General features: G+C 36.1%; 1 pseudogene; it reads left to right on the top strand.

Moving 5' to 3' along the window:
* The first annotated feature begins 482,662 nt into the window (after positions 1 to 482,662).
* On the top strand, positions 482,663 to 483,923 carry LOC129476103 (cysteine protease ATG4A-like; annotated as a pseudogene).
* Positions 483,924 to 576,716: the final 92,793 nt, after the last annotated feature.

The following is a 576,716-nucleotide window of genomic DNA, read 5'->3' on the forward strand; positions in this document are numbered from 1 at the left end:
ACCCATAGCCAATATCATACTGAATGGGCAAAAGCTGGAAGCATTCCCTTTAAAAAGTGGCACAAGACAAGGATGCCCTTTCTCACCACTCCTATTTAACATAGTATTGGAAGTACTGGCCAGGGCATTCAGGCAACAGAAAGAAATAAAGTGTATTCACATAGGAAGAGAGGAAGTCAAATTGTCTCTATTTGCAGACCACATAATTGTATATTTAGAAAACCCCATTGTCTCAGCCCAGAAATTCTTTAAGCTGTTAAGTAACTTCAGCAAGTCTCAGGATACAAAATCAATGTGCAAAAATTACAAGCATTCCTATACACCAACAATAGACAAGCAGAGAGCCAAATCAAGAGTGAACTCCCATTGACGATTGCTACAAAGAGAAGAAAATACCTAGGAATACAACTTACAAGGGACATGAAGCATCTCTTCAAGGAGAACTACAAACAACTGCTCAAGGAAATAAGAAATGACACAAACCAAAGGAAAAAAATTCCATGATCATCGATAGGAAGAATCAATATTGTGAAAATGGCCCTACTCCCCAAATTAATTTATAGATTCAATGCTATCCCCATCAAGCTACTACTGACTTTCTTTGCAGAATTAGAAAAAAAACTACTTTAATTCATATAAAAGCAAAAAACGATTCCATATAGCCAAAACAATCCTAAGCAAAAAGAACAAAGCTGGAAGCATTATGCTACCTGACTTCAAACTATACTACAAGGCTACAGTAACCAAAACAGTGTGGTACTGGTACCAAAACAGATACATAGACTAATGGAACAGAACAGAAACTTCAGAAATAATACCACACATCTACAACCATCTGATATTTGACAAACCTGACAAAAACAAGCAATAGGAAAAGATTTCCTATTTTATAAATGGTGCTGGGAAAACTGGCTTGCCATATGCAGAAAACAGAAACTGAACCACTTCATTATACCTTACACAGAAATTAACTCAAGATGGATTAAAGACAGAAATGTAAAACCCCAAAACCACAAAAACCCTAGAAGAAAACCTAGGCAACACCATTTGGTACATAGCCATGGGCAAAGACTTCATGACTAAAACACCAAAAGCAATTGCAACAAAAGCCAAAATTGTCAAATGGTATCTATTCAAACTAAAGAGCTTTTGCACAGCAAAAGATACAATCATCAGAGTGAACCAGAAACCTACAGAATGGGAAACAATTTTTGCAAGCTACCCATCTGACACATATCTAATATCCAGAATCCACAAGGAACTTAAACAAATTTACTAGAAAAAAACAAACAACACCATCAAAAATGGGTGAAGGATATGAACAAACACTTCTCAAAAGAAGAAATTTATGCAGTCAACAAACACATGAGAAAGAAAGCTCATCATCACTGGTCATTAAAGAAATGCAAATCAAAACCACAAAGAGATACCACCTCACACCAGTTAGAATGGAGATCAGTTAGAATGGAGAGTCAGGAAACAACAGATGCTGGAGAGGATATGGAGAAATAGGAACACTTTTACATCATTGGTGGGAGTGTAAATTAGTTCAACCATTGTGGAAGACAGTGTGGCAATTCCTCAAGGATCTAGAACCAGAAATACCATTTGACCCAGCAATCCCATTACTGGGTATATACCCAATGGATTATAAACCATTCTACTATAAAGACACATGCACACATATGTTCACTGCATCACTATTTACAATAGCAAAGACTTGGAAGCAATCCAAATGCCCATCCAAGATAGACTGGATAAAGAAAATGTGGCACATATACACCATGAAATACGATGCAGACAATAAAAAGAATGAGTTCATGTCCTTTGCAGGGACACGGATGAAGCTGGAAGCCATCATTTTCAGAAAACTAACACAGGAACAGAAAACCAAACACCACATGTTCTCACTCATAAATGGGAGTTGAGCAATGAGAACACATGGACACAAGGAGAGGAACATAACACACCTGGGCCTGTCGGGGCATGGGGGGCAAGGAGAGGGAGAGCATTAGGACAAATACCTAATGCATGTGGGGCTTAAAACCTACATGATGGGTTGATAGGTGCAGCAAACCACCATGGCACATGTATATCTGTGTAACAAACCTGCACATTCTGCACATGTATCCCAGAACTTAAAGTAAAATTTTTAAAAAGCTGAACATTTTTAGAGCACAAAATGTCATTCATGGAAATATTTTGAATATTTTTGAAGTTAAATAACTATGGAGACAAGATGGCTGACTAGAGGCAGCTAGGAGGAACATCTGCCACCAAGATACTGGGAAACCAGGAAGACTGCTGCACCTCGAGTAGATCTCTGGAAGGAAGCAGTTAATAGTGAACAGAAGGAGGACACAGATGATGGGCTGAAGGAAGAGGAGGCTGGGAACCCTGCACAGGGCTACCATGCTCTGGTACTCATTCCTGGCCCCTGGGGAAGTGGTGAGTTGAGCAGGCAAGCCATGACCCGCTATTCCCACAGGCGTCTGGAATCCTGCTAGCATGAGACCCCATGACTGCTTGAGATGCTTGAACTGGCAGGGATAGCCACTTAGAGAGGTGGCAGGGGCAAGACTCCAGCATGTGTGGAACCCAGAGGGTTTGGTTTGAGAATATTTTCAGGGGAGCATGAGCAGGGAAGTCCATCACCCAAGGCTACCCTTGCTCCCCTGGGAGACTCTAACCTTAGGGGAACTGTTGCACCCAAACAGAGCAGAGCAATCTTGCCCATGTAATGGAGACAGTCTAACGTGAGCACCCTTCAGTCCACTGGCCTTTCCTGGGTCCCTAGCCTGGCCATTTCTGCTTGCAGTGCAGCCTAGTACAGCCAACCAGGGTGCTTCCTGGGGACCCGCATTATTGTTTCTGCACTACCAGATCATACCTGACCTTTGGGGACATCCGGCAGAGTAGCCTCCACTGACAGGCACCAGCCCACCAGCTCCCTCCCCTCAACACAGCCCACACTGTGCCACTTTGCAAGCACATACTTGCCCACGACCACTCCCCCATCACTTTGCTTGTGCATGGGCAAACCTTGCCTCACTTCCCTGTTGGCATGTGGATTTATGTGCACCCCTCCTAGGCATTTTTGCTAAGATGAGTACTGCCGCCATCCCTCCTGCCATGCCGCCATGCCACCATTGCCAGTGAAAACACATGCACAGACACCACTGTCCCTGACCCCCACCCTGCACAGCCACCTGGGCTAGCATTGAAGTACACACAGTGATCACCCACCCAGCGTCTGCCAGTGCCCCTCCTCTGTGCTGACACTATCACAGGTAGCCAGGTACACGTGGACCCCAGAGGCCCCGATTCCTCTCTTCTTTTCTTGAGCACTGCCTCTCCCATTACTGTCAACACTGGCACAGAATCCAGCAGCCCTAAGATCACCAGCACATTGACAAGCTGAGGAGCATGCAATTCACTGCACTGTGGCTGCTGCTAGAGTGCAAAGGAACACAGTTCTCACTGCTGCAACCAATGGAAGAGCTTTGGCTGGCACAACCCTTCAGTGTTGTGGCCAGTAATCTGGGAAGACCTCAGCCCCACCAGTGCAGCAGTTTCCCAACCTCAAGGGGCCAGAAAACAAAGCCAGGAGCTTGATACTAACCTCCCAGAATTACAGAACTCAGCCCAGGCACTGGCCCCCCAAAAGTCTACCAGAAATGAAGACAGCCAAATAAACCCATCTCATACCACAATCAAACACCCAAGGACATCAAAGAAGATAAAAGAAAAGAAAAAAAATTCCAATGGACAGCAACGTCAAAGACTGAAGGAACATTAGACCACACAGATGAGAAAGAACCAGTTCAAGATCTCCAGAAACTCAAAAAACCAGAGTGTCTTTTTACCTCCAAACAATTTCACTAGTTCTGCAGCAATGGTTCTTACCCAGGCTGAAATCGCTGAAATGACAAACATAGATTTTTGAATATGAATAGGAATGAAAATCATCGACATTCAGGAGGAAGTCAAAACCCAATCCAACATTTCTAAGAGATATGATGAAATGATACAGGAGAGGAAAGACAAAATGGTCATTTTTATGAAAGGATAAAACTAAGCTGATGGAGCTGAAAAACTCACCTTAAGAAATTCAGAATAAAATTGCAAGTATTAACAGAAGACTCAACCAACCTGAGGAAAGAATCTCAGACCTCAAAGAACAGTTGTCCAAAATAACTCAGTCAGACAAAAATAAGGAAAAAAAAAAAAAGAAGAATAAATAAAACCTCCAAGAAATATGGGATTATGTAAAGAGACCAAGTCAACTACTCCTTGGTGTCTCTGACAGAGAGGGAGAGAGAGAAAGCAACTTGGAAAACATATTTCAGGATATAGCCCATGAAAATTCCCCAGCCTTGCTAGAGAGACCAACCTTCAAATTCAGGCAACACTGAGAACCCCTGAAAAATACTACACAAGAAGACAATGGCCAAGTCACATAGTCGTCAGATTTCCCAAGTTCAAAATGAAAGAAAAAGAAAATATTCAAAGCAGCTAGAGAGAAGTGGCAGGCCACCTACAAAGGGAACCCAATCAGGCTAATGACAGACCTTTCAGCAGAAACACTGTAATGCAAAAGAAAATGAGTGCCTCTATTCAACATTTTATTTTATTTTATTTTATTTTAATTTTATTTATTTTATTTTATTTTATTTTATTATTTTATTTTTGAGATGGAGTCTCGCTCTGTTGCCCAGGCTAGAGTGCAGTGGCATGATCTCGGCTTACTGCAAACTCTGCCTCCTGGGTTCATGCCATTTTCCTGCCTCAGCCTCCCGAGTAGCTGGGGCTACAGGTGCCCACCACCACACCTGGCTAATTTTTTTTTTTTTTTTTTTGTAGAGACAGGGTTTCACTGTGTTAGCCAGGATGGTCTCGAGCTCCTGACCTCATGATCCACCTACCTCAGCCTCCCAAAGAGCTAGAATTACAGGCGTGAGCCACCGCGCCTGGCCTATTCAACATTATTAAAGAAAACAGCTTCCAATCAGGAAGTTCATATCCAGCCAAAATAAGCTTTAAGTGAAGGAGAAATAGTATCCTTTTCAGACCAAAAAAAAAAAAAAAATTAAGCGTATTTGTTACCACCAGACCTGCCTTACAAGAAGGAAGTGCTAAAACTGGAAAAGAAAGACCATTATTGGCCACTAAAAAAATACACTTAAGTACATAGACCAGAGGCCCTAGAAAGTAATCGTACAAACAACTCTGCATAATAACCAGCTAACAAAATGATGACAGGAACAAGTTGGCATATATCAATACTTAACATGAACGTAAGTGGGCTAAATGCCCCAAGTAAAAGTCACAGGGTGGCAAGTTGGATTAAAGAAGTAAGACCCAACTCTATGCTGTCTTCTAAAAAACCCATCTCATATTCTCATATTTAATGACAGCCATAGGCTCAAAGTAAAAGAATAGAGAAAAATCTACCAAGCAAATGGAAAGCAGAAAAAAGCAGGAGTGGCTATTCTAATTTCAGACAAAACAGACTTTAAACCAACAAAAATAAAAGAGACAACGTAGGGCATTATATAATGGTGAAAGACTGAGCTTAACAAGAATATCTAACTATTCTAAATGTGTATGCACCCAACACAGGCACATTCAGATGCATAATGCAAGTCTTTAGAGATGTATGAAGAGACTTGGACAACCACACAATAATAGTGAAGGATAGCAACACCTCACTGACTTTATTAGATAGACCATTGAGGCAGAAAATTAACCAAGATATTAATGACCTGAGCACAACATTTGACCAAATGGACCTAATAGACATGTGCAGAAAACTTCACCACAAAACAACAGAAAATACATTATTCTCATCTATACATGGTGCATGCTCTAAAATCAGCAACACAGTCAGACATATAGCAATCCTCAGAAAATTAAAAAAGAATGAAACTACACCAACCATGGTCTCCAACCACAGTGCAATCAAATTACAAATCAACGCTGAGAATATTGCTCAAAACCACATAATTACATGAAAATTAAACAATTTGCTTCTGAATGACATCTGGGTAAACAATGAAATTAAAGCAGAAATCAAGAAATTTTTGAAAGTAGCATATGAACAGACACTTCTCAAAAGAAGATATTTGTGCAGCCAACAGAAATATGAAAAAATGCTCATTGTCACCGGTCATTAGAGAAATGCAAATCAAAACCACAATGAGATACCGTCTCATGCCAGTTAGAATGGCGATCATTAAAAACTCAGGAAAAAACAGATACTGGAGAAGTTATGGAGAAATAGGAATGCTTTTATACTGTTGGTGGGAGTGTAAATTAGTTCAACCGTTGTGGAAAACAGTGTGGTGATTCCTCAAGGATCTAGAACCAGAAATACCATTTGACCCAGAAATCTCATTACTGGGTGTATACTCAAAGGATTATAAATAATTCTGCTATAAAGACACATGCACACGTATATTAATTGCAGCACTATTCACAATAGAAAAGACTTGGAACCAATCCAAATGTCTATCAATAATAGACTGGATAAAGAAAATGTGGCACATATACACCATGGAATACTATGCAGCCATAAAAAAGTATGAGTTCATGTCGTTTGCAGGGACATGGATGAAGCTGGAAACCATCATTCTCAGCAAAATATCACAAGGGCAGAAAACCAAACACTGCGTGTTCTCACTTATAAGTGGGAGTTGAACAATGAGAACACATGGACACAGGGAGGGGAACATCACACACTGGGGCCTGTCGGGGGTTGGGGTGCTAGGGGAGGGATAGCATTAAGAGAAATACCTAATGTAAATGACAAGTCGATGGGTGCAGCAAACCAACATGGCACATGTATATCTATGTAACAAGCCTGCACATTGTGCACATGTATCCCAAAACTTAAAGTATAATAATAATTTTAAAAAATTACCCAAACAACAGACACCAGGACCTACCTGAGGGTGAAGGGTGGGAAGTGGGTGAGGATAGAAAAACTTCCTATCAGGTACTATTCTCATCACCTGGTTGATGAAATAATCTGTATACTAAATCCCTACAACATGCAATTTTCCTATATAACAAACATGCACATGTACCCCTGAACCTTAAATAAAAGTTAAAAAATAAGTAAAATGCACATTCATTAATAAATAAATTTATGTTTTTAAGCCACCCCAAAAGAGTATAATATTGTATGTAAATAGTTTGGAAAAGTAGCACTAACTTTAACGTAAGAGACAAAATGCACATTTGCTACTTTGTATAGTATTAGATTACTTATCATTTATTTATGATCTTCTATATATACTGAAAACCATTTCATTTATTACCTGCAGAATTTCAATAACATTGCTGTAAACACTGTTTTTGCTTGTGATGCTGTAACACATTACCTGAGACTGAATAATTTATAAAGAACAGAAATTTATCTTGTATAGTTCTGGAGGCTGGCAAGCCCAAGATCAAGATGCTGGCAGGTTCATTGTCTGATGAAAGCTGCTATCTGTTTCCAAGGTGAAGCCTTGTTGTTGCATCCTCCAGAGGGGAGGGATACTGTCTTCTCACATAGTAGAAGGCAGATAGGCAAGCTACCTAAATGCTGCATGAAGATACTTTTCTAAGGGCCTTAATCCCATGCATTGAGGAGCACTCTTAACCCAGTTACCTCACAAAGGCCCCATCTTTAATGCCATCACCTTAGCCATTAGGTTTCAACATCTGATTTTGAAGGGGATATAGTCAAGCCATAGTAAATACCAAGTTATTTATTTTCAGAAACTTATTTATGAAGTCATTTTTCCATGCAAACTCTATGAATATTCACTTTCACTTTTAGATTTAGATGAAGTTTTCATAAAAGCAAAAACAATGAAATGGCTGCATGTCTACCCTCCTCACTTTGGCTTCTCTGCCATGATTTGGCTTACTCTGCTTTCTAATCCCTATAGACATACTTAGAGAAGCACCTTGTGTATGGGGTAAAATTCTAAAGATATTTGCTAAGTTAACGATTTCATTTAGTTGAAATCACTTTTGAAGTTATTTTATATTCTTTTACATTGCCCTTAGAAACATTGCATTTAATATGATTTTGGTATGTAACCCTAGAGAGTAACAGGTATAACAAGTGAAAATATATTTATAAGATTGGTAATTATGATATACAATAGGGAATACCTATATAAAATATAATTTAACATTTAATAAACATTTAACATTTTAATGAAATAAAAGTGATATATAAAGTTGAATTCATACATGTTAAATATAGATACAATGGAATTTCAAATTACCGTTATCTATTAGTGTTTGGCTTCTGGCTACAGATCAAGAGCTGAAAATCTAGCTTAGACTGTAGAACTAGGGAATAATAAAAAGCAGGATAGGAAGAGTAAAATATCTTTAGGTAATATGAATTAACTTATGGTAATTAACTAAATTTTCCCCTTCTCCACTTTTTTTATTCATCGTATTACATAAAATGAAATTTGCTGGGTTTTGGAGTCAAATATTTTAAAAATTATATTCTAGAAAAATAAATTATATGTGTGCAGTATATATTTTAAAAGAAGTACTTGTTATAATTTAGAGAAATACTCATAAGTGTTTAAATAATATAAATGGGGAAGGAACTCATAATGGATTCACCAATTTCCTTTGTATGTTTTTTACTTTACCCCGACTAGAGTTTCCAATTGTATAATTGTATATGAGGGAATGTAGTTACTCCATTGTTTCCCCACACATTGCCTAGCATGCTGGTTAGCACTCACTAGGTCTTCATTGAAGACTTGGTTGGTTTTCTGCCCATCTGCTGCTAGCACAAGGCACATTTGTTTATACATTTCTGTATTCAGTGATCAGTCAGTCAATATCTGTCCTATGCAAGCTATCCACAGCAGGACAAAGTCACAGCAAATTGTCAGTGCACAAACAGGAGGATTGAAGCTGACTGTGAATTTCTGGGAGTGCCTGGGCAATATGCCAAGACTAGTCTGTGAAGACAAAGTAGAGTCAGTGGATTTAGGGGCAGGTCAGGGTGAAATGCCGAATCAGCGTGGTAGGAGAGACCAAGTATGAGTAGAGGCAATCACAAGAATCAGAAACTGGCATGGTACACCCAGTACAGGAATGAGGGCAATGTGCAGCTGCTCATGACAAGTCACAAGACAAGGACTTAGTTCTTAGGTTCTCTTCAAAAGCCTGAGAGATTGCGATACAAAGCTCTGGTCCTCCAAATAGAAGTCACTGGAAAAATCTCTTGGGGAGTTAAGCAGTAAGTTTTAGAATATATATGTAATAACTATTTCTTTCCTTGAGCATAGGAACTTCGGTCTTGTTCCTCGATAAACTCCATGAATACAATACACTGTGTGGAACATAGTAGGTATTTAATAAATATTTATCAAATGAACAAATACAGGAACATCTGCAGTGAGTCCTCTGAGAGCTGATGCCTCAATAAGATGCATGCATTTTCTTTCTTGTATTCATTCAATCAACCAAATAAGCAAAAAAATTATGAATCTCATATATGCATAAAACTATGGGGAGTACACATATATACATACAATATAATTGCTATCCTCGATGAGTTTGCAATCTCATAGAAATTGCAAAACCTTCACATAAAGCTATAATAAATAAGAAAGTAGTATGCCACAAATGAGATATACACAAGGTAAATTGGAAGTGATGAACTCTGGCCTCAGATTAAGAGAAGACTGTGTGAAGGGGGTGATATTTCAGCTGAGTATTGAAGGACAGGGAAGCTTGATACCAATTAAGATAGGAAACAACCTATGTAGAAAGAAGGGTAACCAGAAAAGCACAGAAATAATAAATTGCCAGTTGAGAAATAGCTAGTAATTCAGTTTGCTTGGGAATGTGAGATATGTTGGAAAGAGAATAGTAGGAAAAGAAGCACGAAAGGTAGCATGGATAATTACTAGGGTGACTCTCATTAACCAGGCTAAGGAGAATTAAACTCTGCTATGGAACAGTTGAAGGCTTTGGTCAGATGAAAGGCATAAACCAAAGCTTTTCTTTAGGAAGATGATCTGATAACATATATCCTGGGGTAAATTAGAGAAGGAACTAGTACAAAATAGAATGTCATGCAGGAGACAATTGCCATATCCAAGAATAAACAAGCTTCAAAAGCAGCAAAGATGAGGCGAAGTAGTACATATTTTAGTAAAAATTTTTTAAAAATAAATTTTACGAAGAAAACATGTCCTTTAGTAAAACATAAAGCTCTATTTTTCGTATGGCATAAAATTTAAAAATTTCAAAACACTTTGCATTCATAGGTGCAGAATAAATTGGTAATTTGTGTTTCATGAATAACATAACTTTCAATTCAAATAATATATTGGTCTATTTGATTTGAAGGTCATGTACTTTTTTATCATTTTAAATTTTTGTGGAAGATGGCCGAATAGGAACAGCTCCGGTCTACAGCTCCCAGTGTGAGTGACGTAGAAGACAGGTGATTTCTGCATTTCCATCTGAGGTACTGGGTTCATCTCACTAGGGAGTGCCAAACAGTGGGTGAAGGACAGTTGGTTTAGCACACCGTGCGCGAGCCAAGCCGAAGCAGGGCGAGTCATTGTCTCACTTGGGAAGCCCAAGGGGTCAGGGAGTTCCCTTTCCTAGTCAAAGAAAGGGGTGACAGATGGCACCTGGAAAATCGGGTCACTCCCACCCTAATACTGTGCTTTTCCAATGGGCTTGGAAAACGGCACACCAGGAGATTGTGTCCCGCACCTGGCTCGGAGGGTCCTACGCCCACGAAGTCTCGATGATTGCTAGTACAGCAGTCTGAGATCAAACTGCAAGGCGGCAGCAAGGCTGGGGGAGGGGGGCCTGCCATTGCCCAGGCTTGCTTAGGTAAACAAAGCAGCCAGAAGCTGGAACTCGGTGGAGCCCACGGCAGCTCAAGGAGGCCTGCCTGCCTCTGTAGGCTCCACATCTGGGGGCAGGGCACAGACAAACAAAAAGTCAGCAGTAACCTCTACAGACTTAAATGTCCCTGTCTGACAGCTTTGAAGAGAGTAGTGGTTCTCCCAGCATGCAGCTGGAGATCTGAGAATGGGCAGACTGCCTCCTAAATTGGGTCCCTGACCCCCGAGCAGCCTAACTGGGAGGCACTCCCCAGTAGGGACAGACCGACACCTCACTTGGCCGGGTACTCCTCTGAGACAAAACTTCCAGAGGAACAATCAGACAGCTGAATTTGAGGTTCACGAAAATCCGCTGTTCTGCAGCCACCGCTGCTGACACCCAGCCAAACAGGGTCTGGAGTAGACCTCTAGCAAACTCCAACAGACCTGCAGCTGAGGGTCCTGCCTGTCAGAAGGAAAACTAACAAACAGAAAGGACATTCACACCAAAAACCCATCTGTACATCACCATCATCAAAGACCAAAAGTAGAAAAAAACTACAAAGATGAGGAGAAAACAGAGCAGAAAAACTGGAAACTCTAAAAAGCAGAGCGCCTCTCCTACTCCAAAGGAATGCAGTTCCTCACCAGCAACGGAACAAAGCTGGACGGAGAATGACTTTGACGAGTTGAGAGAAGAAGGCTTCAGACGATTAAACTACTCCGAGCTACAGGAGGAAATACAAACCAATGGCAAAGAAGTTAAAAACTTTGAAAAAAAATTAGATGAAGGTGTAACTAAAATGATCAATGCAGAGAAGTGCTTAAAGGAGCTGATGGAACTGAAAGCCGAGTTTCGAGAACTACGTGAAGAATACAGAAGCCTCATTAGCCAATGTGATCAACTGGAAGAAAGGGTATCAATGATGGAAGATGAAATGAAGTGAGAAGGGAAGTTTAGAGAAAAAAGAATAAAAAGAAATGACCAAAGCTTCCAAGAAATATGGGACTATGTGAAAAAACCAAACCTACATCTGATTGGTGTGCCTGAAAGTGATGGGGAGAATGGAACCAAGTTGGAAAACATTCTGCAAGATATTACCCAGGAGAACTTCCCCAATCTAGCAAGGCAGGCCAACATTCAGATTCAGGACATACAGAGAACGCCACAAAGATACTCCTCGAGAAGAGCAACCCCAAGACATGTAATTGTCAGATTCACCAAAGTTGAAATGAAGGAAAAAATGTTAAAGGTGGCCAGAGAGAAAGGTTGGGTTATCTACAAAGGGAAGCCAATCAGACTAACAGCTGATGTCCTGGCAGAAACTCTACAAGCCAGAAGAGAGTGGGGGCCAATATTCAACATTCTTAAAGAAAAGAATTTTCAACCCAGAATTTCATATCCAGCCAAACTAAGCTTCATGAGTGAAGGAGAAATAAAATCCTTTACAGACAAGCAAATGCTGAGAGATTTTGTCACCACCAGGCCTTCCCTAAAAGAGCTCCTGAAGGAAGCACTAAACATGGAAAGGAACAACTGGTACCAGCCCCTGCAAAAACATGCCAAATTGTAAAGACCATCGAGGCTAGGAAGAAACTGCATCAACTAGCAAGCAAAATAACCAGCTAACATCATAATGACAGGATCAAATTCACACATAACAATATTAACTTTAAATGTATATGGGCTAAATGCTCCAATTAAAAGACACAGACTGGCAAATTGGATAAGGAGTCAAGACCCATCAGTGTGCTGTATTCAGGAAACCCATCTCATGTGCAGAGACACACATAGACTCAAAATAAAGGGATGGAGGAAGATCTACCAAGCAAATAGAAACCAAAAAAAGGCAGCAATTGCAATCCTAGTCTCTGATAAAATAGACTTTAAACCAACAAAGATCAAAAGAGACAAAGAAGCCCATTACATAATGGTAAAGGGTTCAATTCAACAAGAAGAGCTGACTATCTTAAATATCTACACACCCAATACAGGAGCACCCAGATTCATAAAGCAAGTCCTGAGTGACCTACAAAGAGCTTAGACTCCCACACAATAATACTAGGCGATTTTAACACTCCACTGTCAACATTAGACAGATCAACGAGACAGAAAGTTAACAAGGATACCCAGGAATTGAACTCAGCTCTGCACCAAGCAGACCTAATAGACATCTACAGAACTCTCCACCCCAAATCAACAGAATATACATTTTTTTTCAGCACCACACCACACCTATTCCAAAATTGACCACATAGTTGGAAGTAAAGCTCTCCTCAGCAAATGTAAAAGAACAGAAATTATAACAGTCTCTCAGACCAGAGTGCAATCAAACTAGAACTCAGGATTAAGAAACTCACTCAAAACCGGTCAACTACATGGAAACGGAACAACCTGCTCCTGAATGACTACTGGGTACATAACAAAATGAAGGCAGAAATAAAGATGTTCTTTGAAACGAACGAGAACAAAGACACAACATACCAGAATCTCTGGGACACATTCAAAGCAGTGTGTAGAGGGAAATTTATAGCACTAAATGCCCACAGAGAAAGCAGGAAATATCCAACATTGACACCCTAACATCACAATTAAAAGAGCTAGAAAAGCAAGAGCAAACACATTCAAAAGCTAGCAGAAGGCAAGAAATAACTAAAATCAGAGCAGAACTGAAGGAAATAGACACACAAAAAACCTTTCAAAAAATTAATGAATCCAGGAGCTGCTTTTTTGAAAAGATCAACAAAATTGATAGACCGCTGGCAAGACTAATAAAGAAGAAAAGAGAGAAGAATCAAATAGATGCAATAAAAAATGATAAAGGGGATATCACCACCGATCCCACGGAAATACAATCTACCATCAGAGAATACTACAAACACCTCTATGCAAAAAAACTAGAAAATCTAGAAGAAATGGATAAATTTCTCAACAAATACACCCTCCCAAGACTAAACCAGGAAGAAGTTTAATCTCTGAATAGACCAGTAACAGGCTCTGAAATTGTGGCAATAATCAATAGCTTACCAATGAAAAAGCGTCCAGGACCTGATGGATTCACAGCTGAATTCTACGAGAGGTACAAAGAGGAACTGGTACCATTCCTTCTGAAACTATTGCGATCAATAGAAAAAGAGGGAATCCTCCCTAACACTTTTTATGAGGCCAGCATCCTCCTGATACCAAAGCCTGGCAGAGACACAACCAAAAAAGAGAATTTCAGACCAATATCCTTGATGAACATTGATGCAAAAATCCTCAATAAAATACTGGCAAACCGAATCCAGCAGCACATCAAAAAGCTTATCCACCACGATCAAGTGGGCTTCATCCCTGGGATCCAAGGCTGGTTCAATACATGCATATCAATAAATGTAATCCAGCATATAAACAGAACCAAAGACAAAAACCACATGATTATCTCAATAGATGCAGAAAAGGCCTTTGACAAAATTCAACAACGCTTCATGCTAAAAATTCTCAATACATTAGGTATTGATGGGACATATCTCAAAATCATAAGAGCTATCTATGACAAACCCACAGCCACTATCATATTGAATGGGCAAAAACTGGAAGCATTCCCTTTGAAAACTGGCACAAGATAGGGATGCCCTCTCCCACCACTCCTATTCAACATAATGTTGGAAGTTCTGGCCAGGGCAATTAGGCAGGAGATGGAAATAAAGGCTATTCAATTAGGAAAAGAGGAAGTCAAATTGTCCGTGTTTGCAGATGACATGACTGTATATCTAGAAAACCCCATTGTCTCAGCCCAAAATCTCCTTAAGCTGATAAGCAACTTCAGCAAAGTCTCAGAATACAAAATCAATGTACAAAAATCACAAGCATTCTTGTACACCAATAACAGACAAGCAGAGAGCCAAATCATGAGTGAACTCCCATTCACAATTGCTTCAAAGAGAATAAAATACCTAGGAATCCAACTTACAAGGGATGTGAAGGACCTCTTCAAGGGGAACTACAAACCACTGCTCAATGAAATAAAAGAAGATACAAACAAATGGAAGAACATTCCATGCTCATGGGTAGGAAGAATCAATATCATGAAAATGGCCATACTGCCCAAGGTAATTTATAGATTCAATGCCATCTCCATCAATCTACCAATAACTCTCTTCACAGAATTGAAGAAAACTACTTTAAAGTTCATATGGAACCAAAAAAGAGCCCACATCGCCAAGTCAATCCTAAGCCAAAAGAACAAACCTGGAGGCATCACACTACCTGACCTCAAACTATACTACAAGGCTACAGTAACCAAAACAGCATGGTAGTGGTACCAAAACAGAGACATAGATGAATGGAACAGAACAGAGCCCTCAGAAATAATGCTGCATATCTACAACTATCTGATCTTTGACAAACCTGACAAAAACAAGCAATGGGAAAAAGATACCCTATTTAATAAATGGTGCTGGGAAAACTGGTTAGCCATTATGTAGAAAGCTGAAACTGGATCCCTTCCTTACACTTTATACAACAATTAATTCAAGATGGATTAAAGACTTATATGTTAGACCTAAAACCATAAAAACCCTAGAAGAAAATGTAGGCAATACCATTCAGGACATAGGCATGGGCAAGGGCAAGGACTTCATGTCTAAAACACCAAAAGCAATGGCAACAAAAGCCAAAATTCACGAATGGGATCTAATTAAACTAAAGAGCTTCCGCACAGCGAAAGAAACTACATTTAGAGTGAAAAGGCAACCTATAAATGGGAGAAAATTTTCGCAACCTACTCATCTGACAAAGGGCTAATATCCAGAATCTACAATGAACTCAAATAAATTTACAAGAAAAAAAGAAACAACCCCATCAAAAAGTGGGTGAAGGACATGAACAGACACTTCTCAAAAGAAGACATTTATGCAGACAAAAAACACATGAAAAAATGTTCATCATCACTGGCCATCAGAGAAATGCAAATCAAAACCACGATGAGATACCATCTCACACCAGTTAGAATGTCCATCATTAAAAAGTCAGGAAACAACAGATGCTAGAGAGGATGTGGAGAAATAGGAACACTTTTACACTGTTGGTGGGACTGTAAACTAGTTCAACCATCGTGGAAGTCAGTGTGGCAATTCCTCAGGGATCTAGAACTAGAAATACCAATTGACCCATCCATCCCATTACTGGGTATATACCCAAAGGACTATAAGTCATGCTGCTATAAAGACACATGCACACATATGTTTATTGCGGCACTATTCACAATAGCAAAGACTTGGAACCAACCCAAATGTCCAACAACGATAGACTGGATTAAGAAAATGTGGCACATATACACCATGGAACATTATGCAGCCATAAAAAGTGATGAGTTCATGTCCTTTGTAGGGACATGGATGAAACTGGAAACCATCATTGTCAGTAAAGTATCGCAAGGACACATAACCAAACACCGCATGTTCTCACTCATAGGTGGGAATTGAACAAAGAGAACACATGGACACAGGAAGGGGAGCATCACACTACGGGGACTGTTGTGGGGTGGGGGGAGGGGGGAGGGACAGCATTAGGAGATACACCTAACGCTAAATGACGAGTTAATGGGTGCAGCACACCAACATGGCACATGGATGCCTATATAACAAACCTGCACATTGTGCACATGTACCCTAAAACTTAAAGTATAATAATAATTAAATAAATAAATAAATATTTTGTTTTTAATTGTTGTGAGTACACAGTAGATGTATATATTTATGGGGTACACGAAATGTTTTGATACAGGCATGCAATGAGTAATAAATGAGCCATCTTGTTTGATGAAACAGGTGTGGAAGTTAAGGAATGAATTAACTTATAATAATTAACTGAATTTTCCCCTTCTCCACTTTTCATATTCATCAGACATATTATAAAAAATGAGATTTGCTGGGATTTGGAGTCAATAATTTTTAAAATTATATTCTAGAAAAATAAATTGACACAGAATTTTCATTGGAATTGGTCATGTCACAAGCAAATATGTCTAGATAACAAAGGCCTTCTGTGCCCTGAACAATAGCAATGATATTGTAAATGCTATTATAGAATTAACAATGTAACCATCTGAAAAGGAGTTTCTCCGTGTTTCAAAGGTGGAACTTCAGCTTGGTTTGAAGTTTGTACAGTTTCTATCATAAATAGAGTTTTGGCTTATTGTTGGAAAAAATTAAAATGATCCCTCTTTATGCAGCATGATGACTAAAATTGTTCATCTAATAAAAGTCATTTCTGAATTTTTCTATTTTTCCCATTTTGATGTTGCTTTGGTGGTCCCAATTTGATCACATATAAACATTAATTCATTTATCAAAGCCTGCAATATTCTAAATTTTTGATTTGTCATAAAAATATAGATCCGCCTATCCTACCCTGATACAACTGCAAAATGCAAGGTGAATGTATGAGTACATACATTCATGAAACATGAAAAGAGTTCCTGAATTAAAAGCATTATGAGCAATCATTAACAAACAGAAGCCACTATTTGCACTAGAAAAATATGAAGAGGATTTTTTGTTTTAAAATTGCATTCTTCACACTTAAACCAGTTGCAGATGGCATCAAGCAAGCAATTTTTAGAACTGATTTTATGAGATTACTTACTAATGTGAGTACTGAGAAGCTATTTTTGCTGAGCCTTCTACAGTATCTTGAGGACCAAAATTCCTGAATTTATCTTTAAAATGACCTGAATCTGCATTTCATAGGCCAGTAGGTATAGTAAAATTGGAAAGGGATGCATGCAAAGCTTGCAACTATCAAGCATCTCCAATAAAAGTAGGCCTGACATTTGTATAAGTATTAATGTGAGGGTATAAAAATAAATCATATTTTTAAAGTTCTTTATTTCTCTATTCAGCCTAGCAGAAAATTTTTTCTGTCTCATCTTTTTCTTTTCGTATGTAAAATTATCATTTAACGGCCTGCAGTTTATTACTGCTGAAGTTTCTTTTTTTAAGTCTGTGTGTTTGAAAAATTTTACTCAGATACACACCTACAGTAATTTCTAAAGAGCAAACAAATGAAAAAGAGCATCTCGTTTTCATATAAATCCACCCAATAGTTTAGGTAAATCTATTCTTGCTCTCTGATGTGGAGATGTGCAAGGAAAAAAAAATCAAACTAGAGGCAAGAACAAACAAACCAAAATCAGTCCCTGGAAAACTGTTGGCTCATTGTCATCAAAATAATTGGGTGTCAGAAAGAAACAAAAGTGTTTATCTCATAAAAGCAACTATGGCAGAATAGCTTTAAATTGCTCAATTTCCTATGCCACAAAGAGAACTGAAATTAAACACATCTTGGGATATTTGCTTTTCGTCTTGCTTTTCTAAGATATTCTCTGTGAAATCTTTATCAAAGGTCATTGGTAATCATATTTAAAATACAGAAATTCAGATTACTTTATTCCTCTGGTTTTAATGATCAGAAAAAACATTTGTATCCACAATAAGGAGAAACCCTTTCTAAATCCAATATTCTCTATTTCTTTAGTAATGTACTATATTTATTATAATTTAAATACGTATATCAGTTCTAAATTTAATTTAATAAATACCTGAAAGCCTACTGCATGCTGGGCACTTGCAGAAATAAATGGATATAGGGAGGTGTCTGTGATGTGATTCCTGTCCTCAATGTTTAAAGTATGTAACATATTCAAGAAATGACAAATGAGTCTGACAAATGAGTATAATGTAGCTGATGTGATGGTATTTACCAGAAGATAATTTGGGAAGGTATTTTGAGACCAGATCTTGGATAGTGTTAGTTTCTTGCTTAAAAATTGTGAATAATCACTCTGAAATTTTACTTCCTGAGTGGATATTCTTGCTCCATTATTTATTGATCCTAGATAAATTAATTTTAATGATTTTTAGTTTCTTTACTTATAAAATGGGCAGAATAGTACCCATTTTATCAATTATTTATTAGAATTAAGTAAATTAAATGTAATGCCTGGCATACTGTTGGGCTTAGCTGTCTGACTTGTTTTTGGTCAATGAGATATAGATGGAAGTAAGATTCCTAGTTCCTAGCAAAGGCCTTAAGAGATAGTATATGATCTTGCTGACCTTCTTGCATAATGCTGTGATTTTTATGAGAAGAGTATTTCTGAGGTAGCAACTGCTCCCTCAGCCTGAACTCCAGTATGAAACATATGAAAAAAAACCAAACCTGACCAGATGCCTGGAAAGAGCTCAGCTAATGTGCATTATGAAACAAAGCTGCTGCTGCCAACCCACAAACCCATAAGCAATTTTACATACTTGTTATTTAGTGTTATTTTAGGTGTTTTTTAGTGAGGCATTTTTGCAGCAATAGCTGACTAATAACAGCACTCTATATATGTTAGCAAATATTACCTTTAATACAATCTGAAATAGCAATTCTGATTCTCTAAACAGTCTTTCTTCTAAGCCAGAACCAGAGTAGATTCTGTAGGTGGAGATAGTAACATGAGTTAGACACGGTTCCTGCCCTCCTTTATGCTATTCATTATTGAAAATACAAAAAGGACACATGCAAATATCATGCCATGCCACAAGTACAAAGCAAATGTTTTGGCATTCAGAAGGAGACATCAGTTGCAGGAAAATGAATCTGGACAAAGTTTGTGGAAGTGTGGGCATTTGTGCTGAGCTTTGAAAAGGAAGTAAGGATTTTAATAGAACAGCTATTATATGGCTTTTATTGCCTAAATATTCTCTGATTGATTTAATGTTTCTAAATCCCAAAGCAAGGTATGTTTTTTTTTTAAAAAAAGTTATAATATTCGAAGACCCAAACAACATTAGTTCATTGATTTAATAGTTCTCTGTTCCTTACAGAGTACCATGTAGGTATGTATGTGCATCCTCATTCCTATTTATACAAGGAGGAGCAGCCTAAAAGCATAAGAAATGTTTTGACCTGTTCGTAGAACATTTTTGCTACTGAGAGTTTAACTATTGTGTTAAAATCTGAGAGAGAGAGAGAGAGGGAGAGAGATTACATGGAGTTTAGGTGTTTGGTTTTATGAGATTTAGGACAGTTCAATATTTTTTAAAAAGTAGCTAGAAATTAAAGCCATTCCTTTCCATTCATTTATGCATCTGTGTTTTATTTGCTTTCTCTCAATGGTTCTATAGTGAGATTCTCCTTTTTCAAATGTACCACCCATATGGCTTTGATTTAACTAGTCTATGGGTTACTAACTATAGAATCTATGCTTTGCCTCTTTGATATGTCTGAGGCCTGTTTGGACAAGTTCTGCCCTTCTACTCTGGTATTTGGGGAGGTGTTAAACTTCTTGGGGAATGTCACTTCATTTATTTCTGTGTGAGTGCAGTTGTGTGTTCAGTACGTGTTTATGCTGTAGGGGTGGGGAAAAGTAGAAGAAACAGAAAGGTTTGTATTCTGCTCATCTGAAACCCTTTATGTGGCTTTTATTGTCCAAATATTCTGTGGGAAATATAGCCCACATAGGGTTTTTTTGATCATCTTTGTAGGACATTAAATCACCTTTTACATCATCTTAATTATCATCTTCATCGTTACTACTATAACTAACAGTTATTGAGCTATCAATTATGTGTCGAGTACTTTACATGGAAAATTTTTTAATATTTAAAATACTTAAATGAAGGAAATACTATTTCTTTCCTCACTTTACAGGGGAAGAAATATATGAAACAGAATGATTAGACAATTTGTACTAGGCCACACAGCTAGTAAGTCACAGAAGTAGAATTTACACTCAGATGTTTCTGACAGGAGAGATTGTACTAGTACTCCTTCCATACGTTTCAGTTAGTTATTCAGAGAACGATTAAGAGTTTCTTATCCATGCTAGTACTCTCTGCTGCTGGAAAGTCAGTAAAGTGTTTTGTACATGGCAGCTATAACAGTTAAATATTTAGCAGTTAAACAAGTATTGAATAAGTGACAGATTGAAAACTAGAAGAGTCTGGCGTTTTAATGGAAAGGTTCTACTCACCTAACTTGCCAGTTCTTTGGAAGACCAATGTCAGGTAACACAGCTACTATTCTCAAGTAAGTCTTGAGGATTTTGGAAATTATATTAATGTACTGAGTATGCAATTTCCAAAATGCTTTATATATGACAATGGGAATAACTTCCACTTTGGGAGAAAAAGATCAATCAAGTATGTTTATGTTCATTTTGATTTCTAAACCATATATTCTATACTCTTCAAAATCAACTCAAGAAACAGAAGTTTATCTTGGTATTTCCTAAAGAAAATAATGAATAGAAAGCTAAATAAGCTGCAAAAGCATCATACGAAAAAGTCTAGTGTCCAAAATTTATGACTTTTATGTTGTCCTTTACTGTGGATTTGTTATGCCAGTATATTACTTTATGGAAGAATGTCTTAGTGGTTAAGAATTTGACACAGTGAATCTGATAGATTTAAGCTCAAGTCATAGCTAGCTGTATAAGCCTGGAAAAGTTATTTAATGTCTTTGAAACTTAATATCTTCATCTCTAAAATAAGGATCTGTAAACATATATTGAAGACTACTATTTGCTAGGTACTGTGCTAGAATCTGGTGATAGATCAAGATCACAAATATGAATTTATAATTAAAATTGTAGCTACCAAGAACTCAGGTATACGAAGCTATAAAAGCATTTAATATAGGCAATTGATCTAGACATGGAGATGAAGGAAAGCTCTCCTTAAGAATGTGATGTAGAGAAAGAGTAAGAGATAGGTAATGTAAAAAGAGGATGCTAAGATAGTTGTGAGTATTAAATAAAATCATGTATGGAATGCACAAAGCCTGACACATAGTAAGTAGTTAATACATGTTACTTTTTATGTACATTATTAGTATTTTTGTTTTCTTTGGCATATATTTTGGTTATGTATTGCTGCAGAAAGAAATACTCAAAACAGTGTTTAAAATAACCATTTTATTATATCATCTGATTGCATAGCTCAGGTTTTGAGAAAAATCTTGCTCAGGCAATTGTTCTCTTATTTGATGTGACATTTACTGTGACATCTTGGGCTAAAGGATCTACTCCCAAGATGCCTTTTGTGACTCATCCACATCAGGTGACTTGGTTTTCATTGGCATCTTTATTTCTTCACATGGAAGCTCATCCACCAGTTCTTTTCCATATGGCTTGATTTTCTCATGACATGGTGGTCTCAGAGTAGTCACATTTTTAAATGAAAGTTCACATCTCCAATAGTGCATGTACCAAGACAGGAAGTAAAAAGACCCATTATCTTAATACCTGGATCTGAAAGAGTATTGCGTCATTTCTACCATATTCTATGGGTCAAGGAGAGTTTGCATAGATTTAAGAAGAGGAAACATAGAGCTCATCTCTCAATGAATATCATTTTAAAAATTGGTGGGCATTCTTAATCTACAACAAAATGAAAAATTATACCTTTATTATATGCTCATAAAATTTATAACAATGTCTACAATGATTATAAAAAATTTTGCAATTAATCTTGGTGTTCCAGAAAAATGTAGCCATTGAGTGTCGAGAGATGTGGCTTCTGGCCCCTACTTCTCATTAAATGCCAATGTGGCTTTGAGCAATCAGATTAACTTCTCAATATTTCAGTTTTCTATTCATAAATCAGCCTTTGTTGGGTAACATCTAGGGGTAAGGCACTATAGCAAAAATTAGGATGCCTCACTACAAGTGACTGATAATTTTGTTTGAATTGGACCAAATTATTTGTAAACTATAGAATTGCTTCCTGCTGTAAAGTTTTATGATTTGTAGAGATTCGTTAACTTTGGCAGAAGACTGAGAATAATATTGGTGCCAAATATGAAATCCAACACAATTCAAGTAAGATCTTCTTAGTTTTCATGAACAGAGAAGTTGACATCTTTAGGATAAGGATAAAACCTCTTCAAATAGTTCCCACTTACAAAGAGTTTTCCTATGTGATAATGGGGTTATTTAGGGTAAATATGTATGTCTAAAACTTTCTATTATCTAACATGTTGGCCTAAGTATTTTTCAAATTGTTCCCTTAAAAAGATTTACTTAACCTGGTTTTATTGTCTACCTGTGTATTAGTCTGTTCTCACACTGCTACACTGCTAATAAAGACAAACCCAAGACTGAGTAATTTATAAAGGAAAGAGGTTTAAATGACTCACTGTTCCACATGGCTGTGGAGGCCTCACAATCACAGCAGAAGGCAAATGAGGAGCAAAGTCACATCTTACATGGTGGCAGGCAAGAGAGCTTGTACAGGGGAACTCCTATTTATGGAACCATCAGATATCATGAGACTTATTTCCTATTATGAGAACAGTACTGGGGAAACTGCCCTGATGATTTAATTATCACCACCAGGCTCTGCCCTTGACAAGTGGGAATTATTATTACAATTCAAAATGAGATTTGGTTGGGGACACAGTGAAACCATATCAACATATAACTATCTTTCATTGATGCATAAGTTAATTATTGTGTAATTATATATTATAATTATTGTGATTTTAACTGTCATCTCTCTGCTGATGCTTCACAAACCTATATTTCTCTAGCCTTAGGTTCTGCCTAGGGTTTCAAATTGTTTTACATATAAATCTATGAGTGTGCCAGAGGCTTCTCAAATCCAATGAATCTTAAAAGGAAACACTCATCTGGCCTTCCTCAAACCTGATTTTTTATCTTTATTTCAAATTTAAGTAAATGGCATCATCATCTACCAATATTCATGAGTTCCACATCCTGTAAGACATAAAAAAACTCTAGAAAGTTTTCATGCTAATTGTTCTCAAATTATTTCCCTTCTGTCACTCTACATTACCACTGCCCTATCTGGTCAGCTACCACTCTAAACTTTTGCAAAACACTCCTAACTAAACTAGTTTTCTTGTCTTCAGTATTGTCATCCTTAAATCCATCTTCTAAGAGTACAGGCAGAGTAATTCTCTAAAATCAAATGGGATTGTTGCATTCTGCTGCTTAAATATGTTAATGACATAATTGTATTTGAATTTGATATACACTATGTTCTCTTTCATCTCTAGAACTATGTGCTTAATGTTCCTTTTGTCTACGATGTTTCACTCTCACACACAAAATTTCAGACTGTCACCATCCAGATTGTACCTCCACTATGAGGCCTTGGGCAAGCTATTTATATTTTAATTTTATTGTTTAAAATTATTTTATTAACAAATAATTGTATATATTTATGGGGTATAATATTTTGATATATGTTTATAATATGGAATAAATAAAACAGGCTAATTAACAAATTTATCACCTCATACACTTATCTTTTTGTGGTAAAAACATTTAAAAACTAGTCTTTCAGTATTTTGAAATATACAATGCTTTATTACTTATTATAGTCACCATTCTGTGCAATATATCACTAAAGCTTATTTCTCCTAAGTGAAACTTTGTACCTCTTCATCAACATCTCCTGTCTCCCAAACACACCCTCATCTAGCCTCTGTAAGCTTTATTTTGCCCTCTACTTCTGTGTGTTCAATTTAAATCTAAAAAAGTTAGATATAAGTGAGATTGTGTACTATTTACCTTTCTGTCCCTAGCTTATTTCACTTAGCATAATGTTTTCCATATAGACACACACACACACATATATACACACACACATGTTGTTGCAAATGACAGTATTACTCCTTTTTTAGGTCTGAGTAGTATTTCATTGTGTATATGTATCATATTTTCTTTAGCAATTCATGTGATGGTGAACACCTAGGTTTCTGGATTGCATGTTAATTCCATTTTTAATTTTCTAAGGAAACTTTATACTTTTTCCCATAATGGTTGTATTAATTTACATTTTCACAAACAGTACACAAGGAACCTCTTTTCTTCACCTTCTTGCCAACACTTGTTTTCTCTTCTTACATTTTTTATAAAGCCATTCTAATCAGTGTAAGGTGATACCTCATTGTAGTTTTAATTTGCATTTTCCTGATGATCAGTGATGATGAGCATTTTTTCATATATCTGCTGGCCATTTGTATGTACTCTTTTAAAAATGGGTTCTTTGTCCAGATGTAGTTTGGGTTTTTTAAAAAATTATCATTACACTTTAAATTCTGGGATACATGTGCAGAATGTGCAGGTTTGTTACATAGGTAAACACGTGCCATAGTGGTTTGCTGCACCCATCAACTCATCATCTATATTAGGTATTTCTCCTAATGCTATCCCTCCCCTATTACCCCACCCGCCGACAGGGCCCAGTGTGTGATGTTCCCCTCCCTCTGTCCTCATTGTTACTTGTTGTCCTATTATTGAGATGGTTGATTTTCTTATATGTTTTGTATATTAGCCCCTTATCAAATTTATAATTTGTAAATATTTTCTCCCAAACTTTGGATTGTCTCTTCACTCTAATAATTGTTGTTGTTTTCTTTTTTGATATGCAAACACATTTTAGTTTAATGTAATCTCATTTTTAAAATTGTTGCTTTTGTTGTCTGTGGTTTTGGGATTATATTCAATAAATTATTGCCCAGACCAACGTCATGGAACATTTTTCCTGTGTTTTATTCTAGAATTTTTACAGCTTCCAGCCTTATGTTTAAGTCTTTAATTCATTTTGAGTTTATTTTTGTATATGGTGTGAGATAAGGGTCCAATTTTATTCTTCTGCTTATGGACATCAAGGTTTCCCAACACCATTTATTGAAAAGGCCACTTTTGTCCATTATATTTTCCTGGCACCTTTGTCAAAAATCAATTGACCATAAATACATGGATTCATTTTTGGGTTCTCTATCCTGTTTCATTGGTCAATGAATCTGTTTTTATGCCAGTATCATGCTGTTTTGATTGTTATAGCTTTGTAATAGATTTTGAACTCAGTTAACGTGATATCTCCAGTTTTGTTATTTTATCCTCAAAATTGCTTTGGCTGTTTGAAGTCTGTGTGGTTCCCTCCAAATTTTAGAACTATTTTTTTGTTTCTGTGAAGAATGACATTGAAATTTTGATAGGGATTACATTGAATCTGTAGGTTGATTTGGATAGTATGGGCATTTTAACTCTATTTATGCTTCCAATACATGAACATGAGATAGTTCATGTTTATTTGTGTCATCTATAGTTTCTTCAATTAATGTTTTATAATATTTAGTGTACAAATCTTTTTCCTCCTTGATTAATTTACTCATATTTTATTTTTTGATGCTATTGTGAATATTATTGATTTTTAAATTTACTTTTTGAAGAGTCTATTGCTAGTGTAAAGAAACTACTAATTTTTGCATATTGATTTTGTACCCTGAAACATCACTGAATTTGTTTATTAGTTCTAACAAGTTTTTTTGGTGGCATTTTTAAGCTTTTCTATATATATCATGTGATCAGCAGACAAGATATTTTAATTTTTCCTTTTCTATTTGGATGTCTTTTATTTCTTTTTCTTGTCTAACTTATCTGTCTATGACTTCCAGTGCTATGTTAAATAGAAGTGATGAGGGTGGACATCCTTGTCTTGTTCTTGATCTTAGAGTAAAAGCTTTCAACTTCTCACCATTGAGTATGATGTTAACGGTGGGCTTTTCATATATTGCATTTATTGTGTTGAGGTACAACTTTACACCAAAGTTGCTAAGAGTTTTTATTCGTAAAAGAATGTTGAATTTTGTCGAAAGCTTTTTTAGAATCGATTAAGCTGACCGTTTGGTTTCTGTCCTTTATTCTGTTAATATGGTGTATCACATTTACTGTTTTATGTATGTTAAAATATTCTTGTATCCCAGGGATAAATCTGAATTCATCATGGAGAATGATTCTTTTAATGTGCTGCTAACATCAGTTTTCTAGTATTTTGTTGAGAATTTTTGCATCTATGTTCATCAGGGATATTAGCATGTAATTTTCTTTGCTTGTCATGACCTTGTCTATCCTTAGTGTCAGGGTAATGCTAGCCTTGCAAAATGAGTTTAGAAGTATTCTCTCTTCACTTTGATTTTTGGGGAGAGACTGAGAATGATTGCTGTTAGTTATTTAAATGAGTGATAGAATTCTGCTATGAAGCCTATCGTGGGCTTTTCTTTAATGAGAGATGTTTTATTATTGATTCAATCTTTTTACTCATTTTGGTCTGTTCGGATTTTCTATTTCTTCTTGATACAGCATTGATAGTTTGTGCATTTCTAGGAATTTATCCATTTTTTTTACATTAAACAATTTGTTGGCATATTATTTTTCATAGGAGTCTCTTATGATCCTTTTTATTTCTGTGGTATTACTTATAATATGTCCTATTAGTTTACGATTATATTTATTTGAGGCATATCTCTTTTTTGGTTTGGCTAAATGTTTGTAAATTTTATTTATATTTTCAAATAATCAACTTAGTTTTATTGATCTTTCTATTGTCTTTCTAGTATATATTTCAATTTTTTCTGCTCTGATGTTTATTATCACCTTCCTACTACTGATTTTAGACTTATGTTAATTTTTTTTTGTTCCTTGAGATGTAACATTTAGTTGTTTACTTGAGGTCTGTGTTATTTTTTTCATGTTGGCATTTGTTGTTATAAACTTTCCTCTTATGATAGTTTATTTTTCTGTGCAGAAGCAGATCCCATTTGGCAATTTTTGCTTTTGTTACAATTGCTTTTGGTGATTTCATCATGAAACTTTGCCTGTGCCTATGTCCTGAATGGTATTGCCTAGATTTTCTTTTAGGGTTTTTATTGTTTTGGGTTTTACGTTTAAGTCTTTAATCCATCTAGAGTTAAGTTTTGTATAAAGTGTAAAGAAGGGGCACAGTTTCAGTGCTCCGCATGTGGTTAGCCTGTTCTCCCAGCACCATTATTAAATAGGGAATTCTTTTCCCATTGCTTGTTTTTGTCAGGTTTCTCAAAGATCTGATGGATGTAGATGTGCGGTCTTATTTCTGAGTTCTCTATTCTGTTTTTTAGTTCTTTCATTACTCTTTCACAATGTTGTCATCTTTCTTTGTGCTTTGTCATATTTTTTTGTAGTGGTGTACTTTAATTACTTTCTCTTTTAAGTATCAATTGGAGGCTTTTTTCTTTGTGGTTACCATGAATCTTATAGAAAACATTTTATAGTTTTAATGTCCTAATTCAACCTGATAATACCTTATTACAATCACATACAAAGGCTCTATAATTTTGCTTCCCCCCTCCACATATTATTCTATTGATGTCATACTTTATATATATTTATATTATTTATCTGTTAACCAGTTGTTTACAGCTATAACTGATTTAATATTTCATCTTTGTTTTACTTTTTTTATTATACTTAAATTTTGGGGTATATGCACAGAACATAGAGGCTTGTTACATAGGTAAACATGTGCCATGGTGGTTTGCTGCACCCATCAACCCGTCATCTACTTTAGGTATTTCTCCTAATGCTATCCCTCCCCTACTCTCCCATGCCCTGACAGGCTCTGGAGTGTGATGTTCCCCTCCCTGTGTCCATGTGTTGTCACTGTTCACCTCCCACTTATGAGTTAGAACATGCGGTGTTTGGTTTTCTGTTCCTGTGTTAGTTTGCTGAGAATGATGGTTTCCAGCTTCATCTATGTTCCTCCAAAGAACATGAACTCATCCTTTTTTATGGCTGCCTAGTATTCCATGGTGTATATATGCCACATTTTCTTTATCCACTCTTTCACTGATGGGCATTTGGGTTGGTTCCGTCTTTGCTATTGTGAACAGTGCTACAATAAACATACGTGTGCATGTGTTTTTATAGTAGAGTGACTTATAATTCCTTGGGGATATACCCAGTAATGGCATTGCTGAGCCAAATGGTATTTCTAGTTCTAGATCCTTGAGGAATCGCCACACTGTCTTCCACAATGGTTGAACTAATTCACACTCTCACCAACAGTGTAAAACGTTCCTATTTCTCCACATCCTCTCCAGTATCTGTTGTTTCCTGAATTTTAGTGATCTCCATTCTAACTGGCATGAGATGGTATCTCGTTGTGGTTTTCATTTGCATTTCTCTAATGACCAGTGATGATGAGCATTTTTTCATATGGTTGTGGGCCACATAATGTCTTCTTTTGAGAAGTGTCTGCTCATATCCTTTGCCCACTTTCTGATGGGGTTGTTTGCTTTTTTCTTGTAAATTTGTTTAAGTTCTTTTTAGATTCTGGATATTAGCCTTTTGTCAGATGGACAGATTGCAAAAATTTTCTCCCATTCTGTAGGTTGCCTGCTCATTCTGATGATAGTTTATTTTCCTGTGCAGAAGCTCTTTAGTTTAATTAGATCCCATTTGTGTATTTTGGCTTTTGTTGCCATTGCTTTTTGTGTTTAAGTCATGAAGTCTCTGCCCATGATTATGTCCTGAATAGTATTGCCTAGGTTTTCTTCTAGGGTTTTTATGGTTTTAGGTCTTACATTTAAGTCTTTAATCCATCTTGAGTTAATATTTGTATAAGATGTAAGGAAGGGATCTACTTTCAGCTTTCTGCATATGGCTATCCAGTTTTCCCAACACCATTTATGAAATAGGGAATGCTTTCCCCATTGCTTGTTTTTGTTAGGTTTGTCAAAGATCAGATCGTTAAATGTGTGATGTTATTTCTGAGGCCTTTCTTCTGTTCCATTAGTCTATATATAAGTTTTGGTACCAGTACCATGCTGTTTTGTTTACTACAGGCTTGTAGCATAATTTGAAGTCAGGTAGCATGATGCCTCCAACTTTATTCATTTTGCTTAGGATGGTCTTGGCTATGCGGGCTGTTTTTTGATTACATATAAAATTTTAAGTAGTTTTTTTCAATTCTGTGAAGAAAGCCAATGATAGCTTGATGGGGAAAGCATTGAATCTATAAATCACTTTGGGCATTATGGCCATTTTCACGATATTGATTCTTCCTATCTATGAGCATGGAATGTTTTTCCATTTGTTTTCCATTTGTTTTTGTGTCCTCTCTTATTTCCTTGAGCAGCAGTTTGTACTTCTTGAAGAGGCCCTTCACCTCCCTTGTAAGTTGTATTTCTAGGTGTTTTATTCTCTTTGTAGCAATTGTGAATGGGAGTTCACTCATGATTTGGCTCTCTGTTTGTTATTGGCATATAGGAAAGCTTGTGATTTTTGCACATTGATTAAGTATCCTGAGACTTTACTGAAGTTTTTTATCAGCTTAAGAAGATTTTGAGCTGAGACGATGGGGTTTTCTAAATGTACAATCATGTCATCTGCAAACAGAGACAATTTGACTTCCTCTTCTCATAATTGAAAACTCTTTATTTCTTTCTCTTGCCTGATTGCCCTGGCCAGAACTTCCAATACTATGCTGAATAGGAGTGATGAGAGAGGGCATCCTTGTCTTGTGCCAGTTTTCAAAGGGAATGCTTCCAGTTTTGCCCATTCAGTGTGATATTGGCTGTGGGTTAGTCATAAATAACTCTTATTATTTTGAGATACGTTCTATCAATAACTAATTTATAGAGAGTTTTTAGCAAGAAAGGCTGTTGAATTTTGTTGAATGCCTTTTCTTCATCTATTGAGATAATCATGTGGTTTTTGTCATTGGTTCTGTTTATGTGATGGATTACATTTATTGATTTGTGTTATGTTGAACCAACCTTGCATCCCAGGGATGAAGCCAACTTGATCATGGTGGATAAGCTTTTTGATGTGCTTCTGGATTAGTTTCCTGTATTTAATTGAGGATTTTCACATTGATGTTCATCAGGGATCTTGGCCTTAAATTTTCTTTTTTTGTTCTGTCTCTGCCAGGCTTTGTTATCAGGATGATGCTGGCCTCATAAAATGAGTTAGGGAGGATTCCCTCTTTTTCTATAGTATGGAATAGTTTCAGAAGGAATGGTACCAGCTCCTTTTTGTACCTCTGGTAGAATTTAGCCATGAATCCGTCTGGTCCTGGACTTTATTTGTTGGCAGGCTATTAATTACTGCCTCAGTTTCAGAACTTGCTATTGGTCTATTCAGGGATTCAACTTCTTCTTGATTTAGTTTTGGAGGGTGTATGTGTCCAGGAATTTATCCATTTCTTTTAGATTTTCTAGTTTATTTGTGTAGAAGTATTTATAGTATTCTTTGATGGTAGTTTGTATTTCTGTGGGATCGGTGGTGATATCCCCTTTATCATTTTTTATTAGGTATATTTTATTCTTTGCTCTTTTCTCCTTTATTAGTGTTGCTAGTGGCCTCTCTATTTTGTTGATCTTTTCAAAAAACCAGCTCCTGCATTCATTGATTTTTTGAAGTGTCTTTCCTGTCTCTATCTCCTTTAGTTCTGCTCTGATCTTAGTTATTTCTTGTCTTCTGCTAGCTTTTCAATTTCTTTGTTCTTGCTTCTCTAGTTCTTTTAATTGTGATGTTAAGGTGTCAGTTTTAGATCTCTCCTGCTTTCTTTTGTGGGAATCTAGTGCTATAAATTTCCCTCTACACATTGCTTTAAATGAGTCCAGAAATTCTGGTACGTTGTGTCTTTGTTCTCATTGGTTTCAAAGAACATCTTTATTTCTGCCTTCATTTCGTTATTTACCTAGTAGTCATTCAGGAGCAGGTTGTTCAGTTTCCATGTAGTTGTGTGGTTTTGAGTGAGTTTCTTAATCATGAGTTCTAATTTCATTGCGCTGTGGTATCAGACACTGTTCGTTAGGATTTCTATTCTTTTACATTTGCTGAGGAGTGTTTTACTTCGAATTATGTGGTCAATTTTAAAATAAGCATGATGTGGTCCTGAGAAGAATGTATATTCTATTGATTTGGGGTGTACAGTTCTGTAGATGTCTTTTAGGTCCACTTGGTCCAGAGCTGAGTTCAATTCCTGGATATCCTTGTTAATTTTCTGTCTTGTTTATCTGTTGACTGTTGACAGTAGAGTGTTAGAGTCTCCCACTACTATTGTGTGGGAGTCTAAGTCTCTTTGTAGGTCTCTAAAAACTTGGTTTATAAAGCTGGGTGCTCCTGTATTAGGTGCATATATATTTAAAATAGTTAGCTCTTCTTGTTTCATTGATCCCTTTCCGTTTTTTAATACCCTTCTTTGTCTCTTTTGATCTTTGTTGGATTAAAGTCTGTTTTATCAGAGACTAGGATTGCAACCCCTGCTTCTTTTTAGCTTTTCATTTACTTGGTAAATATTCTTCCATACCATTATTTTGATCTTATGTGTGTCTTTGCATATGAGATGGGTCTCCTCATTTCAGCACATCGATGGTTCCTTACTTTTTATCCAGTTTGCCAGTCTATATCTTTTAATTGGGGCATTTAGCTCATTTACATTTAAGGCTAGTATTTTTATGTGTGAATTTGATACTGTCGTTTAGATGCGAGCTGGTTATTTTGCCCATTAGTTGATGCAGTTTCTTCATAGCATCGATGGTCTTTACAATTTGGCATGTTTTTGCAGTTGCTGGTACTGGTTGTTCCTTTCCATGTTTAGTGCTTCCTTCAGGAGCTCTTGTAAGGCAGGCCTGGTGGTGACAAAATCTCTCAGAATTTGCTTGTCTGTAAATAATTTTATTTCTCCTTCGCTTATGAAGCTTAGTTTGGTTAGATATGAAATGCTGGGTTGAAAATTCTTTTCTTTAAGCATGTTGAATATTGGCCCCTGCTCTCTTCTGGCTTGTAGGGTTTCTACCGAGAGATCCACTGTTAGTATGATGGGCTTCCCTTTGTAGGTAACCCGACCTTTCTCTCTGGCTGTCCTTAACATTTTTTCCTTCATTTCAACCTTGGTGAATCTGACGATTATGTGTTTTGTGATTGCTCTTCTTGAGGAGTATCTTAGGGGTATTCTCTGTATTTCCTGAATTTGAATGTTGGCCTACCTTGTTAGGTTGGGGAAGTTCTCCTGGATAATATCCTGAAGAGTGTTTTCCATCTGAAATGGAAATGACTCCCCACCCTGCTTTGGCTCACCTTCCATGGGCTGCACCCACTGTTCACCCAGTCCCAATGAGATGAACAAGTTACCTCAGTTGGAAATGCAGAAATCACCCACCTTCTGCATTGATATCTCTGAGAGCTGCAGACTGGAGCGCTTCCTATTTGGCCATCTTGCCAGCAATCTCTATTTTACTCTTATACTTGCATTATTTGGGATTTACTCACTAACATTACAGTATGAGTATTTTGGATTTGACTATGTTTACTTTTATCTGTCAGTTTTATACTTGTATATGTTTTCACACTGTTACTTACTATCTTTTGTTTCAACTCAAATAATTCCCTTTAGTATTTCTTGTGAGGCTGGTCTTGTGATTATAAACTCCTTCAGCTTTTGTTTGCCTTGGAATGTGTTCATCTCTTCTTTATTACTGAAAAAGAGCTTTGAAGGGTATAATATTCTTGGTTGACATTGTTTTTCATAATCACTTTGAATATGTCATCCCACTCACTTTCTCCTGGCTTACAAGTTTGCTGTTGAAAAGTCCATTGTCAGCTTTATGGGATATTGTAGTATTTAACACTTTCTTTTTTCTTGCTTCATTCAAAATTTTATCTTTATCTTTGTCTTTTGACATTTTCATTATAATATATCACAGAGTATTCTTTTTTTGAAGTAATTTTTCTTAAGGTCCTCTGCATCTATATGTTCATATCCCTGCCAAGATTTGGGAAGTTTATAGATATTTCTTTAAATAAGCTTTTTGCCTCTTTGCATCTTTTATCTCCTTTAGATACTGTCATAATTCATGTATTTGTGTTTTTCCTGGTTACCCAATTTGCTTTGCTTTCTTAACTTTCATAAATCATATATTTTTTTTCTTAATTGGCTAATTTCCAATAACCTGCTTTTGACTTTGTTAATTTTTTTCTTCTGCATGATCAAGTTTGCTGTTGAAACTATCTACTGAATTTTTCAGTTGTCCCATTGTGTTCTTCAGCTTCAGGATTTCTGGTTCTTTTGTATAGTTTCCATTATCTTTATTATCTCATTCTGTTCATATATTGTTTTCCCAATTTCATTTAGTTGTGTATCTATTTTACATCTTATTGAGTTTTAAGATGATTCTTTTGAATTATGGCTCAGGGAATTTGCATATCTCTATTTTTTGGTTAATGATTTGAACTTTACAAGTATTTTGGTGGTATCATATTTTCTTAATTATTTATTATCCATATAGTTTTTGTCAACATCTTATTATTTAAAAAAAAACACATTTTTTTGCTACACACTGGTTCCAACAAGTTAAAGTCTCTTTCTGTTATGTGTCCATTTAGGCTAAAATTGAGACACAGTCTTGTTTCAAGTCCACAGCCAAGACTAAGATCCTCAGGCCTATTTTAAAAGACAAAACTAAGCATGTCTTCTATTGGATTCCTTGGTAAACATGATCCTAATTTCAAATGGAGCTTGAGAAGGGCTGTTGTCAGTTAATAAGGCCACGTCAAGATCCACAATGTGATCAATGTCAGGGCATCAGCCTGCAGGGACACTGATAAACCTGTCTCCCTCCAGATCCTCAGGTTGGAAGAACCACTCTAAGTCCACATCCAAGAGTGAACAGGACTGAGATCGGGATGTTTGAGGATTCAGTTTGGCAAGCCTGCCACATGGACTCAGATGAGCGTATCTCCTGGTGGGACCCCAGCTGGACAGAACTACTCCAAGACTACAGATGGAATACACTCAAACTTAGTATTATAGCTAATGTAGAACGTACTGTGTGACCTATATTGGTAAGTCCAACCTAGCTGTACCAGCTAGTGAGACTCTCAGCAGTACCCTATGTGTGCAGGATTGCTTGCATACCACAGCTGATAGAGGCTGGAACTAAATTTCAGAGCCACTTCAGAAGCTGCCGTGGGGAAGAGGCCAGCAAGCTTGTCCAGGTGCATCTTCCATGAGTTCCCTGCACAGGCGGTATAATTCTGGAGCTGTTTCAGAGAGCGGCTGTGGACAAGAGAAAGCCCTTTTATTATCTGCTGTGGTATGGAGACCAGCAAGCCTATCCATTTGGCACAAATGACTGCATCTCCCAGTAGTTTTTTTCTGCCATCAGGATTGACATTAGGCAGTACATTAGAGGGACTGGAGTCAAGCTCCACGATTCCTTCAGAGTCTGCCGTGGGATGGATGTTGGCAAGCCTGTCGTGGTGGCACAGAGAAAGGATTCTTCCAACTACTTACTGTATAGATGGTATAGCTCCCTGAATGTTGCAGAGAAGGCCTGGAGCTGAGACAGAGCTCCTAAAGGATCTGCTATGAGGAAGAATCTGGTAAGTCTGTCCTGGTGGCCCAGACTCGAATGTTTCCTAGTATTCTCTGCATGGACATTGAACAAGTCATGTAACTAACAGCTTAGTACTTCAGTTACATCAACATAAAATGGGAATGGCACTAATACCTAACTCAAAGGGATTTTCTATCTCTAGAATGTAACTTTTATGAATTAAGGATGTTGGCACTTTAACTGCTATAACACTAACTCCCAGAACAGTGCCTAGAACTAAGTTGGTACTAAATAAACATTTGCCGAATAAAATAATATTATGAGTAAATTCTTGGAAATCACTTAGAATAATGTATGTAGATATTAGTCAAGCATATTATCATGTGTCTTGTAGGTATCAGATTAAATGTCACTTCCTCAGGGAACTGTATCTTAACTACTCTCACTAACTAAATTAACACACCAACTTAAAAATTTTTATACATTGATTTTGTATCCTGAGACTTTGCGGAAGTTGCTTATCAGCTTAAGCAGATTTTTGGCTGAGACAATAGGGTTTTCTAGATATACAATCATATCATCTGCAAACAGGTACAATTTGACTTCCTCTTTTCCTAATTGAATACTCTTTATGTCCTTCTCCTGCCTGATTGCCCTGGCCAGAACTTCCAGCACTATGTTGAATAGGAGTGGTGAGAGAGGGCATCCCTGTCTTGTGCGTTTTCAAAGGGAATGCTTCCAGTTTTGCCCATTCGGTATGATATTGGCTGTGGGTTTGTCATAGATAGTTCTTATTATTTTGAGATACATCCCATCAATACCTAATGTATTGAGAGTTTTAGCAGAGAGTTTTTGAATTTTGTCAAAGGCCTTTTCTGCATCTATTGAGATAATCATGTGGTTTTTGTCTTTGGTTCTGTTTATATGCTGGATTACATTTATTGATTTGCATATGTTGAACCAGCCTTGCATCCCAGGGATGAAGCCCACTTGATCATGGTGGATAAGCTTTTTGATGTGCTGCTGGTTTTGGTTTGCCAGTATTTTATTGAGGACTTTTGCATCAATGTTCATCAAGCATATTGGTCTGAAATTCTCTTTTTTGGTTATGTCTCTGCCAGGCTTTGGTATCAGGATGATGCTGGCCTCATAAAATGTGTTAGGGAGGATTCCCTCTTTCTCTATCAATTGGAATAGTTTCAGAAGGAATGGTACCAGTTCCTCCTTGTACCTCTGGTAGAATTCAGCTGTGAATCCATCAGGTCCTGGACTCTTTTTGGTTGGTAAACTATTGATTATTGCCACAATTTCAGAGCCTGTTATTCTTCTATTCAGAGATTCAACTTCTTCCTGGTTTAGTCTTGGGAGGGTGTATTTGTCAAGGAATTTATCCATTTCTTCTAGATTTTCTAGTTTATTTGCATAGAGGTGTTTGTAGTATTCTCTGATGGTAGATTGTATTTCTGTGGGATCAGTGGTCATATCCCCTTTATCATTTTTTTTGCATCTATTTGATTCTTCTCTCTTTTCTTCTTTATTAGTCTTGCTAGTGGTCTATCAATTTTGTTGATCTTTTCAAAAAACCAGCTCCTGGATTCATTAATTTTTTGAAGGGTTTTTTGTGTCTCTATTTCCTTCAGTTCTGCTCTGATTTTAGTTATTTCTTGCCTTCTGCTAGCTTTTGAATGTGCTTGCTCTTGCTTTTCTTGTTCTTTTAATTGTGATGTTAGAGTGTCAATTTTGGATCTTTCCTGCTTTCTCTTGTGGGCATTTAGTGTTATAAATTTCCCTCTACACACTGCTTTGAATGTGTCCCAGAGATTCTGGTATTTTGTGTCTTTGTTCTCATTGGTTTCAAAGAACATCTTTATTTCTGCCTTCATTTAATTATGTACCCAGTAGTCATTCAGGAGCAGGTTGTTCAGTTTCCCTGTAGTTGAGCGGTTTTGAGTGAGTTTCTTAATCCTGAGTTCTAGTTTGATTGCACTGTGGTCTGAGAGACTGTTATAATTTCTGTTCTTTTACATTTGCTGAGGAGAGCTTTACTTCCAATTATGTGGTCAATTTTGGAATAGGTGTGGTGTGGTGCTGAAAAAAATGTATGTTCTGTTGATTTGGGGTGGAGAGTTCTGTAGATGGACATGGATGAAACTGGAAACCATCATTCTCTGTAAACTATCGCAAGGACAAAAAACCAAACACCGCATGTTCTCACTCATAGGTGGGAATTGAACAATGAGAACACATGGACACAGGAAGGGGAATATCACACTCCGGGAACTGTTATGGGGTGGGGAGAGGGGGGAGGGACAGCATTAGGAGATATACCTAATGCTAAATGATGAGTTAATGGGTGCAGCACAACAACATGGCACATGGATACATATTTAACAAACCTGCACATTGTGCACATGTACCCTAAAACTTAAAGTATAATAATAATAAGAAAAAGAAAAAAGAAAAAAAATTATTTCCCCAAATAAGGATTAAATAAAGAGAAAACATTGAATAGGCAACTCAAAAATAAATAGTAAATGCTTACTATGCACTAATTTACCAGGGTCAAATAGAAATTTTATTAAAAATATTTCATGAAAACGATGTCCACAAAATGGCAGAGTAGGCTATTATACACTTCCATCCCCCGACATAAATATTGAAAAAAAAAAAACCAGAAACTGTAAGAAACAACTTGGTGAGAACTCTGAAAAAGCCGTCAAAGGTTTACAGCAAATATGCAAACACTAAATACAATAAAGTTAAGATAGTAGGAAAGCTTTATAATATTTTTAATTGGCTTGCATTGTTTTCTTTCTGGTTTGGCAAGAGCCTAAAAGAGAGCAGCCTGTATTCCTAGTACAGGATACTATGTCCTGTCTATGAAGGAATAGGACAAATCCTAATCACAAATTGTTGGACAGGTCTTTTCTAACATCTATGAAGGCTACTTAAAAGAGCTATGGAAGGCATTTGTCTCTGGCCTACCTCAGAACACACCCATGCCAGAAAAGTGATGGGCATTGCTCAAAAACATTATAATATGAACAAACACCTTTCAGACATTTGAGAAAAATTAAGGTTGTATCCTATAGTAGCCCAACTAAAACCTAAGAGGAAAAGCCAGGGAAAGAGTGACTTTGCAAAATGAGGTCAATCTAAATTCCCCATATATGTCGAGGAATTTAGAAAGCTGCAATTATATTCAGAGCAACACATCTACTCATAAAAACCTGAGAAAATCTGTAGTTTTCACCTAAATTTATGGGTAAATTTTTGGAAATCACTTAGAATAATGTATGCACATATTATTAGTCATAGTATATTAATATTATCCTGCATGCTGTAGGTATCAGTTCAAATATCACTTCATCAGGGAACTGTACCTTAACTACTCTCACTAACTAGGTTAATACACCAAAAGGTAATTTTTAATTCCCCAAAATTAGGCTTAAAAAAAGAAAAAAACATTAAATAGTTGAACTGAAAATGTTACGAGACAAGTGAACCACTGTCATCTTAAACATTTTTAAATAAAGCAGATGGAAAGAAAGGAGGAGAATCTTACTTTTGGTATTACTATATTATAATATTTAATTGTCCAGTTTTTAACAAAAAGTTTCAAGGAATTTAAAGTAACAGAAAAATATAGCCCATTTATAAAAAAAAATAAATAGGTAGAAGCCATCCTGTGAAATCACAGGCTTTGGACTTGCTAGACAAAGACTTTAACTCTTCTAAATGCATTCAAAGAGCTAAAGTAAATCATAGAGAAAGACCTAAAAATAATCCAGGAAAACGTTGTGTAAAATGAGAATATCAATAAAGAGATAAAAATTATAGAAAGGAAGAAAAGAGAAATATGGAGCTAAAAATTATAGTAACTGATATCAGAATTTAATATAGGTGTTCAAAAGCAGATTTGAACATGGAGAAGAAAGGATAAGTGAAATGGAAGATGAGAGAATTGAAATTATACAGTCTGAGGAGAAAAAGGCCATAGAGAATGGAGGAAGTTGAATAGAGCATAAGGACCCCATGAGACACCATGCAGAGGGCTTCATAGAATAAAAAAGAAAAGAAAGAAAAAGCAGAGATCATTTTTGAAAAATAATGGTGGCCCAGACACCTCAAATTTGATGACATACATGTATCCACACAACAAATAACATCAACAAACTCCAGGTAGAATAAACTCAGTGTCCAACAATGAGACACATTATACTCAAATTGTTGAAAGCTAAAGGAAAATCATCTTGAAAGCAGCCAAAGAAAGGTGACTTATCCTGTAGAAAGGACACTCAATATGATTTATAGCCACTTTCTCATCAGAAACTGTGGAGGCTAGAAAACGGTGTTATAACATACTTAAAGTAACGAAATAAAAAATAGGGAAAACCAAGAATTCTACACCAGAAAGAAATTGTTCTTAGAAGTGAGGAAGAAATTAAGAGTCTCAGATAAACAAAACCTGAAGGAATTTGTTACCACTAGACCTTTGCTACAAGAAAACTAAATGTGATGTTTTGGGTTACAATGAAAAGACACTAGACAGTAGGCTACAATTATATGAAAAAAAGCCATCTGTTATGATTAATACGTGAGTAAATATAAAAGCCATTATTACTGTATTTTCGTTTACAACTTTATTTTTTGATTTTCTACATGATTTAAAGCTCATTTTTTGAAAAGTAATCATAAATATGTTCTTGGGCATGCAAATAACCAAAGATAAAATTTGTGGCAAAAACAACATAAAGGGAAGACAGAATTATACAGTAGCACAGTTTTATCATGCCATCAAAATTAAGTTGCTAACAATTCAAACCAGATTGCTATAAATTTAAGGTGTTAAATATGATTCTCATAGTAACCACAAAAATATCTAAAATATATACTGAAGAATGACACAGATACTAAAACGGTTCACTAAAAAATTCAACTAAACAAATAAAAAGCTGTACTAGAGAAAATGAGGGATTTGTAAAGCATGTGACATACAGAAGACAGACAGCAAAATAAAAAAAGAAAGTCCTTCTTTGTCACTAATTACATTACACTAAGTAGATTAAAATATCTATTCAAAAGGAAGATTGGTAGACTGGATTTTTTAAAATGATCAAACTATACGGATTCCACAAGAGACTACTAATTTTAGAGCTTTCTTAGTCCATTTATGTTATAACAAAGTACCACAGACTGGGTAACACATTATATATACATATATATATCACATTATATATATATATAATATATATATCACATTATATATATATATAATATATATATCACATTATATATATATATAATATATATATCACATTATATATATATAATATATATATCACATTATATATATTATATATAAATAAATATATATATAATTATGTATGTGTGTGTGTACCATATAAAAATGTATACTCTGTGTGTACAGACATTTGAGAAAAATTAAGGTTGTATCCTATAGTAGCCCAACTAAAACCTAAGAGGAAAAGCCAGGGAAAGAGTGACTTTGCAAAATGAGGTCAATCTAAATTCCCCATATATGTCGAGGAATTTAGAAAGCTGCAATTATATTCAGAGCAACACATCTACTCATATGATCAGTGGTCATATCCCCTTTATCATTTTTTTTGCATCTATTTGATTCTTCTCTCTTTTCTTCTTTATTGGTCTAGTTAATTGTATATCAATTTTACTTATTAGTTTAAAGACTTTATACTTGGATTCATTGATCTTTTGTGTAGGTTTTTTGCAACTCAATTTTATTCCATTCAGCTCTGATTTTGGTTGTGTAGTTTCTTCTGCTATCTTTGGATTAGGTTTCTTCTTGTTTTTTCCAATTCCTCTAAGTGTGATTAGATTTTTAATTTGAGGTATTTATAACTTTTTAATGTGGGGGGTTTAACACTGCTTCAGCTGTGTCGCAGAAATTCTGGAAAGTTGCATCTTTGTTCTCATTAGTTTCAAAGAATTTCTTGACGTTTGCATTAATTTCATTGTTTATGCAAAATCATTTAACAGGTTGTTTAATTTGCAATGTAATTGTATGATGTTTAGCAATCTTCGTATTCTTGATTTAGCCATTTATTGTGCTATGATACAAGAATGGGGTTGGTATAATGTTGTTTTTAACAAACTTTCTGAGAATAGTTTTTTGGCCAATCAAGGGGTCAATTTTAGATTATGTGCCATGTACAGATGAGAAAAAAATTATTTCTGTTGTTTTAGGGTGGAGAGTTCTATAGATATCTGTTAGGTCCATTTGTACAAGTGTCTAGTTCAGTTCCTGAATATCTTTTTTAGTTTTCTGCCTCAGTGATTTGTCTACCACTGTCACTAGAGTGTTGAAGTCTCCCACTATTATTGTGTGGTTATCTAAGTCTCTTCATAGGTGTCTACAAACTTGTTTTATGATTCTGGTTGCCCCTGTGTTTGGCACATATATATTTTGGATAGTTACATCTTCTTGTTGAATTGAACTCTTTGCTGTTATGTAATGGCCTTCTTTGTCGTTTTTATTGTAGTTGGTCCAAAGTCTGTTTTGTCTGAAATTAGAATAGTAAATCCTCTTTTTCTCTTCCATTTGCTTGGTAGATTTTTCTCTATCCCCTTACTTTGAGCCTACTAGTGTCATTGCATGTCAAATAGGTCCTTTGAAGACAGCTTACAGTTGAGTTTGGTTTTGTTGTCCAACTTGGCCCTCTGTTCCTTTTAATCAGGACATTTAGCACATTTATTTCAGGATTAATATCAATATGTTTGAATTTGGTCCTGTCACTATGTTGTTAGCTGGTTACTATGCAGATTCATTTGTGTAGTTGCTTTATAGTGTCAATGGTTTCTGTACTTAAGCGTGTTTTTGTGGCAGCTGGTAATAGGCTTTATTTTCCATATTTAGCACTCCCTTAAGGACTTCCTATAAGGCAGTTCTGGTGGTAACAAATTCCTTTAGCATTTTCTTATCTGAAAAAGATCTTATTTTTTGTTCACTTATGGATCTTAGTTCAGCTAGATATGAAATTTGTGGTTGAAATTTATTTTCTTTAAGAATTCTGAATATAGGCCGCTAATCTCTTCAGGCTTGAAGGTTTTCTTCTGAAATATAGACTATTGTTAGCCTCATGGGGCTCCCTTTGTAGCAGACCTACACCTTCTCTATTGCTCCCTTTAATATGTTTTCTTTCAATTCAAACTTGGAGAATGTAATGACTATGTGTCTTACAAATGGTCATCTTGTATAGTATCTCATAGGGCTTTGCTGTATTTCCTGAATTGGAATGTTGGCCTCTTTAGCGAATTTGGGGAAATTTTCATAAACAATATCCTGAAATATGTTTTCTAAGTGGCTTACTTTCTGTCCCTCTGTTTCAGGGAAGCCAATGAATCATAGATTGGTCCCTTTACATAATCCCCTTTTTTCCAAAGGTTTTGTTCATTCTTTGTTCTTGTTTTTTCTCTATTTGTGTCTGACTAATTTAATTCAGAAAACCAGTCTTCATGCTCCAAATTTCTTTGCTCGTCTTGGTCTATGTTTCTGTTACTCCATATGACTGTATTATGAAATTCTTGAAGTGAGATTTTCAGCTCTATCAGATTAGTTTTTTTCTTTTTTAATGGTCATTTTGTCTTTCAGCTCCTTATCATTTAATTGTATTCCTTAGATTCCTTGGATGGGGTTTGGACTTTCTTCTGAATATTGAGGATTTTTATTTCTATCCATCTTCTAAATTTTATATCTGTCATTTCAGCCATCTCAGCCTGGGTAAAATCCATTGCAGGGGAAGAAGTGTGGTCTTTTCGAAGTAAGAAAATGCTGGCTTTTTGAGTTGCTGGAGTTCTTGTGTGGGCTGTTTCTCATCTGTCTGGGCTTATATTTGTTCAATATTTGAAGTAGCTGCCCCTTGAATGGTTTTTTTTTCCTTTTATATTCTTTGATGCCTTTAGGGGTTTGATTGTGGTATTAATGTTACAGGTTGTTAGACAGGCAAGAGCAGATCACGAGAGGGCTCTTCCCCACCCACTAGGAATGTTGGATGATGTTTTGGCAATTATCACATTGCCTCTCTAAAAGTGATAAACTGGCAGCTGACACCAAGGAGAGGCCATTTTCTGATGGTCCATACCTGTTGCAATAAAGTGTTAGTTGAATGCAAGCACCAGCAGACAACAACTTCCCTGGCATGTGCATTAAGAAACAAAATGGCAGAGTATGACCTTCTGGGCACTTCACCAGAAAAGGGAAGAAAAGCTTCAGATGGGCAAGCATACAACTTCCTAAACACACTGAGTGTGCTCACTTCCCAAGGGTAAGGAGGGCACTGCACATGTGGGCAGCCGACCCTTAGGGAAGAATCATGGGAATGGGGCCAGCCCATAAAATCCTAGCATCACAGGGTTAAATGGGGAACTTGACCCAGTGTCCACTTGAATCTCTTCAAAGCATACTTTTTTTCTTTCCTGTTCTAAAGCCTTTTAGAATGAACTTCCACTCCTGCTCTGAAACTTGCCTTGGTCTCTTTTTCTATCTTATTCCCCTCAGTCAAATTCTTTCTTCTGAGGAGGTAATTATTGAGGTTGCCGAAGACTCATATGGAATTGCCACCAGTAACTCAGATACCTTCTATTGGTAACATAAGGTGGGTTCAGTTGAGTGGCTTCATTCCTGAAGTGTTTAGGGGGTTAAAGTTCAGCTCACTACTCATAGACTACATGCTACAACTCTGGGGGGCTGTTACCAGGCCCCCAAATTTGTTATCTGGCCCCTTGAATTTAAGAACCTGTTGCACTGGAGGAGCCATTTGGTTCCAGTCAGCTGGCCACAACATTCCAATAGGTGGTGCTGGCCAAAGTGCTACATCAGGGTTATGGCAGTAGGGTCCATGCTCGCTTGTGTTTGTCAGCAACTGAAGTAGTGCAGCAAAGTGCACACATATCAGCATTTTATTGAAAATAATGTTGTTCCTTTTGAAAATATTGTAAATGGAATTATTTTATTAATTTTCATATGTTATTTCTTGTTAGTGTATATAAATACGGATGCTTTTTGTGTGTTGATTTTGTGTCCTCCATCTTTGGTGAATGATGGCCCTGATGGGGTTTGTACTAGCATGGGGCATGTAGCCCCTTCCTTTTGTCTGATTTCTAGGAATGTTTACTCAGTGCTTATATCCTCATTGTGTCTTGGAAGTAAGTGACGACTTTTTTATTTTACAGGCATATATGTGGAAAGGACTTGCCTTGTTTCAGATGAGACATTGGACTCTTGAGTTATTATTGGAATGAGTAAAGGCACTGGGGGATTATTGGGAAGATGTGATTGCATTTTGAAGTGTCAGAAGGACATGAGATAAGGGCGGGGCCAGGGGCAGAATAATATCATTTGGATATTATCGGAACACTCAGTGCTATGGAGCCTGGTACTGTGGGGGCCGGCTTGAAGCTGATGTCCACAGGTGCAAACCTAGCCCTGAGGTGGGCCTCAAAGCACTTAGTTTCAATGCCTACATTGCTGATTAAAACATTTCAAAAAATATAAGATAAAGCAATATATGTAAAGAAGATTGTAAAATCTTAATACAAATCACCACCACTTTAAAAGCATGGGAAAGGCACAGAAAACCAGAGGCCAAGGCCTGATAGGAGATATATGCATTCTTCTATCCATCCATCCGTCCATCCATCCATCCATTCTTTCTTTACTGCACACCTATTGTGTACCTGGCTCTATTCTAGCCACTCTGGGGCCTACAAAGAGAAACAAACAAACACAGAAACAAATCTGAATCGTGTTTTAAAAAGCTGATTCCCAGGGATTAAAGCGACTCCATGGTTTCTTAGGTGGTTTGACTCATAATTTTAAACCGGCATAGAATCAGTTAACCGTATAATATGCTTGTGGGAATACGAAGATTAACATAATAGAAACATTCAGTCCTTGCCCTTCAGTAGCACAAGTGATGTTAATATCCTTTTACTGAAATACATTATAAAGCAAATGTGGATCAAATACACTGGTATTTTATTTTCCAAAATGAACAATAGAATTTTGTCAAAGGGATTTTTACACGTGCAAAAGACATGTAATGAGGAATTGCAAGATGGCTTGAGTTATAGAAACTAACCAACTGTTCCTTCCATGTAACAGATACCACATTCTGAACTTCTTGAATATTCATAATCATTGAATAATTGTTTATAAATAGTCTGAACTATTTCCCTTTCCAAGAAGCACTTGTGTCTACATCCTTATGTAAAGGAAACAGTCTTGTAATAAGCCCTGTGCATTGATGTTTTTTGACTCTCATGTTATTTGACCTATGTCACCTCTGTTGGGACTAGTGTTATGACTGTTTTCTCTCTCATAATGACTGAGATATGGAGTTTAGGTTCAGGCTGTGACATTGTAGAAATTAGAACTGGATGCTAACTGACTCATGTAATCAAACTTGTAACTTTATCCTCATTAGTACTATAACTGAGATAATCGACCCAGACATATGGCTATGCCAGTTAATTACAAACAAACTAGGTACCTTTCTGAATCTTAAGGGTAATTCCACAGAGATAGTCATAGCATTAAACAGTCTTAAGCATTTAAATATTTATTGTAAAAGTAAGTTTTTTGTTTCACCATTGCAAATACTAATCTCTAGAAGTAGATTTTGAGAGTTTGCTTGTGGCCTAGCTCTGAGATCTGGTGGGTCCTACATCTACCAACATCCTCATCTATAACAGCACTTATTCCAGGGTTTTTTAAAGAGCTGAAATGTTTGTTATCTATTATTTTACAGAAATCCACCAAATGAGGTCTTGGGAATAATACAAAGGGTGAAATTGAGGAATAGCATTTCAGTTTATAATATATACCAAAGACCTTTTCCCTAAACTACAAAAGAAATAAATTTTCGTCAGTAGACTGTTGAAAATATACATCTTCAAATAAGAGTTTTGTCTCTGATCATTCGTGGACAAAAATGTTATTTTGCCTACATATTACTGCATCTTTGCATATTGATTCTCTCTCTGTGTCTCTTTTTTCTCTGTGTCTGTCTGTGTTTATCTGTCTGTCTCCCTCTCTTTTACCCCTTTTTCTCCCTCTCCCTCTTTCTCTGTCTCTCTTCCTCTCTGATTCCCTCCCTCTTTCCCCTGTCTCTCTGTCACACATACACACATATAAGGCATCATAAGCAGATAGAATTTTTTAACAAATAAATAATACTAAACTAGTAACTGATTCTCTGCCTAGAGGGTTTCATTTTTTTTTTTTTTTCAGAGAAATAAACGTTTCAATCCAGGCAAACAGGCCAGAGAAACCAACAGTGTATAATTCTTTGACACTGAATTTCACCCCAGGGGAGTTGATTTGTCAATACTCCATTAAGAGATGACCAAAAAAGGGTTCTGATGTAGTTGATTGCTACAGTTGTTTCTAAACACAGGGTACTGTGTGTGACACAATGTTTCTGGAGGTTAATTTTAAAAATCAAAATGAGCGATGTTAAAATGTTTTTTGGTTTAGTGCTGATACTTCTTAAAACTCAATATCTAATCTCGACCTCTCCTGTGGGCTCCAGTCCTGAATTTTTAATTGAATGCAAAGGTATTTCCACCTTCCTCCTATTTTTTTCCTATTTTTTGTATGATTCTTCCATTGTTCTATCATCCAAGTTCAATACCAACCCTCATTCAGCTACAAAAGCCCTATGAATTCAACCTCCACTGAATGCTGAAAGGTATTCTTTCCTTTCATTTCCACTGCTTATCCACTTATCCAGACAGTTATTACCTATCATATCCATAGTTACAATTGCCTTCTAAGTGGCCTCTTGTTCTCCATCTCCCTCTACTTCAAACTATGCTATAATCTCCTACTAAATCAATCTTACTAAATAATCAAATTCACCATGTTTACTCTCTTCTTGACTAAAATTCTTCTGTGATTTTCCATGCTTACCAAATAAGGAACTTAGTTTTTATCATGGCATTCAAAATTCTATATAGCACAAATCAACTCTTCTTTTCCAGTTTTATTACCCACAACTCTCCTTTATATTTTCCCTACTCCAGCAAATTGGACTACCTGCTATTTCCTGAACTTCCTCCAAATCAGCATTATCTTTCCCTAGCTGAAAATCCCCTTCCTCATTCATGAACTCTAAATCCTCCCAACTGTCTAAAGTTCATAGAAAATGCCACTTTGTTCATGTTACTCTTTTATACTCAGGATTAATTTGTCTTGCAGCTGAATTCACAGAACTTTTAACATTTTCATTTTGTTTTGTTTACTGCTCACATGGAAATATTGCTTTTGCCATTGTTTTAATTACTTGCATATTTGTCTTACTTTATTCTGTTACTAAAATGTAATCTTCTTGAAGGAAGCATACTGGGTCTTCACATGTATGGGTATATATCAGAACAGAAACTGAAGTGCCTTTTATATATATTTATAAAAACAATATTTTAATTTCCATGAAATAAAGGTTTCTTGAATTATTTACATTATAGTTGTTATTTCATGCATTTGTAAGGAAGTTGAATTGTCTCTGTCTTTCTGTATTGAGGTTTACTTGATGTCTATTGAAAATGTTTCCTTAGTTAGAACATAATAATGGATTAGACACTCACCAAATTACTAAAAGTTTACTTTGTTTCTATTTTATGTTTTTCTTTTACTTTAAAACAATGCTAATGTCTTTTCTTTTTCTCTTGTTTTGGTTAATTTTCTGTAAAACAATTATTCAATAATAAAAATAATATAAATAATGAAAGTAAATACATATACCAAATTCCCTTGTACTTATAATAAAGAATACAGAGTTTTTTTGTTACATTGGAAAGTCGAGTGAAGAATATTAAACTTTAATTTCTGCCATCAATTTATGTACTACTCCATTTCCCACTGAAAGCACTGAGTGTTCCGATAATATATCAATTCTTAACATGATAAATCATGGCAATAATAAGGAAATATGACTTCCTTTATCTTCCACACAAGATCAAATTTTTATTTATGTTTCCCTCTGTCAATTGGGTACCTCACAATATGTTCATAGTTGTGCTTATATTCAATGGAAATAAAAAATCACACCTTACATTTTAAATTTTGCAGTCATTTTCTACATTTTGTACAGTGAAATTTAACTAAGTCTTCTCCACTTTTCATGTGCCTAATCTTTAGGATCTATTTACATTTTACTGCAATGTGAAAATGCAAGAAAAATTCAGCCAAATGTAAAAGGCCCAAGCCACATCGTCAAACAGAAGGTTTGACTTAATTTTTAAGGAAAAGAAGGAAACGAAGACAGAAGAAAAATGGGGAGAGGGAGAAAATATGATTTCCTCTTAAAACAAGCAGAATTCTACAAGTTATTACTTTTACAAAATAAAATTGTGTAAATACTCATCTCTCCAAAGTACAGTCTTATTGTACATTTAAATCCCTCTGAAACCCAGAGCACTGTGTTTATAATAGAATAGCAGACAGACTTGCCCTTCACTGGAGGGCATGTCATATAAGTCCTCGCTTTCTCTGCAAAATCATCAGGCTGGCAGTAGTGACAGATGAACAGCTTACCATTAATTTCCCCTCTTTCATGCTTTCAATCCAAATGGTGCATATTCTCCACGGGGAGGCATCAAGGTCTCTGCCTTTATTTCTCCTGTATACCCACATTGACTTATAAATTAAGTGCAGATAAGAAGAGAGGGCAAATATCAATCTTTATTTTTTTTCTCCTAGCCTATGCCCACTGGCACACTACTGAGCTTTGACTGAAAGATTCTTCAAATTGTCCTGTGAGTCACAGGCTAGAAAGTTCTCAGTGAGGACAAAACGACAAAGGAAATCTGAGAGGGAAAATTTGTTTATCTTGACTTATAATTTAGAAACTTTGCCACTGCAGTATTTTAAAAATGAGTTACCAGAAATATGCATGTAAGATGTCATGACCACTAAGGAAAGAAAAATCTGGAATATAAAGCCATCTGCATTGTTTTAGCATGGTGAGGAAAATAGCAATATTTAAGTTATTTCTTTAGTCTTATTTTCCGCCTTTATGGTACGGGGTTGGTCTCTTCATAAAACTTGGAGTATTCACAATAAAGCCCTTTGCTATGACTGGTCTGCTTTATTTGAATCACAGTGTTTTACAACAGCTTTATGAGTGAAATATTTCATATACTACATTTTAAGTTAAGGATTTGGTATACTGAGGTTTTAGCACATGACTGTTATTACTTTGTATATATTTTTCAAATTGTGCATGGTACCTTGTACATGATAAACGCTTAATAGATATTGTATTTTTCATATACACTCTGGTACTGGATTTATTTTTTAGTCATAGTGGTCATTTTATGTTAATATTTATGATGGCTGAAGATGTCTGATTTTTAAAAACTTTCCGTTGAAGAAATTATACCCTGCTGCCTTTAAAAAATATTCACAGCTTTGCTAGTACATTAAAAAGAGGGAGCATTTGGAGAAAAAAAAGCATTATGTAATTCTTTTGACTTTTAACAAATCAATCTTGAACTAAAAGTGCATCCAAACCTACTAGATGACACAATATCATTTTAAGCTCAAAGAATTCGATATTATGATCATTGAAAAATTATAATTTTTTTAGCTAAGCATGAAGTGTTAATACTATTAAATGATGGCAAATGTTGATGTTCAAGGCTTCCTGCTGGCCATTTGCAGGTGACATATCTAAAGATCAGAGCTATTCCATTTTGTATTCCCCTTTTTTCTTTAAGGCTGCAGGACTCAACTATAAATTACAACTGATGACAAAAGTGGAAGCTAACAGTGGCAAAATTAGGCCCAAAGGCAAAATAATTATATATACAGCCTTCAGCAGTGAGGGAGAGAGCCATCAATCAGCCCCCAATTATTCACTAGTTAATCAGCTCTGCCCTTCCTTTATTGAAGGGTTACAGTGTAATTAAGTTGGCAGCATCCTTTTAATTCATCAAACATACAACACATGGCGGTGTTTGCTGCATTGAGGGACAGCACCTTTGTGTGTTTGACCCCTAGCACTGCTGCTGTAGATGAGGAAAACTTCAGAGGTAAGAGAGAATATGTATGCAGCTGCACGACAGTGGGGTGTTGGTGTTTTCATACACAGCCCTAAGCTTAAAACAACTAAGATTTATGCTATGTTAAGGATAAAACAGATAGGGATATGAAAGAAGAAAAAGAACATCGATGATATTGCTTGGGTCACATTATCTCAGAAGAGTTAAAAGAACAATATATAAGTTGTTTTTCTTCAGCTAGGAGAGAACAGAGAGTTTTTTACTATTTCATAGTAAAATTGGTAACACACCAACAGACAATCTGGATAAATCAGAAGGAAAAACTGTTTCTTCCCTTTAGAGGCTTAAATTAATTGTTAAGATGTCCTTTCTTTACTAGATAACTTCTCTACACCTGGTTCAACATTGGCTTCAAAGGTGCATTTTTTTGTCCTTCTTAGCCAAAAGTCCAATAACTTGGCCCAATAAGAGATTTTTTGTGGAATAAAAGAATTAGACTTAGAAAATAATAAAATATAATGGTCCTTAAAAATATTAGTGTTTATATAGTACTAATATTCTCTTAAATTCAGAAGTACAGTACAACACTGCTTTAATCCAACTTTTTTCTTTCTTTTTTTTTTAGGATTTAAACATTCTGTGGGTCATATCTTATACTGTAAATCTAACAACTCTTAGCAGGGAAAGCCTGAGAGAATATGGTGAGGCTATAAGGCAGGTGGTCTTCCTGCCTCGCTGCAGCAGGGCTATAAAGGACTCCCACTGTTTTTCTCTTTCTTGTTTTATTTGCTATAAAATAGGAATAGACATTTGTTCTCTCATAAAGTAACTTGGTGAATGAATTAAATTTTACAAAATATATAAATTCTTCAGCTTTCTTTTCTGTTGGGACTATAGGGTACAACAGTATCTTTTATGACGTCTCAGACAAGGAGAGACTTCTATATTTTGAATGCCCCTGAAGGAAGAAAAACAAAGTCTTCCCTTATTCACTTCTGATAGCACAGATGATACTGCCTGTAAATTCTGAACATTCAACATAATAATCATAACATTTATATAACATTAACAATCCCTATTGTAAGCAGTTTCACATTTATTAACTCATTTAATCCACAGATAATTCTATGGCATACCTATAATTACTTTCCTTTTACACGTGAGGCAACCAAGTCAAAGAGAAGTTAAACAACTTATCTGAGGTCACACAGCTAGTGGTTGGGAAAGTGAGAGTATAAGACCAGGCAGTAGGCTCCATAATCACTTTTAACTGCTATTTTTTTAATGTTTTTTTTGTTGTTGTTGTTTTAATTACACTTTAAGTTTTAGGGTACATGTGCACAATGTGCAGGTTACTTACATATGTATACATGTGCCATGTTGGTGTACTGCACCCAGCAACTCGTCATTTAACATTAGGTATATCTCCAAATGCTATCCCTCCCCCCTCCCCCCAATCCACAACAGGCCCCGGTGTGTGATGTTCCCCTTCCTGTGTCCATGTGTTCACATTGTTCAATTCCCACCTGTGAGTGAGAACATGCGGTGTTTAGTTTTTTGTCCTTGTGATAGTTTGCTGAGAATGATGGTTTCCAGCTTCATCCATGTCCCTACAAAGGACATGAACTCATCCTTTTTTATGGCTGCATAGTATTCCATGGTGTCTATGTGCCACATTTTCTTAATCCAGTCTATCATTGTTGGACATTTGGGTTGGTTTCAAGTCTTTGCTATTGTGAATAGTGCTGCAATAAACATACATGTGTATGTGTCTTTATAGCAGCATGATTTATAGTCCTTTGGGTATATACCCAGTAATGAGATTGCTGGGTCAAATGGTATTTCTAGTTCTAGATCCCCGAGGAATCGCCACACTGACTTCCACAATGGTTGAACTAGTTTACAGTCCCACCAACAGTGTAAAAGTGTTCCTATTTCTCCACATCCTCTCCAGCACCTGTTGTTTCCTGACTTTTTAATGATGGCCATTTTAACTGGTGTGAGATGGTATCTCATTGTGGTTTTGATTTGCATTTCTCTGATGGCCAGTGATGATGAGCATTTTTTCATGTGTCTTTTGGCTGCATAAATGTCTTCTTTTGAGAAGTGTCTGTTCATGTCCTTCGCCCACTTGTTGATGGAGTTGCTTGTTTTTTTCTTGTAAATTTGTTTGAGTTCATTGTAGATTCTGGATATTAGCCCTTTGTCAGATGAGTAGATTGCAAAAATTTTCTCCCATTCTGTAGGCTGCCTGTTCACTCTGATGGTAGTTTCTTTTGCTGTGCAGAAGCTCTTTAGTTTAATTAGATCCCATTTGTCAATTTTGGCTTTTGTTGCCATTGCTTTTGGTGTTTTAGACATGAAGTCCTTGCCCATGCCTATGTCCTGAATGGTATTCCCTAGGTTTTCTTCTAGGGTTTTTATGGTTTTAGGTCTAACATGTAAGTCTTTAATCCATCTTGAATTAATTTTTGTATAAGGTGTAAGGAAGGGATCCAGTTTCAGCTTTCTACATATGGCTAACCAGTTTTCCCAGCACCATTTATTAAATAGGGAATCCTTTCCCCATTTCTTGTTTTTGTCGGGTTTGTCAAAGATCAGATGGTTGTAGACATGCGGCATTATTTCTGAGGGCTCTGTTCTGTTCCATTGATCTATATCTCTGTTTTGGTACCAGTACCATGCTGTTTTGGTTACTGTAGCCTTGTAGTATAGTTTGAAGTCAGGTAGCATGATGCTTCCAGCTTTGTTCTTTTGGCTTAGGATTGACTTGGCAATGTGAGCTCTTTTTTGGTTCCATATGAACTTTAAAGTAGTTTTTTCCAATTCTGTGAAGAAAGTCATTGGTAGCTTGATGGGGATGGCATTGAATCTATAAATTACCTTGGGCAGTATGGCCATTTTCACGATATTGATTCTTCCTACCCATGATCATTCCTAACTGCTACATTGTTAAGCACTGTGATCTACTGACTTTTTAAGGGACTTAGGCTAGTGATTTAATACAAATATTCCTTCTTTTTATTCTATGATTTGGGAGTTTCTTTCAATGTTAAAATAATTCTCACATTTATAGGTTCATTAATCAGAATGAAATTTAATAGATAGTCACTTGTATTTGACACTCAGTGATGTTTTAAAAGAAAAGTAGTTACAGAGATAGGGGATAATAAAAATCCTCTGTACTGTTTTGGACTAATCAGCTAAGCCTACGAGTAATGTTTCAAACTCTATCTCTTCACTGGCCAAATGAAGAATGAATTTCTTTGTTCTGTACTGTCCTAGTATAATGGAGGTTAAATTCGTGTTTTTAAAAATGTTTAATTACTTTAATTGTATGTAACATATAAAATTGTTATCAGTGTGGAAGATTTATTGAATTATTTTCATGCACAAGGAAAATATGATTATCTTGGTCAGTTAGCATATAATTATATATTTTTAGTTAGCATTTATGTAGTGAAGCTAATGGCATAATTTGTACGGAAGCACTTTGTCAATAGCAATTGTTGTAATAATATTTTTCTTATCTGGAATTAGCCTTTTTATTTATCTAATAAACTTTCTTACCTTTTTATTTTATTATTTTATTTTTTTTGAGACAGAATCTCGCTCATTAGCCCAGACTAGAGTGCAGTGTCGAGATCTAAGCTCACTGCAACCTCCGCCTCCCAGGCTCAAGCCATTCTCCTGCCTCACCCTGCTGAGTAGCTAGGATTACTGGCACCCACCACCATACCCAGCTAATTTTTGTATTTTTAGTGGAGACGGGGTTTCACCATGTTGGCCAGGCTGGTCTTGAACTCCTGACCTCAGGTGATCCGCCTGCCTCAGCCTCCCAAGGTGCTGGGATTACAGGCATGAGCCACCATGCCCACCAACTTTCTTAACTTTTAAACATGTCTCTTACTGTGCAGTTTTCTTAATGTAACACAAGCAGAATGAAGCATTCAAATAATGATTTTGTGGATTTTAAAGTGTTTCTTGGCATGAATGGATTATCCCAGGTTACTATAAATTGCAACTAATGGGACACAAAGCTAGTGCTGAAAAACATGTCTCTTGTGCATCATTTTGCACCTACTATCTAATCTCTTAGAACAATTAGTCTTTCAAGTTGTCATTCTCTTCTTCAATTTTATTGTTCTTAATTGATCCTCATGTTTTTTTTTAAATCAAAGAATATCATGTACTTGAAGTCTTCTAGGTTGCCTTTCATTTAGTTTTTATTTTCTTTAATTTATCTTATCTAGACACCCAATCAGTAAATAAATATAAAGAGTGTTCTAGGTATAAGGTTTTCTTCCAGGCACCAGGCAATAATAAAGGCCATATACATTATGATTCTTGACTTCTTGACTTATCTTCATAATTTAATTAGACTGATAAGTGATATAGAAGTTCTTTGAGAATGCTGATCATGCCTTATATTTTGCACAGTATTTTTAAACTATGTTATATCCTTAAGAAGGACTAACATCTTTTACATTGCTGGTGGAAATGCAAAATGGTGTGCTGCAGTGGAAAACAGTTTAGCAGTTCATCAAGAAGTTAAACATAGAATTACCATATGACCCAGCAATTCCATTTCTAAGTATATACTCGAGAATTGAAAAAAAGTGATGAAATACAAACATGTAGATGAATATTCATAGGAGTACTAGTCACAATAACCAAAAAGTGGAAACATTGCAAATGCCTATCAGCGGAAAAATGGATAAATAAATTGTGGTATGTCCATACAATGGACTATTATTTAACCATAAAAAGGAATGAAGTATGGTACATGCTTCAACATAGATGAACCTTGAGAAAATTATACTAAGAGAAAGAAGCCACACAAAAAAGGCCACATATTTTACTATTTTCTTCATATAAAATATTCAGAAGAGGTAAATCCAAATAAATAAAAAATAGATTAGTGGTTGGGGGAAATGGTGGAAGAAAGACCAGGACATGACTGCTTAATGGATGAGAATTTTTGGGGAGGTGATTAAAATATTTAATCTAAATAGTGGTGGTGGTTATACAACATTGTTAATTTACATAATGCCACTAAATTTTACACTTCAAATGATAAAAAAATGGTAAATTTTATGTCATGTGTATTTTAACCCCAATAAGAAATTTAAAAATACACATAACCACTGATAGCTACATGAGGCAGTATAAACACCTTCTGGATCCAGACAGTTTAAGGAAAATGAGAATTCTAGTAGGCTATGTTCTAGCAAAGGTTTTACACATAAATATTTGTAGGGGCAAGCTGGTAACAAGCGAACAATGGAAAATGGTGGGGACTTTTTGAAAACTTACTAAAAAGTTTTTCAAATTTTATTGCTATAAGGTATGCTGGATTTTTATCATAAATGAGTGCTAGATTTGGTTATTTTGTCTCATCAATTGATATGATCACATGATGTTTTCTTCTTAAGCCCATGGATATGCTGCATTAAATTGATTGATTTTCAAATATTGAACTAGCCTTGAATAACTGGACTATATCCTACTTGGTCATGGAGTATAATTTCTTTTATGCATGATTGCATTTAATGTCCTAATATTTTGTTAATAATTATAAAAACAAACTATTTTGTTAGTAATATTTTATACTGTACTTGTCTCATTGTCATGTAAGTGTAATACTAGATTCTTAATTGGAAACTATTCCTTTCTTTTCTATTTTCTGCAAGTATTTGTGTAAAATTCTCGTCAATTCTTTCTGAAATCATCTGTAGACTTCACCAATGAAACCATTAGGGCCTGGAGATTTCATTTTTGAAAGCCTTTTAGTTACAGATTTAACTTCTTCAATAATTAAATGACTATTCAGATGATCTATTTTATCTTGATTGAATTTTAGTAGTCTATGCTTTTAGAGGAATTGGTCCATTTCTTCTATGTTGTCAAATTTATGAATAAAAAATGTTTGCAGTATTTTCTTATTTTTCATTTAATGGTTGTAGGAACCTCAGTGATAGCTCCTGTTACGTTCTAGGTATCAGTGGTTTTTTTCTTTTCTTTTTCAATTTTTGTCAGTTTTCCTACAGATTCATACATTTTGTTTATTATATTAACACAATATTTTGATTTAATTGGAGTTTATTTTGCTGCTCTTGCTTGCTTTTATTCAATTTCATCAACTTTTGCCGTTATCTTTATTATTTCCTTACTTCTTCTCTTTGGTTTATTTTTATCTTATTTCCCTGCTTTCCTAATATAGATTAATATTTTGAGCCTGCAAGCTGGGGCAACATAGTGAGATCCTGTCTATAGAAAATATTGAAAAATTAGCCAGGCATAATCGTGTGCACCTGTAGTCCCAACTACTCCAGAGGCTGAGGCTGGAGGATCACTTGAGGCCGCACTAAGTCATCATTGTGACACTGCACTCCAGCATGGGTGACAGAACAAGACCTTGTCCCTAATATAATAATAATAATAATAATAATAATAATAATAATAATAATAATGTGATGCTATAGTATACTATGAAACATACTGTGACTCTAAGATTAATAATAATCATAAGGCCCAATTGAAAATCTCATAGGACCTACCCTACGTGTTAACCAATAATATACCCTGGCTGGGGGATTTTCAGCACTATAGCCCTGAAGATTACGCGTTCTCTTTCACAATGGGGCCAAAAAACACTGGTTGTTCTAGAGAAAAGGCCACTTCAGCACAGAGTCAACTTTAAGAACCTTAGAACAAAGCGTATCTATATAAGAATAGCTTAAACTGCCTTTATGAAAGAAACACCTCGTAACTGACCCAGACTGAATACAAGCGTAAGAAAGGGGAAATATTCCTCTAACTCTGAGAATGTTCTCCAGTTGGAGACTCTGCTGGTGAGGCAGTCATCAGATCCCTCACTGTAACTGGTCCATACCACTGGCTTGTTCCCACTGTCCATCTTGGAAGTGTACTGCCAGAATAAACTGCCTGAACATTAGGTGTTGCCTAAGACCCATCATTGATATGATTGGACCATAGGGAAAAAATTGCCTGTGAGGAAGCTGGCCAGATGGGCCAACCCAAGACCCCTGAGCACAATAGAGGCTTTTCCACTTTTAAAAATATAAGTACTTAGTGTTATGCATTTTCCTTTCAGTACAGCTTTTAATATGTTTTATTTTCATTTATTTTCAGTAATAGCATGTTTAAAAATTTCCTTTGAGACTTATTCTTGATCCATAAATTATTTCAAAATGTGTTGTTTAGTTACATAGATAAGTTCTTTAGTGGTGATTTGTGAGATTTTGGTGAACCCATCACCTGAGCAGTGTACACTGTACCCATTGTGTAGTCTCTTATCCCTCCTCCCCTCCCACCCTTCCCCCAACACATACTGGGGTCTTTTGGAGGGGGAAGGGTGGGAGGAGGGAGAAGATTAGGAAAAATAGCCAATGGATACTAGGCTTAATACCTGGGTGATGAAACAATCTGTACAAGAAGCCCCCATGACACAAGTTTTCCTATGTAACAAATCTAAAATTGTACATTTGAACTTAAAAGTTTTTAAAAATATAGAATAAAGTTCTTAAAAATGTATTGTTAAGGTTCCAAGTGTTTAGAGATGTTCTGTTGTCTTTCTGTTACTGAATTATAGTTCGATTTCACCAAGATCAGTAAACACACATAGATCAATGAAACAGAACAGAGAGCCCAGAAATAAAGCCACATACCTGCAGCCAACTGCTTTTAGACAAAGTTGACAAAAACAAACAATGAGGAAAGAACATCCTATTCAATAAATGGTACTGAAAAAACTGGCTAGCCACATGCAGAAGAATGAAATTGGAACCCGATCTCTCATCGTATTCGAAAATTAATTCAAGATGGATTAAAGACTTAAACATAAGGCATAAAATGGAAAACATCCCAGAAGAAAACCTAGAAAATAATCTTCTAGACATTGGCCTAGGAAAAGAATTTATGACTAAGACCTCAAAAGCAAATATAACAAAAATAAAAGTAGACACATGGGACTTAATTAAACTAAAGAGCTTCTGCACAGCAAAATAAACTATCCACAGAGCAGACAAACAACCTACAGAATGGGAGAAAATATTTGCAAAGTATTCATCTGATAAAAAAATAATATCCAGAATCAATAAAGAACTTAAATAAATCAACAAGCAAAAAACAAATAATCTAGTTAAAAAGTGGGCAAATAATATAAACAGACCCCCCCCTTTTTTTTTTTGAGATGGAGTTTCACTCTATTGCCCAGGCTGAAGTGCAGTGCCACGATCTCGGCTCACCACAACCTCCACCTCCCAGGTTCCAGTGATTCTCCTGCCTCAGCCTCCCGAGTAGCTGGGACTACAGGCGTCCACCACCATGCCTGGCTAATTTTTGTATTTTTTTTTTTTTTTAGTAGAGACGGGCTTTCGCCATGTTGGCCAGGCTGGTCTCAAACTCCTGACCTCAGGTGATCCACTTACCTCTTAAAAGAAGACATTCCAACAGCCAACAAACATATAAAAATGCTCATTATCCCCAATTATCAGAGAAATGCAAATCAAAACCACAGTGAGATACCATGTTATATCAGTTAGAATGGCTGTTGTTAAAAAGTAAAAAAACAACAGATGCTGGCAGCCTTGTGGAGAAAAGGGAATGCTTATACACTGCTGGTGAGAATATAAATTAGTTGAACCCCAATGGAAAACAGTATGAAGATCTCTCAAAGAATTAAAAAGAGAACTATCATTCGACCCAGTAATCCCACTACAGTATAACTACCCTAAGGAAAATAAGTTGTTTTATCAAAAACACTTGCACTTGTATTGTTTATTGTAGCATTGTTTATAATAACACAGTCATGGAATCAACCTAAGTATCTATCAATGATTGTTTGGATAAAGAAAATATGGCATATATACACCATGGAATACTATGAAGCCATAAAAAGAATTAAATTATATCCTTTGTATCAACATGGATGAGCTGGAGGTCATTATCCTAAGTGGAATAATTCAGAAACAGAAAATCAAATACCACAGGTTCTCACTTATAAGTTAGAGATAAGCAATGGGTACACATGGACATAAAGATACAAATAATAGGCACTGGGGACCCCAGAAGGGGTGGGTGGAAGGGGCGCAAGCATTCAAAAATTTCCTATTGGGTACAATGTTCCCTATTTGGGTGATGGGTTCACTAAAAGCTAAAACCTCACTATTACACAATATGCCCACGTAACAAACCTGCACAACTATCTTTGAATCTAAAATAACAAAAGAAAGGACAGATCAGTGAGCACAGCATATAATTTTAATTATTTTGCAATTTTTGAGATTTTTGTTGTAGCCTAAAATATGATTGATTTTGGTGAATATTCCACAGGCTCACACATACACAAATGTACATTCTGCTAGTTTTTGTGTGTGTGGAATGCTCTATGAATGTTAATTTATTCCTGTAGGTTTACTGTATTGTTTAGATCTTCTCTTTCCTTGACGATGTTCTGTATAAGGAGTTCTAGCAATTACTGTGAATAAAATGTTAAAATCCTCACATATAATTATAGATTTATCCATTTTTTCCTTTTAGTTTCATCAGTTTTTCTTTATATATTCTGAGGCTGTTTTTGGTATGTATACTGGATCATTATACAGTCCCAGTAGATTGATAATTTTATAATTATGTGACATCTCTCTTTTACGCGAATAATTGTCTTTTCCCTATAATCTACTTTTATATTATTAATAGTATAGACATTTTTAATTTTTAAAGTATTTGCATGTATATATTTCCCCAATGTTTTACTTATACATCCCCTGTATCATATTTGACATGACTTTCTTCATCTATTCATAACAGCCTTTTAGAATTTGTGGAATAGATGGAAACACTCTCAACTTGAAAATTTGCATCTATAAAAAACTATAGCAGGGATCATAATTAATGATGAAGGTCTGAATGCTTAAGATACGGAAGAAGCAAAAAATATCTGCTCTTACTAGTATTATTCAACATAGTACTAAATGTTTTAGCCACAACAAGGCAAAAAAAAAGAAAAGGCACAGAAATTGGTAAGTAAGCTAGTAAACTAACCAGTAAGTGAGTTTAGCAAGGTTACAAAATAACAGGTCAGTATAAAAAAGATTATTAAATTTCTATATACTAATAATTAATGTGCAGACATTGACACTATAACCACAGCATCATTTATAATTAGTCTAGATTGTTGCAGTGAGAAAGAAATACTTAAGTACACAATTTTAAAAACATGTACAGGATCTGTAGGCTGAAAATTATTAACTCTGTTGAAAATATTTTTTTTTCTTTTGAGACAGAATTTTGCTCTGTCACCCAGGCTGGAGTGCAGTGGCACGATCTCGGCTCACTGCAACCTCTGCCTCCCTGGTTCAAGTTATTCTCCTGCCTCAGCTTCCTGAGTAGCTGGGACCACAGTTGCGTGCCACCACACCTGGCAAATTTTTGCATTCTTAGTAGAGACAGGGTTTCACCATATTGGCCTCAGGACATACTGTTCTCGAACTCCTGACCTTGTGATTCACCTGCCTCGGCCTCCCGAAGTGTTGAGATTACAGGTGTGAGCCACCGCGCCCGGCCTGAAAAGAATTTGTAAAACTCTGTAAATCGAGGCACAAATCAAGCACATGAATTAGAAGCCCCAAAATGTTGAAGATGTCAATTCACCCCAAATTAATCTGTAGGTTTTATGCAATTTCTATCAAAATCCCGGCATAATTTCTTTGTAGATACAGAAAATGTTTTTATAAAATTTTTATGGTAATGCACAGAATCTAAAAGAGTTAAAACAATCTTAAAAAAGTATGAAGTGGAAGAAATAATTCTTAGTATATAATCAAGTCAATATTGAGGCTTACTACACAGCTATATTGATCAAAACAATGAAGCATTGGTGGAGGAATAGACTCATAGATCAAGAGAAAATAAGAGAAGACATAGAAATAGACTCAGGTGAATATTACTCACTGATTTTTGACAAAGATGAAGAAGTAATTAATGCAGAGGATGGCATAACCTATTCAGCAAATGGGCTAGAAAAATTGTACATTTATAGGTAAACAAACGAATCTAAGTCTAAGTCTCAATCCAAGTCCCATACCTAATACAAAAATTAGCTCAAAATGGGCATAGTGGTTCATGCCTGTAATCTCAGTGAGTTGGGAGGCAGAGGTGGGCAGATCGCTTGAACTCAGGAGTTCAAGACCAGCCTGGGCAAGATGTCAAATTCCTGTCTCTAAAAAAATAAAGTTAGCTCAAAATGTATCACAGACTAAAATATAAAATATAAATCTATAAAGTCGTCAGAAGAAAACACAGAAAATCTTCAGAGTCTAGGGCTAGGTAAAGGATTCTTGGGCAGAAATATTACCCATAAAATAAAAAAACAACAAATCATATTTCATCAAAATTATAAAATATTCTGCCCTTTGAGAGACATTGTTAAGAAAACAAAAAGGACAACTTGCTGTCTGGAAGAAAATATTTGAAATCCACGTAGCCATCAAAAGACTAATGCCTAGAATATATGAAGATCTCTCAAAATGCAACATTAAAAGGGGAAAAAATGCCAATTGGATTAGAAAATGAAAAAAATAGCATGAAAAGACATTTCACTGAGAAGGATATAGAAATACCAAATAAGCACATTAAAAAATGTTCAGCATCAATAGCCATCAAGAAAATGAAATTTAAAATCACAATGAGATATCACTACATTAACTTTTCAAATTGGCTTATAAATAAAAAGAACAGTGGCAACACCAAATGCTGTCGTGGATGGACAAAAACTGGACCACTGACAGAATGCTGATGAGAATATTAAGAAGTACATTTTACTTTGGAATGTACCATTTTGGAAGACAGTTTGAAAGTTTCCTATTAAACTAAACATGCAATTATCATACAACCCAGCAACTGTACTCTTGAACATTTATCCCATAGAAATAAAAACTTATGTTCAATCAAAAATATGCACGCAAATATTAAAAAGCAACAGATTGAATCTCTCTGTATTTTTATTTTTTTATTTTTTTCTAATAACACTATTCCAGCGATTTTATTTGCTTTTGCTCTTACTAAACATCGAGGCGGCTAACAATAGAGAATAGAGACTTATTTGCTTTGCTTTTCCTCTTTTTTTTTTTTTTTTTGTTTTTCTGATTTTTTTTAAATTATACTTTAGGTTTTAGGGTACATGTGCACAATGTGCAGGTTTGTTACATATGTATCCATGTGCCATGTTGGTTTGCTACACCCATTAACTCGTCATTTAGCATTAGGTATATCTCCTAATGCTGTCCCTCCCCCCTCCCCCTACCCCACAACAGTCCCCGGAGTGTGATGTTCCCCTTCCTGTGTCCATGAGTTCTCATTGTTCAATTCCCACCTATGAGTGAGAACATGTGGTGTTTGGTTTTTGTACTTGCGATAGTTTACTGAGAATGATGTTTTCCAGTTTCATCCACGTCCCTACAAAGGACATGAACTCATCATTTTTTATGGCTGCATAGTATTCCATGGTGTCTATGTGCCACATTTTCTTAATCCAGCCTATTGTTGTTGGACATTTGGGTTAGTTCCAAGTCTTTGCTATTGTGAATAGTGCCTCAATAAACATACGTGTGCATATGTCTTTATAGCAGCATGATTTATAGTCCTTTGGGTATATACCCAGTAATGGGATGGCTGGGTCAAATGGTATTTCTAGTTCTAGATCCCTGAGGAATCGCCACACTGACTTCCACAATGGTTGAACTAGTTTACAGTCCCACCAACAGTGTAAAAATGTTCCTATTTCTCCACATCCTCTCCAGCACCTGTTGTTTCCTGACATTTTAATGATGGCCATTCTAACTGGTGTGAGATGGTATCTCATTGTGGTTTTGATTTGCATTTCTCTGATGGCCAGTGATGATGAGCATTTTTTCATGTGTTTTTTGGCTGCATAAATGTCTTCTTTTGAGAAGTGTCTGTTCATGTCCTTCACCCACTTTTTGATGGGGTTGTTTGTTTTTTTCTTGTAAATTTGTTTGAGTTCATTGTAGATTCTGGATATTAGCCCCTTGTCAGATGAGTACTTAAATGTAAAACCGAAAAGTATAAAAAAAATACTGGAAGACAACACAGGTAACACAATCCTGAACATAGGAACAGGCAAAGATTTTAAGACAAAGACACTAAAAGCAATCACAACAAAAGGAAAAATTGACAAATGAGATCTAACCAAACTTAAGATCCTCTGCACAGCAAAATAAACCATCAACAAGATAAAGAGACAACCTACAGAAAGGAAGAATATCTTTGCAAACTATGCATCTGACAAAGGTCTAATATCCAGCATCTGTGAGCAATTTAAACAAATTTACAAAAGAAAAACCACTCTATTAAAAAGTGGTCAAAGGACGTAAACAGACACGTTTCCAAAGAAGACATACCTGTGGCGAACAAGCACATGACAAAAAGTTCAATATTACAGAAATGTTAAAACCACAATGAGATACCATCTCACACCAGTCAGAATAGCTATTAATATAAAGTCAAAAAATAGCAGATGCTGCTAAGGTTGTGGAGAAAAGGGAACGTTTACACGATGTTGATAGGAATTTCAATTAGTACAACCATTTTGGAAAAAATTGTGGCTACACTTCAAACAGTCATGAAAACAGAACTACTACTTTACCCAGCAACCTCATTCCTGGGTATATACTCAAAGGAATATGAATAGTTCTATTATAAAGATATATGCATACATATATTCATGCAGCACTATTCACAGTAGTTAAGACATGGAATCAATCTAAATACCTATCAGTGGAAAAGTGGATAAAGAAAATGTGGTACATATACACCATGGAATACTATGAAGCCATAAAAAAGAACAAGATCATGTCTTTGTGGGAACATGGATGAAGCTGGGGGCTACTATTCTTAGCAAACTAATGCAGAAACAGAAAACCTAATACCAGATGTTCTCATTTATATAAGTTGGAGCTAAACGATGAGGACTCATGAACACAAAGAAGGAAACAGGGACTGGTGTCCACATGAGGGTGGACGTTGTGAAGAGGGAGAGGAGAAGAAAAAAATAACTTTTGGGTACTAGACTTAATACTTGGGTGACGAAGTAACCTGTACAACAAGCTTCCATGACATGAGTTTACCTATATAACAAATCTTCACATGTACCCACGAACCTAAAATAAAAGTTAAAAATGAATAAATTAAAATTAAAAATAAATTAATTAATGATTTAATGAAATACATTCTAGTGCATTAATATACCTCATTTTTTTCACTCATCAGTTTATAGACATAGGAGCTGTTTTCCATTTTGAGCCTGTTATGAATAACAATGCTATAAGCAATGACATATAAGTTCTTGTGGATGTATGTTCTCATTTCTCATGAGTATATATTTAGTGGAATTGCTGGCTCATAAGGCAACATTACATTAGGTTGGTGCAAAAGTAATTGCGTTTTTTGCTATTACTTTTAATGCAATTTAAAAAGTAATGTTTGCAATTACTTTTAATATTTAACATTTTGAGGAGCTTCACCATTTTATAATCCCACCAGCAATGTATATCGTATGTGTGTCCCAATTTCTCTATATCCCTACCAACACATTTTATTGTCTGCCTTTCTTATTAGAACCATCCTAATGGCTGTGAAGATGAATTCCATCAGGACTTCTATTTATGTTTCCCTAATGATTAATGATACACAGAAACTATGTACATATTAGCCATTTGTATATCTTCTTTGGAAAAAGGTCTACTTACATCCTTGGCTCATATTTTAATGGGGTTATTTTGGTTTTTATTTGTTGAGTTGTAAACATTGTTAATTTTACTCTGGATATATGTCATATTATCTATTATCAAAGTTATGATTTGCAAATATTTTCTTACATCTTGAGGGCTGTTTTGTTTATGCCATAATTTTCAGAAGAAAAGCTTTTAATTTTAATGTAGTCCAATATATTTATTTTGTTTTTTGTCATAAGTTTTTTGCTATTATGCCTAAAAAACAATTACCTATATCAAAGGTCAAGGAAGATTCGTTCATACATACCCTTCTAAGATTTTTATGTTAAAAAAAGAGCTAAAAATCTCTTACATTTACATCTTTGATACATTTTAGTTTTTGTGTATAGTGTGAGCCCAACCTTATTTATTTATTTTGCACGTGGATATACAGTTGTATCAGTACTATTTTTTTTGAAAAGACTATTCTTTTCCCATTGAATAGTTTGTCATCCTTGTGGAAAATCAATTGACCAAAAATCTGTGGGTTTATTTACGGACTCTTAATTCTATTCCATTGATCTAATATATTGTCTTGATATCATTAACATACTGTCTTGCTTAATGTAGTTTTATATAATCTGTTTTGAAATCAGAAAGTTTGCATCTGAACTTTTACACTTATTTTTCAAACTTGTTTTGCCTATTCTGAGTTATTTGCCTTTCCGTAAGAATTTTTGGATTATATTATCTTTTTTTTTGCAAGGAAGCCAGCTGTTATTTTGATAGGATTTTTTGGCTTTGTAGATTAATTTGGGGAGTATTGGCATCTAAATAATATTAAATAGTTTGATACATGAACGTGGAATCTATTCCCATTTACTAGATCTAATTTGTTTCAGTATTATTTTATATTTTTAAATGTACATGTCTAGTACTACTTTTGTTACATTTGCTTTTGAGGACTTTATTTTTTATTTATTTATTTTTTATATACTTTAAGTTCTGCGGTACATGTGCTGAACGTGCTGTTTTGTTACATAGGTATACATATACCATGGTGGTTTGCTGCACCCGTCAACCCGTCACCTACATTAGGTATTTCTCCTAATGTTATCCCTCCTGTAGCCCCCAACCCCTGACAGGTCCCAGTGTGTAATGTTCCCCTCCTTATGTCCATGTGTCCTCATTGTTCAACTCTCACTTATGAGTGAGAACATGCGGTGTTTGGTTTTCTGTTCTTGTGATAGTTTGCTGAGAATGATGGTTTCCAGCTTCATCCATGTCCCTGCAAATAACGTGAACTCATCATTTTTTTTATGGCTGCATAGTAAGGAATTTTATTTTTTAAACATATTTTTTATGGATTTTATCCTTAAATTCCTTTTAAATTGTTAATTGATAATATATAAAATTACATTTGATATGTATATGCATCTTGTACTGTGAAACCTTGCTAATTTATTTACTAGTTTTAATATTTTTTGTGGATTCCTTAGAAATGTTTATATAATACTTCATGTCACCTGCAAATAGAGATAGTTTTTCTTCTTCCTTTTTGCTCTGGCTACCTTTTACTTCATTGTCTTATCTAATTTTTAGACTAGTACTTCTAGTAAAATATTGCATAGAAATGGTGAGAATGAACATCTTGTCTTGCTCCTGACTTTGGGCAAATACATTCAGTTTTCACCACTCTGTATGATGGTGCGTGTATTTTGGGTATTTGAGAGAGGGAGAGGAAGAAGAGGAAGAGCAAAAGAATTTAAGAAATTAGCTTACATGATTGTGGATGTTGGCAATTCTGAAATCTGCAGGGTAGGCTTGCAGCCTGGTGACCCACGGTGGAGTTCAAGTCTGAGAGTACTCTGCTGGCAGAATTTTCTTTTCCTCTGGAGAGGTCCGGTTTTGTCTTTTTTCTTTTTTTCTATTAAGGCCTTCAACTGATTTGGATAAGATGGGGTGGGCGCAGTGGCTGCACCACTGGCTGGGTCCCTGAATCGGGGGCCTCTCTTACTTCCCACGGCCCTGAAGCGTGGCCCCAGCTTTGCACCCAGTGCCAGCCCCTGCGCTCCGTGTGCAAGTGCAGCATCATCCCGGGTGTATCTCCACTTCAGGGATCCTCTCTGCCTGACTGTGCTTCTCCCCCACCAGCGGGCAACCCTGCCCAGACCCATTGTGGCAGCCCTCAGTACAGCTGGCTGCGGGGGGCTGTCCACTGCCTTCTGGCACCCTCCCTGCAGAGGCTGGTGTGATGGCAGGGCCACTCCAGATGGCCCACCTCTGCCATCAATAATACATACATAATCTCTATGTTATAGTCCCACAGTGCTGCAAGGGGGCTGGCCCGGGCTGCACACTCCACGGAGCCAGCAGGAGCCAGGATCAAGCAGCAGCCCCATCCTGAACGTGACTGCAGCCGCGCAAGTCAGGGTTATAGACCTGGGCCTCCCTGTGCTCTTGGGGGCTGGGAGCAGGCAGAAGTCTTATCCCTGGTGCAGCTTATTTCACTTAACACAATTATCTCCAGTTCCATCCATGTTGTTGCAAAAGAGTGGACCTCATTATTTTTATGGCTGCATAGTGCTCCATTGTGTATATATACCACATTTTCTTCATCCATTTATCTGTTGATGGACACTTAGATTGCTTCCAAATCTTAGCTATTGTGAACAATGCATCAACAAACATGAGAGTGCAGACATCTCTTCGATATACTGATGTTTTTTTGTGGGATACATACCTAGCAGTAGGATTGCTGAATCATATGGTAGCACAAATTTTTAGTTTTTGAAAGAACTTCCACACATACTGTTCTCCACAGTACTTATACTAATTTACATTCCCACCAACAGTGTACAAGAGTTTCCTGTTCTCCACATCCTCGCCAGCATTTGTTATTGCCGTCTTTTGTATATAAACTGTTTTAACTCGTGTGAGATAATATCTCATCATTTTGATTTGCATTTTTCTGATGATCAGTGATGTTTAGAATCTTTTCAAATGCCTGTTTGCCATTCTTATGTCTTCTTTTAAGAAAGGTCTATTCAAATCTTTTGCCCATGTTTGATCAGATTATTATATTTTTTTCTATAGAATTGTTTGAGGTCCTTATTATATTCTGGTTATTAATCCCTTCCTTGTCAGATGGGTAATTTGCAAATATTTTCTCCCATTCTGTGGGTTTTCTCTTCTCTTTGTTAATTGTATCCTGTGTTGTGCAGAAACCTTTTAAGTTGATGTGATTCCATTTTTCCAATTTTGGTTTGGTTGCCTGTGCTTGTGGGGTATTGCCAAAGAAATTTTTGCCCAGATCAATGTACTAGAGACTTTCCTCAAAGTTTTCTTGTAGTAGTTTTCTGGTTTGAAGTCTTAGATTTAAGTCTAAAATTTATTTAGATTTGATTTTTCTATGCCATGAAAGATGTGGGTCTAGTTTCATTCTTCTGCATATGAATATTCAGTTTTTCCAGCACCATTGATTGAAGAAACTGTCTTTTCCCCAGTATATTTTCTTGGCACCTTTGTAGACAATGAGTTCACTGTAGGTGTGTGGATTATTTTTCTGGGTTGTATATTCTGTTCCACTGGTGTATGTGTGTTGTTATGCCAGACCATGCTGTTTTGGTTATTATAGCTCCATAGTATAATTTGAAGTCAGGTAATGTGATTCCTTCATTTGTTTTTTTTCTTAGACAAGCGTTGGCTTTTTTGATTGTTTATTAATTCCATATATATTTTAGGATTATTCTATTTCTGTGAAGAATGTCATTGTTATTTTGATAGGGATTGCATTGAATCTGTGGATTGCTTTGGGTAGTATCAACATTTTAACAAGAATAATCCTTTTAATCCATGAACATTTAATAATGGTCTTTTTTGTTTTTTATAATGAAAAGATGTTGAATTTTATTAAATGTTTGTTCAGCATCAATTGAAATTATCATATGCTTTATATCCTTTATTCTTTTAATATGATGTATCACATGGATTCATTTGTGTATATTAAACCATTCTTGCATTGCAGGAATAAATCTGACTTGGTTATAATAAATGATTTTTCTATTTTAGTGTTGAATTTGGTTTGCTAGTATTTTGTTGAGAATTCTTGCATCAATATTGATCAAGGATGTTGGTGTGTAGTTTTCTTTCTTGATATGCCTTTGTCTCATTTTGTTATCAGGATAAGACTGGCCTCATAACATTAGTTCAGAAGTAATCCCACTTACTCCATTTTTCAGAATGGTTTGAGTAGGCCTGGTATTTGTTATTCTTTGAATAAATTTGTTATTCTTTGGAAGAATTCAGCAGTAAATCCTTTGGGTCCTTGGTGTTTCTTATATGGGAGGCTTTTTATTGTGGCTTTGCTCTCATGTCTTGTTATCAATATTTGTTCAGGTTTTGGCTTTCTTCCTGGTTCATCCTTGGTAGGTTGTACATGTCTAAGAGTTTGTCCATTTCTGCTAGATGTTCCAATGTATTGGCATATAGTTGCTCATAATAACCAGTAATAATTTTTGGAATTTCTGCAGTATCAGTTGTCATGCCTCCATTTTTATCTATTATTTTATTTAGTTGGATCATCTCTGTTTCTTAGTCTGGATAAGGCTTGTAAATTTTAACTTTCCCAGAAACCAGTTTTTTTCACTGATGTTTTCTATTGTTTACTTCACTTTAATTTCATTTATTTCTGCTTTTATTATTTTGTTTCTTCTATTAATTTTGGGGTAGGTTTGCACTTGCTTTTCTAGTTATTTAAGAAGCATGGTTACATTATTTATTTGAAGTTCTTCATCTTTTTTGATGGAGATACTTATAGCTATAAACCTTTTTCTTAGTACTGCTTCTGCTGTATCTAATAGGTTTTTAAATTTGGGCATGCTTTATTTTTTCTTTTGTTTCTTTTACTTTTTTGCTATGCTTCCTCAAATTATGGGATGTTATATTTCCATTATCACTTGTTTCAAATTTTTCATTTTTTTCTCAATTTATGTATTGGCCCAGTGGTAATTCAGGAGCATATTGTTTAATTTCCATGTATTTTTATAGTTTCCAAAATTTATCTTGTAATTGATTTCTAATTTTATTCCATGTGGTCAGATAAGATGCTTGATATTATTTCAATTTTTTGAATGTTTTAAGACTATCTTTTTGACCTAACATATGGTCTTTCTTTAAGAATGATCCATGTTCTTGTGAAAAAAAAAAAGTGTAGTCCGTAGCCGTTGGATGAAATGTTCTGTAGTTATCTATTAAATCCATTTAGTCTATAGTGCAGCTTGTCTGATGTTTCTTGGTAGATTTTCTGTCTAATTGATTTGCCCAATGCTGAAAGTGGGGCATTGATGTCTCCAGTTATTATTGTGTTGGGTCCTATCTCTCTCTTTAGCTCTAATAATATTTCACTTATATATCAGGGTGCTGCAGTGTTTGGTGCATATATAATTAATATTGTCACATCTTATTTCTGAATTGACTCCTTTATCAATATATAGTGACGTTTTAAATCTCTTTTTATGGTTTTTGTCTTGAAATCTATTTTTTTATATAAGTATAGCCACTCTTGCTTTTTTTTTTTTTTTGGTTTCTATTTGAATGTAATTTCTTTTTCTATCCCTTTATTTTCAGCCTATCTGTGTCTTTAAAGGTGAAGTGTGCTTCTTGTAGGCAACAGATCAATGAGTCTGTTTTTTCATCTGATCAGCCAGTTTATTTCTTTTAAATGGAGAGTTTAGTCCATTTACATTAAATGTTATTATTGATAAGTAAAGACTTACTCCTGCCATTTTGTTATTTCTTTTCTGGTTAGTTTATGATCTCTTCCTTCTTTTCTGTCTTAATTTAGTGAAGGTAATTTTCTTTTGTGATAAGATTCAGTTTCTTGCCTTTTACTTTTTGTGTATCTGTTGTATTTTTTTTTGGTTTGAAGTTATCATGAGGCTTACAAATGATATCTTGTAACCTATTATTTTGAGCTGATAACATAGCAAAATCTGCATAAACAAATATTTTAAAAAGCTAATAAAACCTGTACATCTTAACTTTGTGTAGCTGCTTTTTAAGTTTTTGTTGTTTCCATTTATATCTCATTGTACTGCCTATGTCTTTAAAAGTTGTAGTTACTATTTTTAATGGTTCATTATTTTTTTCTAATTAAGATAAGAATAATTTACACAGCACAGTTATATGGTTATACTATTCTGTGCTTTTTCTTTATACTATTACCAGTGAAGTTTTGTATTTTCAGGCAATGTCTTATTGCTTATTAATATTTTCTTTTTTCTGATTGAAGTTTTTCCCTTCAGCATTTCTTGTAGAACAGGTTTTGTATTAATGAAATACCTCAGGTTTTGTTTGTCCTGAAAAGTCTTTATTTCTCCTTCATGTGGGAAGAATATTTTCATTGCATATGCTATTCTAGGCTAAAAGGTTCTTTTGTTGTTGTTGTTTGTTTGTTTGTTTTTGGCCAGCACTTTAAATATTTCATGTTGCTTTCTCCTGGTCTGTACTGTTTCCACTGAAAAGTCTGCTGCAAAATGCATTAAAGCTCTGTTTTGTATGTTATTTGTTTCTTTTATTTTTCTGCTTTTAGAATCCTTTCTTTATTCTTGGTCTTTGAAATTTTGATTATTAAATGGCTTGAGGTATATTTCTTTGGGTTAAATATGCTTGGTGTTCTATAACATTCTTGTATTTAGATATTGACATCTTTCTCTAGGTTTGGAAAATTCTCTGTTATGATCTATTAAAATATACTTTCTATTCCTCTCTCTCTACCTCTTCTTTAAGGCCAATAACTCTTCAATTTGCCCATTTTGAGGCTATTTTCTAGATCTTGTAGGCATGATTTGTTGGTTTTTATTCTTGTTTCTTTTGTCTTTTGAAACTGCGTATTTTCAAGTAGCCTGTCTTCAAGCTCACTAATTCTTTCTTCTATTTGATCAATTCTGCTATTAAAATACTCTGATGCAGTCAGTCTTCAGTATGCCAATTGCATTTTTCATCTCCAGAATTTCTTTTTTATTCTTTTAATTATTTCAATTCCTTTGTTAAATTTATTTGATAGAATTCTGAATTACTTCTATTTGTTATCCTGAATTTATTTGAGTTTCTGCAATACAGAATTTTTTAATTCTCTGTCTGGAAAGTCACATATCGTTTTTTCTGCAGGATTGGTCCCTTGTGCCTTATTTATTTTATTTTTTGAGGACATGCTTTCCTGGATGGTGTTGATGCTACTAGATGTGCTTCAGTGTCTGTGTATTGCAGAATTAGGTATTTATTGTAGTCTTCACCATATGGGCTTATTTGTACCCATTCTTCAAGGGAAGGCTTTCCAGATACCTAGAAGAACTTGGGTGTTGTGATCTAAGCTGTATCCAGTTTAGGGGGCACCACAATCCCAGTAACACTATGGATTTTGCAGACTGTTAGTGATACCACCTTGTAGGTCTTGGACAAAATTCAGAAGAATTTTCTGGATTAACAGACGGAGATTATTGTTATCCTCCCTTTCTTTCCCCTGACAAAAAAAAATGAATAAATAAAAATAATAAAGTTTCTCTCTCTGTACTAAGCCACCTAAAGTTGGGGGTGGAGTGACACCAAGCACCCCTGTGGCCACCACCACTCTGACTGCACTACATCAAACCTGAAACTAGCACAGCACTGAGTTTCACTCAAGGCATGCTGTTACCACCCCCTAGCTAGTTCCTATGTTTGCTAGAGGCCCGTGGGCTCTACAATTATCAGGTGTCAAAGCCAGCCAAGCCTATGTCCTTTCTTTCAGGACAACAAGTCCCCCCAGGCCACAGGTGTGCCAGAGGTGCCATTTGGGAGTCAAGGTCTAGAGTCCAGAACCTTAGAAGTCAACCTGGTATTCTATTGTGCTGTGTCTGAGCTGGCACTCAAATCAAAAGATGCAGTTTCTCCCACTTATCCCTCCCCTTTTCAAAAGCAGAGGAGCCTCACTCCATACCCCCCAACACCACAGGCCATGGGAAGTACTGCCAGACCACTGCTGATGTTCCTTTAAGGCCCAAGGGCTCTTAAGTCAGCTTATGGTGAATACTGCCTAGCCTGGGACACATCCTTCGGGGCAGTGGGCTCCCCAACCTCTGGCCCAAGGCAGGTTGAGAAATGCCATCCAAGAGTAAAGTCTTAATATTGGAGAATACAACAATCTGCTTGGTGCTGTACCCCACTGTGGCCATGCTGGTACCTAAACATGTATGACAACATCTTCTTTACTTATCTCTCTTATTTTCTCAAGCAGAGAAGTTTCACTCTGTAGCCACAACAGCTGGTAATGTGCTGATTTTTACCTGAAGCCAGCAACTGTCAGAAGCTGAACCAAGGCCCTCAGTGCAGTAATTGTGTATTGCCGCAGTTATTGAGAGCCCAAAAGGTCTTCAGTTATCAGGTAATGAGTGCTAGCAGGACTGCGTTCTTCCTTTTAAGGCAGTGAATTTCCTTCTGGCCTAGGGTGTGTGTAGAAATATTGTCTGGGAGCAAGGGCCTCAAACAGGGGCCTGTCAACTCTGACCAGTGCCCTATTTTGCTGCAGCTGAACTGGTATGTAAGATGTAAGACAATGTCCTCCTCACTCTTCCCTCATCTTCTCAGCAGAAGGAAAGGATCTCTTTTGGAGCCAGGAGTTGTGCAGCCTGGGGCTAGGGGAAGAGTGTTGATAGCATTCCATTAGCAAGCCCAGCTGGTGTCTCAGTAGGTCATATTCCCTTCCATTTCACTGTCTCTAGGCCTGGTTTAGCACTAGGATTCACTTAAGAGTTTCGGTCCTTATGGTCTAGACTGCCTTTCAAGTTTACTTAGAGACACAGACCACTGTAGTCCTCAGTGGAAGTGTTTGCAGAAACTCAAGTTATGACAACTAGGATAGGTGATTCCTCTCTGGCTAGGGCTGGTTCAAATGCTCCCTCTGTGGGTAGGCATCAGCTGAGTTTCACCCAGTTTTTCTCTCTTCTCTAATAGGCCAGCACTGAGATTAATGCCTCACAATTTCTGTGCTCTTCCCCTCCCAGTTTCCAGAGATGTTCTCAGCACCATGCTGCCATTACCATGGGGGTGGGAGTGGTGAGAGAGGTTTGGCATCAGTGATTCAAGACTTTTTTCTACCTCTTCAGTTTCTCTTTCAGTGATAGCAATTTAACACCAGGAACTACAAGGGTTCACCTGATTTTTGGTTTTTATAAAGATGGTGTGTGTGTGTGTGTATGTGTGTGTGTGTGTGTAGATAGTTCTTAAATTGGTGTGCATGTTGGATGATTGCTGGAGTCTTCTATTCTGCCATCTTCCTCTACCTCCCCCTGTAATATATCTTACATGGCAGGCCTGGTAGCAAATAATTTTCTCAGTTTTTGTATATCTGAAAATGTATTTATTTTTTTCTTCATTTTTGAAAGTTTTGCTGGATATAAGATTTTTGATTTACAGGGGTATTTGTTTTGTTTTGTTTTGTTTTACTTTCACCATTTTGAATATGTTATTTTACTGCCTTCAGATCTTGGTTTCTGATATCAAAGACAGCTGTTAATCTTATTTTGGTTCATTTGCATGTGACAAGTGTTTATTTTCTTGCTGCTTTCAAGATGTTCTCCTAATTGCTGGTTTTAAGTATTCTTGGTATAATGTTTTTGGGTATAGAGCTCTTTATGTTTCTCTTACATGGAGCTTGCTATTTTTTTTTTGAATGTGTAGATTAATTTTTTAGAGTCAAATTTGGGAAGTTTTCAGCCATTTTCTTTTCAAATACGTTTTCTAACACTTTCTCTCTGTTCTCTCTGGGATTCTCATTACACGTATGTTGTTGCAGTTAATGGTGTCCCACATTTCTATGAGACTATTTTCTTAATTTTCTTTATTTCTGTTCCTCAGAGTGTATAACCTATTAATCTATCTTTAAAATTCTTGATTATTTCTTCTGCAAGTTATATTCTTATTTTGGCCTCCTGTGGTAAATTTTTTATTTTGTTTACCATACTTTTCAACTCAAGGTTTTTTATTTGGTTCATTTTAATGCTGTCTCTTTATCAATGTATTTTTTGATGAGACATTATTATCATACCTTCACTTAATTATTTAAGCATTAGTTTTTTGTTATTTGAACATATGTATAGAACCTACTTTTAAGGGTTTGTTTACTAAATTCACCATCTAGGCCCCTTCAAGGGCATGTTCTATTACCTGCCTTTTTTTTCTTGTGAATGGGTCTCACTTTCCTGTTTCTTTGTATGTGTGGGTCTTCTCATTGAAAATTAAATGAATTAATAATATATTGTAGCAATCCTGGATACCTATTCTCCTCCCCTGAATTTTTTGTTTTATTGTTGGCCTGTTGCTTGTTTGGCCATTTATTTATTTGTTCTAGATATAACTGAAGTAATTCTGTAAAGTGTTTCTCTTCCACCCTGTGCAGCTTTCTTGTTCTGGTTCAGACATTTTACTTTTTGTTTAATATTTTGCATTTTACTTTTTGTTTAACATTTTAGCCTTCCTAACTATGGGTTGCCCTTGGATTACCATAAGCCAATTATTGGCAAAAGTTTTGTTTAAACCCCATTGGCCAATGATATTTTTACCCTTTAGCATTGGATGTCTGTTTGGTTTGGACAATGCTATTACTTTTTCAAAAAATAAGGCATTTTTGTTCTACATTCAGCCAGGAACCAGTAGCATACACACTCCTTCTGTCATCACTTCTGAGAGAATAAAACCTTGGTAATGTGCAGTCCTTTAGACTGCCAGGAATTACAGTGTTATTATGCTTAAGACTGACTTTTTAGGATTTGCATCTTGGTCTGAGTAGTTTATTCTTCAGTCAGTTTTTGCTCAGAGGTTGTAGTTAAGTCTCTTTTGCTAGCGAGGTTTCAGCCTTTTGTTGATAGGTAGTGTGGCTTGTGGTATGCTTTCAAGTCTGCCTCATATTTTGCTCTGATTTCTTCTGAGTAGTACAGTCCAGTACATATGTACAGCTTTTGCAAAACCCAGAATTGACTGTCTTCCCAGAAGGACTCATTTCACCTGTCTTTATTGTCTGATTCTTTCTATTAAGTTTCTGAATGTTCTGACATTTTCCTTGTATTAGAGTTACTGGCCTGCTTTTATTTCTTCTACAACAAAATCTCCATTATTTTGATAACACTTTTACCATGGAATTCTCTATTCAGTTCAAACTTAAGTCATTTCTTTTTTTTTATTATTATACTTTAAGTTTTAGGATACATGTGCACAACATGCAGGTTTGTTACATATGTATACATGTGCCATGTTGGTGTGCTGCACCCATTAACTCATCATTTAGCATTAGGTATATCTCCTAATGCTATCCCTTCCCCCTCCCCCGACCCCACAACAGTCCCCTGTGTGTGATGTTCCCCTTCCTGTGTCCATGTGTTCTCATTGTTCAATTCCCACCTATGAGTGAGAACATGTGGTGTTTGGTTTTTTGTCCTCGCGATAGTTTGCTGAGAATGATGGTTTCCAGCTTCATCCATGTCCCTACAAAGGACATGAACTCATCCTTTTTTATGGCTGCATAGTATTCCATGGTGTATATGTGCCACATTTTCTTAATCCAATCTATCATTGTTGGACATTTGGGTTGATTCCAAGTCTTTGCTATTGTGAATAGTGCCACAATAAACACAGGTGTGCAAGTATCTTTATAGCAGCATGATTTATAATCCTTTGGATATATACCCTGTAATGGGATGGCTGGATCATATGGTATTTCTAGTTCTAGATCCCTGAGGAATCACCACACCGACTTCCACAATGGTTGAATGGTCAGTCAGAACTTGAGAGCTCTCCATACTAATGAACTGCCTTTCCCCATGGAAAAAACCTCTGAGATACTGCGTAGGAGCTCATAGTAGTAACCCAATGTTCCTAGAGTATCATCCTCATTCTATGACTGGATTCTTGGAGGATATAGCAAACCCTGGTCTTCTTGGCTTGATCCTCCTGGTTTAGAACTCTCATTCTATCAGTGACCTGGGGCATAGATAATCAGAGCCACAGTAATCTTGGCCAGCAACACCAAATTTAGAACTTCTACCTTATGAAAGTTTCGAATAAAGGAGATCCAGCTTTCTGTGGGAGTATGTGGAATAGAGCTTTTGCAATGCAGGGCTGGAAAAAAGATGAGGAATGCCATTTGTCTGCCTCTCCTAGTATGAAACTGTAATCCAAATAAGAAGCTGGCACAAATAAGGGCCAGTCATATTGGAAGGGCACTTTTTTGGTTCCATATGAAATTTAAAGTAGTTTTATTTTTCTAATTCTGTGAAAAAAGTCAGTGGTAGGTTAATGGGGATAGCATTGATGCTATAAATTACTTTGGGCAATATGGCCACTTTCACAATATTAATTCTTCCTGTTCATGAGCATGGAATGTGTTTCCATTTGTTTGTGTCCTCTCTTATTTTCTTGAGCAGTGGTTTTAGTTCTCCTAAGAGGTCATTTACATCCTTTGTAAGTTGTATTTTATTCTCTTTGTAGCAATTGCGAATGGGAGTTCACTCATGGTTTGGCTCTCTGTCTGACTATTGTTGGTGTATAGGAATGCTTTTGATATTTGCACATCAATTTTGTGCCCTAAGACTTTGCTGAAGTTGCTTATCAGCTTAAGGAGATTTTGAGTTTAGATCATGGGGTTTTCTAAATATACAGTCATGACATATGCAAACAGCAACAATTTTACTTCCTCTCCTCCTATTTGAATATGCTTTCTTTCTTTCTCTTGCCTGATTTCCCTGGACAGAATTTCCAATACTATGTTGAATAGGAGTGGTGAGAGAGGGCATCTTTGTCTTGTGCCAGTTTTCAAAGGGAATGCTTCCAGCTTTTGCCCATTCAGTATGATATTGGCTGTGGATTTGTCATAAATAGCTCTTATTATTTTGAGATGCACTCCATCAATACCTTGTTTATTGAGAGTTTTCAGCATGAAGTGTGTTAAATATTATCGAAGGCCTTTTCTGCATCTATTGAGATAGTCATGGGGTTTGTTTCATTGGCTCTGTTTATGTGATGGATTACATTTCTTGATTTGTGTATGTTGAACCAGCCTTGCACCCCAGGGATGAAGCTGACTTGACGGTGGTGGATAAGCTTTTTGATGTGCTGCTAGATTCAGTTTCCCAGTATTTTATGGAGGATTTTTGCATCGATGTCCATCAGGGATATTGGCCTAAAATTTTCTTTTTTTGTTGTGTCTCTGGCAGGTTTTGGTATCAGGATGATGCTGGCCTTATCAAATGAGTGAGAGAAGAGTCCCCTTTTCTTCTGTTGTTTGGAATAGTTTCAGAAGGAATTGTACCAGCTCCTCTTTATACCTCTGGTAGAATTCAGCTGTGAATCCATCTGGTCCTGGGCTTTTTTTGGTTGATGGGCTATTAATTGCTGCCTCAATTTCAGAACTTGCTATTAGTCTATTCAGGACCCTAATTCTTTCTGGTTTAGTCTTCAGAGGGTGTATGTTTCCAGGAATTTATAAATTTCTTCTAGATTTTCTAGTTTATTTGTGTAGAGGTGTTTATAGTATTCTCTGATGATAGTTTGTATTTCTGTGGGATCAGTGGTGATATCCCCTTTATCATTTTTTATTGTGTCTATTTGATTCTTCTCTGTTTTCTTATGTATTAATCTGGCTAGCTTTCTATCTGTTGTGTTAATCTATTCAAAATCCATCTCCTGGATTCATTGATTTTTTGGAGGGTTTTTCGTGTCTCTATCTCCTTCAGTTCTGCTCCAAACTTAGTTATTTCTTGCCTTCTGCTAGCTTTTGAATTTGTTTGCTCTTGCTTCTTTAGTTCTTTTAATTGTGATGTTAGGTTGTTGATTTTAAATCTTTGCCACTTTTTCCTGTGGGCATTGAGTGCTATAAATTTCCCTCTAAACACTGCTTTAGCTGTGTCCCAGAGATTCTGGTACATTGTGTTTTTGTTCTCATTGGTTTCAAAGAACATCTTTATTTCTTCCTTAATTTAGTTATTTACCCAGTAGTCATTCAGGAGCAGGTTGTTCAGTTTCCATGTAGTTGTGCGGTTTTGAGTGAGCTTCTTGATCCTGAGATCTAATTTGATTGAACTGTGGTCTGAGACACTGTTTGTTATAATTTCCAGTCTTTTGCATTTGCTGAGGAGTGTTTTACTTTCAATTATGTGGTCAATTTTAGATTAAGTGTGATGTGGTACTGAGAAGAATGAATATTCTGTTGATTTGGGGTGGAGAGTTCTGTAGATGTCTATTAGGTCTGCTTGGTTCAGAGCTGAGTTCAAGTCTGGAATATCCTTGTTAATTTTCTGTCTCGTTGATCTGTCTAATATTGACAGTGGGGTGTTAAAATCTCTCACTATTATTGTGTGGAAGTCTGTCTCTTTGTAGGTCTCTAAGAACTTGCTTTATAAATCTGGGTGCTCCTGGATTGAGTGCATATATATTAAGGGTAGTTAGCTCTTCTTGTTGCATTGATCCCTTTACCATTATGTAATGCTTTCCATTGTCTTTTTTATCTTTGTTGATTTAAAATCTGTTTTATCAGAGACTAAGATTACAATCCTGCCTTTTATTTCTCTCTCCGTTTGCATGGTAGATCTTCCTCCATCCCTGTATTTTGAGCCTATGTGTGTCTTTGCGTGTGAGATGGGTCTTCTGAATACAGCACACCAATGGGTCTTGAGGTCTTGACTCTTTATCCAATTTGCCAGTCTATATCATTTAATTGGGGCATTTAGCCTGTTTACATTTAAGGTTAATATTATTATGTGTGAATTTGATCCTGTCATTATGATGCTAGCTGATTATTTTGCCCATTAGTTGATGCAGTTTCTTCATAGTGTCGATGGTCTTTACAATTTGGTATGTTTTTTCAGTGGCTGGTACTGGTCTTTCCTTTCTATATTTAGTGCTTTCTTCAGGAGTTCTTGTAAGGCAGGCCTGGTGGTGACAAAATCTCTCAGCATTTGCTTGTCTGTAAAGGATCTAATTTCTCCTTCACATATAAAGCTTAGTTTGGCTGGATATGAAATTCTGGGTTGAAAATTATTTTCTTTCAGAATGTTAAATATTGGTCCCCACTCTCTTGTGGTTTGAAGGTTTTCTGCCAAGAGCTCTGCTGTTAGTCCAGTGGGCTTCCCTTTGTGGGTAACGAGACCTTTCTCTCTGGCTGCCCTTAACATTTTTTCCTTCACTCCAACCTTGGTGAATCTGATGATTACATGTCTTGGGGTTGCTCTTCTCGAGGAGTATCTTCGTAGTGTTTGTAGTGTTATCTCTATTTCCTGAATTTGAATGTTGGCCTGTCTTAGCAGGTTGGGAAACTTCTCCTGGATAATATCCTGGAGTTGTTCCAACTTTGTTCAGTCGACCATTCTCCCCATCACTTTCAGGTACACCAATTAAATGTAGATTTGGTCTTTTCACAAAGTCCCATATTTCTTGGAGGCTTTGTTCTTTCCTTTTTATTCTTTTTTTTCTAATTTTGTCTTCATGCTTTATTTCATTAAGTTCATCTTTAATCTCTGATATCCTTTCTTCCACTTGATCTATTCGGCTATTGATACTTGTGTATATACTTCATGAAGTTCTCATGCTGTGTTTTTCATCTCCATCAGGTCCTTTATGTTCTTCTCTAAACAGGATCTTCTAGTTAGCAATTCCTCTAACCTTTTTTCAAGGTTCTTACCTTCATTGCATTGGGTTAGAACATGCTCCATTAGCTTGGAGGAGTTTGTTATTACCCACTTACTGAAGCCTACTTCTGTCGATTCATCAAACTCATTTTCTGTTTAGTTTTGTTCTCTTGCTGGCGAGGAGTTGTGATCCTTTGGAGTAGAAGAGGCATTCTGTTTTTTGGAATTTTTAGCCTTTTGCACTGTTTTTTTCTCATCTTCTTGGATTTATCTACCTTTGGTCTTTGATGCTGGTGACCTTCAAATAGGGCTTTTATGTGGTCATCCTTTTTGTTGATGTTGATGCTATTCGTTTCCTTTTTTTAGTTTTCCTGCCTCTCTGCTGCAGGTCTGCTGGAGTTTGCAGGAGATCCACTCCAGACCCTGTTTGCCTGGGTGTCATGAGCGGAGGCTGCAGAACAGAAAAGATTGCTGCCTGTTCCTTCCTCTGGAAGCTTCATCCCAGAGGGGCACCTGCCAGATGCCAGCCAGAGCTCTCCTATATGAAGTGTCTGTTGACCCCTATTGGGAGGTGTCTCCCAGTCAGGAAGCACGGGGGTCACGGACCCACTTGAGGAGGCAGTCTGTCCCTTAGCAGAGCTCGAGCGCTGTGCTGGGAGATATTCTGCTCTCTTCAGAGCCGGCAGGCAGGAACATTTAAATCTGCAGATGACATGATTGTATATCTAGAAAACCCCATTGTCTCAGCCCAAAATTTCCTTAAGCTGATTAGCAACTTCAGCAAAGTCTCAGGATACAAAATCAATGTACAAAAATCACAAGCATTCTTGTACACCAATCACAGACAAACAGAGAGCCAAATCATGAGTGAACTCCCATTCACAATTGCTTCAAAGAGAATAAAATACCTAGGAATCCAACTTACAAGGGATGTGAAGGACCTCTTCAAGGAGAACTACAAACCACTGCTCTATGAAATAAAAGAGGATACAAACAAATGGAAGAACATTCCATGCTCATGGGTTGGAAGAATCAATATCGTGAAAATGGCCATACTGCCCAAGGTAATTTATGGATTCAATGCCATCCCCATCAAGCTACCAATGACTTTCTTCACAGAATTGGAAAAAACTACTTTAAAGTTCATATGTAACCAAAAAAGAGCCCGCATGGCCAAGTCAATCCTAAGCCAAAAGAACAAAGCTGGAGGCATCACGCTACCTGACTTCAAACTATACTACAAGGCTACAGTAACCAAAACAGCATGGTACTGGTACCAAAACAGAGACATAGATCAATGGAACAGAACAGAGCCCTCAGAAATGATGCCACATATCTACAACTATCTGATCTTTGACAAATCTGACAAACACAAGAAATGGGGAAAGGATTCCCTATTTAATAAATGGTGCTGGGAAAACTGGCTAGCCATATGTAGAAAGCTGAAACTGGATCCCTTCCTTACACCTTATACAAAAATTAATTCAAGATGGATTAAAGACTTATATGTTAGACCTAAAACCATTAAAATCCTACAAGAAAACCTAGGCAATACCATTCAGGACATAGGCATGGGCAAGGACTTCATGTCTAAAACACCAAAAGCAATGGCAACAAAAGCCAAAATTGACAAATGGGATCTAATTAAACTAAAGAGCTTCTGCACAGCAAAAGAAACTACCATCATAGTGAACAGGCAACCTACAGAATGGGAGAAAATTTTTGCAAACTCCTCATCTGACAAAGGGCTAATATCCAGAATCTACAATGAACTCAAACAAATTTACAAGAAAAAAACAAACAACCCCATCAAAAAGTGGGCCAAGGACATGAACAGACACTTCTCAAAAGAAGACATTTATGCAGCCAAAAAACACATGAAAAAATGCTCATCATCACTGGCCATCAGAGAAATGCAAATCAAAACCACAGTGAGATACCATCTCACACCAGTTAGAATGGCCATCATTCAAAAGTCAGGAAACAACAGGTGCTGGAGAGGATGTGGAGAAATAGGGACACTTTTACACTGTTGCTGGGACTGGAAACTAGTTCAACCATTGTAGAAGTCAGTGTGGCGATTCCTCAGGGATCTAGAACTAGAAATACCATTTGACCCAGCCATCCCATTACTGGGTATATACCCAAAGGACTATAAATCATGCTGCTATAAAGACACATGCACACATATGTTTATTGCGACACTATTCACAATACCAAAGAGTTGGAACCAACCCAAATGTCCAACAACGATAGACTGGATTAAGAAAATGTGGCACATATACACCATGGAATACTATGCAGCCATAAAAAATGATGAGTTCATGTCCTTTGTAGGGACATGGATGAAACTGGAAAACATCATTCTCAGTAAACTATTGCAAGGACAAAAAAAACAAACACCACATGTTCTCACTCATAGATGGGAATTGAACAATGAGAACTCATGGACACAGGAAGGGGAACATCACACTCCGGGGACTGTTGTGGGGTAGGGGGAGGGGGGAGGGACAGCATTAGGAGATATACCTAATGCTAAATGATGAGTTAATGGGTGCAGCAAAACAACATGGCACATGGATACATATGTAACAAACCTGCACATTGTGCACATGTACCCTAAAACCTAAAGTATAATAATAAAATAAAAATAAATAAATAAATAAATCTGCTGAAGCTGCACCCACAGCCGCCCCTTCCCCCATGTGCTCTGTCCTAGGGAGATGGGAGTTTTTTCTGTAAGACCCTGATTGAGGCTGCTGCCTTTCTTTCAGAGATGCCCTTCCCTGAGAGGAGAAATCTAGAGAGGCAGTCTGGCTACAGAGGATTTGCTGAGCTGCGACGGGCTCCACCCCGTTCGAACTTCCTGGTGGCTTTGTTTACACTGTGAGGGGAAAAGCTCCTACTCAAGTCTCAGTAATGGCAGACACCCCTCCCTCCACCAAACTCGAGAGTCCCAGGTGGACTTCATACTGCTGTGCTGGCAGCGAAAATTTCAAGCCAGTGGATATCAGCATGCTGGGCTCCATGTGGGTGGGATCCACTGAGCTAGACCTCTTGGCTCCCTGACTTCAGCTCCCTTTCCACGGGAATGAATGCTTCTATCTTGCTGGCATTTCATGTGCTACTGGGGTGTAAAAAAACTCCTGCAGCTAGCTTGTTGTCTGCCCAAATGGCCGCCCAGTTTTGTGCTTGAAACCCAGGCCCTTGGTGGTGTAGGCGCCCAAGGAAATCTCCTGGTCTGCAGATTTCGAAGACCATTGGAATGCATAGTATGTGATCTGGAATGCACCAATCCTCATGGCACAGTTCTTCATGGCTTTTCTTGGCTAGGGGAGGGAGTTTCCCGACCCCTTGAACTTCCCGGTTGAGGCGGTGCCCCACCCTGATTCTGCTCGCCCTCCAAGAGGGCTGCACTCACTGTCTAACCAGTCCCAATGAGACAAGCCAGGTACCTCAGTTAGAAATGCAGAAATCAGCTGCCTTCTGCCTTGATCTTGCTAGGAGCTGCAGACTGGAGCTGTTCCTATTCAGCCATCTTGCCAGTCACCTGAAGACTTACTTTTAAAACACTAACATAATTTTTATTAATAAATATAAACTTAAATTTTAAAACTTAGGATTCAATGTGATAATGATAGAGTAAAACAACTTTATACACTACTAACTGGAGTGCAAATTGATTCAACTTTTTTAGAAAGTAATTTGATAATATGTGGCAATAGCCTTAAAATTACTCAGAAATTCCACTTTTACAATTTATCCTGAGGAAATTATCAGTGTTGTACACAAAGATTTATATAAACGATAATATTTACAAAATCATTTATAATTGGTAACTTATTTGAAACAACATAAAAGTACCAGATTAAGGGATTTGAAAAATAACATGATACAATCATCTGTTAGAACACCATGTTGTCATTATATATCATATTTTATAATATTTTATGATAAAATTCTCATGATTAAATATTGAGTGAAAAATCAGGGTCAAATAATACAAATATAAAAGGATTCCAGTTATGTCTCTTACCCTCTTATGTGGATACACACGCACAATTAACTAGAAGGATCTAAAATAAAATGTTAATTGTACTTCATATAATAGGATTAGTCGTAATTTTTATTTCCCTTTTTATACTTTGCTGTATGTTTAAAATTTTCTCCAAATAATAAAGATCATCTTTAACCCAAAACAATGTTTATTTCTTATGGCATGAATTTTACCAACTGCATGGCTGGTTTTTTTTTTTTTTTTTTTGAGACAGAGTCTCACCCTGTCACCCAGGCTGGAGTGCAATGGCGGGATCTTGGCTCGCTGCAACCTCCATCTCCCACGTTCAAGCGATTCTCCTGCCTCAGCCTCCCAAGTAGCTGGGATTACAGGTGTGTGCTTCTGTGCCCAGCTAATTTTTGTATTTTTAGTAGAGACAGGGTTTCACCATGTCGGCCAGGCTGGTCTCAAACTCCTGACCTTGTGATCCACCTGCCTCAGCCTCCCAAAGTGCTGGGATTATAGGCATGAGCCACCACACCTGGCCCGTGGCTATTACTTTTTCTGAATATTGACATTTTATATTATTTAAAATGACAATATTTATGTAATGTAGTATTATGCATTCAAAAGAACATATTTTAGATAAATGTATGTATTTAATTTTTAACTGAAAATAATGGTACATATTCATGGTGTACATAGTGGTGTTTCAATGCGTATAATATATAGTGATCAGATCAAGGTAATTAGCATATTCATCATCTCAAACATTAATTATTATTATTATTGTTTTTGAGACAGAGTCTTGCTCTGTTACCCAGGCTGTAGTGCAGTTGTGCTATCTCGGCTCACTGGAATCTCCACCTCCCAGGTTCAAGCAATTATCTAGCCTCAGCCTCCAGAGTAGCTGGGACTAGAGGTACTCACCACCACGCCTGGCTAATTTTTGCATTTTTAGTAGAAGCGGGGTTTCCCATGTTGGCCAGGCTGGTCTTGAACTCCTGACCTCAAATGATCCAACCACCTCAGGCCCCCAAAGTGCTGGGATTACAGAAGTGAGCCACAGTGCCCAGCCTCAAACATGTATTATTTTTTATGCTGGGAATGTTCAATATCCTCCTTCTATCTATTTAAAACTATATAATACATTGTTGTTAACTATAGTCATCCTACCATTTTGCCATTGAAAGTAATGGCAGACTGGAAACCATCATTCTCAGCAAACTATCAGAATAACAGAAAACCAAACACTGCATGTTCTCACTCATAAGTGGGAGTTGAACAATGGGAAAACATGGACACAGGGAGGGGAACATCACACACCAGGGCCTGTCGGGGGATGGGAGGCTAGGGGAGGGATAGCATTGGGAGAAATACCTAATGTAGATGACGACTTGATGGGTGCAACAAACCACCATGGCACATGTATACCTATGTAACTAACCTGCACATTCTGCACATATATCCCAGAACTTAAAGTATAATTTTAAAAAAAGAAAGTAGTGGCAGAAATCACAATCACTTTTGCACCAACCTAATATTTCTTCTATCTAGCTGTAATTATGTATTCTTTAACAAATTTCTCTTTATCTCCTCCTTTCCCCTACCTTTCCCAGCCTTCAGTGTCCTCTGTTCTACTTTTTACTTATATGAGATCAACTTTTTTTTTTTTTTCAGTAGAGTGTACTTGGTATAAAATACATAGCTCTGTACAAATGCAAGTTCATGAGGATGTCACTTATTGAAAGCAAATGATATCTGCTTTAAATACAATCCTTGATTTTCTCAAATCATGTTGATTCCATGCGTCTTGTCAAAAGGTATTTTACAGTCACAAAAACAAAAGTTTGTAAGGCTATGCCAATCTTGGTGTTATCTCTATCTCTTCAACTGATTATCTGATTTCCTGGGCAATGCAACCCTGGCACATCATTTGTCACTCATGAAATAAGAGAGATTTTTGAATTGGCAGAGATATTTGCCTAGAATCTGAGAAGTCCCCTGAAGCTGAAATAATTTCTGAAGCTTGAAGCATGATGAATTACTTTTATTGCATATATAACATGGAGAGAGTGGAAAATAACTTATATGAAATGATGTCACAGAACACTGTTGAAAGGTCTATTGTTTTGTTTACTGTGGTAGTCGTCCTGTATTAACATCATAGGGCAGAACTAATAATGTATCGCAAATTGGGTGGCATAAAAGAGAAGAAATATATTTTCTCACAGTTTTGCAGGCTAGAAGTCTGAAATCAAGATGTCACGAAGGTTGGTTCCTTCTGAAGGCTCTGAGGGAGAATCTATTCCATATCTTCCACCTAGCTCCTGACAACAGTCAGCAGGCCCTGGCACTTCTTGCCTTGTAGCTGCGTCACTCCGTTATACCTTCATCTTCACAAGGCATTCTCTCTGTATATGTCCATCTTCACATGGTCATTTTCTTATCAGTACACCAATCATATTGAATTAAGAGTCCCTTTACCCAATATGACCATATTTTAACTAATTATATTTACAACACATTCTGCAGTACTGTGGGTTAGGCCTTCAACATATCATTTTTGAGGGACACAATTCAACCCATAACAGTGACTTAGTCAAAAACAGAGAATTTTAGAAAAAGAGATATTGGAGTTTAAGTTTTGACTCCACTTTGGGTCCTGGATGAGTCATTTATTTTCTTTGAGTTCATTTCCTTATATGTAAAATGGAGATGATATTTACTTCATTTTGTTTTGTGAAGATCAATGCTGATCTATGTAGAAATTGTGGCACATAGTAGATCATCCAAACCATGACATTTTTATTAATATTAGCGCAGGATTTATTTGTCAGATAACTGACAGGTCAGGTTATATTTAGTAGAATTAATGCCATCCATATAATTTTTGAATCGTTTCCTATGTTGAGTCTAATGCTTGCTGACATAATTTCCATTCTGATGCTTCCACATTATTATATTGTAAACTGTACCTTATCACATCACAGATGAAAATAATTTGTGTTTTGACATCACAGACTCAGTAATTTTTAAAAATTCAGACACTCCAAAGATTATCCTCAAATAATGGCTGCAAATTTGCAGTTGAATCTGATTTAGCAGGAATGGATACAAAATTTTATTTTCAGATAGCTTCCTATTAGTTAAAACTTTGACAAGCATCACAAGTAAAAGTGCATTTTCTAATATAATGTATATCTTTCCCCATAAAATTAACTCAAAATTTGCTTAGTTTAGAAAAGAACATGACTAATTTTATTGCTGACAATGGTCATTACCATGGAGTGTGTGTGTGTGTGTGTGTGTGTGTGTGTGTGTATGGTGGAGGTGGGAGGAAGCTGTTACTGAAAATGTGTAGGAAATGCAGATTTGAAGAAATGTACTAGATAGGAAAACATATGCAGCCTGTGCCTAGAGCATAAAGGCCACTGTCAGCTTTTCAAAAGCCCAACGTTTTACAATTTTCAGAGATACGCAGTGCAGATGTGTCAGGCAGAATTTGGCCCACAGTGTTTAGATTAGCAGGAAATCTATTAATCCAACCTAATATCCAAAGGGCTATTGCTAGATCTCGGAGGTCATAAATTTACACCACTCTTTCATCATTCTGGGCCCCAGATGGCCTTAAATGGACATAAGGCATAATGAGATCTAGGAAGACATTATTATATTATTAGGTTAAAATTCACAGCCCCATCCCTTTTTCTAGACTGGCAGGGATAGTTTTCTTGAAGTGTTAATATCCACTGTTGATTGACTGTGCCGACTGCTTTAAGAGTTCACAGTATTTACTTTAGATATAAATAGTATTATTGGTAGCCAAGACTACAACAAAGACACACATTCATATGGCAGTTCAGCCAGCTATTGCAACAAAGATAATGTCTACTTTTCTCAGTTTATATTTACAGCTTTAAAAGATATTATTTTAGCAATGGAAAAACAGAATATAAACTTTATCATAACGGCCACTGAGTGTTGTCAATGCATCCTTAAACCAGTAGTTTTATAAATGGCTCTTTTGAAACCAGAAAGTCGTAAGAAAGCAAAATAGAATGAAGTTTGAAATGTGTGCTTGTTTAAAACTTCTTCCACCATCTCTGGCTGAGAATACAGGTGGCCAAGCACAAGAGTTCCTGCCAATTTCTAAAGTTACACTTTTATCCACTAAACAAGCATCCTGATCCGGGTTACCAAACAGGGCACTCAACAGGAGCCCTGGGTGTGCATATTAAATATCACTTATGCCTCTGCTTGGGCCATCCACTTAAGGGAAGGCTTGATCTCAGTCTGTTTCACTCTTTTCCTGTACTCTAGTTTTAGGTAATGAACTTTCCCCAGAGACCTTTCTCAGAAAGGATCTTCATGTAGAACAGTTGATGCACATGCTTCTATTTTGAAAACCACATGTTCAGCACATTTTGCTTTTCTGAAATGGAATATGGTTTAAGTTTGTTTCAATCCAAAAGAGTTTGGCTGGAAGGACTTATGTCAAAGTGCAAAAGGTTTTATACACAGTAAAGTTTTTTTTTTTCTTTCTTCTTCTTCCTCTCATGGCCCAAAGAGGAGAAAAATGATAAAACATACTCTTTATGCCACAATAGCAGTTACTTTTGTACATATGAATAAATTGACAGGGCAGCTTGTTCAGAAAACACCGTTCCTTTTATTTATCTTGGATTCAGCTGATTTATTATAAGAGTCACATCAAGAAAAGAAGTACTTGCCTCTAATATGAAACTTAATATGTATTCACAGTAAACAGTCTCAGTGTCAGAATTTAATGGATCTTATTAAAAGCCCATTCATGAAGTAACTAGGCTATTGTGTCAGCATGGTACCCAGGAAGTTCTTATTTTAAACAGCTCCCTTAAATCAGTATTCATATTCAATGAAATATGCATCTTAATATGGAAAAATTGTGACCTATACGATAAATTACAAAATTAAGATTTGATAGTTTATTTCTAAATAGTGTTAAATCATAGTCAATAATGTCACTAAAAAGGCATTATCTCTGACATTACTTGATAAAGTCTGTGTTAATCCAATGCCAGTTTAAGGGTAAAAATATTAGAAGTTGACTTTTTAAGGAGAAAAGATAATTTTTAACTTTTTAGATTTAAGAATCCCAAGAAACCCCATTTATAAATATACATGTTGCATTTTATCTTTACAAGCCTTAAGTCTTCATATTTAAAACCACATTAAAGTGGTTTGTCTCCATAGCTTGTCTTAAGTGAAATCAACCATGATTTATTGAGTACTCAGCTGATTCAAAGCATAATGGTGGAAACTGTAGAAGGGATCCTAAAGTACCAGACATCATTTTCATTTCATAGAGTTTATTTTCTAATCTATTTAAGATGACAAGACCAACACACATAAGAAATTAGAAATAAATTAAAATTGATAACTTATATTCTTATGCAAAGAGCCCAGTTCTAGTCACAGTATTGCTGTTTACTTGTTTTTAATTGATCAAACATTTATTTTTTATTATTTTCATTCACATAAATTTATGGGTTACAAGCGTAATTTTTTACATGAATACATTGCATAGTAAAGCCAATGTTTTTAGGGTACCCATCACCAATATAATGTACATTGTACCTATTAAGTAATTTCTTATCTTCCACCCCCCTCCCACCCTCCACCTTTCTGAGTCTCCATTGTCTATTATTCAACACTCTACCTACATGTGTGTACACTGTTTAGCTCTCACTTATAACTGAGAACATGTAGTATTTGTCTTTCTGTGTCTTAGTCATTTCACTTAAGATAATGGCCTCCAATTCTATCCATGTTGCCAGAACTGAGCTTGGGGAAATGTAATCCTTGCTCTGCCTCCTTCATAGACTTCTTATGAAGAACCAATGAGATGATATGCTTAGTTAGTTATACAAATACACAGAAATGTAATGAGTTGGTGCCAAAGCAGAGAAGGGGTTAGGATTGGCTGAGTTTATATTTTACTATCTACAACTGGTTTATATGTGAAAGTTGTATGTCACAAACCTTTTGGAAGACATCTCTATAATCTACATATTATTATGTTTTGTTACTCTTTCGTGTTATTTTTCACTGCTGAAATAACCCATTTGAATTTGAAATGTTATGTTGGGTTCATGTGAATGCCATTGCAGCAAAATGAAAAACAAAGTGAGAGTTGAATGGCTGTGATTATTATTAAATTTTGGGAAATAGAGTCTGAAGAATAACTCACTGGTAGTTACAATGTAAAACACTGGACTACTTAAACAGATATAAATATTTAAAAGAAAAAAGTCATTTTAGTCAACTCTTTCTCTATGTATCACCCATTAACCTATATCAGAACACTAGAAAATACTTTGAGATAAAACTTGAAATTCTAATAGTGTTTAGTTAAACATGCAGTCTATGGTTAGAATTGATCATATAGCTGCCTATTAAGCATTCTTAGTATAGTCAGGTGGGTGGAATTTAAAGCTGTCTGCATGGGAAGAAAGCCAAGTCCACTCCTGAGATGTGTGGGTGATGTGGCTGTTACATCTGGCACCCTAATGATTGCCAGGATTGATTGAACCAATTTAGTTGTTAAGGAAGTTGTTGCCTTCCTCCTGGTTATATTAACAGTATATCTTGATAACTTGAAATCACTTTCTTATAAAGTGTGGTATGATACCATCTATAAATTCTTCCATAGCAGTAGTCAAAACTGTCTACTTTTTTATTTGTTTTCCATTTTTTCTATAGCCATTCTCAAACGGATAAAAACAACAAACAAATTGTGCCCATCTACACTAAAGGGAAGACAGGTTGGCAAAAGGAACGAAATTCAGATTAAACATTACAGATTGTAAGATCACATTAAGAACCGAAAGCACTGCATAACTGCTTTTCTCAAGTTACTGGAGTTATGTTTTCTCCATATCAAAATGAAAACACGAAGGCTGTTGCCCAGGTCATCAGAAACCTTCCATAAAACACATACACAATTTGAAAATAAAGTTTGAACTCTTCTTAAAAGTGTTCAGAGTACAGTAGGTATGAGCATCAAATCTGTGTGGTTTTCTTAAATTCATAAACCCTTGCTGCTGTATGATAAAGTTCAGGTGCCAGAGAATTTGAGTACTAACACCAACAGGCCACTAAGTTCCGGTGTGTTTAGAGAAATTGTTCTTTTAAACTTTTCTGTGTTGGAGAGATGTGGAGACATCATCTACCTCCTTAAGATTCTTATAAAATCCATAGTCTTTTGTGCAGAAAAATAGACATGCATAAAAATAAACAAAAATTATGATACCATTGAGGAGGTTCATTGAACTTTTGAAATCTCTTTTGAACTCAGATTTTAGTAATAACTGGTTCTGTGAGTCGTTTCCTGTACACACCACGGAGATTCCCCGATAGTCGAATCGGGAGGAATAAGTAAGCAGGATTTGCAGAAAACATTTGGCAGAGCAGACAAAACAAATTCTTTAAAATAGAGGCCAAGAAATCTCACTTTGTATAGATTTAGCTATGGCTTAATATCATTGTGTAGTTTTTCAGGCTTTCATTGTCATTCTTAGGTTAATCACTTCAATTTAAACAATTAAAAATTTAACAGAGAGCTAACCTGTATCATGGAACAGTTATATTATTCAAACTTTATAAAATGTCAGGCCTTTTTGAGAAAAATTTGGCTTTAATTCTGAAATGTCATTTTTTATAAATATTTTATCTGCTTTTATTTTTAGAACTATTTATGTGCCTTTCCTCATGATTAATCTGAAAGAAAAATACATTCTCCTATCAAGGCCTATAACTTAGATAGTATTTTACAAAATAATTTCTAACAATGTCTTATGTAGTTATTTCCAAAGACAGGGAATCCTTTTCTGTTTGGGTTATAGATCACAATGAAAGTTGCCACACATCAGCCTGAAAGCAGAGATGAGATGAAATGGAAATAGCAGTTCCTGGTGAATGAATTGGCAAGGCTATATGCTGCCTTCCTGAGTAGGGAGAAAGACTGGAGAAAACTTGTATAAATGAATATGGATGTAATTAACGGATCTTTCTTCAAGATTGTTCAAGAAAGGCATTTTGATTGTATTGGCCCGACATGACATCTATACAAAGTTTCCTGGACTCTTTTTCTTTTAATCCTATCAGCCTATCTTAACACATGTATCTATTTTGATCAAAATAACAGTTTAAATACTTCTTTCCTCAGAAGTACACATGTAATTGAGAATGATATTATTTTCTTCAGGTTGAGCTTATTACAAAGCATAGCCCCAGAATAACACATTGGAGCCTTTAGCTTCATGTTATTCCTCAGATATATTTGTCTAAAAGTATTTAACAAAAATGTTAAATAGTACGAGCTTGAGGACAGAATTCTGTGACTGAACTCTAGAATTCTCTTCAATAGTTGAAATGCTATTCATCATCTCCCAAATATTATTGTGCATAATCCACATTCAAATATCTATTTACTAAAAATCCCTACCAACTTTATGTGCTGTCTCATTTGCTCCTTTGAAGTATCAAATTGGCTCGCTTCTATGATTAGTATATACTATCATTCCAATACCGGACTCTAAGTTTTTAACATTCTGACTCCCAAACTCTCTTCCTTTACCTCATACACAACCACTCATTTCCCTCATTCTACATGTACTTTGTTAAATTTTAAGCCCTCTTTCCAGTTTATCCATGCTTATGCCTTCTGTACAATTATTTAATCCCACAGGAACATCTAATCTTATTTTTCTCCCTGTTTCTTAAATGTTTAATTTTTGTGGGTATGTACCAGGTGTATGTATTTATAGGGTATATGGAATATTTTGATACAGGTATACAATGTGTAATAATCACATCAAGGTAAATGAAGTATTCATCACCTCAAGTATTTATCCTACCAGTTTTTAACTGCATATCTTCTCTCAGTTTCTTTTTCTTTTCTTTGTTTTATTGTGTGAGAGACAGAAACAAATCCCCCAGGAAGCCCCCCAAAGCCAGAATATTGGATTCATGATTGAACTCTTTCCATGCTCAAGGAGAAGCTGAAACTTGGGGGTTTTCTGCTCAATTCTAATGAACTGGAGGGAGGGATTATGTTAAGTGACTTTGTGCTAATCTGAACTGTTTTCTTTGCTTAATGCCCAATTGGGCACCCTTCCCTGTTAGTTCTTAGATTCAAGCAAAATAGATATAAATCCTCTAGTCATTCCCCAAAAAAGTCTGAATGTTGGATGTAGGTTTCAGTCTTCTCTTTTCCTCCCCAGAGACAAGTTGAAAGCTAAGAGTTTCCTCTTGATCATTCTACGTTAAGCAAAGAGGAAGAACTATGGCAAGTGAGGTCATGAATGAACTGGCTTTAATACAGCTGGTTTTGTATTTACCTGGGGGCGCAAAAGGCTATTAACTGGTTTGTGGATTTCTCACAAGCGGACATTGTTTATGTACTGTTGTTGAATCATTACCTTCATGGCTAAAGAAATGTCTGGGGCTTTCGTCCACCATCTTGCTGATGTCGCCCTCCCAGACTCCCCTTTTCATTTTTATTCTCACTTTATTGATTACCTTCCCTAGATTCCATAATCTATTATAATTGCCCAGACCCATAACTTCCTAGACTCTTTTTTCTCTCACATACAATTTCCTGGAAAATAAAACATTGGTTAAATTCCACTCTTTGCCTACTCCATAACTGTCCCTGAACAATTCAATAAGATTGAAAGGAAATATAAAACCATGTTTATTGGCCTCACTTTCAATATATGTCAGAAAGTCTCAAGTGGGTCCAAGCAATTTAACTACATATCCCCAATTCAGGAATTGGCAAATATTTTCTGCAAAAGATCTAATAGAACATATTTTAGGGATTGTGGGCCATGGGGTCTCTTGCAAATATTCAAATTTGCTATTGTAAAGCAGCCAAGGCAGCACATAAAAATAGGCATGGCTATGTTCCAATAGAACTTTATTTACTAAAACAGGCAGTGGCCAGATTAAATTACAGGCCATACTGTATGAACTCCTGCCCAAGTAAATTCACTCTCCTGTTCCCAAAGATGACTATTTTACGTTTCCTTTCCTGTCTTTAGTACTCTAGTCCTTCCTCTCTTCTTCCCCACTCTGAACTGATGATCTTGTTTTATATATCTGAGAAAATACAAAGCATCAGAAGAGTGCTGCTTCATCTTCCAATCATTGAGTATACCTGCATACTTGCATATGTTGACATTTACTTTGTGTTCTTTCTTATTATTAGGGATAAACTAGGTTTCCACCTAAATCCAACTCTTCCACCTGTGAAGCACTCAAGGATGTCACTACTTGTCTCGTCCCTTCTGCACCATGTTTTCACCCTCACTAGAGGATCTTTCCCATAAGAAAACAAAATGCGGTATTTTCTCCCACGTTAAAACAAAACAACAGAAAACAAAAAGCAAAACAATAAGAACCTCAAAGACTCCGTCATTTAACCCCTTTTATTCTTCAAACCCAATTTCTCTTTTTACATAGCAAAACTCCTTAAATAGTAGTTTATATTTATAATTTCCATTTATTTGCTTTCCCATCACTCCTCAACCTACTCCAATCAGGATTTTGTTCTCACCTCAAAACTGTACTTCATGTTACAGAAATTCATGTTACCAAGTAGTCATGTCTCAGTCTTCATCTTCTTTCATTTCTGAGCAGCATTTGGCACAAAGGATCAATCACTTCTCTTTAAAACACTTTGACTAAGGTTCCGAGACACCACACTTTTCTTGTTTTGCTCTTAACTCATCGGATAATTATTATTCAGTATCATTTGTTGACTCATCCTCACCTCCTTGACTAATAAATTTTGGAATATTTCAAGAATTATTCCTTAAAATTCTTTTCAGTTTGTACTGTCTTCTTAGATTATTCTTTCTAGTTTCATGGCTTTTAAATTCTACATTTACATGACTGGCTCCAAAATTTATATCTCCAACATCAACTCACCCTTGACCTTCAGACTTATATTTCCGACTGCCTATTTAGCATTTCTACCTGAATGACTTATAGGCATCTCAAATTTCACATGTTCAAAAATAAATAATTGCTCCCAACCCCACCTCCTAATAGCAATTCCCACACCTCTTTTAGTCATCCCTGCCTCAGTAACATAACCATTTTCCAGTTGATTAGATCCAAAACCTAATAAGCCTTCTTGAGTTCTCATGATCTCTTGTATCCTGTATCAATTATGTTAGTGAATTTTGTTGGTTCTTTGTTGGCTCTAACTTAAAAATACAGCTAGAATGTGACCACATTGTACCACTTATATTGCCACTATCTTGGTCCAAATCTCCATTATATCTTGCCTAAACTACTGCAATATTCTCTTAATTGGTATCCTTGAAAATTGTTTCATTTTCCTATTTAAAACTCTTCATAAAACTTAGAATAGTAAACACAATCAATACCATAACATGTCTTATGCCATCTGGACTATAGCTACTTTAGTGTACATTTCTTTAGAAATATTGTGTTAAAGAAACCTTGTAAACTTTACATTATCCAACACTTCCAATATTTATTTGACCACAAAAGTAATTTTTCATCCCAAGAATAATTATAATTTTCTACAGAGCAACTGTTCTATATAAGACAGTTTGGAAAACAATGGGCTAGACATTTATGTTGTACTAAAATTAGAAATATGTTGTGTTATTATGGTAAGTTGGCTCATAATCTGATTTTCTACTCCTTGGCTACTACATAATTTGACAGAACATATCTGAAGTAGCAGAATTTTATAACAACCCAAAAGTGTGTTTTGTTATTTAAAATTTTTGCCATATATAGTGTTTCAATGGTTGATGCACAACCTCAAGAAGCGTATATCCCAGAGAAGCAGAATTGTAACTTTACCTGTTTCTAAGAATGTTGTTATGTCCATGAACGTGACTATAAAAAATGTGTTGTATAGAATTTTTCTAAAACATAAATATTTTCCACTTCCAAAACCTGAAGTCACATCCAAAAATTTTAATCATTCAGCAGCACTTACTAAATCCAATAAATTATGATATCTCATAGCTGTAGGAAGTCAAAATGAGAGTTAGAGGAAAGTACCATGAGCAAATCAGGGAGCTACGTTTTAAAGCCAGTTTTTGCCAGTTTTGCACTCATTAACTGCAAACAGGAAGAAATTCTTTTCTCAAGGCCTCAGCTTCTGTATGTAATAAAGAAATTTAAGGTGTAGAGTTGGCCTATAAGTCACATTTTCCTCTGATATTTAAGAATTCTAGCTAAAAATGTGAAATCCCTAATGTTTGTGATTGGAAGACAGCATTTGCAAAAATTTAAGTTTTCTCAATGGAGCAACAACAACAACAAAAATTCCTTCTATAGTATGTCAAATTTCACTGGGTACTATATGGTATAATTTTTTATTTTTACTTAGATCTTTGCTTTTCTTTTGTCACTTTATTTATATGTTACTCATTACATTCAGTCATAATAATGTAGTTAATCCTAGTCCAATGTTACCACATATCACAGGTGACAGTTATTAGTCTACCAATTATGCCTAGGCATGTGATCAATCAGGCTGAGACATCTGTTACTGCATTGATTGCTAGAGGTGACTTGGATGATCAGGCTTGTGAAATAGGTGGCCCCATCCTACTTTGCTGCCCCCGAGTACATCTGTCCCAAAGCTTACACTGCTGGAAGGGGATGACCATCCCTATTAGAGGATGGTCATTCTCTGGCCAGGAGTAGAGAAATAGAGAATGTGTATTTATGGGTTCAATTTCCTGCTTCAACCTCACACAAGCTCTTGAACTCAATGACTCATTACTACAATTTATTCTGCCTTGAGTCACCCACTCTCTCCATAGCCTGAGGTGAAGTTAGACAGTATGTGGAAGGAAGAGGAAAGGAGTGCTTTTCTGAAATATATAAAAATATATTTAGTGGGCCTAGACTGTATCTTTTGATACTGGATACAGCTGAAAACCACATAAAAGCAAGCTGTTTTTGAAAAAAACTCAGGTTTTATTCTACATACATGTTGTATTTACTTGTGACTATCAAGGTCAGGATTACATCTAAATTCACTCAGGGTTACATCTAAAGTCCCAAATTGATTTGTCTACTCATGTATCAAGTTAAGCAGAAATCAAGCCAATGGGTGAATATAGACAGAGCTTGAATCAAACCATCAAATTACTGAAATAACTGATTAAACATACTATTTTTTCAATGAGCAATTGTATGACGTTATGGATAAAATTATCCTGGAATTTTGAAATGATATATCATAAATTTACTAACTCTATGCGGCAGGTTCATGTGGGAATTTTCAAGTAGCTTGGAACCAGGTAAGTAATTTTTGTGCCATAAAATTAAATCCACATGAGTAGTTAATTCTGTCAGCATTTCTGAAAAGATGTAGCATAAAAAATGCTATATGTTGAATAAATGAAGAGTATAGAAAGATTCTTAGTGATCTGGAGGAATTTACTAGTTTAAAAAATATATATAGGAGGAAATCTTTATGATTTTCTATCAGGCAGGGAGGCTTAGGCACAACATCAAAATCAGATTCTGTAAAAGGAAAACAATGATCAATTGAACTTAATTTAAAAAATATTTTGCACTCCAAAGACACTGTTAAGAGACCTGCAGTTTAAATTATAGACCAGGGGAAAATATTAGCAAACATAATCATAAAAGACTTGTATCCAGAATATATAAATAATATTCAAAATTCAAAATAATTAAAAATAAACATTTTTAAAGGTGAGAAAGACATGAGCAGACAATTCACCAAAAAAGAAAATGAAAATCATAAATGAGCACATAAAAATATGTCCTATAGCGTTAGCCATTGAGAAAATGCAAATTGAAATCAAAATGAGATGCTATCATATTTTAGCCTATTAGAATGGCTAAAATAAAACTAACTGATAATATCAAGTGCTGACATTCTTGACATTGATGAAGGGGGAGCAAAATAGGACAAAAACTCTGGAAAGCAGTTTGGAAGCCTCCCATAATATTAAATATACACTTTCCATATGACATTGTTATTGCACTCCTAGATGTAATTTCAGGTAAATGGAAAACTGATATTCACATAAATATCTAAACAACAACATTTATAGTGTCTCCATTTATAGTTTAAAAAATTAAAAAAACAAGAAAATATTTTCTATCATGAGAACAGAAAAAAATGTAGTTCTTCTATACATTGGAATACTACTCAACAATAGAAAAACGAACTATTGATGCACACAGCAGCATGGATAAATCTCAAATGCATTATACTAAGAGAAAATAGGTCCACTCAAAAAGCAACATAATATATTATTTCATTTCTATAAATAGCAGCAAAGGAAACAGTAATTATGGAGAACAGATGAGTGCTTGCTAGGGTCTGGGAGAGAAGAGGGTGTTGACTATGAAGGGGAAGTATGAGATTATTTTTGTGATTGTAGAAGTATTCTATGTCTTGATTATGCTGGTGGTTACATAATAGTGCCCATCTGTGAGATCACCTGGAGCTATACAACAAAAGGCTGAATGTTACCTCATTTAATGTATATTTTGTTGTTAAAAATACATGAAAAACATAGAAATGCAGAATGTAGCTTTTCAGATGTGAATTATTAACAATTATAGAGATATTTTTGGCTTTGTGAGCATTTGATAATGTAGTAGCTGTGAGAAGTAGATGGGAACCAGTATCTGGATGCTAAGTCTTGCTTTGCTACTATGTATCCTTAGGGGACAAAATATATAATTTTTATGTTCCACAATTTTCCTCATATGTAGAGTGGGGATAATAATTACTTCCACATTTACTTCACAGCGTTATTTTGAGGACCAAAGTTGTCAACTGATGTGAAAATTCTTAGAAAATAAAAAAGATCAAAATTTTATGAAGTGAGAAATTTTTACTAAAGTACTTGCATTGGATAGGTATGCAATAAAATATTGTAGAATAAAGATGATATAACTCTAATGGGATCTTTCTCTTGTTAAACTCAATTATTTTATTAGAGATCTGTCTCTTCCTGCTCTTTAGCATAGTCTTCAACAACTAAAAGAAAAATCACTGAAAGCTTACGCAGTGCCCAGAAATAAACCAAGGCTTGGAAATGTATACATGAATGAAGCACACACCCCACTATAAAAGAGCTCAGTCTCAAGGAGCACACAGAAGAGAAAATAATAATAACGATGTTTGTGAAACATTTTTTCTCAGCCTGGAATGATTTTTTTGAATTCATGTGCATTCATTTAAGCATCCTGACAATCTTTACTATTTTCCTCACCATTTTATATATAAAGAAATTTAGATTGATGTTACTTGCTAAAGATTTAAGTTAGAAATATTGGAGCCAGAAGTCAAACCCAAATATTCTGCCTCATTAGACAATGTTCTTCACTGCCATATCCTTCATCGTGCACTACCTCCACACTTTCCACCAAGTTTTTTTTTCTAAAGACCTTGTCTGGGCTGGAGTTGTTAAAGACCCCATGGAAGAAATAAAACTTGAGCTGAATTGAGAAGCAGACTGGAATTGGCTAGATAGAGATAAGGGGAAAATATAGTTCAAGTGCCAAGAAAGCCTAAATTTGGCAATTTCTGGATGTGATTGCCCTTCAAATCTATGCTGGCTAGTTCTCCTCTGAAGGAAGAAAAAAGGTGAAAGTGTATGGTCAAGTTTTAAGAGGAAAAGAGAGGGAGAAGAGCAGGACCTGTCCATACACCCATGGGAAGAGGCCATGATGCAAAGAAAAAAAGAAGCAAAAGTCTGGCTGAAATCAACCCCAAAGGAGCTTAAAGCTCAGTGGAAAGGGTAAGTAGGAGTAGGTCTCTGCTCCTCACAACTCTGACAATCTGCTGATCACTCAAGTATTGGGGAGACCTATGCCCCTGCAACTCAGAGCAATAATATTGGTGATGATTAGAGATCTTCATGGGAACAGAGAACTAGGTGGTCAGCTCATGTGACCATGCCACATTCCTCCATAAACCCAGGTTGAGACAGCAGATGCCCTACTGGTTATGCACTTATTGTGCCACTGCCCTTCCCAGCAATCTTTTGCCTTTGAGCCACTGCACCACCACACCACCTGCAGCCATACCCCACAATCCACTCTGAGTTTGGCAAGGATAGAGGACCAGTGAGTCCCTAGTGAGTTGTAAGTCACCTGAATATTTAACCTTAATTGTGGAAACCCTTTAGGGATGGGGGAGCACGGCCTGCCAAGATCACCCACAGGACAAAGCAAATATGGATATGGCAGCAGCCGCTTAAGGGGGAGCCATCAAAGCCTGGGAATAGAAATGGAGAGGGAGTCAACTCCTTCCCCTATCCCACTCACCAGTGCACCATTGCAGACACATCAGTGCGTCTTCCCATTGAGGCCTACTGAGTGTTCCCTGAATGAAACTGCTTTTCACACATTTCTGGTGGCTCTACCTCTACCAAAGGAAAACATACTCTTTGTGAGTGTGCTCTTCACACTTCTCAGGCAGCTCCACCCCCAATGAGAATGAGCACACTGAAGAAGATCCTACCTTCTGGATCTTACTCTTAATCATTATCTACTGGACTGCAACCTGAATTATACCACCAAAGAAAAATGCCTCACTACAACAAGCAGCATTTGATTAATAAATCACATGAATATATCTGCAGCTAAGGTAACCCTACAGAGCACTGGCCCTCTGAAAGCACCCAGAAATAAAGCCAATTGATCATACACAACATACACCACAGTCATAGCCTCAAGGGAAAAAAATAAATAAAAATCCCCATTCAAACAATAGCAAATTCAAAGAAAGAAAGAAAGAAGCTTAGGTTCCCTCATATGAGAAGAAAACAGCACAATAACTCTGGCAATATAAAAAAGCCAGAATGTTTAATCACCACCAAAGGATTGCCTTCGCTTCCCCACAATGGATCCTAACCAGATTGAAATGTTTGAAATGAGAGATATAGAAATCAGAATATTAATGAAAAGGAAACTCAATGAGATCCAAGAAAAAGTAAAAATCCAATACAAAGAAGCAAGGAAAATGATCCAAGCTTTGAAAGAAGATATAGCTATAATAAGAAAGAACCAGCCGGGGGTGGTGGCTCACGCCTGTAATCCCAGCACTTTGGGAAGCGAAGGCAGGTGGATCACGAAGTCAGGAGTTCAAGATCAGCCTGACCAACATGATGAAACCCCGTCTCTACTAAAAATACAAAAATGAGCCGGGTGTGGTGATGCATGCCTGTAATCCCAGCTACTCAGGAGGCTGAGGCGGGAGAATAGCTTGAACCAGAGAGGCGGAGGTTGCAGTGAGCAAGGATCGTGCTACTGCACTCCTGCCTAGGCATCAGAGTGAGACTCTGTCTCAAAAAAAAAAAAAAAAAGAAAGAAAGAAAGAACCAAACATAACTTCTGGAACTAAAAAAATTACTACAAGAATTTCAAAATACAGTTGAAAATCTTAACAACGGACTAGACCAAGCAGAAGAAAAAGTTAAAGAACTTGAATACTGGTCCTTTCAATGAACCCAGTTAGACAAAAAAGTTTTTTTTTTAAATGAGCAATATCTTTGAGATTATGTAAAATGACCAAACCTGAGACTTATTAGCATTCCTGAAGAGAAGAAGAGAAAGTAAGCAAATTGGACAACATATATGAAGGTATAATTCAGAAAAATATATCCAATCTTGCTATAGATGTTAACAGGCAGATAAAAGATAAAAGAGAACTCATGTAAGTTTCTATACAAGATGACCATCCTTTAGGCACATAGTTGTCAGACTTTCCAATTTCAAGATGAAAAAAAAATCTTAAATGCAGCTAGAGAACAAAGTCAAATTACCTATAAAAAGAATCCCATCAAACTAATAGCAGATATCTCAGTGCAAAGCTTACAAGCCAGAAGATATTGAGGGTCTATCTTTGGCACTCTTAAAGAAAGGACATGCCAGCCAATAATTTTCATATTCTACCAAACTGAACTTCAAAAACTAAAGGGAAACGAAGTCTTTCTAAGATAAGCAAATGCTAAGAGGATTTGTCATGGCCAGAGCCTCCATACAGGAGCTGCTTAAGGGAATTCTCAATGTACCTTACTACTCAAACTATTCTGAAAAAAAAGAATAGGAGAAAATACCTCCAAATTCTCAATGTAGACACAAAAGAATGATGCCTATTACCACAAAAGCACACATAAATACATATCCCAAAGACCTAATAAAGCAATTACCAAATGAAGACTACAAAACTATTAGGTAAAAATATTATGAAGGAAATAAACTCACATATAAATACCAACTTTGAAAGTAAATGGCCTACATGCTTCAATGAAAAGACAGTGTGACAAATTGGATTTAAAGCACAAGATGCAAACAAAGATAATTTCTTTTTTTTTTTAATTTGGATGTCCTTTATATTTTTTTCTTGTCTCACTGCCCTAGCTAGGACTTTCAGTCTTATGTTGAATAACAATCATGAAAGTGGGCATTCTTCTCTTGTTCCAGATCTAAGGAGGAAAGACTTTCAGTTTTTCTCATTAGCTATAATACCAGCTGTGGGTCTGTCATTTATAGTTTTTATTATGTTGAGTTATGTTTCTTCTATACTCATTTTTTCAGTGTTTTTATCATGAAGGATGTTTAATTTTATCTAATGCTTTTTTAGCATCATTTGAAATGATTATATGGATTTTCTCACTTTATTCTGTTGATATAATGTATCACGTTGATTGATTTGCATATGTTAAACCATCCTTGCATCTGAGGGATAAATTCTACTCAATCATGATAAATATTTTTTATGTATTATTTAATTCAGTTTGCTAGTATTTTGTTCAGAAGTTTTTCATCAATCATCAGAGATATTATCAGAGATATTGTCCTGTAGTTTTTATTTTGATGTGTTTTTGTCTGGTTAGGGTATCAGGGTAATCCTGGATTCATAGAATGAGTTTGGAGGTATTTTCTCCTATTCTTTTTTTTCAGAATAGTTTGAGTAGTAAGGTAATAATTATTCTTTAAATGTTTGGTATAATTTAGTAGTGAAGTCTTTAAGCTTTTCTCTACTGGGAGAGTTTTTATTATGACTTTGATTTTGTTATTTGTTATTGATCTGTTCAGGTTTTTTGTTTCTTCCTGGTTCGACCTTGGTACATTGTATGTGTCTCAGAATTTGCCAAATTCTTCCAGATTTTTCCATTTCTTAGCATGTAGTTGCTCAGAATATTCATAAATTATCCTTCCAATTTCTGTGGAATAAGCTTCAATGTCTCATTTTTCATTTCCGATTTCATTTACTTGTATCTTCTTTTTTCTTGGTTACTCTGGCTAATCGTTTGTCAAGTATAATCTCAAAAAAACTTTTTGTTTCATTGATATCTTGCCTTTTTTTTTAAATTTCAATTTCATTTATTTCTGCTCTGGTCTTTATTATTTCTTTTGTCCCACTAATCTTGGGTCTCGTTTGCTCTTGCTTTTCTAGTTATTCAAGGTAGATTATTAGGTTATTCATTTAATGTTTTTCTTCTTTTTTGATGTAGGCACTTATAGTTTTCAGCTTCCCTTTTAGTACTTTTTTTTTTTTGTATTTCATAAGTTTTGCTATGCTGCAATTCCATTATCCTTTGCTTCAATAAATCTTACAGTTTCCTTGTTAATTTCTTCATAGATTCACTGGTCATTCAGGAGCATCTTGTTTAATTTCCATGTCTCTGTGTAGTTTCCAAAATTCCTTTTGTTATTGATTTCTAGTTTTATTCTAACATGGTCAGGGAAGCTATTTCAAACTTTTATTGTTCTAAGACTTTTTGTGACCTAACATATGGTCTATCCTTGAGAATGTTACATGTGCTGAGGGAAAGAATATGTACTCCTCAGCTGTTGGATGAAATGTTCTTTAAATATTAGATCTATTTGATCTATAATGCAGAATAAGTCTGATATTTCTTTGTTGACTTTCTGACTGGGAGATCTATCCAATGCTGAAAGTGTGGTATTGAAATCTTCAGCTATTATTGTGTTTGAGTCTGTCTCTCTCCTTAAATCTAATAATATTTGCTTCATCTATCTGGATGATCTACTTTTGTTGCGTATGTTATATTTAAAATTGTTATATTCTCTTGCTGAATTGACCCGTTTATTATTATATAGTGACCTCCTCTGTCTCTTCTTATAGTTTTTTGTCTTGAAATTTACTTTGTTTCACATAAGTATAGCTACTCCTGCTATTTTTTGGTTTTCATTGTCATAGAATATATTTTTTCTATATCTTTATTTTCTGTCTATGTGTGTCTGAATAGGTAAACTTAATAACTTTGGTTAAACATTAAAATTATGGCAAAAATAAATTTTTGAAACAAATTAAAATTGGAGCACAGCATTCCAAAACCTCTGGGTGTGGCTAAAGCACTGTTAGGAGGAAAGTTTATATTGTTAACCATAAATATCAAGAAGATAAAATGATCTGAAATTGAAAACCTAACCTCACACATGAAGGAATAATAAGAACAATAAAAAACTAAGCCAAAAGCTAGAAGAAAAAAGTAATCAATAAAATAATAGCAGAGCTAAAATAAATTGTGACCATGACATTTATTTAAAATCAATGAAATGAAAAGTTGTTTCTTTGAAAGGATAAAAAAAGTATATAGACCACTAGCTAGATTAACAAAAATAAATAAAAAAATCCAAGTATGAACAATTAGAAATGACAAAAATAACAGTACAACTAATCCCAAAGAAATACAAATGCTTCTCAGAGGCTTCTGTGAACATCTCTATGCACACAAACTAGACAATCTAGAGGAAATGAATAAATTCCTGGAAACGTACAATCTCCCAAGAATGAACCAGAAAGAAATTAAAACCCTGAACAGATCAATAAATAGTTACAGAATTAAATGAGTAATATAAAATCTACCAACTAAAAAAACCATTTGACAGAAGAATTCATAGCCAAATTATACTTGATATGCCAAGAAAAGTTGGTATCAATCCTATGAAACTATTCAAAAACTAAAGGAGAAGGGATTTTTCCCTAATTTAATCCTTGAAACCAGCTTCATCCTGATACCAAATTCTGGCAAGGACACAACAACAAAAAGAAAACTGCAGGCCAATATCTTTGATGAACAGATGCAAAAATTATCAATAATATACTAGCAAACCAAATCTAGCAGCACATCAAAAGATAAATCACCGTGATCAAGTGGAATTTATTCCTAGTATCCTAGGATGTTAAAATGTTTTAACATATGCAAATCAGTAAACATGATTCACTATATAAACAGACTTAAAAACAAAAATCTCACTATTGTCTCAATAGATGTATTCAATATCAATAGAGGCATTGAATATTAAAAGCATTCAATAAAATCCAACAGAGCTTCATGATAAAAAACCCTCTTTACAAATATAAGGAGCAAACCTCAAAATAATGAGTCATTTATGACAGATCCACAGCCAAAATCAAACTGCATGGGCAAAAGATGGAACCATTCCCCCTATGAACTGGACCACAACAAAGATGTTCCATATCACCACTCTAGTTCAACGTAGTGTTGGAATTCTTGGCCAGAACATCAGGGAAAATGAAGAAATAAATGACATACAAATAGAAAAAGAGGAAGTACAATCACCTTTTTCTTGATTATATGATTCTATATCTAGAAAACTCCAACGATTCTGCCAAATGAGTACTAAGCCTGATTAATGACTTCAGTAGTCTTAGCATACAAAATCAACATACAAAAATCAGTAGAATTTCTATATATTGATAATATTTAATTTGAGAACCAAATCAAGAGTGCATTCCCATTTACTGTAGCCACAAATAAAAATAAATTACTTATGAATACATCTTATCAAGCAGGTGAAGTTCTCCACAAAGATAATAACAAAACATTGCTAAACAAAATCATTGATGACACAAAAGCATGAAAAAATAATCCATGCTCATGGATTGAATGTATCAACATTATTGAAATATTTATACTGTCCAAAGCAATCTACAGACTCAATGCAATTGCTATCAAATTCCCAGTGTTATTATACAAGTAATTAGGAAAAAACTATTCCAAAATTAACATGGATCCCCCCCAAAAAGGAATTTGGATAACAAAAGCAATCCAAAGCAAAAGAAAAAATCCAGAGGCATCACATTCCAAACACATACAACCAACTGATTTTTGACAAAATTGGCAGAAATAAACAGTGTGGAATGAAACCCAATTCAGTAAGCAGTGCTGGCTAACTATAAGGAGAAGAATAAAACTCGGTTCCTACCTCTCATTATATACAAAAATCAACTCAAGATGGCTTAAAACTTAAATTTAAGACCTCAAACAATAAAAATACTGAAGAAAACCAAGGACACCCTATTCTAGAAACTTCCTAAGGCACAGAATTTGTGAGTGAGCTCTCAAAAGCAAACACAACAAAAACAAAAATAAACACTTGGGATCCAATTAACCTAAAGAGCTTCCGAACAGCAAAAGAAACTATCTAAGGAGTAGATAGACAACCTACAAAATGGGAGAAATTATTTGCAAACTATGCTTCTGACAAAGGACTAATAACCAAAATCTATAGGATACTAAAATCAAGGACAAAAAAAATTAAAAAGTAAGCAAAGCACATGAACAGACATTTCTTGAAAGAAGACATACCAGCAGACAATAAAGATATGAAAAATACTCATCATCACTAATCAGAGAAATGCAAATCAAAACCACAATGAGATATCATCTCCCACCAATCAGAATAGCTATTGTTGATACGAAAAAGAAAAAAAAAGCAGATGTTGGCAAAGATGTGAAGAAAAGGGACTGCTTATACACTATTGGTGGGAATGTAAATTGCTTCAACCACCGTGGAAAGCAGTTGAGATATTTCTCAAAGACCTAGAAATAGAACTACTATTCAACCCAGCAATCCCATTATCGGGTATATACCCAAAGGAAAATATACTGTTCTACTGAAAAGACACCTGTGCTTGTATTTTTATCACAGCACTAAGCACCATTGATAATAGCAAAGACATGGATTCAACCCAGGTCTCATCAATGGTAAATGTACACCATGCAATACTACATAGCCATAAAAAGAACAGAATTAAGTTTTTTGCAGCAACATGGACAGAGCTAGATGCAATATTCTGAAGTGAATTAACGCAGGAACAGAAAACCAAATACCATATATTCTCACTTATAAGTGTGAGCTAAATATTGAGTTCATATGGACAAAATGATTGGAAAAACCCATTCTAGAACCTCAAAAAGGCAGGAAGGAGGAAGGGTAGTAAGGGTTGAAAAATTACCTGTTGCCTACGGTGTTCACTATTTTGGTAATGGGTTATAGCAGCCAAAACCTCAGTATCACAAAATGTATCCAAGTAGCAAACCTGCACATGTACCCCTTGAATCTAAAACTAAAATGAATAAAATAGAAAATAATAAAAATATAAAAGTTATGTAACTTCCTAAGTTTCTTAGGGCAGCATAATAAGTGGTTAATAGTATGGGCTTTGAAGTCACAGACGCTCTGGTTTGAGCCTACCTCAAGCCCTTAAAGATTATATAACCTTAGGAAAATAATTTCACCTCATCTTCCTCATTCAGAAAATTACAGTTAAGAAATGTAATTAAATGTAAATGAGCACAATGCCTGGTACAAAAGAAAACTCAATAAATATTAATAGTGGTAAGTTTATGATGTTTTTGTTACCAATTAACTAAACAAATTTTTAACATTCCAAACCTCCTTTCTTCAAAACTGGGTGGTTCAGGGACATTTAATTGTCACATTGAGAAAACATGACTCCCTTAGGAGCACTTCACCTCACTGTGCCTATACTTTATTAAAAGATGGGTACCAAGCCAAATTTAGTAATAGTGATTAAAAGTTCCCTAGCCTACTGGACTCCAACATTCTAAGGGAGCAAATTCAAAATCCTTTTTCCCCCACTACTAACCCTTAGTATTTTGTTATTGTTATTATTTTTGTCCATATGTTTGGGCCTAAAAGAATAGGCACTTGTATGAAAATGGAGGATAAATTTTTCTGCAGAACACTTGTGAATATCTTAGGAACTGATTTTAACTGCCATATCTACGCTTTATAATAGAATTTAATAATTTGGGGCTTGTTTTCAATCTTGTCTTTAAACTTACTAATATAATACTTTTAAGAACAGGGACCAGTGACTTTCATTTCTCATTCTGACTGAAAAACTTATTTTAGAATAACCCTACTAACTGGAATAAGTGCAGAAGTTTGAAAAAAAAATTAAAATAAGACCAATTGTTTAAAATTATCAGAGAATAAATAAGGTAGCCAGACCTTGAAAGGCCAAGATTTCAGGAACAAGGAAAAAGCACTGAAGTGAGCCTGCTGTTCTTTGCCAAGTCTATCTTTAAGGAATTTGCTAATTCTAGATAAGCATGGACGAGATGTTGAGTAGACAGTGGCAGCCCAAAGCTTTTGACAATTTAACAGCATTTAGGAGACAAATACAGTTTAGGATGACTAAGTCCTCCAGAACTTGAAATGCAAGATATTAAACACATTAAGACCTAATTAGATGAGTTCAACAGCAGATTAGACAGAGTATAAGACACGATCAGTGGCCTAAAAGATAGCTTACTACAAAATATTTATACTAAAATATCAAGAAAAAAATGATGGAAAAAGTTTAGAAACATATGGCACATGGCAGCAAAAAAGTAACATATAACCAGGTAGAGTGCAAGAAGGACAACAGCAACAATGGGGTTAAAATAATACCTGAAGTACACTTCTAGATACATATGTGGGTGAGAATTTTTTTTAACTGAAAATATGTCAAGCCACAAAGTCAAGAAATGCTGTGATCACCACTCAAGAAAAATACAAAGTTAAGCACACCTAGGCATATCTCAGTGAAACTAAGATGAAAACCCCAAAAAACAAATTGTTTAGAACAGCAAGAAAAAGTAAACACATGACTTTCAAAGGAGCAAAAACCAATAAAAATTATGGCCAACTCCTGCTAAAACAGTGGAAGTCAGAAATGGAATATAATTGTTAAAGAGAAAAATTAACATCCCAAAAATTCTGTATCCAACAAAATGTCTTTAAAAAATAGAAGTGAAGCAAAGATCTTTTAAGACAAACAAAATCTGAAATAATCTATTGCCCACAGACTCACCATACACAGTACTAAAAAAGGTTCCACAGACTCTAAAATAATGATCCCTGATTTTTAATCTTGGAAAAACAGGAAGGAATGATGAGGAATACTGAAAGAGATAAATAAATGATTACATACAAATAAATACTTTATAGAAATTAAAATAATGATGCCTTGCAGGGTTCAAATATATATGTGTGTATACATGATTAAAATTCAGGAAGACAATAGCACAAAAATAGGATGGGTAAATGAAGTTAAAGTTCTCTGAGTTCCTTCCCTTACTGCAAAATGCTAAACGTACTAATTTTTAGTTTTAATTCAAGGATACATGTTGTAATCTCCAGAGTGACTGCTAGAAGAATAAACCCAAGAATATACAACTAATATCAAATAGAGGACAAATGTGGAATAATAATAAGAGTAAACTTGTTTAATTCACATGAAGGCAAGAAAGAAGACAGTAGGAACAAAGAATAAATAGAAAACATATAGTGAATGGCCAATATAAACAAAATTATATCACAAACTATACTAAATATCAATAGATTACTCCATTTAAAAACAGAGGTATCAGACTATATAAAAATCAAAAGTTCAAAATATATGCTGCTTACAGAAGCATAGCTTAAAAAGTGGTTCACAAAGATTGAAAATTTAAAAAAGAGAAAATATATACCATGCAAATATTAGCCAGAAGAAAGCTGGACCAGTTACACTTCACAGGAAAACAGAAATAGACTTTAATTCAAGAAGTATTACTAAAGACAAAGAGAAACATCTTATAAAGGTCAAAAGTTCAATCCATCAGGAATGTAATGTAAATTTGAATAACTCTAACGGCATAGCTTCAAAATCTTTCCAATAAATTTTGTGTGAATTAAAAAGTAAAAGACAAATAGATTTTAACACATCTTTTCAGTAGCTAATAAAAAAGAATACCAAAAATTAATAAGGATAAAGAAGGTTTGAACTACATGATAAAAAAATTGGATTGCACATAAGGAAATTCTGTACTCAACAACCACAAAAAATTAACCATATTCTGGGTGCTATAGTAAGTATTAGCCAATTTTAAAGTATAAAATCCACACTTTAAATAACACATACAAAATGTGTTACTTAAACATGGAAGTATTAAGCTAGATATTGATAAGAAGAAGAAAATTAGGAAACCTCCATATCACTGTAAATGAAACAACATACTTCTGACTTCTGTATAACCCACAGGTCCGAGAATAAATTACATTGGTAATTAGAAAATATTTTGAGGTGAATGACAGCATGATTATGATAAAAATGTGTGCAATTTATCTAAAGCCTTGTTTTGAAGGAGATTTCTTCCCTTAAATGCATATATTAGAAAAAAAGAATGATTGAAAATCAATAACCAGAACAAATTAAATGTAACAAAACAGAAGAAAGAAAATAATAAAGATAAGAGCAAAAGTTAATTAAGTAGAAACAAATGTACATCAGAGAAAATCAAGATAGCTAAATAAGTTCATGCTTTGGAAAAAGTAATAGAATTAATAATCCCTTAGTGAAACTGATTAAGTAAAATATAAATTTTAAAAAATGAATAACAACAAAAGTAATAATAGTAATAATGGCACCTAACACATTAAGCATTTAAAATGTCCGAGGTTTTGTACTAAATATTTTACTTGCATTGTATCAAGGATTCTTGATACTGGTTGCTGATCATAATCAAATAAAGAACTTTCATAAAATGTTCAAAGTCCACCTAGGTGATTGATCTGATTATGGAATGTGGATGAAAAAGTATTGTATTACATTATGTAATAATTACACCCACCCTCTAAGATATTATTCATATCAATATCTTTATTTTTCAACAGTAAAAACTGAGATAAAAGGAGGATAATTAACATACTCTGGGTCAAGCAGCTAGATAAGGTAATTAATTTTCAATGCTGCAGTATCTTTGTACTCTGATAGACACATAGTATTTGAATAGCGTTATGAGCTGTCCTACCGTTTAGTAACACTTCGGTTCCCAGAGTAACTCTAAAATTTCTCTAGCGTTCAGGTCAAAGGCCAGAAACTTAGTCAAATCAAGCAATACCATACTCCTAATCAATGCCTCACCAATGCTTCCTCATGCATTTTTGCTAGAATGGAAATGCTCAATTCTTCCATGAAAACATTCCTGATCATGTTCTCAGGTAAAATTATTTGCTTCTTTCCTTACTGCCCTATACAGTGTAAATGCTTCTATAATACTATCTCCTTGAAGGTAGAGATGACATGTTGTTTGTTTCAGCATTCCCAGAATTTAGTGCAGTCCTTGCCACATAGTAGGTGTTCAGTAAAGGTAAATGAATGAATGAATCAATGAATGAATGAGGAGACATATTCTACAATTATCAGTGGCATCAGTGTAGGGGTTTCCAACATACTTCCCTCCTCTCCCTTGATAAAAGGCATTTGTGTAAGCCCCATGATTTATTTCAAGCTTTGAGTTCCAAGAGATAAGGTGTTGAAGGTCAGAGTTGTTCTCTTTGATAATAATTTCAAATTTTAAAGTGTTCCCCAGACATCTTCAGTTGGTTGCTAGTTTCCTATAATGGCTAACATTTATTTGGCATTTACTGTGTGCCATGTTATTTTTATCTCAATTCATTCTCAAAACTAGCTCATGAGGTAGGTATTATTATTATCCTTGTTTTACAGATAAGAAACTGAGTCTATAAGAGGCTAAATAATTTACTCAAGTTTACCTGAGAGTAGAGTCAAATTAATTTCCAGTTATACATGACTGCAAGATGGAATGATTAGGCTACATTGCTTGTCAAATATTTATAATGATCGCTAAACTTAACATTTCTTGAGCAATCATTTGCAAGGCACTCGGAGAAGTGCTTGATCTAATCTACTTCACACAAACAACTGTGAGAATTCAGTAATATTATCTCCAGTTTTTATTAATGAAAAATAATTCTTACTTATAAAATGATTAAATAACCTATACAAATTCACCCAGACCATTCTTGCATCTTTCCGTTATGTCACTCACTTCCTTTTTCATGTTACAATGGCCTTCTCTCAGGTCCACCACAACCAACCACTTCTTATTCATATTAGGACTTTACAAACATGTTCCTATGCCTGGAATGCTTCCCCTGACTTCTCTGCCTAGATTTAGTTCTACTCGTTTTTCAAGTCACAGCTTAAATATTCCTTGACTCAACTCTAACTCTCAGTTCTAACTCATCACCACTATTTTACTCTCATAATAACAGAAACTTGTATTTTTCTCCTCCAAATTTAAAATGACTTCAAAACTATTAATTTACATTAATTGGGTGATTATTTATTAAATGTTTGTCTCTTCTATTGGATTATCAGCTTTATGATAGGTTTACTTATTGTTCAGATGTTTTACTTATTATTCTATATCTAGTCCCTGGCATATAGAAAACATGCAGAAAATACATGTTAAAAGAACAAATAAGACAAATCTTGATGTATTGATCTGCGTCCCAACCAAATCTCAGGTTGAATTGCAATCCCCAGTGCTGGAGGTGGGGCCTGGAGGGAGCTGATTGAATTCGGGGGCAAATGTCTTATGAATGGTTTAGTACCATACTCCTTGGTAGTGTATAGTGAGTGAGTTCTCATGAGATCTGGTTGTTTAAAAGTGTGTAGTACCTCCCCTCTCATACTGTGTTCTTCCTGCTCTGGCCATGTGAAGTGACTCACCCCACTTTGAGTTCCACCATGATTGTACATTTTCTGAGGCCTCCCCTGAAACTGAGCAGATGGCCAGAATTATGCTTTCTATACAGCCTGCAGAACCATGAGCCAATTAAACCTCTTTTATTTAGAAATTACCTAGTCTTGGCTATTTTTTTATAGAAGTGAGAGAATGAACTAATACAGAAAATTGGTACTAGGAGTGGGGCATTGCTATAAAGACACCTGGAAATGTGGAAGCAGCTTTGGAACTGCATAACAGGCAGAGGTTGGAACACATTGGAGGGCTCAGAAGAAGACAGGAAGATGAGGGAAAGTGTAGAATTTCCTAGAGGCTTTTTGAATGGTTTTTACCAAAATGCTGTTACTGTTATGGACAGAGATAGCCAGGCTGAGGTGGTCTCAGATGGAAATGAGAAACTTATTGGGAACTAAAGTAAAGGTCACTTTTGCTATGCTTTATCAAAGAGACTGGTGACTTTGTGTGCCTATTCTAAGAGACCTGTGGAATTTTGAACTGGCAAGTGAAGATTTAGGGTACCTGATAGAAGAAATTTCTAAGCAGCAAAGTGTTCAAGAGTGACCTAGATGCTTCCAACAGCCTATTTTCATATGCATGAGCAAAGAAATAACCTGAAGCTGGAACTTATATTTAAAAGGAAAACAAAACATAAAAGTTTGAAAACTTTGCAACCTGCACATGTGGAAGAAAAGAAAAAACAGTTCTCTAGGGAGGAATTCAAGGTGGCTACAGAAATTTGCATAAAGAAAAAGAAGCCAAGTGCTTCAAAGGCAGTACAGAGACCTTTGCAGCAGCCCTCCCATCACAGGCCTGGAGGTTTAGGATAGAAGAATCCTTCTGTGGGCTGGGTCCAGGGCCCCTCTGCCCTTTGCCGCCTCAGGATACTGTTTCTCACATCCCGACTGTTCTGGTTGTGGCTCAAAGGGGCCCAGGTATAGCTAGGGCTCCTGCTTCAGAGGGTGAAAACTGTAAGCCTTGGCAGCTCTCTCATGGTGTTGAGCCTGTGGGTGCACAGAATGCAAGAGTTGATCTTGGGCACCTTTACCTAGATTTCAGAAGATGTAAGGAAAAGCCTGAATGCCCGGGCAGAAGCCTGCTATAGAGGTGGATCCCTCATGAAGAACATCTACTAGGGCATTGCGGAGGGGAAATGTGGGGTTGGAGCACCCACAGAGTTCCCACCGGGGCACTTCATAATGGAGTTATGAGAAGAGGGCCACCATCCTCTAGACCCCAGAATGGTAGAGCCACTGGCAGCTTGCACACTGTGCCTGGAAAAGCCACAAGCAGACAATGCCAGGCCATGAGAGCAGCCACCAGGGCTTACCTCTATAAATCCACAGCTGCCCAATGATGGGAGCTTACCCCTTGCACCAGTGTGTCTTGAGTGTGACACATGGAGTCAAAGGAGATGATTTTGAAGCTTTTTGATTTAATGACTGCCTTTCAGGGCTTCAGACTTGCACAGGGCCTGTAGCCCCTTTCTTGTGGACAATTTACCTCTTTTGGAAGGGAATTATTTACCCAATTCCTATACCCTCATTGTATCTTGGAAGTAACTAACATGTTTTTGATTTTACAGGCCCATAGGCAGAGGAGACTAGCCTTATCTCAGATGAGACTTTGGACTTTAGACTTTTGAGTTAAGACTTTGGAGGACTGTTGGGAAGCCACAGTTGTATTTTCAAATGTAAAAAGTTCATGAGATTTGGAAGGGGCCAGGGGCAGAAATGTAAGATTTGGATCTATGTTCTCAGCCAAATCTCAGGTTGAATTGCAATCCCATGTTGGAGGTGAGGCCTGAAGGGAAGTGATTGAATTAGGTTCTCAGAGTTCTCATGAATATTTTAGTACCATCTCCCTTGGTACTGTGTAGTGAGTGAGTTCTCACTAGATCTTGTTGTTTAAAAGTGTGCAGCATCTCCCCTGTCATTCTCACTTTCTCTTGCTCTGGACTTGTGAAGTGACTCACTCCTCCTTTGCCTTCTACCATGATTGTGCCTTTCCTGAGGTTTGCCCAGAAGCCAAACAGAAGGCCAGCATCAGGCTTTCTGTACAGCCTGTGCAACTGTGAGCCAATTAAACCTCTTGTCTTTATAAATTGCCCAGTCTCACATATTTCTTTATAGCAGCGTGAGAAGGAACTAATCCAGGCCTTAAACATGATTCTTAATTCCTGGGCATGCGTTCCCAATTACTACTTAACAGAGAACCTTTAGAAATTATTTTCTCAGCCTATAATTACATCTCAATACAAGAAGTCCCATACTTCTTTTTTTCTATTAGGTAAAGTAAGAATTATTTTTTTTCCTAGATATCCCATTTCAAGTAGTAAAATAAGATTTTTCATTCTACTTTAACAGGATTTGGTTGGGGAAATATTCTTTCTTTTTTTTTCTCAATGTGTCTTTTATTGGTTTGTGGACTTTGATCACTTCCCTTATCAGCACTCATCTTTTCAGATTAATGAATCCCAATCTTTTTACCTTGTCCTCTCTGCTTAATGTCACTCCAACTCCTTGGCTTTTTTGAGCCTTTTATAGTACTGTCTTATTTTGGATGGTCTTAATAAGTGAACTAAACATTGACATTCTAGTAGATAGTATTAACAGTAGAATTCTTAAATAATAATGAAAACAAAAACTGAAATAAAACAACTGAAAAAAAACACTTTGACTATGAGATAAATGTTGAATGGGGGGATATGTGTCGTCTTAGAGTTTTTTTCAGAGTGATGCTAAATCAAGTTATCGAAATTACTGTAAAAAATATTTTTTCTAACTGTTAAGCCATATCACTGTAACCCATTATTTTGAGCATTTAATATAGTTTGTATTTCATCAATAAATTCTACTGTTTCCACAGTTTTCTTATTCTGCTATTTAAAAATATGCTTAATAAGAATGATTTATAAAAACATATAAGCATTATCTACTAAGAACAAGAAGATTCAGATCATCACATTCTAAAAAAGAAAAGGTCAATTTAGTCAAAATTAGTGTTTCCTAGTGTTTCAAAGAAAATGTTAAAGCTAAGATGACATTGACAAATTGCCACCATTTATTTAAATGGTGTAATGCAATCTACCAGTAGTTCTACAATCTGTGTTTTTGAAGCAGTTGACCTGACCAACTAATGCAAACAAATTAGCCTCCTGGGTGCTAGCTATATTCTATAGACAATTAAATATCATAAGCTAACATTATTTGATACATAAGATCTACTATCTAAAGCATTTTATTAAATGTGAATCATATAATTGCAACAAACATGTCTTTATCAAGTTTGGTGACAATAATTTCTACAGATTGTATGCTCAAAATATATTTAAAGTTCAAACAAGAAAAAAGGTGTAAGTAGCATAATGCCTTCTCCAGATACTAATTAAATCCCTATCCACTACCTCAAAAAAGTTTTCTTTGGGGTTCAAATTTTAGTCTTTGATCTTCACTGTGATTTTTTTAATCTTCCTGGTTACTGCACTTTAAATGAATTAAATTTAGTTTTAAGAGGAAAATCAGTAAGCTAATGAAAAGGACTGTGGGTTATAACCATTCTTTACTTCGAAGGTTTGTCTGAAGCTGGGACAAATGCCAATTCTGTATAGTGGACTAAAGTGACCAATGTTAAGCTACATGTATATATACTTTTTCTAAATATTCAAAGGACAATTACCCATCAGTCACTTGCCCACTGAAGGTTCAGTTCTATTCAGTTATAAGGTTGTTCTCAACAATCAGTCCTAACTACATCTGGCTGCTCAATGATTAACCTACAGATGATTTATCAAAATGATAATGTTAACACAGCATGAAAATTAATTTTTCAAAGACCTAGGTTTCAAAATACCTTACGTGACCATAGCTCATCTGTGTAATATATGTTTAACAATACTTTTAATGCCTCTAGAGGTGCAACTCATGAGGAAAAATACTACTTTATGAGGAAATAGGCAAAAGAAAGTTTATTGATTATGCAAAAGCAGCAATATGAAAAAAAGTTATTTGAATGTATTTTTATTCTTGAACGAATGGATTTTTTGCAAGAAGTAATGTGATTATCAATAAATAGAAATATTCTTTATTTATTTGAATAGAAATTATTTTATCTTGGTATAGTTTTTTCTGTTGAAATGATACTGAGTTGTATTTTTCAGCAGGCTAAAATACTATAATATTTTATTACTACTGTCTTCCATAATAATTCAAATTTGCTGCAACATGTAATTCAATTCCACGTACTTATTGAGGACCTGTTATATACAAATAATTTTATTAGAAAAGATAAGGGAAAAATACTATCCCCAACAAAAACTTACAAGCAAGTGAGAGATGGAAATGTGTATGCACATATGTATATATACAATTTTAATGCATGGCTATCTTAAAATAATAAATGCCCATGATGATTTTTTATTAATTGCTAATAGCTTAGGATACATCAAGTAAGTTGTTGAGCTTTTTACATGCATTTTTTTTTTATTTTATCCTCACAGCTACCCTATGAGTCAGGTTCTAATTTTAATCCTTATTTTACATAAGAAGAAACTGTGGCATAAAACAGATATACAAGTTAAATTATGCACTATGATCATAAAAGCAAGAGAAGAATTAGATATCATTCAAGTGTATGAAAAATGTTTATTTTTCAGTTTTGAAAAGAGCCTTGAAGAAACAATTGAACTTCTCTACAGGAGGAGATTGTGAAAATGGGCATTCAAATAAAAGAAAACATTTTTTGCAAAGTTTCTAAGTCAAGAAAGTTCATAGTCTCTTTGTAAAATGTCAAATGTAAATAGAATGATATGGCTATAAATGTGAGCTCTGCATTCAAAGTACTGGTTTTGAAATCTTGCCAATAGCTATGTGACCTTGGGCAAATTACTTTTCTGTTTGTCATTTAGCTTATCCATAAAATGAATGTGATAATTGTACCTTTCATGTATGGTCTTTGTGAGGACTAAATAAGACAATACCTATAAAATGATTAGAACATCACCTGTCACACACAATAGTGGTGAGTAGCCTGAGGGGGCTGGCCTAGTAAAATAGCACAATGCTATTAGTCCTCAGGAACATACTTCTTTTTTCCTCCATTCAGTTCCTCGCACAGAAATTGTATAGCCAACATTAACCTCTTCTCCTTTTGATCTGCTATTGCTGTTTTTTCATATAAGACATCCAGTACTTAGCTTTTCCATGGTCACTCCAATCCAAAGTGGCTTGCCATCTCTTATTTATTTACTTATTTATTTATTTATTTTGAGGCAGAGTCTCGCTCTGTCACCCAGGCTGAATTGCAGTGGCCTGATCTCGGCTCACTGCTAGCTCAGCCTCCTGGGTTCACTTCATTCTCTTGCCTCAGCCTCCCCAGTAGCTGACGACAGGCGCCTGCCACAACGCCCACCTAATTTTTTGTATTTTTAGAAGAGACGGGGTTTCACCATGTTAGCCAGGATGGTCTCGATCTCCTGACCTCGTGATCCAACCACCCAGGCCTCCCAAAGTGCTGGGATTACAGGTGTGAGCCACTGTGCCCAGCCTTGGCTTGTCATCTCTTAACTCATATTTTGATCATTATCTGGGCTATTTTTTAGGGTTATCATATTATAGCTACTTTTTATTTATTTTTTTTAATTATTATACTGTGAGCTCTGGGATACGTGTGCAGAACGTGCAGGTTTATTACATAGGTGTACATGCGCCATGATGGTTTGCTGCACCCATCAACCAGTCATCAACATTAGGTATTTCTCCTAATGCTATCCCTCCCCCTGACAAGCCCCAGTGTGTGATGTTCCCTTCCCTGTATTCATGTGTTCTCACTGTTCAACTCCCACTTATAAGTGAGAACATGCGGTGTTTGGTTTTCGGTTCCCGTGTTAATTTGATGAGAATGATGGTTTCCAGCTTCATCCATGTCCCCACAAAGGAAATGATCTCATTCTTTTTTATGGCTGTGTAGTATTTCATGGTGTATATGTGCCACATTTTCTTTATCCAGTCTATAATTGATGGGCATTTGGATTGACTCCGAGTCTTTGCTATTGTGAGTAGTGCTGCAATAAACATGCGTGTGCATGTGTCTTCATAGTAGAATGATTTATAATCCTTTGGGTATATACCCAGTAATGGGATTGCTGGGTCAAATGGTATTTCTGGTTCTAGATCCTTGAGGAATTGCCACACTATCTTCCAAATGGTTGAACTAATTTACACTCCCACCACCAGTGGAAAAACGTTCCTATTTCTCCACATCCTCTCCAGCATCTGTTGTTTCTCAACATTTTAATGATCACCATTCTAACTGGCATGAAATATTATCTCGTTGTGGTTTTGATTTGCATTTTATTAATAACCAGTGATGATGAGTTTCTTTCATATGTTTGTTGGCTGCATAAAATTCTTCTTTTGAGGAGTGTCTGTTTATATCCTTTGCCCACATTTTGATCGAGTTGTTTGCTTTTTTCTCACAAATTTGCTTAAGTTCCTTGTAGATTCTGGATCTAATATCCACCTTTGTGAGGTGGATAGATTGCAAAATTTTTCTCCCATTCACTAGGTTGCCTGTTCACTCTGATAATAATTTCTTTTGCTGTGTGGAGACTCTTTAGTTTAATTGGATCCCATTTGTCAATTTTGGCTTTTGTTGCCATTGCTTTTGGTGTTTTTGTCATTAAGTCTTTGCCCATGCCTATGTCCTGAATGGTATTGCCTAGGTTTTCTTCTTGGGTTTTTATGATTTTAAGTCTTATGTTTAGGTCTTTGATCCATCTTTAGTTGATTTTTGTATAAGGTGTAAGGAAGCGGTCTAATTTTATTTTTCTGCATATGGCTATCCAGTTTTGCCAACACCATTTATTAAATAGGGAATCCTTTCCCCATTGCTTGTTTTTGTCAGCTTTGCTAAAGATCAGATGGTTTTAGACATGTGTTGTTATTTCTGAGGCCTCTGCTTTTTTTCCATTGGTCTATATGTTTGTTTTGGTACCAGTACCATGCTGTTTTGGTTACTGCAGACTTGTAGTATAGTTTGAAGTCAGGTAGCGTGATGCCTCCAGCCTTGTTCTTTTTGCTTAGGATTGTGCTGGATATATGGGCACATTTTTGGTTCCATATGAAATTTAAAGTAGTTTTTTCTAATTCTGTGAAGAAAGTCAGTGGTAGCTTAATGGGCATAGCATTGAATCTATAAATTACTTTGGGCAGTATGATCATTTTCCCGATATTGATTCTTCCTATGAGAATGGAATGTTTTTCCATTTGTTTGTGTCCTCTCTTATTTCCTTGAGCAATGGTGTGTAGAGCAAACTCAAGTAAAATCAGTGATGAAAAAAGGAGATATTACAACTAATATTGCAGAAATTCAAAGGATCATTAAAAACTGCAATTAGAAATTATATGCCAATAAATTGGAAATCTCAGACAAAATGGGTAAGTTATTAGACACATATAAACTACCAACCTCTATGAAGTAATTCAACACCAGAATAGATCAATAGCAAGTAATGAAATTGAAGCCATAACAAAATGTCTCAGCACAGCTGCCTTGCCAGATTGTGACCAGACTGCTTCTTTAAGCAGGACCCCAATCCATTCCTCCTCACTGGGCAGGACCTCTTTACAGGGGTTACAGCCACTCCAAGAAGGTTTCTATGGACCGAACTCTGATCTCTCCCTGCAATGGATCTACCAGGGAGAGAAGCTGCTACCTTCTTTGTTGTTTGGTCAACTCAGATGCTCCAGCCTGCTAGCTATGAAGAATTCAGGCAGTCCAGACAAAAAAGTTCCCCAGAATGAAGTACATCTGCTTTAACAAAAAAGAGCCAGACTGATTCTTCGGGCAGCTCCCTGATCCCATTTCTTCTGACTGGGAAGGCCTCCCAGTGTGGGTCTCCTGCCACCTACTATAGCTCAATTCCCCCCTAAATAAAGATTTCAGAGGAAAAAGCTGGCTGCGCCATCTTTGTTGTTTTGCAGGATTTACTGGTGATACAGATATGGAAAAAACTGAGGCAACTGGAAACTGGAGTTGAATTCCAGAAACCTGCAGCAGCCCTATGGTAGATAGGACTGATGGTTAAAAGAAAAACAAGCAAACAGAAAGCAATGACAACAGCAACATAAACAAAAAAGACCTTGCAAAAACCTTATTCAAAGGTCGGCAGCCTCAAAGATCAAAGGTAGATAAGCCTACAAATATAAGAAAGGATCAATGCAAAAAGACTGAAAACTCAAAAAGCCAGAGTGCCTCTTCTCTAAATGACCTCAACACCTCCACAGCAAGGGCACAGAACTAGGCTGAGGCTGAGATGGCTGAATTGAGAGAACTAGGCTTCAGAAGGTGGGTGATAACAAACTTTGCTGAGCTAAAGGAGCATGTTGTTACCCAGTGCAAAGAAGCAAGAATCATGATAAAACAATACAGGATCTGATAGCCAGAATAGCCAGTTTTGAAAGGAACCTAAGTGGCCTAATGGAGTGGAAAAACACAACATGAGAACTTCACAAGTATCAATAAGAGAATAGACAATGCAGAGAAAATAATCTCAGAGCTTGAAATCTATGTTTGTGAAATAAGACAGGCAGAGAAGAATAGAGAAAAAATAAGAAGAAGAATAAAACCTCTGAGAAATATGTGACTATGTAAAGAGGCCAAATCTATGACTGATTGGGGTAACTGAAAGAGATAAGAAGAATGGAATCAAGTTTTAAAATATCCTTCAGGATATCATCCAGGAGAACTTCCCCAACCTGTAATAGCAAGACAGGTCAACATTCAAATTCTTGAAATCCAAAGAATGTAAATAAGATACCCCACAAGAAGATAAGCCACAAGACACCTAATCATCAGATTCTCTAAGGCCAAAATAAAAGAAAAAATATTAAGGCAGCCAGAGGGAAAGGACAGGTCATTTACAAAGGGAAACCCATCAGTATAACCGTGGAACTCTCAGCAGAAACCCTGCAAGCCAGAAGACATTGGAGGCCAATATTTGATATTCTTAAAAAATGAATTTTTTACCCAGAATTTCATATCCAGCAAAACTAAGCTTCATGTGTGAAGGAGAAATAATATATTTCTCAAATATTCAAATGCTTAGGGAAATCATCACCCTCAGGCCTGCTTTGCAAAAGCTCCTGAAGGAAGGACTAAATATGGAAAGGAAAATCCATTACCAGCCACTACAAAAACAAACTGAAGGACACAAACAAGTGACACTATGAAATATCCACATAAACAAATCTTCAAAATAACCAGCTAGCATCATGATGACAGGATTAAATTTCCACATAACAACACTAACTGCAGATGTAAATGGGCTAAATGTCCCAATTAAAAGACAGAATGGCAAGCTGGATATACAGCCAATACCCATCAGTATGCTGTCTTCAAGAGACCCAACTCATGTGCAAAGACACACGTAGGCTCAACATAAAAAAAAAAAAAAAATTGAGGAAAATTTACCAAGCAAATGGAAAACAGAAAAAGCAGGGTTGCCATGCTGGTTTCTGACAAAACAGGCTTCAATCCAACAAACATCAACAAGCAGGAAGAAGGACATTACATAATGGTTAAGGGTTCAATTCAACAGGAAGGGCTAACTATCCTAAATATATGTGCACCCAATACAAGAAAACACAGATTCATAAAGCACATTCTTAGAGACCTACAAAAAGACTTAAACTTTCAAACAATAATAGTGGTAAACTTTAAATCCCCACTGACAATATTAGACAAATCATTGAGGCAGGAAATTAACAAAGATATTCAAGACCTTAACTGAGCTCTGGATCATGTGGACCTGAGTGATATCTACAGAACTCTCCACCCAAATTTAACAGAATATACATTCTTCTCATTGCCACACAGTGTACACTAAAACTGATCACATAATCATAGGTAAGGTACTCTTCAGCAAATGCAAAAAAATGAATTATAGCAGTCTCTCAGGCCACAGTGCAATCAAATTAGAACTTAAGATTGAGAAATTCACTCAAAACCATACAACTACATAGAAATTGAACAACCTGCTCCTGAATGACTTCTGGGTAAAAATGAAATTAAGGTAGAAATCAAAAAGTTATTTGAAACTAATGAGAACAAAGAGATAACATACCAGAATTTCTGGGACACAGCTAATGCAGTGTTAAGTGGGAAATTTATAGCACTAAATGACCAAATCAAAAAGCTAGAAAGATCTCAAGTTAACAACCTAACATCACAACTAAAAGAATTACAGAAGCAAAAGCAAACAACCCCCAAAGCTAGCAGAAGACAAGCAGTAACCAATATCAGAGATGAACTGAAGAAGATATAAAGATGCAAAAAAACCTTAAAAAAATCAATGAATTCAGAAGCTGACTTTTTGAAAAAAAATAAGAAGGTTGCTAGGTTGCTAGCTAAACTAATAAAAATGAAAAGAGAGAAGAATCAAATAAATACAATCAGAAATGATAAAGATGATATTACCACCGATTCCACAAAAATACAAACAACCGTAAGCAAATACTATAAACATGACTATGCACACAATCTAGAAAATCTAGATGAAACAGATAAATTCCTGGATGCATATACCTTCTCAAGAGTGAACCAGGAAGAAATTGAATCCCTGACTAGACCAATAATGAGTTCTGAAATTGAGGCAGTAAAAAATAGCTTATCAACAAATAAAAGCCCAGAAACAGATAAATTCACAACTGAATTCTACCAGAAGTAAAAAAAAAAAAAAAAAAAAAGAAAAAAGAGCTGGTACCATTTCTACTGAAACTATTCTAAAAAATTTAAAAAGAAGAGACACCTCCGTAGCTCATTCTATGTGGCCAACATCATACTGATATCAAAATCTGGCAGAGATACAAAAGAAAAGAAAAGAAAAAAAGAAAAGAAAAGAAAAGAAAACTTTAGGCCAATATCCTTAATGAATATTCATGCAAAACTTTTCAATAAAATATTGGCAAACCAAATTCAGTAGCACATCAAAAAGCTTATTCACCATGATCAAGTTGGCCTCATCCCTGGTATGCAAATTTGGTTCACCATATCCAAATCAATAAATGTGATTAATCACATAAACTGAACTAAAGACAAAAACCACATGATTATCTCAATAGATGCAGAAAATGCCTTTGATAAAATAAAACATACTTTGGTGTTAAAAACTCTCAATAAACTAAGTATTGAAGGAACATACCTCAAAATAATGAGACATATATGACAAATCCACAGCCAATATTATACTGAATGAGCAAAAGCTGGAGGCAGTCCCCCTTGAAAACTGGCACAAGAGAAGGATGTCCTCTCTCACCACTCCTATTCAAAATCATATTGAAAGTTCTGGCCAGGGCAATTAGGCAAGAAAAAGAAATAAAGGATATTTAATTAGAAAGGGAGAAAATCTAGATGACGGGTTGAAAGTTGCAGCAAACCACCACGGCACATGTATACCTATGTAACAAACCTGCACATTCTGCACATGTATCCCAGAACTTAAAGTAAAATAAAATAAAAATAAAATAAAATAAAACAAATAAATAGATATTAGGTCAATGCCATTTTATAAAAAGAAAGGGAGAAAGTCAAATTATCTTTTTTTGCAGATGACATAATCCTATATCTAGAAAACCCCATTGTCTCAGTGCAGAAGCATCTTAAGCTGATAAACAACTTCAGCAAAGTCTCAGCATATAAAATTACTCTACAAAAATCACCAGCATTTCTATAAACCAAAAAAGGCAAGCAGAGAGCCACATAACAATTAAAATTCTATTCACAATTGCTACAAAAATAATAAAATACTTAGGAATACAGCTAACCACGGAGGTGAAGGGCCTCTTCAAGGAGAATTACAAACCACTGATCAAAGAAATCAGAGAAGACAGAAAAAAATGAAGAAACATTCCATGCTCATGGATAAGAAGAATCAATATCATGAAAATGGCCATACTGACCAAAGTAATTTATAGATTGAATGCTTCTCATTAGACTATCATTGACATTCTTCACAGAATTAGAAGAAACTATTTTGAAATTCATATGGAACCAAAAAAGGAGACCAAATAGCCAAGACAATTCTAAACAAAGAGGACAAAGCTGGAGGCATCACACTACCCAACTTCAAACTATACTACAATGGTATAGTAACTAAAACAGCATGGTACTTGCCCAAAAACAGATACATGGACAAATGTAACAGAATAGACATTTCAGAAATAAGGCTATACACCTACAAACATCTGATATTCAACAAACCTAACAAAAACAAAAAAATAGGGAAATGACTTTGCATATATGGTGCTGGGAGTGCTGGCTAGGCATAAGCAGAAAATTGAAACTGGACCCCTTCCTTAAACCATACACAAAAATGAACCAAAATGAATTAAAAACTTAAATGCAAAATCCAAGGCTATAAAAGCACTAGAAGAAAATCTAGGCAATACCATTCAGGACATAGGCACAGGCAAAGATTTTTTGATGAAATCAACAAATGCAATTGCAATAAAAACAAAAATTGACAAATGTGATCTAATTATACTAAAAAGCTTCTGCACAGCAAAAGAAACTCTCATCAGAGTGAATAGACAACCTACAAAATGGGTAAAAATTTTTGCAACCTATCCATCTGACTAAGGTCTAATATCTAAAATCTAAACTTAGAAAAATTTACAATTAAAATAGAAAGAACCCCATTAAAAAGTGGGCAAAAGACATGAGCAGACACTTCTCAAAAGAAGACATTTATGTGGCCAACAAACATGAAAAAAAGCTCAACATCATTGATCATTAGAGAAACGAAAATCAAAACCAAAATGAGATACCATCTCATGCCAGTCAGAACAGTGATCATTAAAAAGTCAAAAATCAACAGATGCGGGTAAGGTTGTGAAGAAGAAGAAGAAACACTTTTACACTCTTGGTAAGTATGTAAATTAGTTCAATTATTGTGGAAGACAGTATGGTGATTTTTCAAGGATCTAGAACCAGAAAAAATCATATGACCCAGCAAACCCATTACTTGGCATATACCCAAAAGAATATAAATTATTCTATTATAAATATACATGCATATGTATGTTCATTGCAGCACTAGTTACAGTAGCAAAGACATGGAATCAAACTAAATGCCCATCAATAATAGACTGGATAAAGAAAATGTGGTACATACACACCATGGAATATTATGAAGACATAAAAAGAAATGAGATCATGTCCATTGCAGGGACATGGATTGAGTTGGAAGCCATTATCCTCAGCAAACTAACATAGGAACAGAAAACAAAACACCATATGTTCTCACTTATAAGTGGGAGCTGAATGATGAGAACACATGGATGGACACATGGTGGGGGAACAGCATACAATGGGGATTTTGGGGTTGTTGGGGGGAGGGAGAACATCAGAAAGAATAGCTAATGGATGCTGGGTTTAATAACTGGTTGATGAGATGATCTGTGCAGCAAACCACCATGGCACACGTTTACGTGTCTAACGAACCTGCATATCCTGAACGTGCACCCCTGAACTTAAAAGTAGAAGAAAAAAAGGATTAAGAAAAACTTCTTCCAGCAACATAAAGTCGAGAACCTAATGATTTAACGGATAATTATTATCAAACATTTAAAGAACTAATACAAATTTTTCTCAAACTATTCTTAAAAAAATAGAGGAGGATAAAACACTTTCAAACTTTCTTAGTTGTCATTACATCATTATTATCCTGCTACCAAAATTAGACAAAGACACATTGAAAAAAAAAACGAAAATATCTCTGATGAATATTGATGCAAACATTCTCAGAAAAACACTAATAATCTGAATTCAACAACACATTAAAAAGATAATTCATGATGACCAAGTGAGATTTATCACAGGAATGCAAATCAATCAATGTGATACAGTATATAGAAAAAAGGATAAAAATCGTATGATTTTCATTTTCAATCGTTTTCAACAGGTGCTGAAAAAATTGTTTGATAAAATTCAATGTTTCTTCATAATAAAAACTGGATATAGAAGGAACACACCTCACCACAAATAAAGCCATATATGAAAGACCCAGTGCTGGTATCGCACTAAATGAGGGGAAAAAAAACTGAAAGCCTTTTTTCTGAGATCTGAAACAAGACAAGGATGACCCATTTCACCACTGTTATTCAACACAATACTGGAAGCCCTAGCTTGGACAATCAGTTAAGAGAAAGAAGTGCAGGACATCGAAAGTGGAAAGGAGGAAGTAAAATGTTTCTTGTTTACAAATTATGTAATCTTATATTTGTAGAAATTTAGATAATTCACCAAAAAACTGTTAGAACTAATAAATTCAGTAAAGTTGTAAGATACAAAATTAATATAAAAAATCAGTAGCATTTTAATATGCCAACAGAAAGCAATCTGAAAAATAAATTTTAAAAAATTTAGTTTATAATAGTTACAAATAAAATAAGATAACTAGAAATAAACTTAACTAAAGAAGTGACTGATCTCTACAATTAAAACTATAAAACATTGATGCAGGAAATTGAAGATGAAACAAAAAAATTGGAAAGATATTTTATGTTCATGAACTGGAAGAATTAATATTGTTAGAATGTCCATACTACCCTAAACAATCTACAGATTTAAGCAAACCCTTATTAAAATACTAATGACATTCTTCATACAAATTTTTAAACTCAATGTTTATATAAAACACAAAAGTCCTACAATAGCCAAAGCCATTTTGGGCAAAAATAAAATAAAATAAAATAACAAAAACTGGAGAAACCACATTACTGGACTTCTAATTATACTACAGAACTCTAGTAACCAACATAGCATTGTACTGGAATAAAAATAGATACATAGACCAATGGAACACAATACCGAATAGAGAACTCATAAATATAAGTCCACATATCTACCATGAAGTAATTTTCAATAATGGTGCCAAAATCATGCAATGGGAAAATGACAGTTTCTTCAATTAATAGTGCTGGGAAAACTGGATATTGTACGCAAAAGGGTGAAACTTATCAGTGACTCCCAACATACACAAAAAACAATCAGAATTAATTAATACCTAAATCTAAGACCTCAGACTATGAAATTACTAAGAGAAGACATTGGGTAAACTCTCCAGAATACTGGTCTGGGCAAAGACTTATTCAATAATACCCCCAAAGCATAGGCAACCAAATAAGTTGACAAATTAAATCACATCAAGTTAAAAAGCTTCTGCACAGCAATATAAACAATCAAAGAAGTAAAGAGATGACCAAGGAATGAGAGAAAAGACATAAGGAGCTCAAATGACTCTATAGAAAATTCTAACTATCCTCTTAAAAATGGACAAAAGATATGAACTGATACTTCTCAGAAGAAGAAATACAAAAGGCAAACACAAATATAAAAAGGTGCTCAACATCATTGATTATCACAGAAATGCAAATCAAAACTACAATGAGATATCTTCTCACCTCAGTAAAAAATGACTTTTTTCCCAAACACAGGTAATAAATGCTGTTGAGGATGTGGAGAAAAGGGAAGTTGTACATTGTTGATGGGTATGTAAGTTAAAGCAGAAATCCATGGAGGATCCTTAAAAAAAAAAAAAAAGATTGAACTACCATTTTATCTTTTAATTACATTACTGGATACTTATTCAGAGGAAATAAAATCAGTATGTCAAAAAGATATCAGTATCCTTATGTTTATTGCAGCATTGTTCACAATGGCCAATATTTACTTATTTATTTATTTATTTATTTATTTATTTATCTTTAACATTCATTATATGTTTGGAGGTACATGTGAAGGTTTGTTACATAGGTAAACACGTGTCATGGGGGCGTACTATACCTATTTTATCTCCCAAGTATTAAGTCCAGTATGCAATAGTTATTTTTTCTGCTTTTCTCACTCCTCCCACCCTCCCCACTCAAATGGACCCCAGTGTCTGGCCAAGATTTAAAGGTGGGTGAAGCAAGATAAGGTCGTAGTCTGGCAGAGTTCCTTGTGGCAAATGGTAGCAGTGGCTATGTGGTGAAGACCCTCTGCCTTTGAAAAGGTGGGGGAAGAGTGGGAAGGATCACATCATGTTATTTGAGTTCTAGCTTGGCTGGAGTACAATAGAAAATTAGATATACTTCTAAGGATTTTGTCTCTCTGCCCTGACCCAAGGTAGGCATCTCTGTACCCACCCAGGGCCTTGGGGTACTAGCTATCCTAAAGGGAAAGACACAGGCCTGGCTGGCTTTGCCAGCTGGTGATCGTAGAGCCCCAAGACCTTGAGCAAAATAAGCAGTAACCAGGAAGTGGTTAGAGAAGGCCTTGAGTTAGACTCAGTGCTGTGTTGGCTTCAGCTCTGACCCAGTGCAGTCATAGAGGTGGTGACCACAGGAATGCTTGTGTTACTCCACCCTCAGCCTTAAGTGGCTCACCATAGAGAAAGAGGCTTTGTTTGGGAGAAATAAAGGGAATAGAATACGACTAACCACCTGATAAACCATAGAATTTTTCAGGTCTTGTTTAAGACCATCAAGGCAGTACCTCTATGAATCTGCAAAAAAACACAGCATTACTGGGGATGTGGTGCTATCTAAAGCAGGTAAAGCTTAGATAACAACACTCAAGTGTTTTCAAACATGTGGTAAGTATTACCAAGAAAAACAAGTACAAACAAGCCCAGATAGTGAAGACTACAGTAAATACCGAACTCTTAAATGCCCAGACACAGAAGAAAATCTACTAGCATCAATATCATCCAGTAAAACATAACTTCACCAAGTGAACTAAAAAAGGCACCAGAGATCAATCCTGGAAAAAAAAAAAACAGAGATAGGCGAACTCTCAGATAGATAATTCAAAAGATGTATGTTGAGGAAACTAAAATAAATTCAAGGTAACACAGAAAAAAAATTCAGAATTCTTCAGATAAATTTAACAAAGACCTTAAGTAATTTAAAGCATAAAGCAGAAATTCTGTAGCTGAAAAATACAGTTGGTAGAATACCGTCAGAAGAAGCATCAGAGTTTTTTAATAGCAGAATTATCAAGAAGAAAAAACTAGTGAGCTTGAAGACAAGCTATTTGAAAATATACAGTCAGAGGAGACCAAAGAAAAAAAGAAGAAAAACAATGAAGCAAGCAAGTCTAAAGGATCTAGAAAATAACTTCAAAGGGAAAAACTTGAGACTTATTTGTCTTAGAGAGGAGGTAGAAAAAGAGATAGGGGTAAAAAAATTATTCAAAGGAATAATAACAGAGAACTTTTCAAACACAAGCACTCGGCTTATATATATACACACATTCAACATTGGAGGACCCAGATATATATAGGAAATATTAGAGCTAAAAGAAACAGGTAGTCCACAATAGAATAATAGCTGGAGACTTCAACAACCCACTTTAAGCATTGGGCAGATAGTCCACACGGATAATTAACAAAGAAACGTTTGACTGAATCTGCACTATAAACCAAATTAATCTAATAGATATTTACAGAACATTTCATCCAATGGCTGCAGAATACACATTCTTCTTCTCAGCCCTTTGATCATTCTCAAGGATAGACTATATTTTAGGTCTCAAAACCAGCCTTAAAACTTTGAAAAAACATTGAAACAATGTCAAGCATCTTTTCTGATGACAATAAAATAACACTAGGAATCAGTAACAAGAAGACTTTTGAAACTACACAAATACATGGAAATTAAACAATATGCTCCTGAATTACCAGTGGGTTAGTGAAAAAACTAAGAAAAAAATTAAAATATTTTGAAACAAGTGATAACGGAAGCACAACACACCAAAACCTACTGAATATAGCAAAATCAGTGCTCAGAGAGAAATTTATAGCTATAAGTGCCTGCATCAAAAAAAAAGAAAACAATTGCAAATAAACAATCTAACAATGCATCTTAAAGAAGTAAAAATGCAAAAGCAAACCAAACCAAATATTAGTAGTGGAAAATAAATATTAAAAATCGTAGCAGAAATAAATTTGAAAAAATACAAAAAATTAATTAAATATAAAGTTGTTTTGTTGAAAAGTTAAGCAAAATTGACAAACTATTAGCCAGACTAACACAAAAAGAAAGAAGATCTATATAAATAAAATTAGAAATAAAAAAGATTACAACAAATATTGCAGAAATTAAAAGTATAACTAGTGGTTACTATTAACAACTATATGCCAATAAGTTGGAAAATATAGAAGAAATAGGCAAATTCTTAGAAACATGCAACTTATGAAGAATGAACCAGGGAGAAATCCAAAACCTTAACAGACTAATAACAAGTGATGAGATCAAAGCCATAATAAAATGAACTACGGAAAAAAAAATGCTACAGGCCTTGTGGCTTCACTACTGAATTTTACCAAACATTTAAGGAATAATTAATACCAATCCTATTCAAACTATTCTGAAAAACAGAGGAAGAGAAAATACACCCAAACTCATTCTATGAGGTCAGTGTTAACCTGATATTAAAAAGAAAAAGAAAAGAAAAAAACACATGCAAAAAGGAAAATGACAGGCCAATATATCTGATAAATATGAATGTGAGAATTCTAAACAAAATGCTAACAAACTGAATTCAACAAAACAGTAAAGGAAAAATTTATCATGACCAAGTGGGATTTATCCACTTAGAATAAATACACATATCCAACAATGTGATATATCTATAGAATAAAGGATAAAACTATATGATAATTAAAATTGATGACAAAAAAGCATTTGATAAAATTCAACATCACTTTATGATAAAATATCAAAAAAATGGGTATAGAGGAAACATATCTTAACACAATAAAAGACATCTGTATCAGACACACTGCTAGTACCATACTAAATGAGGAAAAGTAGAAAGACTTTTCCATGATGTCTGGAACACATCAAGAATGGCTGCTTTTTCCACTGTTATTTAACGAAATACTAGAAGCCTTAGCTAGAGCAATCAGACAAGAGAAAAATGTAAAGGGCATTCAAATTTGAATGAAAGAAGACAAATCGTGTCTGTTTGCAGATAATGTAATTTTATATCTGAAAAAATCCAAAGGCTCCACAAGAAAACTATTAGAACTAATAAACAAGTTCAAGAAAGCGTCAGGGTACAAAATCAACATAGAAAAATCAGTAACATTTCTATATGCCAACAGTGAGCAATCTGAAAAAACAATGAAAAAAGTAATTCCATCTACAATAGCCTCAAATAAAATTAAATACCTAGACATTGAACAAAGTAAAATATCTCTATAATGAAACCTAGAACACTGATAAAAGGCCTTGAAGAGGATACCAAAAGATGGAAAAATATTTCATGTTTATGGATTGAAAAAATCAATATTGTTAAACTGTCCAAAATACTGAAAACAATCTCCAGATTCAATGCAATGCCTATCAAAACACCATGACATTCTTCACAGAAATAGAAAAAACAATCCTAAAGTTTATATGGAACCAATAAACACCCAAAATAGCCAGAGCTACCTTAAGCAAAAAGAACAAAACTAGAGGAATCGTATTACCTAACTTCAAATTATACTACAGAGCTATAGTCATGAAAACAGCCTGATTCTTTCTTTTTTTCTTTTTCTTTTTTTTAAAGACATGTAGACAAAGAGAACAGGATAGAGAACTCAAAAACAAATTTACAAACTTGCAGTTAACTCATTTTTTGACAAAGGTGCCAAAAACATACACTGGGGAAAAAACGGCTTCTTTAATCAATGGTGCTTGGGAAACTGAATATCCATATGCAGCAGATTTAAGCTAGACCTTTATTTCATGCCATATATAAAAATTGAATCAAAATCAATTAAAAACCTAAATCTAAGACATCAGATTATGAAACTACTACAAGAAAACATTGGAGAAACTCTCCGGGACATTGGACTGGGCAAAAGTTTCTTGAGCAATACCCCATAAGCACAGACAAACAAAGCAAAAATGGACAAGTTGGATTACATCAACTTAAAAAGCTCCTGACAGTAAAGAAAAAAATCAACAAAGTGAAGCAACAACCTACAGAATGGCAGAAAATATTTGCAAACTCTCCATTTGACAAGGGATTAATAACCAGAATATATAAGAAGCTCAAAGAAGTCTATAGGAAATGAAATCTAATAATCAGATTTAAAAATGGGCAAAAGAAGTAAACACATATTTCTCAAAATAAGTCTTACAAGCGACAAACAGTCGTGGGAAAAGGGGCTCTTTACTATTTTTTATAACAGAATTGATAATCAAAACTACAATGAGATGTAATTTCACCACAGTTGAAATGGCTTATATCAAAAAGACAGGCTACAAAGCTGGTAAGAGTGTGTACAAAAGGGGACCTACTTACACTGTTGGTGGGAATGTACATTACTATAACCACTATGAGAACTGTTTAGAGTTTCCTCAAAAAACTAAAATTAGAGCTACTATGTTATTTAGCAATCCCATTCCTATGTATATAACAAAAGAAAAGGAAATCAATATACTGAACAGATATCTGCACTTCTAATTTTGTTGCAGCACTGTTTAGAATAGCCAAGATTTGGAAGCAACCTAAGTGTTCATTAACAGATGAGTGAATAAAGAAAATGTGGTGTATGTACACAATGGAGTACTATTCAGCCATAAAAAAATGAGATCTTGTCATTTGTCACAACATGGATGGAATTACAGATCATTATGTTAAATAAAATGCACCATGTACAGAAAAACAAACATTACATATTTTCACTTATTTGTAGGATCTAAAAGTCAAAACAACTAATCTCATGGATGTAGAGTAGAAGTATGGTTACCAGAGGCTGGAAAGTGTAGTAAGGGGCTGGGAAAGAGGTGGGGATGGTTAATGGGCACAAAAAAATAGAAAGAATGAATAAGAAATAATATTTCATCACACACCAGGGTGACTACAGTCAATGGTTACTTAATTGTACGGTTTAAAATAACTTTTAAAACGTGATTGCATTGATTGTAACAAAAGGAATAAATGCTTAAAGGGATGTATACCCCATTCTCCATGATATAATTATTTTATATTGCATCCTTGTGTTAAAAATGTCTCATATACCCCACAAATATATACACCTAAAAAATAAAAAGTGAAATAAAAAGTAAAAACAAAAAGAAAAAAACAATAACCAAGTTTTGAAAGCAGCCTAAGTGTCCATCAAAAGACGAATGAAGAAAATATGGTACATATACATAATGAAGTACTATTCAGCCATAAAAAAATACAATTCTGTCATTTGCAATTACATGGATTGAACTGGAGGTCACTATATTCAGTGAAATAAGACAGGCAAAAAAATGACAAGTTTCTCATGTTCTCACTTATTTTGTTGGAACTAAAAATTAAAACAATTTTTTTCATGGGTATAGAGGGTATAATGATGGTAACCAGAGACTGGGAAGGATAGTTAGTGGGTGGGGAGATTGTGGATGTTTAATGTGTACAAAACTGTAATTAGATAGAATAAGATGTAGTATTATGTAACTAACCTACACGTTTTGCACATGTACCCTAAAACTTAAAGTATAATAAAAAAAAAAAAGATTTAGTATTTGATAGCACAAGAAGGTGACTACTGGTCAACAATAATTTATGGTACATATTAAAATAACTAAAAGAGTATAATTAAATAATTAATAACACAAAGGAATGACAAATGCTTGAGGTGATGGATCTCTCATTTACCATGATGTGATTATTATTCATTGTATTCCTTCATAAATACATCTCATTTACCCTGATATGATTATTATTAGTTGTGTTCCTTTATAAATAGATCTCATTATATACCTGCTATGTACACATAAAAATTAGAAATACAAAAAATTTAAAAATAGTTAAGACTTTATATAAAATAATAGTAGAATGAGGCAGAAAATTAACAACAGAAGACTTGAATTCTTGAATTAGTAAATTAGCTTAATGTGCTACATCCCAAGTAAAATTTCAAGTTTTACAAGGGTTTAAACAATGGAATATACACCAATTATTGGCCTTTTTGATAATGCAAGACAAAATATCAGGAGGATTTATTTTACTCTGAAATAGATTTGCCACATTTTAGGCAATTTTCTAGTTTTCTCTTCTACTAGTTTCTACAATAGCCAACGACAGTCAAACTTGAAAACTTTATTGTCCCCAAACCAAGCCTTAACTTTACCACTACTGTATCTGTGTTCATACTGAGCTCAGTACTTAAACTTCTTCCCTCTCAATGAACAGCCATTAAAATCATATCCATTCTTACAGGTCAACCTCAACAGCTCTCTCATGCAAGAGCCTCCCTTAAGCATCTCCATAATAAAGTCATAGATTCAAAGGTTTGTTGTGAGATTTGGAAGTCAAACTCCTCTTCCTAATTGTAAAAAAAAAAAAAAAAAAAAAAAAAAAAAAAAAAAAAAAAAAAATGTAATTTTTACTCCCTTGAGTCACTTTTAGTTCTTATTCTTATTACACCCTGTCTACTAAATCATACACATATGCTCTCAACTTATGATGAGGTTACTTCTCCATAAGCCCAATATATGTTGAAAATATTGTAAGTAAACTTGCATTTTTGACTTATGATATATTTTTGACTTACAATGGATTGATACGCATGTAACCCCACTGTAAGGTTAGGAGCATATCAAACACAAATCACTTTCATTGCATTATATAGTTGGAAAATTGTAAGTTAAACTACCGTTAAGTCGAGGACATTCTGCACTTCTAAGTGTATGAAAATGTGCCCTTCTTATGTCTGTATCTTGAACAACACTTAGCACTGTCCCTTGTGCTTAAAACTGGTAAAAATAAACACTGGTGAAAATAAGCAATTGAATTAATATATAAATTAATGTGAACATTGTACACTGGAAAAGCAAGAGATTATAAGGAGAACAGTGTGGCAGCTTCCGAAGTTGCAATATGTGACAAAATCTGAAATACTACTTGAGATACTTCTTTTATTGTATCCTCTATGTATCTATGAAACTTTATTTTGTAGTAGAATTGAATCAGTTATATAAGTTTGAAAAATGATACTATTGTTATTACTGTGATCCATGATTGTGGAATGCCTTACAGACATTTACAAAATACATGGCTATGCTAGGCCTTAATGAATTTGAATTTCATTGTAGAAGAAGAGAGAATTTATAAAGAATGAAATCTACCTCAACTTGAATGACAATATTTGAGGTATTTTAAATGAGCATTTAATCAAAATTTAGTCAAGTGATAACAGGTAATTAAATATCCATTGTTTGCATAAGGCCTCTGATTGAGTTTAATAAGCACATGAAAGATAGAAGTCTGGTTACCATGAGCTCCCTGCATAAAGAAACAGACTGTGTTAAGAAAGTCATAATTGATTTAAAAAGCAACACTAGAGTTGTGACTCAAGCTAATCCAATCTACTGCATTCTATTCACAAGGCAAATATCATCCTCTATTTCCAAGTTGTAAAATGAAACTATTGCAGCTATTTGTAGCTTCTTTACATTTCTTATTTTATTAGGGAGCTTCAGAATATATAAAAACCTAAAACACACTATGAAATTATGAGTCAAAATTGCTCCAAAGACAGAGCACTTATTAGGATAAATAGAATGTCTATAAAATTTGATGACTGAGGCTTTGCTTCCCAGTTTTCCTTTTTACAAAGAGCTTCATTACCTCTATTTTCACTTTTGTTTTTAATTTTTGTGGGTACATAGTATATATATGTAATATATATATATGCAGTACATGAGATATTTTGACACAAGAATACAATGCATAATAATAACATCAGTATGAATGGGGTATCATCACCACAAGCATTTATCGTTTTTTTGTTACTACCATTCCAGTTATACTCCTTTAGTTATTTTAAAATGTACAACAACAAAAATATTGTTGACAGTAGTCATCCTCCTGTGTTATCTAGATCTTATTTATTCTACCTAACAATATTTTTGTACCCATTAACCATCCCTATTTTCCCTACCTCACACTACCCTTTCTAGCCTCTGGTAACCACCCTTCTACTGTATATCTCCATGAGTTCTTTTTTTTTTTCTGTAATTTGGATTCCACAAGTGTGTGAGAACATGCAAAGTTTATCTTTCTGTATTGGACTTATTTTACTCAATGTAATGACTACTAGTTCCATCCATGTGGTTACAGATAGCAGAATCTTGTGCTTTTTTATAGCTAAGTAGAATTTCATTTTGTATATGCAACACATTTTCTTTTTCCATTTATCCGTTAATGAACATTTAGGATGCTTCCAAATCTGGACTATTGTGAATAGTGCTGCGATAAACATAAGAGTGCAAATATCCCTTCACTATAGTGATTTCCTATATAGAGGGTATATACCTAACTGTGGGATTACTGTATCATATGGTAGCTCTATTCTTAGTTTTTTGAAGAATCTCCAAACTGTTCTCCATAGTGGTTGTACTAATTTACGTCTCCAACAACAGTGTACAAAGGTTCCCTTTTCTTCGCATCTTTGCAGCATTTGTTATTGTCTCTCTTTTGGACATAAGCCATTTCAACTGGGGTGAGATGATATCTCATTATAGCTTTGATTTGCATGTATCTGATGATCAGTGATGTTTAGCACCTTATCATATGTCTTTTTGTCATTTGTATGTCTTTTATTTTGAGAAATGTCTATTCAAATCTTTTTCTTTTTTTATGTCAGATTATTAGATTTTTTCCTATAGAGTTGTTTGAGCTCCTTATATATTCTGGTTATTAATTCTTTGTCAAATGAATAATTTGCAAATATTTTCTCTCATTCTGTGAGTTTTCTCTTCACTTTGTTGATTGTTTCTTTTCCTGTGCAGAAGCTTTTTATCTTGATGTGATTCCATTTGTACATTTTTGCTTTGGTTGCCTGTGCTTTAAGAGTATTACTCAAAAAAATCTTTGCCCAGACCAATGTCCTGGAGAGTTTCCCCAATTTTTTCTTTTTGTAGCTTCATGGTTTGTGAGCTTAAATGTAACTCCTCAATACATTTTGTTTTGTCTTTCGTATATTGTGAGAAATGTGAGTCTAATTTTATTCTTCTGCATATGGATATCCTGTTTTCCCAGTACCAGTTATTGTAGAGACTGTACTTTCTTCCATTAATGTTCTTTGCATCTCTGTGGAATGTAAGTTCACTGTAGATGTGTGGATTTATTTAGGGGTACTATTCCATTTCATTTTTCTATGTGTCTTTTTTTTTGCCAATACAATCCTGTTTTGGATACTAGACATATGTAGTATAATTTGAAGTTAGGAAATGTGATTCCTCCAGTTTGTTATTTTTGCTCAAAATTACTGACTATTCTAAGTCTTTTGTAATGTCATATAAATTTTAGGACTTCTTTTTATTTCCATGAAGAACATCATTGGTATTTTGATAGAGACTGCACTGAATCTGTAGATTGCTTTTGGTGGTATGGACAGTTTAACAATATTGATTTTTTCAATTCATGAACATGAAATATCTTTCTATTTTTGTGTCTTATTCAATTTTTTGAAGAACTATTGTATAATTTTTTATCTTAGAGATCTTTCATGTCTTTGGTTAAGTCCTACATATTTTATTTCACTGGTAGCTATTATAAATAAAATTCCTTTATTGATTTCTTTTCAGATTGTTCACTGTTGGCATATAGAAATGATACTAATTTTTATGTTGATTTTGTCGCCTACAACTGTACTGAATTTATCAGTTCTAATATTTTGTGAAACCTGTAGCTTTTTCTAAATATGATATCATGTCATCAGCAAACAAGAACAATTTCACTTCTTTCTTTTTAATTTGGTGCCCTTCATTGCTTTATCCTCTCTAATTGCTCTACCTAGAACTCCCAGTATTATGTTTAATAACAGTTGCAAAAGGGGGCATCCTTATTCTGCTCCCAATCTTAGAGGAAAGGTTTTCAGTTTTTTCCCATGCAGTATGGTACTAACTGTTGATCTGTCATATATGGTTTTTATTACGTTGAGATATATGATTTCTGTACCCGGTTTTTTTTTAACTTTTATTTTAAGTTCAGGGGTACACGTGCAGGTTTCTTAAGTAGGTAAACTGGTGTCATGTGGGTTTGTTGTACAGATTATTTCACCACCCAGGTATTAAGCCTAGTACCCATTAGTTATTTTTCCTGATCTTCTCCTTCCTTCCAACCTACACTCTCCAATAGGCCCCAGTGTGTGTTATTCCCCTCTATGTGTCCATATGTTGTCATTATTTAGCTCCCACTTATAAGTGAGAACACACAGTGTTTGATTTTCTGTTCTCACATTAATTTGCTAAGGGTGGTGGCCTCCAGCTCCATCTGTGCCCCTGCAAAGGGCATGATCTTGTTCTTTCTAGAGAAAAAAAAACACATGATTTTCTCCATAGATGCAGAATAGGATTTCAATATACCCAGTTTTTTTAAGTTTTTATCATAAAAATTGTTGAATTGTATTTAACGCCTTTTTAGTATTTGAAATTGAATTGAATTGAAATAATCACACGGTTTTTGTTTATTCTCTTCATATAATGTATTAATGTCACATTAATTGATTTGTGTGTGTTGAATCATCCTTGCATCCTAGGATAAATCTCACTTTGCCACGAATGGCCTTTTTTTTAATGTGTTTAAGTTTACTATAACAGTATTTTAAGATTTTTGCTTCAGTATTTATTGTTGATATTGCTCTATAGTTTTTTTTTTTTCTCATGTATCTTTATCTGGTTTTGGTATTAGAATAATACTGGCCTCAAATAATGAGTTTGGATGTATCTCCTCCTCCTTTTTTTTGGAATAGTTTGAGCAGGATTGATATTAGTTCTTCCTTAAATATTTGGGGGAGTTCAGCTGTGAATCCATCAGGTCTTGGGCTTTTTTCTTTTTTGGCCAGAGTAGTTTTTATTATGGCTTCAATCACATTACTTTTTATTAGTCTGTTCAGGTTTTGGATGTCTTTATGGTTTAATATTGGTAGATTGTAAGTATCTTGGAATTTACTCATTTCTTCTTGATTTTTCTATTTATTGGCATAGAGTTGTTCATAGTAGCCACTAATGATACTTTGAATTCCTGTGGTATCAGTTTTAATGTCTCTTTTTTTCCCTAATTATTTTTTAATTTTGGTCTTTTGGTTGTTTTTGTTTTTGTTTCATTCTGTCCAAAGGTTTGTCAATTTTTTTATTCAATAAAACATTTGTTTCATTAATCTTTTGTATGGTTTTCTTTATTTCTTTTCTAAGCTTTATTATTTTTTTCTACTAATCTTGGAGATGGAGTTTCACTTTTGTCACCCAGGCTGGAGTGTAATGATGCGATCTCTGCTCACTGCAACCTCCGCCTCCTGGGTTCGAGTGATTCTCCTGCCTCAACCTCCTGAGTAGCTGGGATTACAGGTGTGGACCACCATGCCTGGCTAATTTTGGGGGGTATTTTTGGTAGAGAGGGGGTTTCACCATGTTGGCCAGGCTGGTCTTCAACTGCTGATCTCAGATGATCCACCATCCTTGGCCTCCCAAAGTCCTGGGATTACAGGTCAGCCACCCTGCCTGGTCAGCTTTACTAATTCTTTAAGATGCAATGTTAGCTTCTTTTTTTTTTTTTTTTTTTTTGAATCATCAGAAACATTTAACATCTTTTTTTTTTTTATTATTGTACTTTAAGTTTTAGGGTACATGTGCACAATGTGCAGGTTTGTTACATATGTATCCATGTGCCATGTTGTTTTGCTGCACCCATTAACTCGTCATTTAGCATTAGGTGTATCTCCTAAGGCTATCCCTCCCCCTCCCCCCACCCCACAACAGTCCCCGGAGTGTGATCTTCCCCTTCCCGTGTCCATGTGTTCTCATTGTTCACTAGTTCAACCATTGTGGAAGTCAGTGTGGCGATTCCTCAGGGATCTAGAACTAGAAATACCATTTGACCCAGCCATCCCATTACTGGGTATATACCCAAAGGACTATAAATCATTCTGCTGTAAAGACACATGCACACGTATGTTTATTGCGGCACTATTCACAATAGCAAAGACTTGGAACCAACCCAAATGTCCAACAACGATAGACTGGATTAAGAAAATGCGGCACATATACACCATGGAATACTATGCAGCCATAAAAATTGTTAGCTTCATTTGAAGTTTTTCTTCTTTTTCGATGTAGACACATATAACTACAAACCTCCCTGTTAATATTACTTTTGGTATATGCCATAAATTTTGCTTTGTTGTGTTTCATTATCATTTGTTCCAGAAATTTTTCAATATTCTTAATTTATTCATTGACCCACTGGTCATCCAGGAGCATATTGTTTGATTTCCATGTGTTTGAATATTTTCCAAAGTTTCTCCTGTCATTGATTTCTAGTTTTATTCTATTGTGGTCACAGGAGATGCTTGATATTATTTCAATTTTTCTGAATGTTTTAAGACTTGTTTTTATGGCCTAACATATAGCCTATCTTTGAGAATTATCCATGTGCTGAGAAAAAAAATGTGTATTCTGCAGCCATTGGATGAAATGTTCCGAAAATATATATTAGGTCCATATGGTCTATAGTGCAAATTAAATCTAATGCTTTTTTGTTGGTTTTCTGTATGGATGATCTGTCCAATGCTGAAAGTGGGGCACTGAACTCTCAAGCTGCTATTGTATTGGGGTCTATCTCTCTCTTTAGATTTAATAGTATTTGCTTTATATAGCTGAGTGCTCCATTGTTGGATGCATATATATTTACAATTATTATAGTTTGTTGCTGAATTGAACCCTTTATCATTATATAATAACCTTTCTTGTCCATTTTTATAGTTTTTGCCTTAAAATCCATTTTGTCTTATATAACTACTTCAGCTCTTTTTTCATTTCTATGGCATGAAATATATTTTTCCATCACTTTATTTATATTATGTGTGTGTTTATAGGTGAAGGGTGTTTCTTGTAGGCAATAGATCAATCAGTCTTGTTTTTTCATCCATTCAGGCAGTCTATGTCTTTTGATTGGAGAGTTTAGTCCGTTTACATTTTATGCTATTATGCATAAGTAAGAACCTAATCTTGCCATAATATTTGTTTTCTAGTTGTTTTGCGGTCTTCACTTACTTCTATCTTTTTCTTCACTTTCATGAAGGTGATTTTCTCTGGTGATATGTTCTAATTTTTTTATGTGTGTATCTATTGTTTGTTTGTAAATTTGATGTTACCATGAGACTTGCAAGTGATATCTTATAACCCACTATTTTGAACTGATGACAACTCAACACTGATTGCAAAAGCACAGTAAAAACAAACTAATAGAAAACTAATAAAAGCTGTATACTTTAACTTTCTCTCCGCACTTTTTAACTTTTTGTTGCTTCTATTTATATCTGATTTCATAGTCTATGTCTTGAGAAATGTTTGTAGTCATTATTTTTATTGGTTTGTGTTTCTGTATTTCTACTTGAAATATTAGTAGTTTACATACAATCATTATTGTGTTATAACATTCTGTATTTTTTGTTGTACCTACTGAGTGAGTTTTGTACCTTTGGATGATTTCTTATTGCTCATTAATGTCTTTATATCTCAAATTGAAGAACTTCCTTTAGCAGTTCTTGTAGGACAGGTCTTGTATCCTAAAATTCTACAGCTTTTTTTGATCTTACAAAATATTTATTTGTTTTTCATATTTGATGAATATTTTCACTGGATGTACTGTTCTATCATGATTTTTTTTCTTCAACAATTTAAATATTTTATACTACTCTCTCATGGCCTTTAAAGTTTTCAGTGAGAAGTCTGCTGCCAGAAGTAGGAGCTCTATTGTATGTAATTTTTTTTTCTATTGCTGCTTTTAGGATCCTTTCTTTATTCTTGACCTTTGAAAGTTTGATTATTAAATGCCTTGGAATAATCTTCTTTGGGGGAGAAATCTGTTTGGAGTTCTGTAACCCTCTTGTAATTAAGTCTTTATATATTTCTCTAGGTTTGGGAAGTTCTCTGTTATGTTACTTTGAATGAACTTTCTACTCCAGTTTCTCTCTCTACCTTGCCTTTAAGACAAATAACTCGGATTTGCCCTTTTGATGCTATTTTCTAAACCTTTCTTCATATATTTGTCACTTATTCTTTTATCTACTCTGATTGTGTGTCTTCAAATATACTGTCTTAAAGCTCACTAATTTTTTTCTGCTTGTTTAATTCTGCTGTTGAGAGATTCTGATGGATTCTCCAGTGTCTCAGTTGCATTTTTCAACACCAGAATTCTTTTGCTTGATTTTTAAAAATTATTTAAATTTATTTGTTAAATTTACTTGATAGGATTCTAGATTCCTTTCCTGTGTTACCTGGAATTTCTCTGAGTTTCATTAAAACAACTAATTTGAATTCTCTTTGTGAAAAGTTACATATCTGTCTCTCTGGGATTTGTCCCTGGTGCCTTATATAGTTCATTTGATGCAGTCATGTTTTCCTGGATGGTCTTGATGTTTGTGGATGCTCATTGATGTCTGGGCATTGAGGAATTACGCATTTATGGTAATTATTGCAATCTGAGCCTGTTTATGCCAATCCTTGTTAAAAAGGTTTTCCAGGTATTCAAAATAACTTTAAGGTTGTGATCTAAATCTTTGGTCATGATAGTTATATCTGCATTGGGGTGCACGCCAAGCCCTGTGAGTCTTGCACAATTGTATATGTTCTACCTTGATGGTCTTTGATAAGATCCAGAAGATTTCTCTGAATTAACAGAGATTCTTGACCTTTTTCCTTACTTTCTCCCAAGCAAAAGGATTGTCTCTTTCTGTGATGAGATGACTGGAGCTAGAGGAGGTGTGACACAGGCACCCATTTGGTCACCACCACTGGGACTCTGCTGGGTCAGACTTGAAGCCAGCATAGCACTGGGTCTTTCCCAAGGGGTGCTGCTACCACTACTGGGCTAATACCTAAAGTGTGCTCAAGGCCCTAGGGCTCTACAACCAGCAGGTAGTAAAATCAGCCTATCTTGCATTCTTTCCTTCAGGGCAGTGAGTTCCCACAGGCCCTGGGCAGTTCCAGTGATGCTGCCTCTGACCCAGGGCACGAAGTCAGAAAACTTGGAAATCTATCTGGTGTGCTATTCTATTGTGTCTCAGCTAGAACTGAAACCACAAGACAAAGCCCTTCCTACTCTTCCCTCCCTCTCTCCCAGGAAGAGGAGTTTTGCCTCATGTCCACAATCACCACAGTCCCACTGGGTGTATTCCCAGAGTACCACCAATGTTCACTTAAGTGTCAAGGGCTCTTTACTCAGCTTGTGGTGAATGTGGCTTGGCCTGTGTATTAGTCCATTTTTACACTGCTGATAAAGACATACCCGAGACAGAGTGATTTACCAAAAAAAAAAAAAAAAAGAGGTTTATTGGACTTACAGTTCCACGTAGCTGGGCAGGCCTCACAATTATGGTGGAAGATGAAAGACATGTCTCACATGGTGGGAGACAAGAGAAGAGAGCTAGTGCAGGGAAACTCCCATTTTTATATAACCATCAGATCTCCAGAGCCTTATTGACTATTATGAGAACAACACAAAAAAACCTGCTTCAATGATTCAATTGCCTCCCACTGGGTCCCTCCCACAATATGTGAGAATTTAAGATGAGATTTGGGAGGGGACAGAGCCAAACCATATCATTCCACCCCCGGCCCCTCCCAAATCTCATGTGTTCACATTTCAAAACCAATCATGCCTTCCCAACAGTCCTCCAAAGTTTTAACTCATTTCAGCGTTAACTCAAAAGTCCACAGTCCAAAGTCTCATGCAAGACAAGGCAAGTGCCTTCTGCCTATGAGCCTATATAATCAAAAGTAAGTTAGTTACTTCCTTGATACAATGGGGGTAAAAGCATTGGGTGAATATAGCAGTTTCATATGGGAGAAATTGGCCAAAAGAAAGGGGCTACAGGCCCCATCCAAGTCTGAGATACAGCAGGGCAGTCAAATCTTAAAACTCCAAAATGATCTCCTTTGACTCCATGTTTCACATCAAGGTCACGCTGATGCAAGTGGTGAGCTCCCAGGGTATAGTCCTCCCCAACCTCCACTGGCTGCTTTCACAGGCTAGCATTGAGTGTCTGCAGCTTTTCTAGGTGCACAGTCCAAGCTGTCAGTGGATCTACCTTTCTGGGATCTGGATTGTGGTTGGCCCTCTTTTCACAGCTCTATAAGGCAGTGCCCAAGTAGGGACTCTGTATCAGAGTCCTTTCTGTACTTCCCTAGCAGAAGTTCTCCATGAGGGCCCTGCCCCTGCAGCAAACTTCTGCCTGGGCATTCAGGCATTTCCATACATCCTCTGAAATCTAGGCAGAGGTTCCCAAAACTCAGTTCTTGACTTCCATGCACCCGCAGGCTCAACACCACATGGAAACTGCCAAGGCTTGGGGTTTACACTCTGAAATAACAGCTCGAGCTGTACTTTGGCCCCTTTTAGCCATGGCGGGAGCAGCTGAAGCATAGGGTACCAAGTCCCTAGGCCACACAGGTCAAGGGATCCATGGGTCTGGCCCAGGAAACCACCTTTTCCTCCTAGGCCTCCAGGCCTGTGATGGGAGGGGCTGTTGTAAAGACCTCTGCAATGCCCTGGAGACATTTTCCCCCTTGCCTTAGAGAATAAGATTTGGTTATTTGTTACTTATGCAAATTTCTGCATTTGGCTTGAATTTCTCCTCAGAAAATGGGATTTTCTTTTCTATCCCTTTGTCAGGCTGCAAATTTTCTCAATTTTTATTCTCTGTTTCTCTTTTAAAACTGAATGCCTTTAAGAGTACCCAAGTCACATCTTGAATGTTTTACTGCTTAGAAATTTCTTCCACCAGATACCCTAAATCATCTCTCTCAAGTTCAAAGTTCCACAAATCTCTGTGGCAGTGGCAAAATGCCACCAGTCTCTTTGCCTAAACATAAGAAGAGTCACCTTTGCTTTAGTTCCCAACAAGTTCCTCATCTCCATCTGAGGCCACCTCAGCCTGGAACTTGTTGTCAATATCATTATCAGCATTTTGGGAAAAGCCATTCAACAAGTCTCTGGGAAGTTCCAAACTTTTGCACATTTTTCTCTTTTCTTCTGAGCCCTCCAAACTGTTCCAACCTCTGCCTGTTACCCAGTTTCAAAGTTGCTTCCATATTTTCCGGAATCTTTTCAGCAGTGCCCCACTCTACTGGTACCCGTTTACTATATTAGTCCATTTTTGTGCTGCTGATAAAGATATACCCAAGACTAAGCAATTTACAAAAAAAAAAAAAAAAAAAAGAAGAGATTTATTGGACTTAGAGTTCCCCGTGACGTCACTGGGGAAGCTTCACAATCAATCATGGTGAAAGGTGAAAGGCACGTCTTACATGACTATAGACAAGAGAAGAGAACTTGTGCAGAGAAACTTCCATTTTTATGTAGACATCAGATCTTGTGAAACTTATTCACTATTATGAGAACAGCACAGGAAAGTCCTGCCCCAATGATTCAATTACCTCCCACTGGGTCCCTCCCACAACATGTGAGAATTCCTTGCTACACCTACTATATTACCTCCAAACGCATGTCAATTCAATGCTCAGAGCCATTAGTTATTTTTTTCTCTTCTCTCCTAGCCATATTGGTGCCCAGCACCTTTATTCATATTAAGATTAGAAAGTATTGAGAAATGGATAATTAACATTTGATTAGGAAACCTCTTAAAGTAAGAGATAAAATGTTTCTCATATCATTTCAGACATCAGTTAATGGAAGTAGTTAAAAGATGGGCATTGGTTAAATCATTGTTGCCCTTAAAATCATGCTCATTATGTCACTCTTTACTTCTGCAATGAGAGAAATTTCTAATACAGAAATTTTCGTTTGAAATCTTCAGGTCCCAAGTAACTTGAAAAGTAGGCATCCTATTCCAGGGTAACTCAAACAATTTAATTCTCTCAATTTAACAAAACCAAGATAAAGTTATCATATTCTTTGGATTTGTGAGCTGAAGTTACCACTTGAAATTCTTTGAAATGAAGATGAAAAAGAGAAAAATGATTGCTGGGGGGGATGTTTCAATTTGAAGGTATTAAAGTAACATAATAATAGAGTGAACTCAAATTTATAAGTTAGGTTATTATTAACTCAGTGATAGCCTTCCTTGCTAAAGAAAATTTAAGATAATGTGTTGCTTTTAGTTGTCATTTTTCTTTAACTTACTTTATCTAGAAACATTTTTTTTTTTGTCTTTCATGACACTAAATTTTTAAAGTAATTCAGGCCAGTTTTGTAGAAAGTCCTTCAGTTTGAGTTTGAGCATTCTTTATAATGAGATTCAGATAATGTTTTTTGCAGAAATACTACAGAAATTATCAAGTGCCCCTTAAACCACCATTGCAAAAAGCTGAGATGATGAAAGAGATCTGACCCAACCAACTCAATCTTGTTTCTAAACTCCAAGCTGTCCTTGTTCATTTTGGGGCATAGGCTGAACTACATTTGGGAGAAAGTTAGTTTATAGTTGAGCTTTGAAACAAAGATTATAACAGCCCTTTTCCAAAACAAACCTCCTTCCTGCCTGGGGACTAGACTGCCTTTGCAGGACTAACAAATTATCCAGATGATTAGAAATTACGATTTAGGAGTCATGAAAATGGAGGCTGCAGGATTCTAAACCTTCCCAAATTGCTCCTGGGAATAACATCACTATTGTAAAACCTAAGATCAGTGCTTGAGATATTTTGCAGACCCTGCACTTGATTGATCACCTGGCACCATCCGGATCAATAAACTGGCCCATCTGGTCTTGTGGTCCCCACCCAATAACTGATTTAGCACAAGAGGACAGCTTTGACTTCCTATTACTTCATTTGTGACCCAATCAATTAGCACACCGGACTCACTGGCCCTCTATCCACCAAATTATCCTTAAAAACTCCAATCCCAGAGTTTGGGGGGAGACTGATTTGAGTAATAATAAAACTTCCGTCTCCTGCACAGCTGGCTCTGTGTAAATTACTCTTTCTCTCTTGCAATTCCTATGTCTTCATAAATTGGCTTTCTTAGCAATGGGCAAGGTGAATGAATTGGGCCATTCTAAGCCCTTCTCAGTGGATCATAGAGGGGACATATGATATTTGCATGTTCTACTACTGATGAGAAAATATTATATCACTTAGTCAAAGTGATTTCTGCCAGAGTTCTCCACTGTAGTTATTGTTTTTACCTTCATTATTATCTTATGGAGAGATACTGTGATACCATGTGAATATCCTATTTCTAATTGTGATATAAGAAAAAATATATTTTTAATTTCTTTCTTTGTATTTTGGTTTTAGGAGCTCCGTATTCTGACATGAAGCTCCTAAAACCGCTGGGAATCTCTAAAGTGAAAGTGTCTTTTTGTATGCTAAAGAGATGACTGAGGGCTGGGGGCTCAGAGACAGCCTCAGAATGAGAACTTGTTGCCAAGGAAACCAACCGTAGAATTACAGTGTTAGAACTTTAGCCTCACCCCCAACCTGCAGAGAGGGAAGAGAAGCTGATTACCAGTGGTCAATGATTTAATTAATTATGCCTATGTAATAAATGCTTCATAAAAAGCTAAAAGGACAAGGTTTGAAGTGCTTCTGGATTGCAGAACATATGGAAGGTGGTGTGACTTGAGATAGCATGGAAACCCCGTGCCCCTTCCTGTATAGGTTTTCCCATGCATCTTTTACTTTTTTCTGTTCCTGATTTGTATCTTTTTATAATAGATGGGTAATTGCAAGTGAAGGTCTTTCTTGAGTTCTGTGAGCTACTCAGCCAAACGACCAAACCTGATGAGGGCATCATGAGAACCTCCAATATATAGGTGGTGGGTCAGAAGCACATTTATCAACCTGGAATTGCTATTAGCATCTGAATTTGGGGCAGTCTTGTGAAACCTGTGTGGTCTGTTCTAACTCGGGTTAATGTCATAATTGAATTTAATTGTAGGACATCCATCTGGTATCAGAAAATTTATGATAGGTTAAAAAATACACATGTGATTTCAAAAGTGTAGTGTCATATGCAGAGGATATAGTAGGTGGTGAACCCAAATTACTTAAGACAGGTCTTAGTCACTTTATAAAGTTTATTTTGCCATGGTTAAAGACATGCCCATTGAAACGGCCTCAAGAGGTCCTGATGACATGTGCCCAAGGTGGCTGGGGTACGACTTGGTTTTATACATTTTAGGGAGACATGAGGCATCAATCAATAAGTGTACATTGGTTCAGTGTGGAAACGCGAGACAGGCAGGACAACTTGAAGCAAGGAGGGGGACTTCCAGGTCAAAAGTAGATAAGAGAAAAATGGTTGCATATTCTGAAGTTTCTGATTAGCTTTTCACTAAATACACAATTTTCATGTAAGAGGAAAGTAAAGGAATGGTCACTTATGCTTTGGTCTATTATTAAAACAATAGGGCAGAGGAAGCAATCATATATGTATTTTTCTCACATGAGCAGAAGAATGACTAAGTTATTTGTTCACAAAGAATTTTCTTGTGGGGAAATTGTGAGGGAGGTATGTAGCTTTCTAATTTTTGTAGCTCTCTTAATTAGGAATAAAATGGGAGGCAGATTTGCCTAATGCAGTTTCTAGCTTGTCTTCCTTTTGGCTTAGTGATTTTGGGGTCTTGAGATGTATTTTCCTTTCACAAGGTAAAAACTGTTTTGATTTGTTTTTTGCCTACACATAACTTACCGTACCTTCATGCAATAGTTTTAGCATCTGTTCCCAATTCTTGCCTGAGACAATTTTTGTCTAAATATTACAAGACTCTAGCCTGAGTATGGGAAAACTCAAAGAGGTCCTTTGACATTGCCTGTCCAAATGAGTGAGAACTGTCTCAAAAATATTGAGGCAGCACTGTCCATGTTAACTGGGCAATTTGGCCAGAGGGGACTTTGAAGGCAACCAGGTGTTGAAAGTCAGGATGTAATGGTATATAGAAAAAGGCATTCTTTACATCTAGGACTGTGAACCATTTAATTCCCTCTGGTATTTGAGTCAGCAAGGTATAGGGATTAGAGACCACCAGATGAATTGTGACTATGGCCTCATTAATGAGGAGGAGGTCCTGAACTAGTCTCCATTCCTCATTGAGTTCTTGTACTCCTAATATTTGGGCTTTGCAGGGGCTGTTATAGGATTTGAGAAGGCCCTGCATTTTTAGGTCATTAATAATTGCTTCTAACCCTTTCCTAACCTCTGGCTTTAGGGGATATTGTCTCTGGTTAGGAAAAGAAGTGGGATCCTTAAGGTGAATTCAGGCTGGCCTAGTAGCTATGGCTCAACCTATTCTTCCTTGAGTTGTCCACACTTCTGGATTAATATTAATTTCCACCAGGTGGAGACAGAGTTTGTCCTGGGCTTATAAGGATACTGGCTCCCATGTGAGCTAAAATGTTTCTATCTAATAAAGGAGTGGGACTTTCAGGCATAATTAAGAAGGCATGTGTAAATAACAGGTCTTCACAACTACAACTAAAGGGTTGAGAAAATTATTGGTTTACATATATATATATATATCCCTATATGTACATATAAATATATATATATATATATTTTTTTTTTCTGAGATGCCCATCACAGTAATGCTCAGGAATAGGGGAGGCCTGGATTAGAAAGGAGAAAAGAGAGACTGGCTCCAGTGTCCAGAAAGAGAGATCCACCTTCTCATCAATTTTCCAGAATCACCCAGGGATTCTGAGCAGTAATGGCAGTTTTAGCCAATAGGGCGGAAGTCTGAGCCCTGGGACCTGTCAATCCTGTTGGACCATCTGTGAGACCAGTTCTGGACCTGGTGACCTCTGTCTCCCAGGGCAGTCCAATCTCCAGTGGTCCCCGCAACAGGCTGGACAAGGTTAAGGTGGCTTCCTTTTGCTGCCTGGGCGATCTTTCTTAAAGTGCCATGACTTGCCACATTGGTAGCAACTAGCAGATGCACCTCAGGGATCCTGGAACTTGCAAGCCTGTAATGCAGCCACTAGAGCCTCTGTCTTTCTAATGTGTTTTTGCTGTTTCTCCTGGGCCTCCTCTTTGTCCCTCAAGAGGTTTTCCAAGGTGCTGTCTGGTCCTATGGCCTGCCTCTGCAGTTTCATTCTAATATTGGGAGCTGCCTGTGCAATAATTTGTCCTTTGGGATTAGCTGTCCCTCAACTGAATCAGGGGATAGGGAGGTGTGTTTCATTAGTGCCTCTCTCAGCCTTTCCCTAAATGCAGCGGGATTCTCATCTACCTTTTGGTCTATCATAGACAACTAGAGTAATTAAGAGGTTTGGCCCTAGTTCTTTTTAGGCCCTCCAATACGCACATTAAAAAGTGTTTCCTTTTCTATTAATCTGTGGAATCACTGGGGTTCCAATCTGGGTTGTCAAGAGGTACAGCCTCTCTTCCTATTGGGAATGGTAATTCACCTATTTTTTCACCTTCCTTATTTTCTCTTTTCCTTTTTTGCCTATTATAGGAGACATATTGCTCATCTTCAAATTTGTCTGCTGCCTGCAGAGTTGCCTATTTTTTCGCAACTGTTAGGGTTTGGCTTAGGAGCAGCATAACATCCTTCTATGGGAGGTCAAACACCTGAGATAAATTTTGGAAAGATTCTATATACCTATCAGGGTTGTCAGAAAATTGGCCTAAGTCTCCTTTTATTTGCCTGAGGTCCTGCAATGAGAAGGGAACTTGAACCCTAGTGGCATCACCTCGACTGTGAATTTCTTGTAGGGGTAAGAGTAAAGCTGGGGGAGTGGGGAGTTTTGGTGATGGTGGAAATGGAGGAGCTGATGGCGTGTTCGGAGGGGACAAGCAATAGCTACCTCAGATGTCTCACTCATAATTTGCTTCCTTAGTTCTGGGCAATTATTCCCTATGGGCCTGCCTGACATGACTGCTAGAAGAGCTGGGTTGATTGTGCAATACTTGCTGCTTCTAGTTGGCCATCTTGGCCAACTCCTTCCATTTGCCAAATTTACTTGCAAATGATTCAGAATAAATGGGTGTTTGCAGGTGCGAAGACGTATATACATAGAGAATGAGAAAGATAAAGCAAATCAAGAACAATTTTAACATTTGAATAATCTAGATAAAGTACATGTTGTACATTTTGGGAGTGTTTTGCAACATCCTATAATTCTTTTTTTTTTTTTTTGAGACGGAGTCTCGCTCTGTCGCCCAGGCTGGAGTGCAGTGGCGCAATCTCGGCTCACTGCAAGCTCCACCTCCTGGGTTCACGCCATTCTCCTGCCTCACCCTCTCCGAGTAGCTGGGACTACAGGCGCCCACCACCACGCCCGGCTAATTTTTTGTATTTTTAGTAGAGACGGGGTTTCACCGTGCTCTCGATCTCCTGACCTCATGATCCGCCCACCTCGGCCTCCCAAAGTGCTGGGATTACAAGCGTGAGCCACCGTGCCCGGCCAGCAACATCCTATAATTCTAAAATTATTTTAATTTAAAAAATTAAATGTAATAATGAACAGTGATTTATTGTTAATATGTATCTTAAATTTTGTAATTACATATGAATTCACCTAACATTTTAAGTGAAATGTATTATTCATTAACATATGGTACAACAAAAAGAAGTGGTAGTAATTCTATTGTAACTTCAACTTTTTGGTCTTCCTTTAAAAATATTAATGCAGTATAGTAAAACTTTCCCTAAGTTGTATATAATAGTAAGGATAGTGGTGATTTTCCATAATTATATAAGTTTTGTAATACATAATAACTCCATATGTAGTTATTATAAACTGCTAATAATGATTTTATAAATTTATATTGGAAATGGAATTTTTGCCTCTCTTTCCCTCTGCTTTTTTTCTTTCTTCTTTTCCTTGGTTAGTAAACATTTACCAAACGTGACCAACCACTCAAAAGTGTGTTAAATACAATTTGGGAAGTGGGCAGAGGGTGCAAAAATGGCACACAATGAATTGAAGGAAAACAATGAAAAACTACAAAGTAAAGGTGATCATATATGTTTGTGTGTATATATGTATATATACACACATACATACACCTTTGAAATGATTACTCACTTTCTAAATTAGAACCTCAAGTTGTCACTACAGGAAAATGGTGCTATCTTCAAATCTACGAAGTCATTTGAAAAGTTAATTGGAGCAAAATAAATACCACGTTTAGTTTACTATTTTTGAAAGTAATTTTGCATTTATTTTTCTATAAAGTGCTATACTTATTACATACTGACTACATGAAAAGGCACTGTTTGGGCAATTTGGCAGACTTGATACTCTGAAGCAGTTTACAGAAGTATTTTATTTTAATTATCTGTGGGTTTTGATGGTGTTCCTTCTGAGGCAGACATCTCACTTTAGTGCATTTCAGGCATGTGAAGTGCAAAGGGGGCTTGTGAAGTCCAATCTATAGACAGGGAATAGTAACCATGTATTTTATTATAATGAAGTCATAACCATAAAGACATTTGCAAAGGAAGGTGCAAAATTCTGTAGCTCAGGGCAGTGGTAAAATAAGCACAAAATTTACATACATTTTTATGAGACTATTTACTTTTATTCATCAAGAACAAAAGGGCTTAGTATAACAGCTAGCACAATCACCATGGCCTAAGACAGAGATTAACTCTGACATCTTTGGCCTTTTTGAAAAGAAATATATTTAAGCACTAAGTGAATCACTTTCCCTTTAAAGTTCCAAGGCTCTTGTGTTACAAGATCAAAAAATATATTTAAAATTTTACTATATATGTAGATGTTCTAATTTTTTTGTTTGTTTGCTTTTTTAAGAGTATCTGAAAGTAAAGGTGGAGCTGCTTCCAAACAAGGATAAAGTGGCAGACTAAATTTAACACCTAAATTTAGACAATAATCTTGGCGAGATGGGAAAGAATGTAAACCTTGTCTTTCTAGCTTTCTTTGCTCTTTTTTTATGCCCATCTCTTATTTCTACTTTTTTCAGTATATCTTTATATAGGACAGCTCTTTCATGCTTTTTACTGTGAATCTAAAGTCATTATTTTAAGTTTATTCTTACTCTGATGTACAAAATATGTTATTCTCAGGGTAATTTGTCTTTTACTAAACAATTGGTATTGCAAAAATAATAATGGAAGTCATCTGCATTGGATTTTTTTCTTTGCCACTAAATTAGTTTATGATTTTGGATATGGTCCCAGCCCCATGTGTAAATTGAACCACAATTGGTTATTATCAGTGAAGATTATCATACCTCAATAATGGAAGCCATATATAACAATGTCGGGGGTATGGTTTGCAAAAGTCATACAGGTAATTTGAAAGACACAACCTGTGGGATGCACTTTTCTCTATACATATACATTTTCAGTTGAGAATCATTAGACTAGAGAATCCTGAAGGCAGTTTTTACACCAAATTTATGGTCGCTGATGTTTACTAGTATTCATACAGTTGTGTGTCACTCAAATGCTGATTTGTGACACAAGAAAAATGCAGAAATACAAATAGGAGTGACATTTCCACAGGGGAGTCTTGAGTCTGTTCTGATGTATGAAAGTGATTATTCCACTGGGTATGCTAACTATTTATTCAATTTGTTAATGGTAGCAATAAACAGTAAATATAGATTATCAGTAACAAAATGCTTGTCATACTCCTCACAACTCATTGTGATTCACCAGTGAATACTAACAAAACTACTACCTTTTAATTTATATGGTTCCAAAATTCAATTAATCTCTATCAGTAAGGTTTTCAATTTCCAGAATAGATCAAAAATAAAAATATTTGGAAGCAGAGAGATGTACCAGTGTATACTAAAGCACTCTACACTGGTACTCCCTGAATTGATGTTTGCATAAAATTTTCTATGGCTGTGTTGGAATAAATTAATGAAGGTGTACATTTTATGGCCCATGAGTTTTATGATTCTTCCTCTCCTTTCCTTGGTTTGAATCACAATTCTGTCATTTATTAGTCTTGTGACTCTGAGCAAATATCTTTATTCTCTTAATCTTAGTTTCTTCACAGTAATAATATGGAAAAAAATAATGCCCATCTCATACAAAAGAATGCATTCATACATGCATCATAGGCTTTAAATTTGAGGATTTAAATTAAAGGAAATGTGAGCTTGCCAAGAAAAAAAAGTAAACTTTGGATGTCAATTCCAAGTAAGTAAGTGTTGGGCACATCTAGCCAGGACCAGAATTCATCATTGCTCTAACTTGGGCCAATTCAGGCATGAAGATTGACAGAAAACAATAGGCATCTACACAAATGATGAGTATGTATGTGTGTGTGTGTGTGTGTGTATGTATATACACACATATCCACACATACATATACACTTAATCATGTATCACTGAATGAAGGGGATTCATTTTTAGAAATGTGTCCTTTGGCAATGTTACCATTGTGCAAACATCATAGACAGCATTTAAACTAACCTAGATGGTATAGCCTACTATATGCCTAGGCTATATTATATGGCCTATTACTTCTAGGCTACAAACCTCTACAGCATATTACTATACTGAATACTGCAGGCAGTGGTAACACAGTGGTAGGTATTGGTGTATCTAAAAATATCTAAACATAAAAAAGGTACAGTAAATTGTGGTATCATAATCTTATGGGACCACCATCATTTATGTGATCCATAATTAACTAAAATGCAGCTACTCAGAGGATGACGATGTATATATGAGGGTATTTATTTTAAAAATTGGCTTGCATCATTATAAAGTCTGGACGGTCCCAAGACAGGCCACCTGAAATCTGGAGATTCCAGGATGATGATGATAACATAGCTCAGTCTAAGTTCAAGACCCTCGGTAACAGGAAATCCAATAGTGCAATTCTCAATTTGAGGCTGAAGGCCTGAGAATTACAAGAGGCGAGTGGGAATGGGCGCACTTAGGTAAGTCCTGGCATCCAAAGACCAGAGATCTGGGGAGTTATCATATTCAAGAGCAGAATAAGAAAATGTCCTAGCTCAGGAGAGTGAGAAAAAGCCACATTTTCTCTGTCTTTATATTCTATCCAGACACCCCACCAACTGGATGGTGCCTGCCCACATTGAGGGCTAATCCTTCTGACTCAGTCTACCAATTCACAAGCCAATCTCCCCTGGAACATCTCCACAGACAAACCCAGAAATAATGCTTTACTACTTCTGTAAGTTTTCCTTAGTCCAGTCAGGTTGACACATAGAACTATCACAAATCCATCTGCTGTCAACTTGGCATTCACAAGCATCCTATTAAACCATACTTAATCTCCAAATAAAGAAAATAACAGGGTAAGACTTCTGCTGAACATAATACAACTATCCCTTATACAATTGAAAGTGCATTAATTTCTCCCACAGAAAAGGAGAAAAAGTCCTTGGGTGATGTTTACTTTCTCCTGCTATTCCATAACTTAAATACTGACATAAAGTCAATATATTTTACTTTACATGATAAAAAATAAAAAGAAACAAAAACAAATATAATTGTTTAATGTGTGTGTGTATATATATCCACAAACATGTTCTTAACAAAATAGAGAAGAAATATTAATGACAATTACAGTCTTTATTTCTATAACTTATCATCTGGTTGTGCCTGATATTTATTACTGCCTTCTTCTACTACCCATTCTGTATTCCTTTTGCCTTCAGCAAGCAACTCAGCTTATCATGTTTCTTTACCTGCTAGGATAACCCAAACCTTCATCCCTGAAGGATCTGTGTCATTTTTACTATAGTCCTGCCAGTATTGGTTTGTTGTAATTTTCCATTGACCTTACTCACAGGGAATGGTAATATTGAGAGACATCCTAAGGTATCTTCTGTATTCCAGACATACTCTCCTTTACCTCTATTATAAAGTATTTATTCAATTTTCCCTCATTAGTCTGGAACAGTAATACCAGCCAACAACGTAACCTTCTTGTTAGCCTGTTGGCTCAGAAACATGAAAAGCCCAAAGTGGCAGGGTGGCAGTCTCAATTTCCAGTTCAATAAAATTATTGTTGTGTCTCCTGGTGAAACCATTTCTCCCCCTAGAAATAAGACCTATAAAACAGCAGAGCATAAATTGGTAAGAACAGGAAGAAAAAAATTGTTAGTGGGTCACTTGAATTAATGGTGACTCATGCCATTCCCATTTCACCCCTTGATTTCTGAACTGATAAATGCTGTCTGTGAGAGAAAAAATGCCCATCTATTGGATGCTGATTTTGGCATATATAGGCTTCTTCATCTCATCCTGCAAAGTATTGTAAACTAGCTGGTGCTGTAACTGCAACATTGAAAGGTCATTTCACATTTCTATCAAGCCAATGGCTTAAGGCTAATATGGAACATAGTAAGATCAGTCAATTCTATAAACCTGAGCCCACTGCCACACTTCTTTGGCTGTGAAGTGAGTTCCTTTGTCAGAAGCAATGTTGTGTGGACTACCATGTCAGTAGATAAGGCATTCTGTACATCCATTGATCACAGTTTTGGCAGAAGAATTGCCTGCAGAATATGCAAATCTATATCCAGAGTAAGTGTCTATTCCAATAGGGCCAAAATACTGCCCCTTCCGTAATGGAGATGGTCTAAAGTCATCAACCTTCCATCAGGCAGCTGGTTGATCACTCCAGGGAATGGTGCCATATAGGGGTTCTATGTTGGTCTCTGCTGCTGGATGATTGGACACCCAGTGATGACTGTATTCAGGTTGACCTTGGTGAGTGAAAGTTCTTGTTTCTGAGCCCATAAATAACCTCAATTCCTGCCACCGTGGCCATGGCCACTTTTTTCAGGAGCCCATTGGGCAAGGACAAGGGTGACTGAGGAAAGAGACTTACTAGTATTCACAGAATGGTTCATCTTATCCATCTGATTATTAAAGTCCCCCTTTGCTGATGTCATCTATTTTAGGCATGCACATAGTAAACAAATATCTTTACATATTTTGCCCACTCAGAAGAGTATATTCTCATTTCTCTTCCCCAAAATTCTTTGTCACCAATTTTCCAATTATGTTCCTTCCCAAGCTCGTAGCCATACAGCCAAACAATTGGCTGCAGCTGTATATAATCACACTTCTTGTCATTTCTGTTTTCAAGCAACATGCACCACCTGGTGCACTGCCTGAAATTCTGCCTATTCAGAAAGTTTCTCTTCAAAATTGTCCACAATAGGTGTCCCAGAAATGAGCCATAGTGCTGCAGTTGTCCACTTTTGAATGATGGTTTTATATCATGCAGAACCATCTGTAAACCAGGCCCTAGTATTCTCTTTCTTTGTCAACTGCTAATAAGACACTCTCTATGAGGCCATAAGTGAAGGCTGAGACAAAGAAGGCAGTGTAGCAGGAGTGTGAACCATAAATATTTGGGCCACTTCTTTATGTTATGTAGCTTAGTTGTGCTTTTAGGACCTACTCCGGCATGATCACGTATATTCAATTTCCACATTATGATAGAGTGTTGTTATGCACACCCAGTTTATGGCTTAGTGGGTCAGATAACTCTCAATTCATGAAAGGCAGCTCAGGTTGCCTGGTAACGTGGTGGCCCATTGTCAAGCAATCAATTTCTATGAAGGCCCATTAGCGGGCCTAAAACCATCTCTCAAACAAAAGAATACTTATCTGTGAATAATAGCAGAGTGTTGTACTAAAATCCTTAGGCCTCCCGCTGCTATTCACCTATAGAAGTCCAACAAAGGCTTCAATCAGCATCCCTATCTGCAATTGGCATCTCAAGTACCACTGAATCTGCTGAAGCATATAGCTCCAGTGTCAGAGTAGCTTGCACAGCAGTCTGGACCTGTTGCAGAGCCTTCTATCCTGGGCTCCACTCAGAACTAGCAGCTTTTTGGATTACTTGGTAGATGGACCAGAGTAACAGACTCAAATGAGGAATGTATTGCCTCCAAAATACAAATAGACTTTCTAAACAATGTGCCTGTTCCTTGGCTGTGGGAAGGTCCAGATGCAACAATTTACTATTTGCCTTAAGAGAGATATAGTGGCACGCCTAACACCACTGGACACTAAAAGATTTCAGTGAGATAGAAGGCCCCTGAATTTTCGTTGAATTTACTACCTTTGACACACAAGTATCTTATCAATAGATACAGAGCACTTGCTACTTTAAGCTCACTAGATCCAATCAGCTTAATGTTATTGATGTAATGGACAAGTGTGATATCTTGTATAAGTGATAGTTTTTCAAGATCCCTGATAACTAAATCGTGATAAAGGGCTGAAGTGTTTTTATAACCCTAATGTAGGATAGTGAAGGTGTATCTTAGGCCTTGCCAGCTGAAAACAAACTTTATTTAGTAGATCTTGTAGACAGGTATGGAGAAAAAGGCATTTGCCAGATCAATAGCTACATGCCAGGTACCAGAAAGTGTGTTAATTCACTCAAGCAATGAAGCCTCATTTGGTACAGCAGCTGCAATAGTAGTTACCAATTGTTGAAGCTTACATAATTCACTGTTATTCTCCAAAATTCATCTGTCTTCTTCATGGGCCAAATAGGAAAGTTAAACGGATGTGTTGGGAATCACCAGCTCTGCATCCCCAAATTGCTTTCATTTGGCCTTTTATATCATAGTAGCCCTTATAACATAGGTCAGGGAACCAATGTGAGTATTCTTCCAGTTGCTAAGTATCCGTATTCCAATTATGTATCTGGAACTGGGGAAATAACCTCAGTATGGGTTCAGAGATCCACTGGACCCACTGTAAGTCAGACCTGAGATACAACTCCATTGATAGGCTGGGCGCGGTGGCTCACGCTTGTAATCCCAGCACTTTGGGAGGCCGAGGGGGGCGAATCACGAGGTCAGGAGATCGAAAACACGGTGAAACCCCATCTCTACTAAAAATACAAAAAATTAGCCGGGTGTGGTGGCGGGCACCTGTAGTCCCAGCTACTCGGAGAGGCTGAGGCAGGAGAATGGTGTGAACCCGGGAGGCGGAGCTTGCAGTGAGCCGAGATTGCGCCACTGCACTCCAGCCTGGGCGACAGAGCGAGACTTGGTCTCAAAAAAAAAAAAAAAAAAACTCCATTGATTACCTGATTTCCATAAACCCTTATTCTAAGTGGAGCACCACAGTGACATTTTGGTCTCAAGGAATCAATGTCAGTTCTAAGCCACTCTTCCGTGGTTTTGGAAATGTCTAATTATTTCCTTTTTCCCAATATACAATTACTCTGGGAAAAGGTTGTAGGTCTCTTTGTAAAAAGACATGAAAAATATTAACAGTACTGAATAAATTTTCAGTTTACTTGAATGTTTTCTATGTATACAGATCGAATAAAAATTTAATAGGCCTTGTAGCTATTTTACTTCTAAGAAAATCATGATTAACTAGCCAGTGCCATAGATCTACACAAGTCAGACTATTCTGATTCTTGCTTTACTTCTATCTATTATGATAACTACGCCTGACTTATTGTTGATGGCTGAGTGGGGCCACATAGTTCCTGCCACCCCAGGATCAAACTATCCCCACAGCCTTTAACATTTTCAATCGAATGACCACAATAAAGTCTGACTTACAAAGAAAAGCCATTATGGAGATCTTCAGAAATCCTAGGGCTCCTCTCACAAACCTATTTTTCAAAGTTTCGGTGAAGGATATGTCTTCTGGATGCTCCCATTGTGGGCAAGTACATTTTAAGTGGCAAATCCACTCTAGCATTCCAGTCTTCCTAAGCTTTTGGATCCCTTCCTAATTTACATTAAATCAAGAGATATCAGGCATCTACAACTTAACCACAGGGGGTCAGCTTTTGATTCATGTTTCAGCTAACCAACCAAATTTTTGTCACATTTTTTAATTCTATGAGGTGTAACACCAAATGAAGAATCACTATGTGGTCTGCCCATATCAATATGTTCACCCTTGTCCAACTTTATGTTTCTTTCACCATTATCCCACACCCATGATATTTGTTCCCACATGTGTTCCCCTCCCACTTATTCTTAGAAAACTCAAGTATTTCTTTCATAGAGTAGCACATCCACTCATGGCTTACACTCTTTACTTCATCTTTAAAGGCCTGCTGGGACTTGAGTCTAGCTATAGGTCTACAAGCAAAGAGGGATGGTGGGGGTGGGTTCTGAGGAAAGTCAGCATTGTTTTGCTTGGCAACTGCCTCAGGATATACTATTACCATTTTCTCAAGCAATGTAGAGTTAATCCCTGAGACAGAAATGTAAAGGCCTGTACTACTGTCGGTGATGATGATGCTGCCACAGTGAATGAGGGTGAGGGCGGGTAGAGTCACTTCAGACAAATAAGAGTAATAAGAATTTAGGAACTAAATGTTCCCAGCCTCGTCAGGATTTTCTGCACACTCCCAACCCAACTTACAGGATCTCATTTTTTCCAATAATATATACCTTCACTTTAAATTAGACACACTGGGAGACTGATAATTCAGCTTTTATTGTAATTGAGCTAATTGCATGATAAAAGCTTGAGTGTGATTTTTCAGCAAATTCATTTTGGTGGTTACAGGAGAGAAGATTCTCTCTCAGGACACAATTTGACACATTAGGGTATTTATACAAAGTTGGAGTCTGAGATTTGAATCCCCGAGTTTATCCTTTTCTTTCATCACCTTGTTCAGTGAAGTTAGAAGCAACCTACCAGCGTCATTATATTTTGTGGTTTTTCACTAATGTTCAAAAATGTCATATACCGAGTTATCAAGTTATTTGCCTTTTGTAAGTGGTTTCTTAGGATTATCAACTGTGGATAGCTTGTATATCTCATAAACAATTTATAACATAGACTATCAGTGTCCTCTGAGTCTGTTCTTAAAATAAGAATTGCTAACGTTTAGGTTAACATTTAGGTTCCACTTAGAAAGACAATTCCAGAAACAAAAAAAAAAAATTCTTAAAAAATTTTCCAGAAAATTATCCTCTCTAGAACCACTCTTTGGACCAAAATCTGTACTAACCAAGGTATTCCAGAGAGACAGAACCAATAGTAAATACACACACACACAGACACACGCACACACAGACACACACACGAGGATCTTTATTGGGAGAGTTAGCTCATGCAATTATGGAGGTTGAGAAGCGCCATGTCAGGCTATTTGCAAGCTGAAAACAGCTGGGTGCCAATAGCATGGCTCAGTCTAAATCTGATGATAAAAGAAAAGTAGCTCAGAGCAGTCTGAGCTATATGAAATATGCAAGATTTATCAGGCAAAGAGACATGAATGTGGGACTTCAGTCATGAACCATAAACCCATGACTGGAGAAAATTGTTTAAAGGCATTTTTGTTCTTGCCTTTTTTTTTTTTTGGTTTAAAAATCCATTTGTAATTGCTGCGAATTGAAGTATATATTCAGGGCAACTTGAGTCAATAATCCCAGGTGGCCATCCTTAAGATTTGAGCTTAAATAAACTCTATACTCAATAATATTTTCTGAATCTAATTATTTAAGGTTAATCTTTTGGCTACCATAAAGGGACTCAAGGTGGTCCTCCAGTGAATTCCATCACTTTGCAGACAATCAGAGCTTTGGTATCAGCACAAAAGACTTTGAATCATCGAACTCATCAAAGTCAGCAGGGATCTCTTACTGACTTTAAGGACACTTTTTTGATTTGCCTCCTTCCAGCTTAGTTGAAACTTCAGACTTTGAGCCATATACATTCCTAACTTGACACATTTATAATTGAAGTCCTATTGTTAAGTACAAGTTTCATTTGTTATTCCTGAGGTTATACTGATCACAGATTTATGATTTTCACTTTTCTCTGAGGTTAAGGTTTTGTTTTGAATCGTCTGTTAGAGTTTTTTAAAACTTTCTTCACTTGAAATTTGGTCAAAAAGGGGAAAAAAAATCAAATCCTGAAGTTTGGTTCAATTCACAAGTCTAAAACTTTCTTCCTGAGTGACCAAAATAATAAAAGACTCTATGAGGCTCATGAGATTTTTGGTCATTCAGGAAGAAAAAACTCCAGTTAATTGGCTTAAAAAAATAAGCTTTTAAATATGTTGACAGAAAAATACAAACTAATTTAAATGCACTTTAGTTCACATGACTTGCATAAATCTTTAGTAGATAAGACTACTTTAATGTTTTTGGTTTAATAAAAACAACTGTGTCTTCTGATCAACACAGTACCTGTGTATTTTACTTCAGAGTTATTGCTTAAGGGTGACTCTATCATTCACAGGCTATAAAAATGATTGGCAAACAGGTAACTTAAGATGATGCTGTCAATGAAAAAAGTCACACTCAGTAAAAAAGATGAAGTGAATTATTTTGAGCCAAATACGAGTAATGGCCCATGACACAGCCCTCGAAAATCCTAAAAATATGTGCTCAAGATGATCAGCCTACAACTTGGCTTTGTGAACCCCGATAATCTGAGACAGGCATCAGTTAATTTAGAAAGTTTATTTGCCAAGGTTGAGGATACACACCTGTGACACAGCCTCAGGAAGTCCTGACAACATGTGCCCAAGGCGGTCAGAGCACAGTTTGGTTTTATACATTCTAGGGAGATATGAGATATCAATCAACATATGCAAGATGAACATTTGGTTCATCGGTCTGGAAAGGGGGAACAACTTGAAGCAAAGGCAAGAAGACACAAAGTGGGGAGGTGGCTTCCAAGTAATAGGTAGATAAGAAACAAATTGTTGCATTCTTTTGAGTTTCTTATTATCCTCTACAAAGGAGGCAATCATATATCTCAGTGAGCAGAGGGATAACGGAATAGAATGGGGGCCGGGTTGCTCTTAAGCAGTTCCCATCTTGACTTCTCCCTTTATCTTAGTGATTTAGAGGCCCCAAGATTTATTTTCCTTTCACATTTCCCCCCTTTTCTTCTTTAGAACTTTTTGGAGAAAGCATTTTAGAAGAAAATGTGTCTCTGGTCCTAGGTTTCATCTGATCTGCCATGGCTAGGATGGTTTATTCCTAGACGAGTAGGTCCCGAGTTATTAGGAAAGCTCATTTTTAGCAGGTTAGGAAGTCTCGTGTCCTATATAGAGAAGATGGGGGAATAAGGGAGAAAAAAAACAAAAAATAAAAGAAGAATCCTGGAAAATTGATAAAGGCCACATTACTCTGAAGTCCATACATCAGTAGGCATGGATGAAAATAGCTTATGTATGTAAATAAGTTGCTGCTATTTTCTTCTGAAGTGTAAGTTGTCTAGCTTCAGTTAGCAGGGATTTACAAAAGCACAGCTTAATCTTTGGTTGATTTCAAATTAGGAAAAATGGAGGGGAAAAGGAATAGAAGGAAGAACAACATGAAAATATCATTTTAGAGACTTGTAGCCAAGAAAAATTAGAATTCAGCCTAAACTGTAGAAAATAATAGGCCGGGCGCGGTGGCTCACGCTTGTAATCCCAGCACTTTGGGAGGCTGAGGCAGGTGGATCACGAGGTCAGGAGATCGAGACCACGGTGAAACCCCGTCTCAACTAAAAATACAAAAAAAAATTATCCAGGCGTGGTGGCAGGCGCCTGTAGTCCCAGCTACTCAGAGAGGCTGAGGCAGGAGAATGGCGTGAGCCCGGGAGACGGAGCTTACAGTGAGCCGAGATTGCGCCACTGCACTCCAGCCTGAGTGACAGAGCGAGGCTCCGTCTCAAAAAAAAAAAAAAAGAAAAAGAAAAAGAAAGAGAAAATAATAGAAATTGAAAAACAGGCAAAACTAGAAGCTAAAAATAGGTATACTATAGTTTTTGAAACATAATTTTTTTCTCTCAAGTTTCCCACTTTTACTAAAGACAAATCATGGTAGGACCAGTTTATTATCATTGTCCAGATTATTTGTATGAAGTGCACCAAGAGTAATTATTTTTCACATAGACTTTTAAAAAAAAATTGGCTTTGATGGAACTTTGTTCCATAGAAGGAATCTCAGATAAGACTTCCTTAAAGTCAAGCCCAGCCATGGATTTGTACCATCAGATAGCTATGATTTGGATGAATTTCTTCTTCTCTTGAGATTCCAAGATAAACCTGGGGCTTCTGGACCTGTTAGAAAGTGACATTCTTTACTTACCCCAGGTCAGAAATCCTGCACACGGGGCTGTATAGACAAACTATGAGACCAGTTTTTCCAAAGGCTTTATTGACTCCATAAGTAAAGTTTGATTCCTTAAAGGAAAGCAAACCATTTCAGTCAAAGCCTGGGTAAAATAACCAGTTTCTCCAATTGTGTCCTCTGACAAATGAAACAGATTCTTATTGCACTTATGCAAATAACTGTATTTCCATAATTTAAGAGTACTCTTACATAGTTTCCAAATTCTTGAGAAATTAAGTAGATAGAAACAAATATGCTCCAAATTTTGTTCATAGGAGTATAATAAATTTTTTAAAGCTGTCAATAGCTTAAAAGAAAAGTTTCAAGAATCAGAAAAACAAAACAAAGAATCAGCAATGTTTTAAGGAAAAAAATTAAAAAGATTAGTTCAATCTATGCAGTTAATTTCTCTTTTGCTTGATATTCATGAACATTTTAGCTCTTCGTGAGTCCTAAAAGTTTTTCCTCTATTCTAATGTCACAATCTCCAAAGTCATCAGAAACTTGGATTCAAGGGAACCTTTTAGAGTTTTATAACTGATTATAAAACCACCTTCTGAAGAGGAACAAAAGAAGACAAGAATTGTCCATGAATGACAAAATATTTTAGGGCAGCCATAGTCAAAGACACAATTTACAAGGAATTTTTTTTACCTCTGTGGCACACAGTAATTTAAACATAACAATTATGATTATTACTGATAATGTACACTAAGTCATATTACAACCATAGGAGTTTCCCATAATTTTGGAACACATCCCAATATCATATTTATACAAATAAAGCCCAAAGAAAACCAAACACCATTTCATATTTGATTATGTTTCCTGTATAATTTTTTACACCAAATAAGCCAAATTACGTTATTTTTGGATATCAGGGAACCTAATATCTTAAAGGATTAAGTAGGTCAGAAAAAGACATAATTTATAATTTGATTTTGGAAAGTTTGTAGAATATCAAAGTTTAAAACACTTGATATTACAAAATAAAATTATAGGTCATTATACAGTAATTTATTTAACCAAAGTGGTAACTCGAGGATTTAAAAAAAAAAGCAAAATTCTTCATTCTTTGAGAGAGAAGACTTAATTTTCCAAGCAAGAAGCCCTAGTAAAAACAGCATGAAGCCAATTAAATGTGTTTTTCAAAATTTTGTAAACAATCTATAAAATTTTAATCTTAGTCATAGCATGTAACTTTCATAAGCCTTTTATAACCTTCATAACCTTTATTAAGTAATTGGTTAATGCTTCAAGAAAATCTTGTTAATCTGATGCTGGGGTTCATATGCTGGTCTTGCATCAGTGTGCCTTTGACATTGATTATTAATTTATAAAGAAACTGAACTTATTTTATCTCTTAAAGTTGGTTCTTACAATGTCACATGATCACCTCTTCCATGATAGTCCCTGGGCCTTAAGGAGTGGAATGGCTTTAATTTCTGGCCCTGTGTCTCAGAAATGCATTTTATTTTAATTGGCTTCTTCTATGGGATCTGAAGATAAGGTTTTAATTGCGGTCAGTGTTTAAGATTTAGCAGGACTTTGTGTCCTTTATAGACCCAGGAGTCAAAGCCCAGTAACTTAAAGTCACAAGTACTTTAAAAGCACATACAGAAAGATACATGGATATAATAACCTTAAATTAAAAAAAAATCTTAATTTTTCCTAAACAAATCAAACTTAATAATATGGCACAGAAATTATTTTGATAAAACTTATAAAAGCAAAAGAAAAAACCTTCTGTAGTACACAGGATATTATGATGAAAGAAAACATTTTTTTTAGACCTTTAAGGAAAGGTGCCTTTTAAAAGGGGAGACAAAGCCAAAAATTGCAAGGGGCAATAAAAGTTCACTGATTATAAAATCTCTTACAATTTATTAAGAGTGAATCAAACAATTAAAATTTCATTGTTCTAACCAATAATTTAGTGTATAAATGTTTTTTACATAAAGTTCAATCTCTAAAAAGAACATTATAATTTCATTTTAATTATAAACATTTGATAATATAAAAGTTTTTTTAAAAATTAATCCTCCTATTGTGACTTACACAGACCATTCCTGATGTCCTTGGACTTTCTGCTTTGTCCTGAACAGCCCTTTTTCTTAAATATCCAGTCATTTTATTTTAGGACTAAATTTACCATACAAAATTCTTTCTCATATAAAATTGTTTCTCTTTAAGCTTTCTTACCAGAAAAACATACCTCTTTATTTTTATAATTTTCTCTACATCTTTCTTATTTCCTGGTTCCTTTACTGTATTTTATATATAATCTTTAAATATGCTTTGAATTAGACAAAACTTGTTCACCTTTCCTAAAAACAACACACCTTTTTAAGCAAGGGTATTTTCCTGAAATATATTTTTATTGGAAAACACCCAAATAATAAAATATTTATTATTCTATTTAATATAAATTTATATTCTAAATTATGACAAGCTGTCTACAAGTATTTATTACATTACATTTACCTAATTTTTTATTTTAATTGTTTACCTAGATTGTTTATGAACACTGCAATAGTCATTATTTAATGTTATGAAACTGCCGTTGCAAAACTATAACTGAGACAGTGAAAAAGATACGACCTAACTGACTCAATTTTGTTTCTAACCTCCAACCTGTCCTTGTTCATTCCTGGACTTTGGGAGGAACTTAGTTTATAGTTTAGCTTTAAACAAAGATGAAAACAGTCCTTTCCTAAAACAAACCTCATTACTCCCTGTGGACTAGACTGCCTAAATCCTCAAGATTAGAAGTTATGGTAATTTTACTAAATAATTCAAGATGTAGCTATCTTCATTAAAGCAATATCATTATCTTATTAATTAAAAATTACACAAGCAAAGATCATAGTGTCTTGACACACAGAGTATTTGGCAGGGTTAAGTATGAAATTGCTTTATTAATAAATACAAAACAAAAAATGTATGCTGGCAATTCTTAAGACATTTGTAACATTACTTTACCAATAATTTTAAAGGTATCTTATTTATTAAAGATTTTACTTAATGTAAACTTGAAAAAGCATTTGACTAGCCTTTTCTTTTTCTGATAAAGTATTTGATTTAAGCACTTTTATTTTTCTTTAAGTCAATTACTTAGAGCTCTTTTATATATTTTCAGTAGTGAAACACTGTGTACACAACACATAAATACATAGATGTATTAGGCATGCCAATAGAAGTACATACTATAGATTCATAATGAACACCCCCCCCCCACTTTTTTCCTATTTTAGACTTTCAAATTCTTGATAACCTGTTTCACCACCCTAGGCAGTTTTCAGCTAAGTAGCCTTAAATTTGCATATTAAAAGAAACAATTCAGGTGAAAATCATATAGCAAAATTTACATCATAAAATACAGAGAGAAAAAGTCTGGTAGTGCTAGAACAAGGTGCTTTTATTTTTCTTTGAGCCAAATCAAACATAAAATTATAGAAATCTATCATAGGATTGTATAAGGAGACCAATTTTATTTAGAGATGGACTATCTATCTTTTAACTGGATCTCTGAGCTCTGGGCAGAGCCCACACTGAATCCTGGGTCTCCAAAAGTGGAGAATTATTTTGAGGTTAGACCACATGATGCTTTTACACTGCACATATTTTTTCTAACAAAGACTTTTCTAAGTATCTAAACTGCACTCTTCCTTAAAAACCCCAGAGTAGCCTCTTGCAATAGCTATTAATGAAGAAAACAGAATTTAGTCAAATGAGAAGAAAAAATTAACTTTCGCTCAAAAAAATACAAGATCCTAGGAGAGAAAAACAAAAACAAACACACGAAGGCCTTTTACATACAAACACACATGCATGCACACATACACACAAACACACATCTTGGATGTTAGCTTTTAATGAAGCTGACTTCTAACCACACGTACCCTAAAACTTAAAGTATAATAACAATATAAAAAAATTAAATTTCATTACTTTATTTCAGCTAGGACAAATTGCTGTTATTTCAGAAGTACCAAGTATCAAACCCGAAAGACCTTGAATTAGGAACCAAATCTATGCCATCGTAGTGCAAAAAAAAGAAGGCAGAACTTTAGCTATCGAACTGTAGCACTGGGGGGACAGCCATTGCTTTCGGTTTGGCCTGCGTAGCAAAAAGGTGTCCTTGTTATGTAAATAAAGCCCCTTATGTAGTCAAAATAAAAAATCTTTCCTTTTTGTTTCTTCTGTGGCCGTTTTTCTCCCCCCACTGTACCACATTTGTGTGTGTGTGTGAGGGGGGAATTCAGCCATTTTAGAGGTCTTGTTGCCTATAATTTGGAACGTTCTTTTGGATTTGAGCAAGGTAGATAGAGTTGGTCAAACCCATGGGAAAAGGATTGAAACAACAACAGAAACAGAAACAAATAACTAAAAAAAACCTTTAAGTAAAACAAATGATCACATGACTTATATGATTACTGAGTACTCTAATGGTAAGGAGAAATTAAGACCAGCTGGTTGTTAATCTTAACTTTAGTCAAGAAAAAACCCAGTTCAGTAACTGACCTAGGGATGGGTCTTAGGCTTTAGGCTGCTCTCTACCATTCTAGAAGCAGGAATAAAATAAAAATAAAAATAAAATAAAATAAAATAAAATAAAATAAAGTAAAATAAAATAAAATAAAATAAAATAAAATAAAACAAAACAAAACAAGATAAAATAAAAATAAAATAAAAATCTCATTTTCCCTATTGGAAGTGAGCTCAAACTCCATAAAGGAGTTACCTGCCTTCCACCATTATGGAAGCAGAAAAAATTTGCCTTCCTTGTGTTGGAAGCAAGTAAAACTTCAAAAAAGATAAAAGGAGTTGTACAGCAAAATACACTGTAATCTTGATCAAATTTGGGGAGATAGTAATTCTCGGGGGAGGGTGCTGTCAGTCCTCAACAAATTGTCCTATTGATTTGAGCCATAAAGTTAGCTCACGCTGGTACCAAGCACCAATAGATTTGTCAAAGGTTAGGGCACAGTTTGGTTTTATACATTTGAGAGAGATATGAGACACCAATCAATATATGTAAGAAGACCATTGGTTCGGTCTGGAAAGGTGGGACAACTCAAAGCAAAGGCAGAAAGACTCAAAGTGGGGAGGGGGCTTCCAGGTGACAGATAGATGAGAAACAAATGATTGCATTATTTTGCACTTTTGATTAGCCTTTCCAAAGGAGGCAATCAGATATGCATTTATCTCAGTGAGCAGAGGACTAACTTCAAGTAGAATGGGAGGCAGGTTCGCCCTAAGAAGTTTCCAGCTTGAATTTTCCCTTTATCTTAGTTATTTTGGGGACCCAAGACATTTTTTAACACAGTATTCTTCAGGAATAAGTATGAAACCGCTTGACCAATAAATGCAACAAAAATGCTGACAATTTTTAAGACATCTCTAATATTATTTTCCAATAATTTTAAAGCCAGTTTATAAAGATTTCGCTTAAGTCACACAAACTTGAAAAGCATTTGGGCTATTGTTTACTTAATTTATGAGTACTCCTTAACTTTAAGCCAATTTGGTAGCTTGTGGCCAAAACACATAACAAAATATGTGTATGTACACATAAACACACACATACATACATGTACAAAGATCCTGTAGCTTTTACTTCAAAACTCTAGCCATGAGATATTAATATAAGCTTACCAATTTACAAAAACAAACAGAAAAAGGTTAGATCCAAAAAATGATTTTTAACTCAGTAGAAATGTAACAGCAGATTTAAGCAGGCAGAAAGAAAAATATAAAAATAGAGAACTTAGGAACTCTGTAGTTGCAGGTCAAATTTTGGGCTCTGAATTTTTCCTTGATGTAAGTTGCCCATAAATTTACAATGTGCACAACAGACCAAAATATGTAACTAGAGGAAGTACTAGAAAACCTGGAATGCCCTGAACTTTTTCATTTTACACAAACACTTGCAAGTACAGGCATTATAAAACCAATGGGGTGCCCAAAAATAAGTCATTCTCTTTGTTTTTTCTCATACTCAGACTATTTTTTCCCACATTTTTCTGGTTTTTATTTTTTTTTATTAAAAGGAGGAACTGAGTTTTTGCCTAGTGTTTAATGTGGTGGATCAATGTGTGCTTATTGTGTGTGGGACTCCACATTGTATCACCACTGATTTGTTACTGCCCTCTTACATGTCTTGGTTTCTCTCTCAGGAGGTCTAGCACCTCTAAGAGGGATCACAATACAGAGTGATCAGCTCTTACATGTTTCCTGAAAGAGTCTTTTTAAACTAATTTTGTTTGCAGTTCCCTGTAGAGCCACTGCATATCATGGGAATTAAGCCCCCAGACATTCCCCACTTGGCCCGCAGTCACCCAGGAATGCCTTTTGTTTGGGAGGAGAAAAATATCCTTTCACTTCAGAGCTAAGGAAGCTTACTCTCTTATTTATCTATAAAAATGATAGTACAGTTCCTCATGCAAATACACAAGCAAGCCAACAGACCTTAATTTGGGAAGAAAAATCAATGGAGAAGACTCATTAAAATGCAAAATTGAAACCGAACAGGATGCCTGAAGAGGGGTTGTTTGCCTGGTTTTTAGAAAAAGGCAATAGAGAAGATGCTTTAGAATATATCTCCAAGCCAGAATTAAGATCCTAAACAACAACTTCCTAGGAGGATAAGAAACAGCTCAGAATATGCCAAGAACCATCAACCAAAGAAAGATCCAAGTCTCAGAAGGATTTACCAGTTCCACTTGAGGAGAAGCTCAAAATCAGGTAGGCTTTCAATGGGCCTCTGCTGGACTTTAGTTCAAAGTCTGAGCAACTCCTCTGGCGTCCTGAGTCTTTTCTGAGGCCCCACGTAATTCGGTCATTAAATTGTAATTGACAAAAATAGTGAAATTGTAAAATATTTGAAGACATTTATTCTGAGCCAAATATGAGTGACCAATGGTACAGCCCTCAGGAAATCCTGAGAATATGTGCCCAAGGTGGTCAGCATACTACTTGGCTTTATACATTTTAGAGAGACATACGACATCCATCAATACATTTAGGATGTACTTTGCTGTGGTCCAGAAACTCAGGAAAACTGGAGGTGGGATCTTCCAGGTCATAGGTAGATTCAAAGATTTTCTGAATGGCAATTGGTTGAAAGAATTAAGTTATTGCCTAAAGACTTAGGATCAATAGAAAGAAATAGCAGGGTTAACATAAGGGGTTGTGGAGATCATGGTTTTATCATGCACATGAAACCTCCAGGTAGCAGGCTTCAGAGAGAATAGATTGTAAATGTCTGATATCAAAATTAAACACTGTTTTATCAGTCTTAAAGTCTGTGCTGATGTTAATGCTGGTCAGGTTTTTCTTAATTCCAAAAGGGAGGGGGGCATAATGAATCACATATGACTCTCTCATTCCCATCATGGACTGAATAAGTTTTTCAGGTTAACTTTACAATGTCCTTGGCAGAGAGGACAAGCCCATTCAGATGGTCAAGGGGGCTTAAAATTTTATTTTTGGTTTATAGTGACTTGCTTTGTTTAACGATTAAAACACAATGGTCAGAAATCAATAAATTATTTGAATGAAAATTGAATAAAAGTTATAAATGATCTTTTCATAGTTTCAGTTTTTTTAATAACTTTAAGTCATGCTATGTTAAACTAAGTAACAGATCATAATAACATTTCTGAGTCATTTATATTGTATAGAAAAGCTAACTATATTTAAATCTGTTCATAAACAAATTGAAAACAGTATCTTTCTAAAAATTATGAAATGGTTTACATCTACCAATACTGGTATGAAACAGTTCAAAATTACTTGCTTCTTAGGTTCTTAACTGTAAATTAGGATTATTATGGGTTTATATTGCAGTTTATATATAATTAAAGATATTGGATAGAATAGAAACAATTCTATATACAGAGTAAATAAAAAAGTAAGATGCACTTTTGATTAAAAAAGCTAAAAAGGGTATCATTTTTCTCTTATATTAGAGAAAAATTTGTGTGGTTAAAATAACAAAGAGAAAAAATATTTTTTGCCTAAATTTTCAATATATATTAAAATATATACATGACAAAATAAAAGTTTAAGCAAGTTGTAAAAGGTTTACAAAAAATTAATCTTATGAAGGAAATTATGTGTGATGAAGTTCACTAAAATTAGAAGGGAATTATTTATAAGTTTCTATGAAAATCGAGCAATAATATCAAAATACACACATGCAAAGCCATAGTCTTTGTCCCTGTGTCAGAACAACAGGGTTTTTTAGATCATTGATCCGCTTTTTAATTTAATCATTTTAAGAGGTTGTTAAAGGCTTATGAAAATTTTAATTCGTATGATCAAAGCTGACTTAAATTTGATGGATTTCTTTATCAGGTATTCTCAAAATTAGTTTCCATATAGATATACACTGATATAAATGTAAAATTTGGTTTTCTTCTTTGCATAAGAATTTAATGTAGTATTAATAAAATATAGTAGAAGATTTGTTTAACTTTTGAGTAAATGACAGAAAAGATAGGGAAAAGTTTGCATCATACTGTCTTTTTTAGGATTCTCAATTGCAAACAGTCTCTTCTCTATCAAAGAATAAAAGTTTTCACTTTATGAAATCTTTACATAATAATGTTCGATAAATAAATTACAGTTATATTCAGTGATCTGTGATTCTATTTTAATCATGTATTTTAGAACTTTTTAATTTTAACATTATTTTAAATATTTAATATTTGACATACTACCAAAAATTAAATTTCAAATTCTAAAATTTAGTCTTATTGACCCAAACTAACTTGGATGTAGCAAGAACCCCTGGGTGACCAAGAGATACATACTAGACTTATTCAGTATGTTAAAATCATATGGAAAGACTTGTCAATTAAGAAATGGTGTTTCGACGGGCACAGTGGCTCACACCTGTAATCCCTGCACTTTGGGAGGCCGAGGTGGGCGGATCACGAGGTCAGGAGATGGAGACCATCCTGGCCAACATGATGAAACCCCGTTTCTAGCAAAAATACAAAAATTAGCCAGGCGTGGTGGTGTGCACCTGTAGTCCCAGCTACTCAGGAGGCTAAGGCAGGAGAATCGCTTGAACCCAGCAGGCGGAGGTTGCAGTGAGCCGAGATCCTGCCACTGCACTCCAGCCTGGGCGGCAGAGTGAGGCTCCACCTCAAAAAAAAAAAAAAGGAAATGACATTCAACTTTCTTTGAGTTAATTTACATAAATGTGTTATCAACATGTGTTCCAAAATTGTAGGAAATTCCTAAATTTCTGATACATCTTGATATATGTCATCAGTCATAATTATCACTATTATAGTAAATTGATGTATGCCACAGAAATAACCAAATTCAGTCTTAAATTGTGTCTTTAACAATGGCTATTTTAAGCCACTTGTCATCCACAGATAATTATGGTTTTTCTTTAATTCTTCTCAAAATTCAGTTTATAATCACCTTCAGTCCAAAATTTTCTTTTTCTTTGAAAAAATTTGTGAAAAGGACCCTGGCAATTATTCGTGAATATGGGTTTCTGATAACTTACATGAAACTAAACTGATAGAAAACTGTAATACTTTTTATAATATTTTGTGTAAAATATCGCTGATTCATTTTATATTTTGTTTTCCAGAGTCAAGCAAACTTTTTTCTTTTGGGCTATGTATAGCTTACAGCAATTGAGTAAAGTATATTTTGTGAGAAAAGTTGAAACATTTACCTTCCTCTCTAGCTGAATTTTGCAAAATTTGGAAACCATTCATGAGTATTCTTATACTATGCCAATCTAGTTATTTAAATATGTTCAATTAAATCTTTTTTTTGTAATAAAACACAATTGAAAACACTGGTTATTTTACCAGCGCTTTAACTGGAATGGCTTATTTTCAGATGCTAATGAACAGACTGCTTTGAGAAAATGAGGTTGACTTTGAAACAGGAAATTTTCCCTGACCTCTTTCCAGGGTGGAGGGGAGCTGGAGTGAAGTCACTGGGGCTAGCCGGCCGCTTAGGCTGGCTTCACTCACTACGATCCACCACTCAGGAAAGGGGAAGTGCAGCTGAGTTGTTGCAGGATCCAAGCCGAGGCGAGTGCTTCTGGGCACTGAGAGGAGCAAACTCCATGCAGACCCGGCGGTAGTGTCTGGGGCGAGCACCTTCAACCCCTAAAGCCCCAGAAGGAGTGTTAAAGTTAGCACTCTTTTAGCTTTGGCATCAGTGGATGGCTTAAGTGTTTAACAGCTTGGTGGACCTTCTGTCTTTTCACATGGACAGAGGATCAGTGTGACAGCCTTCTGTATCCTGAGCTCTTGTCTGGTGTCCAGAGAAAATCAGGTCACATGAATAAACTGAAGGATAGTAAATGCAGGGGATTTCACTGCCAATGGAAGTTGCTCTCAGTGGGAAGGGAAACTGGAAAGGAGATCGAGTGGGAAGGTATTCTTCCCCTGAAGTCTGGTCATCTCTGGCCAGACACTTTCTCAAAGTTCCACCATCAAGCCGTCCCTCTGATGTCAAGCTGTTTCTCTCTGGTGTCCAGCTGCTTCTCCTCTCGATGTTTGGCCACTTCTTCTCTCTGCTGGTGTGATCTTGGGAGTTTTTATAGGTACAGTATGGGGGACAGGGCAGGTAATGGGTGGTTTTGGAAAAGGCAGCACTCAAGTGGGAACACAGCAATGCATTTTCTCACTTTGGGCTGTAGTTCCAGGCTTGAGAGTGGGGCCTTTTCTGCCTAGAAATTATCTGCCTCCTGTCTCTAGCAACTTGACTTTATAGAACCAATAAAAAGTCCTTTGAAAAGACTGGCCTGTTACCATGTCTATGTGCTTTCTTTATAAGCTTCCTGATCTTGCAGTAAGTGAAAAATATTACTTTCTTACAATCCCAGGACACTCAAGGTATTTTGGGATCTTGAGCAGAGATAAACTCATTCAAATTATACAGGCATTCCAGGCACAGTCTCATGGTAAATTCTTGGCTTGGCTTCCTAACCTTGAGAGGCCTTTAAAAGTCTAATCTGAAATTCTTTATCAAAAATTTCCAGCAAAGCCAACTTAAAACTTATATGATCATTCAGCATTCTTTTTGCACACTTTATGCAAATAATCAGGCCACGTATAATACTAAAACTTACTTTGCAAGTAAATTGATCCTACTAAGATTCAACTTTGGTAAAAATGGGAAACTGGAAGAGAAGCACTATGTTTCAGAAAAAAACTATAGCACACTTGTTATTATTAGGTTGGTGCAAAAGTGATTGCAATTTTTGCTATTAAAATTAATGGCAAAACCTGCAATTACTTTTGCACCAACCTAATAAATTCCAGCTCTGACCATTGTTTTTGATCTTTTATTACTTTCCTACAATTTTGACTAAATTTGGAATTATTTACTGGCTATATCATTGCTCTGAAGAAGAACCAGGTTTTAATTTTCTTCATGATGTTCTTAATTGACTCTCCAATGCAATACTTTTAGTTCTAGTGTACACATTCTCCTTTTGATTATAATCCTTATATGTAGTATAGCTCTACTATGTATCTCTCATTGTTTTACTTGTGAGAAACCTGAACTCATGGTATTCCAAAGACTAGAAATATTTCAACAAGAGACAAGAGCTATATAAATCAGTGACTTGAATATGGTCTAATTTATGCCATCCTGTGATGCCATCCCAATTTGACTTTTGATTTCTATACAATTATTCACTGAGATGTAGCTGTTCTCCCTGCCCCATGTGGTAAAGGATCATCTGGGAATAAGCCTTCTTGGCAATGTGAGACTAAATTCCTGGACATAAAAGGCCAAAACCATTTGAGTTTTTCTATGATTCTTTCTTCTAGAGACCTTGATTAAAATGGGAAAAATGAGAAAAGAAAAATAGCTCGGAACAGTCTGACCTATGTGAGGTATACAAAATTTATTAGGCTCAGAAAGATGTGTATGGAACTTCAGCCATTTTCCCCCACATCCCCATGCCCAGAAGCAATTGTTTAAAGGTAATTTTTGCCTAATTGCCTCATGTATTATCTTCATGTTCCTGGAATTTGCAATAAAAAGACAAGGTATGGGCCGGGTGCAGTGGCTCACGCCTGTAATCCCAGCACTTTGGGAGGCTGAGGCGGGCGGATCACGAGGTCAGGAGATCGAGACCATCCTGGCTAACACAGTGAAACCCCATCTCTACTAAAAATACAAAAAATTAGCTGGGCGAGGTGGCGGGCACCTGTAGTCCCAGCTACTCGGGAGGCTGAGGCAAGAGAATGACAGAATGACGTGAACCCCGGCGGGGGTGGAACCTGCAGTGAGCCGAGATGGCACCACTGCACTCCAGCCTGGGCGACAGTGAGACTCTGTCTCAAAAAAAAAAAAAAAAAAAAAAAAAAAAGAAAAAGACAAGGTATGGCCAATCAATAGATTATGCTATTTTAATGTACATTTTTGACAAACAACTTAAAAATCACCTCTTCTTTTTCTTTAATACTCCACTTGTAACTGCTGCTAATGCTATGCCCCCTTGTGGTCATTCTCAATCTTTTAGCTCAAATAATCTGTATAATTTATAACATTTTCTCTATTTCATTGTGTAACCTTGACACTAAATGCCTAAGAACCAGGGTAGCGGATGTTATGATTCTCAGTCCAAGGCCAAAGGTCTGAGAACTCATGGGTCTGCTGGTGTAAGTTCCTGTGTCCAAAGGCCACAGAGCCTGGAATTCTAATATTTAAAGCTAGGTGAAGAAGAGTGTCATAGCTCAAGGAGAGAGAAAAAAAGTTGTTTCTCCTCTGACTATTTTGTTCTATGTGGGTCCCCAGCTGATTGGATGATGCACTCTGACACTGAGAAAAGATCTTCTCCATTCATTATACTGAGTCACATGCCAATCTTTTCTGGAAAGAATGTAGCATGCATGCTCAAAAATAATGCCTTAGGTATTCCTTAATCCAGCCAAATTGACACCTGAAATTAACTATCACAGGTGCTTTTAAAAGATTTACTCAGACTCCGTCTAGATCAATTAAATTGGAATCTCTGAAGCCTAGTGCCTGGGCATTAATATTTTTATTAAATCTCTTGGAGTAAGTCTAATGTACACACAAAATTGAAAACCACCACATCTAAGTAAGTCTGCAAATTTGTTAAAATTGCTTGTTTTCCTAAGTCCCCAGTGTTCTCCTTCTCTAGGTCCTTCTGGTCACCTGGTAAACAACCAGATTAATTTTGGAATAAACCACCTAAAAATGAAACTCAAATGGTAAAAATTATAGCACTGTGAGATGAGGGTGTGAAACTATACTGATATACCCTAAAGCACTACACATTAGACTTTCGAAGCTCAGTTACTTTTCTGGTGCTTCTTAATCTTGTCATCCAAATGAGTCACTGTCTTATCTCTCTCTGTTTAAGAACCCAGGCCATAAGGAAAACAACAGGTAAGCCACACTGGTCTACTCTGATGCAAGGGAGGTATCCTCTGCTGCGGAGTTGTCCTGTCCAAGGCAGTTGCAAGCATTTTTTTTTTAAATAAACTTTATTTTTAGAGCAGCTATGTGTTCAGAGTAAAATTGAGTAAAAAATACAGAGATTTTCTGTAAACTTCTTGCCCCCTCAAATGCACAGCTTCCCTACATTATCAACATCCTCCATCACAGTGGTGCATTTGTTACAACTGGTATAACTCCACTGAGACATCATTATCATCCAAAGTTTATATTTTACATTAAGATGTTGTACATTCTACAAGACTTGACAAGTATATAACAACATGTATCCATCTTTATAGTCTCATACAAAGTGTCTTCACTTTCCTAAAAATCTTCTGTGCTTTGCCTGTTTCTCCCTCTCTCCCTGAAATCCTGGCACATCTGATCTTTTTACTGACCCATTAGTTTTGTTTCTCCAGAGTGTCATATAGTTGGAATCATACTTTTTGGAATTTTCAGATTTTTTTTTTTTTTTTTTTTTTTTTTTTTTTTTTTTTTTTTTTTTTTTGAGACAGAGCCTTGCTCTGTCACCCAGGCTGTGCAATGGCGCAATCTCGGCTCACTGCAACCTCCACCTCCAGGGCTCAAACTATTCTCCTGTCTCAGCTTCCTGAGTAGCTGGGATTACAGGTGCCTGCCACCATGCCCAGCTTATTTTTGTATTTTTAGTAGAGATGGGGTTTCACCATGTTGATCAGGCTGGTCTCGAACTCCTGACCTCAGGGATCACTGCCCACTTCGGCCTCCCAAAGTGCTGAGATTATAGGTGTGAACCACCATGCCTGGCCTTCAGATTATTTTCTTTTGTTTAGTAGTATGTTTTTAAAGTTTTCTCCATTTTTTTATGGCTTGTTAGATCATTTCTTTTTGTGCTGAATAATGTTTCATTGTCTGAATGTACCACAGCTTATTTATTTGTTTATTTAGTTAATTAATTTATTTATTTTGAGATGGAGTCCCATTCTGTTGCCCAGGCTGGAGTGCAGTGGTGCAGTCTCGGCTCACTGCAACATCTGCCTACCAGGTTCAAGGGATTCTCCTGCCTCAGCCTCCTGAGTAGCTGAGATTACAGGCACCTGCCACCACCCCCAGCTAATTTTTGTATTTTTAATAGCAGTGGGGTTCCGCCATGTTCACCAGGCTGGTCTCAAACTCCTGGCCTCAAGTGATCCACCCTCCTTGGCCTCCCAAAATGCTGGGATTACAGGCATGAGCCACTGTGCTCAGCCTACACAGCTTATTTATTTATCCAGCTACTGAGGGACATCTTGGTTGCTCCCAAGTTTTGGCAATTATTAATCAAGTTGCTACAAATAATTATATGAAGTTTTTGTTGTGTATGTTAGTTTTCAACTTATTTGGGTAAATACCAAAATGTGCAACTGCCAAATGGTGTGTGCTATAGACTGAATGTTTGTGTCCCCTGACAATTAATATGTTAAATTCTAATCCCAATGTGATGATATTTAGAAGTGGGGTCTTTGGAAAGTGATTAGGTCATGAGGGTGGAACACTCATAAATTGGATTAACACCACTATAAAAGAGCCCCCAGAGAAGAGTGTGTGTTGGGGAAATGTGAGGAGAGGCAGGCTAATCAGTACAAGCAACTAGATGGAAGGAATAAGTTCTAGTGTTTGATAGCACACTAGGGTGACTATACTTAGCGGCAGTATATTGTATGTTTCTAAGTAGCTAGAAGCAAAGACTTGAAATATTCCCAAAACAAAGAGATGATAGTTGTTCAAAATTATGGATATCCTAAAAGCCCAGATTTAATCATTGCATATCCTATGAACATATCAAAATATCACAGGTATCTCAAAAATATGTACAAATATTATGCATCAATTTAAAAATTTTAAAAGACCCTTGAGAGGTTACTTGCCCTTTCTGCCATCTGAGGACACAGCCAAAAGATGGTCATCTATGAACCAGGAAGCAGATTCCTACAAGACTCAAAAATATGCTAGCACCTTAGTTTTCAGAACTATGAGAAATAAATACTTGTCTATAAGCCACACAGTATGAAAGTCTATTATATCAGCCCAGAAAGACTAAGAGTACGGTAAGAGTATGTTTAGTTTTGTGAGAAACTGCCTGTCTTATAAAGTGCTTGTATCATTTTGTATTCCACCATCAATGAACAATAATTTCTTTTGCTCAACATCCTCACCAAAATTTAGTCAATGTCCTGGATTTCACATATTTTAATAGGTTTGTAATGGTATCTCGTTGTTTCAATTTGCAGCTTAATAGTAATAAATGATGTTGAGCATCTTTGCATGTGCTTATGTGCTGTCTGTATATCTTCCCTTGTGATGTATCTGTAGAGGGATTTCACCGGTTTTATTATCAGTTTGTTAGTTTTCTTATTGTTGAGTTTCAAAGGGCATTTATATATTTTAAATAAGTCTTTTATCATATATTTTTTTCCAAATATTTTATCTTATTTAGTGGCTGACCTTTCATTGTCTTGTCGTTGTCTTTTACGGAGCAGTTTTTAAGTGAAGTCCAGCTTATCATTTCTGTCATAGATTATGCTTTCGATACTTTATCTGGAAAATTATTGCCAAAAACAAGGCCATCTAGATTTTTTCTTTCTTTCTTTCTTCTTTCTTTCTTTCTTTCTTTCTTTCTTTCTTTCTTTCTTTCTTTCTTTCTTTCTTTCTTCCTTTCTTTCTTCCTTTCTTTCTTTCTTTCTTTCTTTCTTTCTCTTTCTTTCTTTCTTCTTTCTTTCTTTCTTTTTCTTTCCTTCTTTCTCTCTTTCCTTTCTTTCTCTCTCTCTTTCCTTCCTTCCTTCCTTCCTTCCTTCCTTCCTTCCTTCCTTCCTCCCTCCCTCCTTTCTTTCTCTCTCCCTCCTTCCCTCCTTCCCTCCCTCCCTCCTTCCTTCCCTCCCTCCCTCCTTCCTTCCTTTTTTTTTTATTATTATACTTTAGGTTTTAGGGTACATGTGCACAATGTGCAGGTTTGTTACATATATATCCATGTGCCATGTTGTTTTGCTGCACCCATTAACTCGTCATTTAACATTAGGTATATCTCCTAATGCTGTCCCTCCCCCCTCCCCCCACCCCACAACAGTCCCCAGAGTGTGATGTTCCCCTTCCTGTGTCCATGAGTTCTCATTGTTCAATTCCCACCTATGAGTGAGAACATGCGGTGTTTGGTTTTTTGTCCTTGCGATACTTTACTGAGAATGATGGTTTCCAGTTTCATCAATGTCCCTACAAAGGACATGAACTCATCGTTTTTTATGGCTGCAGAGTATTCCATGGTGTATATGTGCCACATTTTCTTAATCCAGTCTATCATTGTTGAACATTTGGGTTGGTTCCAAGTCTTTGCTACTGTGAATAGTGCCTCAATAAACATACGTGTGCATGTGTCTTTATAGCAGCATGATTTATAATCCTTTGGGTATATACCCAGTAATGGAATGGCTGGGTCAAATGGTATTTCTAGTTCTAGATCCCTGAGGAATCGCCACACTGACTTCCACAATGGTTGAACTAGTTTACAGTCCCACCAACAGTGTAAAAGTGTTCCTATTTCTCCACATCCTCTCCAGCACCTGTTGTTTCCTCACTTTTTAATGATGGCCATTCTAACTGGTGTGAGATGGTATCTCACTGTGGTTTTGATTTGCATTTCTCTGATGGCCAGTGATGATGAGCATTTTTTCATGTGTTTTTTGGCTGCATAAATGTCTTCTTTTGAGAAGTGTCTGTTCATGTGCTTCGCCCACTTTTTGATGGGGTTGTTTGTTTTTTTCTTGTAAATTTGTTTGAGTTCATTGTAGATTCTGGATATTAGCCCTTTGTCAGATGAGTAGGTTGCAAAAATTTTCTCCCATTCTGTAGGTTGCTTCCTTCCTTTTTTTCCCATTCTGTTGCCCAGGCTGGAGTGCAGTGGCACGATCTCAGCTCACTGCAATCTCCACCTCCCGGGTTCACGTGATTCTCCTGCCTCAGCCTCCTGAGTAGCTGGTACTACAGTTATTGTTAACCCTTAATAATCCTAATTTCCAGTTAAGAACCTAAGAAGCAAGTAATTTTGAACTGTTTCATACCAGTATTTGTAGATATAAACCATTTCATAATTTTTAGTAGAGATGGGGTTTTGCCATGTTGTCCAGGTTGGTCTCAAACTCCTGATCTCAAGTGACCTGCCCACCTATGCCTTCCAAAGTGCTGAGATTACAGTTGTGAACCACTTTGCGCTGCCTAGATTTTCTCCTATATTATCTACTAGGGACTTTACAGTTTTGTATTTTACATTTAGTTCTATAATTTTTTTGAGTGAATTTTGTGACGGATGTAAAGTCTGAGTCTAGATTCTTTTTTTTTTTCACATGTGGATGTCCAGTTGTTCTAGCATTATTAGTTAAAACATTTATATTTGCCTTACTGTGTTGCCTTTGCTTCTTTTTACTGAGACAACTATTAATCAAAATAATTGTTTTTCCCAAGCTTTATTGAAGAATAATTGCCAAATAGAAGTGTTATATAATTAGATATACTTTAAGCTTTGATATATGTGTATGTCGTGAAATGATTACCAGAATCAAGAAAATTAGCATATGCATCACCGCACATGGTGGTAAGAACAGTTAAGATCTACTCTCTTAGCAAATTTCAAGTATGCAATACATTATTTTTAACAAAAGTCAGCATACTACACATTACATTATTAGAAGCTATTTATCAACAATAAACTGCCAGTTTTTACCCTTTAACCAATGTATTCCTAATTCCCCAATCACTATCCCAGCAAACAACATTCTAAATTCTGCTTCTATGAGTTCATCTTTTTTAGATTCTACATACAGGTAAAATCATGCATTATTTGTCTTTCTATGCCTGGCTTGCTTTACTTAGCATAATGTTCTTCAGTTTCATCCATCTTGTCACAAATGGGAGAATTTCCTCCTGTTACTATTTTTTGCATGCATTTTACTTCCTTTGGCTATATAACTAGGGGTGAAATTGCTGGATCAGAGGGTAGTCATTTTACTAATTTTTGGAGAAATTTTATAGTGTTTTCCATAATGGCTGTATCAATTTACATTCCCACAAACAATGTACAAGGGTTCCCATTTGTCCAAAAATTTATAAGTGAGATTTAGTTAATCTAAAGAGCTTTTGCACAGCAAGATAAATTTTTAGCAGACTAAACAGACAACTTACAGAATGAGATAACATATTCATAGACTATGCATCTGACAAAAGTCTAATATGCAGAATTTATAAGGAACTTAAACAAATTAACAAGAAAAAAAACCAGCCCCATTAAAAAGTGGGCAGAGGACATAAACAGACCCTCCTCAAAAAAAAAAAAAAAAATACAAGCAGCAAACATATGAAAATGTGCTCATCATCACTAATCATCAGAGAGATGCAAAGCAAACCACAGTGAGATACTATCTCACACTAGTCGGAATGGCTTTTGTTATAAAGTTAAAAAATAACGGATTTTGGAGAAGGTGTGGAGAAAAAGGGACACATATATACTGTTTGTGGTAATGTAAATTAGTCCTGCCACTGTAGAGAGCAGTTTGGAGATTTCTCAAAGAACAAAAATTTGAACTTCCATTTAACCCAGCAATCTCATTACTGGATATATTCCCAGAGGAAAATAAATTGTTATTCCAAAAAGACACATGCACCTGCATGTTCATAGTACTTTTTGCAATAGCAAAAACATGGAATCAACCCAGGTACCCATCAACAGTGGACTGGATAAACAAAAGGTGATAAATATACATTGTAGAATACTATGTCACCATAAAAAAGAAAAAAAAATATTTTCTTTGCAGCAACATGGATGTAGCTGAAGGCCATTATCCCAAGCAAACTAATGCAGAAATAGAAAATACCACATGTTCTTATAAGTGGGAGCTAAACATTGGATAGAGAGACATAATGATAGGAATGGTAGACACTGGGGGCAGCTAAAAGGAGGGAGAGGGAGGGGGGCAAGAGTTGAAAAACCACCTACTGGATACTATGCTCACTACTGGGTGACGGGTGCAGTCATACCTCAAACTTCATCATTGTGCAATATACCTTGGTACTGCACATGTACCCCCAATTCTAAAATAAAAGTTGAAAAAAAAGAACCTCCCTTTGTCCATGTCCTCACCAACACTTATTATTTTTTATCCTTTTGATAATAGTAATTCTAAGAAGTATGAGATACCATACTATTTATTGTTTTAATTTATAGTTTCCTGGTAATTAGGGATGTTGAACATTTTTTTTATATACCTGCTGGCCATTTGTACTACTTCTTTTGAGAAATGTCTATTCAGGTCTTTGTCCTATTTTGTAATCATGTTATTTGTTTCCTTGTTTTTGAGATGTCTGAGATCTTTACTTTTTTATATTAACCCCTTATCTATGTATGATTTGACAACATATTATCCCATTCTGTAGGTTTCTTTTCACTCTGTTGATTGACATTTTTTCTGTGCATAAGCTTTTTAGTTTGATGCAATCTCATTTGTCTATTTTAGCTTTTGATGCCTGTGTTTTTGGTGTCATATTCAAACAATAATTGCCCAGTTCAATGTCAATAAGCTTTCTCCCTATACTTTGGTTTTTGTAGTTTTAAGTTTTATGCTTAAGCCTTTGATACAGTTAATTTTGTGAATGGTGTAAAATAAGATTCCAATTTTCTGTATGTCAATACTCAGTTTGCCAAACACCATTTATTGAAGAGATACTTTTTTCCCCATTGTGTGTTCTTGGTAACTTTGTCAAATATCAGTTGTTGATAATTGTGTGGATTTATTTCTTCACTCTTTATTCAGTTCCATTGGTTTATATGCTTGTTTTTATTCCAGTACCATTGTGTTCTGATTATTATAACTTTATGTTATATTTAGAAATCAAGTAGTGTGATCTTTCTAACATTGTTATTCCTCTTCAAGATTGCTCTAGCTGTTTTTGGTCTTTCGTGATTCCATACAAAATTTAGTGCAGTTTTACTGTATGTAAAAATTGTCATTAAAATTTTGATAAGGATTGTATTAAACCTATAGATTCTGTTGGATAGTATAAAAATTTTGACATTATTAATTATTCCAGTCCATGAACACAAGACATCCTTCCATTTATTTATCTCTTCAATTTTCCTTATTAATATCTTAGTTTTCAGAGTATAGATCTTGTATGTCCTTGGTTAAATTTTTCTCTAAATATTTTATTATCCCAATGCTATTAAAGGGGAATTGTTCTTTTAATTTTGTGTATGGTTTATTGTTAATGTATAGAAATGCAACTGTATCTTGTATGTCAATTATGTGTCATATAACTTTACTACATTTATTAGTTCTAACAGTTTTTTTAGTTGAGTCTGATTTTATATATATATATATATTTTGGTTTGATGCAATCTCATTTGTCTATTTTAGCTTTTGATGCCTGTATATATATTGGTACCTTTCTTCTCTCTCTTGCTCTCTCTCCTGCCATTTGACAGGCCTGCTCCCGCTTCACCTTCCACCCTGAGTAAAGGCTTCCCGAGGGCCTCACCAGAAACCAAGAAGACTTGTACAGCCTGCAGAACTGTGAGCCAAATAAACCTTTCTTTCTTATAAATTATCCAATCTTAGGTACTCCTTTACAGCAATGCAAAATGGACTAATATAAAGTCTAATTTTCTGAAGTAAGTGTAGCTATCCCTTCTCTTTCTTGGTTTTCATTTGCATGATATATTATTTTTGTTTCCCTACTTCTAGCCTATATCTGTCCTTCAAGCTAAAATGAGTTTCTTGTAGTCCGCTGATATGGTTTGGGTATTTGTCCCCTCAGTATCTCATGTTGGACTGTGATCTCCAGTGTTGAAGTTTCAGCCTAGTGGGAGGTGTTTGGGTCATGGAGGCAGATCCCTTATGAATGGCGTGGTGCCCTCTCTGTGGTAATGAGTTCATGTGAGATCTGATTGTTATAATATCTGGGACTTCTGCCCACTCGCCTTTCTCTCTCTCTCGCCATCTCACATGTCTTCTCCCCCTCCACCTACTGCCAGAAGTAAAAGCTTTCTGAGACCTCACCAGAAGCCATGTAGATGTTGATGGCATGATTATACAGCCTGCAGAATTGTGAGCCAAATGAAAGTCTTTCTTTATGAATTGTTAAGCCTCAGATATTCCTTTCTAGCGATGCAAAATGGACTAATACAGCTGCATACAGTTAGGTCTTGTTTTCTTTATCTATTCATCCACTCTGTATTTTTTGATTGATTAGATAACTGAATTCATTTACATTAAAGTCATTATTGATAGATAAAGACTTACTACTGCCTTTTTATTGATTGTTTTCTGACTTATCGTTGGTGTCTTTCTCTCTTGCTGTCTTTGTGATTAGATAATTTTTGTAATTGTATTATTTGATTCCTTTGTCTTTATCTTTTGTGTGTCTATTATGGGTTTTCTTTTCTTTGTGGTTACCATATGGTTACATAAAACATCTTATAGTTATAATCGTCGATTTTACAATGATAACAACTTAACTTTGCCTACAAAATGTCTATATTTTAACTTCTTTCCCCACAGGTTATGTTGTTGATGTCACAATTTACTTATTATTATTATTTTTTTCTTTTTGAGATGGAGTCTTTCTCTGTTGCCTAGGCTGGAGTGCCATGGCATGATCTTGGCTCACTGCAACCTCCGCCTCCAGGGTTCAAGTGATTCTAACACCTTAGCCTCCTGAGTAGCTGGGATGACAGGCACCCACCACCACACCTGGCTAATTTTTTTGTGTATTTTAGTAGAGACGGGATTTCACCATGTTGGCCAGGCTGGTCTCGAACTCCTAACCTCAAGAGATCTGCCCGCCTTGGCATCCCAAAGTTCTGGGATTACAGGCATGAGCCACCATGCCTGGCTTAATTTACTTGTTTTTATATTGTATTTACATTAATAGATCATTATAGCTATAGTTATTTTTAATACTTTTCTACTAGAGTTACAAGTGATTTACACACCATTACAGTATTAGAGTGTTCTGAATTTGACTATATTCTTACTTTTACAGAGGATTTTATACTTTCTATATTTTCTTATTGTTACATAGCAGTCTTTTGTTTCAACTTGAAGAACTCAAATTTAGCATTTCTTCCAAGCAGGTCTACAGTTAATAAATTGTCTGAGTTTTGATTTGCCTAGAACAATCCTTATCTTTCTCTTCATTCCTGACAGACTTGCCAGATATAGTACTCTTAATTTTGGTGGTTATTTTTTTCCTTTCATTCTTTTGAATTGAATATATCCCTTCACTCTATCCTCTAGCACAGTTACCTTCTGAAATTTTCTGTCTATTATCTTACGAGGATTTTCTTGTATGGGATAAGTTACTGTTTCCTTGCTGCTTTCAAATTTTCTCTTTGTCTTTTACTTTTGAGAATTTTATTATAATGATTTTTGGTGAAGATATATTTATGATTAATCTTTTTTTTTTAAGACGGAGTCTCGCAATGTCGCCCAGGCTGGAGTGCAGTGGCGCAATCTCGGCTCACTGCAAGCTTCGCCTCCCGGGTTCACGCTATTCTCCTGCCTCAGCCTCTCCAAGTAGCTGGGACTACAGGCGCCCGCCACCACGCCCGGCTAATTTTTTTGTATTTTTAGTAGAGACGGGGTTTCACCGTGGTCTCGATCTCCTGACCTCATGATCCGCCCGCCTTGGCCTCCCGAAGTGCTGGGATTACAAGCGTGAGCCACCGCGCCCGGCCATTTATGATTAATCTACTTAGAGTTCTTTGCACTTCATGGATCTGTATTTTTTTTACCCTCTCCAGATTTTGGAAATTTTCTGTAATTTTATTAAAAGTAAGCTAATGTTCCATCTTTTTTCCTTCCCCTTCTGAGACTTTTATAATGTATATGTTGGTTTGCATTATAGTGTTCCATATATCCCAAAAAGCTTTTCACTTTTTTTATTCTTCTTTTTTTCTTTTTGTTCATCTGACTTAGTTTTTTCAAGTAATATCTCTTTGAGCTCATTGATTCTTTTCTCTGCCTGACCAAGCTTCCTATTGAGGTTCTCTGTAAAATATTTTAGTTCATTGTGCTCCTCAGTTCTGGAATTTCTGTGTCTTTTTTATGGTTTCTAGCTATTTGTAAAACTTCACATTTTTTTAACTGTTTATTTGTCTATCCATGTTCTCTTGTATCTCATTGAACATTGTTAAGATGCTTATATTGAACTGTTTGTCAGAAAATCTTTTGATCTTCATTACTGTAGGGTAACTTACCAGTGCTTTATTTTATCCCTTTGGTTGTGTCATGTTTCTCCAACTTTTTTGGTAATTTTTATAACCTTGCCTTGATGTCTGACATTTGAAGGAGTAAGTACCTCTTCTCATCTTAACAAACTAATTTTGGCAGAAAAAATCCCTTCACCAGTAAGCCCATCCAGAGATTCTGGGTGGGTCACTTAGTAGAGTTCACATGCACACCTGCTACTGGAGTGCTCAGGTAGGCTGGCCTGATGCCTGGGTCAACTCTTGGGCAGATTCATCACCTGGATCCAAAGGGCCCACTCTGGTGCTTGAGTCCCCTGTGGTAGGCCTGGAGCTTTGGTTTGTGTAAGCAGGCCTGAAGTCTTGGTGCACAAATGTGGGCCTAGAGCTTGGATCTGCAAATGTTGGCCTGGATCATGGATCCATGGGGGACATCTTAAAGCCTGGGTCCATGGAGGCTGAACTAGCATTGTCATCATTCATGGGCTTGTCTTGCACTTAGATCCATTGGCCTGAAATTGGGGTGGGCCTAGAGCTTGAGTCCATGAGGATGAGCCTGGGTCCATAAAGGCTGGCCTGAAGCTGGGGACAATGGAGATTGGCTTATGCTGGGGTCTTTGATGAAGCTGTGTGCTCATTTCACTCTCCTTCCCTAATGGAGAAGGTATCTCTTTCTGCATTGTGCTGTGTGGATTTCAGGGAGGGGTGGCACAGATAATGTGAAACTATCTTTTCTACTCTCTTCAACACATATTTTCATACTTCTGTACTCTAAACAAGTGCTGTAATCTCTCATCTGATTTCCTTAGCTTTATGAAGGTATTTTAGTGCATGGCTGGTTGTTCATTTGATGGCTTTGTGAATAAACAAGTCCTGGAAGCTTTTATTCTGCCATCTGCTGATGTCACTACTCTCCAAATAAATCTGCAACATGCTAATCAAAATCACCTTTGTATTTGGGAACCATTGGCCTGGAGCTGTATCATAGAACAGCTCTGCCTCTAAATCCTGAATGATGAGGAATATAATAAGATTGCAATTGGATTAACTGCTTTCAAGAACATTCTAAATAAGGTGTTCCTTTTCCTCCTGATTGACATCAGGGAAAAAGGAATCTGAGGTTTTGCTTTTAAGAATGTCTTAATCTGGCCAGGTGCGGTGGCTCATGCCTGTAATCCCAGCACTTTGGGAGGCCAAGGTGGGCAGATCACGCTGTCAGGAGATTGAGACCGTCCTGGCCAACACGGTGAAACCCCGTCTCTACTAAAAATACGAAAAATTAGCCTGGCGTGGTGGCAGGCGCCTGTAGTCCCAGCTACTCGGGAGGCTGAGGCAGGAGAATGGCGTGAACCCAGGAGGCGGAGGTTGCAGTGAGCTGAGATCGCGCCACTGAACTCCAGCCTGGGCAACAGAGAGAGACTCCGTCTCAAAAAAAAAAAAAAAAAAAAAAAGAATGTCTTAATCTAATATTGAGACAGATTGATTGCCAACTAAAAGAGTCTACTTCTCCAGCCCTCTCTTTGTCTATGCCCTTGGCAGGTAATTTTGTCTAATTTTCTTCAAGTGATGTAATTCCACCACACTTATTAAAACTGGACTGGTTTTGTGACTTTCTTTGGTCAACAAAATGAAACAGAAATAAAAATGTACCAGTCCAGAACCTAGGCTTCAATAGGCTTTGCATAGACCTGACTCTGTATGAAAACACCCCCAGGCTAGTCTGATAGAGATTGAGAAACTCTAAGAAACAGTGCTATTAATTCTAGGCAAGGTTTAAAGTGACCTGCAAGGTGACTACAGACACATGACAAAATCCAGTTGAAATCACTCAGTCTTGGCCCTTATCAGCAGAGCTACCTAGCCAATCTGTAGAGTTGTAAAAAATCACTCATTTGTGTTGTTTTAAAACACTAAGTTTTGAAGTGTTTTGTTATGCCGTAGTAGTTAGCTGATAAAAATGTCTTTAGAGTGATAACTTATATACAGAGTACACAGTACAATTTGAATGTCACTGAGATAAGGGTGTTACTCCCAATTATCTCTTCCACTGGTATCTGCAATGATTATTTGGATTACACTTATCACTCACCTGTCTGCCCCTTGTGACTAATCTGAAGGAAAAAAAACCAGAATGCTAATTTGGAATTTCTTTATTTGTCATTATGACCCATTAAAATTCAGTGGAGAAAAATGAGTCCATCTTTACTCTCATATCTCTGTAGTACTTGGCATATAATTGGTACTCAATTATCTTGGAAATCATTCTAGTTAGATCATGTCCAAATACCTTTCTAAGAGACTTTCCAAAGACCCTCTTTTCCTTCTCACCTCCAAGTTCGTTGTTAAAGTACATTTTATTTGTTTAATAAAATGTACTTCCTGTGGAACAACTTAGATTGCAGAGCTCTTCCCGAAGGTGCTGACTTCAGCTCTGTATCTGTTCTCTTTCTTCAGAACCACGCCCTTTGGAGCTCTGATTTGGGCGAGCTGACAAAGACCTGTTTGCCATGTACTTCTGATGCTGAGAAGCACTACCCCTTGGCCTCTTTGAGCTCTGATTAGCCTTCCTCCATAAGTGTGTTGGATTAGACAGAAGAGGATTTTAAGAATTAAATATCCACTTCAATTTTGGTTTTGGTAGGATGGCAGTCAGAACCATTGCCTTGTATTGTTCAGAAATATATAGTTCTGATAATGTTTGGGCCTTTCAAAACAGGAACAGTTATAGGAGAAAAATTATAATTCAAAGAGAAGGCATGAAATTGTATTGGGATGCAGTATGTTATTTAATGCTGGTAAACAGGACTGAATCCAAGAAATTACAGAAATAGTTTGAATGTTTCTCATTAGCTTGGAACCACAGCTAGTTATAAATTGGTATTTTGTTTAACTTGGAGTTACAGACCTCTCTAAACTCATTTGTTATGGTCTTGCTTGCATTTCACTAAGCAAAGTCAGTCAAACAACATGGATTAACTGTGCTACACCGTGTACCTTGTCTTGGGTTTAGTGATGGAGATAATACCAGAAATAAAAGATAGAGTTGTTACTCTTGTGGAGGTTACATCTAAGCAAGGAGACAAGAACAATGCATGTAGAAAGTTAATTTTCACTTCTACTTCCATGGAATTATACATTTGACAATGCTTTTTCTTATGAATAGCTTGATTTGCTTTCAAAGAGATCCTAGCTTGGGGACACATACCAATTCAGTGATGCGGGCCATGAATGAGTGCTATAGAGGAATCTAACAGTAAAAATAGGGTTTCTAGATGTCTCCAAATAATTTCTGCTGTTACAGAGAAGTCAGCAGAAAGCAAATGTGACAAAGTTAGGGATGGCAATGCCTAAAAGAAAACCTGGTCATCTGTGTGCTTCCCCACTTGGCTTGAGTATAGCTGGCTTTGCTGGCAATCTAAAGGGAAAAGACACTGGGCGTGGTGGCTCACGCCTGTAATCCCAGCACATTGGGAGGCCGAAGCAGGCAGATCACAAGGTCAGGAGTTTGAGACCAGCCTGTCCAACATGGTGAAATCCTGTCTCCACTAAAAATACAAAAATTAGCTGGGCATGGTGGCAGACGCATGTAATCACAGCTACTCAGGAGGCTGAGGCAGGAGAATCATTTGAACCCAGGAGGCAGAGGTTGCAGTGAGACAAGGTTGCACCATTGCACTCCAGCCTGGGTGGCAAGGTGAGACTCTATCTCAAAAAAAAAAAAAAAAAAAAAAGGAAAAGAATGGGCTCAAGAAGAGCTATATAATAACTGCGCCCCTACCTTCCCCATCAGTTCCATTCCAGGAGTATGTCAATGGTTTATTATTGTTTTTTGTCTAGTTTTGTTTTGTTTTGTTATAAAAAGGGTCTCACTCTGTTACCCAGGCTAGAGTGCAGTGGCATAATCATAGATCATTGCAGCCTCAAACTCCTAGGCTCAAGAGATCCTCCTGCCTCAGCCTCCTGAGCAGCTAGGATTGCAGGCACATACCACCACAACAGGCTAATTATTTTATTTTCATAGAGATGAAGTATTACCATTTTGCCAAGACTGGTCTCAAACTCCTGGCCTCAAGAGATTCTCCTGCGTCAGCCTCCCAAAGTACTGGGATTAGAAGCATGAGCTACCGTGCTTGGCCTATTGTCTCTAGTTTTATGGTTACATTTTCTTCTATATAAATACTGGCTAAAACAAAGCTATTAACAGATACAGGTCTATACACTGCAGAGAAAAGTTGGAATTTTTGCTTTGTAGATTTAGAAGGATCGTTTTATTCTTGATAACGATCAACCTTATTTATCAGCTTACTTGATGGTTACCTAGGTGTCCTAGTTGTAGAGAGAACAGGAAGGCACTCTTTATCCCTAAATACTTTAAGTTTTATCACAGACAAGGATTCCTGTCTGTTCCTTTTGTAACTTTCCTGTTTTTATGCTTTTTCCATCAGTAAACCCAGAACAGGCTATGTAGAAGAAGGGCAAGATCCATGTTGTTTTCTGACTTAGCTCAGTGGAATGCAAGCAAGAACATTACAAATCATTTTAGAAAGGTCTGTGGCTACAACTCAGGCAAAATGTTAGTTTTTAACTAGCTGTGTCTCTGGGATGATGACGAACATCAGGCCTGTTTCTATCATTCCTGGGATTCAGTCTTGATCAGAGACATTATACAACACACAGAGATGGATTTTGCTATGGTCCCTGTTTTTAAAGATTTCACAGGCTGGTAAAGTAGAAATTTATTTAAATAAAGAATTACATATTTTATCTGTCTTATAGCTCTATCAAAAGTCATAAGCAAACCCCTTCAGTGCCAAGGAAGGAAAAGTAAGCTAACTAGTAGTAAAATGATAGAGTGTTGTGATAAAATTGTGTTTTATAATTTTATAGTAGTATAATTCCACAATCCTCTATCACAACACTCTACTATTAAACAGTAGTAAAATGATAGTGTTGTGATAGATGATTGTGATAAAATGTAAGTGAGCAAGCCCTCTCTGAAGACTTCAAATTTACAATTATTTTAATATATACTTTAGCTACCAATATACTGTTTGACACCTGCCTAGGTTATGATATCAGGACCCTTTACTTCACTAGAAGAAAATAGGCTATTCCAATTAACAACAGAGTTGCTAGTTCAGAAAAGTAAAATTCTGTTGATACCTGCACTAAGTGTAATTAAACTGACTTTGTAGTAATTAAATGTAGTTAAAATATGTTGTGAAATGTCCATATCATAGAACTGGTAGGTAGCCATCAAAATTATGTTTTCAAAGAATATATAATGGTGTAAAAAATTATCACAATATGAAAATTGAAAAGATCCTGGTAAAACTCACTCTACATATTACAATTCTAATACATAGACATGCTCATGGGAAATGAATTACTAAGAAAATAAATGAAAATATTAGGCTTGTTTTTCTTTCGGTGCTAAGTTAGTGAATCTTCTTTATTTTCTTCTTCATGTTATTTCACAGTTCTCCAATAAACTATAAAGTAGAAAAAGTTGTAATTACGTTTTAATTACAGTTAAACTTGAAGGTATGCTAAATATCAAGAATAAATAATGGAATTTCAGATAAGTAGGGTAAAATGATATACGGTAGAAAAAAGATGCATCCTCCTACCTCAACGTGTACAGACAATATGTATCGACACATATAGACAAATCTTGTTTCAATACTGTTTCTGTTTTTGTTTTGATCCTCTGCTTGGTGGCTTATTCTAAAATATATGGAAACTAGCAGAATATAATTCCAGTTTTATTATCAACTTTTTTTTCTTTTTTCTTCTTTTTTTTTTTTTTGAGACGGAATCTCACTCTGTTGCCCAGGCTGGAGTGCAGTGGCGTGATCTCAGCTCACTGCAAGCTCTGCCTCCCAGGTTCATGCCATTCTCCTGCTTCAGCCTCCCAAGTAGCTGGGACTACAGGCACCCGCCACCATGCTTGGCTAATATTTTTGTATTTTTAGTAGATACGGGGTTTCACTGTATTAGCAAGGATGGTCTTGATCTCCTGACCCAGTGATCTGCCCACTTTGGCCTCCCAAAGTGCTGGGATTATAGACATGAGCCACCACCACGCCTGACCCTTATTAACAACTTTTAAAAAAGATTTGCCAAACACTTTCTTCTCTGTGTAATGTTACACCTTGCCTTAGGTAGTAAGTATATTCCTGAAGACATATATGTGTGTGCATTGCAGAATGCCCTGCAAGAATACAACTATCTTTAGTTGAGTATCTAACTATTAACCAAATATTGTGTAGGTGCCTTCTGAATATAATTTTACTTAATCTACACAATAACTAAACAAATTAGATACCGTGTTCCATATTTTTAAAAATATAAGACTGAGACTCATAGAATAAAATGATTTGCTCATGAAAGTTTACACAGCTTAAGAGTAGCAGAGCTGGACCTCAGATTTACTATTCTCTAATCACAATCTTTACTTCTTCTATTATATTCTTTTGGTCTAAGGTTTGCAACCCAACTTCTCAACATTTTTTTTAATCTGTAATGTAAAGAGATAAGATAAAAACACAGGACCCTTTCTGTTTTGAAATTTTATTAATTTAAAATCAAAACCAACTTCTTAAAGCTGTTACCAGGATTCTGTACAAGTGCTTTATAAAGGGAGAAAAGTGTGATACAAAGTCAAGGTATTATTTTATTAAATCAATTCTCATTTTTCTATTGACTCACGTTACAAATTCAGAGATACTTTGTCATCCTAGCTAACAGATCTTCAACAGTCAGTTGCTCCTAAAGGTGTATCTCTAAGTTTCTCAGGCCAGAAGTCTCCATGTACGTAAGCAGATGTACACACAAGTGTTTTGTGTTTGTGTAGAAGTACGTGTATTGAGATGCAAAAGACTAGAAAATTAAACAATCTTTTTTGCAAAAAGAATAGACAGCATCTAACTGAGTTTTCATATATGAATTATTTGGTTGTTTTTATAAATAGGGCCTGCTTGAAGTAGCATGGATTACAAACGGAGAAATCAGCCTTAAGTAAATGAAATGTAACTTCTTTACTTCAAGATTCTTCAGGTTGTTTTATTTCTTATAATTGGACAACTACTATGAGAAATCTACATTCATTTTGGGTTTCTGTCTGGAATTTAAAGCAGATTTTCAATGATTTAATTAAAAAGGAATATCCTTTTCATAGATTTTCCCTACCCTTCTCCAAATTCTGCCTCCCACAATGTTAACCCAATTGTAGAATACGAAAAGCCTTTCACTACTGAATTTGTTGTGCTAATTGGGCATGGAATGCTCTCTTGCCTCTATAAATGGCTTACATATGCAATCTCCAATTCAGTAGTTTTAAATTAAAGAATACATATGAAAATATAAGAAGAGAGTTTTTTTCATTGTGGACTGCATATGTATGTGCATGTAGGTATCACCACCACTTCCCAAATAAAGTAAACAAAAAGCACCTACACAACTAAAAATAAACGAATTTGATATCTCTGGATATTTGCAGTTAATTTGATTTTGTTTGATTCATTTGTGTTAATTATATGTACAATTTTTCAGTCTAAAGTTATACTGAATTAGAAGAAAGCCAGCACAGAAAGTAAGAGTTGTGTTTGGATTTCGTGACTTCTTTTGTGGTAACTATATTGCAACTTAGGTATCCACATATATACGTATATCCACATATATACGTATACCACACATATACATATATATATCCACATATACACATATATACGTATATATGTGTGTATCCACATATATACGTATATATGTGTATATCCACATATATACTTCACACATATATACGTATATATGTGTATATATACATACATCATTGGACAACTACATATATACAACATATATACACACATATGTATATACATATATATGCATGTATATATATAGAGAGAGAGAGATTCTAGGAAAATCACTCAATCTGTTCATATAGTTATATTATGTAGCAATGTTTACTGTGACAGTTTTCAAAAACTGAAGAAAGATCCAGACAAAAACATTCAGAATTGGCAGTTGAAAGTAAGTAACCTCTTAATAAATACCAGGTCAATAATAGAATGGCTGTAGCATAAGTTCTGTGTTCAGTTAATATGGATTTTATTATTATACATTTCAGACATGTGTAAATCATTGATATGGTTAGGCTTTGTGTCTCTCCTCCCAAATCTCATCTTGAATTATAATCTCCATAATCCCCACACGTCAAGGAACAGACGAGGTGGAGGTAATTGAATTATGGGGGCAGTTTCCCCCATGCTGTTCTCATGATAGTGAGTTCTCATGAGATCTGATGGTTTTATAAGTTTTTGGTTTCTCTCATGAGATCTGATGGTTTTATAAGTGTTTGGTTTCTCTTCCTGTGTTCATTCTCCTTCCTGCCACCTTGTGAAGAAGGTGTCTTGCTTCTCCTTCATCTTCTACCATGATTGTAAGATTCCTGAGGTCTCCCCAGCCATGCTGAACTGTGAGTCAATTAAACATGTTTCCTACCAGCCAGGTGTTGTGGTTCATGCCTGTAATCTCAGCACTTTGGGAGGCTGAGTTGGGCGGATCACAAGATCAGAAGTTTGAGACCAGCCTGGCCAACATGGTGAAATCCCGTCTCTACTAAAAATACAAAAAAAAAAAAAATTAGACAGGCTTGGTGGCAGGCACCTGTAATCACAGCTACTCGGGAGGCTGATGCAGGAGAATCACCTGAACCCGGAGGCAGAGGTTACAGTGAGCTGAGATCCTGCTACTGCACTCCAGCCTGGGCAACAGAGAAAGACTCTGTCTCAAAAATCAAACAGACAAACAAACAACAACACAGAAAAAACCTTTTTTCCCAGTCTCGGGCAGTTGTTTATATTAGTAGCAGTGTGAAAATGGACTATTACAATAAACTGGTACTGAGGTAATGGAGAACTGCTATAAAGATACACCCAAACATGTGTCTTTGGAAATGGGTAATGGGCAGACGTTGGAACAGTTTGGAGGGGTCAGAAAAAGATAGGAAGATATGGGAAAGTTTGGAACTTTCCGGAGAGTTATTGAATCGTTTTGACCAAAATATTGATACTGATACAGACAGACATAGCCAGGCAGATGTAGCCTCAGATGGAAATGAGTAACTTCTTGGGAACTGCAGCAAAGGTCACTCTTGCTATGCTTTAGCGTAGAGATTGGTGGCATTTTGCTCCTGCCCTAGAGATCTGTGGAACTTTGAACTTGAGAGAGATGATTTAGTGTATCTGGCAGAAGAAATTTCTAAGCAGCAAAGTATTCAAGAGGTGACCTTAGTGCTCTTAAAAGCATTAAGTTTTATACATTCACAAGCTATAATGATGTTTATTTCACTTTTCAATCTGCTGCTTGAAGCAATAAATAGTTTAAACAACATGAACTCAGGAGTAAATTATTATATTCCTAGATACAAACATTGTTGAATAAAACATATTGAGGATTTAGGATAACGTATTTTTCTAACCTATTGATCCACATTGACCATATTTAAAAGAAAATAATTATTTGCTCTCATAGAAGGCTCTATTACTCTTACATGAATTGATTTCCCTGCAAACATCTGAAAATTTTGTTATTCATATAAGGAATGGTGAGCTTTACTGACATTTGTATTGAGGCCTATTTAAAGTCCCTCTTCTCTTGGCCATTTTATAAACTGTTTGCATCTTTTTAATCTAAAAAAATTCAAGTACTGTCAAATGAGAGGACTTTGAGGAAATCCATATTAAAAACATTTAACATATTCAAAATTATAAGGTCTATAGTCAGTAATACCAAGTGAGGCTAAAAATAGTCAAGCTAGTTTCCCTATGGAAACAAGTGAAAGGAGTTATTTTTGTATTGGCAAGGTATTATTGTTAGTTTCATAACAACTCAGAGGGGCTTTAATGGCTCCATTCAATCTTAAGTCACCATCACTTCCCAAATAAAGTAAACAAAAACTACGAGCACAACTAAAAATAAAAGGGTTTGATATCTCTGGATATTTGCAGGTAATTTGATTTTTTTATTCATTTGTGTTAATTATATGTATAGTTTTTTCAGTCTAAAGTTGTACTGTATTGGAAGAAAACCACCACATAAAATAAGCGCTGTGTTTGGACTTTGTGGCTTCCTTTGGGGTAACTACATTGCAACTAGTTTATATTTTAGTTCCTCTCACAATCAAACAATTTAGCCCTCCTTTGGAAATGACTTTAGTATATTTCAGAAGAAGTCTTGAGACCATAGTCAAATGTTTCCCTAGCATGCAGTGTTAATCATGATACCATAATTCTGTTACAATTACACTCTTAACTGTAGTAATTGCAAGGATTAAAATGGCATTATAGATAAATGAATATATAGGAACTATTAAACCAAAAACCAAATAAGCTTTTAAGTTTTTGTTTTTTAATAACCACTACCTTTTAAAACATTAATCTATTTTTTTTAAGATAGGGAGTCTGACTTAATCCAATCCCCCTACTGGATTACAAAATACAGTTCAACCGCTATTTTAGGAGATAAAGAGCAGATGCTCTATGATAAAGGAAGATGGGAATTCACCTGGGTAATCAACTTTGTGACCTCAAAGCTGCTTCACCACTTACGGGGTATTCATCTAGGTGAGTCTCACACCTGTTGGTAATGATGAAAATGTGCTGGAATGTCTAAGATCCCATCATGCTGACATTCTCAGTGGCACGTGCACAACATACCATGGAATTGAGGATAAAAGAGGAAGTATTGCTATAGTTGAGTTCCACGTGTGAATGAGGAGATTTATGATGCTCTATTAATTACAATTTCTCTAAGGCCTGGAATCTCTACAGTAATTTACCTGAAGGACCTAACAGCACTACAGTGGTTTGCAAGAGTGACTGATATAGGAAAGCTTTGTTTCTGAGGGCATTGACCATACAGATAACTGTAGTTATTAACTCACATGCTATGCTTATGTTTGGGGATATGGCTAAATAGCGGCTTCTCTGCTGCATGTTCTCTTGATTCTTCCTGATTTTTCAATAGCTTCCATAAAGTAATCTTTGTTATAAAAAAAAGTGGCTTATCTTTTCAAATCATCTGCTCTTTTTCCCACTGCTCTTCCACACTCTTTCCCTCTTAAGCTCAATATATGTACCATATACCCCTCATAGCCCAGTAGATTATGTTTTTAAAGATGTATCATCATTATTTTTCTCTGTGCGTTTTGAATTTGAAGGTAAAAAGCATCCACCTATTGGCAATTAGAAGTCAAACATTTTGGATTTTAAATACAATATTACGCTGTTTATGTAAAAGACCTAGGAAAAGATCTTCTGACCCTGACACGGCTGTTTGTTGTACTACAGCACCTGATCTCTTAAATAAGCTAAAGAGTGTGTTGAGTCAAGGGTTACTATAATCTGCTATAAATGGGTCATCAGTTTTCTCAAATAATACAAAATGCTAAAATGTAAAAATCATAGTTTAGTATTCTTAACAACTCAGCCACCCTCCCTTTGTTCATGCAATTCTGTCCGTCAAGAATCTCTCCCTCCTATTCCTTATGCAGATTCTACCCCACATTCAAGATAATTTCAAATTTCACTTATCCCCTAAATGCGTTTGAATTGTTCTACATTAAAATACTGTTTTGTAGAGACGTTGTTGTCTGTATAATGTGCTATGTGTACTGCTTTATCACATCTTTATTGTTATCTTGAACTATTAATTTAAATTTTGTATTATGGAATATTTTATTCATTTATGGTTTTTGCCCTCATTAGACTATATACACTTTTTAAAAGAGGACTAATTATTAAAGGTCATTCATGTGTATTGTTAGGTACTGTTTCCATTTCATTTCATTTTTTCTATGAAAATAAAATCAGTTTTTAAATACTTATGAGATTTAGTAGTGAGATATTAACATTTAAAGAATGCTTACTACGTGTCGGGTACCATGGTCAAGGTTTTCTAAGTGTTATCTCAGCTTCATATTAAAATATCTAGTCTGATGTATATACTTCATATATCATAGAATGCATTAGATATCTATATCACTATATAGTAGTATTTAAGAGTCAAGATTTAAAGCCAGACATTCCTAAGCAAAATGCTTGTTGTGTTGCTTACTTGATCGGGTAATTTATACTTACTTATAGGTATACTAAATTGCATAATGCACATAAGGAGATGAGCAGATTGACAAAAATATATTCTGTAGCATTAATAAGTAGTAGCTGATTTTTAAAATAACTATTTTTGAGCCAATTCAACAACTCAGGATCATCACTTAGAGCATTGATTCTTACTTTAGTGGGTCATGGGTTTTAAGACGGAAATTAAATTCTTAACTCGAAAAAATTTTAGTAGCTACTTGGTGAGTATATGGGAACATAAATCCTGAATATCAGCTTCTACATACTTGTATGTCTCTTTCTCAGAAAACAACATATTTGCCTGTTAAAAAAGCAATTTTGATTATCTCTCAAGTGGGGCCTCCTTGCCATTAAAAATGTTTTTTGAAGTGTGATTTTTAAATGTTCGTCAGTTTCCCAAACACTGCAGCAGTATTATTTCCAAAAACCACACTTCACAACATCAATAAAGCACACTTAACTAGAGAAGACAAGTGGAAGGCTCTGAAAGTAGCATATAGATGACTTAATTACTGACAAAAATAATAAAATAAAAATAATTAGCAGTCTTTTAGACTTTCAGTTTCTTAAAATCATTTTGTTTAATTCACCTCCCCCTCTCCTTGCCAAATATTACTGCAAGGAATATAGACTATAAGCCTGGCCCACATTTCAGGGGCGTGTGTGTGTGTGTGTGTGTGTGTGTGTGTGTATGAGAGAGAGAGAAAGAAATAATCCTACCATGTAGTTCATTTTACTATGTAATGCCTTTGCTTTCATCTATAGGGACAAGTGACACCCGAATATTTCTGGTCACTTGGCAGATCAAAGAAAAGAAAAACAACACAGAGACTGAAATGTCAAATGTCCGCTTTTTCCCCTCACATATGTATTTCAAAACAAAAACAGGCTTTCAAAGTAGGGGAATTTGGTAAGTTTCATGTGTGCTGTAGCTACCCTGTTTCAAGCTTTTGTTTAGATTGGATCCAAATGCTTCACTGACAGACGTGGGGCACATCCAAATACTTGCTTCAGGATAACGTTATTTACACTAAAGTTTGACCCACAAGGGCAACAGAGCAGCTAAGTACCCTGAGTAATACAAACAGACAGCTTTACTTTACTCCAGATCATATAGATTAAAAAAGTTTCTGATAACTTCAAAGCTTCCTTCCCACAGCATGTATGCTACTTTTCATGAGAATAGGAATTTGAAACCTATACCCTTTATATTAAAATATAAGGAAAAGGAACCTTAGCATTTGGTCTCTATCTCAAAGACCTTCCAAAATTGGCCACATACCATTATTTATTATGGTTATAGACCAACAAGGTCATCCAATGTGAAGAAACCAGACTCATTATTGCACTGAAAACTCAGTTTTTAAAAGGGTTTTAGAGTTAGACTACAGGAAGGAAGAATTTATTCCATCAGCCATATGTGTGTTCATGAAGTATGAATATGTTTGTGTAACATGCATTTTAAAAGTATGCGTTTGCTCCCACTCCCTTACACATTGTGGTTCAGGAAGTGTGAAGATTGTGAGAAGATTGTCTCAGTTCCTCTTGGTTTTGTTTAAATACAAATCTGAGTTAATCGTAAGTTTTCATTTGTAGTGTTTTAACAAAAATTTCAGGGAGGGCTGGTAGTTGACAGGACATAAATTCAATTTTTCATTGTTGATGTAATGTGGGATTTTAGAGAAAAGCTTCACTGAGCATGGAACATTTAAACATTACACTTGAATCCCATATCTCAATATAATACCATTTAAGCCTAATTTCATGTTAAAAGGGAGATTTCTTTAAAATAATATTCAATACAACAATTTTCTAGTGTATGAAAAGAATTAGTCTCCTTTTGCAATTGAACTCTTAACACAAAACCCTTTCTTTCCATTCATCCTCTGTCTCCTTTTATAGTAATATTATTTTCCTTATTATTCAAGTGAAAAAAAAAAAGCCTTGAATTTCGACGGGAAGAACTCCCAAACACACACTCACTATTTGCAAATGAGCCTTCACACCATTGCACTGAGAAAATGCTTGCCTTTTATGTCATATATGTGATTCAAAGTCTTTGACGAAACTAAGTATATTTTAGCAGTTGTCAATAACTACAATATGTACCTCCTCACTGAAGACAAACCTATAATTTGGTAGTAGGAGATATGGAAATATTGTAAACCATGGTGTTCTTTCTTTTCTTTCTCTTTTTTTTTTTTTTTTTTTTTTTTACCTGTGGCAGCAATAACCTTGGAATTATAGCTGTGTCATTGATCTGTATTACTGCTTATTTTACCAAGAAAATTATTTTTTATAGGCTCAAAGGAAAGTAACACTAATGTGAAGTTCAATCTGAGACAACTAAGAGGATGCTTAATAAACAAGGTAAATTAATACTAACTTTTTATTTTGGAACTTTGGGTGAGAATAAAGCTGTTATATAGCTATATCTGAAACAGGAGAAAAGTAAAAATGAAGGAATATTTTCATATGGCTAAAGGCAGAAGAACTGCTCATGTCCAAGCCCAGTGCCCTTTCCCTTGTATGACAGTTGTCTGACAAGCATGCTGTAGCATTGCTTGGGAGTGAAAACATTCCTACTTGCTTGAGATAACAAAGTACTGCGCTGATTTCTGACTCAAAGAGACAAAGCTGAAGAAGAATGTTGAACCAAAGCAATACTAAAGAAATATTTGAAACGTAAAATTATCCTTATTTTAGTTCAGTAAGAGTTGCAAATTTACCCACATGGAAAAATTTAACTTCTTTCTTTTTAGAAAGGGAATAACAACAAAATACAAATGCTACTGTCCGTTGGAAGCAACCCTGAGAAACCTGCCAAAGCCAATCTTTAACTGAAATTTGAGATTATTTTTCTCTTCCTTAGAGGAGCTAAAGTGGAGGAAATTTTTTATATTTATATACCTTTTGCATGAGAAATAGGGAAAATACAACTTGCTGCCTCTTCTCCTCTGAAGATCTGATTTATTTTAATGACACAGAGTAGTGGATGGATTTATATGTAAAGTTAACAAAATATATGCACTTTATTTCTAGTTGCAAACACAGAGACCCTTCACTCTACTGAAAAGTATAACCAAATAGTAAATTCATAAAGGGAGATCGTTTCTTCCACTTAAAAGAGATTTCTGAGCCTTTTCCTCTCAAAGTTACTGCTTGCTATTAGAAGGAAAATAAAATTTAGAATGTTTGACACCAAAATGTTAACACTGAGTACATTTATGTGCTTCTTTGTATTGGTACTTATCTGAGCTTCATGAATGTTCTACAATATTTTAGTGTGAAAAGCAAAAGTTATTTTATAATTGCAGATCTGGTATTATCATATGTTAATTTTCTTTCATTATCATGCACTAAGTGAACCTTTAAAAATTGACCATTTTAATTCACAATTTTGAGAATAGCGAGGCAGATAGATATTAAGTGGAAATGCGAATTTTTAGTTATTCTTCCATTTATTCTTTCTAAAATACTTGAACATCTCCAATGTACATGTCAACTACGTGAGGTGCTGTATGAAAGGCAAAGTTGAAGACAGCGTAGTCTCTGATACTGAAGAAGCAAAAACACTACTAAATGTTTTTACAAAACTACAATAGTTAGTTATATGTGATGAGTGGTTGTGGTGTAGTTTCAGTGTTGTAAAAGTAGGCTATGAATAGTTGATGAGAAGTTTGAATTTTATCTTGTAGGTAAAAAAGGACGTAAAGTTTTTAAACAAGGGATATGATCAAAATGGTGCTTCAGAAAGATGCAATTTCTTGACCTGTTTGTAGTACTGCATTAAAACAGGAGGGAGTCTAGAAGCAAAGAGCAATTTAGGAGGCAATTGCAGTGAGAGGCACCAGAATTACAATGGTGGTGTCAGTGTGCAAACGCTGGGAAAGAAAAATCAAGCAATTTCAGTGCTTAGTACTGCTGTGGAGTGAGACTAGAGCGGGGATGGAGGAGGTGCTGGCTGGCCACAGAGAGGACTGAACAGAATGGTTTCTGAAGTTGTTAACCTTGAAAGAATGGGGAAACATATACTGACATCAGCAATATAAAAATTCAATGCCTCCATAAACGCTTAGGGCTGGTGATGAGTTTTAGTTTTAGCAGGAAACTTTACATTTAGAGGAAGGAAAAATAAATTCCAGAAATGTTGTGACTTGGCAATGTAATTTAACAAAAGGGCCCAGGCTAAGGGATTAGGAGCCTAGGGTCATATTCTGAGCCCTATCACTACTTCTCTGTGCCTCCCTTTCTCTGTCAGCGGACTGAATGTAACCATACTTCTCTCACAGGGATATTCACTGTGAGGTGGGGCAAGTGATTAGACATAGAAATTCTAGCTTCATTATGTTCTGTTCAATAATAACCAACTCACAGGGAAACAATGGCAGCGGTTGAAACATCTGAGAAGCGGTGCCTAGAGGAAAGAGAATAGGACTCTTTTGTGAGAAAAAAAAAACTCTGGTCTTTTGAAGAGGAGAGAGGGAAGAGTAAAATCAAAAGGGCTTCTTAGTGCCCTTTTGGTGATCTTGAGGTCTGAAATAGTTAATGTATGTCTATAAGCACCTTTGTTTTACTTTTTATTCCCTAGGCTGGTTAGACTCAGAATGTTACAGGAGGCTAACTCATATTCAAGAATACCTGAAGCAGGGGTGGGAATAAAAAGTGGAAAATCTAATTATATGATTTTTGAAAATAGACTTCTGTGAGGTTTGCTTGAATGCGTTCCCCTAATACAATTGTGATTATTTTGTTTTCTATTTATAATCCCACTTTAATTTTTGTTATTGGTACCCAAAATATTTTCGTTTCTGCAATATTATTTAAATTTACAATGCATTTCAAATAAGCAAAATCCTCTGGAAAAGAAAAAAAAAATGTACAAAGACGAAAAAGAGCTACTAGGACTGGAATTCTTTCTCACATTTCTTTTACCATAAATTTATACTCGTGTGATTTTTGCAAAGCAAAAATAGGCTGGTAAATTATAGACCTGATCAAGAGAAAAACGTGCTCACAGATTAGATCCAAAAGATGCCAATGTAACTGGTGTTTATTTTTAAAATAGTTTCTGATTAAACTCACTTCCTGCCTTTTAATAATCAGATCACTCAATCATTACAGTTTACTGAAATACAGAGAAATTCTAAAGGAAAATGTGATTTCTGAATAAGAGCCGTCAAGTCAGAGTGATTGAGAAATCCAGATGAGCACTGTGTTCTCATCGGCTTGTCTCTCATGGTGCAGAGGAGAAAGCTGGAAGATGGCAACTTACATGTTCATGACCGATTTATCAGATAACAACTCAATATAAAAGTCAAAAATAAATCCACAGCATAAACTGAGGAAACTGAAGCTTGTTCACTTTAAAAACCAAAATGATTGAGAATAATTTATTAGAATTCAAATGAGAGACTACCTGAAGAGCCAAGATGGGGATACAGATCAGAAAGTCTCTCACCGAAAGCATTAGAATTAGTATTAAAAAGATAATTTGCACAAAGGATTAAAAAGGGAGAAATACACTAATTGAGTTTTTGAAAGTGTGGAATGCATGTAAAGAATGAACACAGAAGTCACTCAACAACAGCAAAAAAGTCTCTTTAGATGAAGCAGGTTTTATTTTGTTTCATTTTTTTTCCGACTGCCATTTTGTTTTATTTTTTAGGCTCAAACATAAGCAAATTTGTCATAATCTTTCTCAGGATAATACATACAATAAATGCAACATATTTATTATCTTTCTTAGAAGAATACATACAATACAGGCAAAATATGAAGATTGAAAGCAGCTTTGGTAGAACATTTCACTTTAACCCCTTTGAGTGGATTTGAAGAAAGAAAAGTCATTCAGTCCATTGTTGCCATTGTTGAGACTCATTTTATAACCTAAACGAAAACATTTACAGATTCAAAGTAAAGTCTCAGTTATAACTTCTGAGATGAAGGTGATTGTGATCAAAACGGACTGTCTCGCTATTCCCTCACGTGACCATCAAAAAATAATTTCCTACATTTCTCTAATAAAATGGCACACTAGCATTTCAAAATAAACAGCTTTTTATTTCATAAGAAGTGGTCACAATAAGCTTAAATCGAAGAGCTGCCCTGATTGGGCAGCCACGGTGCCAGTCTCAGCCTACTCAGGAAGTTAGGCTCACCTCTTAGAATCTCACTATGATTTATACCTTTCTAAATAACTCCAGGACTCTGGCTCGTCTACTTAGCACCATTTTAAAACTATTTCCCTTCCTCTGTCCTCTCACTTAGCAAACCTGCAAAATAGTGCAACCAGTTTAAATAGTGACCAAGGCTTCTGATGTTTTAGAAGTCTTTTAAACAGAAAAATGTTTTAAGTACTAATGGTAATTAAATACGTGAAATCTGGTGCTAAAGAGTGTGTTTATTTTATCTGGTGATACAACTCTTGTGTATAGAGAGTGGTGGCTCCCCATTCCTGCACCCTTAGGTAGAGGGTAGAGTGGACTTATTTTAGGAAAACAACTTGGGCCAAGGGAATGTGGTCCAGTTTCTCCCAGATAGTTTCCCAAGACTCCCTGGCATTCAAAATCCTGAGCAAATGCACATGTACATGCACACAAGTGTGCAGTGGAGTGGGTTAAGGGAAGTAATTTCATTTCAGCTGGGAGCCAGGCAATTTTTGTGCAATGGCAAGAAACAAGGAGGGAGCAAAGGACATTCACTTCCTTTACACAGTCCAAGAGATTCTGATGATTTATTAACAGTGTTCCAGCCAGGCTGGTCCAGGCTCGGAAGGGGAGCTACTCCCTCTAGGACCTTACTTATCTGAGTTTGGCAGAGGATGGGGGTACAGATTAGAGATGCAGTGCTCCTTTAGGGCAAGGCTGAATAGTAAAGTAAAAAATTAGTGTTTTTTAAAGCTGTTAGCCTCCTATTTATTTATTTATTTATTTATTTATTTATTTCAAGACAGGGTCTCACTCTGTCACCCAGGTTGGAGTCCAGTGGCATGATCTCGGCTCACTGCAACCTCCGACTCCTGGGTTCACTCCTAGGTTCAAGCAATTCTCGTGCCTCAGCATCTTGAGTAGCTGGAATTACAGGCACATGCCGCCACGCCCAGCTAATCTGTGTGTGTGTGTGTGTGTGTGTGTGTGTGTGTGTGTATTTTTTGGTAGAGAAGGAGTTTCACCGTGTTGGCCAGGCTGGTCTTGAACTCCTGACCTCAAGTGATCTGCCCTTCTCGGCCTCCCAAAATGCTAGGATAACAGGCGCGAGTCACCAAGCCCCGCCTAGTCTCCCATTTAAATGTCTATTTCTTACAGAAAGGGTCTTCCTCCCTCTTCTCTCATCCATGTCTCTCTTCTTTCTACCTGCTTCTCAATTAATTCCTATTATTTTAGTACTTCATCATAAGGGGTTATTGGTTACTAGGTAGGAATCTTTCCAGAGGATATAGGAAAGTGGAGGAAATTAAGTACTAAAATGATGAGATATGGGTTGCACAGTTGTTATTTGTGCCCCACCCAAAACAAATCATATTTCAGAGGCATAACTGGCTGCTGACTTATTTATATGCAAGTCTGGTGGTCCTGTTTAAAACAACCCCTCTGAACCAGCACAGATTACCAACAGCTTGTAGATAAAAGAAGGGCTCAAATTCCTGCTAACTTAAGATGACTTGAACACTGACCTAAAACATAAGGAATAGGCCTCCTTAACTTGGCTGTCACTTACAGAATAGCATTCATATGCCCATCTACTTGTAGACATGAGCCTAGGGATATCATTTTCATGGAAATAAATCAAGAAATATACACAATAACTTACATAGCTCTCCTAGTAGTCAAGACCTTTGGCTTGCCGTTTGGTATGTTTTGGGCATTGTATCCAGGCAGCGCCCTCAATCACTGACTTTGTGTCCATGCTTCTGGGACCAACGGCTCCATCAAAGCAAAAGAGTTTCTAGCAACTCTTATTCTTTGGCATTTTGGCCTATACTATCACTCTTGGTTGGAATTTTTCTAATTTCTTCTATCTTTTCTACCTCCTTAGTTGCAGAGCAAAATTAAGAATGAGTAAAAAATGCATTAGTTACAAAAAAAATCCAGTATGCTCAGCACCACCATTCCAACCATTCCCCAGAAATTTTAAGAAAGCTGAAGAAACAGAGGTTCAGATCAACTTATACAGATTCTGCTTTCTCTATATATTTATATCTAGCTAGCTAGCTAGCTAACTACTTTCCATCATCTATCTAGCCTGAAGATATAAATAGAAGTATCAAAGCCACTTTGTGTCATCCTTTTAAAGCCTATGAAATAAGTTAGTTCTGGGATTTTAAAAGGAAAGCATCAGTTCACATATCATCATCCAAAAAGGTGACTGATTAGGTTATTCGTTGCTTCCCCTAGAGCTCGCCTTTCAAGAATTCAGAAGAAATGGAAATAAAAAGCATGAAGACATATAGGCTGAAGCCTGAAGTCACCAGATAATTTTTGTGTATAAAAGAAATTTATTTGATACAAACTTATTCCTCACAAAACCCATCAAACCACAATGTAAAATATCAGTGTTGATTTGGAGGGAATGCTGAAAGAATTAGGAAAACAATGACAAAAAGTATAAAACTCAATAAATAAATAATTCAACTGTCATCAAAATGGATTATGTGTTTAGGGAATATGATTTCATCCAAATAGAGTAGGGTTGGCTTGGACTCTGATTGTCTGTATTTAGTCATTCTCCTCCGACACATAAGGATTAGTCAATCCAAATTACCAGTCCTATACAGCTCTCTCCTTGTCCCCTGCTTTTTGTTTGCCTATTCATTCCTTGTACAAAGCCCAGCCTATAGAAAGAGTGGCTTGGGGGCGGCCGGAGGCATCTTACAACAATGGTTTTGAGTCTTCCGTTTAACTCTTCAACTAATTAATATTCAGTGTAGCCAGAAGCCAGCCTGACTCAGGGCCTTGGCTTAAAGAGCAGATGGATTATGGCCACTGCTCCTCAATTGATTCATTATTTAGGCCATTAATTTTCTTCTCACCATAAACATCTGGCATCTGATGCTTGAGGATAAATTGATATTAGCTGCAAGTGAGTTTAATAACAAGCTTATTGTCTATGATTGCAGGTTAAAACCACAGACAAGAGTTCAGAAAGCATGTAAGTATTTCAGAGGAAAGGACACTGTACAAACTGCTTGATTAAGAGATAGTCTCAGAGAAAATATTCATTTTATTTGATTATTTTTCAAGAAAATTCCATGTACTTTTTGGCAATGTGACATTATCAATCATTTTAAATGAGAGAATAAATTGTAAAAAACTTTGTAAACTGCAAGGGGTAATACAAACGTGAAGTGGATTTAGAATTGTTATTCCTGACAAATTATTTCTGAGACCAGGTGGGAAGGAGATAGACAAATAAATAACATCATTTTAGATTACAGGATTGCTAATAATAAGTTGAAGACAGCTCATTTTTATATGTCATGATATTCTATGTTTATTGGCCAGATTCTTTTTACCATCAGATAATACTAAATCACATTTTGATCACTAGGCTGGCCCTTGTCAAATAGATAGAGGTTGCCTACTACAACTTTTGTAGCCCCTCCTTTACTTTTTCCCTTCCTCTGAGACTAAACCCTTTCTCTTTTTAGTGTCTCAGTAGCTTTAGCCTACTAGAAAGCTATTTTGAGGAAGGAGTCTGCTACTAGTTATTTACATCTTAGTATAAATGTGATTTCTTTCCTATAAGAGATTTGCAGTCAAAGGCTAATATTTCACTCTGAAGTTAAAGGGCTCTGGCAACAGCAACAACAATAATTAAGGTGATATTAAAGGAATAAAAATATATGTGTGTGCATGCATGTGTACACATATGTATGTGTATATATTTTTCTGTCATTGGTTATTTTCTGCCACCTCTGAAAACATACTTCTATAGTAGGCTAGCTATTCTGCCTCTGTACCTACCTGCCCCTATTTACTGCAGGCAAGTGCTTAGCACCAATCCATAAGAAGGTAAATACCCAGATAGGTTGCCAAAAACAAACAGTTGTGTGGGTACGCTTAGCATGAAATTCACGCAGACATCTGGCATGAACCATACCTGTGGGCTATAGCTTCAACATGTTTTCTCCCACTCTGTCCCATGCAGTGCCTGCTGGAAAGCTACCCAAAGGCGAATTTTCTAAGAGGGGCAAGTGAGCCTGCAGTAATCCGCCTCAGGTTTGTAAACCAGCACTCTCTCCAACTTCTAATTCAGCAGAAGCTGTGAGTCACTAACAATAGCTATTTACTAGGCTAGTAAATTTCTCATTAAAATGAGTAGCTATTTTAAAGGTCTGAATCCCAAGAACATAGAGATTTTTTTCAATTTTGTCAAAGCCAAATGAACACTTCCCTCAATTCTCTTTAAACAGAGATAAAGAACATCCCTGCCTCTCTCCTCTCCTCAGTTTTTTTTCCCTACTGTCTTCCATCCTACGTTTTCACAGATTTTCTTTTTTTTGTTTTATATATATATATATATATATATATATATTTTATTATACTTCAAGTTCTAGGGTACATGTGCACAACGTACAGGTTTATTACATATGTATACATGTGCCATGCTGGTGTGCTGCACCAATTAACTCGTCATTTACATTAGATTTACCTCCTAATGCTGTCCCTCCCCCCACCCCACAACAAGCCCCGGTGTGTGATGTTTCCCTTCCTGTGTCCAAGTGTTCTCATTGTTCAATTCCCACCTATGAATGAAAACATGCAGTGTTTGGTTTTTTGTCCTTGCGATAGTTTGCTGAGAATGATGATTTCCAGTTTCATCCATGTCCCTACAAAGGACATGAACTCATCCTTTTTTTGTGGCTGCATAGTATTCCATGGTGTATATGTGCCACATTTTCTTAACTCAATCTATCATTGTTGGACATTTGGGTTGGTTCCAAGTCTTTGCTATTGTGAGTAGTGCGGCAATAAACATACGTGTGCATGTGTCTTTATAGCAGCATGATTTATAGTCCTTTGGGTATATACCCAGTAATGGAATGGCTGGGTCAAATGGTATTTCTAGTTTCTAGTTCTAGATCCCTGAGGAATCGCCACACTGTCTTCCACAATGGTTGAACTAGTTTACAGTCCCACCAACAGTGTAAAAGTGTTCCTATTTCTCCACATCCTCTCCAGCACCTGTTGTTTCCTGACTTTTTAATGATCGCCATTCTAACTGGTGTGAGATGGTATCTCACTGTGGTTTTGATTTGCATTTGTCTGATGGCCAGTGATGATGAGCATTTTTTCATGTGTCTTTTGGCTGCATAAATGTCTTCTTTTGAGAAGTGTCTGTTCATGTCCTTCGCCCACTTTTTGATGGGGTTGTTTGTTTTTTTCTTGTAAATTTGTTTGAGTTCATTGTAGATTCTGGATATTAGCCCTTTGTCAGCTGAGTAGATTGCAAAAATTTTCTCCCATTCTGTAGGTTGCCTGTTCACTCTGATGGTAGTTTCTTTTGCTGTGCAGAAGCTCTTTAGTTCAACCAAAAAAAGTTCAGGACCAGATGGATTCACAGCAGAATTCTACCAGAGGTACAAGGAGGAGCTGTTACCATTCCTTATGAAACTATTCCAATCAACAGAAAAAGAGGGAATCCTCCCTAACTCATTTTATGAGGCCAGCATCATCCTGATACCAAAACCTGGCAGAGACACAACCAAAAAAGAGAATTTTAGACCAATATCCCTGATGAACATCGATGCAAAAATCCGCAGTAAAATACTGGCAAACTGAATCCAGCAGCACATCAAAAAGCTTATCCACCATGATCAAGTGGGCTTCATCCCTGGGATGCAAGGCTGGTTCAACATACGCAAATCAATAAACATAATCCAGCATATAAGCAGAACCGAAGACAAAAACCACATGGCTATCTCAATAGATGCAGAAAAGGCCTTCAACAAAATTCAACAGCCCTTCATGCTAAAAACTCTCAATAAATTAGGTATTGATGGGACATATCTAAAAATAAAATAACAGCTATTTATGACAAGCCCACAGTCAATATTTTTCTTTTCAAGGAGAAAATGTCCAAGCATGTTCAAGCCTTTAGAATGCATGGTACAAGAAAGGGATGAAAACTGCACTTATCTTTCATGGCTAAAGTCCAAAGACAGACACTGTAAGGCCCTTTTAGTGGCTGGGAAGCCAAAGTCATTTCTGAGGCAAAAGTTCAGTCAGCTGGCTGTTTTGGAAGTTTGACTAATCTCTCTTTCTCCAGTTCTTCAGCCCACTCTCTACCACTCAGCATCCCATCCCCACCCAGTACCACCACTTGTGGAATTCCAAGAGTTGACAAATTGCTTTAGAGTTGTGTAGAAAAGCAATTCCCAGATGTAGAAATTTCACAAATGAGACCAACTTAAGACAAAATTATTAGACCAACACAAAGCTGCTACTTTTTCATTCTGCCAAATAATTACATTTTTAATGCTACCTGCTGATACTGTGACATGATACAACAAAGGTTATTTAACACCGAAAAAATGCAATATAGACATAATCTCAATGACAACATTTATTTACTGTTATACTATTACTCACTTCATTGTTCATATTTTTCTAATTTTTCTGTGACATAGGTCTTTTGGCACTTAGATTAGAATTGACACTTGGGAATGATTGGTATAAACATTATCTGGATTTACAGTGGACAGATAAACAAGGGTCATGGAATTTATGCCCATGGTGTTTATTTCTACTGTTTGCTTAAAAGTACTGTATTGGCCACTGGATTCAAAAGGTCTTATACATGCAATGATGATTAATAAGAATGGTCTTGCTCATGAATGAAGTATACCACAAAACAATCTGATCCCTAAATATAGTGTGTCATTATTTAATTTTTTTCCCATTAAGGACTCACTTCTTGGTGCTACAATCAAATATACTCTAAAAATTCAAATACCTCCAGAAAGTCCATGCTACATAATAAGGTGTTATCAATTGCTTGTTCTTTTATGTCAAATTATTTCCTTCTAAAAATTAGCTCTGACAAAGACATTAAAAAAATAAAAGTTTTAAAGAACTGAGTACAAAGTCAAAGGACTGAAGGGAAACTCTGGAAGATGGAAGAGACAAGCAGAGTATCAACCTGGATGTCTTTAAAATGTGAGTGTGTCCTAGGCACCCAGAAAGCAAAATACAGAAAGTACTGGAAGTGAGCAAACTCTCATAAAAATTGTAGTTTTGCCTAGGTTATTAAGACTGTAGACCAACTCTTGAACTCCTCAGTTTTGAAAGTACTCTACTCCTTTTATTCACTCTATCCCCCATGACTGGTACTCCAAATGTTTACTCAATATGTGATGTTAATAAGTAGTATTCTTTATGATAAAATAATGGTTTTCCACCTGGGATATAAAATGATACAAACAGCTAATTGCTGGCTTTTTAAATGCACCTAGCTGCCTGCCATTAGGTATGACAACTCTCTAATGTTCCTAAGTTATTCTGTGTCTCATGTTAGTTTCCTTTTTTATTTCTTTACTTATTTATTTATTTAAGACAGAGTCTCACTCTGTCACCCAGGCTGTAGTGCAATGGAGTGGCCTAGGCTCACTGCAACCTCCGCCTCACAGGTTCAAGCAATTCTCCCACTTCAGCCTCCCGAGTAGCTGGGATGGCAGGCTCATGCCACCACACCGGGCTAATTTTTGTATTTTTAGTACAGACTGGGTTTCACTATGTTGGTCAGGCAGGTCTCAAACTCCTGGCCTCGTGATCCTCCCGCCTCAGCCTCCCAAAGTACTGGGATTACAGGCGTGAGCCACTGTGCCAGGCCTGGTTCCCATTTTTATAGAGACACACATCAAGCACTTTATAACCCTGGAAGGAAGGGATCATTGTTCTTGTTTGGTGTAGTCTCCTTTATCTGCTAGTCCCTAAAGTAGGAGCACATGTAACTCTAGCCAAGTTCAGTGAAAGCAATCTTCCTGTTGCCTGTTGTAGTTTCTTGACATTTGGCCCCATATACTACTCAGAAAAATGACTGTTCACTGAGATGATAAACTCATCCTTAAGTCTCCCAAATCTCCTTTTTATTCTCCCCAGAAGTTTATGGACCTTTAATGTCCCATGACGTCTTGGTTCTACTGAGATGAGTAAATACATTGTTACACTATGATCCTTGGCTATATTCCTTAAGCCTGGCAGGGCCTTGGGCGTTTCTTAATACCTTATTGAGTCTAATTTTACCTAGGATACTGTTGATGTCCCCTATACGTCTTTTACATATGATGAAAATGAAGAGTACACCTATAATAATCTGATATAATTCCCTACACAGTTGAGAGGAGAAACAGTAACCTAGCTACTATGTGGTACAGTAGTCACATTCACTTAGTACAAAAAGAGAAATTGTTTATTATGTTAATTCTTTCATACTCTCCATATTTTACTTGTCAATCCGTGAAAAAGAAAGAGAAGTGCCACTTCTGGATAAAGATAACCTTGACTCTCTTGGGAATGTGGAAAAGAGCATGATGGAACAAAACCTTCAAGCATTGTCTATTTTTCAACTACCTCCCACGAGCTTAATCAGTCCTTCCCTATACTCCAAGGATAATGGATGTTCTGTTAATTCCCAATTCCAAAACTCAAATGCAACTTGATTTTTAAGTCCTTTTTTGATTCAAACTAAACATATTATAACATTAAACTTATTAGTCAAAGGTAAGGTTGTCAGGTAAAATACAAGGCATTCTGTATTTTTATTTGCCAAACCTGGCAACCATAGAAAGAGAAAATGTGTGGCACTGTGGCATAATGTTTAAGAACACAGGCTTCAGTGTCTGACAGACATTGTTTCAAACCCTGGTTGTGACACATAATGGTTACATAACCTTAGTAAAATCACTTAGCCTCTCTAAGCCTCAGTGTTTCCAGTTGCAAGTAGAGAAGATGATAATATTTAGTTCATTGTGTTTTCTGAGAATATATTAGGTCATCTATATAAATTGGTGAGTCCAATGCTCAATAACTTATTGTTATTTTATTTTCATGGAGTGTACCTGCCTTATAGCAACTCATTTAAAAGATCTTTCCAAAGAACCTAAGAATTATATAACATTAAAGTCAATAGGGGACAAAAAATACGAAACTTTAAAAAAAAAAAAACTGTTACTGCTCTCAGGAAAGCTCTGCTAACTGCCTGAGTTTCTGAGAACTAAGTCATATAGTATTCCTTCAGTGTTGATTGGGGCTTTCTTCAAACATTGAAGGTAGCCAAGTAAACACCACTTGGAATTATACTCTGGTAGCAGTGGTGCCATGTTTGTGTGAGCTTTCCTTTTTCTAAACTGCAGTGAAACCCTCCAGAACTCAGAACTGTCTCTTTTTTGGATAATTAGATAATGCACTCTTCTTCATGCACCCATATGTATCTTATGCCTCTTACACCACTGTATTAGCTTACTAGGACCCCCCATGACATAATATCACAGACTGGGTGGCTCACACAACAGGAATTTATTTTCCCACAGTTCTGAAGCCTAGAGGTCCAAGATCAAGGTGTTCCCAAGATTTGTTTCTCCTGAGGCCTTTCTCTTTGACTTGCAGATGAACACCTTTTTATTGTGTTTTCACATGGTCTTTATGTAAGTGCATGCCCCTGGTGTCTCCATTTGTTTTCAGAGTTCCTCTTCTTATAAGGACACCAGTCATACTAGATTAGGGGTCACCTTAAGAGCCTCCGTTTAACTTAGTCACCTATTTAAAGGTCCTATCTCCAAATTCAGCCACAATCTGAAGTACTGGGAGTTATGGCTTCAAAATATAAATTTGGCAGGGGTAATGATCCAACCTATAACAACCACCAAAAGTACAATTAACTGGCATATTCTTCTCATTGCTTTACATTGCTTAGAAAAGAGAGATGTATTTTAGATGTAAGAGGCTTTTTAGCTTCTTGGCAAAAACGTGCTATCCTCTCCAAACACAATGCTGCTTACTACTGCATGGAAATAACCGATGGACTGAAAAAATAATGTCAGAATGAATAGCCCATGTTTGATTTGTTCTAAGATGCTGCTGACAGAGTCATATTTTTTTTTCAATCTATTTTGTTTTGTTTTGCTTTAAATAGATTTTATTTTAGGGGAGTTTTATGTTAACAGCAAAACTGAACAGAAAGCACAGGAAGTTCCCACACATTTTCTATACCCACACATGCCCAATAGCACCCACTGGCAACATCCCAAGCCAGAGTGATACATTTGTTAGAATTGGTAAACCTATTTTGACACATTATTATCACCCTAAGTCCATAGTTTACCTTAGGATTCACTCTCACTGTTGTACATTCTATGAATTTAGACAAATGTATCCACTATTATAGTGTCATACAGAGTTGTTTCACTGCTCTAAAAGTCCACTGTGCTGCTCTTATCCATCACTCCTTCCTGCCAACTCCTGGCAACCACTGATCTTTTCACTGTCTTTTTGTCTTTTCCAGAGTGCCTTATAATTGGAATAGTATAGTAATTAAAATGTCTTATAATTATATAATTATAATGTCTTATAATTGGTATAGCATAGTATATAGGCTGTTTAAGTTGGCTTCTTTCACTTATTAATATACATTTCCATTTCCCCCATGTCTTTTCATGGCTTGACAGGTTATTTTTAGTGCTGAATAACATTCCATTGTCTGGATGTACCACGGTTTCTTTATCCATTCACCTACTGAAGACATCCTGGTTGTGTCTAAGTTTGGACAGACAATTATAAATATAGTATCTATAAACTTCCATGTGCAGATGAAATTTCTACAAACATCCATGTGCAGGTTTTTGTGTGGGTGTAAGTTTTCAACTCATTTGGGTAAATATTAAGGAGCGTGATTGCTGGATCATATGGTAATTGTACCTTTAGTTGTGTAAGAAATTGCCGATCTGTCATATTATTTATAGTTTATAATTTTTTTCTAGAAAACATTGGAATACAAAGACTACCTATGAAATTACAAACAGCGTCCTCAGAATAATATTTTATATCTATGTATTTTGTGCATAAATAACCTAATATAAACTTGTTTATAAAAAGACACTATAATAATTTTTGGTATGGTAAGGCAATACAATTATATGCATTAAAATAGTTTTAAAGTTAAAATTGCAGTTAAGTAACTTAGATAATTTTAATTACTCATATAAATACCTTTTATTCATATAAGTTTTAAGATTTTCAAATCATTTCCTTTTGATCCTCACATTTTTAGTAGCTAAAGAAACTGATAGACAAGTTAAACCATGTTTTCTAAAGTAATGTTATTGTTTTGAGGCCAAACTGGGGCTAGAACCTGGGTCCCTGTATATTCTGCCCTATTGTCTTTCAATGCTCACTGATGATTTCACTATTATGAGAAAACTTGATTCTCAAGAACTAAAAGTCTTATCAGACATTCTCATTCTAAATTCATGTAACACAAAGACAGGAGAGGTATATAATTTTCGCACAGACACACAGCATCTAAAAGAACTCATGTATTTTTGGAGCTTGCCTTCCATTTGGAAGAAGAATTAATTAATTTACTCAAAATATAAAGAAGCAGTGATGCCTTACTTTGATTTAAAGTGAAATCTTAATTCATTACTTTGCTTGGTTTCCGTGTCAGAGACATAGAAGTTTTTGGCATACAATTGAAGCTTCATTAAAAGTATTACCTTTTAAACTCAGGGAATGAAAGATTTGTAGTACCAATATTATGTGGGCTGATCTATTTCTTTAAAACTTCAAGCTCTTCATTAAAATATCCCTATTAGATTCACTAATTGGCAGATTGATTTCCCCAAAAGAAAATATCTAAAACAAATTGGAATTAGACCACAATGGGGAAAATGATGATGCTCTTACCATTTTCACTATAGCTGTAAAATTGTCCGCAGTGCTGGCCTCATCAGATTATAAAGCAATTATCATTAGTCGACTATTGCCTGTGAGAAGGATGTGCTAATAAATGTTTAAAATTAATTAAAAATGAAACAGACAAGTGCATCCTTTTAGTGAATGTAGGTAAAGGGAATAAATATTGTTATTAACCTCAGCGTGCTATTCTTTATTTCTTGATTTTGAACATGCGCACCTGTGCACATGATGCATGCAGAAACACACGCACATATACACACGTTTATACTGTCTGTCACTAAGATACATTTATTAAAGAACCAGTATATTCATATCTAGAGTGCAAGAGACAGAGTGACAATACCTAGGACTCAGTAGTTTATGCCTTTTTAAAACTTGAATCTGAAAACATGTAGATAAGTAAGTTTTTCTGTTAGAAATTAAAAACGGGGGGATATTTTCCTTTGAGTAGAATGTTTCTCCCAATTTCTTAGTGTCAGGAGTAGGTTAACTAGAGTAATAAAAGATACTATCAGGGTTGGGTGTGGTGGCTCACGCGTTTAATCCCAGCACTTTGGGAGGCCGAGGAGGGAGGATCATGAGGTCAAGAGACTGAGACCATCCTGGCCAACTTGGTGAAACCCCGTCTCTGCTAAAAATACAAAAATTAGCTGGGCTTGGTGGCAGGAGCCTGTAAACCCAGCTACTCAAGAGGCTGAGGCAGGAGAATCGCTGGAACCTGGGAGGCGGAGGTTGCAGTGAGCCGAGATCACGCCACTGCACTCCAGCCTGGTTAAAGAGCAAGACTCCCTCAAAAAAAAAAAAGAAAAGAAGAAAGAAAGAAAGAAAAAAAGAAAAGAAAAAAAAAGAAAGAAAAAGAAAGAAAGAAAGAAAGAAAGAAAGAAAGAAAGAAAGAAAGAAAGAAAGAAAGAAAGAAAGAATCATAGGTTTGATATAAATTTCTACTTCTTGGCTAAAACCTAGTTAATTGTTTCAACTTGTTCTTAGAGACAGCTTTAGAATTATAACTGATTATTTTATTTTTCTCAGAACAACCAATCAAGTAAGTATTAGAAGATGTAGAGCTCTGTGTGTATGCTTTTTTATTAAGTAATGTAATTAGAGGTCTTTTATAGAGGTAGTAATTTTTTACTTAAAAAAAAATCTTTAACCAGATCTTCAATCTAGGTAATATTTTTCTATGGTGCCAGTCTCAGGCAGCAGTAATAGAGAGGAAAAAATGAGATTAAAAGACAGTTGTGAGTTTTTACCCCAGCTCTAAGATTTACATGATAAGTGATCTTTGGCAAGTCACTTTGAGTCTCTTTTCTCTCATCTATACACTGGTGATGATAATAATATCTACCCTGCAGGGCTATTGTGAATATGTAAAGCAAGATGTAAAGACTTAAGTGTATACACATGAAAGGTCTCAATTTTTATAACAATCGGTCCAGTTTTTAAAAAAGCAAGTATAAATTATGTAAAACAATCATTCAGATTATTCTGGCTAGATGATAAAGTCAGTACCTTATGACAGAGTTTCCGAGTCTCCTCAGAACTAACTTCTCACTTACATAAGAATTTCACTAGAACAATTTAATTCAGACTTAACGTGGTCTTGCATTGTTTTGCATGTCTACAGAAAGTCTCTCACTATTGACTCATGTACCCCAGTATAACAGCTTCTCCTCTTAGCCATGCTGCCTTTTTCCTCTTTCACTAAGTTTTGAGAATATAGATCTTTCTCAGCAGCACACAGATACTTGCAAGTTTCTAGAGAAAAACACACACCAATGGAAAACAAATTAGAAAATCAAAGGCAAAATGTATGAATTTCTCTTTTCTGCCTTTTTGCTTAATTTATATTGGCTTCAGTATTGAATAAGTAGGGACTGGATGTGAAGTTCAGATATCATTAATCCTGCTACCTGACATGCTGGCCAATCAAGAGCAGAAATACTTCTCTTCTTCCAACAAATATGTAATTCTGCCAGTTATTTTAATGCTACATGTGTGCACACATGTGGGCACATATATTTCCTCATTTTTTGTAATTTCAAGTTTTGAAAGCAGCCTAAAAGACTTAGATTAATTTCAGAAACCATAAGAAGTCTTCAAGTAAGTAGAAAGGAAAAGTTGCATTTGGTTATCACTCATCATCTATAAAATGAACACATGCCTCAGTTTTCCAGCTGTGGGCAAGCTTACATGAGATGAGGAGAAAGAAGTTAAACTTTACAACTAGTAATCAGCAGTGTCTTTTAGTAGGCTATTGCAAACCCTCTTAAAGACCAAAGATCAAATCTTCAGTTGTTTCATTAGGCACAATATGCACTGTTTGACTTTTCGTGTTAATAATAACTAGCCTCATTTCCCCCAGACATCATTACTGTGAATGATTCTGTAGAAAATATAAAGCTTTAATGAAGTTTCCATTAAATTAAAGAGCAATAAACAAACAGAAACAATTGACAAGTCAGAGCCATGAAATGTGTCTTATCTCTCATACATTTCTCTTGCACTCTTGCTTCACTAGTGCAGTACTTAGGAATAAACCAATTGATCAACAGGGAGCTGTTACCTTAATTATAAAATGAAACAACCTTGCTAATGTAGTCTGAAAGCCTTGTTCATTCTCCAGGTCTGTAGTTCGAAATGGGCTTCAAATACAAATGCTCAGACAAGTAGTTGCTGCCTGATTTTGATGTGAAGGCTTGAAAGAGCCCCTGACCAGACTATAGCCTACTGATTCAAGCACCCTGGTTTTATTCCTGAATTTTATTTTTTTGGAATCTCTGCCTTTGCCCTTGGGGTGGAGATAAAATGCTAACAATTACTGGGTCCCAAGCAGCCTGCACTTTTGAATAGTTCATTCATGGGGAACCATTTGTTCGAGGAGGCTTTTTGTCTGATTATTGGCCTTTGCTGTTAGGGCTCAGGCAGAGATGTGATGACCCTTGCAGGAAAAATTAAAGAAGATGTAAACAGTAAATGCAGACATTTTGCAACATAGCTAAAAATAAATTGCACTACAGGCAATTATGCAAGTTTTACTGGATACATTAAAAAGACATTAAATTCACAGCTGTTTTAAGTGTCTTTTAAGTTGATAAATTAACTGTCTAATAAATTGTAAGATTTGTCAGCTAATAATGCTATTTTATCTGGTTTAACATATGCCTTCCTAGTTCATGAAGCATTATTGTAAGTGCCAAAAGGAGATAATGTGCATTTTACAGTGTTATGTCTTAAGTGGAATGGATCATTGGCCATGAAGAAGTGTGTTAATAAATCTCCTAGGCTTTGTTAATTGCACTCAATGAAGTGTCACTGTTAAAACACAAAAGATGTGATAGAGAAATCTGAACATAATGTCTTTCAGTTTTACAATTAACAGTTCACTAGGCAAATCGACCAAAAAGACCATAATTTGTTGAAGCCTTATTAACTTACATTTTCCTAGTCAAGGTCATAATTGTGGATGGCTTAAAGCTATCTTTTAATGCTCATTGCAAACAGTAACCTTGCTGGGGAGAAGGAACATTTTTCCTCCGAGTGACACAAGATGCCTACCAGGTTCAAGAAAAATAAAGCCGTACTCTATCAAACAACAGATTTTTCAGAATCATTCCCCATAAAGCACCTGTGTTTGTCCTTGACTTGAGAAAAATACCATTTTGAATTGCTTTTGAGGAGGGTAGTTCACATACTATGAAATTAAAACGCATGACTTCAGAGGCCATTAAGTGTAAGACCTTGGCCACTAAAAAAAGTAATAATAAAATAAAGAAGTTTAATTTCTGTAGAATTGGTGTATTTTTTTCATTTAAACTATGACAATAGACACCAGCATACTCAACGTGAGAACTCAACATGAAACTGTCTTTCCCAAAAGTTTTGGAAAACTTACAATGGGAGTCTTTCTTTGTTTATATGTTAGAACAAGAAGTGTTTTCTTTTTCTTCTGCTGTTGAGAATGTGCCCTTGATCCAATGCCTGTCAGCTTGCAATTCAGCTTTTGTAAAAGCATGAGTTGCATCTTTAGTAATGCTGCAGCTTTAACAATGACTTTTACAAATCAAGTGTGAAAGCAGAGAGGAAAAAGAAACCACATACTACCTTTAAAAGTAAATGGCACTTCATCCTGTAGGCCAAGTATTACATATTTCATGTGTTTGTTTTAGTATAAGATTGACCAAATTAGAATAGAAAAGCAAATTCAGAGCAATTCCAAAAATCTACAGCAGTATTTCTCTTTTATTCCTGACTAGCTGAGTAATTTCCTATGACACAATTTATTCATCTATAAACTGAAATAATAAAATCATCCACTTCATGGAATGAAGAGAAAAAAATGTATATAAAAGTGCTTTAAAAAGCCAAAGTAATATTAGTTACTCTTAATTGTAGGTCAAAATATCAATTATGTAATTCTTCATCTTCAAATAACTTTCGCACTTAGTATCTCAATTATTCCTCACAACAATTTTTTGAGGAAAACATGACAAGTATTTCCAAATACAAAATATTTTCTGATGGCCTGCTGAGTATAAGGTACTATGCTAGATGCTACAATGTTATAACCAAGTATGATATAGAGTTAGTTCTTCTTTCCTAGAGGTTATCATCTGGTTGTGTAATCATGTTGGTATTACAGTAGAGGAAACAGAAGCTCAGCAAAGTGAGATTACCTGCCCAAAGCTACAAAGCAAATCCAGGAGAAAAAAAAAGTAAGCATTCAAAAATATTTTATCACTGAAAAACCCTTCAAACTATGAAACAAAGTCTCTTGTCAGTCCAATGCTTTTTCACGTGTTCACACTGCTTCAGTTAGACCACACAGAAAATAAAATGAAATAGGTCAAATGTTAGAAACCATTGTGAGAATTCTAAATACCATGTTGATATTTGGGCTAGGTGGAATGGCAGGACTAGAGTGAAAGTACTTCAAGTCTTTTGTGCTATATTCAGTAAACTGTTTCAGTAGGACTGCCTCAGATAGCGTCATTTCTGGCTAGACCACCCCAAGGGAATGAGAAGTCCTAATTATCTTTACCACCAATCCTTTCTTTGATTGAACATGAATGAGATGATTTGATCTTAAGTGGAGATTATACACTGTGCAATGCCGGGTAGTCTTCAAATGAGCTTAAAAGAAGCTTTTAAAGAGTATACATCATCACTGGGAGAAACAGAATTGTTTGGGATTTTTTTTTTCTTAAACTCAAAACCATTTAGATCACTATTCCCTTTGAACTGCGGTTTCTACTTGAGATTGGAAACTGCAAGGGAAGAAATACCATCGGCTGCTTCATTGATGTCTTGACAGGCATATGTAGCAAAGAAAAAATATAACAAAAGATATCCAATTTGCATGAATTTCTAGGTTCATGACTTGTGTATACACAGTTGGAAAAGTTAGAAGTACTTAAATTTCTAGATACAGTCAAGTCAATAAATTATGTACCATAGTGATCTCAAAATAAGTGCTTTTTTACACAATGAATTACAAAACAAAATCATAAATTAAGAAAGAAAGAGAGAAAAGCAAAAAAAAAAAAAAAAGAAGGAAGAATGAACAAAGGAAAGAAAAAGGGGGAAAATATAGCATCCTATTTTCAGAAATGAGAAATGCAGGTATGTGCAGTTCTTCTATGTGACCAAGGTCCACATTCTTATAAAACATGCAAATTATGACAGATCCTAACAAATTCACATATTGGATCCTACACTATATACTGGCTCAAGTCCTCGTGGTTTATTATTATTATTAATAATAATAATAGCAATAATTTATTGAGCAATTGCTATATACTGGACACTATTCTAAGCACTTTGCTTGTCTTAGCTCATTTAATCATAGAAATAACCTTAGGAGGCATGTTACATAAATATTCCCATTTAACAGATGAAAAATTAGAACACACTGAGAAGTTAAATAACTTGTCCTGAGTCACTTACAGAGACAGGCAGTTTGGTTCTAGAGCCCACTGTCAGGCCTCTGAGCCCAAGCTAAGCCATCATATCCCCTGTGACCTGCATGTGTACATCCAGATGGCCTGAAACAACTGAAGATCCACAAAAGAAGTGAAAATAGCCTTAACTGATGACATTCCACCATTGTGATTTGTTTCTGCCCTACCCTAACTGATCAATGTACTTTGTAATCTCCCCCACCCTTAAGAAGGTTCTTTGTAATTCTCCCCACCCTTGAGAATGTACTTTGTGAGATCCACCCCCTGCCCGCAAAACATTGCTCCTAACTCCACCGCCTATCCCAAAACCTGTAAGAACTAACGATAATCCACCACCCTTTGCTGACTCCTTTTTCGGACTCAGCCCGCCTGCACCCAGGTGAAATAAACAGCCTTATTGCTCACACAAAGCCTGTATGGTGGTCTCTTCACACGGACGCGTGAAACATCCACGATCTTAAGCACAATTCTATACTCACTAGATAGTATCCTATCTTTCTGTCGTCTTCCAAGCAGAGATCAATATTCTGCCCCCTGCTGAGGTGTTGCAATGGCTGACTCAGTTTTTTGTTACAAGAAAAAGTGAGCTAAGGTCTGGAGGAGCTATCAAGGTGTGTAGTTTAAGTACTCAGGCCTCCCCAAAAGGATAGTATATCTGTTTGGTTTTTATAACTTTCAATATTTATAATGTTGTAATCCAGGAGCATGTTCTCTGTAGACAATTTAGAAAATAGGTTTGGAAAACTGTACAAAGAATTATAAGATATATATTCCAAATTCAGCCCCAAATAACCACTATATATATGCATGTATATACATATACACAAACACATACACACATACACACAATTGGCCACCTGAGTAAAAGATGTTAGGCATAGCTTAGTCATAACCAATCTGGAAAACAAACAAGCAAAAAAAAAAAAAAAAACTCAAGGGTGTTTTTCAATAGTAAGCACAATGTGAGAAAGTAGAATGGCATAGTTTCGCTTCCAAGATGCTACATTAATCATTAATATAAGGAAAGGTAACAGAAAAAAGGAGCTGATAGGCCTTCTGTACCTTATACTGCTTAGACTACACCTGGAAGGTAAAGGAATGTTAAATCAGAGTAAAAAGAGTTGGTGAAACTTGGAGTTTAGAGTAAAGAGAAGTCCACATGTCCCTGATTTCTGTCTTCAGAGAGCTGAGGAACTCTTACATGAAATAGCAATAATATCTGTATTACTGCACAGCCCAACTTAAGAGAAAAACCTTCCAATGTTCATGAACAGAACAAAGACGTAATTCATTGCCTGGGAATGGATTGAGTTCTTTGTTAATGATGGTAATCAAGTAAAAATATAGCCCCATCACTTGCTAAAAATGTTTCTAGAGAGGATTCAAACTTTTGAGGAAGGTCATGTAGGGTCTCAAAACTTTATTATTCTTCTGAGCCTATTTACAAGTTTTTGGCCTTCAGGCACTCACCATTTTATTTTCCAACATTTCATTCCTTTTCTGGGATATTCCACCATTACCTTTTGCTACCCAGTGAACCCTATCCTTCCCGCAGCAGAAGAGAGCCTCTTCTGACAGGCTCCATGCTGTTTCTTTCCTACATTTTTCCTCAGTCTTCTATTCTCTTTAAATGCTAGTAATTCACACAGTAATCTAAGCTAAGTGGATTATAATGAGTTAATGGTTTTACCTAACCAGATAAAATATTTGCATTCTGTCAGTTAGTTCCTTCTAGGCAGTCAAACAACCAAGTGATGCAAGGAAGTTCAGAATGAAGTCAAGCACTTCTGCAGATTTCAGTTCCTGAAAAGAGCAGTGAGGAATGAGAGAAAGTATGTAGTAGACTGAGTTTTGTGGAAAGAGATTTTTTTCTGTATACTTCCTTTAACATATCTCTCTACCAGTGAATCATAAACAGAATGGAAGTCCACAGACAGCTTCAAAACATCTAGGGGAAGTTTGTGAAATCTTCTTCATCAACAGAGATGTATAAAAAGAGTATAATTTAATCTTTCTTGGATGATAATAATACTTCTGGTATTTTAATACTCAAAGCTCTTCAATACAGAACCTCCGATTAATCTTCCAAAACTCTGTGGGGTAGGTGAGGTGGAATAATTATTCTAATTTTTTTTTTTTTTTGAGACGGAGTCTCACTCTGTCGCCCAGGCTGGAGTGCAGTGGTGCAATCTCAGCTCACTGCAAGCTCCGTCTCCCGGGTTCACGCCTCTCCGAGTAGCTGGGACTACAGGCGCCCGCCACCATGCCCGGCTAATTTTTTGCATTTTTTAGTAGAGACAGGGTTTCACCGTGGTCTCGGATCTCCTGACCTCGTGATCAGCCCGCCTCGGCCTCCCAAAGTGCTGGGATTACAAGCTTGAGCCACCGCGCCCGGCCTAATTATTCTAATTTTACAAACGAGAAACATAAGGTTCAGAGTGTTTAAATAAGTGGCTTGCCTTACCCGTGCCTAGTTAGGGATAATACCAAGAAAAAATAAACTCACATCTCCCTGTCATTTTTTAGAGATATTTTGATAATAACTTTTAAAATTACAAATGAACATATATTGAATGCCTGCTATGCTACTAGCTTTGTACTAGGCAATTTACACGTATTGTCTCATTGAATCCCTTAGAAAACACTATGGGGCAGGTGTTCTTATTCCAGTCGCAGATGTGGAAAGTAAGGCTCATAGAGATTAGTGACTTGAGTCAGACTAACAAACTCAGTAAATAATAGAGCTAGAAGTTTAGGCTATAATTTTTTGAATGTTAAATCTATACTCTTTTCTCATCAAAGCCCCCCTCTGTACATCATACTGGTCCTAGACTAAGAACTTTTTCCTTTAAATCTTTGCATTTCCAATTTGACCATCGCTTTTAAATCATTTGTTAAATTCACACACAACATTCATTTGTTAGTTTAGATGCTCAGATATCTAGGCACCAAAACCAGACACTTTTAGTTTTTAAAACATCTATAATAGATAATATGTATGCATACCGAATAATTAAATATACTACTGAATATATAATGCATATGCTAAAAGTCAAAGAATATAAAAGGGAATCCAGTGAAAATCAAATCTCTTTCTTCAATGAATGACCTTCAGGCTCTGAGTTTCCCAGCAACCCCACCCCTCAGGCTTACCTTTCTACTTCAAAACAACCATTGGTACTAGTATCTGTCCAAAGATATTTTATAATTTTCTTCATATAGTTGCAGGTATATGTGTATATATGTAAATATATATATATATACATATGTAAATATAATTTTAGGTATAAACATGTAATTGTGCATGATTCATATGAACACAGTAAACTATCTATGGCAAAAAGTTAAAATTCCTAGAAATGAAATATCTGGGGCTCACAGTAAGTACATTTTTTTACTTTGGTAAATATTGTCATGTTGCTCTCAAAAAGGCTGTATTATTTTAAGTCCTACCATCAACTTATCAGAGTGTCTATTTCTCCACAGGCTTTACAACACAGTGTGTAATAGAGCATTCTAAAATAATGTCAAAATTATATGCTAAAAATGGCATCTTACAGTTCTCATTTGCATAGTAGTCTCCCCTTTTATGCATGGTTTTGCTTTCCTAGGTTTCAGTTACTCATGGTAAACCTTGGTCGGAAAATCACTACATCACTACTCTTGTGCTTTGGGCCATTATTAAGTAAAATAAAAGTTAGTTGAACACAAACACCATGATATAAAACAGTTATGTGATAATTAAAATGGCTACTAAGTGCTTAAAGGCAATCTGAGTGGGATGGAGCAGGGTGGTGTGAGAATTTTAAGTTACCCAGAGAGGCAAGCAATTTAAAACTTGTGAATTTTGTTTATTTCTGGAATTTTCCATTTATGTCACAATGCCTACATCATTCACTTCATCTTATCACATAAGCATTTTATAATCTCACATCATCACAAGAATAAGGGTGAGTACAGTAAAATAAGATATTTTGAGAGAGAAATTTTATTGTGGTATAAAGTTAAAATTTTATATTATTATCAATTATTATTGTTAATCTCTTGTTGTGACTAACTTATAAACTTTATCATAGGTATGCATGTTTGGAAAAAAAATTACTGCATATAGGTGTTGATGAAAAGAGTCAAACTCTGTAAAATATTTGAAGAGATTTTTTCTGTGCCAAATATGAGTCACCATGGCCCATGACGCAGCCCTAAGGAGGTCCTACCCAAGGTGGCTGGGGTACAGCTTGGTTTTATATATTTTAGGAAGGCGTGAGACATCAATCAAATACATTTAAGAAATACATTCGTTTGGTTTAGAAAGGCGGGACAACTTAAAGTGGGGGGCTTCCAGGCTATAGGTAAATTTAAACATTTTCTTGTTGACGGTTGAGTTTGTCTAAAGACCTGGGATCCACAGCAAGGAACGTTCAGGTTAAAGATAAAGGATTGTGGAGACCAAGGTCATGATATACAGGATTAAATAAAACTCATCTGATGAGAATTTATGGTTTGTAGGGCATGACTCCCAAGACCTCTTGGAAAGGAATTTGGGCAAGATAAAAAATCAGAGCTTAGTCCTCAGTCCCCACTCTTGGCCAAAAAGCATTCCACAGAATACACACGCAGGAGAGCAAAACAGAAACAGGTTCCACGGCTCTAGGAGGCTCATCCCTAGAGGTGTTTGATCTGGTCATTTGATGAGATCCCACTATGCGAGGAAGGCTTGTTCCTAGAGTCGGCTGATTTGATGGTAATAGTTTCAAATATTTACTATTTGGATAATTGTGGAAGGACATAGTCTGACCAGATATAATAGCCAATTGCTTAAGAGGTGAGATGGAGTCAGGCCTAAGAATTCGTCTAAAAAATCCTGGATCAGATCTATTTTCTGAGCTGTAATGATCCAGGTCTTGAATTGTGCCTTTCTTTCTGCTATATCTGGCATAACATTTACAAGAAATATTTAATGTAAATATAGTAACAAACATTAAAAGATAACGAAGATTTGGGTGTCAAAGGTTATAGGTAGAATGTGAGGGCAGTAAACAACCCAATCAGCAGAAACAAACAAACAAACAAAAAACCCTGCATGCATCACTATATTCTTTGATCAGACTTACAATGTGTTTACCCTCCTTATTAAGGGTTATTTGAACGCTGTGATAAATATTATTTGAAAATTGTGGGACCAACATTATATTAGAATTTAATAAATTTAATCTCTGTTGTGGCCAATTTATCTCCATAGGTATAGCATCCTGAGGAGGGTATAAATTAAATGCAAGAAATGCCTGGTCCTTAGTGTAAATTGTTATAGACTTGTTGATAGAAGACAAACCTATTTTATCCTGCAACTTTTTTTTTTTTTTTTGGAGACGGAGTCTCACTCTGTAGCCCAGGCTGGAGTGCAGTGGCATGATCTTGGGTCACTGCAACCTCCACTTCCTGAATTCAAGCGATTCTCCTGCCTCAGCCTCCCAAGTAGCTGGGATTACAGGCACACACCACTGTGCCTGCCTAGTTTTTTGTATTTTTTGTAGAGACAGGGTTTTACCACATTGGCCAGGCTGGTCTTGAACTCCTGACCTCAGGTGATCCACCTGCTTCGGCCTCCCAAAGTACTGGGATTACAAGCTTGAGCCACCGCACCCAGCCTCCCAACTTTTGTATTGCACCATATACTGGTATTTGGGAGAGAAAAGGTTTTGTCAGAGGAGAAGCCACATAATTCTACAGCGTTATTTTTCTTAGGCAGGACTCCCTATGGCTGAGGGCCTTAAGAGTTAAAAGACTGATAGCCAATTAATTGTTCTAGGCCATCTAGGAACAGATGTAGACAGGCATTAATTACCTCTTAAAATTATCATTTTAAGTAAAAAAAAAAAAAAACACCAAAAGGCAAAGTTACAAGACTGACTTATTTTTAACTTTTATGTGTTGAGCTGTAAGCTTGGTTTCTGTTACATACTTATAGCAATTAGCTATATAAAACATAAACATTGTTCTGAAAAATAATTAAAAATATGTATTTATCAGGCCAGGCGTAGTGGCTCGTGCCTGTAATCCCAGCACTTTGGGAGGCTGAGGCGGGAGGATCACCTGAGGTTGGGAGTTCGAGACCAGCCTGACCAACATGGCGAAACTCCACCTCTACTAAAAATACAAAATTAGCTGGGCGTGGTGGTGCATGCCTGTAATCCCAGCTAGTTAGTCTGGTGGCTGAGGCAAGAGAATCGCTTGAATCTGGGAGGCGGAGGTTGCGGTGAGCTGAGATTGTGCCATTGGACTCCACTCTGGGCAACAACAGTGAAATTCTTTTTCAAAAGAAAAAAAAATATATATATATATTTATCTTCACAACTTATAATTGGGTGTATTATACCTAGGAGGCTTTGTTAAAAGTTATTTTATCCTGTTAGCAAATATTTTCCTTTATAGTAAGCAGAAAATTTTTATGGTTGGGGTGGATGCAAAAGTGACACATCATACTTTAGAAGGCAACTAAACTTGTTTTACCAGCTGTTTAGGCATTTTTTTTTTTTGGTACCCTGTTCTTGATTTAGAGGGTTTGATTTTGTCCTAATTTTATTCCTCAAACCCAGCCTTTACGATCTTAACGCACCCATCTCTTCCGCAGTAGTCCCTGCGCCTAGAGGAAGGCAGCTTGTATAGTTTTAGCAGCAGAGTAGTGAAACAGATCCGATCCCAGTGGGATGCCAAATGACAGAGATTCATATCTCTGGCCTTCAGAATACCATGATTTTGGTTTCCTTGGAAGTAAAACAAAAAGAGATAAATAACATTTATAGTTTGACAGCTATAAGAGTAATTTGTATGTTAAAACAGAAAGAGGAACCTATTCCATTAGGGCACCAACTAAAAACATGAAGAAAAATTATAATCCGGTACTTTTTAGAGGATTATTATAGCCAAGAAATAATGCTTTAATCTGCACTTAAAAAGTCAGGGCTTTTGGGAGGCTGAGGCAGGTAGATTACTTGAGGTCAGGAATTCGAAACCAGCCTGGCCAACATGGTGAAAGCACGTCTCTAAGAAAAGTACAAAAAAATTAGCCAGGTGTGGTGGCGGGCACCTGTAATTCCAGCTACCCAGGAGGCTGAGGTAGGAGAATCACTTGAACCGGGGATACAGAAGTTGCAGTGAGCCAAGATGGTGCCACTGCACTCTGGCCTGGGCGACACAGTGAGACTCCGTCTCAAAAAAAAAAAAAAATTAAGGCTGAAATTTAGTATGAAGTGTTACACTTTACCCTTGAAACATTTTTTTTTAGTTGCCTTTTTTATTAAAGACAATATTACAGCAAGGCCAATTTGTGCGCAAGGTTAGTTTTTGGCTTATTATGCTTGCCTGATTATTTGCATAAAATGCAGCAAGAAATTGACTGTATAGACTCTCTTTAAATTTCGTTTTGCTGAAACTTTATCTAAAAATAGACTGTTTTAGTTTCAGTCTTGGTAAAATAACCAGTGTCTCCAGTTGTTTAAAAAAAAAAAACTATCATTGAACTTATGCAGGTAACTATATTGTCATAAAATTGCAATTTGAATTTTGTAGAATTCAGAAAGGTAAATTTGCTTACAAAAACATACTTTACCCAAATAACTTAAAAGAAAAAGATTTTCCTGACCCTCCTTTAACGAGAGCAGCAGCTTTTAAGACAAGATGTTGTTTACCTTGGAAATGTCATTTACAAACCAAACAGCTCAGGAGAGCTATTAGGCACTCTGGAATTTAGCAGTTCCTTAGGATTAGTCCTAGAAAAGAGGCTCTCTGCTTATTAGGTAGTAAGATTTTATGTAAACCATTTTTATTTTATCATGGAACTTTTTGGGAAACATTATTTTCATTAATATAGGGGTAGCTTTAGTTAATATTCCACGGCAAGGCAGTAAATGACCCATCAAGTAGAACTTCTCTACCTCAGTTGTTGTTATTGAAAAGTATTTACAGTTTTTGCTATCAGCCCTGATAAATGCTTCACACAAAAAACTATCCAGTGGAGGATTTACATGAGCCGATTTACAGGTCTTCAGTTTTATAGTACTAGAAAGGGAAAACCACCCTTCAGTAAGATATAGTACCCATTTTTTTTTTTTTTTTTTTTGAGACGGAGTCTCGCTCTGTCGCCCAGGCTGGAGTGCAGTGGCGCAATCTCGGCTCACTGCAAGCTCCGCCTCCCGGGTTCCCGCCATTCTCCTGCCTCAGCCTCTCCGAGTAGCTGGTACTACAGGCGCCCGCCACCACGTCCGGCTAATTTTTTGTATTTTTAGTAGAGACGGGGTTTCACTGTGGTCTCAATCTCCTGACCTCTTGATCCGCCCGCCTCGGCCTCCCAAAGTGCTGGGATTACAAGCGTGAGCCACCGCGCCAGGCCTAGTACCCATTTTTATAAGACAAAAAGGGGTTACAACTAACTTACATAAAGCTTGTTTAAACGTCTTATATTTTATAATTTTATTAATCTGTGTGTTTTCATGTTCTGGTCCCAGGAAGCCTTTTTTTTTTTAACCCCCAGACCCATTTTGCCTTATCTCGTGAAAAGGGTTTGGGTTCCCAGCAGGGAGCTGCATCTATGAGGGACAGCAGATTAGATAAGGCTTTTAAAAAGACCTATGGTTCTGTGGGAGGGGCACCCATGTAAAAGCGGCCCCCTTAACCCCCAAATTTACCATGACCAGGGTAACAGACACATTAGGTGGGATTAGGTGGGAGGATATCCCAGTTATCATAAAGCTATTCCAACATGGCTTGCGTAAGAAACACATTGACTGGTTTTTCTGGGGTATTTCACTTGGTATTTTGTAGGGAGAGTTGGGCAGTCTCTTTTTCAGGGCAAACAGACCTTATAATGGCATTATCTGGCCCACTAGGCTGATTGCTTTTTCAGGAATAACCCCCTGTGCATTTGGATCACATATACTCAGTGACTGTTCAGTAATGAGCTGTGTGTCCTATGTTAATCCAAACATGCTCTTAAATTCTGTAGCATTTAAAATTAAAAATTTTGTCTTTAAAGTGGTTATTTTTACAATTCACTATAGTAAGGACTTTTTTTTTTTTTAGAAGCTGAATTACACCAATCTACCAAATGGAACAATTTCTTTATATTACATGCTTTGGTTTTAACTAGTTACTCCATGTTGCCCTTCCCCGATATCGACTATTTTCTTGGTAACCACAGTGCTCAGAGTTAACTTTTGTTGCCAGAGCTTGGTTTTCAAAATCAATTTAGTTTTATCTGTAGAATTTCCTTCATTATAAAGCAACCCTTAAATAGTTTCTTAACCAAAAACCTTACATTTCTTTGAAAATTGATATCCTTTGGTTTTATAAAATTTTACCAAAAGCATTTTTATGCTCCTACTATTTTTAACTTTTAGTAACCCAAATTTCCAGTGGGGAAAAAAACCTGAGGTTTTATCATGACTTTAAGATGTTAAATTACTGAAAAGCGTTTTAAGATTAAATTTACCAAATTTAATTTTTTAAAAGATTACCAAGGTTATGTAAATTAAAAGGCATCTGAGCTAGCTATTACCAATCTGATGAGCACTTACATTTTTTAAGTTACTTGATTAGAGCTCTTTCATGTAGTTTGGTAGGGAAATATCACTTCTATATGACACATATAAAGATAGAGATATAATAGGCATGCAGAATAAAAGTCATGTTCAAAAGATACTTTTTTTGCCTGTTTTCAAAAACAATTTTTCTCCTTTACTTTAGATAATTAGTGAAAGTCATAGGAGCCAAAAAAAAAGGTGAAGGACCACCGTTCAAGGCCTTTTTAAAAGAAAGAGTGGCACTTTTAAGATATCAACTTGAAGAATGTTAAAGAAACAGATTATAGAATTTAAAAATTTAAAAAAGTCTTGCATTCAAAGTAAATCAATATTTGTAATAAAAATTTGTTTTAAACAATTATTTAGCTTTGTATTCGTGTATGTTTTAATATTAAATAGCCATCTCTAGAAATATTATTATGATTTCTTTTTAATTATAGCCAACTGAATTATACAGCCCCTTTAAAAAATTTATTTTACTTACCTTATTATGACTTACATAGTTCATTCACAATGTGTTTAGACTGTTTTGTCTTAAATATCTCTCTTTCTTATACAACCCCATCATTTTTATTTTAGGACAAAGATTTACCACGCAATATTTTTTTCTTATATAAAATGACTGTCCCTTTTACTTTTTTTTCACCAAAAATACATCTTTATATCTTTAACTTTCTTTACATCTCTTATTTCCTGATTCCTTTATATTGTTTTATACATAACCCTTAAATAAGCCTTGAATTAGACAAATATATTTTACTTTTAATAGGAACATTTAAAAAAATGTTTTCCTGTAAGTTAAATTGGAAATTGCCCAGATACTTAATATCAATTAATAACCTTAGATCTTAAATTATGACAAGTTTGTTTACAAGTATTTATTCCATTACATTTACCTGATTAAGTTTACCTAGATAATTTGCAAAAAAACTGTGATAGCAAATATTTAAAGTTATTTTTCTATTAACCATTTTTATAGCTGTGGATTTCAGGTATTTACTTAAGTAACAAAGCTTATGATTAGTTTTAAGGGTATTGATACCAATAACTCAGTATTTAGCTGTTTTTATTTAAGCCAAAAATATTTCATAATCATATATAAGCAAAGATTATTCTGTCTTGGGCTGGGTTTTATAGTTTATAATCCTTATGGCAAATCTTGGCAAGTCTTATAGTATTTGGCAGGAATTAAACATGAAACTACTTGATCAATAGATGCAAACAAAATGCTAACAATTCTAAAGACATCATTATTTTACCAATAATTTTAAAGCCAGCTTGCTTGGTGCAGTGGCTCACACCTGTAATCCCAGCACTTTGGGAGGCTGAGGTGGACAGATCACAAGGTCAGGAGTTCGAGACCAGCCTGGCCAATAAGGTGAAACCCCGTCTCTACTAAAAATACAAAAATTAGCGAGCATGGTGGCAGGCGCCTATAGTCCCAGCTACTTGGGAGGCTGAGGCAGGAGAATCACTTGAACTCGGGAGGCGGAGGTTGCAGTGAGCCGAGATAGTGCCACTGCACTCCAGCCTGGGCAACAGAGGGAGACTCCATCTCAAAAATAAAAAAAATAAAAAAAAATTAAAAAGCCAGTTTATTTAGTAAAGATTTTAAGTCACGTGAACTTGAAAAAAATATTTTGAAGGAAGAGAGATACCCTCTCATATTGTTTTATACTCAGTACCTGTTTTAAGAAAAAACAACAAGGAAGTAAAACCAAAGACAGGCAGCCTGGTGCCAGGCCCGAAACCAGATCTGGGCCTGCCTGGCCTAAACCCAGTAGTTAAAAATCAATTCATAACTTAGAAACCGATGTTATTCATAGATTCCAGACATTGTATAGAAGAACATTGTGAAACTCCCTGCCCTGTTCTGTTTCTCTCTGACCACTGGTGCATGCAGCCCCTTTGACGTACCCCTTGCTTGCTCAAATCAATCACGACCCTTTCATGTGAAATCTTTAGTGTTGTGAGCCCTTAAAAGGGACAGAAATTGTGCATTCCGGGAGCTCAGATTTTAAGGCAGTAGCTTGCTGGTGCTCCCAGCTGAATAAAGCCCTTCCTTCTACAACTCGGTGTCTGAGAGGTTTTGTCTGTGGCTCGTCCTGCTACAATTTGACTAGTCTTCCTTTTTTTTTTTTTTTTAAGTATCTGATTTAAGCTCTTTTTTCAAAGCCAGTTAATTAGAGCTCTTCATATATTTTTATTCGTGAAAATATTGTGGGCTGGGTGTGGTGGCTCATGCCTGTAATCCCAGCATTTTGGGAGGCCGAGCTGGGTGGATCACCTGAGGTCAGGAGTTGGAGACCAGCCTGAACAACATGGAGAAACACCATCTCTAATAAAAATACAAAATTAGCGGGGAGTGGTGACACATGCTTGTAATCCCAGCTACTCAGGAGGCAGGAGAATCGCTTGAACCCAGGAGGCAGAGGTAACAGTGAGCCAAGACCGTGCCATTGCACTCCAGCCTGGGCAACAAGAGCAAAACTCCATATCAAACAAAAAGAAAAAAGAAAATATTGTGTACACACACAAAAATATACAGATGTATTTAGGCATGCCGACAGAAGTATTTCATACATTCATAAGATACTTCCTTTTTCCTTTTTTTTTCTATTTCTATTTTAGACTTTCAAATTCTTGATAACATGTTGCATCACCCTAGGCAGTCATTCCCTAAATAGCCCCAAATTTGCATATTAAAGGAAACAACTCAGATCAAGATCAGATAGCAAAATTTACATCATAAGGTATAGGGAGAAAGTCTGGTGTGCTAGAGGGAAATTAAAATGAATTTAATTGCCATTTGAACATAAAATTATAGAAATCTATTATAAAGGCCTTTATATATATACACCCATATGCATACGTACACACAAAGTTCTCATAGCTATTACTTCAGTACTTTAGCCATGAGACAAGTACAATTTTGCCAGCTTGCAAAAAACGCTATTAGATCCGAACAGTGGTTTTCATCTTAGTAGAAAAGTAACAGCAGATTTAAAGCAGGAAGAAAAGAAAATAGAGAAAGAGAACCTTAGGTCGACCTGAGGAGTCTTTTTCCTTAGTGTAAAATGTGCACAAAGGCCATATTACTTCAAGTAGAGGTGCCATAAAACCTAAGGAGTGCTAGAAAGGGGGTCATTCTCCTTGTTTTCACTTTTTTTGTAGCTAATTCTGAGAGAAAAGCAATTGAGAAGACCCTTTAGAAATGCATCTCCTAACTTGAATTAAGATCCTTAAACAACACCTTCCCAGGAAAAAACAGCTTGAGAATAAATTAAGGACCGTCAACCAAAGGGAGGTCCAGGGCTCAGGAAGACTTACCCATTCCACTGGAGGAGAAGCTCAAACTTGGGGGGGGCTTCAATGGGCCCCTGCTGGTACCTTAGTTCTGGTTTCCACAACTCCTTCGGGGTCCTGAGTCTTCTCTGAGGCTCCACGTGTTTGGGTGCCAGATTATTGTTGACGAAAAGAGGCAAACTCTGTAAAATATTTTAAGAGATTAATTCTGAGCCAAATATGAGTGACCACGGCCTGTGACACAGACCTCAGGAGATCCTGAGAACACGTGCCCAAGGTGGTTGGGGTACAGCTTGGTTTTATATATTTTAGGAAGGCATGAGACATTTTAGGAAGGCATGTAGATTTTTCCCATAAGAGATTTTGCAGGGCAATTTCAATGTATGGCAAGGAAATATATTTTGGGGTAAAACATTTTGATTTTCTTCCTTGTTATGCCAGAGTCAGATTGGAAAGTAAGTAATTATATACAGTGTTAAATAAAACCCATCTGATGAGAATGTATGATTTGTAGGTCATGACTCCCCAGACCACTTAGAAAGGAATTTGGGCAAGATAAAAGAAAAAAAAAATCAGAGCTTAGTCCTCATAAGGTTTAGTACTATCCACAATTTCAGGCATCCAGTTGGGGGTCTTGGAATATATCCCCTACTGTATATATTTTTCTATTAGTGATGTTGCACCTCATTTCACATGTTCATATGTTTAAATTCACTTGTATTTTTCTACAAACTGTCTATACATATGCTCTGCCTATTTTTCTGTAGGGTTTTTAGCTCGTTCTTATTGAATTTTAGAATTTTTTTGTAAAGTGAGGAAATTACTGCCTTGTCAGAAGTGTATTTTATATCATGTTCTCTCTTTCTTGTTTGCATTTTGTCTTTATTTATGGTACTGTTTCAATGAATATAATTATAAATGTTATAAAGCAGTTATGTGTATCTCATTTTAATGGTTTTTAGATTTTGTGTATTGCTTTAAAAAAACTTTAATTAATTCAAGATTCTTTAAATATATTTCCTAAGTTTTCTTCTAGCTGTTTTATAATACCCAGCTTAAAAATCTACAGTTTTAAATAAACCATAACAAAACAACATACTCAGATCTCAGAGATACATTATCCTAGTAAAGGATTAGAAAATCAATTATAGAAATGTATCCATGATGGATGAATCCCAATTCAGTCACTTATTTAGAATAGACTTACATAAAATTTGTGAAACATGGAACTACATGGTAGACGAAGTAAACTTTGGTCGGAATCATTAACATGGAAAAATGTGGGGACAAACAAATTATTCTAACACCCAATACTTAAGGAAAAAATTGTATGTGCATGTAGTTGTAGATGAATGGTCAGAAATATTGCTGCAATATGCTAAAAGTTGCATTAACTCGATATTTCTCTTTTTTGCTGTGGCACGTTGTAGCAGGATTGAGGGACAATAATGATTGGATAGTGAGTTTTCTGCTATGTTCAAAGCAAGTTACTTCCACAAACAGAAGTTCATCCTGCTGACAGAACTGCTTTCCAGAGATAGAAGATGGAGGCTCTCACACTAAATTAAGGCTACATGAAGCATGCATGTATTTCTTCCTGTTAAATTCTGAAGGGCTTGCTTATTGGCAGAAATGACTCATAATGATTTAAACAGATATCCATCTGTAATGTATTAAATAAATGAGAGGCTGAAATTACTTAAGAGATGCTCAATGTATTTGCAGAAACAATAGGCTTTGAAAAAGGGGGATGAAGCTTTATTTCCCCAGGAAATTTCAGTACTTCATTCAACAGATGAATACAAAGCTAATTTAGTGCAATGTTACCGGTAGACGAGGGCCTCCATCTCAGGAATGTGAAGTATGCTGCATTTTTTTGCCATGCTCTGTGGTCCCTCTAAAAATCCTTTTCCTGAAGATTATTAAATTAGACACATTTCTTTCTTTATGCTTGACGTCACTTTTAGGATTAAGATAAAAACCAGGAACTAACCTGTACAATTTTGCCTTATCATTTACAATAAAGATTAAGACCAGCAAATGAAAATAATGCATACAGTGTTTTCATGAAAGGCTGGACAAAAGCTGCTGAATTAATACTACTTTAAATTGCTGCACTGTACACATACAGAAACTCAGTCAGAACAAAAACATCAATGCCGATCCATAGCCCTGGTTTAGGGAATAAGACTGTGATCTTTAAATTAAAATGAAGTTCCCACAACACCTTATTTTTGTGACCTAAGAGAAGTTTATAAATCTTTCTGATACTCCATTGGCTCATTTATTGATTAGGAATACCTAACTCACAGGTATTTTCAGAAGATTAAATAAGAAAATATATGAAAACTTCCTAAATTCCTAAATTTCTAAAGCTTACAAAATGCACTCAATTGATGTTAGCTATTTTTATTTGATAATTTTTCCCTCAATGCTGTGAAGTTAACATGTCTAGCCCAGTGCCTGCCATGTAGTGAATGCCCAATAACTGCTAGTTGCATCTGAAAGGCATGTGATTAACTACTTCACACTAAAATGTTAATGACACGGCAACTTATTTTGTTTTAGAGTGAAAGATACTATTTTCTATATACACTTGAAGGAAGAATCATTTTAGATGATAACACCTTAATTCAAGCTTATGTGTTAGTAATAGTGTATGTTCTACAAATATTGCTGATTGACAGAAAAATTCTGTAAGGTCTGTAGAGATTTCCTTCATCTATCAGGTCTCAAAAGAAACATAATCAGAAACTAGGATTTATTGTGGTTAGGAACATGGACTTGGATTCAGAATGATCTGAAGTCAAGGCCTTGCTCTATCACTTTTTAGTTGTGTGTCCCTTGGATAAGTCACTTAAGATTTCTGAACCTTACGTTGTAACTCAATACATGTTATTTTTATTGTTGTCATTAGTTGAGGCAGAACATTTTCTTTGACGCTGCCTTTAAGTACAGGACGCAACGTTTTCTGATATAAGCAAATCTCAACCCCTAAATGGACTTATATGGAAGAAGTGACTATCCAGAGTCTCAAAAAGCGCAATGTAGTACATATCAATTAAAGTACAGACATCAGGGATTGTATGTTTGCGTCACTGTGTACATGAAGATACACTTCCTTAAAGATCTGAAATGCTTCACAGAGGACTTTATAATATTACACTTTCAAATAATAATAAATGCATTAATCATAAATCCTGCGTTTCCCGTATGCTAAATGTATTTCCTACAGCCACCATATAATATAACTGGATTTGGAAAAGTAAGGACATTTTGAAAAGTAAAAACACCCTTTTCAGGTTGTTGTACTGGGTTACTCCTGGTAACCTGAGATTCCTGCACAAATGTAGCAGGACATAAAATTCCAACAAAAGCAGGTACCAAAAAATTTTCATCATCTTGTCTTTCTTCCTTGACATGGGTCAGAAGCTAATTGTATTTTAAGACACAAACATTTTTAACTCAGTGACCTGAAAGCCAAAAGTTTTTCAGAAAGACCTTAATTCAGTGACATTATACAGCTTATCTTAATGCTTGAGAATCTAGTACTTATCTGTGCTTTACAACACTTACTGAATTTCCTTCTTAATAATCTCTACATTCTTCTGTGAATGTTTGCTTCTCAAACATATAAAATGTGAAGAGTTTTTCATAACTATATCTGTAGTGTTGATAAAATGATAGTCAAAATATATAAAGCTGTTAGAAAAATATTAAAATAATGAAGGTGAGAGATAATTGAGGGTTGAAAATAAGTCAATGGCAGTGGAGGCAAACAAAAAGCTATTCCTTAAAACTTGTGGGATTTGGGAAAATTCCAAAAATAAGATAATTTAACAATTATTGTGCAGTTCTAGGTGTTCTACTGATAAGGCAGGAATTTTTTTTTGTTTTTGTTTTTGTTTTGAGACGGAGTCTCGCTCTGTTGCCCAGGCTAGAGTGCAGTGGTGCGATCTAAGCTCACTGCAAGCTCCACCTCCCAGGTTCACGCCATTCTCCTGCCTCAGCCTCCCGAGTGGCTGGGACTACAGGTGCCCACCACAATGCCTGGCTAATTTTTTGTGTTTTTAGTAGAGACAGGGTTTCACCATGTTAGCCGGGATGTTCTTGATCTGACCTCGTAATCCGCCTGCCTCAGCCTCCCAAAGTGCTGGGATTACAGGCATGAGCCACTGCGCCCAGCCAGGAATGTTTTGATGAGTAATAAAATAAATACATAAATAATTCATAAATTTGTTATATTTATTTTATCTAATACATATTTCTTACATTTATTTCACCAAAATCACCAATGATGTTTTCATAATAATGATTTTCACATTATTTGTGTTCTGCTTGCAGCAATGCTAAATATGACAACATGTCTTGAGTCACGGTAATTTCTAGCTAGTTTTTCATTAATTTCAATTTGAAGAAATTCTTTTCATTTGAAATAGTAGTAACTGGAATTGTCAATAACATTACTAACTTCCAAGAGATACTTAGATTATATAATGAACCATTATATTAGTTAGCCATTCTTGTATAATAAAATCTTATTAAGACAGCAATTATTTTGGCTGGGCGTGGTGGCTCACCCCTGTAATTCCAGCACTTGGGAGGCCGGGGCGGGTGGATCACCTGAAGTCAGGAGTTTGAGACCAGCCTGACCAACATGGTGAAAACCCGTCTCTACTAAAAATGCAAAAATTATCTGGGCATGGTGGCACATGCCTATAATCCCAGCTATTCGGGAGGCTGAGGCAGGAGAATTGCCTGAACCTGGGAGTTGGAGGTTGCAGTGAGCCGGTCATTGTACTCCATCCTGGGCAACAAGAGTGAAAGTCCTTCTCAAAAAAACAAAACAACAAAAAACAAACAAACAAACAAAAAAGCCAATCATTTATTACTTCAGGATTCTGCATTCCAGCAGTTTAGACTAGATTCACCTCATGATAAATAAGTTACAAAACATTGTGACCATATTTTTTCAATAAACTGCAATCACCTAGTTCAAAAATTATGGGCAAACACTGTAATGGAATTACATCTTATAAAATAGTGTTATTATAAAACATATTAATTTCATCACACAAATCCCCATGCCTTATGCTGTAATTTTCACTATTTTCAATGCATGATCTAAATCCATAGACTATTTTTTATATGAATTAAAGTCTGTTTATTGAAGTATCATTTCAGGTCCTCTAAACATTTTCAGGTTTCCTTATTTTGTAAAATAGTAATGTGCACATAAGAACACATGAAAGAGTTAGTCAAACCACAGTGAAACAGAAAATAAATAGAGTTTAACCTTAACTACTGAAAGCGGTGCAGAAATTGATAATACCACACAGGAAGTAAATGTCATGCAAAGATCTCTGAAAAATGCAAGAAAAGATTCCTGATAGCATCTGTATTAGAAGTATGTTGTTTTTCACCAAAAGTAATGGACTTTTACTAATTTATTTATTTATTTATTTTTAACTTGTATTTTAAGTTCAGGGGTACGAGTGCAGGTTTGTTACATAAGTAGTCTTGTGTCATGGGATTTGTTATTCAGATTATTTCTTCACCCAGGTTTTTTGTTTGTTTGTTTGTTTTTTAAGACGGAGTCTTGCTCTGTCGCCCAGGCTGGAGTGCAGTGGTGCTATCTTGCCTCACTGCAACCTCCACCTCCCGGGTTGAAGCAATTCTCCTGCCTCAGCCTCCCCAATAGCTGGGATTACAGGTGATGGCCACCACACCTGGCTAATTTTTCTATTTTTGGTAGAGAAGGGGTTTCATCATGTTGGCCAGGCTGATCTCAAACTCCTGATCTTGTGATCCACCAGCCTCGTCCTCCAAAAGTGCTGGGATTACAGGCGTGAGTCACTGTGCTTGGCCTTCCAGCAGGTATTAAGCTTAGTGCCCATTAATTATTTTTCTTGATCCTCTCCCTCCTCTCACCCTCCACCCTCAATAGTTCCCAATGTCTGTTGTTCCTCTCTGTGTGTCTATGTGTTCTCATTATTTGGTTATGACTTATAAGTAAGTATATGCAGTGTTTGGTTTTCTGTTCCTGTGTTAGTTTGCTAAGGATAATGGCACCCAGATCCATCCATGTCCCTGCAAAGGACATGATCTTGTTTTTTTTCTTGTTTGTTTGTTTTGAGATGGAGTTTTGCTCTTGTTGCTTAGGCTGGAGTGCAATGGTGCAATCTTGGCTCACCACATCCGCTGCCTCCCAGGTTCAAGCCATTCTCCTGCCTCAGCCTCCCAAGTAGCTGGGAGTACAGGCATGCATCACAACACCCAGCTGATTTTGTATTTTTAGTAGAGATGGGGTTTCTCCATGTTGGTCAGGCTGGTCTATAACTCCCAACCTCAGGTGATCGGCCTGCCTCCCCCTCCCAAAGTGCTGGGATTACATGCATGAGCCACCACACCCAGCTGATCTTGTTTTTTTTTTAATGGTTGCGTAGTATTCCATGGCATATATGTACCACATTTTCTTTATCCATTCTATCATTGATGGGCATTTAGGTTGACTCCATGTATTTGTTATTGTGAGCAGTGTATAATTAACATAGTCTTACCCTCAACAATCTTTTAAATACATCATAAAATTAAAACTTATTTATTGACAAAATTAAAATCTACATTTTAGAAAATATCAAGTATTATTTGTTCAAGATGATTTTCCCCAGGGTATAATCAAATTCTACTGAATAAGATTTACTTTTCAAATTGTATGTATGATTTCTTTCCTTACTTTACTTTTTAAAATCTCATTTTGAATTATTCATCTAGATAGTGATTATTTTTTTCTTCATTTTACAGGTTTAGCCAAGAGATTTTAATATAATATCTAATAAGCCCAAAATTTTTGGCTTTTTTCCATATTGTTCTTTTAAGAACATCGTATCATTGTTCTATATTGGCCTGTACTTGTCTTTGTGATACACTAGTTATTACTGTTTATTCAAACTTTTTTTCCCCTCACCTCCAGTGTTGCATGTATATAAGTTACAGTTTGTGTTTTTTTAATTGAGAATCTAATAGCCTCATAGTCATAAATACCTTCATTGGCCCAAAATGATCTTAAGGATTGGGTGTGGAAGATGAAGTGGAAGTAACAAAACATATTGGTTTTGTACAGAGAATACAAAACACATTTTCACAGATGGTTTATTCACTTGAAAGACTCTTGGTGTAAAATGAAATGCTAAGTAAGCTACCACATTCATTCAATTAGGGGAAATGTAGCAGCAATTAAAACTGAATTACACTTTGGGAGGCCAAGGGGGGCAGATCATGAGGTCAGGAGATTGAGACCATCCTGCCTAACACGGTGAAACCCCATCTCTACTAAAAACACAAAAAATTAGCCAGGTGTGGTGGAGGGCACCTATAGTCCCAGCTACTCGGGAGGCTGAAGCAGGAGAATGGTGTGAACCCGGGAGGCAGAGCTTGCAGTGAGCCGAGATCCCGAGATCGTGCCACCACACTCCAGTCTGGGTGACACAGCAAGACTCTGTCTAAAACAACAACAACAACAACAACAACAACAAAAACTGAACAACTGAACTAGGGTCGGGTGCAGTGGCTCACACTTGTAATGCCAGCACTTTGGGAGGCCAAGGCAGATGGATCACCTGAGGTCAGGAGTTCGAGATCAGCCTGGCATGGTGGCTCATGCCTGTAATTCCAGCACTTTGGCCAAGGCAGTCCTATCACTTGAGGCCAGCCGTTCAAGACCAGACTGGCCAACGTGGCAAAACCCCATCTCTACTAAAAAATACAAAATTAGCCGGATGTGGTGGAACGCACTTGTAATCCCAGCTACTCGAGAGGCTAAGGCATGAAAATCACTTGAACCTGGAAGGTGGAGGTTGCAGTGAGCCAAGATAGCGCCACTGCACTCTAGCCTGGGAGACAGAGCAAGACTCTGTCAACAACGACAACAACAAAAAGTACTTATACTTGGATCAACTTAGATATCTTTTGCTTGAAAGTAACAGAAGCCACAGAATCAAATAGCTTAAACAACATGATCTGTATTGTCTGACATAACAAAAAATGCAGACATAAGTTTATTCCAAGTTTAGTTAATTCAATGGCTCATTGACACAAAAGACCGAAGTCCTTGCCAAGGATTTTCTCTGCCATTCCAAGCATTTCAATTCAGGTGTCTTCATGGGAGCAAGATAGCTGCAGCACTTTCAGGGATGCGATTCAGACATAAAAAAGCCCAGAAGAATAAGAACAAAGGTAGGTGTTTCTTGCATGTATCTGTTCTCTTTTCATTTAACCATCAAGTAAAGTTTTTCCTAATGCTCCCCAAAAACCTTTCTCTCTGGTCTCACTGATCAGAAATGAGTCCCATGCCTGTAACAAAACTAATCACTGGCCAGAAAAATTACATCACTTATCTTGCCAACATTAGTTGACACTCATTCCCTGGATTAGAAACAACATCCACTTATCTTAAATACAAAGCCCTAAAGAAAAAGGTACTACATAAGCAAAAAATAGTGTTTTGTGAAGAAAGAGGAAGGGGAGGAGTGGATTTCTGTTGGATATACAATCAACAGTATCTGTTATAATACATAAGAACTATTTTGTGTGTATTGAGTAAGATAATATATGTTAAAATATTTGGTATATAATAACAAACAAATTAAGACTCATAGTAGCAGAATTAAAATTCTGCTATTCAGACCCAACCTGAAATGCTTGGAGTTGCAGAGAAAAACATTAGCAACAACTTTGGTATTTTGTATTACTGAGACATTGAACTTACTAAACCTAGAATCATCTTATGTCCGGATTTTTTGTTATATCAGACAATACAGATCATATTGTTTAACTGTTAGATATGAGTTCTAAATTTCTTTTGAAAGAATCAATGTCAGTATATTCAATTCTTTGCCTTCTACTTTTGAACTTAAGTTCCTCATAAAGCAAACTTTTTCGATTACCTGCTCCACCCTGACTCATTTCAATCACCTGCTCCATCCTTACTCATTCAGATTACCTGCTCCACCCTGACTCATTTCAATCACCTGCTCCATCCTTACTCATTCAGATTACCTACTCCACCCTGACTCATTCCGATTACCTGCTCTGTCAGACCATTTTTCCCACCAAACCACTCACCCTGTCACTCTCTTTAAATTAGCCAATCGGAATTAGTTTAGTCTGTGCAGTCTAACCCTAGCCAATAGGGGATGCCTACTGATTGTTTTGTGCAAATGGAACAAAATGCCTTTGATTGTTTTGTGCAATGGAACAAGAAAACCACTGAGCTAAGTTTCAATGGTGTTCAAGTCATATGTGTGCTGCAGCAGTCCACATAGATTACAATGAGCAAAATTGTCCTTTCACAGCCAGGACTGGGAGGAGAAACTTCCGAGGAGCTCTCTCCTGAATATGTAATATATTATTTATTTTCTCCAGCTCCTTGGATTAAACAAGCATCAGAGAGGTATGGAAAAAGGCAGCTAGCCCACAGATTTTCTGAATTTTCAGTGTTGACTGATTTTAATAAGAATGAAAGTGCAAAAGACAGGGATTTTGTAACTTCCTTAATCCCAAATTAATGCCATTCGGTTTGCACATTAACAAAACAGAATGCGGAGAACTGTCCATATGACACTTGCAAAGTTTCAGGTGTTTGGATTAGAAGGTTAGAAAGCCCCCCACCCGCCCCCCCACCCCCCGCCTGCCACACACACTCACACAATATTGGCTAACTTCTACATTCAGTGGATATGATTTCCTACATGGTAGCCAAAATTTCTGATTTGACTCCAAAAACAAAAGATGACAAACATCTGCTCAGAAGGAAGTAGCAAATACTGGAACTCAATGTTCTTTATACTTGAGAGAGGTTTAGAACAACAAACGGCTTTTTCATGACTCAGAAAAAACTAAAGACTCTTCTAAAACTACTATTTATATACCTGCACTGAAGCAACAGTCATCTCTAAGCCAAATCGGCGGAGAGAAATGACTTCTTCAAAGTATTCAGGTAAAATTTTGATAAAGTTTAGCTATTAGATTGTATTTTCTGGAAGGCAGCTCACTGTTGTGTTTTTCCACATTCGGGAAAAGTAAAAACGGTATAGTAATTTTGGGTGGGTCCACCTTGTTAAAATGGGCATTATTGTCCATAACCTCATTCCATTGTGATAGTGGAACTACTTTTTAAGTGTGGCATAATTGAATGATAATAAGGGTTAGTGTGAATCACATAAATGTCTCAAGGATCCAGTATGCCAATCAAAGTTAGAATCTATAGCATAAACCTATAGTATAGTAAATATTCAATATATTTTCTTTTGCTTCCTTTCTAAGGTCATTTTTAAATTGGGAAGGGTTTGCTTTATTATATTATTAATAGTTATTTAACCACTGAAAGTAAAATAAAATTTAGAGGCTTCTAATCTGATGTTAAAGATTAAGGTTATGAAACAAAATCCAAAAAACTCTTTGAAGGCCAAAATGTATATTTGTTCTCTTCATGTTTCCTGTTCACTTCCCAGTCATCTTTAGAATAAATAACTCTTTTGCAGACCTCAACCAAATTAGTCTTCCTCAGGATGTAAACTCCTTCCTTTTAACTAACCTAGAATATGTCAGGGGTTTTCCGAAACAGCTAGCATTAAAAATAAACTCACTTGGAGAAATTCAGAAACCCTAGGTTCCTCTGCTAAAGGATGAATACCTAATGAATCTGCCTTTCCAATATGGGGAACTGAAGATGTGAACAATTTCTTCCTATTTGTCCCTATTCTTTCCTCTATTTAATGCTTATCGCAAACTCCAGGAGACAAGAAGCTATTATCAGATCAATTATCTGGGCTTGGAAAACTTTTGGGGACATATGTCCCTCTTCCACCAAAATATGAGGAGAAAGTTTACCACTGGCATTGAAGGCAGTAAAAATTGACCTTACCGACAGCCCATAACCCAGGAAGGAACACTTTTAAACCACTGAGGTGACCAATATCTTTATATATATATATATATATATATATAATTCCCTGGCCTTTATTTATTTTTTTTATTTTCTTTTGAGAAGAAGTTTCACTCTTGTCACCCAGGCTGGAGTGCAATGGCATGATCTTGGCTCACTGCAACCTCTGCCTCCTGGGTTCAAGCGATTCTCCTGCCACAGCCTCCTGAGTACTGGGACTACAGGCGCCTGCCACCACGCCCAGCGAGTTTATGTATTTTTAGTAGAGATGGGGTTTCACCCTGTTGGTCAGGCTGGTTTAGAACTCCTGACCTCATGTGACCTCATGTGATCCACCCGCCTTGGCCTCCCAAAGTGCTGGAATTATAGGCATGAGCCACTGCACCTGGCCTGTATTTGTCTTTTGACAGACTTGCACAGAATATGCCACACTTAAAATTGATATTTTTGCACAGCTTGCATCATTCACACAAATGCCCTGGTAAGAATAATTCAACGTGTTCACAGTGGGTGGATTTCTTTCTCTCTCTTTCCCTTCTCTTTCTGTCAAACATCTGTGAGTGATCCTTCTTAAAATATAGGTTTGGCTAGTTCAAAAAAATAAGATTAAAGTCTGCTGTGCCATATTATATATGCTTAGCTGTAAGCCTTTTATTTATTTGCAAAAGATCACATGGCAATTGATTGACTTATGATGAGTTGGGAGTAGGAAATAATAAAATTCACTCAACAAAGTAATTTGGAGACACAATGTATGACAACAGGACCAATCCTTGGCCAAGCCAGGGTAGCATCTGACTCAGCCCAGGGGTCTAGGGCTGCTAGTCTCTTGTTGCTCTTCCCTAATGCTTTTTTCAAAAACAGGATCCTGCAACCATTAAGTACAGCTTTTAAGACTTTATTTACTATTCATTTTTCTTCAGACACTGAATAGCCCCCACTCCTTACTGCTATCTATCCAATTCTTTAACACCCAGAATCACTTTTTGGTCCACCTCAAGTCTCACCTCCTTCAGAAAGCCTTCCCTGATCAAGCCAGTCCACATTGTTCTCTTTGCTCTGAACTCACACAATACTGATCATTTAAATCTGACCTTTCATTTTAATATAACTTTATGCTTCGTGGTAATTGCTTATACTCATGAATTACTCAGTAGCTTTAATGTACATTTATTTTGTCTCTCTACGTGTGGTATACATGCTTTAAGTACAGCTTTCATGCTGTGTACTTCTTTGTGTTTAACAGCACCTAGCCCAGGACTATTCCTGTGGTGTATACTTAGTAAATCTCAGTTAAATGAATGTGGAATGTATCTCATGTATCAGATGTAAGAATTGTTTAGTTGCCCTGATTTTTACAATCTAACACTTTAACTGATAACAAGGGTCTTATTTTTGATAAATTTTCAACTTCCTCTCAGTAATAATATGGGTGCAGATTCCATTTTTCAGTTGCCTGAGACTATTTACTATCCATTTATACACATGTTCCAGGATGATACCACAGAAGTTATTCTGGAAATATTGCAATACATACCTCTGGCTATATACTCAGATTTCACCTAAAAGGGAGTATATGTGGTAATATAACATGTGGTTGTTATAAACCACAAGAAAAAAACTTTGTTCACTGATCCTTTGTCGTCTCTTTATATTCTCCTGGAAATTTAAGAAAATACAGTATGGGGTTACACACATCAAGGGCTTACACATAATTGGCATTTTTTGTTGTTCTCAGGTTTAACTAGCATAATTAATGCTCTTTTCTCTTTTTTTATTATTATACTTTAGGTTTGAGGGTACATGTGCACAATGTGCAGGTTTGTTACATATGTATCCATGTGCCATGTTGGTTTGCTGCACCCATTAACTCATCATTTAGCATTAGGTATATCTCCTAATGCTGTCCCTCCCCCCTCCCCCCACCCCACAACAGTCCCCAGAGTGTGGTGTTCCCCTTCCTGTGTCCATGAGTTCTCATTGTTCAATTCCCACCTATGAGTGAGAACATGCGGTGTTTGGTTTTTTGTCCTTGTGATAGTTTACTGAGAATGATGGTTTCCAGTTTCATCCATGTCCCTACAAAGGACATGAACTGATCATTTTTTAGAATGGCCATCATTAAAAAGTCAGGAAACAACAGGTGCTGGAGAGGATGTGGAGAAATAGGAACACTTTTACACTGTTGGTGGGACTGTAAACTAGTTCAACCATTGTGGAAGTCAGTGTGGCGATTCCTCAGGGATCTAATGCTCTTCTCTCTTGCATATAGTTCTAAATGATAGAATTCTAGAGCTAAAATGGAGATGATCTTATCCAAGCTTTCCTAGGAGTGTATAATACAAGATAACAAATTGTCTGCTGTACCTTTCTTCAAAAGTGGGTCTCAGGCTCCATACTGCATCTATGTGGGCTAGACTACAATATGAAGAAGGATTTCAGATATTTGAATAAGTATGTTCCTTTGGAACAGGTATAATGTGGACATAACTCATGTTGAATTTAATTCTATAGCCAATAGTGATGGAATGAGTTTCCACAGTATAAGAATTTGGAAATCGACTATGAAGGTAAAGTACAAATTTCTTTTATCAGTATTATTACTTTACTTTAAGTTCTGGGATACATGTGCAGAATGCGCAGGTTTATTACATAGGTATACACGTGCCAGAGTGATTTGCTTCACCTGTCAACCCATCGTCTAGATTTTTAAGCCCCACATGCATTAGGCTTTGTCCTAATGCTCTCCCTCCCCTTGCTCCCCACCCACCTCGACAGGCCCCAGTGTGTGTTGTTCCCCTCCCTGTGTCCGTGTGTTCTTATTGTTCAACTCCCACTTACGAGTGAGAACTCTGAGACACAGTTCCTTAATTGACTTTATAGCTGGTTAATTTAGAGAAAATTTACAGCACATAATGGAAGGGATTGTGGGGATTACTTATGAAATACTTGATAAATAGAGCTGTTTTTTCCTTTTTATTATTGCTGTATTCCACAAAGTGTTTTTGTATTCTCAGCTCTGTTTTAAGATCTCAGGGTGGGGAAGAGGGGGAACTTTATATGTCATGACTCTTTATACTCCTAACTTTACATAGCCTTCTAAAGTATTCTAAACTTTTGCTTTGAGTTCTCTAGACCAGCTTATTACTCAAACATAGATCATACTATTATCTTACTAAAAATATCCACAGAGAAAAAGGTATATTCATTTTACCTATTTTACTTTTGTTTGTTAATTAGGAAAAAACACTAATTTAAACCAAGATATATCATGGAGACATTAAATAAGGGAAGAAAAGATGGAGGGGGACAAGGTTGGGAAACAACCTATTGAGTACTATGCTCACTACTTGAGTGGTGGATTCAGTTGTACTTCAAACCTTAGCATCACACAGTATACTTTTGTAACACACCTGCACATCTATACTTTGTTTCTATAATAAAAGTTGAAAAAATAAAATAAGATAAAATTCATTTAAAAAGAAAAAGCTTCTTCATACAAGTCAATATTTATATCCAATATATAAAATAATTTCAAAAAATAATTAACTTAATGAAAATCCATACAAGGATCAGAAAGTATGGATAATTCTATTCTCACTCTGGGCACAATATAGTCACTATCTTGCTGTCAAGCTGATTCAGTCAAAGATATGTCTACAACTCCATGAAGTTCTAAAATTCTAAGATCTAGCCTTGAATGGAGTGGAAAATAGAGTGAATAATAAACCTATCTATGATTTCTTTTAATCCCCACATCTTTGGGACAAATAAACCTTATTAATATTTGAGGCAAATATTGAATATATAATATAAAGAGAAATGACAGTTTCATCACTATTAAAACCATCACAAATAATTTACTTTTTTTTTTTTTTTTGAGATGGAGTTTTGCTCTTGTTGCCCAGGCTGGAGTATAATGGTACGATCTCAGCTCACCGCAAACTCTGCCTCCTGGATTCAAGTGATTCTCCTGCCTCAGCCTCCCGAGTAGCTGGGACTACAGGCGTACACCACCATGCCAGGCTAATTTTGTATTTTTAGTAGAAGCAGGGTTTCTCCATGTTGGTCAGGTTGGTCTCGAACTTCCCACCTCAGGTGATCCACCCACCTCAACCTCCCAAAGTGCTGGGATTACAGGCATGAGCCACCTTGCCCAGCATTGAATTTACTATTTTTTAAATAAATAAAGTAGCTCAAAGGTCTTATAATCCAGATCCTGGGAGACTGAGAATAAGTTTCTGGTTAAAAATGCAGAAATGGCTGGGCGCGGTGGCTCACACCTGTAATCCCAGCACTTTGGGAGGCTGAGGTGGGTGGATCAAGAGGTCAGGAGAGCGAGATCATCCTGGCTAACACAGTGAAACCCCGTCTCTACTAAAAATACAAAAAATTAGCCGGGCGTGGTGCCATGCGCTTGTAGTCCCAGCTACTGAGGAGTCTGAGGCAGGAGAATTGCTTGAACCTGGGAGGCGGAGGTTACAGTGAGCCAAGATTGTGCCACTGCACTCCAGCCTGGGCCCTGGGCAACAGAGCAAGACTCCATCTCCAGAAAAAAAATAAAAAATAAAATGCAGAAATAAATACTTCAAAAGTCAATGGAAGTATACAAAAACTATTAAAAACAAATAATGCAAAGTCACATGCTAAGCTCTTAGTAAATATCATAGAAACGTGTCCAAAAAGTAACTACTTGTTAGAAAATGGCATTCAAAATTTTTTAAAAATATAAATAAATTACTTGTGCTACAACCAGATTGAGCATTAAAGAAATGTTGAAGACCTGAAGTTTATGGTACGCATATGACAGTGACTTAAAATGAAGCTTAAGTAAGTCAGGTCAACTTAGCTTTAGTGATGCTGTAATATATTGTAGAGCTATACCACATACACATGCACGTGTGTAGAAAATCATGCAAAAGTGGGAAATGAAAGTAACTAATGGCAGCCAGTTTACAAATAATTAGTTAGATTGATATCATCTACAGATGATCAAGTAATTACTGCCAAATCACAATTCTAACTGTAAATCAATTAAATATAATTGCAAAGAAGCAGAACATGGAAACATCCACAGACATGCAAAGGTAAACTCAACAGACATAAAGAAGTAATCCTTAGAGTGAAAGTAAAACTTAAAATGACAAAAACTGAGCAAACTTTTGTGGCTGGAAAATACATTATGAATAATAATAAGTACATGTTTTATCTGTCAAATTTTCAAAGAACTTTTAAAAGTCTCCTATCATTTGAGTCTCCTAAAAACCCTAAGAGATAGGTAGGGCCGAAATCACTGTTGAATATACTTTATATATACACACTCAAACTAATTTTTAATTAACACACATAATAAAAAGTAAAATGTAAATTAAAAAAATTGGAAATAAATTATTAAAGGTTAAAAAAATAACATTTTACAAAACCATATTATATGGAGAACTATAAAATGGTGGCAAAGTATAGTAGTACCATGTAGGTAGAATAAGGTAAACTGGGGTTTAAATTCTGCTTCTGCTATTTACTTCCTGTGTGATCTTGGAGAAGTTACTTAACCTCTTGAACCTCAGCTATCTCATTTGCAAAACAGAGGTAATAACCATTATACTTAGCCTATTGCCTGGGACCTAGTAGTGGCCCAATAAAGGACATTGTTATTATCATTATTATTATTAATTATCATCTGCTTGGCAAAGTCCTTCATCATTAAAACCCACCTCTGTGAGCCTTGTTCTGACTCATCCTTCAAGCATCTTGTGAGCTCTTTCCGTTCCCTCCCATAAAACTCTGTTATTCCTTTATTATCAGACTTATCATTGCTCTATATTCATCAGTTGTCATGTCTGTTTTCATCACTAAGATTACGATCTCTTGAGAAGAGGTACTATATTATTCTTCATTTCTATCTCTAGCATGTAATACAGTGCTTAGCACATAGTAGATGCTCAACAAACATTTGTTGAAGGAAAGCAAAATAATTATTCTCAACAACTTCAAGGATGTATTTAAATGCCTTTGTGCCTCGGAATTGTATTCTTGGCTGTGGAGTGTTAAATTACAAAAATATAAGAGCATATAACAGGAAACAGTAATAGGAAACATAAATACTGAATGTGTTATGAGTATACCTAAACCTTCAGTGATTTTAAGTATCTAGCACTTGGCCCTACACATAATTTATGCTAAACATGTTTATAGTAATAATGAAAGAGACAAATAAGAAATGCTGAAAAAAGTTCCCAAAGAGGGTATAAAACCTGAGTCATACCAAGGATTCAAGAAATATTAGCAGAGAAACAAAAGGAAGGCAAGAGTGCATGAGCAACTAAGAGAGAGAGAGAGACAGAGAGACAGGGAGAGAGACAGAGAAAAGTTAACAAGCATTTAACTATTTGGTGGAAGGAGAAATAAGCATTCCATCTAAATCTGGTTGGTCCTTCCTTTTCCTTCGTCAAAGGAATTTTAAGAGAAAGTAGAAGCACTTCATGAATGTGAAGAATCATCATAATTACTATTATAATTGCTATTTCATTGAAGAACAAGGTTTTGATTTGATGAAATAAAAAATAACTTTCATTTCTTATTAATCAAATGAAGCAAAAATGCCATTTTAGAATAGTTAAAAGTTAAGAGATCACACAGTTCAACTGTGAAAGAAAATTATTTGAATACTTACAGAAAACTTTTAAACACGAATATCTGACAAAAAGACATCAACCTCTGAATGTTTTATGTCCTCCTTGTTGAGATTCTTACAATAACGTTTGCCTCAACCTAATATTATTATTTCATACATATCTTTAGCCTTTAGTTTTCATTTCTTTATAGGAAGCATTCAGTGCCAAAAGACCAAGAGAACCTTGCTGGTGACATCTCTGATAGGCCCGATTTTTAACTCCACATCAGCTTAGCATTTGTTTCTATATACTGTACTGTGTACTCCAGGCTGCGCAAAGAGAAGAAAACTAAGAATCCTACTAAACAGAAACTGCATTTTAATAAATGTACAAAAGTTAAGATGATCATTTAAAATATTCTTCAATACACAGTAAAAATCAAGTTAAGTACCTTTTGGTTATGGGGTATTAGTCCTTTTTCATGAAATGCAGAACTTCTGTTGATCACTTCTGTGTGTAATTCTGTAGATCTCCAAAACAGTAAAACTGTGAGAGTGGGCCCAGATCCTTAAACTGACTTCTCCTTTTCCCTATATCTTTACTGAAAACAGTTATTTAATTCAAAAACCTCTTGCATAGCATCTTTTAACTCTTTCTCAGACTTATCTTGGTTGCTTCTCAGTAAGATACTACAGCGTGCTAGTCATTGTACCCACAAATATTAAAGATTATTTTAAAATAAAATAAATGAAATGAAATAAAAAGAAGGAGGTAGCCTGGCTTTAGGAAGGAAAATTTTTGAAACTCCTGTTTCATAGAATACTTTCACATCCCCTTAGAGTTCCATTGAGCTTGGATCCTTCATTTGCTTTGATATGTAAATGGAGATATTACTTTCTCCCAGGGGACCCTGGAGATCTGCCAAAACACATAAGGGTAGATGTCCTTCAGGATAGAAACTGAGCTGCCTATAACAGCAGTCAAAGCCAAGTTTATATTTGGGCTTCACAATAAAATATCTTTTTAAATAGTTTTTACTTCCAATGTAAATGTTTATATATTTACTTAGCTAGTCATCTTGGTTAGCCAACAGTTAGAAAACAACAGTTTTGCTGTTCCTTTTTAGTGTCATGTTTTACTTAACTTACAGCCTGCATTTGAAAATACTGTTTATGCTTCCTATGACATATTCCATAAAATTGCTATTCCTTAAATATTCATTTTAGCTGGAAGCAAGGACATATTTCAATGAAGAAAACAACTGCTAGGATGGTAAACTTGCTAATCTATAGGAATAAAGGATAATTTTTACCTCAGAGGTCATATATATCACAATTGAAAGGAAAAGGGAGACTGAAAATTTAGGTGGAAACTTTGTCCTTGAATCAGATTTTGTTTTTTATCTTCTGACTTCCTTTGTGGTTCCTCTTGCCTGTATAATGTAAAACCCATAAGGTAAAAGTAAGTAATTCCAATTATTTTATTTTATTTTATTTTTCAGACAGGGTCTCACTCTGTCACCCAGGCTGGAGTGCAGAAGCACAATCTCGGTTCTCTGCAACCTCCATCGCCCAGGCTCAAGTGATGCCCCCACCTCAGCCTCCCAAGTAGCTGGGATTACAAGCCCGCACCACTATGCCCGGCTAATTTTTGTATTTTTAGTAGAGACAGGGTTTTGCCATGTTGGCCAGGCTGGTCTCGAACTCCTGACCTCAGGTGATCCATGAGCCTTGGCCTCCCAAAGTTCTGGGATTACAGGCTTGAGCCACCACATCTGGCCAATTATTTTATTAATGTAATGGATATCTCCTTTGAATTGATAGCTTTTGCCCCACTCTTGACTTTGGAATATTTAGTGATTCTTATTTTATGTTGTAAACTATAGTGTTATTGCTAACCTTTCATGTGAAAGTTGCTGAGTAACATTAAAAACTCTTGCCTATTCTATAATTAAGTCATAGTTATCCACTTTAACAGCCTAAAATTCAATTCTTATAGATTATTGGGGGAATCCACCCCCAATATTTCAACATAGGTTCTATTTTCCTTAAGTGTCGGCCAGCTTAGAAATAAAGAGAAAGAGTGCAAAGAGAGGAATTTTACAGCTGGGCCTCCGGCGGTGACATCATATATTGGTAGGACCATGATACCCACCTGACTCTCAGACCAGCAAGTTTCTATTAAGGGTTTCAAAAAAAGGGAGGGGGTGTAAAACAGGGAGTAGGTAAAAAGACCACATGCTTCAAAGGGCAAAAAGCAGAACAACGATCACATTCTTCTGAAGGAACGGGACAAAAGGCAAAACAGAACTACTGATAAGGGTCTATGTTCAGCTGTGCACGTATTGTCTTGATAAACTTCTTAAACAACAGAAAACAGGGTTTGAGAGCAGAGAACTGGTCTGACCACAAATTTAACAGGGCAGAGTTTTTCCCACCCTAATAAGCCTGAGGGTACTGCAGGAGACCAGGGCATATTTCAGTCCTTAACCACATAAGATAGACACTCCCAGAGCAGCTATTTATAGACCTCCCCCAGGAATGCATTCCTTTCCCAGGGTATTAACATTAATATTCCTTGCTAGGAAAATAATTTAGTGATATCTCTCCTACTTGCACGTCTGTTTACAGGCTCTCTGCAAGAAGAAAAATATGGCTCTTTTTGCCCAACCCCACAGGCAGTCAGACCTTATGGTTGTCTTCCCTTGTTCCCTAAAAATCGCTGTTATTCTGTTCTTTTTCGAGGTGCACTGATTTCATATTGTTCAAACACACGTTTTATGATCAATTTGTACAGTTAACACAATTATCACAGTGGTCCTGAGGTGACATACATACTCAGTTTATGAAGATAACAGGATTAAGAGATTAAAGTAAAGACAGGCATAAGAAATTATAAAAGTATAATTTAGGAACTGATAAATGTCCATGAAATCTTCACAATTTATGTTTAGAGATTAAAGTAAAGACAGGCGTAAGAAATTATAAAAGTATTATTTGGGTACTGATAAATGTCCATATTAAAATGAAACTTTCACAATTTATGTTCCTCTGCCATGGCTTCAGCCAGTCCCTCCGTTTGGGGTCCCTGACTTCCTGCAACAATAGATTAATTTATAAAGAAGTTTATTGTAAGTGGCACCAAAGATCACACAATAATAAGACTCTTAAAATATAATTCATTTTAGATAAATATAAATTCAGCAAACTTTCAGTAATAATAATAATGATTTTATTTGGCAATACAATAGTAGAACTGGATGCACAGTTTGATGAAATGAAAAACAGTTATCTATTAATGTATTCTTCCTCCCTTCTAGTTCTTTCCCTGTTTCCTTTTTTCTTTTTTCATTCTCTCTTTCTCTCCCTCCCTTCCTTTTTCCTTCCCTTCTTCCTTTCTTCTCTTTTTCACTTCCTTTAATCTCCTCCACCCTCTTTTTAATCTATATTTCTGTTAATTCTGTATGTCTATGTTTTTCCTTCCTTTATAGTCTCCCTTTTTTCTCTCTGTATTTTGCAATTTTTAATCTTTCTTTGTCTTCCTGTTACTTAATTTGCAAAACCTTTTTTTATTTACAAAATTACTTTGCTCAAACTATAACATATGTCCAGACTTTTCCAGACTCTAAATATATAAATTCATGAAGCAATAAAGATAAAAATAGCAACAGCATCTGTCTTCTCAATCTTAAAACTGAGATTTTAAGATCAAGAATGATTCTCTTTGACATGTAGGGAAAGCTTCTGTATTGAAGAAAGTGATGAATTTTAGAGATGAACATGACAACTGCGCAACTACAGTTTAATCAATCCTGGCCAAAGTAAATTTTGCTTCCAACATATTGAAGAAACAAATATCTCTGGTCAGGCACAGTCATATTATTAAATTCTAAAATAAATGATGCAAAGATTATTTTGTCTCAATTTTTAACAGAAAACCTGCGTGTATGTGTGTGTGTATGTGTATGTGTGTGTGTATAAACTGAAAACTATATAAAATATGATAAGTTTTCTAAATTTCCCTCTCAAATAATTTATATATAATACATTGATAATTTAATATTATAATATAAAATCTATTTGTTTTTAAATATTTTAATATTTTTGGAGAAACTAACAATTTAATTTCTTCTCTTGCAAATATGTAGCCAGATGAATCTAGCTCTGGACATTTATCAGCAAAGAAAAACTAACAGAAAAATACAGAGGCCTGAAGAATCACAGAGGGAAACTCATTTGGTTAGTAATATTATTTTTACTTCATTTTCCATCCTTCAATTACAGAGGTCAAGATTCAGTTTCACTAAAAAATTACTTTGTATAATATTTTCTTTTATTTTTATTGTCATAGGTTTTTGGGGAACAAGTGGGGTTTGGTTACATAAGTGGGTTCTTTAGTGGTGATTTGTGAGATTTTGGTGCACCCATCACCCGAGCAGTATACACTGTACCCGATTTGTAGTCTTTTATTCCTTACCACCACTCCTGCTTTTGCCCCCAAGTCCCCAGAGCCTATTGTATCATTCTAATGCCTTTCTATCCTCATAGCTTAGCTCTCACTTATGAGTGAGAACATACCATGATTGGTTTTCCACTCCTGAGTTTCGTCACTTAGAATGGGTCTCCCATCCCATCCAGGTTGCTGTGAATGCCTTTATTTTTTTCCTTTTTATGGCTAAATAATATTCTATTGTGTATATATATATATATATATATGTATGTCACAATTTCTTTATCCACGTATTGACTGATGGGCATATGAGCTGGTTCCATATTTTTGCAATTGCAAATTGTGCTGCTATAAAAATGCATGTGCAAGTAACTGTTTTGTATAATTACTTCTTTTCCTCTGGGTAGATACCCAGTAATGGAATTGCTGGATCAAATGGTAGTTCTACTTTTAGTTCTTTAAGGACTCTCCACACTGTTTTCCATAGCAGTTGTATTAGTTTACATTCCCACCAGCAGTCTAACAGTGTTTCCTTTTCACTGCTTCTCTGCCAACATCTATTATTATTATTATTATTTTTTGATGATGGCCATTCTTGTAGAGTAAGGTGGTATCACATTGTGGTTTTGATTTGCATTTCCCTGATCATTAGTGATGTTGAGCATTTTTTCATATGTTTGTTGGCCATTGATATATCTTCTTTTGAGACTTGACTATTCATGTCCTTAGTCCATTTTTTTGATGGGATTGTTTATGTTTTTCTTGCTAATTTGTTTGAGTTCCTTGTAGATTCTGGATATAACTCTTTTGTCAGATGTATAGATTGTGATGATTTTCTCCCACTCTGTGGGTTGTCTGTTTATTCTGTTGACTGTTTCTTTTGCTGTGAAGAAAATTTAGTTTAAGTTCCACCTATTTATTTATTTTATTTTTGCATTTGCTTTTGGGATTTTGGTCATGAAGTCTTTGCCTAAACCAATGTCTAGAAGGGTATTTCGGATGTTATCTTCTAAAATTTTTATGGCTTCAGGTCTTAGATTTAAGTCCTTGATGTGTCTTGAGTTGATTTTTGAATAAGTTGAGTGATGAGGATCCAGTTTCATTCTTCTGCATGTGGCTTGCCAATTATCCCAGCACAATGTGTTGAATATAGTGTCCTTTCTCCACTTTATGTTTTTGTTTGCTGTGTCGAAGACCAGTTGCCTGTAAGTATTTGGCTTTATTTCTAGGTTCTCTGTTACATTAGTCTATGTGCCTATTTTTATACCAGTACTATGCTGTTTTGGTAACTACGGCCTTATAGTATAGTTTGACATCAGGTAATGTGATGTCTCCAGATTTGTTCTTTTTGCTTAGTCTTGCTTTGGCTATATGGGCTCTTTTTTGGTTCCATATGAATTTTAGAATTGTTTTTTCTAGTTCTGTCAAGAATGATGATGGTATTTTGATAGGAATTGCATTGAATTTGTAGATTGCTTTTGGCAGTGTTGTCATTTTCACAATATTCATACTGCCCATCCATGAACATGAGATGTGTTTCCATTTGTTTGTATCATCTATGATGTTTTTCAGCAGCGTTTTGTAATTTTTCTTGTAGAGTTATTTCACCTCCTTGGTTAGGTGCACTCCTAAATATTTTATTTCATTTTTTTACAGCTATTGTAAAAGTGGTTGAATTCTTGATTTGATTCTCAGCTTGGTTGCTGCTAGTGTATAGCAGAACAAATGATGTGTATACATAAATTTTGTATCATGTAACTTTGTTGAATTCATTTCTCAGTTCTAGGAGCTTTTTAGATGAGTCTTCAGGGTTTTCTAGGAACACAGTCAGATCGTCAGCAAACAGTGAGTGTTTGACTTCCTCTTTACCAATTTGGATGTCTTTTATTTCTTTCTCTTATCTGATTGTTTTGACCAGGACTTCCAGTTCTATGTTGAATAGAAATGGTGAGAGTCGGCATCCCTGTCTTGTTCCAGTTCTCAGAGGGAAAGTTTTCTGCTTTTCCCCGTTCAGTATTATATTAGCTGTGGGTTTGTCATAGGTGGCATTTATTACATTAAAGTGTGTACTTTCTATGCCGATTTTGCTGAGGGTTTTCATCATAAAGGGATGCTGGATTTCTCAAATTGTCAATGCTTTTTCTGCATCTATTGAGATGTTCATGTGATTATTGTCTTTAATTCTGTTTATATGGTGTATCACATTTTTTGACTTGCGTATGTTAAACCACTCCTGCATTCCTGGTATGATACTCATTTGATCATGGTGGATTACCTTTTTGATATGCTGTTGGATTCTGTTAGCTAATATTTTGTTAAGGATTTTTGCATCTATATTCATCAGGAATATTGGTCTGTAGTTTTTTGTTGTTGTTATTGTTATGTCCTTTCCTGGTTTTGGTATTAGTGTGATGCTGGTTTCATAGAATGATTACACTTGTGGAACAGTGTAAATAGATTTGTACCAATCCTTTTTGAATATCTGATAGAATTCAGCTATGAATCTGTCTGGCCCTGGACTTTTTGTTGTTGTTATTGGCAATTTTTTGTTATCACTTCAATCTTACTGCTTGTTATTGGTCTGTTTGAGGTATCTAATTTTTCCTGGTTTAAGCTAGGAGAGTTGTATATTTCCAGGAATTTATTCATCTTCTCGAGGTTTTCTAGTTTATGTGCATTCAGGTGTTGATAGTAGCCTTGAATGATCTTTTGTATTTTTGTTGTCTTGGTTGCAATATCTCCTGTTTCATTTCTAATTGAACTTATTTGGATCTTCTCTCTTCCTGGTTATTCTTGCTCATGGTCTATCAATTTTATTTATCTTTTCAAAGAACCAGCTTTTTGTTTCATTTATCTTTTGTCTTGTTTTTTTGTTGTTGTTGTTGTTGTTGTTTGTTTGTTTCAGTTTTATTTAGTTCTGCTCTGATCTTGATTATTTCTTTTCTTCTGCTGGATTTGGGTTTGGTTTGTTCGTGTTATTCAAGTTCTTTGGGGTGTGACCTTAGATTGTCTATTTGTGCTCTTTCAGACCTTTTGATGTAGGCATTTAAGGCTTTGAACTTGCCCCTTGGCCCTGCCTTTGCTGTATCTCAGAGGTTTTGATAAGTTGTGTCACTATTATCATTCAGTTCAAATAATTTTTAAATTTCCATCTTGATTTCATTGTTGACCCCATGCTCATTCAGCAGCAGATTATTTAATTTCCATGTATTCACATGGTTTTGAAGGTTCCTTTTGGGGTTGATTTCCAATTTTATTTCACTGTAGTAAGAAAGAGCACTTGATATAATTTGAATTTTCTTAAATTTATTGAGATTTGTTTTTGGCCTATCATATGGCCCATCTTGGAGAATGCTCCATGTACTGATGAATAAAATGCATATTCTGTTTGTTGGATAGAATATTCTGTAAATATCTGTTAAGTCCATTTGTTGTAGGGTAAAATTTAAATCCACTTTTTCTTTGTTGACTTTCTGTCTTAATGACCTGTCTAGTGCTGTCATTGGAGTATTAAAATCCCCCACTATAATTGTGTTGCTGTCTATCTCATGTCTTAGGTCTAGTAGCAATTGTTTTATAAATTTGGGAGCTCCAGTGTTAGGTGCATATATATTTAGGATTGTGATACTTTCCTGTTGGACAACAGCTTTTATCATTATATAATGTCCCTTTTTGTCTTGTTTAACTGCTGTTGCTTTAAAGTTTGTTTTGTCTGATATAAGAATAGCTACTCCTGCTCACTTTTGGTGTTTGTTTGCATGGAATGTCTTTTTTTGCCCTTTTATCTTCAGTTTATTTGTGTCCTTATGTGTTAGGTGAGTCTCTTGAAGGCAGCAGATACTTGGTTGGTGAATCCATATCCATTCTGCCATTACATATCTTTTAAGTGGAGCATTAGGCAGTTTACATTCAACATTAGTATTGAGATGTGAGGTACTATTCTATTCATCATGCTATTTGTTGCCTGAAGACCTTGGTTTTTAATATTATTTATTGTGTTGTTGTTTTATAGGTCCTGTGGGATTTATGCTTTAAAGAGGTTCTTTTTTGATGTATTTTTGGATGTATTTTGAGGATTTGTTTCAAGACTTAGAGCTCCTTTTAGAAGTTCTTATAGTGCTGGCTTGGAAGTGGCATACTCTCTCAGCATTTGTTTGTCTCGAAATGACTGTATCTTTCTTTCATTTATGAAGCTTACTTTCCCTGGATACAAAATTCTTGGCTGATAATTGTTTTGTTTAAAGAGGCTGAGGATAGAGCCCCAATTCCTTCTTGCTTGTAGGGTTTCTGTTGAGAAATCTGCTATTAATCTGCTTATCTCATGCTTTTGCCTCGCAGCTGTTAATATTATTTCCTTTGTCTTGACTTTAGATAACCTGATGACTATGTGCCTAGGTGGTTATCTTTTTTGTGATGAATTTCCCAGGTGTTCTTTGAGCTTCTTGTATTTGGATGTCTGTGTCTCCAGCAAGGCCAGGAAAGTATTCTTCAATTATTTCCCAAAATGTGTTTTCCAAACTTGTAGATTTCTCTTCTTCCTCAGGAATGCCAATTATTCTTAGGTTTGGTCATTTAACATAATCTCTAACTTCTTGGTGGCTTTGTTCAGTTTTAAATTTTTTTTTTGTCTTTGTTGGATTATTTCAAAAACCTTGTCTTCAAGCACTGAAGTTATGTCTTCTTCTTGTTCAATTCTATTGCAGAGACTTTCCAGTGCATTTTGCATTTCTATAACTGTGTCCTTGGTTTCCAGAAGCTGTGATGGTTTTCTATTTATGTTCTCTATTTTACTGAAAATTTCTCCCCTCATATCTTGTATCTTTTTTTTATTTCATTAAATTGGACTTTACTTTTCTCTGGTGCCTCCTTTATTAACTTAATAATTGACCTTCTGAATTCCTTTTCTGACATATCAGTAATTTCTTCTTGGTTTGGATCCATTGCTGGTGAGGTAGTATGATTTTTTGAAGGTGTTAAAGAACCTTGTTTTGTCATATTACCATAATTGTTCTTTTGGTTCTTTATGTTTTGGGTAGGCTATGTCAGAGGGAAGATCTGGGGCTCAATGGCTGCTGTTCAGAATATTTTGTCCCACAGGGTGCTCCCTTGATGTAGTACTCTCCCCTTTTTCCTAGGGATGTGGCTTTCAGAGACCCAAACTGCAGTGATTGCTATTTCTCTTTTGGATATAGCCACCCAATGGGGCTACTGGGTTTTGGGCTAGTACTGGGGGGGGGGGGTTGTCTGCATGGAGTCCTGTGATGTAAACTGTCTTCTAGTCTTTCAGCCATGGATAGCTGCACCTGCTTCAGTGGAGATGGCAGGGCAGTGAAATGGACTCTGTGAGGATCCTTAGTTTTGTTATTGTTGTTTATTGAATTAGTTTTATGCTGGTTGGCCTCCTGCTAGGAGGTTGTGTTTTTAAGAAAGCATCAGCTGTGGGTAGTACAGGGAGGATCAGGGAGTGGGCAGGGTCCTAGAACTCCCACATAATATGACTTGTTTTTTTTTGAGACAGAGTCTCACTCTGTCACTCAGGCTGGAGTGCAGTGGAGTGATTTTGGTTCACTGCCAGCTGTGCCTCCTGAGTTCACGCCAATCTCCTGCCTCAGCCTCCAGAGTAGCTGGGACTACAGGTGCCCACCACCATGCCCAGCTAATTTTTTGTGTTTTTAGTAGAGATGGGGTTTCACCATGTTAGCCAGGATGGTTTTGATCTCCTGACCTTGTAATCTGTCTGCCTCGACCTCCCAAAGTACTAGTATTACAAGCATGAGCCACCACACCTGGCTGAGAATATGACATTTGTCTTCAGCTACCAGGATGGGTAGAGAAAGACCATTATGTGGGGGTAGGATTAGACATGCCTGAGCTCAGATGCTCCTTGGTCAGGGCTTGCTGAAGCCACTGTGCGGGATGGTGGTGTGGTTCCCAGGTTAATGGAGTTATGTTCCTAGGAGGATTATGGCTGCCTTTGCTGTGTCATGCAGGTCACCAGGGAAGTGGTAAAAATCCGGCAGTTACGAGCCTCAGCCAGCTCCCATGCAACCCAAAAGGCCGGTCTGACTCCCACCATGCCCCCAACCACCAACAGCACCAAGTTTATTTCCAGGCAGTGGGCAAGCAGGGCTGAGAACTTGCCCCAGGCTACCAGCCTCCTGGCTGAGAAAGCAAGCAAGGGTTTCAGGTTTCATGCCTCCCTGCCTGCCTGCATCTGTACTCTGGATTCAACCCCTCCCATGAATTTTGTTCAAGAAACTTTGTGTTTGGTTGGAATTGTTACAATGTTCATCTAGATGTTTCTTTCCCTTGTGGCGTTTTCCCAGTTCCTCTGGCAGCTCTCCCCAAGGACACCTGAGAGACAAAGTCAGAAATGGCTGCCCTGGTGACCCAGAGAGACCATAGGGCTCTTGCCGCTGTTTCCTCTACTCCCATATTTTGCTGAGCTCTCTAAATTATCTCAGCTCTAGGTAAGATCAAAGCCTTCTCCCATAATTTGGACCTTTAGGTTCCCCAGTGAGGGTATGCGTTTGGGGGCAGATGATCCCCGTTTCCCACTTTCACACTTTGGGCACTCACAGTATTTGAGCTGTCTCCTTGGTCCTGCAGAAGCAATCTGCTTCCTTCAAAGGGTCTGTGGATTCTCTCAGCTTTCCTGGTATGCTCCTGCAGTAGTTCTTGGAGCAAAAGTTCACAAAGTGAGTCTCCACAGGCTGCTCTTTTTGTCCGAGTGGGAGCTGCAGTTTATTCCTGCCTCCTATGTGACAATTTCCCCAGACATTTTAAATTTAATAATTATATGCCTACTACTTCTGTGCTTCCCTTCAGTTGAATGGTTTTCTACATATAGTTTTCTGTTAGAATAATTGTACTTAAAATTGCTAGTAAACTTAAAGAAAAGTTATGAAGTAAATAAAAAATCACTTTTGAAGAGTGATTGGAAAAAGGATTGCTAATTAATTTTCTAGGAAGAAAAGGTGTAGAGTACATAAAAAGTAGAAAGCAGGAAAGGAAATAAAAAAGAAGGTAAATTGCAAGTTGTTAAAGACCATACAGGCATTAGGAGATTAGAACACCTCTCCTTGGGTGCAGTTGGCATAAAGAAGCATCTGGAAATTTGGGCTAAGTTGCTATTTTCACAGGCACAATGTTCTCAATGGATTATTTTCATTTATTATTTTTAAAATAAATTCATATTTTTGGGAGTTTGTCAAATGCCGCATTGCTTTGAAAAAATCAATAATCTAACAGTGCTAAGAGATATTTATTTTATCTCCATTAATCTATGTTAAAGGGATACATGTTTAAGAAAACAATAATAAAATGATCATATCTTGCAAAGAATTACTTATTTTAACCAACTAAGTTTCTAAGTAGAAATGTTGCAAACATTTTTGATATCAGCAAAATAAGCAAGTGAAGTATATAAAAGAAAAATTCAAGAAAATGAATGGGGAAAATATTCTTACCTGTCAGGCACTATTGTTATATTTTAAGTATAAAAAATTTTGTAACCTGGTCCCTGTCCCTGAACTCTGTGATAATTCACTGTGGTAAAAAAAAAACAGTAGTAAAACAAGGAAAGCACTTATATGACAGAAGCAGCTAATGCAGTATTAAAAATGAATAGTCATAAAGACCTGAAAACAGAAAAATTTCACATATGTGATTGAGTCACCTAATGTAAGGATGTGTTTGAGGCAATTCCTCTGGGGTACTCTAAATTCCTTCAAATATATGTAACATTTAAATATTCCATTAACTCTCTAAATAGCTGGTTCCCATTTCCCAAGACTTAATAAAGCTTTTTGTGATGACTTTCAAATTTTGCACACTGGATTCATCTTGTATTGAAGTTGGGCTCCAACACATTGAATTCCATCACACTTATCATAATTGCTTCTTTTAATAAATTTCTAGAAACTCCTATTTTAATTCTCTTCATAGACTAAAGAGTATGCTTCACTCTGTAAGTAGAGGCACCCACATACTATTCATTGATTCAACAAATTAATTCAATAAATATGTATTGAGTGCCAACTGTGCTAGGCTTTGAAGCAAGATGTAGATCCTTATTCAAGGTATTATAAGAGGGTTCCCAGAGCTTAGGAAATGAACAGAATTTACTATCTCATTATTTCACTGTGATTTACTTATGAGTTGTGTGACATTGAATAAATCTTTATACTAAGTGTTATTATCAATATAACAGAGCTTGGAGGGGTTGAATAAGAGTAGCGTTTTTGAATAATGGACAGCCATCTAATCAGGGGTCATAAAGTCACTTTCAGGAGAGATGATTTGTGTTTTTAAATAGAATAGAGTCAAAAATGGCACAGCATGTTTAAGAATATATATAAGTTTGGGAAACTTTTATTTTTTTTAAGCTATGTATACATGTGTATATTGTATGGTGGTTCTGCATGTGTACATTTTATAGTGAGTCATGGTTTAAAATATATGTCTTTACTATAGGTCATATTCAAAAACATTCAAAGCCTTTGGACTGGAAGACTGGGAGAATCTAGAATTTGTAAATATTCTGTGATTTTTCTATTTGATATTCCATTCTAAAAGACCCTCTAGAACCATAGTACTTTTTATCTGGACTATGTCATTTTACACACTGTAGACAATCATGAAAACATAATGATGACTAAAGAATTAATCTTTACCTCATTATACTTTATTGATACCCTTTTTTCTTAATAGAAAAGAAAATATAAAAGAAATGAGACAGTTTGGCTAGAAAAATGGAGAAAATGGAATTAAAAAGATTCTGAACAAGATGTTTTGCCTAAAGACACCGGAATCAGCTGAAGTACCACAGGACGTAGTAACCAGGGCTGGAGGAATAGAATGTACACCAGGCTTTGCAACCTGGATTCTAATGCTAGTTTTCCAATATAATTTAATATTAATTAATTTTACTCCTATCCTCTTATTTATTTATTACAATTATTTTTGTGATAATAATATTTATATAATATCTACTCTCTTAGCAAATGCTTAAGTATAAAATGCTGTGTTGTTAACTATAAGCATTCTGTTGTATAGGAGATCTCTAAAATTTCTTCATCTTGCATAACTCTTTGTAACTTTTTGTTAATATTTCCTTGTTTCTGCCTCTCCCCCAGTTCCTGGCAATCACTATTCTGCTCTCTGCTTCTGTGAATTTTACTATTTTACTTTCCTCATATAAATGGTGTCATGTAGTATTTGTCCTTCTGTGTCTGGCTTATTTGACATCAATTTAACAATCATCGTGATGGTGATAATAATCATAATGATTAAGATTTATTGGTCACTTATTATATTCTAGGCACCTTCCTAAGCAATTTACATATATATTATTTTATTTATTCATCACAGTAACCCCAATAGGAGGGCATTATTTTTATTTCCAGTTTTACAGATGAGTAAACTGAAGCACATAAGTAATTTATTCATTATAGACTATGTACAAAAAATAATAATAGGCACTGAAGATACAAAGATGAGTAAGACATGGTCTCTGCCCATAAGGAGTTTACTGTTGAGTAGGAAAGCACAAATTTAAAAAAATGATTATAAAATGTGATCTACTCTAAACAAGAATTGCATAAAAATGACAGTGAGGACTCTAGAGGAGAGAGCTACCTGGCTGGGATTTGAGGAAGCGTTCACAAAGTGGTGATAGGAGATCTAGCTCTTAAAGGATGGGTAAAGTTTTCTGCATAAACAAGGCAGGTAAAAAAATTGTATAAATCAAGGATCAGGCACAAAGGAGGTCTAAAATAGGACATTGTGTTTAGGAAAGACCGGTAATATCTAATAAATTTGCAACTTTCTCCATGTATCTTAGCTTCACACTATGTGGTCACAAGGATCAAATTCACAAAGTTCCCCAATGCCGAGCATTTTACTAAACACAAACTGATTCTAGCCTGCCTTGCAGTCTTAGTGCTTACGTGATATAGAAAAATGCAGATCAAAATTACAATAAGATATCATCTCACCCCAGTTAAATGGCTTATATCCAAAAGGCAGGAAACAATAAATGCTGACAATGATGTGGAAAAAAAATAAACCCTCATAAACTGTTGGTAGGAATGTATATTAGTATGACTACTAAGGAGAACTGTTTGGAGGTTCTTCAGAAAACTGGAAATTGAGCCACCATTTGATCCAGCAATCCCACCACTGGATATGTATGCCAAAGAAAGGAAATAAGTATATCAAAAAGATATCTGCACTCCTCTATTTGTTGCAGCACTGTTTACAATAGCTAAGATTTTGAAGCAACCTGAGTGTCCATCAACAGACGAATGGATAAAGAAAAAGTGGTACATGTGCAAAATGGAGTACTTTTCAGCCATAATAAAGAATAAGATCTAGTCATTTGCTACAACATGGACGGAACTGGAGATTATTATGTTAAGTGAAACAAGCCAGGCTTAGAGAAGCAAACATTGCATGTTCTCACTTATCTGTGGGATCTAAAAATAAAATCAATGTAACTCATGAACACAGAGATTAGTAGGATGGTTACCAGAGGCTGGGAAGGGTAGTGGGGGTTGGCAGGGAGGTGGGGATGGTCAATGGGAAAAAAAAATAGAAAGAATGAATATGGCCTACTATTTGATAGCATAATAGGGTGAACATAGTCAACAATAACTCACTTATATATTTTTAAATAACTTAAAGAATGCAACTGGATTGTTTATAACTCAAAAGATAAATGCTTGGGGGGATGGATACTTCATTTGCCATAATATGCATATTTCACAATGCATGCCTGTATCAAAACATCTCACATAGTAAGTGTACACTTACTATGTAATCACAAAAATTTAAAAAGAAAAAATTAAAAAAAAGAAAAGTGAGATGATCTATGAACTGAGAAAATTCAACAGAAGCAGAAATGCAGGGGCAGAAATGACTAGGAGAAACATAGGAAATAAGTGAGTACCTGGAAATATGGAGGGAAATAATATTTTCTTCATTATATGAAAACATGGGTCAATGCTATTCAAATTCAATACAACTGTTGAGCATGGCTGTCACAATTATACATAAGAAAATTTATGCTTAGAGAGTTTAACCATTGTGCCGAATTTACACAAGAAATGAGTGTGGGTACTTGTACTTAAACCTAGGTCTGTTGATTATATTCCATTCTTTTCGCATGTTACCAGAATCTTCCACATAATAGGGTAATTAGATATACATCCTTAAAAGCCTTATTGGTCCTTGTTAATTTTCTTTTCTCATTATTATTATTATTATACTTTAAGTTTTAGGGTACATGTGCGTAATGTGCAGGTTTGTTACATATGTATCCATGTGCCATGTTGGAGTGCTGCACCCATTAACTCATCATTTAGCATTAGGTACATCTCCTAATGCTGTCCCTCCCCCTTCCCCACACCCGAAAACAGGCCCCGGAGTGTGACGTTCCCCTTCCTGTGTCCATGTGTTCTCATTGTTCAATTCCCACCTACGAATGAGAACATGCGGTGTTTGGTTTTTTGTCTTTGCAATCGTTTACTGAGAATGATGGTTTCCAGTTTCATCCATGTCCCTACAAAGGACATGAACTCATCATTTTTTATGGCTGCATAGTAGTCCATGGTGTATATGTGCCACATTTTCTTAATCCAGCCTATCGTTGTTGGACATTTGGGTTGGTTCCAAGTCTTTGCTATTGTGAATAGTGCTGCAATAAACATACCTGTGCATGTGTCTTTACAGCAGAATGATTTATAGTCCTTTGGGTATATACCCAGTAATGGGATGGCTGGGTCAAATGGTATTTCTAATTCTAGATCCCTGAGGAATCGCCACACTGACTTCTACAATGGTTGAACTAGTTTACAGTCCCACCAACAGTTTAAAAGTGTTCCTATTTCTCCACATCCTCTCCAGCACCTGTTGTTTCCTAACTTTTTAATGATGGCCATTCTAACTGGTGTGAGATGGTATCTCATTGTGGTTTTGATTTGCATTTCTCTGATGGCCAGTGATGATGAGCATTTTTTCATGTGTTTTTTGACTGCATAAATGTCTTCTTTTGAGAAGTGTCTGTTCATACCCTTTGCCCACTTTTTGATGGGGTTGTTTGTTTTTTTCTTGTAAATTTGTTTGAGTTTATTGTAGCTTCTGGATATTAGCCCTTTGTCAGATGAGTAGGTTGAGAAAATTTTCTCCCATTTTGTAGGTTGCCTGTTCACTCTGATGGTAGTTTCTTTTGCTGTGCAGAAGCTCTTTAGTTTAATTAGATCCCATTTGTCAATTTTGGCTTTTGTTGCAATTGCTTTTGGTGTTTTAGACATGAAGTCCTTGCCCATGCCTATGTCCCGAATGGTATTGCCTAGGTTTTCATCTAGGATTTTTATGGTTTTAGGTCTAATGTGTAAGTCTTTAATCCATCTTGAATTAATTTTTGTATAAGGTGTAAGGAAGGGATCCAGTTTCAGCTTTCTACATATGGCTAGCCAGTTTTCCCAGCACCATTAATTAAATAGGGAATCCTTTTCCCATAGCTCGTTTTTGTCAGGTTTGTCAAAGATCAGATAGTTGTAGATATGCAGCGTTATTTCTGAGGGCTCTGTTCTGTTCCATTGATCTATGTCTTTGTTTTGGTACCAGTACCATACTGTTTTGGTTACTGTAGCCTTGTAGTACAGTTTGAAGTCAGGTAGCATGATGTCTTCAGCTTTGTTCTTTTGGCTTAGGATTGACTTGGTGATGTGGGCTCTTTTTTGGTTCCATATGAACTTTATAGTAGTTTTTTACAATTCTGTGAAGAAAGTCATTGGTAGCTTGATGGGGATGGCATTGAATCTATAAATTACCTTGGGCAGTATGGCCATTTTCACGATATTGATTCTTCCAACCCATGAGCATGGAATGTTCTTGCATTTGTATCCTCTTTTATTTCACTAAGCAGTGGTGTGTAGTTCTCCTTGAAGAGGTCCTTCACATGCCTTGTAAGTTGGATTCCTAGTTATTTTATTCTCTTTGAAGCAATTGTAAATGGGAGTTCACTCATGATTTGGCTCTGTTTGTCTGTTATTGGTGTACAAGAATGCTTGTGATTTTTGTACATTGATTTTGTATCCTGAGACTTTGCTGAAGTTGCTAATCAGCTTCAGGAGATTTTGGGCAGAGACAATGGGGTTTTCTAGATATACAATCGTGTCATCTGCAAACAGGGACAATTTGACTTCCTCTTTTCCTAATTGAATACCCTTTATTTCCTTCTCCTGCCTGATTGCCCTGGCCAGAACTTCCAACACTATGTTGAATAGGAGTGGTGAGAGAGGGCATCCCTGTCTTTTGCCCATTTTCAAAGGGAATGCTTCCTGTTTTTGCCCATTCAGTATGATATTGGCTGTGGGTTTGTCATAGATAGCTCTTATTATTTTGAGATAAGTCCCATCAATACCTAATTTATTGAGAGTTTTTAGCATGAAGGATTGTTGAATTTTGTCAAAGACCTTTTCTGCATCTATTGAGATAATCATGTGGTTTTTGTCTTTGGTTCTGTTTATATGCTGGATTACATTTATTGATTTGCGTGTGTTGAACCAGCCTTGCATGCCAGGGATGAAGCCCATTTGATCGTGGTGGATAAGCTTTTTGATGTGCTGCTGGATTTGGTTTGCCAGTATTTTATTGAGGATTTTTGCATCAATGTTCATCAAGGATATTGGTCTGAAATTCTCTTTTTTGGTTGTGTCTCTGCCAGGCTTTGGTATCAGGATGATGCTGGCCTCATAAAATCTGTTAGGGAGGATTCCCTCTTTTTCTATTGATTGGAATAGTTTCAGGAGGAATGGTACCAGTTCCTCCTTGTACCTCTCGTAGAATTTGGCTGTGAATCCATCAGGTCCTGGACTCTTTTTGGTTGGTAAGCTATTGATTATTGCCACAATTTCAGAGCCTGTTTTTGGTCTATTTAGAGATTCAGCAACTTCTTGGTTTAGTCTTGGGAGGTTGTATGTGTCGAGGAATTTATCTGTTTCTTCTAGATTTTCTAGTTTATTTGTGTAGAGGTGTTTGTAGTATTCTCTGATGGTAGTTTGTATTTCATTGGGATCGGTGGTGATATTCCCTTTATCATTTTTTATTGCATCTGATTCTTCTCTCTTTTCTTCTTTATTAGTCTTGCTAGCGGTCTATCAATTTTGTTGGTGTTTTCAAAAAACCAGCTCCTGGATTCATTAATTTTTTGAAGGGTTTTTTGTGTCTCTATTTCCTTCAATTCTGCTCTGATTTTAGTTATTTCTTGCATTCTGCTAGCTTTTGAATGTGTTTGCTCTTGCTTTTCTAGTTCTTTTATTTGTGATGTTAGGGTGTGAATTTTGGATCTTTCCTGCTTTCTCTTGTGGGCATTTAGTGCTATCAATTTCCCTCTACACACTGTTTTGAATGTGCCCCACAGATTCTGGTATGTTGTATCTTTGTTCTTGTTGGTTTCAAAGAACATCTTTATGTCTGCCTTCATTTTGTTATGTACCCAGTAGTCATTCAGGAGCAGGTTGTTCAGTTTCCATGTAGTTGAGCCGTTTTGAGTGAGTTTCTTAATCCTGAGTTCTAGTTTGATCGCACTGTGGTGTGAGAGACAGTTTGTTATAATTTCTGTTCTTTTACATTTGCTGAGGACTGCTTTACTTCCAACTATGTGGTGAATTTTGGAATAGGTGTGGTGTGGTGCTGAAAGAAATGTATATTCTGTTGATTTGGGGTGGAGAGTTCTGTAGATGTCTATTAGGTCTGTTTGGTGCAGAGCTGAGTTCAATTCCTGGGTATCCTTGTTAACTTTCTGTCTCGTTGATCTGTCTAATGTTGACAGTCGGGTGTTAAAATCTCCCATTATTATTCTGTGGGAGTCTAAGTCTCTTTGTAGGTCACTCAGGACTTGCTTTATGAATCTGGGTGCCCCTGTATTCGGTGCATATATATTTAGGATAGTTAGCTCTTCTTGTTGAATTGATCCCTTTACCATGATGTAATGGACTTCTTTGTCTCTTTTGATCTTTGTTGGTTTAAAGTCTGTTTTATCAGAGACTAGGATTGCAACCTCTGCCTTTTTTTGTTTTCCATTTGCTTGGTAGATCTTCCTCCATCCCTTTATTTTGAGTCTATGTGTGTCTCTGCACGTGAGATGGGTTTCCTGAATACAGCACACTGATGGGTCTTGACACCTTATCCAATTTGCCAGTCTGTGTCTTTTAATTGGAGCATTTAGCCCATTTACATTTAAAGTTAATATTGTTATGTGTGAATTTGATCCTGTTATTATGATGTTAGCTGGTTATTTTGCTCGTTAGTTGATGCGGTTTCTTCCTAGCCTCAATGGTCTTTACAACTTCGCATGTTTTTGCAGGGGCTGGTACCGGTTGTTCCTTTCCATGTTTAGTGCTTCCTTCAGGAGCTCTTTTAGGGTAGGCCTGGTGGTGACAAAATCTCTCAGCATTTGCTTGTCTGTAAAGGATTTTATTTCTCCTTCATTTATGAAGCTTAGTTTGGCTGGATATGAAATTCTGGGTTGAAAATTCTTTTCTTTAAGAAAGTTGAATATTGGCCCCCACTCTCTTCTGGCTTGTAGAGTTTCTGCTGAGATATCAGCTATTAGTCTGATGGGCTTCCCTTTGTGGGTAACCCGACCTTTCTCTCTGGCCGCCCTTAACATTTTTTCCTTCATTTCAACTTTGGTGAATCTGACAATTATGTGTCTTGGAGTTGCTCTTCTCGAGAAGTATCTTTGTGGCATTCTCTGTATTTCCTGAATCTGAATGTTGGCCTGCCTTGCTAGATTGGGGAAGTTCTCCTGGGTACTATTTTGCATAGTGTTTTCCAACTTGGTTCCATTCTCCCCGTCACTTTCAGGTACACCAATCAGATGTAGGTTAGGTCTTTTCACATAGTCCCATATTTCTTGGAGGGTTTGTTTGTTTCTTTTTATTCTTTTTCTCTAAACTTCCCTTCTCACTTCATTTCATTCATTTCATCTTCCATCACTGATACCCTTTCTTCCAGTTGATCATAACAGCTACTGAGGCTTCTGCATTCTTCACATAGTTCTCAAAACTTGGCTTTCAGCTCTATCAGCTCCTTCAAGCATTTCTCCGCATTGGTTATTTTAGTTATACATTCATCTAATTTTTTTTTAAAGTTTTTAACTTCTTTGCAATTGGTTTTAATTTCTTCCTGTAGCTTGGAGTAGTTTGATCGTCTGAAGCCTTCTTCTTTCAACTCATCAAAGTCATTCTCCATCCAGCTTTGTTCTGTTGCTGGTGAGGAACTACATTCCTTTGGCGGAGGAGAGGCACTTTGCTTTTGAGAGTTTCCAGTTTTTCTGCTCTGTTTTCTCCGCATCTTTGTAGTTTTTTCTACTTTTGGTCTTTGATGATGGTGACGTACAGATGGGTTTTTGGTGTGGATATCCTTTCTGTTTGTTAGTTTTCCTTCTGACAGACAGGACCCTCAGCTGCAGGTCTGTTGGAGTTTGCTAGAGGTCCACTCCAGACCCTGTTTTCCTGGGTGTCAGCAGTGGTGGCTGCAGAACAGCAGATTTTTCATGAACCACGAATGCTGCTGCCTGATCATTCCTCTGGAAGTTTTGTCTCAGAGGAGTACCCGGCCGTGTGAGGTGTCAGTCTGCCTCTACTGGGGGGTGCCTCCCAGTTAGGCTGCTTGGGGGTCAGGGACCTACTTGAGGCAGTCTGCCTGTTCTCAGATCTCCAGCTGCGTGCTGGGAGAACCACTACTCTCTTCAAAGCTGTCAGGCAGGGACATTTATGTCTGTAGAGGTTACTGCTGACTTTTTATTTGTCTGTGCCCTGCCCCCAGAGGTGGAGCCTACAGAGGCAGGCAGGCCTCATTGAGCAGTGGTTGGCTCCACCCAGTTAGAGCTTCCTGGCTGCTTTGTTTACCTAAGCAAGCCTGGGCAATGGCAGGCACCCCTCCCCCAGCCTCGCTGCCACCTTGCAGTTTGATCTCAGACTGTTGTGCTGCAATCATCGAGACTCCGTGGGCGTAGGACCCCCCGAGCCAGGTGCGGGACACAATCTCCCGGTGTGCCATTTTCCAAGTCCATTGGAAACGCGCAGTATTAGGGTAGGAGTGACCCAATTTTCCAGGTGCCATCTGTCACCCCTTTCTTTGACTAGGAAAGGGAACTCCCTGACCCCTTGTGCTTCCCGAGTGAGGCAATGCCTCGCCCTGCTTCAGCTCATGCATGGTGCACTGCACCGACTGTCCTGCACCCACTGTTTGGCACTCCCTAGTGAGATGAACCCGGTACCTCAGATGGAAATGCAGAAATCTCCCGTCTACTGCACCGCTCACGCTGGGAGCTGTAGACCAGAGCTGTTCCTGTTTGGCCATCTTGGCTCCATCCCCAGTTCAGTCCTTGTTAATTTTCTAGTTTCTTCATTGAATATTTGATGAAGAATGACAAAATATCTTGCAAAAAATTGAGAGAAGAAGTCTTGTGGTAGATTAAATTGAAATAACTTGAAAACAAAAGTATTTTTAAAAAGTATTACAAGGCAATGGCTCACAGTGTAATCCTGGCAATTTGTGAGGCGAAGTGTGCATTGGCTCACAGCTGTAATCCCAGCAATTTGGGAGGCCAAGGCAGTTGAGCTTAGGAGTTTGAGACAAGCCTGGGTAACACAGTGAGACTTCATCTCTACAAAATTTAGCCAGGCATGGTGGCAAGTGCCTGTGGTTTCAGCTACTCAATAGGCTTGTGTGGGAGTATTGTTTGAACCTAAGATATTTAGGTTGAAGTGAGCTGTGTTCATGTCACTGAACTCCATTCTGGATGACAGAGTGAGATCTTGTCTCAAAAAAAAGTGTTGGAGCACAGAAAATAATACCACAATGTATATTGCTTTGGCATGCTGAAAACTTTGAACTAAAAAAATATGTAAGACCTCAGAAGCTGCCTCAAAACCAAGAACTTTTAAATTTTGTCTCATTTTGTCCTTTCCATATTTACAGAGAGACTCTCTCTGGAATTTTCTTCTCTGACTTAAAGAAATATCTTTCTAAAATGAATGCAACTGTCATAAAACATCTGAATCAGGCAGTTCTCATGCCGCTAATAAAGACATACCTGAGGCTGGGTAATTTATAAAGAAAAGAGGTGTAATTGACTTACAGTTCCACATTGCTGGGGAGGCCTCATAATCATGGTGGAAGGCAAAGGAGAAGCAAAGTGTCATCTTATATGGCAGCAAGCAAGAGAGTTTGTGCAGGGGAATTCCCATTTATAAAACTATCAGTTCTCATAAAACTTATTCACTATCATGAGAACAATATGGGGAAAACACCCCCCACCATGATTCAATTATCTCCAGCTGGCCCCTTTCTTGACACATGGGTATTATTATAATTCAAGGTAAGATTTGTGTGGGGACACAGCCAAACTCTATCATTGGGCTTGTGGCCCCTCCCAAATCTTATGTCCTCATATTTCAAAACCAATCATGCCTTCCCAACAGTCTCCCAAAGTCTTAACTCATTTAACCATTAACACCAAAGTTCACAGTCCAAAGTCTCATCAGAGAAAAGGCAAGTCCCTTCTGCTTATGCACCTTTAAAATAAAAAACAAGTTAGTTACTTCCTAGATACAATGCAGGTACATGCATTGAGTAAATACACTTGTTCCAAATAGGAGAAGTTGGCCAAAATGAAAGGGCTACAGGCCTCATGCAAGTCCAAAATCCAAGAGGGCAGTCAAGTATTAAAGCTCTGAAATAATCTCTTTTGACTCCATGTCTCACATCCAGGTCATGCTGATGCAAAAGGTGGGCTCCCACAGTGTTGTGCAGCTCTGACCCTGTGGTTTTTCAGGGTACAGCACCCCTCCTGGCTACTTTCATGGGCTGGCATTAAGTGTCTGTGGCTTTTCCAGGTTCATGGTGCAAGCTGTTGGTGGACTCTGTGTGGGAACTCCCACCCCACATATTTTTCTGCACTGCCCTAGGAGAGGTTCCCCATGAAGCCTCCACCCCTGCAGCAAACTTCTGCCTGGACTTCCAGGCATTTTCATACATCCTCTGAAATCTAGGTGGAGGTTTCTGAACCTCAATTATTTACTTCTGTGCACTCACAGGCTCAACACGACATGGAAGCTGCCAAGGCTTGGGGTTTGCACCCTCTAAAGCTACAGCTGGAGCTGTACCTTGGCCCCTTTTAGTCATGGCAGGAGCACCTGGGATGCATGGCACCAAGTCCCAGGTGGGCCCTGAACCTGGCCCAGGAAACCATTGTTTCCTCCTAGGCCTCTGGGCCTATGATGGGAGGGGATGCTGCAAAGATTTCTGACATGCCCTGGAGACATTTTCCCCATTGCCTTGGTGATTAGCATTCAGCTGCTTGTAACTTATGCAAATTTCGGCATCTGGCTTGAATTTCTCCCCAGAAAATGGGTTTTCCTTTTCTATCGAATTGTCAAGTTGCATTTAAAAAAAAAAAAAAAAAAAAAAAACTTTTATGCTCTACTTCCTCTTTAGCACTTTGCTGCTTAGAAATTTCCGCTACCAAATACCCTAAATTATCTCTCCCAAGTTCTAAGTTCCACAAATCACTAGGGCTGGGGCAAAATGCCACCAGTCTCTTTGCTCAAACATAGCAAGAGTAACCTTTATTCCAGTTCCCAACAAGTTCCTCATCTTCATCTGAGGCCACCTCAACCTGAACTTTATTGTCTACACCACTATCAGCATTTTGGTCAAAGCCATTCAAGAAGTCTCTAGAAAGTGTCAAACTTTCCAACATCTCTCTGTCTTCTGAGCACTCTAATTCTCTCAGAAGTTCCAAACTTTCCTACATTTTTTTATCTTTTTCTGAGCCCTCCAAACTGTTCCAAACTCTGCCTGTTACCCAGTTTCAAAGTTTCTTCCACATTTTCAGGTCTCTTTACAGCACCACCCCACTCTACTGGTACCAATTTACTGTATTAGTCTGTTATCATGCTGCTAATAAAGACATACCTGAGGCTGGGTAATTTATAAAGCAAAAAATTTTAATTGGTTCACAGTTCCACATGGCTGAAGAGGCTTCACAGTCATGGTGGAAGGTGAAGGAGGAGCAATGTCACATCTTACATGGTGGCAGGCAAGAGAATTTGTGCAGGGGAACTCCCACTCACAAAACCATCAGTTTTCATAAGACTTATTCACTGCCACAAGAAAAGTATGGGGAAAACTGTCTCCATGATTCAATTATCTCCACCCAGCCCCACCCTTGACACATGGGGATTATTACAATTCAAGGTGATATTTGGGTGGGGACACAGCCAAACGATATCAATGTCCTCCCTGGGAAACTCATCAAATAACCAGGAAAAATTAACCACTAGAAAAGAGGAGAGATTAAAAGTCACCACTGTGCTCAGATAAACTTTTCTTCTATTCTTCTGAGGGCAGCTCCAAGAGGTTACCTGGAAAACTTTATGTACAGAATAAGAAAACGTTTTTTCACAATGCAGTTATTCCCCTCACCTTCTCATAATTTGCCAGCCTTTTTCAGTTTTCTGAAAGAAAGATTTAGCTTCTGTCTGCAGGGTCTATTCATTTTTACTAAAAATTATTTACTACCATTCTAAAATTGTCTACATCATTCCATTTCCCTTTTCCCTATGAAGAAGGTAATTAAACCTCAACCATCTGGCTGTTCTTTGAGTCTTGTAGCATATACGGTTCCCATGTTTATGCACATTAATAAATTTGTATTCCTTTTCTCTTATTAATCTGCCAATTCTCAGTTTATTTCAGAGAAACCTGCAGAAGGCAGAGGTGAAGCTTTCCCTCTGCTGCTACAAAAGCTGTAAATGAAAACCATGAAAAAATTAAAGGTTGCTTTCCTCCACTCCTTAAAAGCTATACACACAGACCATGAAAAAAAAATCAAGTCGTTGGATGGTTGATTTTTAGTTTTTATTTTATTTATTTTTTGTGTGTGTGTTATTAATAACTTAGCTAGGCTATGGTACTCAGTTATTGAATCAAACAAAAATCTGGGGGTTTCTATGAAGGTATTTTGTAGATGTAGTTAACATCTACAATCAGTTCACTTTAAGTAAAGAAGATACCTTTAATAATGCGAGTGGTTTTATTCACTCAGTTGAAAAGCCTTAAAAGCAAAACCAAAGATTTCCCAGAGAAGAACAGATTTTGCCTCAAGTCTACATCATAAAGTCCTGCCTGAGTTTTTTGTCTATTGTCCTATCCTATAAATTTCAGGCTTGCCAGCTTCCAAAATCATGTTAGTCAATTCTTTAAAATTATTCTTTCTCTCTTCATGTATATCATAGAAATAATATATAACTAATATATTATGTATCAATATGTTAATATATGAGTATATTATATTTTAATATTATATTGATATTAATATAGTATATAGTATATCAATTTGATATCAATAAGATATGGACCGTGTATATATTGTAAAATGTAATATATGTATATGTAATATAAATGTAATATATGTATATGTAAATATAATATGTGTGTGTGTGTGTGTGTGTGTGTGTACACACACATAATTTATTCTTTTCCTCTAAAGAAGCATGACTGATACAGATTTTGGTACCAAGAATGGCTCTAGGGGAAAAACATTTTCTAAAAAGTAAGTTTTGTGAAATGGTTCTGTGGTTATGGAATTGGTTCTCTAGTATGATTTGACTTAAAAACATTAATGACTGTATTCCTATTAGGAAAGAGAGTGCTGATAGTCCATGATATGTTGTGGTAACATAGATATTCAAAATTTCACCAGTTTGATATTGACTCCTAGTCAAATTATTATAAAAAGCAAGTTTCTGAAAGAATGTTTAGCTGATATTTAGAACATTTTGTCAAACTAATGAATGTAATGAGTGGCTAGTTGCTCCTAGTTATCCTGGAGAATATGAGAAAAGAAAATGAATAAGCTCAAGAATTAAAATTCCCAGCTCAAGCTCTACAAAAATGAGCTGCAAGTTTCTATGTCTGTCATGGAAAAGAAACCCTTATCTCTAGTAGCCTTAGAGCTGAGACTGCTAAAGGCCAAACCCAGTCTCATCCTGTGTGTGGTAATTACAATAAAAATTTAATTCTCACTTCAAACGGTGCTGGCCATTAAACTGAGGGCATAGATTGGGAAGGAATGAGAATCTATCCACTAGAATGAAGGCATATGAGTAGAAGAATTTGGGAATATTGAACTCCTAAATTTTGCTGAGTCTTCTTTTCCCGTAGAATCATACTTTTCACCATGTTTGAGAAAGTTAATCCTGCTTTTCCTGAAGACACTCTAATGATCTCCCATGAGGTATTTGCTTGAAAGATATTGCTAATTCTTCTCAGGACCTATATACAATATGTATCTTTACTTCTAGACCTATAATTAAGCTGAATTCCCAGCATAAACCAAAGGATGAGGTATAAAGTGTGACACATGAAGGCGTGTGCTGCACTCCAAAAGAACTGCCTAATTTAAAAAATTTATATAGCTGTTAATATGGATAATATGTGTGAGAGTGAATATTAAGCATGTGGAATAAAGGTAGAAGAAACTTAAAGTAGGATGCGGCTAAAATTATTGAAAGGGGCTCTCTAAGAAGAGATTCTGTATTTAATAATAATGTTAAGAAGGTAGAGTTCTAACAGTTTGTTTGCTCGGTTTGCTGAAACACAAAACAAAAGGCTACCTACACGAATAGAAGTTGAAGTACCAGAGTAGCCTTGCTTTATTGCTAATGAAGGTAACCAAAGCCTTAGGGAGATTAAAATGTTGGAATGGATACAGAAAATACATACAGAAATAGTGATTGCTACCACATCCCCATGGAATTTCTTTTTTTGACTTGTGCAGAAAACATGGAGTTCAGAGAATGGCAGTGAATCATTATAAACTTAACCAGGTGGTGACTCCTATTGTACCTGCTGTCCCAGATGTAGTTTCACTGCTTTAATAAAGTAACACATGCCATGGTATCTGGTATGCAGCTATTGATCTGGTATGATAATTAATTTTACATATCAACTTGACTGTACCACGGGGTGCCCAGATTAAACATCATTTCTGAGTGTGTCTATGAGTGTGTTTCTGGATGAGACTAGAATTTGAACTGTTGAAATCAATAAAGTAGATTGTTTTCCCCAGTGTGTGTGGGCATTATCCAATATGCTGAGGACCTGAATAAAACAAATAGGGAGAAAAAGGGTAAATTTGTCCCTTTCACTTGATGCTTGCCTGTTTGAGCTGGGACATTGATTTTATAATTTTGAACTAGAATTTATACAAGAACACCTCCCCACACACCCCAGTTCTCAGGCTGCCAAACTTGAATAAAAATTACACTATAGTGACTTTCTTGAGTCTCCTGTTTGCAGATGTTAAATTCTAGAACTTTTCAGCCTCCATAATCACGTGAGCCAATTCCTCTCTTATATATATCCTATTGGTTATGAAGAACTCTGATTAATACAGATTTTGGTGCTGAGAATGGCTCTACAGAAACAGAATTTTAAGAATAAGGGTTTTGGATTTGTTTTGTGTTTATGGAATTGGCTCTCTAAAGTAATTATATTTAAAGATGCTAATAACTCTATTTCCAGGAGTAAAGAGAGAATCAATAGTCCATGGAGTAAATTATTTACTGAGATACACAAAATATCTATACTGAATACTCAACAGTCAGTCACTTTTAAGGAGCCGGAAGCCAGATGACTCTTTATAGACTATGTTCAAACATGTTTTTAAAAAATTAATTAATATAATGATGTTGGCCTGTTACTCCTAATGTTGCTGAACAAAATAGTTAAAAAAAATGAGCTCAGGGATTTAAATTCCCAGCTCAAGCATTACATAAATAATCAAAAAACTTCTGTGTGTGCCTGAAGGAGATTCTTATTACTTACAGCAGCAGAGCTAAAATTGCTGAAAATCAAATGCAGACTCTCATCCTGTGACAATTGATAAAGTAGAAGACAAGTTGAACTCCAAGCCTTATAAAGTGTGTACTGCAAAAGTGAGACCATTGTTCAGGAAATAATGGGATATTATAAATTGAAATACTGTAAGTGTGAAAAAACCCTGATGAATATGGGGTCATTGAGCTCCTAAATTCTTATGAGTCTTCTTTGCCACTGGAAGAGGTCATGCCACCCCTAGTACAAGAAGCCCCTCCTTTGCAAAAGTGGTTCCTCATTCCCAGGGTAAATAGCCTCCCAAATCCTCAGCAACATTGGCATTCAGACTCTCAGGGATATCAGCTTTTCTACCCACAGTAGTATCTGCCTTTCTACTTCAGTCTGATTAAATTAACCTGGGACTTCTTGAGAAACTGTATTGGCCTCTCCTGAGGAAGTTTCCATTTTAGAAAATGCTAATAATTTTCAGGACCAACCTCCACCATCTCTCTTCTATATCTATAACTAGACTCAAGTCCCAGCAGGACTTTAAGTGTGAAGTACAAAATGTGATACATGAAGACTGCACTATACTACAAAAAAAAAATGCTGATATGGTTTGGCTGTGTCCCCACCCAAACCTCATCTTGAATTCCCAGTTGTTGTGGGAGGGCCTGGGTGGGAGGTAATTAAATCATGAGGGCACGTCTTTCGTTTGCTGCTTTTATGATAGTGAGTAAGTCTCATGAGATCTGACGGTTTTAAAAAAGGGGAGTTTCCCTGCAAAAGCTCTTTCTGCCTGCTGCCATCCATGTAAGATGTGACTTGCTCCTCCTTGCCTTCCACCATGATTGTGAGGCCTCTCCAGCCATGTGGAAATATAACTCCACTAAACCTCTTTTTTTTAACTGCACAGTCTCAAGTATGTCTTTATCAGCAGCATGAAAACAGACTAATACAGTAAATTGGTACCAGTAGAGTGGGGTGTTGCCAAAAGATACCCAAAAATGTGGAAGTGACTTTGAAACTAGGTGACAATCAGAGACTGAAAAATTTGGAGGGCTCAGAAGAAGACAGAAAAATATGAGAAAGTTTGGAACTTCCTAGAGACTTGTTGAATGCCTTTAACAAAAATGCTGATAGTGATATGAACAATAAGGTCCAGGCTGTGGTGGTCTCAGATGGAGATGGAGATCAGGAACTTGTTGGGAACTGGAACAAAAGTGACTCTTGTTATGTTTTAGCAAAGAGACTGGTGGCATTTCCCCCCTGTCCTAGTGATTTGTGGAACTTTGAACTTGAGAGAGATGATTTAGGGTATCTGGTGGAAAAAAATTCTAAGCAGCAAAGCATTCAAGAGATGACTTGGGGTCGCTTCCAACATGGCCAAATAGGAACAGCTGTGGTTTACAGCTACCAGCAAGATTGATGCAGAAGATGGGTGATTTCTGCATTTCCAACAGAGGTACCCAGTTCATTTCATTGGGACTGGTTGGACAGTGGGTGCAGCCCATGGAGGGTGAGCCGAAGCAGAGAGGGGCATTGCCTCACCCAGGAAGTGCAAGCGGTCGGGAGATTTCCCTTTCCTAGCCAAGGGAAGCCATGAGTGACTATACCTGGAGGAATGGTACACTCCAGTCCAAATACTGCACTTTTCCCACAGTCTTCACAACCTGCAGACCAGGAGATTCCCTCCTGTGCGTGGCTTGGTGGGCCCACACCCACGGAGCCTTGCTCGCTGCTAGCGCAGCAGTCTGAGATCAACCTGGGATGCTGGAGCTTGGCGGAGGGAGAGGCACCCATCATTGCTGAGGCTTGAGTATGCAGTTCTATGATCACAGTGTAAACAAAGTGGCAGGGAAGCTTGAACTGGGCAGAGCCCACCACAGCTCAGCAAGGCCTACTGCCTCTCTAGATTCCACTTCTGGGGCCAGGGCATACCTGAACAAAAGGCAGCAGAGAGCTTCTCCAGACTTAAACATCCCAGCCTGAAAGCTCTGAAGAGACCAGTGGTTCCTCCAGCACAGGGTTTGAGCTCCGGTAATGGACAGACTGCCTCCTTAAGTGGGTCCCTGACCCACGTGTAGCCTGACTGGGAGACATCTCCTAGTAGGGGTCAACAGACACCTCATACAGGTGGGATGAAGCTTCCAGAGGAAGGATCAGACAGCAATATTTGCTGTTTTGCATCCTCCGCTGCTGATACCCAGGCAAACAGGGTCAGGAGTGGACCTCCAGCAAACTCCAACAGACGTGAAGCTGAGGGGCCTGTTAGAAGAAAAACTAATAAACAGAAAGGAATAGCATCAACATCAACAAAAAGGACATCCACACCAAAACCACATCTGTAGATCACCAACATCAGAGACCAAAGGTAGATAAAACCACAAAGTTGGGGAGAAAACAGAGCAGAAAGGCCGAAAATTCCAAAAACCAGAACACCTCTTCTCCTCCAAAGGAACACAACTGCTCGCCAGCAAGGGAACAAAACTGGAAGGGGAATGAGTTTGATGATTGACAGAAGTAGGCTTCAGAAGATCGGTAATAACAAACTTCTTCGAGCTAAAAGAGCATGTTCTAACCCATTGCAAGGAAGCTAAAAACCTTGAAAAAGGTCAGACGAATGCCTAACTAGAATAACCAGTGTAGAGAAGAGCTTAAATGACCAGATGGACCTGAAAACTACAGTATGAGAACTTCATGAAGCATACACAAGCTTCAATAGCTGATTTGATCAAGCAGAAGAAAGGATATCAGTGATGGAAGATCAAATGAATGAAATAAAGTGAGAAGACAAGATTGGAGAAAAGAGTGAAAAGAAACGAACGAAGCCTCCAAGAAATATGGGACTATGTGAAAAGACCAAATCTACATTTGATTGGTGTACCTGAAAGTGACAGGGAGAATGGAACCAAGTTAGAAAACACTTTTCAAGATATTATCCAGGAGAACTAACCCAACTTAGCAAGGCAGGTCAACATTAAAATTCAGGAAATACAGAGAACACCACAAAGTTACTCCTCAAGAAGAGCAACCCCAAGACACATAATTGTCAGATTCACCAAGGTTGAAATGAAGGAAAAAATGTTAAGGGCAGCCAGAAAGAAAGGTCAGGTTACCCACAAAGGGAAGCCCATCAGACTAACAGCAGATCTCTCTGCAGAAACCCTACAAGCCAGAAGAGAGTGGGGGCCAATATTCAACATTTTTAAAGAAAAGAAGTTTCAACCCAGAATTTCATATCTAGCCAAACTAAGCTTCATAAGTGAAGGAGAAATAAAATCCTTTACAGACAGGCAAATGCTGGGAGATTTTGTCACCACAAGGCCTGCCTTAAAAGAACTCTTGAAGGAAGCACTAAACATGGAAAAGAACAGCTGGTACCAGACACTGCAAAAAACATGCCAAATTGGAAAGACCATTGATGCTATAAAGAAACTGCATCAACTAACGGGCAAAATAACCAGCTAGCATCATAATGACAGGATCAAATTCACACATAACAATATTAGCTTTAAATGTAAATGGGCTAAATGCCCCAATTAGAAGACACAGATTGGCAAATTGCATAAAGAGTCAAGACCCATCACTGTGTTGTATTCAGGAGACCCATCTCCCGTTCAAAGACACATAGGCTTAAAATAAAGGGATGGAGGAAGATCTACCAAGCAAGTGGAAAGCAAAAAAAAAAAAGAAAGGGATTGCAATCCTAGTCTCTGATAAAAGAGATTTTAAACCAACAAAGATCAAAAGAGACAAAGAAGGCCATTACATAATGGTAATGTATAGCATAAAAGATTGGAAAATTTGCAGCCTGAAAATGTGATAGAAAAGAAAATCTCATTTTTTTCAGGAGAAGCTCAAGACAGCTGCATAAATTTGCATAAGTAATGAGGAGCTGAATATTAGTCATGAAGACAATGGGGAAAATGTCTACAGGGCATGTCAGAGACCTTTGTGGCAGACCCTCATATCACAGGCCTAGAGGGCTAGGAGGAAATGATGGTTTTGTGAGTGAGGCCCATGGCCTCCCTGCTCTGTGCAGCCTAGGGAGTTGGTACCCTGTGTTCCAGCCACTCCAGCCATGGCTAAAAGAAGCCAAGGTACATCTCAGGCTGTTGCTTCAGAGGGTGAAGCCACATGCTTTGGCAGCTTCCATGTGGTGTTGAGCCCATGGGTTCACAGAAGTAAAGAATTGAGGTTTGGGAACCTCCACTTAGATTTCATAGGATGTATGGAAATGGCTGAATGCTCAGGCAGGAATCTGCTGCAGGGGCGGGGCCCTCATGGAGAACCTCTGCAAGGGCAGTGCAGAAGGGAAATGTAGAGCTGAAGACCCCAAACAGAGTCTCTACTGGGGTACTGCCTAGTGGAGCTGTGAAAAGAGGGCCACTGTCCTCCAGACCCCAGAATGCTAGATCCACTGACAGCTTGCACAGTGTGGAAAAGCCACAGATACTCAACAGCAGCCTGTGAAAGCAGCAAGGATGGAGGTTGTATCCTGCAAAGCCACAGAGGTAGAGCTGCCCAAGACCATAGTAATCCACCTCTTGCATCAACGTGACCTAGATGTGAGACAAGAAGTCAAAGGAGATCATTTTGGAGCTTTAAGATTTGACTGCCCTGCTGGATTTTAGACCTGATTGGGGCCTGTAACTCCTTTGTTTTGGCCGATTTCTCCCATTTGGAATGGCTGTATTTACCTAATGCCTGTACCCCCATTGTATCTGGAAAGTAACCAACTTGCTTTTGATTTTACAGGCTCACAGGTAGAAGGGACTTGGCTTGTTTTGAATGAGACTTTGAATTGTAGAGTTTTGAGTTAATGCTGAAATGAGTTAAGATTCTGGGGGACTGTTGAGAAGGCATGATTGGTTTTAAAATGTGAGCATGTGAGATTTGGGAGGGGACAGGGGTGGAATGATATGGTTGGGCTGTGTCCCCACCCAAATCTCATTTTGAATTTCCATGTATTGTGGGAGGGACCCAGTGGGAAGTATTTGAATCATGGGGGCAGGTCTTTCCTGTGCTGTTCTCATGATAGTGAATAAGTCTCACAAGATCTGATGATTTTATAAAAGGGGAGATTCCCTACACAAGCTCTTTGTGCCTGCCACCATTCATGTAACTTGTGTCTTGCTCCTCCTTGCCTTTCACCATGATTGTGAGGCCTCCCCAACCATGAAGAACTATAAGTCATAATTTTCTTTTGTAAATTGCCCAGTCTCGGGTATGTCTTTGTCAGCAGCATGAAAACAAACTAATACAATTGCCCACAGTTAGTGAACAGGAAATCCACAGCTTTCTTTGGTTTAATACACAAGAAGAAATCCAAAGACCTAGGGAGATTGGAATGTTAGTGTGAATTTGTCTTTAGACTTACTGTCACACATTGGGAAGGTTCAGAAGATATGTCTTTTACAAGCACTGTGGGAAATAAATTTGTGAGGGGAGCCTCAGCATCCTTAAGAGTTCTGTGAACATCTCTGTGATTGTCCTTTGTAGACCATACCTTCCAATGGTCACTGCAGCCACTAAATTGGGAAACCTAAATGCAATGAGATTACTTAGATCCTGGAATGGCAGTGACCAAGTGGTGGCACTCAACCACCAAAGAAAAGGTGGACTTGGTTACAGTCATGGACAGCAGAGTCAAAATAGTAATTGGAATAGTCTGACTTGCATAGGCCTATAGCATTAGCTAGTTGATTATGATAGTCTTAGAAGTGAAATAAATAGAAACCCTACTAAATTGTTACTTCATCTGTATAAGCAGAAAAGTTCTAGGTCAAATTAACAAAATTCTAACTTAAACAATAAAAATAGTGAGTTGCAACCCCTCAATCAATTCCTAGACTTGAACCAGTTTATAGGCTTAGTATCCCTCGATTAAAGAGAGGCCAGATCTCTTAAAGGAAGAACCCTGGTACACTACCAAAAACATATAGCATTCAATTTTTTCCCCAGCCTTCCCCAAATGGATCTATGGCCTTTTACTAGGGTAAATGTGCTTTGGCAAAAAGGAAGTAATGAAAACTTCAAGAGTTCTGGAAACTGTCTCTGAACTGACACTAACTCCAAGATACACCAAATGTCACTGTCGCCCAGCAGTCAGAGTCAGGGCTTATTGTGGTAAGATGATCAATGTTTTAGCACAGGTTTATCTCACAGTGGGCCTACTGGTTCCCCAAACCCATCCTGTGGTTATTTCCCCAGCTGCAGAATTCATAATTGGAACATATATACTTAGCAGCTGAAATAATTGCCATACTGGTTCCCTGACCTGTAGCGTCAAGGCTATTATGGTAGGAAAGGCCAAGTGGAAGCCACTAAAACTACCTCTACCTAAGAAAGTAGTAATTCAAAAGCAATACCACATCATTGGGTAGATTGCAGAGACTAGTGCCATCATCAAGTGTTTTAAAGATGCAGTTGTCAATCACCATCTCATCCCCATTCAACTCTCCTATTTGGCCTGTGCAGAAGAAAAATGAATCTTGAAGAAAAACAGTGAATTATCACAAATTTATTCAACTGTCGACTCTAATTATAGCTGCTGTATCACATGTGGTTTTCCTGCTTGAGCAAATTTAAAAATTCCCTGGTACCCCGTATAAAGCTATTGATCTAGCAAGTGCTTTTTCTCAATTCCTGTCCATAAGGCCAATCAGAAATAGTTTGCTTTAGCTGGAAAGGCCAATAATGCACATTCACTGTCATATCTCAAGGGTATAACACCTATTCAGTTCTACGTCATAATTTAGTTCACAGGGATATTGATCTCCTTTCCCATCCACAACATATCACACTCTTTTATTGCATTGATTACATTATGCTGATTGAACCTAGTGAACAAGAAGTAGCAACTATTCCAGACTTATTGGTAAATATGTCAGCGGGTGACATGAATCTAGTGAAAGTTCAGGGGCCTTCCACTTCACTGAAAGTTCTAGGACTCCAGTGGTTTGAGATACGTCAAAATATCTCCTCTAAGGTGAAGGGCAAGTTGTTACATCCAGCTCCTTGGTATGGTCTGAATGTTTGCACCCCCACCACTAAATTTATATGTTGAAATCTAATCCCTTATGTAATGGTATTTGTTTTCTCTGTTTTCTTTTCTTTTTTTTTTGCAGTGACAGATAAAATCATATGTATTTACCATGTACAACATAATGTTTTGGAGTGTATATACATGTGGAATAACTAAATATAGCTAATAGCTAATTAATATATTCTTACCTCAAATAGTTCTTATTTTTGTGGTGAGAACACTTTATCATGTACAACATAATATTTTGAAGTATATACTTACCATGTGCAATATAATGTTTTGAAGTATATATACATTGCCAAATGACTTAATGTAGCTATTTAACATATTCTTACCTCACATAGTTTTCATCGTTGTGGTGAGAACACTTTACATCTTCTCTCTTTGCATTGCTCAGGAATAAAATATATTATTAACTGTAGTCACTAAGTTTTACAGTAGGTTTCTTGAACTTATTCCTCTTATCTAACTAAAATTGTGTGTCCTTTGACCATCACTCCCCACAACCACTCCACTCCCTTGTAACCACAATTCTACTTTCTATCTTTATCAGATCAACTTTTTTTAGATTCCACATATGAGTGAAATTATTCAGTATGTGTCTTTCTGTACCTTATGTCATTTAACATAATGTCCTCCAGATCACTCGTGTTGTCACAAATGACAAGGTTTCCTTTTTCACAGCTGAATACTACTCCATTCTGTATAAATACTTTTCCATTGTGTGTCAAAATTCCATTTTCTTTACTCATTCATCTATTGATGACCCTAAAATTCATGACCCTAATTCATGACCCTAATAGATGACCCTACTATTTATCATTCATCTTTCGATGGACCCTGATATAGTGGTACACCCTTCCTATAACCGAAAAAGGGGCACAATGCCTAGTGAACCTCTTTGACTTTTGGAGACAAGACATTTACTGTTTGTGTATATTACTCAAGCCCATTTACTAAGTTACCCACAAAACTACTAGTTTTGTGTGGGACCCAGAACAAGAGAAGGCTCTGCTGTTGTGCAAGCTGATTTGTCACTTGGGTCATATTATCAAGCAGATTTAATGGCGACTGAAGTGTCAGTGGCAGATGGTATGCTGTATGGAGCCTTTGGCAAGCCCTTGTAGGTGAATCACAGTGAAAACAACTCTTAGGATTTCGGAGCAAAGCCCTGCCAGTTTCTGCCAGTGGATAACTACTCTCCTTTTAAGAAACAGCTTTTGGCTTCTTACTGGGCCTCATTTAAAGAATGAACACTTAACCATGGTCTACCAAATTACCATCTGCCCTCAGCTGTCAATGATAAACTGGGAATAATCTGACCCACTAAACCATAAATTTCAGTGTGCTTATCAACATTTCATCATCAAATGGAATTTACATGTTTGTGGGTGCAAACAGGCCCTGAAGGCACAGGTAAGTTAGATGAAGTGTCCCAAATGCCCATCATCCCTACTCCTGCTATACTGCCATCTCTCTTTCAGCCTGAATCTATGGTTTCATGGAGAGCTCCCTAAAATCTGTTGACAGAGGAAGAGAAGACTTGGACCTGGTTTACAGATGGTACTGCACAATATGTGGGAACCACATGATCTCAGGCAGCTGAAGCACTACAGTCTCTCTCTGGGACATCTCTTAAGAAAAACGAGGGAGCATCCTCGCATCCTCCAGGTGGGCAGAGCTTCTAGAAGTGCATCTGTTTTTTCATATGATTGGAAGGAAAAATGGTCAGATGTGCAAATATACACTGATTACCAGGCTGTGGCCCATGGTTTGGCTGGATGGTAAAAATTTTAGAAGAAACGATTGATAAATGGGTGACATATAAATCTGGGCAAAAGATATGTGGATAGGTATTTGTTCTCTGAATGGGCAAAAAACATGATGATATTTGTGTTTCATGTGAATGCTTATCAAAAGGTGACCTTAGATGAAAAGGATTTTAATAAGCAAGTGGACAGGATAACCCATTCTGTGGATACCAGTTAACGTCTTTTGTCATCCAACTCTGTCATCACACACTGAGCTCAATGAAAAAAGTGGCCAGGTAGCAGGGATGGAAATTATTCATTGGTTCAGCAACATGGACTTTCACTCACCATGGCTTTCATGGTTACAGCCACTGCTGAGTGCCCAATATGAAATCAGCTAAGACTAATATAGACTTCCCCTCAGTGCACCATTCTATGGAGTGATCAGCAAGTTTATTACACTAGTCAGCTTCTGTTGTGGAAGAGACAGCATTTTGTTCTTACTGGAATAGATACTTACTCTAGATACTGATTTGTGTTTTTTTCAGGCAATGTTTCTGCAAAACTACCATTTGTGTACTTATAAAATGCCTTCTCTACCATTATGGTATTCCACACAGCATGGCTTCTGATCAAGGAATTCATAATACAACAAAATAAGTGCAACAATAAGCCCATGCTCATGTAACTCAGTGGTCTAAATTCTATTGGTTCTGTTTCTCCAAAGAACCCTGAGTAATACGTCTAGTAAATGATTTTTTCATCACCTGTTAGTAAAGACCACAAGAAGTAGTTTACAATATACCTAAACTGTCTGATATGGGCTGGATTGTGTCACAGGGTATATCTATTCTCCAGGCCTATGTCATAATTTAGTCCTCAGAGGCCTTGATCACATTTCCCTTCCGGAAGACAGTACTGATTGATTACACTGATAATATTATGCTGGCTGGGCCTAGTGAACAAGAAGGATCAACTCTTTCAGACTTATTGACAAGCATTTGCAGGTAAGAGGGTGAGAAATAAATCCAACAAAAAATTCATGTGCTTTCCACCTCAGTGAAAAGCACAGTTTCAGATACTTCTACAGTTTCAGATACTTTGTTGTATCTGGCCCATTCTAAACCAAAAAGAGGCACAATGTCTAGTGGACTGGTTTGAATTTTGGAGACAATGTATTCACCATTTGGGTGTGTTACTCCAGTTCATTTACCATGTGACCCCCAAAAGCCTGGTGGTTTTGGGTGGGCCCCAAAACAAGAGAAGGCTCTGCAGTAGGTCCAGACTGCTGTGCAAACTGCTCTACCACTTGGGCCATATGACCCAGCAGATCCAATTTTTCTTGAAGTTTCAGTGGCAGATAGAGATGCTGTTTGGAAATTTTGGCAGTCATCTATATCTGAATCACAGCATAGGCCTCTGTTAAAGCAATATCCCATTCCTCCTGTGAAGTCTTGCCATCCTTTGTAGATAACTACTCTACTTTTGAGAAGAAGCTTTTGGCTTATTACTGGGCTTAGTAGGGAGTAAATGCTTAACCACAGGTCAACTAATTACCATGCAATTTTAGCTGCTTACCATGAACTGGATATGGTTTAATGCATCAAGCCATAAACGCGGGCATGCACATCAATATGTCCTTATCCAATAGAGGAAGTATATACCAATTCAGGATCAACTATACTCTAAATGAATAAGTAAGTTACATGAAGAAGTTATTCAAACACCTATGGTTTCCATTCCTGCTACATTATCTTCCCTCTCCCAGCTCATCCTTATGGCTTCATAGAGAGTTCCTTATGATCAGTTGACTGAGGAAATGAAAATGCAGGGCCATTTTACCAATGTTTTAAGGAGCTATATATGGAGGCCAAGTTGACATAGGACACTCTGTGATAGTTAATTTTATGTGTCAATTTGACTAGGGTACAGTCCTCTGTTATTTAACCAAACACAAATCTAACTGTTGTTCTGAAGGATATTTTGTAGATATGGTTAGCATGTATGATCAGTTCACTTTGAGTAAAGATTACACTCAAAAATGTGGGTATGCTTTATCTACTCAGCTGAAAGAGCAAAATTAAATTTCCCTGAGGAGAAATACTCCTTCAAGTCTGTAGTATCAACTCCTGCCTGAGTTTTTTAATTTTTTAATTTTAATTTTAATTTTTTTTTGAGATAGGGTCTTGTTGTGTCGCTCAAGCTGGGCATGATCATGGTTTACTGCAGCCCCAACCTCCTGGGCTCAAGCAATCTTCCTACCTCTGCCTCCTGAGTATCTGCAGCTACCATGTCTGGCTAATTTTTTTTTTACTTTTTCATAAAGGGTCTCACTATGTTGCCCAGGGTGATCTCAAACCTAATGCTAAATGACGAGTTAATGGGTGCAGCACGCCAACATGGCACATGTATACATATGTAACAAACCTGCACATTGTGCACATGTACCCTAAAACTTAAAGTATAATAATAATAAAAAAATTAAAAAAATCTCCTGGGACTCAAGCTATCTTTCCACCTTGTCCTGTCAAAATTCTGCAATTACAGGTATGAGTCACTGTGCCTGGCCTTTCCTGCCTGTTTCTAGTCTGCTGGACTTCCCTATAAATTTTATTCTTGCCAGCCTCCACAGTCATATGATCAAATTCCTTAAAATAATTATCTTTCTCTCTAAATAGATAGATATAGATATAGACATAGATATATGAATAGACATCTTCTGTATTCTGTTTCTCCGGAAAACCCTACGTAATTGATACAGGTGATGATAAACAAATTTAAAAAGCTCTGAATTTGTCTACTGCTAAAGTGTATGATACTATCTAAGCCTCGGTTTAAATCCAATGTGAGCACAAAGGGCTGATAAACTGCAAGCAATGACAGTCACCCAACAAGGTCTCACATTTAGGTGGTCATCTTAGCCTTACTCTTTGATTGGGTCCTTCTTTAATTAATGTAATATCCTAGTTAAATACTAGCTGCTGTAAAAAACAAACGCCCAAACCTCTCAGTGACTTAATAATAGTGCAGTTTATTTCTTCCTCCCATCAGGTAAACAGGTTATTTTGATTAGCGCTCTTTTAAACCTTGTCTCAGAGATTTAAATTATTTTCATCTGATCTTCCATCCATCCTAAAGATTGCCTGGGACATTTCGTAAGCCAAAAGTTAGTCAAATTGTCTTGGCCTTATGGCAAGGAAGATAGGGGGATGTAGTCGTTCTGTGTCAAGGAAGAGAAAACAAGATTATTTAGCCAGTCTCTCTCCATTTTTGGATGGAACAAAGTTGGAGTGGAAACAGACACACCCTGGCTTTCTGCAAAACAGAATACTTCAGTCTCAAACTCCCTGAAAGTCTCTGAAGTCAGAAAGTACACTGAGGAGTATTGTCTGTTCTTTGTGTCTTTCATCAGGTTCTGAACAATCTGCCACCACCTCCCTCACAAAGACTGATCTTGTTTCTCTAAGGCATTTGTTTTCCTATGTATGTTTCTGTAAGAGACAAAGGTATATGATAACATTACAGCAAAAAAGCTATTGATTGTGTATATCCAGAAAGCAATCAGAACCACATCCATATGTTTTAAAGGGTGCATAATTTTCTAGAATATATAGGTGTATATAAATGCATGTATGTATATAAAATGTATGCATGAGAATAGCTCAAAAGAAGTATCTTAATTTTACAGATTTTAATATTTTTAAAATTAATTTGTTTCCTATAGAAAAAAGAGAAAGTTTCTAGGCTTAAAAGCCTTTGGGTATTTTTCTAACAAGTAATGAAAAAGATAAACTCACTTAATTGCTAAATAAAACACATTGCTTATAACAGAATATATTAATGAACCACCCCCACCCTTTGCATTAGGTTATCACCCATGATTGTAATGCTATAGCAAAAAATAATATTAGGAATGAATGTATCAATTACTTTGGGAAGTATGGCCATTTTCACAATATTGATTCTTTCTATCCATAAGCATGGAATGTTTTTCCATTTGTTTCTGTCCTCTCTTATTTTCTTGAGCAGTTCTCCTCAAAGTTTGTAGTTCTTCTTGGAGAAGTCCTTCACATCCCTTGTAAGCTGTATTCCTAGTTATTTCATTCTCTTTGTAGCAATTGTAAATGGAAGTTCACTCATGATTTGGCTGTTTGTCTATTATTGGTGTATAGGAGTGCTAATGATTTTTGCACATTGATTTTGTTTCCTGAGACTTTGCTGATGTTGCTTATCAACTTGAGTTTTTGGGCTGAGACGATGGGGTTTTCTAAATATACAATCATGTCATCTGCAAACAGAGACAATCTGACTTCCTCTCTTCCTATTTGAATACCCTTTATTCTCTCTCTTACTTGATTGCCCTGGCCAGAACTTCCAATCTATGTTGAATAGGAGTGGAGAGAGGACATCCTTGTCTTGTGCCAGTTTTCAAAGGGAATGCTTCCAGCTTTTGCCCATTCAGTATGATTTTGGCTGTGAGTTTGTCATAAATACCTCTTATTATTTTGAGATACATTCCACCAATACCTCATTTATTGAGAGTTTTTAGCATGAAGGGATGTTGAATTTTATTGAAGGCCTTTCCTTCATCTGTTGAGATAATCATGTGGTTTTTGTCATTGGTTCAGTTTATGTGATGGATTACGTTTATTGATTTGTGTACGTGGAACCAGCCTTGCATCCCATGGATGAAGCCGACTTGATCGTGGTGGATAAGCTTTTCAATGTGTTGCTGGATTCAGTTTGCCAGTATTTTATTGAGGATTTTCACATCGATGTTCATCAGGGATATTGGACTGAATTTTTCTTTTGTTGTTGTGTCTCTGCCAGGATGGTATCAGGATGATGCTGGCCTCACAAAATGAGTTAGAGAGGAGTCCCTCTATTTCTATTGTTTAGAATAGTTTCAGAAGGAATGGTACCAGCTCTTTTTGTACCTGTGGTAGAATTTGGCTGTGAATCCATCTGGTCCTGGGCTTGTTTTCGTTGGTAGGCTAGTAATCACTGCCCCAATTTCAAAACTTGTTATTGGTCTATTCAGGGGTTCAATTTCTTCCTGGTTTAGTCTTCGGAGGGTATATGTGTCCAGGAATTTATCAATTTCTTCTAGATTTTCTAGTTTATTTGTGTAGAGGTGTTTACAGTATTCTCTGGTGGTAGTTTGTATTTCTGTAGGATCAGTAGTGATCTCCCCTTTATCATTTTTTTATTGTGTCTATTTGATTCTTCTCTCTTTTCTTCTTTATTAGTCTGGCTAGTGGTCTATTTTGTTAATCTTTTCAAAAAAACAGCTCCTGGATTCTTTGATTTTTTGAAGGGTTTTTTTGCATCTCTATTTCCCTAATTTCTGCTCTGATCTTACTTATTTCTTGTCTTCTGGTAGCTTTTAAATTTGTTTGCTCTTGCTTCTCCAGCTGTTTTAATTTTGATGTTAGTGTGTCGATTTTACATCTTTCCCGCTTTCTCCTGTGAGCATTTAGTGCTATAAGTTTCCTTCCAAACACTGCTTTAGCTGTGTCCCAGAGATTCTGGTACGTTGTGTCTTTGTTCTCACTGGTTTCGAATGACTTATTTATTTTTGCCTTAATTTCCTCATTTACCTACTAGTCATTTAGGAGCAGGTTGTTCAGTTACCTTGTAGCTGTGTGGTTTTGAGTTGAGTTTGTTAATCCTGAGTTCTAATTTGATTGCACTGTGGTCTGAGACATTGTTTGTTATGATTTCCAGTCTTTTTCATTTGCTGAGAAGTGTTTTACTTCCAATTATGTGGTCAATTTTAGAATAAATGTTATGTGGTGCTGAGAAGTATGTATATTCAGTTGATTTGTGGTGCTGAGTTCTGTAGCTATCTACTAGGTCCACTTAATCCAGAGCTGAGTTCAAGTCCTGAATATCTTTGTTAATTTTCTGTCTCATTGATCTGTCTAATATCAAGCTACCATTGACTTTCTTCACATAATTAGAAAAATCTTCTTTAAATTTTATATGGAACCAAAAAAGAGCTCATATAGCCAAGACAATCCTAAGCAAAAAGAACAAAACTGGAGTCATCACTCTACCTGACTTCAAACTATACTACAAGACTATAGTAACCAAAACAGCATGGTACTGGTACCAAAACAGAGATATAGACCAATGGAACAGAACAGAGCCCTCAGAAATAATGCCACACATCTACAACTATCTGGTCTTCGACAAACCTGACCAAAAAAAAAGCAATGCGGAAAGGATTCCCTATTTAATAAATGGTGCTGGGAAAACCAGCTAGCCATATGCAGAAAACTGAAACTCAACCCCTTCCTTACACCTTATACAAAAATTAACTCAAGATGGCTTAAAGACTTAAACATAAGACCTAAAACCATAAAAACCCTAGAAGAAAACGTAGGCAATACCATTCAGGACATAGGCATGGGCAAAGACTTCATGATTAAAACAGCAAAAGCAACGACAACAAAAGCCAAAATTGACAAATGGGATCTAATTAAACTAAAGAGCTTCTGTGCAACAAAAGGAACCATCATCAGAGTGAACAGGCAACCTACAGAATAGGAGAAAATTTTTGTAATCTATCCAACTGACAAAGGGCTAATATCTAGAATCTACAAGGAACTTAAACAAATTTACAAGAATAAAACAACCCCACCAAAAAGTGGGCAAAGGATATGAACAGACACTTCTCAAAAGAAGACATTTATGCACCCAACAAACATATGAAAAAAAGCTCATCCTCACTGGTCATTAGAGAAATGCAAATCAAAACCACAATGAGATACCATTTCATGCCAGTTAGAATGGCGATCATTAAAAAATCAGGAAACAACAGACGCTGGAGAGGATGTGGAGAAATAGGAATGCTTTTACATCATTTGTGGGAGTGTAAATTAGTTCAACCATTGTGGAAGACAGTGTAGTGATTCCTCAAGTTTCTAGAACCAGAAATATCATTTGACCCAGCAATCCCATTAGTAAGGATACACCCAAAGGATTACAAATCATTCTACTAGGAAGACACATGCATACGTCTGTTTATTGCAACACTATTCACAATAGCAAAGACTTAGAACCAACCCAAATGTCCATCAATGATAGACTGGATAAAGAAAATGTGGCACATATGCACTATGGAATAGTATGCAGCCATAAAAAGGGATGAATTTATGTCCTTTGCCAGGACATGGATGAAGCTGGTAACCATCATTCTCAGCAAGCTAAGAAAGGAACAGAAAACCAAACACTGCATGTTTTCACTCATAAGTGAGAGTTGAATAATGAGAACACATGGAAACAGGGAGGGGAACATCATACACCAGGGCCTTTTGGGGGGTGGGTGGCTAGGTGGGGGATAGCATTAGGAGAAATACCTAATGTAGATAATGGGTTGATGGGTGCAGCAAACCACCATAGCACGTGTATACCTATGTAATAAACCTGTATGTTCTGCACATGTATCCCAGAAGTTAAAATAAAATTTAAAAAATTAGGAATGCCATTCTTACTCTGCCAAGCATAAAAGGATAAATACCTACGTGTTTCATGTATCTATATACCTAGACTCAAGAAAACTCTTATGCCAGATTCCATTTATTCAGTGCAAGTCTAGATATCACTGAGTTGACATGTAAGACTAGAAAACACCTACAGAACATGTCAAAAATCCTTGTTAAGGGCATGTATTCAGACAGTTTTCAGGGGAACTCAATTTTAGCATCTCTCTCCTTTCTGTGGTTATTTGTCCCTGGGGGAAAGTTAGGAGGTATTCTCATTTGATCTCATGATTACTCAGAGGGTGATTCATTTGGCAGAGAGTTAGAACTAACAGGTCTATTCTTCATGTTTAAAATCTGTTTTCTTATGTGGAAAGCAAATTCTTTGAGGTTGACTCACAAGGGAGCTAGCTTGAGGCAATCTGTGGCCTTATTGCACCACACAGCACTAAACAGCTTAACTCTCATTTGAGTTCAAACAAGAACACATTTTTCTCTATGCAAATATTACATTAGGACACAGACTGTATTGGCCTCAGTTGTTTAGATTACAGGTGAAAGCCAAACACCAGAGCTAATCTTGTGAATCAGCAGGTAAGGCTCTAAGTGTAATTCTCACAGTAGCTGGGAAGTCTCCTGCTCCACAACACCTCCCTCATTAACTTCTCATAGGAACCAAGGTTGCACTATAACACATTTATTCCTTTCAAATATAAAGGTTTTCATACTTTCAGAGTTTCCAATAAAATTAGTTTTGAGAAAAAGGGAGAAACAGAAATTAATGCTTTTCTAATTGCCTTCTTTGGAACTCTAGTATCTCAAGATATTCCTTATAAAAAGGGTTTCCGTGGCCAAATAAGTTTGGAAATCTTGCACATTATAGTCCACTCTTCGATCTGCAACATGACTTGCAAGGTATCTAGTACATTAAATCTTTTAAGGAGTGTTTTAGTAAATATATATGTTTACTTTTTTTTTAACTCAGTATTCCTCAAACATATTTGGTTTTGAAATCCTGTTTTCATGAAATGCCCACTAACAACAACCTACAGAGCTAATGTTTTGGGCAATATATGTTGGGAAATCCCAGCATAAAACATTCTGTGCTGAGTCCTCACATGGTTTGTTAACAGTGTATTGAGCATGGAGTCCTGATTTCTCAAGAAAATTCCATGGGTAAAGGTGACAAAGACAGTCAGGAGCAAGATAAGGATTCAAAAAGGGGTATTGAGAACAATACTAAAGACATATTTATGCCTCTTTTGCATGTTTTCCTTAGGCTGGTATTGAGAATATTCCCTATTTTCAACATGATCAGAGCACTATATATATATTTTTTCTCATACAAATGATACACTTAAATTATAGAAAATAACATAAAGCAAAGCTTGTAAACCTTGTCTATGCATCAGAATCAAAGTATTTCCTTTTTATTTTTTGATACAGATATTTGGGGCCCACTCTAGAATTATAAAATCAAAATGTCTGAGGATGGGGCCTTCTTCTTTCTTTCTCAACGTTGATGTTTATGTGTGTGTGTGTGTACACCAGTGTTATTCAATCCAATGTTACTCAAATGTACAACTAAATTAATTTATAAAAATACGTAGAAATAAAACTAATAAAATTAAATTTAAATTACCTATAATTCCATTGTCCATAATCTTATCATCCAGAGATCAATTTTAATATTTTGACATATTTAATTTCAATATTGCATAGACTTCTATATAAATTTGAATACACACACAAAGATGGCATATAAAACATAGTGGGTCTTTTAGTGTATTTACAGGTTTTTATCTCATTTTATTCATTTAACATTATAGTGTGAACATCTTTTCATGCCATTTAAAATGCTTCAGAAATGCCATTTTAAGAGCTGCATAATACTTCACAGTATAAAGGTTTTATAAATCATTTAACCAATTCTTTTTGTGAATATTTACCCTTTTTCTTGGCCTGTGATGACAGTATTTTTTTTTTTTTTTTTTGAGACGGAGTCTCGCTCTGTCGCCCAGGCTGGGGTGCAGTGGCGTGATCTTGGCTCACTGCAAGCTCTGCCTCCCAGGTTCACGCCATTCTCCTGCCTCAGCCTCCCAAGTAGTTGGGACTACAGGTGCCCGCCACCACGCCCGGCTAATTTTTTTTTTTTTTGTATTTTTAGTAGAGACAGGGGTGTTTCACCGTGTTAGCCAGGATGGTCTCGATCTCCTGACCTCGTGATCCACCCTCCTCGGCCTCCCAAAGTTCTGGGATTACAGGCGTGAGCCACCGTGCCCAGCGATGACAATATTTTTATATAAATTCTAATCAAATTACTGATCTTACAAATAACATTGATTGAAGTAGAATTATTACTGGAAAATTCTAAAGCCTTCTATGTACATTATACAATTATCTTCCAAAAGAGTTGTGCCACTTGACACACTCAATTTTTCTCATTTTGCTTATTTTAGACAACTGTATTTAAGCAAAATTTACCTCAGACTTAGAAAGAGGTCCTTAATGTGTGGTTTGTGAACCATCCCTAAACTCCATGGATGACTAACGGCAATATGAATGGAGTTAAGCTATTCTACGAATCCTCTACAATCAAATGCAAAATTGGGAATGTCTGTATGGACATTTTTCTAGGAAGTGCATTGACATTGTTTATCAGCTTCTCAAAGTGCGCTGTGAAACAGAAATCACTGGTCTGAAAAATCACTTGAGTTCCTTGCTTGAAGACGTTAAGTATTAAAGCATATTGGACAGTTGCCCATGTCAGAGAGTGTTTTCATTAATAGAAACCTCAAACAAGAGACATTTGATTAACTGAGCTTATAAAAAGAGATGAATCTCTCATAGGCTCGTATCTCCTCCTTGTGTGAGAAATCATCTGCTTTCTCTTTCTATATATATGAGGCTAGTCATAGAAATACTATTTTCTGGTTCCAAGTTTAATAGTCCTTATTTTCCCTATTAGCTAAGAATACTTTGCTGGCTAGATAGACACTTTGGAAAGGTCTGCTTTAATTTTCATGAACGTCCATTTTATACTGTTACTTTCTATTAACGAAGCCATCTTACTGTTCAAATTATTTTATTTCTAGTAATTTTATGGCAAAATATCACCTTTGGATAAAACAGTGGATATTTTAAAGGGATAGATGCTGTTCAGTCCACTTAATTTTCTAAAAGGAAAAATAACTCTCTCAGCTATTTATTGCTACATAAAAATATACCCCAAAACTTACTATCTTAAAACAGTAAAATCATTTACTTATTCACGATTCTGGAATTCGGTAGGGCTCAGAAGAGACAGATAGTCTCTGTTCTACATAGTACTGGCTTGAGAAGTTCAACTCTAGATGGAAGATACAAAATGGTCTTACTCATATTTAGTGCCTCAGCTCGGTTGTGTGGAATGATTGAGGGCTACCTTGGACTCTCTCTTTCCTAGTGTTGTCTCTAATTTTCCAGGACCTGTTTTTCTCAGAATAGCTTTTCTCGTTGGCAGGGTACACCTACTTCTTTTTATGATGGCTAGCTCCTAAGAGGGGGAAACAGAAGCTACTAAGAGTCTTACAGGTTAGGTTTAAAACTGGTACAGCGTCACTTCCACTGCAGTCTGCTGGTCGAAGGAAGTCACAAGGCTACCTAATATCAAGAAAAAAGGAAAATGGACTCCACCCCTTGAATGATGAAACAGCATGAGCGTACGGGAGTACAGAATGGATTTTTTTTTTTTTTTTTTTTTTTTTGCAGCAATTGCATCACAGAAACCTCTGAGTAAAGTAGATGGATGGAGGTACTCAGAGGGGAAGACATGGCTCTGTTTTCTCTTTTTAAGGGTAAATCCCAGACATTATTCTGGTATTCTTTCTCTCCAGTATCAAAAGGGTCAGTCATTTTAGCAGGGAAAAATGCTATGTAGGTGTTTAAAATCACATAGACTTTACAAATCATATTCATCAGAGCACAAGTGTTTTCAATAGGTCTCCAATTAATGGACTGCATAAGAAAAAAATCAAATATATTTAAGAAACAGCTGGATATTCCACTCCTATCCTGGGTGTTTACATCACACATTAATTAATATATTAAATACTTTGATAAGTTTTAGAGTAAGAACAACTGTTGTACAGTTTTAAACTCAGCATTTCTCAAGCTTTTAAAATATAATTCCTTTTTATCTTGGGGTATTTAATAATATCTTAAAAGACACTACTGTTTTAAGGAGACTCTGATATAGACACAGTTTCAGCTACAACAGATGTTTAAGTAACCTTTCTGTGACCTGATCTACTGTTGGCCATATTTAAGTTTTTGTCTGTAAATGGAAGAGAAAGTGGCTTCAGAAAGTTTTCCTATTTTGTTTATTTGTTTGACTGATTGGTTTGGTTTTATTCTACTGGATTCCAAGTGTCTAGAGTATTGTCAGATTTTTATTGCCACTAATGGTTACCTGAAGTATTAATATCGTTTTTTTTTTTTTTTTTTGAGACGGAGTCTTGCTCTGTCGCCCAGGCTGGAGTGCAGTGGCGCTATCTTGGCTCACTACAAGCTCTGCCTCTCGGGTTCACACCATTCTCCTGCCTCAGCCTCCCAAGTAGCTGAGACTACAGGTGCCCACCACCATGCCTGGCTAATTTTTGCTATTTTTTTTTTTTTTTTTTTTTTTTTTTTAGTAGTAGGGATGGAGTTTCACCATATTAGCCAGGCTGGTCTCGAACTCCTGACCTCAGGTCACCTCGGCCTCCCAAAGTGCTGGGATTACAGGCGTGAGCCACATATTAATACCATTTTTAATAGAGATTTGGCAGTGCACAAAGTGTCCTTAAATATACATGTACATTGAGAAGTATAGATCAACAGTTTTTCCATTATGTAGGACTACGCATAGGGAAGTGGAGTTGTGTGTGTGTGTGTGTGTGTGTAAGTACAATATCTGTTAGTGCACCCTGTTCCATTTTCTCCAGGGCCTTGCCCCTGCCCCCTGGGGGGCTATATTTTGAGCACTCAACAGGACCAGAGGGACAGAAGAGAAATGATCTAAGCACTATATATCAAAGAGTTTCAGAAAGTAAGGACATAAGGAGAAAAGTGGGTGATCGATGTAAAAGTAACTGGCTAGAGGAAATGCAAAGAGGGAAGCTAAACACTAAAATCTGGAGTTTGATGGCAGGGTAGGTTGGGAGAGTGCAGATACTGTTGTGCAATCAGGTTTCTTAGTGGCAAATGACAGAAAGTTACTTCGGTCATTATAAGCAGAAAAGGGCTGCAAGACTGTATAATCAGACTTGGGAGAACAGGCAAGGACCAAAAGAAGCCAGGTGGCAGGAATTACAAATTAGGCCATACCATTTGAGCAGCATGATTAAGATATCACTGCCACTGTTGTTAAACACTGGATGTTGCTACCTTCGTCACTGAAATGAATAAGTTGTTCTTGCTCTTTTTATATTACTCATTATGGTTTGTTAGCTTAAATTGTTGGTAATTTTCCGTTAACTTTTACCACTGCATATATTTTTTTTTGAGAAAAAAGTACAAGATATCACTTGAATTTCGACCATATTTTTTCTCTGTAACCATTGAGTAGTAGGTGTCAGGATCAATAATTTTAGCCAAAATCATAACTATATATTTTTTGCCTGCTTACCTATCCAGTGACATGGAAAACATTAAATGTTCGGATAGATGTTTCCTCTTTTAATTCAGTGCACTCACTACGAATAATGGTAGAATACTTCCTTCTAAAGTACAAAACTATTTTTTAAATAATTAATTGAGGTGAGGTTTATGTAACATAAAATTAACCACTATTAAAAACAACTCAGTGGCATCTATTACATTCACAACTTCATGTGATCACCACCCCTATATAGTTCTGAAATATTTCTGTCACTCCAAAGAAAAAAACTTCACCCATTAAGCAGTTTCTCCCAATTCTCCCCTGTCCCAAGGCCCTGGAAACCACCATTTGTATTCTCTCTATATGAATTTTTTCATTCTCTAATAGGTATTTCATGTAAATGGAATCATACAATATGTTATCTTTTATGGCTGGCTTCTAATGTTTAGCATATCATTTTGGAGATTCGTCCATGCTTTAACTGGTATCAGAGATTAACTTATTTATATGGCTAAATAATATTCCCTTGTGTGTACATAACACAATTTGTCTTTCATTGTTCTAGTCATAAACAGTTGGGATGTTTCCACATTTTGGCTATTGTAAGTAGTGCTGCTATGAAGACGCCTTTACATGCACTTGTTTGAGTATCTATTTTAAATTATTTTAGTATACACCTAGAAGTAGAATTACTGGGTCATGTGGTAATTCTATGCTCAACTTTTGGAGGAACTACCAAATTATTTTCCACAGTGAGAAAACCATTTAACATTCTGACAGCAATGTATGAGTGTTCCAAATTTTCCATATTTCTGTCAACACTTATTTTCATTTCTTTACAGCTATCCTATTGGGAGTAAAACAGTATCTGCTTGTGGCATTGATTTGCATTTTCCTAATGACTAATGATATTGAGCATCTTTTTATGTTTTAGTCCCATTTTTAATTGGAATGTTTGTCTTATTTTTCTTTATATATTCTTGATACTAGACACCTAATTGGTATTGCAAATATTTTCTTTTATTCTGTGGGTTTTCACTTTGTTGATAATGTCCTTAGATGCACAAATTTTTAAATTTCGATAAAGTCCAAATTATCTATTTGTTTCTTTTGTTGCTCATGCTTTTGGCGTCATATCTAAAAAAACCACTGCCAAATCCAAAGCCATGAAGGCTTACCCCTATGTTTTCTTCTAATGGATTTTTATTATTTTAACTCTTAAAATTGGGTCATTGATACATTTCAAGTTAATTTTTATATCTGATGTGGCATAGGTGTCTACTTTGGCAAGTGAATATGCAGCTCTCCTATGAAAATTTGTTAAACAGACTGTTATTTTCCCCATTGAATGAACTTGGCAATGTTGTTGAAAATCAATGGTAATTGATATATGAGTTTATTCTGGATAGTCAGTTCTAGTCCATAGGTCTAGATGCCTGTCCTATGCCACTTACCTTTGGGATATGTTTTGAAATTAAGAAATGTGATTCTTCTAACTTTATTGTCCCTTCTCAAGATTGTTTTGACTATTCAGGGAGCCTTACAATTCTATGTAATTTTAACGTTCACTTTTATTCATTTCTGGAAAAAAAGGCATTGAGATGTTGATAGAGACATTGACTATAGATTTATTTGGGTTTTACTGATATCTTAACAATATTAAGTCTTTCAATCCATGAGAACAGAATTTCTTTTCATTTATTTAGGTCTTTAACATCTTTCAGCAATGTTGTGTTGTTGTTTCCATACAAGTGTTTCCATGTCTTAGTTACATTTGTTACTAAATTTTAACAATTTAAAAATGTTTTAAATTGTAAAAAGAAATTTTAAAAACTTCTTTCTTGGATTGTTCATTGCTGGTACATAGAAACTAAACTGATATTGTGTACTGATCTTGTACCCTGCAACTTTGCATAAATTCTTAATTATATTAAAAAGTTTTTTTTAGTGGACATTTCAAGATTTGTGGACACACTAAGTTACTTCTTTCTTTACAATTTTGAAGCTTTAAATTTTTTTATTGCCCCAACTAATTGCTCTGTCTAGAAATTCTGTGCAATATTAAATGGAAGAGGTAAAAATGGACATCTTTGTCTTGTCCCTGATCTTAGGAGGAAAACTTTCAGTATGACATCATTGAGTAGGACGTTAGCCGTGAGTTTTTCAAAAAGGCCCTTTATTATGTTGAGAAAATTTCCTTACAGTATTAGTTTTCCGTGTGTTTTTATCATGAAAGGTGTTTAATGCTGTCAAACGATTGTTCTCTATCAATCAGGATGATCATGTGCTTTTTTGTTCTTCATTCTATTAGTTTTCTTAAGTTAAAACATCCTTGTATTCCTGGGATAAATTCAACTTAGTCATGGTGATATTATCCTCTTTACATGCTTTTGAGTCTTTTTTCAAGTATATTTTGAGGAATTCGTATCTATATTCATAAGTGATATTGTTGGGTAATTTTCTGTGATCACTTTACCTGGTTTTTGCATCAGAATAATGATAGCCTGGCCAGGTGCAGTGGCTCACGCCTGTAATCCCAGCATTTTGGAAGGTTGAGTTGGGCAGATCACAAGGTCAGGAGTTCAAGACCAGCCTGGCCAATATGGTGAAACCTCATCTCTACTAAAAATACAAAAATTAGCCAGGCATGGTGGCAGGCGCCTATAATACCAGCTACTTGGGAGGCTGAGGCAGGAGAATCACTTGAACCCAGGAGGCTGAGATTACAGTGAGCTGAGATCATGCCACTGCATTCCATCCTGGGCAATAGTGTGAGACTCAGTCTCAAAAAAAAAAAAAAGATTGCCTCATGAAATTAGTTAGAAAATAGTCCCTTCTCTTGTATCTTTTGCAAAAGATTAATAAGGATTGGCAATAATTCTTTAAATGTTTGATAGTATTTACCAGGAAAGCCACATGTTTCTGGGCTTTACTTTGGGAACAAGAAAAAGGAGTTAGTACTAATTCAGTTTTTTATTATTGGACTATTCAGATTTTCCATTTCTTCTTGAGTCAGTTTTAACAAATTATGTCTTTCTAAGAATTTGTCCACTTCATCTAGGTCATCTATTTTGCTTACATAGTATTGTCTTACAATTGAATTTTATAGCTGTAAGGTCCCAATAGTAACACTCCCAACGTCATTTCTTATTTTACACATTTGTATCTTTTCTCCCTTTTTTTCAATCAGTCTAGCTAGAGGTTTGTCATTTTTGTTGGTCTTCTCAAAGAATCAACTTTTGGTTGCACTGATTTTCTCTATTGTTTTTCCATTACCTATTCCACTTATCTCAGCTATAATTTTTTTTAATTCTATCCTTGGGTTTAACTTGCACTTCTATGTTTTCTAGTTCCTTAATCTGCATAGTTAGGGTAGTAACTTGAGACCTTTATTTTTGCTTAATGTAGGCATTTACTGCTGTAAAGTTCCCTCTGAGTCCTGCCTTTACTAAATCTCGTAAGTTCTGATATGTTTTAGTTTTTATTGATCTCTGTTTTCCTTTTCCTCTTTCTTTCTTTCTTCCTTTCCTTCTTTCTTTCTTTTTCTTTATTTCTCTTTCTTTCTTTCTCTTTCTTTCTTTCTCTCATTCTTTCTTTCTTCTTCTATTTCCTTTTCTTTCTTTCCATTCTTTCACTTTTTCTTCTTCTTTTTTTTTAATAGGGTCTTTCTCTGGCACAATCTAGGCTCACTGCAACCTCCACCTCCTGGATTCAAGAGATTCTCTCACTTCAGCCTCCCGAGTACCTAGGATTACAGGTGCATGCCACCATGCCTGGCTTGTATTTTTAATAGAGAGAAGGTTTCACCATGTAGGCAAGGCTGGTTTTAAACTCCTGACCTCAAGTAATTCACCCATCTCAGCCTTCCAAAGTGCTGGGATTACAGGCATGAGCTACCCCACCCGGCCTCAATCTCTAAGTGTTTTCTAATTTCCCTTGTGAATACTTTTTTTGACCCATTGGTTGTTCAAAAGTATGTTGGTTAATTTTGACATATGTGTGAATTTTTAGTTATATTTCTATAATTAATTTCTAGCTTCATTCCATTGTGACCAGAGAAGATACTCTGTATGATATCTACCCCTTAAAATCTATAGAGGCTTGTTTTGTGTTCTAAAATGTGGTCTATCCTAGAGAATATTCCATTTGCTTCTGAGAGAATTGCGTATCTGCAATTGTACTATGAATGTTTGATATATGTCTATTAGATCTGATTGGTTTATAGTGTTAATCAAGTTCCCTAACTCTTCCCCAACATACTATCTATTCATTATGAAAAATAGGGCATTGAAGTTTCCAATTATTATCATAGAACTCTCTTTTCTGCCTTCAATTTTGTCAATGTTTACTTCATATATCTTGTGACTCTGAAGTTTGGTGCAAATACATTTATAATTGTTATATTTTCTTACTATAGTGACTCTTACAATATACAATGTATTTATTTGATCTTGAAACTGATCTTGCCTTAAAATCTATTTTGGCTGAGATTAATATAGTACTCTAGTTCTCTGTTGGTTGCTATTTTCACGAACTTTTTTTATTCTTTCACTTTCCACCTATTTGTACTTATAATCTAAAGTGAATAACTTGTACACAGCATACAGTTGGATCATGTTTTAATATAACTCAATTCTGCCAATTTCTGACTTTTGATTTCAGAGTTTAATTCATTTACAAAAATATAATGTTAAGGAAAGATTTATTTCTGCTGTTTTGCTGTTTATTTTCTCTGTGTGTTATACCTTTTTTGTTTCTCATTGTCTCCAATATATTTTTGTGTTTAGTTGATTTTTTTAAATGTATCATTTATTATCTTCTCATTTCCTTTTAAGTGTATTTTTTAGATATTTTCCTAATGGTTACCATGGGAATCACAATTAACATCTTACATTTATAACAATCCAGATTCAATTGAGACCAACTTAGCTTCATTAGAAAACATTTTGCTTCTAATAAGATCTGCTCCTCCATTATGTTGTTGTCACAAATCATGTATTTTTATATTGTATGCCCAATATAATTATTTTTTATGGATTTTTCTTTTATATTATTAAAGAGATAAAAAGTTCAATTACAAACCAAAATATAGTAATGTTGGCTTTCAGTGGAAATTTTTTATTTCTTTTTACAACTTCTAGTTACTGACTTTTTGTTTCAACTTTAAGGACCATCTTTAGCTTTTTGTGGAAATGTGGTCTGCTGGTAACAATCTTCCTCAGATTTTGTTAAACCTGAAAATGTTTTTATTTCTTCCTTATTTCTTAAAAAATTGGTAAAATACGTATAAACTCTAGCATCTTAACCTTTTTTATGAGTACAATTATTAGCATTATGTACATTTATATTACTGAGCAACTGTCACCACTATCCATCTTGAAACATTTTTCATCTTGCAAAACCAAAACTCTGTATTCATTAAACAGTAACTCCCCACTACTGAGCTAGGAAAAAGGTCAGAAACAAAAGAAAACAAGAAATACAGCCAAGGTCAAACCCAGTTAGGGCAACACTATCACTATAACCACCACTGAATACTGGATTTCACTGATAGCATAAAAGTTACCACTGACATTTTTTCATGTGTCTGTTGGCTGCATAAATGTCTTCTTTTGAGAAGTGTCTGTTCATATCCTTTGCCCACTTGTTGATGGGGTTGTTTGTTTTTTTCTTGTAAATTTGTTTGAGTTCTTTGTAGATTCTGGATATTAGCCCTTTGTCAGATGAGTAGATTGCAAAAATTTTCTCCCATTCTGTAGGTTGCCTGTTCACTGTGATGGTAGTTTCTTTTGCTGTGTAGAAGCTCTTTAGTTTAATTGGTTCCCATTTGTTTATTTTGGCTTTTGTTGCCATTGCTTTTGGTGTTTTAGACATGAAGTCCTTGCCCATGCCTATGTCCTGAATGGTATTGCCTAGGTTTTCTTCTAAGGTTTTTATGGTTTTAGGTCTAACATTTAAGTCTTTAATCCATCAGAGAAATGCAAATCAAAACCACAATGAGATACCATCTCATGCCAGTTAGAATGGTGATCATTAAAAAGTCAGGAAACAACAGGTGCTGGAGAGGATGTGGAGAAATAGGAACACTTTTACACTGTTGGTGGGACTGTAAACTGGTTCAACCATTGTGGAAGACAGTGTGGTGATTCCTCAGGAATCTAGAACTAGAAATACCATTTGACCCAGCCATCCCATTACTGGGTATATACCCAAAGGATTATAAATCATGCTGCTATAAAGACACATGCACAGGTATATTTATTGCGGCACTATTCACAATAGCAAAGACTTGGAACCAACCCAAATGTCCATCAATGATAGACTGGATTAAGAAATTGTGGCACATATACACCATGGAATACTATGCAGCCATAAAAAATGATGAGTTCATGTCCTTTGTAGAGACATGGATGAAGCTGGAAACCATCATTCTCAGCAAACTATCACAAGGACAAAAAACCAAACATCACATGTTCTCACTCATAGGTGGGAATTGAACAATGAGAATACTTGGACACAGGAAGGGGGACATCACACAACAGGGCCTGTTGTGGGATGGGGGGAGGGGGAGGGATAGCATTAGGAGATATACCTAATGTAAATGACGAGTGAATGGGTGCAGCACACCAACATGGCACATGTATATGTATGTAACAAACCTGCAAGTTGTGTGCATGTACCCTAGAACTTAAAGTAGAATAAATATATATATATATAAGTTACCACTGACATATGCCAAATTAAAGCATTTCTACTTCTTTATTTCACCTGATTCGTATTCATAGTCTCAAGTTGGAGAATCAAATTAATTGATCTTAAGCTATGTGTTCGTGTACCACCTGCCAAAAATCAGAAAAGTTAAGTCACCTAGACCCAACAACTTCATTAGTAGTAGGTAGGATTTCTCCAAAAGAAAAAGAGTTTGATGAGTACCAAAAAACAAAAACAAAAACAAAAACAAAGAAAAAAAAGAAAAGATAAAATTGGTCTTAGATTACTGTAGTGAAGTTGACTTTATAGGTAACAATAATGTGGATGTGGAGAGTAGGGAGCCAAGCTGAGGAAGGAAATGAAGAGTTAATCTGTCCTCTGTCCTTAGCTATGAACATTGAAAGACCTTAGTAAAGGAAATAATTGGTCAAGTTATTACAGCGTTCTGCCTGTGACAGAAATTAACAATTTTCTCCAACTTCTTATGTACTAGCAAAATTGTTATTTGAGCATACTCCCTCTCAGCTAAACACCACATTTGTAAGCCTCACTTACAGCAACATCTGGCCACATGGCTAAGTTCTGGCCATGAGATGTGAGAAAAGTGATATGTGCAATGGCTGAGGTGTTCCCCTTAAGGATAAATAATTTTCCCCATTTTTCACATTTTCTCCTTCCTGCTAGATGGCATGTGCATACAATAAACGGGAGCTGAGGCAGCCATTTCAGGCCAAAATGTGAAAGCTACATTTTTAGGCTGTAGATACAACAATTTGGAAGTATCATGGGTCTATAATAGTTGGAGAGTTACCATATCAGCCCTGGATTACAAAGACAAACTTTGCATGAGATGAAAACAAATTTTATTGCCTCTAAGTGACTATCACTTTGATTCTAGATATCTGTTATAGCATTTGGGCCAATATCATAACCAATACACTTCTTATAGCTAGCTATGAGATGCATTTCACAGCTCTCTCCTATGAGGTTTATAAGTTAGGTCTGATCTAGCTGCAGAGCTATGTTCAGGCCAAAGACTCATCCAAGGACTCTTCATTAATGTAACACAAATAGATGACAAAAAGCTAAACCCCAAGAGTGAAATGTTGCAAAAGTTCAGTGCTTTCTGTTGGAAATGGGATTTGTGCCTATTCTTGAATCCTATATCTCTTTCATAAGTCACAATTAAATGTCTAATCTTTATTTAATCTCCTAAGTGAATTAGGCCATGTGTTAACTTAGAAAATGGTTATTTTGATTAAGCCTGATAATACATAAAGGTAATGTTACATTTTCTTTTTTCAAAATTGTCATAGATTAGTGTTTCATCAAGTCCTGAAATACATTTTTAAAAATGCCTTGCTCCACACATTAATGTTACTGCCTTCTTAATAGTCAATGTTATGGACTTGCTAAAGTCTTATAAATTAATGTTTTTTAAACTATAAGGCCCTACAAATCAGAATTAGAAAGTTCAGTTGTTCTCAACTGTACATTAAATTCACTTGGTTTAGCCTTTTAGAAAACACTGACACATTAAATTTACCTAGGTTAGCCTTTTAGAAAGTATTGACACCCCAGAAATTGAATAAATTGTTCTTTGTGGATGGCTCAACAGTTTTTAAAACTTCCCATAGAATTTTAATGTGCAGCCAAAATTGGGAAACATTGCTCTAATCCAACCCCTTGTAAATTTAAAATGCTACACAAATGATTCTTAAGTCCAGCTAAATATGTAGACTATTAACCTAGTTCATCTCCTTTATTTTATAAATGGGAAAACAAGTACAGACAATTGAAGGAACAAAATAAAGTTCAGTGTCAGACCCAGGTCCAGAAGCCAATATAGGAACAGATGTCCATGCTATAGAGGAATCAAAGGTGCTACTAAAGAAAATGAATGATGGAGGAGGAAAGAAAGTTAGTGAGGTTGAAGTAATTACAATTGATAAAACCATACTTGTGAAACTTCAAGAAGGACTATGTTGGAGACATTTTTGTTCTTTTGCTGCCAAATAGTGTGGCTGGCATTTTGTAAGTGCTCAGTGTTTTCTGAGTAAATAAATGTAGGCAAAATAAATAGTAAAGATAATATAACTTTAGAAATAGCAAAGATGATTCCTGGTGTCAGTAGTCAAGAAATTCTTCACGAAGGATGGGTTTGCGTTAATCTTTGGAAAAAAAAAGGATTTTCAGAAGTGTAAAAGAAGGGTGTAGGTTATCCAGGAGGAGAAAACATGTATAGGAGATATACATAAGAGAATTAGAACATGTATGGTTGGCATAGAGGAGACTGGCTGATTAGAACAGAGGGTTTATTTGGGCGATCAGTGTAAAAGACCTGTTGGGGTCATATTGTGGAGGGTCTTAAATGGTGCGCAATTGAGAGCCGGCTCCTGAGGGCGGCTGGTGGCCATTAGTGATATTTGAATAGGCAGGGTATCTAATAAAAATGCTATCACAGGAGGCCAGAAAAAGGGCATCTTCCATCCATTCTGAGTCCTCATATACAGTCTCTTCTATTGAGCAAGAATTTTAGTTTAGACCATCTTTATTTATCTGCAGAAAAAAAATACTGCTGGCGTGAAACAACTAGAGTTTATAACTGATAATGCATAAAAAATGTTACAATGTTAAGTAAATGGTTACTGCTAGGTATCATATTTGCACTTTTGTAAAATATACCATCTGCAAGATACTGTTAATGTGGTCAAGAGTCTTTTGAGTTTAGAAAAATGCATATTTAGAAATAAAACTTGATACTCAGCAATAAGTAACTAAATTGGTAGCTGTATTGTTGCATTATCACTCACATCTCTTGCTAAAGGCTAAAAAGCTTCTCTTTAAACACTTAGGCCAGTTGTTAAAAGACTAGAATTCTGATCATAATGTTTTCTTGAACCTGAGGTAGACATACACATTTGAAGATTGGAACATGGGAAATTACTAAATTATATGACACTGGAGAGATATTACAAAGAAATTCTGATATTTCACTGCAAAATATTGCCAATTATGGTAGCTGTCAATTTAACAATAGGCTTATTCACTATGGTGTTTGATTAATGTGAAATTATTCAGTTGGCTACCTTGTAGTTGGCCTATTTTTGTGTCCAATTAGTATGCTAATAATGGTAATTATGTTCTATACTGCATGTCTCATCACCTAGAGGGTTTTTAAAATGATAAAATAATGAGAATAAACAAGCTGATGCTGATATTCAGTGGGCCATTCTAATTACTTACTGAGAGCACGCTGGGGAATCAACATTCAGCCAGAGAAAATGATTCCTGCTTACTTTGTTAAAACTATTTTTTTCAAAGAGCAGTGAGAGTTTGCTGCTGTTCTCTTTATTATTGAGCTGTTTTACATCCCCACCCCCTTTTTTGTTTTCTAAGTTTGTTTTATTTATTTAAAAAAATAATCAAAATATAGTTAGCTTTTGTGACTAGTATTTGTTGTAAGAGGTCAGAAAACAGAGAATAGCAAATTGCTTAATTGTACACCTTTGCACCAAATAACTACCATTTTTTTTTGTCTCCACTGTCTATAAAAAACAAAAGCAAAACAAATCAAAACAGAATTCCTCTACTAAAAACTCTTTTTGCACTTGCAGGAATACAGTGAGAGGATGATTTGTGCTAATTCCTCAACAAGATAACCAAACACACTAGTGGACAGGAGGGATTGTCTTCCCCAAAATATAAAACTAAAACTTTGTTTTGTAAAAAATCCCCTATTTTAAGATAGCCAGATGATCTGTTTTGGACAATCAATGTGGAGTTATAGATTAAGTTATTATAATTTATAATTATACTATCAAATATGATATGGTTTGGCTTTGTCCCCACCCAAATCTCATCTTGAATTGTAGTTCCCATAATCCCCACGAGTCATGGGGGGGACCAAGTGGGAAGCAATTGAATCATGGTGTCAGGTTTTTCCTGTACTGTTCTCGTGATAGTGAATAAGTCTCATGAGATCTGATGATTTTATAAAAGGGCAGTTCCTCTGCACATGCTCTCTTGCCTGAAGCCATGTAAGATGTAACTTTCCTTCTCATTCGCCTTCCACCATGATTGTGAGGCCTCTCCAGCCACATGGAACTGTGAGTAAATTAAACTCCTTTCTTTTATAAATTACCCAGCCTCGGGTATGACATTATTAGCAGCATGAGAACAGACTAATACAAAATGTTTTACATAATTCAAAGTATAATACACAAATACTAAATGTATACTTTATAACTGATAATTTATACAATTATATTTTAGATTATTCTAGCTTTCAAGACAGACCTTATGTTGATTATGTAATTTATCCTCTGAATTATCTAAAGTTAAACTTGTGATGTGGGCATTCACAAAATAAATTATGCTTCACAATCTCCTTTGTAAGTGTCTATAATAAAGTAAAACAAAGAAAATTCCATTCCTAGGAAGCTTCATGGTAAGGTAGAAAAAGCATGGACCAAACTTCTCATCCCCTACCCTTCCAATGAGAAACTGTGCAATATTAATTAAGCTAGGCATTTTCTTTGATTTTTATGTCAACTGCAAAATAAGATTATTGAATTAGACCAGACCTTTTCAAATTGTGTTCTATGAAGTCTATTATGTCTCATGTGACATTCACAGATTTTGTACAAAAATAAAGGGCTTTTGTAGTCAAATAGATTTTAGAAATGATGTATTAAACCAAGGTAAACAAATTTATTGCAGGACTTCTCAGAGCATTTGATGTACTCAATATGTTTTATAAATCTCCAATTAGGGTGATATAATATACATTGTTTATCAAATTTGATCATTGAAACACATTTATTTATCAAATAGCTATTAATATCTCATAAGACAATACCATTTTATAAAGCATATTTTTGGAAGTACTGGACAAGACAAATCTTTTAAGGTCCTTCTAAGCTCTAATATTTTTCCTCACCAGACTGTAAGTCCCATGAAAGTAGAGAAAATACCTGCCTTGTGTCACTGCTATAGGCTAGCTCTTTGTACCAAGCATAGTATTTGCACATAGTATGTGCTTAATAAATAACTGTTGAATGAATGCATACATATGTACATACATACATACATACAGTAATTGGTTTTATAAAAATTCAGCAGATAATGAGGAGGAAATAATTTTTAGGTCCAGCTACCCTCCCTTGTTGTCAGTTGCCATTCCCCATACTTTTCCTAATATCTTTGTCTCCTGTCTGTAGCAACGGCCAAGTAATCTAATCTTTCTATGGTAATTATAAATCTCATTATGTTTTGACTGCATATAAATGATAGAGCTACCACCTATTGAGCAATGACTAAAAGTTTGCCACCGTTCAGAGTACTTTGCCTATGTTAACTAGTTGAATCATTACAGTACTCCTATGTGGCATATATTATTTCCCCTTTCTTACATAGAATATAGGAAGGTATCAAAGGTACTAAAGTAAGTGGCAGTTCTAGAATTCAAACCAAGCATATCTGATTTCAGAACATGGATTCTTAACTGTTATATTTGTCACTATGACTTTATTTTCCTTGTCCAAAGTACCAACATTTGGTTAATGAACAAATTTGTTTTGCGAAATTCTGGGCCTATGTATGTGCTGCATCTATCAATCTACCTATGATCTATCCTGGATGATCTATGGTCTACCAGAATGATATCCTTCTAATCAACCTTCTACGATCCTCTGAGATTATTAGTGCTAAATTAACTACCACAGCACAACTTAGCAGTCAACCCGAGATATACATTTAATCCACACTCCACCTTGACTATCCCCAAGATAAATAATACTATATAGTAATGCTAGAATTATACACCCTTTTACAGATACAAAAACTGAAGAAAATTTCCACACCCTCCTTTTTAAAAAAGTAAAAGTAAGTTTCACACCTGTATCTATCTGTATGTAACCATAGCAGATATTTTCAATTAATATTTGATGTGTCTTATTTCTTCTTGGGAGCAGGGACTATTCTTATAAGTCTTATGTACTATTGAGTGTGACATGGTTACACAGGAATTTCCTGAGCTACAAAATGATATTCAGTTCTGTGATACAGAAAATAATCCTTACCACTAATGAACAGAAAGATGCTTGTCAGTTTAGAACCTATTTTCAGCTTGCTCTCTATCAAGAAGGGGGCAGAATATATATAAATACATATATGTGTGTATGTATATCTATATATAAACATATATTTACATATATACACTATATATATTGTAACTTTCAAAAACTCATATTGTGGAAATTTGAGGAAGAACACAAACTTTAGAAGTCTCAAGCAGGAAGGAGTGATTGGGTTATGCAGAGAGCTCTATAACCCTGAAAATAAATAATCAGGTTACTTCCATAGCTATCAAGGAAGGAGGAAACTAACATTTTGTTAGACCTATTAAAGTGAAACAAGATCTTCAGGAAATTAGACATAATAAGAATATATACTTTAAATGAGATTGAAACAATCACATATGTAATGATTGAAAATCTACAAATTGGTATAAGGATCACTAAATAGAAAAGAGGTCAATTGCAGCACACATAATATAAGAGAAATTCATAACAGGAAACACAAAAGATTAGAATTTGGAAGAGGCTGATCAAGGATACATGAGAGCAGACACTATTCTCATAGTCACAAAGGTCAAAATTCTTCCCGATCTTCAGTTTTAAGGAACTTGGAAGCATATCTCAAAACATCACTGTTTAGATTTTATATTTATATTTCAAGTAATCATATAGTAAACAGAATATATTTGACACTGTAGGGACAGATATTCTAATTATCCTTATCAGACATTTTTACTGTTTTATAATTTCCGAATGCCATTTATTTACATAGACCAGGCAGACCTTTTCCAAGTACAATTACAGTTAATATATTTTGTTCCCAGGATAGACTAAACTTAAACAACATATTATTTAACTTATTTCTATCTATGAGTGCATATGTTACAAAGATTGATCTGTATCACTTTTCTTCCACCTCAGAAACGGGAACATACTAATTTCTCAATAAATTTGTTTGTTTGTTTGTTTTTGGAGGCAGAGTCTCTCTCAGTCGCCTAGGCTGGAGTGCAGTGGTGCGATCTTGGCTCACTGCAAGCTCCGCCTCCCGAGTTCACGCCATTCTCCTGCCTCAGCCTCCCGAGTAGCTGGGACTACAGGCGCCCGCCACTATGCCCGGCTAATTTTTTGTATTTTTAGTAGAGACGGGGTTTCACTGTGTTAGCCAGGATGGTCTCGATCTCCTGACTTCGTGATCCGCCCGTCTTGGCCTCCTAAAGTGCTGGGGTTACAGGCGTGAGCCACCCCGCCTGGCCTAAATTTATTTGAATAAATGAATGAGTAATGGCATTAACTAGCCCATCAAAACCAAGTCCTTCACAAAATATTCTCCTTTTAGGTATAGCAGGGGACAAATTATAGAAAAAAACCTGCCTGCTCTTTAAACACCAATGTAGTGAGCTCTGTCGCCTGTCTAAACTTTTGTTAATTGGAAACATATATTACCTTGCGCTTGCACATTCCAATAAGAATCGGTATTCATAATGATGACCCTGGAACACTAAAAGTTCTTAAGTGTCTTCAGGATCATAAAAGCAAGATTCAATTATGCTCAGTATAGTTTTTGTGTTAATTGAATTTCATTGTATGCCAAGGCTTTGAAAACTAGCAAGTTGGCTGTGGCAATTTGTTCACTTTCTATCAGCCAGGTTATTTTATTAACAAACCCACTACATAGCATCTTATCTCCTTTCCAAAGTGCATAATAACTGAAAATAGAAAGCTGTGTTTTTATGTTGGGAGAAACAATGCTACTAAAACTATGTTCCTTCCTGTAACATACATATTATTAAAGTATTTTTCTGAAGCAGTTGAATATTTTTTATTTGTTGCTGGGAAGGGACCATAACTTAAATGACAATTGCTGTTCTTGAGACTAAGGGAAAAGTTAATGAAAATAAATCATAGTCATATATGTATCTTCTCATAACATAATGGTTTACAATTAGAAATCAATAACAAGAAGAATTTTGGAAAGTGTACATACATACAAATTAAGCAACATGCTCCTGAATGACCATTGGTTCAATGAAAAACTTAAGAAGTAAGTCCAAAAATTTCTTGAAACAAATAAAAATGGAAACAAAATATACCAAAACCTATGGGATATAGCAAAAGCAGTGCTAAGAGGAAAGTTTATAGTAATAAACGCCTACATCAGAAAAGTAGAAAACAAGCAACTTAATATTGTATCTCAAGGAAATAGAAAATTAAAAACAAATGAAACCAAAAATTATTAAAATACAATAAATAATAAAGATTAGAGCAAAACAATGAAATGGAGACTAAACGATAACATAAATGATCAAAAAAATGAATTAAAAACATTTTTTTTTTGAAACAGAATCTCACTCTGTCGCCCAGGCTGGAGTGAAATGGCTTGATCTTGGCTCACTACTATCTCAGCCTCCCAGGTTGAAGCAATTCTCATGCCTCAGCCTCTCCAGTAGCTGGGATTACAGGCACCTGCCACCACGCCCAGCTAAGTTTTGTATTTTTAGTGTTTCACCATGTTGGGCAGGCTGGTCTTGAACTCCAGACCTCAGGTGATCTGCCTTCCTCAGCCTCCCAAAGTGCTGGGATTACAGGTGTGAGACACTGGGCCCAGCCAAAAAGTTGTATTAAGAAAAAATCGATAAACCACTAGCAAGACTAACCAAGAAAAAAAAGAATATATAAAGTTTAAAAATTTTTAAATTTTTTTATTAAAAATTATTTTTAATTATAAATTTTTACTGCTGAGTTCTACAAAACTTGTAAAGAAGAATTAATACAAATTCTTCTTTAACCATTTCAAAAAATTAAAGAAGAGGATTTTTTTTCTTAGTCATTCTGCAAGGACAGTATTACCCTGAAACAAAACCAGACAAGGACACAACGAAAAATCATACTGTAGACCAATATCCCCAGTGAGCACAGACACAAAAATTCTCAAGAAAATTCTAACAAACTGAATCAAACACATCAAAAAATAATAAATATGCTATGATTAAGTGGGATATATAATATATCCCAGGGATTCAAGTATGGTTCAACATACAGAAATCAATAAATGTGATACATTAAATCAACAGAATGAAGGACAAAATACATATGCTTAGCTCGAGAAACACAGAACAAAAAGCATTCAATAAAATCCAACATCCCTTTCATAATTAAAAAAAAGGGTATATAAGAAACACACTTCAACAGTGGAAAGACCATACATGGCAAACCCACGGGTAACATTTCCCTGAATAGGGAGAAGCTGAAAGCATTTTCTCTAAGAACGGGAACAAGACAAGAATGCCTATCTTCAGCACTCCTATTTACTATGGTACTGGAAGTCCTACCCAGACCAATCAGGCAAGAGAAAGAAATAAAAGCATCTAAATTTGAAAAGAGAAAGTCAAGTTGTTCCTGTTTACAGACAACATGATCTTATATGTAGAAAAATCTAAGGATCCCACACATAAAAACAATACTTAAAACTGATAAATGCATTCAATAAAGTTGCAGGATACAAAATTAACATACAAAAATCAGTACAAAATTAACATACAAAAGCCTATACCCCAATAATAAACAGGCTGAGAAATAAATTAATAAAGAAATTACATTCAAAATAGCTACAGAAAAAAATACCTAGGAATAAATTTAACCAAGTATGTGAAAAATGTCTACAGGAAAATCTACAAAACACTGATGAAAGACATTGAGGCAGACACAAACAAATGAAGATACATCTCATGCATATGAATCAAAAGAATTAATATTCCTATAACGACCATACTACCCCAATCTACATATTCAATTCAATTCCTATTAAAATACCAATGATATTCCTTACAGAAATAGAAAAAAGAATTCTGAAACTTATATAGAATCACCATAGAGTTTAAATACCCAAAGCAATCCTGAGAAAAAAGAATAAAGCTGGAGGCATCACACTACTTGACTTCAAATTATACTACAAATCCAGAGAACAAAAACAGCATAGTATTGGTATAAAAACAGACACATAGATCAATAAAACAGAATAGAGAACCCAGAAATAAGTCCACATATTTACAGACAACTGGTTTTTGACAAAGGTATTGAAAACATACGTTGAGGAAAGAACTTTCTTTTCAATAAATGGTGCTAGGAGAACTGGAAATTCATAGGCAGAAAAATGCAAATAGACTACTATGTCATATCATATACAAAATCAACTCAAAGTGGATTAAAGACTTAAAGGTAGGACCCAAAACTAAGAAACTACTAGAATAAAAAATAAGAAAAATGCTCCAAAACATTGACCTAGGATGTAATTTTATGGTCAAGACCTCAAAAGCATAAGCAACCAAAACAAAAATGTAAAAAAGGAATTTTATTAAACTAAAAAGTTTCTTCTCAGCAATGGAAACAATTAACAGTGAAGAGATAAACCATTGAACTGGAGAAAATATTTGTAGACTCTTCATTTGCCAAGAGACTAATATCCAGAATACACAAGGAACTCAAATAACAACAACAACAAACCCAAACAATCTAATTTTTAAAATGAGAAAAAAACCTGAATAGATATGTCTCAAAAGAAGACATACAAACAGCCAACAAGTATATTTAAAAAAATGTTTAACACTAATCATGAGGAAAGTCCAAATGAAAACCACCACGAGATAACAATTTCATCCCTTCAATGCACCCTTTTCTCTGGACCCTTGCCAGCATGTTATTATTGTGCATTCAAGGACAAAAATAACATGGTGGCAAAGGTCCAGAGAAAAGGGGACTCTTATACATTTTTGATAGGAATATAAATCAGTGTAGCCATTATGGAAAAGAGTATGGATGTTTCTCAAAAACTAAAAATAGAACTACCATATGATCCCACAATCCCAGTGCTGGGTATTTATCCAAAAGAAAGAAAACCAGTGTATCAAAGAGATACCTGTATGCCCATGTGATATGGTTTGGCTATGTCCCCACACAAATCTCATCTTGAATTGTAGCTCCCATAATCTCCATGTGTGTGGGAGGGACCCAGTGGGAGGTAATTGAATCATGAGGAGGGGTTTTTCCCATGATGTTCTTGTGATAGTGAATAACTCTCATGAGATCTGATGGATTTTTAAAGGGCAGTTCCCCTGTACACACTCTCTTGTCTTCCATCACCTAAGAGGTGCCGTTGCTCCTCCTTTGCCTTCCACCATGATTGTGAGACCTCACCAGCTATGTGGAACTGTGAGTCCATTAAACCTCTTTTTCTTTATAAATTACCTAGTCTCAGGCATTTCTTTACAGCAATATGAAAATGGACTAATACACCATGTTGGTTGCAGTGCTATTCACAATAGCTAAGATATGAAATCAACCTAAATGTTTATCAATGGATAAATAAAGAAAATATGTATACACCATGAAATATTATTCAAACATTAAAATGATGAAATCTTGTCATTTGCAACAACATGGATGGAGCTGGAGGATATTACGTTAAGTGAAACAAGGTAGGCACAGAAAGACAAATATTGGATGTTCTCACTTTTATGTGGGGGGTAAAACATTGATCTCATGTAAGTAAAGAGTAGAATGATAGCGACTAGACGCTGGGAAAGATATTTGTGAAGAGAAGGGTATGAAGAGAGGTTGGTTAATGGATACAAACATACATTTAGAAGGAAAACGTTCTAGTGTTTGATCGCACTGTAGCATACTGTAGTTAACAATAAAATATTTTATATTTTCAAACAGGTAGAAAAGAAAGTTAAGGTATTCCCAATACAAAGGAATGATAAATGTTCAAGGTGATGTATATCCTAAATATCCCGAGTTATTCATTACCCACTGTATGCATGTATTAAAGTATCACATATATACCACAAATATGTACAAATATTATGTATTAATACAAATAATATTTTTAAAAGTAAATGAGTTTCCCACTAATGAAAAGGGCTTTCTTTAATGTTTCAATTTTGTAGTATGTATGTAGCTGTAGTGCACCTTGCAAACAAATATAAGGGATGCTTAAAATGAGGGGTCTTTATTCTGAGTGCTCCCATATATACTCATTAAATAAACTTGTATGCCTTTTCTTTTATTAATCAATCCACCTTATGTCAGTGATTTTTAGTATATCATTAGAGGGCCAAGAGTCTATGGTCCCCACCGTTATGGCACATAGTAATTATCAAAGATGCTCTTCTCTTCTGGAGGCTGCAGTGAAGAGAAACCAGGAATCTGACCTGCTGGCGAAAGGGTCAGAATTTCTTATCAGCCAGGCTCCTGGCCTATCTCTTTCTCTGTACTCCATTTGAGAAGATGGTAGAAATCACTGTCTCATCTGCAATGTTTTGATTAATAGGAAAAATGATTTGTTCTACAAATCTTGAGTTGTAGTAACTCTGGTTTACTTTTGGTACTTGATGGTACAAATTCATATTGTTTGACATCTTTTCCTCTTTGAAATGGCAGTCTTTTGCTTCATTTTCTTTGTCTTTCTTTCTCTCTTCTGTTATAAATGTGGGTAATATAGGGTGAAATATGGGCCTAAAGCCCCTATAAGCCTGCTGTTCAAGCTGACCCTGCAGATTTGTTAGTTTTTGTGATTCTGGCTATAGCAGTTTCTCTTAAGACAAATGTTGCTGCAGGTAACTGAAAAAAACAAACAAACAAACAAACAAAAAAAACTGGATAAGGTTTTCCCCCTTGTATTTTCTTACATCCTTGAAGCTTGATTTTGTGAATAAGTGGGGGTACTCTCTTAGTCTTTGCCATCCCAATGGCATGAATTTTTGGATTCACATCAGCTGGCCAGTCTGAAAAGACGGGTAGTCTGAGACACATTAGATTTTTAAGCAGCACACTTTTCGTACTGAATGTGTCAAACTCTTAGGGAGATTTAAATCTTAAAAGGTCTTATCATCTTTTATTTATCTTAAGTCTATTTCTGATAGTGAATTTTGGGGATCATGAGGTTACCTCTTCTATGTATTCTCTAGGCACCTTGGCTTTAAAGAGGCTTTTGGATTGAATCTCTATTGGAATAAAGTACAGCATTGAAAATTCTAATTTTCAACAGCCGAAAGATAAATAGGAACGATTTTAGAGAGCTCTTATTCTAAACAATTGATAGGAAAGTCAGATTTTTAAAAGAGCATATAATAATGTCATAACTAGTCTTAAGAATTCTCTTGACGAAATTAAACCAACATTTTATTGCAAGCTATAATAGCTAAAGTCCTGCCCTTGTATCTCGGTGACCTAAGTTTGATTCCTAGGTAAGGAATGAGTTCTTTCTGGCTTGATCCATTTATTAATATTTTTTTCTTCCATGGACAGCTTCTTATTTTCTGTGATGAATTTTTCACTTTGGAGACACCTTGTGCATCCATGGTTAAGTCATAACCTTGGTTAAGTCACAACCTTAGTTAAGTCTTATTGGTTTCACTTGGGAGGTTGTCTTTGGTAAGATACTCAAAAGGATTTTTGTAAAGTGCTCGATGGTGAAAAGTAAGCTTAATTAAAAGTTTATATGCATGCTACATATATATTTGAAAGGACTTTCTGCTTTTTCTCTTTTGGAGCTCTGCTTTGGGGAATTTCTTTCAGTTGACTGAAACCTTTAAAAAAAAACATGTGCTTGATTTCTCTGTTTGCTTCCTTTCTTAAAAATTGTTATTTCATTTACTTATCCTCCACCCTATTACTCCTTCCTCTTTGCTATCTTCAGTACCAAGTTAAAAAAAAATAGACTAGGTTTCTAATGACTTAGACTCCTTAAAGAACTCAGAATAGACACCACTTACGCATTTTTGGGGTTCTTCTGTTTTCTTTGTGGAGTTTCAATAGTTATGGGTGGATTCTTTTCAGGTCTAAATCTCGGCACTCTTTTGTGTTTCATTACCTGACATTTTGGCTTTTGGGCATATCAAAATTTACTTTATATCATGAAGAAGTTTAACTTTGATTTGTATAGTGGTTAAGAGATGGGCTGAATACAGAATGGGACAATTGGCTTTGGGTTGGCCACCAACCTCTTGTGAAGGTCCTTGAAGTGAAATTCAGGGTAAAAACACAGCACTGTCAACTCTCATTGTGTTTTACTTTTTTTAGGGACCCAGGATTTAGAGTAAAAATAAAATCCTTGATTTCTGGGAATCTGGTCTTCCTTCCAGCTGTGACTGCTTGTTAGTCTCTAGAAGCTGCATGCTTTCTTGGCACCATTCCTTAAAAGGCTTCACTCTAAATCCAGTAATCCAATTTAAAGAAACTATCTTCAAGGAAATATCAACATGTAAGAGTGTCTGCTTTTCTTGGCCATTTTAACTAAACTTTTACTCACACCATTTTTCCTTTCAGTACAACATCAATTTTTTATCATGTTATACCTAAGAATTTTCCTTTTAAAAATGCAAATTTAGGGTTGCCTAGCTGACAGTTATTTAAGTCAGGGAATGGGTAATTGAGAGAATGATGTTCTAAAATGGAGAAGAAAAACTTTAAAATTCTCAAATGAAGAATCTTACACCTATCAGATCTGCTTCTGTATGTCTGTCTGTATATTTATACATGATGTGTATATGATGCTTCACTACCAAAATATATGAAAGTGCTTTAATTAATTGGCCTAGAAAACAAGCCCCTAAATCAAATACTTTGCAAGAAAAGTCACAATTTTATTCCCTTTTAGGTCACATGCCTTTAGTAATATTTGATAAATAAAGCTAAATTAAAAATTATCTTAAAATAAAGTAAAAACAAAGTAAAAACATATTTAGAATTTAGACATTTGGTCTAAATTCATCACTGCTTCTGCTAAATGTTTTAAGATGTGAAACTTTGTTTCTGGTATTTGCTTGTCTGTAAACTCATATGTCTTTCAATTTGAAATTTTAGTGTATGAAAATGCCTAACCCAGACATTATCCTCTGTCCTGTTCTATGCATCTGGTATATGGTTAAAATTGCTCATCTCCTGTTTTTCACTAAAAATAAGTTACTAAGCATTAACATTACAATTAATGTATATAATTAAAACTACTAGGTACATACAAAGTATATAAATATGTATTTTTTGTTAAAAATTATAAAAAGCTATGGGACTGTGGTTTCTATTAAAAAGTAACTAATTTGGTCTAGATGTTTTTTAGGATTGTTTTAAGTTAAAAGTAAGATAGGACAAAACTTAGGTTTTAACTTACAACAATCCTAAAAAACCCTAGACAAAACTACTTACCCTTTAATAAAAACATTTATTTATTAAATTATAAAATCTTGCTGATTCTTTTTGTTTTTCAGTTAAGAAAATTTTATTTTTTCTTTTTAGCTATTTACAGCTTTTAACACTTGAGTAAACTATACTCCTGTGAACAAAATTTGAAGCGTATTTCTTTCTCTCAACCTGATTTCTCTAGAATTTGGAAATTATTCATGAACATTCTTAATTTATGGCAATATAGTCATTTGCATAAGTTCAAGAAAATCTTTCTTTCCTAACTGGACACAACTGGAGACAGTGGTAATTTCACCAAGGCTTTGACTGGAATAGGATATTTTTGAGTAATTGAAATTGACTTTATAAAGCTGATAACAGACCTTTGAAAAAAACTGGCTTCATACCTTGTCCATGCAATTACATTACAGGTTCCTTTGCTTTCTTTTACAGGTTTCTGACCATGGATAAGTAGAGAACGTCACTTGCTGACAGGTCCAGGAACCCTAAGTTATTTGGGAAACTCACGTGAGGAATTTTACCCAATTTATACCAATATCTGCAGGCACAGATAAGTCCTTGTCTGGGCTTGAGGTTTTAAGATGTGTAATCTGAGATTCCTTATGACAAAATATGTTGTAGCAAAGCCAATTTAAAAAGGAGCCTATATGGCAAATAATTATTCTTACTTCACTTTATGCATGTAATCAGGCCAACTATAAGACTAAAACTTATTTTACATATAAATTGGTCCTGCTGTGAGTTTGTCTTTAATAAAATTGGAAAATTGGAGACAGAAAAAATATGTTTCAAAAGAAACTACAGTATAACTCTTATTAAATTCTAGCCTTGTTCTTTTTTTTTCTTGTTTTTATTATTTTCTACTATTTGGATTTAATCCTGAAGTTTTTTCTGACTACAAGTCCATAAACAAGGATTTTTAATTTTTATCATCCTCCCATTTTTCTGACTTGAAGTCACTAGAAATTAAAACTATGCTTTTCTTAAAGTCTTACAAGCTGGTTAGATAACTTAAACTTCAGGAGGAAATAACAATGACTTATAAACTTTTCTGCTTGTCTGCTGATGTATGGACTTCTCAGAAAGTTAACTTGAATGTCTGGTCCAACTAAAATCTAAAAGACTCTGTCAGATTGCCACTGCAATATGAAGATGTCTCAGACACTCTGGAAAAAGTATTTTATAGATGGACTGACTCCTCCATCACTAACCTTTGTCCTTCTGTTTCTATAGAAACTCATTTCATTAGAGGTCTGATTGCTGGCATCATATGTAGAAGCCTAGCCAATCCGTCATGCCACCTCCTGGAATTGGACATTGCTGTTTCACTAAACTTATCTATTCTCAGGAATAAGAAATCGACTAAGGAATATGTGAAATGGTATATTTAAATTGCTTTTTTCTATTTATCCCAAGTTTGTCTTTCAAATACTTTATCTCTAACTGACAACCTCTAACCCAAATCTCTCCAAGGCTGTTAACTTGGATTTTAATATGTGAAACTTATTTTAACTTTCAAAGTGGGTAGGGACTGAGGGAAATTAAAATATTTTATCTCTGAAATATATTCATCTGATGCATTTGAAAATGCCACTTGGCCGTCCTAACAGAAGTAGCCTTGCAAAGCTGTCATAAGTGGGAACAATTTGCATCTGTAGAGAATTTCCATTAAAGCAGCCATGCCCTCTCCCCTTTCTATGCCTTTCCCCAGATCCAGAAAAGATTGAGAGTCTGACACCTTTAAAAGTCTAAAAATAAACAATTACCATCTATTCTTTCTAAGGGTGGCTTTATCAATATAACAAGACCACCTTTGCTTGCCAAGCCTCTTCTCCTCTGCCCATAGCCTACTTTATTAAAATCTAAGCCCCCACTCTTTCTGTAACCTCAAAATTATATAGGTTTCTGTCAGTCATTGGGAAGTTGAGTCTTCATTCTGAAGGCTACCACGTACACATGTTAAATACATTTGTATGCCCTTTTTCTTATTAAAAAAGGATAACGGAAGTAAAATATTTCCTCTAAAGATAAGGTAATATCAAAGCTTCTCATACCAATTGTGCTTCTTGACTACTGATTTGGTTGCTTGTACTTTTAAGACTTTCTGCCTTCATCTTCCATGAACTAGGTAAAAGAATATCCTTCTCTCTTCATAGGATTACACAGGAGAACAGTGTGTCAACCAACGATTACAAGAAGCTGCTACTTATAATTTTGAGGCAGGGCAGGCAAGCCCCCAAATTGGGCCTCAGCCCAGGAAGGTTCTTGGCTTCACTCAGAAAACAATGCAAGAGTGAGCTGCTGGTGGGAGAAAACAGATTTACTGAAGCAGCAGTGTACACTAGAATGACTGCACCTCATGAAGCAGGGCTAACCCATAGGCAGTGCATCCAAAGTAGTGACATGTGAGCTGCTGGCAAGCCATATTTATAGTTATTATGTGATTACATGCTAAATATGGGGTGGATTATTCATAAGTTTTCCAGAAATGGACAGGGAATTCCCAGAACCGAGAGTTGCTTCCCCTTTTAGACCATATGGGGTAACTTCTGGACATTACCATGGCATTTATAAACAGTCATGACACTAGCGTGAGTTTCTTTTAGCATGCTAATGCATTATAATTAGCATATAACAAGCAGTAAGAAGAAGAGGTTGCTTTTATTGCTGTCTTGATTCAGGCTGGTTTTGGCCAGCATCTTTACTGCATTTTATTTTATCAGTGGGGTTTTTGTGACTTGAGAAACAAGTCATGCCAAATTTCTATCTATCACCTCCTCTGACATTATATATTCCTCCATGATCTTAAGGGATTGTAGAAAGATGGAGGTCTAGCTTCTGTAGCTGCTTTTTGCTGATTTTATAGATGTTGGCTCTGGTGAGTATTGGAGGAGTAAAAATCTCTGGATACCTGATCTAAGGGGCTCAAAGGCAGGATGTTTTCATTTTCTGGGTCAGAAAACAAGGTGGTTCGAAGCCTTCTACTAGCATTATATTGACATAGAACTTTGCATTCTAGGAGACACAAAATTTACAAGGAGTTTAAATAAGCAGAGGCCTCAAATTAGTAGTAACCGGATAGCTATTAAAGATCTTAGGAAGGCGAAAAAAAACAAAAACAGGTTAGACTTGGGAGGGCACTTTTGATAGTCAGATATAGTTGGGGTCAGAACCCTGGCTACATCTGTGGAACCAGGTAGCTTGTTGAATTATTTTTTGAATGTTAATCTCAACTTTTCCAGAGTTTTAATATATGCGTGGCATATCTTATTAATAACTACATAGACTCCACCTTGAATAGCCAGCAAATAATCTAATGCTAGTCTGTCGTCAAGGACTATATTTGCCAAAGTGTCTAGGGACTCTTGAATTCCATTCAGTGCCTGTCCTGTGTTAGTGGCCAATGATTCTACGGCTTAAGTCAAATTCCTTGGGGTTAACTAGTGGCAGGCAAAGCCACCCAAAGGGACCATTAACCCTATTATTGCTTTGATTTCTACCAGAGTTGATCCTATTGCTCATTGATTTCTGGTATTTTCAGATATTATGGAGTTGCAGACAGTGACCCCCAGAGGAGCAATGGTGGCCAACGTACATTCACTCCTGCTCCATGTTTTTGATATAAAAAGGAAAGCTACTCCTAAAAGAATAGAGGGCTACCCAAGGAGTCAGGAGTGGTCATGGGGTGGAACTTCTTCCTACTCATGGCTATAGACAAAAATGAGCCCATTTGAGGCACAAATGGAGGCTCCTTGGGATATGATGTGTATTCTCTATTGCCATCTGGGAGTTACAGAGATATTTTTTTCCAAACTCCAATGAGGGTGATTGAACAGCCATTATTTTCCAGAAGGATACAGTCATTCCACCTTCCCAGATCAGGCAGTTGTTTCTCCCTTGCATGTATTCCTTTGGAAGGAGGCACTATGTAAGGTTTCCTTGCTGACAAGTGGGATCCCATTTACCTCACCACAGCTTTGGGAACATGGCCACTAGGTTTGCATCAGAGCATCTCAAGGAAACTTCCATTTCTGCATCATTAACAAAACAATGGGTGCAAATAATAGTGTCATGAATGCAATGGAAGTACAAGTTCCCAACCTCCCATGTCCAGATAACACTGGCAGGGGAAGTTAGGTAGAATCGATTAAGTGGGGAAGATTTCCACATTATAAGTAGGGGTCTGGGTACTTTGGGATTGCTATGGTTAACTAGGAGGTTTGAGAAGATGGCCACGAAATTCTCTGAACGTGCCAGAAGATGAAACTATCCATCCTGGAGATGTTGATGACAGATCCAGACTGCAGAGCTTTGTTCCTAGCCACACAGGATTAGGTTAATTGGGAGAGCAAACATAATTAACAGAGGCAGCATGGTGTCTGTATTGGCCTTAGAGTGACCTTTATACCCAAGAAGCAGAAAGTAGAGGTTTCCGAGGAGGAGGTGGTTAGCTAAAGCAACAGAAAACACATATCATGATCAGTAAGAAAAGAAAAATAATGTTCTTATGCCCACCTGCAGTATCATGTTACCTCTTTTTGCTGACTGTTGATTCTTTTACATAGGTAGTGAGGGCTTTCAGAGGTTTACAGGTATGGCTTATGGTCTCCTCATCTCACACCTGCAGGGACTCATAAGAAACAGGTTTAATCCCAGACAAGTGTACTCAGCTGTTGATCTCCTGATGTTTAACAGTGGTGGGGATACTAAAAAACATCTGATGGGGGCTGATATGGTGTAGATTTGTGTCCCCACCCAAATCAAATGTTGAATTATTATCCCTAATGTTGGAGGTGAGGCCAGATAAGAGGTGATTGGATCATGAGGGTGGTCCTTCATGAATGGTATGGCACCATCTCCTTGGTGCTGTTCTCATGATAGTGAACGAGTTATTCTGAGATCCAGTTATTTGTCTCTAGCACCTCCCCTCCTCTCTTCCTCCTGCTCCAGCCATGTGAAGTGACTTGCTCCCCCTTTCCTTTATTCCATGACTAGAAGTTTTCTGAGACCTCCCCAGAAGCAGGAGCCACAATGCTTCTTGTACAGCCTGCAGAACCATGAGCCAATTAAGCCTCTTTTCTTTATAAATTATCCAGTCTTAGGCATCTTTTTATAGCAGTGCCAGAATGAACTAATGCAGAAAATTGGTACCAATGACTGGGACATTGCTATAAAGATACCTGATGATTTGGAAGCAGTTTTGGAACTTGATGATGGACAGGGGTTGGAAGAGTTTGGAGGGCTCAGAAGAAGACAGGAAGAAGAGGGGAAGTTTGGAACTTCCTAGAGACTTGTTGAAGGGTTGTGACCAAAATGCTGATAGTGATGTAGTTGGAGATGTCCAGGCTGATGAGGTCTCAGATGGAGATGAGTAACTTATTGGGAGCTAGACCAAAGGTCATATTTGTTACACCTTGGCAAAGAGCTTGGTTAGACTATGCTCCTGCCCTAGGGATCTGTGGAACTTACAACTTGAGAGATTATTTAGGTAGGGTATCTGCTGGAAGGAATTTATAAGCAGCAAATAAATAATCTGAAGTCAGAACTAATATTTAAAAGGGAAGCAGAGTGTAAAAGTTTGGAAAATTTGCAGCCTGGCTATGTGGTAGAAAAGAAAAGCCCATTGTCCGGGGAGGATTTTAAGCAGGCTGCTGAAATTTGTGTAAGTAAAAAGGAGTCAAGTGCTGATAACCAAGACTATGTGACAAAGGCCTCAAAGGTATTTCATAGAACTTTGTGGCAGCCCCTTCCATCACACGTCCAGAGGCCTAGGAGAGAATGGTTTCATGGGCCAGGCTCAGGGCCCTACTGCCCTGCACAGCCTTGGGCACTACTCACTGCATCCCAGCCTTTCTAGTTCTACCCATGGCTCAAAGGGGCCCAGGTACAGCTTGGGCCACTGCTTCAGAGGATACAAGTCATAAGCCTTGGAAGCTTCCAAGTGGTGTTAAGCTTGCAGGTGCCCCCACGACAGAATGCAACAGTTAAAGCTTGGAAGCATCTACCTAGATTCCAGAGGATGTATGGAAAAGCCTGATGTTCAGGCAGAAGCCTGTTGCAGGGGTGGAGCCCTCAAGGAGCACACCTACTAGAGCAATGTAGAGGGGCAATGTGGGGTTGGAGCCCCCACACAGAGTCCAAACTCTGGCACTTCCTAACGGACCTGTGAGAAGAGGGCCACCGTCTTCCAAACTTCAGATTGACAGATCCACCAGAAACTTGCACCTTGTGCTTGGAAAAGACATGAGCACTCAATGCCAACCCATGAGAACAGCCACAGAGATTGAACCCTATAAAGCCACAGAAATTGAGCTGCCCAAGGTCTTGGGAGCCCACTTGTGGCATCAGTGTGCCCTGGATGTGGGACACAGATTCAAAGGAGATTAATTTGGAGCTTTAAGATTTAATGGCTGCCCTGCTGGGTTTCAGACTTTCATGAGACCTGTAGCACCTTTCTTTTGGCTGATTTCTCCCTTTTAGAATAAGAGTATTTACCCAATGCTTATACTCCCATTGTATCCTGGAAGTAACTAACTTGCTTTTGATTTTATAGGCTCACAGTTGAAAGGGACTAGCCTTGTCTCAGCTGAGACTTTGGACTTTGGACTTTTAAGTTAATGCTCGAATGAGTTAAGACTTTGGTGGACTGTTTGGAAAGCATGATTATATTTTGCAAAGTGAGAAGGATATGAGATTTGGGAGGGGTAAGTGGTGGTAAGATACACTTCGGATTTGTGTCCCTACCCAAATCTCATGTTCAATTGTAGTCACCAATGTTGGAGGTGGGGCCTACTGGGAGGTGACTGGATCATGTGGGTGGTCCTTCATGAATGGTTAGCACCATTTCATTGATGCTGTACTCATGATAGTGAGTTATTGTGAGATATGGTTGTTTAAAATTGTGTAACACCACCCCCTCCCAATTCCTCCTGCTCTGGCCATGTGAAGTAACTTGCTCCCCCTTTGCCATCTGCCATGATAGCAAGTTTCCAGTGGCCTTCCCAAGAAGCAGAAGACACAATGTTTCCTATACAGCAGAAAGAACCATAAGCCAATCAAATCTCTATTTTTTTAAATAAATTACCCAGTCTCAGGGATTTCTTTATAGTAGAGTGAGAATGGACTAATACACTGAGAGGTGCCAGGCCATGTGTTTTGTCTCAATGCAATCTATTTCAGTGATCACACCTCTTTCCACTATAATGTGGCTTGCAATTCTTTATGCTGGGGCTTGAGGAAAGTTTGCTGTCATTTTTACCTGACAAATGAGTAGTGAGAGGACCCATTCATTGAAAATAAATATTCATTCATTTTTTTAAATTTTCATAGGACTAGTAGACACTTTGAATGGGAAGAGATTTTAGCAAGAAAATGCTGCTATCTCAGAAGTGTAAATTCTCATCCAAATTTAGTCCAATGATTTTTATTATAGAATTGGAGTTTTTTTGTGTTTTACTTATTAATTTTAGTACAATCTTGAATAAATATTTTAATGTTCCCAAAACTTGGTAAGTCTACCACTGTTGGTAAGACAGATGATTTTTAGAAGATACCTGAGCAACATTTTGTTTGTTAAACAGTTAAGCATTTAATGTGTATTAGAAAAAAAAAAGGCTGGGTACAGTGATTTGTGTTGGTAATCCCAGAACTTTGGGAGGCTGAGGCAGGAGGATCACTTGTGCTCAGGAGTTACATACCAGTATGGGATAAAAAGAAAGACCCCATCTCTACAGAAAGAAAAAGTCAGCCAGATGTTGTGGTGTGCACCTATAGTCCGAGCTACTTGTGAGGCTGTTGTGGGAGGATTGCTTGGGTTCAGGAAATCAAGGCTGCATTGAGTCATGATTATACCACTGCAACTGAGCCTGGATGACAGAGTGAGATCCCATCTCAAAAAAAAAAAAAAGTATCACTTACACCTCAAATGTGTTTTCATGGTTATTGTTACTTATTATTACATAAATGAATGAATAAAATATTTAAAAGTTTGGTCAAGTTAAAGAAAATATAAAGTTAAAAATAATGGATTTGTATTAAAATAATTTTCAGCATTATTAATAGGGTCTTATATTTTTGTATAATTTTGTCTATATGAATAGATTTACTACTAGTACAAGCACAAAATAATAATAAGTCTACTTGATCACAGGAACAAATAAAATGTCTAAATTGGGGTGACTTTTGAAACAGTTAATGGTGGGTACTCTTGAGCCTTGCTACACAAACTGTGGTCAGTGACCAGTAGTATGCCATTATCTGGAAACGTATTAGAGACTCAGAATTGCAGGCCCCATTCCAGACCTATTGAATCACACGTTGAATTTTAACATGACAGCGGGTGATTTTATGCACATTAATCTTTAAGAAGCATTTCTCTAGAGTGGAAGTTCTCAAAGTTTGGACCAGGTACACTGGGGATTCCTGAACACTTTTACATACTCTGCAAGGTCAAACCTAATTTCATAGTAATATTAAGATAATATTTGCTTTTCTCATTTTGGTGACATTTGCAGATGACCTCAAGACAAACCTAGACAGTGACATTAAATTGTCCTAGTAGTCATATTTTCCACCTCTAAACAGTCTCAGAAAAATTAAAAGGCAGATTCATTTAAGAATATTCTTGATGAACAAGAAAAAATGTCAATTTTCTTCTATCCCAATTTTTTAAAATACGTATTTAGTATCCTATATAATGAAATGGCAAGTCCACACAAAGCATTGCTACTGCCTAAGAAAGTACCACGCCAAACTCAAGGAAGAGGACGTGTGAAACTCAATTGAAAGTGGAGACAGCCACGTTTTGTTTTGAATATCATTTCTGCTTGATGTAACAACTAAAAAATTATTCAGCTATAGATACTTTCAGACTTTTTTCTTTAAAATTAAATAGTGATTGTGATTTGAAGAAAAACAACTTGACTGTACAGTTGGTCCCTGACTTACAGGTTTATAGCTGGAAGAAACATACTTTCAGTTTCAGATGAGACTTTGGATTTTGGACTTTTCAGTTGATGTTAAAATAAGTTAAGACTTTTGGGGACTATTGAAAATGGATGATTGTATTTTGCTATACGAGAAGATCATGATATTTGGGGACCCAGGGATAGAATGCTATAGTTTGCGTGTTTGTCCCCTGCAAACATCATGTTGAAATTCGACACCTGCTGTTAAAGATGGGATTTATTGGGAGGAGGTTGGGTGAAGGGAACAGATCCCTCATGAATAAATGATGCCTTCCCCAGGTGGGGGTGAGTTCTCACTCTGTTATTTCCCATGAGGTCTGGTTATTAAAAAGAGGCTGGAACCTACTCACTCTCTCTTTTACATTCTCTCTAGCCATGTGATCTCTGCATATGGCAGCTTCCTTTCATCTTCCACCGTAAGTGGAAACAGGCTGAGGCTTTCAACATATGTCCAGTCTTCCAGCCAGCAGAATCATGAGAGAAATAAGCCACTTTTCTTTGTAAACTATCCAGTTACACTACAGGTGTTCCTCCATACAAACACTAACTGGCCTAAGAGAGGCATTTTTACTTAATAAATTCTCTAAATATGTAACTACAGGTACACGAGTTAATTTTTAAATGGGATTCATCTTTCTTTTCTTTTCTTTTTTAAATTTTTTTTATTATACTTTAAGTTCTAGGGTACATGTGCACAATGTGCGGGTTTGTTACATATGTATAAATGTGCCATGTTGGTGTGTTGCACCCATTAACTCATCATTTACATTAAGTATATCTCCTAATGCTATCCCTCTCCTCTCCCCCAACCCCACAACAGGCCCCGGTGTGTGACGTTCCCCTTCTTGTGTCCATGTGTTCTCTTTGTTCAATTCCCACCTATGAGTGAGAATATGTGGTGTTTGGTTTTTTGTCCTTGTGATAGTTTGCTGAGAATGATGGTTTCCAGCTTCATCCATGTCCCTACAAAGGACATGAACTCATCATGTTTTATGGCTGCATAGTACTCAATGGTGTATATGTGCCACATTTTCTTAATCCAGTCTATCATTGTTGGACATTTGGGTTGGTTCCAAGTCTTTGCTATTGTGAGTAGTGTCGCAATAAGCATACATGTGCATGTGTCTTTACAGCAGCATGATTTATAATCCTTTGGGTATATACCCAGTAATGGGATGGCTGGGTCAAATGGTATTTCTAGTTCTAGATCCCTGAGGAATCACCACACTGTCTTCCACAATGGTTGAACCAGTTTACAGTCCCACCAACAGTGTAAAAGTGTTCCTATTTCTCCACATCCTCTCCAGCACATGTTGTTTCCTGACTTTTTAATGATCGCCATTCTAACTGGTGTGAGATGATATCTCATTTTGGTTTTGATTTGCATTTCTCTGATGGCCAGAGATGATGAGCATTTTTTCATGTGTCTTTTGGCTGCATAAATGTCTTCTTTTGAGAAGTGTCTGTTCATATCCATCGCCCACTTGTTGATGGGGTTGTTTGTTTTGTTCTTGTAAATTTGTTTGAGTTCTTTGTAGATTCTGGATATTAGCCCTTTGTCAGATGAGTAGATTGCAAAACTTTTCTCCCATTCTGTAGGTTGCCTGTTCACTCTGACAGTAGTTTCTTTTGCTGTGCAGAAGCTCTTTAGTTTAATTAGATCCCATTTGTCAATTTTGGCTTTTGTTGCCGTTGCTTTTGCTGTTTTAGTCATGAAGTCCTTGCCCATGCCTATGTCCTGAATGGTATTGCCTAGGTTTTCTTCTAGGGTTTTTATGGTTTTAGGTCTAAAATTGAAGTCTTCAATCCATCTTGAATTAATTTTTGTATAAAGTGTAAGGAAGGGATCCAGTTTCAGCTTTCTACATATGGCTAGCCAGTTTTCCCAGCACCATTTATTAAATAGGGAATCCTTTCCCCATTGTTTGTTTTTGTCAGGTTTGTCAAAGATCAGATGGTTGTAGATGTGTGGTATTATTTCTGAGGGCTCTGTTCTGTTCCATTGGTCTATATCTCTGTTTTGGTACCAGTACTGTGCTGTTTTGGTTACTGTAGCCTTGTAGTATAGTTTGAAGTCAGGCAGTGTGATGCCTCCAGCTTTGTTCTTTTGGCTTAGGATTGACTGGGCAATGCAGGCTCTTTTTTGGTTCCATATGAACGTTAAAGAAGTTTTTCCAATTCTGTGAAGAAAGTCATTGGTAGCTTGATGGGGATGGCATTGAATCTATAAATTACCTTGGGCAGTATGGCCATTTTCACGATATTGATTCTTCCTATCCATGAGCATGGAATGTTCTTCCATTTGTCTTTGTCCTCTTTTATTTTGTTGAGCAGTGGTTTGTAGTTCTCCTTGAGGAGGTCCTTCACATCCCTTGTAAGTTGGATTCCTAGGTATTTGATTCTCTTTGAAGCAATTGTGAATGGGAGTTCACTCATGATTTGGCTCTCTGTTTGTCTGTTATTGGTGTATAAGAATGCTTGTGATTTTTGCACATTGATTTTGTATCCTGAGACTTTGCTGAAGTTGCTTATCAGCTTAAGGAGATTTTAGGCTGAGATGATGGGGTTTCCCAGATATACAATCATGTCATCCTGCAAACAGGGACAATTTGACTTCCTCTTTTCCTAATTGAATACTCTTTATTTCTTTCTCCTGCCTGATTGCCCTGTCCGGAACTTCCAACACTATGTTGAATAGGAGTGGTGAGAGAGGGCATCCCTGTTTTGTGCCAGTTTTCAAAGGGAATGCTTCCTGTTTTTGCCCATTCAGTATGATATTGGCTGTGGGTTTGTCATAAATAGCTCTTATTATTTTGAGATAAGTCCCATCAATACCTAATTTATTGAGAGTTTTTAGCATGAAGGGGTGTTGAATTTTGTCAAAGGCCTTTTCTGCATCTATTGAGATAATCATGTGGTTTTTGTCTTTGGTTCTGTTTATATGCTGGATTACATTTATTGATTTGCATATGTTGAACCAGCCTTGCATCCCAGGGATGAAGCCCATTTGATCATGGTGGATGAGGTTTTTGATGTGCTGCTGGATTCAGTTTACCAGTATTTTATTGAGGATTTTTGCATCGATCAGGGATGTTGGTCTAAAATTCTCTTTTTTGGTTGTGCCTCTGCCAGACTTTGGTATCAGGATGATGCTGGCCTCATAAGATGAGTTAGGGAGGCTTCCTTCCTTTTCTATTGATTGGAATAGTTTCAGAAGGAATGGTAACATCTCCTCCTTGTACCTCTGGTAGAATTCGGCTGTGAATCCGTCTGGTCCTGGACTTTTTTTGGTTGATAAGCTATTAATTATTGCCTCAATTTCAGAGCCTGTTATTGGTCTATTCAGAGATTCAACTTCTTCCTGGTTTAGTCTTGGGAGGGTGTATGTGTCCAGGAATTTATCCATTTCTTCTAGATTTTCTAGTTTATTTGCATAGAGGTGTTTGTATTATTCTCTGATGGTAGTTTGTATATCTGTGGGATCCATGGAGATATCCCCTTTCTCATTTTTTATTGCGTCTATTTGATTCTTCTCTCTTTTCTTCTTTATTAGTCTTGCTAGCGGTCTATCAATTTTGTTAATCTTTTCAAAAAACCAGCTCCTGGATTCATTGATTTTTTGAAGGGTTTTTTTGTGTCTCTATCTCCTTCAGTTCTTCTCTGATCTTAGTTATTTCTTGCCTTCTGCTAGCTTTTGAATATGTTTTCTCTTGCTTCTCTAGTTCTTTGAATTGTGATGTTAGGGTGTCAATTTTAGATCTTTCCTGCTTTCTTTTGTGGGCATTTAGTGCTATAAATTTCCCTCTACACACTGCTTTAAATGTGCCCCACAGATTCTGGTATGTTGTGTCTTTGTTCTCATTGGTCTCAAAGAACATCTTTATTTCTGCCTTAATTTCGTTATGTACCCAGTAGTCATTCAGGAGCAGGTTGTTCTGTTTCCATGTAGTTGAGCAGTTTTGAGTGAGTTTCTTAATCCTGAATTCTAGTTTGATTGCACTGTGGTCTGAGAGACAGTTTGTTATAATATCTGTTCTTTTACATTTGCTGAGGAGTGCTTTACTTCCAACTATGTGGTCAGTTTTGGAATAAGTGTGGTGTGGTGCTGAGAAGAATGTATATTCTGTTGATTTGGGGTGGCGAGTTTTGTAGATGTCTATTACATCCGCTTGGTGCAGAGCTGAATTCAATTCCTGGATATCCTTGTTAACTTTCGGTCTTGTTGATCTGTCTAATGTTGACCGTGTGGTGTTAAAGCCTCCCATTATTATTGTGTGGGAGTCTAAGTCTCTTTGTAGGTTTCTAAGGACTTGCTTTATGAATCTGAGTGCTCCTGTATTGGGTGCATATATATTTAAGACAGTTAGCTCTTCTTGTTGAATTGATCTCTTTACCATTATGTAATGGCCTTGTCTCTTTTGATCTTTGTTGGTTTAAAGTCTGTTTTATCAGAGACTAGGATTGTAACCCCTGCCTTTTTTTGTTTTCCATTTGCTTGGTAGATCTTCCTCCATCCCTCTATTTTGAGCCTATGTGTATCTCTGCACGTGAGATGGGTTTCCTGAATATAGCACGCTGATGGGTCTTGACTCTTTATCCAATTTGCCAGTCTTTGTCTTTTAATTGGAGCATTTAGCCAATTTACATTTAAGGTTAATATTGTTATGTATGAATTTGATCCTGTCATTATGATGTTAGCTGGTTATTATGCTTGTTAGTTCATGCAGTTTCTTTCTAGCCTCGATGGTCTTTACAACTTGGCATGTTTTTGCAGTGGCTGGTACTGGTTGTTCTTTCCATGTTTAGTGCTTCCTTCAGGAGCTCCTTTAGGGCACATCTGGTAGTGACAAAATCTCTCAGCACTTGCTTGTCTGTAGGGGATTTTATTTCTCCTTCACTTATGAAGCTTAGTTTGGCTAGATATGAAATTCTGTGTTGAAAATTCTTTTCTTTAAGAATGTTGAATAATGACCCCACTCTCTTCTGGCTTGTAGAGTTTCTGCCGAGAGATCAGCTGTTAGTCTGATGGGCTTCCCTTTGTGGGTAACCCGACCTTTCTCTCTGGCTGCCCTTAACATTTTTTCCTTCATTTCAACTTTGGTGAATCTGACAATTATGTTTCTTGGAGTTGCTCTTCTCGAGGATTATCTTTGTGGCGGTCTCTGTATTTTCTGAATTTGAATGTTGGCCTACCTTGCTAGATTGGGGAAGTTCTCCTGGATAATATTCTGCAGAGTGTTTTCCAACTTGGTTCCATTCACCCCATCACTTTCAGGTACACCAGTCAGACATAGATTTGGTCTTTTCACATAGTCCTATATTTCCTGGAGGCTTTCTTCATTTCTTTTTATTCTTTTTTCTCTAAACTTCTCTTCTTGCTTCATTTCATTCATTTGATCTTCAATCATTGATAGCTTTTCTTCCAGTTGATTGAATCGGCTACTGAAGCTTGTGCATTCGCCACGTAGTTCTCATGCCATGGTTTTCAGCTCCATCAGGTCCTTTAAGGACTTCTCTGCATAGGTTATTCTAGTTAGCCATTAGTCTAATCTTTTTTCAAAGTTTTTACCTTCTTTGCAATGGGTTTGAACTTCCTCCTTTAGCTCAGAGAAGTTTGATTGTCTGAAACCTTCTCCTCTCAACTTGTCAAAGTCATTCTCCGTCCAGCTTTGTTCCGTTGCTGGTGAGGAGCTGCGTTCCCTTGCAGAGGAGAGGCCCTCTGATTTTTAGAATTTTCCATTTTTCTGTTCTGTTTTTCCCCCATCTTTGTGGTTTTATCTACCTTTGGTCTTTGATGGTGATGTACAGATTGGGTTTTGGTGTGGATGTCCTTTCTGTTTGTTAGTTTTCCTTTTAACAGTCAGGGCCCTCAGCTGCAGGTCTGTTGGAGTTTGCTGGAGTTCCTCTCCAGACCCTCTTTGCCTGAGTATCACCAGCAGAGGCCGCAGAAAAGTGAATATTGCTGAACAGCAAATGTTGCTGTCTGATTGTTCCTCTGGAGGTTTCATCTCAGAGGGGTGCCTGGCCATGTGAGGTGTCATTCTGCCCCTACTGGGGGGTGCCTCCCAGTTAGGCTACTCAGGGGTCAGGGACCCACTTGAGGAGGCAGTCTGTCCATTTTCAGATCTCAAACTCCATGCTGGGAGAACCACTACTCTCTCCCAAGCTGTCAGACAGGGACATTTAAATCTGAAGAGGTTTCTGCTGCCTTTTGCTCAGCTATGCCCTGCCCCCAGAGGTGGAGTCTACAGAGGCAGGCAGGCCTCCTTCAGCTGTGGTGGGCTCCACCCAGTTCAAGCTTTCAGGCTGCTTTCTTTACCTCCTCAAGCCTCAGCAATGGCAGGCGCCCCTCCCCAAGCCTCGCTGCCATCTTGCAGTTTGATCTCAGACTGTTGTGCTAGCAATGAGCGAGGCTCTGTGGGCATAGGACCCTCCAAGCCAGGAGTGGGATATAATCTCCTGTTGTGCCGTTTGCTAAGACCATTGGGGAAATGTAGTATTAGGGTGGGAGTGACCCGATTTTCCAGGTGCCATCTGTCACAGCTTTGCTTGGCTATGAAAGGGAATTCCCTGACCCCTTGCACTTCCCAGTTGAGGCGATCCCTCGCCCTGCTTTGGCTCATGCTCGGTGTGCTGCACCTACTCTCCTGCACTCACTGTGTGATAAGCCCCAGTGAAATGAACCTGGTACCTCAGTTGGAAATGCAGAAATCAGTCCTCTTCTGCATCGCTCACACTGAGAGCTGTAGACCGGAGCTGTTCCTATTCAGCCATCTTGGAACCGCTCCATATTTTTTCTTATACTTTAAGTTCTGGGGTACCTGTGCAAGATGTGCAGGTTTGTTACATAGTTATACAGGTGCCACGGTGGTTTGCTGCACCCCTCTACCCGTTATCTATATTAGGTATTTCTCCTAATGCTATCCTTCCCCCTGTCCCCCACCCCACAACAGGCCCCAATGTATGATGTTCCCCTCCCTGTGTCCATGTGTTCTCATTGTTCAACTCACACTTATGTGTGAGAACATGCAGTGTTTGGTTTTCTGTTCTTCTGTTAGTTTGCTGAGAATGATGGTTTCCAGCTTTGTCCATGTCCCTGCAAAGGAAATGAACTCATCCTTTTTTATGGCTCCATAGTATTCCATGGTGTATATATGCCACATTTTCTTAATCCAGTCTATAATTGGTGGGCATTTGGGTTGGTTCCAAGCCTTTGCTATTGGGAACAGTGCCACAATAAACATACCTGTGCATGTGTCTTTATCATAGAATGATTTATAATCCTTTGGGTATGTACCCAGTAATGGGATTGCTGGGGCAAATGGTATTTCTAGTTCTAAATCCTTGAGGAATCACCACACTGTCTTCCACAATGGTTGAACTAATTTACACTCCCACCAACAGTGTAAAAGTGTTCTTATTTCTCCACATCCTCTCCAGCAACTTTTGTTTCCTGACTTTTTAATGATTGCCTTTCTAACTGGCATGAGATGGTATCTTATTCTGGTTTTGATTTACATTTCTCAAATGACCAGTGATGATGAGCATTTTTTCATATGTTTGTTGGCTGCATAAATGTCTTCTTTTGAGAAGTGTCTGTTCATATAGTTTGCACACTTTTTGACGGGTTTTTTTCTTGTAAATTTGTTTAAGTTCTTTGAAGATTCTGGATATTAGCCCTTTGTCAGATGAATAGATTGCAAAATTTTCTCCCATTCTCTAGGTTGCCTGTTCACTCTGATGATAGTTTCTTTTGTTGTACAGAAGCTCTTTAGTTTAATTAGATCCCATTTGTCAATTTTGGCTTTTGTTGCCATTGCTTTTGGTGTTTTAGTCATGAAGTCCTTGCCCATGCCTATGTCCTGAATGGTATTGCCTAGGTTTTCTTCTAGGATTTTTATGGCTTTAGGTCTTACATTTAAGTCTTTAATCCATTTTGAGTTAATTTTTGTATAAGGTGTAAGGAAGGGATCCAGTTTCAGCTTTCTGCTTATGGCTAGCCAGTTTTTCCCAACACCATTTATTAAATAGGGAATCCTTTTCCCATTTCTTGTTATTGTCAGATTTGTCAAAGATCAGATGGTCGTAGATGAGAGGTTTTATTTCTGAGGCCTCTGTTTTGTTCCTTTGGTCTATATATCTGTTTTGGTACCAGTACCATGCTCTTTTGGTTACTGTAGCCTTGTAATATAGTTTGAATTCAGGTAGTGTGATGTCTCCAGCTGTGTTCTTCTTGCTTAAGATTGTCTTGGGTTTATGGGCTCTTTATTGGTTCCATATGAACTTTAAAGTAGTTTTTTCCAATTCTTTGAAGAAAGTCAATGGTACTTTGATGGGGATAGCCTTGAATCTATAAATTACTTTGGGCAGTATGGCCATTTTCCTGATATTGATTGTTCCTTTCCATGAGCATGGAATGCTTTACCATTTCTTTGTGCCCTCTCTTATTTCCTTGAGCAGTGATTTGTAGTTCTCCTAGAGGAGTTTCTTCACATCCCTCATAAGTTGTATTCCTGGGTATTTTATTCTTTTTGTAGCAATTGTGAATGGGAGTTCACTCATGATTTGGGTCTTTTTTTGTCTGTTATTGGTGTATAGGAATGCTTGTGATTTTTGCACATTGATTTTTTATCCTGAGACTTTGCTGAAGTTGCTTATCAGCTTAAGGAGATTTTGGGCTGAGATGGTGGGGTTTTCTAAATGTATGATCATGTCATCTACAAACAGAGACAATTTGACTTCCTCTTTTCCTAATTGAATATACTTTATTTCTTTCTCTTGCCTGATTGCCCTGGTCAGAACTTCCAACACTATGTTGAATAAGAGTGGTGAGAGAGGGCATCCCTGTTTTGTGCCAGTTTTCAAAGGGAATGTTTCCAGTTTTTGCCCATTCAGTATGATACTGGCTGTGATTTTTTTATAAATACCTCTTATTATTTTGAGATACATTCCATCAATACCTAGTTTATTGAGAGTTTTAGCACGAAGGGCTGTTGAATTTTGTCGAAGGCCTTTTCTGCATCTATTGAGATAATCGTGCGGTTTTTGTCATTGGTTCTGTTTATGTGATGGATTACATTTATTGATTTGGGTATGTTGAAGCAGCCTTGCATCCCAGGGATGAAACTGACTTGATCATGGTAGACAAGCTTTTTGATGTGCTGCTGGCTTTGGCTTGCCGGTGTTTAATTGGGGATCTTCACATTGATGTTCATCAGGGATATTGGCCTCAAATTTTCTTTTCTCTGCTAGGTTTTGGTGTCAGAATGATGCTGGACTCATAAAATGAGTTAGGGAGGATTCCCTCTTTTATATTGTTTGGAATAGTTTCAGAAGGAATGGTACCATCTCCTCTTTGTACTTCTGTTAGAATTCACCTGTGAATCCTTCTGGTCAGGGACCCACTTGAGGAGGCTGTCTGTCCCTTAGCAGATCTTGAACACTGTGCTGGGAGATCTGTTGCTCTCTTCAGAACTGGCAGGTAGGAATATTTAAGTCTGCTGAAGCTATGCCCACATCCACCCCTTCCTCCAGGTGCTCTGTCCCATGGAGATGGGAGTTTTTTCTATAAGCTCCTGACTAGGGATGCTGCCTTTCTTTCAGAGATGCCCTGCCCAGAGAGGAGCAATCTAGAAAGGCAGTCTGGCTACAGCAGCTTTGCTGAGCTGCCGTGGGCTCTGTCCAGTTTGAACTTCCTGGTGGCTTTGTTTACACTATGATGGGAAAACAGCCTACTCAAGCCTCAATAATGGTGGATGCCCCTCCCCCTACCAAGCTCAAGTGTCCCAGGTTGACTTCAGACTACTTTACTGGCAGCAAGAATTTCAAGCCAGTGGATCTTATCTTGCTGGGCTCCATGGGGTTGGGATCCCCTGAGCTAGACCACTTGGCTCCCTGGCTTCAGCCCCTTTTCCAGGGAAGTGAATGGTTCTGTCTTGCTGGCATTCTAGGCACCACTAGGGTATGTAGAAAAACTCCTGCAGCTAGCTCAGTGTCTGCCCAAATGGTCCCCCACTTTTGTGTGTGAAATCCAGGGCCCTGGTGGCATAAGCATCTGAGGGAATCTCCTGGTCTGCAGGTTGTGAAGACTGTGGGAAAAGTGTAGTACCTGGGCCAGAGTGCACCATTCCTCATTTCATAGTCCATCATGGCTTCCCTTGGCTAGGGGAGAGAGTTCCCTAATCCCTTGCCTTTCCTGGGTGAGACAATGCCTCAGGCTTCTTTAACTTGCCCTCCGTGGGCTACACCCACAGTCTAACCAGTCCCAATGAGATTAGCTTGGTACCTCAGTTGGAAATGCAAAAATCACCCCCCTTCTGCATTGATCTCACTGGGAGCTGCAGACCCAAGCTGTTCCTATTCAGCCATCTTGCCCGCAATGCACCAGAATTCTTAATATAATACTGCAGGTAATAATTTTCAAAATACATTATTTATTTATCCAAAGACAATGTTAAGATATCCAACAGGTATATATGCAAGCTGCTCAATATCACTAATCATCAGGGAAATGCAAATCAAAACCACAATTAGATATCACCTCACAAACGTTAGAATGGCTACTATTAAAAATGCCAAAGATAACGAGTTTAGCGAGGATGTGGAGAAGAGATAAATCTTATTATTATTGGTGGAAATGTAATTAATATAGTCATTATAGAAAACAATATGGGGGTTCCTTAAGAACCTCCATTAGAATTACCAGAAGAAGAATTACTTCTTCTTCTGAGTATACACTTGAAAAACTGAAGTCAGAACCTTATAAAGCTCTGCAACTCCAATGTTTGATGCAGCATTATTCATAATAGCCAAGATATGAATGCAACCTAAGTGTCTGTCAACAGATAAATAGCTGAAGGAGAATATATATATATATATATATATATATATATATATATATATATGCAATAATATATATATAAAACATGCAATAATACAATGAAATACTTATATTCAGTCTTAAAAAAATAAGATCCTGACACCTGCAACAACATTGCTGAAACCAGAGGATATGCTAAATGAAATAAGACACAGAGAAAAAGAAAAATAATTATCTCACTTATATGTGAAATGCAATAAAATAAACAAGTTCATAGAAACTGAGAGTACAAAGGTGATTACAAGAGTTGGGGATGGTGGGGGAAATGAAAAATAGGTCAAAGGGTACAAAGTTACAGTTACATAGGATAAGACTAGAGCTCTAATACATAGCATGAGGACTATAGTTGATAATATTATATTGTAGCCTAAAAAATGTCCATTGTACCATCATCGAATTGTGAATATAGAGTTGTTCAGAGTACTTCTTTAATATCCATTTAATGTCAACATAATTAATAGTGATGACCTTTCTTTTATTATTGATTTTGATAATTTATGTCTTCTCTCTCTTTTTCTTGGCTAACTGGTTAGAAATTTGCAAGTTTTGTTATTCTTTTTCAAAGAAAAAGCCTTTGGTTTTACTGGCTTTTCTATTGTTTCCTAGTTTTTATTTTATGGATTTCTGCTTGAATTTGTAGTAAATTTTTTTTTCAGCTCGCTTTAGGTTTCATTTGTTCAAACTTCTTGTAGTTTCCTGAGATGGAAGCTTAGGCAATTGCTTTTTAAATGCTTTTTACGAATACATCCTTTTTAAATTAGTAGCATTTTTAAAGCAGTTTTAGGTTTACTGAAAAATTGAGCTGAAAATTCAAACTGTTTATATACCCTGTCACCATCACCATCAACCCTAATAATTTCTTCTACTTATGATATCTTTCCTTAGGGTAGTACATTCATTACAATTAATAAACCAATATTGATACACTGTAATTATTACTAAAGTCCATACTTTACAGTAGGGTTCACTCTTGGTGCTGTACGTTCTGCGGGTTTTTGCAAACGTATAATGACATTTATTCACCATTACAATGTTATACAGAATAGTGTCACTGCTCTAAAAATCCCTCATGTTCCACCTATTCATCCAGCACCCCACCTTTTAACCCCTGGTAATCACTGTTCATTTTACTTTCTTTATGATTTGCCTTTTCCAGAATGCCATACAGATGATATCATACAGAATGTGCCCTTTGCAGGTTGACTTTTTTTCATTCAACAGTGTGTATTTAAGTTACTGTTATGCATTTTGTGTTTTGATAATTCACTTATTTTTATACATAAATAATATTCTGTTGTATGAATGTACCACAGTTTGTTTATCCATACCCCTATGGAATGACATCTTGCATGCTTCCAAGTTTTGGCCACTGTAAGTATTCATATGCAGGTTTATCTATGGGTATGGCTTTTCAATCATTCGGGTAAACACCAAAAAACATGATTGTTAGATCATATTATAAGAGTATATTTAGTTTTGTAAAAGGACGCCTGTCTTTCAATGTTGCTGCACTATTTTATATTTCTACTGACGATGAATAAGTGTTTCTGTTGTTCCACATCTTCCAAATGTTGCACCATTTGGTGTTGTCAGTGTTTTAGCTTTTAGCTACTAGGTGTGTAGTGGTATCTCATTGTTTCAAATCGCAGTCCTCTAATGACATATTATATGGAGCATTTTTATATTTACTTGTTATCTCTGTATTTTTCTTGGTGAGATGTCTGTTTTTAAATTGGGTTGATTTTTTTCTTAATGTTGAGGTTTAAAATTTCTTTGTATATTTTGAATACCCATCCTTTATCAGATATGATTTTTAAACATATTTTTCCCAGTGTGTATCCTACTGTTGCATTCTCCTAACAGTGCATTTTGAAGAGCAGAAGTTTTTAATCTTAATGAAGTCCAACTTACTAATATTCTCTTTCACATATGGTACTTTTAGAGCTCTATCTAAAAAGTCATTGCTGAACACAACATCATCTATATCTCTTAATTTTGAAATTAAATGCTTTCCCACTAAGGTCAGGACAAGCCAATGATATCCCCTCTCACCATTCATACTCATAGTTGTACTGGAACTCCTAGCTAATTCAATAAGATGAGAGTCTCAACATTAAATCTGATGTACTCTCTAGGTTTTCCAGATGTTCTTTCATGTTGAAGTTGTTCCCCTTTATTTCTAGTTTGCTTTATTTCTAGTTATCATGAAGGAGTGATGTATTTTATCAAACGCTTTCTCTGCATCTATTGATATGATCTTGTGATTTTTCTTCTTTAGTTTATTGATGTGATAGATTATATTAATTGATTTTGAATGTTGAACAATATTTGCATACCTGGAATAAATCTCACTTGGTTATTGTGTATAATTCTTTTTATGTGTGGTTAAATTTCATTTACTAGTATTTAGTTGAGAATGTTTGCATTCATATTCATAAGAGATATTGATCTGTAGTTTATTTTTCTTGTAATGTCATTGTCTGGTCTAGGTATTCAAGTAATGCTAGCTTCGTTGAATGAGTTAGGAAGTATTCTCTTTGCTCTTTTTACTTTCTAGAAGGTATTGTAGAAAATTAGTGTATGTTATTCCTTAAATGTTTATTAGAATTTACCAGTGAATCCATGTGGGTCTAGTGATTTCTGTTTTAGAAGGTTATTAATTATGGATTTAAATTATTTAATAGATATAGGTCTGTTCAGATTATCTTTTTAATTTTGTTTGAATCTTAGTAGATTGCTTCTTTCAAAGAATTGATCCATTTTACCTAGATTATTGAATTTTCTGGCATAGAATTGTTCACAATATTTCTTTATTATGTTTTTTATGATTAGTAGTGATAAACTATCTTTCATTCTTAATATTAATATTTGTGTCTCCTCTTTATTAATTAGTCTGGCTAGAAGTTTACAAATTTTATAGATGTTGTCAAAGAACCATCTTTTGTTTTTATTAATTTTAATTCTCTTGATTTCCTATTTTCAATGTTAGTAATTCTGCTCCAATTTTTAATGGATTTAATGTGTTCTCTTTTTTCTAGTTTTTTAAAATGGAAGCTTAGATTATTGATTTCGGATCTTTCTTATTTTCTATTACATGCATTCAATGGTACAAGTCTTGTTTAAGCCCTTCTTTTACTCATCCTGCAAATTTTAATGTTTCATTTATTTTTGTTTTATTGAATATATTTTACAATATCTTTTGAGATGTCTTATTTGACCCCTGTGTTACTTTAAAGTGTGTTAACTCTCCAAGTACTTAAGAATTTTCCAGCAATTTTTATCATATTGGTTTGTAGTTTAATTCTATCATGGTGTGAGAGTCTAGTTTGTGTGATTTCTATTGTTTTATATTTCTTAAGGTGTATTTTGTGTCCTAAAGTATGATTTGTCTTGCTAAACCTTCTTTGTGTGCTAGCAAAAATAAGTATTCTGTTTTTTTTCCACTGAAGGATTCCACAAATGTAAATTATGTCCAACTGAATGGATACCGCACTTGAATTCAATTGTTTCTTACTGATTTTCTGCCTGTTGGATCTGTTAATTATTTAAAAAGGGGTACTGAAGCCTCTAACTAGATTAGTGAATATGTCTATTTCTCCTTTGAGTTATACCACATTTTGCTTCATATATACTGATGCTCCCCTATTAGGTGCATTCACGTTTAGAAGTGTTATGTCTTCTTGTGGAACCAACCTTTCAAATCTTTACTTTATACCCCAATTTATCTCTGATAAATTTTCTTGTCTGAACAATGCTCTGCTTTAAACCAATATAGCCACTTTCACTCTTTTCTTATTGAGGTTAGCATAGTATGTATCTCTCCTTATCTTCACATTTAATCTGCGTGTGCCTTTATATTTTGAGTTTTTATATTTTGAGGTTTTGTACACAACACAGAATTGTATCTTGTTTTTATCTACTCTGACAGTCTGTCTCTTAATTGTTGTATTTAGACCATTTACACTTAAAGTGATTCTTGATTATCAATGTATTATAGTCTGTCATATTTCTTACTGTTTTCAATTTTGTGCCTTTGTTTTTTGTTTCTTTTTTTTTGTTTGTCTTCTACTCATTTCACTCTTTTCTGGGTAAAATTGAAAATATTATGTACTTTTATTTTCTCTCCTAACAAATAAATCATACTTCCTTTAAAATTACTTTTCTTAGTGGTTGCACTAGAATTTTTAATATCCGTTAACAACTAATCCAAGTTATTTTTCAACACTTTAAAGTGAGGCTCAGTATGTGTTTATAAGGTGGAATTCGAACTCAAGATTATTTGCAAGCCTTAGGGTTTAGTGTTGTTTTTCAGTTTGGGTTTTGGACTTCCTTGGGACCCATTACTCCTTTTTCCATGCCTCTTTTTTTTTTTTTTTTTTTTTTTTGAATAGAAATGTCTAGCCTATGCTTGCCCCACCACTGTATTTTGGAAGTGTATAAAATAAAAGCATTTTGTTTTCATTTTCCAGGTTCACAGCTAGAGAGAAACTTGCCTTAGGATGACTTATGCCTTGATTTTCATCCATATCTGACTTACATGAGACTTTAGATTTTGGAGTTGATGGTAGAATGAGACTTTTGGAGCTACTGAGACAGGATGTAATATTTTGTACTTGAGAAGAACATACGTTTTGGTGGATCGGGGGATGGAATGCCCTGGTATTATATAAATGTTTGTCCCCTCAAAACCTCAGGTTGAAATGTAATTGCCATTTCAACACTATGAAGATGTGGGACCTTTAAGAAGTATTTAGATCTTGAGGGCATCACACTTATAAGTGGATTAATGCCTTTATTGAGGAAGCAAGTTTGATCCGTCTTGTTTTCTCTCTCTCATCCTGTTTGCTTTCTGCCATGTGATATCTTTTGCCATGTTATGACAATATAAAGACCATTGGCAGATGCTGGCACCTTGATTTTACACTTTCTAGCCTCTATAACTTTGAGCCAGTAAATTTCTGTTTATTGTAAATTACTCAGTCTACAGAATTCTGTTATAAAAGCACAAAAGAATTAAGACAGGTTTCTATGGAAAAAACACTGAACAAACTTTGCCCTCCCAAGACTGCCACCCCTAGTGTTTTTTTTTTTTTTTCCTCTCAAGCTAATCTATGTTTAACCTCCAGTAACTCATCAAGATCACACTTCGTATTAGTCAGGGTTCCATACAGAGACATAACTAAAAGGATATATATAGACATAACTAAAAGGATATATATAGACATAACTAAAAGGATATATATATATAAAGGGTAGTTTGTTAAGTATTAACTTACACGATCACAAGGTCCTACAATAGGCTACTGCAAGTTTGCGGAGCAAGGTGAGCCAGTCTGAGTCTGAAAACTGAAGAACTTGGAGTTTGATGTTTGAGGGCAGGAAGTATCCAGCATGGGAGAAAGATGTAGACTGGGAGGCTAGGCCAGTCTGGCCTTTTCACGTTTTTCTGCTTGCTTTATATTCGTTGTCAGCTGATTTGATTGTGCCCATCAGATTAAGGGTGGGTCTGTTTTCCCCAGCCCACTGACTCAAATGTTAACCTCCTTTGGCAACACCCTCACAGACATATGCAGTATCAATACTTTGCATCCTTCAATTCAATCAAGTTGACACAGTATTAACCATCACACTATTTAAGTAATTCTACTTGTTTATGGCTGTAGTGGTTTCTGATTTAGATAAGCCAATTTCAATTTGTACGTATCTTTCGATGTGCCTCCCTCTCCAAATCTCAACGTGGTGGTTTTCCCTATGACCTCAGTTGTCTGGTGGTTCAAAATATGTTGTCACTTTTCAGTTTGTCCCACTATTTATTATAAAAACAGAAGTGACAACTTACAAACTTACAAACTCTTCATGTGTCAGAGTTGAAATAGAAGTTAGGTGAAGCATTTCAAAAAACAGAATTTCCATTTCATGTGGTAAAAAATTGTGGGGTTTGCTATTAATGGTTTAATTCTGCTTTATCATGAAAGTAGTTTTACTAAATAGGGGTGAAACATCCATACATTACTAAGTTTTTCTCTGGTTTCAGAATTAATGCACCTACAAACATTTTAAGTTTTTTTTCTAAATACTGAACTAATTAATATCTTAGCAACTAGCCCATGGCTTATCAAATGGTATTTATTGAATATTTTCTGTTAAACTATATAAATATTTAATTCAGCTTTTCCTTTATTTCATAGACATATTTTCATTAACTGTTAGATTGTCTTCAAAAATGTATTTTTGTAACTTGAATTTACTTTCAACTAACTCATCCATGAAAAGTTGAAAATGCTCCCTTTATATAAACCTTATGTTTTACATAAACTTCAGATATAAGTTTAGCATTAATCAGTTTACATGCATTTAACAGAACAGAGTTTTTCAATGGCCCCAAAATCATAAGCATGATGAAAAAGCGGAGAGGTGGAATTAACCAAGATGGTTTCCTAATTTAACAATTTTTGAAGGCTAGTGATGTCTACATCCTATTCCACCATGGGTAATTTTTTGGAGCCCACTTGTAGCTAGATTGAGAGAGGTACTTTCACTTTTTTATTTTTTTTAAATAATTGGTCAGTAAATAAACCCTGTTATGCTTAGTCGTTGTTCACCTTAATGTCTTAAGCTGGGATATTAGTAATTTCTCCTCCAGAATGTGTCTGAATAAGTCTATTAATGACTTTGTCACTTTTATGTATAAATCATACAAAAATATTGTAGACATATGCAGAGCCAAATGATTGAGAATGCATCTTATTGCAGATTTCAACATAGCACAGATATTTCTGTTTATCACAATCCTTATTATAAAATGACTTTATGCAAAAAATCCAGAAGAAACTATTTAGAAATGCAAATTTATGGAACAAAAAGGCAACAAAAAGTGTAGCAATAATCATAACAAGTATATTTCCCATTATCAGAGTTTAAAAACCAAAAATATATAAAAATCTATTATATATAATGTGGATTCCTGATCTTTTTTTCCATACTCTCTCCCCCATTGCTTTTCTTCCCTCTAGGATAAAGAACCTGTATTCGTAGTTGGTGGAGGTTGCAAGGACATCTTCATTATTAAAGTATATACAGGTCGTCAGCCCTTTGTTCTCAATTCTGTAACCCAAAATACTCTGAAAACAAAAATTTGGATTTTCTTTGTTTTAATAAGTGTGAATAAAAAATTGATTTGGTAGCAAAATCTAACATAAGTTGCCATTAATTTTTATTAAATATATTAATGAGCTTGGATAAATATTTATGCAGTTTGATTATAGAATTTTGCAACAGATCTCAGTGGAGAAGTTAAGTCATATACAATATATACTCTGTAAAGTTTTAAAAATCCAGCAATAATCTACATTTTAAATCTTTCTGACCCTAAGGGTTTTTTATTGTATTTTGTGAAAATTTTGATGTAATAATAGTTCTTTCCTTATGCTTTAGAATTCATTTGAAATGGGTCAGGTATTTCTTTAGTTTTTATGATATTTAGGCATTAGATTAAATTGTATTAAATTTATGTGTTGTCTTAGAATTTGGCAAAGTTTGAAACCTTATTAAAATAAGTACCTATATTTTCTACCGACCTAAAAACATGCCTCTTAGAATATTTTTACCTAGATAGAACTTCCTTCACTTTAACATGAACCCTATTTGAAACTTTTGGATCCTAAATTGCTTCTCATCTGAAACAATATCCTACCCAGAACACAAAGTATTTTACATGAAATACAGCATAGCCCACTCTGCAGCCATTACGATTGAGGCTGCAAAGATAGATCAGGAGATCAAACTTTCCTCTAATCATTTGCCTATTTTATGAAAATCAGCTGTGCTTACACATCTTGTACTTCAGTTATCAGTATATACATAATTAGTAACTGTTTGATGCTGGAAAACTTATTTACATTAAGGCTCAGAAGGAAATGATATTATTGCAGTATGATTTTCTGAGACACAAACTGACAACACTTTGCCATAAGAATTAGGCAATGTTTTCTCAATAACAATTATCACTGCAATTAATGATACTAACATGCCTTAAATGAATTTATTACTATGGCACTGTCAAAATGACTTAAGGAAACACAATAAATTTTCTGTTCTAGAATCACCATAAAATCTACTCTTTTAAAATTATATTTTGTCTTTAATAATTTTTAAGTCATATTTAAGCAAGAAGTTGTTTTGAACATAATGTAAGTACACTAATAAAAAACATTTGCATAAGTGTTGTGTACAGGGGGGATGTGATGGGAAACATAAGTAACACTGTCTTGTTGCATTTTTGAAATTCAACAAGTATATTCCAAGCATTTATGAACACTAATATTTACAAATAGATGAACTTCAACAGAAGGCTCAATCAAGAAGAAGAATTAGCAAATTTAAGACAGGTTATTTGAAATTAGCCAATGACAGGAACGAAAAGCAATAAAGATGAAAACAACTCAAGTAAAGATAAGGGGCCCCTGGGAAACCATCAAGCGAATACAATGAGTCCAAAAAGAAGAAAAAGGAGCAGACAAATTACTTAAAGAAATAATGACTGAAAATATGAAAATCGTTAAAGTGATATAGACATTTATATTAATGGAGCTCAGCAGATCTCAAGTAAAAACAATTTAAAGAAGAATAACCTGAAACATTTTAAAATAAAATTATCAAAAGTTGAAGACAAAGAGGTAGTCTTCAAAGCATCAAGGGAAAAGTGATTTATTGCTTATAAGTGAACTGCCATAAGGCTATCAGCAGACTTCTCAGCAGAAACTTTGCAGGCCAGGAGGAAGTGGAAATATATTTTTAAAATGCTAAAGGAAAAATTCAACAGAGAATACCATACCTGACATAACAGTACCTCACAAACTAAGGAGACAAACAAAACATGACGGAGTTTATTATCAATGTATACAACTTCCTTACAATAAATGCTATAGTCATTGAAATTGAAACAGAAGCACATTAAGTAACAAAATGAAAACATATAAAATTATAAAACCCACCCTTAAAAGTAAATGTATGGTCAAATTCAGAATACCCTAATACTCTAATGGTGGTGTGTAAATCACTTTTAACTCTAATATAAAAGTAAAAGGACAGGCCAGGCATGGTGACTCATGCCTGTAATCCCAGCACTTTGGGAGCTGAGGCGGGTGGATCACTAGGTCAGGTGCTCAAGACCAGCCTGGCCAATATGGTGAAACCCCATCTCTACTAAAAATACAAAAATTAGTCGGGCATAGTGGTGGGTGCCTTAGTCCCAGCTACTAGGGAGGCTGAGGCAGGAGAATTGCTTGAACCTGGGAGGCAGAGGTTGCAGTGAGCCAAGACCGCACCACTGCACTCCAGTCTGGGCAACAGAGCGAGACTCTGTCTTAAAAAAAAAAAAAAAAGTAAAAGGACAACAATATTAAAATTAACTGTAACTATAATATTGTGTTAATGGAAACACAATATAAAATTATGTAAAGTGTGAAATCAATAGCATAAAATGCTTGGGCGAGAAATACAAATGTAGAATTTTGTATGTAATTGAAGTTAAATTGTTATAAGCTTAAATTCACTGTTATAAGTTGTTTTATTTCTTTTTTATTACTTTTTTTTAAACCTGTTTATTTTTCTATTTCAACAGCTTTTGGGGTACAAAGTCATTTTTGGTTACATGAATGAATTATATAGTAGTGAATTCTGAGATTTTTTAGTGCACTTATCACCAGAGTAGTGTATATTGTACCTAAATTGCATTTTTTAAATCTCTGGCCTCCCTCTCACTCCACCTCTTGTGAGTCTCTAAAGCCCATTATATCACTCTGTACGCTTTTGTGTACTCGTAGCTTAGCTCTCACTTACAAGAGAACAGACGAATTTCAGCTTCCCACTCCTGTGTTACTGCACTTAGAATAATAGCCTCCAGCTCTATCCAAGTTGCTGCAAAAGACATTATTTTTTTCCTTTTAATGGCTGATTAGTATTTCATGGTGTATATATACCACATTTTTTATCCACTCATTAATTAATGGGTGTATAGGTTGATTCCACATCTTTGCAACTGTGAATTGTGCTGCTACCAACATACCTGTGCAATTGTCTTCTTCATGTAATGACTTCTTTCCTTTGGGTAGATACTCAGTAGTGAGATTGATGGATCTAATGGTACACTTACTTTTAGCTCTTTAAGGAATTTCCATGCTGTTTTCTATAGAAGATATACTAATTTACATTTCCACCAGCAGTGTATCAGCATTATCTGTTACTCACAGCCACAACAACATCTTTTATTTTATTTTACTTTTTAATAATGGCTCTTGAAGGAGTAAGGTGGCATCACATTTTGGTTTTAATTTGTACTTCCCTGGTGATTAGTGATGTTGACTATTTATTCATAGGTTTGTTGGCCATTTGTATATGCTCCTTTGAGAAGTGTCTATTCATGTCCTTTGCCCACTTCTTAATGGGATTATTTGGTTTTATCTTCGTAATTTGTTTTGGTTGCTTATAGATTTTGGATACTAATCTTTTATTGGATGCATAGTTTGTAAATGTTTTCTTCCATCCCGTGGGTTGTCTGTCTACTCTGTTAATTATACCTATTATTATGCAGAAGCTTTTTAGTTTAATTAGGTCCCATTTATTTATTTTTGTTTTTGATGCATTTGTTTTTGAGGTCTTAGTCATGAATTCTGTGCCTAAGCCAATGTCTAGAAAATTTTTTTCAATATTGTCTTCTAGAATTTTTATGATTTCAGATTATATTTAAGTCTTGGATTCATTTGAGTTGATTTTTGCATATGGTGAGAGATAGGGATCCAGTTTCATTCTTCTAGCTGTGGCTTCTCAGTTTTCCCAGGACCATTTAGTAAATAGAGTGACCATTCCCCAATTTATGTTTTTGTATGCTTTGTTGAAAATCAGTTGGCTGTATGTATTTGACTTTATTTCTAGGTTCTCTATTCTATTTTATTGGTCTGTGTGCCTACTTTTACACCAGTACCATGCTATAGCAGTAATTATAACCTTGTAGTAAAATTTAAATTCTGGTAAAGTGCTGTTGGATTCAGTTAGCTAATATTTTTTTGTGTGGATTTTTGCATAAATGTTCATCAGAGAAATCTATTTGTAGTTTTGTGATGTTGTAGTTTTGTCCTTTCCTGATTTTGGTATCAGTGTGATACTAGTGTCATGGAATGATTTAGGAAGAATTCCTTCTTTCTCAATTTTTCAGAGTAGTTTTAGAAGGATTAGTGCCAATTCATTTTTGAATATCTGGTAGAATTCAGCTGTTCATCCATCTGGTCCTGGAATTCTTTTTCTTGGCAATTTTTAACTTACTGATTTAATTTTGCTGCTTGTTATTGATATGTTCAAGATTTCTGTATCTTCCTAATTTAATCTAGGTCTTCACTCTTCTTTTTGGATTAATATAGCTAATGGTCTATCACTTTTATTCATTTTTTTTTTCTACTAGGCTGGTGCAAAAGTAATTGCAAAAGTCATTGTAGTTTTTGCCATTGCTCTTAAAAATAAAAGTTTTTGCTTACTCTTAAAAGTTTTTGCCATTATTCTTAAACAATATTTTTAAAATTAAGTTTTAAAAAAATTTTTTTTTGAATTTCATGTTTTTCTGCTCTGATTTTATTATTTACTTTCTTCTTCTAGCTTCAGGTTTAGTTTTTTCTTGTTTTTTTCAGTTCCTTGAAATGTGACATTAGGTTGCCAATTTGTGCTCTTTCAGACTTTTTGATGCAGGTGATTAGTGCTATAAGTTTTCCTCTTAGGACTGCTTTTGCTGTGTTGCAGCAGTTTTGATAACTTGTCTCATTATTATCATCTAATTCAAAGAATTTTAAAATTTTCATCTTAATTTCATTGTTAACCAGGATATAATTTAACAGATTATTTAATTTCCCTTTTTTATAAATCATTTTGAGGGTTCCTTTAGAAGTTGATTTCTAGTTTTTTTTCACTCTGTTCTGGAATGATACTTGTGATTTCAATATTTTGAAATTTATTGAGATTTGTTTTGTGGCCTATCATATGATCTATCATGGAGAATATTCCATGCACTGATGAGAAGAATGTATATTTCACAGATCTTGGTTAGAATGTTCTGTAAATATCAATTGTTTATTTATTCTAGCATGTCATGTATGTTCATTGTTTCTCTGTTGAGTTTCAGTCTTGACGATCTATCTAGTGCTGTCAGTGGTGTATTGAGGTCTCCCACTAGTATTGTTTTGCCGTCTATCTCATTTCTTAGGTTTAGTATTAATTGTTTTATGAATCTAGGACCTCTAGTGTTTGGTGGACATAAATTTAAGATTGTAATGTCTTCTTGTTGAATTGATTCCTTTATCATTACATAGTGTGCATCTTAGTCTTTTTTATTTACTGTTGTTGCTTTGAAGTATATTTTGCATAAGAATAGCTTCTCCTGCTTGCTTTTGGTTTCCATTATTGTGGAATATCATTTTTCACCCTTTTAACTTGAGTTAACATGAATCTTTCTATATTACATGGTCTCTTGAAGACAGCAGATATTTCGTTGTTGTTTTTTTTTAATCTACTCTGCCATTCCATATCTTTTAAGTGGAACATTTAGGCCATTTGTATTTAATGTTAATATTGAGACTTGAGGTACTCTTCTCTTCATCATGTTAATTGTAACCTAGATATTTTTTTTTCTAACTTTGTTTTTGTTTTATAGGCTTTGTGAGATTTAAGCTTTCAAGAAGTTCTAATTTGGTGCATATCAAGCTTTTGTTTAAGGGCTTAGAACTCCTTTTAGCATTTCCTGTAGTGCTGGTTTGGTTGTGACAAATGCCTTCAGCATTTGTTTGTCTGAAAATGACTATATTTCTCCTTCATTTATGAAACTTAAATTTGTAAGATACAAAATTATTAGCTGATATTTTCTCTGTTTAAGGAGGTTGAAGATAGGACTCCAATCCCTTCTGGCTTGTAAAGTTTCTTCTGAGAAGCCTGCTGTGAGTCTGACAAGACTTTCTTTGTAGGTTACCTGATGCTTTTGTCTCACTGCTCTCAGAATTCTTTCCTTCAGGTTGACTTTAGATAGCCTGATGATTATATGTTTTGGTGAAATTTCTTTTTGCAATACGTTTCCCAGGAGTTCTTTGAGCTTCTTGGATTTGGATATGTAGATCTTGAGCCTGGATAGAAAAGATATCAATTATTTCCTCAAATAAGTGTTCCAGACTTATTATTTTCTCCTCTTCAGGAACACCAGTTTTTCTTAGATTTGGCTGCTTTGCACAATCCCACATTTCCTAGATAGCTTGTCTATTTCTTTTGATATTTCTTTATTTTTGTCTGATTTGGTTAATTTAAGCTTGTCTTCAAACTCTAAAATTATTTCTTCTACTTGTTCTAACCCATTGTTAGAACTTTCCACTCAATTTTCTAATTCTTTCAGTATGTCTTTCATATCCATAAGTTCTCATTGTTTTTTCTTGATCGTATCTCTCTAGAAACTTTTTCATTCATATTCTGAACTGCTTTTTAAAATTTATTTGTGATGGTTTTTATCTTTCTCTGATATCTACTTGAGTAGCTTAATAATCAAACTTCTGAATTTCTTATCAGTATTTCAAAGTTTTCATCTGGGTTTGGGTCCATTGCTAGAGAGCCAGTGTGATCTTTTGGGGGTGGTATAGCACCCTGTTTTGTCACATTACCAAAATTATTTTTCTAGTTTCTTCTCATTTGGATAGACTATTTCTTCTAATTATTTTTTTAATTTATGTTTGATTTGACTGTTTCTTTTGTGTGTTTGATTTTAATTTTTTTATTTCCTCCTTAAAAATTATACTTTAATGCCTATAGTTAATTTTACCCTAATTTGGTTCTTGGTGCTTTCAGTGGTGAAGACTCTGTAAGAGTTCCTTGCTTATTTAGAGTTTTTGTATAATGGCTTTCTCACATACTGGTTGTAGTGTCAATGTGCTTGGTGTATGAACAAGTTCACTATTTCCTATGGAGTTGGAATTATAAGGATACCTTAAAGCTTAACTCATTCCCCTGTGCTGTGCACTTTTTTTATTTATTCATTTACTCCCAGTATTTACTGGTTTGGTAGTTTAGGCTTAAGGACAGTAGGGGTGGTGTCCCCACATAGAAACTGGTTATGGCTTAGCATGTGGGTAAATGAAGTCTTAGACCTGAAAGGGTGGCTGGAGGAACTCTCAGGGAGTTGCACCAAGGTCTTATCATGGAAAAGAGTTGGAACCAGCTCAGCACCTTTGCCAGCTCAGCAGAAAATTTATTCACCTCTCAGACATGCTCCTGTGACAATGCCATGGCTATTCTAATTGGAAAAGCACCTCTTTTCATCTATAGGAATGTTCTACGTAGAGAGGAATTGTGACTCTGTGTCTCATGCAAACCTGAAACAGGAAGGTGCTTGAAGATGCAGTCATCCTGATGTATTCCAGAAAGTCTGTTTATATTTGCACCCATGTCACACTCCCATGGGAGAAGCCACAACTCTGCTTATTTTGGTGGATAAGTAGGGAAAGACTTGCTCTTTTCCAAGACCCTTCACATGCACCAGGGCTGTTTGATGGCTGGAAGATAACTGAAGACATTCCTTGGTGAGCTTAGCACTTAAACTGTGCCTCTGCTGAAGGAGGCTTTCCACAAGTGGTAGGATCTGGTGCTCAGGGCCTCTCATCTGGTTCCTTTTGTCCCACAGGGTGTTCCCTTAATGTGGTGCACTCCCTCTTTCTTTAGGAGTGGGAGTCTGTAAGAGCTAGGCAACTGTGAGTGTTGTTACTCCTCTGTGTCTAGCTGCTCATTGAAGGTGCCACAATCCAGGCTGGTGTTGGGCAATTTCTGAAAATGATCTGGTGATGTGAGCTGTCCTCAAGTTTCCCAGCAGTGGGTAGCAACACAAGCTCTAATGGGGGTGGCAAGGGAGTGATATAGACTCTGTGAAATCTTTTGGTTATTGATAGCTTTAGTGTGTTGGCTTTCTTGAATGCCAGAGTTAGTAATAATGAGCTGGTTACATGAACAGACTCAGGACCTCCTGGTTAGCCAGATTCATGCAGGCCGTTGTGTAGGTGAGATCGCACAGTCATTTTTTCCTTCCTGGGTACAGTATTATTCTACTAGGAGATACTGTAATGGACCATGGTGGTTGGCTTTTAGCTAGGATGTGGCACTTGCAAAAGAGCGTGAGCTGAATTAGCAGTGGGATTTTGCTTGCCTTTTGCTGCCTATAAGGGGTACTCTGGTTTCTCAGGCAATGGTAGATCTGTGTAGCTCCCAAGAGATTCTGTTCTCTGTGTTAAGCTATCAGAGTGGGGCTCAGTAGGGCAGGTTTGCCTTCTGTATCACCATGTGCAGAGCAGCCTTTGTGGGTGTTGGAAAATGGAAGCAGGTCTCAGGCCACCAGGTTGATGTTCCAGAGAGGAGCATTGCTGCCTCTGCTGTGCAGAAGAGTTTGTGCAGGGAGTGGGGGTACCAGGTGGTGGTAAGCCTCACAGTTTCCATGCACTTGGAAAGGAAGATCTATTCCCACAGTGTTCCACTGGCAGCAGAAAACTGAGTTCCGGTCAGCCTGTAATCAAATCTCATCACTACCTGGGGTCATGAGCTATTCCCATGAAGACTGCAACCTTAGCTTTCAAGCTATACTTCCCCCTGTCCACTGCAAAGCCAGGCACCTGGCTCCTGCACCTGCGGCTCCTGCACCTGCGGCTCCTGCACCCATGGATCCTGCTTTTACAACTCCTGCATTCATAACTCCTGTACTCACAGCCCTCTTTTCACTCTCTTGTGCCCTAGCCCTGCCCAAGAGACTTCATCCCTACCTGAGATTATATTGTGAAGCCCCACTGAGAGCTTCTTTCAACCTCTGACCAGTGCCTGAACTTTTTGGCTTTCCTAGAGAGAGTCTCCCATGAGGAAGAGCAATAAATTGTTGTCCTCAGTCCACATTGGAATCTGGGAGTGCATGTAAGGGTCTTCACACTGCTGCTCCTACTTTTATATTCCATGACCTTCCCCAAGCCCATTACTGAGTTGAGTGGGATTAGGGCCTTTCCCTATGTCCAGGATATTCTGGTTCCACAGTGAGGGTGTGTATCCCAGGGGCAAACTCTCCCCCTCTCACAACTGGGGTACTTTGCCTGACTCATAGTGTATGCTGCCTCCCCCTGCTTCCTTCAAAGAGTCCATAGGTTCCTTCTGTTTGTTGGTTGAGTCACTGTGTTACTTCTTTAAAAAAGTGTACAATGTGAACCTATACACAGTATTTTGTCCTTCCTATTAGGAGAGATAATGCTAGCAATGCCTCTAATTTTCTATATTGGAAAAAAAAACCATAAGATGTTTTATGTAAACCTCATGGTATATACAAATTTAAAACTCATAGTAAATACACAAAAAATAAAGGCAAATGAATCAAATAATACCACTACAAAAAACCAACAAGTCAAAAAAAAAAAAAAAGACAGCAAGACATAAGCAAGCAAAAAAATGCAAAACAGTCAAAAAACAATTAACAAAATGGAAATAGTATGCTCTTACCTATAAATAATTGCTTTAAATATAAATTAATTAAAATTTTTACCAGAAGACACAGAGTGCTTGAGTGGATTTTTTAAAAAAGATCCAATAAAATACTACCATAAGAGACTCAGATTAGCCTTAAGGACACACATAAAGTAAAAGAATGGGAAAATCATAATGGGAAAATGGTAACCCAAAGGGAGCAGGTGACTATTTATACCAGAAAAATAAAAAATTTAGGCAAAATATTTTACAGAAGAGAAAAAAGTCACTATATAATGATAAACTGGTTAATCCACCAAGAATATATAATAGTTGTAAATCTATATTCACCCAATATTGAGGCAGGGAAATATATGAAACTAATTTTAACAGAAATGAAGAAAGAAATAGACATCAATAAAATTATGATAGGGGATTTTAATACATCGCTAACAAAAATAGTTAAGTCATACAGACAGAAAATCAATAAGCAAAAGAAAAACTTGATAAAACACTATAGCAAAAGAATACATATCTTTTTCTCAGTGCACGCACAACATTGTTCAGTATGGGTCATATGTTTGGCCACATAACAACTCTTGACAAATTAAAGACTGATATCTTATCAAACATATTTTCAAACAACAATGGTATAAAACTAGAAAAAGAAGAAATTCTGGAAAATTCACCAATATATGAAAATTAAACTACACTCTACTAAACAATTAACGGGTAAAAACAAAATCAAACTGAAAACAAAAAAGTTTCTTGAGACAAATAATAGTTTTTTTAAAATACTGTGTATGGTATTAAGCAGAAGCATTACAAACAAAAAAGTTTATTATAATAAATACCTATATTTTAAAAAACTCAATATAAAAAATTTTTACACATCAAGGAGAAGTAACAAACCAAGAAAAAAACAAAATAAAAAAGAACAAAACCCCAATTTTGCAAAAGAGAGAAAAAAATATTAGAGAAGAAACAAATAAAATTGAGACTAGAAAGATAATTTAAAAAAATTAACAAAACTGAGGCTTGATTATTTGACAAAATAAAAAATGTTTAAAAAACCTTTAACTAGATTAACCAAGTAAAATGAGAGGAACCTCAAATTAATAAAATTATAAATGAAAGTGGATACAATACAACTGATACCACAGAAGTACACAGGATCATAAAAGACTACTATGAGCAAATATATGGCAAAAAATTGAAAAAAGAATGAATTAATAAATGTTTAGAAACACACAATTGAAACATCTGAAATATGAAGAAACAGAAAATCTGTATAGAACAGTAATGAGAAAGAATATTGAATCAATGAACAAAAATATTCCATCAAAGAAAAGCCCAGGGCCTGCTGGTTTCATGGCAGAAACCTACCAAACTTTTAAGGAAAAACTAATACAAATACTCCTCAAGCTCTTTCAAATATTGGAGACAAGTAAATGCTTCCAAACTCAATGAAGGCAGCATTAGCCTTATACTAAACCAGATTATAATGGTATAATAAAATAAAGGTACAGTTTAATATTCCTGATGAGCATAGATATAAAATTCTTTACAAAAAACCGGCAAACCAAATTTAACAGCACAAAAATAAGATCATATACTCTGGCCAACTTAGATATATCTCTGAGATTAAGGGATATTTAAAGATATGCAATTCAATAGTAATAAGGCACCAAATTAATAGAACGAATAATAAAATGTATATGATTATCTCCATAAATGCAGAAAAAAACAAATGGCACAATTCAAAATCTTTCATGATAAAAGCTTTCAACAAGTTACTTATAAGAGGAATGTATCTCAATAAAATAAAGGCCATATATAAAAATCACACAACTAATTCATAACCAATGGTTAAAAGGCAAAAGCTTTGTCGGTATCATCAGGAATAAGATAAGAATGTTCGTTCTAACCACTTTTAGCTGACATACTACTAGAAGTTTTGGTGCCAATAGGCAAGAATAAACAAATAAAAGGCATCCGAATCAGAAAAAAGAAGTATTTTTTTCTATTTCCAGATGACATTATTTCACATAGTAGATGCATATGATACTCTCTTCTTCCATGTAAAAGAGCAAACAGAGCAAGTCCGTAAACACACTTTGATTAGATTATCTAAGAAAGAGCACTAAAATTCAACAAAGGATGGAAAGCAATAAAAGCAAGGAAGAAGAGGAAATCAAGGCAGCTTGCTGAGTTAGAATTGGCTGAGAATTTAGAGAGCTATCTAAAGCAGAAAAAAGGTAAGTTAGAGTGGTCCATATTCCCACCACAGACTCCTACCTTCTGAGCCATAAGAGAGCTCCTAGAACCCTGCAGGTCCTGAGACTAACATAGAAAGCTGCCTGGAGATCATGTAAAGGCGTTGTTACAGAAAAATTGCTCACACAGAATACCATCTACTGCTGTGCCCTAAGCAGCTATAGAATAGTGTAATTTGAGAGCCCAGCCCCCATCAGATTACTCCTGGCAGTGGAAAATAAAGAAATTTCTTTTGATACAATGCAGAAAGAGCTTTAAATTGGAGCTGATGATGTTGAAGTATTTGCTATTGATGCAGTAAGAACTAAAATAGTCAGCTGAAAAATTGATCAGACCCAGAGAAAAGTAGTTGTCAGTCATGGCATACATCGGACATTTGGAAAACAGCAGTGGCAACAACTCTATGACACCCTTAATGCCTGGAAACAAACTCTGAACAAAGTGAAAAACGGCCTTTAGAGTCTTTCTGATACCTCAGTTTTTAAGCTTATAATTTTTGTTCTTTTTGGAAAAAAAAAATCCCTAAATCATAGTAAAACATTATAAACTAAAAAAAAGAGAAATCCTTAGCAATAAATGACTCCACCAAAAAGCTAAAGGTATTTAATATAAAAATCTAATTATGCACATGAAAATACTAGAAGAGCAAGAACAAACCAATCACAAATATGTAGAAGGAAGCATGTAACAAAGATCAGGGCAGTACTAAAAAAATGGAGACTTTAATAATAAAAAAATCAATAATATGAGAATTTGAAGTTTTGAAAAATTAAACTTAACAAACCACCTACTAAACTAATCAAGAAAATAAGAGAGATGACCGAACTAAACGAACCAGAAGTTAAAAAGGAAAATTACAGCTGATGACAGAGAAATGCAAAAGATTATCAGAGACTATAATGAACAACAATAGTACATCAACAAACTAGAATACCTTAAGAAAATAGATACCTTTCTGGACATTTAAAAACTATCAATACTGAATTAGGAAGAAATATAAAATCTGAACAGAACAATAATGAGTAACGAAATTGATTCAATTAAAAAAAAATTTTCCAACAAACAAAAGTTTAGGACTGAATGGCTTCACTGCCAATTTACCAAGATTTAAAAGAACTATGAATAATTATCAAAATATTTGAAAAACTTTAAGAGAAGAAAAACTTCCATAACTCATTCTGTCAGGACAGCATTATTCTGATACTGAATTTACGCACAAACCAACTAACAAAAAAGGAAACTACAGGTCAATATTCCTGATAAATATAGATAAGAGAGTTCTCAAAAAAATGGTAGCAAACCAAACAACTGCACATCAAAAATTTATACATCGTGATCCAGTCAGATGCATCCCAGGTATTCAAGGGTGGTTCAATATATGCAAAACAATACATGTGATATGTCACATCTACAGAATGAAAAAGAAAAACCACATCATTATTTTAATAAATGCAGAAAAAAATCTGTTAAAATTTAACATCTTTTTCTGATAAAAACAATAAATTATGACTAAAGGGAATATATAACAACATAATAAAAGCTATATATGACAAGCCCACAAAAATATCATAATGAATGGGTGAAAGCTGAAATTCTTTCTTTTAAAAACTGGAACAAGACAAGAATGCCCACTATCAAGACAAGAATGCTCATTATCAGCACTCCTATAAACATAGTATTTAAAGTTTTAGCCAGAGCAATCAGGCAAGTGGAGGAAATGACAGACATCCAAATTAGAAAACAGGAAGTCAAAGTTTTCCTTTTTGCTGATAACATGATCTTATATCTACAAATATCTGAAGATTGCAACAGAAAACTCAATTATCTGATAAATAAATTTAGTAAATTTCTGGATCTACCATTAACATAGAAAATTATTTAATGTTTCCATGCATCAATAGTGAACCATCTAAAAAGAAAACAAGAAGGCAACCTACTTAAAACCGCTACATGATAAATGAGATATCCAGGAATAAACTTAACCAAGAAGGTGAAAGAACTTTTTAAGAAAAAATTACTAAACATTGAACAAGAAAATTGAAGATGACACAAACAAATAGAAATATACCCTTTGCTCATGTATCAGAACAATTAATACCATTAAAATGACTACACAGCCTGAAACGGTTTGGCTCAGTGTCCCCACCCAAATCTCACGTTGAATTGTAATTATTAGTGTTGGAGGAGGGGCCTTGTGGGATGTGATTGAATCATGGGGACAGATTTCTTCCTTGCTTTTCTTGTGATAATGAGTGAGTGAACAAAGAAATTGAAGATGACACAGACAAATAGAAATACGCCCTTTGCTCATGTATCAGAACAATTAATACCATTAAAATAACCACACAGTCTGACGTGGCTTGGCTCTGTGTCTCCACCCAAATCTCAAGTTGAACTGTAATTCTTAGTGTTGGAGGAGGAGCCTTGGGGGAGGTGATTGAATCATGGGCACGGATTTCCTCCTTTCTTTTCTTGTGATAGTGAGTGAGTTCTCATGAGATCTGGTTGTTTAAAAGTGTGTAGCACTTCCTCTTTTGTTCTCTCTTTCTCCTTCTCTGGCCATGTAAGACATGCCAGCTTCCCTTTCACCCCTTCTCCCTCCAACATGATGGTAAGTTTCCTGAGACTTTTCCAGTTATGTTTCTTGTACAAGCTACAGAGCTGTGAGTCAATTAAACCTCTTTTCTTTACAACTTACTCAGTCTCAGGTAGTTCCTTATAGCAACGTGAAAACAAACTAATGGACAGCCCAAAGCGAACTACAAATTTAGTGTAGTTTTACACTAAATTATTACATGAATTTTTACTATTACAATGCCAACATCATTTTTCAGAGATATAGCTCAAATAATTATATAATTTCTATAATGCCAAAAATAACCTAAGTAGAAAAACAATTATGAGCAATAAATAAAGCTGGAGGTATCACAATACCTTTATTCAAAATATATTACAAGACCATAGGAACAAAAATAGCATTACATTGTTATAAAAACAAACACATAGACCAATGAAACAGAATAGAGAATAAGAAATAAGTCCATCCATTTATAGTCAACTGAGATTTCATAATTGGGCCAAAAGCTTACATTAGAGAAGGGCCATGCTCTTCAATTCATGGTGCTCAGGAAACTGGATATCCATATGCATAAATGGAACTTGACTTTATTTCTCATCATAACAAAAAAGTCTGCTCAAGCTGGATTAAACACTTTAATATAAAACCTGAAACTATAAAACTACTAGAAGAGGGTGGAGAGATGGACTGCGGTGGGTTAAAAAACTACTTATTGAGTATTATGCTCACTACTTGGGTGATGGGATTCCTACTCCAAACCTCAGTGTCACTCAAATATTTTCATGTAGCAAATCTGCACATGTACTCCCTGTTCCTAAAATAAAAGTCAAATTAAAAGAAAAACGTTAGAAGTACTAGAATAAAACACAGGATAAGCACTCCAAAGCATTGCTCTAGGCAAAGATTTTACATGTAAGACCTCAAACGTACAGACAACACAATTAAAAACAGGCAAATGGGGCTACAACTTCAAGCTTGCTACAGCCATCTTACTGAGAAGAGGCCACACTATAGTCCAAATGAGACACCTGAACTACGTGCTCAGGCAGGGCCCCCTGGTTTGGGCTAACAGCACAGCTGCCCAACCGTGGCTGATTACTCTTCTCAGCCATAACTCTGCATTTATTTTGGGTAGACAACCTAGAGACAACTGACAGACCCTCTGTCACCGCCAAAGCTGTGGTACCCGTGATTCCTACTCCTGGGCCAGTGGGGAGGACAAAAATTTTGATTTCAGCACATTGCAGTCACCCGATGGAGAAGTGGCCAGGCTGCCTTCCCTGTGAGTAGCCTCCTCCCAGCACTTCACCAGGCAGGGCCTCCCGGCTTGGGCCCACAGCACAGTGGTCTCAATCCTGGCTCATCATTTCAATTTAGTAGCCCTGTATTTCTCTGGAAATACCTAATGAAAGAAATGTAGGTGCAGTGCCAGTGATTGAAGGAGTCTTCTCCAAGGTTCAGGGGTAGACCTGGAGAAGGAGTCATCTTTCTTCTCCACCCCACAACATAGCATGCCTGCAAATGTGAGGAAATACGACAGAGCCAAGTGGCTGAGTTAGAGCCTATCTACCAAGAATTACTTTTACACACCATCTACTGGATTGCACATCAACTACAACAATAAAAATGCTTTGCTTATATACCCTCCTATGAATAAAAGAGGAATAATTCAGCCACAAAGAGCCTTCACAGAGCCTCGGTTATCTGAAAATATCTAAAAATAAAACCAACTGACTATGTCCAACTTACACTACATTTAAAGGAACACAGCCCACCAAATGAGAAAGAATCAGCACAAGAACGCTGGAAATGAAAAAATCCAGGGTCCCCTTACCTCCAAATTAGTCCCGTAGCTCCCCAGCAATAGCTCTTATCCAGTCAGAAATGACTGAAATGACAGACATACAATTAAGAATCTGGATAGCAAGGAAGCTAATCTGATCCAAGAGAAAGCTGAAACCCAGTCCAAGGAATCCAAGGAAACACATAAAATTATCTAAGAGCTGATAGGCAAAATGGCCATTTTAAGAAAAAAACAAACAAACTGAGTTCCTAGGGCAAAACAATTTTTAAAAATCTCATAATATAATCAGAATTATTAAGAATGGAAGAGACCAAGCTGAGAAAAAAATCTCTGAGCTTGAAGATCAGTTCTTCGAATCAACAGTCAGACCAAAATAATAAAAGAATTTTATAAAATAGTGAAACATCTGAGAAATATGAGGTTATGTAAAGAGACCAAATCTATGACTCATCAACATTCCTGAGACAGAAGCAGAGAGAATAAACAATTTAGAAAATATATTTGAGTATAACATCAATGAAAATTTCTCTAATCTCACTAGAGAAATTAAAGTGAAAATCCAAAATATAAGGAGACCCCTGGCTAGGTACTCAACAAAATGACTATCCCAACCACACACAATCATCAGATCCATCAATATGCACAAAGAAGAAAACACATTAAAGGCAACGAGAGAGAAAGATCAAGTCATATACAGAAAGAACCTCATAAGGCTAGCAGCAGATCTCTCAGGATAAATCTCACAACCTAGAAGAGACTGGGGGCCTATTTTCAGCATCCTTAAAGAAAAAGAATTCTGTCCAAGAATTTCATATTTCACCAAACTAAACTTCAAATGTGAAGAAGAAATAAAATGTTTCTTAGACATGAGAATGCTGAGAGAATTCATTTCAATTAAATTAGACATAAAAGATCCTTAAAGGAGTGCTAGACATGGAATAAAAAAATGACACCTACTAACACAAAAAAACACACTTAAGGACATAGCCTACAGGTGCTACAAAGCAATCATGTAATCAAGTCTACCTAACACCAGCTAACATCAAAATGACAGGATCAAAGTCTCATGTATCAGTACTAACTCTGAATGTAAATGGGCAAAATGCCCCACTTAAAAGGCATAGAGTGACAGGCTAGATAAAAAGAAAAGACTCCACAATCTGTTGTCTTCAAGACCAACCTCACAAGTAATGACACTCACAGCCTAAAAGTAAAAAGATGGAGGAAGATCTCTCATGCAAGGAAAAACCAAAAAGGAGTAATCTTTATTTATATATAACATTAAACAGAGGGATAAAAGTTAAAACGGATAAAGAAAGGAATGACATAATTATAAAGGCTAAAATCCAACAAGAAGCCTTAACTATCCAAAATATAAACACAAAAAATTTGGAGCAACCACATTCATAAAACTAGTTTTTCTTGGCCTATGAAAAGACTTAGACAACCACGGTTTAATAGGAGGAGAATTCAGCCCTCCAATGACAGCATTAGACATTTCATCGTTGTAGAAAACTAACCAAGAAACTCTGGACTTAAACTTGACACTTGACTGATTGAACCTAATAGACATCTACAGAACACACCACCCAACAACTACGAAATATATATTCTTCTCATCTGTGCATCTGTGCACATAACATATTCTAAGATAGACCATATACTCAGTCATTAATTATCAATAAATTGAAAAGAAATGAAATCATACCAAGTACACACAGAATACTGTGCAATAAAAATAGAAATCAGGCCAGGCGTGGTGGCTCATGTTGTAATCCCAGCACTTTGCAAAGCTGACGTGGGAGGATAGCTTGAGCACAGGAATTCAAGACCAGCCTGTGAAACATGGTGAAACCCCATCCCTACAAAGAATACAAAAATTAGCTAGCTATGGTAGCACATACATGTGGTCCCAGCTACTGGGAGGCTGAGGTGAAAAGATCACTTGAGTCTAGGAGGCAGAGGTTGCAGTGAGCCAAGACTGTGCCACTGCACTTTAGCCTGGGTGACAGAGTGAGAGCCTGTCTAAAAAAAAAATAAGTATCGAGAAGATCCCTCCAAACTACACAAATATATGGAAATTTAAAAACTTACCCTTGAATAACTCCTGAGTGAACATCTAAATGAAGGAAGAAATTTAAAAATAAACTTTGAAATTAATTTAAATAAAGACAGAATTTACCAAAATCTCTGGGATGTACCTAAAGCAGTATTAAGAAAAAAGTTTATAACACTAAACACCTTCATCATAAAGTTAAAAAGGTCTCAAGTTAACAATATAACTTTTCAACTAAAAGAACTAGAGAAAAAGAACAAGCAAAGGCAGATCTAGCAGAAGAAAATAAATAACAAAAATTAATGAAGAATAGAATGAAATTGAGATGCAAAAATCCATACAAAAGATAAATAAACCAACAGTAGTTTCTCTGAAAAAAATAAACAAGATTCATAGACCATGAGCTAAAATTAACAAGGGAAAAAAAAAAGATCCAAATAAGTAAATTAGAAATGACAAAGACATCACCAAGCCCACAAAAAGACAAAAGTTTCTTAGATAATACTATGAGTAACCCTATGTACAAAAACTAGAAAATATAGAGGAAATGAATAAATTCTTGGAAACACATAATCTTCCAAGGTTGATTCAAGAAGAGATTGAAACCCTTTATAGACTAATATCAAGCTCTGAAATTGAAAGAGTAATAAAAAATTTACCAACCATGCTGCTCTGCCTATGGAGTAGCCATTCTTTATTCTTTTACTTTCCTAATAAACTTGCTTTTGCTTAAAAAAAATTACCACCCAAAAAAAGCCCTGGATTTAATAAATTCACAGCTGAATGCTACAACACATACAAAGAACGAAGCCAATTCTACTGAAACTATTGCAAAAATTTGAGAAGAACAGGCTCCTACCTAACTCATTCTATGAAGCTAGCATCACCCTAATACAAAAATCTGGCAAAGACACAGTAAAAAATATAATTTGAAGCCAATATTTTTAGACACAAAAATATAACATAGACACAAAAATTTTCAACAAAATACTAACAAATCAAATCCAGCAGCACATCAAACACTTAATACTTCATGATCAAGTAGTCTTTACTTCTGGAATATAAGACTGGTTCAACATGAATAAATCAATAAATGTGATTCACTACATAAAATTAAAAGCAAAAACTATACAATCATCTCAATAGACTCTGAAAAAGCTTTAAGTAAAATCCAACATCCCTTCCATAATAAAAACCCTCAATACTAGGCATAGAATGAATATACCTCAAAATGATAAGAGCCATCTGACAAAACCACAGCCAACATCATACTGCATGGGTGAAACCTGGAACCAGTCCTTGAGAACTAGAAGAAGATAAGGGTTCTTGCTCTCTCTGAATCTATTCAACATAATGCTAGAAATCTTAGCCAAAGCAATCAGGCAAGAAAAAGAAATAGAAGGCATCTAAATAGGTAAAGAAGAAGCTAAAGTACGTTACTATATCTAGAAAACCCTCAAGACTCCACCAAAAGGCTACTAGAATTAATGAACAAATTTAGTAAGGCTTCAGGATAGAAAAATCAGTGTTCAACATCATGATCATTTCTATACACTAGTTATGCACAGGCTGTGATTAGAACCAGTAACACAATCACATTTACAATTGCAACAAAGAAAATAAAATACCTAGGGATATACTTAACAAAAGAAATGAAATATCTCTACAAAGAATACTACAAAACACTACTGAAAAAAAATCAGAAATAATATAAATAAGTGGAAAAGCATTTCATTCTCATGAATTGGAAGAGTCAATATATTTTAAATGACCATATTGCCCAAAGCATTTTACAGGTCCAGTGTTATTCCTGTTAAAACTACTAATGTAATTCTTCACAGAATTAGAAAAATATAATATTCTAAAATTTGTGTGGAATTAAAAAAGACCCTAAATGAAACTGCCTTTGCAAAAATTATATCAGTGAGAAAAATTAAGCTAAACTAACCCACCCCCCCATCTTCCCTTGTACTTAATTATCACTGGGCTATTGGGCCAAGCTAACTTTGGAAGACATTTAGGCTACAGTTTAAATGATAATAGGTCTTGCCCCAAACTTAATCACTTTTGTAAAGCTAATGGGAAGCCATCAGCCTGAGGAGAGGAGAGGAACCTGAGTCTTGCTAAGGTGCAGACATAAATGATTGTCAGACATTACCCTGGAGGTTATAATATATGCAATTCCCCCTATTACTCCTGTAAATAAAACAACTATTGTTGATTGGCCTTTGGAGATATCTTTCCAAGTTTTTTGCACGTCTGACACCCATGGCTCCACCTGGACTGCCAATCCCACTCCTGTGGCCCCATCCAGAAGTACTTCAGGAGGACAGCATAAACTTCCCATGATTTCATCTCTGCCCCAACCAATCAGCAGTAAGCACCTGTTACCTGGTCACCCCCAACCCTTCCCCTAAACTGCCTTTGAAAAGCCCCTAACCTAGGAACCTTAAATGAGATGATTTGAACAGGAACTCCGTCCTCCACATGGCGTGGCTGGATTCATGTCTATGAAACTCTTTCTCTACTACAATGCTGTGGTCTTTCTTTACCCAGTCAGCAGGAAGAACCCCTTGGACAGTTAACCATCTGTTATTTAACAAGGCTGACAAAAATAAGCAATAGAGAAAAGACTTCATATTAAATAAACAGTAATAAGATAGCTGGCTAGCCATAGGAAGAAGATAAAACTGTTTTCTAAATTTCACCATATAGCAAAATTGACTCAATATGGAAGAAGATTTAAAAGTAGAATCTGAAATTATAAAAGTCCTAGAAGAAAGTCTAAGCAATACCCCTCTTGATGTTGGCCTTGGCAAAGAATTTATGGGTAAGTCCCCAAAAGCAGTTGCAACAAAAACAAAAAACTGCTAAATAGAACCTAATTAAACTAAAAGGCTTCTGCACAGCAAAAGTATCAACAGAGTAAACAGGAACCTAGAGAATGAATGAAAATATTTACAAACTATGCATCTGACAATAGTCTAATATCCAGAATCCATAAAGAACTTAAATCAACCTGAAAATAATAACCCCATTAAAATGGGCAAAAGGCATGAACAGACACTTTTCAAAAGAAGACGTACACATGGCCAACAAGCATATGAGAAAATGCTCAACATCACTAATCACTAGAGAAATGCATCAAAATTACAATGAGAGACCATCTCACACCAGTCGGAATGGCTATTAGTAAAATGTCAGAAAATAATAGATGCTAGTGAGGTTGCAGAGAAGAAGGAATGCTTGTACGCTGCTAGTGGGAATGTAAATTTGTTCAGCCATTGTGGAACGTGGTCTGCAGATTTCTCAAAGAACATAATAGGGAGCTGCCTTTTGACTGAGCAATCCTATTACTGGGCATATATCCAAAATGCAATAGATCATTATACCAAAAAGACACATGCACTCATATGTTCATCAGCATGCTATTCACAATAGCAAAGACATGGAATCAACCTAGGTGATTATAAATGGTGAATTCCGTAAAGAAAATGTGATACATATGCACTGTGTAATACTACACAGCAGTAAATGTAAAATCATGTTCTTTGTGGCAACATGGTTGGAGCTGGAGGCCATAATTCTAAGGGTATCAATCCAGGAACAGAAAACCTAATGCCACATGTACTCACTTACAAGTGGGAGGTAAAAATTGAGCACACATGGATAACCTCGGGAATAATAAACACTGTGGACTACTAGAGTAGGGAGGAAAGTAGGGAGCCATGGGTTGAAAAACTACCTATTGTGTACTATGCTTACTACCTGGGTACAATATACCCGTGTAACAAGCCTACACATGTACACATAATATCTAAAAGAAAGATTGACATTTAAAAAAATCAAACTAGTGGGACTTTATTAAACTGAGAAGATTTTGCACAGCAAAGAAAACAATCAACAGACTGAAGTGACAATCTATAGAATGGGAGAAACTATTTGGAAACTAATTATCTGTCAAGAGAACAATATCCAGAACATACAAGAAACTCAAAAATCTCAATGGAAAAAAATGAACAAACAAATAACTTCATCAACATGTGTTACATTCTCTAAATAGACACATCTTAAAAGAAGATGGCTATCATACTAATAGTCGATGGATATAAGAAAAAATTGTCAACATCATTATTTATCAGGAAAATGGAAATCAAAACCACAATGATAAATTATTATCCCAGTTAGTGTTCATGTTTAAAAAGAGAAAAATAACAGGTGTTGGTAATTTGCAGAGAAAAGGAAACTTTAATAAAAAGTTTTCAATTTTTTAATTTTTGTGAGTACATAGTAGGCATATACATTTGTGAGGTACCTAAGATGTTTTGATACAGGCATTCAAAGTATAATAAGCACATTATGGTGGCAGGTATTCATTTCCTCAAGCATTTATCCCTTGTGTTACAAACAATTCAATTATACCTTTTTAGTTATTTTGAGATGCACTATTAAGTTATTACTGACTATAGTCACCATGTTGTGTTATCAAATAGTAGGTCTTATTTATTCTTTCTATTTTTGTGTACAACTAAACCATCCCCACCTCCCCACCACACCTCCCCCCACCCCGACTACCCTTCTCAGCCTCTGGTGACCATCATTCTACTCTCTGTGTTCATGAGTTTAACTGTTTTGATTTTTAGATCCCACAAATAAGTGAGAAGATACAATGTTTGTCTTTCTGTGCCTGACTTATTTCACTTAACACAATGATCTCCAGTTCCATCCATGTTATTGCAAATGACAGGATCTCATTTTGTTTTATGGCTGAATAGTACTCCATTGTGTTGCCTACACTTTCTCTTTCCATTTATCTGTTGATGGACGCTTAGGTTGCTTCCAAACCTTGGCTATTGTGGACAGCACTGCAACAAACATGGGACGGCAGATATCTTTTCAATACCCTGATCTCCTTTCTTTTGGATATATACCCAGCAGTGGGATTGCTTGTCCATGTGGTAGTCTATTCTCAGTTTTTTGAGGAACCTCCAAAATGTTCGCCATAGTGGTTGAAGTAATTTACATTCCCACCAGCACTGTATAAGGGTTCCCTTTTCTCCACATTCTTGACAGTGTTTTTTATTGCCTATATTTTGGATATATACCATCTTCACTGGGGTGAGATAATCTCATTTTAGTTTTGGTTTGCATTTCTCTGATGATCAATGATGTTGAGTACCTTTTCATATACCTGTTTGCCATTTGTGTGTCTTTTTTTTTTAAGAAATGCCCATTCAAATATTTTCCTCATTTTTTATTCGATTATAAAATTTTCTTCCTATAGAAGGGCTTGAGCTCCTTATATAGTCTGGTTATTAATCTCTTGCCGGGGGGTAGTTTGCAAATATTTTCTCTCATTCTGTGAGTTGTCTCATCACTGTGTTGATTGTTTCCTTTGCTTTGCAGAAGCTTTTCAACTTAATATGATCCCATTTGTCCATGTTTGCTTTGGTTGCATGTGCTTGTGGGGTATTTCTCAATAAATTTTTGCTCAGACCAATGTTTTGGAGATTTTTCCCAGTGCTTTTTTTGTAGAAGTAGCATAGCCTTTTCAATAAATATTATTGGCAAAATAGGACATTCACTTGCAAAATAAAATGGATTTTTATGTTACACCATACGCAACAAGTGACTCATCATGAATTAAAATTTTAAATATGGAACCTGAAACCATAAAACTCCTGAAATAAAACATAGAGAAAAATTTCCATTTCATTGTTTTTGGCAATGACTTTTGGATATTACACTAAAAGTGCAGGCAGCAGAAGCAAAAACTGGCAAGACTGCATCAGACTAAAAAGTTTCTGCACAGCAAAACAGTCAACAAAATAAAAAGTCAGCCCATGGAATGGAAGAAAATATTTTCAAACCATATGATTGATAAATGGTTAATATTCAAAATATGTAAGAAACTCTTATAACTAAATAGCCAAAAAACAAATAAACAAATTTAAAAATGGGCAAAGAACCTGAACAGAATTTTTTTTTTATGGAGAAGACATAAATGACATGCATGCATATGAAAATGCAGTCGACATCATTAATCATCAAGGAGATGAAAATCAAAACCAAAATGAGCCATCACCTCGTACCTATTAGGATGGCTCGTATCAAAAAAGTCAAAATTTAACAATTGTTGATAAAGATATAAAGAAAAGAGAACCTTTATATATTGTGATTGTTAAAAGCATTATGGAGAACAGTATTAAGGTGTCTCAGAAAACTAAAAATAGAGGTACCATATGATACAGCACGTCCACTTCTGCATGTATATTCAAAGGAAATAAAATAACTATCTTCAACAGGTATGTATCTGCACTCCCACTGAACTGCAGCATTATTCAGAATAGTGAAGATATAGAAACAACCTAAGTGGCCATTGATGGATGAACAGATATAGAAAATATGAGATATAGGCATACACACAAACACACCTACAGACAAGGGAATATTATTCATTCTTAAAAGGAATTAAATCCAGCTGGGTGCAGTGGCTGCTGCCTGTAATCCCGGCACTTTGGGAGGCTGAGCCAGGCAGATCATGAGGTCAGGAGTTCGAGAACAGCCTGGCCAACATAATGAAACCCCATCTCTACTAAAAATACAAAAATTAGCTGGGCATGGCGGCGTGTGCCGGTAGTCCCAGCTACTCGGGAGGCTGAGGCAGGAGAATCGCTTGAACCCGGGACGCGGAGGTTGCAGTGAGCCGAGATTGTGCCACTGCACTTCAGCTTGAGCAACAGAGTGAGACTCCATCTCAAAAAATATCCTACTGTTTGTAACAACATGGATGAATTTCATGGATATTATGTGTAGTGAAATAAGCCATATGCATTAAAAAAAAGGAAAAGAAAGAGAAAAAAACTAACAACACTACACTGCATTAACTCACTTACACATAGAATCCAAAAAGTCAAAATTATAGAACCAGAGAGTAGAATGTTTGTTAGTAGGAGACAGGCATGGGGGATGCTATGGTTTGAATGTATTCCCCAAAACTCATGTGTTGAGTTATTATAATGGTCCATGTAGTAATAACAAGGGTGACCTTTAGAAGGTAATTAAGTCATGAGAGCAGAGTTGCCATGGGTGAGATTAGTCCCCATATAAAGGGACTTGAGAGAGTTGGTTTATCCTCTTCTGGTTTTCTGCCATTTGAGGACACAGCATTTGTTCCCTTTTTGCCCTTCGGTATTCTGCCATATGAGAGCACATCATTCTTCCCATCTAGAGAATGTAGCAATAAGATACCATCTTTGAAGGGGAGGCCAGGGCCCTAATCAGACTCTGAATCTGCTGGCACCTAGATCTTGGATTTCCAAGTGTCTAGAACTGTGAAAAAAAAATGCTGTTTATATATTACCCTGTCTCAGGTATTTTGTTATAGCAGCACAAACAAACTAAGATGAGGGAATGGGGTGATGTTAGTTACAGGGTACAAACTTGAAGTTATAAGAGAAAAGTCCTGGAGACCTAATGCATGGCCAAGTGACGATGATAGTTAATAATGTATTGTATACCTGAAAGTTGACAAAAGAGAAGATATTACGTGTTCTCATCACTAAAAGACTATATGAAATGATAGATATAAATATTAGCTTTATTGTAGTAATCATCCCACAGTGTATTGTATATCAAAATAGCACTTATATGCATTAAATTTATACAAATTTTGTCAATTTTACCTCAGTAAGGCTGAAAAGAGACTGCTGTAAATCATCTATGTGCATTACTTGATGTACATATGCTTAACAATTTTAGCATTAGTAATTTCTGAATAAAAGTTTACAGACAGAAGTTAAACACTCCTATACTTGAAGGTCATCTTAAAGTTTTAAAGGCATTTGCAAGTTAATAGAGGCAAGCCCATCAGAAGTATTATTTTATGGAGATTTATAAATTCACAAATAAAAAAGAGGAAATACTATCCTCTACCACAGTGTTAATTTATTTTTTGATAATTCAGTATTGTTATTATGTTATTTAGAAGGGTTTTTGTATACAGAATAAATGCAAAAACAGTTTTGAGTTGGCTATCTTCATTGCTCATTTTGAATAAACCCAAATACAGCCAACTGATCTTTGATGAAGCAAACAAAAACATAAAGTGGGGAAAGGACACCCTTTTTAAGAAATGGTGCTGAGATAATTGGCTAGCCACATGTAGGAGAATGAAACTGGATTCTCGTCTCTCATCTTTCACAAAAATCAACTCAAGACAGATTAAAGACTTAAATCTAAGACCCGAAACTACAAAAATTCTAGAAGATAACATTGGAAAAACCTTTCTAGACATTGGCTCAGGCAAAGATTTCATGACCTAGAGCCCAAAGGCAAATGCAATACAAACAAAGATAAATTGAGAGAACTTAATTAAACTAAAGAGCTTTTGCATGGTGAAAGGAACGGTCAGAAGAGTAAACACACAACCCACAGAGTGGGGAAAAATCTTCACATTCTACGCTTTTAACAAAAGACTAATATCCTGAATCTACCCAGGAACTAAAAGAAATCAACAAGAGAAAAAACAATCTCATCAAAAAGTGGCTAAGGACATGAATGGACAATTCTCAAAAGAAGATATAAAAATGGTCAATAAATATACAAAAATGCTCAATATCACTAATGATCAGGGAAATGCAAATTAAAATCACAATGCAATACTACCTTACTCCTGCTAGAATGGCCATAATAAAAAATAGTAGATGTTGGCATGGATGAGGTAAACAGGGAACACTTCTATACTGCTGGTGGGAATGTAAACTAGTACAGCCACTATGGAAAACAATGTGGAAAGTCCTTAAAGAACTAAAAGTAAAACAACCATTTGATCCAGCAATTACACTATTGGATATCTACCCAGAGGAAAAGAAGTCATTACACAAAAAATATACACACCCATGTTTATAGCAGCACCACTCTCAATTGCAAAAACATGAAACCAATCCAAATGTCCATCAATCAATGAGTGGATAAAGAAACTGAGATACACACACACACAAACATATATTCCATTGTGTGTATATATATACATATATACAATGGAATATTATATATGTGTGTGTATATATATATATTCCATTTGTGTGTGTGTATATATATATATATATATATACACACACACAAATGGAATACTACTCAGCCATAAAAAGGAATAAATTAATGACATTCAAAGCAACCTGGATGAGATTGGAGACTATTATTCTAAGTGAAGCAACTCAGGAATGGAAAACCAAGCATCATATGTTCTCATTCGTAAGTGGGAACTAAGCTATGAGGATGCAAAGGCATAAGAATGGTACAATGAACTTTAGGGACTCAGGGGGAAAGGGTGGGAAGGGAGTGAGGAATAAAAGACTACAAATATGGTGCAGTGTATACTGCTTGGGTAATGGGTGCACCAAAATCTCACAAATCACCACTAAAGAACTTACTTATGCAACCAAACACTACCTGCTCCCCAATAACCTACGGAAATAAAAAAATAAATTGAGTTAATATCTTTAAAGCTAGACCTGTTGGCAGTGTGTTGTCAGCCAATAACTTTAGGTTTTAGTCATTGCTCTGTCACTGGCTAGCTGTATAATTTTATTTGATTTTTTTCTGGGCCTCAGTTTTCTCTATGGTGAAATGGAAATGTCAACCAGATGAATGTTAGTTTTCTTCAGCTTAAATATTTATGACTGTCAAAGTAAATTATTAATTTATTCTGACATTTGGAACTCCATTTGACTAAAACTTAGTGTTATTTTGCTTATCCTATTATCTGGAATTTTCTTTCCTCTTACGTTCTATAACCCAAGCAACTGAGAATCCATATCCATTTCTTTCTCGCATTTTTCATATCAAATTAATCACTTTGTACTGTCTATTCTACAGTCTTAAAATCCTTTAAATCTATCCAGGAAAATAACTGCTTTATTTCAAACTCCTTTTATCAATTTCCTGGAACATTACACCAGTTTTTAATTGTTTATTTTATATATACATTTTAGTCCTTCCAATCTGCTCACACTGCCACCAGGAGGAACAGTCTAAAACACAAATCTTTGTTTATTTTCAAAAAGGGAAGATTAGAGCCTTTTGCATGCCTCAGCCACCTGGAAATGGCAAAATAGCACGTAACATCAACTCTGTGTGCTTTAGTTCAAGAAGGAAAATGAGAATCCACTGGAATAGAGAAAGACAACTGAGATCCCAGAGAGGAGATCGTGGGCAAAGAGCCCCAGTGATGGCATCTGGCTGATAAAAGTAAGTGAAACCCCAGAATATGATAGAAGCAGAGAGTTTCTGGTATAATTTGCATGTGTGTCCCCATTTAAATCTCATGTTGAAACATAATAACATAATAGCTAATGTTGGAGGTGAGGCCTGGTAGAAGCTGATGGAATCCTGGAGCAGACTTCTCATGAATGATTTAATACTGTCCCCTTGGTACTGTCCTCGTGATATTTGGTGAGTTCTCATGATATCTGGTCATTTAAAAGGGCATAGAATCTTTTCCTTTTCTCTTTCGCTTCTGCTTTGGATATGTGACATCTCTGCTTCCCCTTCACTTTTTATCAGAATTGTAAGTTTCCTCAGGCCTCCCAAGAAGCTGAGCAGATGCCAGCATCATGTTTCCTGTACAGCCATCAGGACTACGAGCCATTTAAACCTGTTTATTTATAAAGTACCCGGTTTCCTGAATTTCTTAGTAGCATTGTGAGAATACACTAATACAGCCTCCCTCTGTTACTCACCTTTACACTAGGGGTCTTAGCAAAAGAGGCCAAAATCAAGAACCTTGCTTCTCCCAATCCCTGGAATAAATGTGAGGAGAGCCTTGGAGACACTGAAAGTGAAAAGCATTTGGAAAAGCTGCAGGATTTTTCCAGACCTGAGACTGACAACAGAATGCTATTTTTAATCCAGGTGAATAAAATATAAGTCATTTTTTGGCAACCCTGCAGTATGGATGTGCAAGCATGTTAGATTTGGGCCAAAGATTGAAGTACTTGCTCTGGAGTGGGGCAGGAGCCTCCATAGCCAGAATTGTGGAAAGCTTCACAGCTGTATGCACTGAAATTGTGCTCTTCCTTGTTTCATGCCTGTGGCAGGAGTAGAGCTGCTGGAGCTGTGGTTTCTCCAGGGTGATGAGTGTTGCAGTCAAGGCTAGATTGCTGACCAGGAATTGGCCTGCATGTGTCATTGCTGGGTGCCCAAGCCTGCTTCCCTGAGATTGTCCACAGCAGGACCTTCTCTGCTCCAACAACAGGCAGAACTCTAGGGATGCAGAGCACCCACTTTCCTGGACAAACAGCCTGAGCCACCCCATCCTTCCTTTGCATAAATTATGCCGCAGCAGGGAACTCTCTGCTCCATACCCCAGCAGATCTCCAGGTATTTGGACAGAGACCATGGTGATGTGTGTTCCACTCTGCTTCATGCCCAGGCAGATCTTCAGGCATTTGAAGTAAGTTCTCACCCAGATCAGCAGGCTGATCAGCTCAAATCTTTCTGTGCAGAGAGTCTGGTGCAGGGAGACCCTCTCTGCTACATGCCCAGACATATCCTCAGTCATTTGGAGCGACTGCTCATCAAGATTGACAGTCCGAGCCACCCAACCAATCCTCAGCAGATTGTGGGGCAGTGAGGCCCCCTGCACTTGACCCCTAAGCATATCTACAATCATTCAGAACATCCACTTGCCTGGAGCAGCAGCCTGAGCGAAACCACCATCCTTGTGCAGAGATTGCAGCGCAGTGTGATCCTCTGATTTCTATGTCCAGGCAGAGAACCTGTCTCTGAACTCTGAGATTCTTTGCTCAGCTTGGTGTATTCTGCTGTTAATACTTGCAATTGCCTTATAAAAATTTTGTAGTGTGTTTTTCAGCCCTATCTTATCAATTTTATTCTTTCTTCCAATCATTATTTCATATATCAGCTGCCATATCATTTTACTGTAAACCTTAAATTCCTTGGATTGGGTTTCAGCTTACTCCTGGATGTCTATTATCTTTATTTCTATTTATATTCTGAATTATATGTCTATCATTTCAGCCATTTTAGTTAATAACCCTTTCTGGGGAAATACTGTGGTTGTTTGGTGGAAAGAAGACATTGTGAGTTTTTGAGTTGACAGAGTTCTTGCACTGCTTCTTTCTCACCGGTGTGGGCTGATGTTGTTTCTACTGTGGTATAATTTTAGTACAGTCACTTGAGTTCTTATCTGGATATTTTTAGAGGGTAATGGCTTTGTGAAGGATCTTTATTTAGGAAAAAATGAGCTAGTAATACTTACTGATCTTTCTTATTGTTGGTGTAAAAAACGTTTGGGTTCACACGAAACACGTAACCCTAACATATTTATTTCTGAAGATGTATTTCTTTTTCATATTGTTTCTCTGTGATTTGAACTGAGAATGTTGTGAGAGAAGATGCTAAAGGTAAAGCAAGGGTGTTATTTGAAAAAAGAGTGAAGAAAGTAATACTTTTATGTTCATCCTCTTGAGTTCAAATACTTTGTAAGTATTTAAATTCAGTCATATTTTATTCAACTGCTCAATGTTAGAAAATGAGCTAATCCTCTGTATCTGGAACTGGATAGACCTATTTAATTCAGCAAATATTTAATTTGTAACATGCGGCATTTTGTTGGATATAAAAATGGATGAGGCTAAATTCTTTGTCATCTAGCAGCTTCCATTTTGGTTTCTGGAGACTGAATTATACCATCCTACTATCCACTTTCCTCTAATACATTTTCTACTTAATGCACAACAAGTGAACCACTGTGGTTCCTGGGAGAATAAATATTCTAGAGTATGCTTTGGCAGGTGTACATATACTTCTCTAGGTACACAGCAGAAAAAAAGTAAAATAGGTACTATCAGATTTTATGTCATTCTGATGCATCTGTACTTACTTAAAGGAAAGTGTTCAAATATAAAATGTCATTCTGAGAAAAACCATTGCCTTATAATTTAAAGAAAGCATTTTAGTAAGTAATATTCTTTTATAAGAGAAGAAATACATCTGGTATAGAATTGTGTGGACAACCTACAGAATAAAAGAAAATATTTGCAAACCATATGCCTGATAAGGACATAGTATTTATAATGTATAACAAACTAACAACTCAACTATACAAAAACAGATAATCCAATTAAAAAGTGGAGAGGTAAACTGAAGAGATACTTCTCCAAGAAGATAAGGAAATGACAAAATTCACATGGAAAGGTGCTCAAAATCATTAGTCATCAGGGAAATGCAAATTAAAATCACAATGAGATGATACTTTACACCTACTATGATGGCTATAATCAAAAGTCAGACAATAAGGATGTTGGTGAGGGTCTGGAGGAATTAGAACTTTTGTGCATTGCTGGTGGGGATGTAAAATTGTGGAGCCAAGATGGAAAACTTGAAGTTTCTCAAATGGTAAAACATGGAGTCAGAGTATGACCCAGCAATCCCACTCCCAAAAATATACCCAATAGAATTGAAAACACCACTCAACACCAAAATTTGTATAATAATGTTCAAAGCTTATTTGGCTTATTCATAATAGCCAAACAGTGGACACACTCCAAAAGCTCATTTACTGGAGAGACATGAGCAAGATGGTACAATAGGAGTTTACTGGTTCCAGTCCCACTCACAGAAATCTAACCAGCAAGTATCTGCATACAAAAATATAACAATGCCTTCATAAATATCCCAGTACTCAGGAATGAGGTTAACACACCATCATGGTTTGCAGAGTTTTTACCCCATTTTTCCCCTCTTAACACATTGAATATATTATCCTAATGTATCTTGGCCTGAAAAGACTTCTGCCAAGGAATCTGCTGACAGTGTTATAAAGGTTCCCTTGTATGTGATGAGGAACTTTTCACTTGCCACCTTCAAAATTTTCTTTTTTTTTGTCTTTGATATTTGATACTTTTATTGTAACTCGTCTCAGTGAGAACATCTTTATGTTCAACCTGTTTGGAATTCTTGGACTTTCATAGTTCTGGTCTTACATGGTCTCATCCAGGTTTTGGAAAACATTTAAAAATCATTAGCTTTTAAAACATGCTTTGTAGCTGTTTCTCTTTCTCTGCTATTTTGGGAGTGCTTATAATATGAAAGTTTGTTTTCTTGATGTTGTTTCTTAAGTGCTATAGGTCCCCATTCTGATTTTCTTTATTTTTGTTGTTTCTTTGACGATAATCTCAAATGATCTTTCTTTGAGTTTGCTGATTTTTTCTTCTGTTTCATTGAGTCTACTGTAAAAGCTTCATATTGAAATTTTAAGTTCAGACGTTTTACTCTTCACCTCCAGAATTTAATAATCTCTGTTTCTTTGTTCAACATGTTGTTTTGCTCATGCACTATTTTTCCGATTTATTTAGTTATCTATTGGTGGTTTTTATAGCTCACTTTACTTCAAGATAATTATTTTAATAATATTTAAGGTAATTTATATATCTCCATTTCGTTAGAGCCAGTCCTTGTGGCTTTATTTTGTTCCTTGAATCCTGCCATGTTTCCTTCATGCTTTGTGGTTCTTGAAGCCTTGAATTTCTGTTTTCTTTTTTCATTTATAAATGTATTCACCTTTTGAAGTCTTTACTGACTGGATTTGGGAGAGAAAGACCTTCACCAGTCAGCATTGCTAGACATTCTGAGGCGTCTCTCAGACATTTTTTTTTTTTTTTTTGCATGTGACAACTCAACTCCTCTTGTTTCATTTTAGAAAAATTCATAGTATTGTGTGTTTTATATTGACCCCACAAAATCAGGCCAGATGCTTCCAGCCTCCTATTTATTTTCCTTAGGAAATTGTCCTCAAATGCTCAACATTGTACCCCTTCACCCAATCCAGCAGAATAGAGCAAGATAATGATATTTTACACCTGCTTTTGAGATCTGTGTGCTATTGGAGAAGTCTTGTAATGCCGTCTGTAGAAATAACATGAGGCACTGTGCACCAGGGCATGTGGGGTGCTGGTCATGGTGGCATAGAGAATGATGGTGGCATATGTAAACTGATTGTGGGATTCTGCAGGTGTGTTGTTTTGTAGGGTTTATGGAAAAGCTTCTTAGTGGAGTTTACAGGTCAGTTGACAAGATCCATAGTGGGCTGTTGTGATTCACACATAGGTTGCTATTAGCTCCAGGCCTTTCATCTTGCTCCTAACTTCCCCCAGAGAATTCAGAGGTACCAATCCCCTCAGTGCTCTGTATGGGATAAGATATAATCAGGCCTTCTGATAAACATCCTGCAAATCTGGGGACAGCAGGTGTTCACTTCACTCTCACTTTCTCCTGGGGGAGAAATTATAGATTGAGGGGGCCTCTGTCAGTACCAAGCTGTGTTGCCTTGGTTGAGAGCTGTTGTGGGTAAAATGAAACTGTTCTTCTTATCATCTTCAATTTGAAGGGGCTTGTCTTGAGACTTATCTCTAACGCCTAGGGGGAAGAGTGTTTTAGGTAAAATGAAACTACTTTTTTTTACCCTCTTCAATATATCCACTCTCAAATATTTTGCTCACCAGGGTGCTGTAACCTCTCACCTGAACTCTGGGACTTCCACAAGGTTATTCTCATCTGTGGGTGGTTGGAAAATTGGCATTTCTGTAGAATAGAAATGATAACTGAAAATTGCTATTCCACCATATTGCTGACATAACTGGAGTAACATGTTGGAACTTGGGTACTCTCAACACATAATTGTACGTCCAGTGAGAACGACGTTAGAAATAAAGATGAAAAAAGATATTCTCACATGAAAGGAGTCTAAGAGATTTTTTTATCAGCAGTTCTTCTGTAAAAGAGAGATGCTAAAGAAAGTTCTTCATATGAGAGGACAATGATATCGGGGGATACTTGGCACATCAAAAATAAAAATTAACAGGAACAGTAAGTATCTGAGTAAATGTATTCATCTAATTCCCTCAAGTTCTAAGAAATAGGTATGACAGGTTAAAGCAAAGTATGTACAGTAATCCTCCTTTATTATCAAGGGATATGTTCTAAGACCTGCAGTAGATGCATAAAACCACAGATAGTACTGAGCTCTCTATATATGCTATGTTTTTTCAACCTGATAACCAACACAGCTATCGAGTGACTAATGAACAGGTAGCATATACATCATAGATATGTTATAAAAAGGGACAATTTATATCCTTGGTGAAATAGAGCAGGATGACACAAGATTTCATCACGCTACTCAGAACAACACATAATTTAAAACTTGTGTACTATTTCCTTCTGGAATTTTCCACTTAATATTTTCAGACTACAGTTGACCACAGGTCATTGAAACTGTAAAAAGCAAAACTGCATATAAAAGGAGACTACTGTTACATTGATGAATTTTCAGTGTATGTACAGGTAATAAACATGACAAATACAACAGAAAGGGATAATTGTAAAGGGACTTATTTTATGATAAACAGTCTACATTCCACTTGAAGTGGTAAAATATTTATTAAGTTGACTCTACAAAGTCTTTATGTTTTAAACCCTAGAGCAACCATGAATAAAATCATACACATAGTAAAAAATTTAATAGATAAAATATTAAAAATATTCAAATAATCTTCCCAAAAAAACAGGAAAGGTAAAAAGAAACAATAAAAATTATGGGAGCAATCAAAAAATGCATGCTGTAGGAATAAACTTCAGTTCTATTTTAAAGACTTTACTATTCCAAAGGAGTTTAGCATCCTTGAAAATCTAAAGGATAAGACTAAATACATTAGGACCACTGCTTCTTAGTTTCCTTTTAGTCAATGTGATGCATTTCACAGCTTTTTAAAACTGCTAATTTAGATGTCAAAAATTGGGTCAGAATTCTTACTGCATCAATTTTATCACAAGATGTAAATTGACTTCATCCAAATTTCTGCCATTACATTACAATAGTAAGAGCAACTTTTTAGCTTTTCACTTTTACTGTTTAGTATTTATTTATAGCCTTTGGTTAGTGTAGACTTACTAGAGGTTTACTGATAAGTAAATGCCATTATGTATAACTAAAATGGGCTGTTATCCAGGTAAACCTAGAATGGAATAACTGACAGAAGAAATTTTCAAAATGATCTATTTTTCCCAATCCCTCTGCAGAACCTTCCACACAAACACTCACAATTTATTTTGTAGTGAGAAGAAAATGGAAGCTAAGATAAAAGAGGTATTAGCCAAATATTCAGGGCTAGCAAGTGACAAGGCTCAAAAGAGATGAAGATTGCCACCACTAGAAAAGTGTGCACACACAGGTGTCTCTACCCCATTCTCAATGGCACATGCATGTCTCATCATACTTCTGGCACACATGCACACACAGACAATGCTGCCACACCACCACTGGCATACACAGCATGCAAGCTGAAACCCTGTTTCCACTGTCTTGATGAAGCACTTTTGCGGACACCCCCATTGGAGTGTCATTGCAAGCAAACCAGGAAAATATTTGACCCTCTGACACAGCTGGTGCTTAACTTCAGGAAGCCAGAGAAAAAAGCCATGGGCCTGGTCCCAGCCTCTCAGAGTTAGAGCACGCAGACCAGCAGTACTGAGCTGAGCCATGGTGTCCTGCAATCATCCAGAAATGAAGCCAGTTGTATGAACCCAACTTACACCACAGTCAAACCCTCAAGGGCATCAAATATTATAAAAGGAAAAAAAAACTATTCAAAGAACAGCAACTTCAAAGATTAAAGGAACATCAACCCCAAATAGAAAGAACCAGCACAAGAACTCTGGCAACTCAAAAAGTCAGAGTGTCTTCTTACCTACGAATGACTGCACCAACTCCAAAAAATAGTTCTTAACAAGGCTGAAATGGCTGAAATGAAAGACATAGAACTCAGAATATGGAAAACAACAAAGACTATAGAGATTCACAAAAAATGTTTATATATGTATATATATATATATAAAATAAAACAGCAAGAAATGAAAAAAGTATCCATTTTTAGAAAGAATCAAACTTATACAGAACTGGAAAATCATTACAATAATTTTATAGTACAATAAGAAATATTAACAGCAGAACAGAGCAAGCTGAAAGAATCTCAGAGTTAAAAAACAATTACTTGGATCAACTCAGTTAAACAAAAATAAAAAAATTCAAAAAATGAGCAAAGCCTCCAAAAATATAGAATGATTTAAAGAGACCAAACCTATGACACATTGGCATCCCTGAAAGAGAAGGAGAAAAAACATGCAACTTGGAAAATATATTTGAGGATATTATCCATTAAAATGTTCCAAAACTTGCTAGACAGGCCAACATTCAAATTCAAGAAAGTCAGAGAAGCCCTGTGAGATACCATACAAGAGAACCATCCCCAAGACACATAGTCATCAGATTCTCCAAGGTAAATGTGAAAGACAAAATACTAAGGGCAACTACAGAGAAAAGGCAGGTCAACTACAAAGGGAACCCTGTCAAGTTAACAGTGCATCTCTCAACAGAAAGACTTTAAGCCAGAAGAAATTGGGGGAAGACTATTTTCAGTATTTTTAAAGCAAAGAAATACCAAACAAGAATTTTATATCCATCCAAACTAAGCTTCATCAGCAAAGAAGAAATAAAATCCTTTTTAGGCAAGCAAATGCTAAGGGAATTCATTACCACCAGACATGCCTCACAAGACGTCCTTAAGGGAGTGCTAAACATAACCACACAATAATAGTAGATGACATCAAAATCTCAATGACAATATTAGACACATAATTGAAGCAGAAAACCATTCAGGATCTGAATCCAAAATTCAACTAAATGGAACAAATAGACACCTACAGAACAAGCCACTCAACAACAACAACATAATATACATTCCCATCTGCACAGGGTCCATACTCTAAAATTGATTACATCCTTGGCCAGAAGAAAATCTCAACAAATTTACACAGCCAAAATTATACCAACCACACTCTCAGACAACAGTGCAATAAAAATAAAAATTAATACTAAGAACACTGCTAAAAACCAGACAGCTACATGAAATTCAAACAATCTGCTCTAGAGTGTCTTTTAGGTAAACAATGAAATTAAGGCAGAAATCGCGAAATTCTTTGAAGGTAATAAAAACAAAAATAAAGCATGCCAGAATATCTGGGGCACACTTGAAATAGTGTAAAGAGGAAAGTTTATGGCAATAAATGCACACATCAAAAATTTAGAAAGGTCTCAAATTAAAAACCTATCATCACTCCTAGGGAAACTAGAAAAAGAACAGTAAAAGTACACCAAAACCAGTATTAAAAGAAATAAAAATGATGGCTAAACTAAAGAAAACTGAAAAACGAAAAACCATACAAAAGATCAACAAGGCCAAAAAGTGGTTGTTCGAAAGAATAAATATAATTGATAGATTGCTAGCAAGAGTAATAAAATACCGAGATTATTCAAATAAATACATTTATAAATGACAAAAGAGACATGACTACTGAACCCAAAGAAATACAAAAAGTCTTCTCAGACACTATTACAAGTACCTCTATGCACGCAAACTAGAAAAAGGACCAGAAATGGATAAACTGGAAACATACAACCTTCCATGATTGAGTCAAAACAAATTGAAAGCCTGAACAGACCAATAAATTCTGAAAATAAATCAGTAATAAAAAAATGACCAACCAGAAAAGGCTTCAGACCAGAAAGATTCACAACCAAATTTTACCAGGCATTTAAAGAAGATTTGGTGCACATCCTACTAAAATTATTCAAAAAAATTGAGAAGGGACCACTACCTAACTAATTCTTTGAGGCCAGCATCATTCTAATACCAAAACTTGGCAGAGTCATAACAACAAGAGAAAACTTCAAATTAGTATTTCTGATGAACATAGATGTGAAAATATATAAATAGAGTTATATATATAAATATATATGTTTATAGATTTATATATAAATATGTATTTATAAATAAATTTATAAATATATATTTATATATATTTACATAAATTTATAAATATATATTTATATATCTATATATGAATACGTATTTATATATTTATATATCTATATATAAATACGTTTTTATATATTTATATAAAAACGTATTTATATATTTAATACGTATTTATATAAATACGTATTATATATATAAATTTAAACGTATTTATATATAAATATATATTTATATATTTATATAATACATGTATAAATATACATTTAAATATTTATATAATACATGTATAAATATATATTTATATAATACATGTATATTTATATATTTATATAATACATGTATATTTATATATTTATATAATAAACGTATATTTATATATTTATATAATATAAATATATATTTTATTTCAGTACTTTAAATACAGCGCTCCATCTTCTCTTTTTGCTTGCATGGTTTCTGAGAAGTCAGATTTCATACTTATCCGTACTCCTCTATAGGTAAGATAATTTTTTTCCTCTGGCTTCTTTAAAGATTTTTTCCTTTAATCATTTATTTTATTTTATGCAGTTTGAATATGATATGTTTAGGTGCATAGTTTGTTGTTGTTGTTTTCAACTTATTCTGTTTGATTTTTTCTTAGCTTCCTGGATCTATGGTTTGATGTATTACATTAATTTGGAGAAGTTATCAGTCATTATTTCTTCCAATATTTGTTCTGTTTTTTCTGTCTTCTGCTTCTGGCCTTTATATTGCACAATCAGTGTTACACATTGTTACACATTTTGTAGTTGCCCCAGCGTTTGTGGATATTCTGTTCTGATTTTCTTTCTTTTCTTTTCTTTTAAGTTTAAGAAGTTTCTTTTGCTATATAATTAAGCTCAAAGATTGTTTCCTCAGCTGAGTCTAGTATAGTAATGAGACATTTAAAGGCTTTCCTCTCAGTTAAGTTAGACTCTGATGAAACAGAAGCAGCTTAAGTTCAGGTAAAACAGTTTCTCCTGAGTGCAGGCCTTCTTAAGAAGGAAAGAATACTCTGGCATATTTGAAAAATAGGAAATAGTCCCCATTTTCTATTACTCCCCTTTTTGTATCTATGTATACTCAATATTTACCTCCGTCTTGTAAGTGAGAAAATTCAGTATTTGACTTTCTCTTATATATATATACATTTATATATATAATATATATAATATATTATATATATAATATTCTTATATTTATATATATAATAAAATAATATATATAATAATATATATTATTATATATATAGTAATATATATTATTATATATAAATATATAATAATATATATTATATATAGTTATATGTTATTATATATAACAATATATATATAATAATATATATTATAATATTTTATATATTTATATTATTTAGGGAGCAGGGTAATTATATAGGTCAGAAAGTTAAGTCTACCTAAAAAAAGATCATCAGATCATCTATAATATATGATCAAAAGATCATCATATAATATATATATTATACATAATATAATATATAATATTGTATAGAATATATATTTATATTCTACATATATAGAATATATAATATTATATATAATATAATATATATTATATAAAAATATATAATATATAAATCATATATAAATATATATAATTATTCATAAATATATATAAAATATAGATAAATAAATATAAATATATATCTATAGATAAATAAATATACATATATATTTATAGATAAATAAATATGTATATTTATAGATAAATAAATATACATGTATATTTATAGATAAATAAATATACATGTATATTTATAGATAAATAAATATGTATATTTATAGATAAATAAATATACATGTATATTTATAAATAAATATACATGTATATTTATAGATAAATAAATATACATGTATATTTATCGATAAATATACATGTATATTTAGATAAATACACATACATATTTATAGGTAAATAAATACACATACATATTTATAGGTAAATAAATACACATACATATTTATAGGTAAATAAATATACATACATATTTATAGGTAAATAAATATACATACATATTTGTAGGTAAATAAATATACATACATATTTGTAGGTAAATAAATATACATACATATTTGTAGGTAAATAAATATACATACATATTTGTAGGTAAATAAATATACATACATATTTGTAGGTAAATAAATATACATACATATTTGTAGGTAAATAAATATACATACATATTTATAGGTAAATAAATATACATACATATTTATAGGTAAATAAGTATACATACATATTTATACGTAAATAAATATACATATATATTTATACGTAAATAAATATACATATATTTATATATAAATACATAAATATATATAATATATAATATATAGGATATATATAGTAAAATATAGAGAATAAAAAATAATTTTATGTTTTACTTTAACTTATTCATTCTCTGATGATCTTTTTTTTTTATGTAGACTTAACTTTCTGACCTATATAATTATCCTGCTCCCTAAATAACTTATTTAACAGTTTTTGCGAGGCATGTCTACTGGCAGGAAATTTCTATTTGTGTTTGAGAAAGTCTTTATTTCTCCTTCATTTTTGAATGATATCACCAGGTACAGAATTCTAGATAAGTGTATATATATATATACATACACATATATATAATTATATATATGATATAAATATATATTTTTATTATATATAATAAAATATATAAATACACTTATCTAGAATAATATGTTAAAAATACATATTATATATTATATAGAATATATGCTAAAAATGTATATTATATAATATAGAATATGTATTATATAATTAAATATACATTCTATATAATAGCTATTACATAATAAAATATACATTCTATATAATATATATTATATATAACAAAATATATAAATAAAAGCTACCGGACTTCAAACTATCTTGCCCATTTTTAATATTTTTTTTGTATTGTAGAGTTGTAAGCATTTTTTTTTGTACATTTTGGTAACAGTGTTTTATCTAACATGTATCTTTCAACAAAAATTTTCTCCGCATTCTGTAGATTATCTTCTCATCCCCTTTATAGTGTCTTTTGCAAAGCAGAAATTTGTAATTTTTAATGAAGTCTGGCTTATACATTTTTTTCCTTCATGGATTGTGACTTTGGTTTTGTATCTAGAAAGTTATTATTATACCTCTGTTCGTCTAGATTTTCTGCTGTGTTACCCTCTAGGAGTTATATAGTTTGTATTATATATTTAGGTCCGTGATGCATTTTAAGTTAATTTCTGTGAAAAGTATAAGGTCTGTGTCTAGATTATTATTTTTTGTTTGCATGCAGATATCCAGATGTTACAGCACTATTTGTTAAAAAGATTATATTTGCTCTATTATATTGCTTTTTCATTTGTGTTGGAGATCAACTGACTATATTCCTGTATGTCCATTTCTAGGCTCTCTATTATGTTCCATTGGTCTATTTGGCTAGTCATTTGTGAATATCACTGTCTTGATTATTATAACTTTAAAGGAAGTTTTGAAGTTAGGTAGTGTCAGTAGTCATATTTGTTCTTTTTTTAATATCAGGTTGGGTATTCCAGGTCTTTTGCCTTTCCATATAAACCTTAGAGTCAGTTTTTTCATAACCAAAAAATAATTTGCTGGGATTTTGATATGGAGTCTCCTTATGTCACCCAGTCTAGTTCTGAACTCCTTCCAACTTGGCCTACTGAATAGCTGCAATTATAGGTGCATGCCATCAGGCCTTGCCATTGTTGAAATTTTTAATGGGAAGGCATTGAATCTAGAGATAAATTTAGAATAATGGACATCTTTATGATATTGAGTCTGTTTATGAACATGTACTATCCCATTCATTTAGCTCTTCCTTTATATCTATGAGATATAAGGATAATGTAACATGTAAAGATCCTACCATTGACTTTCTTCACAGAATTAGAAAAAACTACTTTAAATTTCATATGGAACCGAAAAGGAGTCTGTATAGCCAAGACAATCCTAAGCAAAAAGAACACAGCTGGAAGCATCATGCTACCTGACTTCAAACTATACTACAAGGCTACAGTAACCAAAACAGCATGGTACTGGTACCAAAACAGATATATAGACCAATGGAACAGAACAGAGGCCTCAGAAATAACACCACACATTTACAACCATCTGATCTTTGACAAACCTGACACAAAGAAGCAATGGGGAAAAGATTCCCTATTTAATAAATGGTGTTGGGAAAACTAGCTAGCCATATGCAGAAAATTGAAACTGGACCCCTTCGTTACACCTTATACAAAAATCAACTCAAGATGGATCAAAGACTTAAACCTAAGACCTAGGACCATAAAAATCCTAGTAGAAAACCTGGGCAATACCATTCAGGATGTAGGTATGGGCAAATTCTTCATGTCTAAAACACCAAAAGCAATGGCAACAAAAGCCAAAATTGACAAATGGGATCTAATTAAACTAAAGAGCTTCTGCACAGCAAAAGAAACTATCATCAGAGCGAATAGGGAACCTACAGAATGGGAGAAAATTTTTGCAATCTATCCATTTGACAAAGGGCTAATATCCAGAATCTACAAAGAACTTACACAAATTTACAAGAAACAAACAAACAACCCCATCAAAAAGTGGGCGAAGGATATGAACAGACACTTCTCAAAAGAAGACATTTATGCAGCCAACAGACATATAAAAAAATGTTCATCATCGCTGGTCATTAGAGAGATGCAAATCAAAACCACAATGAGATACCATCTCCCGCCAGTTAGATGGGATTACTGAGTCAAATGGTATTCTAGTTCTAGATCATTGAGGAATCACCACATTGTTTTCCACAATGGTTGAACTAATTTACATTGTCTTCCACAATGGTTGAACTAATTTACACTCCCACCAACAGTGTAAAAACATTCCTATTTCTCCACATAATCATCAGCATCTATTGTTTCCTGACTTTTTAATGATTGCCATTCTAACTGGCGTGAGATGGTAAGACTTTTAAACTAGGCAAAACTATAAAGATAGTAAAATGATCAGTGTTTGTAAGAGGTTGGAGGAAGGATAAGATTAATTGGCATATCACATTAAGAATTCCAAGGAAGTAAAACTATACTGTATAATTCTACAATATCAGATACAATTCAAATTCATGTATTTGATATGCATATATTTGGGAAAACCAGCAGAATGGACAACACTATTATGGACTGAATTGCATTAGCTGCAAAGTTCAATTTTTGAAGCCCTAGTCTCTATTATACTGTATTTAGAGATAGTTTATTTAATAAGGTAATTAAAGTTAAATGAGGTCTTAAGAGTGAGGCTTAAATATGATAGGATTGATTGATGTCTTTATAATAAGAGAGGGAGGCACCATATTTATATCTTTGTTTCTCTCTTTCTCTGTACAGTCACAGAGAAAAAGCCATGTGAGGACACAGTGAGAAGGTGCTATCTGCAAGCTAAGAGAAACATCACTAGAAACCATCCCTGCTGGCACCTGATCTTGACTTTCAGCTTTCAGAACTTTGAGAAAATAAATGTATGTCGCTTAAGCCAGTTCATCTCTAGTTATTTTGTTATGTCAGCCTGAGCAGAATTAGACAAATACTAATAGTAAACTATAAAGTAAACTGTAAGCTTTGGGTAATGATGTGTCAATAGATTTATCAATTGTAACAAATGTATCACTGTGATGTGGGACATTGATAGAGCAGGAGGTTGTGTATGTGTGGGCTGTGTGGGAGCAAATCATATATGGGAATTCTCCTTACATTCTACTGAATTTTTCTAAGAACTTACTACTGATCTAAAAATAAAGTCTGTTTTTTTAAAAACTAATTACTTTTCAATCATATTAACAGAATAAAGAAAAAAATCACATAGCCATGTCAATGTATGCAGAAAAATCATTTGACAAAATTCAACTTTTATTTATAATAAAACTTCTTAGCATCCTACAAATAGAAAAAAACTTCCTTCATCTTAAAAAGAACCTATACAAAACAAGTGGACAAGCAAGCAAACATAAAGCTAGAATTACAGAAGGCACAGAAATCCAGTCTCACCTCTTCTATCCAACATAGTATTGGAAGTTCTTGCCTGGCCAGTGTAACTAGGCAAACTTAAAAAAAAAAATTAGCACAGAATGGAAGGTAATAAACTATCTCTATTCAGAGACAACATGATTATCTACATATAAATACCAAGGAATGTACTCTAGAGCTCATAGGACTATTAAAACAACTTTAGCAAGTTTGGCAGATCCAAAGTCAACCACATAAAATCAATCATATTTCCATATAGAGTAATGAAAATTAGAAAGTGCATTAAAATTATGTAATCCCATTTATAATAGCACCCCACAAATAAAATATTTAGGTAGAAATCTAACAAAATATTTGCATGACCTGTATGTTGAAGATTGAAAAATGCTGATAAAATATATTTTAAAAATTCTGAAGAGGCATATCAGGTTCATTAAATAATAAAATAAATCAATGTACTTAAGGTTTTATTTCTTCTCAGATTGAGGTATAGACTAAACACAATTTCACTGAAAATTCTAGCATACATTTTATAGGTTAGATGAATTCTTTTTAAAATTTATATAGAAAGGCAAGGGATTAAAAAAGCATAATAATAATTAAAAAAAATTTAGATGACTCATACTACCCAATTTTAGCGCTTATGATAAAGCTACAATAATAAAAACAGTGCAGCATTAGTGAAATAATAAACTCATTGATAAATAGAACCAACTGGAGTTCAGAATTGGACATAAACAAATATGACCAATTAATTACTGACAAAGGTACAAAAGCAATTCAGTAAGTTGAGGATCTTCTTTTTCAATAGATGATATTGGAAGAATTAATTACGTGCAATAAAATACCTCAACTGAAATTTCACTCCAGGGTTTCATAGAAGAGTTCTCAGATATAACAACTAATGCAAAATACATTAAAAAATAAATTTACATTCATTGACAATAATACTGTTCCCTCTCAGGAAAACATAATTTAAAAAATGAGAAGACAAGCCTCAGACTGGAAAAAAAATTGCTAAGCGGATATCTAATAAAGCAATTGTATCCAGGTTATATTGATAACACAATAATAAGAAAATAATCCAGTTTTTAAAAAAGGAATGGATTTTAAAAGATATTTCATCAAAGAAGATAGACCGATGGCATAAAAGCACATAAAATGATTAATATTGCTAATCATTAGAACATGCAAAGAAACCCTTTTAAGTTATCCCTACGCACATTAAAATGTTTAAAATGTAAACATAAAACTAACAATACTAAGTGTTGGTAAGGTTTAGGAGCAATTGAAACTTTTGTATATTTCTGATTGAAATGCAAAATAACACAGCCACTTTGCAAATGTAATTTAGATATTTCTTATAAGTAAAGTTAAACATGTATTTACTTTGTGACACAGCAATTCCATATGCAGGTATTAGCCTAGAAAAATAAAAACTTATTTGTACACAAACCTGCATATGAATATTCATAACAGCTTGGCTATAATTTCCAAAAACTAGAAACTACTGTTTTTCAAAGGGTGAATAAATAAAAAACTGGTACATTTATATAGAGGAATATTACTCAGCAAGTAAAGAGGGATGGATTATTGATACATGCAATAGCATAAATGGATCTCAGAATTATGCTGAGTAAAAGAAGCCAATCTCAAAATGATATTTATTAATCACTTTCATTTATATGACTTCAGGGAAAACACAAAACTAAAGTGATAGAAAACAAACTCATCAGTGGTAGCCTGGAAATAAATATAGAGGACGGGTTTTAATACAAAGGAGCAGCATAAAGATAATTTTTGAGATAATGAAACTGTTTTCTCTCTTGATTGTAGTGAGGGTTGCATGAATCTATAAATGTGATAAAAATGTATAGGACTCAGCACACAAAAACATCAATTTCAATCTGTGCAAAAGTTGTAAATAATAATAATAAATATTACTGGACTGGGGACAAGATTTAGAGACTTGTTCAAGTCTGCACTCTTCTAAATGGAATGGAATGTTTTTCAGCCTAAATCTAGAAGATTCCAATGTATACTACAGCCTTCTCTGGCACAGAGGAACTCTATGGTTTGGCCAAGATAACTTAATGAAATTTAATGCTAGAATTTATGTCTTCTTAGTTCTAGAATTTATGGATCCCTATTTATAGCACGAAGAATCTTCAATATGTTATACTGCCTGTCATAACATTTTAGAGGAATGATTTCATTATAATCAGGCCAATCCTTGATCAATACTCAGAATTTCCTGAAAAACGATTGCATAGATATCCAACACTCAGATAACTCAAAGCTTAAGTGCAGTAACATTTCAAAATCTTTTCCTGGATTAGGTGACATCAGCAGGGTGGCAGACCAAGAGGTTACCAGCCTTCTTTCCTCAAAAGACACACAAAGAACACAGATCAGAATACTTCTCTAAAAAATCTAACGACCATTTGAGAAGCTACAGCGATCAAGCCACTGCAAAATCAAGAAGAGATTCCTATGAAAGAAAAGGGAAAATGAAAGGCATTTGAAGTGCAAGGCCATATGTCTCCTGACACAGCATAGTGTGAAACAATGAGAAGGTAATGTCCTACATGAGTACTCTTCCTTCAGTATAGAAATGTATCCGATGTTAAGGATTAACTGGTGGCTTAACCAAGGGAATACTTTCTGCTTTCCCTCACTCAAAGCACTGGAAGGACTAGTGTCAGAGTTTGAAGCTACTGAAAGCAGAGGTGAGTATGCAGTACATTTTGAGCTTCAGTTATACATATGACAACAGGTGGAATAAGATATAGGAATGGTTTGGAAATCCTAGAACTTTCAGCTGTGCTGATTGGTGAGGGGCTTCTCTAAATAAAGACAGTACACAGAAACTATGAGAGGTGGTTGCTTTCCAACTGCCAAAATAATCATTAAAGTTTACAAAGCATACAAGGAAACAAGAAAATATGGCTTAATCTAAAGGGAAAAATAAAATTCCAGAAGCTGACCTTAAATAAATGCAGATCTATGAGATATCTGAGAAATAATTTCTGATGTGTCAAATACGTTAAATGAGCTAAAAACAAAGACAGATAACTAAATGAAATCAGTAGAGCTATGCATAAAAATAAAAATATCAACAAGGATAAAACACAAAAATCATCAAAGATTCTGGGGCTGAAAAATATAAAAATTTAAATATAAACCATTACTGAAAGAGTTCAATACAGAATTGGCAAGACAAAAAAAAGAATAAGTGAAATTGAAGACAGTTCATTTGAAATCATTGAGTCAAACGAGCAAAAATTAAAAAAAAAAAAAGAAAGGAGGAAAGCAAAGAGCCTAGGGGAATTATGGGAAACTATCAAGCACACCAATATACACAATATGGATTCCCAAAGGAGAAACAGATAAATAGAAGGACAGCATATTTGAATAAATTACAGCTGAAAACTTCCCAATCTGCAGAATTAAATAGACATACAAATTCAAAACTCACAAATAACTTAAACTGGAAAAAAACCCAGAGAGAACTACAAGATAAATTATAATTAAACTATAAAGTCAAAGACAAAGAGAGAATCTTCAAAGAAGCAAGGAAAAGGTTATTTGCCATGTACAGCAGAGCTTCCCTTTCACGATAAAGCACCTTTTATAGTAGAAACACTCAACAAAGTAGGAATGGAGGAAAACCATCTTAACATAATAAAGGCCATTGAGAAAAAGCCCACAGCTAACGTCACACTTCATAGTGAAAGACTAAAAGCTTTTGCTTTAAGAGCAGGAACAAAACAAGGTTGCTAACTATTGTTTCTTCTATACAACATAATATAGGAGACCCTAGACAAAATAAATACAAAAAAAAAATGGGGGAAAAAGCATCCAAATAGAAAGGAAGAGGTAATTTTTTTTTCTATTTGTAGATGACTTGATAGTATATGCAGAAAAGTCGAAAGATTCAACACCACCACCAACGTAAAAATTATTAGAACTAATAAATGCATTCAACAAAATTGCAGGATACAAAATGAACACTCAAAAATCAGTTACGCTTCTATACATTAACAATGAACAATCTGAAAAGGAAGCAAAAGCAATTTATTTATAATAGCATCAAAAAGAATAAAATTACTAAAAATAAACTTCAGAAGTGAATGATTTGTACTATGAAAATAAGGAGCATTTCTGAAACAAATTTTAAAAGATGAAAACAAAAAAATCTCATCTTCATAGATTGGCAGTCTTAATATTAACATTTAACATTACCCAAAGTGATCTACAGATTCAGTGCAATCCCTATCAAAATTCCAAAAGGATTTCTTGCAGAAATAGAAAAATTCATTCTCAACTCTGTGTGGAATATCAATGAATCCCAAATAGCCGAAGCATTTTTTAAAGAACAAAGTTTCAAACACTCACACTTTCTGATTCTATAATTTATACAAAGATGCAATAATGAAAAAAAGTGAGGTTCTGTCATAAAAACAAACAAATCGACAAACGGGGTGCAATAGAGAGCACAGAAACAAACCCTTGTATATATGGTCAAATGATCTTTGACAAGGATGCCAAGATAACTTAAAGGAGAGAACACTCGAACACTCTCTTCAACAAATATTGTTAAAACAGTATATTATGCAAAAATTATAGTTAAGCCTTTATTATATACTTTAAACACAGACTAACTAAACTAAAACAAAAGTTTTAAAGACCTAAGTAAAAGATTTAAAGCTATAAAAGTTTTAGAAGAAAACATAGGGGTGAAGCTTCATGACATTGAATTTGACAATTATCTATTGCATAACAACACCTACAGGCCAATAGGACAGGCAACAAAATCAAAAGGAGTCAAGTTAGGACTACATCAAACTTAACTTTTTTCATCAAATTATACAATAAACAGTGAAAAGGCAACTTACTAATTGGGAGATAATATTTGAAAATCATATATCAAATTAGAAATTAGTTTGCAAAATAGATAAAAATCTCTTGCAATTCAACAACAAAATATAAATAACACAATTTAAAAATGAGCTGAAGACTTGTGAAAATATTTCTCAAAAAGTTATATACAACTGGCCAACAAATATATGAAACTATGCTCTACATCACTAATAACCAGATAAACGCAAATAAAAACCCCAATGCTTTATTACTACATACCCATTAAGATTTCTACCACAAAAAATAGAAACAGAAGAAAATAGAAAGCATTGGTATCTGAACCCTTGTTCATTAATAAGGGAAGGATAAAATTGTGCAACCACAATGGAAAACAGTATGGAGATGCCTCAAAAAATTTTTAAAAAACTACGATTAGATCAGCAATACCATTTTTGGGTATATTTCTAAAATAATTGGAAGCAATCTTTTGAAGAGATTTTTGCACATTTATGTCCTTGGTAGCACTAATGACAATGATTTTTTAAGGGAAATTTTAGTCCTAGGCTCATCTGTACACTTCCTTATAAAATCCAGTTTTAGTAAATAACCCTGTTAAGTCAGTTTAGCAACCCCCTCACCCTTATTGATAACTAAACACCTTCAATATATGATCAGGTTCCTCACCCTCCAGCATTCTTCAGGAGATGTCTGATTACCCTGGCTGGTCATCAGCAAAAATCCTGTTATGAAAGTTTAGCTAGAATTCTAATTATCCCTGATGTTTTCTCTTAGTAATTTTTTATCCATTGACCCCAATCTCGTTTCTTGGCTATAAATTCCCACTTGCCCATGTTGTTTTAGGTGTCGAGCCTAACTGCTTTCTCCCACTGCAAAATCCCATTGCAGTGGTCTCTATTTATTGTGATGATCTTGAATAGGGTCTGCCTCACCATGTTTTAACAAGCATAATTGAATTTTTTTTATTCTAAGTGTTCACGTGTGAAACCTCTGTCATTAGTCCTTACTGACTGATTGGGGATCCATTGGTGAGTCAGACTATTGAGCTGAATAAATGTCCATTGGACATGGTAATTACAGATTTTTTAATCTTAAGAATTCTAATGTACTCTCTGAAGCTGGGTTAGAGTCCCAGGTTTCTTTGAATGGTACTTCCTGGGCTAGCAGTTCTTCTTTCTGGGTCTTTTTCTTGAGTCAGAATTATTCCCTGACTCCTTGGGCTGGAGATCTTTTCTTTCTAGCCATCTTTGAGACCTCTATTTTCTCCCTACTGGACCCTGTTGCTCCTATGTGAACTTTTCTGTCACATGAAACTTCTCTTTTGAACCATTATCCACCATTTCTGCCTACCTCCCTCTTGTTGGCATAATTTTGCACTCCAGTTTTCAAGAATACTTGGAAATGTCTTGTTTCAAACCCTTTCCTCCTCCATATCTCTGGGCACCCCTGCCAGACATTTTTTTTTTTCGCTTTCTAGATCCTGCAGTCACTTGAACTTCAGAACCATTCTTTCAAGGGACTCAAGATCCCATAAAAGCAACTACCTGAGACCAAAAAGAAAATAAGAAGCTGTTTGAAAACAAAAATATGTTTTGTCCACTCAGAGGAGTTTTGGATGAGTATGAGAAGTATGAGTTTTAAATGAGTATGAAAGTATGAGATACTGTCCTACCTCTGGATTATATTACCAAATTAATTTATAAAATCCATTTAAGGAGTTCTATTTAGACTGGCTAGAAAACAAATGAGCATAAAAGGAATTATATTTAGATTTGCTTGGAAATAAATGAGCACTTACATACATTAAGTATTCCTAAAACTCTCAAAAGTACAAAAGCCCAAGTGCTTTTTAAGTTTATGTGATCTGAATAATTTTTGGTAAATAAAGCTAGCTTTTAAATTGTCAGTAAATAAAAGCAAAAAAAAATGTCTTCAGAATTATCAGCATTAAGTATACTGTAGACACATTTTTATTCTATCTGGATTTACTAGTCAAACAAATTATCTCTACTACTTTAAGATTATAAAAGTATGAGTTTAGTCAAAGAACAAATGTGCAAGTGAAACTGCCTTGTCCTTTGCTATATGATTATTAAACACAGCAGCAAAACAAAACAAAAAAAAACCTATGTATAATTTTTTTTAGAATTCTTGCTTTCATGATGACTGCCTAACATGCACAGGCTGTAAAAATTGTAAAGAGGAAAATGATTTGAGATGATGGCTAGCATTGCTAAATGGCTCATGATATTTTCATGAGAAATTCAACGTAACAAGTGAATTAAGAAGCGTAAATGGGATAAAAATTTATAAATAAACTTTTCAACAACAATTTTTCCTTTTAAAATACATATCCAATTAAAAATAGTTTCCAAAATCTTTTTGGTAACTCACAACCTTAAAAGTATTATAAATTAAGTAAAGTAAGAGGTATTTATTACATGTATGGGTCATTTCTAAGAAAAATAAAATACTAAAATATTAATCGTTGAGCATACATTTAAGTTTATCTACTTTTGCTTTCTTAAATTTTACAGAAAAAGCTAAATGTATTTTGATCTGTTAATAAACATAAGAAATTATGCCATATGTTTCTAAAAATTATAAAATAGTATTTATCTATACAATGTTGGTATTTGACAGTTCACAGTTGCTTAGTTTATAGTTTTCATTAGAAATTACAATTGCTAAGTATTAAAACTTCTAAGTAATATATGAAATTAAAACTACTATAAGTTACAAGTGAAACAACTGTCATGAAAAGCATACCAGGAAAATGAGAGGTAGTTTTGGTAAGGAATGTTTCAAAGTATGATATGTTTTCTGTTAAGGAAAAAAGGAGTAATTAATTCTGTAAAACTAATAAAATGATAATTCTAATAAAGTAGAATGACTGATTGTTCCAAAGTAAGAAAGACAAAATGTAGGAGGCAAAAAGGCTGATGAATATGTTTTAAATGCTATAAATGGCTTACATGAAGGCAATCTTGAAAAATAAATCTTGTGTGTTCAAAGCTGGTTGAGATTGGATAGATGCATTTATAAATTTCATTCAAAAACTAGCTTTAGTATTAATAGTACACTGACGATAAATTAGAATTTATCCTTCTCTCTTAAAATTATGTTAAATGATTTGATTCACAAAATAATCAAATTTCCTTGTTAATTTCATCATTATTGTAATGATTTTTATCAGATCTTTAACTATAAAGATTTCAAGCTTTTTATTGACAGTTATTGTTTTATGTTGATTCTTCTCTGAAAGTATTTTCAGTCGGCTATGTCCAAAATTTATTATAAAAACTCTGACAAGTACTCTGGAATATATATTTCTGATAAATTTAAGATCATAATACTGAACTGAAAAAATTTCAGGACTCTAATGAAGAAACTGACAGATTCACGAAACTGGTAACCAAGATCAAGTAGAACAAGAATTAATTATATAGGACTGAATAAACTGATGAGGATATTTTTAAATGATATTTTTGTTAGAAGCATTTCTAGTTTTTAATGGTTTTCTTTCTAATTTAAGGAAACCTTTTTTTGTTGTTGTTTTAAGCTCTCTATAGCTTATAGCAATTTTATAAAGTATACTTCTGTGAACAAAAATGGAAACATTTACTTTTTCTCCTTACCTCATCCCTCCAGAATTCAGAAACTAGTAATTAGTGTTATTATTTTAATAGAAATATAGTTATATGCATAAGTTTAATAAGAGTCTGTTCTTCCTTTAACAAGACACAATTCAAAATATTGGTTATACTATCAAGGCTTTAATTGGAATGCCATATTTTATACATGACCAGACAACTTTAAGAAATTAAGATTGACTTTATAAAACTGATGAAGCCCTTTGTGGAAAAAAGTGGCCTGGTACATTACATACATTGTTTCCTTACATGACTTCCTCAAAGGTGACTAAGAAGTGTCATATCCTTGCAGGCTCAGGAACTTCAGGATAGTTTCAGGACCCTGAGAAGAGATAAATTTACCCAAATCTGTAAGTATTGTAGGAAAAATAGGATTATAAGTTATTGGCTTGGTCTCTTGGACTTTAGAGGCTTTTAGAAGTCCAATATGAGATTTCTTATTAAAAATTTCAGAAAAGTACACTTAAAAAGAGCCTCTGTGATTCATCAGTACCAATGCTTCTTTTATGTAATCAGGCACAGCTTAATTGGACTAGACCAATTTTGCAAGCAAATTTGTCTTATTTGATTGTCTTATAGAAATGGGGTGTATGTAAAAAAATTATGTTTCAGTGGATAACATATACATAGCACCTGCTGTTAGGTTCTACCCCTGTCCACTCTTTTGACGTTTTTTTTTTTTTTATTTACCTACAAACTGCACCAGACCCTGAGTTCTTCCAGTTTCCCCCAATATCTGGCTACAGCTCTCTATACTAATATTTCCAAATTTTCTCTCACCCTTCTAGTTTGAAGTAAATAAAAATTTACTCTTTTTGGCCAGGCGCGGTGGCTCACGCTTGTAATCCCAGCACTTTGGGAGGCCGAGGCGGGCGGATCACGAGGTCAGGAGATCGAGACCACGATGAAACCCCGTCTCTACTAAAAATACAAAAAATTAGCCGGGCGTGGTGGGGGGCGCCTATAGTCCCAGCTACTCGGAGAGGCTGAGGCAGGAGAATGGCGGGAACCCGGGAGGCGGAGCTTGCAGTGAGCCGAGATTGCGCCACTGCACTCCAGCCTGGGTGACAGAGCGAGACTCTGTGTCAAAAAAAAAAAAAAAAAGGCTGGGCGCGGTGGCTCAAGCCTGTAATCCCAGCACTTTGGGAGGCCGAGGTGGGCAGATCACGAGGTCAGGAGATCGAGACCATGGTGAAACCCCGTCTCTACTAAAAATACAAAAAATTAGCCGGGCGCGGTGGCGGGCGCCTGTAGTCCCAGCTACTCGGAGAGGCTGAGGCAGGAGAATGGCGGGAACCCGGGAGGCGGAGCTTGCAGTGAGCCGAGATTGCGCCACTGCACTCCAGCCTGGGAGACAGAGCGAGACTCCGTCTCAAAAAAAAAAAAAATTTACTCTTTTTCTGACACCCTGTAAGCTGGATAACTAGATATAGACTTCAGAGAAATAACATCAGCTTGTTTATGCAGAATCTTCAGGCCTATTGTTGCATGGTGTAATCAGAAAGTTTACCATGATATCTGATATAAACTTCAAACAATGGATATCCATTAGATTTACAGTATCATCTTCACTTTGCAATGTGAAGATGAGCTGAAATCGAAAGGTCTTTGTTTTTAAACTTTTATTTTAGGTTCAGGGATACATGTGCAGGACTGCTATGTAAATAAATTGTGTATCGTTAGGTTTTGGTGTACAGAGTATTTTGACACTCAGGTAACAAACATAGTACCCAATAGGTAGTTTATTGATCCTCACCCTCCTCCCACTGTTCACCATCAAGTAGGCCCTGGTGTCTGTTGTTCCCTTTTTTCTGTCTATGTCTACTCAATATTTAGCTCTCTCTTATCAGTGAAAACCTGTAGTATTTGGTAATGTGTTCCTACATTATTTCACTTAGGACAATGGCCTCAAACAACATCCATGTTGCTTCAAAGACATGATCTTGTTCCTTTTTATGGATGTGTACTATTGTATGATGTATATGTACCACATTTTCTTTACCCAATCTACTCTTGATGGAAATTTTGGATGATTCTATGTCTTTGCTATTGTGAATAGTGCTGCAAAAACCATACATGTGTATATGTCTTTATGGTATAACAATTTATACTCCATTGGATATAAATATATATGTATATCCATATACAATAATGGCATTGCTGGGTCAAATGGTTATTCTGTTTTAAGTTATTTGAGAAATTGCCACATTGCTTTCCACAATGGCTGAACCAATTTAAATGCTTAACAGCAGTGTCCAAGCATTATATTTTCTCTGCAACTTCACCAGCGTCTGTTATTTTTTTACTTTTTAATAATAACCATAATGACTGATGTGAGACTATCTCATTGTGGTTTTGATTTTCATTTTTCTAATGATGAGTAATGCTGAACATTCTTTCATATACTTGGTGGTTGCATGTATATCTTCTTTTGAAAAGTGTGTGTTCATGTCCTTTGCCCACTTTGTAATGGGGTTGTTGGTTTTACATGTTAATTAGTTTAAATTCCTTAAATATTCTGGTTATTAGACCTTTGTCAGATGCATAGTTTGCAAATATTTTCTCCAATTCTGTAAGTTGTCTGTTTACTCTGTTGATAGCTTCTTTTGCTGTGCAGAAGCTCTTTAGTTTAAGTAGGTTCTATTTGTCAATTTTGTTTCTGTTGCAATTGCTTTTGATGACTTTGTCATGAACTCTGTCACGGCTTACGTCCAGAATAATATTTCCTAGGTTACCCTCCAGGTTTTTTATAGTTTCAAGTTTTACATTTAAGTCTTTAATCCATCTTGAGTTGATTTCTGTATAAGGTGTATGAAAGGGGTCTAGTTTCAATCTTCTGCATAAGGCTAACCAGTTATCCCAGCAGCATTTATTGAATATGGTCCATTCCACATTGCTTGTTTTTGTTGACTTTGTCAAAGATCAGATGTTGTAGGTGTGTGAATTTATTTCTGGGCTATTTTATTTCATTGATCTATGTGTCTGTTTTTGTACAAGTACCATGCTATTTTGCTTACTGTAGCCTTGTAGTATAGTGCGAAGCTAGGTAATCTGATGTCTCCAGCTTTGTTATTTCTGCTTAGGACTGCTATGGCTATTTGGGTACTTTTGGGGGGTCTATACGAATTTTAGAATTATTTTTTTTATAATTCGGTTGAAAATATTGCTGCAAGTTTGATAGGAATTGAATCTATAAATTGCTTGGGACAGTTTGTCCATTTTAACAATATTGATTGTTGTATCCATGAGCACGGATTTTTTTTTCTATTTGTTTGTGTCATCTTATCTTTTAGCATTTTAAAAATAATTTTCATTGTAGAGATTATTCACCTCTCTGGTTAGCTGTATTCCTAGACATTCAATGATTTTCATGGCTATTGTAAATGAATTTGCATTCTTGATTTGGCTCTCAACTTTGACACCACTGGTGTACAGAAATGCTACTGATTTTGTGCACTGATTTTGTATCCTGTGTTTATCAGATCTAGGAGCTTTTTCCAGAGACTGTGATATTTTCTACATGCAAAATAATATCGTCTGAAAACAGAGATATTTTGACTTATTGTATTCCTATTTGAAAGCCTTTTATTTATGTTTTTTATACTTTTCTTTTTTTATTATTGTACTTTAAGTTTTAGGGTACATGTGCACAATTTGCAGGTTTGTTACATATGTATCCATGTGCCACGTTGGTGTGCTGCACCCATTAACTCGTCATTTAGCATTAGGTGTATCTCCTAATGATTGAAAGCCTTTTATTTCTTTTTCTTGCTTGATTTCTCTGGCTAGGATCCGGTACTATGTTGAACAGGAGTGGTGAGAGTGGACATCTTTGTCTTGTTCCAGCTCTCAAGGGGAATGCTTCCAGCATTCAATATGATGTTGGCTGCACGTTTGTCAGAGATGTCTCTTATTGTTTTGAGATATTTTCCTATAATACTAGTTTTTTGAGGGTTAAAAACATGAACAGATATTGAATTTTATGGAAAGACTTTTCTGTGTCTCTTGAGGTGATCATTTGGTTTCTATTTTTAGTTCTATTTTTGTGATGAATTTCATGTATTGACTTTTATATGTGGAGACAACCTTACATCCCAGGTATAAATCCTACTTGCTCATGGTGGATTAGCTTTTGAATGTGCTAATAAATTTAGTTTGCTAGTATTTTGTTGAAGATTTTGATATCTATATTCATTAAATATATTGGCCAGAAGTTTATATTTATTGTTGTGTCTCTGCCAGGTTTTTGTATCAGAATGTTGCTGGCCTCATAGAATGAGTTAGGAAGGAGTCCCTCCTTCTCAATTTTTGTAATAATTTCACTAGGAATGAGACAAGCTCTTCTTTATAACATCTGATATAATCCAGCTTTGAATCCATCTGGTTCCAGACTTTTTCTATTTGGCAGGCTTTCTATTACTGACTCAGTTTCAGAACTCATTACTGGTCAGCTCAAGGGTTCAAATTTTCGTGGTTCAATCTTGGTAGGTTACACGTTTGGGAATTTATCCATTTATTCTAGGTTTTCTAGGTTGAGTGCAAAAAGTGTTCTGAGGAGTCTCTTTGTTTTGTTTTTTTTTTCCTTTCATATTTGTGAGGTCAGTGTTAATGCCCCTTTGTCATTTGTGATTGTGTTCATCTGGATTTTCTGTCTTTGTTTCTGTATTAGTCTAGCTAGCAATCTACATTTCTTATTTATTTATTTATTATACTTTAAGTTCTGGGATACATGTACAGAACGTGCAGGTTTGTTACATAGGTATACATGTGTCATGGTGGTTTGCTGCACCCATCAACCTGTCATCTAGGATTTAAGCCCTGCATGCATTAGGTATTTGTCCTAATGCTCTCCCTCCCCTTGCCCCACACCCCCGAACAGGCCCCGGTGTGTGATGTTCCTCTTCCTGTGTCCATGTGTTCTTATTGTTCAACTCCCACATATGAGTGAGAACAGGTGGTGTTTGGTTTTCTGTCCCTTTGTTGGTTTGCTGAGAATGGTGGTTTCCAGCTTCAACCATGTCCCTACAAAGGACATGAACTCATCCTTTTTTATGGCTGCATAGTATTCCATGGTGTGTATGTGCCATATTTTCTCTATCCAGTCTGTCATTGCTGGGCATTTGGGTTGGTTCCAAGTCTTTGCTATCGTGAATAGTGAGCAGTCTACATTTCTTATTTACCCTTTAAATAACAAAATCCTGGATTATTTTATCTTTTGTGCATTTTTTGCATTTCAATTTCCTTCAGTTCAGCTATGATTTTGGTTACATTTTTGTCATCTACTAGCTTTTGTGTTGGCCTGGTCTTGTTTCTCTAACTCTTAAGTTTGATGTTAGGCGATTAATTTAAGATCTTTCTAACTTTTTGATGTGGGTGTTTAATGCTATAAAGTTTCCTCTTAACACCGACTTAACTGTGTCAGTGTCACAGAGATTTGCAAATATTATATCTTTGTTTTCATTCATTTCAAAACATTTCTTAATTTTCTTCTTAATTTTATTGTTTACCCAAAAGTGATTCAGAATCAGGTTGTTTAACTTGCATTAACTTCCATGTAATGGTTTCCAGTAATGCTCTTAGTATTTTTTTCTATTTTTAATGTGCTATGCTAGTTCATATGATTTTTAAAAATTTGCTGAGGATTGCTTTATGTATAATTGTGTATTTGATTTTAGAGCATGTGCCATGTGCAAATATGAAGAATGCATCTTCTATTGTTTTGGGTTGGAGAGTTCTGTATATGTCTATTAGGCCTAGTTGGTAAAATGTCTAGTTTAGGTCCCAAATATATTTGTTAGTTTTCTGCTTCTGTAATCTATCTAATACTGTCAGCAGGTTGTTAAATCTTTCTACTATTATTGTGTGGTTATCTAAGTCTCTTCTTCAGTGATGTCTAAAAACTTGCTTTATGAATCTGGATGCTCTTGTGTTGGGTACATAGATATGTAGGATAGTTAGGACTTCTTACTGAATTGAAACGTTTACCATTAGGTAATGCCCTGTTTTGTCTTTTTTGGTTGTTGTTGATTAAAGTCTGTTTTGCCTAAAATTAGAATGGCAACTTCAGATTTTTTCTGTTTTCCATTATCTTGATAGATTTTTCTCCATCCCTTTACTTTAAACCCATGAATGTCATTGCACACAAATTTGACGTCCTGAAGACAGTGTACTATTGAGTTTTGGGTCTTTATCCAACACCATTCTGAACCTTTTAATTGAGGCATTTAGTTCATGTACATTCAAAATTAGTATTGATACGTGCTGATTTGATCCCATGATAGTGTTGTTAGCTGGTTATTATCCAGACTTGATTGTGTGGTTACTTTATAGTGTCAGTGTTCTGTGTACTTACATGTGTTTTTGTAATGTCCAGTAATGGTCTTTTATTTCCACATTTAACACTCCCTTAAGGACCCGTTGTAAGGCAGGTCTGGTGGAAACAACTTACTTTAGCATTTTCTTGTCTGAAAAGGGTTTATTTCTCTTTCACCTATGATGCTTAGTTTGGCTGGATATAAAACTCTCCGTTGAAAATTCTCTTCTTTAAGAATGTTTAATATAAACCCCCAATCCTTTCTGGCTTGTTGGATTTTTGCTAAAATGTCCACTGTTAACCTGATGAGGGTTCCCTTTGCATAACAGGTGGCCTGCTCTTTCTCTCTAAATGCCTTCAACATTTTGTTTGTTTGTTTGTTTGTTTTTTATAACAGCCTTGTAGAATCTGATGATTATGTTTCTTAGGATGGTAATATTTTATAATAGCCCTGAGGGATTCTCTGCATTTTTGAATTTGAATTTTTATTGTCTTTAAAGTGGTTGGGGAATTTTTTATGGAAAATATCCTGAAATATGTTTTGCAAGTTGCCTGCTTTTCCTTCTCTTTCTGGGACACCAGTGAGTTGTAGATTTTGTCTCTTAAACATAATCCTTTATGTCTTAGAGTGTTTGTTCATTCTTCTTTATTTTTAAAAAGTTTTGTCTGACTGAGTTATTTTGAAGAACATGTCTGAAAATTCCTTTGTCAAGCTATTCAGTTGGTGCAAAAGTAATTGCAATCTCTGACATTAAAAATAATGGCAAAAACCACAATCATTTTTGCAACCTAATAGAATTCTTTCCTCAGCTTGGTCAGTTGTGCTGTTAATGCTTGCAAGTGTATTATGACATTCTTGATGTGACATTTTCAGCTCTATCAGATCAGCTTCGTTCTTTCTAAAATTGACCATTTCATCTTTCAACTCCCGTATCTTGTTACTGTATTCCTTAGATTTCTTAGATTTGGTTTAGACATTCTCCTGAATATCAATGATATTCATTCTTATCCACATTCTGTATAGTATTTCTGGTTTTTAGCCATTTTAGCCTGGTTATGAACCATTGCTGGGGAACTAGTATAGAGGTTAGAGGTGTAAATACACTGGATTTTTGAGTTTCCAGATTTCTTGCACTGATTCTTTCTCATCTACATTGGATGATTTCCCTTCTGTCTTTGATGTTGGTATCCTTTAGATTATTATTTTTTTACTTTTATCTTTTTTGATGCCCTTGGGAGTTTGATTGTGCTACATGTTGGATTCAGTCAACCTGCTTATTTCTGAAAGATTTTAGAGGATAAAGGCTCAGCTCAAGACTCCTGTACTGCATGCTCTAAATCTCAGTGTCTGAGATGAGGCCCATATATTCATGGCATAGGGGTGGCTCCTGTGTGTGGAGGGTACAGACGGGCTGGTATCAGTGGAGGCCACCCTGCTGGAGCTCTCCCATGGTCAGGCACAGTCTGCCAGTGAAGGAGCAATGATGAGGGACCCCAGGAACAACTTGGTTGGGCTTCTGAGAATTTACTCCAAGTGAGCCTTGTCAGGCTGTGGGCCTGGAATGGGCTAGCAGACAGGGCAGCACTCAGATGGAACTGACACCATCTCATAGGCAAGGCCACTTTGCTTTGTCCAGGTCTGATGGTCGCTCCACAGCTAGTTCCTTAGAGGAGCACGGTGAGCCTTGTGGAATGGGTGTCCCTGGTCATGCTCCACTACAGACATTCCTGTTCTAAACCCTCTTGGCTCCACTCAGGCATAAGTCCTGCTTTTCCTATGTCTCTAAGCACCTCCTCCTGCCAGCACAAGTGTCTATGGAGATCATGGGGTCTCTTGCTCTCAGGATTCCCAAGGTCCACGCTGAGACTGAGCCACTCCTCTCCCATTCAACTCTCTTCTTCCCCATGAGTCATCAGAGGCCAGTAATGAGTCCCAGTGCCCATCAGCTCTGTGCAGTGTTCTCAGCTTCCTTTGCCTTCATCTATGTCCTTCCTCTACCCACTCTCAATGCCTTCCCACTGAAGATATGCTCAGAGTGTGTCAGTCTTTCCAAAGTACCAGTCTGTCAGTGGCAGACATTTCTCCTGGCTGTGTCTAGTTGGCAATCTTATAAAAATCTTGACTGGCTGCCCTCTGGACTCAGAAACCGAGTTTATAGATTTTTCCAACTATTAACCTGGTTTTACTTTTATTTTTATAGACACCAACCTCCCCTCATTAAATGCCTGCCTGCTACGACAATTCAGCAAATACTTCCTACTACATAGTCGAAACAGATAAGTCACTTTCTCATTAATGAAAAACGAGTTAAATGAGAAAATGGACTTATACCGTTCAAAGAAAAAAAGGATGTGTCTTATTTTCTTAAACAAGAGGAAGGCTGACAAGGATTCTTTGCTTGGGTAATCTTTAGTGAAGTTCCTGAACCTTCTCATAGGCTCAACTGCGTACCTCCTTTTAAAGTTGATTTTTACCAGAGAATCCTGCTAAGTTAGTTTCTTAGTCAATTTATGCTGTTATAACAAAATGCCTAACACTGGATGATTTATAAAGAACACAAATTTATTTCTCCCAGTTCTAGAGGCGGAAAGTCCAAGCTCTAGGCACTAGGAGATTTATTGTCTGGTGTGAGTCATATCTCTGCTTCCAAGATAGCTTTTTGAATGCTGTGGTAAAATGTGGAAAAGCAAAATGGCCTAGCCAGATTCCTCCAATCCATTTATAAGTTATCAGTCCTATCCACAAAAGCTCTTCCCCCATCAACTCCAAAAGATCCCACTTTTTGATACTGTAACATTGGCAATGTAGTTTCAACACATAGATTTGGGGGACATTTAAACCATAGCAGTCCATTTAGAAAGTACTCCCCCGACTCTCAATATGTGATCATCCTTGATATATGATCAGGATCCTTATCTTTCATCATTCCCCAGGTGACGCTTCAGCACCCTGGGCTGTCTTCAGCAAGAATCCTATGTTCATTTAGTTAGAATCTCAGTTATCCTTGATTATTTCTCTTAATAATTTACCATTCACTGACGTCATCACTGATTCTTGGCTATAAATTTCTCCTTAATCATGCTATATTTGAAGTTATGAATAATCTCTCTACCCCACTTCAAAATCCTGTTGCAGTGGTCACTATGCCTATTGCAGTGATCCTGAATAAAATATGCCTTATCATGCTTTAACAAGCATAATTTAATATTTTTAATGGTGCTCCCAATGGCCAAGAGGTGGAAAGAACACAAATGCCCACTGATATATGAATGGATAAACAAAATGTCATGTACGTATATGATGAAATATTCTTCAGTCTTAAAAAAGAAAGAAATCTTGTCATATGCTATAACATGAATAAACCCTGAGGACATAATGCTAAATAAAATCAGCTAGTCACAAAGGCAAAATACTCTACAATTTCACTTGTATGAGATGTCTAAATTAATTAAATTTATAAAAATGGAAAGTAGAACGTTTTTTACCAACTGCTGAAGGGAAAAGGAAAGTGGCTGTTAGTGGACACAGAGATTCAAATTTGCAAGATGAAAAAGTTTTGGAAATATCTTTCATAATAATGTGACTAGACATAGGAATTCTGAATTGTACACTTAAAAGCTGTTAGTATGGTAAATTTGTTGGTATTTGTTTTTGCTATTTTATACATGTATATAAACATCATGGTGCTCCTGCCATGTATTTCCACTAGGGACAAAACTTCACTTAAAAACATGCTGCTTTCTCTTTTTCATATTTTTCCCAGACTCCATGTGCATTTTGGATCTAAATATTGAACTGTAGGATATCATGAAATATGGCAAGTTTCTGTTATGTTCTTTTCGATGTACTCTTCTTATGAAATAAAGCACCATCAAAAACATTAGATTAAAGAAATTAGATTTGGGAAGAAATGGATTTTAGAGACTATCAAGTAGGGTTCTTTTATTCGAACAGACGACTAAACTGAATACGGACAAACTTGATTAGTTCAAGGGAGAACAAACATTATTAGTTCAAGGTCACATAACCAGTTAATTTTAGAACTAGAAAGGAAATCCCTATCTTTTGATGCCAAATGCTAGTGTTAGAGGCTAGAGTGGGCTGAATGGTGGCCCCCAAAATAAAGGTCGACATCTTAATCCCCATGACCTGTTATCTTATTTAGAAACAAAAGGTATTTGCATATATAGGTATGTTAAGGTTTTTGAGATTAGGATATCATCCTAGATTATCTAGGTGGACCTTAAATCCAATGGTAAGTTTCCTTATAGAACACATAGAAAGAAGAAGAGATGGATGGACAGATGCAGAGGAGACAGTGATGTAAAGATGAAGGCAGAGATTGAAGTGATGTGGCTACAGACCAAGGAATGTCAATGATTTCTGGTAGCCACCAGAAGTTAGAAGAGCAGCAGGGAATGGATTATTTGCTGCAGCCCTGTAGTGAGTGCAGGTGTGCTATTTTTTGAAGTTTCATTCTCCAGAACAGTGAGATGATAAATTTAAGTTATAAGTCACCAAATTTGTAGTAATATGATAGCTACAGGAAACTAAGAGAAGGACACAAAACATATAATACACTCACATAATAGAGATTTTCCCATTTATTAGAGATAGGGAAACTTATGATTGTTTCATAGTGTAATATTGCCAATATTTTCAAATACAGTTCCTAAGAACCCTTACAATTATTTCAACTGAAATATGCCAGGAACTTAAACAACAATAACAAAAAGATTTATTAGTTCGCATTGGAAATCCAAAGGTAGCATAGCTACAAGGTTGGTTAGTTCATATACTTAATAATAGCATCACAAAGTCAGGAGCCAGGACACTTTAGGAAGAACTGCTCAAGCAACATGAGGAAGTCAACTCAAGCCTGACGAATTTGTAATGGGTACCACTGGAAGGCAGACTGTCCCCGGAGACACAGGTTATCAGGTCCAGAGCCAGTTTCCTAAATGGTCCAGCAGAACTGATGCATATCAGGGGTCCTCTCCTCAGCTCTGTTGGTCCAGACCCTCATTATCATCCAAGAGCCCTGTGTGATCCTGGAAGTTGAAGGAAGGAAGGTGGATCTCCTCCTGGACACCAGAATGAGCCTTTCAGTTTTCTCCAATTCAGCAACCCCCCGCCCCGCCCCCTTCTCTCTTAGCACGATCATGAGAATCATCTCAGGAAAACCTCTAACCTGATATTTTTCCCAAATCCTTAGTTGTGATGAGAGAGACCTCTTGTTTACTCATGCTTTTAAAATTATGCCTGAAAGCCAGATTCCTCTGTTGCGCAGAGATATTTTGGCTCCTGTGGGAACCGCTACCCTTATGCCTCTAGGACAGACTCTTTGTCTCCCCCTGGTGGAGACAGATATTAACCCAGAAGTTTGGGCAACTCACGGAAAAACTGGCAGAGACACACTCACCACACAGCTCTGGATCCACCTTAAGGATCCTACCCTCTTTCCCTAACCAGAGACAATATCCCCTAAAACTAGAAATTAGGAAAGGACTAGATGGCATCATTGATAATTTGAGGATGCAGGGCCTTCTCAAACCCTGCAACAGCCCCTGTAATAGCCCCATATTAGGGGTACAGAAACGTAATGGTGAATGGAGACTAGTCCAGGACCTCTACCTCATTAATGAGGCTGTGGTTCCAATTCATCTGGTAGTTCCCAATCCCTATACTCTGCTAACTCAAATATGTGAGGGAACTAAATAGTTTACTGTTCTGGACCTAAATAATTTCTATTTATTTTATTTTTTAATTTTTTTCTGCATACTATTACACTCCGACTCCCAGTACTTGTTTGCATTCGAGAATCCTTCCAACCAGGCCACCCAATTAACCTGGACAGTATTACTTCAGGGATTCCGAGCTAGCCCCCACCTGTTTGGACAGATGTTGTCAAAAGATCTGTCAGAGTTCCTTTATCCTCAGGTTAAAGTTTTACAATATGTAGGTGACATTCTCCTTTGTGCCCCACCTGAGGAAATCTCTCAGGAGGGCTGTAAGGCTCTTCTTAATTTTCTGGCTAACAGAGAATATAAGGTCTCAAAACCTAAGGCTCAACTCTGTCAGACTTCAGTGAAGTACCTGGGCCTAGTCTTGTCAGAGGGGACCAGGGCACTAGGCAAAGAAAGAATCGAGCCTATCTCCTCCTTTTCCATCCCCCAAACCTTCAAGCAACTGAGGGGATTCTTGGGCATTAAAGGGTTCTGCAGGCTATGGATACCTGGGCACAGTGAAATAGCTCATTTCTTATATCACCTAATAAAGGAGACTCAGGCAGCTAATACCCACTCCCTAACTTGGGAACCAGAGCCTAAAAGGGCCTTTGACCAATTAAAGCAAGCTTTGCTTGAGGCACCGTGCTCATAGTCTTCCCATTTGGGAGATGTTCAATCTTTATGTTTCAGAAAGGAAGGGAATGGCCCTGGGAGTTCTAACATAGGCCTGAGGTCCAGCAGCAGCCTGTAGGCTACCTAAGCAAGGAGCTTGATTTAATAGCTAAAGGATGGCCAGCCTGCCTACAGGCAGTTGCAGTGGTAGCTTTGCTGGTACCAGAGGTTACTAAGTTTACCACGGGGAATAACTTCACCATTTATGCCCCACATAATGTGGCAGGACTGCTATCTTCTGAGGGGAGTCTCTGACTAGTGGACAACCACCTCTTTAAAAATCAAGATGTGATATTAGAGAGATCTGCAGTCCAGTTAAAAATCTGTTCCTCCCTAAACCCAGCCACCTTCCTCTGAGAGGAAGCTGAGGAGCTTGAACATTACTGTAAACAGATAGTAGTCCAAAGCTATGTGGCAGAGAGGACCTCAAAGAAACCTCCTGAGGCAACCCAGACTAGAATACTTATGGACAGAAGTTTCTTTGTAGAGCAAGGGGTCTGTAAGGCAGGGTATGCAATAGTCACCCTAAATGACGTTATTGAGAGCACCTCTTTCCTCTGGCACAAGTGCTCAACTAACTGAGCTAATTGCCTTTATGGGAGCACTTGAATTAACCAAAGGGAAAGCAGTTAACATTTATACTGATTCTAAGTTTGCTTTCCTAGTCCTCCATGCTCATGCCAACTATCTGGAAAGAGAGGGACTTCCTCAAATCCAATAGGTCATCCATTAAATAACATCAGGAAATCAACAGACTACTATCCTTGGTCTTTCTTCCATGGAAAGTGGCAGTGAAAGCCACCAAAAGGGAACAGATAAGATAGTTGAGGAAAGAAAGTTGGCAGAGCAAGCAGCTAAGTCAACAGTGAGAGGGCTCCATATTTCTGATCCACTTGAGGCCCTTGTGATCTGGGAGGGCTCCATAAAATAATTAATAATAATTAAAAAAAATCAGTATTCCTCTACAGAGACAGGATGGGCGACCTCTTAGTGATATACTCTTCAGTCCCAAGGATGGCTTCAATTGAAGGATGGCAAACTTCATCTACCAGCTTCCAGCCAATGGAAAGTTTTTAAAATCCTCCACCAAGCCTTCCACCTAGGTAAGGATAAAACCTATTAAGTGGACCAAAGGTTGTTCTCAGGTAAAAAAATGGTCAAACCGGTCATTAATGCTTGTGAGACTTGTCTTAAAAATAATATCGTCTATTGACAGCTTCTCTCTCCCAGAACCCAAAGAACAGGAGGTTACCTGGGGGGAAGACTGGCTGATGGATTTCACCCATATGCCAAAGACAAGGGGCATCCAGTATTTCCTAGTATGGGAAGATACCTTCACTAACTGGGTAGAAGTATTTCCATGTCAAATGGAGAAAGCCTCTGAGGTGATAAAAGTACTGATTAATGAAATAATTCCTCGCTCTGGACTTCTTAAATACCTTCAGAGTGAAAATGGCCCCTCGTTCAAGGCGACTGTCACCCAGGGGGTCTCAAAGCCATTAGGCATACAACACTACCTTCGTTGTGCTGGGAAACCACAGTCCTGGGGAAAGGTAGAAAAGACAAATGATATTCTCAAAAGGCACATCAGAAAACTGTCTCAAGAGACTCATATGCCCTGGATTACTCTTCTCTCCATTGCCCCACTACTTTTTAGAAACACCCCTTTGAAGCTGGGTTTAAGTCCCTTAAAAATGATGTATGGATGGTCTTTTCTCACCAATGGTTTCTTGCTAGGCCAAAAAAAACTCTCTGATTTAATTAAGCATATAATCTTTTTGGCTTGTTTCCAACATGAACTGAAACAACTATCAGAAACCCAATCCCATGAGCTAGGGCCACTTCTGTTTAACCCAAGAGACTTAGTAACAATAAAGGCACTTTTTTCTCTTTCTCCCTTTCTAGTCCTGAAATAAGAAGGAACTTACAGTGTACTTCTTTCTACTCCTACAGCAGTAAAGGTCACTGGAATAGATTCTTGGATTTTTTATACTCAACTAAAGGCCTGGGAAACTGAAGAAATTACTTCTGTTGAACCAGGAGAACACCTGAAGTACCAGAATGAAGGACTCAGGGACCTCAAGCTAAAAATCACGAAAGAGAAGTGTTGATAGTTAACTCTCCATTGTCATCCTATGCTTATTGTTCTCGCCTTTGTTCTGTTCCTCACCATAAGACATCTTTGTTAAGTACCCCTTCCCAAGGGATTATCTACCCCTCTAAACAATCATTTCTCTTTTAAAGCTTAACTGATCCCATACAATTTTTAATTTCTTCCACCAGGGTGAAACAGCCCATTGCATACTTAACCTCCTTGTAAAGTGTGTTTCTTCTTGCCTAGAAGCCATAAAACTCCAAGCAGTCATGCAACTGAAGCCTTGGACAATGGCCCCCTTTTTACTGGGAACCCTTACATAGGCCTCTGAGAGAAGATATGCCTCCCATTTTCCCCAAAAGAACACCCACTGTCTGTATTAAGCAGTTAAGAGCAGTCATTGTCCCAATCCTAATGGCAGTTAGAAGTACCTCTTTAGATGGGGTATTGATGGCTGTGGTGGCCCATCTGGAATTGCTGCTGCCATGACGCCATCTGCAGTGGGGTAGGTGCTACCAGGTCTGTGCACTCCACAAAGCCAGGAGGGGCCGGGAGCAGGCAGGAGCCCTGCCCTCCCAGGTGCAGCTGCAGCCACCCAAGTCATGGCTGTGAACCCAGGCATCTCTTTATTCTTGGGGGCCCAGGAAAGCCTGCCCCAACCTCTGAGTGCTCAGAAATGTCTGCTTCTGCTACTTGGCCTCTCCTTGCTCCTAGCACTCACTCATAACATAGAGCAAGGTTGGGGCCGAGCCTGGGTGTTGTCCCAGCCCAGCCAGATGTGCACATGCTTGGAGCAGGGCTGACACACCAGCTCTCTGCTGCCTTGGTCCCCTCTGGGCTTTGGGCATTGGCAAACACAGAGGGGAGGCTGAGGGGGAGCTGAGGGCAGCTCATCACTGGCCTTCAAGCACCCCTTGGCATGAAGAGCGTGTGTGCCATGAATGGTGACAGAAGGCAGACAGGCTTCTTGGCAGAAGCGGGAGGGTCCCCAGTGAAGCTCCACCTTCCAGTCAGGGAGGGTCTGAAGCCTGGGGGCAGAGTTGCTTGTCCCGTGGATCAGTATGGGAACTTGTGGTGCTTTTACTGGGTCTGCCCATGGCTGCCCATGGAACAATCAGCATGTACTTCTTCCCCACTGAGGCCCATAAAAATCCTGGACTCAGCCAGAGTTGAGCAGATGGTGGGACAGTCAGCTGTGGAGAGGAGCTACCCACCCCATGGTCTTCTCTCTGCAGAGAGCTGAAGAGGTAATGGGATGACCAGCTGTGGAGAGGAGCTACCCACCCCAGAGTCTTCTCTCTGCTCGGAGCTGAAGAGATGACAGGTTGGCCATCTGCAGAGAGCAGCTACCTGTCCCAGGGTCTCCTCTCTTCTGAGAGCTGAAGAGACAATGGGACGACCAGCTGTGGAGAGGAGCTACTCACACCAAGGTCTTCTCCCCACTGAGGGCTAACCACTCATTAGGACACCCCACCTTCAGAGAGGAGCTACCCACTGCGGGTCTCTTTTGTGCTGTTCTGTAGCTCAATAAAGTTTCTCTTTGCCTTTCTCACCCTCCACTTTTCTATCTACTGCATTCTTCCTGAATGCAAGACAAGAAGATGGCACCCACCAAATGACAGGGCTAAAAGAGCTGTAACAGACAGGGCTGAACATGCCCCTTGCTTGGCATGCTGTGGGCAACAAGAAGAAGAGAAGAGAGAAGGAGAGAAGAGCTGCAACACTTTGGGGAGCCCAGACCTCTCAGCTCCCTGAGCCAGGGCTGTGACCCCCTTTTCGGGGATCTGTGATTCTTCGTGTCTCCCAGCATCTGGGCACCACCATGTTCCCCAGTGGCAGCCAAGGAAGCTGCTTGAGGCACGACTCGTCCAGCCACAGCCTCACGGGGAACCGGTGCCTGTGTCAGTGCCTGAAGCTGCCTGCCTTGCTGCAGCAGGCATACCTGGCTGTGCACAATGGCCAGACCCCACACTTGCTCACACACCCCTTGCCTCTTCACATCTGGCTTGCCATTGGCAGGTGTGGGATGAACTCTGGTAGCACAAGCCAATTGCAGCCTCCCAGGCCACATGGGTAGAACAAGCCCAGCCAGCCCGAGCAAAACTCAGGCAAAAGTACCACTGGCCACAGAGGTTTCCAGCTGGTGAAGTGACACCCCAAGAATCCCACGACACTATTGCTTCTGTTTCTCTGGAGAATCATGACTAATATCACTAATTAATATTTATTGAGTAGACATTGGCCCCAAATTAGGGTTCTGCTAAAAGAAAAGCAAAGAAAATTGGATACTGAGTATACAACTAACGGAATCAGCTTCCGTGTTTCAATCAATAGAAAGAAAGAAGCAGGGCATGGTTGCTCATGTTTGTAATTCCAGAACTTTGGGAGGCCAAAGCAGGCAGATTACTTGAGGCCAGGAATTTGAGACTAGCCAGGCCAACAAGGTGAAACCCTGTCTCTACTAAAAATACAAAAATTGGTCAGTTTAGTGGGGCACTCCTGTAATCTCAGCTACTCAGGAGGCTGAGGTATGAGAATCTCTTGAACCCAGGAGGTTGGAGGTTGCATCTCACACGAGTCAGAATGGTTTTTATTAAAAAGTCAAAAAACTGATGTTGGTGAAGTTCTGGAGAAAATGGAACACTTATACACTGTTTGTGGGAATGTAAATTAGTTTCTGTGGAAAGCAGTTTAGGGATTTCTCCCAGAACTTAAAACACAGCTAACCATTCAACCCAGCAATTACATTCCTGGGTATACAAAAAAAGCAAAATAATGTGTTCTACCAAAGAGACATATGCACTCATATATTCATTGCCCCCTTATTCACAATAGAAAAGACATGTAATCAACCCAGATACTCATCAACAGTAGACTGGTTATAAATGATGTGGTACACCTATGCCATGGAATACTATGCAGCCATAAAAAAGATTGGGATCATGTCCTTTGCAGCAACATGGATGCAGCTGGAGGCCATTACCCAAATCAAATCAACACAGAAACAGAAATCCAAATACCTCATGTTATCACTTATAAGTGAGAGCTAAACATTGAGTACACATGTACATAAATATGGGAACAATGGAAACTAAGAACTACTAGGGTGGGAGCGTGAGAGAGGAGCAAGGGTTGGAAAACTACCTCTCAGGTACTATGCTGACTACGTGAGTTACAGGATCATTCATACACCAAACCTCAGTGACATGCAATTTCCCATTGTAACAAACCTAGACATATACCCCTTGAACCTAAAGTAATAGTTGAAAAGAAAGGAAGTAAGGAAAGAAGGAAGGAAGGGAAGGAGGGAGGAAGGAAGGAAGGAAGGGAAGGAGGGAGGGAGGAAGGAAGGAAGGAAGGAAGGAAGGAAGGAAGGAAGGAAGGAAGGAAAAGAAATAATAATTACAGAAAACAGAAATAATCTAACAGAGATTAAATGATTCTCTGATTTAAAATTTTACAGTTTCACAGAACATGCAGGCTAAAATAGACTTTAAACTTGGTCTATCCAATTTGTTTCCCAACATAACTGATCAGTAGTATCATTTGTAGTGACAATAAGAAATAACTTTTGGAACCTGTCTCTAGATCCACTGAGTCAAAATCTCCAGGATAGGGTCCCAGGTACCTGCATTTTTAAGTTTCTTAAGTGGTTCTGCTGATTCAGCAAGTTTGAGAATACCAGCATGTTTTAGTCCCTAGCTCTTGTCCAGGCCTGAAAGGGTGAGTGGCCAGGGTTTTCTGAGCATATCAAAACAAAGTCTATAAAGGAATATCTAAAAGCAGAAAAATACGTTACAACATAATTCTAATTTTGAAATTAAAAAAATTATTTACATGAACCTCTTGTTTAATAAATATTTTTAGCCTTTGTCGCATTCATATATCCTTTCTAGGAAGCTAGTAATTTTATTATTCAGGTGACAGATCTGAAGTATGAGCTTTATTGATTGGTATACATTCTTGCTTTGTTTGGATACCCAATCTTGTAGCAATAAAAGGTTAATTTGTCACAGAAGGTCAACCTGTTCCATCATCAGGTACTGCAATCTGAAGCTCACATGGCCCCACGTGCCTAGGATTAATGTGAAAATCAATACACAATGGTTAAATTTTTAACTGTGGAGTTTCTGCAAAGGTTTTAACAATTTATACCCCCAAATAAAGTTCAGCCCATATGTTTCAAAACTGAAGCTCATAAGGTCATAAACATCATCAGTAGTACCACTGTTCTTAAGCTTCATAGACTGAACAGGACCTGAGTATTCCTATTGATTGCATTTTTACACACTTCTTAACTCTCATGAGTGTACTCTGCTCTAGAAAATGGGCAGTTTCAGTTTAGGCAAGATACAACTGTATCCTTCTTATTGTTTGCTAATATTATGTGTTTTCTGAAGAAACTTTTCATAATAAGCTACATTTCATGAGGCTATAGCAACACTTTATCCTAACAATACAAAAACAAAATAAAAAACAACTTTAATTTGGTTGTATTTATTAAGATATTTTCCATCTTAAAAAAATACATTAATATTACAATTTTGAAAAGGATAGGGTTTGCCTCATAGTTTATAAATATTTTATTTGCTTAAACATCTTGGGTCTGAAAGTTCTTGGCCAAAGAAATTGCTTACAAAAAAGATATTAGAAGAATCAGGATTGTGGAGCCATTTGCAAATAATATTATATTAGCCTTCCTATAACTGAAACTAAGGAATCTTACATTATCAGTTTTGAACAAATATCCAAATGGAATACTGTATCCCAACCACATTGTAATGAAAGCCACTTACTACAATATGCAGACAAGTATATGTTGTGTTTTTAAAAGTTATTTATATAAATCAAAATTTCAACGTATAAAACATGGGCAATTGCATTAGATTATACAACATGTTCTAGTATTGGCCAGGACCCTTAACTGCAAAAAACAATAACCTAACCCAAATTAACTCCATTTTGAGAATTTCTAGGGAACCAATATGTTTGGCATAGCTAAGGTCCTATGCCCTCTTGGACTAATAATTATGGCTATAAAAAGAGAATCTGTAGTAAAATAACTTCATCCCTTTGAGTCACAAATTTAAAAAAGAAAAAAATCTAAGTAAGATATTGGATGGGGAAACAGTTGCTGCTTTTATAAGAAGTGAGAGATGGTGAACAGATGAACAAATATCTACTGTTCTCTCTACTGAATATTTCTTGGGCATTTTTTATGACAGTCAATTTTCAGGTGCTTTATAATGTGAGGCAGGATATAAAGAACATACCGTGTAACTTGCCCTCTAAGAAATGACAATCTAGTAATACAAATTTATAAAATTTGATTGACATCAAACTTTATAGGCTATTCAGATATTCTAATGTTATTGAACATCAAATCAATCTATAAACAATTAACCATAAAATCAAGATGTGTCTCTTCTTAGTTACCTATGCAGCTTTAGAACATCACCCATGATTGTTGTTGAACTCAGTTAGTGCGACTGCAGACCTTCTCTACTGTATAGTAAGCAATATGGATTCTTACCCCAAAATAACAGAGGCACTTATGTTACTCACAAAACTTCTGGTAAACTCAGGAAGAAAAAACATGCTCATATATAACTATCATATAAGACAAAGTGTAATTTATTTTAGGAGACAATGGCAGGAAGATTCAAAATTTGTCTAAAAATCTTGGAGTAATTTAAGAATCGTTAAAGAGAGAAGATGAATGTGATTTGGCAAACTGACTAGAAAAATATAGGTGAAATTTCTTCTGATTTTTTTTCTAATTTTTGTTTTGTTATGTACAATAAGAATAACTTGAAAAAGGTACAGCAAAAGCATTTAAATATTTCTTATTTTTATTGAAACTTCAATTTGTATGTGTTAATAACCTATCATATGCTAGATACTATTGTGTCAGGTACAATCAAAAAATTCAGACAGACAAAGGAGACACTTTTCAAAAGGATTATTGCAACAGATAGATGAGGAACTACTTTTTCTGTTTTTAAAAGGAGTAAACAAGGATAGAATGAAATGGGTTTGGGAAAGCACTAGTGGTACATATGAGATGAAAATGTTGAAAAGAAATGATTAGAAAGGTCAGAGGAAGTTTTTTCCTGAGGTCAGCCTTTTCTAGAGAGGAGACATTAAGGAGGATGTTGAATGCTGGCTAAGGCTGAGTTTGGTTCAAAGTTCAAGGCCCTGGGAGAAGGAAATAATTTTATCTAAAGTTTCATTAACAAGCAATTTGTTCTAACTAATCAGTGTGGACAAGTAGTTCAACTAATCATTTGTAAGAAATGTAATTTGGAAGGTTGGTGTCTGATCACTGGTAAAAATGGGGAGTATCCATGAGTCTTATCTAAATCAAGTAAAGATTAATAGTTATTTTCAGCAAACCATTTTACAGAACAAAAGTGTGGTAAGGTATCCTAATTATCACTATTTTCTAGGATTATGGGGAATGGGTAAAGTTTAACATTGTCAGTACAGAAAAATGAGACATATTTATTTCATGGTATTTAAAATGTGTGTAACTGTCACAATGTTACCTAACTTCTCTGTGCTTCCTTTACCTCATTTATAAAATAAAGGTAATAGTATAATCCTATCATAGGGTTTTTGTGATAATCAGATGTGTTAATATGTTTTAAATGCCTAGAAGATTTTCTAGCACATAAAAAATAATCAGATAACTCTACAGAATATACTTGACTTTAGCAAAGTACTGTACTGTTTGTATTGAAGTAAGCTATATTTAAATGGAAAAGTTAGGAGTGGAATTACATTGAGAAGGCCTAATACTTTGCTGACAGTACTGAAATATATGATCTACATCTTTTTTTTCTTTTTTTTTTTTAACTATAATGAGTTCAGTTGATTAACACAGTCATTATCTATTGAGAATCTACTTTGGCCAGTTAGTGCTGTTGATTATCAAGCACTCTCCCTTCTCCCACAGAGTTCACAGTCTAGTAGAAAGGTTCTTAAATAGATCATAATTGATCGATCAGTTGATAGATAAAAAATTGTTCATATAATGACACATTACTAGTTCAGATGGTTAACTTTCTGTCTTCTTGAGACCTCAGAACATTTGGGACTCTTTCTGACACATGAATTTATTTTTTTAGGGTCCTTCTTCTCTTTCTAAAACACATTTTTAAGCCTTTAATTTATTCATCCTTTTGCTTTATTGCAGACTCATTTTGCATTTGGTGATTTTCTGCTGGGTTTTGGCCACATTAGCAAACCCACTACCCACCTGATTACACTGGTTCCAGTTTTCTCTAAAATATTTTCATTTAATTTATTTGGAAGGGAACATCTTAGGCCAACTATACTTAAAACCATCATATTAAGGAGAATTAAAGTATTATACTAATAAATGCTTCTCCCTATTTACTTATATCTAAAACCAAAACTTACCCATTGCCAAACCAGCCATTGTAATATTGAAATATGGATGAAATAAAGAATTTTTTACAAATGGAAAATGAGTCTTTTCTTACCTCGACAGTCTTTATAAGACACCCTGACTAAAATAATATGTGCTCATTTAAGAGCCCAAATTGACCCACAGCACTTTTTATAGACATTATTTTCAAATCTGGATATTATTGGTTTTCAGATATGAGTAGTCAAACAATTCCAACACAGGAGGAGATGAGGGTCTCTGATGTACTACATACAGAATTATATCTCAACCATTATAAACATCATTTAACGAACCCTATCTAATGACCTCTTCCAAGGTTTGCATTAGTAATATTATTCAAAAATAATGCTACAAAAACTAAAATTAGTGCCTTCTCAAGGGAAAACCGAGTTTTTCCAGGATTAGTTAAAAGGGATTGCCGGGAGAAAATTAACGTAACAGAGAATTTTCTAAACTATAAAGTAATGTAGAGAATCACAATCTAATCACAAAATGCTGACTAGAGACACAGTATTTGGGTAACTTCCATTTTCTTTGCAAAACATATTACCATACTTACATTTAAAAGGGTTGACTTTACCAGAATCTAGTCAGATATAATTTTATTCTTTAAAAGTGTATGTCTTCATCATGTATGTTTCCTTCAAAGGAGATGACTTATATTAATAATTTTTATTTGAAGTAATATTACTTCATAATGTGTAACCTTTACAAAATAAATATGATAATGCTGACATTAAATACAAGGTTTGTTGTGGCAGATGAAAAGTAACAATAATTTCCAGCAGTTCTGCAAATTTAAAGCTACCAATGCAAAGTAATAATATTTCTTTTTTATTATATAACCTGATTTCAGTGTTTGTCCTTCAAGTAAAAAGGAGAACATCTTTATCTTCACAATTGTTTAGATAAAGAAGCTAAGTCTAGAAGTCAGAACCATGGCATCTATTTTGTTTTGTTGTTTGTTTGTTTGCTTTTGTCTTTTTATTTTCTTCTTTTAATTTTAAGTTCAGGGGGTATAGGTGCAGCTTTGTTGCATGGGTAAATGGCATGTCTTGAATATTTGGTGTCCAGATTATTTTGTCACCCAGCTAATAACCGTAGTAACTGATAAGTAGTTTGTCAATCTTCACTTTCCCCCCACCCTCCACCATCAAGTAGGCCCCATTTTCTATTGTTTCCTTTTTTTTTAATCTATGTATACTCAATATTTACCTCCTACTTGTAAGTGAGAACATGCAGTATTTGGCTTTCTCTTCCTGTGTTAGTTGACTTACAATAATGATCTCCAACTCCATTCATGTTGCTGCAAAGGACATGCTTTCTTTTTGTTTTCAGTTTTTATGGTATTCCATGGTGTATATGTACCATATTTTCTTTACTCTGTCCACATTAATGGGCATTTAGGTGGGTTCCATGTCTTTGCTATTGTGAATAGTGCTGTAATAAACACATATGTGCATGTGTCTTTCTGGGTATATTAGTCTGTTCTCACACCGCTATAAAAAAAACTACCGGAAACTGGGCAATTTTTGAAGAAAAAAAGGTTTAATTGACTCACAGTTCCTTAGGCTGTACAGGAGGCATGGCTGGGGAGGCCTCAGGAAACTTACAATCATAGCAGAAGGTGAAGGAGAAGCAAGCATGTCTTTACATGGCTGGCAGGAGAGATAGAGAAAGTCAAAGGGGAGGTGCTACACATCTTCAAAGAATCAGATCTTGTAAGAACTCTATCAGGAGACAGCACTAGGAGGTTGGTGTTAAACTTTCATGATCACCACCCTTATGATCCAAACACCTACCACCAGGTCCCATGTCTAACACTGGGAATTACAGTTTAACATAACATTTGGGTGGGGACACAGAACAAACCATATCGCTGAGAGAATGTTTATATTCTTAGGTGTAATATACCCAGTAATGCGATTGCTGCAGTGAATAGTAGTTTTCTTATAACTTCTTTGAGAAATCTCCAAATTGCTTTCAACAGTAGCTGAAATAGTTAGCACTGACACCAGCAGTGCATAAGCATTCCCCTTTCTGTACAACCTTGCCAGAATCTTTTTTTTTTTGTCTTTTGTCATAACCATTCTGATTGGTGTGAGATGGTATCTCACTGTAGTTTTGGTTTGCATTTCTTTCTTTTTTCTTTTCTTTTTTTTTTTTTTTGCAGCAGAGTTTCACTTCTTGTTGCCCAGGCTGGAGTGCAATGGCACGATCTTGGCTCACTGTAACCTTCCCCTCCCAAGTTCAAGCGATTCTCCTGCCTCAGCCTCCGGAGTAGCTGGGATTACAGGCATGTGCCAGCACACCTGGCTAATTTTGTATTTTTAGTAGAGATGGGGTTTCTCCATGTTGGTCAGGCTGGTCTCGAACTCCCAACCTCAGGTGATCCGCCCACCTCGGCCTCCCAAAGTGTTGGGATTACAGGTGTGAGCCACTGTGTCTAGCCTTGATTTGCATTTCTCGAATGATTAATGGTGATTATTTTTTCATATGCCTTTTGGCCATGTTTATGTCTTCTCTTGAGAAGTGTCTGTTTATGACCTTTGCCCAATTTTTAATGTGGTTGTTTATTTTTGCTTGTTAATTTGTTTAAATTCCTTACAGATTCTGACTAATAGACCTTTGTTGGATGCATCATTTGCAAATATTTTCTTTCATTCTATAGGTTTTCCATTTACACTGTTGATAGTTTCTTTTGCTGTGCAGAATCTCTTTCATTTAATTAGGTCTCACTTGTTAATTTTTGGTTTTGTCGTTAATTGCTTTCAGAGCCTTAGTCGTGACATGTTTGATAGGTCCTCTGTCCAGAATGGTATTTCCTAGGTTATCGTCAAGGGATTTTATAGTTTTATATTTTAAAGTTTTTAATCTACATTCTGTTGATTTTTTTATATGGGGAAAGGAAGGGGCCCAGTTTTAATCTTCTGCATATGACTAGTCAGTTACGCCAGCACCATTTACCGAATTTTTAATCCTTTCCCTATTGCTTGATTTTGTCAACTTTGTCAAAGACAGATGATTGTAGATGGTAGGGTTTCTTTCTGGGTTCTTCATTCTGTTTCATTGGTTTATGTGTGTTTTTCTACCGGTACTGTGCTATTTTCTTTACTATAGCCTTGTAATATAGTTTGAATTCAGGTAGGAAGGTCATTTTGAATAGGATTGATTCAGGCATTTTTTTTGGTTCAATTTGAAATTTAGAATAGATTTTTCTAATTCTTTGAAAAATGTCTTTGGTAGTTTGATAGAAATAGAACTGAAACTGTCAATTGTGTTTGGCAGAATGGCCATTTTAACAATACAGATTTTTCCTATCAGTTAGCATGGACTTTTTGTCTCATCTTCATTTTATTTCAGCAGTGTTCTGTAATTCTCATTGTAGAGATTTTTCACCTCCCTGATTAGCTGTACTCCTAGGTATTTTGTGTGTATGTGTGTGTGTGTGTGTGTGTGGCTATTGTGAATGGAACTGTGTCTTGATTTGGCTTTTGGCTTGAATGTTGTGGTGTAAAGAAATGCTACAGATTTTTGTACATTGATTTTGTAACTGAACCTTTACCAAAGTTGTTTATCATATCTAGGAGCCTTCTAGTGGAGTCTTTAGGATTTTCTAGGTATAGAATCATATCAGCAGAGAGATATTTGGCTTCTTCTTTTCCTATATGGATGCCTTTTATTTCCTTATCTTGCCTCATTGCTCAGACTGGAACCTCCAGTATAACGTGGAATGAATAGGAGTGGGGACAGTTGGTATCCTTGTCTTTTCCCAGTTCTCAAGAGGGATGGTTACAGCCTTTCACCAAATTACTATATACTATTACTTGACATTGGCTGTGGGTTTGTCATAGATGGATTTTATTATTTTGAGGTATGTACCTTCAATGCTTAGTCCATTGAGAGTTTTTATCATAAGAGATATTAAATTTTATTCAATGCTTTATTTCTGCATATTTGGAGATAGTCATATGCTTTTGCTTTTAATTCTATTTATTTAGTGAATCACATTTATTAATTTGCATATGTTGAACCAGGCTTGTATCTAAAGAATAAAGCTTATTTGGTTGTGGTAAATTAACTTTTTGATGTTCTACTGGATACTATTTGCTAGTATTTTGTTGAGGATTTGTAGGTATAGAATTTGTGGGGTCCTTTATGAATTTTATGGAAAATTTTAGTAAAGCCATATTAGACTGGAGATTAGTTTTCCTGGTAATGTTTAAATACAGATTTAATTTCTTTGATTGAAAGCTATTAATATTATCTACTCTTTTTAACAGTTAACGAATTTCAAGATATTGGTCTATTCTACCTACGTTATAGTATTTATGTATGTTGTGTTATTTTTATTTTTTTATTATTTTTTAAATGTATGAGTAGTCTTTAGTGTTAGTCACTCTTGTATGTCTAATAATGATAATCTGTGTCTTCTCTGATGATTTTCTTTATCAATATTTCTAGATGCCTATTCATTTCATGGATCTTTTCTTACATTACCAGTGTTTTGTTTCATTGATGTTTTGTATCTCTGTATGTTAAATTTCATTGCTTTCTATTCTTATGTCACTCTCTTATAGATTATTAGTAGATTTGGGTTGATTTTGATTTTACTTTTTCAGTTTTGTAAGGTGGAAACAAATTAATTTGAGACCATTCTTCCTTTCTAATATATTTATTTACAACTTACATTTCCTTCTGCACATTTCTGTGCTGCATTCTACAAACACTGATTTTTTTTTTATTTTTTATTATCTTAGTGCACCCACTGAATTTTTACTTTGGTTATTGTATTTTTAGCTCAAAAACATTTATTTGTTGTTTTCTTCTTTATATTGAGACAAATTGTCACTCTGTCACCCAGGCTGGAGTTCAGTGATGTGATCATGGATTGCTGCAACCTCCTCCTCCCAAGTTCAAGTGATCCTCCCACTTCAGCCTCTCAAATAGCTGAAACTACAGGTGCATGACACCACACTGGGCTAATCTTTGCATTTTTCATAGAGAAGGGGTATTGCCATGTTGTCCAGGCTTGTCTCAAACTCATGGGCTAAAGTTATCTGCCTGCCTGAGCCTCCCAGAGTGCTGGGATTATAGGTGTGAGCCACTATGCCCAGCCTATATTTAGGTATTTTTATAACTTCTGTATCTTTGCTAGAGTTTTCTGTCATTCCAGTTTAAGTGTGTTTTCTCACACCCTTAAGTATGATTATAATAGCTGTTCTAAAAACCTTGTACAATAAGCCCAATATCTTGAAAACTTTTTATTGGTATTTTACTGTATTTTTTCATTTTAGATCTTGAGATTTTATTAATTTTTTGCAGGCTAAGTAGTATTTATTACCTTTGGGACATTTTCAATATTATAGTATATTATTCTGGGTCTTGTTTGAATATTATTAAAATTTTTACTTTCATTTTATTTTTACTTTTTAGCAATTAACTTGGTTAAATTAAAACTGCCCCACTATCTCAGGGGAGCAGGCTGGGCTACCCAGCAGTGACACATACAAACTAGTTCTAGGTTACCAAGCTAGCCCTGGCCACAAGTGTCATTGTCCAGGAGCAAATGTGGTTGTAGCAGTTCTCTGCTCACCACAGTTCTATGATGAGTGACAGCACAATTCCAGCACCTACTTGTGTGGAGCTTTCCACAATTTTGGCTGTGGAGGTGCCTACCCTACTCTAGAGCAAGCATTTTGTGGCCCAATACTAAAATGCTTGTGTGGGCACACTCCTGGGTCACCCAATAACTTACTTTGTATGTACCCAAACTGAAAATAGTGTGCGCTCCATCTCAGATCTGGGAAAATTTCTGCAGCTATTTTCAATGACTTTTGCTCCTAGCATCTCCCAGACTCTTCAGAAATTAGCTCTAGGGCTTTGGAGAAACAAAGTGCTCTTCTTTGGCCTGAGTTGCTTAGATCCCCAGTGGAAAGGTAAGTCACAGGGAGAAGCTATCTGTCTCTCACACATTTTGGGACTTCACTCAATTTTTTTCCATCAGAAGTTGTCACAGGGTCAATTTCCCCATGGTCTCCTCACTGAGATCTGGGCCGTTCTTCATGACTCTGAGGAATTCCCAATTTACTTTTTGAATTAAAGTTTGCAGAGTTGATCTTTTTGTACTATTTTGATATTTTCAAATGGCTGAATCATGCTAAAAGACTCTAATCCACCATCTCCCAGCAGCTACAGCTATACCCTGCATTAACTGCCAGCAGTAGCCACTACACACTCCAAGGATCAGCCCATGCCTAAAAGAACACAGAGATTTTCTCAGGGAACAAGGATCAAGTATATACTCACCCATTTTCGCTGCTGCCAACTCCTACCTATAAGGGCCACCTACTGGCTTGTAGGTGAAACCTTACAGCACAATATAAAACCCCTCAACAAAAATGCTTAGCCCTATAGAAGCAGAGCCAAAATTTCCTACCCAACGTTACAGTCACATAACCTGGGGATGGAAGAAAGACAAGAAAATAAAGTCAAAATATCATGAGGAATAAAGAACATATTTGTCCACATGAAAATAAATAAGAGAATTAGAAATTCTGCCATGTTCAGATGAGCAGGAACCAGTGTAAGAATTCTGGAACCACAATATATATATATTTTTTATTATATTACTTTAAGTTTTGGGACACATGCAGAATGTGCAGGTTTATTACATAGGTATACACGTGCCATGGTGATTTGCTGCACCCATCAACCCATCATCTACATTAGGTGTTTCTCCTAATGCTGTCCCTCCCCCAGCCCCTACCCCGCCGATAGGCCCCAGTGAGTGATGATCACCTCCCTGTGTCCATATGTTCCCATTCTTCAACTCCCACTTATGAGTGAGAACATGCGGTGTTTGGTTTTCTGCTCCTGTGTTAGTTTGCTGAGAATGATGGTTTCCAGCTTCATCCATGTCCCTGCAAAGGACATGAACTCATCCTTTCTTATGGCTGCATAGTATTCTGTGGTGTATATGTGCCACATTTTCTTTATCCAGTCTATCATTGACGGGCATTGGTTACTTCCAAGTCTTTACTATTGTGAATAGTGCTGCAATAAACACACTTGTGCATGGGTCTTTATAGTAGAATGATTTATAATACTTTGCGCTTCTTCTGCATGGTAGACCAAATGGATCTAATAGATATTTACATAATATTTCATCCAGCAGCTGAAGAACACACTCTACAAGCCGGAAGAGATTGTGGGCCAATATTCAACATTCTTAAAGGGAAGAATTTTCAACCCAGAATTTCGTATCCATCCAAAGTCAGCTTCATAAGCAAAGGATAAATACAATTATTTCCAGATAAGCTAATGCTGAGGGATTTTGTTATCACCGTGCCTTCCTTGCAAGAGCTCTTGAAAGAAGCATTAAATATGGAAAGGAAAAACCAGTACCAGCCACTGCAAAAACACACCAAAATATAAAGACTTCATGATGAAAATGCCAAAAGCAATTGCAAAAGAAGCCAAAATTACAAATGGGATCTAACTAAAAAGCTTCTGCACAGCAAAAGAAACTATCATCAGAGTGAACAGGCAACCTACAGAATGGGAGAAAATTTGTGCAATCTACCCATCTGATAAAGGTCTAATAGCTAGAATTTATAAGAAATGTAAACATATTTACAATTAAAAAAACAACCATCAAAAAGTGGGCAAAGGGTATGAACAGACACCTCTCAAAAGAAGACATAAATGCGGCCAACAAACATATGAAAAAAAGCTCAACATCACTGATCATCAAAGAAATGCAAATGAAAACCACATTGAGATACCATCTCACACCAGACAGAATGACGATTATTAAAAAGTCAGGAAACCATAGATGCTGGTGAGGCTATGGAGAAATAGGAATGCGTTTACACTGTAGGTGGAAATGTAAATTAGTTCAATGATTGTGGAACACAATATGGCAATTCCTCAAGGATCTCCAACCAGAAATATCATTTGACCCAGCAATCCCATTAGTGGGTATATACCCAAAGGAATATAAATCATTTTACTATAAAGACACATGCACACGTATGTTTATTGCAGCACTACTTACAATAGCAAAGTGATGGAACCAACCCAAATGCCCGTGAATGATAGACTGGTTAAAGAAAATGTGGTACATATACACTATGGAATACTACACAGCCATACAAATGAATGAGATCACGTCCTCTGCAGGGACGTGGATGAAGATGGAAGCTATCATCTTCAGCAAATTAACACAGGAACAAAAAACCAAACACTACATGTTCTCACTCATAAGTGGGAGTTGAACAATGAGAATACATGGATACAGGGAGAAGAACAACACACACCAGGGCCTGCTGGGGGGTGGGTGGTGAGGGGAGAAAACTTAGACGACGGGTCAATAGATGCAGCAAACCACCGTGGCGTACATATTCCTATGTAACAAACCTGCACGTTCTGCACATGTAACCCAGAACTTAAAGTTAAAAAAAAAGACTCTCTGATGCATACTTTAGTTCCAGAGTTTCTGCTTGATTTTTTAAAATCATTTTAGCTGTTTTGTTATATTTTTCAGATAGAATTCTGAATTTCTTCTAGGTGTTATCTTGAATTTTCTTGAGTTTCTTCAAAACAATTATTTTTTTTTTATTCTTTGTCTAAAAAGTCACATATTACTGTTTCACCCAGATTCTTCCTTGATGCCTTATTTACTTCCTTTGGTTAAGTCATTTTTTCCTGGATTGTCTTGACACTTGTAGGTGTTCTTTTGTGTCTGGGCATTGAAGAATTAGATATTTATTGCAGTCTTTACTGTTTGTGCTTGTTTGTACTCATTCATTTATACATTTGGGAAGGCTTTCCACATATTCAAAAAGACTTGGGTTTTGTGATCTCAGTTATATCTACTTTACAGGGCACCCAAAGCCAGGTAACGCTGTGGTTTTTGCAGACTCATAGAGTTTTGCAGACTCATAATTTTAAAGAATATTCGGGAGAATTATCTGGATTACAAGCCAGAGACTCTTGTTCTTGTTCATTACTTTCTACCTTACAGTGTCTCTCTCTCTTTTCTGAGTCACCTGGAGCTGGGGTTGGAGTGACATAAGTACCCTTGTGGCCACCATAACTAGCTGGGTCAGGCCTGAAGTCAGCACAGCACTGAATCTCACTCAAGGCCTGTTGTAATTACTCTCTGGCTACTGCCTACATTGCTCAAGGGCCTAGGGCTCTTCAATAAGCATGTGGCAAAGTGGGCCAGGCCTGTGTTCTCTCTTTCAGGGTAGTGAGTTTTCTCAGGTACCAGGTGAATACAGAGATGCCATTCAGGAGTCAGGGATTAGAGTCAAAAATTTACAGCCATCTACCTGTGTTCTATGTACAGCAGCTAAACTGGCACTCAAACCACAAGATACAGTTCTTCCCATGCTTCTCTTTCCTCCCCTTTCCAAAGGCAGAGGGACCTAACTCCATAGCCACCACCACCAAGGGCCACAGGGAGTTCTGCCAGACTACTGCCAATGTTCCCTTTATGCCTAAAAGCTCTTGAGTCAGCTTGTGTTGGATGCTGCTTTGCTGGGACTCACCCTTCAGTGAAGAAGGTTTCCCTCTGGCCCAGAAATGTCCAAGAGCCAACTTCTAAAACTGGGAACCCCAAACGCCTGCTTAGTGCTCTACCCTCTGTGGTTGAGCTGGTACCTAAGTTGCAAAGAAGAAGTTCCCTTTATTTTTTTCTCTTCTTTTCTCAAGCAGAGTCTCACCCCATAACCACCAACAACTGGAAATATGCTGAGTTTCACCTGAAGCCAGCAAATCTCAGAGCCTCAGCCAAGGCCCTGGATGTAATACCTGAGTATCACTGCTGGTTATTCTTGGCCCAAGGGTTCTTCAGTTAGCAGGTGACAAATTATGCCAGGACTGGGTCTTTCCCTTCAAGGCAGCAGGTTTCTTTCTGGACCAGAGCGTGTCCAGAAATGTCTTCTAGGAGCTAAGGACTGGAAAGTACGCTCACAACTCATACTGGTGCTCTATACTGCTGTGGCTGAGTTGGTATCCAAGATGCAAAACAAAGTCTTCTCCATTCTGCCCTCTCCTCTACTCAAGCAGAAAGAAAGAATGTCTTTTAAAGTTGTGAGCTATGCAGCCTCGGGTTAGGGAAGGTTTGATGCTAGCACTCTTTTAGTCAGCCTATCTAACGTCTCCGTAGGTCACATGTCCCCACAGTCTACTGTTTCTGGGACCAGTTCAGCACTAGCACTCACCTAAAAGTTGACGTCCTTAAGACCTAGATTGTGTTTCAAGTTTATTAGGGCCCCACAGCACTTTAACCCACAGTAGCAAGGCTTTTGATAACTCAAGTTTCCACTGCTGGGATTATCATAGAGAGGGCTAGGGCTAGTTTAAATGTTCCTTCCGTGGGCTGGTTTCAGCTGAGTTTGATCTAGTTGTCTTTTCCCCTATAACAGGACAACACTGAGTTCAGTGCCTCTCGATTGCTTTGTTCTCCATCTGTCAACACACAGAAATGCTCTCCACAACACAACAACGCTGTCGAGGCATGGGGAAGGAGAGATGTTGGTGATTTGGGACTGTTCTTAATACCTCCTTTGTGTCGCTTTTAGAGATACGTACTTAAAACTGGATACTGTGAGTGCTCACCTGAGTTTTAGTTCTTATAAAGGTGCTTTTATTGTGTAGATAATTGTTAAATTGGTGTCCTTGTTTGGGGAGATGATTGATAGAGCCTTCTGTTCTGTCATCTTGCCTCACCTCCAGTAATTACTTTAAATATGCATAAATAAATTGAATTCCTCAATTAGAAGGCATAGATTGACAAAGTAGTTTTGATAAATAGGATTTGGTGATATGCCACAGTACACAAAAATGGCTCACACTGAGTCCCACAAACTCTTGAGTCCTAAGCAGCTGCAGTAGAATGTATATTGAGAGCCCAGCCTCTACCAAAATACTTTCTGGCCTGAGGCTTAAAAGCCTCTGCATCTCCACATCCCTGGAGCTTGACTGACATTCACCGTCCACAACCACTACCACCAGGGCAGAGGCAGGAGCCACTGGCAGCGACCCTGCCTCCCGAAGCAGAGGAAAGGATATGCATTTTTATGCCTCCCAAGAGAAATGCTACTGCTTGCAACTACCTCCATTGTTAGCTGATGGTGGACTGAGGCACAGGTAAAGTATGCACTCTCCAGCCACTTGCCTATATCTTCTACCTTTAAAAGCAACCCTGCTTTCCTCAGTAGCAAGGTCATAGCATGCCTGCTGCTACCCTAGAATTAACATTCTTCCGGGGCCTGGGGATTACCTTGCGTATGCCTACCACAGCCAGTATATGCAAGCACCACTATGGAGTCTAAGGGTAGAGTCACCTAACCTGAAAACACCCACCTCCTAGTGCCCAAGCACAAGCTCCAGGTGCCTGAGAATCACCCAAACTATTCCACCACTGTGCATACCATGGCACTTCTTCTAATGTCTCTGGTTTGTACTACTAAACTTGCCGCTACGCCACTACCAACATAACTGGCAACCACTAGCATGCACCACTTGCAGGCCCAAGAACTGGGCAACCACTGACCTTCCCAGCACCAAAGCTAGCCATCTAGAGGCTCAAGAATCAGCATGCCAGAACCCATTAACACTGGTGCCAGCATATGCTACTCTGAAGCTCAAGGACTGTCACACTCAGCCCACTGTTACCACCATTGGAGACAGAAGACAGGCCCAACAGGCATTCAAATCCCCAGAAAAATTTTACCACAGCCTCCACTACCAATTACAACTTAAGCCAATGAGGAAAATACAGAAACCACTAGTAATGTTTACTACACGCAAAAAAATTATACCAATACTACGTTACTGCATGCACCAGAATAAAAGCCAAAGTGTCTTACCAAACCAACGTCATAGATACATTTTCAAAGAAACAGTCCTCCCCTATAAAAGCAAAGTGCTGCGACTTCAGGCATGAGCCACTGTGCCCAGAAACATAAATATTCTTAATACTACTTTAAATGAACACTTTAAAATGGTTGACATGGTAAATGTTATGTATATTGTATTGTAATAAAAAAGCCATAATAATAAAACATTTCAGGAACTTGGACAATTTTATTTTAATTTTGGTAAGCTATAGCCCTTGCCTTCTAGGAGTTTGCAGTAGATTTGAGAAGAAAGGCTGTTTTTTTTGGATGGAGCCTCACTGTTGCCTAGGCTGGAATGCAGTGTTGCAATTTCAACTCACTGCAAACCCTGCCTCCTGAGTTCAAATGATTCTCGGGCCTCAGCCTCCTGACTAGCTGGGACTACAGGCACGCACCATAAATCCAGCTAATTGTTTTATTTTTAGTAGAGATGGGGTTTCACAATGTTGGACAGGTTGGTGTTGAATTCCTGACAGGTGATCCACCTGCCTTGGCCTCCCGAAGTGCTGAGATTACAGGTGTGAACCACTGTGTCTGGTGAGAAAAAAAATTTATAAAATTCGTTATACTGAAAACGTATACTGAGAAGTGCCAGAAATAATGGTTACAAATATAGAGCTGTGTAAATTCAAACGAAGAAGAGATCACTGCTTGTTAAAGAGATCATGGAATACTTTGTATAGAAAGCACACTTTATTTAGACTTTGAAAGACAAGTAGCATTAAAACACTTGTAAATTAAGGAGGTGAAGAGAATGAAGTATATAAAAAAATATTTTAGATGGTTGCCAGAGGTTAGGAGGAAGGGGAGGGATGAGGAAATGGAGTATGTTTATCAAACTGTAAAAATTCTCAGTTAGACTGAAAGTACAAGCTTTAGTTATGTATTGCACTGCATTATGACCACAGTGAATATGTCATATATTTCAAAATTGCTGAAAAACAGACAATTTTTAACTAAATAATTTTCTAAAAGTCTAGAAAAGAATGCTGAGGGAAGGTGGCCGAGAGGAGACAGGGCTAATGTGCAGGTAACAAACAAAAAAACAGTGTGTGGAAACTCACACCAGGAACTTTTACTCTAAGAACCACTGCGGAAACATACCAGAAAAACTGAAAGAATTCACAGATCTTTTGAAAGAAGTGGCAAGCAACTGCAAATTCTGAGAAAGGTGAAAAACCGTGAGTTCCCCAAGTGTGAGAAGGGGAAAAGCTGCACTTGAACACACGTCCTCACTGGGGAATCTAAAAATCCAGATCACAAGAGAAGGATTTAACCTTACCTAGAGGTAGAATGAGTTTAGGGAACTGCATAAAATATAAAAGTCGAAGCTGCAGCAGAAAGAGCCTTATTGGCACTCCCATTCTCCAGCTCAAGCCTAGGGAAGCCATCCCTGACTCTCTCATTGGGACCCTTGGTGAGCACACTCAGTGAAATTAGGGAGGTGTAACAGTGTGTAAGAAGCTTCCAACTAAATTTTGTAATAATTTCCAATGGGCACAAACATTTCTTAGAAGAATCTGTGGATAAATGGAAACTGATGCAGATACAAGCACAGGAGCTGCCACTGATATTGTGGACAGACAGGGAGAGGCAAGGCCTGCAAGGCAAGCTTCCTTGCTCAGCAGAGAAGTTTATGGCCTGAGGCAGGTTTGAGTTCCACGCACAAGCTGCCTGAATCTAAACTTGGCGCTGTTAGTGGGGCACTGTGGGAGTGAGACCGGTCTCACCAATTACATGGATGCAGGGTGAAACCTTTCACTACCAGCTATCCCCCATTTCCCTGACTAATTATATGCTGCAGCAGAAGCAGACATAATCCCAATCCCCTCTGGAACAGAATCCCTTTGGTGTAATAAGCATGTCCCCATCCCCCACAGTGGCCACTGCAAGCCCCATTCAAAGAGAGTCTGAGCCCAGACCCACCTAACCCTGCCCCAGCCTGATAATATTTCTCTACCTGACCTGGTAGCCACACACAAAAGATATACACTCTTGGGAGCTTTATGGCCCCACCCATCACCTGAGAAACCAGAATTACTACTCTGGCCAACTTAAGAAAAGCTTATATCCCACTGCTACTACTGCAACTGGTGTTCTCTGGAAAGTGCCACCTCCTGGCTAAAGGCAACTCAGGCCATTATAACAACTCATGACAGAATAACTCTGCTCCTGGGAAGGAAAAAACAACAGCTAATACCACTGCCTACAACATCTTGGCTAACCAGAGGTCGTGAGTCTGTAAACGTGACAACTTCACTGCTAGGATAACCAGCATTCAGAAAAGCTAGCACACTAAATATATTTACAACCAAGGATTCTCACAGTCTGATTCACTCTCCTGCCACATCCGCAAGAGCAGTTCCTGGTATAAATAGCTGGGAGACCTGAAGATGGATCACATCACAAGACTTTACAGACAGCCCCCAGCACCAGCAGGGAGCCAGGTAGCCCCGCTTGGTGGCTAGACCCAGAAAGGCAATAATAATCACTGCAGTCTGGCTCTCAGGAAGCCCCACCCCTAGGGGAAGGGAAGAGCACCACATCAAGGGATTACCTCGTGGGACAAAATAATCTGAACAGCAGGTCTTGAGTTCCAGATCTTTCCACCAGTGGGTAGTTTATCAGAGCAGAGACACAACTGCAGTGCTGGGCACTGTAGGGAAAGTCTGCACCTATACTGCAACAATCAAGCAGCCTCTGTGATTGTGAAAGGCTTTGGAGAAGGGGTCCTTTATCCCCTATGGCGCTCCACTGCAGGCACAACTGGGGCTTCCCCAACAACATTGCAGCATGGAGGCACCTACAGACAGCTTTTCTGGAACAATCCATGGTGAGTGCAGCCCCACAGGAGGAATACACTTCAGATTCGGGCCACATGAAAGGCAGAGTGATGATTCCTCCCTACTTGGAACATCAACATTTTTATACATGAAAAGAGGTTTCTGTCTCATCTGAATAGCTGAAACACTAGAACAGGAGTGAGGCTGTGAGGTGAATAGCTTTCCTGCTGACCTAGCAGGGGAGCTGAAGTAGTTCACCCTCTCCATCCTGATAAAACTTCAGCACATTTAACTAAGAGCTCCCTCAGCCACCATCCTCAAGGCTGGGACCTCAGCCCATCATTGGGTATTACATCTACCCACCTTCCTTAGGCACAACTGGTGCCCCCCAGGGGTTCTCTCTGATTGACCTAAAACCTGAATCATCAACTCAGTAAATAAAACACTGGGGAAAAGTTAAATAAATAAATACACTGTATACTACAAGAGAATGAGATAAGCTTCAAGAGATCTCTGTCATCTCGACTTCATAAAAGAGAGTAAACTCACCCATACAGCAAGAATATAACAACTATAACCAGCACCTGGGAAAACCAGTGCACAAAGACTCTCTATAACTAAGAATCTCATACAGAGTCTTCACCCCTACAAGCACCAAGAATCAAATTAGGCAAAATTCAACATTAAAATCTGATTTATAAGAGGGAAAAAAGAAAAAAAACAAAAAAACACAATTCAACAATCTCAAGAAATAGTTTACCAGAATAAGAAGGAAAAAGAAAAGTAATTCTGGCAACATGACAATGCAGGGTTTTATAACACTCCCCAAAGTTTACACAAGCTCCTCAGCAATAGATCCAAACCAAGAAGAAATTTCTGAGTTGCCAGATAAAGAATTCAGAAAGTTAACTACTAAGGAGATACCAGAGAAAGGTGAAAACCAACTTAAAAAAATTAAAAAAATACAGTTTATGAATGAAAAATTCTTCAGAGAAATAGATATTATAGAGAAAAAAATAACGATTTCTGGAAATAAAAGACACACTTAGAGAAATGCAAAATTCGCTGGATGATTTCAACAATAGACTAGAACAAACAGAAAAAAGAACTTCAGAACTTAGAGACAAGAATTTCAAATTAACTCAATAGCAAAAAGACTAAATAAATAAGTAAATAAATAAATAACGTCTTCAAAAAATTTGGAATTAGTTTAAATGACCAAACCTAAAAATAATTGGTGCTCCTGGGAAAAAAAGTCAAATCTAGAAGTTTAGAAAACTTATTTGAGGAAACAATTGAAGGAAACTTCCCTCACTTTGCTAGCTATATAGACATTCAAATACAAGAAGCTCAAAGAACTCCTGAAAAATGCATCATGCAAAGATCCTCATGTAGGCACATAGTCATCAGGTTATTTAAAGTCAAGATGAAGAAAGGAATCCCAAAATCTTTGAGACAAAAGAACTTAATAACCTATAAAGAAAAGCTAATCAGATTAACAGTTGATTTCTCAGCAGAAACCTTACAAACCAGAAAAGATTGGAGTCCTAACTTTAGCCTCCTGAAACAAAATAACTGTCAGCCAATAACTTTGTATCCAGCAAAATTAAACTAGAAATACACCAAAATAGAACCTCCCTAAAGTATAAATCTCACAGGGCCTATAAAACAATAACATAATACTAAAAAAACAAGGTACTTAGGCAAAAACTAGCATGATGAATAGAACAGTACCTCACCTCTCAATATTGACATTGAAAGTAAATGGACTAAATGCTGCACTTAAATAATAAAGAATGCAGACTAGATAAACCTTTACCAATTAAGTATGTCCTGTCTTCAAAAGACTCACCTAACACATAAGGACGCATATAAAGTTTTTTAAAATATTTAAATAAATATTTTATTTTAGTTTTAAAAATTTTAATAGTTTTGGGGGAACAGGTGGTATTTGGTTACCCGAATAAGTTCTTAAGTGGTAATTTCTGAGATTTTTGTGCACCTGTCCCAAGCAGTTGTGTAGACTTTGATCCCTCAATCCCTTCCTACCCTTCCCAGCAAGTCCCCAAAGTTCATTATATCATTTTTATGTCTTTGAATCCTCATAGCTTTAGCTCCCATTTTTGAGTGAGAATGTATGATATTTGGGTTTCCATTTCTGAGTTACTTTACTTAGAATAATGGTCTTTTTTTATTTTTTATTTTTTGTATTTATATATCTTTATTCTTTTTTTTTATTATACTTTAGGTTTTAGGGTACATGTGCACAATGTGCAGGTTTGTTACATATGTATCCATGTGCCATGTTGATTTCCTGCACCCATTAACTCGTCATTTAGCATTAGGTATATCTCCTAATGCTGTCCCTCCCCCCTCCCCCCACCCCACAACAGTCCCCGGAGTGTGATGTTCCCCTTCCTGTGTCCATGAGTTCTCATTGTTCAATTCCCACCTATGAGTGAGAACATGCGGTGTTTGGTTTTTTGTCCTTGCGATAGTTTACTGAGAATGATGTTTTCCAGAATAATGGTCTTAAACTCAATACTGGTTGATGCAAATGCCATAATTTTGTTCCTTTTTTTGGCTAAGTAGTATTATGTGGCATATATATACCACATTTTCTTTATCCTCTCATTCATTGATGAGCATTTAGGCTGGTTCCTTATTTTTGCAATTATGTCTTTTTCATATAATATATATTTTTTTCCTTGGGGTAGATACCCAGTGGTGGGATTCCTGAATCAAATGATAGTTCTACTTTTAGTTCTTTAAAGAATCTCTATACTGTTTTCCACAGTGTTTGTACTAGTTTACATTCCCACCAGCAGTGTAAAAGTGTTACCTTTTCAGCACATTTACACCAACATCTATTATATATTTTTTGATTTTCTAATTATGGCCATTCCTACAAGAGTAAGGTGGTATCTCATTGTGGTCATAATTTGCATTTTCCTGATAATTAGTGATGTTGAGCATCTTTTCACATATTTGTTGACCATTCGTGTATCTTCTTTTGAGAATTATCTATTCGTGTCCTCTGCCCGTTTTTGATTCAGTTATTTGGTTTTTCTTCTTGCTGATTTGTTTGAGTTATCATAGATTCTAGATAATAGTCCTACGACAGATGCATAGCTTGCAAATATTTTTCCCATTCTGTGGGGTGTCTGTTTACTCTGCTGATTATTTCTTTTGCTGTGCAGTAGCTTTTTAGCTTACTTAGGTCCCATCTATTTTGTTGTTGTTGTTGTTGTTTGTTTTTGTTACATTTGCTTTTGGGTTCTTGGTCATGAACTCTTTGCCTAAGCCAATGTCTAAAAGAGTTTTTCCAACGTTATCTTTGAGAATTTTTATGATTCCAGGTCTTAGATGTAAGCCTTTGATTTATCTTGAGTTGATTTTTTTATAAGGTGAGAGATGAGGATCCAGTTTTATTCTTTTACATGTAGCTTGCTAATTATCTCAGCACCGTTTGTTGAATAGAATGTACTTCTTCCACTTTATATTTGTGTTTCCTTTTTCAAAGATCAGTTGGCTGTAAGAATTTGGCTTTACTTCTGGGTTCTCTATTCTGTTCCATTAGTCTACATGCCTATTTTTATACCACTACTGTGCTGTTTTGGTAGCTACAGCCTTGTAGTATAGTTTCAAGCTGGGTAATGTGATACCTCCAAGTTTGTTCTTTCTGCTTAGTTTTGCATTTGCTATGTGGGCTCTTTTTTGGTTTTATATGAATTTTAAAATTGTGTTGTTGTTGTTGTTTACTTTTGTGAAAGATGGTGATGGCATTTTGATGATAATTACATTGAATCTGTTGATTTTGGCAGTATGGTCATTTTCACAATATTGATTCTACCCATCTATGAGAATGAAATGTGTTTCTATTGTTTGTGTCATTGATGATTTTTTTCAGCAGTGTTTTGTAGTTTTCCTTGTAAAAATCTTTCACCTCCTTTGTTAGGTACATTTCTAAGTATTTTATTGTTTTTGCAGCTGTTCTAAGGCTATTGTTGGTATAAAGCAGTGTTACCGATTTGTGTACATCAATTTGGTATCCTGAAACTTTATAGAATTCATTTATCAGGTCTAAAAGCTATTCAACTGACTCTTTAGTGTTTTCTAGGTATGGTATCATATCATCAGTGAAGAGTCACAGTTTGACTTTCTCTATGCCAACTAGCATAACTCTTTCTTTCTTCCTTTTTTTCTTCCTTTCTTTCTCTTTTTTTTCTTTCTCTTTCTTTCTTTCTTTCTTTCTTTCTTTCTTTCTTTCTTTCTTTCTTTCTCTTTCTTTTCTTTCTTTCTTCTTTCTTTCTTTCTTTCTTCTTTCTTTCTTTCTTTCTTTCTTTCTTTCTTTCTTTCTTTCTTTCTTTCTTTCTTTCTTTCTCTTTCTTTCATTCTTTTGTCCTTCCTTCCTTCCTTTCTTCCTTCCTTCCTTTCTTTTTTTTGTCTGATCGCTCTGGCTAGGACATCAAGTACTATGTTGAATAGAAGTGTTGAAAGTGGGCATCCTTGTCTTGTTGCAGTTCTTAGGGGGAATTTTTAAACTTTTCCACATTCATTATAATGTTGTCTGTGGGTTTGTCATAGATGGCTTTTATTGCCTTGAAGTATATCCCTTCTAAGCCAATTTTGCTGAGGGTTTTAATTATAAAGTGATGCTGGATTTTGTCAAATGCTTTTTCTGCATCTATTGAGATAATAATATAATTTTTGTTTTTAATTCTTTTTTTGTGTTATGTTTCACACTTATTGACTTGCATATGTTAAACTATACCTGCAGCCCTGGTGTAAAACCCACCTAATCATGGTGTGTTGTCTTTTTGATATACTGCTGGATTTGGTTAGCTAGTATTTTGTTGAGGATTTTTATATCCATGTTTACCAGGGATAGTGGTCTGACATGCTGAATTGAAGAAGAAACCTCAAGTTCTCTCTGAATACCCCATCCCGTCATCTCTCAATCCTCTGTCTCTCCCAAAGCACAGTATCAAGTTAATCTCTGAAGTTTTCTTATCTGCTTAAAGTCCAGAACTGCCAAAGAATAAAACCATTACCTCTGGTCTTTCCGCTGAGTTTCATTCACAGAACTCAAATCATGAGAGGAAAGAACTGAAGCCTGTCAACACTCCTGGACAGACTTTTGTCACAAACCATTGTCTGTCCTGTGGGTCAAACAGAATTTGTCTTGAGCCATTGTATGATCTTATATCCCATTGAATTACCCTAAGAATTACTTACTGCCCCTCTAAAATTATCCTAAATTTCCTACTTTCCTTTCCCCTAAGAAGTGCATATAACCATCTGTAACCCATTATGTGGTGGGGTAATCACGTTGTGATTTTCTACCTATTCTCATTAATAAATTTGTATGCTTCTTCTCTTATTATTCTGTTTTTTATCAGTTGATTTTCAGTGAGCCTTTATACAATGAAGGGGGATTTTTTTCTTAACTCCTACGATATTATCTACCTATAATGTCTAATATGGTAGCAACCTGACATATGTGGCTATTAAATACTTGAGATGTGGCTAGTACAATTGAGGGATTAAATTATATTTTATATTAATTTAAGTGTGATAGTCATATGTAGCTAGTGGCTATCAAATTGGGCAGTACATATCTAGAAACTATATCCTTAATGGCTCAGCTATACTCTTTTTATTGATAATTTTGTATGGGTCAAGTATTCAGCAAAATAGACTACATGCATTATCTTTTTTGTTTCTTATGACAATACTGTCAAAGTAAGTACCATGATTATCACAATTTTATTTTTCAGAAGTAAATAAGGCTCAAAGAGGTTAACTAATCCAAGGTCACACAGAAAATAAGTGGAGAAGCCAGAATGAGAAAATTGATTACTCAAAAACATTTCCTCTTTGCCATACTACACTAACATAATAAGGCAATGCATAGTCCCTCTCCTGAAGGAGCTTACACAGCAACCAATTAAACAAAAACACATTATATCTGTGGAAATATTAAATCGTAATGCAAATCAGCATGCAACCAAAAACTGAATTACATGACACAAACAAACTACTCTTGCAAAATAGTGCATAAAGTGGGCTAGACTAAGTGAAGATTTGCTTGCTAAAGGATATGGCACTTGATCTCAATAGAATTTGGATAGAGAGTAGAGGAGACAGTATTCTAGACCTGATATAAATCATGAACAAACATACAGAAGCAAACATTTCCCTCCTCAGAATATTTTAGTAGATGTAAAACCTAACCTAACCTGGATTAAGTGAAATATTTATATGTAGGAAAATTACGTGATAAGTTGGACAGATTAGATGGAATATAATTCTGAAGGATCCTGAAAGTCATATTGAAAAGCACAGATTTTATCTACAAGGAACTTAAAATTAAAAGTGAAAGTGTTTGTTGTGAGTAACAGCTGGGAAATGAAAAAGGTCCACTAAAGGCTCATATTGAATTTGTAGAATTCACAGAGACTCTGCCTAATCATCTTCTTTATAAAAATTAGTCCAGCATGACAATCAATCATCACAACCTATCCAATGAAGTTCTAAAAATAATCAAAGCTTCTCCATTTAACACAATATCTACATCACTGATGCCAAAACCAGTTTGATAATGAGGCCTACTTTACATGTTTGACACATTCTCTGTCTCAATTTGTAGTAAACACATGCCTGTTTTGCATGAGTAGATATTGAAATTTGTATAATTAAGTATTGCATATCAAAAACATCTTCAGAAAATTATGACCAGTGTATCCAACCCAAAAAATTTAGTTGGAACGGAAATCTAAAAACGTTTAGAAGAAAACTATGATCGCTATTAGAAGACGTAAGGAGAGTGAAGCAAAAACATAATTGTATGATTTCGGAAGAGTTATGTAGGTGGCCAAATGATTAAGATTTTAAATTATAGGTCACAGTCTAAGAAGTTAACTTTGTGTATAATCTACAAAGTGAGAAGAGAAAGATATTTTGTCTAATGTTTTAAAAAATGACATAAATCAAAATGAAAATCATTTTAGATTTTGAAACTCTCAAAGTAAAAATAAAAATAATTTAAAGGTAATAGCAATTCTTGATTTGGTTTAGCTCAAACCACACTTATTAGATTGGCTATATTGGAAAATGTGGAACAGTTAAACGGCAATTTTTCTTACCTGAGTTTTGATTAAGGGATAGAAAACTGAGCTGTATGATTGTAAGCAAAGCCAGTCACAGAAGTCTGTAGGAAGTGCATGACAAATTTGAGTCGTTTAGTGTTATGGAAGCAAAGGATAGAGGGAAAATATAAAGCGCCCAAAGGTAAATGGATGTATGCTCACAGGCTATGCGTGCCATCCATAAATAATTACATTCGAGGGTATGTAGTGGTAGATTTTAAAGGCCACTGTAAAAGAAAGAGAAGTGCAGAATGTAATCAATCATGCTGAAAGAGCATACACAGGTTATAATATATCAAACTGAGGAAAACTAATGATAACTTCATGAAGTTTAAGGAAGCACAAAAAGTGATTTTTAAAAGACACAAAGGCAAGCAATGAAAACAAAATCACAAAATGATGAGATTAGCAATAGAAAATTTTTCAGAGCCTGAACGTCCCCATCAGGGAGTACAAGAAGAAGACTGACTCACAGCTTCTATTTATTGCAGAGTAAGTTAAGACTAGGGAAATGGAATTGCTTTCTTTCTCATTATTAAGAGTAGAAGAAAAGAAGAAAGAAAGATAGAAAAATGAGAAAGGGAATATCCATGATCTTGCTTTACTCAAACAGAATGATGATATTTTGGAGAATATTATGCCAACAAAGACAAATGAGCTTAGTACAAAATATACCAAAGGTGAGACTCCTTAGAAACATCAATTCTTTGTTATTTCTAGTGAGGAAATACACACTTCTACCACATTCTGTTTAGTCTTTGTCAGTAGAGTCTCCTTTCCTCTATACAAAATAGGACTCAAATGCTACGCTTCTCCAAGTAAAGTTTGGGCTTCAGGACTTCATAAATTGTCATATTTATTTTAATGGAGCTTCCATAAGTAGAGCCACATTTTTTGTTTCCAAGGTATCACTATGAAGTTCTCAGATTTTGTAATTTGTCCATAGATTGCTACACTGGAATTGTTGGAAATTTCAGTAAGCTGGTACCTCGATCCACAATATTCAAAGACAGTAGTTTTGTCAAATTGCTTATTTGCATTTTACTGCTTGCATTTTCTCCCCCCGTTTGATAAATGTTATTATTTCATCCTTAAAATAAATTGTTACAAAAGCTCAAATGATCATTTTCTATTTTATTTTATTTTATTTTATTTCATTGTATTGTATTGTATTTTTTGTTGAGACGGAGTCTCACTCTTTCACCCATACTGGAGTGGAGTGGCACTATCTTGGCTCACTGCAACCGATTCCCAGATTCAAGCAATTCTCCTGCCTCAGCCTCCCGAGTAGCTGGGATTACCAAGTGTCTGCCACCACACCCGGCCAATTTGTGTGTGTGTGTGTATTTTTAGTAGAGACAGGGTTTCGTCATGTTGGCGAGGCTGATTTTGAACTCCTGACCTCAAGTGATCCGCCCGCCTCAGCCTCCCAAAGTGTTAGGATTACAGGCATGAGCCACCGCGCCTGGCCCAAATGATCATTTTTAGGTAGGAATTACTCTGCCAGACTTCTTAGGTCTGAGGTAATTTTTACTTCATAGCTAAGTGAATATTTTACCGTGCCTCTCTGGCTATACGTAACACGTTGTGTGTCTTTATTTCTGGTGTTTCAGAAATGTTTTCATTTTCAGCCTAGACAAAGATCAAGCTGAATAACACCTTCATAGCAAATTCCCATGTCACTGATTTCTAGAAGAGTTCAGCAAATTGACCTCCCACATGAAGCTCTGTACTGCCCTACTTCATTCTGTATTCAATTCTCCCCTACTGCACCCTCCTGCTGTCTCAACTTTTCACAACTTCTTACATTCTATTAGGTCTTTGTTTTACTTTTAAGAAGTCTTCCTCAATTCTCTTCCTTCACCGATCTCCTATATAAATGCACCAGAGATTTTTGTAGCCATCTTGTTTCCTTTCATTCCATATGCCCTAAATTTAGCTTTACCCACTCATTCAGTAGAAATCTACTGAATCCTTTGTCAGTACCACATACTATTTTTGTTGCCATGCACAAAAAGGTGAAAAAGACAAACTAGGATAATCATATGTTCCAATAAAAGTAGAACAATAAACAAGTAAGTATATTAAATATTTGTGTGCAATATGCAATATAAGAAAATATAATGGATAATGTAATGTAGAGTAATGGAAGATACTTTAAGAGGATGGCCAAGAAAGGGTTCTCTGAGGGAGTGACATTTCAGTTATGACTTAGAGAAGAAAGAGCCAGCCACATCAATTCTTCTTTGAAAATGTAGATACATATGTGTTACACTCCATCATTCCAAATAAATCTAGATCCAAGAAATTATTATTTTAATATTGGACTACCTAATTTGCAGATCAGGCATAGACTGTCTACATGTAAAAATATTGACATCAAATTTAATCCTAAGACCCTTGTCTTAGCAGCATTAACACTTAATACACCTCAAGTAATTTACTTTCTAGTCCCACTCCTGACTCTCATTGGTCTGGAAATTTTCACAAGCCCTTAAATTTTCTTCATTTTAATTTTATTATTTAAAAGAAGAAGATTAACTTACATGTTTTGTTTGGATTTAATCAGTCAGAAATTTTACAATTGGGACATTTACTCATGAGCTGAGGGTAACTACTCGGAAAGAGCACCAGAGAATCAGTATAATATCATAATGAGAGGAGAAATAAAGAGGCAAGATCAAAGCTATTGCACTGTAACTATCTTATTCACCTGGGTAGCTAAAACCATGCCAAATTTTGGATAGTAATGCATGTTAATCCATCTAATTTAGCTATTTTATCAAATGTTTTGAAATAATATTGTGTTAGGTTAGTGTATGTCTTCTTATTGTTGTAGATACATATAGCAAAATAATTACAATCTGACAATTCATAGATGTATAATTCATTGGCATTAAATATATTCACAATTTGCATAACTCTCACTAGTATCCATACTCAAAATATTTTATAATTACCAATAAAACTCTATACCCATTAAACAATACTTCCCACATTCCCTTCCCCCAGCCTTTGTAACCTCTATTCTACTTTCTGCTTCTATGAATTTGCCTATTCTGTTACTCATAGAAGTGGAATCCTACCGTAGTCTTTTCTGTCTAACTTATTTTGTTTAGCACATTGTCTTAAATGTTCATAAAAGTTGTAGTATGCATCAGAATTTTATTTTTCTAATGCTGAATAACATGTCATTGTATGTATATACCACATTTGGTTTATCTGTCCATCTATCCATCTAATGAAACTTTGGGGTGTTTCCAACTTTTGGCTATTGTGAATAATGCTGTTATGAACATTGTTGTACAAATGTTTGTTCAAGTCCTGTCCCGGTTTCAATAATTTTGGATATATAGTAGTTATATTTATAACCTCTTGGAAAATTGTCAAATTGTTTTGCATAGTGACTTCACCATTTTTCATTGCCATCACTGAGGCTCAAATGTTCTCATTTATTTACATTCTTACAAACTCTTATTTTCTGTTTTATTGATTATATCTACCCTGGTAGGTATTTCACCGTGCTATCTCATTGTGATTTTGATTTGCACTTCCATAAAGACTAATTATATTAAGAATCTTTCCATCTACTTACTAGATATATGTATTTTTTTTGAAAAATGTTTATTGAAGTAATTTGCCCATTTTTAATTGGATTATTTTATTGTTGTGGTGGTTGTTTAGTTGAAGGAGTTTGTTATACATTCTGGATATTAATCCCTTACCAAATATATAATTTGAAAATATTTTCTCTAATGCTGCAACTTACCTTACACTCTGTTGATTGGGTCCTTTGTTACACCAAAGTTTTAATTTTAATAAAACCTAGTTTATTTATTTTTGTATTTCAGGTATTTTTGGTGTTATATCCAAAAAAATTGCTAAATACAATGTCATAAGGTTTTCCCTTTATGTTTTCTACTAAGAGTTTTCGCTATTAAGATTATGTCCTAGATTCACTTTGAATTAATTTTTGCATATGATACACAGTAGACATCCAACTTCATTACCTTGCATGTGGATATATTTTTCCAACAACATTTGCTGAAATGACTTTTCTTTTCCTATTGAATGGTCCTGACATCTTTTTTAAAAATCAGCTGATCATATGTGTGAAGATTTATATTTATTCTTAAGATATCTATTCTTTTAATGAGTTCTTTAAGGGAATATGAAGACATCTAAAATAACCTTTATCTTCAAGGAACTTCTTATTGCATTGGAGAATTAAGACATTTTTACATGTAAAAAATGAATACAGGCATAGAAAATATAAGCCATATTGAGCTAAAGGAGGGGAGTTTGACAATGATGATACACAGATGAAAAAGAAGGCCAACATTTAAATGAGATTTTACAAATAGACAGAAGAAGACAAGCCTGAGAAGAGGAGAGAATGTTGTTCAGGACAAATGGAGAGTGATGACCAAAACAAGACAATTTATAGCAGGTTTAGGAGCATTATGGGAAATAAGACACTTAACTATGCAGTCAACGAAGTGTGTCTTATTTCAATCAAGGTATGTAAAAGGTTAAAGTAAATTTATACTATTGGTCCCTGTAAGTGAATTATCTGCACTGCTCCAGTTTAAAGACTGCCTCATTTTTGTTTTCTTAGATACATCTTTAACAATAATTATTTGCATTAATCACCACACAAGATGATTATATCTTTCTGGCTAGCTAATACCAAAGTTTTAAAACTTTTCCTAATAGCCACTTTAGGGAGAAAGCCATTGCTGTAGCTTTGTACTTTGGATGGTTTAACTTTGACAGAGTTGGTTTGTTAAAGTTGTGAGGGAGGACATGTAAATAATTTCAGGTGTTGAAATATGTAAATCATATACATGGATAAAACAAAACAAAATTTCTTAATAGCAAGTTTTTAAATATTCTATTAATCAAAGGACATTTTTCTTCTCTTCAACCTGCAAATTTGAACAAAGACATTTTAAACTTTATTTTTGATGTAAGTCTTTTTCTAGACATCACCTCATAATCATTACTGTAATATTTAATCATGAAACTTCAATAGAAAGTTAAAATAGTCATGCTTACCAACATATAAACAATGAACAGTTTTAAAAGTTTACATATTTTTGGTAAAATACGTTATAAAACATTCTTTGTTAATACTCTGGTACTGTGATTTAGAGAAAATTGCCTTCTGCATTAGAGTGTAAACAGAAACTTAAAACATTAACTATTTAATAAATACAATTAAATTATTTTAAGCATTTTAACAAGAGAAAATATTCAAGTGTTTAGCGGTGTCTGTTAGTTTCAGTCTTACCTAGGTCAGTGAAGCTTTAAGATTGATTGTAATCTTGTGAGAAAGAATAACTTATGTTGTCTTTGCCTTAGAATACCAGTCAAGTGTCACTACCACCACTGCAAATGAACACACAGATGCCAGTAACCCCACCCACCCCTGCACTGCCACTACTGATTGTGCAAAAGCATGCATGAAGGCTGAATGCCCTGACCCCACCAGCTTACTGCCCCAGCTGCCACTGGGGCAAGCATAAGCCTGAAGACCAGCAACCCTTCCCACACATGCACCCCACCACAGATGTGAGCACACTTAGGAATGCTGAAGCACCACTTCTGCCAGTACCTCACCCTAGTCATTGCACATGTACTCCCTCACACTGGTATAGCTGCTGGCATATGCAAACAAGCACTGACCTCACTACCACCACCCTGAAAAAGTGCTTTGGCTGGCACCATCTATTGGAGTTCTGTGACCAGCAGCCAGGAAACACCTTTACTCAACTAGCAGAGCAGGTTTCTGACCTCAAGGGGTCAAAGAACAAAGCTGGCAACCCACTAACAGACCCACAGAGTTACAGCATGCAAACCAAGAGTGCTGAGCTGGGACTTGATCCCTTAAAATCTTCCAGAGATGAAGTTAGTCAAATGATCCAAACTTATACCACAATTAAATCACCAAGTGCATCAAAAAAGCTGAAAGAAAAAAAAAATCAGCAGGACAGCAACTTTAAAAACTGAAGTAACATCAGCTCACAAAGATAAGCAAGAACCAGCATAAGAACTCTGGCAACTCAAATGTCAGAATGTCTTACCTCCAAATGATTACACTAGTCCCCAAGCAATGGTTCTTAAGCAGGCTGAAATGACTGAAACAACAGAAATGGAATTCAAAACATGAATAGAAATGAAGAAAATTAACATCCAGGAAAAAGTTGAAAACCAATCCAAGGAATTAAATAAATACAATAAAGAGATACAGAAGAGACAAAATGCCCATTATAAACAAGAACAAAACTGATGTGATAGAGTTGAAAAGCTCACTTGAAAAATTTTATAATACAATCTCAAGTATCAGCAGCAGAATTTGCAAGCTAAAGAAAGAATTTCAGAGCTCAAAAACCAATTGTCCGAAATAGCTCAGTCACAAAAAAAAATTTTTTAAGAGGAATGAACAAAACCTCTGAAAAATATGGGATTAAGTAAAGAGACCAAATCTATTACTCATTTTTCATCAGAGAAGAGAAGGAGATAAAGCAAGCAATGGAGAAAGCATATTTGAGAATGTCTTTCACAAATTTTCACAATCTCACTAGAAAGACCAACATACAAATTGAGAAAATTCAGAGAACAAGTGTGAGATACTATGCAAGATGAGCAATCAAAAGAAGCATAGACATCAGTACCATCCCATGAAGGCAGCCACATGACCTGTACTTTCCAGAGCCATAGGGGTGGAACTGCCCAAGGACACGGGAACCTACCCCTTGCATCAATCTGGCCTGGATGTAAGACATGGAGTTAAATAAGGTCATTTTGGGGCTTTAAGATTTAACTACTGCATTGCCAGGTTTCAGACTTACATGGGGCCCATGGTCCCTTTGTCTTGGCCAATTTCTCCTATTTGGAATGGGAACATCTATCCAATGCCTGTATCCCCATTATATACTGGAAGCAATTAACTTGCTTTTGATTATACAGGCTCATAGGCAGAAGGGACTTGCCTTGTCTCAGATGAGACTTTGGACTAGGACTTTTGAGTTTATGCTGAAATGAGTTAAGACTTAGGGGACTGCTGGAATGGCATGATTGGTTTTGAAATGTGTAAAGGACATGAAATTTGGGAGGGGCCAGGGATGGAATTATATAATTTGTCTCTGTGTCCCCACCCAAATCTCTTTTCACATTTTAATCCCCATGTGTCAAGGGAGGGAATTGGCATGAGGTGATTGGATCATGAGGGCAGTTTCCCCCATGATGTTCTCATGATAGTGAGGGAATTCTCATGATATCTGGTTGTTTGCTATGTGTCTGGGATTTCCCTTTCTCACTCCTTCTCTCTCTCGCCACCCTGTAAAAAAGATGCATGCTTCCCCTTTGCCTTTTACCATGACTGTAAGTTTCCTGAGGCCTCCCAAGCCATGTGGAGCTCTGAGTCAATTAAACCTCTTTTGTTTATAAATTGCCCAGTCTCAAGTAGTATCTTTATAGCAGTGTAAAAATGTACTAATACAGAAAGATGCAGAGAAGAGGCAGGTAATCTACCAAGATAACTCCATTAATCTATCAGTGGACCTTTCAGAAGAAACCCTACAAGCTATAAAAGACTGGGGGGTATATGTAGCATTCTTCTAGAAAAGAGATTCCAACAAATAATTGTCTATCCAACCAAACTATTAAGCTTCATAAGCAAAGGATAAGTAAGATCCTTTTCATATAAGCAAATAAAAACTGGTTACCACTAGACCTTCCTTACAGAAGGTCATTAAGGGAGTGCTACATATGAAAAGGAAAGACTTACCAGCCACAGCCAAAACACAGTTAAGTGCATAGGTCACTGACACACTAAAGTAACCACACAATGAAGTCTGCATAATAGCCAGGTAACAACACTCTAACAAGATCAAATTTACATATCAATATTAACCTTGAATGTAAAAGGGTCTAAATACCCCAATTAGAAGGCATAGAGTGGTAAGTTGGATAAAGATGTAAGGCTCAACTGTATGCTATCTTCAAGAGATTATCTCACATGCAATGACACCCAGAAGCTCAAAGTAAAAGGATAAAGAATAATCTACAAGAGAATGGAAAACAGAAACAGCAGGGGTTACTATTTGAATTTCAGAGAAAACAGACTAAAACTAACGATGATTATGAAAGATAAATAAAAGGCATTTCTGGTGGTATGGTGGCAGTTCTGGTGGTAAAAAATGATAGAAAAGGGTTCAATTCAACCAGAAGACCTAACTACCCTGCATATATACTCATCCAACACAGGAACACCCAGAGTCATAAAATTCATTCATAGAGACTCACAAAGACTCTTAGATAACCCCACAATAATGACAAGAGATTTCAACACGCCACTGACAGTATTAGACAGATAATAAAGGCAGAAAACAAAGATATTCAGGACGTGAACTAAAAACTTCATCAAATGGGCCTAATAGACATCTACAAAACTCTCCACCTAAAAACAACAGAATATACATTGTTATCATCTCAATATGGCACATACTCCAAAATCAGCCACATGGTCAGCCATAAAACAATCTTCAGCAAATTTAAAAAATAAAACATACAAAAGGTCAATGAATCCAGGAGTTCATTCTTAGAAAAAAAAATAAAAAATTGATAGACCACTAGCTAGATGAATAAAGAAAACAGAAGGTCCAAATAAACACAATCAGAAATGACAAATCGGCATTACCATAAGCACCCAGAATTTTAAAACAAACAAACAAACAAAAAACCCTCAGAGACTATTATGAGCATCTCTATGCACACAAAGTGGGAAACCTAGAAGAAATGATTAAATTCCTGGCAACATACAACTTTCCAAGATTGAACCAAGAAGTCACTGAATCCCTGAACAGACCAACAACATGTTCCAAAATTAAATCAGTAATAAAAAGCTTAAGAACCAGAAAAAGCTCAGGACCAGAAAGATTCAGAGCCAAATTCTACCAAATGTATGAAGAAGAGATAGAACTATTTCTACTGAAATTATTTTCAAAAATGGAAGAGAAGGGACTTCTCAACTTTTCCTATGAAACACATATCATCCGGATACCCAAACCTGGCAGATATACAACAAAAAAAGAAAATATCAGGTCAATATCCTTGATGAACACAGATGCAAAAATCCTCAATAAAATACTAGCAAACTGAATCCAGCAGTACATCAAACAGCTAATCCACTATTATGGAGTAGCCTGTATCCCTGGGATGCAATGGTGGTTCAACATACACAAATCAATAAATGTGATTTACCAATAAACACAGCTAAAAACAAGAACCACATGATTCTCTCAATAAACACAGAAAAGCCTTTCCATAAAATTCAACATCCATTTATGTTGAAAACACTTAACTAGACATTGAAGGAACATACTTCAAATTAATAAGAGCCATCTATTGCAAGTCCAGAGCAAACATCATACTGAATGAGCAAAACCTGAGTATATTTCTCTTAAAAAACAGAAAAAGACAAGGATGCCCACTCTCACTACTGCTATTCAACACAGTACTGGAAGTCCTATCCAAAGAAATCAGGCAAGAGAGGAAAATAAAATATATCCAAATAGGAAGAGAGGAAGTCAAACTAACTGATTTTCGATGTTATGATTCTGTGCATAGAAAAGCCCATACTCTCTAACCAACAGTTTGTAAATCTGATAAACAACTTCAACAAAGATTCAGTTTTCAACACCAATGTACAAATTTCAGTAGCATTTCCATACACCAAAAGGTCAAAAACACTGCTCAAAGAAATTAGAGACAACCAAACAAATGAAAAAGCATACTATGCTCATGGGTAGGAAAAATAAATATTGTTACAAGGTACATACTGTCAAAATAAATCTATAGATTTCATGCTATTCCTGTCAAATGACTAGTGATGTTCTTCACAGAATTAGAAAACAGTATATCTTCAAAAATTCACATGGAATAAAAAAATTTGTGAAACTAAGGTAATTCTAAGCAATAAGGGCAAACCTGGAGACGTGATGCTACCTGACTTCAAACTATAAGGCTGCAGTAAACAAAACAGAATAATCCTGGTACAAAAACAGACACATGGACCAATGAAAGAGGATAGAGAGCCCAGAAATAATGTCACACACCTACAACCAACTAATCTTCAAAATAGCTGACCAATGCAAGCAACGGGGAAAGGATTCCCTATTTGATAAATGTTGCTGAAATAATTGGCTAGCCCTATTCTGAAGATTGAAACTGGACCCCCTCCTTGTACAATATACAATGATCAACTCAAGATGGATTAAAGACATAAATGTAAAAGCTAAAGCTATAAATACCACGGAAGATAACCTCAGAAATACCATTCTGGGCACAGGCTCTGGCAAAGGTTTTAAAATAGACAACAAAAGTAATCGCATAATAAACAAAAATGGACAAATGTGACCTAATTAAGCTAAAGAGCTTCTGCACAACAAAAGACACTATCAACCAAGTAAATAGGCAACGTAGAGAATAGGAGAAAATATTTGCAAACCATGCATCTGACAAAGGGCTAATATCCAGAATCTATAAGGAATTTAAACAAATTTACATGCAAAAAAAACAAACAACCCCATTACAAAGTAGACACAGGACGTAAGTGGACACTTTTCAAAAGAATACATACATGCAGGCAACAGCCTATAAAAAAGTTAAACATCAGTAATCATTAGAGAAATGGAAATCAAAATCATAATGTGATGCCATCTCACACCAGTCAGTATGGCTATTAATAAAAAGTCAAAAAATAACAGATGCTGATGATATTATGAAGAAAAGGGAACACTTGTACCCTACTGGTGAAAATCTAAATTAATTCAGCCATTGTGGAGATCAGAGTGGTGATTTTTCAAAGAACTGAAAATGGAATTACCATTAAACAGGGTAATCTCATTATTAGGTATATACCCAAAGGAATATAAATCATTCCACCATAAAGACACATTCATGCATATGTTCATTGTAGTGGTATTCACATTAGCAAAGACATGGAATCAGCCAAATGCCTGTAAACAGTATAATAGATAAAGAAAATGTGGTACATATACATCGTCGAATACTATGCAGTTTTAAAAAGGAAGGAGATCATGTCCTTTGCACCAACATGGATGGAAATTGAGGCCATTATCCTAAGAAAACTAATGCAGGAACAAAGAAACAAATACTACATGTCCCCACTTGTAATGGGAGACTAACATTGAGTATACATGGACACAAATTAGGAAACAACAGATTCCAGGGCCTACTTGAAGCTGGAGGATGGAAGGAGGATGAGGATAAAAAACTTCCTATCTAGTACTATGCTTATTGCCTGAGTAACAAAACAATCTGTACATCCAACCCCTGTGATACACAATTTACCTGCATAACAAACCTGCACATGTTCCCCTGAACTTAAAATAAGAGTTAAAAAAGGAAATCAGTTAAGAAATGAAGAGATGGGTAAACATGTTTTCACAAAATGAACTGAAACATTAGGTACCTTTGTAAAACCAAATAACAAACAAACTGGCCATCTTATGGAATTTCTCCTTCCTGGTTGAAGCAAAACAAAACAAAACAAAATGAAATGAAAAAACCACAATGCTTTAAAATAATTTATTTTTAATAAATGACAGTTGATATCAGAGGGACAGTGAGTCAGTTGACTATGTAAATACTCTGGATTCAAAATTTCTTTTCTGTTTGTAGTGATAATTATGGGGGTATTATTACTTTTACAAAAGGGCATCAATATGTCTTAAAGCAAATGAACTTTATGTTTCAATTATCTATTTAATGTCCAATCAAAATCCCACAGTAATTTACCTCCTGGTAATTTTATACATTTAAAGGGAATAACAGAAGTGAAATGTCCTTGATCCTCTAATGCGGGCAACAGAAAGCAAAGCTTCTGAAGACTCCGATCTCAGTCATGGAAGTCTTTTGCTCCAATTCCTGCCCAAGCATTCATTGTCTGAGCGGCATTAGGCCAGAAACAGGGCTTAATCATTATCAAAGCCAAGTGTTCTGTTCATTAATATTTATGATGCGACGTTTTGAATATCCTCAGCCAATACTTGATTTTTTATAAATACATATAATATATTATATATTGTGAGTACTATACTTGATTATATATATATTATATATAATATCTATAAAATTTATTAATATATTTTTAAAAATATATTTTTAATGGAAGTGAGTACCTATACTTGATTATATATATATTATATTTTCTATATAATATATTATATTATAATATCTAAATAATTATATATATTTATGTATATAATTATACATACTCACAATATATAAGATAATATATTATATATTATATATGAATATATAAGATAATATATTATATATTATATATGAATATATATCAGTATATATTTATATATTATATATTATATATTATATATATAATATATATTTTATATATTATATATTATATATATTTATACTATATATTATATAGTATATATAAGTATATAAGTATATAATATATTTATATATAATATATAAATATATTATATATTATATATAATATATATAAATATATTAATATATTATATATAATATATAATATATATAATATATATAATATATATGAATAGATAATATATTATATATTATATATGAATATATATCAGTATAAATTATAATATATAAATAATATAATATATATTATATTATAATATATAAAATATATATAGAAAATCAAGTATAGGTACTCATTTCCATTAAAAATATATTTTTAAATAATATATTTATAAATATATATTACTTTTTAAATGGGAGTGAGTACCTTAGAAGGATTTTGTATGACGACAAGAGGAGAGCTTAAACCTTCATTAATCAGACAAAGAGGCACCCTTTTCCTACCAAGCCTCAATTTAACTTGCGAGAAAGGAGTATTTAAGGAGCTGTGGCCTGACAAATCTTTCTCACATTTCAGACCCACAATAGCATCCTCTCGGCCTTGCTGTGCTGGAACCAGCAACCACAGATACTATTGGGTGTGTTAGAATTGCCATATATAGGCTGTGTCTTTCATGTGTATTTTCTTTGTATCAATTTATTTCAAATAGAGCATGGCCAGTTGCGTTTTGCCAAAATAACTGCTCATAGTGTTTTCTCTGTCTATCACATGATGAGATGACACAAAAACATTATTTTCTTCTTTTTTTAGTGTTGTTTTCTACCAGAATGAATACAAAAAATCGAGACATGAAATGGGCAGTGGTTGTGTTCCACAAGGAAAGAAGCCAAGTAACTTGAATCCTTGATTTTGTTCCAGATGTCACAACTGCAGCTGCCATCTAAGAATGCCCCTAGATCTCTGGCCAGCAGGCATAGAGACCTGAGATGTCAAGTCAGAGGCATGAGTTCAGAATTAGTTTTTCTAGATGGTTCATGAGACTAACTTGGAGGGCTCATTCTGAGCATAGAACCAGGAAGATACTAGGAAAGCCCAAGTAAAAGATTAAAAAAGGCCTCTAGCAGGCTATGGGGATAACAGCAGCAGAAACCATAGCTTCGATAGCAGCTTTTACGTATGTATGTTAGGGATGAGAAATTATTAATTCAGTTTTTATCCCTTTAATTCAGAAGCTACCAGGAAATTGGTGTCAATTACATTGCTGCACTAATGGTTTATTGGCAGAACTTGGCCTTCTCCTCCTTATTTTATTCTTTTTCATCATTGTTCCAATGTTCTAACCACAATGAGATGGACGATTTTCTCTTCTGGAAGGATGGAATAGGGAAATGTAGGAAACTCAACTTCCTTTTGGGGATTTTTTATTGTTGTAAGCCCCATTTGAGGACAGATCTTACCTTCCAAGGCTTCTAGTTGGGGCCAGTCTTATATAAGCAGCTACATGCAAGGTCTGAGTGGGGAGGGTTCCGAAAGACAGTAGCTTCAAAACATGGGCTCATACAATGTTAGTGATGGATGGCCCCACTAGATATTATTTATTTTGTTGATGTCCTACATATGGTTATTAAGTTTTTAGTTTACTAAAGGGGACATTGAGAAAACATAATATGATTTCTTAAACAAAGACATAGTTATAGCCAACAGGTATATGAAAAAATGTTCAACATTACTAGTCATTAGGGAAATTTAGATCAAAACCACAATGAAGTATCATTTCACCCTAGCTACAATGTCTATATGAAAAACTAGCAAATCCTGGCGAGGACAGAACGAATGGGGGACACTTGTACACTCTTAGTGGGAATATAAGGTAGTGTAGCCATTATAAAAAAGGGTATGGAGGTCTCTCAAAAATGTAAAAAGTAGAACTACAAAGTTACCCAGCAATTTCACCAGTAGTTATATATCCGAAAGAAAGGAAATCAGTAAATTAAAGGGATATCTTTACTCCTATGTTTTTTACAGCATTATTTACAATTGCCAACATATAAAATGTACCCATGTGTCCATCAACAGATTAATGAATAAAGAAAATGTGGTATATATACACAATGGAATATTATTAAGTCATAAAACATAGTAAAATTCTGTCATTTTCAGCAACATGGATGGAACTTGAGGTCATGAAGTGAAATGAGTGAAGCACAGAAAGACAAATCCTGCATGTTCTCACTCATAAGTGAGAGCTAAAAAAGTGTATTTCAGGAAGGTAGAGAGTAGAATGGTGGTTACCAGAGTCTGAGAAGGGAAGTTGGGAAGGTGGATGAAGTTCATTAAGAGCTATAAAAATACGGTTAGATAGAAGAAAGAATTTTCAGTATTTGATAGTACAGTAGGGGAATTATATTAAATAGTTAACAGTGGCTGGGCGTGGTGGGTCATACCTGTAATGACAGCTCTTTGGGAGGCTGAGGTGGGAGAATCACGAGGTCAAGAGATCGAGACCATCCTGGCCAACATGGTGAAACCCTATCTCTACTAAAAATACAAAAATTATCTGGGCATCGCAGCATGTGCCTGTAATCCCAGTTACTTGGGAAGCTGAGGAAGGAGAATCGCTTGAACCCGGGAGGCGGAGGTTGCAGCGAGTCGAGATCCTGCCACTGCACTCCAGCCTGGAGACAGAGCGAGACTCCGTTTCAAAAAATAAATTAATTAAAAAATTAAAACAATAAATAAATAAATAATCATTAACAGTAATTATTATATATTCCAAAGTAGCTAGAAGAGAAAATATGAAACATTCCCAAAACAAAGCAATGAGAAGTATTTGAGGTGATGGATATCCCAATTACCCTGATTTGATTATTACACATTGTATATAGGAATCAGTATATCATGTGTACTCCAAAAATATGTACAACTATTATACGTCAATTTTAAAAAATACAACAAAGAACTATATGTTGCCATAATATTAATATCAAATAAAATTAACACCAAAAAATAGGAAAGGCAAACATTCTATATAAATATCTAAGTATAACTCTATAAAAGAGAAAAAAGTGTCATTCATCATCCTTATGTTTCTCATATATCTTTTATTTTTTAAATAAAACTATTAGACTTAGTTTCAGATCAACACAGGTCCATGGGAAAATATTTCCCCCATTTGTCTTTCTTTCTCTGTCTCTCTTCTTCATATGCAATATATGTCTATGTGTGCATGTATGTGTATATATATATGTGCACATACATATGTGTATGTTTACATTTGTACTTATATATGTCTATATATGCCCATGTAAAGAGAAAAAGCTTTCATAGTTTAGGTATATAAACAGAATGTTGATATGTATGATGTAATTGATCTAGCCTTCCTACTATTGAGTAATTTATTCATGAAATCACATGGCCTGGGTGGGAAGCAATGTCTACATATTGTAAATATGAATGAAAAGCTAGACAAATAGTTGGAAGAAAGCAGGATTATATATTTTAAAAATGGAATAAGAGGTGCCATAGAATACTCTTTTCTCTGTCTCTTTCTGTCATGTTGGACTTAATTGGCCTGAAGCTGATGCACACATTTATGTTATTTATATTCCGATTTTATAACAGATCATATATTGTACAGAAATTTTGCAAACTATATAAAGGACTAAAAATAGAAAATATACTTCCTAATTCTATCAGCTTGAGGTGACAATTTAACAATGTTGGTGTGCTTCTATTCTATCTTTATTCAAATAAATATATATGGCAAAATATTGTACATACTGTATTAGATATCTTCCATTTTACAAAAAATAAACAATGCCCATTTAATTAATTATAATAATTAACATTATATTAATTATATAATTTAAAAATACATGCATTGTAATTTAGAAATTTTCTATTTTTGAAAGATAAATTGATTATAATTTTTTGCTACTGTAAATACTGCTGTATTAGTCTGTTTCCCTACTGCTATAAAGAAAAACCTGAAACTGGGTAATTTGTAAAGAAAAGAGGTTTAATTGGTTTATGGTTCTGCAGGCTGTACAGGAACCATGGCTGGAGAGGCCACAGAAAACTTTCAATCATGGCAGAAAGGGAAGCAAAAATATCTTACATGGCCAGAGCAGGAGGAAGAGAGAGAAAGGGGAGGTGCTATGCACTTTTAAACAACCAGATCTTATGAGAACTCACTCACTATCAAGAGAACAGCAAGGAGGAAGTCCATCTCCATGATTCAATCACTGCCCAGCAGGCCCTTTCTCCAACATGGAGGATTACAATTTGACATGAGATTTGGTGGGGACATAAATTCAAACTATATTATTCTGCCACTGGCCCCTCCCAAATCTCATGCCCTTTTTACATTGAAAAATATAGTCTCCCTTCTCAACAGTCCTCCAAAGTCTTAACTCATTTCAGCATTAACCCAAAAGTCCCCACTCCAAAGTCTCATCTGAGACAAGGCAATAAGCCTGTAATTTCCAGGCTTATTATGTGCCTATTATTTAGGCACATAAATAATAATAAATAATAATAATATATAACATAATATATATAATATAATATACATAATATATACATTATATTATATAATATATATTATATTATATATTATATACTATATTATATTATAATATAGTATATATTATATAATATATTATATATACTATATTATAATATAATATAGTATATATTATATATATATTATATTATATATATATAATATATATATTATATATTTATATAATATAATATATATAATATATATAATATATATAACATAATAATAAATAACAAATAAAATAATATGTGCCTACTATTTACAGGCTTATGTGCCTATAAGCCTGTAAATTAAAAAACAAGTTCATGACTTCCAAAATACCATGGGAGTACAGGCATTGGCTAAATACTCCAATTCCAAAAAGGAAAAATCAGCTAAAACACAGTGGCTACAGGCCCCATGCAAGTCAGAAATCCTGCAGGGCAGTCATTAAATCTTGAAACCCCGAAATAATTTGCTTTGACTCCATGTCCCAAATCCAGGGCACACTGATTCAAGGGGTGGGCTCCTAAGGACTTGGGCAGCTCTCCCCTTGTGGCTTTTCAAGTCTCAGCTCCCATGCCTGCTCTCAATGGCTGGCATTGAGTGCCTTTCGCTTTTCCAGGTGCACAGTACAAGCTGTTGGTGTATCTATTATTCTGGGGTCTGGAGAATGGTGGCCCTATTCTCACAGCTCCGTTAGGCAGTGCCCCAGTGAGGACTCTGTGCAAGGGCTCCAACCCCACATTTCCCCTCTGCACTGCCCTAGTAGAGGTTCTCCATGATGGGTCTGCCCTTGCAGCAGACTTCTGCCTGGACATCCAGGTATTTCCATACATCCTCTGAAATCTAGGCAGAGATTCTCAAGCCTCAACTCTTGTCCTCTGTACACACACAGGCTTAAGATCACATGAAAGCTGCTAAGGCTTATGGCTGGCATCCTCTGGAGCAGTGACCTGAGACATATCTAGGGATTTTTTAGTCATGATTGGAGTGGAAGCAGCTGGGATGCAGGGAGCAGTGTCCCAAGGTTGCAGGGCAGCAGAGCCATACAGAATATTTTTGTGTTTAAAAATTGTTGTTATTTGGCATTATTTTCTTTAGCTAGAATCCTTAAAGTGAATTTACTCAATTGAGAGATATAAACATTGTATAGTTTCTCAATAAATATTGCCAAGTTGCTTTAAATGGTTTCAGCTTATTTTCACATTACTGTGTTCAGAGCACAGAGAAGGCTTGAGATGAGCAGATGAGCATTTTAACATTTCTTGGGCATGTCTCCCATTTCTATAGCATGCCAGACTATTTGAATCTTTATGCTTTTTGGGGCGGTGAGAAATCTGACAAGAAAGAAAGTTATCCAGGTGCTTGTTTATATAAAGGAGACAATGATGATAAAAAATTCTTATTGTTAAGTACTTTCCAGCATGCATGAAAGATAGTTCTCTACTTTATATGTCGGACAGTTGTATTTACTGGTAAGATTCTGTCACATTTCAATAACAGTTTTTCCCTTTCTTAACCTATGGAATTTCTTTTAATGCTGACATCAGACATGTCTAGAAGGTATTCTGATCATTTGCATACTCTGTGACTAAAAGGGAATGATAGTAATTTTAAACATACCAAAACTGTATATCTCAATTAATGGTATTCTTCAAAGAAGTTAAATTGGGTGATTACACAGTTAATCCTATTATAATATCAATTCTCTGAACAGTGGTAGAAATCTGGTATTTGAAGGGTCTTCAGAGACATGTTTAAACTTTATTCTCTAATATTGAACTATCTTTGCAAGCTATTTTTAATTCATATATCCAGCTTTAAATATTAGTCTCTATGGGCTAGATTATGACAATAAAAGAAACTACACTAAAATGTCAGTATTTTAAAGTAACAGGAAGATATTACAAAGTCTGTTATAGTCCTAGTAATCTTTTCAAGGCAGCAGTCCCCTATGTGATAGCTCAGTAATACAGGATGATTCAATTTTGTGGCACCACCTCCTCAATAAGAAAAAGGGAAGTAGAATTGTGTACCTGCTTGTAAATACTTCTGCCTACTGTTAACACCTTTTCCTTCTTTCATTTTCATTGGCTTCACCTAAGTTAAAGAACACAAAGGAATCCAATCTTCCAATGTGTCCAAAATGAGAGGAGGACTAAAAGTACTGGTAAGCACTAATACTCTCTACCATGCCTTATCTCCTGCAACTTTCATAAGCATACCATATACAGGAATTTCAATGGCATTTACATTATTATTGTTGATTTTGAAAGATTGTTACATGCATTGTAGAGTGCTTTCATTTCTAATAGAACCAAAACACTCAATTCTAAACATCACAGTTGTACTGCCATGGTTGAGTACCATTAATATAGACCACACTTAATTACTCAAATATACTACATGATTTTATTTCTGTATCTCTTTGCCTGTATTTTAAAATTCCTGTCTCTGTATGCCCACCTATAAAAATTCTGTCACTCCTTAATACTCCAACTTAAATATTCTCCCTTATAAAGTATTTATTTTTATCCTCAGCTAGAAATACCTCTCCTTCTTCTGAAATAAAGTCTTTGTTTACATCTGTTTTACAGCACTTAATAATATAATAATAAGCATGCATATTAAGTATGTACTTATGTATTATGTGTGTACAGCACTTATAATAAGTGGTTATACAACTTATAGTAAGTTCTGTATGTACATAATACATTCTTAATATGTGTGCCATTAAGTACATACTTAATATGTAGGCATGGCCTTTATTACCCTTATTTGAGGCAACATTGTAGAGTAAGGGGAACAAGAATTTTGAAGCCTGGTAGCATTAGAGCTGAATCATGGCTCTGCTATTTACTATCTGAGTGACGGCATGCAATGTTTTATAACCTCTCTGAACTTTGTTTTTCTCATTATGAAACAGGTAGATGATTATATATCTTATACTGTTGCTGTGAGGATTAAATACTGTAGGACATATAGAGATTTTAAAAAACTGCTTGGCACAGAGTTAACACTCAACAAATAGTACTTTACTCTCTACCTTTTGTTTTATTCTGTTGACTGTGACTCTATAGGTGAAACTCACAGCATAGGGAAACAGAAGGACATTTTTCATCAGTTGTATCCAGCTAATTGTCTTATGTCTAAATATTTTACCTTAGCCATTTACAACCGTGGTTACACATTATAATCACCTGGAAAGGGTTTATAATGTTTACATCAAAACCTGGGTCCCACCCAGACAAATCAATAATTATTTATGGAAGTAGGACTTAGTATTTTTAAAGCTGCCCAAGCAATTTTATTGCAAAGTTGAGAACCATTCCCTTTAGCATCAAAAACACAATCTTTATACATATCACTCAGTAAATATCTGTTGAATAAAGCTCATATTAATCACACAAATAAGCTAATCATGTCACTATATTTTTAGCCTAAATTATATCAGCCAAGTTATTAAAAATCTAGTCATCTTTGGGTTTTTATAATATTTGAATTAAAATCAAGTTCATTCTCAAGAGATTATGATTTGTCACTTCCAAGAATAGTTAAAATAATGTGGCTAACTCCCAGAGAGTGTTTTTTGAAGCAGAGGAAGGTCCAACACATTTTTGAACAATGGCAACATTAGATCTCTGTAAATACTTTCACAAATAAGCAAATCTGGTACATGGAAACATTGATAGGTTTTTATTAATATATTCATATGTGACATTTTGAATACTGCTGACTCTTCCATGCTAATCTTGTATTTTATTCATTTAATCCAAGAAGTTTATAGTATCTTCTCCATGGCCCATACCAGTATTAATGCAGATTTTTTCTTTTTCCAAAGGCTTCATCAATGTATATTTTCCCAAAATTTGAGTAATAGAAGAAAATAAATCTGGACCTGAAACATAAAATGAGATCATGAGCATGAAATCATTAAATTGTCACAGTTGTATCATAATTCAATCTGCAGACACACTATTCAATAATATCATATATACTCAGGTTAATGCATTATAATTTTCATGAATTACCTTTGTTCATTTAAAAGGATTAGCATGTGTTTCAGTAGATCGCTATTACAGTTGTCTGTTGCTTTTAGAGGTTTAAAAATGCATAGCAAGGAATTCACAAGACAAAATTAACATTTTAAATATCTGACAACATTGGAGATAGATGTTTAAGCAGTGAGTGAGTACGGTACTTAAGTAAAGGATTTGTTTTGATGCTATAGTGAATTCTACATAATATACTTGTTTTCATTATACGAAACACGATCCAACAACTAAAATACAATTGAGCATGAATTCCATATTTTTTACTTCATTTTCTCCTTAATTGCAAAAGAAGCTTTTATTGTGGTTTTGCAAGGCTTCTCTTGTGATTTTGCAAATGTTAGAAATAAATTTTCTTCCTCATCAGAATCACCCAAAAATAATACAAAACTTAAAGAGTAGCCAAAAGAGACAAGTAAAACATGGGATATTGATAGTATGAATGATGAAGATGTTAAGTTGGTGTTTACAAGTATTCAGGTTATAGCTAACATACAGTTTCTATTCAGGCAGTTATCTATGGCCATCTTTCATCAGTTTTTCTTCTTTCTCTAAGGACTAGAAACCTATGGTAGAAGAAAGACTGACAAAATCATTAAGTTATCTGTAATGTTAAGAATCAATGCAGAATACTTGGTCCAAAATAGCCTAAGAATTTTTATTGTTTCTTATATTTCTATAAGCCCCATTGCCAGAATCCATCTTAACACTTGAAGTCAAATACAGTTTCTCCTCTAACTGTGCCCAGTTATATTTTTTCACTTATGTTTCATTCAGTACTAATGAATGAAATTATGGCAATGTCCAATGTCAAATTAAAATTCTTCTAGCACTTTGATCTTACCTTAAGTTACTGCCACTAAATAATGAAACTCCTTATTTACAGTGCAGTTGAGATTAAATATATACATCTAATGTCATGGCTGGAGTTCTTTGGTGTTATCATCAAGATATAAGGTTTGTCCTCGGCTTTACAAGATTTGGCATAAACTTCTCGTTCATCACCAAAACCACTTATGGTTCTTCCGGGCACACAATTAGGCAAAGCATCTCTACCTCCTTTACAATTGCATATAGCCACATAATGGATTTTTAGTCAATAGAATAAAAGCAAAAGCTATGCAATTTTCTGCCAAGGCCTATGAGTGGCAAGCATTCCTTCACAATCTACTCTTTCTTCAACTAAGTGCAGATGAAAATAAGGCTCTATGGGATGGTGTATCCACAAGACAGAAGAAACCTATGTTCATAAGTCATCAACTGGAGGAGTATAACTTGCCAACAAGAAACCCAACATAAACTGTTAAGTTAGTGAGAAATGAATCTGTATTGAATATGTGCTGTTATGCACCTTTTATTTTATTTGTTATAGTTGTTTAACTTCTTGTGCCAAATATAAGGTACACACATTTTTTGTTCCTATTTCAAGAGATAATAGTTTTTTAAGAGTATGCTCACGTTAACTATTCTCATAATGATTGATGTATATGCCAGAATACCAGTTTTAAAATTTACAGCAGAAGGTACCTCATTCTAGTGGTGCAAAGAAAATGTATATGGAAGCAAAGTACTTGGCAAGCTAAATTAGGTAGTTAGGAACTGATTAACAAGAAATCCAAATGTGGTGAGCCTTGCACTTTCTTGTGATGAAATTTGTATCACAAGAGAGACTGATGATTTATTCTTGACCTGCAATTACAAAGGCATGTCTGGAGACTAGAAAATTTGTGTCCGTCAAACATAATGTCTCTCTTAATTGCATTGTGCTCAGTAACAAGACTAAATTCTTACTCTTTTATCCTCTTCTGTGTAGTCTTTTGGTAAACCACACCTGTCCGTATTAGTCCATCTCATGCTGCTAATGAAGACACACCAAAGACAGAGTAATTTATAAAGAAAAAGAGGTTTAATGGACTCACAGTTCCACATGGCTGGGGAAGCCTCACAATCATTGTGGAAGGCAAAGGAGGAGCAAAGACACATCTCACACTGTGGCAGTCAAGATAGCATGTGCAGGGAAACTGCCCTCCATAAAACCATCAGATCTCCTGAGACTCATTCACCATCATGAGAAAAACCCACCCCCATGATTCAACCACCTCCTACCTCCCATGACATGTGGGAATTATGGGAGCTACAATTAAAGATGAGATTTGGTTGGGGACAGAGCCAAACCGTATCACCATCTATAATAAAACATTAGTTTTTAGAGTACAATAACATTGATTAAATTACAGCTTTAAGTTACATTCTAGTCCCGATGAAACATGCTAGTCATTTTAATTATAGGAGACACACTATCTCATAATAATCACGATTATATACTGTCCTGTATGGTAAATGACTTCTGCAAATGACTAATCTCATTCATTGTATGTTTTACTAATCTCTTCTCTGAGATGCATATTATCTCTAAGTTCATGAGGCAATTATAAACTTACCTAAGGAAATTTAACAAGGAGCTCTTTGAGCCTTGAAAACTAGGAATTTCCAGTTATATGATAGCAAAGTTTTTATAAATATACAAAGTTAAAAATTTAGTCAAAAAGATTTATTTGATTTAAAAGTAGAGTTCATATGGGCAAATCCCACAATCTGAAAAACTTGTACTGTATGCCTAAACATCTTTATAATTTTGCCCCTCTGTAGCTGACACTCAGCTCTCAGCATTCAAGTGCTTAAATATAATGATTTGTTCCTTACTAAGTTATATAATGACCCATCCATTTTTAATCTTCTATTTATTTTTTTCTGTTTTGTTCTTTGCAGTTTGTTTTTTAATCATTTATTTATTTTCAAGATAACAATTTCCTGACTCTCTGTCTCTGTATTTCATCATGAACTACTTTCTTCTCTGTCCTTATTCATTAGCTTCTCTCTCTCTGGAACAGTATTTTTCTAAAACATTTTCTTCAATTGTTAGGAAAACTCTTCTTTCTTGATCTCTATTTCTTAGTGAAGGGTCTTATATTTTGCTTGCTCCCGATATTTCCATTTATGTTCTTACCAGCTAGCTTTAAGAGCAAAATTCAACAGCAAGGCTATTTAAAGGACCCACATCAGGCAGTCAGCAATTAAAATAGTTAAAATAAAATTAATCACATTTTTAAACTTTTATTTTAGGTTCAGGGGTATATGTGCAAATTTGTAATCTAGGTAAACTCAAATCATAGGGGTTTGTTGTACAGATTATTTCATTACCCAGACACTAAACCTACTTATATTTAAATATATTTAATATTTTTATAATATAAAAATAACTATTACTACCCAATAGTTATTTTTCTGCTCCTCTCTCTCCTCCTACCATTCACCCTCAGGCAGGGCCCAGTGTCTGTTGTCCCCTCCTTGTGTCCATGTGCTGTCATCATTTATCTCCTACATACAAGTGATATCAGGCAGTATTTGGTTTACTGATTATGCATTAGTTTGCAAAGGATAGTGGCCTCCAGTTCCACACAAGTCCTGCAAAAGACATGGTATCATTTTTTTTATGGCTGCATAGCATCCCATGGTGTATATCTACTACATTTTTTTTATCAAGTAGACTATTGATGGGCATTTAGGTTGATTCCATGTCTTTGCTATTGTGAATAATGATGCAATGAACATACGTGTGCATGTGTCTTTATGACAGAATGATTTCTATTCCTTTGGGGATATATGCAGCTCTTTAAGAAATTGCCACACTGCTTTTCCATAATGGTTGCGAAGTTTTCATTCCCACCAACAGTATGTAAGTGTTCCCTTTGTTCAGCAACCTTGCCAACATCTGTTATTTTTTTACTTTTTAAAAATAGCCATCTGACGGTGTGAGATGGTATCTCATTGTGGTTTTGATTTGCATATCTTTAATGCTCAGTGATATTGAGCTTTCTTTCACATGCTTCTTGGCCACATGCATGTCTTCTTTTGAAAAATATCTGTTCATGTTGTTTGCACACTTTTAAATAGGGTCACTTGTTTCATGTAAATTTGTATAACTTCTTTACAGATGCTGGATATTAGACTTTTGTCAGGTGCATAATCAGTAAACATTTTATCCTAGTCTATAACTGTTTGTTTACTCTGCTGATAGTTTCTTTTGCTGTGCAGAAGCTCTTTAGTTTCATTAGATCCCATTTGTCAATTTTTGCTTTTGTTGCAATTTTTGTTTGTGTCTTTGTCATCACATTTTTGTCAGTACCTATGTCCTGAATGATATTGTGTAGGTTGTCTTCCAGGGTTTTTATAGTTTTGAGTGTTACATTTAAGTCTCTTATACATCTTAAGTTGATTTTTGTATACGGTGTAAGGAAGAAATCCAATTTCAAAGTTCGGCATATGGCTTGCTACTTCTCCCAGAACTGTTTATTGAATAGGGAGTCCATTCCCCATGGCTTGTTTTTGTCAGATTTGCCAAAGATAAGATGTTTGTAGGTGTGCAGCCTTATTTATGGGCTCTCTATTCTGTTCAAATGGTATATTTATGTGCTTTTCTAACAGTACCATGCTGTTTTGGTTACTCTAGCCCTGTTGTATTGTTTGAAATTGGGTAGTGTTATGCTCTCTGCATTGTACTTTTTACTTAGAATTGCCTTGGTTGTCCAGGGTCTTCCTTCATTCCCTATGAATTTAAAATATTTTTTTCTACTTATGTGCATGATGTCAGTGGTAGTTTGATAAGTATACCATTGTAATTGAATATGTGAATTGCTGAGCATGAAATGTTTTTTCATTTGTTTGTGTCATTTCTGATACCTTTGACCAGTATTTTATAATTGTCACTGTAGAGATCTTTCACCTCCCTGGTTAGATGTATTACTAGATATTTTATTCTTTGTGTGTCAACTGTGAATGGGATTGCATTTCTGATTTGGCTCTCAGCTTGGCTGTTGTTGATATGTAGGATTGCTAGTAATTTTTGCATGTTGATGTTGTATCCTGAAACTTTGTTGAAGTTGCTTATTAGTTCAAGCAGTGTTTGGGCAGAGACAATGGAGTTTTCCAGATATAGAACCATGTCATCTGCAAACGGGGATAGTTAGATTTTCTCTCTTGCTATTTGATTGCCCTTTATTTTTTTTTTTATTTTGCCTAATTGTTCTGGCTAGGACTTCAATACTATGTTGAGTAGGAATGGTGACAGAGGGCATCCTTTTCTTGTGCCACTTTTCAAGGGGAATGCTTCCAGCTTTTGCACATTCAGTATGATGCTGCCTGTAGGTTTGTCACAGATGGCTCTTATTATTTTGAGGTATGTTCCTTCAATACCTAGTTTGTTGAGAGTGTTTACCATGAAGACATGTTGAAATTTATCAAAAGCTATTTCTGCATCTATGAGACGATTTTTTGGTTTTTATCTTTAGTTGTATTTATGTGATGACTTGTGTTTATTGATTTGTATATGTTGAACCACCCTTGTATCCCAAACATAAAACCTACTTGATCATGATGGATTAGCATTTTTATGTGCTGCTGGATACAGTTTGCTGGTATTTTGTTGAGGTTTTTTGCATCGATGTTTATCAAGGATATTGGCCTAAAATTTTCTTTTTCTGTTGTGCATCTGCCAAGTTTTGGTATCAGGATGATGCTGGCCTCATAGACGAGTAGGAGAGGAGACCCTCCTCCTTATTTTTGGGAATAGTTTCAGTAGGAATGAAACCAGCCCTTCTTTGTTCACCTGGTAGCATTTGGCTATAAATTTGTCTGATGCTGGGCTTTTTTTGGTTGGTAGGCTATTTATTACTGATACAGTTGGAGCTCGTTCTGTTATGTTTAGAGATTCAATTTCTTTCTGGTTTAGTGTAGGGACTGCGTATGTGTCCAGGAATTTATCCATATTTTTTCTAGATTTTCTAGCTTGTGTGTACCGAGGTGTTCATAGTATTTGCTGATGGTCATTAGTATTTCTGTGTGTTCAGTAGTAATTTGCCCTTTGTCATTTCTAGTTGTGTTTTTTTCAATCCTCTGTCTTTCCTTCTTTATTAGTCTAGCTAGCAATCTACTTATCTCATTTTTTTTTTTTCAAAACCAGCTCCTAGATTTGTTGATCTTTTCAATATTCTTTTGTGTCTCAATCTCTAAAAGTGTTCATGGGACAGGGATGCCCTCTCTCACCACTCCTATTCACCATAGGCAAGAGAAAGAAATAAAGGGCATTCAATTAGGAAAAGATGAAATCAAATTGTCCCTGTTTGCAGATGACATGATTGTATATTTAGAAAATCCCATCGTCTCAGCCCAAAACCACCTTTAGCTGATAAGCAACTTCAGCAAAGTCTCAGGATACAAAATCAATGTGCAAAACTCACATATACCAATAACAGACAAACAGAAAGCCAAATAATGAGTGAACTCCCATTCACAATTGCTTCAAAGAGAATAAAATACCTAGGAATCCAACTTACAAGGGATGTGAAGGACCTCTCCAAGGAGAATTACAAAGTACTCAATGAAATAAAAGAGGACACAAACAAACGGAAGAACATTCCATGCTCATGGATAGGAAGAATCAATATTGTGAAAATGGCCATACTGCCAAAGATAATTTATAGATTCAGTGTCATCTCCATCAAGCTTCCAATGACTTTCTTCACAGAATTGGAAAAAACTACTTTAAAGTTCGTATGGAACCAAAAAACAGCCCGCATTGCCAGATAATCCTAAGCCAAAAGAACAAAGTTGGAGGCAGCAAGCTACCTGACTTCAAAGTATACTACAAGGCTACAGTAACCAAAACAGCATGGTACTGGTACCAAAACAGAGATATAGACCAATGGATCAGAATAGAGCCGTCAGAAATAATACCACACATATACAACTATCTGATCTTTGACAAACCTGACAAAAACAAGAAATGAGGAAAGGATTCCCTATTCAATAAATGATGCTGGGAAAACTGGCCAGCCATATGTAGAAAGCTGAAACTGGATTCCTTCCTTACACCTTATACAAAAATTAATTCAAAATGGATTAAAGACTTACATGTTAGACCTAAAACCATAAAAGCCTTAGAAGAAAACCTAGGCAATACCATTCAGGACATAGGCATGGGCAAGGACTTCATGACTAAAACACCAAAAGCAATGGCAACAAAAGCCAAAATAGACAAATGGGATCTAATTAAACTAAAGAGCTTCTGCACAGCAAAAGAAACTACCATCAGAGTGAACAGGCAACCTACAGAATGGGAGAAAATTTTCGTAACGTACTCATCTGACAAAGGGCTAATATCCAGAATCTACAAAGAACTCAAACAAATTTACAAGAAAAAAACAAACAACCCCATCAATAAGTGGGCAAAGGACATGAACAGACACTTCTCAAAAGAAGACATTTATGCAGTCAAAAAACACATGCAAAAATACTCATCATCACTGGCCATCAGAGAAATGCAAATCAAAACCACAATGGGATACCATCTCACACCAGTTAGAATGTCCATCATTAAAAAGTCAGGAAACAACAGATGCTGGAGAGGATGTGGAGAAATAGGAACACTTTTACACTGTTGGTGGGAGTGTAAACTAGTTCAACCATTGTGGAAGTCAGTGTGGCAATTCCTCAGGGATTTAGAACTAGAAATACCATTTGACCCAGCCATCCCATTACTGGGTATATACCCAAAGGACTATAAATCATGCTGCTATAAAAACACATGCACACATATGTTTATTGCGGCACTATTCACAATAGCAAAGACTTGGAACCAACCCAAATGTCCAACAACGATAGACTGGATTAAGAAAATATGGCACATATACACCATGGAATACTATGCAGCCATAAAAAAGGATGAGTTCATGTCCTTTGTAGGGACATGGATGAAGCTGTAAACCATCTTTCTGAGCAAACTATCACAAGGACAGAAAAACAAACACCACATGTTCTCACTCACAGGTGGGAACTGAACAATGAGAACACTTGGACACATGGTGGGGAACATAATACACCAGGACCTGTCATGGGGTGGGGGGAGGGGGGAAGGATAGCATTAGGCGATATACCTAATGTAAATAACGAATTAACGGGTGCAGCACACCAACATGGCACATGTATACATATGTAACAAACCTGCACATTGTGCACATGTACCCTAGAACTTAAAGTATAATAATAATAAAAACCTTCAAAAAATCAATGAATCCAGTAGCTGTTTTTTTGAAAAGGTCAACAAAATTGATAGACTGCTAGCAAGACTAATAAAGAAGAAAAGAGAGAAGAATCAAATAGATGCAATGAAAAATGATAAAGGGGATATTACCACCAATCCCACAGAAATACAGACTACCATCAGAGAATACTATAAACACCTCTATACAAATAAACTAGAAAATCTAGAAGAAATGGATAAATTCCTGGACACATACACTCTCCCAAGACTAAACCAGGAAGAAGCTTAATGCCTGAATAGACCAATAACAGTCTCTGAAATTGAGGCAATTATTAATAGCCTACCAACCAAAAATATCCAGGACTAGGTAACTCATTTTTGACTCAAATTCTGGAGCTTGAGATTTTCCCCAAGTATTAGGCTTGAGAATCATATGCTAAATAAAATGTATAATTGGCCTCTTCTTATTTATACACTTGTACTGACTAATCAGGTCTTATTTGCTCCTAAATTTATGAGATACACATCTGCATTAGGTTTTTGGTGTATTCTTCATTTATAACATCTTTGTTACATATTTGTTACTACCTTTATCATTCAATCTGTTAAAATCATTTTCTTCCCAATTTTGTTTAACGGTCCTGAATTACTGTGTTGTTCATTCATGAACATGAACAAAATAAAATCAAGATTCAAGATTATTTACCTTTTACATTTTTTAATTTATTTAATTTCCTTTATTTTTATTTTATTTTTTTTTTTTTGAGACAGAATCATGCTCTGTCACCCAGGTTGGAGTACAGTGGTGCAATCTCATCTCACTGCAACCTCTGCCTCCTGGGTTCAAGTGATTCTCCTCCCTCACCTCCTGAGCAGCTGGGATTACAGGTTGTGCCACCCTGCCTGGCTAATTTTTGTAATTTTAGTAGAGATGGGGTTTTGTCATATTGGCCAGGCTGGTCTCGAACTCCCGACCTCAGGTGATCCACCTGCCTCAGCCTCCCAAAATGCTAGGATTACAGGCATGACCCATCACACCCAGCTCTATTTATCTTTTAGAAAACAACTTTTATAGAATGCTCAACAAAATGTGTACTTTTTTTTAGAGCTATTATTTAAGTTTCAGGGGAAAGATGTGCAACTTTGTTATATGAATAAATTATGTGTATTTTCTTTCCTAGATAGTAAATATAGTACCTGATAAATAGTTATTTGACCCTCACCCTCCTTCCAACCTCCACCCTCAGATAGGCCTGACTCTGGCTTCCTTCTTTGTGTCCATATGTTCTTGATGTTTGGCTTCCACTTACAAATGAGAAAATGCAGCATTTGCTTTTCTGTTTCTTTGTTAGTTTGCTTAGGATAATGGCCTCCAGCTCCATTAACGTTGCTGGAAAGCTCATAATTTGGTTCTTTTTTATGGCTGCATAGTATTCCACGGTGTATAAGTACCACATTTTCTTTACCAAGTCTACCATTGATGTGCATTTAGGTTGATTTCATGTCTTTTTTATTTTGAATAATGATGTGATGAATATACACATGCATATGTCTTTATGGTAGAATGATTTACATTTTTTGGTGTATATACCCAACAACAGAATTGCTGGTCGAATTGTAGTTCTGTTTTAAATTCTTTAAGGAATCGCCACGCTACTTTCCACAATGGCTGAAGTAATTTTTCTTTGTGCCATCAGTTTATAAGTACTCTTTCCCCGCAAACTTGCCAGCATCTGCTATTTTTGACTTTTTAACAATAACCATTCTGACTGGTGTGAGATGATATTTCACCATGTTTTTTATTTGCATATCTCCAACTATTTGTAATGTTAAGCATTTTTATAAGCTTGTTGACCACATGTATGTCTTCTTTTGAGAAGTGTCTCTTCCCATTATTGTAATATGGTTGTTTGTTTTTTGCATGTAAATTTGTTTAAGTTCCCTATAGATTCTTGATATTAGATATTTGTCAGATGCATGGTTTTCAAATATTTTCTCTCACTCTTAGGTTGCCTGTTTACTCTGTTGATAGTTTATTTTGTTGTGCAGAAGCTATTCCACCAGGTTGCTGGTGGAAATGGCCCAGGATGACAGCTGGAGAATGGAGTCAGTTTTACCGAAGTATGAAAACCAGATTACTACTTTCACTGAATACCTCGAAGAATATTTAGATACAGATGAGCTGGTATGGATCTTAGAAAAGCAGCATCTTATTAAAACAGAAACATCTAAGCTGTTGTCTGATATAAGTATTTGTCTATAGTTTACATACAGAAGGAAATTTTCACCAATTTGGGGAACGGGCCTTTCATCAGATGCCGGTTGGGGATGTATGCTATGCTGTGGACAGATGATGCTGGCTCAAGCCCTTATATGTAGACACTTGGGAAAGGACTGGAACTGGGAGAAACAAAAAGAACAACAACAACAATAAAATACCAACGGATCCTACAGTGCTTCTTAGAGAGAAAAAATTGTTGCCACACTATCCATCAAATGGCACAAATGGGTGTAGGAGAAGGCAGATCAATTGGAGAATGGTTTGGACCAAATACAGTTGCACAGATGTTAACAAAAAACTCGCTTTATTTGATGAATGGAATTCCTTGGCTCTTTATGTTTCAATGGATAACACAGTGGTCATTGAAGATATCAAAAAATGTGTTATGTCCTTCCCTTGAGTGCTTACACAGACCGTGACAGGCCTCCTGATTCTCTGACTGCTTTAAACTAGAGTAAGGGCACCTCCGCCTACTGCCTAGCCTGGAAACCCCTGCTGCTTATTGTGCCCCTTTGCCTGGGCATAAACCAAATCAACCCTGTCTATGTTGATGAATTCAAAGAGTGTTTTAAGATGCCACAGTCTTTAGGGGCATTAGGAGAAAACCAAATAACGCCTATTGTTTCAAAGAATTCTTAGGTGATAAGCTCATCTTCCTGGACCCTCACACAACCCAGACCTTTGTCAACACTGAAGAGAATGAAACCGTTGATGATCAGACTTTCCATTACCTGCAGTCCCCACAGCAAATGAACATGCTGAACCTGGATCCTTCAGTTGCACTGGGATTTTTCTGAAAATAAGAAAAAGACTTTAATAACTGGCATAGCCTTGTTCAGAAGGAAATTCTAAAGGAGCATTTGAACATGTTTGAATTGATTCAGAAACATCCATTGCACTGGCCTCGCCTTGTACCTCCAGCCAAGCCAGAAGTGACAACCACTGGGGCATAATTCATTGACTCTACTGAACAACTGGATGAGTTTGATCTGGAGGAAGATTTTGAGATTCTGAATGTGTAGAATCCCGGGATCTCAACTTGGAGGCCAGTCTTCCATCTGGAGCCATAAAAATATGAACTTCTTACATAAAACTTTTCTAGTCAGCAAGTTCCTGATATACCAATAGCACACAAATTCGATAGTATTCATGACTGAGCCAATCACCGTTTGTCAGAAAAAAAACAAAACAAACGACAATAACCCTTTCCCAGAAAGAAATAGAACAATCGTGGAGCATAGGAGCAGAGAGATGAGGAGCTGATTGCTTCCCAGCTTGTCTTACATGGCTACAGCAAGTCTTCAGCTTCTGTAATGTGGAGATGGACATCTGGAAAACAGGCAGCAACTCTCAGCTTGCTTTAAGAACAAGCAGACGAGAGATGGTTAAGCTGTTCTTCTTCACCCTTTCAGGTGTGACCTCTTTCCGAGTAAATATTAGCAATCTGTTCTCTTGCTCAAATAATAAAGTGACCAAATTAGGGAAGAAAAGGTTTTTGTTAAATTATTTGAATGTGTAGTTTAAGTAATTATAATTTATATCAAAATGCTTGTCAAAGAATTGATGTCAAATATTCACTCTTGATCTCCTTCCTTTTTGGAGGAATCTTACTATTTGATGGGTCAGTGCCCCCATTCTTACTGATACTTTTTCCAGATGTCACCTTGTCCTTAAATCATATCATGCTCACTTAAATCAGGGGTCAGCAAACTTTTTCTGTAAGGGACTGGACAGTAAATATTTTGGGCTTTGCTGGTAATGCGACCTCTGTTACATCTACTCAACTCTCCTGTTGACATGCAAAAGCAACTATAGAAAATATGCACGCAAATGAGCATAGCTGTAATCCAAGAAAAGTTTAATTACAAAAACAGGTGTGGCGCGGGGTTTGGCTTGCAGGCTATAGCTTGCCAATCAGTGACTTAAACTGCTGATTTTTGTTTGAGAAATTAAAAATAAATTGTGTTTGAATTATAAAAATTTCCTCATTTTTTACATTAATTTTGTATCCTGAAACTTTCCTAAGTTTGTTTATCAGATCAAGGAATTTTGGGGTAAGTCACAAAGGGAAACATCTTTAATTCTAACCCAGGTGCCCTTGGAAGTGTAATGGAAAAGTCTTCTGTTTCTACATGTGAGAAATCCATTTTAAATGTATGTTATGTCCGTGATAAGGTTAATATGATTTTATATTATTAGACCTAAGTGTGAAGTCAGTGTTGACTTTTTAAAATGTGACAATTCTTAGTGTCAAATATGTATTGAGAAAAAAGCATCTTTTAAAACCCGAAAAACTGAACTAGCAGAGTAATGCCTTTGCCTTATATGAATTACCATGTGAGAAATTGAGTCTTCTGGTATGAGACATTTAATAGTGTTAAGGAGTCTAAGATAAAGTTTATAGGGGATGAGTAGAAGGATGACTTCCTCCTGGTAGAGGTAGCTAATAAAAAATTACTGTATTTTGGAGCTGGAGTGTAGCTACTACAATTACACAGGTCCTACCAAACCTGAAGATAAGATTAAAATGTCAGAATTTGAAGCCTGGATTTGGCAAGCATAGATGATTTTGAACTTTTTATCCTCTCTATATGTTTTACTATTTGGTGCTTTCCCATAGTATTATGTAAAACTTAGTGAAATATGTCCAACCTGGGCCAATAAAAACAAAAGAAGGATTAAATTCCTTCTTAGAAAACTGGGGTAAATAGTAGATAGCAGTTACCTAGGAAACAAATTGTTGATGGCAGCCCTCAGGGTAGAGAGGGCATACCGGTGTAAAGGCAAAGTTAGGGAGGGCAGAAAATTTGGAGGTTTTCAATTTAGTCACCACTTTTCACTTGACTTGGAAATCCTTGCTACAAAAAGTAGCTTGGTAGGGACTGTTTTCTACTGAGATAAGGAAGGCTGTATGAAATACCCAAGTTGTCACAGAAAAAAAAAAAGATTATTTTTCCTATGCCTTAAAAATTGAATGAAGTTCAAGTTGCACATATCCAATAACATAGAAATTTCCAATCCTAGGTATAATACCTTTAAGAGATGCTATTTATGTACATAAGAAGTAGTGTATAATACTATTCACTGCTGAATTGTTATAACAAAAAATTAGAAACCTTATAGTAATGTATAATAATATTCACAGTTACATAGTTATAAGAAAAAATTAGAAGCATCTTAAGTGTGAATCAACAGAGAAATGGTAAATTCTGGTATATTCATGCCACAGAATACTATAAGTCAGGTAAAATTACTGAAATAGACTGCTGTGCTTCAAAATGAATAAAAGTATTATGAAACAAAATATTAAGAAATAAGAAAGGTAAGAAGGATACAGCATTATGGTACCATATATACAAAGTTTTATTAAAAAATAATATTATTATGAATATGTACATAGCCAAAATAGAACTGGAATTTATAGTCAACAATTTCATAATGATGGTTATATTTTGGAGAAGAAAGAGGAGAGATGGGATGTGGAAGAAGTACAGAATGTCTTCAAATTAATGTTAGTGCTTGATTTCTTAAAAGGAAATTCTGATGTAAATATTAAAAAATATATATGTATATATGTGTGTATATATATAAAATATATTATATTATATTATATATTATGTATATTATACATTTTATATTATATTATGTATTGTATATTATAATACATATTATATATTATATATTATATTCCTAAGGCAGGAAAGGTCATGCTGTGTTCCAAGATATTACTAAATTATAAGTTATGTAGAAAAATATAAGGGATGACATCCTATCTTCCTACTTGAATTTCTCTTTTTTCTTTCCCTTGACTGATTTCTCTGGCCAGGACTTCCAATAGTATGTTGAATATGAGTGGTGACAGACAGCATCCTTGTTTTTTGCTGGCTTTCAAGGGATAAGCTTCCCACTTTTGCCCATTCAGTATGATGTTGGCTGTGGGTTTGTCAGCTGGCTCTTAATATTTTGAGGTATGTTTCTTTAATACCTAGTTTGCTGAGTTTTTAACATAAAGGAATGTTGAATTTTATTGAAAGCCTCTTCTGCATCTATTGAAATGATCCTTTGAGAAGTGATATTTGTCCTTAGTTCTATTTACTTAATGAATCACATTTATTGATTTGCATATGTTGAACCAACCTGGCATACTAGGACTAAAGCCTACTTGATTGTGGTGGGTTAGCTTTTTCATGTGCTATTAATTCAGTTTGCTAATATTCTGTTGAATATTTTTGTTTCATTATCCATCTCTGTTTGCAGATAACATGATCCTATACCTAGAAAACTTCATAGTCTTGGCCCAAAAGCTCATTAAACTTATAAGCAAATTCTGCAAAGTTTCAGGATACAAAATCAACATACCAGAATTAGAAGCATTTCTATACACGAAAAACAGCCAACCCAAGAGCCAAATCAGGAATGGAATTCCATTCACAATTGCCAGAAAAAGAATAAAATACCTATTAATAAAGCCAACCAGGGAGGTGAAAGTTATATAAAATGATAATTACAAAACATTGCTCAGATAAATCAGAGATGACACAAATAAATGGAAAAATATTCCATGCTCATGGATAGCAAGAATCAATATAATTGAAATGGCCATAGTGTCTAAAGCAATTCACAAATTCACCACTATTCCTATCAGACTACCAATGACATTCTTCACAGACTAGATAAATATTATTTTAAGTTGATATAGAACCAAAAAAGAGCCTGAACAGGCAGGGCAATCCTAAGCAAATAGAACAAAGCAGGAGGCATCACCCTACCCAACTTGAAACAAAACTATAAGGCTACTATAAACAAAACAGCATGGTCTTGGCACAAAAACAGATTTATAGACCAATGGAACAGAGAACCTAGAAATAAAGCCACACATCTACAACCTTCTGATCTTCAACAAAGATGATAAAAACAAGCAATGGAGGAAGAACTCCTTATTTAATAAATGGTGCTGGAATAACTGGATAGTTATATGCAGAAGATTGAGACTGGACCCCTTTTTTATACCATACACAAAAGCCACCTCTAGATGGATATCTACATGGATATAAGTTTTAAATGTAAAACCCAAAACTATAAATACCCTGGAAGACCACCTAGGCAATGCCATTTTGCACACAGGAGCTGGCAAAGATTTCATGATGAAGACACCAAAAGCAATTGTAACAGAAGCAAAAATTGACGATGAGGATCTAATTAAACTAAAGAACTTCTACACAGCAAAACAACAACAACAACAACAACAACAACTGTCATCAGAGTAAACAGAAAACCTACAGAATGGAAAAAATATTGCAAACTATGCATCTGACAAAGGCCTAATATCCAACATCTTTAAGAAACTTAAACAAATTTATAAAGAAACAAATTCCATTAAAAAGTGAGCAAAGAACGTGAACAGACACTTTGTGAAAGAAGACATACATGCAGCCAACAAGCATATGAAATGTTCAATATCACTGATAACTAGAGAAATGCAAATCAAAACCACAATGATATATTATCTCACACCAGTAAGAATTGCTATTACTCAAAAGTAAAAGTTACATATGTTGGTGAGATTGCCAAGAAAGAGAACACTTATACACTGTTATGGGAAGTGTAAATTAGTTCAACAATTGTGGAAAGCAGTGTGGCAATTTCTCAGAGGTAAAAACAGAAGTACCATTCAACCCAGCTGTCCCATTACTACATATATACCCAAGAGAATATAAATCATTCTATCATAAAGACATATGCATGCATATGTTCATCACAACACTATGCACAATAACAAAGACATGGAATCAACCTAAAGACCGGATGATCTTTAGGTCTTTTATCCGCAAGACCAGATAAAAAAAATGTGGTACATATACACCATCGAATACTATGCAACCATAAAACATAATGAGATAATTTCTTTTGCAGGAACGCAGATGTAGGTCATTTCCCTTAGCAAACTAACACAGAAACAGAAACCCAAATACTGAGTGTTCTCCCTTGTAAGTGGGAGCTAAACGATGAGAATACATGGGCACAAAGAGGGAAACAGCAGACACTGAGGTCTAACTGAGGGTGCAGCATGTAAGGAGGGAGAAGAGCAGAAAAAGTAACTACTGGGTAATAGGCTTAGTGCCTGGGTGATAAAATAATCTGTACATCGAACCCCCATCACATGAATTTACCTATGTAACAAACCTTCACTTGTACTTTTGAATCTAAAATGAAAGTTTAAAAAAGGATGTGGGGGATGAAGGCAGAAAGATCGAGTCTAGGGTGGGAAATAAAATCAGGAAACCTTTTTATTTTGTCAAAAATGAATTTAATATTTTATCCTTATATGCAGATTTCTCAAAATTCTGTATTCAAAGGTTGTTATCTTACCCAAGAAAAATGTAATCATCTTTTAGATGCTTTTACATTTAAGTTCTGAATGCAAAGACATAATTGCACACACAAATGCACCTATGCATAGTTCAGACAAAAGTTTGTTAGAAATGCATAGTCCCCAGGTAGATGTTTTCTGTCTTCACAGCTACCTCCATGCAATTTTCTAACCCCCATTCCTCCGTGAGCTTCTAACTTCCTTATTTACTTTTCAGCTCTATTTTTCAATCGTGTTTCAGATTGACTATTATCAAAAAGATAAAAGCTAACAAGTGTTGGCAAAGATGTAGAGAAGAGTTAACTCTTATACACTCTTTGTGGTATATAATTTTTTTTATTTTCTGGAAAAATAACATGGGATTTCCTCAAAAATGACTATAGTTAACAATAATGTATTATATATTTCAAAATATCTAATAGAATTTTACATGTTCATGCTACAAAGAAATGATATTTGAGGTGATAGATATGCAAATTGGCTTAATTTTATGATCTCAGAATGCATACATGTATGAGATCATCACATTGTACCTCATAATATACACAATCATTATTTGTCAATTAAAAGTAAAATACAGGCTGGGCATGGTGGCTCATGCCTGTAATTGAAGCACTTTGGGAGGCCAAGGCAGGTGGATCACAAAGTCAGGAGATCGAGACCATCCTGGCTAACATGGTGAAACCGTGTCTCTACTAAAAATACAAAAATTAGTTGGGTGTCATGGCACATGGCTGTAGTCTCAGTTACTTGGATGGCTGAAGCAGGAGAATGGCATGAACCTGGGAGGCAGAGGTTGCAGTGAGCCGAGGTCGTGCCACTGCACTCCAGCCTGGGCAACAGAGTGAGACTCCATCTCAAAAAAAAAATAAAATAAAATACATAAAAATAAAATACAATTTTAAAGGATTATTAATCAAAAGCAACAAGAAATGGGACAACATCAAACATTTCAGATGAGAATTTTATTTATTTAGATGTCATATTATAATATTCAAATTGTCCAATTGACAACCAAAAAAATTAAGGCATGTAAAGACTTGAATTAATACATATGAGATTTTTATAATTGTACATATCAACAAAATTTATGAGTAAAGATAGCAGTAAATAAAAAGAGACCTTAAAGAAGACTCGTCTTTGAACTTTCTAGAAAAATACTTAAAATCAGCTATTTTAAGTAGTTATTTATATACTGTAAATATGTTTTATAGGCAAAAAAGCAGTAATATATAAATAATTCCAAAATATGACAACAACATAACTTGAATAAAGATGTAAATTATGAAAAAAAATCAAACAAATACTTTAGTTCAAATTATAATAACTAAAATGATTATAGCAAGCAGAAGGAAAAATTAGAAGAAGGTTCAATTAAGATATTTTAGTCTAAGAAACAGAAAATTTATGAAGCAAAATTAACAAAATTCTTATGACACAACATTAACTTTACTGATATATACACAATGGAAGTCCCAGGAAAAATGGGAGAGTCAGATAAGTGAGGACCAATATTTGAAGTCATAATGACCAAAAACATCACAAATTATATGAAATGTTTAAATCTACCCATCTAAGTATCTCAACAACCTCCAAGTACCATAAACTCAAAAGATCTAAACTGAGGCATATCATAAGCACCTACTGAAAGACAAAAATTATTTTGAAAATAGAGAGAAGTGACTTACCAGATACACACACACACACAAATCTTTGTATCTGGTCCTAAATAAGAATAACAGGTTATTATTAAAAATAAATAATGGAGGCTGGAAAGCAGTGGGATGGCATACTGAAAGGAAAAATAAAACTGTCAAATAAGAATTCTATAGTTTGCAAAGTATTCTTCAAAAATAAAAATATAAACAATGGGATATAAAGTATAAGAAAAAACAAATGGAAATTCTAAAGCCAAAAACTGAATAACTAAGTTTAAAAATTGAGCAAAAGCGTTCAGCAACATATTTCAACAGGGAAAGAAAATAAGCGGCAAACTTGAAGGTAGGAAAATTTAAACTATAAAGTCTGAAGAGTAGGGGAAAAAAAAACGAGCACAACCTGAGGGAATTGTTGAAAAAAGGAAAGCATGACAATAATAGCAATATACACATTGTGAGGATTCTAGAAGAAAGAGGAGACAGAAATATTATTTAAATAAATAATATCTCCAAAATTCCCAAATTTGATAAAGGATATGAAACTACAAATTCAAAAAACTCAACAAAATCCATGTAGTACAAACCCAAAGAAGCTCACACAAAGATATATAGTCAAACTGTTAAGACACAGAGAAGATGGCCTGTTGAAATCAGAAAGAAGTGACTTGCCTCATTTAAAAAAATCTTCAGCCAATTTCTCAAAACTTCAGAGAACAGACTGTTGTGGGATGATAAATTTAAAGTCTTAACAGTATAAAATGAACTGTCAAACAATATTTCAATATCAGGCAAAACTGTCCTTCAGAACAGAGGCTGAAATCAGGACATTCACAATCAAATCCTGAGACAGTTTGTGATCAATAGTCTTGTGCTGTAAGAAGTTTTCATGATATTTTTTAAGGTTGAAATGAAAAGAAAATAGTAACTCAAAGTCACATGAAGATATAAAAATCTCAAAGGTAAATACTTGGCCAAATATGAAAGCCAGTATTACTTTAATTTGCGTTGTAACTCCATTTTTTATTTTATACAATATTTAGAAAACAAATACATAAAATAATTATAAAACTGTGTTAATGGGTACACAATATACATATAACTGTAACTTGTGATATCTATATCACAAATGTGTTGGTAGAAATGGCGCTATGCAATAATAGAGTTTCTTGTAAATGACTCAAATTAAGCTTGTATACATTGAAATTAGTTTGTTTTAAACTTAGAATGTTACATGTAATCACTAAGGTTACCACAAATGAAATATCTGTCAAGTATTTATTAAAAAATGAGACTGCAATCAAACAAATAATTACCAAAAAATTAACTAGATGTAAAAGACAGCAGTAATAGAGGTAATTAAGAACCAAAATACCGTAAAACACAATAAACACACATCTAAATGGCAGAAATAAGTTATTTCCCATTGGTAATTGCATTAATTAGTAGTGGATCCAGCTCTAAAATGAAACATCAGAGATTAGGAGAATGAATTAAAAATACTATGATTCAACTATATGCTTCCTAGGAAAGGCTCACCATAGATCTAAAAGTGCAGATAGGTTAAAATTAAAAGATTGACAAAGCATATTTCAGACAATAATAACAAAAAAAATCTGGAGTGGCTATACAAATATCACATAAAATAGGCTTTAAGTCAAAAACTGTTACAAGACACAAGAAACAAGAATGGCATTATACATTGATAAGAACACTAGAATATCAAGAAAATTTAACCATTAAAAACAAACACGCACCAAACAAGGCAACCTCTAAAATATAAAGCAAAAATTGACAGAACTGAAAAGAGAAACACACAGCCCTACAGTAAGAGTTGGAAACACTGACACCCACATTCAGCCATGGAAAAAACATTCAGCTAAGAAACAAATATGAAAATAAATAAACTAAACTTACTATATAACTGTTAGACCTAACAGACACACACAAAATACTCTACTCAGCAATAACATAACACACATTTTAAAAAATTAAGTGGAACATTCAGTAAAATACAAATAAAATAAATCATAATAAAATATATAAGATTAAAGTGATACAAAGTTTGTTTTCCAATTATTCTAGGATGAAACTAGAAATCAATAGTAGAAGAAAAACATGAAAGTTCACAAATATGTGGAAATTAAACAACACACTCTAGCATAATTGAATTATCAAATAAAAATTAGCATGGATATAAGAAACACCTTAAATCAAATGAAAACAAGAATACAACAAAATAAAATGAATATGTTGTAGTAAAAACAGTACTAAGAAAAAACTTTATAACTGTAATGAATACATTACATTAAAAATTGCATATCAGTAACCTAAGTTTGCACCTTAAGAAACTATGTAAGCAAGATAAAAAACTAAGCCCAAAGCTTGAAAAAGGAAGAAGATAGTAAAGCTTCAAAGCACACATAATGAAAAATAATTTAAAATAGAAAAAATTAACAGAACTAAGAGTTGGTTATTTGAAATTATCAACAAAACTGGAAAATCTTTACCTAGTTGACTAACAGAAAAAGAAAGATGACTCCAGTAGCCACAATAAAAATTAAAAGTGGGCCATTACCAATGATATTAAAGAATTTAACACAGTTATATTAAAGTACTATAAAATATGTTACACCAACTAATGGGATTGTCCAGATTACATTGAAAACTTCTTAGAAATACAGAACCTACCTAGACTGATTAATAAAAATAAAAATATAAGTATCCGCAGCTACCTAAGAGATTGAATCAATAATGAAAACCTCCAAACAAAAGCTCTCAGCCAAATTACTTAACTGGTGAAATCTACCAAGCATTAAAGAAGAATGACCAGAAATACTTTAAAAATTATCTGAAATACTGAAAGGGTAAACACTTTGTAACATAATCTATAAGGTCATCGTTATTCTGATACTAAATACAGAGACACTGCAAGAAAATAAAAAAGGCTGATATCCCTTATTAATACTAATCCAAGCAACCTCAACAAAATGGTAGCAGACTGAATTTAGCAGCATATTATAAGGATTATACATCATGACCAAACGTAATTGATTCAAGTAATAAAAAGAAGTTTAACAAATATCACTTAATATGATACAATTATTAGCAAATAGAGGGAAAATATTATTATCTTGAATAATGCATAAAAACATTGAACAAAAAGTGAGAAGTTTTATAACAAGAAGCAACAAACTAGGAATAGGAAACTACCTTAATATAAAAAAGGTCATGTATAAAAGCCCCACGGCTAACCTCATACTCAATAATAAAGGACTAAAAGGTATTTTCCTAAGATCAGGAATAAGACAAGGACTCCCTCTTTCACTACCTCTATTCAATATGATAGTCAAGTCTTAGCCTAAACAATTACAAATAAAAATAAATAAAAGTCAGCCAAATTAAAAAGTAAGATGAAAAATTACCACTGTTAATAGATTTCATAATATTTTATGTAAAAAAATTTCAAAGACTCCTCAAACGAAAATTTTGGAAACTAATAAAGAAATTTAGCAAACATTTGCAATACATAATCAACACACAGACATCTGTTGCATTCTATACACTAGCAAAATAAATTAAATGAATAAATTCCATTTACCATATTGATGGTGTCAATAATAAAATACTTGGATATAAATTTAACACAGGAGTCAACAGATTGTAAACTAAAAAGTACAAAATATTGTTGCAAAAAATTTAAAAAGACAAAAATAAATGGAAAGATATTCCACTTTCATGAATTAAAAGACTTAATATTGTTAATATGTTAATAGTATCCAAATAGAACTACAGAGTCAATGTAATTCCTATCAAAATTCCAATGGCTTTTTAGCAAAAATAAAAAAAAAAAAAACTATTTCTAAAATTTGTAAGAGAGCTTAAGGCACTTCAAATAGCCAACCAGCCATTTAAAAAGAAGAATGAAGTTGGAAAACTTTCACTTCCTGATTTTAAAACTTACTAAAAATATAGATTCTTCATGATAGTGTGGTAGTAGAATAAAGACAGACAATATTGACCAATGACAGAATAGAGAGCTCAGAAATAAAACGCCAAACATGTAAATAATTTTTAGTTTCAAGACCATTTGATGGAAAATGTATAGTCTTAAGAAAGTATGCTTAGAAGGCAGAGCAAGATGGCCAAAAGAAAGTTCCACCAATCATCCCTCCCACAAGAACAAAAAATTTAACACCTATGTAAAAGAAAAAAAAAACGCACTTTCATAAAAAACAAAAATCAGATGATTACTCACACTACTTGCTTTTAACTAAAAGAGGCACTGAAGATAATAGGAAAGATAATCTCAAATTACTGATGCTACCCCTTCCCCATCACCCAGCAGTGACCATGTGGCATGGAGAGAGAATCCGTGCACTTGGAAGAGAGAGAATGCAGCAATCGTGAGACAATGCATAGAACTCAGTGCTTCCTTGACACAAGAGAAAGTAAAACTGGGCTGAATTCAAGTGAATTTCACCCATAGAGGACGTATTTAAACTACCTCTAGCAAAAAGGAAATTGCCCATTCCAGTGGTGAGTAATTGAGTTTTCACAAGCCTTGCTATCCCAACCTAAATTGCTCTGGGGCCCTAAGTAAACTTGAAAGGCAGTCAAAGCCCCAAGGGCTGAAACTGCTAGGCAAGTTCTAGTGTAGAACTGGGCTTAGAGCCAGTGGACCAGGGTGGAATGTGACCTAGGGAGACACCAGCCATGTCAATTAAGCAAGTGCTTGCACCACTCCTCCCCCAACCCCATGCAGCAAAGCTCACAGCAATAGAAGTGACTCATCTCTTCTATGTGAGGAGAGGAAAGAGTAAAGAGGACTTTGTTGCATCTTGAATACCAGCTCAGCCACAGTAGGATAGGGCACTGACCAAAGGTATAAGGCCTCTTTTTCAGGCCCTAGCTTCCACATGACATTTGTAGACATACCCTGGACAGAAAAGGAACCTGCTGCATTAAAAGGAAGGACATGGATCTGGCAGGACCCATCACCTGCTGACTAAAGGGCCATTGAGCTCTGAATAACAAGCAGTGACACCCAGGTAATATGCTTCCTAGATTCAGGTGAGATTCAACACATTACACCTGTGGCGGATATGAGGAAAGATTCTTTCTGCTTCAGAAAAGTGGAGGGAAAAGTAAAGGGGACTTTGTGTTTCACCTTAGATACCAGCTTGGCCACCGAAGGGTAGAGTACAAATGGACCCTTGGAGTCTCTGATTTTAGGCCTTGGCTGCTGGACAGAATCTTTGTATCTGCTCTGGGCCAGAATGGAGCCCACTGCACTGAAGGGTAAATTGTAGGCCAGGCAGCATTCACCAGCTGACTGAAGAACCCTAGAGCCTTAAGGAAACATCAGCGGTAGATTGGTAGTACTCCCCATGAGACTGTGGTGGTGGTGGTCACAGAGTAAGACTCCTCTCCCTGTGGAAATAGAAGGAAAGAGTGAGAAGAACTGCATCTTGTGGTTTGAGTACCAGCTCAGCCAGAAAACAAAATAATATCACATAAACTTATTACATTTTGCCTCAAGTCTATGCTTTCATATTACACCTCTGGACCTGCTGGGAGCCTGGGGGATCTCACCACCCTAAAGGGAAAGACACAAGCCTGCCTGGCTTCTAAACGCCCTGATCCCAGAACCCCAGGGCCCTGAGTGAACACAGGTGATAGTCAGGCAGTGGTTACAGCAGGCCTTGGGAAAGATCCAGTGCTGTGATGGTTTCAGACCTTACCCAATGCAGTCCCAGCTTGGTGGCCAAAAGGGTGCTGGTTTCTCCTCACTCTCAACTTCAGGTGAATCAGAACAGAGAGAAATACTTAATTTGAGGTGGGGATGGGCAGGGGAGATAAAAGAAGAGAGCAAGGATCTCTTCCTGGTAATCCAGATAATTATTCCAAATTTTATGCAAGATCATCAAGGCTGTATTTCTATGAGTCTGCAAGAACCACAGTGATATTGGGTTGGAGTGCACCTTAATGAGAATATGGCTTGGATAACAACACCACAGTTTCATCAAATACCTAGAAACTCTTCCAAGAAGAACAGATACAAACAAGTCTAGACTGTGAAGAACACAAAAAATACCTAACACTTCTATGATCAGAGAGAGATGAACATTCACAAGTATCAAGACTATCCAGGCAAATGTGACCTCACCAAATGAAATAAATAAGGTACCAGGGGATAATCCTGGAGAAGAAAGAGATATGTGATTTTTTAGTAAGAGAATTCAAAACAGCTATATTGAGGAGATTCAAATACAAGAAAACTCAGAGAAGGAATTTAGAATCTAGCAGATACAATTAACAAAGAGACTAAAATAACTTTAAAAATCAACCAGAAATTCTGGAGCTGAAAAATGCAATTGGCATACAGGAACATGAATCAGAGTCCTTTAATAGCAGAATTGGCCAAGCAGAAGAAAGAGTTAGTGAGCTTGAAGACAGGCTATATGGAATACATGGCCAGAGGAGACAAATAAAAAAAGTAAAACAACAACAATAACAACAAGAACAAAGAAGCACATCTATGGGATCTAGAAAACGGCCTCAAAAGGGCAAATCTAAGAGTTATTGGTTTTAAAGAAGAGGTAGACAAATAGGGGCAGAAAGTATACACAAAGGGCAATAACAGAGAATTTCCAAAAGGTAGTGAAAGATAATAACATTCAAGTACAAGAAGCTTACAGAAGAAAAAGAAGACTTAATCCAAAGAATAATAGCTCAAGCCACTTAATAATCAAACTCCTAAATGTCAAAAATAAGAAAAGCGTCCTGGTGGAGCCAAGATGGCCGAATAGGAACAGCTCCAGTCTACAGTTCCCAGTGTGAGCGACGCAGAAGATGGGTGATTTCTGCATTTCCATCTGAGGTACTGGGTTCATCTCACTAGGGAGTGCCAGACAGTGGGCTCAGGACAGTGGGTGCAGCGCACCCTGAGCAAGCCAAAGCAGGGCAAGGCATTGCCTCACTCGGGAAGCACAAAGGGCCAGGGAGTTCCCTTTCCTAGTCAAAGAAAGGGGTGACAGACGGCACCTGGAAAATCGGTTCACTCCCAGCCTAATACTGCGCTTTTCCGATGGGCTTAAAAAATGGCACACCAGGAGATTATATCCCGCATCTGCCTTGGAGGGTCCTATGCCCATGGAGTCTCACTGATTGCTAGCACAGCAGTCTGAGATTAAACAGCAAGGCAGCAGCCAGGCTGGGGGAGGGGCGCCTGCCATTGTCCAGGCTTGATTACGTAAACAAAGCAGCCAGGAAGCTCAAAGTGGGTGGAGCCCACCACAGCTCAAGGAGGCCTGCCTGCCTCTGTAGCCTCCACCTCTGGGGCAGGGCACAAACAAAAAGACAGCCGTAACCTCTGCAGACTTAAATGTCCCTGTCTCAAAGCTTTGAAGAGAGTAGTGGTTCTCCCAGCATGCAGCTGGAGATCTGAGAACAGGCAGACTGCCTCCTCAAGTGGGTCCCTGACCCCTGAGCAGCCTAACTGGGAGGCACCCCCTAGTAGGGGCAGACTGACACTCACAGGGCCGGGTACTCCTCTGAGACAAAACTTCCAGAGGAACAATTAGGCAGCAGCATTCCTGGTTCATGAAAATCCACTGTTCTGCAGTCACTGCTGCTGACACCCAGGCAAAGAGAGTCTGGAGTGGACCTCTAGCAAACTCCAACAGACCTGCAGCTGAGGGTCCTGTCTGTTAGAAGGAAAACTAACGAACAGAAAGGACATCCACACCAAAAACCCATCTGTACATCACCATCATCAAAGACCAAAAGTAGATAAAACCACAAAGATGGGGAAAAAACAGAGCAGAAAAACTGGAAACTCTAAATAGCAGAGTACCTCTGCTCCTCCAAAGGAATGCAGTTCCTCACCAGCAACGAACAAAGCTGGATGGAGAATGACTTTGACAAGTTGAGAGAAGAACGCTTCAGATAATCAAACTACTCCAACCAACAGGAGGAAATTCAAGCCAAAGGCAAACAAGTTAAAAACTTTGAAAAAGAATTAGACAAATGTATAACTAGAATAACCAATACAGAGAAGTGCTTAAAGGAGCTGATGGAGCTGAAAGCCAAGGCTCAAGAACTACGTGAAAAATGCAGAAACCTCAGTAGCTGATGAGATCAACTAGAAGAAAGGGTATCAGCAATGGAAGATGAAATGAATGAAATGAAGTGAGAAAGGAAGTCTAGAGAAAAAAGAATAAAAAGAAACGAACAAAGCCTCCAAGAAATATGGGACTATGTGAAAAGACCAAATCTATGTCTGATTTGTGTACCTGAAAGTGACGGGGAGAATGGAACCAAGTTGGAAAACAATCTGCAGGATATTATTCAGGAGAACTTCCCCAATCTAGCAAGGCAGGCCAACATTCAGATTCAGGAAATACAGAGAACACCACAAAGATACTCCTCGAGAAGAGCAACTCCAAGACACATAATTGTCAGATTCATGAAAGTTGAAATGAAGGAAAAAATGTGAAGAGAAGCCAGAGAGAAAGGTCGGGTTACCCACAAAGGGAAGCCCATCAGACTAACAGCAGATCTCTCGGCAGAAACTCTACAAGCCAGAAGAGAGTGGGGGCCAATATTCAACATTCTTAAAGAAAAGAATTTTCAACCCAGAATTTCATATTCAGCCAAACTAAGCTTCATAAGTGAAGGAGAAATAAAATCCCTTACAGACAAGCAAATGCTGGGAGATTTTGTCACCACCAGGCCTGCCCTAAAAGAGCTCCTGAAGGAAACACTAAACATGGAAAGGAAAAACCGGTACCAGCCACTGCAAAAACATGCCAAATTGTAAAGACCATCGAGGCTAGGAAGAAACTGCATCAACTAACGAGCAAAATAACCAGCTATCATCAAAATGACAGGATCAAATTCACACATAACAATATTAACTTTAAATGTAAATGGGCTAAATGCTCCAATTAACAGACACAGACTGGCAAATTGGACAGAGTCAAGATCTATCAGTGTGCTGTGTTCAGGAAACCCATCTCACATGCAGAGACACACATAGGCTCAAAATAAAGGGATGGAGGAAGATCTACCAAGCAAATGGAAAACAAAAAAAGGCAGGGGTTGCAATCCTAGTCTCTGATAAAACAGACTTTAAACCAACAAAGATCAAAAGAGACAAAGAAGGCCATTACATCATGGTAAAGGGATCAATTCAACAAGAAGAGCTAACTATCCTAGATATATATGCACCCAATACAGGAGCACCCAGATTCATAAAGCAAGTCCTGAGTGACCTACAAAGAGACTTAGACTCCCACACAATAATAATGGGAGACTTTAACACCCCACTGTCAACATTAGACAGATCAAGGAGACAGAAAGTTAACAAGGATACCCAGGAATTGAACTCAGCTCTACACCAAGCGGACCTAATACACATCTACAGAACTCTCCAACCCAAATCAACAGAATATACATTTTGTTCAGCACCACACCACACCTATTCCAAAATTGACCACATACTTGGAAGTAAAGCTCTCCTCAGCAAATGTAAAGGAACAGAAATTATAACAAACTGTCTCTCAGACCACAGTGCAATCAAACTAGAACTCAGGATCAAGAAACTCACTCAAAACCTCTCAATTACATGGAAACTGAACAACCTGCTCCTGAATGACTACTGGGTACATAACGAAATGAAGGCAGAAATAAAGATGTTCTTTGAAACCAACGAGAACAAAGACACAACATACCAGAATCTCTGGGACACATTCAAAGCAGTGTGTAGAGGGAAATTTATAGCATTAAATGCCCACAAGAGAAAGCAGGAAAGATCCAAAGTGGACACCCTAACATCACAATTAAAAGAACTAGAAAAGCAAGAGCAAACACATTCAAAAGCTAGCAGAAGGCAAGAAATAACTAAAATCAGAGCAGAACTGAAGGAAATAGAGACATAAAAAACCCTTCAAAAAATTAATGAATCCAGGAGCTGGTTTTTTGAAAAGATCAACAAAATTGATAGAGCACTAGCAAGACTAATACAGAAGAAAAGAGAGAAGAATCAAATAGATGCAATAAAAAATGATAAAGGGGACCTCACCACTGATCCCACAGAAATACAAACTACCATCAGAGAATACTACAAACACCTCTATGCAAATAAACTAGAAAATCTAGAAGAAACAGATAAATTCCTCGACACATACACCCTCCCAAGACTAAACCAGGAAGAATTTGAATCTCTGAACAGACCAATAACAGGCTCTGAAATTGTGGCAGTAATCAATAGCTTACCAATCAAAAAGAGTCCAGGACCTGATGGATTCATAGCCAAATTCTACCAGAGGTACAAGGAGGAACTGGTACCATTCCTTCTGAAACTATTTCAATCAATAGAAAAAGAGGGAATCCTCCCTAACTCATTTTATGAGGACAGCATCATCCTGATACCAAAGCTGGGCAGAGACACAACCAAAAAAGAGAATTTTAGACCAATATCCTTGATGAACATTGATGCAAAAATCCTCAGTGAAATACTGGCAAACAGAATCCAGCAGCACATCAAAAAGCTCATCCACCATAATCAAGTGGGCTTCATCCCAGGGATGCAAGGCTGGTTCAACATATGCAAATCAATAAATGTAATCCAGCATTTAAACAGAACCAAAGACAAAAACCACATGATTATCTCAATAGATGCAGAAAAGGCCTTTGACAAAATTCAACAATGCTTCATGCTAAAAATTCTCAATAAATTAGGTATTGATGGGACATATCTCAAAATAATAAGAGCTATCTTTTTCAAACCCACAGTCAATATCATACTGGATGGGCAAAAACTGGAAGCATTCCCTTTGAAAACTGGCACAAGACAGGGATGCCCTCTCTAACCACTCCTATTCAACATAGTGTTGGAAGTTCTGGCCAGGGCAATTAGGCAGGAGAAGGAAATAAAGGGTATTCAATTAGGAAAAGAGGAAGTCAAATTGTCCTTGTTTGCAGATGACATGATTGTATATCTAGAAATCCCCATTGTCTCAGCCCAAAATCTCCTTAAGTTGAAAAGCAACTTCAGCAAAGTCTCAGGATACAAAATCAATGTACAAAAATCACAAGCATTCTTATACACCAATAACAGACAAACAGAGAGCCAAATCATGAGTGAACTCCCATTCACAATTGCTTCAAAGAGAATAAAATACCTAGGAATCCAACTTACAAGGGACATGAAGGACCTCTTCAAGGAGAACTACAAACCACTGCTCAATGAAATAATAGAGGATACAAACAAATGGAAGAACATTCCATGCTCATGGGTTGGAAGAATCAATATTGTGAAAATGGCCATACTGCCCAAGGTAATTTATAGATTCAATGCCATCCCCATCAAGCTACCAATGACTTTCTTCACAGAATTGGAAAAAAATACTTTGAAGTTCATATGGAACCCAAAAACAGCCCGCATCACCAAGTCAATCCTAAGCCAAAAGAACAAAGCTGGAGGCATCACACTACCTGACTTCAAACTATACTACAAGGCTACAGTAACCAAAACAGCATGGTACTGGTAACAAAACAGAGATATAGATCAATGGAACAGAACAGAGCCCTCAGAAATAATGCTGCATATCTACAACTATCTGATCTTTGACAAACCTGACAAAAACAAGTAATGGGGAAAGGATTCCCTATTTAATAAATGGCGCTGGGAAAACTGACTAGCCATATGTAGAAAGCAGAAACTAGATCCCTTCCCTACCCCTTATACAAAAATTAATTCAAGATTAAATTTGGGATTAAAGACTTACATGTTAGACCTAAAACCATAAAACCCTAGAAGAAAACCTAGGCATTACCATTCAGGATATAGGCATGGGCAAGAACTTCATGTCTAAATCACCAAAAGCAGTGGCAACAAATGCCAAAATTGATGAATGTCATCTAATTAAACTAAGGAGCTTCTGCACAGCAAAAGAAACTACCATCAGAGTAAACAGTCAACGTACAAAGTAGAGAAAATTTTCGCAACCTACTCATCTGAGAAAGGGCTAATATCCAGAATCTACAATGGACTCAAACAAATTTACAAGAAAAAACAAACAACCCCATCAAAAAGTGGGCAAAGGACATGAACAGACACTTCTCAAAAGAAGACATTTATGCAGCCAAAAAACACATGAAAAAATGCTCATCATCACTGGCCATCAGAGAAATGCAAATCGAAACCACAATGAGATACCATCTCACACCAGTTAGAATGGCCATCATTAAAACGTCAGGAATCAACAGGTGCTGGAGAGGATGTGGAGAAATAGGAACACTTTTACACTGTTGCTGGGACTGTAAACTAGTTCAACCATTGTGGAAGTGAGTGTGGTGATTCCTCAGAGATCTAGAACTAGAAATACCATTTGACCCAGCCATCCCATTACTGGGTATATACCCAAAGGACTATAAATCATGCTGCTATAAAGACACATGCACACGTATGTTTATTGCAGCACTATTCACAATAGCAAACACTTGGAACTAACCCAAATGTCCAACAACGATAGACTGGATTAAGAAAATGTGGCACATATACACCATGGAATACTATGCAACCATAAAAAATGATGAGTTCATGTCCTTTGTAGGGACATGGATGAAACTGGAAACCATCATTCTCAGTAAACTATTGCAAGGACAAAAAACCAAACACCACATGTTCTCACTCATGGGTGGGAATTGAACAATGAGAACTCATGGACACAGGAAGGGGAACACCACACTCCGGGGACTGTTGTGGGGTGGGGGGAGGGGGGAGGGATAGCATTAGGAGATATACCTAATTCTAAATGATGAGTTAATGGGTGCAGCACACCAACATGGCACATGGATACATATGTAACAAACCTGCACATTGTGCACATGTACCCTAAAACTTAAAGTACATTAAAAAAAAAAAGAGAAGCTTCCTAAGCATCAAAAGGAAAGAAACAAATAACATGCAACGGAAGTCCAATACACCTGGGAGCAGTTTTTCTAGTGAAAATTTTAGGCCAAAAGAGAGTGGCATGACATATTTAAAATGATAGAGGAAAAACTTTTAAGTTATAATAGTATATTCTGTGAAAATATCTTTCAAACCTGAGTAAGAAACAAAAATTTTATCAAAGAAACAAAAGCTGAGAGATTTCTCAAACACCAGTCATGTTCTACAAGAAATGTTAAAGGGAATACTTCAATCAGAAAGAAAAAGACATTAATAAGCAAAAAGAAATCATATGAAGGTAAAAACCTCCCTGGTAGTGTTAAGTACACAGAAAATCACAGAATGATATAACACTGTAACTGTGGTGTGGAAACATGAAACCAAAAAACGTACAACAGGTATATAAAAAATAAAAAGGAAATAAAAATCATTTCACCAAAGAAAATCATCTTCATGAACAAGAAGACAGGAAAGAGAAAAGGAAGAGAAGACCATAAAACAACCATAAAATATATAGCAAAATGCAGAGGTAAGTCTTTACTTATAAATAATAACATTAAATGTAAATGAGCTAAACTGTCCAACACAAAGACCCAGTATGGCTAAAGGGATTTTTAAAAAAGCACACCCAGTGATTTGTTGCCTGTAAGAAACACACTTCACCTATAAAGACACACATAGACTGAAAATAAAGGGATGGAAAAAGAGATTCCATGCCAAGGGAAACCAAAAAAGAGCAGAAGTAGCTATATTTATATCAGCAAAGGGAGATTTCAAGACTAAAGGTATAAGAAGAGAAAAAGAAGGTCACTGTATAATGATAAAGGAGTCAATTCCTCAAGAGGATACAGCAATTTAAAATATACATGCACTTAACTCTGGAGCACCTGGATATATAAAGCAAAATTATTATTGCTAAAGAGGGAGATAGGCCCCAATATAATAATAGAAAACATACCAAGAAACAACAGGCTTAATCTGCACTATGGATCAAAAAAACGAATAGAAATTTATATAACATTTCATTCAAAGACTTTAGAATACATATTCTTTTATTCAACACATGGATTCTTCCCAAGGAAAGACCATATGTTAGGTCACAACATAAGTTTTAAAACATTCAAAAAAAAATAAAATAATATCAAGTATTCTCTCTGATGACAATAGAATTAAACTAGAAATAAACAAATGGAATTTTGATAAGTACAGAAATATATGGAAATTAAACAATATGCACTTCAATGACCAATGGGTCAATGAAGAAATTAATAAAAAATTTGAACATTTTCTAGAAACAAATGGTAGTGGATACAAAATATACCCAAACCTATGAGATCTATCAAAAGCAGTACTAATATGGAAGTCTATAACTGTAAACATCTACATCAAAAAAGAAGAAAAATTTCAAATAAACAACATAAATAACAAATAATTTGATTTTAAAAAATGGGTAAATGACCTGAATAGACATTTCTCATTTGAAGACATACGAGCGGTCAACAAGTATATTAAAACAATGCTCAACACTGCTAATTGTTAGGAAAATTCAAGTCAACACCACCTTACATCCACTAGGATGGTTATTATCAAAATGACCAAAGATAAGTATTAGTGAGGATCTGGAGGAAAGACAAGCTTTGTAAACTGTGTGTGGGTGCTGTGTGTTGGATATGGTTTGTTTTTCTCCACCAAAAACTTATATTGAAATTTGATCCACAGTGTAGCAATGATAAGAAGCGGGGCCTAGTGGGAGGTGTTTGGGTCATGGAGGTAGATACTTCATGAACGGCTTGGTGCCGTTCTGAAAGTAGGGAGTGAATTCTTGCTCTAATGACACTGGATTAGTTACTGTGGGAATACATTAGATTCTGCTAGAGGTGGTTTTTATAAACCCAAGATGTCCCTCAGATTTCATCTCTTTGCATGTGTTTGCTTCATCTCTGACCATCTCTGCCATGTTATAACACACCACGAAAGAACTTACCAGGCAATGACCTTGAACTTCCTAGCCTGCAAAACTGTAAGATAAATAAAACTTTTTAAAAAGAATATATTACCGAGTCTCAGGCATCCTGTTATAGCAATACAAAATGAACTAAGTCAGTGGGAGTGTAGATTAGTATAGTCACTATTGTAAAAAAGTATGATAGTTCCTAAAAAAAAAAGTAAAAATAGAACTAACACAGGATCAAGCAATCCCACGTCTGTGTATATATCCAATGGAAATGAAAACAGTATGTCAAAGAGACATAAGCACTTCTATGTTTATTTTAGCATTATTCACAATAACCAAGATATGGAATCAACATATGTGTCCACCAATGAATGAGTGGATAATAAAAATATTAACATATATGTGTACATCTGTATATAATATATACACACAATAGAATATTATTCAAACTTTAATTTGATGAAATTTATGTCTTTTATGAAAAGAAAATGATGAACCTGAAAGACCTTAAGTGAATTGAGCCAGGCAGAGAGAAACAAATATTGAACTTATGTGTGGAACACAAAAAAGTCATACTCATAGATTCAGAGACTAGAAGGGTGGTTTCTAGTTGCTGGAGAGTGGGGGAAAATTGAGATATATTGATCAAAAAGTACAAAGTTTCATTTTTAAAGGAGAAATAGTTCCTAAAGAATTAGTGTAGGGCATGTTAATTTTTTTTTTTAATTATTTTTCTTTTTTCAACCTTTAGGTCCAGGGGTACATGTGCAGGTTTTTCACATTAGTAAATTTATGTCATAGGGGTTTGTAGTACAGAATATTTTATCACATAGGTACTAAGCATAGTACCTGATTGTGTTTTTTTTTATTATCATCTCCATCCAAACATCCATTCATCTTGATTTGATTTTTTCTATATGGTGTAAGGAAGGAATTCAGATTCTTTCTTCTTTATATGGCTAGCAACTTATCACAGCACCATTTATTGAACAGAAAATGCTTTCTCCATTGTTTTCACCTGTTTAGGAAAAGATCAGATAATTGTAGGAGTGCAGCATTATTTCTAGGCTCTCTATTGTATCCCATTTGTTTATATGTCTGTTTCTGTACCAGCAGCATGCTCTTTTGGTTACTGTAGTCCTGTAGTATTGTTTGAATATGGGTAACATGATGCTTCCAGCTTTGTTCTTTTTGCTTAGAATTGTCTTGGCGATTTGGGGTCCTTTTTGCTTCCACATGAATTTTCAAATAGTTTTTTTCTAGTTATGTAAAGGATGTCATTGGTAATCTGATACAGAAATCATTAAATTTGTAGTTGCTTTCAGCAGTATGGCCATTTCAACAATATTAATTTTTGCTACCCTTTAGCATGGAAGGTTTTTTAAATTTGTTTGTGTCATCTCTGATTTCTTTGAGCAATATTTTATAAATTTTGTTGTAGAATTCTTTCACCCCCTGGTTAGCTCTATTCCCAGGTATGTTATTATTTTTGTGACAGTTGTAAGTGGATCACTTTCTTGATTTGGCTCTCAATTTGGATGTTGTGGTGTAGAGGAATGCTACTAATTGTTGCATGTTTGTTTTGTATTATTAAATTTTGCTGAAGTTGTTTATCAGCTCAAGGAGTTTTGGGTAAGAGATTATAGTATTTTCTAGACATAGAATCATGTCATCTGCAAATAGGAATAGTTGACCTTACCCTCTTCCTGTTTGTAAGCCTTTTATTTCTTTCTCCTGCCTGATTTCTCTTCCCAGAACCTCAAATGATATGTTAATTAGTTGAGGACTTCCTTACTTTGTACTGGTTTTCAAGGGGAATGCTTTCAGATTTTGACCATTCAGTATGAGGTTGGCTGTTGGTTTCTCATAGATGGCTCTTATTATTCTGAAGTATGTTACTTCAATATTCACTTTATTAAGGATTTTCAATATGAAGAGATGTTGAATTTTATCAAAAGCCCTCTCTGTTTCTATTGAGATAATCATGTGGTCCCGGTCTTTATTTTTACATGATGAATCAAATTTAATGATAATTTCCAGTCATATGGTGGACCAAATTTGTATCCCAGGTATAAATCCTGCTTAATTGTGGTAGATTAGCCTTTTGATATGCTGCTGAATTCATTTGCTTGTATTTCATTGAGAATTTTTGCATCCGTGTTTATAAAAGCTATTGCCCTTAAGTGTGTGTGTGTATGTGTGTGTGTGTGCTAAGTTTTGGTATCAGGAGGACACTAGCTCCACGGAATGACTTGAAAAGCAGGCCTTCCTTCTCAATTTTTTGGAATACTTTCAGTAGAAATCATACCAGCCCTTCTTTGTACATCTGGTAGAATTTGGCTGTGAATTCATTTGGTCTTGTGCTTTTTTTTTTTTTTTTTGGTTGTTGTTGTTGGTACACTATTACTGATTCAATTTTGAAGCCCATTATTGGCCTGTTCAGAGATTCAGCTTCTTTCTTGTTCAGTCTTGGGAGGGTGTATGTTTCTAGGAATGTATCCATTTTTTCAGATATTATAGTTCGTGTGCATAGAGGTGTCCATAGTAGTGTCTGATAGTTATTTGTGTTTCTTTAGGCTCAGTGGTAACATCCCCTTTGTCATTTCTAAATACGTTTATTTGGATCTTCTCTCCTTTTTCTGTATTCGTCTAGTTAGTGGTCTATCTTATTATTTTTTTTTCAGAGAGTGACTTATGAATTTGATGATATTTTGTATGTTTTGTTTTGTTTTGTTTTGTTTTTGGGATGGAGTCTCACTCTGTCACCCAGGCTGGAGTTCAGTGATGTGATCTCGGCTCACTGCAACCTCCCCCTTCCGGGGTCAAGCAATTTTCCTACGTCAGCCTCCCCATTAGCTGGGATTACAGGTGTACACCCCACGCCTGGCTGATTTTATTTTTCTATTTTTAGTAGAGATGGGGTTTCACCATGTTGACCAGCCTGGTCTCAAACTCCTGACCTCAGGTGATCCACCTGTCCCAGCCTTTCAAGGTGCTGGGTGGGATTACAGGTGTGAGCCACTGCACTTGTATGTTTTTATGTTTGTTTTTCAGTTTCCTTCAGTTCAGCTCTAATTTTGTTTCTTTTCTTGTCTGCTGCTACTTTTAAGGTTGGTTTGCTCTTGCTTCTGTTGTTCTAGTTATGATGTTAAGTTGTTAATTTGAGATTCTACTAGCTTTTTGATGTGGGAATTTAGTGCTATAAATTTCCCTCTTCTTGTAATCTCAGCATTTTGGGATACCAAGGTGGGTGGAACACAAGGTCAGGAGTGTGAGAGCAGCTTGGCCAATATGGTGAAACCCCGTCTCTACTAAAAATACAAAAATTAGCTGGGCGTGGTGGTGCACATGTGTAGTCCCAGCTTCTTGGGAGGCTGAGGCAGTAGAATCGCTTGAACCAGGGAGGCAGAGGTTGCAGTGAGCTGAGATCGCACTACTGCACTCCAGCCTGGGTGACAGAGCAAGACTCCATCTCAAAATAAATAAATAAATAAATAACCTCTTAATACTGCCTTGCCTTAGCTGAGTTCCAGAAATTCTGGAATGTCATATTTTTGTTCTTTTAACTTTCTAATAACCTCTTGATTTCTTCCTTAATTAAATTATTTACCCAAAAGTCATTCGGGAGCAGGTTGTTAAATTGTTATGTAACTGTTTGGTTTTCAGAAGTTTTCTTCATTTTGAATTTTTTTTATTGTGCTGTAGTCTGAGTGTGGTGTTGGTATGATTTTATTTTTTTTAATTTGCTGAATATTGTTTTTGCTCAACTGTGTGTTTGACTTTAGATTACGTGCCATGTACTGATGGGAAAAATGTATATTCTGTTGTTTGGAGGTGGAGAGCTCTGTAGATATCTATTATTTCCATCTGGTCAAGTGTTTAGTTCAAGTCCTGGATACCTTTGTTAATTTTTGTCTTAGTTCAAGTCCTGGATATCTTCGTTAATTTTTGTCCTTCATGATCTGTCTAATACTATCAGTTGGGTGTTGAAGCTTCCCACTATTATTGTGCAAAAATCTAAGCCTCTTCATTGGTCTCTAAGAACTTCTTTTATGAATCTGGGTACTTCTGTGTTTGGTGCACATTTATTTGGGATAGTTAGGTCTTCTTGTTGAATTTATCCCTTTATCATTACTGAATTCCTTCTTCATTTGTTTTGATCTTCATTGATTTAAAGGCTGTTTTATTTGAAATTAAGATTGAGACCCCTGCTTTTTTTGTTGTTTGTTTTCCATTTGCTTGGTAGACTTTCCTCCATCCTTTGCTTTGAGCCTGTGGGTGTGATTGCATGTGAGATGGATCCACTGGAGACAGCACAGCATTGGGTCTTAGTTCTTTATCCACCTTGCCACTCTGTTTTTTAATTGGGGCATTTAGCTGATTTATATTCAAGCTTAATATTGATATTTGTGGATGTGATTCTGTCATCATGTTGTTAGGTGGTTTTTATGCAAACTTGTTTGTGCTATTGCTTTATAGTGTCACTTGTCTGTTGTATTAGGCTGCTCTTGCATTGTTATAAATAAATACCTGAGACTGAGTAATTTATTTTAAAAAGATTTCTTTTTGGCTCATGGTTCTGCAGGCTTCACAGGAAGCGTAATGCTGGTATCTGCTCAAATTCTGGGGAGGCCTGAGAAAACTTACAGTCATGGCTGAAAGTCGAGGGAGAGCAGACATGTCTTACATGGCAGCAGGAGGTGCAAGAGTGAAAGGCGAGATGTGCTACACACTTTTAAATAACCAGCTCACACAATAACTCACTCATTATCATAAGGTCAGTACCAAAAGGGAAGGTCCTATACCACTCATGAGAACTCCACCCCCATAATCCAATCACCTCCCATCAGGCCGCACCTTCAACATTGGGGGATTACAATTCAACATGAGATTTTGTGGGGACACAAATTCAAACCATATTATTTTACCCCGATCCCTCTTAAATACCATGTCCTTCTCACATTGCAAAATACAAGTATGCCTTCCCAACCGTCCTCCAAAGTCTTAACCCATTCCAGCATTAACTCACAGGCCCAAAATGCAAAACTCATCTGAGATAAGGCAAGTCCCTTTTACCTATAAACTTGTAAAACCAAAAAAAAAAAGTTATTTACTTCCAAAATACAATGGGAATATAGGCATTGGGTAAATACGCCCATTTCAAAATGGAGAAAGTGAACAAAAAAAGGAGGCTCAGTCCCCATACAGGTCTGAATCCCAGCAGAGAACTCAGTAGATCTTAAAGCTCCAAAATAATCTCCTTTGACTTGATGTCCCACAGCCACAGCACGCTGCTGCAAAGGGTAGACACTTGAGGTCTTGGGTAGCTTCAACCCTGTGCCTTTGCAGGGTTTAGCCGCCACAAGTGGTCTCATGGGGTGTCTTTGAGAGGCTGCAGTTTTTCCAGGCACAGAGTGCAAGCTGTCAGTGGATCTACCATTCTTTGATCTGGAGGATCGTGTCCCTCTTCTCACAGCTCCACTAGGTAGTGCTCCAGTATGCACTCTGTGTGAGGTCTCCAATCCCACACTTTCCCTCCACATTGCCCTAGTAGAGGTTCTCTGTGAGTACCTCTTCCCTGCAGGTACTTCCTGGACATGCAGGCTTTATCCTGCATCCTATAAAGTTTAGGCACAGGCTTCCAGCCATAGACTCTTAACACTCTGTGCATCCACAGGCTCAACAGCATATGGGATCCACCAAGGCTTATGATTAGCAGTGCACACTAAATAAAAAATAATAACCCAGTTAATAATAGGTAAAATATCTGTATAGGCATTCCTCTCAAGTAAGATATAAAAATAGTGCATAAGTATATAAAAAAAAGCTTAAAATTATCATTCATAATAGAAATGCAAATCAGAACCATAGTGAGATACCACCTAACACTACTTTGATGGACATCATAAAAAACATGGAAAATAGCAATTATTGGTAAACATGGAAAAATTAGAACATCATATATTTCCAATATAAATAAAAAATGATATAGCCACTTTGGGAAACTGTATGACAATTCCTCAAAAAGTTAAACACAGCCTTATCATATGAACCAGCAATTCTACTCCTATACACCCAAAATAAATGAAAACAAATGTCCTCATGTAAACTTATGCATGAGTGTTTATAAAGGTAGCATTATAAACAAAAGCCAGTTGGTGGGAATATCTCAGATGTCCATCAAAATTGATGAGTAACTAAATAAATGTGGTATCCATAAGATAGAATACTATTCTTCCAAAAAAATTAATGAAATACTGATTCATGCTACATTTTAAAAACATGAAACCATTATACTAAATGAAAGAAGCCAGACAAAAGGGTTACATATTATACTATACCATTTTTAAAAATATCCATATCTATAGAGACAAAAAGATGACTAATAACTTTCAGGCACTAGAGGGAGAGGGACCAATGAGCAGTGATTTCTTATCGGGTTGGGTACATGGTTCACTTATGTTTGTTTTTTTTTTTTTTTTCCAACCTCCACCTCCCAGGTTCATGCGATTCTCCTGCCTTAGCCTCCTGAGTAGCTGGAATTACAATCGTGCACCACCATGCCTGGCTAATTTTTGTATTTTTAGTAGAGACGGGGTTTCACCATGTTGGCCAGGCTGGTCTTGAACTCCTGACTTCAAGTGATCCACCCGCCTTGGCCTCCCAAAGTGCTGGGATTACAGGTGTGAGCCACAGTTCCCAGTCTCATTTATATTTTGATTAAAATATTCTAGGATTATACAGTCATGTTTGTACACTGTGAATATACTAAAAATAAGTGAATTGTATACTTTGAAGTGGTTAAAATGGCAAATATTAAGTGATACAAATTTTATGCCTATTAAAGAGAATTATATATTTATTTCTATACCAACATTCAGAAAACATTTAAATGCAGCAAACCTCAATAAAAAAGAAAGCAAGGGAACAATGAAAATGAGATTCATAGTAAGTGACCCAGGGAAATAGATTGAAGTGGAGAAGGGTATAATTAAATGTAAGTTAAGTTATTATCAAGGCCTAAGTTTAGTTTTGGATGTTGAAACTGTGAGTGCTTATTACATTATGAGAGGTAACTTACTAAATTTAAAACACACTTTGGACTGCATTCTTCTCCCCCAATTTTTTTTTTTTTTTTAGTTTGCAGAGTGATTTTATTGTGGTTTATTCCTATTCAGAAGTCCTGCATTTCCTTTCGTCTTTGAAAAATGTTTAAACTCTCTTTTGTTATTGCAGTATAGTTACCTAGTTCTAGAGAAAATTCTTAGGATTTATGCAGTCTTTTCTTTAGCTGAACGTGGGAGATTCCAGGAGACACCAAAGTTTGTTGCTCAGAGGTTTGGGAGCATCTCAATTCAGATGGAGAATTTTAAGTGGCTAGTGCATATTAATGGCATATTATATTAAAAACTAGGGCACTTTATAACAAACACTTTCTCAAAAGGGCAAAAGCGACACACTCATAAACAACTACATCTTTTCCTCTGGAAAAAAATACTGTATTATTCTTATGGGGTAGTGAGGTTTTATGATAGTGGAAGAAGGTTGTCTAGGAAAAGACTAAAAATAAAGTTGGTATGTGAGGAGTCTTAAACTTACAGAAGAAACAATCATAAACATTCCTCTATAAAAAGCTACTTCTTTCACCTGGACCTGAGACATCGTATTACTTTCTCCCAAGAAGCCATTGTGCATTACAAAAGAATAAAATCTAATTATCCATATTAGTCACTTTCTTCACTTCATTCATATGACTTTATTAAGTTCATCTTCTCAGAGAACATTTCCCTCACCATCTGATCTAAAACGTATGCCCTATTCCATTACTGTTTCTTCTTACTTTTCTTTATATTTACTTTACAACATCTGTGATAGTACATTATATTGTCTTACATTTATTAGCTATCATTTTTCCCCTAGGATGTAGTCTCCATGAGAGAAAATGCTGTTTTGTTTATTGCCTTTTTAAAATTTATTTTAGTGATGGAGTCTTGCTCTGTCACCCAGGCTGGAATGCAGTGGCACGATCATACCTCACTGCAGTTCAAATTGCTGGGCTCGAGCAGTTCTCCCATGTCAGCCTTTTTAGTAGCTGGGACTACAGGTGTGCACCACTATATCTGGCTCATTGCCGTATCTTGAAAACTTAGAATAGTGTCATTCACTGTTGAATGAGTGAGCAAATGAATGAACTTCTGGGGCTCCTCAGGAAGGCCATGGCTATCAAAACAAGGTATGAAAGTATCTCAGTACCAGCAGCAAATATACCTTTTATAGTGGTAGTATTAGTGCTGCTCTAGTTTTCAGAAAAAAATAAAATAAGACTTAAAGTTCATTATTCTTTGGTTCATGTGCATAGACATTACTAAAATGTGAAAATCAATATTTGGAAATGGACATTTTGTTTCTATGTGTATTAGATTTCTACTGATGTTGTAACAAATTACCATAAACTTAATGGCTTAAAACAACACACATTTATTTTCTTACAGTCCTGGGGATCAGATACCCTAATTGGGTCTCACAGGTGTGTTAGCCAGGGTTGTCCAGAAGGACAAAACCAATAGGATATAGGTACATATAAAAGGGATTTAATTAGGGAGAATTGGCTCACACGATTACAAGGGGAAATCTCACAATAGGCTGTCTGCCTGCTGGGGAAAGAAAAAAGCCAGTAGCATGGAATTAGTCTAAGTCCAAAAGCCTCAAAATCAGCAAGCTGACAGTGCAGCCCTCACTCTTAAGCTGAAGGCCCAAGACCCCCTGGGAAGCTGCTGATGTAAGTCCCAAAGTCCAAAGGCCTAAGAACCTGGAGTCTGATGTCCAAGGGCAAGAGGAGAGGAATCAAGTATCCAGCATGGGAAGAGAGAGAGAAAGCCACAAGACTCAGCAAGCAAAATTATCATGCCTTCTTCCACCTGCTTTGTTCTTGCCGCTCTGGCAGCTGATTGAATGGTGTCCACCCACACTGGGGATGGATCTTGATCCTCCAGTCCACTGACTCATATGTCAATCTCCTCTGGCAACACCCTCACAGACACACCCAGGAACAGTGCTTCACCAGCCATCTGGGCATCCTCAAGCCAGTCAAGTTGACTTGTGATATTAACCATTGTTGGGATGATCAGACCCAACACCAGGTCGTGGGGGCGACAAAGTCCGGTGGAGTCAAAGGAATGAGAAAAAGACAGTTTGAGAGAGAAAGTGGGACCAGGGGGGCCATCGTGAGCGTGGAGGCTGTGAAGGCCTGGAGCTCTGGAAGCCCACGCTATTTATTGGTGCTCAAACAAACAAACAGGTGGTGAGGATGTGGGGGTTGAAAGGAAACAGTGTATCAAGTGAAAAAGAAACATATGGCTGCTTGAGATAACCCGAGTGCTAGAAGCAAAGAGCCAGCAAGTCTAGCAGACATGCAAAGCCTGCCTCAGCTTCTCTCCCAACACTCAGCTTTTCTCCCAACAACCATCACACTGGGCTAATATCAAAATATCAGCAGGGCTGATTTTTTTTTCTGGGGGTTCTAGAAGAAATTTCAGTTTCTTTATTTTTCCAATTTCTAGAGGCTGTTCACATTCTTTGGTTTTTGTCCCTTTCTTATCTCTTCAAAGCCAATCATCACCAGTCAAGTCTTTCTCACACTACCTTACTCTGACATTGACTAATTTACCTTCCTCTTCCATTTTTAAGAGTCCTTGTGATTACACTAGATTCACTTGAATAGTCCAGGATAATAGGTCAAATTATTAATATGGTCAAATGATTAATAACCTTAATTTTACCTATACCTTGAATTCCATTTGCTATGTGATATTACATATTCACAGGTGCTGTGGATTATAACATGTACATTTGAGGGACCATTATTCTGCCTATTGCACTATGTCACCACCAGTCATCCTTTTATACATGTTTATTTTCTTATAGGCCAATTCAAATGCCTTTCTAGAAGTGGATAGAGTACAATTGTAAATGCATTTATTAAGTGTAGCCATTGTTCATCAAATTTCCACTGATTTATTCAATATTTACTGAGCACATACTATATGTTAGATATAACAAACATGGCATGCTCCCTGCTCTTAAGAAAATCGTATTTATCCACAGTGGATGAATTTTAAGAGGAAGATGCCCCTAAGTCTTTGGTTTTTTGCTTCTTTACTTCTTAACTCTGTTGCTCTGTGTAGTTAATAATACGTAAGCAGATATGTAAATGTATTTAGGGAAAATCATAATTAAAAGAGCCCTGCAGTGAATGTTTATGCATAGCAAATCATTCTTTCATAATGAAAACAACCACTTTCTGATGTATCCATCTTGTAACGTTATATTTCACATACCTAAAACTCCCCACTTTAAAAATGCCTGTCCAATCTTACCCTTCATCCCAGTCAAATCAGCCACAAATTGCCAGGGCCAACAGCATAACTTACCTATTTTCATAGAAAGCAGCCAAAATTGTTTTTGTATTTTTTTCTTTCTTCCTGCTCTACTTTTCCTTTTTTTACTCAGTGTCTCTTCATTGATATTTCTATTAGTTTTACCTTAGGCAATTTCTTTCATGGCATCTTCTTTAATCTAATTTTTCATTTTTTTCCAATTTTTACTCCCCTTTATTACATAAAAAAATCTCTTGCTTGCAACCCACATTTCGTTCTGTTTTGAAATCAAATATAATAACCACATACCCTAGTCATAATTTATAGGCTTATACACAAATGTTTATTATAGCAGCTTATCACATATTCTTATGGATTGTGTGAGAGTGAAACCTATCATAAAAAGTAACCAATATGATCAACCGCCAAAGTGCCTGAAAGTGTCCAGAACTTCTCAGTGGAATCATTCCAAAAGAGTTTTACTTCCTTCTCATCTTTGTTAAACCTAGAGGTTAATGCCTTTACACTTAAGGTCATAGGTCACAGCACACTAAGACCATAATGATGAAGGGTATATAGCAACCCTGATGTAAACAGATTCTCCATAATAAAAAATAACTACACAAAACTGTGGCAAGACTTATCTCCATGGCACCTCAGCCGAGGTTTCCTTTTAACCAGATAAAAAGGGGCTCATACACTTTGAGACTTATTATCTGTTTAAGCTTGGACAACCTATAACTTCTCTAAGCCCCAATTTCAACCTCTTCCAAGTGATGATAACCTTATCCTTTGCTCACAATATTAGCTCATTTTACTTTTCTGTCTACAAATAATAATTGTTAGATAAACTAGAATCTGCTATGAATAAAGAGTAGCACACTCAGACCATTAAATTGCACTTATATGAGCCAAAAGACTGAGATGCGATAGATCTTCATACTCACAGTTTACCAATTTGAAGCAGAATCAGCAAAGAAATTCTTAACTTATTATCATCATCATCACTATCACACACCACAATCCCCACACTTTTAACCATAATATTAGACTATTTGTTTGAGGTTCCATGAGAGGAAGGCAGGTGGTCTTAAAGAGCTGACAGATGTCCTTTACTAATAGCCAGCAAGAAAACAAGGACCTCAGACCTACAACCACAAGGAACAAATTCAGCCAACAATCTGAATGAGATTGGAAACATATTCTTCCCAGACTCCAGATGAGACCTCACCCCCAACCAGCATCTTGATTTCAGTCTTGTGAGACCCTGAGCAGAGAATCCAGATAAGCCTGCCAGGGCTCCTGAATTACAAAACTCTGAGCTAATAAGTGGGTCTTAATCCGATAATTTGTGATAATTTGTTATGCAACAATAGAAAACGAATGCAGCTGATGACTTCAATACTTACCATCTTTGCTGTTAACTACTCATCAGGAGAAAGGAAGGCAGAAGTTAGAAAAATAGAAGGGAGATAGTTATGAGAGACAAATGCAATCTCACAGTTTTACTGAGGTCCAGTCTCAAGTACTGCTGTATCAATTACCTTAGATTATAACAGTTTGCAGCCCTTCATTTGGCCTAGTCAATTTTATTCAGTGGTTTTAAAGTGTAAGTCTCAAGTCAGCAGGCATTTCTAATAACCACATGAAATAACTTCAGCAAAATCCTTCACTCAAATTAATTCTCCTGAAACCTACAATAAAGGCTTGTTACCATTTTGAGTTACTATAGCCACTCTTAATTCTCCTTTCCGAAGGTTAAACATCATCTATACACTAATCAATCATCACTACAGAGATTAGTAGAAACATCTGCATGTCAAAATTCAGTTGGTACAATGTTAATAATTATGTCTTGCAAACAATTATTTCAGCCCGAATGTCCCAAGATTAAGCACGCGAAGTGACTCAAAGTTTGCCAAAAGTGTCTGATTTTGACTTTTTATTGTCATTCTTTGCTAGAGTGTTGTCATGATACAATGCTTGCAGCATGTTATGTAAAGAATTCGTTTAACTTATATAGCACTTTATGGCTGTGGCTAAATATATTGTGAGATCTTTTGTCACTACATATTTCTATTTGTTCATCAAGGTCAGTGTCCACAGGTGATTTAGCCTGTCTAGAGTAAAACCTCAAATCCCTTGGAGCAGGGGCTTTCAACAACTGCATTTCCCAGTTATGGAATTGACTTCAAACTTCTGCTTGTAGAATATCATTTGTATTGGAATTTTAAACTAAATGTATGACATATCTGCTTACTGATGCACTCAAATACTCTTTTTTAAATGACTTTTAAAAAATCTTCCAAAACCATGTGGCTTTTTTTTTTTTCAATGGTAATTCAAGATGCATATAGTGTTGCTGGCCGTTTTCGTCTTTGTTTTTAATAACTTGGAAAAAAGCTACACCTACCCCCAACAAGAATTTCTGCCATTTAGAGACTGGTAATTTTTAAATCTATCATTGAATTGTTTCACTTCATAAGATTACAGCGATGTACCTGAGATGCACATAAGGCAGCTGTCTTCTACCTTCAACCTCCAGCTCCCGTCCTGAAGGCCTGTGGTAGTGAGACATTCTGCACCTAAGGCCATCTTGTCATTAAACATTTTACTTGGTAAATAAGTAAACTACAGTATGTGCTTTCATTGTGCATTGTTGACTTCTGCAGGCATGATTTAGAAGACATTATTGTTAATATCATAGGTGGCTGATGTAAATGATGGAAAAACCATAGGTCAATAATATAATATACACAGCACATATTTATCAAAGCTAGAAAGAGTAGAAAATAGGAAATAGAATGCAATTTTACTATTAAATTATAGGGCTTAGAAAATATTATGATGCCTGACTACTCTCAAGAAGCTTTGTCAACAATTTCTAGGGAACACATCACATCTTGTCAAAATCACAGACCTTTTAATAAAGAATACAACTAAAAACATAGTCTATGTTATTCAAAAACACTTATATAAAATGTACACAATAGTTATCTTTTTAAAATTCAGTTCCAGAGAAAATTTCCACCTCCTGGTGACCTGACCCATTTCCTTCTGTCAGCCAATTCATTTTGTCTTCGACTGTGGCTGGCACGACTTTCAGAGCTAAAATATAGCTCAAATACTTCATATTAACTTAGTTATTTGGTATATTTATTGTAGGGAGACCCCCTGAAACTTTTGCTATGGAATAAAAGATGAAATGCTCCTGATTATTGTAAATATAAAGTTGCATGCAGGATTGTGTAAAGACAATGCCAGGTTGGACTGCCAGAACGAGCCAACAGCACGTGATGTGCTTCCCCCTGCAGAGAGCCTATGAATGGACATGCAGTCAGGGAGGTTTCACATCACCAAAATTCTTATTCCAGAAAAGCAGATGTTCATAGCTCTGGGAATGGAATGCGAACCTTGTGGAGAGCCTATAAATGGATGCATGGGGGCACCTGTCCATATGGATAAGATAGGGCTATAAACGCCCTCATCTTGCCATGGCTCTTCTAGGGTTAAGGCATACTCCCTTCTGAGAATTTCTGGTCTGACTGGTTGTCTAACTTCACGTCCTGTTTCTATGGATTTTTTGTAACCAGCTTTTGCTGCAACTGTTACTGCTGATTAATATCTTGCTAATCATAGGTTATGGAAAGACTGTGTTTCTGTTTTAAGGCTCTGTTAGAAATTACTGATGCACACACTGTATTGTAAATTCTTATCTCTGTGTACTGTACTTCTGCATACAGATGTTATGTTAAGGAATTACTTCATCCCTATGTGACCATCTCACTTCATAATCAAATGACCCTAAATCCCTCACTAACCTACCCCCGCCCTCACTAAACTTAATAATAAATGCTGGTATATCCAGTGCATTGTTGGCAGCATGGGACCAGAAGGCAGTGACCCCCCGGACCCAGCTTTCACTATCTTGTGTGTGTCTATTATTTCTCAACCTGCCGATCCCCCGGGAACAAAGAGAGAGCCCCCTTGCATTGCGGGCTGCTGGCCAGATCCCGCAATAACTTATGTTCTCTCATTTTAGCTTTTTATAAATATTTCAGCATTTAAAAACATTTATTAGCCTCTCACACTTTATAAAACTGCTTTTATCCTTTATAAATCCAAAAGTGTAAATACAAGATCATTTCATTATTTTGAAATGGTAAGTTGAGAATTAATTGAGGGAGTAGACATGGGCAGAAGGGAGACTTACAGTCTTCCCAAAAGTGCCAGAAACTACCCTACTGCATTTTAGCGAATATACCTTAGAGATCTAGACATTTAGGGACATCATTTGATTACTTAATTTATTTTTGTAACAATTGTTGACATGAACTTACTTCCTATGATCTATCATCTTTTTCATTTCTGTAGTTATTCTTGGGCTGAGACAAGTGATATTCTAAAATCACATGCCTAATTGGAGTTTTCAACGTCACTGTCAACAGTTATCTAGTATTTTTTCTTAGTTTTTTTCATGTACAGCTTTTTGCCATTATTTCCATTTACCAAGTTTTAGGGAATAGGGATCTCAATGTTTGCAAAGAAAACAAACATTGTTTTAGAATTTTTATTTCTAAAGAAGGCTTTATTTTGGTTCAGACATCTGAAAATAAGTAGAAATCTAGTGAAATATGTTGCATTGACTCATTCATTTGACAATTTTGAGAATCTATAAGAGTAAAACATTGTTCTAGGTGTTGGTGATATGGTAGTAAATTAGAAAAATCAAAGTCTTTACTATCAAAGATCTTGCATTCTCATGGTGGAAAGAAAATAAATATCTAGATAAATAGATAGATACTTTCTAATAAGAATAAATGCTAAAGAGAAAAATAGGGTAATGAGGTGGAGAGCAATGTAGAAAGCTAGTGGAAACGTTAGAATCTTTTGCTAAGGGAATTTGGAAAAGCATCTCAGATAATGTAATATATGAACTCAGAGTTGAAATACGAGGGGGCTTCAAGACATTTGTTGAAAATTTGAATAAAGTATAAAAAACAAAAATAAAACTTTATTTTTCAACATAAGCTCCATCAAGTTCATGACAGTTGTGTAGGTGATGATATCTGCCATTAAATAACTGGCGGTCCTCAGAGTTTAACCATGTCAATGTAGTCTTTTTTTCCATTAGTAACTGAAGGGAACAGGTGTTATTTGAAGATTTTTAAAGATGAGATAACAAAACGAAGTCAGAAAATGCTAAATCAAGAATAATTTGGATGCCTAATGATTTCCCATTGAAACTCTCATAAAGTTGTCCTTGTGAAGCTCTTACAAAGTTGTCCTCGTTTGGTAAGAGGAATGAGCAGGAACATACTTGTGGTCAAGAAGGACTCTCTGGTGAAGCTTTCCTGGGCATTTTTCTGCTAAAATTTTGGCTAACTTTCTCAAAAACACTTGTAATATGCAGATGTTATAGCCCTTTGGCCCTCCAGAAAGAAAAGAAGCAAAATGCCTTGAGCATCCAAAAAAACTGCTGCCATAATCTTTGCTCTTCAATAGCCTACTTTTGCTATGGATGGGACACTCCCACCTTTCAGTAACCATTGCTTTGATTGTGCTTTGTGTTCAGGAGTGTATTGGTAAAGTCATATTTCATCTCCAGTAACAGTTTTTCAAAGAAATGCATCAGGACCTTGATCCCACTTGTTTAAAATTTCCATTGAAAGCTCCATTCTTGTCTGCAGCTAATATTGTGTGCAATGGTTTTGGCATTCATTGACTGGAAAGTGTGTTCAACTTTAATTTTTCAGTCAGAATTGTATATGCTGAAGCACTTGAACTATCTATGGTGTTAGCTATTGTTTCTTCTCTTAAGCATTGGTCCTCTTAATTTAGGGCCTGAATAAGATTTTTTTTTCTCACAAATTTATATGCATGATCTGCTGCAACAGATTTCACCTTTACCATCATCTCATTCCTTCTAGAAGATGAATTATCCATTTGTAAACTGATAATTTCTTTGGGAGTATTATCTCCATAAACTTTTATTAAAGCTTCATTGACTTTAGCATTCTTCCCCATAAGCTTCACCATAAATTTGATATTTGTCTTTGCTTCCATTTTAGCAGAATTTATGTTGCTCTGATAGAGGACCTTGTCCAGCTAATGTCATATCTTTGTTAGTGCTTCAAGCTAGACTCTGTTCAGACTTGATATAATAAGTTAGTATGAATTTATTTTGGAGCAAAAATAGTTTGAAATAAATGCAGAATTTTTTACATTTAATTTAATTTAATTTAAAGTTCTGGGATACATGTGCAGGATATGTAGGTTTGTTACAGGTAAACATATGCCAAGATAGTTTGCTGAACTTATCAACCCATCATGTAGGTATTAAGTCCCTCATGGATTAACTATTTTTCCTGATGCTCTCCCTACCCCAATACCTCCCAACAGGCCCCACTGTATATTGTTCTTCTGACTGTGTCCATGTGATCTCATTGTTCAGCTCCCACTTATAAGTGAGAACACGCTGTATTTGGTTTTCTGTTCCAGTGTTCCTTTGTTGAGGATAATGGTTTCCAGCTTCACCCATGTTCTTGCAAAGGACATGGTCTTGTTTCTTTTTATGACTGCATAGTATTCCACGATGTAGATGTATGATGTTTTCTTTATCCAGTCTATCATTGATGGGCATTTGGGTTGATTCCATGTCTTCGCTATTGTGAACAGTGCTGTAATGAACATACTTGTGCATGTATCTTTACAATAGAATGATATATATTCCTTTGGGTATATACCCAGTAATGGGATTGCTGGGTCAAATGATGTTTCTGGTTCTAGGTCTTTGAGGAATCTCCACACTGTTTTCCAAATGGTTGAACTAAAAGATGTACTAAAGACATAAATGTGAAACCCAAAACTATAAAAACTCTAGAAGAAAATGTAGGCAATATAAGGCATAGTCATGGGCAAAGATTTTATGACAAAAGTATAAAAAGCAATAGCAACAAAACCAAAAATTGACACATGTGATCTAATTAAACTAAAGAGCTCCTGCACAGCAAAAGAAACTATCATTAGAGTGAACAGACAACCTACAGAATGGGAGAAAATTTTTTCAATCTGTCCATCTGACAAAGGTCTAATATCCATAATCTACAAGGAACTGAAACAAATTTACAGAAAAAGATACTTCTGAAAAGAAAACTTCGATGTGGCCAACAAACATATGAAAAAATCTCAACATTGCTGGTTATTAAAAAAATGGAAATCAAAACCACAATGAGATACCATCTCACACCAGTTAGAATGGAGATTAATAAAAAGTAAAGAAACAACAGATGCTGGTGAGGCTGTGGAGAAATAGGAACACTTTTATGCTGTTGGTGGGAATGTAAATTAGTTAAACCATGTGGAAGACAGTGTGGCGATTCCTTATAATTTTTTATAATACACATTTTTCATGAACTTTTTGAAGACCCTTAGTATATAATATTAAATACTTGTGTATTATTATAGGTTCATTCATTGAACAAATAGTTATTAAACTCTATTGTCAGGCACTGTAGAAAAACAAAAGTGAACAAAACAGACATGTTCTGTGGAAGTTTATAATTAGTGTGAGATATCGACAAATAATAGATTATAATGAAAAACAGTCTAAATAATGTATTTTATCAAGTAAAATGTGATCATGCCAGAAAAGTATATAATAATGGTAACTTGCCAAGTCATAGAAATGATAATGGAGCTGAAATATGAAGGACAAGTAGGAATTATTTAGAACCAGAATGGGTAGAAGAAAATTCCAGGCAGAGGAAACAGCATGTGCAAAGGCCTTACATTGGATGAAAGAATGATATACTTGAGAAATCAAAATAAAAGTTATGGTTAATAAGAGAGGGAAATAAATTTCTTGATATAATATGACGCTGGAGAGGTAGATTGGTTTCATACCATGCAGGGCCTTATAGCAATGTTAAGAATTTTATTCGGTATTCCAAAAACAACTGAGTTCTATCAAAGATTTTAAGGCAAAAGAGTGACAATTTTACAGGTATTTCTGGAAAGAAAAGTCTAGCTTCTGTAAGAAGAATTTGGTATGGAAAAGCAGATGTGGAGATGCTATTCCAGAAAGTTATTACTATAGTTTTGATCAAGGTAATGGTGTCTTGAGATTTGATGGTTACAATGGTGGTAGAGATATGGAGAAAAGGCCCATTTCAGTGACATGTGGGAGACGAAATCCACAGAATTAATTGACAGATTGAGAATGGAAGTGAGAGAAAGGGATTTCTAGGATAATTTCTACATTTCTAGCTTCTCAGTTTAATTGTTGGCAGTGTCATTTGCTAAGATAAAAAATGCTTTTGGATGTGTTTAATTTTATATATGAGTATATTATGTTCATGTATTTATAGAATGCTGTTTGTGATACAGGTATCAACCCAGCATTCCTAACTGTGACCAGTGAAAATACTGCCCCAGTGCAGTTGTTCTAAGAAAGTGCTTGTGCCATGTGAAACTCCTGCTGTCAAGTCCCTCCTAATCTCATATCTCACAGTGATTTTATACAAGCTTATATAAGGTCTTATACAGAGCTTAGACCAAGATAGTCCCAAATTTGGCTATTTATTTAGCACTTACTCCATGCCACAAAATATTTTAACAATTTTATATGAATTGCCCCATACAGTACTATCAATCCAGTGAGAATATTTGTTATACTGTCATAGTTATAGCAAAAATGTATTTTTTCTTATATGTAACATCATTGTCAGTTTTCTGTTATCACATTGCTATAAAGAACTACATGAGACTGGTTAATTTATACAGAAAAGAGGTCTAATTGACTCACAGTTCTGCAGGCTGTACAGGAACCGTGGCTGTGGAGGCCTCAGGAAAGGAAGCAAGCACATCTTACCATGACAGGAGAAGGAGGAAGAGAGAGAATGGGAGGTACTACACACTTATAAACAACTAGAGCTCATGGGAACACACTCACTATTACAACAACAGCAAGGGGGAAGTCCACCTCCATGAGCCAATCACCTCCCACCAGACCCCTCCGCTGACACTAGGGATTACAATTCGACATAAGATTTGGGTGGAAACACAAATCCAAACCATATCACCAATTGATACCTGAGAGCGATTTGATAATAACTTATATGAATGCAAAGTCTGATAACACAAAGTGTTGGTTAAATATAGGGAATCAAGGCATTCTATATATTGCCTGTGGGTGTAAATCTGTATAAACCCTTTGAACAATGTATTTGTATAAAGGAATATTAACTGCTTTCTTCAAATTATCAATCTTTTAAGACGACCGTAGTCATTAGTGAACAGGATTTATTTAATCTTATTAGGAATAATGTATTTTGTTTTAATTTTTTTTACTATACTTTAAGTTCTAGGGTAAATGCACACAACGTGCAGGTTTATGTATACATGTGCCATGTTGGTGTGCTGCACCCATTAACTCATCATTTACATTAGGTATATCTCCTAATGCTATCGCTCCCCCTGCCCCCTGAGAGGTGACAGCATGCTGGCAGTCCTCACAGCCCTCGCTTGCTCTGGGTGCCTCCTCAGCCTGGGCTCCCACTTTGGTGGCACTTGAGGAGCCCTTCAGCCTGCTGCTGCAATGTGGGAGCACCTTTCTGGGCTGGCTAAGGCCAGCTCCCTCAGCTTGCTGGGAGGTGTGGAGGGAGAGGCACGGGCGGCAACCGGGGCTGCACGTGGTGCTTGTGGGCCAGCGTGAGTTCCAGGTGGGCATGCGCTTGGCAGACCCCACACTCGGAGTGGCCTGCCGGCCCCACTGGCCCGGGCAGTGAGGGGCTTAGCACCTGGGCCAGCAGCTGCTGTGCTCAATTTCTCACCGGGCCTTAGCTGCCTTCCCGCGGGGCAGGGCTCGGGACCTGCAGCCTGCCATGCCTGAGCCTCCCCTGCCTCCCTGGGCTCCTGTGCAGCCCGAGCCTCCCTGATGAGCACCGCCCCTTGCTCCATGGCGCCCAGTCCCATCGACCACCTAAGGGCTGAGGAGTGCGGGTGCACAGCGTGCAACTGGCAGGCAGCTCCACCTGCAGCCCCGGTGTGGGATCCACTGTGTGAAGCCAGCTGGGCTCCTGAGTCTGGTGGGGATGTGGAGAACCGTTATGTCTAGCTCAGGGATTGTAAATACACCAATCAGCACTCCATATCTAGCTCAAGATTTGTAAATACACCAATCAGCACCCTGTGTCTAGCTCAGAGTTTGTGAATGCACTAGTCCACACTCTGTATCTAGCTACTCTGGTGGGGACTTGGAGGACCTTTATGTCTAGCTCAGGGATTGTAAATACACCAATCGGCACTCTGTATCTAGCTCAAGGTTTGTAAACACACCAATCAGCACCTTGTGTCTAGCTCAGGGTTTGTGAATGCACCAATCGACACTCTGTATCTAGCTACTCTGGTGGAGCCTTGGAGAACGTTTGTGTCGACACTCTGTATCAAGCTAATCTGGTGGGGACATGGAGAACCTTTGTGTCTAGCTCAGGGATTGTAAACGCACCAATCAGCGCCCTGTCAAAACAGACCACTTGGCTCTACCAATCAGCAGGATGTGGGTGGGGCCAGATAAGAAAATAAAAGCAGGCTGCCCGAGCCAGCAGTGGCAACCTGAGCCAGCAGTGGCAACCCACTTGGGTCCCTTTCCACACTGTGGAAGCTTTGTTTTTTGCTCTTTGCAATAAATGTTGCTACTGCTCACTCTGGGTCCACACTGCCTTTATGAGCTGTTATACTCACTGCGAAGATCTGCAGCTTCACTCCTATAGACAGCAAGACCACGAGCTCACCAGGAGGAACAAACAACTCCAGATGTGCTGCCTTAAGAGCTGTAACACTCACCACAAAGGTCCACAGCTTCACTCCTGAGCCAGTGAGACCACGAACCCACCAGAAGGAAGAAACTCCGAACACATCCGAACATCAGAAGGAACAAACTCCGGACCCACCACCTTTAAGAACTGTAACACTCACCGTGAGGATCCACGGCTTCATTCTTGAAGTCAGTGAGACCAAGAACCCGCCAATTCTGGACACACTCCCACCCTATGACAGGCCCCAGTGTGTGATGTTCCCCTTCCTGTGTCCAAGTGTTCTCATTGTTCAATTCCCACCTATGAGTGAGAACATGCAGTGTTTGTTTTTTGTCCTTGCGATAGTTTGCTGAGAATGATGATTTCCAGCTTCATCCATGTCCCTACAAAGGACATGAACTCATCATTTTTTATGGCTGCATAGTATTTCATGGTGTATATGTGCCACATTTTCTTAAACCAGTCTATCATTGTTGGATGAAACTTCTTTAAAACAATTATTTTGAATTCTTTGTCAGGCAATACACAGATCTCCATACCTTTAGAATTGATTACAGGAGATTTATTTTGTTCCTTGGGTAGCTTCTTATTTCCTTGATTCTTCTTCACATTCCTGATAGATTTGCATTGGCATCTGTACATTTGAAGAACCAGCCACATCTTCCAGTCCTTATGAAGTTGCTTCAACAGGAAAACATGTCCTCAGCTACAGATTCCGGGTGTCTCTCAAATATTTTCAATGGATATGTATTCTTCACATCTCTCCCTCCTTGGGAAGGAGGCAGTCTCAGGATTGTGCACCTTCTCCAAATCTTTCAGAACCATGCTTAGTGCTGAAAGCCACCCAACCCATTTTCCTAGGTCAGTTTACTGAGACGCTAGGTCTTTAGTTGAAAGTTTCCATTCCTTTTTTCCCTTCTGAAGCAGACATCTCAGGATTTTGTGCCTTCTTCCAGTTCTGCTGAGCTTATCTGACTGCTGAGATATGAGCTGAGAGGTATGGCATCTACTTATAGCAACACTTCAGCTGTGATAGCTGTTGAGATGCATGCCATCTGCTGAAATCTGTATCAGCTTGTGGGATCTATGTCAGCTGCTGAAAGGCACATGGTAAGTTGATAACTGTGCCATCTGCTGAAATCCATGCTGTCTGGCAAAATCTGCACTGGCTGCTGAGAACCACATAGTCCACTGGGATCCATGGCAAATGCTGAGAGCTGTGCTATCTACCAGGATGTTCATTGTCAGCTGAGGACTGCAACAGATATTCGGATCCATGCCATCTGCTGAGTCTGCATCAGCTGCTGAGATCTGTGTTAGCTCCTGATAACTGGGACATCATCTGAGAGTATTACCATATTATGAGAACTGCACCAGCTGCTGAGAGCTACACTGGCTGTTGATATCTATACCATCAGCTGATAGCTATGTTGGTTGCTGATAATTGTACTGTTTGCTGAGGCTCATGCTGTCTGCTAAGATCCATGTCCTCTACTGAGATCTACACTAGCTGTTGAAATAAGTGCCACAGGCTGAGCTGCACCACTTTCTGAGAAATACTCCCTCTTTGCTCTTAGCTTCCCTGACTCATTCCAATTATGCTGGGTTCCCTCAGTGTTCTGGGTAAGGTGAGATAGAAGCAGTCTTTTGAGTAGGAATCCATAAATCTAGGGATGCTGGATGCATATTTTTCTCTCTAGTTCCCTCAATTCCTTGGGAGAAATCACAGGCCAAGGTGATCTCTCTCTACATGGAGCTGTGCCAGATTGGGGTAGGGCATGGTATGGGAAAAGTGGAACTGTTCCTCTTGTCTGTTTCAATGTGACTGTTCTTAGTTTTTGGCTTCTCTGGGATGCTACAACTTCTTAACTGGATTCTCATGAATGTATTTTTGTCTATACATGCTTATTAAATTGGTGTTTCTCTGAGGGGATCATTGCTGGGACATTCTATTTTTTTATCTTGTTGATATCACTTAATATTTGATTACAGTACACAAATTTCCTTAGTCGATAGTCCAAGGATTATTTTACGACTTTCTTATGAATACAAGTTCATGAGCCTGGAGAATGCTTTTTCCTGCTCAGTTCTCATTTTCCTTATTTTCACATTCTAAAGGAATGGTAGAATTTATACTACTAGACATCTCATGGCTAATTAAATGAGTTAACAATATATAGGAAAAGTTAGCTGAGATCTTCCAGCTTCAACATCTCAAATTTGTATAGCATTATTTTCTATTGGATTGTACAAATTATTCCAAGCTTTACTACACTAAATTCTCATATTAAAAACTACCAAATTTACATAGATAACTCTTTCATTATGCCCCTTAATATCTGAGGGATGTTCAGTCACAGCCTCTATTTGTGCGTTTTCACACTGCTATAAGAAACTGTCCAAGACTGTGTAATTTATAAAGGAAAGAGGTTGAATTGACTCACAGATCAGCATAGCTGGGGAAACTTCAGGAAACTTTTGATCGTTCCAGAAGGCAAAGGGAAAGCAAGGCACCTTTCTCATAAGGCATCAGGAAGGAGAAGGAATGCAGGAGGAACTACTAAACATTTATAAAACCATCAGATCTCATGATAACTCACTCATTATCGTGAGAATGGCATGGGGGAAAACCGCCTCCGTGATTCAATTACCTCCACCTAGTCTCTCCCTTGACATGTGGGGATTATGGGGATTACAATTCAAGATGTGATTTTGGGTGGCGATAGAGCCAATCCATATCGCCACCCAAAATAGAAATAAAACAATGCTATTACACAATCGCAAATGCAAAGGATACCAGAAACTGGTATAAAGTATTTCTTTACCTTTACATTTGTATCAGTTTTGCATATCTGCAAAAAACAATTATCACATACTTAGTGACTTAAAACTACATCTATTTATTATCTCACAATTCTATAAGCCACAAATCCAGGCATTTTTGACTGAATTATCTTTCTAAGGACATCGCAAGACTGAAATTAAGATGTCCACTAGGCTGTAGTCCTATATGGAGGGTCTGGGAAAATATTTGCTTATAAGCTCATCCATATTGTTGGCAAAAATCCAGAATAAGTTTCTTGGTTTATTGCTGGCTGATAGCCAGCAATTTTTCTCAGCTTCCAATGGCCATACTCAGGTCCTGTGCTGTGGCCTACTTAAGATCAGAGTTCACAAAGTCATGGTAAATTTTTCTCAGACTTGGAATTGCTTTGACTCCCTTTTTTGCTAACAGCTAGAAACAACTTTTTAGAAGGGCTTGTGTGATTACATTAGGCCTACTAAATAAGCTTTCTGATTAATAAGCGATCTGGAAAATCCTTTTTGCTGTGTGTATTAGTCCATTTTTATACTGCTATGAAGAAATACCCAAGACTGTGTAATTTATAAAGAAAAAGAGGTTTAATGAACACATAGTTTCACATAGCTGGGGAGGCTTCAAAATCATGGTAGAAGGCAAAGGAGAAGCAAAGTCACGTCTTACATGGCAGCAGGCAAGAGAGCATGTGCAGAGGAACTGCCCTTTATAAAACCATCAGATCTCTTGAGACTTATTCTCTATCATGAGAACAGCACAGGAAATACCTGCCCCCATGATTCAATTACCACACACTGGGTCCCTCTCATGACACATGGAGATTATGAGAGCTACAATTCAAGATGAGATTTGGGTTGGAACACAGCCAAATCATATCACCATGTAATGCAACAGAATCACTGGAGTAATTCCGGAGGTCAAACGTCACAGGCATCAGCTTAGAATTATGCATACCACATACGTATAAATGTTGAGCCTTAGATTCATGCCTAAGGGTCCCTTTTATCTGATATCCTCTTGGTATATTTTGTTTTGTATGCCCCTATCCATAACAGGCATTGTTCATTTATGCAGCAAGGCTCATCCTTGCAACAATGAATGATGTTAAGAACATGAAAGCCATGAATCCTACCTCTGTTCTGTAGTAGACTATGAAGCCAGTAGTAGACTATGAAGACCATGGTATTCTTTCTTAGAAGCAGGAATAGGTCTTTCAAGATTCTTCAGAGTAGAAGATGCTTAAAACAAACTACCCTTGCTATTGGCAATACAGTCTCCAAGTTACGATGGTGCACCTCAAGATTTTTTTAACTTTACCATGGTGCAAAATCAATATACATTCAATAAGCACACTCCTTGTCTTGCAGTAGGGTATATACAGATAAACTTATTATAAGTTGAAAATATGGTAAGTCAAATATTGCAAATATTGCATATTTTGTAGTCCCACTTCTTCCCCAGCTGATAATCTTGTGCATGTCATCACGATGCATACAAATATGAAAATAATTTCCACACACATTTTCTCATATTGTGCCTTTCCAATTTTTAATTAAGATATCCAGAGTACCCTATTATTCCATCTTTACAGAATCAATCTTTGTTTCATTAAATGCTGCCCTCTGTGTCTGTTCATATCCTTCATCCACTTTTTGATGGGGTTCTTTTTTTCTGGTACATTTGTTTAAGTTCTTTATAGATTCTGGATATTAGCCCTTTGTCAGATGGATAGATTGCAAAAATTTACTCCCATTCTGTAGGTTTCCTGTTCAGTCTGATGATAGTTTCTTTTGCTGTGCAGAAGCTCTTTAGTTTAATTAGCTCCACCAATCCCATTACTGGGTATATACCCAAAGGATTATAAATCATTCTACTGTAAAAGCACATGCACATGTATGTTTATTGCAGCACTGTTCATAATAGCAAAGACTTGGAACCAACCCAAATGCCCATCAATGATAGACTGGATAAAGAAAATTTGGCACATATACACCATGGAATACCATGCAGCCATAAAAAAGGATGAGTTCAGGTCCTTTGCAGGGACATGGATGAAGCTGGAAACCATCATTCTCAGCAAACTAACTTAGGAACAGAAAACCAAACACCACATGTTCTCACTCATAAGTGGGAGTTGAACAATGAGAACACATGGACACAGCGAGGGAAATATCACACACTGGGGCCTGTAAGGAGTGGGGGGCTAGGGGAGGGATAGCATTAGGATAAATACCTAATGTAGATGACGGATTGATGGGTGCAACAAACCACCATGGCACGTGTATACCTATGTAACAAATTGGCACGTTCTGCACATTTATCCCAGAACTTAAAGTCTAATAATAAAAAAGCTATTGATTTTTGTACATTGATTTTTTATTATGAAACTTTACTAAAATTGTTTATCAGTTCTAGATGGCTTTTGGATAAGATGATGGAGTTTCCTAGGTACACAATTATATAATCGGTCAAGAGACAAATTTTGGCTTCCTCTCTTTCTTTGAATGCCTTTTATTTCTTTCTCTTCCCTGATTGCTTTGGCTAGGACTTTTTGTATTACGTGTAATAGGAATGGTAAGAACAGGCATCTTTTTCTTGTTCTTTTTCACAAGGGGAATGCTTCAATTTTACCCATTCAGTAAGGTATTGGATGTGGGTTTGCCATAAATGGCTCTTATTATTTTCAAGAATTGTTCCTTTGATGCCTGGTTTGCTTGGGGTTTTTAACATAAAAGGATGTTGGATTAGGTTGCAAGCCTTTTCTGTCTACATTGAGATGATCATGTGTTTTTTGTTTTTAGTTCTGTTTATGTGATGAGTCACATTTATAGGTTTGCATATGTTGAACGAACCTTGCATCCCAGAGATAAAATCTACCAGATGGTGGTGGATTAGCTTTTTGATATGCTACTGGATTTGGTTTGCTACTACTTTGTTATAGATTTTTTTGCATCTATATTCATCAAGGATATTGACTCACAGACTATTTTTGTTTTGTCTTTGCCACGTCTTGGTATCAGAATAATGCTGGCCTGATAGAATGAGTTAGTGAGGAGTATATCCTATTCAAATTTTAGGAATAATTGCAGTACGAATGGCACCAGATCTTCTTTGTACATATGCTGACACTTGGATGGGAATCCATCTGGTACAGGGCCTTTTCTTGTTATTAGGTTTTCTGTTATTATTCAATTTCTGAACTCATTATTTTTGTTTTTAGTCTTTCAGGTTTTCTTGGTTCAATATTGGTAGGTTGTATGCTTCCAGGAATTTATCAATTTCTTCTAGATATTCTAATTTGTGTGCATAAAAGGGTTTCTGAAAGTCTCTGAGAATTTTTTCACGTTTCTATGGGGGTCTGTGGTAATGGCACCTTTGTCACTTCTGATTATATTTATTTACTTCTCTCTTTTTTCTTTATTAATGTAGTTAGCAGTTTTATCAATCTTGTTTGTTCTTTCAAAAAGCAAATTTTGATTATGTTCTTTTTTTATACTTTAAGTTTTAGGGTACATGTGCACAACGTGCAGGTTAGTTACATATGTATACATGGGCCATGTTGGTGTGCTGCACCCATTAACTTGTCGTTTAACATCAGGTATATCTCCTAATGCTATCCCTGCCCCTCCCCCCACTCCACAACAGGCCCCAGTGTGTGATGTTCCCCTTCTTGTGTCCATGTGTTCTCATTGTTCAATTCCCACCTATGAGTGAGAACAAAGGCATGTTGAATTTTAATGAAAGCTTTTTCCACATCTACTGAGATGATCATGATATTTGTTTTCAATTCTGTTTGTATGGTGAAACATGTCTATTGATTTTCATATTTTGAAACAACTTTGCATCCCAGATATAAAGTATAGTTGATCTTGGTGGGTTGTTTGATGTATTGCTGGATTCAATTTGCTAGTATTTTGTTGAAAAATTTGAATGTACGTTAATCAGGAATACAAGTCTGTATTTTTCTTTTATTCATTGTGTTTTTGTCAGGTTTTGGTATCAGAATAATGCTCAATTTAGACAGTAAGTTAAGGACCCATTCCTCTGCTTAAATTTTTGGAGTAATTTCTGTAGAATTTGTCCCATCTCTTCTTTGTACATTTGGCAGAATTCAAATGTGAATCCATGTGGTCTGGGGCTTTTTGGTGTCATATTTTTTTATTAGTAATTCATTCTTGGAACTCATTATTAGTCTTTTCAGGGTTTTAATTTCTTTTTTATTCAATCTTTGATAGCGGTATGTTTCCAAGTATTTTACTATTTTCTCTAGATTTACTAGTTTGTGTTCATAGAGGTGTTCATAATTTTCTCTTAGGATCTTTTATATTTCTGGGAGATTATTTGTAATGCCACTTTTGTCATTTACGATTATACATATTTGAACCTTCTCTCTTAAAAAATAATTCAAGTTAAGGCAGTAAAAATCATAAGCTTCCAATGAAAAGGAGCCACACATTTGTCAGCATTTAGCCATAGGGATATTCATGATGTCGAAATAATTTGTCTTTTAACCACATTTAGTTCACTATAGTTAAGAAACTGTGTTACATTAAAAAGCAATACCAAGCTGAGACAAATGGGAGAAATATGGAAAATGTACAAATTGTTGCCTTTACTGACTGTATTGTTTGCTAAATAATAAATTCTATGCAGAGAGTTGGGAAGATCTAAGTTTGATTCCATTCTTGGCCCTTGACTAAGTTCTAGAGTACATGTGCACAGTGAGCAGGTTTGTTACATATGTATACATGTGCCATGTTGGTGTGCTGCACCAATTAACTCGTCATTTAGCATTAGGTATATCTCCTAATGCTATCCCTCCCCCATCCCCCCATCCCACAACAGTCCCCAGTGTGTGATGTTCCCCTTCCTGTGTCCAAGTGTTCTCATTGTTCAATTCCCACCTATGAGTGAGAACATGCAGTGTTTGTTTTTTTGTCCTTGCGATAGTTTGCTGAGAATGATGGTTTCCAGCTTCATCCATGTCCCTACAAAGGACATGAACTCATCCTTTTTTTGTGGCTGCATAGTATTCCATGGTGTATATGTGCCACATTTTCTTAATCCAGTCTATCATTGTTGGTCATTTGGGTTGGTTCCAAGTCTTTGTTATTGTGAATAGTGCTGCAATAAACATATGTGTGCATGTGTCTTTATAGCAGCTTGATTTATAATCCTTTGTGTATATACCCAGTAATGGGATGGCTGGGTCAAATGGTATTTCTAGTTCTAGATCCCTGAGGAATCGCCACACTGACTTCCACAATGGTTGAACTAGTTTACAGTCCCACCAACAGTGTAAAATTGTTCCCATTTCTCCACATCCTCTCCAGCACCTGTTGTTTCCTGACTTTTTAATGATGGCCATTCTAACTAGTATGAGATGGTATCTCATTGTGGTTTTGATTTGCATTTCTCTGATGGCCAGTGATGATGAGCATTTTTTCGTGTGTTTTTTGGCTGCATAAATGTCTTCTTTTGAGAAGTGTCTGTTCATATCCTTTGCCCACTTTTTGATGGGGTTTTTTTTTTCTTGTAAATTTGTTTGAGTTCATTGTAGATTCTGGATATTAGCCCTTTGTCAGATGAGTAGGTTGCATCTCACCATTCTTTTTCAACACAGTACTGGATATCCTAGTTAGAGCAAACATGCAAGTAAAAAAAAAAAAAAGGATCCAAATAGAAAAATACATGTATAAGTCAAATTATCTCTCCTTGTGGATATTTCATTCTACATTTAGAGAAACCTAAAGACTCCACCGAGGATTTTAAAAACTGATAAATTAATTCAGTAAATTCACTAGATACAAAGTCAACAAATGGTAATCAGTACCATTTTAATATATCAATAACATTCAAGCTGCGATTCAAATCCAGAAGGAAATCCCCTTCACAATAGCCACCAAAAAAGGAAATACATAGGAATGCATCTAACCAAGGCGGTGAATGATCTCTACAAGGAGCTGTACAAAACACTGCTGAAAGAAATCATGGATGACACAAACAAACGGAAACACATAACATGCTCATGGATTCGAAGTATCAATATCATCAAAATGGCCATAATGCCCAAAGCAAAACACAGATTCCACTCTCTCTATCCAACTACCAATTTTATTTTTCAGAGAATAAAAAAAATCTAAAATTCATATGGAAACACAAAGGAGGCTGAATAGCCAAAACAATCCTAAGCGAAAAGATCAAAGCTGGAGGCAACAAATAACCTGACTTCAAACAATACTATAAGGCTATAGTAACTGAAACATCATGGTACTGGTACCAAAATAGTCACATACAACAAGAGAATAGGATAGACAGTACAGAAATAAAGCCACATACCTAAACAAACTGATATTTGACAAAGTTGACAAAAGTAAGCACTGGGGAAGACTATTCAATAAAGAGTGCTGAGATTACTGGCTAGCCATATGCGTAAGAAGGAAACTGAACCTCTATTTTTCCCCTATATACAAAAATTAACTAAATATAAATTTAAAAGTTAAATCTAAGACCTAAAACTATAAAAATTCTAGAAGCAAACCTAGCAAGTACCATTATGAACATCAGCCTTGGCAAAGAATTTATGACAAAGTCCCCAAAAGCAATTGCAACAAAAATAAAAATTGAAAAGTGGGACCTAATGAAACTAAAGAGTTTCTGCACAGGAAAAGAAACTACCAACAGAATAGAAAGATAACCTACAGAATGATAGACAATATTCACAAACAACACATCTGACAAAGGTCTAATATCCAGAATCTATAAGGAACTTAAACTACTGAAAAACCAAAAGAAACAAACAGAAAAATAACCTCATGAAAACTTGGGCAACAGTCATAAACAAGCACTTTTCAATAGAAAACATACAGGCAGATAACAAACATGTAAAAAATGCTCAACATCACTAAATCGTCAGGGAAATGCAAATCAAAGCAATAATGAGATACCATCTCATGCCAGTCAGAAAGGCTATTGTTAATAAGAAAAAAAACCCATGCTGGTGAGGCTGCAGAGAAAAGGGAACACTTTATTTACTTGGTCAGAATGTAAATTAATTCAGCCGCTGTGGAAAGAAGCTTGCAGATTTCTCAACAATCTACCATTTGACCCAACAATCCCTTTTCTGGATACATATGCAAAAGAAAATGAATTGTTCTAACAAAAAGACACATGCACAGGTATGTTCATTGCAGCACCATTCACAATAGCAAACACATAAAATCAACCTAGTTTCTCATCCATGGTGGACTGAATAAAGAAAATGTGATATATACACAACATGAAATACTATGCAGCCATATAACAATATATATATATATATATTTTGTAGCAACATGGATGCAGCTAGAAGCTAATATTCTAGGTGAATTAATGAAGGAAAAGAAAATGAAAAACCACATTTTTTCATTTATGAGTGTGAGTAAAACATTGATAACAGGTGAACATAACAATGGGTACAGTAGACACTGGAGACTACAAAAGAGAGAAGGGACAGTGAGGTCAAGGGTGAAAAAACTACCCATTTGGTAATACACTTAGTACCTGGTTGGTGGGATCATTCATACCCCAAACCTCAGCATCATGCAAAATGTTCATATTTAAAACCTATGTATGTACCCTCAAAACCTTAAATAAAAGTTAAAATTTAGAAAATAGAAAATATAGTATATAAACTCAATGGAATACTATTTAGCCATAAAAATGAAAGCCTGCCATTCAGAAAAAAACATAGATCATTTTATTTTAAGTGAAATAAGCTAGGCATAGAAAGATAAACACTGCACATTACCACTCATATATGGAAGTTATAAAAATGATCTGATAGATGCAGAGATTATAATAGTGGTTATTTAAGGCTGGAAGTGGGGAAAGGGTATAGAGGATAGGGGGAATTGGTTAGCTGATAAAAACTGGAGGAATATATTTTAGTGTTTTATAACACTTAGGGTGATTACAGTTCATGATAATTTATTGTATATTTTCAAATAGCTAGAAAAGATCATTTTGAATATTCTCAACACATAAAAATAGTAAATTTTTGAGGTAATAGATACTTTGATTTCCCTGACTCAATCATTATGCATTGTACACATGTGTTAAACATTACACTGTACCTCAAATAGGGAAAATTAATGTGTCAACTAAAACAATAATAAAAGCTAAATAGATAAATTCAACAACAAAAACAACAAAATAGTACATAACTTAAATTTGCCTTGAATTAGGCGTGAACAACTTCTTTACCACACAGAATTAACTCTGTTATCTAACATTAAATGGCAAATAATTTATTTGCTATTTTTGTCTTGATGTTTATAATCATCTCAGTTTTCTCTTGAAAAATGTTTTTATCTAGTATTAGGGAATTATGATGAGTATAATGTAAGAACCACATTGTCAACTGTCATATTAAATTCAAGTATAAGCTAGTGTATTCAATTCTCATGTATCTAACAATGTAATAAATACTGTAGAAGACACAAAGACACATTGCTATCAATATATTTTTATTTTCAATAGAGATATGATCCTGATGCTAAATGACAAGATGTAAAGAGAATGTTTAAATATATTTTTTATGGCCAGGCACAGTGGCTCATGCCTGTAATCCCAGCACTTTAGGAGGCCAAGGCGGGTGGATCACTTGAAGTCAGGAGTTCGAGACTAGCCTGGCCAACACGGTGAAGCCCTATCTCTACTACAATACAAAAATTAACTGGGCATGGTGGTGTGTACCTGTAATACCAGCTACTCTGGAGGCTGAGGCAGGAGAATTACTTGAACCAGGGAAGCAGAAGTTGCAGTGAGGCGAGATTAAGCGAGACTCCATCTCTAAATAAAATAAAATAAAATAAAATAAAATAAAATAAAATAAAATAAAATAATAAAATAAATGAAAAAAAAATATTTTTAACAATACCTGAATCAATGGAGATATTTATGTGTCTAAATGAAAAAATTAATTTCATAGAGATGATAATCATCTCCTCTTTAGTGTCCTAAATTAATTGCAATTCCAATTCAAATCATAATAGAATTTACTCAGAAAATTGTTTCTAAACTTTGCTTGAAAATGCAATGTGCAAGAATAGACCAAACAAGTTTGAAGAAGAGCAAAAAGTAGAGATATTTTCCTACCAGCTATCCATATATGTCATAAAGCTACAATTAATTTTTTTTAAAAATGGTATTTGCACATGTTTATATTACAAGATTAATGGAACAAACTACAGAGTCCAAAAACATGAATATATTTCTGCATATATACATATATATAAATATAGTTATTATCAAGGAGATGGAATTAGTGACTGGTAGGGAAAAATGTTCTGTTCTGTGCAGTATCAAATTTTGGAGTGATTGGCTATCTATATGAAATATAATAAAATTAATTTTTAGCTCGCACATCCCACAAAAGTGAATATCATATTTACTGAAGACATCAAAGAAAAAGGTAAAACGATAGCACTTTTATTAAAAAGTGCAAGAATATACATATCAAGATAAAGAAGGATGTTTCATGAGTAAGACATAATGAATACAAACCATAAAAGAAAATATTAATAAATTTGATTACATTTTAACAAAAAAACTTCATGGAAAAATGTTATAAACAGACCAAAAATGCATGCTGGAATCTAGGATAAAATATTTTCAATTTATAAAACTTAACTTATAGAAACCAATAAGTTAAAGAATATATATGAAAATAAACACATTATGGGTAATTTATAAACGAAGAAATCAAAATAAGCAGTAAGTGTAAGAAAAGATCAACTTTACTAACCAGAAAGAAGCAAGGTTATATAACAATGACATATTTGTCCAAACCCATAGTCCTGGCAAAATTTAAAAAAATTAACAACACTAAAAGGATGGTAAATTAGTCAACAATTTTGGTGAACAATTTGAAAAAATATCCAATAAACATGAAATGTACATAACCAACAATTCACCAATACCACTCTATGGTACATAAAGAACCTCTATTACATGTATACAAAGAAAACATGTATGTGAATATTTATTGCCGCATTTTTTGCCACAGCGGAAATTTGGGGAGAAACTAAAATAAAAACATGGTTTAAAATAATACAATAAAATATGGTACAGCCACTGAAAAAATTGAAATAGAACCACATGTATCAACATGAATATATCTGAATAACAATACTGAATGAGAAAAGGAATTTCTACAAGAATATATACAATATAATGTAATTGAAGTACATTATAAAACATTAAAAAACATGTGAATACATACACAAAAATGTAAGTAGCATGGATAGATATAATTCACACCATTGCTGAAGGAGAAGCAAAAGAAAGGAATGGTGAAAAGTAGAAGGGAACTTCAATTGTATTTGCAATGTTTCTTTCTTTTAAAATTGGAAGCAAATATGTGAAAGGGTTAACATTTTCTAACATATTAGAAATGGCTAACATACTAGAAAATGTTGAGGGCATCTAGGTGGGTGTTGGTTATACTAATCACTGTACTTTTCTGTATGCTTGAAATATTATGTAATTTTTAAAATAAAAAGCACTCGAATTTTGTAGTCAGATAAACTTGAGCTCAATTTGAGAGTTATTAGTTATGCATGACATTATTTAAATCCATTGAACCTCAACTTCTTTATCAGTAAAATAGCAGTGATCATATCTACCTTGCAGGATGCTGGTGATGAGGAAATAATATGAAGCATGTGAAGTGCCTAGCACAGGGCCAAATATCTAGTAGACATTTAATAAATGTTAAGTATCTTTATTTTGCATATTTACCAGTACTCTAATTAAGCCATTCTATTAGTGCTACTGGAGACATGAGATGCCAATGAACGCAGTTAAAAAATTAAGCTTCCTGCTAGTAATCACTACTTTATTTTCTAAGTGCTTACGAACAATCTGATTGATAATCCATTCTATAGTTTTGTCATAGAGCCAAGCGTATCAAAATTTTCTGAGCGATATTACCAAAATTCATTTTTTTTGCCTGTAAAACCTCAAGCCATCTGTCCATTGTTATTCTCTTGGTAATTTTTTCCATCTTCAAGCTTCTATTGTCACTGTCTTTCCTCCATACATCTTTTCACTATTTCTAAAAATCATATCCACATTCTTACACTAAATGTATCCCACTGAAATTGTTCAGAAAAATATGCCAAAAGTTCTTAAGGAATGTCAAGAAAAAAATTTCAAAAATGCTTTGAGCAATAGCGGCATCTCAGGAACAACTTTACAATTTCCCCAGCCTTTTCCTTTGATGAGAACAAGTACTCATTGAACTGGATCAGTTCTGTACATTTTATAAGCTTACAACTTCATTTCTGTGCATGAATTTTCTAAACCCTGTTACATAATAAAATGTTTTACAGCAAAGATTATGTCATTGTCCACTTCATTATCTGTGACTGGGACATAGTAGGTGATGTTTACATGCTGAATAATAAAATGAATGCCCAAGGTTCTTCTTCTCTTAACATAGTTCTTATATTTTTTCCTAACTGCGTGCTCATGAATGAAATACTGATTGGTAAAAAATGCCATAGATATATAACACAATCAGTAGTTTCATGGTAAGAAAGAAGCAATGTGTTAACTGATTTTGCCTCCCTTAATATTTAAATCAATGCATAAATTTTATACTACATTTTTAATCTGTTTCCATTAAAAAATCTGGAATTGATAGTCCAGACATATTTGGTTTTGTGATAGTTTGAGATCTCTGCTGGATTTGTCTCTTTTCCGACCATCACCTGAGAAGAGCCACCTCCGAAACAGACCTGACTTCAGCTCCGTTCCAGTTCATCCTAGTTGCTAACTGCTTGACTATCTCCCATTTTCACCAGCTTTTATCTTTTACATTAAATGCCTGAATTCATGCTTTCTAGAACTGGGCCTCTAAACATTTTGAAACTTGGTTTGGATACTACCTCTGAGTCTTCCTGCTTTTGGTCATTTTGTATATACTACCTTAGCCAACATAATTCCTAATGCTGGGGCTGAGCTATTGGCTGCTCACTAATAAATCCATTTGAGGATCATGATTCAAAAGGAGGATCTCATAAACTTCTAGAAGCAATTTTAAAAAGGCAGGCCTCTTGTTGTGTGGTTTATGGGCCCCACCTTCTACAGACTTAGCTTCTCCAACGCCATTGCAGTATCTACTCTGGAAGCAGTTCAGCAGAACCTCAGAGTAAGTGTGTGTTATCAAGTAGTTATATGTAAAGGAGAAAAAGCTTTCTGAATGCCTTTCATAGCATGCCTGATAATCATACTGAAAATACCATGGCAAATGAATGCTACCATTTGTAGCCTTCATCAGATTAAGGAGCCAGTCTAGTTGTGTAAAACACAATTTAATCTCACCAAAGAGGGGTCATGGAAAGATGCTGTTCTTTGACCTAGTTCTAAGAGCATATTTCATCAGATGTAAGAAACAAAGTGGCCCATATTTTTTAGCTTTGCAGTTAGGCAAGCTAATAAACTCTACACCCAATAGATGCATAACTAGTCCTCAAATCTCATCTCCTCAGCAGCATTTGCAATAATCTGTAATGACACATTTTCATTGTAGGACTGGATGATAAGCTGAAGCCAGTGAAAGGGGCCAGCCATGACCTACTGATAAAAGACAATGGGCTAGCTTCGATTTAGCAGGTATGCCTACATTATGATAGATCTGGCCACATCTCACAAAAGTGACCCATATGGGTCATCTCTAGTGGCTCTATAAAAAGATGTCACATTGATGTCACCTCAGTTTAGTGTTTTATACTCATCTATTCTAGGTCCTCAGCAGAAACTCAAAATATCTGTACTTTGGGTGGAACAGTAAATAGCTGGATACTGCCTACAATTCGTACCTTGGAGAATTTTGGACCATCAGATAATTTTGGAGATCAAATTTTATTGAAATAGCTACCAACTTCAACTCCACCAAAAAGCTTGTATCAATAGGACTAGATATAATAGGCAAACCCCCAATAGTAGGGTACTGAGACACATAGGAGTTCCTGTCTACAGAACTTAATATTAGAGAGCATTTATAACTGTTGATGAATTCTGTCATTGATTGTTCATATCAGCCTTGTTCTTGAGATCACCCTAATTAGAAACCCATAACATTAATTCTTTATCCCTAGTCACCAGAAAACTGAGCTTCCATTCCAACTACTGCTATAGCCATGGCTGGGTTAAAGGGATTGAGAGCCTGTTTTCTTCCCTAGCACATAGAACATGTATAGAACTAACAAGGTGTTTCATAGCAAGAGTTCCCACCCAGGCTCGTGACTTTCCTTTACACCTGGTGACCAAGGTCCATTGGTAAGGTATATACCTCATCAGGACCATGAGCTCAAATTTTCTGGAAATATTTTCTGGGAATATTTACCAAAACATTGACAATGAGGATACATTAGGCCTTCAACCTCTCCTACTGGGCACCAATGCTCACTCTTGTATAGAAAATTGATGCCTCTACATATGAGTGAAAACATGCAGCATTTGCCTTTCTGTGCCTGGCTTATTTCACTTAACATAATATCATCCAGGCTAATGTATATTGCTGCAAACGACAGAATTTCATTGTTTTTATATGGCTAAATATTATTCCATCATGTGTATACTTACCATATTTTGTTTCATTGTTTTTATATGGCTAAATAGTATTCCATCATGTATATACTTACCACATTTTGTTTATCATTCATGTGTTCATTCTGTTGATTCCACATCTCGCCTATTGTGAATAGTGCTGTAATAAACATGGCAATACAAATATCTCTTTGACATACTGGTTTTCTTTCTTTTGAATATATACCCAGTAGTGGGATTATTCGATCATATGATAGTTCTATTTTTAGTTTTTTTTAGGAACTTCCACATGGTTTTTCATAATGGCTATGCTAGTTTACATTCCCACCAATCATGTGTAAGTTCCTTTTCATTCCACATCCTTGCCAGCATTTAATCTCATAGAAGTAGAGAGTAGAATAGTGGTTACTAAAGGCTAGGGGGAGTACAGGAAAGACAGGGCTTAGGAGAGGTTGGCTAATGGATATAAAATTATAGCCAGATAAAATCAATAAATTTTAGTGTTTCATAACTTTGTAAGCTTACTATAGTTAGCAATTTATTGTTTTGTGTTTTTTTAAGAGTTGTTTTGTTTTGTTCATATAGCTAGAAGCCAGGCACTGTGACTCATACCTATAATCCCAGCACTTTGGAAGGCCTTTTTGGGAGGATTGCTTGAGGCAGGGAGTTTGAAACCAGCCTGGGCAACATAGCAAGAGCCCATCTCTATGAATAATAATAATAATAAATAATTGCTGGGCATTGTGGCACACACATGTTCTCCTAGCTACTTGGGAGGCTGAGACAGGAGAATTACTTGTTGAGACCAGGATTTCCTTTTTTTTATTTATTTTTTATTTTTTTTCTTTTATTTTATTATTATACTTTAGGTTTTAGGGTACATGTGCACAATGTGCAGGTTTGTTACATATGTATCCATGTGCCATGTTGGTTTGCTGCACCCATTAACTCATCATTTAGCATTAGGTATATCTCCTAATGCTGTTCCTCCCCCCTCCCCCCACCCCACAGGATTTCAAGGCTACAGTGACATATGATCATGCCACTGCACTCCAGCCTAGGTGAGAGTGAGCTGTCAAAAAAAAAAAAAAAAAAAAAACACCAAGATAGAAAGATTTTGGAAGGTCGTAACACATTTGTGAAGTGATGGATTTGCAAATTATCCTGATTTGATCATTATACATTGTACACATGTATCAAAATATCACATGGTGCCCCATAAATCTGTACAATCATTATATGCTAATTAAAAAATTAAAAAGAAAGGATGACCTATAACTATATTTAGAGCACTGTAGTTCAATTTAGGAATTATACTGGACTGCTTTTTCACTCTTCCTTGGCCCTAATTATTGGTAATTCCCAAATTTATGCATACTTTTTTAAAACTATAGCATAACTATTGTAAGTAATTTAGTACATAGTAAATAAATTTCAAATAAGTACTGAGGCAAATAGTCCAGGTTTACAGAATTTATATAGATCCATTCACTGCTGCCAGTGCTTGATTCTCAAACAGTAGTTAATTAGCACTCAATATGAATTGTATTAGCCATGGTGAAAATTCACAAGGGAAGGAGAAAACACAGCTCTTACACACAACAGCTTTTCATTATAATTACAATTATTTATACTTTCTGATTTTGCTACAAGTAATATATATTATATTTGAAACAGTCTGTATTAATCATTTCTCTTTCTCTTTTATCTGTTTCATTTATTTTCCCTCCTCTCCTCTCCTCTCTTCTCTCCTCTCCTCTTTCTTCCACTCTCCTTCTTTTTCTCTTTTACTTTCCCTCCCCTTCTCTTTCTCCCTTTTTCTGTCTCTTTCTAATTATCCCTTTCTCTCTGCCTCCATTATTTTCCAGTTTATTTTTCCCTTTCATGATTCTATCAATCTCACTCCATTTCTCTTTATTTTCCTTTCTTGGTCTGTGTGTTTCTTTGTTTCTCCCTTTCAACCTTCTTTTCTTTAACTTCTTCTCTCACTCTCCTCCTTCTTTATTTGTCTACATATATTGTTATCCGAAGGTATATCCCTATTTCTCATTTGCTTGCTCTCTCTCTCTTCATCTCTGCCTCTCTTTTCTTCTAATTCTTTTCCTATTTGTCTCTTTTTCCCTACTATCCTCCCTCCTCCTTTGTTTTGTTCTTCTTTGGTTGCACCTCTGGTGTCCCTTTGTATTTCCTATTTTGTTTTTGTTTTTTTTCTCTTTCATTTTAATTTCTTATGATTTAATTTTACCTTATAGTTTACACAGAATAAATTAAATTTATTTTTAGTTTAGAGTAATATGAATTTTAACACATGTACAGATACATGCAACCACTAACACAGTCAGGATACAAAACAGTTACATCACCTCAAAAAACTCTCAGTTTTTGTCTTTATACTCATGCTATCATGCTATGTGGGGTGTGTGTGTGTGCGCGTGTGTGTGTATGTATGTGTTGTGTAAAATACATTTTTAAAGCTATGTATTATTTTGAGGTAAGTTTTAGAAAAGATTTACGGCCAAAATCAAATTTCATTTTAGATGAATATTTATTTTTTAACTCCAATGATGAAAAGACTATATTTTATTCATTGAATTACTTTTGTATCTTTGTCATAAATAAATTGGACTTATTTGTATGGGTTAATTTCTAGACTTTTAATCTGTTCAATTTGCCAGTGTGTGTGCCCCTTCACCAATAGCAAACAGTATTGGTAAGTTTTATTTTATAAAAAGTCTTAAAAGAAAATAATGTGTGATCTCCAACTCTATTCTTTTTTTCAGTACTATTCTGATTACTCTAATTTCCTTGCCTTTCGATATAATTTTTAAAATAAGCTAATTCATATGTAAACAAAAATTCTGCTATAATTAAGATTTGAATTACATTATATTTAAGATCAATTTGAAGAGACTTCACATACTATCTATATTGACGTGTCCAATCCATGAACATAGTTTATCTGCTTATTTATTTACAAATTACTTATTTCATTCATCAGCATTGCAGAGTTTGCAGCATACAGAAAATGCATGTGTTTTGTTATATTTATACGTAAGTATGTCTTTGTGTTTGTTTTAGAGCTATTGTAATGGTTCTTATTTTTAATTTGTTAACATAATAAAACACAACTCTATTTTAGTCTTAGTTTTTGCTTTTCTGTAGAGATTTAATCTCACCATCTTGCCCAGGCTGGTCTCAAACTCCGGGCTTCAGGCAATCCTCCCACCATGGCCTCCCAAACTCTGGAAGTACACGCATAAGCCACTGTGCCAGGCCGCACAAGGGATTTTTACAGGTTGGTCTTGTAACTTCTGACCTTAGTATATTCACATATTGGTTATAAGAAATTTTTTATATTCCTTGAAATTTTCTATGTAGACAATTCTGTAAATCAAATGTGATCTGCAAATATAAATAGTTTCATACAATTCTTTCTAATCTGTACACCTTTTATTTCTTTTCCTTGCCTTGTTACACTGGCTAGGAATTCTAATAAAATGTTTAATAGTTGTGTGAGAATGGGCATTCTTACTTTGTTCCAAATCCTAGGGATATAACATTTAGTCTTTAACTAAAAAGTGCTGTTAGCTACAGGTTTTTGTAAATGCCTTATCAGATTGAGAAAGTTTTCTTATATTACTAGTTAATTGAAAGCTTTTGTCTAGAATGGTTGTTGAATGGCATCAAATGCTTTTTCCACATGAATCAGTATCATCATTTAACCATTGTTATTTAATATCTTAACATAGTGGATCATGATGATTGATATTTGCATATTAAACAAGACATATTCCTGGCTTACACCTCAATTAATTATCTTAACTAGAATTTTTGTACATTTTAATGCAATATTAAACTTTAGAATTTTTAATTGGAAATATTTTAACTAAAAATCCTTTTTCCAAAGTGTAATTATTTGAAAACTTGATTTTTCAACAGATGTTTACTGATTACTACTATATGAGCAAAAGACATGCTCTCTGGCATTAAAAAACTTACAACCCAGTAAAACAAATAAAATGTCAGATTTTTAAAACATTTTAATGCAGTTCTGCAGAGCATAAGTTATACACATTGAAAGGCAAAATAGAAGCCAGCCGTTGTGCAAATAAGAAAACCGATTCTAAGACCTTACTGGTTGTCTTCATGGGATTTCCTTATCACAGTTAACAAAAGGGTTCTTTACAAGTGGCAAGAACAATTTAGACATCAGATTTGCAAGTATCGCTTGTGGTATTATAATTAGCACTGTGTCAAGAGACTAATTTATAATAAGCGCCTAAATTTTCACTTTCTCATCTCTTCGAATCTGAAAACAAGTAAACTTATTTCCACCCTCAGGTCCAGCCTTACCCATTATACCAGAAAAACAATACAAAACAAAACTATCCTTAGAAGGTGAAATATCAGTAATTCACTGTCTCATCACTAGATAATCTCATTTCTGTTATCAATTGCTCAATCCCAGTATAAACATACAGCAATTTATACTTGTTAATCCATACTCTTATGAGAAACAGTTCGGTCAACAGGGGTCTAGTACCGTGGTAGAGTTTCTTTTGTATTTACTCTGATGCTTTTCAGTGAAAACACTGTTCTACAAAATTACTTAGGTCAACATTTATCTCATACCTTCTTCAATAAGTTTATCTCATACACTGGTAATGCAATTAGAATTTTTCATCACAGCTTGGATTCCATTCTGGTATTCCTCCAATATCTTGTTTGATACACTTTTTAAAAAATTTGAATAGTTATGTTTGATCCTTTGTGCTGTAAAATTTTATGGGTTTTGACAAATGCATAGATTTTTGTATTCACCATTACTCTGTTATGCAAAATTTATTTAAATTTTATTAAACTTGTTAAATATATCAATAGTTTCTTTTTTCTATCAAATAATATGTGATTTTATAATTGTACCACAGTTTGTTTTTCCCTTGATCTATTAAAGAATATCTTGGTTGTTTTCACTGTTTGACAACTAAAAACAAAGCTACTATAATCCATTTGCATACAAGTACTAGTGTAAATGTAATTCTTCTAATCAGTTGTGTAAATACCTAGGAACATAACTCCTGGGTCATGTGATAATACTACCTTTAACTTTGTTGGACACTGCCGAAGTGTCTCTCAAGTGGTAGAATTTTTGTTCTCTGAATCCCCAGTAGCAAGTGATATTGTCAGCTTTGTGGATTTTAGCCATTCTAATAGGTGTGTACTGTTAGTTCACAACTACTGATAGGTGTTCAATAGTATCTTTTGCTGGTGAAGAGTCTTGCCTCCATGCTGATGACTACTGACTGATGAGAGTGGTGGTTGCTGAAGTTTGGGATGACTCTGGCAATTTCTTAAAATAAGGCAATGATGGACTTTGCCACATCTATTGACTTCTTTTTATGAAAAGATTTATCTGCAGGATGAGATGATGTTTCATATCATTTTACTCATAGTAGAACTTCTTTCAAAATTGGTGTCAATTTTCTCAAACTCTGCCACTGCATTACCAACTAGGTTTGCATCATATTTTTTTCCACACATTATATTTTTATTAATTGCTTGATACATCTTTTTTTTTATTTACTATTGTACTTTAAGTTTTAGGGTACATGTGGACAATGTGTGGGTTTGTTACATAGGTATCCATGTGCCATGTTGGTGTGCTGCACCCATTAACTCGTCATTTAGCATTAGGTGTATCTCCTAATGCTATCCCTCCCCCCTCCCTCCACCCCACAACAGTCCCCAGAGTGTGATGTCCCCTTCATGTGTCCATGTGTTCTCATCGTTCAATTCCCACGTATGAGTGAGAACATGCGACGTTTGGTTTTTTGTCCTTGCGACAGTTTACTGAGAATGATGATTTCCAGTTTCATCCATGTCCCTACAAAGGACATGATCTCATCATTTTTTATGGTTGCATAGTATTCCATGGTGTATATGTGCCACATTTTCTTAATCCAGTCTATCATTGTTGGACATCTGGCTTCGTTCCAAGTCTTTGCTATTGTGAATAGTGCCGCAATAAACATACGTGTGCATGTGTCTTTATAGCAGCATGATTTGTAGTCCTTTGGGTATATATGGTTGGGTCAAATGGTATTTCTAGTTCTAGATCCCTGAGGAATCGCCACACCAAATTCCACAATGTTTGAACTAGTTTACAGTCCCAGCAACAGTGTAAAAGTGTTCCTATTTCTCCACATCCTCTCCAGCACCTGTTGTTTCCTGACTTTTTAATGATCGCCGTTCTAACTAGTATCAGATGGTATCCAATTGTGGTTTTGATTTGCATTTCTCTGATGGCCAGTTATGATGAGCATTTTTCCATGTGTTTTTTGGCTGTGTAAATGTCTTCTTTTGAGAAGTGTCTGTTCATGTCCTTCGCCCACTTTTTGATGGGGTTGTTTGTTTTTTACTTGTAAATTTGTTTGAGTTCACTGTAGATTCTGGATATTAACCCTTTGTCAGATGAGAAGGTTGCGAAAATTTTCTCCCATTCTGCAGGTTGCCTGTTCACTCCGATGGTAATTTCTTTTGCTGTGCAGAAGCTCTTCAGTTTAATTAGATCCCATTTCTCAATTTCGTCTTTTGTTGCCATTGCTTTTGGTGGTTTAGACATGAAGTCCTTGCCCATGCCTATGTCCTGAATGGTAATGCCTAGGTTTTCTTCTAGGGTTTTTATGGTTTTAGGTCTAACATGTAAGTCTTTAATCCATCTTGAATTAATTTTTGTATAAGGTGTAAGGAAGGGATCCAGTTTCAGCTTTGTCCATATGGCTAGCTAGTTTTCCCAGCACCATTTATTAAATAGGGAATCCTTTCCCCATTGCTTGTTTTTGTCAGATTTGTCAAAGATCAGATAGTTATAGATATGCGGCATTATTTCTGAGGGCTCTGTTCTGTTCCATTGATCTATATCTCTGTTTTGTTACCAGTACCATGCTGTTTTGGTTACTGTAGCCATGTAGTATAGTTTGAAGACAGGTAGCATGATGCCTCCAGCTTTGTTCTTTTGGCTTAGGATTGACTTGGCGATGCGGGTTCTTTTTTGGTTCCATATGAATTTTAAAGTAGTTTTTTCCAACTCTGTGAAGAAAGTCATTGGTAGCTTGATGGGGATGGCATTGAATCTATAAATTACCTTGGGCAGTATGGCCATTTTCACGATATTGATTCTTCCAACCCATGAGCATGGAATGTTCTTCCATTTGTTTGTATCCTCTTTTATTTCATTGAGCAGTGGTTTGTAGTTCTCCTTGAAGAGATCTTTCACGTCCCTTGTAAGTTGGATTCCCAGGTATTTTATTCTCTTTGAAGCAACTGTGAATGGGAGTTCACTCATGATTTGGCTCTCTGTTTGTCTGTGATTGGTGTACAAGAATGCTTGTGATTTTTGTACATTGATTTTGTATCCTGAGACTTTGCTGAAGTTGCTAATCAGCTTAAGGAGATTTTGGGCTGAGACAATGGGGTTTTCTAGATATACAATCATGTCATCTGCAAACAGGGAAAATTTGACTTCCTCTTTTCCTAATTGAATACCCTTTATTTCCTTCTCCTGCCTAATTGCCCTGACCAGAGATTCCAACACTATGTTGAATAGGAGTGGTGAGGGAGGGCATCCCTGTCTTGTGCCCATTTTCAAAGGGAATGCTTCCAGTTTTTGTCCATTCAGTATGATATTGGCTGTTGTTTTGCCATAGATAGCTCTTATTATTTTGAGATACATCCCATCAATACCTAATGTATTGAGAGTTTTTAGCATGAAGTGTTGTTGAATTTTGTCAAAGGCCTTTTCTGCATCTATTGAGATAATCATGCGGCTTTTGTCTTTGCTTCTGTTGATATGCTGGATTACATTTATTGATTTGCGTATGTTGAACCAGCCTTGCATCCCTGGGATGAAGCCCACTTGATCATGGTGTATAAGCTTTTTGATGTGCTGCTGGATTTGGTTTGCCAGTATTTTACTGAGGATTTTTGCATCAATGTTCATCAAGGATATCGGTCTAAAATTCTCTTTTTTGATTGTGCCTCTGCCCAGCTTTGGTATCAGGATGATGCTGGCCTCATAAAATGAGTTAGGGAGGATTCCCTCTTTTTCTATTGATTGGAATAGTTTCAGAAGGAATGGTACCAGTTCCTCCTTCTACCTCTGGTAGAATTCGGCTGTGAATCTGTCTGGTCCTGGACTCTTTTTGGTTGGTAAGCTATTGATTATTGCCACAATTTCAGAACCTGTTATTGGTCTATTCAGACATTCACCTTCTTACTGGTTTAGTCTTGGGAGGGTGTATGTGTGGAGGAATTTATCCATTTCTTCTAGATTTTCTAGTTTATTTGTGTAGAGGTGTTTGTAGTATTCTCTGATGGTGGTTTGTATTTATGTGGGATCAGTGGTGAGATCCCCTTTATCATTTTTTATTGCATCTATTTGATTCTTCTCTCTTTTCTTCTGTATTAGTCTTGCTAGCAGTCTATCAATTTTGTTGATCTTTTCAAAAAACCAGCTCCTGGATTCATTAATTTTTTGAAGGGTTTTTTGTGTCTCTATTTCCTTCAGTTCTGCTCTGATTTTAGTTATTTCTTGCCTTCTGCTAGCTCTTGAATGTGTTTGCTCTTGCTTTTCTAGTTCTTTTAATTGTGATGTTAGGGTGTCAATTTTGGATCTTTCTTGCTTTCTCTTGTGGGCATTTAGTGCTCTAAACTTCCTTCTACACACTGCTTTGAATGTGTCCCAGAGATTCTGGTATGTGTGTCTTTGTTCTCATTGGTTTCAAAGAACATCTGTATTTCTGCCTTCATTTCGTTATGTACCCAGTGGTCATTCAGGAGCAGTTTGTTCAGTTTGCATGTAGTTGAGTGGTTTTGAGTGAGTTTCTTAATCCTGAGTTCTAGTTTGATTGCACTGTAGTCTGAGAGACAGTTTGTTATAATTTCTGTTCTTTTACATTTGCTGAGGAGTGCTTTACTTCCAACTATGTGGTCAATTTTGGAATAGTTGTGGTGTGGTGCTGAAAAAAATGTATATTCTGTTGATTTGGGTTGGAGAGTTCTGTAGATGTCTATTAGGTCAGCTTGGTACAGAGCTGAGTTCAATTCCTGGGTATCCTTATTAACTTTCTGTCTCGTTGATCGGTCTAATGTTGACAGTGGGGTGTTAAAATCTCCCATTATTATTGCGTGGGAGTCTAAGTCTCTTTGTAGGTCACTCAGGACTTACTTTATGAATCTGGGTGCTCCTGTATTGGGTGCATATATATTTAGGATAGTTTGCTCTTCTTGTTGAATTGATCCCTTTACCATGATGTAATGGCCTTCTTTGTCTCTTTTGATCTTTGTTGGTTTAAAGTCTGTTTTATCAGAGACTAGGATTGCAACCCCTGCCTTTTTTTGTTTTCCATTTGCTTGGTAGATCTTCCTCCATCCTTTTATTTTGAGCCTATATGTGTCTCTGCACATGAGATGTGTTTCCTGAATACAGTACACTGATGGGTCTTGACTCTATCCAATTTGCCAGTCTGTGTCTTTTAATTGGAACATTTAGTACATTTACATTTAAAGTTAATATTGTTATGTGTGAATTTGATCCTGTCATTATGATGTTAGCTGGTTATTTTGCTCGTTAGTTGCTTCAGTTTCTTCCTAGCCTTGATGGTCTTTACAATTTGGCATGATTTTGCAGGGGCTGGTACCGGTTGTTCCTTTCCATGTTTAGTGCTTCCTTCAGGAGCTCTTTTAGGGCAGGCCTGGTGGTGACAAAATCTCTCAGCATTTGCTTGTCTGTAAAGTATTTTATTTCTCCTTCACTTATGAAGCTTAGTTTGGCTGGATATGAAATTCTGGGTTGAAAATTCTTTTCTTTAAGAATGTTGAATATAGGCCCCCACTCTCTTCTGGCTTGTAGAGTTTCTGCCGAGAGCTCCGCTGTTAGTCTGATGTGCTTCCCTTTGTGGGTAACCCGACCTTTCTCTCTGGCTTCTCTTCACATTTTTTCCTTCATTTCAGCTTTGGTGAATCTGACAATTATATGTCTTGGAGTTGCTCTTCTCGAGGAGTATCTTTGTGGCGTTCTCTGTGTTTCCTGAATCTGAATGTTGGCCTGCCTTGTTAGATTGGGGAAGTTCTCCTGTATAATATCCTTCAGAGTGTTTTCCAACTTGTTTCCATCCTACCTGTCACTTTCAGGTACACCAATCAGACATAGGTTTGGTCTTTTCACATAGTCCCATATTTCTTGGAGGCTTTGTTCATTTCTTTTTATTCTTTTTTCTCTAGACTTCCCTTCTCGCCTCATTTCATTCATTTCATCTTCCATTGCTGATACCCTTTATTCCAGTTGATCGCATTAGCTCCTGAGGTTTCTGCATTCCTCACGTAGTTCTTGAGCCTTGGCTTTCAGCTCCATCAGCTCCTTTAAGCACTTCTCTGTTTTGGTTATTCTAGTTATACATTCATCTAATTGTTTTTCAAAGTATTTTTTTTTTTTGAGACAGAGTCTCACTCTGTGGCCCAGGCTGGAGTGCAGTGGCACAATCTCAGCTCACTGCAAGCTCCGCCTCCTGGGTTCACGCCATTCTCCTGCCTCAGCCTCTCCGAGTAGCTGGGACTACAGGTGCCCGCCACCATGCCTGGCTAATTTTTTGTACTTTTGGTAGAGACAGGGTTTCACCATGGTCTCGATCTCCTGACCTCATGATCCGCCCGCCTCAGCCTCCCAAAGTGCTGAGATTACAAGCGTGAGCCACCATGCCTGGCCTTTTTCAAAGTTTTTAACTTCTTTGCCTTTGGCTTGAATTTCCTCCTGTAACTCGGAGTAGTTTGATTGTCTGAAGCCTTCTTCTCTCAACTCGTCAGAGTCATTCTCTGTCCAGCTTTGTTCAATTGCTAGTGAGGAACTGCATTCCTTTGGAGGAGGATAGGTGCACTGTCTTTTAGAGTTTCCCATTTTTCTGCTCTGTTTTTTCCCCATCTTTGTGGTTTTATCTACTTTTGGTCTTTGATAATGGTGATGTAGAGATGGGTTTTTGGTGTGGGTGTCCTTTCTGTTTGTTAGTTTTCCTTCTAACAGACAGGACCCTCAGCTGCAGGTCTGTTGGAGTTTGCTAGAGGTCCACTCCAGACCCTGTTTTCCTGGGTGTCAGCAGTGGTGGCTGCAGAACAGCAGATTTTTCGTGAACCATGAATGCTGCTGCCTGATCGTACCTCTGGAAGTTTTGTCTCAGAGGAGTACCCGGCTGTGTGAGGTGTCAGTCTGCCCCTACTGGGGGGTGCCTCCCAGTTAGGCTGCTCGGGGGTCAGGGACCCACTTGAGGAGGCAGTCTGCCTGTTCTCAGATCTCCAACTGTGTGCTGGGAGAACCACTAATCTCTTTAAAGCTGTCAGACAGGGACATTTAAGTCTGCAGAGGTTACTGCTATCTTTTTGTTTGTCTGTGTCCTGCCCCCAGAGGTGGAGCCTACAGAGGCGGGCAGGCCTCCTTGAGCTGTGGTGGGTTCCACCCAGTTGGAGCTTCCCGGCTGCTTTGTTTACCTAATCAAGCCTGGGCAATGGCGGGTGCCCCTCCCCCAGCCTCGCTGCCACCTTGCAGTTTAATCTCAGACTGCTGTGCTAGGAATCAGTGAGACTCCGTGGGCGTAGGACCCTCTGAGCCAGATGCGGCATATAATCTCCTGGTGTGCCATTTTTTAAGCCTGTTGGAAAAGCACAGTATTAGGGTGGGAGTGACCCGATTTTCCAGGTGCCGTCTGTCACCCCTTTCTTTGATAGGAAAGGGAACTCTCTGACCCCTTGTGCTTTCTGAGTGAGGCAATGCCTCGCCCTGCTTCGGCTTGCACATTGTGCACTGCACCCACTGTCCTGAGCCCACTCTCTGGCACTCCCTAGTGAGATGAACCCAGTACCTCAGATGGAAATGCAGAAATCACCCATCTTCTGCGTCACTCACTCTGGGAGCTGTAGACCGGAGCTGTTCCTATTCGGCCATCTTGGCTCCACCCTTACTTGATACATCTTTATAGTGACTTTTTAAAATTATACTTTAAGTTCTGGTATACATGTGCAGAATGTGCAGGTTTGTTATATAGGTATACACATGCCATGTTGGTTTGCTGCACCCATCAATCCATCATCTACATTAGGTATTTCTCCTAATGCTATCCCTCCTCTAGCCCCCCACCCCCGACAGACCCCAATGGGTGATTCTCCCCTCCCTGTGTCTATATGTTCTCATTGTTCAACTCCCACTTATGAGTGAGAACATGCGGTGTTTGGTTTTCTGTTCCTGTGTTAGTTTGCTGAGAATGATGGTTTCCAGCTTCATCTATGTCCCTGCAAATAACATTATCTCATCCTATTTTATGGCTGCATAGTATTCCGTGGTGTATATGTGCCACATTTTCTTTCTCCAGTCTATCATTGATGTGCATTTGGGTTGGTTCCAAGTCTTTGCTCTTGTGAATAGTGTTGCAATAAACATACGTGTGCATGTGTCTTTATTCTAAATCCTCTGTTGTCATTTGAACAATGTTCACAGCATCTTCACTAAGAGTAGATTCCATCTCAAGAAACCAGTTTCTTTGTTCATCCATAAAAAAGCATTTCCTTATTTGTTCAAGTTTTATTATGAGATTTCAATAATTAATTCACATCTTTAGGCTGCATGTCTATTTCTAGTTCTCTTGCTATTTCTACCGCATGTGCTGTGAATTCCTCTACTGAAGTCTCGAACCTTTCAAAATGATTGATAAGCATTAGAAAAAAACTTATGCCAAACTTTTATTAATGTTGATATTTTCACTTCTTCCCATGAATCACACTTTTTCTTAATGGCATCTAGAATAATGAATCCTTTTCAGAAGGCGTTCAATTTCAGTTGCCACGATCCATCAGAGGAATCACTATCTATGGCAGCTATCATCTTATGACATGTATTTCTTAAGTAATAAGGCTTAAAAGTCAACATTCCTCCTTGATCCATGGGCCACAGAATGGATGCTGTGTTAGCAGTCATAAAAACCTCCCTATAGATGCCCATACGAGCTCTTAGGTGACTGTATACATTGTCAATGAGCAGTAATATTTTGGGGAAAAAAAAAACTTTCTTCTGAGCAGTGAGTCTCACAGCAGCTTAAAATAGTCAATTAGTTATGCTCTGAAGAGATGTGCTGTCATCCAGGCTTTGTTGTTATTCAGGCTTTGTTGTCCCATTTATAGAACACAGGCAGAGTATGTTTACCACATTTCTTAAGGACCCTATGATTTTTAGAATATTAAGTGGCCATTGGCATAACTTAAAGTCACTAGGTGCATTAGCCCTTAAAAAGAGAGCCAGCCTGTCCTTCGAAGTTTGAAGCCAGGCATTGGCATCTCCTCTTTAGGCATGAAAGGCTCATATGGCATCTTATGTCAGTATAAGGCTGTTTGCACATAGAAAATCTGTTTTTTAGTGTAGCCGCCTACATCAATTATCTTAGGTAGATTTTCTGGATAACTTGCTGCAACTTCCACATCAGCACTTGTTGCTTCACCTTGCACTTTTATGTTGTGGATAAGGCTAAACTTATTAAAATTCATGAATCAATATTTTCTGCAGCTTCCTCACCTCTTAGCCTTCACAAAATGGAACAAATTAGGGGTCTTGATCTGGATTAGGCTTCGGCTTAAGTGAATGTTGTGGCTCATTTGATTTTCTATCCAGACCACGAAAACTTTCTCCAGATCAGCAATAAGACTGTTTTGCTTTCATATCATGTATGTGTTCACTGAAGTAGCAGTTTTAATTTCCTTCAAGAACTTTTTCTTTGCATTCACAACTTGGCTTACTGATGCAAGAGGCTTAGCTTTTGATCCATCTCAGCTTTCAGCATCCCTTCCTCAGTAAGATAAGTTGTTTCTGGTTTTTGATTTAAAGTAAGAGACTTGCAACTTTTTTTGAATATTTAGAGACCATTGTAGGGTTGCTAATTGGGCTAATTTCAATATTGTTGTGTCTGAAGGAATGGAGAAGCCTGAGGAAAGGGAGAGATATGGGTGAACAGCTTGTTGGTGGAGCAATCAGAACACACTCGAAATTTATTGGTTATGTTTGCCATCTTGTATGGGCATGGTTCGTGGTGCCCCAAAATAATTATAATAACAATATTAAAGATCACTGATTACAGATCATAGCAGATATAATGATAATGAAAATTTTGAAATATTTAAGAGTTACCAGAACGTGACACAGAGGCATGAAGTGAGCACATGCTGCCGAAAAAATGATACTGATAGACTTGCTTAAAAAAGAGTTGCAACAAAATCTTCATTTTTTACAAAAGAATAGTATCTGTGAAGCACAGATAAAATAAAGCAAAACACAAAAAAATGAGGTATGCCTTTAACTCCATTAAAAATGGGCAAAATACTTGAATAGACATTTCTCAAAGAAGACATACAAATGGCCAACTGGTTTATAAAAAATTTTCGACATTACTATCAGGAAAATGAAAATTAAAATCACAGTGAGATATTACCTCACACTTGTTAGAAAAGCTGTTATCCAAAAGATGAATGATAACAAGTGTTGGCCGAGATTCAGATCAAAGGGAATCCTTGCACACTGTTGATGGGCACATAAATTAGTACAGACATTACAGAGAATGAATTAGAGTTTCCTCAGAAAACTAAAAGTAGAATTACCATATGATCAAACAATACCATCTCTGGGTATATAGCCAATGGAGATGAAATCAGTATTTCAAAGAGATAGTTGCACTCTCATGTTCTTTGTAGCTTTGTTTACAACATTCAGAATATTAAACCTACCTGTGTGTCCATGAATGGACAAATGGTAAGGAAAATGCTATGTGTGGGTGAGTGTGTGTATGTGTGTGTATACACACATAAACATGTATATATTTATATATAAATACAAATGCACCCAATGGAATTACTATTTAGCCTTAAATAAAAACAGAAAATTCTGTCATTTTTGACAACATGCATAAGTCTGGCAGACATTGTGCTAAGTGAAGTAAACCAGGCAAAGCCATGCATACCACATGATCTCACTTATATGTGGAATCTAAATACAGTGAACTTACAGAAGTAGAGAGTAAGGTGATGGTTATCCAGAATCTGGAATGGGGTGGGGTGAAGAATGGAAATACATTCACCAAAGGGTACAAAGTTTTAGTTAAAGAGGAGGAATAAATTTGGTAGATGTATTGCACAGCATGACAAACATAGTTAATAATAATGCATTATATATTTCAACATTGCTAAAAGAATAAATTTTAGTGTTCTCTACAAAGAAGTATGTAAAGTGAAGAATATGTTATTTAGCTTGATATATTATTTCACAATATAAACATACATCAAAACATCATATCATATCCCATAAATATAAAAAAATTATTTGTCAAATGAAAATAAGATTAAGAAAATAAAACAAGATCATGAAATACCTCATTATTTTTAGATTAATTACATGTTGAAAAAACAAAATTTTGTACATATTGAGTTAAATACAATATATTATTAATTGTTTTAAAAATGGGATATTGCATATCAATAGCTTAGCATTTTCATAGCTATATAATATAAGGTATTATTATTATTTTACAGATACCATATGAGCAAAAATTCAGAGCAGAACAGAAACAATGACAGAGCAGTACTGAGTTAGAAAACTCCAGCTTTTGCATCTTTGTTCTATGATCAAATTAACTGAAAAAAGAAGATGCTTTGCTTATGATGTGATTGGTCAATTACTTCTATGGTAATCAATTAAATTTCAGGTATTATTTATGTATCCAATATATTGTATAATGTGTAGTGCACAAACAGATTAATAAGTTTAATAGAAGTAACATTCTATAAATCTTGTTGTTTTCAAGTTTTAAGCACTCCACGTTGGATTCTGGACAGTAATAGTCCTAATATAGATTTGCTGAAAGTGACTAACCTCACCCTCAGGAGTAAGAACTCATGCAGTTTACTATATATGCATACAGAATGTAAAATGCGGAGGGTAAACATCAGGTTCTGGTATAGTCACTGTTCCTTCCTCAATAAGAAACTAAGACTACTGTAGCCCATAATATGAAGAATATATCTTTTGTTAGGCATGCCATGCTGCACTTTTCCTACTACATTTCTGCATTTGTTAAGTTGTTGTTTCAAAGCCCTCATGACTTATCACAGATTGTTATTAGTCATCAAGGAGGATTTAACAAGGGAATTTTATTTTAAGTTCTGGGATACATGTGCAGGATGTGCAGGTTTGTTACATAGGTAAATGTGTGCTATGGTGCTTTGCTGCACCTGTCAACCCATCACATAGTTATTAAGCCCACATGCATTATCTATTTATCCTGATGCTCTCCCTTCTCCCTGACTCCCAACAGGCCCCAGTGTGTGTTGTTCCAAGAAGGGGATTTTATTACTTGCAACAAGAAATGTAGACACTGTGGATAGTACCACAAAACAGGGCCTTCCCCCAAAAAGGTGAAAACAGGGCTTTTATTAGGCTATTTAGCTGAGTCATTTTATGCAGAGATGGAGTCAGCACAGGTACAGTTGTCAATCATGCTTCTACATATGTCACATGTATAGAAAATGGACAATAAGCTCATCTCTGGCAGGATTTTTAGTATGGTAATGAGAAGAGTTCAACAAAGTTCATCTCCAACTCAGGCATCTCTGGATCCAATCGGTTTTTGTTGTACCAGGGCTAGGCTTTTTCCAGAAATTTTTCTGTAACAAGAACTCAAGGTGCAAGTTGCCAGTGGATAATTTTTCAGTGTGTCCCCCAAAACCTGAGAATCTTGGGTTACAATTACTTGTTAATCCTAGGAAAGTCTGCAGAAGGCTTTACAATTTCTAACATAAGTGCAGTGTATCTAACTTCTTTTATGGAGATTAGCTTCCCACACTTCAGGCAGCTTAGCAGTCTTATCTCCAAGTAGGTGAGTGGCTAGATTGATAAGTAGGAGAGAAATCATCTTTGCGTGTTTTGGTGAAAAAAAAATCACATTCTTCTTAAGGTCAGAACTGAAAATTGATCTGGTGCCATGGTACCATGGGTATGGCATCTTTCTTGGTCCAGAATTATAGTCTTACATTCTCATATTGCTGTTAAAAATTACTCTTTTGAGGTTCATGCCACACAATATTTTTCCTTCATTCCCTCTGTCAGGTTTATGCCTCTCAGCCACTCACTGTCATTTTTTAGTACATGACAGCTGGATCACTGGTTTCCACTGCATCTCAATCTCTGTTGTCAGAGAGATAAAACCAAAAGGTACTGGATTCAGTTTGCCCCGGTTTTGATTCTAGATTTACCAATGACTACATTCCTACCAGAAATTCAAGTCTTGAATTATTTTAGAGTTAGAAATATAAACTTTTTACCATACTGTATCCAACTAATAAAAATTTGTAGTCTCTTGCTGTTAGCCCTTTTCCTTCCCTATATAGTTGCAACCTTGCTCTCTAACAATTCATTCATCAATATACTCATCACTTACCTATTTTTATCTCCACCACATTTACCAGATAGAGTACATATTGTAGTGCTCTTCCCAGATTCCTTCTTCCTGGCTGTATCCATTGCCTAGCAACTAAAAAGATAAACTACTGACAGCTCATGGCTTTGTCCATCATTGTGTATTGACCTTTGCCAAGGTTATATTCTTTCCCAGAGGAAAGTTTGTATTAGAATCTGTCTGTTGCAGGGATAAAAGAGCATAGTCACTTTGAAGAGTCATCCTAGATACAGAGATGCCTATAGGCAGAATGCCAAATTATAGCTCAGCATATTAGAACTTAGAATAAAAGACTACATTTTCCATATTTCTTTGTAGCTAAATGTACCATATGACTAAGTTCTGGCCAAGAAGTTGTACGTGAAACTTTTATGAGGCTCTTCTGGGAATGTTCCTTAAAGCTGATTAGAGGAGAATCCACTTCTTGTTCCTTGTTTCTACTTTCTTCCTGCTGATGGCAATTACCATCTTGGACTATGACATGACCTTGATAATGGAAGTCATGTATTAAGAAATGGAACACAAAGATAAAAGTAACATATATCTGTGATAGCTCGAGCTGTGGCACCAGTTCTGACTTTCTACCTCCAGGCTTTTTATTGCTTGCATTCTGTCTGCGTCCATCAACATACCTGTACACTTAATTTTCTCTCAGTAAAAGAGCTCTTCTTAAAGAATGACTTCAAGAGCTTAAAGGGAAAACATAAAATAAAAAACAAAATCAACTTTATAAAAAAGCTGTCCTGTCCTGTCTTTCTCTCCTCTTCACTGTTAAGTTTTTGGCAGAGTTTTCTGTACACATTGGCTTCTCTTTCTCACTTCCAATTTACTCCACCCACTTCAAGTTTTTTTTTAAACAAAAAAAGGTTAATCCAAACCTGACAGAATATGTTTGTTTTTGGTAAATTCTGTGAACTTTATTTTCTGATAACTAATTTTTCACTCTGAAGTATTTCAAACTCTTGACAGTGCTCTTCTCCTTATGCCACTCAAAGGTAAGTGTGTATGTTTGCATATCTGAAAATTTGTAGTCACAACTCTAACTTTATTGTTTGGCTGAGTCTAGATATCTGGGTTCAAAATCATCTTTCTTATAATTTTGAAACAATATTCTATAATTTTTTACCTGTGAGCTATTTATGAGAGATCTGATGTCCTTATGAGAATTATTTCTATTGCCTTGTTTACTCTCCTCCAAAAGTTGTGTTTTCTACTACCATAGTACCCAGAATGTGCCGGATCTCATTATTGTTCTTTGGAACCTTTGAAATACTTATCAGAATACTGGGATCTAGACAGGGCACAGAACTGGTGTCTTGGCATTCAGTACATAAACTTTTGTTTAATCTCTTTTGTAGCCCCTAAATATTATGACTAGCTTTTCCAGGTATTCAAGATCCTGGAGAATTTTTCACTTGGTTTCCACAGAGAACGAACATTCTACTCCTTAAGGGATGAAATGTGGATAATGGCTTCTAGCTAACCAGGCAAGAAGAAGAGCTCTGGGTGTCTAATGCTCTTTGTATAGACATTCTACATACCATCCTGTTTTAATCCTCCACTTTATACTCACCTTTTATTGTATCTAGTGCCTTTAATTTCTGAGACTTTGTGGGGTGTGGTCTCAGAAAAGACATATGGAAAATTAATGTATTCATTCTTGAATGAAAGCCCTATAAAAAGCAGAGTTAGTTTCAAGTGCAATTTCTTTCCCTCTGTGCCACCTTTACATTTATCTGAGCTTTGAATAAAGATCTTAAAATACAATACATTAAAAGATAAATGGTTGTGGTCTATTTCTTAAATTCCAATTATCAGTCTATTATTTTTTCTTATAAAGAAGGACTATGCAGGTCTGGGCACGGTGGCTCACGCCTGTAATCCCAGCACTTTGAGAGGCTGAGGTGGGGAGATCACGAGGTCAGGAGTTCAAGACCAGCCTGGCCAACATATTGAAACCCTGTCTCTACTAAAAATACAAAAGTTAGCCGGGTGTGGTGGCAGGCACCTGTAGTTCCAGCTACTTGGGAGGCTGAGGCAGGAGAATCGCTTGAACTCAGGAGTTGGAGGTTGTAGTCAGCTGAGATCACACTACTGCACTCCAGCCTGGGTGATACAGCAAGACTCTGCTTAAAAAACAAAACAAAACAAACAAACAAACAAAAAGACTATGCTAAACACTCTATCAAGGGCTGGTTTTTTACAATTTGCAATGAAAAAGTACCTAATCAGGCAAGTATTTATCATATTTTTTATACATGTAATTTAAAGAGATTATCATGTTGTGGTTGTTGGCCTACTCCAACATCTATAATGAAGCATAATAGAAAAATGCTTAAGCAGTGTGATTTGAGAGGTTCTGGAAAGCAAGTCTTTAGATGAATCTATTCACCTTCTCACTGGTCATCAGTGCGATAAATGGGTTAAGGAACAAAGACAGAAGTTTTAAAGCTATGGTATAAAATATATGTTGCAAGAAGTTATTTCCCTTTACTCGGAAAAAAAATTGTGACTTGTTCCCCAAAAGGGTGAAATTTATATGAGAGGAATTTTAATGGTTGAGTACTAGCATAGTAACTAGAAACCCTGGATGGCCGTCCTAGGTTAAGAAAATTGAATGAGGCTCTGTATAAAGGCCCCAGGGGACAGGAGGAAAGCTAAAGCCAAAACATTAGACTGTGACTGACTCAATGCCAGCCCCTCTTAATCCACTATCATAAAAATTACCAATGAACAAATTGAAGCGTTATCCCACAAATCATCCCCTTTTCTGACCACTTACAAATTTTGATAATTTTCTTCTCTTGAGCTCCATGATATTGCATGCTCCTGGTTATCTTTCTCATTGCTACTTCTCTGCCTTTTTCATTTATTATTTGATAAACAGAAGCTTATCAATTATTCAGCAAAAACAAACTTTTTTCTAATGCTAGAAACACAAAGTAATTTATCATACCGAACCTCTTCTAGAGGACATTGACTGATGTATTGAGACACTTGTTTGACAACAGATAAACAGCAAATAATCTTCCAGTGGCTTTTCTTTATCAACTTATGATAAAGGCCAAAAGCATAACTGTAAATGATAGCACACTGAGGGCTATTCGTAACAGAAGCTAGGGAAATGTTCATGCAGATAACTTTCTGTGGATCAAGTCTGAGTGTCTGAGAGGATAACACACACTTTTCTTTGAATGCCTTCCTAAAGTATAATATCTCACAGCCCAGAAATTGATTACTATGAATACATGTATTTGATAGGCAGCAGGCAAGATCCTCATTAATTATTTGTGAGAATAGAGGAAGAGAAGTGGGGAAAAGGGAATCTTGCAAAAGGTGAAGTGTACACCAAAGCAAACTTTAGAAACTACATGTTTCCCATAGATCTAGACTTATAAAAGAAGAGAGGTTTTTATTTTGTTTTATTTTTTAGCTCTTGGTATATTTTCCTCTTGAGTTACATTCTCCTTGTTTTACATGTCTTTTCTCCAAAGGCAGGTCAAGGATTTACTTATTGCCAAGGAGTTGCAATAAGGGTACATTTTATACTCTCTCTGTAATATATAATTTATTGCTGGTATTTTTTAAATGTTAAAGAGTATAATCACAATAATTCAATGCTACTGAAATCTAATGTTTAGCGAGTTAAATGAGAAAGTTGTGTATTACCTAAATAATCTTGAGTAAATTAGAAAAAATAAAACTATACTGTAATAGAACAAGACATGCTTTTAATTTTTGAGTACTCTGATTTTGGACTGATTTGCATATCTTTGTACTTGTTAAGCTGTCCATGTTTACGACCCTTTGGCAATAAGCCCATTTTTTAAAAAATGAAAGTAATTGTTTACCCTCTTTTGAATTTTGAATTTTGAATCTGTACAAAAGGGACCTGAGGCAACTGTGTTTCTCTTATTTCATGTATATAGCATAATGGTTAAGAGAGTTAGGTCTAGAGGCAGCCTGTATAGTTCAAGACCTGGATCTACCCTCTATTAACTGTAAACGTGGGGGCCAGTTATATATGTTCCCTATGCCTTCATTTTCTTACCTACACAATGTGAATATGATATCATCTACCTCATAGGTCATAGAAAAAATTACATGAGATATCACGTGTAGAATAAATGTTAGATGATGAATATATCTGGTGATCTGGTGGTCTAGTAAGGTAACAAAGATATCTGGCAACATGTTTGCAGCATGATGAAAAAAACTCTTTTTTACTATTTACTGGTTCGAACTCTAATCAGGTGGTTGGTCTGTTTCTGGGTTGTTGTACAATAGGTATTTCATGAAAACTTTCCAAAAATAAACCCCACTAAATTATGCATTTCATATATCCCTAGATAAACTTACTCCAGTGACTCCAAATAAAACATCAGCATTTATATACCATTTACATATATATATATATGCTTTATTCTTTTTTATTCATTCATTAAACATTGGCTAGAACCGATCATGCACTTTGATAGGCTCTTGAGATATAACAGTTACTAAGCTATAGTTTGTGAGCTAAAGTCTTTCATAGTCTAGTAAGGAATGAAGAAAAATCATAACTAATTCACCAAGTGCTTATGATGTGTTTGGTTCACAGATGAAGTTACTTGACAAGGCAGGATCTTAAAACTAGGGGAAGTGATACATTTGTGATTTGAACATCAGCTATCTGATCTTTAAAGATCATACACTTAAGTGTTAATACTATATTGCCTCTACAAACATAGACAGTTGGGTGTTGGAAAACATGGATGTTAGGAGCACCAACCCTCCGCACAGTTGAAAATCCATGTATAACTCTTGACAACCAAAAACTAACAGCCAGCCCAGCTTGTGTCTGCTGGACACAAGGAAACAGTGAGTGATTGACAGTCCTCAGCGACACATGCTTCTACCATGGAACTTTACATCTCTGAGGTTCAGGAGCTCCTCTGTGAGCCCTCCCCACCAGAACCTCCAGACTGACGTGGAAAGCTACATGGGGTCTGGACAAAGCTGCTGCTCAGGCACATGTGGAGTCCTGGGAGACTTGGATCCCTGGGCATCCTGGCACCAGCAGCAACAGCTCCAGCAATAAGGGAGGCCTGGATCCCTCATGTGCCTCGAGAAAATGAACAGAATCCACAGGATTTAGCAGCAACGCACTGCAGGCCTCACCTCCATCGCACCTCACAGGATAAGTCTCACCTGGTATGCTAGTGAGGCAACCCCAGCCCCACCTAACTTCTGGGGCTGGGAGCAGCTCTGCAATCCCCTGGGATATAGCTTCCAGAGGGAGAGACAGACTGACATTTTTGCTGTTCTGCAGCCTTCACTCCTGTTGTCCTCCAGTTCTGGAGGGAGTATAGTGGTTGGGGACTGACTCAGACTTCCACCCTGACTGACCCCCCATTCCTCCCTGCCACCGACCACTCCCTCCCTGTGCAGAGCAGCAGCCTTACAGAAAAGTGGCCAGACTGTCTTCCACACAATTACCCACCTCTGCTATTCTTCACTGGGCAATGCTTCCTGACCTGGGCTCCAAGCACAATCACCCTGCCCCCACCTGAACACTTTACTTGGTGGCAGCTGTGTATTGCTCTGAGGAGGGAATCTCAGAGACAAACCTACAGCCCCTCTACCAGTGCAGCTGCAGTGGTACCACCCTTAATGTCCCTAGGTTGGGAAGGAGCAAAGGGCCTGGTCACTATGCTGGACCCTCCAGTACACTGCAGTCACCCTGTGAAGAGGAACCCAGTGTCTCTACCCTGTGAGCCTCCACCTTCTACTCTTCACCAGACAAGGCCCTTGCTCAGAACCATAGAACAGCTGCCTCACCCATGACCAAGCATTTCTACTGCTTGTTGCTCTGTGTTTCCCTGTGGGAGGAGCTCCCAGAGGTAAACAACAGCCCCTGTACCACTGTCAAGGCAGTGGTTCTGCCCTTGCTGACCTCAGACTGGAGAGGAAACAGAGCCTGAGGGCTTTACTCATGATTGCAGCGTGACACCCTCCCTATGCCATAGGGTGGGGAGCTCCATTTCTCCTCCCTGTGAGCCCTCAACCCTCATTCTTCACCAGGTAAAGCCCCCATCTTGGGATTTTAGAAAAGCTGCCCCACCCCAGACTGAGCATTTCCACTGCTAAGGTGCTGTGTTTTCCTGGGGAGGTGCTTCCAGAGGCAACCAACAACCCCTTTGCCACTGCCACGACAGCAACAGCAGTTCTGCCCCTGCTCACCTTGGACTAGAGAAGGAACAAAGAGCCTGAGGGCTTTACTTGCACTCCCAGCATGACAGTCATCATAAGGAAAGAAGCCCAGTTTGTCTTATCTGTAAACCCTAGACCCCTTGTTCTTCAATAAGCTAGGCCCCTGTCTTGGGCCAGCAGAGCAGCTGCTCCACTCCCTGGCAGAAAAATTTCCAGTAGCAGTGGCCCCGTGTTTCTCTAAGGTGGAGCTTCCAGAGGCAACTGAAAGCCCTTCCGTCACTGTCACTGCAATGGTACTGCCCTTGCTGCTCTTGGACTGGAGAACAGCAAAAATCCTGAGTGTTTTAACCACATCTCCAGCAAGTGCAGCTATCCTAAGCAGAAGACACCATTGGTCTCCCCAGTGAGCCACCCCTCTCCCACTGCTCACCAGGCAGGGCCCGCCCCCCAGCTTAGACCCAAAATGTGGTGGTCTCATTCCAAGTCAATTTGACTGATTGGTAGTGGCTCTGCATTTCTATGAGGTGGAGCCCCAAGAAACAAGTGAAAGATCCACTGCCATTGTCACTTCCAAGTTTTCTTCTCCTACTGCCTCCAAGCTGGGGAAAGAACTTAAAGATTGAGATTGCCCCAGGACTGCAGTGTACAGCCTGGAAATGCCAAGCCAAGGGCCTCAGCCAACAGTCATATGAGAGAGAATCCAAATTTTTTAGAGCATTTAGAGGGAGAATAGCTGCAATTGTGAGGAAATACAAAGGAGCCATGTGGCTAAGCAAGAGCCTATATACCAGCCATTATGCTTGAGCACTGTCTACAGGGTCACAGCTCAAATTTCAACGTGAAAAATACTTTGCTAATGTAACCCCCTGTGAAACCAAGGGCAAGGGCTCTGCTACAAATGAAGACCCTGGACAAAGGCTCAGCCCTCTGAAAAAATCCAGAAAATAAGTCAACTGACTATACTCAAATTATACCACAGTTAATGAAACATCAGCCCACACAGATAAGAATGAAATAGCACAAGAACTCTGACAACTCAAAAAGCCAAAATGTCTTCTTTGTTCCAAATGGTTACGCTAGTTCCCCAGCAAAGCTTATGAACGAGGCTGAAATGGCTGAACTGACAAAAATATAATTCACAATATGGATAGGAATGAAGATCATTGAGATTGAGGACAAAGTTGAAACTCAATCCAAGTAAGCTAAGGATTACAGTAACACAATAAAGGAGGTGATAGACAAAATAGCCACTATAGGAAAGAACCAAACTCATCTGGTAGAGCTGAATAACACACTATAAGAATTTAATAATGCAATGGCTAGTATTAACAGCAGAGTAGATCAAGCTGAGAAAAGAATCTCAGGGCTTGAAGAGGAGTTCTCTGAACTAACTCAGACAAAACTAAAAATAAAAGAATAAAAATGAATGAACAAAACCTTGGAGAAATATGGGATTATATAAAGAGACAAAACCTACGACCCATTGGTGTCCCTGAAAGAGAGTGGGAGAAAGCAAGCAACTTGGAAAGCATTTCATTTCAAAATATTATACATGAAAACTTCCTCAACCTTGCTAGAGATACCAACATTCAAATTCAGGAAATCCAGAGAACCCCTGTGAAATACCACACAAGAAGACCATCCCCAAGACACACATTTATCAGGTCCCCAAGGTCGAAATGAAAGAAAAAATATTGAATGCAGCTGGAGAGAAGAGGCAGGTCACCTACAAAGGAAACCTCATCAGTGGACATTTCAGCAGAAAACCTTCAAGCCAGAAGAGAAACTGGGGGCGTATGTTCAGCATTCTTAAGAAAAAGTAACTCTAACCAAGAGTTTCCTATCCAGCCAAACTAAGATTCGTAAGTGATGGAGAAATAATATCCTTTTCAGACAAACAAATACTAAGGGAATTCATTACCGTCAGATCTGCCTTACAGGAGGCCCTTAAGGGAGTGCTAAATATATAGAAAGAGAAGACCATCAGCAGCCACTAAAAACACACACTTAAGTACACACATCATTGACACTATAAAGAAACCACACAAAAAAGTCTGCATAATAACAAACTAACAACACAGGACAGGATCAAATCCACATAGATAAATATTAACCTTGAATGTAAATCGGCTGAATGTCCAAATTAAAAGCACAAACTGGAAAGCTGGATAAAGAAGGAAGACCCACTGTCTATGTTGTCTTCAAGAGACCCATCTCACATGCAATGACACCCATAGGTTCAAGATTAAGGGATGGAGAAAAATCTACCAAGCAAATAGAAAACAGATAAAAGCAGGGGTTGCTATCCTAATTTCAGACAACACAGACTTTAAACCAGTAAACATCATAAAAGATGAAAATGATGAGCATTACATAGTGGTAAAATATTCAGTTCAACAAGAAGACCTAACTCTCCTAAATATAGATGCATCCAACACAGGAGCACCCAGATTTATAAAGCAAGTTCTTAGAGACCTATGAAGAGATTTAGATTTTCACCCCAAAATAACAAGAGACTTTAACACCACACTGACAGTATTAGACAGATGATTAAGCCAGTAAGCTAACAAAGACATTCAGGACCTGAACTCAACACTTGACCAAATCGACCTAATACACATCTACGGAGCTCTCCACCAAATCCCAACAGAATATGCATTCTTCTCATCACCACGTGGCACATATTCTAATATCAACTCTGCAATCAGACATAAAGCAATCCAGAGCAAATTCAAAGAAACTGAAATCATACCAAACAAACTCTTGGAAAACAGCACAATGAAAACAAAAATCAATATTAAGAAAATTGCTCAAAACCATGCAATTACATGAAAATTAAAGAACCTGCTCCTGAATGACCAAAAAATGAAATTAATATTTTTTGAAACTAATTGAAACAAAGATACAACCTACCAGAATCTCTGAAACATAGCCAAAGCAGTGTTAAGAGGAAAGTTTATAGCACTAAATGCCCACATAAAAAAGTTAGAAAGATCTCAAATTAACAGCCTAACATCACTCCTAGAGTAACTAGAGAAACATAAGCAAACGAATTCCAATGCTAGCAGAAGACAAGAAATAATCAAAATCTGCTGATCTGAATAAAATTGAGATGAGAAAACCTAAAATTAATCAACAAATCTAAGTTGGTTCTTATAAACAATAAATGAGATGTATAAACAGCTAGCTAGATAAATAAAGAAGAAAATAGAGAAGATAAAAATAAACAAAATCAGAAGTGACAAAAGGGACATTACCACTAACCAAACAAAATTAAAAAAAATAACCTAGGGACTACTACAAAAACCTCTATGCATACCAGAAAGAAAACCTAGAAGAAATGGATAAATTCCAGAAAACATACAACCTCCCAAGATTGAAAAGAAGAAATTAAATCCCTGAGCAAATCAATAATGAATTCTGAAATTGAATCAGTAATAAAAAGCCTACCAACCATAAAAAGTCCAGGACTAGATGGAGTCACAGCCAAATTCTACCAGATGTATAAATAAGAGCTGGTACTATTTCTACTAAAACTATTCCAAAAATTGAGGAGTATGAACTCTCCCTAAACCATTCTTTGAGGCCAGCATCATCCTGATAACAAACCTGGCAGAGATACAACAAAAAAATAAAATTTCAGGGCAATATTCTTGATGAATATAGATGCAGAAATCATCAACAAATGCTAACAAACTAAATTCAGCAGCCCATCAAAAAGCAAATCCATCGTGATTAAGTGGGCTTTATCCCTGGAATGCAAGGTTAGTTCAACATATGCAAATCAATAAATGTGGTTTACCACACAAACAAAACTAAAAACAAAACCCACAGAATTATCTTGATAGATGTAGAAATGGCTCTTGGTAAGATTTATCATCACTTAATATTAAAAGCCCTCAACAAACTAGACATTGAAAGAACATACAACAAAATAATAAGAGAATGAGAGCCATCTAGGACAAACTCACAGCCAACATTATACTGAATGAGCAACACCTGAAAACATTCCCCTTGAAAGCTAGCACAGGACAAGGATGTTCTCTCTCACCATTCTTATTCAACATAGTACTGGAAGTCTTGTCCAAAGCAATCATTTAAGAGAGGGAAATAAAAGGCATTTAAAAAGGATAAAGACGAAGTCAAACTATCTCTGTTTGCAGAAAATATGATTCTATACTTAGAAAACCCAACTGTGTCTTCCAAAAAGCTCCTTAAGCTAATAAACAACTTCAGTAAAGTTTCAGGATACAAAATCAATGTACAAAAATCAGTAACATTCCTATACCCCAACAACATTCAAGCTGAGAGCCAAATCAAGAACCCAATTCTATTTACAATAATAATAAAAATAATAAAATACCTAGGAATAAAGCTAACAAGGGAGGTGAAAGATGTCTACAGTGAGAATTACAAAACATTGCTTAAAAAATCACAGATGACTGGCCAGGTGCAGTGGCTCACGCCTGTAATCCCAGCACTTTGGGAGGCAAAGGCAAGTGGATCACCTGAGGCCAAGAGTTTGAGACCAGCCTGGCCAACATGGCAAAACTCCATCTCTACTAAAAATACAAAAAATTAGCTGGGCGTGGTGGTGGGCATCTGTAATCCCAGCTACTTGGGAGGCTGAGGCAGGAGAATTTCTTGAACCAGGGAGGCAGAGGCTGCAGTGAGCCGAAATCACGCTACTGCACTCCAGCGTGGGCAACAAGAGGGAAACTCTGTCTCAAAAAAAAAAAAAAAAAAAGATCGCAAATGACAAAAACAAATGAAAAAACATTCCATGTTCATAGATAGGAAGAATGAATGTTGTAAAATAGCCATATTGCCAAAAACAATTTACAGATTCAGTGGTATTTCTATCAAACTACCAATGATATTTTTCACAGAAGTATAATTTTAAATTTTATAGAAACCACAAAAGAGCTTGAATAACGAAGGCAACCCTAAGCAAGAGCAACAATGATGGAGGATTCACATTATCCAGCTTTATACAATAATACAAGGCTACAGTAATCAAAGCAGCATGGTACTGGTAACAAAAGCCACATAGACAAATGAAACCGAATAAAGAGCACAGAAACAATGCTTCTTATCTTTGATAACCATCTTATCTTTGACAAAGTCAATCAAAGCAAGCAACGGGAAAAGGACTCCCCTTTCAATAAATGAATTGGCTAGCCGCATGCAGAAGATTGAAACTGGGCCCCTTCCTTACTCTATCACATACAGAAATCAGTTCAAGATGGATTAAAGACTTAAATGTAAAACCTAAAATTATGGAAGCCCTGGAAATAACCTAGGAAATGCCATTCAGAACATAGAACCTGAGAAAGATTTTATTACGAAGACGTTAAAAACAATTGCAACAAAACAAAAATTGACAAGTGGGGCTTAATTCAACTAAAGAGCTTAACACATCAAGATAAACTATCAACAGTGGAAACAGACAACCTACAGAATGGGAGAAAATATTTGCAAACTATGCATCCAGAAAAGCTCGAATATCCGGAATCCATAAGAAAATTAAACAAATCAATAAGAAAAATACTCCATTAAAAAGTAGGCAAATGACACAAATAGACACTTTACAAAAGAAGACATACACATGGACAACAAACACATGAAAAAAATGCACAACATCATTAATCATTGGAGAAATTCAGATCAAAACCACAATGAGATACTGTCTCACACCAGTCAGAACAGCTATTATTAAAATGTAAAAAAAAAAACACACACACAAAACAAAACAGAATGTGAGGAGGTTGTGGAGTAAGGGGAACACTTATACACTGCAGGTGAGAATGTAAATTTGTTCAGCCATTGTGGAAAGCATTTTGGTAATTTCTCAATAAAACTCAAAGCGGAGTTACCGTTTAACCCAGCAATTTCATTATTGGGTATATGCCCAAAGGAATATAAAATTTTATATCATAAAGACACATGCACATTAATGTTAACTGCAGAACTCTTCTTAATAGCAAAGACATGGAATCAACCTAGATGCCCATCAACAGGAAAATGGATAACAAAAATGTGATACATATGTACCATGGAATATTACACAACCATAAGAAAGAACAAGATTATGTCCTTTGCAACAACACGGATGGAGCTGGAGGCCATTAACCTAAATGAACTAACGCAGGAAAGGAAAACTAAATACTGCATGTTCTCACTTATAAGTGGCAACAAAACATTGAGTGCGTGGACTCAAAGAAGGAAACAACAGACACTTGGCTCTACTTGAGTGTGGAGGGAGGGAGGAGGGTAAGAATAAAAACACACTACATACTGGGTACTATGATTATTACATGGTGAGTGAAATAATGTGTTACACTTAACTTCTATGACACACTATTTATCTATATAACAAACCTGCACATTTACCCTTGAACATAATATAAAAGTCTAAAAACAGGTTAGTAGCTTACTGTTGACTGAGAGTCTTATCAATTACGTGAATAGTAAATTAGCACGTTTTCTTTTTTCTGTAGTTACATAAAATCTTTCAGAATACTGTCAATGTTAAGTGTATTTTATACTTTATTCTCACAATAAGGTAAGTTAGAGAAAAGAAAATTTTATTAAGAAATCATTAGAAAGAGAAAATATATTTTCTATTCATGAAGTGGAAATGAATCATCACAAAGGTCTTTATCTTTATTGTGTTCACGTTGAGTAGGCTGAAGAGGAGGAGGAGGAAGAAGAGAGGTTGGTCAGCTTTCTCAGGTATAGCAAAGGTAAAAGACATGGAGAATGTGGAAGGGGAGAAAATAGATATTTATTGAAAAAAAATCATGTGTAAGTGGACCCATGCAGTTCAAACCCGTGTTGTTCAAGGGCCAACTGTAATTTCCATATGAATAAATTCATTTATAAATTTTGTGAAGGCTTTAGCCTCAAGTTGTCACTCTTGCTGTTTCATCTGCCAGCAATGTCCCCCTGTATTTCCATTCCTGCATTTTCTATGTTTCGCACCTTCTAATTCTTCAAGTTTCAACTTAAATATCATCTCCTTTGAAAGGTTTTTTTTCTGTTTATACTATCTAAAATATTCCCACCTTCTTATTCTTTAATAGTATGTGTTTTCTTTGTAGTTACTAGGATTTATAATTAGGATTTATAATTATTCTATGTTATTATTTACTTTTTTATTTTCTGAATTCCCAGAAAACTCCATTAAGACAGAGATCTTGTCTATTTTGTTAATCATTATGTTCACAATACCCCTACAAGTGCCTGGGACACAGTAGGTGCTTAATAAATATTGATCCATTTAGTGAATAAAAAAGATTCAAAAAGCAGTAAACCTAGAAAGGGCTTCATTCTTTTGGACTAAAATTTTACGTATTTTGAAACCAAGAGAAAAAATACACTTTTTATACTTGGTACTATATAATGAGAGAATGTCTAGGTCATGTCATTTGTTCATTTTTAATAACACTTTGCAATTTTGTCATAGCTAATTCCATTAAAGCATTTCTCAGCCCAGGAGATACGTAATTTTCAAACATGCAAAAAATTAATTGTCTACTGCTCACAGATGGTCAATCTTCAGTTCTTTTACAATAAAGACTTATTTTTAAAGTACAGAAGATTGATCTTTTAATATATTAACATGACACAGCCTCAATTATATTAACTTAAAACTTTAATAAAGTTTTGTAACACAGCAAATAAAGCTTTAGCTCATGATTTCCACCTGTCACATAATGAAGAAAATTACTCAATAGATATTCTTTTCAGATTTATCCCCTTCCCACTTTGTTTTACCAATAGAAGAATTTTAGGCTGGTGCCTAAGTTTAAAGCCTCTAATTTTTTCTTTCACAAATTCCTCTTTATATTTGACTAAGCTTCCCATAACAAAGCCCAGGCATTTTTCCTCTTGAATACAACTTCTTATTTTTTTTCTTTCTTTTTTTATTTATTTTTCTTGTGAGACAGAGTTTTACTCTTTCACCAGGCTGGAGTGCAGTGGAGCGATCTCGGCTCCCTGCAACCTCTGCCTCCTGGTTTCAAGCGATTCTCCTGCCTCAGCCTCCCAAGTAGCTGAGACTACAGGCAAGCGCCACCACGCCCAGCTAATTTTTGTATTTTTAGTAGAGATGGGGTTTCACCATGTTGGCCAGGATGGTCTCGATCTCTTGACCTTGTAATCCACCCACCTCGGCCTCCCAAAGTGCTGGGATTACAGGCGTGAGCCACCGCTCCTGGCCTACTTCTTATTTCTTTATTTTCCAAAGTACTCTACAACTGAAAATTTCTTTCAGCACAGTTTTGGTGGCAAGAAATGTCACCCCACAAAATACAATCATTTGGGTATGTTTTAATTTCTGCCCAGTGGACTGAGCACATTTTTCACTCTTCATTCCTCTTTAAAACCCTATGAAACGACAGGAAATAAAAAATTACAAAGAAATAATTATGTAACATAGAAAGTTAATGAGAGCATATTAACAGGCTAGGCAGAGCAGAGCATGTACACAGTGTGGAGAAAAGATCCAACATTTCTGGAGGAATACCAGAGAAGTTATAGGCAAGTACAGAACACAGGAATGATATAAGGCTGAAAACAGGGAAACATCACTAATTAGTACCTCTCCATGCACACCCCTACACATGCATCTTCTAGAATGATAGGAAACTTGGTAGTTACCAGCAGGCAAAATACCCTTAGGTTTATTTAATAAAGAAAGTGAATAAACTGACTGCACAGGACTTGGGTTCCAAATGTGGGATATGATATAGTTGAATAAAGATATCCTCATTCTGTTACTTGAAGGACTCCCACAGCCTACTCCACAATATACTGGTAAGACTCCCCACAAATGCACCCAAAATGAAACCTTGCAAAGTAACACATCTTACCAATGTACAAAGAGCCCATACTCAAGCTTCACATTAAGGAAAAAGGCCTTTTCTTCCTCTTCCTTCTCCCTCTTCTTTGTCAAATAGAGGATTGAGTTATTATCACTGATCCATATAAAGTCCCTCTCTCATTTATTTTAACTCCCACCCCCATTTCTATTCCCCGACTTCCCATGTGCAACCTTCCTAATATGTTTGATACGCATCTTTTTGTTTGTATGTATTTTTAGAAAATGTTTATTGTTTTTGTATGCAAAAAAAATTAATAAAAAAAAAGGAAAAAGGCCAATTATGGACACAGATCTATACACACAAAAACAAAGATAAACCATCAACTACTTATAAAAAAGCAAAATCATTCTTAAATATGAACGGACAACTGAGTATCAGGACATAAAATAAATGAGTATAATATCTTACAATAAGAATTAACTGGGCATCGTGGCTCACACCTGTAATCCCAGCACTTTGGGAGGCCGAGACAGGCAGATCATTTGAGGCCAGGAGTTTGAGACTGGCATGGCCAACATGGGGAAACACTGTTTCTACTAAAAATACAAAAATTAGTTGGGCTGGTGGTACATGCCTGTACTCCCAGCTACTCTGGAGGCTGAGGCACAAGAATCACTTGGACCTGGGAGGCGGAAGTTGCAGTGAGCTGAGATCACACCACGAAACTCCAGCCTGGGGTGACAGAGCAAGAAGTGACTGATC

This window comes from Symphalangus syndactylus, chromosome X (genome assembly GCF_028878055.3).
Source record: "Symphalangus syndactylus isolate Jambi chromosome X, NHGRI_mSymSyn1-v2.1_pri, whole genome shotgun sequence".
Classification (NCBI taxonomy): domain Eukaryota; kingdom Metazoa; phylum Chordata; class Mammalia; order Primates; family Hylobatidae; genus Symphalangus; species Symphalangus syndactylus.